The 576716-nt window shown below is 44.1% G+C and overlaps 3 protein-coding genes across 6 annotated transcripts; 1 reads left to right on the top strand and 2 right to left on the bottom strand.

Moving 5' to 3' along the window:
* Window positions 1–205495: 205495 nt before the first annotated feature.
* trmt44 (tRNA methyltransferase 44 homolog) lies at window positions 205496–263249 on the bottom strand. Of its 2 annotated transcripts, XM_068039942.1 has the most exons (11): window positions 262795–263249; window positions 248028–248148; window positions 246184–246403; window positions 243725–243793; window positions 236662–236769; window positions 229385–229456; window positions 227569–227675; window positions 226814–226997; window positions 225667–226081; window positions 221533–221649; window positions 205499–206201 (listed from the first exon to the last, which is right to left on the bottom strand). In XM_068039942.1, the coding sequence occupies exons 1-11, from the start codon at window positions 263132–263134 to the stop codon at window positions 205978–205980; spliced, it is 1977 nt and encodes a 658-aa protein (XP_067896043.1). In that variant the 5' UTR covers window positions 263135–263249; the 3' UTR covers window positions 205499–205977. The 2 variants fall into 2 exon arrangements, with proteins under 2 accessions (XP_067896051.1, XP_067896043.1); XM_068039950.1 differs by lacking the exon at window positions 221533–221649 and having other exon boundaries at window positions 205496–206201.
* On the top strand, window positions 254300–446985 carry acox3 (acyl-CoA oxidase 3, pristanoyl). Of its 3 annotated transcripts, XM_068039922.1 has the most exons (19): window positions 263231–263549; window positions 271818–271928; window positions 279272–279436; window positions 281353–281586; window positions 288952–289026; window positions 290248–290337; window positions 295060–295203; window positions 298591–298679; window positions 328200–328296; window positions 328995–329177; window positions 331186–331308; window positions 341478–341598; window positions 352353–352475; window positions 363611–363718; window positions 417666–417781; window positions 442520–442694; window positions 444373–444440; window positions 445340–445426; window positions 446719–446985. In XM_068039922.1, exons 3-19 carry the CDS (start codon window positions 279272–279274, stop codon window positions 446836–446838), a joined length of 2118 nt encoding a protein of 705 aa, XP_067896023.1. In that variant the 5' UTR covers window positions 263231–263549; window positions 271818–271928; the 3' UTR covers window positions 446839–446985. The 3 variants fall into 3 exon arrangements, with proteins under 3 accessions (XP_067896031.1, XP_067896023.1, XP_067896016.1); XM_068039930.1 differs by lacking the exons at window positions 263231–263549; window positions 271818–271928 and adding an exon at window positions 254300–259561; XM_068039915.1 differs by lacking the exon at window positions 271818–271928 and having other exon boundaries at window positions 263235–263549.
* Window positions 446986–482723: 35738 nt separating this feature from the next.
* Window positions 482724–532214, bottom strand: LOC137374131 (serine protease HTRA3-like). The gene is made up of 9 exons (XM_068039904.1): window positions 531347–532214; window positions 526809–526908; window positions 525351–525576; window positions 521098–521292; window positions 518288–518320; window positions 517829–517943; window positions 504292–504349; window positions 502197–502292; window positions 482724–484972 (listed from the first exon to the last, which is right to left on the bottom strand). Exons 1-9 carry the CDS (start codon window positions 531789–531791, stop codon window positions 484807–484809), a joined length of 1434 nt encoding a protein of 477 aa, XP_067896005.1. The 5' UTR covers window positions 531792–532214; the 3' UTR covers window positions 482724–484806.
* Window positions 532215–576716: the final 44502 nt, after the last annotated feature.

The following is a 576716-nucleotide window of genomic DNA, read 5'->3' as shown; positions in this document are numbered from 1 at the left end:
CGGGCATATCTAAAAATGAGGTGTCATGCTGGTGAAGCTACAACGCAGGGCAACTTGCATGCCAAACAGTGGGAAGCAGCAAGCAATAGATTAGAGCTAAGTGATCCCACAACCAACGGAACCGATCAAAGCTCTGCAGCCCTGCCACATCCAGTCATGAATGGTAGTGGACAATTAAACAACTAACTGTAGGAGGAGGCTCCACAAATATCCCCATCCTCAATGGTGGAGGAGCCCAGTACGTCAGTGCAAAAGAAAAAATTTCAGCCAGAAATGCCAAGTGAATCTTGGCCTCCTCCTAAAGTCATCAGCATCACAGATGGCAGTCTTCAGCCAATTAGATTCATTCCACATGATATCAAGAAATGGCTGAAGGCACTGGATACAGCAAAGACTCTGGGCCCTGACAACATTCCAGCTGTAGTACTAAAGACGTGTTTTGCAGAACTAGCCGTGCCCCTAGCCAAGTTGTCCCAGCACTGGCATCTACTCGGCAATGTGGAATATTTCCCAAGTATGTCATAAAGTCATAGAGTCACTTACGGCACAGAAGCAGGCCAGTCGGCCTATCGAGTCCATGCCAGCTCTCCACTGAGCTATGCAGTCAGTCCCACTCCTCAGCTCAATCCCCATAGCGATGGAAGTCTATTTTTCTCAGGTGACCATCCAACTTTCTCTTGAAGTCATTGATTGTCTCCGTTTCCACCACCCTTCTGGGCAGCGAGTTCCTGGTCATTTGCACCCCCTACATAAAAAAGTACTTCCTCATATTCCCCTTGGATCTTTTGCCCAAAACTTTCAATCAGTGTCCCCTAGTCCTTTGTTCATGAGAACAGCTTTTTCTTGTCTAACTTATCTAAGCCTGTCAGAATTTTCTACACTTCTATTAAATATCCCCTCAATCCCCTTTGTTCTAAGGAGAACAAACCCAGATTTTCCAGCAGAGCCTTGTTACTAATATCCTCCATCCCTGGAACCATTCTCGTAAATCTCGTCTGCACCATCTCAAGCACCCTTAAATGCCTCCTGAAATATGGTGACCAGAACTAGATGTAATACTCCTGTTGGGGCCTAACCAGAGCTTTATAAAGGTTCAGCGTAATTTCCCTGCTTTTGTACTCAGTACCTCTATTTATGAAACCTAAGATCCCACATGCTTTACTAACCACTCTCTCAGTATGTCCTGTCACCTCCAAAGATCTATGCGCATGCACCTCCAGGTCCCTGTGTTACTACACATTAAGTATACATTGCCTCTCCCCATTTCTTTTCCCAACTGCATCACCTTACACGTGTCAGTATTAAATTCCATCTGCCACCTCTCTCCCCTGTAGGCGTCCACCATCCAACCCATGAACTGTATGTAACCTGGTATGTGGGGAAGTAGTGTGTGTGGCTAAAAGTGGTAAACAAGTGTCCACAGCAGGGAAGCAGGATGTGTTGAATAAGCAATGTGATGTAACGGTACTGGTAAGGGGTAGTAAGTTTACTAAAACCTGCAAGGTCATGGAGGCATGTCTAACCTGTTGCTAAATTTGTAAGTACACGCCATCTGACTTGGAACGATATCACCGTTCCTTCATTGTCACTGGGTCAAGATCCTGGAACTCCCTTCCTAACAGCACTGGTTGCTTGGAGACCAGGATTCAGCGGAGTGAGGTAATGCCTTGTTATCAGACAAGGGCTGGAGAACAGAGAACTAGCTTTGCAATGTGGTCGAAACTTGAGGTATGAGGCTACCAAAAACAAGCAGATGTCAAAACCGGTGAAAGGTTGATTGACTGTGGCTGACGTGGAGCACCTGCAGCATTAGCAACAGCTGACCAACCAATCACTGTATATCGGGTAGTCAGGCCTGGCCCATCCTGAGCTAATCATGTAGGTAGCATGCACGTAACAGGGTATAAGAAAGTGTGCTCCGAAGTGCTGGATAGCTAGCTCAGGACTAAGTAGTCTGATCAACTACTTGGAGAATCGGAAGGGGAGGATCATCTGCTCTGTTCCGACTCTCGGATGAGCCTAAGTAACCTAGCTTTTGTGGACGCGTGAGTCTAACCTCTGTTGAAGATAAGATTTTGAAATGCAGAATAAACATGCCATGTGTGAACAATTATTCGGGAGTCTTGAGTCGTTGATACACAGAGTAAACCTCTGGACCTGAATTGGGAATATACTATAGCCCATTCTGCTTGCCAATCTATGTTTTGTTACAGGCAGTTCCTATCATCCTCACCATTTGCTGCATCTCCAAGTTTGGTATCATCAACAAATTTTGAGATTCTACTCAGTATTCCAAGATCCAAGTCATTTATATATTGCAAAAAATCGGTGGTCCCAGCACTGACTCTTGGGGAACACTAGTGTCTACCATCCTCCAGTCTGAAAAGCAACCATTTACTACGACTCACTGTTTTCTGTCCTTAAACCAATTTTTTATCTAATTGGACACTGACCCTCCTAATCCATGAGCCACAATTTTGTTAACCGGCCTTTCATGTGGTATCTTAAACGCTTTCTTAAAATCCATATAAACAACATACACTGCATTCCCTTCATCAATCTTCTCTGTTACTTTATCAAAAAATTCAAATAGATTAGTCAAGCATGATCTGCCCTTTACAAATCCATATTGGCTATTCTTAATTAGCTCAAACGTTTCATAGTGTTGATATTCTCCTGATTATTGTTTCTAAAACCTTACTCACCACTGATGTTAAACTAACTGTCCTGTAGGTGCTCATACTGTCCTTTCACCCTGCTTAAATAAAATTGTCACATTTGCCACTCTCCAATCCTCTGGCATCTCCCCTGTATCTTGGGAAGATTGGAAGATTATGGCAAGCCTTTCAGCTATCTCCATCCCCACTTCCTTTTGCAACCTGGGATGCAAGCCATCTGGACCAGGGGACTTATCTACCCAAAGCAGAGCCAGCCTTTTTAATATGTCCCCCCTCTCAATTTTTACCTATCCTTTGCCTCTACTCTCTCTGCTTCTACTGGTATTTTGTCAGCCTCCATTTCCTTAGTGAACACTAATACAAAGTACTCATCAAATATATTAGCTTTGCCCTGCACCTCTAAGCATATATTACCCTCTCTGTCCCTAATAGGCCCTACTCCACCTCTTACAACTCACTTGTCCTGAAAACAAAAAACAGGACAAATCCAATCTGGCCAAATCAGTCTGCTCTTGATCATTAGCAAAATGATGGAAGGTGTTGTTGACAGAGCTATCAACACCACTTAAACCACAACAACCTGCTCACAGATGCTCAGTTTGGGTTCCGCAAGGGTCATTTGGCCCCTGACCTCATTACAGCCTTGATCCAAACATGGACAAAAGAGCTGAACTCAAGAGGTGAGGTGAGAGTAACTGCCCTTGATATCAAGGCAGCATTTGACCGAGTATGACATCAAGGAGCCCTAGCAAAACTGGAGTCAATGAGAATCAGGGGGAAAACTCTCTGCTGGTTGGAGGCATACCTAGCGCAAAGGAAAATGGTTATGGTTGTTGGAGGTCAATCATCTCAGTCCCAGGAAATCACTGCAGGAGTTCCTCAGGGTAGAGTCCTAGACCCAACCTCTTCAGCTGCTTCATCAATGATCTTCCTTCCATCATAAGGTCAGTAGTGAGGATGTTCACTGATGATTGAACGATGTTCAGTATCATTCATGACTCCTCAGATACTGAAGCAGCCCATGTCCATATGCAGCAAGACCTGGACAATATTCAGGCTTGAGCTGATGTGGCAAGTAACATTCGCTCCCACACAAGTGCCAGGCAATGATGATCTCCGACAACAGAGAATCTAACCAACTCCTCTTGACATTCAACAGCATTACTATTGCTACATCCCCTACTATCAACATCCTGGAGGTTGCTATTGACCAAAAACTGAACTGGAGCAGCCACATAAATACTATGGCTACAAAAGCAGGTCAGAAGCTGGGAATTCTTCAGTGAGTAACCCACCTCCTGACTCCCCAAAGTCTGTTCACCATCTGCAAGGCACTAGTCACGAGAGTAATAGAATACTCTCCACTTGCCTGGATGAGTGCGGCTCCAACAACACTCAGGAAGCTCAACACCATCCAGGACAAAGGAGACCGCTTGATTAGCACCACATCCACCACCTTCAAGGAACAAAGAACAGTACAGCACAGGAACAGGCCATTCGGCCCTCCAAGCCTGCGCCGATCTTGATACCTGCCTAAACTAAAACCTTCTACACTTCCGGGGACCATATCCCTCTATTCCCATCCTATTCATGTATTTTCAACATTCACTCCCTCCACCACCGACGCACAGTGGCAGTAGTGTGTAGCATCTATAAAATGCACTGCAGCAACGCACCAAGGCTCCTTAGACAGCACCTTCCAAACCCACGACCTCGACCAACTAGAAGGACAAGGGCAGCAAATACATGGGAACACCACCACCTGCAAGTTCCCCTCCATCTGACATCTGACACCATCTGACTTGGAACTATATCACCGTTCCTTCACTGTCGCTGGGTCAAGATCCTGGAAGTCCCTTCCTAACAGCACAGTTGGTGTACCTACACCCCAAGGACTGCAGCAGTTCAAGAAGGCAGATCACCACCACCCTCTCAAGGGCAATTAGGGACGGGCAACAAACCTGCTGGCCTTTCTAGCGATGCTCACATTCCATGAATGAGTTAAAACAAAGCTCACACTTACCTTTATTGAAATTAATTTGCCATTTACATGCCTATTCTACAGATTTGTTAATGTATTCTTTTATTTTTATACAACTAGCAAATACCAGGATCAAATTTGTATTTGTTGCACTTCTCTCCAGCTATCGCTCTGTAGAAATGCCACTTGTAATATGGGGGATTTGTATTGTGTTGGCATCCTTCCATCTATGAAAGATGATGGACATGCAGCAAGCAATCCATTTAAGTGGGGTGTCTTCTCTCGGTGCACCTTTGTTGATGGCTGTGAAGACCAATCCTTGAGAGACAGATTCTGTGACAAGTGCCACACATGAAGCTGCCACATGACACTGTGAGTTGTTGTTTTCAGCATTGGCACCTGTTACCAAGCTGCTGTAGCCACTGGTCATCATGGTAGTGCACACCAGTCCACAGGATGTGTCACCACTTCCCTCTTTCACCAGCTATTAACTCCTAGGTGGAAAAGTCAACATTTAGGTCTTTACAACTCACTGCCTACAAGTGTGCTGGAAGCAGAGACAATTAATGATTTCAAAATGAAATTAGATGGGCCCTTGAGGGAAGTAAACTTGCAGGGCTACAGGGATGGAGAGTGGGATCGGGCCTGATTATATTGCTCTACAGAGAGCCGGCATGGACCTGATGGACTGAATGGCCCCCTTCTGTACTCTAATGACTCTGTGTCACACTTACAAACATCCCTGAAGCCATTTGGCCCCATACAGAAGTTCCTTGGGGATGCAACCATCTTTCATCCTGCGGATGTGTCCAATCCAATGAAGCCGCCACTGTTTGATTAGTGCCAACATACTTGAGAGCTCTGCCTCTTAGAGGACTGATGCCTTTTGTGATTTTATCCTGCCAGGATATACCCATAATGCGCCACAGACAGCAAAGATGGAAATTATTGAGGTTCTTTTCCTGGTAGCTGTAAGATGTCCATGTTTCACAGCCATACAGCAAGGTCTGAAAACACAGGCCTTATAAACCATCAGCTTGGCCCTAAGGGTCTGCTTGGTGTTATCCCATGCGTGTTTCATGAGTTGGCCAAAGGTGCAGCTGCTTTCTCTATGCATGTATCAAACTCTGCATCAAGGATTGTCTATCACCATGGACCCAAATACTGGGACTTTATCCGGGCGACAGGGGTCTCGATCTCTGGCAAAAGTGCTGCAGAGACGTCCGCAACACCCCTTCTGTGGGAAGTCCACCAAATCAAGTGCCAAGTAGGCACTTAACTGGACAGCGGTGGAATCCCCACTGACCAAGGACCCCAGGGATGGAAGTCACGCCCTCTGAGAGCTGCTAGCCAATCAGAGGCTGGCAGCTCTTTAACTATTTTTTTCAAAAATACACTTTATTCATAAAAATCTGTAAAAAAAATTACAAAACAGTTCAAAACAGTTCCAAGTTGACATTCCAGAAAGTGCGAAAGAAATCAGTTTTCTTCAAAACAGAACGTGAATTGCCTCACACCCCTTCCATTCCATTTTAAATGCAACATACATTTGCATTACACAGCAAAACCATATTTTGGTGCATACAGCCCGAGGAGTTTTACACATGTTCCAGCCCCTCAGTTCACTATGGCAGGAGGGCCTTACACAGTGGCCTTTCCCCATTGAGCCTTTGCGGCGTCTACCCTAAGCTTTCGTGCATCCCTCAGCATGTAGTGCTGGACCTTGGAATGTGCCAGTCTGCAACACTCAGTCATGGACTGGTAACTCTTTAACTAAGCAGCACCACCACAGAGGGAGTGGCGACAGCAAGGGCAGGCAGGTTGTTCTCAGCAGGCACCTCCCCCTCCCCTCTCCCCAATGCCAGGTCCCTTGTTCAGGCACTAAGTGCCTTTTAATGAGGAATGCCTCACCCCTACCCAGAGCCTGCAAGCAACCCACACAGTTTTTCTTGCCATGCTTTCTGTGCAGCGACAAGTCCACCCGCTGCTAGGCTAATTGCGTTGACAACGGGATGAGACCCTTAATTGGGCATTAATTGACCACTTAAGGACCTTAATAGGCGCCAGGACAAGAAGGCCTTCCTAATCCGGACTTAATTTCAGCAGAGGCGGGAAGGAGGTGGGGTTCCCCCTGCCACCATTCAACCCGCTTATATGCCCTCCCCGCCTCCAATCCCGCCACGGGGGAGAGCAAAATGTTCCCCCCAAAGGTAGCAGAATTTGCTAACCATCTCCAGTGGGGTGTTATTTAGTGTGACCGGGGCAGAGATGCAACACCTTGTCCCATGACCATGGTTTTCTTGACACATAGTCAAGGAGAACAAGTTACAGGCTTCGGAGAGACAGTACATGAGTCTTTGTAGCTGAGTTTCTGTGGGAGTGACTACCTCAGCATCACCAGCGTGGAGGAGTTCTCTGATCAGGATGCGATGTGTTTTTGTCTTCGCTTTCAGCCTTGATAGATTGCAGAGCTTGCTGTTGCAAGTAGACTCCTTCCATATCTGTAGGGAAGGCGAAGGTCAGAAGCATGGAGAAAAAGATGCTAAACAGAGCCGAGGCTAGGACACAACCCTGTTTCACTCCAGTCTTCACATCTAGCAAACAGAAGGGTACCCGGCAAGGACGGAACCCCAGCCGAACTACTCAAGCATGGAAACTCCCATTTATTGCCATACCTTTATGACCTTCACCTTCTCTGCTGGAAAGAAGGCACTGTTCCTCAGGGCTGCATGATGCTAAAGCCATCACACTAACAAAAACAAAGGCAACAGAGGTAACTGCAGCAACTACAGGGACATCTCACTCCTTAGCATCACAGGGAAGGGCTTTGCTAGGGTCAGAGCTAAAAACTCCATTTACTTGCAGACCGAATGTGCCTAGAAGCACAGTGCAGTTTCCGTACCAGCAGATCTACTGGGGACATGATCTTCTCCTTACACCAGCTATAAGAGAAGTGTAGGGAACAGAGTATACCCCTTTACCTTACTTTTGTAGATCTCAGTAAGGCATTTGACACTGTCAGCAGAGCAGAGCAGAGCTCTACAAGAAAAATACGGGAAAAATTGGCTGTTCTCAGTCTCATTCACTCCTTCCATGATAACATGAACTGCACTGTGTAGTTTGATAGCTCCACTTCCGGTATGGGGCAGTTAGGGTGGAAGTACATCGATTGTGATATTCGAAGAAAAAATTGTGAAATCTTGTTCAAATTACCTTTGGAGATCAGAGAGAAACTTTACAGCATGCCTGTGACTATTCACTACTCTCAGGCGATTAACTAAAACTGGAAAGAGTCCATTCCCTTGCAAATTTTACATCATTTTTTTTTTAGAGATACAGCACTGAAACAGGCCCTTCGGCCCACCGAGTCTGTGCCGACCATCAACCACCCATTTATACTAATCCTACACTAATTCCATATTCCTACCACATCCCCACCTGTCCCTATATTTCCCTACCACCTACCTATACTAGGGGCAATTTTTATAATGGCCAATTTACCTATCAACCTGCAAGTCTTTGGCATGCGGGAGGAAACCGGAGCACCCGGAGAAAACCCATGCAGACACAGGGAGAACTTGCAAACTCCACACAGGCAGTACCTAGAATTGAACCCGGGTCGCTGGAGCTGTGAGGCTGCGGTGCTAACCACTGCGCCACTGTGCTGATTGGAAAAAAAAATAACAGGACCAATTTCTGAATGCATGCTCCCTGTGGGCATAATTTTCCATCCATTAAAATAAACAAGTAGAAAACCATGGATCGCGTAACTTTCCAAAATGAACTGTCAGTTCAGAAATCTCCCCACTTTCACAAATTCTTCCCTCATGGACTCAATTGTTTCTTCTTGTACTGAGTCTTTTTTCAGATATAAGTTGCTTCAGGGCCACGAATGTGATCCCAGCACAATGGCTCCATGAACCCTGCTCATCAAGTGCTCTGTGTCCCTTCACAGGAAGGAACATAGAACAGAAGTAAACAATTCAGCCCCTTGAGCCTGTTTTCCCATTCAATTAGATCATGGCTGATTCGTATCTAGTTGCCTTGGTTCCATGACCCTTAATGCCCTTTCCTATCAGATTCTACCAATATTTGGAGTTCCAGAGTTCCAGATTTCCAATATTCTTTGTTTGGAAAAGTGCATTCTGACATCACCCTTAGCTCTTAATTTTATTCCTCCTTGTTCTGAACTCTCCCACCAGAGGAAATAATTTGTCTCCTTCTACCCTATCAAGTCCTTCAATCATCTTAAGTGCCTCAATTCAATCATGCTTTAACTTTCTGTAGTGAAGAAAATACAAGCCAAGTCTATGGAGCCTGTCCTCATAATTTAACCCTTTTTGGCCTTTTGTGTCATTCTGGTGAACCTGTACTGCACCCCTCCAAGGCGAATGTAACGTCCCAGAGGTGCAGTGCCCGGAATTCAATGCAGCACTCATATGCAGTCTATCCAGAGTTCTGTAACGTAACTTCCACTCCTTTGTATTCCAGCCCTGTTAAGATAAAGACCAATATTCCATTAGACTTTTAAATTATATTTTTCACCTGTCCAGTAGCTTTCAGTCGTTTCTGTACTCGGATTCTTTAGTCTCTTTGGTCGTTCACAATTCCTAGCTTCTCACCTTTAGAAGATACACTTTTCTATCCTTCTTAGGTCCAAAGTAGATGCCCTCACATTTTTGCACATTGAACTCCATCTGGCACAGTTTTGCCTTCTCACTTAATGTCCTCTGCAATTTTCTGCTCCCATGGTGGAACCTCATGCAATAACACAGGGTCAGTTCATTTGCAGAGTAAGCGGTCTTCCCACCTGTCCTTCCCTGCTCTCTGCAATCAGGTTTGGAGTAGGCCTCCAACCTCCATTTCTGACAACATGAGGCCCAGCCACCTCAAGAGCTCCAGCACTCCAGATGTCACCGGTTATATAATCAGCTCCTCTACTTTTATTTTTAATAAACAGCACTTCACTTTCAACAGTACATCACTGATTGCAACTGATGCTATTTTATAAATAATTAATATCAAAGTAATAACAAACAAAAAAATTAAATGAAAAGTTCATGCTGAAGCTCATGTAATTGCTGAAACACAAACTTGATGTGGCAGCCAGAAAATTCCCCAGTGAGATGGTAAAAGCTCTTGAAATTTATTTCAGAGCAGCAGAATTAATCTAAACCTGAGGAAAATTTGATTCTAATCTCTGGAATTTCGTTTTCCCCCACCTCAGGAGCAGTTCAATTTATGCTGAAAACATTTGCTGACTCAAGTTAAAAATTGAGCTTTTTCTAAATTTACTATTATTGGGTTGGATTTTATTCTGGAAACTGGAGTCCTGGTAGCAGGCGGGAAGGTGGGGGAGGAGACCCCGCCTCAGCCCTCTGTTGGACACGTTGCAAATTCACAGCAGGTAACCAAATAACTGCCCACCATTGGGAACGCCAAAGGGATGAGCCACCGCCTCAAGAGGTGCCAGCCAATTGAAGGGCTGGTAGCTCTGTAGTACTGGCAGCGTAACTGGGAGCGGTAGCCACTTGAGTACCAGAAATGGAAGAGACCCCAGGATGCAGGTAAATGGTGTTAGGGTCACCGGGGCAAGTCAGACAAGCCCTAGCGATGGGGTAGGGAGGGGTTGGTGAGGGTGGGTGGGTTCTTGCCGGGTGTGGGGGGGAGGGTTGGGGGCAGCCATCGCTCCCATGGGGGCCTTCCGGGGGCCATGGATTGCCCCCAAAGGAGGGACACCCCCGAGCCCACTAGGAGGCTTCCAGGTCTCACCTGGTGGTGTCTCCATGTGGCAGCTGCCCACTCCGTCTTCCATAAAATCAAAGCAAAGGCAGGAAGAGGCCCTTCAAGTGGCCAATTAGTGGTCAATTAATGGACAAGATGGCAGGGGGACAGGACAACAACGGACCTGCCACCACTTGCCATTTTGTGTGCCTTCCGCTTCCATTCCCATCTTCAAGGGCAGGATGGGTGCAGCTCCAACAACACTCAAGAAGCTCAACACCATCCAGGACAAAGCAGCCCGCTTGATTGGCACCCCATCTACAAACATTCACTCCCTCCACCACCGACGCACAGTGGCAGCAGTGCGTACCATCTACAAGATGCACTGCAGCAACGCACCAAGGCTCCTTAGACAGCACCTTCCAAACCCGCGACCTCTACCAACTAGAAGGACAAGGGCAGCAAATACATGGGAACACCACCACCTGCAATTTCCCCTCCAAGTCACACACCATCCTGACTTGGAACTATATCGCCGTTCCTTCACTGTCGCTGGGTCAAAATCCTGGAACTCCCTTCCTAACAGCACTGTGGGTATACCTATCACAAATGGACTGCAGCGGTTCAAGAAGGAAGCTCACCACCACCTTCTCAAGGGCAATTAGGGATGGGCAATAAATGGTGGCCTTGCCAGTGACGCCTACATCCCATGAATGAATAAAAAAAATCCTGCCCATTGTGCTGGCATAATGGTCTACTATCTGCTAATGGCAAAATAATCTGGGGGACCAAGTACATTGGGTGTTTTTAAGTATTATTAAAGCAGCAGCCTTTACATTTGAGTATCAGGCTGATTATCACATGCACCTCTCTGGTTTGAATTTCCTCAGCCAGGCTGCTTGTACAAGGCATAACATAAAGGCATTCTGAATTGATAAAGTCTGTACTTTATATGCAGCAAGATTTAGTCAAGTGCACAAGGGGTACTTTCCTGCCCAGACCTGTAACATTTTAATTTTTTCTTTCTATTTCTAATTGCATGTCTATGACTGTGACCTGGACCATCTGGCCTCTCACAGCCAAGAACATGGTAATGGCCCTATAGGTATGAAAGGTCCAGAATAGAGATCATAGTACTTGTGCCAGGATTACTCATGCCTGCTGATGTCCTCCAGGACTGATGCCTCTGGAGTGTGCAGGGTTAAAGAGAGGGCACTTAAACTGCAGAGCACTTAAACTGCATGGTGCTGGCACATACCTGTTTCACAGACCAGGGGCTACATTAAAATTATTGTGAAAATTCCCTCCCTCACAACCCAAACTGTTGGGTCCAGATCCCAAGCCTGATCTGTAACATCTAGTGGCATCTACTTTCATCTTTCAGGATCCCAGTACCTCCAACACTAAGACAGGTTCTTTTGAGGCTGAAGAATCATCGTTGTATCATCGTTAGCTACGGGTGAGGTACCGGAAGACTGGAGGATAGCTAATGTTGTGCCTTTATTTAAGAAGGGCAGCAGGGATAAGCCAGGGAACTACAGGCCAGTGAGTCTTATATTAGTGGTGGGAAAGTTATTGGAAGGGATTCTGAGAGGCAGGATTTATATGCATCTGGAAAGGTATGGTCTGATTAGGGATAGTCAGGCTTTGTGCGTGGGAAATCATGTCTCACGAATTTGAGTTTTTCGAGGAGGTGACCAAGAGGATTGACGAGGGCAGGGCAATGGACGTTGTCTACATGGACTTTAGCAAGGCCTTTGACAAGGTCCCGCATGGTAGGCTGGTCCAGAAGGTTCAAACACATGGGTGAGCTAGCAAATTGGATACAAAATTGGCTTGATGATAGGAGGTAGAGGGTGGTAGTGGAGGGTTGTTTTTCAGATTGGAGGCCGCTGACCAGTGGTGTGCCAGAGGGATCGGTGTTGGGCCCTCTGTTGTTTGTCATATATATTAATGACTTCGATGTGAATGTAAGGGGCATGATTAGTAAGTTTGCAGATGACACCAAAATTGGTGGTATAGTGGACAGTGAAGAAAGTTGTCTAAGGTTACAACAGGATATAGATCAACTGGGAAAGTGGGCAAGGGAGTGGCAAATGGAATTTAACACAGTATGTGAAGTGATGCATTTTGGGAAATTAAACCAGGGCAGGACATATACAGTGAATGGCAGGGCCCTGCGGAGTGTTCTTGAGCAGAGAGACCTTGGGGTGCAAGTACATAGTTCTCTGAAAGTGGCAACACAGGTAGACAGGGTAGTGGAGAAGGCATATGGCATGCTTGCCTTCATCTGCCGAGGCATTGAGTACAAGAGTTGGGACGTCATGTTACAGTTGTACGTAACGTTGGTTAGGCCGCATTTGGAGTACTGTGTGCAGTTCTGGTCGCCACATTACAGGAAAGATGTGATTAAGCTACAGAGGATGCAGAAAAGATTCACAAGGATGTTGCCTGGTTAGGAGGGCTTGAGTTATAAAGAGAGATTGGATAGGCTGGGTCTGTTTTCTTTGGAGCGAAGGAGTCTGAGAAGGGACATGATAGAGGTATATAAAATTATGAGAGGCATAGATAGGGTAGATAGCCAGAGTCTGTTTCCCATGGTAAGGGTGACTAAAACTAGAGGGCATAGATTTAAGGTGAGAGGGAGAAGGTTTAAAGGGGATCAAAGAGGTAAATTTTTCACACAAAGAATTGTGGGCATCTGGAATGAGCTGCCTGAGGAGGTGGTGGAGGCAGGAACAGTAGCGACATTTAAGAGGCATCTGGACAGGTACTTTGAATGAGCAAGGCGTAGAGGGATATGGAATTAATGCAGGCAGGTGGGATTAGTATAGATAGGCATTATGGTCAGCATGGACGCGGTGGGCCAAAGGGCCTGTTTATATGCTGTACGACTCTATGACTGTATGACTCTATAAGTGGACACGACAATGTAGAGGGTCCTCTCCCATTAATCCCATCCTCTCTGTGTCAGTGACCTTGTTTAGAGCGGGTGGATGCTCCATGCCCATTCAAGGTCTCTAGAAACTCTAATGTAACGTCAGGACCTCAGATTTCAAGGTCCTACCAGAGTTCATGGTGGGATTGTGCTGGAACAGCCAAGCAATTACAGGGGTCACCACTTTTTGCTGAGTACAAAACCAGACAGGGAAAGACAAAGAACAGGGTAATGGTTGAAATTGTGCCTTGGATTCTGATAAATACAATGGCTCCACATCAAAAGACAGTAGCATAGGTGGAAAAAAATGAAGGAACTTTAATGGCACCTGGTCTAAGTTTTAGAGATTTCCAGGTAACCCTGTCATTGTGAACTGTCTAATACAAGATCAGATAGGTGGTAACCCTGCTGCTGCTACTGCTGCTGCTGCTTGTGGCTACTCCTATCCTGAGATCTGCTGTCAAGGTATGTCACGCTTGTCTATCTTAGGCCATCCTCACACATCCACTGTAGCTTATCTGCAACCACTTTGTGATGTCCATCATCCAACTATGCCTCGGTTGACCCCTCTTTCTGCTGCCCTCTACTTTGCCCTGTAGAAGAGATCTCCGTAGCTTTTCAGCTCTGATCAAATGGCTGAAATACTGACATTTTCTTTTCTGGATGTCACTTTTCAGAGTTCTTTTTGTTCTTGCAATTTCAATGTAACCCTAAAGTAGAGGTAATATGTTGAACAGAAAATGCTGGAAATACTCAGCAGGCCAGGCAGCATTTGTGCAGGCCAGACCGGCTAAGTATTTCCAGCATTTTCTATTTATATTTCAAGATTTCCAGCATACATAGAAACATACATAGAAAATAGGAGCAGGAGTAGGCCATTTGACCCTTCGAGCCTGCTCCGCCATTCATTATGATCATGGCTGATCATCCAACTCAGTAACCTGTTCCTGCTTTCTCCCCATACCCTTTGATCCCTTTAAACCCAAGAGCTATATCTAACTCCTTCTTGAAAACATACAATGTTTTGGCCTCAACTACTTTCTGTGGTAGCAAATTCCACAGGTTCACCACTCTCTGGGTGAAGAAATTTCTCCTCATCTCAGTCCTGAAAGGTTTACCCCGTATCCTTAGACTATGACCCCTGGTTCTGGACTCCCCCACCATCGACAACATCCTTCCTGCATCTAACCTGTCAAGTCCTGTTAGAATTTTATAGGTTTCTATGAGATCCCCCCTCACTCTTCTGAACTCCAGCGAATATATTCCTAACCGACTCATTCCCTCCTCATACGTCAGTCCCATCATCCCAGGAATCAGTCTGGTAAACCTTTGCTGCACTCTATAGCAAGAACATCCTTCCTCAGATAAGGAGACCAAAACTGCACACATTATTCCAGGTGTGGCCTCACCAAGGCCCTGTATAATTGCAGCAAGACATCCCTGCTCCTGTACTCGAATCCTCTCGCTATGAAGACCAACATACCATTTGCCTTTTTTACCACCTGTTGCACCTGCATGCTTACCTTCAGTAACAAGAACACCCAGGTCTCGCCGCAAATTCCCCTCTCTCAGTTTATAGCCGTTCAGATAATAATCTGTCTTCCTGTTTTTCTACCAAAGTGGATAACCTCACATTTATCCACATTATACTGCATCTGCCATGCATTAGCCCACTCACTCAACTTGTCCAGATCACCCTGAAGCCTCTCTGCATCCTCCTCACAACTCACCCTCCCACCCAGTTTTGTGTCATCTGCAAATTTGGAGATATTACATTTAGTTCCCTCATCTAAATCATGAATGTATATTGTGAATAGCTGGGGTCCTAGTACCAATCCCTGAGGTACCCCACTAGTCACTGCCTGCCATTCGGAAAAAGACCCATTTATCCCGACTCTTTGTTTCCTGTCTGCCATCCAATTTTCTATCCATCGCAATACATTAACCCCAATCCCATGCACTTTAATTTTACACGCTAATCTCTTATGTGGGACTTTGTCGAAAGCCTTCTGAAAGTCCAAATAAATCACATCCACTGGCTCCCCCTCATCAACTCTACTAGTTACATCCTCGAAGAATTCTAGTAGATTTGTCAAGCATGATTTCCCTTTTGTAAATCCCTGCTGATTCTGCCCGATTCTACCACTGTTCTCTAAGTGCTCTGCTATAAAATCTTTGATAATGGAATCTAGAATTTTCCCCACTACCAAAGTCAGGCTGACTGTTCTATAATTCCCTGCTTTCTCTCTACCTCCCTTTTTAAATAGTGGGGTTACATTAGCTACCTCCAATCTGTAGGAACTGTTCCAGAGTCTATAGAATCTTGGAAGATGACCAACAATGCATCCACTATTTCTAGGGCCACATCCTTAAGTACTCTGGGATGCATTCCATCAGGCCCTGGGGATTTATCGACCTTCAATCCCATCAATTTCCCCAACACCATTTCTCTACTAATACTGATTTCTTTCAGTTCCTCTCTCTCACTAAGCCCTGTGTTCTCCAACATTTCTGGTATGATATTTGTGTCCTCCTTTGTGAAGACAGAACCAAGTATGCATTTAGTTGGTCAGTCATTTCTTTACTCCCCATAATAAATTCCCTTGTTTCTGACTGTAAGGGACCTACATTTGTCTTCACCAATCTTTTTCTCTTCACATACCTATAGAAACTTTTACAGTCAGTTTTTATGTTCCCCTCAAGCTTACTCTCATACTCTATTTTCCCCTTCTTAATCAATCCCTTGGTCCTCCTTTGCTGAATTCTAAGCTGCTCCCAATCCTCAGGTCTGTTGTTTTTCCTGGCAAATTTATATGCCTCTTCCTTGGACCTAATACTATCTTTAATTTCCCATGTAAGCCATGGTTTGGCTACCTTTCCCGTTTTACTTTTGTGCCAGATAGGGATAAAGAATTGTTGCAGTTCATCCATGCGCTTTCTAAATGTTTGCCATTGCCTATCCACTGTCATCCCTTTAAGTACGTTTCCCAATCCGTCATGGCCAACTCGCGACTCATACCTTCGTAGTTCCCTTTACTACGATTCAGGACTCTAGTCTCAGAATCAACTACATCACTCTCCATCTTGATGAAGAATTCTATCATATTATGGTGGCTTGTCCCCAAGGGGTCTCGCACCACTAGGTTGTCAATTATTCCTCTCTCATTACACAATACCCAGTCTAGGATGGCCTGTTCTTTAGTTGGTTCTTCAATGTATTGGTCCAGAAAACCATCCCATTTACACTCCAAGAATTCCTCCTCTACAGTATTGTGACTAATTTTATTTGCCCAACTTACATGCAGATTAAAATCACCCATAATTACAGATGTTCCTTTATTGCATGCATCTCTAATTTCCTGTTTAATGCCATTCCCAACATCACCACTACAGTTTGGGGGTCTATATACAAACCCCACTAAGGTTTTTGCCCCTTAGTGTTTCTCAGCTCTACCCATACAGATTTCACATCGTCAGAGCTAATCTCTTTCCGAAGTATTTTGCTTTTTAAATTAGAATTTTAAATTTTTTAAATTAGAGATACAGCACTGAAACAGGCCCTTCGGCCCACCGAGTCTGTGCCGAACATCAACCACCCATTTACACTAATCCTACACTAATCCCACACTCCTACCAAACATCCCCACCTGTCCCTATATTTCCCTACCACCCACCTACACTAGTGACAATCTACAATGGCCAATTCACCCATCAACCCGCAAGTCCCCTGGCTTGCGGGAGGAAACCGGAGCACCCGGAGAAAACCCACGCAGACACAGGGAGAACTTGCAAACTCCTTTTTATTACTTACTTGCTCTGTCTGTAACTGAGACTACTTACTTTTGTAACATGTTGAAGGCCTGCTTAGATGCGTCAATGATTTATTTCACTGGACAGTGCTTGTGAGCTTGATCAATGTAGTTTATAGTGATAAAAAGATTTTTACCACACACTGCAACACATGTTTCCCATTGCAGGCCTAGACCTAAAAAGAGCAAAAAGTATGTTTTAGTCCTGAGGCAGTTTCAACCCTGGATTTTATAGTTCAGTTAGTATCACTCTAGGAAAATAATTCTTTTCAATGTTATCTTCAGATGAGACAAGATGTGAAGCCCCAACAGCCTGATTAAGATTTGTTATCTGTTTCCCTTGCGAAACAAGGCCCATGTAGGCAACAAGTGACAGAAATTACTTTATTACAAACAGCAAATGTATATGTGGATCATTGTGATGTTTCCAATATTTTTAGAAGCTCAAAATAGAGAGGTTTCTTAGAAAAGCATTCATCCATCCCACTTTTCCTATTCTCTCTCCTAGCTTTCACCATTCTGTCATCTCCCTCTCCTTTCCCTATTTTCCTTTTGTTCCACACAAACAAAAGTTGAGATAATGGGCCCTGTCAGTATATTCATAAAGGAAGGTCTAGCTGTAAAATGCCTTGTTAGTCCTGATTTTCAATTCTTCAACTGAAGATTATTCAGGTGAGCAATTAACTGGAAGCTGGCTTTTGTATGTATGAAGATTGTTAACATTCAGTAGCTCATCACAGTTTTACTTTTGTTCAGCAAATGTTCCTGTTTCAGCTTTGGTGCTGACAAACCATGGAACTGAGTGGGAACCATGATCAAAATACAACTGCTCCTTCAGACTAAAATGTAACAGTAGAGAAAACACTATTGTTGGCTGGATTAGACAGATTTTAATGAAGTACTTTAAATAAAATACTGCTTTTCACTGCATAACACATCCTAGTTCAAAGAATCTGTTTGGAGAGTGCAGGGTGTAGTAACATTCGTGCCACACAAATGCGAGGCAATGACCATCTCAAGCAAGAGAGAATCTAACCATCTCCCCTTGACATTCAATGGCATTACGATCACTGAATCCCCACTATCAACATCCTGGGGGTCACCATGACCACAAGCTGAACTGGAGCAGCCACATAAACACTGTGAGTACAAGAGCAGGTCAGAGGCTGGGAATTCTGCAGTAAGTCACTCACCTCCTGACTCCCCAATGCCTGGCCACTATCTACAAGGCTCAAGTCAGGAGTGTGATGGAATACTCTCCACTTGCCTGGATGGGTGCAGCTCCAACAACACTCAAGACACCATCCAGGACAAAGCAGCCTGCTTGATTGGCACCGCATCCACCATCTTCAACTTTCACTCCCTTCACCACCAATGCACCGTGGCAGCAATGTGTACCATCTACAAGATGCACTGCAGCAACACACCAAGGCTCCTTGGACAACATCTTCCAAACCCGCAAACTTTACCACTCAGAAGAACAAGGGCAGCAGATGCATGGGAACACCACCACCTGCAAGTTTGCCTCCAAACCACACACCATCCTGACTTGGAACGAGATTGTCGTTCCTTCCCTGTCGCTGGGTCAAAATACTGGAACTTTTTTTTTATTCATTCATGAGATGAGGGCATCACTGGCTATGCCAGCATTTATTGCCCATCCCTAATTGCCCTTGAGAAGGTGGTGGTGCCTTCTTGAACTGCTGCAGTCCATGTGAGGTAGGTACACCCACAGTGCTGTTAGGAAGGGAGTTCCAGGATTTTGACCCAACGACATTGAAGGAACGGCGATATAGTTTCAAGTCAAGATAGTGTGTGATTTGGACAGAAACTTGCTGGTGGTGATGTTCCCATGCATCTGCTGCTCTTGTCCTTCGAGGTGGTAGAGGTCGCGGATTTGGAAGGTGCTATCTAAGGAGCCTTGGTGCATTGCTGCAGTGCATCTTGTAGTTGGTACACACTGCTGCCACTGTGCGTCGGTGGTGGAGGGAGTAAATGTTTGTGCGTGGTGTGCCAATCAGGCGGGCTGCTTTGTCCTGAATGGTGTCGAGCTTCTTGAGTGTTGTTGGAGCTGCACCCATCCAGGCAAGTGGAGAGTATTCCATCACACTCCTGACTTGTGCCTTGTAGATGGTGGACAGGCTTTGGGGAGTCAGGAGGTGAGTTACTCGCCGCAGGATTCCTAGCCTCTGACCTGCTCTTGTAGCCACGGTATTTATATGGCTACTCCAGTTCAGTTTCTGGTCAATGGTAGCCCCTAGGATTTTGATAGTGGGGGATTCAGCAATGGTAATGCCATTGAATGTCAAGGGGAGATGGTGAGATTCTCTCTTGTTGAAGATTGTCATTGCGTGGCACTTGTGTAGCGCAAATGTTACTTGCCACTTATCAGCCCAAGCCTGGATATTGTCCGGGTCTTGCTGCATTTCTACATGGACTGCTTCAGTATCTGAGGAGTCGCAGATGGTGCTGAACATTGTGCAGTCATCAGCGAACATCCCCACTTCTGACCTTATGATTGAAGGAAGGTGATTGATGAAGCAGCTGAAGATGGTTGAGCCGAGGACACTACCCTGAGGAACTCCTGCAGTGGTGTCCTGGAGCTCAGATGATTGACCTCCAACAACCACAGCCATCTTTATTTGCGCTAGGTATGACTCTAACCAGCGGAGAGTTTTCCCCCTGATTCTTATTGACTCCAGTTTTGCTCGGGCTCCTTGATGCCATTCTCGGTCAAATGCTGCCTTGATATCAAGGGCAGTCACTCTCACCTCACCTCTTGAGTTCAGCTCTTTTGTCCATGTTTGAACCAAGGCTGTAATGAGGTCAGGAGCTGAGTGACCCTGGCGGAACCCAAACTGAGCTTCAGTGAGCAGGTTAGTGCTAAGCAAGTGCTGCTTAATGGCACTGTTGATGACACCTTCCATCACTTTACTGATGATTGAGAGTAGACTGATGGGGCGGTAGTTGGCCGGGTTGGACTTGTCCTGCTTTTTTGTGTACAGGACATATCTGGGCAATTTTCCACATTACCGGGTGGATGCCAGTGTTGTAGCTATACTGGAACAGCTTGCTAGAAGTGTGGCAAGTTCTGGAGCACAGGTCTTCAGTACTATTGCCGGAATATTGTTAGGACCCATAGTCTTTGCAGTATCCAGTGCCTTCAGTCGTTGCTTGATATCACACGGAGTGAATCGAATTGGCTGAAGTCTGGCATCTGTAATGCTGGGGATTTCAGGAGGGGGCCAAGATGGATCATCAACTCGGCACTTCTGGCTGAAGATTGTTGCAAACACTTCAGCCTTATCTTTCGCACTGATGTGCTGGGCTCCCCCATCATTGAGGATGGGGATATTTGTGGAGCCACCTCCTCCAGTTAGTTGTTTAATTGTCCACCACCATTCACGACTGGATGTGGTAGGACTGCAGAGCTTAGAACTGATCTGTTGGTTATGGGATTCGCTCTGTCTATTGCATGCTGCTTATGCAGTTTGGCACGCATGTAGTCCTGGGTTGTCGCTTCACCAGGTTGACACCTCATTTTGAGGTATGCCTGGTGCTGCTCCTGGCATGCTCTCCTGCACTCCTCATTTGACCAGGGTTGGTCTCCTGACTTGATAGTAATGGTAGAGTGGGGGATATCCCAGGCCATAAGGTTACAGATTGTGGTTGAGTACAATTCTGCTGCTGCTGATGACCCACAACGCCTCATGGATGCCCAGTTTTGCATTGCTAGACCTGTTCGAAATCTATCCTATTTAGCACGGTGATAGTGCCAAACAACACGATGGACAGTATCCTCAATCTGAAGGCGGGACTCTCCACAAGGACTGTGCGGTGGTCACTCCTACCAATACAGTCATGGACAGAAGCATCTGCGGCAGGCAGATTGGTGAGGACAAGGTCAAGTATGTTTTTCCCTCGTGTTGGTTCCCCCACCACCTGCTGCAGACCCAATCGAGCAGCTATGTCCTTTAGTACTCGGCCAGCTCGGTCAGTAGTGATGCTATCCAGCCACTGCCTTCCTAACAGCACTGTGGGTGTACCTACACCCCAAGGACTGCAGCAGTTCAAGAAGGCAGCTCACCACCACCTTCTCATGGGCAATTAGGGATAGGCAATAAATGCTGGCCTGGCCAGAGACGCCCACATCGCATGAACAAATAATTTTTAAAAATTAGATGCTTATGTTTTGTTTTCCTAATTTTAAAATGGGGGCAGTCTTCATTCAGAAGTGCATCTCATACTTGTTTTATTTATCAAGAGCCTGGACATGCCGGTGCAATTTTCTGCAAGATGCAACGTGAAAATATCATTGCACAGCTTCAGTGTGACTTCACTTTGACTAAAAAAAATGCATGGTGCTTCTCCCTTCCCAGGCATGACTGTGCTTTACTAAGCTATCTGTCTTTCCCACTAAGTCTTCATTTTCAAAGGGACACTGTGGGAGTAACCTATTCCTCAGCATTTGGAAATGCCATTCTTGATTTAGCCATAGAATTACACACAGAATTTAGGGCACAGAATCAAGCCATTCAAGTCAACTGATCTATGCTGTCTCTCCACAGATGTGGCCAGACATGCTGAGTATTTCTGACATATTCTGTTTTTATTTCAGATTACCAGCCACAGTACTTTGCACTGGTCTATGCCAGTGTTTATTCTCCACACAAGCCTCATCCCACCTATTGTTTCTCACCCTAAAACAGATTGTTCTATTCCTCTCTCCCTCGTGTACTTGTCTCACCTCACCTTAAATGCATCTATGGGACAGATTTTATTCAGAAGCCGCAGGTCCCAAAGTGGACGGCCGCACACGATCAGGCAGCGACCGGCCAATTAAGCTTCTTGAGGTGCCGTGGGGGGGGGCCTCCAATAACATGGACTGTGGCGGGGTTGGCGGTGGAGACGCCAGCATCAGCGGATGCTACATCAAGTGCTGCCGCTATATTTAAAGTGCTGCCAGCCCTGCATTCAATGTTCCACTGCCAGGTATAATGATTTCTTCAGGGGAGTGAGGCAACACAACGATGGCAGAAGGAAGACCTCTTTAGTGATGCCTCCCTCCAGGTTCTCCTACAGGCTGCCAGGGAAAGGCAGGAGATTCTTTTCCGTAGGGATAGGAGGAGGAGAGCTGGGCACCTGACCAAGTAAGCTTGGCTGCAGATAGCGGAGGAGGTCAGCAGCCATGGTTTCACACCAAGGACCTGGATTCAGTGCCACAAGCAGCTCAATGACCTCATCCAGGCAGTGAAAGTGAGTACCTCTTAAAGCCTTCACCTCTTGAGCCTTGCATTTGTCAGAGGCTGAGGGTGCATTTGGTGGAGAGAGTGTGTCCACCCAGATGTGGGCACAGGGTCAGGGCATAGAGACAAGCAGCCTGAGGCATGGAAAAATGGTGCTGAAAGATCACCATTTGTGATTAGAAACCCTCACAAAGTCCCTGGAAAGGGACTACATGTAGGAGGCATTTGTGTGCCCGCATGGTAACAGCTGGACTACCACCAGCATATGTCTTGGGCTTGTCCCCACTGGGTGACCAACAACATTCATCTTTGTGTCTGCAGGAGAAGATTGCACACAATTGCAGAGAGCGATGGACTGCCTGAGACCGATAGAAGAAGAGGCCATGAAGCTGGCATAGCCATAGGATGGATGTTGCTTAGCGTATGGAGAGAAGTGGGGGTGGGGGCACAAGGGTGCCTCAGTATCGATGAACCCATGCTACTCATGAGGCACCCGGTGCCTACAGGGATGTATAATATAAGGATGATTGCAATGTCAGGAGGAAGGGAGGCACTTGAGCCTGCAATGTCTCTGTTTTCTCATGCAGGTCATGCAGAACTTCAGCAAAGACCCGCCGAGACTGTGCAAGAGTCTGCCATCTCTGAGGGGAAGGACAGAGCCTCAGAGGTTGCATTGTCACCTCAGGCTCCCACACCCTCCACCAGCACAGATACTTTCACATCAGTGGGTATGCGCGTGCAGTTAGATTCAGGTACACAACCCTGGTGAACACAGCACGGAGGCATCTGAGCAGGTGACAGAGACTGTGACAGCCCAGGCCTCTGATAGTCGAAGAAATGTGGGAGTACAGGCCCGTGCTGAGCTCCAAGGCTCATGACTTGCCTCTGGTGTTGCCAGCATCACAGGAAATGCTGCAGCTGCAGCGAGAGGTCAGGGAACATCTGGCAGAGAAGCCAGAGGCTATTGTGCCCAAGCGTGGATGATGGAGGAGTCCATCCAGGTCTTGAGTGATGCCTGGTCTATGTCTGGTGCATGAGTGACGTCCTCCGTTGAGAGATTGGCAGCTCCCCTGGAGAGGCACATCCAGGAAAGCACTCCGTGCCTGCAGGAGATTTGTGCAGACCTGCATACCCTCGTCTTGACCATGAGCTCAAGGCAGCAGTGATAAGGTGAGAGGGTGACAGGGGACCTAGAGTCACCATAAGGTCCTCTACCCTCTCAGCTCAGCAGAGAAGCAGAAATGTGCCTTACAAGGGAGGAGGAGCAGTTGCCTCCTGGTTTGGGTTCCTCTCAAGGTGGTCTTGATGCAGGAACAGTTCCTCGACCCTCTGCCAGTGACACCAGATGCTCTTTCATCCCTGGTGACAGTGGGAGGTACTGCTTCTGTGCAGGAGGCCCTCAGCATGTAGGACCCTCAGGCCTCAGGCATCCAGCAGGCAACCGACAAGATCATCCCTAGCCAAGGGGCAGCAAGTCAGCAACCTGCCTCCACTTCAGCTGACAGCACAGGGTGAGCACTTGGGAATCACGAGCGAATGTTTAATGTAAATAGAAAGAGTAGCATTTGTTGTAATGGATAAAAAAATAAGCTTCTATTGCACAAGATGTCCTTCCTCTTATTTATGGCCTTTGGAGCTTCATTTCAACCCTGCCTCTGTCAAGGGGCTCAAGGCGAGGGATCACGCTGCAAGGGGCCAACTCTGGAGCCTTGCCTGCTGTGCGCTGAGTACCCGAAGACTGAGCACTTGAGCACTGAGCAAGAGCTTCCTGAACACACAAGAACATAGGAAATAGGAGCAGGAATAGACCATATGGCCTATTGAGCCTGCTGCACTATTCAATATGATCATGGCTGATCTTAGACCTCAATTCCACTTTCCTACCCGCTCGCCATATCCCTTGATTCTCCGAGAGACCAAAAATCTGTCTAGCCCAGCCTTAAATATATTCAACGATGAATCATCCACAACCCTCTGGGGTAAAGAATTCCAAAGAGTCACAACCCTTTCAGTGAAGTAATTTCTCCTCATCTCAGTCCTAAATGATTGGCTTCACCGGACTGACCTAGGCACCTGAATTTCATCTGCAGCAGTCCAATGGCCTGCTCTATGGTCACTCACATTATCCTGTGGCATGGTATTTCTCCTCTGCATCTGTGCATGGGTTCCTCACAGGTGTCAGTATTCATGTCCTCAGAGAGTATCGCTTGTCTCCAAGGATCCATCCCTGAAGGCATGCAGGAGGCCGACAAAGCACTGGCACGTGGGACTGCTTTAAAATGTAGGCATCCTGGCAACTTCCCGGGAAGCGTGCACAGACCTCTAAAGGATCCATTTACGGTGGTCGCAAATTGTACATTGAGGGAGTGGAAGCGCTTGATCCACCAATGCGTCACTGACTGTAAGCTCTCACACCGGTCCCCAGTGGATCCCTGGAATGATTCAGAGGTGTAGCAGTTCAGCGCCACGGTGACTTTCAGTAGCACTGACATTGGATTTCCACCAAGTCCCCTGGGGCACAGCTCATCCTGCATCATAGCACATAGGTCAGTGGCGACCTCCCTGGAAGAATAAGGTATCTCAAAAATTTGAGTAACGGGTGTAGCTAGCCATTTCACACTGCTACTATGCAGTAGCAACACAAGTGGTATTTTCCTCTAACGGAATGCTGCCATCAAGCCAAAAAGACGTTCTGCCTACCACACAAATGAGTAATGCGGTATATGAATTCCAATGCCAGTGCAATGCCAGGTATGTAGGCCGTACGTCTGGTGGATCGTATCAAATAGCACATCCCTTTGGCTGTTTGCAAGAGGCAGAGTACTGACCATACTCAACCAGTGCATACTTGCAAAACTCAGAACACAATGTCTAACGTTAGATGTGATTCCACAATTGGACAGCACTTTCTGAACAATCCCAAGTGTGCTAACAATTACGTTAACAACCAATTTAAGATTATCAGTCAGCCTCGCAATGTGGCTCATTTATACTTGCTAGAAGCTACGTACATTCATACGCAGGGTTTGTCCTCTGCAGGCAAAAGGAACATGTCCAGCCATTGCATCTTTTTTTGAATTAAACAAAAGCGTGGGGAACAATAGATCCCTGGTGCATTCTCCATGGCAACACCTTGACCAATCAGAGTCGACTTGCCAACCAATCAGCACCCTTTTGTCATGCAGTATAAATTGTTGCTCCTTTTGAAATTTGGCATTCTTGCATCAGTCCTGATGAGCGCAAGACGAAAAGCTTCGACAGCATGTCTCTTTTTTCTGTAATACTCAAGTTCTGTACTACCAAGCAACAATTCAAAAAGGCTTTATTCTTTATAATTATAAAAATTGATTTATGATGACTTCTCACATTTCATGGGCTTCTGATGTTTGCCGGTATTTTTTCAAATTGAATTCTGTAATTCAGTCCATTTTTCCACGAAAACTGCAAACCAGTGAACTGTATCAGTGCCACAAGCGATGATTAATTTCGTATAGCTCATCGCATTTAATAGGATTTTCATGAGAATTTATAAAGTGCTGGAGTTTCCCAGAACATCAATATAAGTGCAGTGAATGTTGCTGAACCCTGCTTTGCTGCGGTGTGATTGTTCCTCCATCAATGTTAATGGGACTGAAGATCCAAATGACACACAGCAAACATTTTAGCTAACTAACTTATTCTGTTCATTTTTTTAATGATTTAGAATTTATTTAGGAATCTTATTCAATTTTGTTATTTGATTTGCAGGTTGATAGGTAAATTGGCTGTTATAAATTGTCCCTAGTATAGGTGGTAGGGGAATATAGGGACAGGTGGGGATGTGGTAGGAATATGGGATTAGTATAGGATTAGTATAAATGGGTGGTTGATGGTTGGCACAGACTCGGTGGGCCGAAGGGCCTGTTTCAGTGCTGTATCTCTAAATAAAATAAAATAAAATAAAATTAAAATTAATAAAAACTTTTTATGGCATATTTCCCTTTACAAACTCTAGCCCTAACAACATCGAATGCAGATTACATACAAACAGTACAGTGAACATCAATCATTTTTATCTGCTGTTGTAGTATAAGGGTCTGAAAGAGTTAATGTTGAGAAAGTCTAAAGAATACCTCCTACCATGATGATGTAAGAGATCACACATGACAGTGACTTGAAGTTAGATACATCGTGGCTTTAGAGGAGTCACACAGACTGGTGTGAAGTTGTACATAGTAATAATGTAATAAAGGTTAATGTTCTAATTACTCCAGACTAATGTCTCTCTCTAAGCTAGACTAACTAAGCCTATTAACGTGGCAGTGTACCAAACAAACATAAAAAATGGTGATCAGCGATGAGATCGAAAACAACAGTGGTCCTTACCATGCTACACCCAGAAGAAGAATTTGAAGAAATTTAGAAGATGACTGACCTGGAAAAAGCACCAAAACTGCAGAAATTGGGAAGAGGCTGTGGAAAAGCTCCAGAGCTCCAGACACAGAGAGTTGGGGAATCAGCGGCACAAATCCGCTGATCCAGCGATCAAAGTGCTTTGAGTTGGACAACCAAGTAAGAATGGTCAAGGATCTGGTGAGGAACCCTAAATAAGGGTGAATAAAAATGTTGCAGTAATGTTATAAAACTGAGTTTAATAGAAGGAGCAAATTAATCCTAAATCTAATGGCGAGATTTCAAAGGCAGAAACGTTGGCCATAGCATGAGTCAGCGCAGGCTGAAAAAGCATGGGAAACTTCCAATACAAGGGGGGAAAACTCAAAAGTGAAAGTATAACAAATTGAAGCTATGGAGATTAAATTCACAATACCAGAGAGGTGTGGACACATGGAAGGACCAAATGAAACCCAAAATTGGTCACTCTAGCAAAAAAGATTTCTTAGATATAGAATTGGTTCCAAATTAGACAGCCAGTCTGAAGCAGAGCAAGTTGTATTCTACTGGGGCTATAACAGATAATGTTATTGCAAGACAAGGTATTAATAAGACATCTGCCAAATTTGATGAAGTTTTAACAGTTATTGATTCTTACTTCAACTTGCGGAGCAATAAGATTTTAGAAAGAGCAAGATCCAACAGAAGGGTCCAGAAACCAGGCGAAACAGTTTATGCTTTTATCAATGACCTTTATAGGCTAACTGAAGAATGTGACTATGGAGATCTTAAAGCAGAATTGATAAGAAACCACATTGTAGTGGGTGTTGCTGATGAATCCCTATCAGATTTATTGCAGTCTAAAGAAGACCTCACCCTGGACAAAGCTATTCAGCTGGTGAGATAAGCAGGGATCCGTACGAACAACGGAGCAATCCTGAGAGGTGAAGAAACACCTTGGTTCAGGAACCCTCCAGCCACGTACAGTTCCTTAACCAGAGGACTGTAAATGATGCAGCAGAACAAAAGGTACATTGTGGGGGGGGGGGGGGGGGGAGGGAGGGAAAGATGCCATTAAACCCTGCCAGCAATGTTGTGCCAAAAGTACCCACAGGCACGAACAATATCCTGCAAACAAAGCAGAATGCTTCCACTGTAAGAAAATAGGGCATTTTGGTAAAATGTGCCAAAGTAAAATCTCTACTCCCACAAGTTCAAAAGAAAAAGCATTCAAGCATAGAGTGGTTAACAAAGTTAAACAACCTCCTTCAGGATAGCAGCCAAAACACTCTCTTGGTGAGATCAATGATCCTAATCAGGCATTTTGGTCTGCAAATATATATGCCAATGGACATATCAGTAATTTTAAACTGGACACCGGAACAAGTGTAACAGTCTTTCAGACAAAGAGCTGTGTTTATCAACATTTTCTGAAACTGGCAGAAACTCAGTTACCTGGACTAGGAGGGGCTGAACTCGAGGTAAAGCAGAAGCTACAGGTAACGCTCCAGTACAAAGGAAAGCAAATATTAGAAACAATGTATATTCTAAAGAATCAGGAATTTTCTCTCTTATGTAAAAGAGTTTGTATTGACTTTCATCTTATAAAGAAAGTAGAAGAAGTTAAGCAACAAGAATCCAGAAATCACTTCCATGAGGAATTCCCAAAATTGTTCACTGGTCTTAGGGAGGCTGAAGACCGAATATAGTATTACTTTGTGAAAGGATGCTAAACCGGTATGTTTTCTCATGCCTAGGAAGATTCCACACCCACTAGTGAAGCAAGTCCAACATCAATTAGAAGACGTGACCAGGATGGGAGTCATTTCTCCTGTTACTCAACCTACAGAGTGGTGTCAGGAATGGTTCTAGTTCCTAAACCTAACAGTGATCTTTGCATTTATGTAGACTTAACTCAATAAGGCTGTGGCACAGGAAGTTTATCCGATGTGCTCAGTGGACGAAAGCTTGGCAAAGGTATCTAAAAGTACCGTCTTCACAAAGTTTGACATGAATAGTGGCTTTTGGCAAGTTCCATTGGATAAGAAGTCAAGGTTATTGACAACTTTCATTACTCCCTTTGGAAGATTTTGTTTTAACCATCTACCATTCAGTATCACATCAGTACCAGAAATATTCCAACGAACTATGTTGAATATTCTACCGGGCCTTGAAGGTGTAATATGCCATATAGACAACATCTTAGTTTACGGTGAGTCCAATGAGGAACATAACCTGAGGGTTAGAGCAGTTCTGAGTCAAATGTGGCAAGGTGGATCTAAAATTGGCTCAGTGACAGGAAACAAAGGGCAGTGGCTGACGTATGTTTTTGTGAATGGAAAGCGGTTTCCAGTGACGTTCCACAGGGCTTAGTGTTAGATCCCTTGCTGTTTGTGGTATATATTAATGATTTGGACTTAAATGTGTGAGGCATGATTGGGATCCAGAGATTCCAGTTGCAGCTAATGAGGTTCACCTATGAAACGGTATACATACAGGGCAAGCAACAAACGACACACCGAGACAAACATCAACTGCTGCTGGAGGACTATTAATTCAGTGAAAGACGCCCTTTGGTCTGCCCGAAACTTGCTGGTCTTCCAGCGCAAAGAGTTGTCCACCACCGAATGTTGCAGACTGGCACATTCAAAGGTCCAGGACTACGTGCTGAGGGACGCACTAAAGCTTGGGGCAGCCGCAGCAAAGGCTCAATGGGGAAAGACCACAGTGTAAGGTCCCCCCACCAAGCTGAACTGAGGGGCTGGATCCATGGGAAACCCCTCGAACTGTATCGTTAATATTTTCATTTGCTGTAAATGTAAAACTGTAATTGGCATGACAATTGTGAAATGGAAGGGTTGTGAAGAAACTCATGATAGTATTGAAGGAAACTGATCTCCCTTGCAATGTTTGTATTTTTTGGTGCTGTTTGAAACTGTTTGGCAATGTAATTTTTACAGATTTTTATGAATAAAGTATATTTTGGAAATAAAAAAAAACAAACGACAGCAGATGTATTGTCCAGAGTTTTGGTCAAATCCTACTCAACAGGATGCTAACTTTACTGATGGAATTGAGTCATATTCTCAAGCCACTGCATCACAATGGCCAGCAAGTTCAAATAAGCTACAACAGATTCTACATGCGCAAATGCAAGATGAAGAATGCATCAAAATCCACCAATATTGCAGGCAAGGTTGGCCACAACAGAGTCTCAAAGGTAAAAGGATGAAAATCTTCTTCAAATACAGAAGGCACTTTACCATAGTGGCTGATTTGGTGGTATATGACAAGAGACTGATGATTCCAGAGTCACTCCAGGTAGAGATCTTGGAGTAAATACACCAGGGTCATATGGGCATAACTAAATGCAGAGCACGGGCTCAGGCTTCTGCGTGGTGGCCAAGAATATCGAAAGATATAGAAGAAATGATTTCAAATTGCCACATATTTGCAGTGCACAGACAGGATCAGAGAGAACCTTTTATCTCGACCCAATTCCCAGCCAGACTATGGGAACCACTAGCAATGGATCTATTCAGCTTTGATGGAAAATCCTATCTGATTGTAGTCAATTACTTTTCTAGGCAGATTGTTTCTGCATTTACTATCCTTTCAGGCAGTGAGTTCCAGACCCCAGAATCCTCTGGGTGAAAATGTTTTTCCTCAGCTCCCCTCTAATCTTTCTACCAATCGCTTTAAATCTATGCCCTTCGAATCACGGACCTCTCTGTTAATGTAAATAGGCCCTTCACCTCCACTCTATCCAGGCCCCTCACAATTTTGTACATTTCAATCAAATCTCCCATCAGCCTTTTCTGTTCTGAGGAGAACAATCCGAGCCTATCCAATCTTTCCTCATAGCTGCATTTTTCCAGTCCTGGCAACATCATCATAACTCTCCTCCGTACCCTGTCTAGTGCAATTGCATCCTTTCTGTAATGAGGTGACCAGAACTGCACACTCAACTTGTGGCCTAACCAATGAGTTATACAGTTCCAGCATAAACTCCCTGCTCTTATATTCTTTCTTTTGGGCCTCCTTATCTCGAGAGACAATGGATACGCGCCTGGAGGTGGTCAGTGGTTTGTGAAGCAGCGCCTGGAGTGGCTATAAAGGCCAATTCTGGAGTGACAGGCTCTTCCACAGGTGCTGCAGAGAAATTTGTTTGTTGGGGCTGTTGCACAGTTGGCTCTCCCCTTGCGCCTCTGTCTTTTTTCCTGCCAACTACTAAGTCTCTTCGACTCGCCACAATTTAGCCCTGTCTTTATGGCTGCCCGCCAGCTCTGGCGAATGCTGGCAACTGACTCCCACGACTTGTGATCGATGTCACACGATTTCATGTCGCGTTTGCAGACGTCTTTATAACGTCTTTATAACGTCTTCTATACCTTGGCTAATAAAGGAAAGTATTCCATATGCCTTCTTGACCACCTTATCAACCTGTCCTGCTACCTTCAGGGATCTGTGGGCATTCACTCCAAGGTCCCTTACTTCCTCTACACCTCTCAGTATTCTCCCATTAATCATGTATTCCTTTGCCTTGTTTGACCTCCCCAAATGCATCAACTCACACTTCTCCGGGTTGAAGTCTATTTGCCACTTTTCCGCCCACTTGGCCAGTCCTTTGATATCTTTCTGCAGCTGATAGCTATCCTCCTCGCTATCAACCACACGGCCAATTTTTGTGTCGTTTGCAACCTTCTTGATCATACCCCCTACATTTACGTCCAAGTCGTTAATATACACCAAAAAAAAAGCAGGAGACCCAGTACTGAGTCCTGCGGAACGCCACTGGAAACAGCCCACCAGTCGCAAAAAACACCCGTCAAGAATTACCCTTTGTTTCCTGCCACTGAGCCAATTTTGTATCCAGCTTGCTATCTTTCCCTGGATCCCATGTACTTTTATTTTTTAATTAGTCTGCCATGTGGGACCTTGTCAAAAGCCTTTGCTAAAATCCATGTAGACCACATCAACTGAACTAGCCTCAACAGTCCTCCTTGTTACTTCTTCAAAAAATTAAATCAAGTTTCAGCTTCTATTGTTCTGATGGCATCAGAGAGCCAAGATCTCCTTGGACATAGCAATCTGCTGTTGGGTCCAGGCTCTCCGTTTCTGACCCAGTAAGCATGCTGAGCCAATTCTGTGTGCTTGTGTCATAGTGAACTAGCTCTACCTCAGTTTCCTTTCATTTCTTTGATTCCTTGGCCTCCTCCTGCCATGGATCATCATTTCTGCTGCAGCGTGTCATGACTATTGATGCCCTGCAGGTCCACGTATTTTATATGGGAGCTCAACCGGTTTAATAACTGAAAAAATAGAAATGGAGGAAGAGTGTCACATGGAGATTGTTCTCCCAGGATAGGAACAAAGAAATTATAAAATAAAGCAGCTTCTGCAGATGCAGCTGACAGTGAGAGACTCAGTCTTCCTCAATCAGCTGCACTCCGTAATGCAAACAGGTCAAAGTCCTTAACCACAGAATGGCAGACACATTAACATAGTGGATTTACAATTCTACTGTGAGGATAAGGAAACTAGACTTAGTCCCCGTATTTGTGTAATAAATATAGAGAAGTGGTCCCATGCATTTGCCAATCTATGGGGCTGCAGATGAAAACAGAATCAAAGAACCCAGTACACCTAAGAGACTGGGATCTTGAATTTCCACCAAGAGTGGAGGGAACAGCTGGGGAGGGGAAAGGTGAGTGTTCCTAATCTCCTGCCTTAACTTCTGCTGTCAACTATTTATGCTATTCTTCTGGGGATTCCACAGATCTCTTACTGAAGTTAAAGCGTATTAGAACAATTCCTGCAGAAACTTAAGGCCTGTTTCTCTAATCTAAACAGTTAAGTGTAATATAATAGCTCCAACAATGAGATACTTCAGCAATGTAAGTGTGTGTTTCAAAAAAAATGAGAAAAGGCTATCAAATGTTATGTATTGTTACACTCTGAGATCATGTGAATTTCCAACTGTCAATTTGATTTCAATTAAATGCACTCTGAAAGAATGTGCCCCTAATCTTTTGGCCCAGATATGTTTGTAATGGGCCAGAAGTGGCAAGTTTGGTGGCAAACAACATTAATCACAATTTATCCTCACTGTTGACATTGCGTTACATTTCACTGTGAATTGCTGGAACAGCAATCCAGTAACAGCACAACATTGTCAATGTTACATCTGGGATCTCATGAACATTGTACCCAATGGCTTATCTCCTTAACCAATGAAAGAAAAGGATAAATGAAGAAAAGACCGAAAGGTGGAGAAGGAAATAGAACGAATTAGAGTCAAAGTATAGAGACAGAAAGTGCAATAAAGAGAGGGAATGAAAGAGAATGGATTAAGAGAGAAAGAAGAAAAGTGACAAAAAGGAAAATAAAATTTTTCAAATAAAAATAAAGAACCAGCTGAAGAAAAGCATGTTGCAAGCCAGTGGTATTTAGAAATTTCTGTATTGGTCCTTGAGAAGTTAATGAGTGAATGGCAGAGCAGATGTGCAAAAAGTACAAACATACTTGATCCATTAAGCATAGAAGCAGCAACCACATCCAGAATAATTAGAAACAGTGGCTATGCTATTGCACTGCTTTCACTGGAACATAGATTTGCTAGATGAGGAAAGACCATGCTGCATCTAGTTCACCTTCTACCATCCTGGTGGTTGTATGATACAACAGTAATGGAGTTGTTAACTAATCATAGCAATCAGTCTCTATCAACTGGTCTGCAACAGACCCACACGCAAGAAAAAATCCAGTCGTGGAAAGCTTTGGGAACCGTAGCTCTAAAGTCATGTTTTTTGTTCCAAAGCATGCTAAACTTATCACATGTCATGTCTCAAATTACTCATATACTATATCCCAAATTGATATTTTCTGGAAGAAATCTCTCATTTGCATTTGAATGAATGGCCCTCTCCTAACAGTGGAAACAGCTTGCATTTTAAGAATTATTCCTTCCGACACTAACAGGAATGCAAATGGCAAGCTGGCACAAAAATACTTCCAAGGGAGATAAGAAGTTCAAAAAGCCTTGAAGAACAATTCACTACCTACTGGAGTGCAACTGTCCAACTTCATTGGTCTCTTTATGTACCTCCACGGTTGAGGGATAGAAATTGGCGTGCCCCTGTTTTTCGATGTGGTGATTGCAATTCGCGACCTGCCTGATCTCATGCAGATCCAGGTGGGTAATATGCAAATTTGGTCTCCCAACCTCATCTGAATGATTATAGCATTGGCCCAAGTGGCTCCAGCGCTACTTCTGTCTTTCATGTTGTCTGTGACCTCTGCACACTGCAGGAGGCCCCGGCAGTTTAAATTGCAAACAATGTGATGCAGCCAACCTGCTCTGCTTAAAAGCAGACTGTACCTTAAATGGAAGCCACACTGAACAATATTGCTGCAATGCAACCTATTGCAAAGTAAACACGAGTTCAGAATTCCATGGTGAAAGATGCAGCGCTTCAGGCATTAGTGGTGGAGGTGGTTAGGAGGAGAGATGCCATGGGTCTGTGGGAGGGCCAGGAAACCCTTGAGGACCACCTTCAGAAGGGAGTGACAGCAGGTGGCCAGGAAGGTCAACTCAAAGAGGCTGGTCCCGAGGACCTGGCAGCAATGCCATAAAAAGCCTAATGACCTCATGTGGGTGGTCAACGTCAGTGAATACATCTTCACAGGACATCTGCTACCCACCACAAGACAAGCCTCTCACACGGCTCAATGCATCACACCCGTATCAATCACCCAGCAGCACTTCCTCGATCTCAAGACATACGCCTAACATGCAGATACTCACTTACCCTCATACACCTACCAATGCTGCCAGTCTCACACATCCTACACTGCCTCCACATACCTATTCAGCTATGGCAGGCCAACAGAATGCTATGCAACCCCTGACATTCTCTCTTGCAGGATGAGGTGGCATGCAATAGAAGGGAGCAGTGCAGAACAGGTAGGGGAAAAGTACGCCTCCATCTCCTGAGCCTTACAGAGGAGATTGTGCTCAGCATTATGGATCCAGCTGCGATGGGGCTCACTGTATCTGACATTGCTGAGCGTACTGAGAATAATGGCATATTTCTACTTTATTCCCCTTCTGAGCTCATAGTACACCCTCATGCTATTTGGCATGATGAGCAAGCTGTTGATGGTGTGGCCTTGGACCTCTTGCTTCTTACCCCACTCCCACTTCCTTCACACCAAACTTTCCCTTCTAATTTCCTGCTTTCAGACACCCAAGTACTTTCTCCTGCCCAGCCACAGGAGCCCCAAGAGGAGGAAAGAGAGCAACAGCATAGCACTATTAAAGGTCCCCGTAACTTCATCTGATACTCACAGCCTCCAGCTGAGATTCTGGCACTGTACATAGCTTAGAAGCAAGTTTAGAGTTGGCATCAGCACATGGTGAGTTGTCTGGGCACAAGTGGGCTGCAGCCAGGACAGGGGTAAAGGGTAGCATGTTGGCTGGCTCCCTGGAGGGCGTGGTCGCAGATGAGCACTGATGCAGAGGACTCAGATGAGGACCTCAATGGGGCAGCATACAAGAGAATGCTGATAGTCATGCACAACAAAATGCTGGATGCATTGACTGGCCTACCAGAAAGCCTCTTGTCACTGGCAAGGAGCATGGAGGAGTTCGGCTCCAACTTGATAGAGGGCTTTGTGCCGAGCTTGTACTCTCTGCAGTGTCTGCTCCACCCCTCTGTCATGCTGGAGACCCAGAGGCACTGCCTGGCTGCCCCCATACGTGTTGCAGGCTTTGTTACAACACAGATAGCCAAGTGGTGAAGTCTCATTACAGTTACAAGCTTTTATTACTATTTTTTTTGTTCATGGGATGTGGGTATTGCTGGCTAGGCCAGCATTTGGTGCCCATCCCTAATTGCCCTTGAGAAGGTGGTGGTGAGCTGCCTTTTTGAACCACTGCAGTCCATCAGGAGCGGATTCACCCACAGTGCTGTTAGGGAGGGAGTTTGAAGATTTTGTTCCAGCAACAGTGAAGGAAAAGTGATATAATTCCAAGTCAGATGCTGTGTGACTTGGAGGGGAACTTGCAAGTGGTGGTGCTCCCATACATCAGCTGCCTTTCTCCTTCTCGGTGGAAAATGTTCCGGGTTTGGAAGGTGCTGTCTAAGGAGCCTTGGTGAGCTGCTGCAATGCATCTTGTAGATGGTACACACTGCTGCCACTGTGTGTCGGTGGTGGAGGGAGTGAATGTTTGTGGATGGGGTGCCAATCAAGCAGTCTGCTTTGTCCTGGATGGTGTCGAGCTTCTTGAGTGTTGTCGGAGCTGCACCCATGCAAGCAAGTGGAGAGTATTCCATCACACTCCTGACTTGTGCCATGTAGATGGTGGACAGGCTTTGAGGAGTCAGAAGGTGGGTTACTCACTGCAGAATTTCCAGCCTCTGACCTGCTCTTGTAGCCACAGTATTTATATGGTTGGTCCATTTAAGTTTCTGGTCAATGGTAACTCCCAGGATGTTGATAGTGGGGAATTCAGTGATGGTAATGCCATTGAATGTCAAGGGGAGATGGTTAGATTCTCTCTTGTTGCAGATGGTCATTGCCTGGCACTTGTGTGGTTGAAATGTTCCTTATCAGCCCAATTATTTACAGAGATGTACATTACATATCGTGCACCTCCAACTCAACAATCTCAATTTTAGCCTGCTCCTATATATATATATTATATATATATTATATATATATATATATATATCTGCACAGTTGAGTCCCAAGTTAATGCCCACCACCTGAATACAATTAAAAACCCAATTAATATACAATTAACAGCTATTGTGTGACAGGTCAGACAACTTCTCTGCTCTTCCCAACCACTCCCCACCCAGCCAACCACTCCCCACCCAGCCCACCACCTACCCACCATGAGGATGCAGCAACACTCTCAGTCAAATCCTGAAATTTACCAATACATTTCCAAAAACATTGCAGAACACTTCCGGTCATTTTTCAATGGAAAAAGTTCCAAAAACTTACCTTACCTGCAGGTTGGGCGCCTGTCTCTTTAAATAAGTCTAGTGCAGTGCCCATCTTGCAGCTTCACATTTGTTGGGCAGAATGTTGTGAGGTCAGCAGGAGCAGGAATGGAGGGGTGGGGGTAGGGGGGGGCGAAGAATAGGGACGGACACACTCGCCTGAAAATTCGACGGCGTGACGCAGTTCTGGATTTTGTCAGCAGCGAAGACACTGCAAGGCGACATTGCCGGCCTGATGAGGTGGGACTGTAACTTAACTTGCTGAACAGCTCATTGTATTACATTTGAATTGAAGTGATCACAATTCAATGGGGGGTTTGGAATCTACTCAATGGCGGGCGGGTATCATGTGCATTCTGATCCCCGGCCGCTCAGTGCTACCTTCGGCAGGAAGGCAGCCATTGAGAGCAGTGGATAACGGAAGAGTGGGGTGTGGAGACTATTGTCAACTTGCAGTACTGAACACTCTACAGGGGTGGGCACAGTCTAGGGCGCAAGTGTTGGGTGGCCACAGTCTTCAGTGACAGGGCCGGGTGGGCTCATTCTCGGGTGACTGGATTGGGTGGCTGTAGTTTCGGGTGCTGGGCTCTCTGCAATGGTGGGCACTGAGGAGCATTGGTGCGTATTCCGAGGGGAGTAGCAAAAGGAACGGTGCCATGGCAAGTTCGTCTCTGCAAGACAGCGCTCTGGAAGGCTACTGATCAGCTGGCATGAGTCTCATACATCCTGCCTTTGTAGATCCCCATGCCACGTAACAGTGGCTCAGACAGAGGAAGGCTCAGGACGCAGCTGTATCTGCCTGTGAAGCTGCAAGTGGAGAGTGGCAGCAGCTGGCCACACCTAGAAGGGCCTACCTGAGCCAGAGAGTATACTGGACTTGCCTTAGCTACCTCCAAATGTCTGAGTGGCAGTGTCAGCAAAGACTGCATCTCTCCAGTGAGGCCGCCGTAAACTTATGTGCCATGCTCAGGACAAATTACAACCTACGGGCTTCGGAGGACACCCAGTGCCTATGGCCCTGAAGATCACTGTGGCACTCAACTTTTTTGCATCTGGCTCTTTCCAGGGATCCATTACGGACATGTGTGCTTCTACAGCAGCACAGCGCTGCATCAAGGAGGTAACCAATGCCCTGTTCAAGAGGGCCAGCGACTATGTGTGCTAATGGACCAACCATGACAGTCAGGCTGAACGAGCCATCGGAGTCAGGGCCGTCGCTGGATTCCCCCAGGTTCAAGGTATGATAGATTTCATGCACATGGCCATCAAGGCTGTCACAGACCAGGTAACCATCTTCAACAGGAAGGGCTTCTACTCAATCAACGTTTAACTGGTCTGTGACCATCGAAAACATTTCCTGCAGGTGTGTGCCCGCTTCCTGGGAAGCAGCCACAAATCCTACATACTTCGACAGTCCCAGGTGCCACAACCTTTTGGGTCGCCCCACTCACGTTCAGGGATGAAGTCTTGGGGACAAGGGCAACTCATTGAAGACATAGCTACTGATGCCTGTGAGGAACCCTCGCAATGCAGCCAAGGAAGAGGTACAAAACTTGCCACATCTCCACCTGAGCAAACAGGGAGCAGGCCATTGGACTGCTGAAGGTGAGATTCCTGTACCTGGATCGATCTGGTGGAGCCTGCAGTTTGCCCCAGCAATGGCCTTGTGTATTGTGATGGTCTGCTGTGCTCTACACAATCTAGCACTGCAGAGTGGAGAGGACATGCGTGAAGAGGACATGATTGATCACTAGTCCTCAACCAATGAGGAGGATGTGGAGGTGGATAATGAGCAGGCATAATGATTCCCTTGCAGCTGAGACACGGGCCATTGAGAGGCTCACAAGGGAGACAAGAAACAATCTCATACATACCTGTTTTTGCCACCATGATGACGTCTCAAAGTGGACTCAATAAAGACTCATCTCACTGTATTCCACTCTATCTCGATTCTGTTCCTAGCACCCAGCTGCACACGCCCTCTGGCACATCTGAGATGCTACACTGGCAGCCCATTGAGGGAGCAAAGCTGATGGCAGCATCTCCCAGTTCAGGCATGAAAGAATGAAGCATTTCACAACAATGAATGTGAACTCTATTTATGAACAATACAAAAGGCAGATATAATACACCCATGAATCACCAAGTGCATCTAGGTACTCTTCTTTATACATTTACGAGTGCAGTTATGAAGTGTGACCAGCAACTGGGCTGGAGGCAGGCTGCTGATCAGGCTGTCCCTTGGCCTGGGATGACTTCGGCAGCCGTCCTCTGGGTGCCTGAGGTCTGGAAGGCCCCGGCTGGCTGAAACGTTACTGCACTTGTACAGGGCTTTCCTCAGTCGTCGCAGCTACTGGAGCTGGGCTCACTGTCCACACTCAGAGCGCTCTGAGGGAAGCGCCTTGCTTTGAAGTCATCTCTCCTCCTCCTTTTCAAGGCTCATTTGAATCTCTCTGCTCACCAGAGAAGAACAAGGAGCTGGAGAAGACTCCAGGTGCCTTGTCCTTCTCTTGCCTTGCCACTGCAGAGTTGCACTCATGGCCAAGGTGAGGTCTGCATGCATCTGTGGCATCTGGCGCTCCATGACTGTCACCAACCTCTCGATGGAGGAAGCCATTCGCTCAGGCGCCTGAGACATGGCAGCAGGCATGGCATGGATGGATTCTGCCATTGTCCATTCATGGCCACGCATTGCCTCTGATGAGCCTGAATCTAAGGCCGAACGTATGCTCACCAAGGTGCAAGTATCTCTACTGCTGGAAGGTGCAGAAGAATGATGTTACGGTGCATCCTCTGACTGTTCCTCCTCCTCAGATGTTGCCGGCTGTCTTCCTGTCACAGCATCAGATGATGACCTGCAGGAGGGTTAGGTGGGTTAGGTTGTGCAGATCTCCTGTTGTCAACCATGCATTGTGGATTTCCAGAAGTGTGATGGAGAACTCTCTTGTGTTGAGACTCCTATCTCACCATTTCTCACCCTGGGCCCACCGCTAGCTTCAGAGCCTCCTCCTCAGCCAATGACAGAGGCTGACGATCTGGGATGCCCCTGCCAGTCCTCGAGGTCTCCCTTGTGTTATCGACCCATTTGTCCTGCAAGTGGAAAGAGGGACATAGTAAGATTTCACAGGAAGAGTAATGGGACAGTTAAGATGATGGCAGCTGCTCGACCCTTGATGGGGTTTCCTACATGGCTTCTCCCCAAACCTGCTCTCAGGGAGTGAGATGGGGGTGAGTTGTGAAAGAAAGTATCCTGTCGCCGAGATGCAGCAATGCATCTGTCAGAATGTGATGATGCCTCACCCCCTTGCCAGCGCCTTTGTGGTCACTCCCTTCCTATGTCACGCTCCCATCCACGGAGCCACATGCAAGCCCCAAAGAGGAGAGAAGTATGGAAGACTAACCTTGGCAGAACAAAGGAGATCATTGACTCTCTTCCGACACTGGCCCAGTTCTGGGGGGGTGACCCCAAGGCTGCTGACCCCCTCTGCGATCTCTGTCCAGGCATGCTTGGTCAGGTGAGAGGATCTCTTCTTGCCATCTCTTGGAAAGAGGACTTCTCTCCTTTCTCTTGCAGCCTGGAGGAGAATCTCCAGGGAGGAATTGTTAAACCAAGGGGCCACCCAGTGTCTTGCCTCAGCCATGATGCCAGATCACTGCTGCTCCATCCTAACAGTTGTATATCCTTAGACAGGGGCGGGGGTTTCAACACCTCTTCAGCTGGGTCCAGCAGCACTCCAGCTTCACGGCATCACTGAAAGACAGCAGTGCAGGCTGAGCTGGTAGAGCTTTAAATATGGCGCCAGCACCTGCATTAGAGTCATCTGACACTGCAACCACCACCTCAGAGCCTGCCCCATCACGTAATTGGACGCGCCCTGTGCCTCCATTACTGTAAGTGGCCGCCCGCTGCATGATCACAATTGGCCAGATGGACACATCACAGGCAGCAACACTTCTGGCTGCACCGCCGGGACCCACGACAGGGACACTAAATTCAGCCTGTTGTTTGTAAAGTGAACAACGAGGAAGCTGCCGGCACATTTGTTAACCAAATTTGGAATCCTGGTCTCACATCAGCCAGTTGAGCTGTGTGACATCAGGATAGTGTCCATTCTCCATCTTCCAGCACACACATGGGGCACACCGGCATGCACCATTCTGATACCGCAAAGTCACGATGGCCATGCAGAAAATGATCAGTGGTGCATCATGCCACTGGGAAGCAGAGGTAGGCCTCTGTAGTGCTGCTTGAGGCAGCACTATGACAACAAATTTCTCGTCCTGAGTGTCAGGTCTGGACCGTAAATCGCATCCGTAACAGGGCCCTCTACATCTATGACATTAATTAATTGTCTTCAGAGGCTGCAGCAGGAATTATCCATACTAAAATCATAAATCCAGTAATTTCACAATCACCGTTAAGTTCAATGGTCAGTCTCATGGCAAGAAGGGACTTTAATCGACTTTGATGGGGTTAATAGCAGAGCAGCGCAAATCATCCAGCAATTTGTGGGGAATCGCAATTGCAGCTATATCTCTTAGGCACTACAGATGTTTACAAATTCATAACGACGAGTTCCCTTTCATGCATCAATATAATAATGCAACTTCCCAGTAATTTTTGGCCCACAAGGTTACCAGCTTGGGCTGTGCTTCTGTATTGCTTTGGAGAATGACAGGATGTTTACGTTAGTTAATTTATCAGTCTGATATAAATCACATGGTCCTTGAGCTGAATTACAAATGACTGGAATAATTCAACGTAATTTACCCTTAAAAGCAAACAAATTGCGAATTTGTATACTTACTGTCATGTGTTAAATAACTGGGTTAAACAATCAACAGGGGAAAATTTCCCATTATTTTTATCACATTATCTAGGATCATTTTAGATATCATTAGAATCCAATTCAGTTCATTTATAAAAATATATGCTGATTGGTCTAGATGGCAGAACTGATTGACCTCTATGTTTCAGTTGATTTGAAAACTAAAAGTAAAATGCACTTCTTTTTAAATAAAGCCAGTAAATAATTTAGTTGTGCCCTAAAGCTGGTGAATTGTAATGATTAGATATTGTTTATTGCACGAATAAGGAAAGTGTGCTTAAAATAATCATCAATACTTCCTCTAGCAGAGACAAAATTCCCTCATTTGTTTAACTTGATTAATTTAATCTCTTAAAGGTCAGGTCATTGCATTTATTGTATTAACTGTCTCGGTATCTATCGTGGTTAGGACAGTAAGGCTCAATAAAAATATTCATTAATTGGATTGGAATTTACAAGAATATTTCAATTACCGTTTACTTAACAGCCAATGGCTTGACCAATCAAGAATAGCATTGTGGGCAATCTTGTATTTGACTGCAAGTCCCTCCGTGGTCTCACCCCTCCCGATCTCCATAATCTGCTCTAGCCCTACAACCCTCCAAAATCTCTGCACTCCTCCAGTTCTGGCATCTTGACCAGTCCCTATTTCAATCGTTTCACCATTGGCAGCCATGCCTTCAGTTGCCGAGACCCTAAGCTCTAGAATTTCCTCCCTAAAGCTCTCCACCTCTCTATCTCTCTCTCCTCATTTAAGACACTCCTTAAATCTTACATCTTTAACCAAGATTTTGTTTATCTATCCTAATATTTCCTTATGTGGTTCAGTGTCAATTTCTTTTGATAATGCACCTGTGAAACGCCTTGTGACATTTCGCAATGTTAAAGGCACCATTTACATGCAAGTTGTTGTTTTTTGTAGTCAATTGAATTTCCAGAGTAAAAGTGGTTAACTAATATTGAAATATAAATCAATAATTGAGTGCCCATCAATTTTAATGTGAAAACAAAGTATGAATGACTCAGCAGCCAAAGGCCATTTTATTATTGTAACTATGGGAAGGGGTGGGACCTGGTTTAAAGTCCAGCTCAAACTGATGGAAAGGCATTCTTCCACTTTGGATGACTATCCTGTGTGAAATGTGTCGCAGCCCAGTTCTTAGCAGGTGCAAGCACGAAATTGGGCAGTACCATGAGAGAAGGTGGTATGAGGAAATGGAAAAATATCAAACTGCCAGTTTGTGAGGTTGGGCATGAAGCATATTGTTGAGGATAGGAGAAGAAGTTCTATTCACAAAAGTAGCGGTTTTAAAAAATAATCAAAAATAAAGTAGCTAAGTAGAGGATCAATGTGCTTTAAAAACAAATTTTAGGTACAGCTGTTGTCATAGATCCAACTTATATTTATTAAGGACAAAAGCTTGAACAGGAGCAGACAAGATGATTAACTACAGATGGGTGCTGGAAAAAGTTAGGGCACGAAATTCGGCCCCGCAGCATAGCTGGAACCAGCGCTATGGAAGCCAGACACCTTCCAAGTGGGGTGCACAGAGCCTCTAATCACTTCATGGCCCACTTGCACAGCCTGCTTGGCACCCCATATTGGGAAGGATGCTTGTGCGGATGTTCCGCGTGTACACTGGAAGCTTCCCAAATGGCTAAATCGTTCCAGCTGATTGACACATGACTTATAAACTTGGACCACACAGATCCACACAACGCATTCATTTATCACTCGCTAAAGAACATTCATATGACTGCAAGAGGGACCCAGTGTTATTTAAAGGGACAGTCACCCAACTTGCAGGTAAGGCGATTGAGACTAACCTATGCTCTCGCAAAGTTTCTGGAAGTACTATGGAGTGCGTTTGGAGGTGTTTTGGTGAGTTGCTGAAATTGGCAGGGAGTGTTGCTGCATCCTCACAAGGAGGTTTGATGACCTGCCACACAAAGGCTGCAACAGGATGCAGTTGCAGTGCCTCTGGATCTGCAGGACAACAGGGAGATGGAGCTGAGGCTGCAGAGAGGGCAAGCTCTGCACAAGGCCCTCTGCCAAGTTGGAGCTGGACTCTTCCATGCACCATGACAGTTACAACAGGCTGTCTGGCAGGCCAGCCAATGCACCCAACATCTCAGTATGCATCACCATCAGTACTGTGCTGTACACCACCTCATCACCATCACCAGGGCGGCAGAGTGGCACAGTGGTTAGCACTGCAGCCTCATAGCTCCAGGGACCCGGGTTCGATTCTGGGTACTGCCTGTGTGGAGTTTGCAAGTTCTCCCTGTGTCTGCGTGGGTTTTCTCCGGGTGCTCCGGTTTCCTCCCACAAGCCAAAAGACTTGCAGGTTGATAGGTAAATTGGCCATTATAAATTGTCACTAGTATAGGTAGGTGGTAGGGAAATATAGGGACAGGTGAGGATGTTTGGTAGGAATATGGTAGTGTGGGATTAGTATAAATGGGTGGTTGATGGTCGGCACAGACTCGGTGGGCCGAAGGGCCTGTTTCAGTGCTGTATCTCTAATCTAAAAAATCTAATCTCTTCAGCATCCACTGCAGCCAAACTCATCTGTGACGTTGCCCTCCGATGAACTGGCGCACAACTATCCTTTCCCCCAGTCTGGCTGCAGCTCATTCATGCCTGGTGACTCATCACATGCAGATCCCAATTCTATAATTGCCTCTAATGTATGTGCAGTGCCAGATCAAGCGACGAGGGTGGAGTGGGAGGCAAGAGGTCCATGGTCACACCTTCAGCTGCTTGCACATCTTGCCAGATAGCAGGATGAGAGTGAGGTGGGAGTTGAGAAGGGATGTAAGGTAGGAGCATACCATCATCTTTATTGTTCTTAGTGATGCCAGTTGCCCAAGGCTCTGTTGCAGTCGGCCCCATGATGCAAAGGACCATTTTCTCCATAGAGTTCAGGAGATAGATATCCTTGTCCCCACCAATTCTGCTCTGCTCCCAGTGGTTATGTGTGACCTTGTCCTGCAAGAGAGAGAGCAGAATATCAGTGATTGTGTTGCACTGTGTTTGGGTGATGTTTTAGCCACAGCTTAATAACTGGAGATATGTGGAAGCAGCAGAAATTAGGTGTGAGGCTGGCAGCATTGGAATGTGTGTGAGGGCGAGGCATGAGTCCTGAGTGCTAGGGATTTATGATGGATGAGTGATGGGAGTGTGGTGCATTGAGAGGTTGGTGGTACGGTGGTATGAGGTCTTTCGAAAATGTATTCACTGACCTTGACCACCCTTGTGAGGTCATTAAACTTTTTGTGGCACTGATGCCAGGGCATTGCTCAAACCAACATTAGAATCTGGTAAATAAGAAGGCAATACCAAGTTTGCTTGCTGCCTCCCTCAAAGGCAATGGGCATGGGCCTAAAGAGGGGGCTACAGGCAGGGAAGCCAGCCCTTGCGGCCCCAATGATTTCCCGGGAAAGGTTTCCCCTCTGTCACTGGGCCCCATTTTTTTCTTACCTTCCTAGTTGCCGAGGTCTTCTGCATACCACAACAGTGACTGTCTCTCCTTGTGGCATTGCTGAGTCATCAGAGCTGCCAACCCTCTGATTGGGCCGGCAGCATCAGGAGCCCACCCACCATCCAATTAGGACATCACCTGGGGGAAAATTGCCAAACAGGTCCTGCTGCCAGTAAGTGTGGGCTCAGGACCCACTTTTTATCCTGACGTCGGGGTCCCAACAATCCTCGTAAAATTCAGCCCAAAGAGTCCACAAAGGGATTTAGATAGGTCAAGTGAGTGGGCAAAAATTTGGCAGATGGAGTAGAATGTGGGAAAAAAGTGAGGTAGAAAGAATAGAAAAGCAAAATATTATTTAAATGGAGAGAGACAGCAGAATGCTGCGCTACAGAAGGATCTGGGTGTTCCCGTACATGAAACACAAAAAGTCAGCATGGAGGTACAGCGCGTAATTCGGAAGGCTAATGGAATGTTGGCCTTCATTGCAAAGGGGATGAAGTATAAAAGTAGGGAAGTCTTTGCTGTAACTTTACTGGACATTGGTGAGCCTGCACCTAGAGTACTGTGCACAGCTTTTCTCTCCTTATTTAAGGAGGGACATACTTGCATTGGAGGCAGTTCAGAGAAGGCTTACTAGGCTGATTCCTGGGATGAAGGGATTGCCTTATGTGGCAAGGTTGAGCAGGTTGGGCATAGACTCAGTGGAGTTTAGATGAATGGCAGATGATCTTAAGATTCTGAAGGGGCTTGACAGCGTAGATGCTAAGAGCATTTTCCCATCGTGGACGAATCCAGAACTAGGGGTCATAGTTTCAGAATAATGGTTCACCCATTTAAGATGGAAAATTAGGAGGAATTTCTTCTCTCATAGGGTTGTGAATCTTTGGAATTCTTTACCGCAGAGAGCAGTGGAGGCTGAGATAGACCGATTTCTAAATCAAAGGGGAGTCACGGGTTATGGGGAAGAGGCAGGAAAGTTAGGTCAAGATCAGAAAAAACATGATCTTATTGAATGGCAGAGCAAGCTCGAAGGACTATATGGTCTACTCCCGCTTCTTATGTTCTTATGTTTTTATTTATAAGGATCACTTTTGGACTCCAGGTGAGGGGCTTTTGACTTTCTTTTGCTGTTGCAGAGTGAGTGGAAGTACTGTGCTCAATGTTTTTGGGGGAGTTTGGAAAAGGTTTTGGATTCACAAGGGAGTGGTGCTGGACTTTGACAAGGAGGTCAGAGGATTTGTTTGGCCTGTCAGGAGAAAACCTGCTTTCAGTAATGGAGGCTATAGTTGCAGTCCCTCTTGGGCTGCAACATGACAAGGACACGGAACATAAGTAGCAGAGGGGGAAAGCTGTGTGCAGAAGGAGGAGGAGGAGGGTTCTCATTAGAAGGCCCTACCCACCAAGGGTCTTCAGAGAGCACTTCTCCTACCTCCACCTCAGCTAGAAGCAGTGTCTGAGGCAAGATTCACCAAGGGGGTGGTCACTGAACTGTGTCACCTCCTCCTACCAGCCCTAGAGCTGCACAGCAGGGTAAAGACAACATTGTCTGTGTAAAGGTAAATGTCACCCTCAATTTCTATGCCAGCAGATCCTTCCAGGCAGGAGCTGGTGACATTGCCAATGTTTCACGGTTCACCATGCTTTGCTGCGTCAAGGAGCTGGCAGAGGGAACACCAGGAGAGGGGACTTCTCTCTTCACAGAGGGAAGCAGGAGGAGTGAGCAGCTGGCTTTCCCAGGCTGGCGGGATTCCCAATCATGTAGGATGTATTCGACTGCATGCACATGACCCGGTGAGCTCCACATATTAAGAGGGAGGTGTACAACAACTGCAAGGGCTACCACTCCGTGAAAGTGCAGCTGGGGTGCAACCATGTGCAGAACATCATGTCAGTGAATGCCCACTAACTTGGCAGCAGCCACAACATTTTCAGCTTGCACCAGTCAGCCGTACCTGCCACCTTCGAGCCACCATGATGAACCCTTCTGCCATCCGACAATGCACACCTACAATCACAGCCACGCTGCCACCAGGAGCATTGTGGAGCAAAACATTGCCATTTTTAAACAACTGTTCCATGGCATGGACTGCTGGGGGAAGCCCTCCATACTTGCCTGAGCATGTCTCCAAGTTCATGTTGGTCTGCTGCAACTTCCACAACCTTGCTGTTATGAGGGTGCAGCCCTTTCCACCAGGCCTTCAGAAGGCATCTCAGATGGAGGAAGACAGGAGGTATGCGGTCCCTTTTATTTTAAGCATGCTGTCCATGAGCAGCTATTCAGACTCCAGTTCCCCTGAAATCTCACATTACATTGTTCCACAATTCCCCACCTTTCCATCCCTTTGCTACAAGCCATCTTGGCCTGAAATCCTGAAATAAAAGACACCACAAAAAGCCGTTCCATAACAACTTTATCCAACACTACTTCCAATGATGCATACAAAACTGAATTATTCCCCCTTGTGCATTCCCTTAGTAAATGGCTGTGCCTGTCTTAGTGCTCCTGTATAGAGCTACTCCAGTGGCTGCAGCATGGCTGGTGAAAGGCTGCTGACTTTCAGTAGGAGAGACCGCAGATGACCTTGCAGGATGCCCTTGAGCAGCTCTGGGCCTTGAGGCCCAGCTTTGGATTGCACCAGTCTGGGCTGGCTGCTGATGGGCAACAGGAAGGGCACTGGTGGAGTGGCAGTGGTGGGAGTACGAAAGCTGTCATCCTGAGAGAGGAGGGCAGGATCATGCTCCATGGAGCCACTGCCATTCCCCTGGGGCAGCACCTCAGCAATCCTAGTAATCTGCTGGAGCACAGATTGCTGAACTGTTGTGAAAATCTGCAAGCCCCTTTGAAACAAAAACAGAAAATGCTGGAAATACTCAACAGGTCAGGCAGCATCTGTGGAGAGAGCAGAGTTAATATTTCAGATCAATGCCCCTTTGAATATATCCACGGCCATGATAGCAGCAGTCGGAGTCTGAATGGCATCAAGCTGGGCTTGTATGGCAACAAGCATCAATTTCATCATCATCTGAGCTTCCACTGCAGCACTAAGATGTTTGGTAGTTTTTGCCTCTGTTGCAGTGGAAGCTGAAACATTGGCCCTCAGATGCTGCATCACGACTGGGTCCAAAGTGCTGTCATGGAGTTGGCTACCACTTCCATGCTGGAAAGGATGGGCTGCAAACTCTCCATGAAGCTGTGTGCCAAGTTGGAGCTGGACTCCTTCATGCTCTTTGACAGTGACAAAAGACCTTTTGACAGGTATGCCAATGCACCAAACATCTCAGTGTGCATGCTCATCAACGTTCTCCTGTACACCGTGCCATCAAAGTCTTCATCTGAATTCTCTGTCACCTCGGCCTCAGATGAGTTGGCACATTCTTTCCACCTGCCCTGGCTGCTGTGCACTTGTGCCTGGTGACTCACCACATACTGATCCTGAATTTACACTATCCTCTAAGGTACTGCAGTGTCAGTCTCTGAACTGGTGGCTGCGAGTGTCAGATCAAATGAACATGCTTCTTCATCAGATGTGAGCTGTTGCTCGTGCCCTTCATGCTGAGGCTGCAGTGGCTGACCAGGTGGCAGTTCTTGTCCATCTGAAAGCAAAAATGCAGAAAGGGAGGGTTGGGGTGAGGGAAGCTGTGTTGGGTGAAAAGCAAGAAGTCCATGGTCACACCATCAGCAGGTTGCACTTCATGTCATATAGCGAGATGAAGGTGAGCTGTGATTTGAAAAGGTGCATAAATACAAAATGTCATCCTGGGATGCTGAATGCAATGGCCTCAGTGACTGTTGGCCCTATAATGCAGAGCACCATCTCCTCCAAAGGACTCAGGAGATGCAGGCGTGTCCGTCCCCCGCTGGTTCCTTCCTGCTCCTTGCAGTTATGTGTGATCTTATCCTGCAAGAGAGAGGGTAGAATGTCAGTCAGTGTGTTGCAATGTGTTTGCGTGATGTGCCTGCCATAGCTGAATAGTTGGAACTATGTGGAAGCTGCGAGATGTGGGTGTGAGTCTGAGAGTATTAGTATGTGTGTGAGGGCAAAGTGGTACATCTGGCTGTCAGATATGAGTCCTGATTACTGATGGGTGGGTGATAGAGCTATAGGGCATTGAGCAGCATGAGAGGTTGGTAGTGTGGTGGGTAGGAGATGTCATTAAAAGATGAATTCACTGCCTTGACCACTCATGTGAGGTCATTGAACTTTTTCTGACACTGCAGCCAGGTCCTCAGGGTCAGATGCAGGGAATTAACCAGAGCCACCTGCTCCCGTTGCCTTTGGAGAACCTGCCCACCTGTAGAAACTTCACCTTTCTCCTCCTTTCAACCTCCTGCACTAAAGTCTCCAGCATCGCATCAGAGAACCTGGAATCCCTCTGTCTAGCCTGTCGTGCTATTACTAGTCTTCTTTCTTCCAGCAAAACCTTTTTGAGACTGTTTCACCAGCTGTTGCAACCTGAATGTACACAGCCCCTGACCTTTAAGAGGGGCAGGTTGCCTTTAAGAAGGCTAGCTGTACGTTGTGTTAGACATGCACGTTGCTGAGCTCCCCTGCTGAGCATGCAGCCAGTCAGCAGTGCATTTCACGTTGGGATGCATGCTGCAATCATGTTGATGAGCAGGCAGCATGAAGTTTACACGCTGCCTGCCTCAGCTCAACCAGGCACAGGGTAATCGTGCATCACAATCCCCGTGCCGGAAAACAGGCCTACTCCAATTTTTAGCCCCAAGACTTTCAACTCAATATGGACAGCATAAAGTGTGAACATAACTATCCCAAAAATATTTAACATGAAGCATATTGTGTAATAAATTGAAATCTATTAACATTCCCAAAGGATTTTGTACCATTCCCTTCTCTATTTATTAATTTTTGGGGGTATGATAAGGGCCTACAAATCAAATAGGTCAAATATGATACTTTTAAAGCTGGAAATGAACAGGACTGAAAATGAACTAGTTTATGCTTTAGAAAAAAAATCCACCCGTTCTTCTGAGTAGAATAAAATGTCAAGAAAACATCTGACATTGATCATTAAGAAGGAAGTAGATGGATTAAATTTACCAGCTGCCATTTGCTTTTCACAATGTTGGTATAAGGCAGGGCTGGAAAACTATGTTCACTAACCAGCTTGGGGTGGAATACAATCTAGAAACAAAGGAATCTGATCAATTGTGGGAAGGACCACCAAATAACAGTGGAATGGGGCAAATGTGAGGATGGATAAATATCTTGAAGTTTTACTTGTTTAGAGAGAGTATTTATGTAGAACAAGAGCAAAATACTGCAGATGCTGGAAATCTGAAATATAAACAGAAAATGCTGGAAATATTCAGCAGATATGGCAGCATCTGTGGAGAGAGAAACAGAGTTAATGTTTCAGGTCGATGACCTTTTGCATTTATGTAGAACTCCACCTCATCAGGTGACTAAATAGGTGGAGTCCATTTATTGATGATGGGCTGGTACCCAACCTATACTAACTAGTTCCTGCTGGTCACATTCTCACTTTTGACCTCTGATATTCAGACTGTGCGAGCATCAGGTACAAAACATGGAGTAGATTACTTTACAACAACTCTCCCAATGCTGAGCCCTGTCTTTTGCTAAGATTTGTCAGGTAATTCTGAGATGTGTAGAGGTTTGAGTCAAGCTTAAGTGCCCTTGCTTGGCACTAATGGCCTCAAAATGGGATTGGTAGCCTTGACACCAGTGATGTGGACAGTTCCATTTTGGAAAGAGTTGACTGCCAGGTGTCCAAAGCGCTCACCTATTTCAGGCAATAGACTCCTTTTAATATGTAAAGTGTGGTCCTGTGATGTAAATATGGCCCTGATTGCCATGTTAGGTAGGAACTGGTCAGAGTTTATGCAGTGCGGTCTCTGATCAGTTTCATAGGTGATGAAAGAGAAAAGGCCCTCGAAAGGTCATTCCTGAATTATTTTTGAGAAAGAAAGACTTGCATTTTTTATAGTGCGTCCACAACCTTTTTTTTATTCATTCATGAAATATGGGCATCTCTGGCAAGGCCAGCATTTATTGCCCATCCCTAACTGCCCTTGAAAAGATGATGGTGATTTGCTTTCTTGAACAGCTGCAGTCTGTGTGGTGAAGTGCTGTTAGTTGGAGATTTCCAGGATTTTGACTCCGTGACGATGAAGGAACAATGATATATTTCCAAGTCAGGATGGTGTTTGACTTGGAGGGGAACTTGCAGGTGACGGTGTTCCCATGCACCTGCTTCTTCTAGGTGTTAGGGGTCATGAGTTTGGGATTTGCTGTCGAAAAACCTTGGTGAGTTGCTGTAGATGGTACACAGATGATGCAACCACACTGGCACAGGTAGTGAAGGGAGTAAATCTTTAAGGTGGTGAATGCGCTGCTGATTTAAGTGGGCTCCTTTGTCGTGAATGGTGTTGAGCTTCTTGAGTGTTATTGGAGCTGAACTCATCCAGGCAAGTGGAGAGTATTCCATCACACTCCTGACTTGTGCCTTGTAGATGGTGGAAAGGCTTTGGGGAATCAGGAAGTGATTCACTCACCACAGAATACCCATCCTATGCCCTGTTCTTGTAGCCACAGTATTTATGTGATTGGTCCAGTTAACTTTCTGCTCAGTGGTGACCCCAGGATATTGATGGTGGAGAATTCGATGGTGGTAATGCCAATGAATGGAAAGGGGAGGTGATTTGGCTCTGTATTGTTGAAGCTGGTCATTGCCAGGCACTTGTGTGGCACAAATATTAATTGCCAGTTATCATCCAAAGTCTGGATGTTTTCCAAGTCTTGTTGCATTCTGGCAGTTCTGGCAATTCTGCTTCATTATCTGAGGAGTTGCAAATGGAACTGAATACTGTGCAATCATCAGTGAACATTCCCATTTCTGACCTTATGATGGAGGGAAGGTCATTGATGTAGCAGCTGAAGATGATTGGGTCTAGGACTCTGCCCTGAGGAACTTCTGCAGCAATGTCCTGGGCTGAGATGATTGGCCTCCAACAACCAAATCCTTAGTGCTAGATATGATGCCAATCAGTGAAGAGTTTTCCCCCAATTCCCATTGACTTCAATTTTGCTAGGGTTTCTTGATGCCACACTCAATCAAATGTTACCATGATGTCAAGGGCTGTATTTTTCACCTCACCTTTTGAAATCAGCTATTTTGCCCATGTTTGGACCGAGGCTATAATAAGCTCTGGAGCTGAGTGGTCCTGGCAGAACCCAAACTAAACATTGGTGAGCAGGTTAATGGTGAGGAAGTGCTGCTTAATAACACGGTTGAAAACACCTTTCATTATTTTTTATGTGATTGAGAGTAGACTGATGGTGTGGTGATTGGCTGGATTGGATTTGTCCTGCTTTTGTGAGCAGGACATACCTGGGGGCAATTTGCCACTTTATCAGGTAGACAAAGTTGCGATGTAGCTGTGCTGGAACAGCTTGGCTAGGGATGCAGCTAGTTCTGGAGCATAAGTCTTCAGTACTAACACCAGGTTGTTGTCAGGATCCATAGCGTTTTCAGTATCCAGTGCCTTCAGTCATTTCTTGATATCACATGGAGTGATGCTAGGAACCTCAGGAGGAGACCGAGATGGATCATTCACTCAGCACTTCTGGCTGAAGATGGATGCAAATGCTTCAGCCTTGTCTTTTGCACTCATGTGCTGGGCTCCCCCATCATTAAGGATGGGGATGTTTGTGGAACCTCCTCCTCCAGTCAGTTGTTTAATTGTCCATCACCATTCACAACTGGATGTGGCAGAATTACAGATCTTTGATCTGATCCATTGGTTGTGGAATTGTTTAGCTTTGTCTGTAACATGCTGCTTCCGCTGTTTAGCATGCTTGTAGTCCTGTGTTGTAGCTTCATCAGGTTGGCAGCTCATTTTTAGGTACACCAGGTGCTAATCTTGGCATGCTTTTCCAGGGTTGGTTGCCTGGTTTTATGGTAATGATAGAGTGAGGGATAACCGAGCCATAAGGTTACAGATTATAGTGGAATACTATTCTGTTGCTGCTGATGGCCCACAGCGCCTCATGGATGCCCTGTTTTGAGCTACTACATCTGTTCTGAATTTATCCCATTTAGCATGATGGTAGTGTAACACCACACAGTGAGAATGTATTCAGTGTGAAGATGGGACTTCATCTCCACAAGGACTGTGCAGTGATCATTCCTACCAATACTGTCATGGACAGATGCATCTGCGACAGGTAAATTGGTGAGGAGGAGGTAAAGTAGATTTTTCCTCCATATTGGTTCTCTTACCACCTCCCATGAGCCCAGCCTGGTAGGACTCAGCCAGCTCGGTCAGTAGTGGTGCTACCAAGTCACTCTTGGTGATAGATATTGAAGTTTCCCACCCAGATTCCCCACATTTTGTGCTCTTGCTACCCCTAGTGCTTCCTTCCAGTGCTGTTCAACATGGAGGAGTGCTAATTCATCAGCTCAGGAAGGGAAGTAGGTGGTAATCAGCACAAACTTTCCTTGTCCATGTTAGATCTGACCTCATGAGACTTCATGGGACCTGGAGTCAATGTTGAGGATTCCCAGGGCTACTCCCTCCTGACTGTATACCACTGTTCTCTCACCTCTGGTGGGTCTGTCCTGCCAGACAGGACATACCCAGGGATGGTGTTCTGATTAAAGTTCACGGACTCTGCTTCTCTCTCCACAGGTGCTGCCAGACCTGCTAAGTATTTCCAGCACTTTCTGTTTTTATTTATGGTAATGGAGGAGTCGGGGACATTGGCTGTAAGATATGATTCGGTAAGTCGGACTATTTCAGCCTGTTGCTTGACTGTGTGTAGGCGAGCTATTCCAATTTTGGCACAAGTTCCCAGATGTTAGTGAGAAGGAGTTTGCCGGATTGATTGAGCTCCGTGTGCCTTTGTCCTGTCCAATGTCTAGATTGGTGCTGGGTGGTACTTCTGGTATTATTCTTAGTATACTTTTTTGTAGCCGTTTGATACAACTGAGTGGCTTACAAGGCCATTGCTGTGGGTCTGGAGTCACATATTGGCCAGACCATGTAAGGATAGCAGATTTCCTTTCCAAAAGGGCATTAGTGAACCAGCTGGGTTTTTGCATCAATCTGATAGTTTCATGGTCACCACTTCTGATGCTGGCTTTTTAATTCCAAATTTATTTAATTAACTGACTTTAAGTTTTCAAACTGTCATGGTGGTATTTGAATTTATATCTCCAGATTATTAGTTCAAGCTTCTGGATTACTCGTCCAGAAACATAACCAATATGTTACCTTACCTTTTTACTCAGGACATTGCAAAGCCCTTCACAGCCTATTAAGCACTTTTGGAGTGTAACCACTGTTTTATATAGGAAATGCAGCAACCAATTTGCACAAACACCACTGTTTTTAATAATGTTGATTGAGGGGTATATAGTTGCTCGGACACCAAAAATATCTCCCCTGCTCTTCAAAATAATGCCGTGGGATCTTTCACATCCATGTAAGAGAGCAGACAGGACCTCAGTTTAAAGTCTCATCCAAAATGCAGCACCTTAGTACCACACTAAAGTGTCAGCCTTGATTTTTGTGCTCAAGTCTCTGGAGTGGGACTTTAACACATAACCTTCTGACTCAGAGGCAAGAGAGCTACCAACTAAACCACAGCTGACACAAAGGGCCCACTACTGCTTCCCCACACTACCCACCCCCACGCCTCCACCCCCACCCCCACCATGCCCCACTCAACCCCACCTCCCCCCAACCACATCACAGCATATCAGATTTTCTGGCTTCAATCTGGCAAGCTGCAGGAGGACGCCTGTTTGATATTTGAGCTTTCTCCTATTCTTGCTTCATTTCCATAGACCTGTGCGTGCTTTTTTGCAATCTTTTCTCTTTTCTCAGTATCTCATTTATATACGTAAGAGTGGCTGAAGTGAACCTTAAGAAATATAAAACCTGATGAGATATTAAAATGATGTTTTAGACAAAATGGCATTGCCAAGTGCCAAGTAATAATCTGGATGTGGGGGAAATGTAAATAAATAATTAGTATAAATGGGTGGTTGTTGGTCGGCACCGACTCGGTGGGCCGAAGGGCCTGTTTCAGTGCTGTATCTCTAAATAAATAAAAAATAAAATAAAGATAAGTGTTCCTCAAAGAATATGCCAAATTAAATCTCTTCCTCATCCTTACAGCACTTCACAGGATTTAAAGAATAAATAGAAATTATTGGCTTTAATAATCTATTTTGAAATGTAGCAGTATAAAATTAAACAAATTTATTTGAAGTTATAACTTATATTACATTGTGAAATACCATTTTTCTTGAGTTATTTATATTAGCTTTTCACTTATTACTAGCAGTTACACCTTTTTACCTAACTTATACTTTAAATTAGCATTTCAGTATTTCATGTTGAAATGTACTTATATAAATTGTCTTTATTATATGTGCTCCTGTATTATTGATTAGATTTCTTGACTTGTAATTGAAATGTGGCACAAATCATGTTCAAGAAAATCACAGTAGAAAATGTCAAGGCACATTATGTCAATAATAAACTTGCAATGTATTATAAAGAATCTAAAGTAAAAAAATTGGTTGAAAATCTATGCGTATTAATTTCCGAGGTCCTGTATATATAAAAGCAAATATTTTGACAGATCTATTTAGGTCTGATAAATTGTATTAGGTGGTATGGTAACAGAACTGCACACAGTGCTTGTTGTTTGCTATATTCAGTGGAATGAAGTGGCAGTTAGCTCTGCTTTTATACTGCTGCATCTGAAATGTCACAGTGGAGAAATATGTCACACAAATCCTGAACTATTATAATTGAATTGACATCTGGCAGCATTTTAGCATGCCACTCAATAACGTGAACAGCATGCAAACTATAAACATGACGCTGCTGCTGTTCCACAAAGATAATATAGTAATGACTTTTAGAGTCTTAGACATGTTGCACATCCAATATTTTCCTAATGTTTCTTGATGGTCCTCCATTAGGAAAAACAGATGTACAATTTTAGTGCACTCTGACACTACTGCCACTCTCCAGAATCAATCTTGAGGGATGCCAGCAAATTAATTGGTAATGGTAGTTTAATATTGAAGTGGTGTCACCAAGTGCAAGTCTCATAAAGTCAACTGCAAGACGAAGATAAAATTGCTAGGGTTCGATTAAGACTTGAAGCTAACTTGAGTTATTCTGGGCAACTGGTCTCAGCAAGTCCAGGCTTTGGCAATGGAAGCAAGCTTTATATTTGGTTTGCAATGGCCATGCAAGCCTAGCACTTGGGGAACTCTGACACTAGCTCAGATCTAATGCAACATAAATCAACTTCAGTGTCACTCAGTACCACGCTATATGACGTACATTGCATCATGTGCATAGGAATGTAAGTACAATAGTGCATTGTAAACGAAGAGCAATTGAAAATAAAAAAATAATTACAGTGTCCAACGTTCAGAGTTGTAGGGGCCTCCATCTTGTAGACCTTAAGGAAAGCTAAGGCTGGACCGACATTGCAAACAGTAAAATTACAAACCATAAAGCATGTGAATTAAACCCTGAACTTAGTGACAGGAATAAGAAATCATTCTTTATAGCTGTTTATTTTGCTGACTGCCAATTTTAATAGATTAGATAACCTCAAGAAAAGTTACTCATTTAAGAAGTGTAAAAGGATGGTTTAGTTGGTTAAAGATGTAAATAATTGAACTATTAGAATGGTCTACTCTTTAGTAATTTTTGCTTGAAAAAATAAATCAAGTTATCCAATAGGCCATATTAAGCAATATTAATGGAACAGCATATCAAACAAATATTAACAGAACACAAAACACTCCATAAAACATCAAATGACTATCAAAATGCACATGATGAAAACGTGAGCAGTGCACAAGCTGCACAATGCAAAGCTAAGTCATTTTGTGAACTACTCGGTGATTGTGGTTAGCTTCATGCCAACATTTGTCAATTCTGATTAGAGCAAAGATCCATTGGGATATCTGACTTGGCAGCCACGGCCTCAGCAACCACACAGACCTGGGCACCATGGCCATGGTTGGCTTGGTTCTCTAACTCCATCTGCTTACTGGACCCACTCGCATGGCACAGCAATTTCTGTGTCAGTCAGCAATCATCAGGACTTCCTTATCAATACTGACAAAGGTATTCATTTGAGTTGATCTATGTCAGACATGGGATCATGAGTGTAATACAAAAGTACAATACTACGGATGCTGGAAATATGAAACAAAATCAAAAAATTCTGGAAATACTCAGAAGGCCAGCCAGCAACTGTGAAGAGAAAAACAAATCGTTTCAGGTCAGTGTAACCTTTCATTAGAACTGGCAAAAGTTAGAAATGCAATAGATTTTGAGCTCAAAACATCCAGTGAAGTTATGGCAACAGGACAGGAGCAGCTCCAAGGAAATTCCTGGATGTGCAAGCAATTTATTGATTGATTGATCTACATGCTCTGCTTGTTTTTAAGAGTATTTTCTCTGTGGTTGACACATTCCCAGCTCAGCAGTTCCCACAACCAGGCCTTACCTTCAGCCCATGTGCAGTTCTCATCTCAGTCTCCCTCCATTAGAGTCACACAAATTGACCTGATCTACAGAAGTTTTGTGCACTAATATCAGTTGGAAATGGTTGTAAAATATTAAGCACATAGAGATTAGGATTCAACAGTCAGTTGCTGACAGATGTTTTCCCCTTGGTTAAAGGATCAATGCATAAATTAAATTTTTTTTTAATTTTAGTTAAGTACCTTTCCAATTTGCTTCCCGTCCTCTCCTGATTCTTGCTGAGTTACAGGTTCCGTGAGCACCAGTTATCCATTGGTACTAAATATGTGAGCCCAGACAGGTAGTGACGGCAAGTGTCAACACCTTCAACAGAAGAGGGGTGAGAATTAAGGCAAAACTGCAAATTTTAAATACATAATCCATACTGACACTTCACAGCAGTACTGAGGGAGTGCTACACTGTCAAAAATGCTGGTCCTTTGTTGAAATGTTAAGCTAAGGACTTATCGTCTTTCAGGTGGACATAAAAGATCGAATAGCACTATTTGAAGAGGATCAGGGGACTTCCCCATGTGTCCTTGTCAGCATTTATCCCTCCACCAGCAACACCATAAATAGATTATCTCGTCATTTATCTCATTGCTGTTTTGGGGATTTTGTTGCTTTTACATTTCACATTTTGGCTTTCACATTTCCCTACATTACAATATTTAATATATTTCAAAGGTAATGCATTGGTTGTGAAATGCTTTGGGGCATTTAAAAACATGTCAGGCACAGTGGTGCAGTGGTTAGCACCGCAGCCTCACAGCTCCAGCGACCCGGGTTCAATTCTGGGTACTGCCTGTGTGGAGTTTGCAAGTTCTCCCTGTGTCTGCATGGGTTTTCTCCGGGTGCTCCGGTTTCCTCCCACAAGCCAAAAGACTTGCAGGTTGGTAGGTAAATTGGCCATTATAAATTGCCCCTAGTATAGGTAGGTGGTAGGGAAATATAGGGACAGGTGGGGATGTGGTAGGAATATGGGAATAGTGTAGGATTAGTATAAATGGGTGATTGATGGTCGGCACAGACTCGGTGGGCCGAAGGGCCTGTTTCAATGCTGTATAACTAAACTAAACTATAAAATGCAAATTCTGTCTTCCCTTCTTCAAGAGAAAAATTGTTTAATTAGCACCAAAAAGCACAACAAACCTTGTTCAATTTGACTAATACATTACATAACACATCACTAAAATATCAAGAAGTTGCAGACATACTTAATGATAATAAAGTTTTCCTTTTGTTTCATTCTTTTAGTTGACTTCTGAGTATCTGTATTCAAACTGAGAAACAGTAGCTTAATTGGAGGGGCAATAGCAGCTTGAGCAAATTACTAAAGTCAAAAATGTGTGAAAAATGTATAACCTCAGCACAAATACAGGGATGAATCTAAGAGTGTTCTGATGTTAATTTAACTCCCATGCGCTGTTAAACAGCATCCCTTATGATGACATGAGTACTTGCTGTTCAATCAAAAGTTGATCAATTGACTGAACAAAACAAAAGGCTGTTTAAGTTCTTTGTAAAATGTAAGCATTTTTTTATTCTCAAGGTAAGGGCTATCAGTCCTGGTGAATGGAAAACAGTTCCTCTTTGGGCTTCAGTGTTAGCATCAAATACTCACAGATCAAGTATAACACAGCTAGATGCAGATTCTAATTCCCTTAACTTTTCCCCCCAAAACATGACTAATGTACCCAGGCCCAGAAGAGAAATTTTCACTGCATCAGTGTGTTTTTTTTTACAATTTCTACACCAGTGGTTTCTGACTAAGAGTGACAATTCAGTGCTTGTTTGCACCTAGGCACAAGTTTGTGCAATGGGTACTCATCCAGTAGGAAAAGAATTAAAGAATGTCCAAATTCATTTCATATAGGACATTTACAGCCAGCAGAGGTTCTCACCGTGTCAGCCTGGGCTGGATTTAAACTCAGGCCCCAGAGATGAAAGGCCAGGGTGCCGTACTAATAGATATGCATCAAAAGAGGGTGAATTCTTAATAATGCATAAAGCAATATTTAGAATTGAATAAGCTTAGCTCTACTTGATGTAAATTTGGATTTCTGTTTATATTGCTGCCTTTCACTGTGCTTACAATTGGAGCCACAAAATTACTTCTTGTCAGAACCTGATTTATGCTGCCTTGTTCCAAGTCAAATTCTCAAGGCCAGGAGAAGGCTCTGCACATTTGTAGTTAGACGCAGATGCAGAATTTTCCACCTAGATCTTTAATATTAAATGTTTTATGAGCACAGACAGGAATATCTGACTCTCCGACCATTTGAAAAGACTTGATTTCAGTTTATATATTGCCCAGGATTTCAAGAAACTATCAAATACATTTTGAATTTAGTTGGGCATTCGGCTGAAGCTATACTCCATATGGTGTCAAATCCAAGTGATGTGAACCAGTCTTTTACAGGAAATTTCACACCACTTCTTGCCAGACCTGGAAGAGATAGGATGGGATGCTGGGCTGTAGCTATGTCGGGAAGATAGTCTTAGGATATGGGAGCACTGGGATAGGGACAGCAGGAAACCACCAATGTAAGAGAGGAGAAATCCTAGCAGTGCTGGTACCTGAAGGACCAGTGAGGGACCTGAAAAGGACAGAAGTGCCCTGAAGTAAAAACTGCAAATCTCTCTGTAGGCCTCAACTGAGACCTAAACAAGGGAGGCCTCTATTGGCCCTCTCTAACCATTTGAAGAATTTTGGGGACTTCCAACTGCTACCTTAGACCTTGCACCACATACCTCCAGGTGGCCCAGGGAGCAGGAAAATGGGATGATCAGGAGGAAAATGGGCCGATTGCAGAGGTAACTGCAGGCCATAATAGTTTCCTGATAAATGTATCAGATAAAAACAACAGTTAGTGATAAGTTCAACACCAGGGCTGAATTTTGCATTGGTATCCCACCAAGAGTGAGCAACAGTGTAAACAGGAGAACAACTGATGGTGAAGTCAACTGTTGTCTTCCTTCCCCAAGATCAATTCCCCCTCTCCTACCCCAGTGGGAATACCGTGGCTGCTGGATCCATTGAAAATCCAGAGAAACAGTGTAAACACCTTCATTGGGAATTTTTTGGGGCTTCTCCCTCTCTGCGTCTGTAACTTCAGGGAGTGGGGGAAGGTTGGAGGAAACTCTATTTACACACAAAGGAGGTTTGCTCTGAGCTTCCATGAAAGTTACAGTGGAGGAGTGGGAAAACCCCAAGGAAATTCCCAGGATTGTTTAAATAGTCTCCACATTAGAGCCAGATCTCTTACATTCCAATTTCTTCCACGTCTAATCTACTTAGACAAGGTATTATAGCTGCTATCATTACCACTGAAGGACACAATACAGATGGACAGGAACATTGTATTAATGAGTCCCTTGAGGTTTCCTTAATTGAAAAGCTGTTCTCCTTCATGATATTTACTCCTATTAAACTAATCAATTTTCATTGCCCTAATAAGTTGATGATTACAACCCTGAAAATTGCCATTCCTATATGTTATTCTGTTAATACTGCTTATTAAAATATTCTGCATTTGGTACACCTCCATAAACTTTCAGATCTTCATATTTTATGACCCTGATTTTCCAAAGGCTTTCAAACTCTTGTGAAAGTTCAGGGTCCAGGGGCAGAATTTTTGCCCCAATATGGGGGCAAGAATGGAGGCGGCGGGGGGGGGGGGGGGGGGGGGGTGGCATGTAAACTCGCACCACCAGCCTGTATGCCATTTTGCCACCTCCAGGCCATTCAGTTAGAGACCAGTTCAGGGGCGGAACAGCTACCCACCCGTAACCAATGGAAAGTTGGTTAGATAATTTAAAGGGAAATTATCAGAGGTTGACTGGTATTTTTCAGTTTTCCCGTGAACCCTCTGCCGCATCAGGAGCACAGCAGCTGCCTGGAGGTGGCCTCCCAACGGCAGACTGGGGGGCCAGCACTCCAGGATGCCTTCGAGGCTCCCTCGTCTACCTTGCTAAAGCTGCAGCCACAGGCTACCCTTTTGAGATGAATTCCCCTCCACAATGGTGGCCTGGCTGCTGTGGCCATTTTTTATTTTGGCTTTTTAATTTGCTGAGAGGCTGCCTCAAGATGGAGGTGCCCTTTCTCTCCCTTGCCTGCAACAGCAGGTTGAAACTTCTTCTCTGCCTGAGGGCCTCCTATTGGCCCTCCAGCTTCGAGAGCCTACCTTGTCTTTGTCCTTGACTGGACGGCAAGCATGCCCTCTGCTCCCTTGTCCTGGACTCCTCAAAGAGTGGAAATAGTTTCTATTTACCCATTCAGTTCCCCTTAATATCTTGAACACTTTGATCAAATCAACCCTTAACCTTCTAAATTCCAGGAAAAACAACACTCATTTGTGAAACCTCTCCTCATGATTTAACCCTTAGAGTCCAGTGGGAAAAATTGGATAAGGCTTGAAAACAGGAGCAGGATTCGCAATGAGCAATTAACCCACACCCATTCGTTCCGCTATAGGCTGCATGCAAACGTCATGCTGCCTGCTCATTTACATTTTGCAGTATGCAGCCAGTGCTAAGCACATTGTTAAGTGGCTGGATTCCTGAGTGCGAGTTCAAGCTAGCCTGCGCTACTTAAAGCAACACGGACCTCTTAAAGGGGAAGTGCATTTTGGCTGAAGCAGGGGCCAGAATTCATTGCATTCATGTTTAACTAACTTGCTTGAGTTTTTTGATGAGATACCAGAGATGGTTGATGAGGGTAAAATGGTTGATATGGTGTACATGGACTTCCAAAAGACATTTGATGATTTGACATTTCTCTACCTCTAGATAGTTAAAGATGGTATTCTGGCAGGATCCTTCTTCTTGCTGGGATGGGTCTCTCTGTCTTCTGACTTCTGGCTTTCTGCTTTCTGTACAGAAATTGTCTCTCATTAAAAACTTCTGATTAGAGACTTGGCTGCTGTCAGGCGACCCAAGTTTCTCTCTCACTGTGCTTTCATAAAGGCTGTGTTTGCTGACAATGCAACCACTGGATGACACTGTACTAGCATATGTGCAAATGCAGCCTGTTCCACTGAAATACACTGTCTGCGATGCACAGGCAGCTGCCAGGATCAAAGATAGCGCAGCTCAATTTATCACAAAAAACAACTTCAACCAATGGCAGCACACAATGGACATGTTCAATACTTGGAGAATGCTGCACTGTTCAAAGTCTCCTCAGAAGGACAGCACCTCTGACAGTGCTGCCCACCCTACGTAATTCAGTGAGGTTTCAGTGCCATCCCGCTCTCCAGCCGGTCACTCCCCACTTTCCCCTCCCATCCCGCTCTCTGACTACTCACTCCCCCCTTACTCTACCCCACCCCCTTCCCACCCTGCTCTCCAGCCACTCACTCCTGGCTTGCCCCCCTCATCCTACTCTCCGGCAGCTCGCTCCCCACTTCCCCCATCCCTCCAGACGCGAGCTATAGGCCGCAGCAGTGCCACTTCCGTCCTCTCAGCCACTCACTCCTACATCGTCCCATTACCCCTCGTGGCCCGCCTTGCTTCTTTGGGCGATGCATTGGGTACCCATCGAACATTGGAGCGAGTGGCCGAGAGGAGGGAAGTGGCATGGCCTGCAGCTAGCATTTGAAGGGATTGGGGGGTGGTGGGGGGGGGGGGGGGGGTGTTGTTGGTGAAGCAGGCAGAGTGTGGCCTGGAGTGAGAGGCTGAGAGTGTTTTACTGTGCATGTGCCAGTTAGTCCTGGCAAGGCAAGACGTAGACTGCGCATGTGCAGCATCTCAGAGCACAGGAGACCGTTTTAAAAAAATCATCCATGGGATGTGGGCATCACTGGCTATGCCAGCATTTATTGCCCATCCCTAATTCATAGAGTCATAGAGAGATACAGCACTGAAACAGACCCTTCGGCCCACTGAGTCTGTGCCGACCATCAACCACCCATTTATACTAATCCTACATTAATCCCATATTCCCTACCACATCCCCACCTTCCTTCAATTCTCCTACCACCTACCTACACTAGGGGTGATTTACAATGGCCAATTTACCTATCAACGTGCAAGTCTTTGGCTGTGGGAGGAAACCGCAGCACCCGGCAGAAACCCACGGGGAGAACTTGCAAACTCCGCACAGGCAGTACCCAGAACTGAACCTGGGTCGTAGGAGCTGTGAGGCTGCAGTGCTAACCACCACACCACTGTACCGCCCTGTGCCCTTGAGAAGGTGGTGGTGAGCTGCCTTCTTGAACTGCTGCAGTCCATGTGAGGTAGGTATACCCACAGTGCTGTTAGGAAGGGAGTTCCAGGACTTTGACCCAGCAACATCTCCATCTCGGCCTCCTCCTGAATTCCCCAGCATCACAGATGCCAGACTTCAGCCAATTCGATTCACTCCGCGTGACATCAAGAAACGACTGAAGGCACTGGACACTGCAAAAGCTATGGGCCCTGACAATATTACGGCAATAGTACTGAAGACCTGTGCTCCAGAACTTGCCACGCGCCCAGCCAAGCTGTTACAGTACAGCTACAACACTGGCATCTACCCTGCAATGTGGAAAATTGCCCAGGTATGTCCTGTACACAAAAAGCAGGACAAATCCAACCCGGCCAATTACCGCCCCATCAGCCTACTCTCTATCATCAGCAAAGTGATGGAAGATGTCATAGACAGTGCCGTCAAGCAGCACTTGTTTAGCAATAACCTGCTCAGTGACGCTCAGTTTGGGTTCCGCCAGGGGCACTCAGCTCCTGACCTCATTACAGCCTTGGTTCAAACATGGACAAAAGGGCTGAGCTCAAGAGGTGAGGTGAGACTGACTGCCCTTGGATCAAGGCAGCATTTGACCGAGTATGGCATCAAGGAGCCCGAGCAAAACTGGAGTCAATGGGAATCAGGGGGAAAAGCCTCCGCTGGCTGGAGTCATACCTAGCACAAAGGAAGATGGTTGTGGTTGTTGGAGGTCAATCATCTGAGCTCCAGGACATCACTGCAGGAGTTCCTCAGGGTAGTGTCCTAGGCCCAACCATCTTCAGCTGCTTCATCCATAACCTTCCTTCAATCATAAGATCAGAAGTGGGGATGTTCGCGGATGATTGCACAAGGTTCAACACCATTCGTGACTCCTCAGATACTGAAGCAGTCCGTGTAGAAATGCAGCAAGACCTGGACAATATCCAGGCTTGGGCTGATAAGTGGCAAGTAACATTCGCACTACACAAGTGCCAGGCAGAGACCATTTCCAACAAGAGAGGATCTAACCATCTCCCCTTGACATTCAATGGCATTACCATCGCTGAATCCCCCACTATCTATATCCTAGAGACTACCATTGACCAGAAACTGAACTGGAGTAGCCATATAAATACCATGGCTACAAGAGCAAGTCAGAGGCTAGGAATCCTGCAGCGAGTAACTCACCTCCTGACTCCCCAAAGCCTGTCCGCCATCTACAAGGCACAAATCAGGTGTGTGATGGAATTTTCTCCACTTGCCTGGATGGGTGCAGCTCCAACAACACTCAAGAAGCTCAATACCATCCAGGACGAAGCAGCCTGCTTGATTGGCACCCCATCTACAAACATTCACTCCCTCCACCACCGATGCACAGTGGCAGCAGTGTGTACCATCTACAAGATGCACTGCAGCAATGCACCAAGGCTCCTTAGACAGCACCTTCCAAACCCGTGACCTCTACCAACTAGAAGGACAAGGGCAGCAAATACATGAGAACACCACCACCTGCAATTTCCCCTCCAAGTCACACACCATCCTGACTTGGAACTATATCGCCATTCCTTCACTGTCACTGGGTCAAAATCCTGGAACTCCCTTCCTAACAGCACTGTGGGTATATCTACCCCAAATGGACTGCAGCAGTTCAAGAAGGCAGCTCACCACCACCTTCTCAAGGGCAATTCGGGATGGGCAATAAATGCTGGCCTGGCCAGCGTCGCCCACATCCCATGAATGAATAAAAAAATGAATGAATAAAAAAAAACAGTGAAGAAACAGCGATATAGTTCCAAGTCAGGATGGTGTGTGACTTGGACGAGAACTTGCAGGTGGGGATGTTCCCATGCATCTGCTGCTCTTGCCCTTCGAGGTGGTAGAGGTCGCGGGTTTGGAAGGTGCTGTCTAAGAAGCCTTGGAGCATTGCTGCAGTGCATCTTGTAGATGGTACACACTGCTCCCACTGTGTGTCGGTGGTGGAGGGAGTGAATGTTTGTGGATGGTGTGCCAATCAAGTGGGCTGCTTTGTCCTGGATGGTGTCGAGCTTCTTGAGTGTTGTTGGAGCTGCACCCATCCAGGCAAGTGGAGAGTATTCCATCACACTCCTGACTTGTGCCTTGTAGATGGTGGACAGGCTTTGGGGAGTCAGGAGGTGAGTTACTCGCCGCAGGATTCCTAGCCTCTGACTTGCTCTTGTAGCCACGGTATTTATATGGCTACTCCAGTTCAGTTTCTGGTCAATGGTAGCCCCTAGGTTATTAATAGTGGGGGATTCAGCGATGGTAATGCCATTGAATGTCAAGGGGAGATTCTCTCTTGTTGGAGATGGTCATTGCCTGGCACTTGTGTAGCGCAAATGTTACTTGCCACTTATCAGCCCAAGCCTGGATATTGTCCAGGTCTTGCTGCATTTCTACACGGACTGCTTCAGTATTTGAGGAGTTGCGAATGGTGCTGAACCTTGTGCAATCATCAGCGAACATCCCCACTTCTGACCTTATGATTGAAGGAAGGTCATTGATGAAGCAGCTGAAGATGGTTGGGCCTAGGACACTACCCTGAGGAACTCCTGCAGTGATGTCCTGGAGCGCAGATGATTGACCCCCAACAACCACAGCCATCTTCCTTTGCGCTTGTTATGACTCCAACCAGCAGAGAGTTTTCCTCCTGATTCCCATTCACTCCAGTTTTGCTCGGGCTCCTTGATGCCATACTCTGTCAAATGCTGCCTTGATATCAAGGGCAGTCACTCTCACCTCACCTCTTGAGCTCAGCTCTTTTGTCCATGTTTGAACCAAGGCTGTAATGAGGTCAGGAGCTGTGTGGCCCTGGCGGAACCCAAACTGAGCAGGTTATTGCTAAGCAAGTGCTGCTTGATGGCACTGTCTATGACACCTTCCATCACTTTACCTATGTGCAGCTTGGAGTGCTCTAATGACATCAGTGGGCCGCTGCATTGTTAGGAGTCACTTTGTTTCATAAATGGTGTTTGATGGTGTGGCCGTTGTTCTACAACGGGTTTGGATGTTGCTCATCTCTATGCCATCTTGATAAAGTAGTGTTTTTTCACACCCACTATCTTGAGTTTGAGTCTGGAGTCTCCATGTCTGCAAAGTCATTGTTAACCCAATTTGCTGAAGAAAGGTAGCCATTAACATTGAATGGGCCATTTACATTTCTAATGCTTTCTTCAACACTTGACCAGACATGACAATTGGTTCAGGGTTCTGGCAGTTAACATTTGTATTCACAGTACTGGAGAGGTCACCCTGACCCCTTACTGCATCTTGTTTTCAACTAAAGATGCCTGTTTTAAGTTCAATTCATCAGTTCATTTTATCGTTTATAATTTCTCCTTGCTTGAGCATGACAGTATAAAGGCCAGCACTCCATTAGCCTTTTTGACTATCTATTTGTACCTATATATGCCATTTCAATGATTTATATACCTGGATCCCAAGTCTCTTTGGTCCTCTGTTTTTTTAGTATTTCCACATTTAGAAAGTACTCTGATCTATCCTTTTCTGGTCCAAAGTGAATGACGTCATACTTGCCTACATTGATTTTCATTTGCCACAGTTTTGCCTATTCATTTAACCTATTGTATTACTTCACAATTTTATATTTCCAGCTACACTGCTAACAATTCCTCTTGGAAAAGTTGCAATGTGGCTTTCTATCCCATCATCCACGTCATTAATACAGTAAAGAATTGAGTCCCCAACACAGATCCCTGAGGAACACCACGAGTCACATCCTATCCTGCACATTATCCCTACTTTCTGTGTTCTGCTGCTCAGCCAATTTCCTAACAACACACTGCCAGCCATGCACATCATCTGCTAGGTTTCTCTTTCCAGAAATGCTACCAGTCCTGCTGATTATTTCCAGATTTTCTGTTCTTATTTTAGTGCGTATCATCCTTGTCCACTAATGTTAAGATTTCTAGGACATGAAATTTGCCTTAGGTGATAATAGTACATCAGTAGGAAAGAATATTCAGTGGTGTTTAAAAAAAGCTAATGATTTGCTACCTCCCATTTTCTGCTATAAACAATAATTTGTTCTTAATTCTACAAAATTCAACTTTAGCTAACAATCCCTTTATCAAATGCTTTTCAGAAGTCCATATATATGGCATCCATAGACATTCCCCTGTCCACTATAATCTTTACAATGATGTGCTCTGCAATTGCATACAAATGGGATTTAACTCTATGGCTGGAATTTTACGCCATCCCAATGAGCCAGATGGTGGGGGGGGAGTGGCCTAAAATGGAGTGGGAGGCTCCAGGAGACGTTCCTGACCAACTCCCACCTCCGCCCGACTTTACATTGTGGGGGGGTGGAAAATGTGCCACCCGCCCCAGGCCAATCAAAGCCCTTAAGTTGCCAATTAACGGACACTTAAAGGGCCTTCACCCGCCTCCACGGGGATCTTACCTGTGGCAAGCAGGCATCGTGGAGCCGGGAAAGGCTGCCCGGTGAAACTTGGCAGCCTCTAAGCACACCGGGGGGGGGGGGGGGGGCCTACCCGATTGAGGGCTACCCCTGCTTCCCCAGTCACCCCCCGGACCCAAGACGCCTCCTTCCCCCCAAACAACCACCCTTGCCTCGCTGGGGCATGACCGATTACCCCGGGGAGGCAACCCAAACTTACCTGCAGTCCTGGCTCCATGTCCTCGACTGGGCTGCATTCGCCACCCCTCCCGGTGATTGGCCGGCAGCTCAATGAGGCAGGACTTCCTCCTTCAAGCGGGTGGAAGTCCCTCCTCAGAACAATTAAAGTCTGGGGACCCGTAAAATACAGGATGGATCCCCAGACTAGGTGGAAGCGGGTTCACCACCGAATTTTACATCGGTGGCCAGATCCTATCCACCCAATGTAAAATCCAGCCCTATGTTGCAGTAATTCCGAGCAAAGATCAGGGCATGAGATTTGTCTGTAGCAGAAAATGGGAAATAGCAAATTATCAGTTCTTTTCAATTGATTCACTATCAGCACCCAAAGCCTATTTCATGCCTTGGAAATTTGAGTATCATTGGACAAGGATGATATGCATGCAAATTAAAAAAAAGAAACGCTGGAAATACTCAACAAATCTTGCAACATCTGTGGAGAAAGGAACAGAGTTAACCTTTCAAGTTGATGACCATTCATCAGAACAGATGATATGCATGGTTAGACAGCAGTGTTGTTGGCTTGACGTAACCTAAAACACACGAAGGCCAATTTTAAGTGGTTCCCCCGATGTAATTAAGATGGTAGCAGCCTGACAATGGCATTGTGTCACTTAACAGTCCATTTATGCTGGTGCTGCGGCCGTTGCCATCTTCTTGAGATGGGCGATTGAAGTGCCTGCCTATTTCAGGCGGGAGGCCTCTTGTAATATGTAATTTTAAGGTACAAATGGCTAAGCATGCTCTGTACATACTTTGCCATTCGAGGGCAATCACAATATCAAAGTTTTATAGCCAAGGGGATCAAAATATTGGCTTGTGACCACATGCATAGGAAAATTATGTCTATCTTTGGTACACTAACTGTAGCTTCACTACACCTTCACTTGCATGCACTATGGGAGAATCTGCCGGTCATGCATAGGCCTGACTAGCCACCAGCTGGCCTGCAACCAATGAGTACAACCTTCCTAAATCTTCGTCCACAAAGAAATGCCAAGAGACAGAACTGCAGCTTCCATTTTGATTCTCCAAGCCCTGCATAAAACCTTTAACTGAAAAAACAAAATTCTTACAACCATATGATATTGTGAGAGAACTGTGCTGTTCTTGGATGAGTTGTCAAACTGAAGACCAACTAGATGACACTAATCACAAAATGATCTGACTAGTATTTCTCTCTGAATTATTATTTTCCCAGCACTCACCTTTCCCCCAGTACCCTAAACTCCGTATTCTAATTATAATACCCTAAATAAATATAGAAGCAATCTCTTCACTTGGGTGCACTTCCCTGCTGACTGCATCTGCGGGAAGTGCACCCAACTCCAGCTCCTCGCAGACCGCGTTAGGGAACTGGAGCTGGAGCTGGATGAACTTCGGATCATTCGGGAGGCGGAGGGGATTATTGACAGGAGTTATAGGGAGGCAGTCACACCTCAGGTAAAAGAAGTAGGTAGATGGGTTACCGTCAGGGGAAGGAAAGGGAACCAGCAGGCAGTGCAGGGATCCCCTGTGGCCGTTTCCCTCAACAACAGGTATACCGTTTTGGATACTGTTGGGGGGGACGACTTACCAGGGGTAAGCAATGGGGTGCAGGTCTCTGGCACAGAGTCTGTCCCTGTTGCTCAGAAGGGAAAAGGGAAGAGGAGCAGAGCATTAGTCATTGGGGACTCCATAGTTAGGGGAACAGATAGGAGGTTCTGTGGGAACGAGAGAGACTCACGGTTGGTGTGTTGCCTCCCAGGTGCCAGGGTACGTGATGTCTCCGATCGTGTTTTTGGGATCCTTAAGGGGGAGGGGGAGCACCCCCAAGTCGTGGTCCACATAGGCACCAACGACATAGGTAGGAAGAGAGATGGGGATTTAAGGCAGAAATTCAGGGAGCTAGGGTGGAAGCTTAGAGCGAGAACAACCAGAGTTGTTATCTCTGGGTTGTTGCCTGTGCCACGTGCTAGCGAAGAGAGGAATAGGGAGAGAGAGGAGTTGAACACGTGGCTGCAGGGATGGTGTAGCAGGGAGGGTTTTGGTTTCCTGGATAATTGGGGCTCTTTCTGGGGTAGGTGGGACCTCTACAAACAGGATGGTCTTCACCTGAACCAGAGGGGTACCAATATCCTGGGGGGGAGATTTGTTAGTGCTCTTCGGGGGGGTTTAAACTAAATCAGCAGGGGAATGGGAACCTAAATTGCAGTGCCAGTGTACAGGCTGTTGAGAGTAGTGAGGTAGGGGATAAGGTTACAGGGACGCAAGAGGGCACTGGCAAGCAAGAACTTGGTTTAAAGTGTGTCTACTTCAACGCCAGGAGCATCCGGAATAAGGTGGGTGAGCTTGCAGCATGGGTTGGTACCTGGGATCCTGATGTTGTGGCCATTTCGGAGACATGGGTAGAGCAGGGGCAGGAATGGATGTTGCAGGTTCCGGGATTTAGATGTTTCAGAAAGAACAGAGAAGAGGGTAAAAGAGGGGGGGGTGTGGCATTGTTAATCAAGGAAAGTATTACAGCGGCAGAAAGGACGTTTGAGGACTCGTCTACTGAGGTAGTATGGGCCGAGGTTAGAAACAGGAGAGGAGAGGTCACCCTGTTGGGAGTTTTCTATAGACCTCCGAATAGTTCCAGAGATGTAGAGGAAAGGATAGCGAAGATGATTCTCGACAGGAGCGAGAGTAACAGGGTAGTGGTTATGGGGGACTTTAACTTTCCAAATATTGACTGGAAATACTATAGTTCGAGTACTTTAGATGGGTCTGTTTTTGTCCAGTGTGTGCAGGAGGGTTTTCTGACACAGTATGTGGACAGGCCAACCAGGGGCGATGCCACATTGGATTTGGTACTGGGTAATGAACCCGGCCAGGTGTTTGATTTAGATGTAGGTGAGCACTTTGGCGATAGTGATCACAATTCGGTTAGGTTTACCTTAGCGATGGGCAGGGACAGGTATATACCGCAGGGCAAGAATTATAGCTGGGGGAAAGGAAATTATGACGCGATTAGGCAAGATTTAGGATGTGTAGGATGGGGAAGGAAACTGCAGGGGATGGGCACAAACGAAATGTGGAGCTTATTCAAGGAGCAGCTAATGCGTGTCCTTGATAAGTATGTACCTGTGAGGCAGGGAGGAAGTTGTCGAGCAAGGGAGCCGTGGTTTACTCAAGAAGTTGAAGCGCTTGTCAAGAGGAAGAGGGCGGCTTATGTTAGGATGAGACGTGAAGGCTCAGTTAGGGCGCTTGAGAGTTACAAGCTAGCCAGGAAGGATCTAAAGGGAGGGCTAAGAAGAGCAATGAGAGGACACGAGAAGTCATTGGCGGATAGGATCAAAGAAAACCCTAAGGCTTTCTATAGGTATATCAGGAATAAACGAATGATAAGAGTTAGAACAGGGCCAATCAAGGATAGTAGTGGGAAGTTGTGTGCGGAATCAGAGGAGATAGGGGAAGCGTTAAATGAATATTTTTCGTCAGTATTTACAGTAGAGAAAGAAAATGTTGCCGAGGAGATTACTGAGATACAGCCTACTAGGCTAGATGGGATTGAGATTCACAAGGAGGAGGTGTTAGCAATTTTGGAAAGAGTGAAAATAGATAAGTCCCCTGGGCCAGATGGGATTTATCCTAGGATTCTCTGGGAAGCCAGGGAGGAGATTGCAGAGCCGTTGTTGTTGATCTTTAAGTCGTCATTGTCGACAGGAGTAGTGCCGGAGGACTGGAGGATAGCAAATGTTGTCCCCTTGTTCAAGAAGGGGAGTAGAGACAGCCCTGGTAATTATAGACCTATGAGCCTTACTTCGGTTGTGGGTAAAATGTTGGAAAAGGTTATAAGAGACAGGATTTATAATCATCTTGAAAAGAATAAGTTCATTTGCGATAGTCAGCACGGTTTTGTGAAAGGTAGGTCGTGCCTCACAAACCTTATTGAGTTTTTCGAGAAGGTGACCAAACAGGTGGATGAGGGTAAAGCCGTGGATGTGGTGTATATGGATTTCAGTAAGGCATTTGATAAGGTTCCCCACGGTAGGCTATTGCAGAAAATACGCAAGTATGGGGTTGAAGGTGATTTAGAGCTTTGGATCAGAAATTGGCTAGCTGAAAGAAGACAGAGGGTGATGGTTGATGGCAAATGTTCATCCTGGAGTTTAGTTACTAGTGGTGTACCGCAAGGTTCTGTTTTGGGGCCACTGCTGTTTGTCATTTTTATAAACGACCTGGATGAGGGTGTAGAAGGGTGGGTTAGTAAATTTGCGGATGACACGAAGGTCGGTGGAGTTGTGGATAGTGTCGAAGGGTGTTGTAGGGTACAGAGGGACATAGATAGGCTGCAGAGCTGGGCTGAGAGATGGCAAATGGAGTTTAATGCGGAGAAGTGTGAGGTGATTCACTTTGGAAGGAGTAACAGCAATGCAGAGTACTGGGCTAATGGGAAGATTCTTGGTAGTGTAGATGAGCAGAGAGATCTTGGTATCCAGGTACATAAATCCCTGAAAGTTGCTACCCAGGTTAATAGGGCTGTTAAGAAGGCATATGGTGTGTTAGCCTTTATTAGTAGGGGGATCGAGTTTCAGAGCCACGGGGTCATGATGCAGCTGTACAAAACTCTGGTGAGGCCGCACCTGGCGTATTGCGTGCAGTTCTGGTCACCGCATTATAGGAAGGATGTCGAAGCTTTGGAAAGGGTGCAGAGGAGATTTACTAGGATGTTGCCTGGTATGGAAGGAAGGTCTTACGAGGAAAGGCTGAGGGACTTGGGGTTGTTTTCGTTGGAGAGAAGGAGGAGGAGAGGTGACTTAATAGAGACATACAAGATAATCAGAGGGTTAGATAGGGTGGATAGTGAGAGTCTTTTTCCTCGGATGAGGATGGCAAACACGAGGGGACATAGCTTTAAGTTGAGGGGTGAAAGATATAGGACAGATGTCAGAGGTAGTTTCTTTACGCAGAGAGTAGTAGGGGCGTGGAACGCCCTGCCTGCAACAGTAGTAGACTCGCCAACTTTAAGGGCATTTAAGTGGTCATTGGATAGACATATGGATGTAAATGGAATAGAGTAGGTCAGATGATCGGCGCAACATCGAGGGCCGAAGGGCCTGTACTGCGCTGTAATGTTCTAATTCTAATTCTAATTCTAATTCACTGGGATATTGTTTGCTGCAGTTAAGGGAAATAACAGCTGGTCTCATAAAAAGTGATGCGTTATTTTGTCTAGTTACAGAGTGTTCTAGTTAATTATAGACCTATTTATAAGTTCTAAGCTCATAATAAATATGCATAACTGTTTGCTAGTAGCTCATGTTTGTACAGGTGGTTATAAACTAGAAAGTGAATGTGAGCAATGGAAATTCTATCCCCAGTTTATATAATGCCCAGCGCGATAAGTTTAGGGAGTAGAAAAGTAGCAAATGTTTCTGGGGGATATTGACGCTAAAATTATTACAATTTGAGGTTGCTTCCAACCTCCTCCAACATCATTAGGGTCTGAGTGCTATTTTACCCATTGGCCTGAGCAGGGAAACTGTTGATCTTGCCCATCAGGTGAATCTAGCTTCCAGGACCAGAACAGTCACAAAGAGGCAAGTTTGCTAACTTTTACTTTTGTTTGGGGGATGAGAGGGGTGCAGGTGGGAACAGCAGGAGGAGGAATGCTTCTCAGAGACAGCAAAAACATTTTCAACCTCCTTACCATCCCCAGTCCCTCCTTCCCACCCTGATTGAGGGACCCTCCCAAAACCCACTCCACACTGTTACGATCCAGTGAGAAAGGGGTCTAGGGGTCCCTTTCAGCCTTCACCTGGTCTTACTGTAACAAGGTTTAATTTTAAACACATTGTGTTTTTAGCTCCCCCTTGGTGAATCCTTGTTCGCCGGTTTCCAATTATAAGGCACAGAACCCAGCACAAACAGGCTTTTACAGGTTTAAAGAAGAAAAGTTGAAATTTATTAAACTTAAACTCAAACTCTAATTCAGTTAATGCCTACGGATACATGATGCGCCCACGCTAGCATGCATACGCGATACACACAAGCAAATAGAGACAGAAAAGAGCAGAGAAAAATTAAGTGGAAAAGTTTGAAGCAATACCTGAAGAGATTTTGTTATGGTTCTTCGAGCTCACTGTAGAGTCCTCGATTGTAGGTAGATCTTGCTTTTTGTTGCGGCCCAGTATTCTTCATAAACCTTGTTTGCTGTCGGAGACTTTTCTCTCTCGGGATTCATGTGTCTTCAGTGGATTCAGAGGCTTGTGAGAAAGAGATGGGAGCAAACAGGAGAGATCTTCTCAGTCCAAGAGCAAACAGACAATCTCTGTTCAAACTGTTTGTACAATTCAGAAAACCCAGGTTGACAAGCAGGTTAGTCATGTGACTAACTGGTCTGACCACATCTTGGATTGTATCACCTTAGCAGTCTCTGGAATGCTGCTCTTACACACAATACCTGGTGATCAACATCCATTGTGTGTTGAATGCGTCAGGGAATGGTCCTTTATGCTTCCAAGCACTATTTGCTAATATGCAATGTCTTCTCCAGCCATGGCTGATCTGTTTAACAAGACCTTTTTTCACTCTAGTGACAGTTTAAAATCAATGTTCATGACAAAATTAATGTACCTCATTCTTAGCAGATGGGGGCCTAGCATGACAACATGATCACTAATGCTGGTGATCATTCCTTCGACTGGTGGCCTCCTGCTGCCTGGCATTCTGCTTCTGCCCACGAGCCAGTTGCTACTTTTGAGCAGTTTCAGGCAGGCAACTAACTGACAGCATACAGATGAGGCCTAGGAGTTAAAATCAGCCAGGCCTCACATTGTTGGAATCGCCGATTTGGCACTCGCCTCAGTCCCTACCCACCTGATTCTCACTATATCTTAAATTCGGGGCTACATTTTCCTAGTGAGCTGAAGGCAATAGGGCTGCCACACAGTTCCAAATGCTTGCTCGCACCTCAACTAAACAGCATCTAGCTCTTTTTCAATAACCTTTCTGAACAGACAGCTAAGCAAGTTTTAATCAATTACATCTTCCAGCATATAGAATACAAACTATAGGGTGGGCATTGAATTTTCCAGGAAATAAATTGGTCCTATATAACCATTATGCAGCTACTGTTACACAGCCAACTTTACACACATTAAGGGGTTACTTTGGTTGAAGGGTGAAAGCAGCTGCTAAATGGGTGCTGTGCTAATAAATTAGCCTGTTTGAATGCCTGCATTTAGCACACAGTTTTGATCCTAATTGCTGAGTACTATAATCTGAATTTGCCCAGAGGTGCTAAACCAGAAATCTGCCGGTTTAGCACTTAAATAGTGATTAGGCACAATTATCGTGGAACTGTATATGTGGGCTCCTCGTACCCACTTCCACTGAAGGTGTAGAGTGCTCTGGCTGGAACACAGTGGAGGTTATAGAGTGGCTCAGGGACCAAGAGAGAAGGTGCACAGTTTCTTGGATGTGGTGCTGGAAGTCCAGAGGAGGAGGGATGTCCTGTAGCCACGGTGGGGGAGAAGACCACATTGCCCTCTGTCCTACAGCAGCTGGTGTTGCCCTCCTTTCACTCCTCCTGCAGACCAAGGGGAATCCCTAACAAGATGCCCATGACCGAGCAGTCTCTTTTCCCCGGCGACTCCTATGAGGTAGAACAGCATAGCACTTACTCTTTATGGTACTTCCTCAGAGAATTTCCAGAATCAATGTGACTGGAATGTTGGTGAAGTCTTGACAAAATGTTCTAGAAATTCTCCTGATGTGTTTCCGAGGTCCTGTGCACAGTGCAGTAGCCAGTGACCAGTGACCAGTGAAAAGTGAGCATCCCTTTAAGTAGTGCTTGAAATTAACATCAATGCTACGTTTCCTCCCAAATAGCTGGTTGCTGTTATGTGAGGGCATTAGTTGAAGCATTAGCTACCAAAATGTCGCTCAACCTCTTTAATGATTGTGAGCTGGCATTTTTATTGGCAATCACCTCCTTAGCATGTGTCCAGTAGGTTGTTCCTAATGCAGACTTCAATGCCTTTACAAAGAACAAAGAACAGTACAGCACAGGAACAGGCCATTCGGCCCTCCAAGCCTGCGCTGATCTTGATGCCCGTCTAAACTAAAACCTTCTGCACTTCTGGGGTCCATATCCCTCTATTCCCATCCTATTCATGTATTTGTCAAGATGCCTCTTAAACGTTGCTATCGTACCTGCTTCCACCACCTCCCCCAGCAGCAAGTTCCAGGCACTCACCACCCTCTATGTAAAGAACTTGCCTCGCACAACCCCTCTAAACTTTGCCCCTCGCTCCTTAAACCTATGTCCCCTAGTAAAAGATGGCACCCTGCAATAAATGTGAGCTAAATTAGTGTCTTAGATCAAGACCTTACCTTGGCCACCTCAGAGACTCTTCAGCACCTGAATGCACTGCTGAAAATCGCCCTTAATATTTCCCAAGTCAAACTTACCTTCTGGGAGAGGAGTGCACCTGTGGGAAGAACACAGAGTGGGGAGCAGTCAAATGCATCCTGAGGATCGCGGTCTACAGCACTTTCCTTCTGGGAGAGCAGTGGACAGGAGTTCAGGCATGCTGAGTTAGAGAAACAAGTGAACAGTGACATCACAGGAAAGCTGCAAGGTGATTGGTTGGTGAGTAACTACTGTTAGGGAGTATCAGTAAATAGCTGGGTTAGTGCACTACTGTTAGGGTGCGTGTGTAAATGGCTGGGTTATAGCATTTCAACAACTGGTAGACTAATAAAGAGTAAAAAATTAAGTATTAATAATAAGGAACAAGTGAGTAGCTGGTGAGTATATTTTTGAGTAAGGTTTATTTTAACTAGTGAACTGTATTGATTTTTAATAGGATTTATCAGTACTAGTAAGGTTTTATTAATAATTCTAAGGTTTTGTAGTATTGCTAAGGTTTTTTTTGCAGTAGCAAAGGGTCAACTAATAAATAAAGGAATGGTAGAGGTTCTTCAACCTCAAGTGTGCACCTCCTGTGCCATGTAGAAGTTCCAGGATACTTCCCATATCCTGGAGAATCATTTGTGCAGGAGGTGTTGTCAGTTGGGGCTGCTTGAGCTCCAGGTTTTGGAACTTGAGCGGCAGCTGGCGACACTGCAGTGCATTCATGAGGATGAGAGCCACATGGAAAGTACGTTTATAGATGTGGTCATCCCACAGCTTAAGAGTATGCAGGGAGAGAGGGAATGGGTGACCACTAGACAGTTGAAAAGAATCAGGCAGGTAATGCAGGAGACCCCTAGGTGCATCTCACTCTCCAACAGGTATTCAGTTCTGAATACTGTGGAAAGTGATATTTCACCTGGGGAGTGCAGCCAGAGCCAAGTCCATGGCACCATGGGTGGCTCAGCTGCAGAGGGGCGGGGGTGGGGGTGGGGGGGTACAGGGAAGACTGGAAGAGCCAATGTGATGGCTGATTCAATAGTCAGGGGAACTAAAAAAAAATCTGCGGCTGCAGAAGTGAATCCAGGGTGGTGCGTTGCCTCCCTGGTGCCAGGATCAAGGATGTCACTGAGCAGCTACAGAGCATCCTGAAGGGGGAGGGTGAACAGCCAGCAGTCGTGGTCCACATCAGAACCAATGATAGGTAGAAAGAGGGATGTGGTCCTGCAGTCAGAATTTAGGGAGCTAGCTAAGAAATTAGCAAGCAGGATCTCAAAAGTAGTCATCTCTGGATTACTCCCAGTGCCACCCGCAAGTAAGTATAGAAATAGAAGGATAAGACAGATAAATGCGTGGCTGGAAAGATGGTGCAGGAGGGAGGGCTTTAGATTCCTGGGACAATGGGACTGGCTCTGTGGGAGATGGGAGCTGTACAGGCCGGACAGGTTGCGCCTAAACAGAGCCGGGACTGAGTTCCTTGTGGGACGTTTTGCTAGTGCTGTTGGGAAAGGTTTAGACTAGTTTGGCAGTGGGATGGGGACCTGAAGTTAGGCTCAGTTGGGACAAAATCAGAAATAAAAATGGAAGGCAGAAAATTAATGGATGAGTCTGGAAGACAGAAGAAACAAAGGTGAGAAAAAAAAAAGCTTGGCAGTGCTCAAGGGTATCTATTTCAATAACAGGAGTATAGCAAATAAGGCAGATGAGCTGAGGGCACATATAGACATGGGGCAGTATGATATGATAGCTATTACAGAAATATGGCTTAAGGAGGGACATGAATGGCAGTTCAACATTCCTGGTTACAGGGTTTTCAGACGCAATAGGGAGGGGGATAACAAAGGAGGGGGAGTGGCAATTTTGATCAAGGAAACTATTACAGCTGTGAGGAGGGATGCTATGTTGGAAGGTTCAACAAATGCAACCATATGGATTGAGCTAAAGAACAAAAAGGGGCAAGTACACTGCTGGGGGTATACTATAGACCCCCAAACAGTCAGAGGGAGATAGAAGAGCAGCTATGTAGGCAAATCTCTGAAGTGCAAGAACAATAGGGCAGTCATAGTAGGGGATTTTAACTACCCCAATATTAACTGGGATAGTTTTAGTGTGAAAGGTATTGAGGGAGCAGAATTCTTGAGGTGCATTCAGGAGAACTTTTTTGCCCAGTATGTAGCAAGTCCAACAAGAGAGGGTGCAATTTTAGACTTAGTTTTAGGAAATGAAGATGTGCAGGTTGAAGGAGTGGCAGTAGGAGAGCATTTTGGTGGTACTGATCATAATTCAGTCAGTTTTAACATAATTATGGAAAAGGACAGAGATAGAACAGGAGTTAGAGCTCTCAATTGGGGCAAGGCCAATTTTACTAAACTGAGGAGTGATTTAGCAAAAGTGGACTGGAAACATCTACTTGAAGGTCAGTGTCAGAGCAGTGGGCAGCATTCAAAGGGGAGATTCAAGGGGTTCAGAGTAAACAAGTTCCCACAAATAAAAAGGGTGAGACGGCCAAACCGAGAGCCCCATGGATGTCAAGGAGCCTACAGGGTAAGATAAGGCAGAAAAGGAAAGCTTATGTCCGACACCGAGAACTCAATACTACAGAAAGCCGAGAGGAGTATAGAAAGTGGAGAGGTGAAATAAAAAAGGAAATTAGGAAAGCAAAGAGAGGGCATAAAAGAATATTGGCCATCAAAATCAAGGTGAACCCAAAGATGTTTTATCAATACATTAAGAGTAAGAGGATAACTAAGGAGAGAGAAGGGCCCATGAAAAAACAAAAACCTATGTGTAGGGGCAGAAGACGTTGGTATGGTTCTTAATGAATACTTTGCATCTGTCTTCACAAAAGTGGGTGACGATGCAGTTATTGTAGTTAAGGAGGAGGAGTGTGAACCATTGGATGGGCTAAACCTAGGGAGTGAGGAAGTAGTAATGGGATTAGCATCTCTGAAAGTTGATAAATCACCAGGGCCAGATGAAATGTACCCTAGGCTGTTAAAAGAAGCAAACGAGGAAATAGCAGAAGGTCTGACCATCATTTCCCAGTCCTCATCGGATATAGGTGTGGTGCCGGAGGATTGGAGAAATGCTAACATTGTACTTCTGTTTAAAAAGGGAGCGAAGGATAGACTAAATAATTACAGGCCAGTCAGCCTACCCACAGTAGTGGGCAAATTATTGGAATCTATTCTGAGAGACAGTATTAACTGTCACGTAGAAAGGCACAGGTTAATCAAGGATTGTCAGCATGGATTTGTTAAGGAAAGATCTTGTCTGACCAACTCGATCGAATATTTTGAAGAAGTAACAAGGAAGATAGATGAGGGTAGCGCAGTTGATGTGATCTACATGAATTTTAGCATGGTTTTTAACAAGGTCCTACATGGCAGACTGGTTTAAAAAAATAAAATCCATTGGGATCCAGGGGAATGCAGCAAGGTGGAAACAAAATTGTCTCAGTGGCAGGAAACAAATGATAATTGTTGATGAGTGTTATAGTGACTGGAGGGCTGTTTCCCTGCTTTTTGTAGTATATATTAACGATTTGGATGTAAATGTAGGGGGCATGTTCAAGAAGTTTGCAGATGACACAAAGATTGGCCGTGTGTAGATAGCAAGGAGGATAGCTGTAGGCTGCAGGAAGATATTGAAGGTCTGGTCAGATGGGCAGAAAAGTGGCAAATGGAATTCCACCTGGAGAAATGTGAGCTGATGCATTTGGGGAGGTCAAACAAGGCAAAGGAATACATGATTAATGGGAAAATACTGAGAATGTCCACAGATCCCTGAAGGTCACAGGACAGGTCGATAAGATGGTTAAGAAGGCATATGGAATCCTTTCCTTTATTAGCTGCGGTATAGAATATAAGAGCAGGGAGGTTATGCTGGAACTGTATAACTCATTGGTTAGGCCACAACTTGAGTACTGTGTGCAGTTCTGGTCACCTCATTACAGAAAGGATGTAATTGCACTAGAGAGGGTACAGAGGAGATTTACGAGGATGTTGCCAGGATGGGAAAAATGCAGCTATGAGGAAAGATTAGATTAGCTGGGGTTATTCTCCTTGGAACAGAGAAGACTGAGGGGAGATCTGATTGAAATGTACAAAATTTTGAGGGGCCTGGATAAAGTGGAGGTGAAGGGTCTATTCACCTTAGCAGAGAGGTTAGTGACGAGGGGGCATAGATTTAAAGTGATCGGTAGAAAAATTAGAGGGGAGATGAGGAAAAGCTTTTTCACCCAATGGGTGGTGGGGGGTCTGGAACTCACTGTGTGAAAGGGCAGTTGAGGCAGAAACCCTCAACTCATTCAAAAGGAGTCTGGATATGCACCTCAAGTGCCGTAATCTGCAGGGCTACGGACCAAATGCTGGAAGGTAGGATTAGAATAGGTGGATCGTTTCTCGGCCATCACAGACACGCTGGGACAAGTGGCCTCTATGATTCTATGTCTGTTTAAAACTTACAAAGTAACAGAACCATTATTGCCTTCAAAGGATCGCACAGTTGATCAGCTAGAGCTTAAGAATTATTGAGGCTTTCAAAGTTTTCATAGCTGCGATGGAACTCCCATTTCAATTTAACCTGTGATGCCCTCCAGCAAAGAGGGCTACTCTACCTGCAGATAAGGAAAACAAAAGGAAAAGGGAATCCTTAAGAGAATTAGCAGTTAGAATTTAACAATTTAGGTACAGCTAGGACTTCTGTATAAAAGATATAAGAGGACGTTTTACAAGGTTCCATTATCAACATAGAGCCTTGTAATTATTGCTATAAATTAGATGACTATAGAATCATTGGATTAGAGAATGGTTACAGCAAAGAAGGAGATCGTTTGGCCCACATGCCCATGCTGGCTCTCTGCACATGCAACTCAGACGGTCCCACTCCCCACCCTTTCCCTGGAGACCCACAAAGCTTTTCTCTTCAGGTACTTTTCCAATTCCCTTTTGAAAGCCAAGATTGAATCTGTCTCTACCACATACTCAGTGGGCTGAATTTTCTGGGTCCCCCAGAGACAGATTTGGAGAGGATGGGGGCCCATAGAATTGCAACGGGAGGCGGGGCGCAGAGGGTCCATCTCTTCCCCATCACAACGCAATTTTATCAGGCGAGATAGGCCAAAGACGGCCTTCCCACCCCGAGGCCAATTGAGACCCTTTAGTGGCCTATTAACGGCCACTTAAGGGCCTCTTCCTACTACCACTGGGATTTAACCAGAGGCGGGGGATGGGTGGGAGGCGGCAGTCTCTGCCATGCGGAAAGGTTACCCAGTAAGAAGAAGCAACCTCCATATGGGCTTTGGGGGGATGGGCCCTCCTCTATGCGCAATCTGTGGCCCGTGGAGGGCTCTTGATAGGGAAAACCTGCACCTCTCTGAATCACCCACCCTCCCACACCCCCCTCGTCGGGGCCTACCAGTCTGGCCCAAGCAACCCCGCCTCATTCATCTTGGATTTGAGCTCCAGCACTGGACCTGGGTCCAAGGCCTTTTGTAGTAACGGCAGTGGCCGCCACCATCTATTGGAGACAGGATCCCCGTCTTTAAAGGGACAGCTCCAGAGTGGGTGGGTGGGGGTGGGGGGTTCCCTTGTTAAAAGGCACTTTGTGCCTACACGAGGAACCCTGTATTGGGAGGTGGGTGGCCCGCTGAGAGCTACCCCACTATCCTTGCAGCCAACCCCCCACACCCTCCTCCCCTCGACCCCAACCCGTGAGATCCTTCCTACCCTGACCCACCTGTGGTCTGGATCCAACGCTGCTGCTGGGCCTCGGGTAGGTGCTTCACCAGCAGCAGTCACCGCCTCCGCAGTGGCGCTGCTCAATGAAAGCTGCCAGCCTTTGATTGGCCAGGAGCTCTCAGAGGGCAGGATGTCCGTCGCCGGGGTCCTTGATCCCGTGGAAGTCCCACCGTTGTCCACTTAAGGGCCCAATTAGCACTTGATTCAGCGGGCCTCCAGCAGAAGAGGCGATGTGGGATTCATGGCATCGCTTTTGCCAGATGACGAGACCCCCGTTGCCCAGATAAAATCCTGGCCCTTGTATCCAGGAATATTTCGTACTCTGTCCTGCCCTTTTTTGACCCAGGTCTCTGTTATCGCTGCAACATCATATTCCCATGTGGTTGTCTGTGCTGCAGCTCACCAACCTTATTTACCTTGCTTTTGTGTATTAACATATGTGCACAGTAAATCTAATTTAGACCTTATTACATTCCTCTTATTGTGACCCCACCTAATACCTTACTATTTCTTATTCTTATGCTTTCCGTCTCTCCCAATCCACTGGGCACCTTGTCTATGTCTTGGAGCTTATTTGAAAGCTCTGGCAATGAGGCATTCTGCCAAATAATTTTGAATGTCTGCTTGGGGAACCATCCAACAGTATTGTTCTGACCAGATGAGAAAAGGGTCTACGGTTCCCTCTCAGCCTTCACCTGGTCTTACCATAACAGCGTTTTATTTTAAACACACCTTTTTTTTTAGCTCCCCCTTAGTGAATCCTTGTTCACTAACTTCCAATTATAAGGCAAAGAAACAAGCCAAACAGGTTTTCTTAGGTTTAAAGAAAAAAGGTTGAACTTTATTAAACTTAAACTCGAATTCAGTTAACGCCTATGGATACGCAACACGCCCATGTTAGCATGCATACGTGATACACACAGGTAAATAGAGACAGAAAAGAGAAGAAATAAAGTGGAAAAGTTTGAGGCAATACCTGAAGATGATTTCTTCGAACTCGCTATAAAGTCTTTGATTGTAGGTAGATCTTGCTTTTCGTTGGGGCCCAGTATTCATCTTAAACCTTGTTTGATGTAGGAGACTTTTCTCTCTTGAAGTTCATGTGTCGTCAGTGGGTCCAGAAGCTTGTGAGAAAGAGATGGGAGCAGACAGGAAAGGTCTTCTCATTCCAGGAGCAAACAGTCTTTTTTAGTTCAAACTCTTTGAACAATTCAGAAAAACCCAGGTTGCCAAGTCGGTTAGTCATGTTACGAGCTGGTCTGACCACGTCTGTTTGTGGATTGTCTTTTCTTAGCCGACCCTGGAATGTCTCTTCTTACACACAATACTGGTGCTCAAAGTCCATTGTGAGTTAAATTGGAGCAGACCCTTTGTCCCTCCAAGCACTGTCTGTTAGTATGCAAATGTCTTTTTTCCAGCCATGGCTGATCTGTTTAACAAGTAATTTCTTTGCTCCAGCAACAGTTTAAAATAAATGTTCATTTAACAAAATTAATATGCCTCATTCTTGGCAGGTGGGGGTGTTCTGCATGACGGTATCCGCCATCTCCTTTTCCCACAGGGTCTCAAGGACATTATGTGCGGATCACTGCCTGTTGGACTTGTGGTCAAATATATTTTTCTGTACAAACTTTTCCATGAGGGGCAGGTGGTATGGCGTAGCCCAACTGAACGGAGCGTTCTGTGAAAGCATGGCCAGACACATCCTTCACAACACCGGGGATAGATAGAACCTCTATGTCGTGATACTTGGTGTTTGTATACCAGGGGTCCGCCCACAGCCACAGATGGCCATCAAAATGAGGGTGATGTTGGGTATATATTTTTTCCTCCTTTATCTAGAGGTTTGAACATCATGTCCTTGCGGACACAGTCCATTTTCAATCTCTATCATGTAGCTGTGCGATGTTCTGTCAAAGTCCTTCTCATGGTCCAAGCTAATGAGACACTTGTCCACCGCCCCCCACCCCCCCCCCCCCCCCGCCTCCATCCCATTCATAGGCAATTCTATCCCTGAGGCTATCCTAGATCTTCCTGCCGGGTACAGTGCAGGTCTGATCTGGGTGAATCACCAACTCAGGGCAGACTCGACCCGATTGGCGATGATCTTGGGCAGAATTTTGTAGTCCACATTAAGCAGTGAAACGGGCTGCCAATTTCTGAATTCCGCCCTCTTCCCCTTCCGCTTGTAGATGAGGGTGATGATGCCTTTCCTCATGGATTCTGACATGCTGCCAGCCAGAAGCATACTCTCATACACTTCCAGCAGTGATCCAGTCCACAGAGTAGAATATAGCTCCACAGGTAAGCCATCACTTCCAGGAGTTTTACTCGTCTTGAACGACCTGACAGCTTTTGTCAGCTCATCAAGGGTAGCGGTTTGTCCACACTCTCCCGCATACTGTCATCTAAGACCTCCGTGATAGAGGACAGGAAGGATGATCCTCAGTATATCAGGCTGCGATGACGTTACTGAGCCGTCCTCTTCCTTCAGGCTGCTAGTCACAGAACTCTCTGTGTACCTTTTGGCAGTAGAAACACGAGCACATCTCATCCTTCTCAACAGAACAGACTCTGGACAAGAAGATGTTCTTGGAAGCCTCCATGGCAAAGAGTGGGGCCTGATGGCTCTTCACCTCTTGGAGATCCTCCTTGACCGTGACCCCCATCGACTGCAGCAGGAGCAGATTCTGCATTCTCTTCTGGAGTCAGGAGATTTTGCTCTGTGTGTCTCTCTCACCTTCTGAACATCATTGAGGATGAAGAACCTCTTGATGTTCACCTTGATTGCTTACCACCAGTGTGTCAGGGTCTCGAAGAGGGTCTCACGGTTCTCCAACCTTTGTAATCCCTTATGAGTTTCTCAATGTTTTCTGGGGTCAGCAGTTTCACATTCAGCTTCCATGTCCCCCTGCCAATCCTCTGATCTTCCTTTAAGTGACAGTCCTCCAGTAGGAGGCAGTGGTCAGAGAAGAACACCAGCTTGATTTTGGTGGATCGGACTGTGAATGCACGGGACACAAACAGGAAGTTGATCCTGGAACAGGCAGACCCGTCCACTCTTGACCAGGTTTATCAATGTGGTGCTCCATCTGCAGGGTTGCTGAAGATGTTGTGCAGCTTGGCATCTTTTACTGTTTCCATCAGGAATCTGGACATGACGTCCAGTTTGCTGTCAGCCCTGCTGGATCGTCCGGCTACATCGATGATGCAGTTGAAGTCACTGCCTAAAATAACTGTGGGAGTTGCTGGAGGACGGTCAGCCGCTCACTGTATTGGATTGCAGCATACATGTTTATTAACCGGAGTGGAGCATTTTTGTACATTACATCTGCTACGAGGAGGCAACCACTCATCGCCTCCTTAACTTTGGAGATGGTGAAGTGGCTTCGTGCAGAAGAATACCCAGGCCAGAAGGACAGGAATCATTTCCACCTGACGAGATCAATGGCCCATGGGACCACCACCGTGACCATTGCCTGTAGGTTTTGAGGTGCAGTATTCCACACTCCTGAAGAAACAGCAGGTCAGCTTTGAACTTGGCGAGGTACTCCAAGGTCAAAACACATCACATCGTGGACGTAACACTATGCACATTAATTGAAGCAATCTTTAGATCCATTAAAACTGTTTGTTGCTTACCAGGCCAGTTGTCTGTGCTAGTCCCAGCCCTTGTGTATGTTCCTGCATATTCATGGCATTCACACATTGTTGCACTGTTGTAGGGTTGAGAAAACTGTCCTGGACACCCACAAGAGGGTTGCTCCGCTGGGGTGACATCGGGGAGATCGTACAAGCAGGGGGGTTTGGACTGTCCTCCATTGGTGCTATCTTTCCTCTCAGTTCCTCATTGAGGACATTGCTGCTTCCAGCTTCCTGGCTGGCCGTTTCACTGCACTCAGCGCTTTTGGGTTGGGGTGCGCTGGGCCCTTCGCTGCTTCCAGTGTTTCAGAAATTGGGAGTCTTCTCTTCCAGCTCCTTTTGCGTTCTGCTACTTCTTTTGCTGGTGTCATCTTTCCTGCCCTTCCTCATCCGGTGAGGAGCAGCCTCTATATTCCATTTCAAACATGAGCCTCCTCTTGCCAATGGTTTCAGTGGAGGCCTGTTCCCTTTTTGGCCCTTCTTCATTATGGTTTTCCTCTTAACCACTTGCCACTCACCCGGTTGTCCTTCTGCTGGCTCCTCTTCCATTGAATCTGTCTGCTGAGGAGGAGGCTGAGAGCACAGGGTTGGTGTTTGGCAGCTTGTTGCAACACCCTCTCCTTCTCCTTCTTTGCCATGTTTTTGTCACTGGGGGTGGGGAGAGGCTTGCTGGTCTCTGCAAAAGCAGCCACATTCGCTGTTCTTTCCTCAATCCCCTCCCTGATTCTCACTGCCTGCACATAACTGAGGCAGTGTATTGGGCAGGTCTTGTGGAGGTGGCCTGCCCCACCACACAGGTTGCAGCACTTACTCTGCTTGCAGTCCTTTTGTCTGGTTGCCTTCCTGCTTGCAGTTCTTGCTGACGACTGTGCTGCAGTTGGCCCCAACTTCCCTTGATAGTGAAGCTGGAGGGAAAATGGAGGATGGCTTCATTGTCACCCACCTTCAAGGGCACCTTGACCTGCTGTTTCCTGGTCCAAATCCTGAATGGGTCCTTGACCTCAGTGCTGTTCCTGGCTACCTCAATGTACCTGGCGAGCAAAGTGATCACATCCATGACAGGAATATGGAGGTTGTAGAGATGGATGATCACAATGTGGGTCATTGTGATGGCAGTGTAAACAGCAGTTCCGCCGTGAGGATTGACAGTGGCGCCTGGTTTCCTCTGTCCTTGAAGACCTTCAGGAATTACACGCATCCCACCACATTCTTAATATCACTTCAAAGTATTCACAGCTGGGAAAATCCTGCAGGGAGAAGATGTCCACAGCTTCAAATACATAGCATTCGAAAAGGACTCCCTTAATGAAGATCCAATCCATGGGTGCACCTCCTTCGCTTTTTTTCACTGCCACCCTAATGGTGATACATACCCCTTGACTGGGAGCTCTGGTGTCAGTTGTAGCCATTGCTTAAAGTCCACACGGGACAGGCACCAAGGCCCGAGCCAGCATGAAAACAACAACCAGAGGAAAGCTCCAACACCAAAAGGTGGAAGGCTGAAGCCAGTGTTGAAAACTCCCTCAGAAGTCAAAGCCAAAGGCAAACAACTCGTCCTGGGAGAACCTCCTTCAGGATCGAGGTGTCTCCCCAGCCAGATACATGAACAAGTACTGAGATCTCAAGATGGAAGCATGTGGTTATTTTGTCCCTCCCCAATACAGTCCCTTCACTCCTCTTAATAATGATGAGTATCTTCTCCCACGGACTCACTGTATCTGATATTCCCCCTTCTGACACATTTCTTTGTTGGGAATCGCTATGCTTCAGCCACTGTCTATTCGGCTACTGCCAAGCCTTCTGACACAATAGAGTGGAAATGTGTTTGAGTCTGCTTTCACGTCTAAAATAAAGAGCATACTGCAAGTGCACATCAGATGCCAGAGGTCCAAGGCTCACTCAAAATAGGAATTGGGGGCTCATTTTAATAATAGAGGAGAGCTGCCAGTACCTGTTGCGCCTCCAGAGGCAGCTTGTCTAACATCAGGAATCAAATTTGGGCATTTTTTCCTCACCAGCAACAGCCCTGTAGCAGTTCTGAGGGTGAGAGGGAGCAGAGAAAAACATGGGGTGAGGTGCTGAGCATGAGCCAGCAGCCACCTATAGTAGTGCTGTGGAGCTGGGAGGAGGGTTCCTGTTGCTCCCAGCTCCACAGAAGGGAAAGTAGAAAAACTTCACTACCTTTCCATTGGCAACTTGAGCAGTCACCCCTTTAAGGAGGGCTGCTCAGGCCACTGTAAAATTGAAAAAAAAAAATAGTCGGAGCAGAAACTGTAAATGTTTTGCCTGTTTTTCTTTTCATGAATTTTGCACAAGGGTTCTTGAAGATGGCCGGGGGCATTCCTTTGCATTTTTAAATTGATCCAATGCTGATTTCAGGTGGATATGAAGGACAACAGCAACTTCTTTTCATATAGGACCTTGCACAAAATAAAATACCACAAGGCATTCACCGGAGCTTTATACAGCAAAGTTAGACACCGAGCCACATAAACCAATATTAGCGCAGATGACCAAAAGCTTGGTCATAGGTTTTAAGGAGCATCTTCAAGCAGCAAAGTGAGGTGGAGAGGTGTCGGGAGGGTATTCCAGAGCTTGGGGCCGAGGCAACTGAAGGCATGGCTACCAGTGGTGGAGTGATCAAAATCGGGGATAGTCAAGAGGCCAGAATTAGAGGAGCACAGATATCTTGGAGGTTTGTGAGGCTGGAGAAGATTGTAGAGATAGGGAGGGGCATGGAGGGATTGAAAACTAGGATGAGAATTTAAAATCAAGGCATTGTTTGGCTGGGATCAATGTAAGTCAGTGAACACAGGGGTGATTTGTGAATGGGATTTGGTGCGAATAAGGACGCAGGCAGTAGAGTTTTAGATGACCACATGTTAATGGAAGGTAGAATGCGGGAGAGCCATCAGTGCGATGGAATAGTCAAGTCTAGAGGTAGCAAAGACATGGATGAGGGTTTCAGCAACAGATGAGCTAAGACAGGGCAAAGTTGGACGATGTTGTGGAGGTGGATATAGGTGGGCTTAGTGATGGCATGAATATGTGGTTGGAAGCTCATCTCCGTCAAATATGATACCAAGGTTGCAAACGGTTTGGTTTAGTCTCGGATAGTAGCCAGGGAGAAGGATGGAATCAGCAGCTAGTGAACTGTGTTTGGAGCAGAGGCCGAAGACAGTGGCTTCCTTCTCCCCAATACTTAATTGGAGGAAATTTCTGCTTATCCAGTACTGGATGTTGGATAAGCAGTTTGTTAAATTGGCAACAGTGACAGTCGAGAGAAGTGGTGCTGAGGCTGAGCTGAGTGCATCAATGTACATGTGAAAACTAACTGAGCTTTCAGATGATGTCACTGAGGGGCAGCGTGTAGATGAGAAATAGGAGAGGGCCAAGGATAGATACGTGGGGGACACCAGAGTTTTCATGCGAGAGCAAGGAGAGTAGTCATTGCAAGAGATATTCTGGATATGATTAGATAGATAAGGGTGGAACCATGCAGTTCCACTCAGCTGGATCACAGTGCAGAGGCATTGAAGGAGGATGGTGTGGTCAGCCATATCAAAGGCTGCAGAAAGGTCAAGAAAGATGAGAGATAGATTACCTTTGTCACAGTCACATAGGATGTCATTTGTGACTTTGATAAGAGCTGTTTCGGTAGTGTGGCAGGGGTTGTTCCCTGATTGGAGGGATACAAACATGGAGCTCTGGAAAAGATGGGAATAGATTTGAGAGGCAACAACACATTCAAGGATGTTGGACAGGAAAGGGAGGTTGGAGATGGGGCACTAGCTTGTAAGGTTGGTGGGGTCAAGGTTTTTTTTGAGGAGAGGGGTGATGACAGCAGATTTAAAGGATAGAGGGACAGCACCTGAGCTGAGAGAACCATTTACAATATTAGCTTACAGGGGGACCAGGAGAGGAAGTTGGGTGATCAATTTAGTGGTAATAGGGTCGAGATTGCAGGAGGTCGATTTCAAGGACAAGAGCTCGGAGAGGGGTTGAGGACTAAAGTCTGCGAGGACCAATAAGGTGGAGGCCAGGCAAACAGCGTCGATTGGGTGCAGGACTTCACGCCCAGAAATATTTCTACATTGTGGCCATTTTATGTCTGATAAACAGGCAAACCACATACTAATTCCTACCCCAAGGACTTCTTGTAGGATATAGCATTGTCCACTCTTAGAAAGAAAGAGGTAGGCAGGTAGGTTAGCTTGAAACAATGGGGTTTTCCAGAGAGGCAGTGATTTGGAAGGAGTGGCGAATATTCAACTTCTTATAATTTTGTGGTGAGGGGTATGGTAGCATTGTTGTTATGTTACTGGACTAGTGATCATGAAGCCTGGACTAATAATCCAGTGACATGAGATCATGGGAATGTGAATCCATGGGAATTTAAATTCAGTTAATTAAATAAAAATCTGGTATCAATAATGCTGACCACAAAATTACTGGATTACCGTAAAAATTCATCTGGTTCACTCATCTCCTTTAGGGAAGGAAATCTGCTGTCTGAACCCGGTCTAGCCTATATGTGACTCCAGACCCACAGCAACTCTTAACTGCCTTCTGAAATGGCCTAGCAAGCCACTCAGTTGTACCAAACCATTCTAAAAAAACTTATGGACTGCAGTGGTTCAAGAAGATGGCTCACCACGACCTTCTTAAAGACAATTAGGGACGAGCAATAAATGCTGATGTTGTCAGCAATGCCCACATCCATCAAGTGGACATTGAATGGTCTTCGAGCCGAAACGTTAACTCTGTTTCTCTCTCCATTGATGCTGTCTGACCTGCTGTGTATTTCCAACATTTTCTGTTTTTGTTTCAGATTTCCAGCATCTGCAGTATTTTGCTTTTGTACAAATATATTCTAATGTTATTTGCCTCTGAAAAGCTCTATAAAATAACTACTTGGGTTGCAACTGATAATGGGGACTGATGGAAAGGGCAAAACAAATCCAGTTGAGCTCTAGTTGAATGCATTTTGTTGTCATCCATCAGCCATGAACAGTAAAACCTATGATCTTCATTTCTATAACAGCCTCCAGTTTACATCCCTGAGCTATTTAGGTTTCAGTTTTAAAGTGATTGAGTATAAATTGCTTTGTTCAGTGATTTTCTTTTATGATCATACATATGTTCAATATTTAACTGTGAGCTGAGACTACCAGTCTTGTTGATAGAATCAATCTTCAAAAATAAAATTGGGATAGAATTTTGCCTTGCAGTAATTATGCAGGGTAGATCACAAATTCTTTAAGGAACTCATCAGTTTTCATTCCATTGGGTTGTGTAAAGGTCATGCCATCTGCCCCATCTACCCCACTATCTTTCATATTTGAACTGCTTGAGGGTAAAATGTGACCATTGTTAATAGCACAAAATGAACTGATAGTGAATCGGCAGTCCGTTTTACAATGCACCCAATTTTCTTTTCTGTTGAAGTCAATCTCGCCCACTTACCTTTGAACTAATAAACGATGAGGTGCAATAGATTAGTTATTGCCTTGAAAGTGGCTGTCATCATGCCAATTTTACAGGCATAAAATGGAGGCTAAAGTATCCAGTAGGGCAAAGGGCAGCTGTGCACACATTCCGTGCCAAGAGTGTGCCACCTGCTATATTAGTAAAGACAGAAAAAGAGGCATCCATGATCTGTGCCTGAAACAGGCATTAGGCTCTTTAAGTATGCAAATTAGGGTCTTAACCCCTTTTTAGGCCTCCTCTGGAGAATTAGTTTGACCAGCTGGTGCCAGGAAGCTGCATTCAGGAAAATGTGCTCGACAGGCAGCCGAATCAGCTGGAGGCCGCCATCAAAACAATAAGCAGGAGAGCTGTTCGTAGCTCTACTGCAGAAGACCATTGTAGACTCTCTCTCAATCACATTCCCCTTCTTGATCACCTTCTTAACTTCCTACATTAGTGACTACACTTCAAAAGTACTTCATTAATCGTAAAGCGCCTTGGGATGTCCTAAGGTTGTAGAAAACATTATATCAATGCAAGACTTTCTTCTCTATTCCTGCTTTCCGATAACTTCCCTCCCTCTCAATCACCTTCATGCCCACCCAGGACATGCCTGAAGGCCACTTCCAGTGACACATTGAGTCATAATGACACAGAAGGAGACCATTCATCCATTGAGTCTATGCTGGCTTTCCATACAGCAATCCAGTCAGTACCACTTCCCCGCTCAATCCCCATATCCCAGCAAGTTTACTTCCCTCAAGTACCCATCCAATTTCCTTTTGAAATCATTGATCGTCTCCGCTTCCACCACCCTTGTAGGCAGGGAGTTCCAGGTCATCACCACTCGCTGTGTAAAAAGGTTTTTCCACACATCCCCCCGCATCTCTTGTCCAAAACCTGAAATCTGTCTCCCCTAGTCCTTGTACTATCAGCTAATGGTAACAGCTCTTCTTTGTCTACTTTATCAAAATCTATCATAATTTTATACACCTCTATCAAATCTTCCCTTAATCTCCTTTGCTCCAAGTAGAATAAACCCAGCTTCTCCAAACTAATCTTATGGCTAAGATCCCTCCGCCCTGGAACCATTATGGAAAAACCTCCTGTGCAGCCTCTCGAGGACCCTTACATCTTTCCTATAGTGTGGTGACCAGAATTGGACGCAGTTCTCTAGTTGTGGCTTAACCAGAGCTTTGTCAAGGTTCAGCATAACTTCCCTGCTTTTGCACTCAATACTTCTATTTATGAATCCCAAGATCCCATACACTTTGTGAACTACTCTTTCAATATGTCCTGCCACCTTGAAAGATCTTTTCACATGAATTCCCTCTGTTCCTGCACACTCTTTAGAACTGTGCCATTTAGTTTATTTAATTTTTATTTTATTTAGAGATACAGCACTGAAACAGGCCCTTCGGCCCACCAAGTCTGTGCCGACCAACAACCACCCATTTATACTAATCCTACATTAACCCCATATTCTCTAACACATCCCTACCATTCTCCTACCACCTACCTACACTAGGGGCAATTTACAATGGCCAATTTACCTATCAACCTGCAAGTCTTTGGCTGTGGGAGGAAATCAGAGCACCCGGCAGAAACCCACGCAGACACAGGGAGAACTTGCAAACTCCACACAGGCAGTACCCAGAACTGAACCCAGGTTGCTGGAGCTGTGAGGCTGCGGTGTTAACCACTGCGCCACTGTGCCTCTTCCTAGCCCTCTGCCAAAATGCAGCACCTCACACTTCTCTGTATTAAATTCCATTTGCCACTTGTCTGCCCATTCTGTTAGAATATTTATGTGGCAATCGATTGGTATCATCCTTCACCGTTTAACACACCTCCAAGTTTGGTAGCATCAGAAAATTTGGAAATTTTATGCTGTATTCCAATTTCCAAGTTATGTATAAATATCAAAAAAGCAGTGGTCCTAGCACTGACCCTTGGGGAACACCATTGTCTACTATCTTCCAGTCTGAAGAACAACCATTTACCATGACTTGTTATATTCTGTCTTTAGCCAATTTTTTGTCCGAACTGACTTTGACCCTCCTATTCCATGAGCTTTATTTGTTAACCAGCCTTTTATGTGGTACTTTGCCAAATGCTATTTTAAAATCCATATAGCTAAGATCCACCACATTCCCCTCATCAACCTTCTCTGTTACGTTAACAAAAAATTCAATTAGATTAGTCAAACACGATCTGCCTTTTGCAAATCCATGCTGGCTCTCCTTAATTACCTCAAATCTCTCCACATGCCTGTTAATTCTTTCTTTGATGATCGTTTCTAAAACCTTACCCACTACTAATATTGAACTGACTGGCTTATAGTTTTTAGGAATGTCCTTACAGCTTTTCTTGAACAAGAGTGCCACATTTGACACTTTCCAATCCTCTGGTACCTCCCGCATATCTAGGGAAGTTTGGAAGGTTATGGGAAGCCCGTCTCCTACCTCCACCCCCACTTTCCTTAGCAACATGGGATGTAAGCCATCATGACCAGGCAACTTAACCACTCTAAGCATGGCCAGCCTTTCCAGTACATCCTATCAATTTTTACCTAATCCATTATCTTGACAAACTCCACTTCTATCGATATTTTGTCAGCATCCTCTTCCTTAGTAAACACCAATACAGAGAACTCATTAAGTATTCAAGCCTTGCCCTGCGCCCCTAAGTATCTATCACACTCTTTGCCCCTAATAGGCCCCACCTTGCCTCTTACTACCCTCTTGCTATTTACATGCTGGTAGAAGATTTTTAGGTTCCCTTTTATGTTAACAGCCATTCTATTGTCATATTCTCTCTTTGCCAGTTTTATTTTTCTCTTCATTTCCCCCTTAACTTTATTTAGTCTGTTCCTCAATTGAAGAATTCACCTGACATGCATTATACACCCTCTTTTTTTATTTCATCATATCTCCCTCATCATCCAAGATTTTGCTTCTGTTACATTTTGCTCTTAAATCTAACCTGAAACATCTCCTCCTTAAAGATCACCCATTGGTCAGTTTGAGTTTTTCCTACCAGTCTTTGGTTCCATTTTACCCTGGCTAGATTCCCTGTCAACCCATTGAAGTTAGCCCTCTTCCAATTTAGAAGATCTACTTTAGTTTCTTCTAGTTCTTCCCTACGACTAATCTAAACCTTATGATCCTATGATCACTCTTACCCTAGTATTCCCCCACAGACATTTGGTCTACTTGGCCAACCTCATTTCCCAGCACCAGATCCAGCAATGCCTCCTTTCTAGTTGGACCGAAAATATAGTGATCAAGGAAGTTCTCCTGAACACATTTCAGAAATTCTTCCCCCTCCTTACCCTTTTCTCTAACACAATCCCAATCAGTATTTGGGTGATTAAAGTTCCCCAATTTCACCCCTCCACAGTTCTTGCACATCTCTGATTTTCCTGCAAATTTTCTCCTCTCTCTCACTATTTGGAGGCCTATAGAATACCCCCAGTAGCCTGGACATACCTTTCTTGCTCTCGACTCTAACCAAATGAATTCTGTCCTTGCCCCCTCAAGGACATCCTCTCTTTCCAAAACTACAATGTTTTCCCTAATCAGTACTGCCACCCCACCTCCCTTTTTTCCTTCCTTATTCGTTCTTAACACTTTGGGCTGAATTTTATGAGCCCTGTAGGGACAGGCAGGGTTTGGGGAGGGGGACCCATAAAATTGCAAAGGAAGGTGTGTGTAGGGGGGTTGGGGGGGGGTGCGGGGGAGTGGATTGTCCATCACCTTCCCAATGCCATGGTCTGGTCTCCTGGTCTGGTCACAGCTGCAATTCCAGCAGTGGCCACTGCTACTGGGACTGCAGAGCTGCTGGCCTCTGATCAGGTGGCAGCTCTTGGCAGCGGGATCCCCGTCCTTGAAGGGACTGAGAACTTGGCACCCGGCAGTTAATAACCCGAGTGCCTCGGAATGCAGCTGGGGTCTCCCAAACAGCCGAGGCGGAGTTACCCTCACCTTTTTCGCCCAGCGTCACGACCCCCACCAGGTGCACAAAAACCAGCCCTTTGTATCTGTGAATATTAAGCATCCAGCCTCACCATTTTAAGCCACGTTTCCATTATTGCCACATCATATTCTTACACAGCTATTTGTGCTTGTAGCTCACTGACCTTATTCAGCAAACTTTGTGCATTTATATACGTTCATTCTATACCTGTCTTTGTATTCCTCACAGCCCTTCTTAGTCTGCTCCTATCTAACATGGTACTATTCCCTTCTCGAGTATTACACTCTCACTCCTTGATATAACTTATTCCTTTTTTCTACTTCTATATATTTGTGTCCATCCCTCTGCCAATTTAAACCCTCCCCAATCACACTAGTGAACCTCTCCACAAGGACATTGATCCCAGTCCTGTTGAGGTGCAACCTGTCCTTTTTGAATGGTGTGCCTCCTGCCCCCAGAACTGGTCCCAATGCCCCAAGAATCTGAAGCCCTCCCTTCAGCACCATGTTCCAAGCCATGCACTGATCCTCCCTATCTTCCTATTTCTACTCTCGCAAATGCATGGCACTGGGAGTAATCCAGAAATTACTTCCTCCTTAGCTCCTAACAGTCTGACCATAGGACCTCAATACCTGCCCTCTCTATGTTGTTGGTACTAACGCATACCACAATTTCTGGCTCACTCCCTTCCCCCTGCTGAATATTCTGTACCCTGTCCGTGATGTCCTTTACCCTGAGGCGGGGGAGGCAACTTACCATGCAGGACTCACAATGATGGTTACAAAAACACCTGTCTGTCCCCCTAACTATAAAATCTCCGATAATTACTACATTTCTACTCTTTGCTATTCTGTCCTGTGTAGTCCCTTGCCCATTGGTGTCATGGTCTGGACTGCACTCCTTCAAAGTGTCATCACTCCCAGAATTCTCCAAAGCGTAGGACCTGTTTGAGAGTGACACATACCTTGAAGACTCAGATCTAGGAGATAAAGTTAAATAATAAATAACAGGGGTTAGTAATACTAATAAAGTCTGCATTTTTGAGCAAATTAAAATGTAAGATTTTTAGATAAGAATTAAGTAAAAACATTTCAGTTAACCTCCCTATAAAATAAAGTGACATCAGCATAGAAAAATCAGCTGATTGGTGAAAAGCTGGTGAGACTTTTTTTTATTTAAGAGGTATCCTGACTTGGAACTATATCACCGTTACTTCACTGTTGCTGGGCCTAAACCCTGGAACTCCCTTCCTGACAGCACTGTTGGTCTACCTACATCCCAAGAACTACAACGGTTCAAGAAGGCAGCTCACCACCACCTTCTCAAGAGCAATTAGGGATGAGCAATAAATGCTGGCCTAGCCAGTGATGCCCACATCCCATGAACGAATATAAAAAAAAGTTTAATACATAGAGGCATGGCAGGGCAGCTTATATGGGTGGTGTGCACATCCTGCTCCATGAAGGAACTCCAGGACACTTCTCGTGTCCTGGACAACCACATCTGCAGGAAGTGCCATCAGTTGCAGCAGCTCGAGCTCTGGGTTTTGGAGTTTGAGCAGCAAATGGCATTACTGCGGTATATCCGTGAGGCTGAGAGTTTTGCGGGCAGCACAATTGTAGATGTGGCCACCCCATAGCTTAAGAGTATGCAAGCAGAGAGGGAATGGCTGACCATTCAGGACCAGGCAGGGTGAGCAGGAGAAACCCTGAGTGCATCTTACTTACCAACCATTATTAGGTTCTGAATATTAGTGAGAGTGATGGTTCCACTGGGGTGTGCAGCCAGAGTCTAGACCACGGCACCATGGCTGGCTCAGCTGTACTAGGGGGCAGGAGGAAGATTGGAAAAGCAATAGTGATAGAGGATTACATCGTTAGGGGAACAGACATATGTTTTTGTGGCCCCAGACATGAATCCAGGATGGTATGTTGCCTCCCTGGTGCCAAGGTCAAGGATGCGGTACACTCTAAGGGGGGAGAGTAAACAGCCAGCAGTCATGGTCCATATTGGTACCAATGACATAGGTAGAAAGAGGGATGAGGCCCTTCATGCAGAGATTAGGGAGCTAGAAAAGAAACTAGCAAGCAAGACCTCAAAGGTAGCAATCTCTGTATTACTCCCAGTGCCATGTGAGAGTGAGCATAGAAATAGGAGGATAGAGCAGATGAATGTGCAAGTTGGACAGATGGTGCAGGAGGGAGGACTTCAGATTTCTGGAAGATTGGGACCGGTTCTGGGGGAGATGGGATCTGTACAGGCCGGATGGGTTGCACCTGAATAGAGCCGGGACCAATGTCCTTGCGGGGCGATTTGCTTGTGCTATTGAGGGGGGTTTAAACTAACATGGCAAGAGTGTGGGAACCAGGAGGAAGATTTAGAGATGAAACACAAGGTGCACAGAGAATATCAGACAAATAGCACTGGAGAAGGAAATAATAAGGTATTAGGTGGGGTCAAAGTAAGAGGGAATGAAAAAAGGTCTAAATTAGGTTTACTGTGCGTTTATATGAATGTGCAGAGTGTGGTAAATAAGGTTGGTGAGCTGCAGGCTCAGTTAGCCACATGAAAATGTGGCGATAAAGGAGACCTGGCTCAACAAAGGGCAGGACTGGACACTAAATATTCCTGGATACAAGGTGTACAGGAAGGATACAGAAGGAAGGAAAGGAAGAAGGGGTCGCTTTATTGATTAAGGAGTGCTGAAGAGAGAGGATGTCCTAGAGGGGGTAAGGATAGAATATATTTGGTTAGAACGAAGAAACAATCGAGGTACCATTACGTTGCTGGGGGTATCCTATAGGCCACTAACTAGTGGGAAAGATACGGAGGAACAAATTTACAAGGAAATTACAGAAAAATGAAAGAATTATAGAGAAGTTATAATGAGGGACTTTAATTATCCTGATATAGAGTGTAAAAGGCAGAGAGGGGAAAGAGTTTCTAGAATGTGTTCAGGAGAATTTTCTACATCAGTATGTTTCCAGTCCAATGAGGAAGGAGGCATTGCTGGATCTGGTTCTGGGGAATGAGGTGGGGCAAGTGAATCAAGTGTCAGTAGGGAATATTTAGGGTACAATGACCGTAGCATCCTAAGGTTTAAGTTAGCTATGGAAAAGGACAAGGAGCAATCCAGAGTAAACATAATTAATTGGGGGAGGGCCAACTTCAATCGAGTGAGAACAGGTCTGGCCCAAGTAAATTGGAATCAAAGATTGGAAGGAAAAACTGGAGCTGAACACTGGGCTGCTTTTAAAGAGGAAATATCTTGGGTACCATCAAGGTAGATTCCCATAAGGGGGAAAGGTAAGGCAAAGAGATCCAGAGCTCCCTGAATGACAAAAGAATTAGAGAGTAAGATGAAGCAGAAAAAGGGAGCATATGAGAAATGGCTGATGGATAATACAATTGAGAACCAGGTGGACTGTAGAAGGTTCAGAGGGAAAGTGAAAAAACAAATAAGAGAAGCAAAGAGAGAGTATGAGAAGAGGCTCTCGGCTAACATAAAAGGGAATCCAAAAGACTTCTTTAAGTACATAAACAGTAAAAGGTTGGTAAAAGGAGGAGTGGGGCCAGTTAGAGACATAAAAGGGGATTTATGCATGGAGACCAAAGGAATGGCTGAGGAACCAAATGAGTACATGGCCTCTGTCTTTACCAAGGAAGAAGATGCTGCCCAAGTCATAGTGAAAGAGGAGGCAATTAAGACATTGAATGGGCTACAAATTGATAAAGAGGAGGTATTGATTAGGCTGCTGTACTTAAAGTTGATAAGTCACCAGGACCGGGTGAGATGTATTCAAGGAAACTTAGGGAAGTAAGGGTGGAAATTGCGGAGGCACTAGCCATAATCTTCCAATCCTCCTTAGATACAGATGTAGTATCAGAGAACTGTAGAATTGCAAATGTTACACCCTGTTCAAAAAAGGTATAAGGACAAGCCAAGCAAGGACAGACCTGTCGATTAACCTTGGTCGTGGGAAAGATTTTAGAAACGATAATTTGGGACAAAATTAATACTCATTTGGACAAATGTAGATTAATTAAGCAAAGCCAGCACAAATTTGTTTAGGGCAAGTTGTGGTTAACTAACTTGCTTGAGATTTTGATGAGAAAACAGAGAGTGTTGATGAGAGTAATGCTGTTGATGTGGTGTATATGGACTTCCAAAAGGCATTTGATAAAGTGCCACATAACAGGCTTGCCAGCAAAGTTAAGTCCCAGGGAATAAATGGGATAGTAGCAGCATGAATACGAAATTGGCTAAGTGACAGGAAACAAAGAGTAGGGGCTGGATTTTCTTCTCCCGCTGCCTGAAGCGGCGGCTAGCGAAAATAATGGCGCCCGTGTGTTGCCATGCCGCTGCAATCTTCCTTGCGGCGCCCAGGATAGTGAACCAGTCGGGCAAGTCCCCAAACACATGGAGCGGGCAGACTCTCCAACGCTGGCAATGGCGTCAGCTGCCTGTGCACAGGCGCTGGCACCATTTTTAAAGAGCAGCTAGCCCTGCCGGGTCATTTACATTTTTAAAGAGCTACCCACCCCCCCCCCCCCACAATGTACTGCCAATAAAGCTATCACCCCTTCCCCCTCAATAGCAACTAAATACAACATTTGCTCTATGCCCCCCCAAAATACTTACCTTCAACAATTGACGTCCCCCCCCACCGCCAAACCAATCAAAGTGCATAGGTGTCCCCTTCCCACCCTCCCCTACACTAGTAATTTGCATTAGAGCCCATACCACACCTCCCCCACTGCGCTAAAAATCATAAATTCTCCCCTTCTCCACCACGGTGGTGCCTACTTTCCCTGTATGGGAAAGTGAAGGCGCAAGTGCTGGCCACCACTCGGAAGATCATGGCCTGAAGGTAAGATCGCTATTGATTTTATTTAAATGTATTCATTTCATTAATTTAAATATGCCACAGAGCCTTACAGCCGCCGGGAAGATCGGGCCCGGCACTTCCGTCGTTGGGCTCTGTGGCGAGCCGCTGGCAGAACATTCTTCCAACACCACCCACCCACACCCATTTCCCCACCCCCCGCCACCCCCGGCCCAGGCCATGGAGCCCGATGTCAGGAGCACAGTAAAATCACGGCCTAGTTTTGAACAATTGTCTTTTGGTCTGGGGGAAGGTATATGGTGTGGATCCCCAAGGGTCAGTGTTGGGCCCTCTTCTTTTCTTTATATATATTAATGACCAGGGCACAATTTCAAAATTTACAGATTTCACAAAACTTGAAAGTATTGTGAACTGTGAGGAGGATAGTGATAAATTTCAAGAGGACATAGATAGGCTGATGGAATGGGTAGACAAGTGGCAGATGAAATTTAATGCAGAAAAGTGTGAAATGTTTCATTTGGGTAGAGAGAATGGGGAGTGGCAATATAATTAAAGGGTACAATTCTGAAGGGTAGCAGGAGCAGAGGGACCTGAAGTATATGTGCACAAATCATTGAAGGCTGCGGGGCAGGTTGAGAAAGCAGTTAATAAAGCATTTGGGATGTTTGGCTTTATAAATAGAGGCAAAGAGTACAAAAGCAAGTAAGTTATGATAGACCTATATAAAACACTGGTTGAGCCACAACTGTACTAATGTATCCAGTTCTAGCACCACACGTTTGGAAGATGTGAGGCATTAGAGAGGGTTCAGAAAAGATTCACCAAAAATGATTCCAGGGCTGAGGAATTTTAATTATGTGGATAGTTTGTAAAAGCTGGGGCTGTTTCCTTTGGAGAAGAGAAGATTAAGAGGAGATTTGATAGAGGTGTTCAAAATCATGAGGGGTCCGGTCACAGTAGATGGGGAGAAACTGTTCCCATTGGCCAAAGTATCCAGAACCCGAAGACACCAGTTTAAGGTTATTGGTAAATGAAGCAATGGCAACATGAGGAAAAACTTTTTTACGCAGCGAGTGGTTAGGATCTATAATGCACTGCTTTTTAAAAATTCATTCATGGGATGTGGGCGTCGCTGGCTATGCCAGCATTTATTGCCCATCCCTAATTGCCCTTGAGAAGGTGGTGGTGAGCTGTCTTGAACCGCTGCAATCCATGTGAGGTAGGTACACCCACAGTGCTGTTAGGAAGGGAGGTCCAGGATTTTGACCCAGCGACAGTGAAGGAATGGCGATATAGTTCCAAGTCAGGGGGGTGTGTGGCTTGGAGGGGAACTTGCAGGTGATGGTGTTCCCATACATCTGTTGCCCTTGTCCTTCTAGGTGGTAGAGGTCGCGGGTTTGGAAGGTGCTGTCTAAGGAGCCTTGGTGCGTTGCTGCAGTGCATCTTGTAGATGGTACACATTGCTGCCACTGTGCGTTGGTGATGGAGGGAGTGAATGTTTGTTGATGGGGTGCCAATCAAGCGGGCTGCTTTGTCCTGGATGGTGTTGAGCTTCTTGAGTGTTGTTGGAGCTGCACCCATCCAAGCAAGCGGAGAGTATTCCATCACACTCCTGACTTGTGCCTTGTAGATGGTGGACAGGCTTTGGTGAATCAGGAGGTGAATTACTCGTTGCATGATTCCTAGCCTCTGACCTGCTCTTGTAACCATAGTATTTATGTGGCTACTCCCATTCAGTTTCTGGCCAATGGTAGTCCCTAGGATGTTCATAGTGGGGGATTCAGCGATAGTAATGCCATTGAATGTCACGGAGAGATGGTTAGATTCTCTCTTGTTGCAGATGGTCATTGCCTGGCACTTGTGTGTCATGAATGTTACTTGCCACTTATCAGCCCAAGCCTGAATATTGTTCAGATCTTACTGCATTTCTACACAGACTGCTTCAGTATCTGAAGAGTCACAAATGGTGCTGAACATTGCGCAATTATCAGCTAAGATTTCCACTTCTGACTTTATGCTGGAGAGAAGGTCATTGATGAAGCAGCTGATGAAGGTTGGGCCCAGGACACAACCTTTAGGAACTCTTGCAGTGATGTTCTGGAGCTGAGACGATTAACTACAACCATCTCCCTTTGCACTAGGTATGACTCCAACCAGCACAGTGTTTACCCTCTGATTCCCATTGACTTCAGTTTTGCTCGGGCTCCTTTATGCCATACTCGGTCAAATGCTCCCTTGATGTCAAGGGCAGTCAATCTCACCTCACCTGAGAGAGTGGTGGAGGCAGATTTAATCGAGGCCTTCAAAAGAGAACTGGATAATTATCTGAAGATATTTGCCATTGCTGCTCTATTTATCCCTGTTGGTCTCTGTCAGCTCTTTCTTCTGGTGTCAGGCCTCCTCTACCATCAGTCTATTCATGCCCGCCGGTCTCTCTCAGCTCTTGCACGTGTTCTTGGCCTAAAATCAAATGCCAATTTGCTGGCAAATTGCCTGGGGATGCCAGCATGGGTCCACAGCTTGTCAGTTTCCTTGCAGTAAGGCCCAAGTACTCTATTTATCCCGACAGGTCTCGCTCAGCATTTGCTCCTGATCTCGGTTGTTATGATCCCAGAGGAACACCAACAAACGAAAAGAATTGAATCTGCCGAATGACCCCAATTTAGGAAACAAAAACTAAATGGACAAGCTTTCACTTTTATAATTTTTTCTTTAACACTCAAACCAAACCAACATAAATTAAACATAAACTAACAGTTAAATCAGCAGATGCACCTAGGAAAGTGCTTACAGTCCGGTGATCAGTCTAACAGCACAACAAAAAAAAAATCTTCCTCAGGTAGCTATCAAGTCCAGTCCTCTAGGATGCGGATATGGAAGTAATGATGCCCTGTTGATAGCGAGTGATGCAATCTTTCCTTTAACAGTTCAGCCATATCCATTACCGTCCTAATGGCGTGGCTCCGCTGCTACCTTTTTAATCGCCTAAGACAATGGTAGCAACTCATATTTTCCAACGGTCAACTACCAGAAAACAGGTTCCAATTCAGAGCCCGTCCCTTCAAAATCCACAGCTCCCAGCTTTTTTCCAGTTCAGCAACCCTGGGAGACTCTTTTAAAACCAACCAACATCCAGCTCTGCCATTGGTTTCTTGGGAAAACCACAGTCTTTTTCTTGGCTTAACACACTCTCTGGTATTTTCTTGAAAAACTCACGCAACTTTTCCTTTGCTGGCCTAACCCTGCAGAACTTCTTGACAAACCAAAACTAAAAACTGTCAGGCACCTGAATCTTGTTTAAAAAAATATTTTTCTTGGTTTAAATTGGGTTTAACCAGCTTCAAATCAGATACATCTCTGAAACACGAGCACAAGCTGTACAGAACTCAGTTTACACATGAAGATGCCATAACACAGGCCTCCTCTGGCCCCGTTCTATTTTTCCCTGCTAGTCTCAGTCAGCTCGCACCCCTGGTCTCGGACCTCCTCTACCATCCCTCTATTTATCCCCACTGGTCTGAGTCAACTCTCACATCCCCGTTGGTATCAGTCAGATCTGGCTCCTGGCCTCAGCCTAAAATCAAATTCCAATTTGCTGGTAAACTGCCTTTAGGCACCCAGCATGGGTCCGCAGCTCGCTGGTCTCATTGCAGTAAGACTCAGGGACCAATACTAAGTGTGTCTCAGTAGAAGCAGTCGGACCAGAAACAGAAGCCCTGAAATGTAAGTACAAAGCTATCTTCTAGGTGTAGGAGGAGTAAGAGTGCTGGCCCAGGCTCCCCCTTTCCACATTTGGAAAACACCCCTGAAGCCCTCTGACATACCCCCATCTTCCTCACCCAGCAAATACTTAACTGAGTGTCAGTTAGCCAGCTTCCAGTCCACCTGATATTCAGAACTTGGCAAGCTGCCTAATTGTATAGAACCTTGGTTAGACCGCACCTGGAATACTGTGTGCAGTTTTGGTCCCCTTACCTTAGGAAGGATATTATTGCCACAGAGGGAGTACAACGAAGGTTCACCAGACTTGTTCCCGGGATGGCGGCACCCACCTGTGAAGAGAGATTGGGGAAACTGGGCTTGTATTCTCTGGAGTTTCAAAGAATGAGAGATGATCTCATTGAAATCTACAAAATACTTAAAGGGATAGACAGGGTAGATGCAGGTAAGATGTTTACGCTGGTTGGGGAGTCTGGAGATACAATTTCAAAATAAGGGGGAAACCATTTAGGATCTTGATGAGAGATTTCTTTACTCGGAGGGTTGTGAATCTTGGAATTCTCTACCCCATAAGGCTGTGGAAGCTCAGTCATTGAGTATGTTTAAAGCAGAGATACCAATGATATAAAGGGATATTGGGATAGTGTGGGAAAAAGGCATTGAAGTGGATGATCAGCAAGATCATATTTAATGGCAGAGCAGGCTCGATGAGCTGAATGGCCTACTTCTGCTCCTATATTCCTATGCTTCTGGATGCCCATTGTGGGCCAGCAGGTCATCTTGGCATTTGAGACCTGGCTGATGGGCAATTAAGGATGGGCAATAAATGCTGGCCTTGTCAATGGTGCCCACATCCCACGAATGAATAAAAAAATCTGCTAAACCTCTCACAACACATCCTCAGGTTGGCCCACGTGTTACATCAGCTTTTCACCAAGGAGTCAAACTCCCCCTTTGATGTTTATGTTCTGATTTTTAAAAGATTCTTTCACAGCTCCCACAGTGTTCTAAAATGATTTTCAATGCCGAACTGAAATTTGCCCTTCTGATTAACCAGACATGGTGAATGAATGGTTTGGGTGACTGAAAGAACTTCCCATTTCATAAGGAGCCAGCTGGGGAGCTAAAGATCACATTTTTTTTTAATTCATTCATGGGATGGGGGCGTCACTGGCCAGGCCAGCATTTATTGCCCATCCCTAATTGCCCTTGAGAAGGTGGTGGTGAGCTGCCTTTTGAACTGCTGCAGTCCATCTGGGATAGGTATACCCACAGTGCTGTTAGGAAGGGAGTTCCAGGATTTTGACCCAGCGACAGTGAAGGACCGGCGATATAGTTCCAAGTCAGGATGGTGTGTGACTTGGAGGGGAGCTTGCAGGTGCTGGTGTTCCCATGTATTTGCTGCCCTTGTCCTTCTAGTTGGTAGAGGACGCGGGTTTGGAAGGTGCTGTCTAAGGAGCCTTGGTGCATTGCTGCAGTGCATCTTTTGTAGATGGTACACACTGCTGCCACTGTGCGTCGGTGGTGGAGGGAGTGAATGTTTATAGATGGGGTGCCAATAAAGCAGGCTGCTTTGTCCTGGATGGTGTTGACCTTCTTGAGTGTTGTTGGATCTGCACCCATCCAGGCAAGTAGAGAGTATTCCATCACACTCCTGACTTGTGCCTTGTAGATGGTGGACAGGCTTTTGGGAGTCAGGAGGTGAGTTACTCGCCGCAAGATTCCTAGCCTCTGGCCTGCCCTTGTAGGCACAGTATTTATCTGGCGACTCCAGTTCAGCTCCTGGTCAATGGTAGCCCCTAGGATGTTGATAGTGGGGGATTCAACGATGGTAATGCTGTTGAATGTCAAGGGGAGATGGTTAGATTCTCTCTTGTTGGAGATGGTCATTGCCTGGCACTCGTGTGGCACGAATGTTACTTGCCACTTATCAGCCCAAGCATGGATATTGTCCAGGTCTTGCTGCATTTCTACACGGACTGCTTCAGTATCTGAGGAGTCACGAATGGTGCTGAACATTGTGCAATCATCAGCGAACATCCCCACTTCTGACCTTATGATTGAAGGAAGGAGCAGCTGAAGATGGTTGAGCCTAGGACACTCCCCTGAGGAACACCTGCAGTGATGTCCTGGAGCTCAGATGATTGACCTCCAACAACCACAACCATCCTCCTTTGTGCTGGGTATGACTCCAGCCAGCGGAGGGTTTTCCCCCTGATTCTCATTGACCTCAGTTTTGCTCGGGCTCCTTAATGCCATACTTGGTCAAATGCTGCCTTGATGTCAAGGGCAGTCACTCTCACCTCACCTCTTGAGTTCAGCTCTTTTGTCCATGTTTGAACCAAGGCTGTAATGAGATCAGGAGCTGAGTAGCCCTGGCAGAACCCAAACTGAGTGTCACTGAGCTGGTTATTGCTAAGCAAGTGCCGCTTGATGGCACTGTTGATGACACCTTCCATCACTTTGCTGATGATTGACAGTAGGCTGATGGGGCGGTAATTGGCCGGGTTGGACTTGTCCTGCTTTTTGTGTACAGGACATACATGGGCAATTTTCCACATTGGTGGGTATATGCCAGTGTTGTAACTGCACTGGAACAACTTGGCTTGGTGTGCGGCAAGTTCTGGAGCACAGGTCTTCAGTATTATTGCCGGAATATTGTCAGGGCCCATAGCTTTTGCAGTATCCACTGCCTTCAGTCATTTCTTGATATCACGCGGAGTGAATTGAATTGGCTGAAGTTTGGCATCTGTGATGCTGGGGACTTCAGGAGGAGGCCGAGATGGATCATCAACTCGGCACTTCTGGCTGAAGATTGTTGCAAATGCTTCAGCCTTATCTTTCGCACTGATGTGCTGGGCTCCCCCATCATTGAGGATGGGAATATTTATGGAGCCACCTCCTCCAGTTCGTTGGTTAATTGTCCACCACCATTCATGGCTGGATGTGGCAGGACTGCAGGAGCTTAGATCTGATCCGTTGGTTATGGGATCACTTAGCTCTGTCTATCGCATGCTGCTTATGTAGTTTGGCACGCTGATAGTCCTGTGTTGTAGCTTCACCAGGTTGACACCTCATTTTAAGGTATGCCTGGTGCTGCTCCTGGCATGCCCTCCTGCACTTAACATAACTCATGTTCAAATCCTTTCCCAAAGTAAATCAGCAAAGAGTCATGAACTGTAACAGTGCCCTTGGATATTTGCAGCTATTCAGAACCTCTTGAGTCTAGAACCCATTCTGATATCTGTGGAAGTTACCTAATAGAACTGTAATTGCTTTCTGCCTAAATAGATGTCTCCATGTCCCAACAGCCATCCTTTTCTAATTATTAGTTCTAGTGAAGGAAGAGCAGTATTAGAAAAGGCAACCAGGCCAATGTGCGGAAAATTATTCTGTCTTGCACAAGTTTGCCCTGCAAAGGGGCCTTGCCATGGAAAAGCATGCAATTGAGAACAGGCACAAGCAGCCAGCAGTAAAAGACAACCCCTACTAGGAGCCAAAGGACTTGTCTATACAATGAACTGGTCACTCAATGGGAGTCATTAGGCAGGCTGTAAGAGCTGAGTTAAGTACCTCTCGAGTCCAAGGCAAAATAATCATCTGCACATGTGCCCAAATACATTTGACAAATAAAGGAGTACCTCCATTGGCTCAAACCTTACTCAACGCTAATAAATACAGTAGTATTTCTTCCCAATTTGCCTAATCTGCTTCATAAGGAATTGTACAGACACATAATATATCAATCATTCCAACTTTTATTCACTTGTACAGTAAATGGTGCGCATGTGTTTTTCTCTCTTGCTTTGTGAAAGGGTGTGGTGCTTATCTTTTACTTCCTAAATGTGTGCTGGTTCCCAGTGGAAGGAGGAAGTAAATCGGATAGCTTCTTGTCCCTCTCCATAGTGTTCCTCCATCTTCTCATGAAGACAAACAATGACACCCAGAAGTATCAGCCCAGATTATGTACTCAAACCTCTGGAGTGGTAAATTGTACCCATAACCTTCTGACTTAGAGCAAGAATTTTCCCCATTGAATCAACTTGTGTCATTTAGGTAAATGATTCCCAATATTATTGTTTGTCAGTTTTGTTATTCCGCACATCTGCCAATGTTGTTTGAATTTCTTCATATCTGGGACAACAGGAATTTGAATGTTTACAATTCCTGCACTCAGCAAAAACAGTGTGCAACTTTAGGGGCAAAATTCCATCTTGTGTCTTCAAATATTGATAGATCCAACATTTCTGTTACTTCCCTGCTATTTTCTTTGTCAGTGTGATTACAGAGCTGCAAAATTTTCTGCAGAGGTCAATTAATCAAATGGCAATGTTTTGAATACTTCCACATCGCAAACTCTACTTCTGAAAAAGAAAAATTACCAAAGTCTAAACAACAAACGAAAGCATGGCAAAAAGGTATGCTTGTGCTGTTTCAAGAATTGTCAGGAACTTGCTAAAATAATGTCAGTATGATATCCACAGCAGAAAAAAAATGTATCTTGTAATTTTAAAAAATTCTGTAAAACATTACCTCAGCTTTCGAAGTCCTCATGTTACTGTGAAATAAAAGTATACCACAAGGCATTACAGATTAGACTATATTTTGCACTCAACATGTGGTTTCTATTAAAGCTCTGTTTTCTGTTAAGGCTCAATTCATAAATGTTTATCTCTTCTAATCCCAACCCGCCATCTGTCGATATGCACATTTTTGAATAATAAGCATAATGTCTGTAACATCATTGTACCACAGCCAGACCACATCTCTTATTTCCCCTCCCACTGATGTGATTATACAATCAAAATCAGATAAGAAATGAAATTGTTTTCCGTTCATAGCAATTCTTTGTAATTTTCGGGACATCTGCATTTGAATGATCAATCATTTGAATCATATTTTCAAGGCAAATGGCATCATGAGAACACAGGAGGGGTAGAACTTTGGGTGCTACAATGACAGATTTATGACTGGGAAGGCCCATGTCTGATTTGCACGTTCACCCAGGTCACTGTTCTATCCATCAGTACCTTTTTTAGGTGGCTCTTGCTGCCTGAATTGAGCACAGGCCTCATGTTAATATGGTAATGAGGGTCTTGCACCCATTTCAGGATCCATCCACAAAATTTGTCTGCCTGGAGTGGAACAGGTGGCGAACCTGCCCAATTCAGCATTCTGTGTCTATAAATGGCCTAAGCATTGGTCCTTAAAGGTACTACTGGAGACTGCCAGCAAAAGGGTGGCACAGTGGCGCAGTGGTTAGCACCGCAGCCTCACAGCTCCAGGGACCGTGGTTTGATTCTGGGTACTGCCTGTGCGGAGTTTGCAAGTTCCCCCTGTGACCGTGTGGATTTTTGCCGGGTGCTCCGGTTTCCTCCCACAGCCAAAGACTTGCAGGTGATAGGTAAATTGGCTGTTGTAAATTGCCCCTAGTGTAGGTAGGTGGTAGGAAATATGGGATTACTGTAGGGTTAGTATAAATGGGTGGTTGTTGGTCGGCACAGACTCGGTGGGCCGAAGGGCCTGTTTCAGTGCGATATCTCTAAATAAATACAATGTAATCTATGTGGGGTAGGTATACCCACAGTGCTATTAGGAAGGGAGTTCCAGGATTTTTACCCAGTGACAATGAAGGAATGGCTATATAGTTCCAAGTCAGAATGGTGTGTGGCTTGGAGGGGAACTTGCTGGTGGTGGTGTTCCCATGCATTTGCTCCCCTTGTCCTTCTAGTTGGTAGAGATCATGGGTTTGTAAGGAGCCTTGGCGCATTGCTGCAGTGCATCTTGTAGATGGTACACATTGTTGTCAGGGCGTGAATATTTGTGGATGGGGTGCCAATCAAGCAGGCTGCTTTGCTTGGATGGTGTCAAGTTTCTTAAGTGTTGTTGGAGCTGCACACATCCAGGCAAGTGGAGAGTATTCCATCACACTCCTGACTTGTGTCTTGTAGATGATGGACAGGCTTTGGGGAGTCAGGAGGTGAGTTACTTGCCGCAGGATTCCTAGCCTCTGACCTGCTCTTGTATTTATATGGCTACTGCAGTTCGGTTTCTGGCCAATGGTAGCCCCCGGGATTTTGATAGTGAGGGATTGAGTGATCGTAATGCTATTGAATGTCAAGGGGAGATGGTTAGATTCTCTCTTGTTGGAGATGGTCATTGCCTGGCACTTGTGTGGCACAAATGTTACTTACCACTTATCAGCCCAAACCTGGATATTGTCCAGGTCTTGCTGCATTTCTACCATGACTGCTTCAGTATCTGAGGAATCATGAATGAGTGTGATGGAATACTCACCACATGCATGGATGAGTGCTGCTCCAACAACACTCAAGAAACTCAGCACTCCATCCGCCATGTTGATTATTCACTCCCAGCACCAGACTCATCCACAAGATGCACTGCAGCAACTCACCATACCTCCTTCAACAGCAGCTTCAAAACCCACAACCTCTTCCACCTAGAAGAACAAGGACAGCAGATGTATGGGAACACCACCACCTGTAACATGTGTTGGATTTCCGATTTTACTTGGGCCTGTTTCTCTGGACTTAAGTGGTAAGGATGCTGTTTTCTTGGAAAGGATTCCCCTACATCCACATCATGTGTGGCTAAGGTTGTATATCCTGGCTTATCCCTACAGACTCTTTTAAATGCTGTGAGTAGCCTTGTTAGGTCTTCTCATTGTTCTGCATCTAAATATGAAAGCATAGTGGCCAATCTCCCTAGCGATCTGGGTTGTCAATCAAATAATTTACTTTATCAAGTACAGTGGCGCAGTGGTTAGCACCGCAACCTCACAGCTCCAGCGACCCAGGTTCAGTTCTAGGTACTGCCTGTGCGGAGTTTGCAAGTTCTCCCTGTGACCAGGTAGGTTTCCGCCAGGTGCTCCGGTTTCCTCCCACAGCCAAAGACTTGCAGGTTGATAGGTAAATTGGCCATTGTAAATTGCCCCTAGTGTAGGTAGGAGAATTGAGGGAAGATGGGGATGTGGAAGGGAATATGGGATTAATGTAGGATTAGTATAAATGGGTGGTTGATGGTCGGCACAGACTCAGTGGGCCGAACGGCCTGTTTCAGTGCTATGTAATTCTCTTGATGATTTTATATGGACCACTGAACTGTACTTTCAATGGTTCACCCTTTAAAGGCAGTAATACTGATACTTCATCTCCTGGTTGAAATGTCCTGGTCTTAACATGCTTGTCTGTCCATTTCTTCATGGTTATTTGGGAAGATTTAAGGTGTTCCTGAGACACTTTGCAAGCTCTCGGGAGCCAGTCCCGGAACAGGGATCCATAATCTAGCACAGATGGCCCTCTATTCTAAAAGCCTTTCTATAATTAGTTATAGAGGACCTCTTATCTCATATCCATAAACTAATTCAAAAGGACTAAAACTGGTAGCTTCATTAGGTGAATCCCGAATGACAAACAAAAGAAAGTCTAGCCCTTTATCCCAATCATGGGGATGTTCATGACAGTATGCCCTCATTATCGTTTTGAGGGTCTGATGGTATCTTTCTAAAGCTCCCTGTGTCTGTGGGTGGTATGCTGGAGTCTTTAAGGGCTGAATTTTATCAGTGCGCTGCACTCGGCGGCCTTCCGTCATGCAAGTGCCGCTGCCAAGCCCCCACAATATTACATGCAGAGGCTCATTTAAATGGACAGGGCAGAGCACCCTCCCCCGATGACGTAGAGGAGGCGACCGCTGCATCCTGGCAACGGTGTCTGGTGCCACTGCCATTTTTAAAGGGCTTCCAGCCCTTCAGGAGAAATTTACATTTTAATGGTGCCAGTTTGATAAAAACGTCAATAAAAGTTTAATTTAGCTTTGAACCCCATCTCCCACCTCCCCCCCCTCCACTCACCACAACAACGATTACTCAATACATAAATTGATCTATCCCCCCAAAACGACACTTTTTGAAATTCCAAACCTATATTAGAGTCATAGAGAGATACAGCACAAACACAGGCCCTTCGGCCCACCGAGTCCATGCCAACCATCAACCACCCATTTATACTAATCCTACATTAATCCCATTTTCCCTCTCACCTCCCCACCTTCCCTCAATTCTACAATGGCCAATTTACCTATCAACCTGCAAGTCTTTGGCATGTGGGAGGAAACTGGAGCACCCAGAGAAAACCCAAGCAGTCACAGGGTGAACTTACAAACTCCACACAGGCAGTACCCAGAACCGAATCCGCGTCGCTGGAGCTGCGATGCTAACCACTGCGCCACTTCAACTGCCCCCCAAACTTCAGCAGCTTTGATCCTCAACCCCTGCCCACCATCCCCACATCCAATAGGAATAGTTTGCCCACTCCCCACTCTCACCCTGATGATTTTATTCCACCCCCTCCCTATATGGAGTTCCGAAGGCGCACGAGTTGCGTCCAGTTGGCCATAAAAATCGGCATGGGATGGCCGCCGGTGGCAGGTAGGTTCATCTGCATGTTTATTTATCTAATGTTAATATTTAAATAAAGGCCACGCCACCGAGTAGTGGGGGGTGGGGGCCGCACCGAGGCATTTTATGGGCCTCCCCGCCACGACCCACGGTCTCAAGGAGCTGGTAAAATCCAGCCCTAACTGTGTTATACCCAAATTACCCATAACTTGTTGAAATGTTTTGGACGTAAAATTGGAACCTTGATCTGACTGAATCTCAACTGGTAATCCATATCTAGTGAAAAACTGGGTTAAATTCTCTATTACTACCTGAGCAGAAATAGTTCTCAAGGGGATGGCATCTGGGAACCGAGTAGCCATATCCATGATAGTGAGTATATAGTGGTATCCCGCTTTTGTTTTCGGTAAAGGTCCTTCCTACAAAGTCTACCAACACCCTACCAAATGTTTCCCCAATAACTGGTACAGGAATTAGAAGTGCCGGTTTTATGGAAGGTTGAGGTTTTCCCACAATCTGGCACATATGACACATTTTACAAAACTGCACCACGTCCCTGGAAAGACCTGGCCAGTAAAAATGTCAACTTATATGTGATTTGGTCTTCTGGATCCCTGCATGTCCCACTATAGGAATTTCATGGGCAATCCTTAATAATTCCCGGCGATACTTTGGAGGTATTATTATCTGATGAACAACTGTCCATTCTGCAGGTCTGTGAGGAGGTCTCCACTTCCTCATCAGAATCCCTTTTTTAATATAATAGCCTTCCAGAAGGCCTTTTGCCTCATCTTCTGTTCAAGCTGATTGTGCCACTTTATTTAACTCTGGATCAGCTTGCTGAGCCTGGCTCAGAGAAGACTTACTGAACATTTCCTTCGGATTATCCAAATCCCCAAAGAAAGTTCCAGGTATTCAACTATCTGACGGTGGTGCCAACTTTACCTCTGAAAATGGAACTTCGTTAGTCATTGCTCAGGAAAAGACACATGAAGGCCACTTCATCTGTTTCGCTATCTTTTCAGAAGGAATGAAAAATGCCTCGACATCCTTTTCCTCAAACTTAGTGGGGCTTGTACAAATTTAAACAGCTCTCCACTGAGTCCTGGGCTGGAGCCAGATCTTTCCTCACCGAAACTTTCATTGGAGTCAAGGCCACCCTGTTGACTTAGTTACAGCCTTTTAACTTTGACTTCCCTCCCTTCTCTTTCTCTTTGAAATTTTAATTCAAATTTTTTCATTGTCAATTCTTTTGCAAGCTCAAGTTTTTTCAATTCTTTTTCCCGCTCAATTTTTCTCATTTTTATTTCCTTTTCTTTTTCTGATTAGTAAGTTTGCGGACGACACAAAGGTTGGTGGAGTTGCGGATAATGATGAGGATTGTCAGAGGATACAGATCGGTTGGAGACTTCGGTGGAGAAAGGCAGATGGAGTTTAATCCGGACAAATGTGAGGTAATGCATTTTGGAAGGTCTAATGCAGGTGGGAGGTATACAGTAAATGGCAGAACCCTTAGGAGTATTGACAGGCAGAGAGATCTGGGCGTGCAGGTCCACAGGTCACTGAAAGTGGCAACGCAGGTGGATAAGGTAGTCAAGAAGGCATACGGCATGCTTGCCTTCATCGGTCGGGGGAATAGAGCAAAAATTGGCAAGTCATGTTGCAGCTGTACAGAACCTTAGTTAGGCCACACTTAGAATATTGCGTGCAATTCTGGTCGCCACACTACCAGAGGGACGTGGAGGCTTTGGAGAGGGTACAGAGGAGGTTTGCCAGGATGTTGCCTGGGCTGGAGGGCACTAGCTATGAGGAGAGGTTGGAAAAACCCGGATTGTTTTCACTGGAACGACGGAGGTGGAGGGGCGACATGATAGAGGTTTACAAAGTTATGAGCGGCATGGACAGAGTGGATAGTCAGAAGCTTTTTCCCAGGGTGGAAGAGTCAGTTACTAGGGGACATAGGTTTAAGGTGCGAGGGGCAAAGTTTAGAGGGGATGTGCGAGGCAAGTTTTTTACACAGAGGGTGGTGAGTGCCTGGAACTTACTGCCAGGGGAGGTGGTGGAAGCAGATACGATAGCGACGTTTAAAGAGATATCTTGACAAATACATGAATAGGAAGGGAATAGAGGGATATGGGCCCCGGAAGTGCAGAAGGTTTTAGTTTAGGCAGGCATCAAGATCGGTGCAGGCTTGGAGGGCCGAATAGCCTGTTCCTGTGCTGTACTGTTCTTTGTTCTTGTTTTATGTTTGAAATATTAAGCATATTTATTTTACAAGAGATGAACAAGCACAGTAACAGCCATATAACAGTTGTATATTTAGAGCAAACAATCGTTGACCTAACTTCTCAAATTACCATTACACTAGAAAGATTGCAACTCAAAGGACAGAATTAATCATAGAATCATAGAAAGTTTAAGGCCCAGAAAGAGGCCACTTAGCCCATCATGTCTGTGCCAGCCGAAAAACAATCCATCCTTGTAAATAACTTTTAAATGCACACTGCAGAAGTGATTTTTCAACAGCTGTCCACCCAATCCTCACCCCACTAACTCAAGGCCGACCTCATCTGATTTTATCGGCAGGCATATAAATGTGCCAGCATCCTCCCCACATGAAACATGCAGCAAAAATATATGTTACGTCTTCTGATTGTTTTCTGATTCCCAGATGTTAGAAATAATCACTTTTAAACTCGGAAAGACTTTGTCTTTGTTTATTCCATTCAGTCACCATGTTGCCTGATATAGGGCTGCTTGAGACTGGGTTCCAGTTACATGTCACATGACTCTCCAGTGCAACCGTGAATGTGGCCCCACTGGAACACTTACACATAACAATTAGTTCTTAGCTAATTATTTCCTAGCACTTTACAGATAGTATAAAAATACATAAGATCCCTCGTTCTTTAAAACATAATGTCCCTATATCAATATAACTGTCCCAGTTATTAACTTTTCTTTAAACTGAAGATTATCAACCGACTTTTGGAAATAATCTGAACCCCTTTTTAGAGTCTTTTATAGCGTGTATTTTTTCTAAAAATATTATTCACGATATTACTTGGGTGGTAAGATGTTGCACCTCCATCTTGTAGATTTGTCATTCGTTGCTCTTAGTGGTGAGTTGGCACGCTGCACAGGCGCTGTTGTGTCATTTGCTGGTGATGTTGTTAACGTTGGACAGTGATGTTGATGGTCTTTTCTGTTGTTCCAGCTCAGGTGCAGGTCGAATATGAATTCTGTTCCTTCTCATTTGGTTACCAGTTTCGGTCTCAATGATATATGACCTTGGAGTCTCAGCTTCACCAACAACTTTTGCTGGGCTCCAGATTTTCATGATTGGATCCTGTACATGTACAGTTTGTTCTTTCAACAGCTCAGGAAGGGATTTAGCATGCTTGTTGAAGTGTTGCTCGCCTCTTACCTGTGCTTCAGTGAGTTGTTGTCTCACTTCCTCCTGGTCACCCGAAGGATGTATTTTGCTTGGCAGAGTGGTCTTATATTTTCTTCCATTCAACAGCTCTGCCCGTGATTTCATGCCAGCCTTGAGAGGTGTGGATCGGAGTGATTGTAAGGCCAGGTTTGGATCTTCCTTCATCTCTTGGCATTTTACAAGGGTTCTTTTGACTGTCTGGATTTGTCTTTCTATAAACCCGTGTCCCCGTGGGTAGTGTGGTGATGAGGTGATGGTTTTGAACCCATATTAGCGAATTCCTTAAATTCTCTGGATGTGAATTGGGTGCCATTGTCACATATTAGCCTTTCAGGAATGCCTTGCTCAGCGAATAGAACTGATATTGCTGAGATGATTGTTGTGGCTCTCAAGTCTTTCACCTTCTGGATAAAAGGGAATGTTGAGTAGTTGTCTGCAACTATGAGATACCATTCTTGATTATGTATGAATAAATTGGCTCCGACAAGATGCCATGATCTGGGTGGTACTTCAGTAGCTATCATCTCTTTTTGTGTGTGTTTCTGTACTTCAGCCATACACTGCATGTAGACACCATATTTTTGATGTCTTTACATTGACCCCCTTTGAAAACACCAAAGTTTAACATTTATTCAATCTTACAAAAATGAATCCTCAAAAAATATATTTAATAAAACACAAAGGCACTTTCATAACAACATTTATAAAGCTCTGGTTAGTCCCCAACTAGAGTATTGCATCCAGTTCTGGTAACCACACTTTGGGAAGGATGTGAGGGTCCTTGAGAGAGTTGTGATGAAAACCTCACATGCCAAATGTAAATATTACTTTCATCATGTGGAACTTTCCCTGAGACTTACTGGAAATTGATATAAATAATTTTTTAAAACAGAACATCTAACAGCCAAGATGGCCAGATACAATTTGCATATGAAAAAGCTTAAGGATCAGGCTGGAGACAGATGTGATTAACTCAGCATAGCCAGAACAATGGGGTGCTCTCTGATTCACTTATCTGGGATAGCCTTATCAATGTGGTCATCAAAAGTCATCGACACCCATTGTCTTTGAAAGAGCCCAACCACCCCTCCAGATATGTCAGAACAGCTTGAGGGGAGAGCTTTGAATTTCAGACCCTTCCAGAATATTCTGATTCAAACACAAAGAGGTGGTCATATCACATGACTGCTTGGGCCACTCTGGAGCTTTGTGAGTGTTGACTCAGAAGGCAGACAATAACGGAGATCTGTCTCCCTCTCACCAGTAGAGATCCAGAGAAGCCTCAAGCTGTAGTTGGTGGAACCAAGTCTACAGATCCTTACAGTCAGCAACTAGAGAACACAGATAAAGCCCCTCATCTTATTTCTGGGATCTGAGAAGCAAGCCCGACCCGTGCATGTGATCCAACGAGGACTTCAATTAAAGACACGGAGACTGAGATTTAGTATTTAAATTCCATTTATTAAGGACTCTACTCTAACCTCCCAACTCTGTTTTTCCCTCTGCATCTATTTGTAGGCATGGATATATAGCGTATTTTAGTAATTTTAGTCATTTTAATCGGTTTAGAGTGTTAAGGTACATCTTTCTTGTTTAAACTCAAGAAGACCTGTCTGGTTCATTTGCAATTACATTAAAGGAACAGGAGCAAGTGCTCAGTGAGGTGGTAGGTTAAATCACTGTTAAAAACGATAAAAACTGTTGCAGTCAAACCAGAGGTGAAATGTGAGCCTCAGACCCCCTTCTCACCTGTTCGCAACAAGTTGCAGAGGAGAATGTTTCCCAGGGATGGGGGATTTTAGTTACAAGGTTAGGTTGGAAAAGCTGGGGTTGTTTTCCTTAGAACAAAGGAGATTGAGGGGAGAATGAGGTGTACAAGATTATGACAGGCTTAGATAATGTAGACAAGGAAAAGCTGTTCCCATTAACTGACAGTGTAAGGACTAGGGGACACAGATTGAAGGTTTTGAGCAAGACTTGCAGGGGAAATAGGAGGAAGAACTTTTTTATGCAGTGGATAGTAATGACCTGGAACTCACTTCCCACAGGGGTGGTGGAAGCAGAAACAATCAATGATTTCAAAAGGGAATTGGATGGACACTTGAAGGAAATAAATTTGCAGGGCTACTGGGATCGAGCGGGGAAGTGGGACTGACTGGATTGTTCTGCGGAGAGGCGGCATGGATAGGCTGAATGGCCTCCTTCTGTGCCATAATGACTCTATGACATCCATGAAGAGTTCACCCTTCAGAAACACTGCAAGATTATAATGTGGCGATTTAACATTGTGAACATCCTGCAAAAAAGACTTATTTAATATTTAAGGTTATTAAAACTGCAACACCATCGCAGATGAAGAAACAGAGTTAATGATACCCACAAATTCCTTAGAGATGTTCTAGCATCATCTCCTTCTACAGACTAAACAAGGGACAGCTGCTGTGTCAGATCCTATTTTTGAGAACAAGCTATGCTGGTCATAATTTATTCATGCAGAGAATGTTGAAAAAATACAAAACATGAAGGATGAAAAGAATATTTAGCTTATCAAATCTCATCCTTCTGATGCTCTGATGTAGCACCTAATTGTACTTTGAATCATACCAATGTTTCACCTCTATTACCTCCATTAGTAGATTATTCTAAACATTTTTCATTCTGGAGTACAGAATCTTTTCCTTACTTCTGTTAGACATTTAATTTTCACTCACACCTGTGCCTTTTAGTTTCAAATTTAATGCCTTACTTATTTATTTATTGATACAGCACTGAAACAGGCCCTTTGGCCTACCGAGTCTGTGCCGACCATCAACCACCCATTTATACTAATCCTACATTAATCCCATATTCCCTACCACATCCCTACAATTCTCCTACCACCTACTTACACTAGGGGCAATTTACAATGGCCAATTTACCTATCAACCTGCAAGTCTTTGGCTGTGGGAGGAAACTGGAGCACCCGGCGGAAACCCATGCGGTCACAGGGAGAACTTGCAAACTCCACACAGGCAGGACCCAGAATCGAACCCAGGTCGCTGGAGCTGTGAGGCTGCAGTGCTATTTTTATACCTTATTATAACTATTTAATTGAATATTTTATATACTTCAGTAACATTTCAAAGGATAGTGCCTTATCATGTTTCAAAGTATAATCACTGTGAAGAAATATGAAACACAAGGAAAAGCGTGTGAAGGTTCCAGCTCAGTGTTTCTTTATTCCACTGGCACAAAACATGAAATTACACTCATGAAGAAAAAAAAACTTATCTAAAGCAACAAACACATGACACTGGACAACAGTTGCTTGCCATCCCAAAGCAGGAGAACCATTGAGAATTTAACTTTGTTTTCGAATCAGCAGGGCTGCAGACTTGTTTGTTAAAGAATGGCATGCAGGAATGCCTCACTTCAGCATGAGTGCAGGTTTGTGATCCTGAACCGTTCTCTCTCAACCTCTTATTCCCACTCTTCACAAGGGGATTTTAGACTTAAATACTGTACTTGAAGCACCGCAAGAACAAAGTTGAGGGCCGGCGCACTCGTTGCCCCCCTCTTGCTAATTCCACTTGAACCCATGAGCCACAGATTACCTTGATATCCAGATCACCAGAGCCCTGTTCAGCATCTCAGGCCTTCTCGATCTCTGGGGCTTCCGTGCCCTCTAGTTAGTCCTCTGTAGCTGGATGCAACCCCCGATTCTCCTTGTCAGCACCATTTTCCAATCGCCAACACAGACCTTAGGCCATTCCCTCTGGCTCTTTCTTCTCCTGCCCACACATTTACCTGCTGCCTGTGGCTGGAGAAAGGTATTCCATACTCCAGCAACCCCTTTGCACAATGAAATTTCTCCTAACTTCTGTCCTTGCTCTCCTAGCAACATTTTAAATTGTTGGCTCCTCATCACTGACTCCCCAGCCAGGGAAAACAGTCTTTCACAATTCACTCTACCAAACATCCTCATTATTTTACAAACCTCCATAACATCTCCTCAGTCTTCTCTGCACCAGTGGAGATAGTACTAGGATCTCACATCTATCCTTATACATATACTTTCTGATTCCGAGGGTGAATTTTCATAATGGGTTTGGGAATCAGATGATTTCTGGGTCCTGACCCCGCACCTCAGCTGCGTCACTAATACAACATGATCTTTTAACGTTAATTCCCTAATTGGGAACAAGGCAATCTCGCTGCCCAATTAGTGGCACCGAACATCTGCTGAAGGCGGCAGCTGCCTGCAGAACGCGCGAGCGACAAAGGCAGGCAGCAACTATGATGGAGCCTGCTGCTGTCTTGCCGAAGAGAGCAGCAGAATGGAGGTGAGTCAGTGCTCCCAAAATAAAAATAGTCTTGTGCTTGGCATAGTGCAAGATTCCTGTGGGTCCAAAACATTTCATCTTCAAACAATAAAGTTTGCCCTCTGCGTGCTGTGAGCTCGACAGTTGTGCGTTATTGTGTACCAGACTGGTTCGCTGGAATTCTAATTGAAAATTATAGCGTGGACACCCAGTCCCTTAACAAGCTCCTCCATGAGCTTAATAGACCTTGAATTGGAGGCGAGCAGCTTTCCCCATTCCCTACCGCTTGTCATCATGCCTGCTAATGCTAATGAGACAGGAATTGCAGAAATCAGATGTTACTGAAGTGCCTGGTTAAAAAGCACCTACAGACACGCTGAAGATATTTCTGGGTTTCCCATGTGCTATCAGGCCCTGCCACTCCCTGCACTTCTGCACAGTAAAATCCAGCCCTAGGTGTCTAAAGTATAAATTGAGTCTGCAATCTTCTGACTCAGAGGTGAGAGTGCTATTACTGAGCCAAGTCTAACACTTGGATTTATAAGAAATTGTGATACAAAATAAAGTTCTGTGAATAAATAGAGGGATAAACTTAAAAGGTGGTACATGATAAAATTAGGACTAAGAATAATGGGTATCAGTAGACAATGGGTAGACAAATGACAGATGTAACTGAACGTGGAGAAGGGTTAAGTAATATATTTTGTGAATGACAAAAGGGCTGAAGTTAACGTTTCCCCACCCCACCCCACCCCCAGGGGCGGGCGAGGTGGTGGCGGGCGCAAAATCAGGTGGAAGATGGGGGATGCTGTGCCTATCGCCTACCCACCCCGCTGCTGTTTTACCAGCGGTGGGGGATGTGGCAGATGCTCCGTCTGCCCTTAGGCCAATTGAGGCCCTTAAGTGGGCAAATTACAGACTATCCCCAAGGCGTCAGGTTCCGGAGATGACCTGCAGGACCCCAATTTTCAAATTATGACCGCGCCCAGTCGCAACCCCACCAGCATTTGAAAATCCAATTATATTGCCTCGCAGGGAATTTTCAGCTAAAAATTCAGTTGCACCCATTTTGGCACAAGAATTATGATTTGCGATCTTTCCACACCTATTCACATTGAGAAAGGGGCATGCAAACTTCATGCTACCTCCTCATTTGAATGATTTCAGCGTGCAGCCCATTGCGACCTGCACTTCTGGTTGGTTTCACGCTCAACAGGGGGCCTAACAGTGTGAAAGGCTAACATGTTCCAGCTGGCCTCCAGCTCATAAAATCAATCGGTCCCTCTTAAAGCGAAGCTCCACTGAATGAAAGCAGGCTGCTGCTGCAATTGGATAGAAGGGAAATGGAGCATGAGGGCAGACAGAGGGCTTCATGGCTCATAGATGCACTGTTGGAGGCCTTAATCATGGAGGTTGACAGAAAAGATCATAGAGTGGTTACAGAACAGAAGGAGGCCATTTGGCCTGTCTTGTCCATGCCAGCTCTCTGCAAGAGCTTTCTGCCTTTTCCCCGTCGCCCTTTTTTTCTCTTCAGCTAATTGTCCAATTTCCTTTTGAAAGTTACAATTGAATCTGCCTCCACCACACTCTCAGGCAGCACATTCCAGATCCTAACCACTCGCTCTGTGAAAAGAATTTTCCTTATATAAGTAATGCTGAACTTATACAAAATGTTTGTTAGACCAGAGTTAAAATAACATGTGCAGTTTTGGTTCTTTTGTCATTCACCTTAAATTGGTGCCCTCTGGTTCTAGATAGACACTTCCACCAATGGGAACAGTTTCTCCATATCTACTCTGTCCAGACCCCTCATGATTTTGAACACTTCTACTAAATCTCCTCTCAACCTTCTCTTCTCTAAGGAGAACAGCCCCAGCTTCTCCAATCTATCCACATAACTGAAGACCCTCATCCCTGGAACCCTTCTCATAAATCTTTTCTGCACCGTCTCTAATGCCTTCACATCCATCCTAAAGTGTGATGCCCAGAATTGGACACAATACTTCAGTTGAGGTCAAACGAGTGTTTTATAATGGTTCACCATAACGTCCTTGCTTTTGAATTCTATACTTCTATTTATAAGACCCAGGATCCCATAAGCCTTATTAACTACTTTCTCGACCTCCCCCTCCACCTTCAATGATTTGTGCACTTATAACCCCAGGTCTCTTTGCTGCTGAAGCCTCCATTAGATATATACCCATGAGTTTATATTGCCTCTCCTCGTTCTTCCTACCAAAATGTATCACTTCACACTTCTTTTATCTGTAACCTGTCCATCCATTCCACCAACCTGGCTATGTATTCTTGAAGTCTATCACTATCCTCCTCACAATTCTCAATACTTTCAAGTTTTGTGTCATCTGCAAATTTTGAAATTGTGCCCTGCACACCCAAGTCTAAGTCATTGATATAGATCAGGAAAAGTAGTGGTCCCAGTACTGACCCCTGGGGAACTCCACTTTATACCGTTCCACCAGTTCAAAAAACAACCATTCACCATTACTCTCTATATCCTTTCACCCAGCCGACTTTGTATCCATGTTGCCATTGTCCCTTTCATTCCATGGGCTCTAACTTTGCTTCCAAGCCTGTTACGTGGCACTTTATCAAATGCCTTTTGGAAGTCCACGTACAGCTCATCAATCACATTACTCTCATCAGCCCTCTCTGTTACCTCATCAAAAAAACGAAAACAAGTTAATTAAACACAATTTACCCTTAACAAGTCCCTGCTGGCTTTCTTTCATTAATATTCATTTGCCCAAGTGACTGTTAATTTTGTCCTGGATTATCATTTCTTAAATCTTTCCCACCACTGAGGTTAAAATGACTGGACTGTAGTTGCTGGGTTTATTCTTACACCTTTTTGTGAACAAGGGTGTAACACTTGCAATTCTCCAGTTCTCTAGGACCACCCCTATATCTAAGGAAGATTGGAAGATTATGACCATTTCCTCAGCAATTTCTACCTTTACTTCCCTCAGTTTACTCAGATGCATCCCAGTCCTGGTGACTTATCAACTTTAAGTACAGCTTTTTGAATACCTCTTTTTCAATTTGTAGCCCATCTAGTGTCTCATCTACTTCCTCTTTCACTACAACTTGGGCAGCATATTCTTCAGTAAAGACAAATACAAAGCCCATTTATTACCTCAGCCATACCCTCTGCCCCTATACATAAATCCCTTTTTTGACTCCTAATCAGCCCCACTCCTCCTTTTACCACCCTTTTACTATTTATATGCCTGTAGAAGACATTTGGATTCCCTTTCATGTTAGCTGCCAGTCTCTTCTTATACTTTCTCTTTGCCTCTCATTTCTATTTTCACTTCCCCTCCAAACTTTCTATATTCAGTCTGGTGCTCAATTGCATTATCAACTTGACATCTGTCAAACACCTGCTTTTTCCGCTTCATCTTGCACTCTATCTCTTTCATCATCCATGGAGCTCTGGATCTGTTTGCCCTACCTTTCCCCCTCATAGGAATGTACCTGAACTGTACCAGAATCATCTCTTCTTTAAAGGCCATAACAGTTTTGCCTTCCAGTATTTGATTCCAACTTACTTGGACCAGATCTGTTCTTACCCCTTTGTTCTTACCCTCTCCCAATTAATTATTTTTACTCTGATTGCTTCTGATCTTTATCTATTGCTAACTTAATCCTTATGATACTTTGCTATTTGTCATCTAAATGTTCCCCTGCTAACACTTGATCCACTTGACCCACCTCATTCCCCTGAATTAGATCCAACAATGCCTCCTTTCTTGTTGAACCAGAAAGATACTGATCTTGAAAATTCTCCTGAACACACTTCAGAAACTCATCCACCTCTCTTCCCTTTATCTTATTACTATCCCAGTCTATATCAGGATAATTACAGTCCCCCCATTTTAACTGCTCAATAGTTTTTGCTCCTTTCTGAAATTTCCTTGCAAATTTGTTCCTCTATATCTTTCCTACTAGTTGGTGGCCTATAGAATACACCCAGTAATCTAATAATACCTTATTGTTTCTTAGCTCTAACCAAATAGATTTTGTTCTTGACCCCTCTAGGACATCCTCACTCTCCAGCACTATAATATTCTCCTTAATCAATACTGCCACCCCTCCTCCTTTCTTTCCTTGCCTATCTTTCCTGGACACCTTGTATCCAGGAATATTTAGTGTCCAGTCCTGCATGTTGTTGAGCCAGCTATCTGTTATCGTCACAACATCATCTTCCCATGTGGTTATCTGTGCTTGCAACTCACCAACCTTATTTACTACATTCTGTACATTCACATGCTCGCACAGTAAACCTAGGTTAGACCTTATTGCATTCCCTCTTTTTCTGACTCAACCTAATACCTTACTATTTCTTACTCCAATGCTGTCTCTCCAATTTCTTTGTGCACCTTGTTTTCCTTCTCTAAAGTTTCCTCCTGGTTCCCATTCCCCTGAGAGGTTAGTTTACACTCTCCATAATAGCACTAGCAAAGCGTCCCACAAGGGCATTGGTCCCAGTTCTGTTCAGGTGCAACCCATCTGGCCTGTACTGATACCATCTCCCCCAGAAACAGTCCCAATGCACTTCTTGCACACTGAGAAGAGCCCTGGATTTCCCACATGGATGCGCACACCATGGAACTGAGATGCTCTGCCATGCCTCTATTTATTAGACTATTAACTGACTTAACAGAAATAAACTTAAGACTTAAATAAATAAAGACTCACCAGCCACTCACCAATCAGATGCTTGCCTTGTGCTGAAGTCACTTTAATTTTTAGGAAGTTAACTTAAAAGTTTTACTTAACTCTTACTATCTATATACCTCAGTTTTTAATTTACTGAAAAGTTCAGAACCCTTTAGTGTTACTATCCCTTGTTATTTAATTTTAATTTTATCCCCAGATCTGTTAATTTAATTAGTTGAACACTGATTGTAATTATATGATAAAAATATCGCAGTGATGTCACAGGACAAGGAATCATGTGGAGTTAGAGTATTGATAAGCTTTTAATTTCAGTACCTTTTAAGGATTTCAGCCTCCTCACCTGACCTGACTCCTTGTCCTAAGGCATCATTTTGTGATTTATTTTCCTCCTCCTCGGTTCAGACTCACAGTCCAATCGCAGTGCTGCTCTGCCCTGCTCCCGGCCTCTCCTTTTATATTGTTCTGCTCCACTCCCAGCCTCTCCTTTTATGCTGCCATGTTTCTGCAGGGGGTCAGGAGGCCCTTAAGGAACACCCTTTGAAGGAAATGGGAACAGGTGACCAGATGGGTGAACTCCCAGAGTCTGGCCCTGAGGACCAGGCAGCAGTGCCGGAAGAAGTTCAATGAGCTCATGATCAAACCTGCTTACAAGAGTGGTGCTGTTGTTGTCTAGTGCACCAGCCTCTACCTTGCAGAGGCTGAATGCCAACTCTCAGACACTTCTTCCTGTCTCCCCTTGGACCATGACCCCATCACCAAACATCAAGCCACTGTCTCCAGGACTGTCACTAACCCCATCTCCTCCAGAGATCTTCTGTCTACAGCTTCCCACCTAATACACCCACAATCTCAAACAGCCCGTTTCTACCTTTTTTTCCAAAATGCACAAACAGGACTGTTCCGGTAGACCCATTGTTTCAGCCTGTTCCTGCCCCACTGAACTTCTTTCCTCCTATCTTGATTCTGTTTTTTTCTCCCCTTGTCCTGCCTCATCCCACGTACATCCATGACTCTTCTGATGCCCTATGTTATTTTGACAGTTTCCAGTTTTCTGGCCCTAACTGACTCCTCTTTACTATGGATGTTCAATCTCTCTACACCTTCATCCCCCATCAGGACACTCTGAGGACTCCCCGCTTCTTCCTTGAACAGAGGCCCAACCAGGCCCCATCCACCACCACCCTCCTCTGCCTGGCTGAACTTGTTCTCACTTTGAACAACTTCTCCTTCAACTCCACTTACTTCCTCCAAATAAAAGGTGTTGCTATGGATACCCATATGGGTCCTAGTTATGCCTGTCTTTTTATGGGTTATGTCGAACACGCCTTGTTCCAGTCCTACTCAGGCCCCCTCCCCCAACACTTTTTCTGGTACATAGATGACTGTATCGGTGCCATTTCCTGCTCCCGCCCAGAACTAGAAAATTTCATCAACTTTGCTTCCAATTTCCACCCTTCTCTCACCTTTACATAGTCCATCGGCGTCACTTCCCTTCCTTTCCCTGGCTTCTCTGTCTACATCTCTGGGGATAGGCTGTCCGCTGGTATTTATTAGAAGCCCGACGACTCCCACAGCTTCCTTAACTACACTTCCTCATACTCTGCCTCCTATAAGGATTCCATTCCATTCTCCCAGTTTCTCCATCTCTGACGCATTTGTTCTGATGATGAAACCTTCCACAACAGTGCCTCTGATATGTTTTCCTTTTTCCTCAACCGAGGATTACCCCACACTTTCGTTGACAGAGCCCTCAACCGTGTCCGACCTGTTCCTGCATTTCTGCCCTCCACCCTTCCCCTACCTATCAGAACTGTGACAGGGTTCCCCTCATCCTCACTTTCCACCCTACCAGCCTTCACATCCAAAGGATCATCCTCAACCATTTCCGCCACCTCACACATGATGCCACCACCAAATACATCTTCCTTGCTCCTCCCCTCCCCTGTCAGAATTCCGAAGGGATCATTCCCTCCACAACACCCTGGTTCACTCGTTCATCACCCCCGACAACTCATCCCTTTCCCACAGCACCTTCCCATGCAATCGCAGGAGGTGTAATACCTGCCCTGTTATCTCCTCTCTCCTCACCATCCAAACACTTCTTCCAGGTAAAGCAGCGATTTACTTGTACTTCTTTCAATTTAGTATACTGTATTCGCTGCAAACGGTGTGGTCTCCTCCACATTGGGGAGACCAAATACAGATTGGGTGAACATCTTGCAGAACACCTCCGCTCGGTCCACAAGCATGATCCCAAGCATCTGGTTGCTTGCCATTTTAATTCACCACCTTGTTCTCATGCCCACATTTCTTTCCTCAGCCTGCTGCAGTGTTCCAGCAAAAAACAACACAAGCTCAAGGAACAGCTCCTCATTTTCCAATTAGGCACTCTGCAGCCTGCTGGACTCAATATTAAATTCAATAATTTCAGACCATAAACCCCATTATTTTTTGATAATTTATTATTTTTATTTTATTTTATTTTATTTATTTTATATATATATTCTCCTTTTTTAATTATTTATTTTTAACCATGTGCTAGTCTTAAACTTATTTTTCATGTTTTTGCTTTCATACAGAGATGTTCATTATTCTACAATTAGCATTCTCTCTGGATTCATGCTTTCGTTCCAAATATTTAGCACTCCATTTGCATTCTGTTCCATGACATCTCCCCTTTCCGTCCTATCACAGTCCTTCATTCTTGTTCTTCTTCCTCCCTCCCCCCTTTCACTTGCTGAAAGACTGTTACATTTCTAACTTTTGCCAGTTCTGATGAAGGGTCACTGACCTGAAACAATAACTCTGTTTCTCTCTACGCAGATGCTGCCAGACCTGCTGAGTATTTCCGGCACTTTCTGTTCTTGTTTTGGAGATCCAGCATCTGCAGTATTTTGCTCATTTAAATAAATGGAGGTCACTTTCATTGTTGAAAATATCTCATGCTTTCCCTGCTGCCTTGTCAGATGCCAACTTCACCCTTGCTCCCTCAATGGCTGCCAATGCAGGGACTGGCTGCTTTTGTTTCACTTTCTTAGCTCTGTGCGTGCACTTGGTGAGCCTGGGTGCTAGGCACTGAAGTGCGATAGGAAGGAGGCGACAGGCAAAATACAGTGAAGTGAGTCTTTATTGAGTTCACTTAGAACGAGTATCATGGTGGCAGGAACCGGGTACATATGAGATTGTCCCAAACCTCCCGTGTACATCTCTCAATGCCCCTCGCCTCCGGTGCAAGGATTTCATCATCCAGTGCTACCTGCTCAGCAACATCCTCTGCATCCTCCTCGTTGGAGGAGGAGTGGAATTCAATTATGTCCTCTTGATGCAAGGCCTCCCTCCTCTGCAGTGCTAGATTGTGCAGTGTACAGCAGACCACCATGATACGCAAGACCCTCACTGGGGCATACTGCAAGGCTTCACTGGATTGATCGAGGTAGCGGAATCACATCTTGAGCAGCCCAATGACCTGCTTGATGGCTGCTCGGATGGACCTGTACCTCTCCTCTGCTGCAGTGCGAGGGTTCCTCACAGGTGTGAGTCGCCATCTCTTCTATGGGTAGCCCTTGTCCCTGAGAATCCATCCCTGAAGGCAAGCGGAGTCCAGAAAAGCTGCAGCACCTGGGACTGCTGAAGTATGTAGGCGTCATGGCTGCTTCCCAGGAAGTCCCACACACCTGCAGGAAACACTTTCGGTGGTCACAGACCAGTTGGACATTGATGGATGGAAGCCCTTTATGTTGATGAAGGCCACTGGCTGCTCCGTGGGAGCCTTGATGGTCACATGAGTACAGTCTATCACACCTTGCACCTGGGGGAATCCAATGATGGCTCCAAATCCGATGGCCCTCTCAGCCTGACTGTTAGGGTCGTCTGGTAGTGCACATAGTTGCCAGCTGTCTTGAGCAGGGCATTGGTCACCTTCTTGATACAGCAGTGGGCTGCTCCATGGCAGACCCCACACACATCCTCAATGGAAAGAGCAAGATGCATAAAAGCAGAGGCCACTGTGATTTTCAGCGCCACAGTTATTGGGTATCCATTGAAGCCCATGGGTCGTAGCTCATTCCGCAGAACAGCAAATAATTCGGAGATGGCCTCCCAGAAGAGCCACAATCTTCACTGACGCTAACACTCGGACATTTGCAGGTAGTTGAGGTGAGTCCAGTACACTCTCTTCCGCTGATGGGCCTTTGTTGGCGCGGCTATTGTCGAGGTTCTCGCCCAGTTGGTGCTTGGCCCAGTCTCCCTCTAAGTCTTTGCTGCGCAGCAAGGGGCTCTACAAAACGAGGTATATGAGATTCATGCCAGCTGGTCTCTCTCCCTTCCCATGTGCTTTCCCTGGAAAGAGGAAGCCTTTGGAACCTTCCCCTTGCCATTCCACTCTGAACATATGCTAATGCCCCTTCGTGCCCACCCTTGCAGAGAGCCCTTCACCCAAGACAGAGCCCATCCTTTCCGTGAGGCCAGCACCGCTGTCGGGCAATGGCCGCTGCTCCGCCCATCCTCCCTTCCCCTTCCCGCATTCATTGAACACTCCCCATGGCTGCCTTCCTGAGGCGGCACTGGGACTTTGCCTCGATAATGCTGATGTTAACTGGGGAGTGGGGGAGGGGGGTGGGGGGTGGAGATCAGAAGCCTTGTGATTCCCATGCACCATTCATTAAATTCAAACCCCCCTATAAAATTAGTTGAGGTCCATGCCAATACATAGTAAGAACCTGATCAGCAGCTTTAACTGTAATCCTGCCGCAATGTAGAGGCAGGGCCGCCTTGGAGCTTTCCCACTGCTGACAAAATCCAGAACTGATGTCATGACGTCAGTTTCCGGGTAAGTGTGACCCTCCCAATTTTTCAGCCTCCCCGCAGCTCCCATCCTGCCTCTTCTTGCCACACAAAATTCTGTCCGTACTTTTATTTTAGTAAAGTCACAAATAGTTGCTTTCACTGGGCTTCCTCCATGGCTGAGAAAGATCTGAGCAGACCAACAAATGGGAAAATGTCTGGTGCCTTTGAGAGGCAAACTGGAGACTCAGCTCACTCATGGCCAGAGATAAATGGTGAACAGTGCTATCACCTCCAATGCAGCCCAGGTAAACTATCTCTTGAAATAGTTCTTTGCCGCTCTAGAAGCAGTAACACTGACCCGAAGTTAGAGTTGTCCTCAGCAGCAGTGTTAAAGTGAAAAGGAAGCATTATTTCAATTATTGTAACCAGCTTCATCTTTCAAATATTAAGTCCAGTTGATGTACTGACATGGAATAGTTTAGTCATTATTTTTACAACTAAATCAGATATATTGTGGAAATTCATTAGTTAAACCCCCTAAGTATGAGCTACAAGTTCCTTTTGTTGGGTAGTAACAGAAAGATTGTGCACCACAGACAGTAACTGGCAGATTAAAATATTCCAATTACAGGTTGCTAGAATCCTGCCAGTGCATGAACAATTTCTTTTGGGTGACTGTCTGTGGTAAGGAGTAATGTGAAATCTGTCTGACTGGCAAAGATGGACTAGGTTGCAGAGCAGGAATTTCCTTTATTCGGTTTCTCCTCTCTGAGTACTAAATACCTACCACAGCTAAGAGATGTTTTCTGACTTGCAAATGCAATAATATATTGGGCACATCATCACTAACATTGAAAAATTAGAAGTCTGGCAGACAATGCAATATTTTGTCTGCTCTTCCCTAATTATTTTACTCCACTTCTTCCAGCGGACCAATATTAACATTAGCAGGGGAATCATTTGAACTTGCTGGTACTTTTAACAACAGATAATAATAGATTTTAAAAGGCAGTACTGGCGAATAAGAAAAAAAATGAAAGCATGGAATGAGAAGTGATCATTTGGCCCATCACAAGCCACATCCAATTTGCTATATGATGGACTCAGCTCACTTGTTTTTTATGAGGGAAGATCTGTATAAATACATTTTAATCCTCATATTTCCACCATTAATACCTTACCTACTGCTTTCAGTAACCCCCGCACCCCCTCCCCCCGCCCGTCTGCTCCAGCAGCACAGGAAACCTGGGACATTTGATCATATCAGATTGATGATGATACTGATGGCAGATTCTCCGCAGACGAAGATCATGGGAAGGCTTGTTTCTGTGATAGTTGCCATGATCAGTGGTGACTGAAGAGGCCAATTCTTGATCTGCAGGTTCTTGAGCAGTTGGGGCACCAGATCTCCTGGTTTGGAGGGGCTCTGGTATAAGCATACTCCTTCCAGGTGCAGACATTGGATATCAGATTATAGCTATCCTTATAACCACCAAACATATTCCTAATCAGAGTTAATTAACTAAACTGGGAATCTGTTGCACTTATTTAACTATTGTGTATGAAAGAAAGTATTTTCTAATTTTTAGTCTTGCCTAAGGTTTATTAACTTTGAAATGATGCCCTTTGGTTCTTTGAATACAATTCAAATTAAATATCCTGTTTAGATGTATATCATCTATCCCTCTCAGCATCTGAAAAGTCTGGATTATGTCATCCCTCTATCTTCTCGTGAGTCTCCAACTGATTATGTTGATAAGCTCTTGAAATTTATCTTCATAATTTGTTTATGAAGCTGCAGCTTTTATTAAGTTTACTTCCTTTATGTATTCAACAATAAGAACTTGCATTTATATAATGCTGTTAATATAGAACAATGCTTCAAGGTGCTTCACAGAGGTGTGGTCACAAAAAATGAACACTGAACCAAAGAAGATGTTAGGAGGAGTGACCAAAGCCTTAGCGAAAGAGTGGGCTTTAAGGAGGGTCTTAAGGGAAGAAGGAGCAGTGAAGAGGCAGAGAAGTTAAGGGAGGGAATTCCAAAGCATTGGGCCTAGATGGCTGAAGGAACAGCTTCTAATAGTGGGGCGAAGGGGAGGAATGCACAAGAGGCCAGAAGCAGAGGAACAGACAATTTATGTCGGGGTTGTAGGGCTGGAGAAGTTACACAAATAAGGGAAGTGTGGAACCATGAAGCTATTTTCACACAAAGATGAAAATTTTAAATCTGAACTGTTGGGGGACCAGGAGTCAATGTAAATCAGTGAGAACAGAGGTGATGGGTGAGCAGGCTTGATGTGGGACAGAACACAGGCAGCAGAATCTTGGATGTGCTGAAGTTTATGAAGACTGAAGGATGGTATATCAGTCAGACACTGAGGAATTCCAGAATTTGTGAACCACCTAATTCTGAGATATTTCCTTTTGTTTATTACCCTGATAAAGAAACGCAAACATTTTATCTGGTGATAAGAAGAAAAATGATGGATGTTGGAAATTCTCTGAAAAAAAAGATGCAAAGCAGATTGGTCAGCAATTAAAGAGAATGTTTAAAGTTCCAGGCAAGAGACCATCCTAGTTCTGATGATTCTGCATTTCTAAATTTTCAGTTTCGATCACAGAATCACAGAATTGTTACAGTGCAGAAGGAGGCCATTCAGCCCATCGTGTCCGCACTGGCTCTCTGGAGGAGAAATTCCCTCAGTCCCATTCCCCCGCCTTCTCCCCATAACCCTGCACATTCTTCCTTTTCATATAACAGTCTAATTCCCTTTTGAATGCTGCAATTGAACCTGCCTCCACCACGTTCTCAGGCTGTGCATTCCAGACCTTAACCACTCGCTGCATGAAAAAGTTTTTCCTCATGTCACTTTTGCTTCTCTTACCAAATACTTTAAATCTGTGCCTTCTCATTCACGATCCTTTCACAAGTGGGCACAGTTTCTCTCTATCTATTCTGTCCAGACCCCTCATGATTTTGAATACCTCTATTAATCACCTCTCAGCCTTCTCTTCTCCAAGGAAAACAGTCCTAACTTCTCCAATCTATCTTCAGTACTGAAATTCCTCATCCCTGGAACAATTCTTGTGAATCTTTTCTATACTCTCTCCAATGCCCTCATGTCTTTCCTCAAGTGCGGAGCCCAGAACTGGATGCAATACTCCAGCTGAGGCCAAACTAGTGTCTTATACAAGTTCAACATGACTTCCTTGCTCTTGTACTCTATGCCCCTATTAATAAAGCCCAGGATACTGTATGCTTTATTAATTTATGTGGATGCTTTCAACACTTAACTGACATCACTGTTCTTGAATGGTGATTTCTTTTTCATTAATAAATAAAACCTAATTTAATGGAAAAGTTTGAGGAAGTTTGGCCAAGTTTAGCTGTATAGTAGCTGTGTGAAGTTCTAAAAACAAACCCAGAAAACAATAAAAGAGCTCTAGGATTCAGTATTCCAAAAATATGCCAGGGAGCCAGATGAATTTTTAGCCCTGCACCCCCTACCTTAACTCCTAACCAGGAAGCCATCCGGATGTGCCACTTAATTTGTACGTAAAAGTGAATGATAGCTAAGTTTAGCTCATTGAACTGCTTGACATCAGCCAATTTGAATTGAATATTAATCTACCTGACCAATCCTCAATTAGGACACCCACAAGCTACTGAGTGAATGAATTAACCCTTTCTTGCCCAATCATCGCAGAATTATTTATTGACTACAAGATCACAATTATTACAACTTAAATTCAAACCTTGACTATACAAACAAGTGATATGTATATGTATATTATATATGTGTGTTATAGATAGGGTCATCTAACAATTTGAATCGCAAATAATTCATAGATGGAGTTACTTAAGAAGATGAGTGAATGAAGCCGTAAAACCAGCTTAGTGTGTCACTGTACATCTGTATCACTGAATCACTGTCTATTAAATTATAGTTGAGATCAGTATGTGTGACCACTGCAAACTGGTGTGATTAATCCAGGAGTAAATTCTTTAAATAGCTGACAAATTAATAGAATTAGATAGCTACTACATTGAATGGATAGAGTCTTTGTGCTGATGGTTAGCAATCTTTCCAGAACTTATATGATCTTATCTTTATAAGTGGTGTTGTTGGGTTGATATTCTTCCTCCCATAGGATGGCAGTGCTAACATCTGGAACATTGAGTCACTGAACCCCTTAGTTGAGGGTTTCTGTTCCAGATGAACCCATCTTATGCACAAGTGACTGTATCTGAGCTGGTTGGCCTAAATCTTTGTTTTATTCAGTCATGCGATGGGTGTCTTTGGCAAGGCCAGCATTTATTGCCCATCCTTAATTGCCCTTGAAAAGGTGGTGGTGAGACACCTTCTTGAACCACTTGTGGTGTAGCTACACTCACAGTGCTGTTAGCTAGGGAGTTCCAGAATTTCGACCCAGTGATGATAAAGAAACAGCAATATACAGTTCCAAGTCAGGATGGTGTGTGACTTGAAAGGGAACTAGCAGGTGGTGGTGTTCGCATGCACCTGCAGCCCTTGTTCTTCTAGGCAGTAGAGGACATGGGTTGGAAGGTTCTTTGAAGGAGCCTTGGCAAGTTTCTGCAGTGAATCTGGTATATGGTACACACTGCTACCACTGTGCATCAATAGTGGAGGGAGTGAATGTTTAAGGTCTTGCATGGGGTGACAATCAAGAAGGCTGCTTTGTCCTGGATGGTGTTGAGCTTCTTGAGTGTTATTGGAGCTGCACACGTCCAAGCAAATCGAGAGTATTCCATCACACTCTGACTTGTGCCTTGTAGATGTCGAATAGGCTTTGGGGAGTCAGGTGGTGAGTAACTTATCACAGAATTCCCACCTCTGACCAGCTCTTGCAGCCACAGTATTTAAGTGGCTGGTCCTGTTACGTTTCTGGTCAATGGTAACCCGCAGCATATTGATGGTGGGGGAATCAGCGATGGCAATACAATTGAATGTCAAAGGGAAGTGGTGAGATGCTCTCTTGTTGGAGATGGTCATTGTCTGGAAGTTTTCTGGTACTTGCTACTTATCAGCCCAAGCCTGTATGTTGTCCAGGTCTTACTGCATGCAGGCATGGACTGCTTCAGTATATGAGGAGTTGCTAATGGAACTGAATACTGTGAAATCATCAGCAAACATCCCCAATTCTGATATTATGTTGGACGGAAGACCATTGATGAAACAGCTGAAGGTGACAGGGCCAAGGACATTATCCTGAGGAGCTCCTACCGTGATATCCTGGAGCTGAGATGATTGGCCTCCAACAACCACAACCATCTTCCTTTGTGCTAGATATGAATCCAGCCACTGAAGATTTGCCATCCTTTTGATCAGTCACACTCCCACCGTTGCAGCATGCTCCCTCAAGTCTGCCGTGCACAATTGGAGCACTGCACACCTCTCTCAGTTGGCTTCGGTTCCTTCTCAACACCAGTCCGCTAGATGGTGTAATCTCATAGGACCTAGACTCACTGCACACTCCAGACACCTCTGCATCGTGGGGTGTATGACCCTGACCTTTGTCCTACATGTAGCTGAGGTACTTCCGCCCCTGCGTGTCGGTCACGCACCAACTTCATTCTCCCTTGTTTTTCCAGCAATGTCTCCTGCATCTCGGAGAATTTGGACAGATGATGGCTTGGCAGAGTCATTTGCACTTGTCTGCCAAACATGATCTCTGCTGGTGACGGTAAGCCCATATCCTTAGTGTAGCTCTCAGGTGGAGCATGGCAACATGAAAATCTTGTTTCATTGTCCTACACTTCAGGATAAGTGGTTTAGCTGTGCGAACCATTCGCTCAGTGGGACCATTAGACCTAGGGTAATGTGGTGAGGACGTCACATGGTTTACATCCTATTTGGCGCACACATCCCTAAAAGGTTTGCCTGTATACTGTGGCCCACTGTCAGAAATAATTTCTTCAAGTGCACTGAATAGAATGTATGTGGCACACATTGTGTCTGCAACAACCGCGCTTGAAGTGTCTTTTACCTGTCTGCCAATTGGAAATTTGGAGAAATAGTCAGTGATTAAGAAAAAGACATCTCCATTAATGGAAAATAGATCAGTGGCGATTTTGGACCAAGGGACTGACAAAATCTCGTGAGGGTGTAGAGGTTCTTTGCATTGTTGTGGCTGGTGGCTCTGGCATGCGTTGCTCATCCTCACTAACCTTTCGATGTCATTATTGATGCCTGGCCAATAAACGGTGTCGCGTGCTTGTCGTCTTGTTCACTCTATGCCCATATGGCTTTGGTGAGGTTGTGACAAGATGTCCTCTCTGAGAGCATTGGGCACAATCACTTGTTTTCCCTTGATGATGCCAACTCTTGAGATACCGAATTCATATCTGTAAGACCAGAAGCATCTGAGGGTTTCTGGCACCTCTTATCATGTCAGGCTAGCCTTTCATGATGATTCTCCACAGTGCCTTCAGTTGTGGGTCATTTGCTGTTTCTGATTGTAGTTGGACACATCTGTGCTGATCAAAATGTAATAAGTCGATTTTGAGCACATCTTTCACCTCGATCTCCATACTGTCCACTTGTAGATACAGTGAAACTTCTTCATTCTTGCTCATTTTTGGCAATCTGCTTGGCGTATCTGACATGATCCTTAGCTAGATGTACTGACCAATATCCATGTTTGATATCCAACTTGGAGGAGAATTTGGCTCCTGTGAACTTGGAATTCAAATCCTCTTATGTCGGAATTACCAACTCCATTATTCGGTCTGACAGCTCAGCTTCTGAAAAATTGCATTCATTGCCCTTACTATGGCATCTACTGATGAATTTGTCTATTGATTCCTGTGGCTGTTACCTGTAGGACATCAATTTGTAGCAGACATCGAAGTTGTACCCCTGTACCTTCACTAAGAGCTCCTGTAGTTGAGGTGGTGCGCTTGTCAATGGTTTGCACCAGATCATCTCCAGTGGTTTGTGGTCAGTTTCCACAGTGAACTGCTTACCAAACAGGTAGGTGTGGAACCTTGTGATCCCAAACACCATACTCTATGTTTGAGTAATTGGATTGTGCTGAATATAAACAGTTGGACTCGAATGCAACTGGTTTGCCATCCTGTAGGATGCACGATCCTAACCCTTTCTGTGAGGTATCAACATCCAGGATCGTCTTTTTCCTTAGGTCATAGTACTGCGGGGTACAGGTTTCTACTGACAATGCTTGTTTGAGAGACTCAAACAGATGCTGATGGTCCTCCTGCTGTACAAATGGTACGTCTTTCTTTAAGAGCTCTCTCAGCGATGATGATTTGTCAGAAAAATTTGGAATGTATGGTGCCAAGAAGTTGAAAAATCCTAGACATCTCTGGAGGTCTTCCTTGTCTTGTGGGGGTGGGTATATACCTTACATCTTCGACTTTGCCTGGCTCCATACAAATTCCGCAACCGGAATATATGGAGCCAAATAAATTGATCTGACTTACATTCACCTAGCACTGCTTGCTGTTAAAAATGAGCCTTTCGCGATAAGCTACTGCCATCAGTGAATGAAGATTTTGATCATGTTCTTCTTTGGTTTTGCCCATTACAATATCATCGGCAATGCATATACATCCAGGCACTATAATTCTATAATTCTGTCCATATGCTGCTGAAACAGATCTTGGCTGACAGTCAAGTCGAAGTGTAGTCTCTGGAAGCAATATCTTCGAAATGGTGTTCTGAAGGTGGTGACTTCCTGAGATTCCTAAGCTAGGTGTACTGACCAATATCCATGTTTAGTCTCCAACTTGGAGAAGAATTTGGCTCCTGTGAACTTGTTATTCTTATGTCGGAATCTTGTGGGGACATCTCTTTCGGGACAGGTTAGACACCTTGGATCTAGTCATACCCTGATTGCTGCATCCTTTTTCATGTGATTGAGCTGCACCAGTCTGTGTGATGATGCACATGAGTGATGATCCCATTGCGTTCCATGTCATTGTACAGAACTTTGGTAAGGTCACAGCTGGAGTACTGTGTGCAATTCTGGTCGCCACATTATAGGAAGGATGTGATTGCATTGGAGGGGGTGCAGAGGCGATTCACCAGGATGTTGCCTGGGATGGAACATTTAAGCTATGAAGAGAGGTTGGATAGGCTTGGGTTGTTTTCGCTGGAGCAGAGAAGACTGAGGGGTGACCTGATCAAGGTGTACAAGATTATGAGGGGCATGGACAGGGTGGATAGGGAGCAGCTGTTCCCCTTAGTTGAAGGGTCAGTTACGGGGGGTCACAAGTTTAAGGTGAGGGGCGGGAGGTTTAAGGGGGATTTGATGAAGAACTTTTTTACCCAGAGGGTGGTGACGGTCTGGAATGCCCTGCCTGGGAGGGTGGTAGAGGCAGGTTGCCTCACATCCTTTAAAAAGTACCTGGATGAGCACTTGGCACGTCATAACATTCAAGGCTATGGGCCAAATGCTGGAAAATGGGATTAGGTAGACAGGTCAGGTGTCTTTAATGCATCGGTGCAGACTCGATGGGCCGAATTCTGTGATTCTGTGATCTAACTCGCGCTTAAGGTTTTCTTGTATGTGCATGCTGCACTTTCTGAGAGGTTCGATTGACAGAATTGCAGGTGCAGTACGGCTTCGCCTTTGAAATCTCCTATGGCGTCGAACTTGTCCGGGTACGTTTGTTGTAGGTCGTGAACTGAATCAATGCGGGTACCCTTGGTCTCTTCTGCTGTAATGGGTACCTTGATGACCTCGTGGATGGTTATGATGTTGAGGTCCTTACATGCTGGTAGTCCTACCACTGCTGGTCCGCTTGTGAGTACTATGTAGAACGTTTGTGGTTTCCATGCCGACTTGCCGTATCTGCATTGCACTGTTAAAGTACCACTGCAAGGGCTGGGTGACCCGTTGTATGCAGATAACTTGACAGTTGTCGGTTGTATCATTGATTTTCAACAACTCCATTACATATCTTTGAGGATTCGGACTGGTAGGATACTTGCACTAGCACCGGTGTCAATCTTGACCTTGAGTGTATGTTTGCCAGCTTTCTTTGGGCACGTGATGTCAATGGTAGCAAAAGCTTCCAGTTGTTTGACTACATCAACATGATGGGCTGGATACTTAAGCCGCCGTAATCGGCGGCAGACAAAAACAATAGCAGTCTGCCCACGCCAGTCGAAGGTCGCAAAACCATTGCGTTATTAACAACGGTGGCTCATTTAAATAGCCGGGGTGGACTGCCCACCTCGATGACATGGAGGCTGCGGGCTGTCTGTCTCCGCCAATGGCGTCAGCCGCCATAGCACAGGCGCTGACCCCCTTTTTAAAGGGTTTCAAGCCCTACATTTCAATTTAAAGATTTAAAGATGTAATGATTTAAAAAAATTAAATAAATTGATCCAACACTAGAACGCTCTCCCAGCCCGCCAATAAGCATAGAATTAATTACCTGCCCTCCACTTAACCTTGTGCACCTGACCTACCCTCCCCAAAGTTCATAAACCTTAAACATTACTCCTTCCCACCATGCCCTACACCAATGAAATTACACTGACGCTGCTCCTCCCCCACAACATTGAAAAATTTACCTGCTCCCACTTCCCACCAGTCAAAGACTAGGAATCTTGTGGCGAGTAACTCATCTCCTGATTCCCCAAAGCCTGTCCACCATCTACAAGGCACAAGTCAGGAGTGCGATGGAATACTCTCCACTTGTCTGGATGGGTGCAGCTCCAACAACACTCAAGAAGCTCGACACCATCCAGGACAAAGCAGCCCGCTTGATTGGCAACTCATCTACAAACATTCACTCCCTCCACCACCGACGCACAGTGGCAACAGTGTGTACCATCTTTAAGATGCACTGCAGCAACACATCAAGGCTCCTTAGAACGCACCTTCCAAACCTGCGACTTCTACCGCCTAGAAGGATAAGGGCAGCAGTTGCATGGGAACACCACCACCTGCATGTTCCCCTCCAAGCCACATACCATCCTGACTTGGAACTATATCACCGTTCCTTCATTGTCCCTGGGTCAAAATCCAAGAACTCTCTTCTGAACAACACTGTGCTACCCCACCTGGACTGCAGCGGTTCAAGAAGGCAGCTCACCACCACCTTCACAGGGGCAATTAGGGAAGGGCAATAAATGCTGGCCTAAAAAGCGATGCCTACATCCCATGAATGAATAATGAAAAAAAATTGTTCCATCCCAGATCCCCGGACAAGGATCCAGAGGCATGGCAATGCCTGCCACTGGCACCAATAGCACAGTGGGGTGGACCGCGGGAGCGAGAAGGTAATTTATTCCTTCATTTAAATTATATTACATATTTAAATTTGGCTCCTGTCGCCGAGTGTCGGAGGGACCGCCACAAGGCCTTGCCGCTGGTGGCAATATCGGATTGGGCCTTCCTGGCGTCGAGGCCTGTGACGAGCCTCTGCCAGAGGCATGTTCCGCACCCTCCCCCCCCAACCACAACCCCCGACGTCAAGGGGTCTGTAAAATTCGCCTCGAAGTGTCAAGTTCACAGTGTGAAATACTTGTTCATCTTTTGACTGAGAATTGCTTCTCTCTGAGTCTTGTCTCAGGTCTGTTTTGCTGTGGACTTCGTGTATTGGCTTGCATTTATGCAGACCTCTGGCCCTCTCCATGCTGCTGTTGCCATGTTGCTGCGCCTGTTTTCTGTTTATCTGCACCATACTGAGAGTTCTGGCTGCGCCTTTGGAGCCATATTTCTTGCATAGGCGGGCCCAGTGTCCTTCTGCACAGCACAGCTTGCACAGGTCTCAAAATGAAGGACAATGTCACAGTGAGTGGGATCAAACACACTTACCAAACAGCTTGCTTGCTCTTTTTGACCTCGTTATCATGCCAATACTGTTGGCTGCCTCTAGTGCTTGCAGGTGCTGATGTCCAGCTACAATGGCTTCGTATTCCCTGCCATCTGCCAGCACTACATTCATGCTGTGACCCTTCTTTTTCCTCAAGAGGTCTTTCTGAAATACATCAACGCTTCATTACCGCAATGTCATCGTCATTGCATCTGCAGCCATGCACGTTTTCTATAATTCTGTCCATATGTTGTTGTAACACATCCTCACTGACAGATAAGATGAAGAGTAGTCTCTGGAAGCAGAGAGTTTGTTTATACAGCCCTTCAAAAGACAATTTTTCATGCTTGAGAGGTTTCTATGTTTATTCACTCTGGCTGAGTGCATGGAAGTTCTTCACGCTGGAGTGGTTTAATTAGTTTTTTAAAAAACTTTGGCCTGTGAGCTGTGTGAATGGAGGATTCCCGCGCTTTTTGCTGTTAGGCGCCTTTGAAAACGATCGATCAGCCTGAGATAGGGGTTGGGTTTTCCCTCCTTTTTCTTTTACTGAGCCTTTAAAAAAAATCAACTGCAAGCACTGCAAAGCTTTTCGTTTTCAATCGGGATTCCTGGACCGTCGGCACTATGATTCACCCGATCGCAGTGATTGATTTGCAGCCTGTCGCTCAGCAGTCTGTCTTCTACAACTTGAGGTAAGTATTTTCTTCACTGTTTGGGCTGGTATTTTTTTTAACTTTCTCTCTTTTAGCTGTAGGAAGGTAGTTTTTAGAAGCTGTTTTCTCAATGGTCTTCAATTTAGACTTTGTCTTCTGACCACAGCTGCCACCATGTAATGAGTTCTTTTTATGTTGTCTGAGAAGATCTCAAACAGGTTTATTTACAGCTAAACTATTATACAGTCCAGAAATAACTATTTACAAAACTTGCCTCTAGGTGTTACAGTAGCAGAGTGACCCTGGCTCCTAGTCACATGATTGTGTTCTGGTACCCAGCTCATAGCATACTAAGATCTTAAAAGGATATCACTCTTAAAGACAATCAAACCACAATGAGGTCTGGAGCCGGGTGGTTCTGGCAGAATTCAAACTGAGCATTGGTAAGCTGGTTATTGGTTAGCAAATGCCACTTGATAGCACTGTCAATGATACCTTCCATCACTTTTCTGATGATTGAGAGTAGACTGATTGGTAATTGGTCAGAATGGATTTGGCCTGCTGTTTATGGACAGGGCATACTTTGGCAATTTTTCACTTTGTTGAGTAGATGCCAATGTTGTAACTGTACTAGAACATCTTGGCTAAGGGTGTGGCTAGTTCCAGCACACAAGTCTTCAGCGTTACAGCCAGGATGTGATGCGGTCCAGAGCCTTTGCTGTATCCAGTATGTTCAGCCATTGCTTGATATCATGTGGAGAGAATCAAATTAGTTGAAGAATAGCATCTCTGATGCTGGGAACCTCAGAAAGAGGCCAAGATGGATCATGCACTCGGCATGTCTCGCTAAAGATGATTGCAAATGCTTCAGCCTCGTCTTTTGCATTCACATGCCAGACTCTGCCATCATTGAGGATGGTGATGTTCATGGAGCATCCTCCTCCCGTTAGTTGTTTAAATTTCTGTCACATGTCACAACTGCAGAATTTTGATCTGATCCATTAGTTGGGGAATTGCTTAGCTCTGTACATAGCATGCTGTTTCCACTGCTGAGCATGCATGTAGTCCCGTGTTGTAGCTACCTCATTTTTAGCTATGCCTGGTGCTGCTCCTGGCATGCTTTCCTACATTTCTCATTGAAGCAGGGTTGGTCCCCTGGCTTGAATGGAATGGTAGAGTAATGGATGTGCCAGGCCATGAGATTAGATTGTGGTGAAATACAATTCCTTTTTGGTGATGGTCCACAGCACCTCATGGATGCCTATTTTTAAACTGCTAGATCTGTACAGAATCTACCCCATTTAGCATAACTTGCTTAAAACCTGTTACCGCTCTAACTTTTTCCAGTTCTGACGAAAGACCAGCGACCCAAAACATTGACTGGAATTTTACACCCCACCGCCACCTCCCCCCATCCTCATCGGAAGCAGGCTGGAAGGTGGCGGAGGGGAATGTAAAATCGTGTGGGATAGTGAGGTGGTGCTGTGCCCATCGCCTACTGCCTCCGCTGGCATTTGACCAGGGCAGGGAAGGTGCCAGGAAGCCCGCGCACACTTACATTAATTGAGGCCCTTCAGTAGCTAATTATTGGCCACGTAAGGACCTCATCCTGCTGCTGCTGTTATTTTACCAGCAGTGGATGGGCACTTCACCACCTGGGGAGGCTTCCCAGTAAAGCCTGGTGGCCTCCCTGTGGGCTCAGTGGGGAGCTCCCCACCATCCCCCCCTCCAACCCCCCCACAGGCAAGTGCTGCCCCTGCTGGAAACACCCTCACAAACAACCCATCCCCCCACCCCCCCCCACTGGGGTCTGCCCCATTGGCTCTGGTGATCTTCAACCCCACTTACCTGCACTCTAGGCCTCTTTGATAGCTGTTGCTCCAGGAGCTGCTGCAGTCCCAAAAGTGGCCACCACTCCTGGTGGCGCTGCTGGGACTGTAGAGTTGCTGGCCCTCTGATTGGTGGGCAGCTCATAGAGGTGGGACATCCTGCCCTAGAGGGGTGGAAACCATGACTGCAGGTGGTTAATTGCCTGAGGACCATAAAATACGGTCATGTCTTCCAGGGCCGGAGGAAGCAGGCTCACCCTGACTTTACAGCCGGTGAGTGGGGCCACAACCTCTGCGTTAAATCCTGGCCATTGGGCAAAATTTTGCCAGCCTGGTGGAGGTTGGTACAGGAATGTGCAAGGTGGGAAAGTCCCAGAAAATGACACTGGGTCAGGATCTTGACGTGATCCCGCCCTCTTCCGGCTTTCCCCTGGGTGAGTTGCATGTCCAGATGGGAATCCCCATGGGTTTGGCAAATAAGCAATTAAGGTACTTAAAAAGGTAATAAAGAGCCTTTTTAAGCATGAATTTTTTTTCCAAAAATACATTTTATTTATACAATTTGTAAAAATACATTACATAACAATTCAAATTGGACATTACATGAAGTAGAATACACAACAGTTTCTTTCAATACAGTACATGAGGTGTCTCACTATACTTGCCATTTCAAGTTATATTTACAATGTACCTCTTACATTACACGTCAAACATTTTCTGGTGCATACAGTCTGAGGTGTTTCAAACCATTTCCAGCCCCTTGGTATGCTTTGTGGGAGGGCCTTACACAGTGACCTTTCCCCATTGAGCCTTTGCGACAATTGCCCCAAGCTTTATTACGGGCCTCAGCACAGAGTCCTGGACCTTGGAATATGCCAGTCTGCAACACTCGTTGGCGGACAGGTCTTTGCACTGGAAGACCAGCAAGTTTCAGGCAGACCAAAGTACGTTTTTCACTGAGTTGATGGTCCTTCAGCAGCAGCTGATGTTTATTTCAGTGTGCGTCCCTATAAACAGTCCGTACATGACTGAGTCATGCATTACGGAGCTGCTTGGGATGAAACTGGCCAAAAAACACTGCATTTCTTTCCAGATTTGTTTTGCAAAGGCTCATTCCAGAAGCAGGTGGGTGATGGTCTCTTCTCTACCACAACCGCCTCGAGGGCAGCATGCGGAGTCAGTGAGACTTTAGGCAAGCAAGAAGGATCTAACAGGGCTTTTTAAAGTACCTTTTTAAGCATGGAATCCCTCTTTGTCAACAGCGCATGGGTTATATGCTGTGTCTGCAAGTCGCCAGTTTGAAGAAGGCGAGTGCACTGTGGGAGTGCATCATAGGATGAAACTAACCTGATATGAGCAGTATAAAGGGTGAACCAGAAAGCCTGCGGTCATCCACAGTGAAAGGCTTACGCTGTCAGGAGCAATTCTTTCAACCTAAAATCACTGATTTCGCATGGGACTTTTGGCACTTTTTGCAACTGATATCAATTGCCTTTGATGCCACTGAGGGTAATCTCATCTTATTGCCTGTGAGACTTCATATATATTCGGAAGTTGGTTGAACCTCTGAGGAGGAGGTACAGCTTGCTCCGTCACAGGGTCTAAAGGGCAAGGGTCAGTTTCTTCAACAGTGCCTCAGAAGGCTCAGGCTCTCACAGCAGGTAGTCGCAAACATCTTCAGCCTCTTGGAAGAAAACCTCGCCCAAGAGGAGCAGGTGGTCACTCATTGCCTGTGGCTGTCAAGGTGACCACAACCCTCAATTTATTTTGCATCTGGGTCTTTCCAGGAATCTTTTAATGATATCTGTAGGAATTCACAAGCTCCAGCCCACAACTTCATCAGCCAGGCCACCCAGGCCTTGTTTGTTGGGGCTTCTAACTATACTAACTTGGAGATGGATGAGGTCATTCAAACCCAGAGGGCGATCAGCTTTGCTTCCCTCAGAGGATTTCCACAGGTCCAGGGGGTTGTAGATTGTACCCCGTGGCAATGAAGGTGCCATCAGTTCAGCCAGGCATATTTGTCAATCAGAAGGGATTCCACTCCCTTAATGTGCAGCTGTTATGTAACCACCGCACAAGAATAATGCAAGAGTGCACCAAGTATGGGTAGGCGGTGGCGTAGTGGTATTATCACTGGACTAGTAACCCAGAGACCCAGGGTATTCCTCTGGGGACATGGGTTCGAATCCCACCACAGCAGAAGGTGGAATTTGAATTTAATTAATAAATCTGGAATTAAAACTAGTCTAATGATGGCCATGAAACCATTGTTGATGTTGTAAAAACCCATCTGGTTCACTAATGTCCTTTAGGGAAGGAAATCTGCTGTCCTTACCGGGTCTGGCCGACATGTGACTCCAGACCCACAGCAATGTGGTTAACTCTTATATGCCTTCGAAATGGCCTAGCAAGCCACTCAGTTGTACCTAACCGCTACAAAGTCTATAAAAAGGATTGAAACCAGACGGACCACCCGGCATCGACCTAGGCACCAGAAACGACAACGGCAAACCCAGCCCTGTCGACCCTGCAAAGTCCTCCTTACTAACATCTGGGGACTTGTGCCAAAGTTGGGAGAGCTGTCCCACAGACTAGTCAAGCAACAGCCTGACATAGTCATACTCACGGAATCATACCTTACAGACAATGTCCCAGACACTGCCATCACCATCCCTGGGTATGTCTTGTCCCACCGGCAGGACAGACCCAGCAGAAGTGGTGGCACAGTGGTATACAGTAGGGAGGGAGTTGCCCTGGGAGTCCTCAACATCGACTCCGGACCCCATGAAGTCTCATGGCATCAGGTCAAACATGGGCAAGGTAACCTCCTAATGATTACCACCCACCGCCCTCCCTCAGCTGATGACTCAGTACTCCTCCACGTTGAACACCACTTGGAGGAAGCACTGAGGGTGGCAAGGGCACAAAATGTACTCTGGGTGGGGGACTTCAATGTCCATCACCAAGAGTGGCTCGGTAGCACCACTGCTTAGCGAGCTGGCCGAGTCCTAAAGGACATGGCTGCTAGACTGGGTCTGCGGCAGGTGGTGGGAGAACCAACACGAGGGAAGAACATACTCGACCTCGTCCTCACCAATCTGCCTGCCGCAGATGCATCTGTCCATGACAGTATTGGTAGGAGTGACCACCGCACAGTCCTTGTGGAGACGAAGTCCCGCCTTCACATTGAGGATACCGTCCATCGTGTTGTGTGGCACTATCACCGTGCTGAATGGGATAGATTTCAAACAGATCTAGCAATGCAAAACTGGGCATCCATGAGGCGCTGTGGGCCATCAGCAGCAGCAGAACTGTACTCAACAACAATCTCTAACCTCATGGCCCACATATCCCCCACTCTACCATTACTATCAAGCCAGGAGACCAACCCTGGTTCAATGAAGAGTGCAGGAGGGCATGCCAGGAGCAGCACCAGGCATACCTCAAAATGAGGTGTCAACCTGGTGAAGCTACAACCCAGGATTACTTGCATGCCAAACTGCATAAGCAGCATGCGATAGACCGAGTTAAGCGATCCCATAACCAACGGATCACATCTAAGCTCTGCAGTCCTGCCACATCCATCCGTGAATGGTGGTGGACAATTAAACAACTAACTGGAGGAGGTGGCTCCACAAATATCCCCATCCTCAATGATGGGGGAGCCCAGCACATCAGTGCGAAAGATAAGGCTGAAGCATTTGCAACAATCTTCAGCCAGAAGTGCCGAGTTGATGATCCATCTCGGCCTCCTCCTGAAGTCCCCAGCATCACAGATGCCAGACTTCAGCCAATTCGATTCACTCCACGTGATATCAAGAAACGACTGAAGGCACTGGATACTGCAAAAGCTATGGGCCCTGACAATAGTCCAGCAATAGTACTGAAGACCTGTGCTCCAGAACTTGCCGCACCCCTAGCCAAGCTGTTCCAGTACAGCTACAACACTGGTATCTACCCTGCAATGTGGAAAATTGCCCAGGTATGTCCTGTACACAAAAAGCAGGACAAATCCAACCCAGCCAACTACCGCCCCATCAGCCTACTCTCAATCATCAGTAAAGTGATGGAAGATATCATCAACAGTGCCATCAAGCGGCACTTGCTTCGCAACAACCTGCTCAGTGACGCTCTGTTTGGGTTCTGCCAGGGCCACTCAGCTCCTGACCTCATTACAGCCTTGGTTCAAACATGGACAAAAGAACTAAATTCAATATGTGAGGTGAGAGTGACTGCCCTTGACATCAAGGCAGCATTTGACCGAGTATGGCATCAGGGAGCCCTAGCAAAACTGAGGTCAATGGGAATCGGGGAAAACCCTCTGCTGGCTGGACATACCTAGCACAAACGAAGATGGTTGTGGTTGTTGGAGGTCAATCATCTGAGCTCCAGGACATCACTGCAGGAGTTCCTCAGGGGAGTGTCCTAGGCCCAACCATCTTCAGCTGCTTCATCAATGACCTTCCTTCAATCACAAGGCCAGAAGTGGGGATGTTCGCTGATGATTGCACAATGTTCAGCACCATTCGTGACTCCTCAGATACTGAAGCAGTCTGTGTAGAAATGCAGCAAGAACAGGACAATATCCAGGCTTAGGCTGATAAGTGGCAAGTAACATTCGCGCCACACAAGTGCCAGGCAATGACCATCTCCAACAAGAGAGAATCTAACCATCTCCTCTTGACATTCAACAGCATTACCATCGCTGAATTCCCCCACTATCAACATCCTAGGGGCTACCATTGACCAGAAACTGAACTGGAGTAACCATATATATACCGTGGCTACAAGAGCAGGTCAGAAGCTAGGAATCCTGAGGCAAGTAACTCACCTCCTGACTCCCCAAAGCCTGTCCACCATCTACAAGGCACAAGTCAGGAGTGTGATGGAATACTCTCCACTTGCCTGGATGGGTGCAGCTCCAACAACACTCAAGAAGCTCGACACCATCCAGGACAAAGCAGCCCGCTTGATTGGCATCCCATCTACAAACATTCACTCCCTCCAAAACCGACGCACAGTGGCAGCAGTGTGTACCATCTACAAGATACACTGCAGCAATGCACCAAGGCTCCTTAGACAGCACCTCCCAAACCCGCGACCTCTACCAACTAGAAGGACAAGGGCAGCACATACATGGGAACGCCACCACCTGCAAGTTCCCCTCCAAGTCACACACCATCCTGACTTGGAACTATATCGCCGTTCCTTCACTGTCGCTGGGTCAAAATCCTGGAACTCCCTTCCTAACAGCACTGTGGGTGTACCTACCCCACATGGACTGCAGCTCACCACCACCTTCTCAAGGGCAATTAGGGATGGGCAATAAATGCTGGCCTGGCCAGCGACGCCCACATCCCATGAATGAATTTTTTAAAAAGTATCTAGGGAGCTGCCATGACCCTTTCATACTTCGGCAGTCTCAAGTTCCACAACTCTTCTCTCCACCGGACAGCTTCAGTGGTTGGCTCCAGGGGTACAAGGGACACCCACTAAAGTAATAAAACCAGAAAGTGCTGGAAATACTCAGCAGGACAGGCAGCATCTTGTGGAGAGAGGAGCAGGGTTAACATTTTTGGTCTGTGACCTTTCATCGGAACTGGCAAAGGAAGTAAAATATTAGGTTTTAAGCAAGTAGTGAGGTAGGTGGTGTTAGTGGTGGGGAAATGAACAAGAGGGAAGGTGTGTGATAGGGCAAAGGGCTGGAGAGAGTGAATAACAATGATGTCATGGGACAAAAGCCAAGAGTGTGCTAATGCTTGTGGTGAAAGACAAAGCATTATTCCAGAGAGAGTGTTAATGGCAGAATAATGAGCAGCTCTGTCCAAAAGTACAAAATGAAAAACAGGCACATGGTTAAAAAAATAAAATAAAATAATTAAAAAATGAAAATAAAAAAGGCTCTGAAACTTTTGAACTCAATGTTGAGTCTGCAAGGCTGTAGAGAGCCTAATCGAAAGATGAGGTTCTGCTCCTCGAGCTTGCATTGATGTTCACTGGAACACTGCAGCAGGCCAAGGACAGAAATGTAGGCGTGAGAGAAGGGTGCTGTGTTAAAATGGCAAGCAATCGGAAGTGCAGGATCATGCTTTTGGACTGAGAGGAGGTGTTCTGCCAAGTGGTCACCCAATCTACGTTTGGTCTCCTCAGTGTAGAGGCAACCACATTGTGAGCAGCGAATACAGTATAATAAATTGAAGGAAGTACAAGTAAATCACTGCTTCACCTGGAAGGAGTGTTTGGAGCCTTGGATGGTGAGGAGAGAGGAGGTAAAAGGGCAGGTATTACACCACCTGCAGTTGCATGGGAAGGTGCCGTGGGAAAGGGAGGAGGTGTAGGGGGTGATGGAGGAGTGGACCAGGGTGTCACGGAGGCAATGATCCATTCGGAATGCTGACAGGGGAAGGGAGGGGAAGATATGTTGGTGGTGGCATCATGCTGGAGGTGGCAGAAATGGCGGAGGATGATTCTTTGGATGTGTAGGTTGGTGGGGTGGAAAGTGAGGACAAGGGGAACCCTATCGCAGTTCTGGGAGGGAGAGGAAGAGTGAGGGCAGAAGTGCGAGAAATGGGTCGGACACGGCTGAGGGTCCTGTCAACCACAGTGGGGGGTAATCCTCGGTTGAGAAAAAAGGAAGACATATCCGAAGCGCTATTGTGGAAGGTTGCATCACCAGAACAGATGCACTGGAGATGGAGAAACTGGAAGAATGGGATGGAATACTTACAGGAAACAGGGTGAGAGGAAATGTAGTCAAGGAAGCCGTGGGAGTCAGTGAGCTTATAATGAATATTAGTGGAAAGAATACCCACTAATTGCTAATGGGTAGACACCCAGTAAAGACCTGACTGATCACCTCAGTGAAGAACCCCACCACAGAGACACAGGAGAGGTACTAGAAGCCATATTACCACCTGCAAGCCATTGGCTTGCTCAAAATGTGGTTCCGCTGCCTTGACCGATCTAGTGGTGCCCCAGCAAGGGTCTTCTGGACTTCTGTAGTGGTCTGCTGTGATACTATAACACAGCACTGCAGAGGACTGGAGTTGGTGCCAGATGAAGGTGGAGAGTCCCGGGTTCCTCAGGGGAGAAGGAGGAAGAGAATGAGGAGGAGGAGGAGCATCTTGAATAGCCATTGGTACCTGTAGCCATAGCTCTGCCTGCTACAGATGGTCTCATCCTGGCACACTTCACTTGAGAAGTGTGCTTGCAGCGTTGAAACCTTCCCATCATGACCCCTAAGCAAATCCTGCCTCCACACTCCCCACACCAGCAAACCTCCTCCCTACAGATACCCAGCCATTCCATCACATTCACAACCTTACCTCCTCATCAAGGCTGCTCATTCCATTCACTGGATTGAAACTGACCAGGGTCAATGCGGGTTCCATCAAAGAAGAGGCCATGGACAATTAGTTCACATAACCTCATTATTTCATTGAAATAAATAGTATCAATGGAACATTAACAATGTGATAAGCATCCAAGTGATTTCCTTTGCGCAGCAAAGACCTTTACCTCATATGCTTTCTATTACTTCTACATGGTGCTACTCCTGTGGCTTCAGCAGAGTGAGAGGTAGGCTGCTCATTCCACTGCTTTGACAGTGGAGAAGCTCATGGTGAACAACCTCTGGGTTTTGCAGCCGGTGAGGGCTCACCAAAGACTGCCCCACCTGCATCTGTACAGGTGCAGACTTGGTCATTGGGGCGGGAGTCGGGACACAGCCTGTGGGACTCTGTCTTGGTGGGAAGGGCAAGGGCCATGAAATGAGGGCACCCTGAAAAGAGCCCCCACTGCCATCAGCCATTTCTGCATCTTCCCTCTCAGGCCCCACTTGCTCTTCCCTGCTAACCAAAGATAGGAGAGCACTTGGCTGCATGTGAGTGCAGTGTTCAGCCACCAAGGCGATTCTTTGATTGCTGCTTTGCAAAATTACAGCCATAATGTGCAGGCCATTGGTGTGGGCCAGCATGCACTCAGTGGCCTGCCATGAGTTTGGCCACACTTTCAATAGAGGTGGTCATCAGTGAAAATGCTTGGGAGATGATAGGACTCACTCTGGAGATGGACTCTTCCATTTTCTGTGCAAAGGTGCAAACTGCCTCTGGAAATTCTGACAGATGCACACACATTTCCCATTGATGCTCCACAAATTTAGTGTATGATCCCCAGAGGCTCAGCACCTGTGTCCAGCTGAGCAAAGCTTAAAGTGTCCTACATCGCCAATGGGGACTCTCCACTGCTGATCCTGTCTCCAGCACCTGTTCCTACTCACATGTGTTGTGCTTCTCACCATGTGCCACCCTATCTTTCTGTGATCCAGTATGCATGGAGGTGAGTGTATCTACCCTGGTGGAGGGTACACAGGAGTCATGTGTCAGTGCATCCTCAGAGTGCTTTCCTCCTCTGAGGACTCCTCAGGCTCCTACCTCATCTCTTCCTTTTGGACCAGCGTTGCACCTGTGGAAGATGAAAGACATGAGTTAGTGTTGAAAATAGTGAAACTGCGCTCCAAGTTACCATAATGCAGGTCATGAGCTTTAATGCATTGGTGACATTGATACAACATGAGGGACAGTTAAGTGCCAAGTGGCAGTGTGATACCTAATGCTGTCACCAGGTCGCTGGGCTGTCTCCATCAGCAATGCCCTGTACCGATTCCACCCTGCCAATCACCAGGGCTTCCTCCTCTGTCGAGTTCAGGGTGGCTATGGCTGCAGCTCCACCCCCAATCCTCTGCCTCTCCCAGGAGTTGTGTGCTCTCTTCTCCTGCTATGAGAAAAGGCAGCAAGTTAGGAGTGTGAGGAGTTAACTGATTGTTGCGGTTGGAAGGTTGACAGTTGAGGAGGGTAACTGTGAGGAATGGGAGTGAGAGGGCAATAGAATGAGGGTGAATGCGAGTGTCGTCTGTTGAGATGCAGATTTGAGGAGGAGGCTGGAGAGAAAGGAATATTTGTGGCAGCAAGGTTTGTCAGTCAGAGGAGTGCTGTGCAGGAGAATGCTGGGGAGCTGAGAGAGTGATGGCTGCCAGTTCGGAGTTGCCAGACCTCATGAGGTCATGGAAGCTTTTCCAGCTCTGGATCCAGGTCCTGGGCACCAGACTTCAGCTGCTGACAGCCTCAGAAACTTGAATCCATCCAAGAGCAAGACGTGCAAATTGGAAAGTCAGGTTCCTGACCAGTAAATGATCCCATCCTTCTGGCAGGGACTAAGGTAAGAAGATTCTGCCAATAACTCTGCTTCTCTCTCCACAGATGCTCCCTAATCTGCTGAATATTCCCATAATTTTCTGTTTATATTTCAGATTTCCTGCATACACAGTATTTTACTTTTGAATGAATAGAGCAGCTGTGAGTCAGCAGAGCAGCTATGAGTCAGTAGGCCAGCTGATGCATTAGCTGTTACAGTGCAAACTAATCTTTCTAGCAGATTAGTCCAGAGGCAATTTCTCAGGTGGGGACATCATTAATTTCTATTGCCTATTGGTAGCCTCTATTGAGGACAAATTGATTTTTTGTTGACCCTTGTAGTTGGCTACAGAGCGAATAGCTATAATTTAATAAATTACCTGTATAGATTCCATTCTTTTGAATTTCAAAGGTGGCCACTCCAATTTTAATTGCACTGTGACTGCAGTATTGTACTCGTCTTATTAGATGAAAAAAAAACTATTTAGGCAAATTAAAACTTTCCAAACTCAAATAATAAAAGCAAAATCCTGCAGATGCTGGAAATCGGAAATAAAAACAAGAAATACTGGAAATACTCAGCAGGTCTGGCAGCATCTATGGAGAGAGAAGCAGAGTTAACGTTTCAGGTCAGTGACCTTTCATCAGAACTGGCAAATATTAGAAATGTAATAGGTTTTAAGCAAATAAAGTGGGGGTGGGGCAAGAGATAACAAAAGGGAAGGTGTTGAAAGGACAGGGTCACAGAGAATAACTGACCAGAAGGTCATGGAGCAAAGGTAAACGTTATGTTAATGGTGTGCTGAAAGATAAAGCGTTAGAGCAGAGAGGGTGTTAATTGACAGAAAAATGAACACCCCTGGCCCAAAGCACAAACATGAAAAAAAACAATGGTAAAAAAAAAAGTGAATGAAGAAACAAACTAAAATAAACTAAACAAATAAAAAAAAATAACTAAAAACAAAAAGAGGGGTCCGTCATGCTCTAAAATTATTGAATTCAATGTTCCGTCCGGGAGGCTGTAGCATGCCTAATCGGTAAAAGAGATGCTGTTCCTCCAGCTTGCATTAATGTTCACTGCGTTTGGTGGTGGCATCACGCTGGACATGGCAGAAATGGCAGAGGATGATCCTTTGGATGTGGAGACTAGTGGGGTGGAAAGTGAGGACAAGGGGAACCCTGTCGCGGTTCTGGGAGGGAGGGGAAGGGGTGAGGGTAGAGGTGCGGGAAATGGGCCGGATATTGTTGAGGGCCCTGTCAACTACAGTGGGGGGGAATTGTCAGTTGAGGAAAAAGGAAGACATATCAGAAGCGCTGTCGTAGAAGATTGCATCATCAGAGCAGATGCGCCGGAGACAAAGAAACTGGGAGAATGGAATGGAGTCCTTACAGGAGGCAGGGTGTGAAGAAGTGTAGTCGAGGTAGCTGTGGGAGTCGGTGGGCTTATAATGAATATTAATAGATAGCCTATCCCCAGAGATGGAGACAGAGAAGTTGAGGAAGGGAAGGGAAGTGTTGGAGATGGACCATGTAAAGGTGAGAGAGGGTGGAAATTGGAAGCAAAGTTGATAAAGCTTTCCAGTTCAGGGCAGGAGCAGGAAACGGCACCGATACAGTCATCAGTGTACTGGAAAAACAGTTGGGGGAGGGGCCTGAGTAGGACTGGAATAAGGAATGTTCGACATATCCCACAAAAGGACAGGCATAACTAGGACCCATGCGGGTACCCAGAGAAACACCTTTTACTTGAAGGAAGAACTCAACATTGAGTTGAGCAATTTCAGATCATAATTACAGCTCCTTTTTTTTCTGACAGCAGCTGTTGGAAATGGTTCTGCTTTATTCATTTACAGTTCTTCTAGACCCATTTTTTGTATCTGTACTTATCCCAGTACCATCTCCTTTCTAATATAATATAATTTATTGTATAATATATTGTTCTGATGAAAGGTCACAGACTTGAAACATTAACTCTGTTTCTCTCTCCAGCAGTGGGAGTGTTGTTCAGTAGCTACAGAAGGCCACCCAGTAAAACCTGGAGGCCTCTTTGCAGACTGTGGGGGGGCCCACCTGATCGGGCACCCTGTGGCACAAGCCGTCCCCCTGGAGCACTTCCCTCCCCTCTCGCCCAACCACTCCCACCACCATCCCGCCCTGCTGGGGCCCAGCTGATTGTGCCCGACAAAGCCCCACGCACTGACCTGTATTGTGGTTCTTTGACCACATTGCTAGTCCTAGCTGGGTGCAGTCCCAACAGTAGCCACTGTTCTCAGTGGCGTTGCTGGGACTGAAGAGCTGCTGGCCTGCTGATTGGTCGAAAGCTCTTGTAGGCGGGGCTTCCTGCCTCAGCAGGGCGGAAGTCAAGCTCAAGGCCAATTAAGTGCCTGAGCCACGTAAAATTACAGTCTGGGTTCCAGGCCCGGTGGAGGCGAGTTCACCACCAACTTTTTTCGCCGGTGGACGGGGCCTCCAGCCCAATATAAAATTCTGGCCATAGAATTCATGCACCAGAAAATGAAAACTTGTGACAAATGTAATATTCATGATACAGTAGAGAATCAAGCTGAATATAGAAAGGTCAGAGGAGATCTAAAAAAGGGAATAAGACGGAAAAAGTCAATGTATGAGAATAGATTAGCGGGTGATAAATGAAAGTCAGCATGGAGTTGTTAAAGGCAAATCATGTTTGACTAACTTGATCGAATTCTTTGATGAAGTAACAGAGAGAGTTGATGAAGATAGTGCAGTTCATATTGTGTATATGGTCTTTCAGAAGGTGTTTGACAAAGTACCACATAATAGACTTTCTAGTGCTCAGGTGATGAAAGGGACAGTAGCAGCATGGATACAAAATTGGCTAAGTGACAGAAAGCAGAGAACAGTGGTGAACAGTTGTTTTTCAGACTGGAGGGATGTATACAGTGGTGTTCCCCAGGGGTCAGTATTAGGGCCTCTGCTCATTTTGGCTTGGTCTTGTGTATACAGGACGTAAGTTCAAAATTTACAGATGGCATGAAACTCAGAAATGTAGTAAACAATAAGGAGGATAGTAACAGACTTCAGAATGACATAAAGAGACTGGTGAAAGAGACACATGACAGATGAAATTTAATGCGGAGAAGTGTAAGTTGATACATTTTGGTAGGAAGAATGAGGAGAGGCAATATGAACCAATTGGAACAAATTTAAAGGGGATGCAGGACAGGAAAGATCTAAGGATGTATGTAAACATATTTTTGATGGTGACAGGAAAAGTTGATAAGGCTATTAAAAACATTTGGGATGCTTAGATTTTATTAGTAAAGTAAGAGCACAAATACAAGGAAGTTATGCTATAACTGTATAAAGCACTGGTTAGGCCTCAGCTGGAGTATTGTCTTCCGTTCTAGGCACCACCCTTTAGGAAAGATGTCAAGGTCTTGGACAGGATGCAAAAGAGATTTACTAGAATGGTACCAGGGATAGGAATTTCAGTTATGTGGAGAGACTTGTGAAGCTGGGGCTGTTCCCTTTAGAGCAGAGGAGGTTAAGAGAAGATTTGATAGAGGTGTTCAAAATCATGAATTGTATTGATAGAGTAAAGAAGGAAAAACTTTTCCAGTGGCAGAAGGGTGAATAGAGGACACAGTTTTAAGATGATTGGCAAAAGAGCAGCGTAAGGAATTTTTTTTTAACACAAGTTGTCATGATCTAGAATGCACTGCCTGAAAGAATGGTAGAAACAGAATCAATGGTAACTTTCAAAAGAGAATTAGATAAATACTTGAAGGGAAAAATGTCCAGAGCTATGAAGAGCGAGCAGGGAGTGGGACTCATTGGGTAGTTATATGAAAAAGCCAGCACAGGCACATTGGGCTGAATGGCCTCCTTCTGTGCTGTATAATTCAATGATTCTGTGATCAGCTTTCAATTTGTAAGAAAACAAATCTGATTTCCAAACTCTGTAGCAGTCAAGCAGGATTGGGTAACTTATATATTTATGCAAAGAACACATCTTCCACATGATTAATTTAGTTTGGAAGGGGATCATGTGAATGAGGTTTACAATATATAAAATTGACAAAGACGCAATAGATGATTCGTAAACAGTTTTCAAAATTCACTGGTACTTCTGAAGACTAGGCAGGCAGGATCAAGGGATATTTGAATAAGTGAATGTAGAACAAATGAGATAAGCAGGAGAAGGAGAGCTGTTCCTGAGCCATCCATTTACTCGATGTAAGGCCTGACTTGCTTTCAAGTAAACTATCAGGTAGTAGTGGAGTTACAAGGTCACACAGCTTGCAAGTAGTTAGACTGATAACCCTCTGGAATTTTGCCCTGATAAACCCTAGTTCTAAATTCCACATTCTGAAAAAACAGGTTGTGATATTCAAGAAACAGAAATAGTGTAACCACAAACCACAAAAGGGTAAGTTAGAAGTACATAACAGTACACGAAAATATGAAATAATGTTTACTTACATTAAAATGACAACTTTCTGATAAATACCTTATTTGGCTACTTGAATCAGTTTTGCAGTTTTAGGACTGATACTACCTGAATGGACTTGACTAAAGTCTCACCCCTTTCAGTTAAATTAAAACCTGTAAGCACCATGAGACTGTAACCAAAAACTGCATGTATATCAATTATATCATCCATTTTGCCTCCAGTAGAATTCTACTTTTATTGACGCTATTTTAGACAGGCTTTTGGAGTGCTTAGTACCAAGAATGATAGACAAGATATACAAGGTTTTAAAAAAGGGGATCTTCTAGCTTTCCTCCATCACAACAGTAACTACACATCAAAGGTACTTCATTGACTCTAAAGCACTTTGGGGTGTCCTGAAGTCGTGAAAGGTGCTTTATAAAAAAAGTCTTTCTTTTATTTTTATCCTGCCTAATTTTATCGGTCATTTCTGGCATATGCAAACAATATCTTTTTAAAAACCACCTCAATAATAACTGGCTACTGCTTTTTGGTATCAGTATTCAATTATTTTAGAATATTATAAACATTAAAAATGTGCCATTGAAATTGTTTTTAAAAAAATGTAGGGCCTTGATTTTTACTCCTGGGCTGGTCAGTCTGGGAGCAGCAATAGGCAGGCTTGGCCCTTTTTAATGACTGGCTCTCATTTTCACACAACATATCAACCAAATCAGCTGGGGAAATGGTTTCCACCAGACAGGGAGTGTTAAAATCAAAGTCATAAAACCAAAGTCTTATTCAATGCCAAGTAGTGAAAAATATTGGTGTTTCTTCACAGGGTGATAAAAGTGCCAGTTTGTGCCTTTGGTGTCCCACATAGCGAGGTTAGATCTCAGCCAAAACACCAGGGACCATTAAAGGTATGAAACACCTCCTCACAAAGTAGAATATAAAATCAGAGGTAAAGTTAATCTGTGTTGTGCTCTTGCACCCTCTAGTGACCAATTACAATTTTTCAGTTGGAGCATAATGCACAGCACAGTGGGTGAGGAATCCAATAGCGAAGACTAGGCCCTGAATTTCGTGGAGCTGCTGATCTCACTCCACCACCACAACATTGCTGAAAGAGGGTTTCCACTGACTTGCAGAGAAGTTATGGCATCAGAGTAAATTTCTGGCCAAAGATGATGAAAAATAAAATTGCTTTCAATTTCTTTTCCTTTTTATGTATGTGAGTTGTTCAGTTTTCAGTCAAATCAAAATAGCATTTTATTTCACTAGCAGCTGCTAAAATGTCTCAACAGTTGACTCATTGCACAGCCTTTGCAAAACATTGAGGTATCTGCTTGCTGCAGAGTCTGATAAACACCATTTCAAAAGACAAATTTTGCCCGAGAGCCTCAATCAGCCACATGCTTTGTCTAAATCATTATTACATCACATTACTAAATGTGAGCAATCAGTTAAGAGGATCCAGGTGTTTTTCTTTTCCAGAAGAAAGTGTCAGAAATAATCAAAATAATTATCGAATACTCACTACAAAAATTAGAGACATCTGTGTTTATAAATGATATTTTCTGAATTCAGTGTCTCAAGAGCTTTGCTCAAGTGTGTACCATAAGTGGAAACAGTAATTACTTATAGTATCACAACTTGGGGAAGCCATGAACATTCTTGCAAATTATTTATATCACACAAAACTGTTGTATGATTGCTTCATGAGAGTCCCCTTAAGAACTCAGTATGCTAATGAGCTAAGTACCAGGACATGGTCATGTGACTAGAAGCCATAGTCACTCTGCCACTGTAACAACCTAGACAAAGGTTCTGTAAATAGTTTGCTCTGTATTGTATATACCAGTTTAGCTGTTCATAAAGCTTTAGAGATATTCAAGGAACTGGAATCCATGTATCTCATTGTGTTACTTAAGATAACACAAAGAACACATGATATGGTGGCAACGGTGGTATAAAGACCAGCTATAACCTTGAAGACCACGGGCAAAACAGAAAACAAGTGAAGAACCTTTCAAACAAGTACCTGAAAAGAGTGAAAGAAATACTGGTCCAAACAGTGGAAAGAAGAAAAAACTTACCTCCAGCTGTGGGAGACAGAGCACTGAACAACAGGCTGCAAATAAATCCTTGTGATTTGATGAGTCGTTGTGCTGACAGTCGAGGAACCCCGTTTGAAAAAAAGCTATGAAGTGTTTAAAAAATTGATTTTTTTTAAAGCCTCCATGGGATAGAGAAAAAAAAGGGGAAGAGCCAATTCCTCTCTCAGGCTGATCGATGAACTCCCCAAGTGCTGCAGAGTATCCTTTGAAGCAGTCGAGCCGAAAAATCATTATTTATCGTCTTCACAGTTGAGTGGTTTAAACTCCGACAAAAAAAACAAAGGGGAAAACCCTTGAATTGCCTATCGAACAACTGTGTAAACATACAGGCTAAAGTGCTGAAATCAAAATAAACAGAAAACACTGTCAAGTACCTGTTATTCTTCATCAAAGCAGCTAGTCTAAATAAAACAGAATTTCTTAAAGGGGAAACAGCAGTTAATAGAACAAGTTTTAAAATCAGTTTCAAACAACAAATAGAAAAGTCATAATAAATACAGTGCAGCAGGCACACACAGAGCTGAACAAAGCTAAATACAGAGCAGAAAGCAAAAGAACAGCAGAAAGATGGATATAAAATGTCCCAGCACGAACTGGAAGGCCATTGATATCCTATCTGAGTTCAAACTTTAAAAAAAAAATGGTGGTTATGCTTCACAGACCAACCTGTGGTAGAACCAGAGAAGAAGGCTGTGAAAAAACTAATAGCAGTTGGAAATGATGGGTTATGCAGAATCAATACCTCTGGCTATCTGAAGAGGACCAGAAAGATATCTTTGTATGGAAAGTGCTAGAACATCAGCTTCGGATAAGAGAGAATTTTAGAATTCATCAACTGGAATTGATGTCTGATAGGCAACAGCCATAGAATCAATAGCTTAATTTGTCAATAGATTCCACAGTAAGGGCAACGAATGTGATTTTTCAGAAATTGAGCTGTCGGAGTGAATAATGGAGCTGCGTATTTGTCAGTTTGGGACCTACAACAAGTAGGACAAGTTCTACTCGGACAGGTTCAACGCCATAGGAGATTTCAAAGGTGATGCTGTACTGCACCTCAGAGAGAATGCACCCTCTGTGTCCAGCCCCCTCATGTCTGAAATGGAGTCACAGTCCTTCCAGGATATCAGTGGTTCTGGTTTGGAGAGTATCAGACCCTTCTCAGTTTCATCACACCAAGAGAATGAAGATCCAAACTCAGATGGTGGAAGTTCTTTGTCAACAGGCAGTGCTTCCTCGCGCTCCAAAGACTCAGAAGAAGAGATTGACTTGGTAACGGTTGAGAAGAAAGGCTAGCAGTGGGGAGCATTGCCAAGGGGAAATCTCCAAGGAACAGAACCCATTCGCAGATTTTGGCCAGCATCAAACGGTGCAGTCTGGAAACCCAGCAACAGCACAACTATGCCAAGCTTTCAGCTCTGCTCTCTAGAGAACCGCCAGCACCAAAACGAGCCAGAACAGACAGGTACCTCCATGAGGCCAAGTACTCCACCCCCAACAAGTCCTTGACTTTGAGCCCCAGGCCTTCAGACGCAGAGGATGAGGAGAGGTGAAGGACACACAATGTCCTGAAAAGGCAGAGGAGGAATGAGTTTAAGCATTGTCCGTTGGCTCTTCGAGATGAGGTGCTGGAACTTTCCAAGAATTACAAGGCCTCCTCAGAAGAGCAACAGAGTATCTTTGTAGGCTGAAGGCAGAGCAACAGAAACTGAATGCAGAGAGGGAGTCACTTCAGAAAAACAGCAACAGCTTATACACAAATTCTCCGAGATGCAGGAGACACTACTCGAACAGCTAAAGGTAAAATCCACATCCCCAGAAGATTATACCATAACAACATCTGGAAGAGTTGTCAAACCACTGAAACGATTGTCATGCAGGCCCCCCCCCACCTGCCAAGAATGAGGCATATTAATGTCGCCACATGAATATTAATTTTAAACTGTTACTGGAGTAAAGAAAGAACTTGTTTTTTCAAAAAAAGACCCTTGACTGGAAAGACATTTGCATATTTACAGACAGTGTTTAAAAGGGACTAAAGACCATTCCCTGACACATTCAATCCACAATGGACTTTTGATTACCAGACGTTGAAGGTGGAGGAGCTAGCATTCCAGGTTGACTGCTAAGATGGCTGAATACACAAACAGACATGGTCACACCAGCTAGTCACATGACTAACCTGCTGGGCCACCTGAGTTTTTTGAATTTGAACTTGCCACAGAGTTTTGAACTGGCAAAAAGCTGTGTGCTGCTGGATTGAAAAGACCTCGTGGTTGACTTGCCACAGCCTCTCCTGTTTGCTCCCATCTCTTTCGCATGGAACTCCAAGACCCATTGAAGACACATGAACCCTAAGAGAGAAAAGTCTCCTACAGTAAACAAGGTTTAAGAGGAATACTGGGTCCCAGCAAGAAGCAAGATCCACCTACAAACAAGGACTTTACAGTGAGCTTGAAGCACAGTAACAAACTCCCTTCAGAGATTGCCTCAAACGTTTTCACTTTATTTTACTTCTCTTTTCTGTCCCTATTTGCATGTGTGTATTGCGCGTGCATGCTAGCGTGGGCACATCATTGATCCGTAGGCTTTAACTGAATTAGAGTTTAAATTTAAGTTTAATACAGCTTCACTTTTGTTCTTTAAACCTGAGAAAGCCTGTTTGTGCTCATTTCTTGCCTTATAATTGGAAAGCGGTGAACAAGGGTTCACCAATGGGGAGCTGAAAACACAGTGTGTGAAAAAATAAAACCCTATTACAGTTTCTTAGTTTTTTAGTTTAGAGATTCAGCACTGAAACAGGCCCTTCGGCCCACCGAGTCTGTGCCGACCATCAGCCACCCATTTATACTAATCCTACACTGATCCCATATTCCTACCATATCCCCACCTGTCCCTATATTTCCCCTACCACCTACCTACCTATACTAGTGGCAATTTATAATGGCCAATTTACCTACCAACCTGCAAGTCTTTTGGCTTGTGGGAGGAAACCGGAGCACCTGGAGAAAACCCACGCAGGCACAGGGAGAAATTGCAAACTCCACACAGGCAGTACCCAGAATCGAACCCGGGTCGCTGGAGCTATGAGGCTGCAGTGCTAATAACTGCGCCACTGTTAAGACCAAGTGAAGGCTGAAAGGGACCCCGAGACACCTTTCTTACCTGGTTAAAACACGATGTATGGACTCTTAAGCTTCTGCACTCACAAATTTCATAATCTTTCTCCCTGTGCAAATAATTTTGATATTGTCCAATTTTATGTCTTTTCAATTATAGCGAAAGAAAGCGGATGTTGTATGATCTCTGCAACTGTAACACCCTAGACAAAGGTTCTGCAAATAGTTTGCTCTGTATTGTAGTATTGTATGTACTAGTTCAGCTCTTAATAAACCTTTCGAGATCTTCAGGAAACTGGATTCCACTTATCTCATTGTATTACTTAAGTTAACAAAGAACACATGACAAAAACCAATCCCAATCATAATGCTGAGGCTGAGGCCCCATACGACCATGATCACATGGCACCATTTTAAAAAAGAGTATGGGAGTTCTCCCTCGTGTCCTGGCCTCAACCAACTTCTTCAGTACAGATTATCAATTCATTATCCCCTAGGGTTAGTGAGATCTTGCTGTGTGCAAATTAACTGCTGCATTACAAGTGATTTCAAAATTTACTCAGCTGTGGGACATTGTGAGGTGATGAAAGGCAAGAAAGGGGGCGCATGACAAATGTTAGATTGATAATACAAGGGAGAATTATGCTGAATGTAAAAAGTACAGAGAAGTAAAAAAAGGAACAAAGTGACAATACAAGAATAGATTAACTGCTAACAATAAATTGAATCCAAAGCTCTTCTTTAGGCATATTAACTGTAAAAGAGTTGCCAGAGGAGCTGTGGGGTGTTGGCCACAATCTTCCAATCCATCTTAGATACAGGAGTGCAGAGGTGGTGCGAAAAGACTGGAGGACTGCAAATGTTACACTCTTGTTCAAAAAAGGGGAGAAGGATAAAACTGGCAATTACGGGCCAGTCAGTTTAACATCAGCTGTGGGGAAGCTTTTAGACACAGTAATTGGGAAGAAAATTAACAGCAACTTGGACAAATAAGGTCTAATAAAGAAGAACCAGCATGGATTTGTTAAGGGCAAATCATGTTTGACTAATTTGATTGTGTTTTTTGATGAGGTTAACAGGGGGGAGGATAAGGGCAGTCAGTTGATGGATGCCCAAAAGGTATTCAGTAAAGTACCACATATTAGGCTTGTTAGCAAAATAGATGTCCATGGGATAAAAGGGACAGGTACAGCATGTATACAAAATTGGCTAAGGGATAGAAAACAGAGGGCTTAATTTTGTGGCTAGGCTGGGGTCCCAACTTCGGGAGCCACGTCTGTTTAGGTGGGATTTGACCAGTCGCATGCCATCTGGCAGCCGGCCAATTAACAACCAGGAGGCACGGGCGACCACTGAGGGAGCGGAGATGGGCTGAAAGGCGGTGTCAGGTCACACTGCGGCAGGTGCTGGCGCCATATTTAAAGGGCTGCTGGCACTAAATGTAATGGGAACTGCCTGGAAACCTTAAGAGAAGAAAGAAAGCAGCAGCGAGAATAGCAGAAGGAAGACCCCAGTGGGCCCACGGTTCAGCAATGCCTCCCTGTAGGCTCCCTTCCAGGCTGCAAGGACAAGGCGGGAGGTCCTCTACTGGCACAACTCTCCAAGCAAGCCTGGACAGAGATTGCAGAGGATGTCAGCAGCCGTAGGATCACCCCCAGAACGTGGATCCAGTGCTACAAATGTGTCAATGTTCTTATTTGTCCTGCCAAGGTGACTACTCCACACCTCTTTTCCCTCTGAGACTTGCATGTAGAATGCAAGAGGGTGAGTTTGGTGAAGAGAGGGTGGCCTCCCAGTCGGTGGCAAAGGGGTCAGGCAGCAGCATATCCTGTCAGAGGCATGGCTGCATTTCAGTGAGAGGCGCCTGTCTGTGATTGCTGACCTCCACAAGGTCCTTCGAGAGTGCCCACATGTAGGAGGCATTCGTGTGCTCCATCATGGACAGTTGGACATTTGTAGGTAGCTGAACCTCGGACGGTCGACCCTCTCAGAAGGATGGTCGCGTGCTCTTCTGTGCCCTTAACCTGTGTCCCCAGCCCAAGGCAGACCCTTCTTTTGGCCCTGAGGTTGCTGATCTCCTGCTACCTGTGCTGGACCTCTTTCCCTCTCTGCTGCTCCTCGCTGGGGGCCTGAATGAAGCCTGGTTGAATGAGGTCTATGACAGGTGGCCTCTCTTGGTTTCCAAGCTTTTTATGCAACCCCCCAAACTGCATTTCATGCTTAATTGCCAATGCCCAGATAGGACTTTGGCGGCACACCCTCACAAAGCTGGCACCTTTCCCATCCTCCTGCCTTCGTTTGCCAGTGCCCGCGCTGCTCCACCTTCCCTGGCATTCCATGCTGACTCTCTATGGCTGCTGGATGAAGCCACCACTGAGCTCCTGCTTGTTTGCTGCCTGCTTTTATTGGGAGAGGCTCTAAAGGCCCATGATTCTTGTGCTCCATTAGTAAAATTTAAAAAACTCCTGTAAAACTGCTTTCAATTGGCCAATTAATTGGCTAAATTACTCGCCTGCTGTCTTCTTGCGTGATGTCCTCCCACATTGTCAGCCGCTGTCAGGAATATCTGACAGTACATGAAGATGTCGGGCTTCCATTCTGACATCTTCACATCCTGATATTTTGCACCCCCCTCACATCTGAGCCTGTCCCCAAAGAGTCCGGAAAATTCCGGCCCAAGAGTGAAGGAGAAAACAAATTGCACAAATATAGGGAAAGAATGGGGTTGGGACTAACTGTTTGGTTCTGCACCGGCTCTTTTAAAGAACAATGGGGCAAATGGCCTCCTTCTGTAATAAAAACAGAAAGTGCTGAAAATACTCAGCAGGTCTGGCAGCATCTGTGGAGAGAGAAACAGAGTTAACGTTTCAGGTCAGTGACCTTTCATCAGAACTGCTGTTGGCCTCCTTCTGTGTTGTACTACTCTATAGGGAGGAATTTGTTTGTGTAACTCTACTTCTAGCAGCACTAGGCAGATTTATGTTCATCTTCCTGGGGCAGGCAGCGTTGCGGGCTGCTACCTGCACAGGTCACATGTCATTCTTCAATGATATTGATGAATTTCTCTACCCACTCCACCATGATTTATATAAACGTAAGTTCTTTCTTTTACAACATAGAAATTGTATTTCTGGAACACTTATGACTGCAAATGGTTGAGATTATATAGAATCACAAATAATCTACAGCTTGGACCAGGTCATTCAACCCAAGTTGTCTATGCTGGCGTTTATACTCATGTGGGCCTCCTTCTACTCCTCCCACCCAGCCTCTCCCGTCACCATATTCCCTCCCACCACTGCCCTCCATGGCCCCCCCCCCCCCCCAACCCGGTATACTTCTATTTCCTTCTCCATCGTGTATACATTAAGCTTGCTGTACAAATATATTTAATGGGTGTTTGACATGAATCCTTTGTAGAATTTTAAGTCCTACTATCTTTGAGATATTCTATCCTTTTGATATTACACAGCTTTAAATTTATATTCTAATTAATAGGTCTGATCTTTCAGAACCAGGGAACCTTGCCATTCACTATAAATTGGCTTATGTTTGCTCACTTAAGGTACAGCTTAGATTTCAGTTCTGGCAAATATTCTGTTTGGTTAAAAAATTTAACCTACAGTCTATCGCATTAGTCGATCTAAAAACAGAATTACATAAAAGGATATATCTTATTGCTCTGCTAAAAAACCTGCTTGTCTAAATGCTTGATTAATGATTCCCTGGGTGGTGCTTTGAGCACATCAGGCAATAACTACAGTTACAGTTCTACTGATGGTTAAGTTCCTGCTGTTTAGTAAACTCTTCCCTATGTGGACATGTTCTGTAGATCCATATAAAAATTGAGCCTTTGCTACAACTTAACGTTAATAAAACATGCAAAAGGTTCAATTCAGCTGAATTGGTCTCATTCTTTTCAATCTTTGCACCAATTTTCAGGGCCCCCACCAGGTGGAAACAGAGTAGTGCCTTAATATGGTGGGCAATGACCCAAGGCCCAGCTGCTGCCTTTGTTGTGACTGCAGCAATGTACCTTTGGGTCTACCACTAGGCGGCTTGAATGGCAGACAGTAGGCCCCTTCAAAATTTTAATTACGGTGATAGGACACATACATAGGTCCCAGACTGCCATTTTTGGTTTAAACTGGGTGGAGTTTGCATCATGCACGCTGCAGCCAGGATCAGCCATTGGCACATCCAAAAAGGATACCAAAGGTAAGTGAGGAGCAGGACTGGAAGTCCTATGGGGTGACTAGTGTAACTCACCTCCATACCATCTGCCTCGACACTGTGTATAAGATCTGCGAAGTCCATTCTGCACATCAACCCAGCTTTATTGCATTTAAACATGTGTAGCACTTTTCCTCCTCTATATTGGAAAACACGAAAAAACAGCACTGATTCACTGCAGAGGCTGCATTCGCATTACGTTACGTGCACATATTGAATAATTAAAGAGGCCTATGTCTTTTAGCTATCTTAGAATTCATCTGAACAGAGTGGTAAAAACTTTATATGCTGGGAGGTCAAACATTAGGAAATTGTAAACCGCACCTCAGTGATCAAACAAAATCACAATAAAACTGATGGATATAGTAGCATGTGAAATATAAAGACATGGGACAGGAGGCTTTATCAGCAAATTTGACAGAAATTGAATTCATTAAGTGCAACTCAAGTTTCTGTAATCTTTTGCACTTATTTAAAAAGCATTGTGCTAGAAGCACGCCCCCAGATAAAAATAAACACCATTGTCAGTTTCCGCTAATTGTACCGGTTTGATGGCTTCCAAGGAGACTCTTAAAATTAATCTTTTTTTAGGCTCAAGGATGCTAAAATGCACCTTTTAAAAGCTGTTTTTTTTAATTCCCTAAGAAACTGACTACTGTACAGCAATGTAACTAGTAAAGGGTTCTGTATAGCCTTTGAAAGTCATTTTCAGTTATTTAAAATTGGGTTGCTCTCAGGTGGTTGATTAACACTGTTGTTAAAAATGTTTATTTTTTGTGATAACCCTATCGATACTACAGCTGCACTAGTTTACCACTCTTGAATATATCAAGGAATTCCTTTTTCATGGATTTTTAAAAATTACATTCTAAAATACAGCCCAATTGCATTGGTCCATGGCAGATTTTACGTTTGGTGATACGCAAATGATTTTGAGTGGAAACTTGAGGAAAATCAAAAATTCCAGGCCTGGAGTATATTATTCACATAAAACTGGTCCATCTGCTGTTCTGTTTAGTCAATGCTTGATAATTCAAAATAGATTTTATACTTGAAAAATTGAATTAATCCAATTACTTGGATTAAGCAATACAAACAATACAGAAAACTAGGAATTATTGCTGAGATTTGAATTATCAAATGATTTGAATTACGGACTGAATGAAGAGGAATACACTGATGAGTAATTTTAAATCAGAAACTGCTTTTCCCCCATTTTCAGCTTGAAATGGAAATCTTGTTCTCGATTTAGTAACTTGATTTAATTCGAAAGGTCATGGATTCAAATGGCAGAAAAGAGTTCATGAAGTTGAATATCAAAATTAACTATTGACCGTGCTTTTAAAAAAAATGCCAACTATTTTGTCAGGTCTGTAGATTGCTTACTGTTCAGGACTGTAAACACTGTTTGTGCAGCTTCGATTTTCTAACTGACATTTTCAAAGGGTAGCCTTGGGTATCAATAGGAAAATAGTGTAGCTCACTGACAGGACACCCCATTCCCATTGTTCAGAATTATTTATGGCTATAACATTTCAATCAAAGAGAATGAGAAAATGAGAACCTTCTCTTAACCCTCTTCATATCAACAGGGAGGAATCTTTAATTGGAAGAGACTTGCGCGCTAGTGCATTGCCTGCAGTGAGTAAGGGTTGGAAACAGCATTTAGAAAAAACTTGTGCCACACAACACAGGATGCAAGCTGCATGGGGGACCAGAAAACAAAGACACCCAGAGGAAGCTAGCAAATTCTTATCTCATTGATTGTATGCATCAAGAGAACAATAACACACAATAGACTGAAAGATGGTTTATCCTTCCATTTACTGTTGCAAAAATGTCTAACCTCTCTTCAGTTATCTGGAAGAACAGAATACACCGCCTCCAATATTTCAGTCACCCCTTGTGAGGGATCCAGTGCATTCAAGTATGATAGGAGACAAATCCTTCTGAATGAGAAGTCTCACAATCATCATACTTCTTACGTGTCTTGCTTGTTATTATTTCCTAAAGTAAATAAAAATTTAATATAACCAGATGCAATGCATCATATTTTATAGGATTATCCAACCTATACTTACTATTTAAACTGCAAAGAAATCTTAATCTTTCTTTGAAATAGAGACATCAGAAAACCTAGTGTACATGCTTCGCAATACTGTAACTGGAGCACAATTCATTGTTTTACGTAAAGGTATTAAATAGCATTGTGCAGGTAAATTGGATCAGTTTAACTTCATAGTTTTCTGGGCCAAAAGCAATGCAACACCATTATTTTCACTTTATCTGCAAAAAGAGCAATCCAGGGCACACATGAATCTTGCACCTGTTAGATATTTCAAATGTTTCTTTTGCAGGCTAAACTACAATGAGCATTCCAGGTCCTTAAGAAACCACTTTACTTGGCTAAACCAATTAATGTTAAATTTATTAAGCACATTAACTGTTTGCTAACAGATAAACCAGCAGTAAATTTGGCAATTCCTTTTGGTGAAAAGCTTTCCCATCTGCACATTCTGCCCCAAACCATCAGATTAATCTATCATACAATGACACATGCTGGCAGCTTCATTCAAAAAAAAAAATGACAGTCAAATTAAGGGGGTCTGGTTATAGTTACTTAGCAGCATATGTAGATTCTCATAGAAATCTGTCATTTACTTTGTGTAATCATTTTTGCTTTAGCTAGCCAATAACAACAATAACCTGCATTTATATTGTAGTAAAACATCCCAAGGCACTTCACAGGAGTCTTATCAAACACATTTGACACCAAGCCACATAAGGAGATATTAGGGATAAAGACCAAAAACTTGTTCTAATAGCTATCTTTTAAGGAGTGTCTTATAGGAGCACAGAGAGGTGGAGAGGTTTAGAGTGAATTCCAGGTCTTAGGGCCTTGACAACTGAAGGTATGACCACCAATGGAGCAATTAAAATCAGGGATGCTCAAGAGTCCAGAATTGGAGGAGCGCAGAGATCTCTCAGAGAGTTGTCGGGCTGGAAGAAATTATAGAGATAGGTAGGGATGAGGCCGTGGAGAGATTTGAAAACAAGGATGTGAATTTAAAACAAGGTTGTTCAAAAAAGGGCTTGTTTGAAAATTTAAATCAATTGAAGGCATTTAATTATTAACTTTGAACAGGTTTTGAATCTGTCATGTGAAAATTTCCTTATGTAAATAGCTAAGGAAGTAATACTCTTAAAAACTTAACTCTCCACTTCCTTCAAGACACAGCCACCTGGAATTTCTGCAGGGTTTCTCTCAATCTCCCACTGTAACTTAGCTTCAAGGTTGGGAGAATCCCTTCAGAAATTCTACCACCTTTGTCTCAGGCACAGCTTATGTTAATTAGACAAACAATTGTTTATATCATTTTTACCTATTTATCTGATTTTACAATGTGGCATAAGCAGAATCAGTAGAACATAAGAACATAAGAAATAGGAGCAGGAGTAGGCCATTCAGCCCCTCAAGCCTGTCCTGCCATTCAATAAGATCATGGCTGATCTGTCCCTGGCCTCAACTCCTCTGTTGGGCTTGCTCCGCATAACCCTCGACTCCTTGAGATTTCAAAAATCTATCTACCCCCTCCTTAAATACATTTCGTGGCCGAGCCTCCACAACTCTCTACGGTAGAGAATTCCAGAGATTCACCACCCTCTGAGAGAAGAAATTCCTTCGCATCTCAGTTTTAAATGTGTTCCCCCTTATTCTGTAACTATGTCCCCTAGTTCGAGATTCCCCCACCAGTGGAAACATATTCTCAACATCTACCCTGTCAAGCCCCCTTAGAATCTTATATATTTCAATAAGATCAACTCTCATTCTTCTAAACTCCAATGAATAAAGGCCTAACCTGTTTGGCCGTTCTTGATAAGACAACCCCTTCATCCCAGGAATCAGCCGAGTAAACCTTTTCTGAACTGCCTCCAATGCTAGTCCTTCCTTAAATATGGGGACCAAAACTGTACGCAGTACTCCAGGTGTGGCCTCGCCAACACCCTGTACAGTTGTAACAAGACTTCCCTATTTTTAAACTCTAACCCCCTAGCAATAAAGGCCAAAATTCCATTTGCTTTCCTAATTACTTGCTGCGCCTGCTAACTTTTTGTGTTTCATGTACAAGAACACCCAGATCCCTCTGTACAGCAGTATTTTGTAGTCTTTATCCATCTAAATAATAATCTGTCTTTTTATTCTTCCTACCAAAGTGGATAACCTCACATTTTCCCACATTGAACTCCATCTGCCAAGTTTTTGCCCACTCACTTAACCTATCCATATCTCTTTGCAGAATCTATGTGTCCTCATCACAACATGCCTTCCCACCTATTTTTGTATCGTCAGCAAATTTGGATACACTACACTCTGTCCCTTCCTCCACGTCATTAATATAGATAGTAAATAGTTGAGGTCCTAGAACCGATCCTCGTGACACCCCACTGGTTACGGCTTTCCAACCTGAAAAAGACCCATTAATCCCGACTCTCTGCCTTCTGAATGTTAATGAATCCACAATCCATGCCAACACATTACCCCCAATATCCTGAGCTCTTATTTTGTGCAATAACCTTTTATGTGGCACCTTATCGAACACCTTCCGAAAATCCAAATACACTACATCTAACAGTTCCCCTTTATCCACTCTGCTTGTTATATCCTCAAAGAACTCAAACAAGTTTGTCAAACATGATTTCCCTTTCATAAAACCATGTTGACTCTGTTTGATTGCATTATGTTTTTCTAAATGTCTTGCTATTTCTTTCTTAATAATGGACTCTAGCATTTTCCCGATGACAGATGTTAAGCTATAGTTTCTATAGTTCTTGCTTTCTGTCTCCCTCCTTTCTTGAATAGCGGCGTCACACTAGCAGTTTTCCAATCCACTGGTACCCTACCGAAATCCAGTGAGTTTTGGTATATTACAACCAATGCCTCCACTATCTCTGCAGCCACTTCTTTTAAAATCCATGGATGCAGGCCATCAGATCCTGGCGACTTGTCTGCCTTTAGTCCCATCAGTTTGTCAAGCACCTTTTCCCTCGTGATAGAGATTGTTACAAGTTCCTTCCTCCCATTTACACCTTGCTCATCTATTATTGTTAGGATGTTTATAGTGTCCTCCACCGTGAAGACCGATGCAAAATATTGGTTTAAATTATCTGCCATTTCCCTGTTATTAATTCCCCAGTCTCATCTTCTAAGAGTCCCACACTTACTTTAGCTACTCTCTTCCTTTTTATATACCCGTAGAAGCTCTTACTGTTTGTTTTTATATTTCTTGCCAATTTACTCTCATAATCAATTTTCTCCCTCTTTATTAGTTTTTTAGTCATCCGTTGCTGGTTACTAAAAAATTTCCAATCCTCTGGCCTACCACGAGCTTTCGCTGCTTTGTACACCTTTGTGTTTGATTTGATACTCTCCTTAACTTCCTTTGTTATCAACGGGTGGTTCATCTTTCTCATCGAAGCCCTCCTTCTGACTGGAACAAATGCTCGCTGAGTGTTATGAAATATCTGCTTAAAAGTCTGCCACTGCTCATCCACTGTCTTTCCCTTTAGTCTATTTTCCCAGCCTGCTTTAGACAACTCTTTCTTCATACCTTTGTAATTGCCCTTGTTTAAGTTAAAGACACTGGTTGAGACCTGAGTTGCTCACCCTCAAACTGAATTTGAAATTCTACCATGTTATGATCGCTTCCCCCTAAAGGATCCTTAACTATAAGACCTCTTATTAATCCTACCTCATTACACAATACCAAATCTAAAATAGCCTGCTCCTGGGTAGGTTCTGCAATGTATTGTTCTAAGAAACAATCCCTGATGCACTCTACAAATTTGTCTTCCATGTTACCCTTACCAATTTGATTTGTCCAGTCTATATGTAGATTAAAATCACCCATGATAATTGCAGTGCCCTTCTTACATGCCTCCATTATTTCCTGATTAATACTTTATCCTACAGAGTGGCAACTCCTCGGAGGCCTATAGACCACTCCCACCCGTGATTTCTTTCCCTTGCTATTCCTTATTTCCACCCAAACTGATTATACATCACAATCTATTACACCTGTATCATTACTCACAACTGCACTGATCCCTTCCTTTAATAACTAAGCTACCCCACATCCTTTTTCTTTCTGCCTATTAATCCAGAACGTCGACTATCCTTGAGTTTCCAGTCCTGGTCATCCTACAACCACGTCTCTGTGATAGCTATCAAATCATATTCATTTATTTCTATTTGATGTATTCAGCTCATCGATCTTGTTACAAAAGCTACGTTCATTCAGATAAAGAGCCTTAAGCTTTGACTTTTTACCATTTTTATCTACTCTGGTACTAATTTCTGCTGTACTCTTATGCTTGTATTCTCTGTCCCTTCCTGTCACTCTATGATTAATGTATGCTCCTTCACTACCCTGCACCTCTGCTCTCTTGTTACTTTTTGACTTTTTAAACTTCCCTTCAATTGAACCCTCCCCCCCATTATTTAGTTTAAAGCCTTATCTATAGCCCTAGTTATACAATTTTCCAGGACACTGGTCCCAGCATGGTTCAAGTGAAGCCCATCCCAACGGAACAGCTCTCTTTTTCCCCAGTACTGGTGCCAGTGTCCCATGAATCGGAACCCATTTCTCCCATACCAATCTTTGAGCCACGCATTTACCTCTCTAATCTTATTTACCTTACTCCAATTTGCACACGGCTCAGGTAGTAATCCGGAGATTATTACCTTTGTGGTTCTGCTTTTTAATTTAGCCCCGAGCTGCTCATGGTCCCTCAGCAGAACCTCTTTCCTCGTCCTACCTATGTCAGTGGTACCTACGTTGACCATGACAACTGGATCCTTCCCCTCCCACTCCAAGTTCCTCTCTAGCCCAGAAGAGATGTCCTTAACCTAGGCACCAGGTAGGCATCACAGTCTTCGGGACTCTCTATCTTTGCTGCAGAGAACAGTATCTATTCCTTTAACTATGCTATCCCCTATTACTACTACATTTCTCTTTTCCCCCACTTGAATGGCACTCTGAACCACAGTGCTGTGGTCAATTTGCTCATCCTCCCTGCAGCCTGTGCCCTTGTCCACACTGGGAGCAAAAATCTCACACCGATTGGATAAGGGCACTGACTGAGGCTCCTCCAAAGCTAAATTCTGGATCCCCATAACTGCCTCATTTGCAGTCACACCCTCTTGTCCCTGACCACGGTCCAAATTTGATGTAATTAATCTAAGGGGTGTGACTGTCTCCTGAAACACAGTGTCCAGGTAACTCTCCCCCTCCCTGATGTGTCGCAGTGTCCACAGCTCTTTTAAGCAAATCACTACTCACACAATCAAATTGCAATCTTATGAAAAAAAAGAAAAGTGCTGGATATCCTGGGATAGATTTTCCACTTAAAGCACAATTAGGAAATTGCACACAAAATCTGTTTGAGATTGGTTGGTTAGGTTACACTTCAAGTTTCTGCTAAAATTAATTTGCATAATCACAAACAAAAATCCTACATGAATAGCATAATCAGGCAGTGTAATAGGACATCATTGTTTCCATTTTGTTTCCATTAAAAGTGTTCCTTGAAGTATTCAAGATCTGGTGCAGCTTTATTAATACAGCTGAAAATGGGTTTATCACCAAAAATAAGCATTTTTAATAAGGGTATCCAGTCCTTCGCCTACGAGTAACCTGATTTGAAACCACTAACAATTACTTAAAAATAAACTATATTGAACCCTTTAATAGTTTCACTGGTGTACGGTTTTAGTAAGTTAAATATTTTTGATATTAAAAAAACTTCTAAAACATGCCTACTTGTGCCTGTGTGCCTAAGAAAATGAGTGCAATTTGAAAAGCAGTGCAATCTTAACCTGGGGGTGTGGCCAGGGACTGATTCAGATTAATTTATTCGTTCATGGGACGCGGGCATCTCTGGCTATGCCAGCATTTATTGCCCATCCCTAATTGTCCTCAAGAAGATGCTGGAGAGCTGCCTTCTTGAACTACTGCCGTTCTTGGGGTGTAGGTACACCCACAGTACTGTTAGGAAGGGAGTACCAGAATTTTGACCCAGTGACAGTAAAGGAACATTGATCTAGTTCCAAGTCAAGATGGTGTGCGGCTTGGAGGGGAACTTGCAGGTGGTGGTGTTCCTATGCATCTGCTGCCCTTGTCCTGCTAGGTGGTAGAGGTCGCAAGTTTGGAAGGTGCTGTTGAAGGAGCCTTGGTGCGTTGCTGCAGTGCATCTTGTAGACGGTATGCACTCCTGCCACTGTGTGTCGGTGGTGAAGGAAGTGAATGTTAAATGTGGTGGATGGGGTGCCAATCAAGCGGGCTGCTTTGTCCTGGATAGTGTCAAGCTTCTTGAGTATTGTTGGATCTGTAGCCATTCACGCAAGTGGAGAGTATTCCATCACACTCCTGACTTGTGCCTTGTCGATGGTGCACAAGCATTGGGGAGTCAGGAGGTGAGTTACCCACCACAGAATTCCCAGCCTCTGACCTACTCTTGTAGCCACAGTATTTATGTAGCTGGTCTAGTTCAGTTTCTGGTCAATGGTGACCCCCCAGGATGTTGATAATGGGGGAGTCAGCAATGGTAATGCCATTGAACATTAAGGGGAGATGGTTAGATGCACTCTTGTTTGAGATGGTCATTTGCCTGGCACTTGTGTTGCGCGAATGTTACTTGCCACTTATCAGCCCAAGCCTGGACATCTGGACATGAGCTGCTTCATTATGTGAGGAGTCATGAATGTTGCTGAACATTGTTCGCTGATGATTGCGCATCTCCACTTCTGACCTTATGATGGAGGGATGGTGATTGATGAAGCAGCTCAAAATCATTGGGCCTAGGACACTATCCTGAGGAACTCCTGCAGTGATGTCCATGAACTGAGATAATTGACCTCCAACAACCACAACCATCTTCCTTTGTGCTAGGTATGACTCCAACTAGCAGGGAGTTTTTTCCCCGATTCCCATTGACTCCTGTTTTGCTGGGGCTCCTTGATGCCATGATGTCAAGGGCAGTCACTCTCACCTCACCTCTTGAGTTCAGCTCTTTTGTCCATGTTTGGCCCAAAGCTGTAATGTGGTCAGGAGCTGAGTGGCCCTGGCGGAACCCAAACTGAGCATTGGTGATATGCCGCTTGATAGCACTGCCGACAACCCCTTCCGTCACTTTGCTGATGATCAAGAGTAGACTGATAGAACAGTAATTGGCCGGGTTGGATTTGTCCTGCTTTTTGTGGACTGGACATACTTGGGCAATTTTCCACCTTGCTGGGTAGATGCCAGTGTTGTAGTTGTACCGGAACAGCTTAGTTAGGGACTAACTGTGGATTTAGCCTTGTAGTGACACTTCGCAAAAGAGTAGACCTAGCTAATCCTTTCTGAATTTCCCAAACAAAACCCACTGCTTTGCCAACAAGAAAATACACACCAGATTTTATTTTCTTTGATTCAATTTAGGGAGCTTTGTTGACACAAATAATTTTGAAAATCCGCAGATGATCTGGAACATCAGTTTTCCATTTGAAAATTTGAACAGTAAGCAGCAAATATAACACAATTGAAACAGTGTAAAATATGTAGAAAATATGAGCACAAGTCGTTTTGGGTATAATGACAATATTTAAAGATCCCCGATCTTTTGCGCTGTTTCGGCGCAGATTGCATTGATATAACTGCTTTGCCTGTGCTGGGATGAGGGAGCAGTACCACAGGACATGCGCGATGCCAATATCATCACCCTCTATAAAAACAAAGGTGACCGCAGTGACTGCAACAACTACCGTGGAATCTCCCTGCTCAGCATAGTGGGGAAAGTCTTCGCTCGAGTCGCTTTAAACAGGCTCCAGAAGCTGGCCGAGCGTGTCTACCCTGAGGCACAGTGTGGCTTTCGAGCAGAGATCGACCATTGCCATGCTGTTCTCCCTTCGTCAGCTACAGGAGAAATGCCACGAACAACAGATGCCCCTCTACATTGCTTTCATTGATCTCACCAAAGCCTTCGACCTCGTCAGCAGACGTGGTCTCTTCAGACTACTAGAAAAGATCGGATGTCCTCCAAAGCTATTAAGTATCATCACCTCATTCCATGACAATATGAAAACCACAATTCAGCATAGCGGCGCCTCATCAGACCCCTTTCCTATCCTGAGTGGCGTGAAACAGGGCTGTGTTCTCGCACCTACACTGTTTGGGATTTTCTTCTCCCTGCTGCTCTCACACGCATTCAAGTCTTCAGAAGAAGGAATTTTCCTGCACACAAGATCAGGTGGCAGGTTGTTCAACCTTGCCCGCCCAAGAGCGAAGACCAAAGTACGGAAAGTCCTCATCAGGGAACTCCTCTTTGCTGACGATGCTGCATTAACATCTCACACTGAAGAGTGTCTGCAGAGTCTCATCGACAGGTTTGCGGCTGCCTGCAACGAATTTGGCCGAACCATCAGCCTCAAGAAAACGAACATCATGGGACTGGACGTCAGAAATGCTCCATCCATCAATATCGGCGACCACGCTCTGGAAGTGGTTCAAGAGTTCACCTACCTAGGCTCAACTATCACCAGTAACCTGTCTCTCAATGCAGAAATCAACAAGCGCATGGGAAAGGCTTCCACTGCTATGTCCAGACTGGCCAAGAGAGTGTGGGAAAATGGCGCACTGACACGGAACACAAAAGTCCGAGTGTATCAAGCCTGTGTCCTCAGTACCTTGCTCTACGGCAGCGAGGCCTGGACAACGTATGCCAGCCAAGAGCGACGTCTCAATTCATTCCATCTTCGCTGCCTCCGGAGAATCCTTGGCATCAGGTGGCAGGACTGCATCTCCAACACAGAAGTCCTCGAGGCAGCCAACATCCCCAGCTTATACACACTATTGAGTCAGCGGCGCTTGAGATGGCTTGGCCATGTGAGCCGCATGGAAGATGGCAGGATCCCCAAGGACACATTGTACAGCGAGCTCGCCACTGGTATCAGACCCACCGGCCGTCCATGTCTCTGCTTTAAAGACGTCTGCAAACGCGACATGAAGTCCTGTAACATTGATCACAAGTCGTGGGAGTCAGTTGCCAGCGATCGCCAGAGCTGGCGGGCAGCCATAAAGGCGGGGCTAAAGTGTGGCGAGCCGAAGAGACTTAGCAGTTGGCAGGAAAAAAGACAGAAGCGCAAGGGGAGAGCCAACTGTGTAACAGCCCCGACAACCAATTTTTTCTGCAGCACCTGTGGAAGAGTCTGTCACTCTAGTATTGGCCTTTATAGACACTCCAGGCGCTGCTCCACAAACCACTGACCACCTCCAGGCATTCACCCATTGTCTCCCGAGACAAGGAGGCCAAAGAAGAAGAAGAAGAAGAAGAACTAGCGGAAACGCGACTACCCCTCACCCCCATTTGTACGGCTGGTCTGCTACTAATTCAACTGTGAAAACAGAGTAGATTTTTATTGTAAATATTACAATGCTGCCACTGCTTTTGACTGCTGATGACCCAACTGAGAGCTGATAACTATCACCAGGGAGCACAAACTAAAATTTACACCAATCCAGCTTCAAAAGATTGCGTAAATATCATGTAAATGTGACAAATAGGTTTTGATTTTGGGTTTGTTCCTTTAAACAAAATCACAATATATTTGAATTCTATCCCAATATAACATTTCAGGCTGGAGTGTAAGATAATTCAACCTAATCAGTGCTCCGCCATTGTAGTTCATTTTTGAATTGAGAGGTTACATAAGAGGTTACATAGTCTTAGCAACTCTTTTCCTCGATATAAACAAGTCATTTTGGTTAAATTGAGGGCAGCGGGAAAATCTCAAGAAAGGAGACACTCTGAAATCTGAGAAGCAACTATTCAGTACAAATCAAATTGATATTTCTTAAATAAAGGAAACCACTGGGGCTGAAAGACTTGTGAAATAGGAACATTGTTGCCAGAGCAGCTGCGGCTCCCACTTAAAGCTGACGTTGGTGGGACTGAACTATTTTCGGATCAGAACTCATTTAACTGCTGCCAGTGAGCACCAAACGGGCACCTTGTTACAGCTGATCAGTTATGGCAAGGTGGCAAATTGGCCTGCTCTCACTCTGTGCCGGCCAGTAGGTTAGATTGGGAGGGCGACTTGAACAGGCTGACAGCAACCAGGCCCCACCATTTCTTTGAAATTTCCTTTTATTTTGCTCAGCCTCCAATAGTTCCTTTAAGGACTGCTGGTTAGGTTGCCCAATGCCTGGTACAAATGGAGATTTGCAGTGCATGCTCTGTCCATTTGTACATGAAAACTGTAATTAGGTCGGGCGGGGGCTACCATCTATGTAGGATCCCGAATTATATATGATACTATCTGTAAACTGCTAGGAACTAATTAGCTAGGAATTAATTGTAATGTGTGAGTGTTCCATTGGGACCACATTCATGGTTGCACTGGAGAGTCATGTGACATGTAACAGGAACCCAGTCTCAAGCAGCCCTGTACCAGGCAGCATGGTGACTGAATGGATTAAACAAAGAATGCAGCCTTTCCAGTTTTAAAAGTGTGATTATTTCCAACATCTGGGAACCAGAAAACAACCAGAAGACGCAACATTGTGGCAGCGAGTGTCTTTGAGTAAACCCAGAACATTTTAAAAGAATTAGATTGGGAACAATTGACCCAAATTAGTGCCAGAGAGAGAGAAAGGAAAACTGAGTGACTCGTGCGAAAACAAAAAAAAAAACACGAAATATCAGCCGGGACAGGAATGAATGCACAGCTACAGCCCATAGTGAATTGGGAAGCTGATGATGTCGTAGAGGCATTTCAGAAGTTTAAAGTGCAAAGTGACATCATCCCACTTAGACTATACTAGAAGGTCTTTTCTGAAAATTTGGAGTAAAATGGTTATCCTAGGAAAGGTGCTCTGAAACTGAACAATGTCATGCTAACAACATACAGGGGAACTGAGATTTGACATCTAGGAACAACCCAAATCAGAGGGACACACAAAGGAAAAGATGTTAACGGTATGTTCTACGTCACTGAAACAGATGGTCCCGCTAACCTGGGGTTGAGCAGTTGCGAAGAGCGGCAGATTATTTCAGTAAACCATGAGGTGAAGGAGGCGACACTGAGAGTTGAAGCCAGTACACCCATTGAAAAGCACCCTCCGATCAGAAGCAAAGAAGATCTGGTACAAATGTACCCGGAGTATTTTAATGAGACGGTTGGATGCTTTGAAAATTTTGAGTATCTCATCGCTATTGACCCAGTGATGAAAGCAGTGATTCATCCCCCATGTAAAGTACCAAAAGAACTAAAAGGAAAGCGTGAAAGAGAGCTCCAAGAAATCGAAGAAAAGAAGGTGATTGCCAGAGTTACAGAGCCTACAGATTGGGTAAATTCTACAGTGGTGAGAGAGAAGCCAAACGGAGAGCTAAGAAGTTGCTTAGGTCCCAAAGATCTTAACCAAGCAATAAAGAGGGATCACTACCCTCTTCCAACACTGGAGGAAATCACACCAGCACTGGCAGGGGCAAAAGTTTTCAGCAAGCTTACAAATGAACATACGAACATATAAATTAGGAGCAGGAGTAGGCCACTCAGCCCTTCGAGCCTGCTCCACCATTCAATAAGTTCATGGCTGAACTGATGACTCCAAATTTCCACCTACCCCCGATAACCTTCCACCCCCTTGCTTATCAAGAATCTATCTACCTCTACCTTAAAAATATTCAAAGACTCTGCTTCCACCACCTTTTCAGGAAGTGAATTCCAAAGACTCACGACCCTCAGAGAACAAATTTCTCCTCATCTCTGTCTAAAATGAGCGACCCCTTATTTTTAAACGGTGACCCCCAGTTCTAGATTCTCCCACAAGGGGAAACATCCTTTCCACATCCATCCCGTCAAGACCCCTCAGGATCTTATATGTTTCAATCAAGTTGCCTCTTACTCTTCTAAATTCCAGTGGATACAAGCTTAGCCTGTTCAATCTTTCCTCGTAAGACATTTCAGGTATTAGTCTAGTAAACCTTCTCCCTACTGCCTCCAATGCATTTACATCCTTCCTTAAATAAGGAGATCAGTACTGTACACAGTACTCCAGATGTGGTCTCACCAATGCCCTGTATAGCTGAATCATAACCTCCCTACTTTTGTATTCAGTTCTCCTTGCGATAAACAATAACATTCTATTAGCTTTCCTAATTACGTGCTGTGCCTGCAAACTAACTTTTGCGATTCATGCACCAGGACACCCAGATCTCTCGGCATCTCAGAGCTCTGCAATCTTTCACGATTTAGATAATATGCTTCTTTTTTATTCTTCCTTCCAAAATTGACTATTTCACACTTTCCCACATTATACTCCATTTGCCAGGTCCTTGCCCACTCACTTAACCTACCTATATCCCTTTGTAGCCTCCTTATGTCCTCTTCACAAGTTACTTTCCTACCTATCTTTGTGTCATCAGCAAATTTAGCAACTATACCTTAGGTCCCTTCATCTAAGTCATTTATATAAATTGTAAAAAGTTGAGGCCCTAGTACAGATCCCTGTGGCACACCACTCGTTACATCTTGCCAACCAGAAAATGATCCATTTATGCCTACTCTCTGTTTGCTGTTAGCTAGCCAATCTTCTATCCATGCTAATATATTTTTATTTATAGATACAGCACTGAAACAGGCCCTTCGGCCCACCAAGTTTGTGCCGACCAACAACCACCCATTTATACTAACCCTACAGTAATCTCATATTCCCTAACTACACTAGGGGCAATTTTTACAATGGCCAATTTACCTATCAACCTGCAAGTCTTTGGCTGTGGGAGGAAACCGGAGCACCCGGCAAAAACCCACGCGGTTACAGGGAGAACTTGCAAACTCCGCACAGGCAGTACCCAGAATTGAACCCGGGTTCCTGGAGCTGTGAGGCTGCAGTGTTAACCACTGCGCCGCCCTGCCACCTACACCATGGGAGCTTTTATTTTCTGTAGTAACCTTTGATGTGGCACTTTATCAAATGCCTTCTGGAAATTTAAGTACAATACATCCACCTGTTCCTCTTTATCCACAGCACATGTAACTCCCTCAAAGAACTCCAATAAATTGTTTAAACATGATTTCCCTTTCACAAAACCATGTTGACTCTGCTTGATTACCTTGAATTTTTCTAAATGCCCTGCTATACCATCTTTAATAATAGCTTCTAACATTTTCCCTAAGACAGATGTTAAGCTAACTGGCCTGTAGTTTCCTGCTTTCTGTCTCCCTCCCTTTTTGAATAAAGGAGTTGCATTCGCTATTTTCCAATCTAACAGAACTTTTCCCGAATCTAGGGAATTTTGGAAAATTAAAACTAACGCATCAACTATCTCACTAGCCACTTCTTTTAACACCCTAGGATGAAGTCCATCAGGTCCCAGGGACTTGTCAGCTTGCAGCTTCAATAATTTGTTCAGTACCACTTCCCTGGTGATTGTAATTTTCTTGAGTTCCTCCCTCCCTTCCATTTCCTGACTTACAGCTAATACTGGGATGTTACTTGTATCCTCTATAGTGAAGACCGATGCAAAATATCTGTTCAATTCATCTGCCATCTTCTTATTATCCATTATTAATTCCCCAGACTCACTTTCTATAGGACCAATGCTCATTTTGTTAACTCTTTATTTTTTTAAATATCTATAGCAACTCTTACTATCTGTCTTTATATTTCTAGCTAACTTTCTATTGTACTCTAATTTCACCTTCCTTATCAATCTTTTAGTCATTCTTTGCTGTTTTTTATATTCTGACCTGCCTCCCATCTTTACGCAATTATAGGCTTTTTCTACTATCTTAATTAACCATGGATGGCGGGTCCCACCCTTTGAATTTTTCTTTCTTGTTGAAATGTATCTATTCTGTGTATTCTGAAATATCCCCTTAAATGGCTGAATGTCTTAAATGTCTATTGACCTATCCCTTAACCTGATTTGCCAGTTCACTTTAGCCAGCTCTGCTTTCATGCCCTCATAATTGCCCTTATTTAAGTTTAAAGTATTATTCTTGGACCCACTCTTCTCTCCCTCAAACTGAATGTAAAAATCAATCATATTATGATCGCTGCTACCTAGGGGTGCCTTAACTATGAGGTCATTAATTAATCCTATCTCATTGCACAATACCAGGTCTAGTATAGCCTGCTCTCTGGTTGGCTCCAGAATGTATTGTTCCAAGAAATTATCCCGAAAATATACTGGATGCCAGAAATGGCTACTAGAATGTAAAGCTAGATGCAGAATCTTCATTGTTGACAACATTCAACACGCACTTTGGACGGTACAAATTCCCGCATCTACCTTTTGGCCTCAAAGTGAGCCAAGTTGTATTCCAACAGAAGGTAGACGAGACATACAGGGGATGCAAAGCAGCAGTCGGCAAAGCAGGTGATATCCAGATATATGGTGTGGATGGAAAAGATCATGACAACCATCTACATGAAGCCATGGAGAGAATCAGGAAAGCTGGGATCAAGCTTAACGCAGACAAATGCATTGTGAAAGTGACAGAATGCCAGTTTTTCGGAATGGTGTACACACCTGACGAAGTCAAGCTGAGTCCTGAAAGAATCTCAGCCATGTCTGGGATGGAAGCCCCAAGAGATGAGAGAGAGTTGAGAAGTTTCCTTGGCTTGATCCAATACATGAGCTCCTTCATATTGCACATGTCAGAATACACAGCAAACCTGCGGAAGCTGATGGAAAAAGATGTAGAGTATCAATGGTCAGAGTCACATGACAGGAGTTTCAACAAACTCAAAAAGGAGACAAGTCTATCAAACTACGACAGAAAGAAACCTGTCACTCTGCAAGTAGATGCTTCCACAAAAGGACTGGGAGCAGATATGGTACAAGAGGGAAAGCCTGTAGCATTTGCATTCAAAGCTCTAACATCAGCTGAGATAAGACATGTCAACATAGAAGAGCAACTTTTGGCAGTCGTGTATTGAGTGAGAAGTTCCACACATATCTCGATGGGAGAAAGTTCATAGTGGACAGTGATCATCCACTGGAGCAGATCTATAAGAAAAATCTATGTAAAGCACCAGCAAGACTGCAGAGGTTACTCTTGAGGCTTCAGAGTTATGATTTCACTCTGAAATACAAGCCAGGAGGAGAAATGGTGCTGGCAGATACCCTATCTGAGCTGTCACCATAGGAGAAACATGAGATAGTCAAGATCTAGGGATAAAGATTCCTAGTGAATGTAATATTACATAAACTTCGTCAAATTAGAGATGAGACCAGCAAAGATGAAGAGTTACAGATTCTCTCTCAGTAAGTGATCCAGAGATTGCCTGATAAGATACAGCAAACACAGCCAGCAATACGGCAGTACTGGTCTATCAGAGATGACATCACACTAGAATTTCTTTTTAAAAAATTCATTCATGGGATGTGGGCATCACGGGCTATGCCAGCATTTATTGCCAATCCCGAATTGCCCTTGAGAAGGTGGTGGTGAGCTGCCTTCTTGAACTGCTGCAGTCCATGTGAGATAGGTACACCCACAGTGATGTTAGGAAGGGAGCTCCAGGATTTTGACCCAGCGACAGTGAAGGAACGGCGATATAATTCCAAGTCAGGATGGTGTGTGACTTGGACGGGAACTTGCAGGTGGTGATGTTCCCATGCATCTGCTGCTCTTGTCCTTCGAAGTGGTAGAGGTCGCAGGTTTGGAAGGTGCTGTCGAAGGAGCCTTGGTGCGTTGCTGCAGTGCATCTTGTAGATGGTACACACTGCTACCACTGTGTGTTGGTGGTGGAGGGAGTGGATGTTTGTGGATGGTGTGCCAATCATGCGGGCTGCTTTGTTCTGGATGGTGTCGAGCTTCTTGAGTGTTGTTGGAGCTGCACCCATCCAGGCAAGTGGAGAGTATTCCATCACACTCCTGACTTGTGCCTTGTAGATGGTGGACAGGCTTTGGGGAGTCAGGAGGTGAGTTACTCGCCGCAGGATTCCTAGCCTCTGACCTACTCTTGTAGCCACGGTATTTATATGACTACTCCAGTTCAGTTTCTGGTCAATGGTAGCCCCTAGGATGTTGATAGTGGGGGATTCAGCGATGGTCATGCCATTGAATGTCAAGGGGAGATGGTTAGATTCTCTCTTGTTGGAGATGGTCATTGCCCGGCACTTGTGTGGCGCAAATGTTACTTGCCACTGTCAGAGAATACAGCAGAATATAGATAGATTGGAGAGTTGGGCAGAGAAATGGCAGATGGAGTTCAATCCGGGCAAATGCGAGGTGATGCATTTTGGAAGATCCAATTCAAGAGTGAGCTATACAATAAATGGAAAAGTCCTGGGGAAAATTGATGTACAGGGAGATTTGGGTGTTCAGGTCCATTGTTCCCTGAAGGTGGCAACGCAGGTCAATAGAGTGGTCAAAAAGGCATACGGCATGCTTTCCTTCATCGGACGGGGTATTGAGTACAAGAGTTGGCAGGTCTTATACAGTTGTATAAGACTTTGGTTCGGCCACATTTGGAATACTGCGTGCAGTTCTGGTCGCCACATTACCAAAAGGATGTAGATGCTTTGGCGAGGGTGCAGAGGAGGTTCACCAGGATGTTGCCTGGTATGGAGGGCGCTAGCTATGAAGAGAGGTTGAGTAGATTAGGATTATTTTCATTAGAAAGACGGAGGTTGAGGGGGGACCTGATTGAGGTGTACAAAATCATGAGAGGTATAGACAGGGTGGATAGCAAGAAGCTTTTTCCCAGAGTGGGGGATTCAATTACTAGGGGTCACGAGTTCAAAGTGAGAGAGGAAAAGTTTAGGGGGGATATGCGTGGAAAGTTCTTTACGCAGAGGGTGGTGGGTGCCTGGAACGCGTTGCCAGCGGAGGTGGTAGACGCGGGCACGATAGCGTCTTTTAAGATGTATCTAGACAGATACATGAATGGGCAGGAAGCAAAGAGATACAGACCCTTACAAAATAGGCGACAGGTTTAGATAGAAGATCTGGATCAGCGCAGGCTTGGAGGGCAGAAGGGCCTGTTCCTGTGCTGTAATTTTCTTTGTTCTTTGTTGTTCTTATCAGCCCAAGCCTGGATATTGTCCAGGTCTTGCTGCATTTCTACACGGACTGCTTCAGTATCTGAGGCATCGCGAATGGTGCTGAACATTGTGCAATCATTGGCGAACATCCCCACTTCTGACCTTATGATTGAAGGAAGGTCAGTGATGAAACAGCTGAAGATGGTTGGGCCTAGTACACTACCCTGAGGAACTCCTGCAGTGATGTCCTGGAACTTAGATGACTGACCTCCAACAACCACAACCATCTTCCTTTGCGCTAGGTATGACTCTAACCAGCAGAGAGTTTTCCCCGATTCCCATTGACTCCAGATTTGGTAGGGCTCCTTGATGCCATACTTGGTCAAATGCTGCCTTGATGTCAAGGGCAGTCATGCTCACCTCACCTCTTGAGTTCAGCTCTTTTGTCCATGTTTGAACCAAGGCTGAGTGGCCCTGGCGGAACCCAAACTGAGTGTCACTGAGCAGGTTATTGCTAAGCAAGTGCTGCTTGATGGCACTGTTGATGACACCTTCCATCACTTTACTGATGATCGAGAGTAGACTGATGGGGCGGTAATTGGCCGGCTTGGACTTGTCCTGCTTTTTATGTAGAGGACATCCCTGGGCAATTTTCCACAATGCCAGGTAGATGCCAGTGTTGTAGCTGTACTGGAACAGCTTGGCTAGGGGTGCGGCAAGTTCTGGAGCACAGGTCTTCAATAATACAGCCGGAATGTTGTCAGGACCCATAGCCTTTGCAGTATCCAGTACCTTCAGTCGTTTCTTGATATCATGCGGACTGAATCGAATTGGCTGAAGTCTGGCATCTGTAATGCTGGGGACTTCAGGAGGGGGCCGAGATGGATCATCAACTCGGCACTTCTGGCTGAAGATTGTTGCAAATGCTTCTGCCTTATCTTTCGCACTGATGTTCCAGGGTTCCCCCATCATTGAGGATGGGGATATTTGTGGAGCCACCTACTCCAGTTAGTTGTTTAATTGTCCACCACCATTCACGACTGGATGTGGCAGGACTGCAGTGCTTAGTTCTGATCCGTTGGTTATGGGATCGCTTAGCTCTGTCTATTGCATGCTGCTTATGCAGTTTGGCATGCAAGTAGTCCTGGATTGTAGCTTCACCAGGTTGACACCTCATTTTGAGGTATGCCTGGTGCTGCTCCTGGCATGCCCTCCTGCATTCTTCATTGAACCAGGGTTGGTCTCCTGGCTTGATGGTAATGGTAGAGTGGGGAATATGCCGGGCCATGAGGTTAACGATTGTGGTTGAGTACAGTTCTGCTGCTGATAATGGCCCACAGCGCCTCATAGATGCCCAGTTTTGTATTGCTCGATCTGTTTGAAATATATCCCTTTTAGCACGGTGGTAGTGCCACACAACACGATGGACGGTATCCTCAATGTGAAGGCGGGACTTCGTCTCCACAAGGACTGTGCTGTGGTCACTCCTACCAATACAGCCATGGACAGAAGCATCTGCGGCAGGCAGATTGGTGAGGACAAGGACAAGTATGTTTTTCCCTCGTGTTGGTTCCCCCACCACCTGCCGCAGACTCAGTCTAGCAGCTATGTCCTTTAGTACTCGGCCAGCTCGGTCAGTAGTGGTGCTACCAAGCCACTCTTGGTGATGGACATTGAAGTCCCCCACCCAGAGTACATTTTGTGCCTTTGCCACCCTCAGTGCTTCCTCCAAATGGTGTTCAACATGGAGGAGTACTGAGTCATCAGCTGAGGGAGGGTAATCAGTAGGAGATTACCTTGCCCGTATTTGACCTGATGCCATGAGACTTCATGGGGTCCGTAGTCGATGTTGAGGACTCCCAGGACTCCCTCCCTACTGTAGACCACTGTCCCGCCACCTCTGCTGGGTCTGTCCTGCCGGTGGGACAGGACATACCCAGGGATAGTGGTTGCAGTGTCTGGGACATTGTCTGTCAGGTATGATTCAGTGAGTATAAAAATGTCAGGCTGTTGCTTGACTGGTCTGTGGGACAGCTCTACCAACTTTGGCACAAGCCCCCAGATGTTAGTAAGGAGGACTTTGCAGGGTCGACAGGGCTGGGTTTGCCTTTGTCGTTTCAGGTGCACAGGTCGATACCGGGTGGTCCATCCTGTTTCATTCCTTTTCATTGACTTCGTAGCGGTTAGGTGCAACTGAGTGGCTTGCTAGGCCATTTCAGAGGGCATGTAGAGTTAACCACATTGCTGTGGGTCTGGAGTCACATGTAGGCCAGACCAGGTAAGGACAGCAGATTTCCTTCCCTAAAGGACATTAGTGAACCAGATGGGTTTTTACAACAATCGACAATGGTTTCATGGCCATTAGACTAGCTTTTAATTCCAGATTTATTAATTACATTGAAATTCCACCTTCTGCTGTGGTGGGATTCGAACCCATGTCTTGAGATCAATACCCTAGGTCTCTGGGCTACTACGCCACCGCTTCCCCGAAGATGGTGTTCTGCTGGCCTGGTCCAGAATAATCATCCCCAAAACAATGCTGGAAGAACTTCTCCAAAAGTTACATGAAAGCCACGTGGGAATGGGGAAGTGTAAGCTCAGAGCCAAATCAGCTGTGTACTGGATAGGCATATACAAAGACATCAAAAATATGGTGTCTACATGCAGTGTATGGCTGAAGTACAGAAACACACACAAAAAGAGATGATAGCTACTGAAGTACCACCCAGATCATGGCATCTTGTCGGAGCCAATTTATTCATACATAATCAAGAATGGTATCTCATAGTTGCAGACAACTACTCAACGTTCCCTTTTATCCAGAAGGTGAAAGACTTGAGAGCCACAACAATCATCTCAGCAATATCAGTTCTATTCGCTGAGCAAGGCATTCCTGAAAGGCTAATATGTGACAATGGCACCCAATTCACATCCAGAGAATTTAAGGAATTCGCTAATATGGGTTCAAAACCATCACCTCATCACCACACTACCCACGGGGACACGGGTTTATAGAAAGACAAATCCAGACAGTCAAAAGAACCCTTGTAAAATGCCAAGAGATGAAGGAAGATCCAAACCTGGCCTTACAGTCACTCCGATCCACACCTCTCAAGGCTGGCATGAAATCACGGGCAGAGCTGTTGAATGGAAGAAAATATAAGACCACTCTGCCAAGCAAAATACATCCTTCGGGTGACCAGGAGGAAGTGAGACAACAACTCACTGAAGCACAGGTAAGAGGCGAGCAACACTTCAACAAGCATGCTAAATCCCTTCCTGAGCTGTTGAAAGAACAAACTGTACATGTACAGGATCCAATCATGAAAATCTGGAGCCCAGCAAAAGTTGTTGGTGAAGCTGAGACTCCAAGGTCATATATCATTGAGACCGAAACTGGTAACCAAATGAGAAGGAACAGAATTCATATTCGACCTGCACCTGAGCTGGAACAACAGAAAAGACCATCAACATCGCTATCCAACGTTAACAACATCACCAGCAAATGACACAACAGCGCCTGTGCAGCGTGCCAACTCACCACTAAGAGCAACGAATGACAAATCTACAAGATGGAGGTGCAACATCTTACCACCCAAGTAATATCGTGAATAATATTTTTAGAAAAAATACACGCTATAAAAGACTCTAAAAAGGGGTTCAGATTATTTCCAAAAGTCGGTTGATAATCTTCAGTTTAAAGAAAAGTTAATAACTGGGACAGTTATATTGATATAGGGACATTATGTTTTAAAGAACGAGGGATCTTATGTATTTTTATACTATCTGTAAAGTGCTAGGAAATAATTAGCTAAGAACTAATTGTTATGTGTAAGTGTTCCAGTGGGGCCACATTCACGGTTGCGCTGGAGAGTCATGTGACATGTAACTGGAACCCAGTCTCAAGCAGCCCTATATCAGGCAACATGGTGACTGAATGGAATAAACAAAGACAAAGTCTTTCCGAGTTTAAAAGTGATTATTTCTAACATCTGGGAATCAGAAAACAATCAGAAGACGTAACATATATTTTTGCTGCATGTTTCATGTGGGGAGGATGCTGGCACATTTATATGCCTGCCGATAAAATCAGATGAGGTCGGCCTTGAGTTAGTGGGGTGAGGATTGGGTGGACAGCTGTTGAAAAATCACTTCTGCAGTGTGCATTTAAAAGTTATTTACAAGGATGGATTGTTTTTCGGCTGGCACAGACATGATGGGCCAAGTGGCCTCTTTCTGGGCCTTAAACTTTCTATGATTAATTCTGTCCTTTGAGTTGCAATCTTTCTAGTGAAATGGTAATTTGAGAAGTTAGATCAACGATTGTTTGCTCTAAATATACAACTGTTATATGGCTGTTACTGTGCTTGTTCATCTCTTGTAAAATAAATATGCTTAATATTTCAAACATAAAACAAGAACAAAGAACAGTACAGCACAGGAACAGGCCATTCGGCCCTCCAAGCCTGCACCAATCTTGATGCCTGCCTAAACTAAAACCTTCTGCACTTCCGGGGCCCATATCCCTCTATTCCCTTCCTATTCATGTATTTGTCAAGATGTCTCTCTAAACGTCGCTATCGTATCAGCTTCCACCACCTCCCCCGGCAGAAAGTTCCAGGCACTCACCACGCTCTGTGTAAAAAACTTGCCTCGCACATCCCCTCTAAACTTTGCCCCTCGCACCTTAAACCTATGTCCCCTAGTAACTGACTCTTCCACCCTGGGAAAAAGCTTCTGACTATCCACTCTGTCCATGCCGCTCATAACTTTGTAAACCTCTATCATGTCGTCCCTCCACCTCCGTCATTCCAGTGAAAACAATCCGAGTTTTTCCAACCTCTCCTCATAGCTAATGCCCTCCAGACCAGGCAACATCCTGGTAAACCTCTTCTGTACCCTCTCCAAAGCCTCCACATCCTTCTGGTAGTGTGGCGACCAGAATTGCACGCAATATTCTAAGTGTGGCCTAACTAAGGTTCTGTACAGCTGCAACATGACTTGCCAATTTTTATACTCTATGCCCCGACCGATGAAGGCAAGCATGCCGTATGCCTTCTTAACTACCTTATCCACCTGCGTTGCCACTTTCAGTGACCTGTGGATCTGTATGCCCAAATCTCTCTGCCTGTCAATACTCCTAAGGGTTCTGCCATTTACTGTATACCTCCCACCTGCATTAGACCTTCCAAAATGCATTACCTCACATTTGTCCGGATTAAACTCAGTCTGCCATTTCTCCGCCCAAGTCTCCAACCGATCTATATCCTGCTGTATCCTCTGACAATCCTCATCATTATCCGCAACTCCACCAACCTTTGTGTCGTCCGCAAACTTACTAATCAGACCAGCTCCATTTTCCTCCAAATCATTGATATATACTACAAACAGCAAAGGTCCCAGCACTGATCCCTGCGGAACACCACTAGTCACATCCCTCCATTCAGAAAAACACCCTTCCACTGATACCCTCTGTCTTCTATGACCAAGCCAGTTCTGTATCCATCTTGCCAGCTCACCTCTGATCCCGTGTGACTTCACCTTTTGTACCAGTCTGCCATGAGGGACCTTGTCAAAGGCTTTACTGAAGTCCATATAGATAACATCCACTGCCCTTCCTTCATCAATCATCTTCGTCACTTCCTCAAAAAACTCAATCAAATTAGTAAGACACAACCTCCCCTTCACAAAACCATGCTGTCTCTCGCTAATAAGTTTGTTTGTTTCCAAATGGGAGTAAATCCTGTCCCGAAGAATCCTCTCTAATAGTTTCCCTACCACTGACGTAAGACTCACCGGCCTATAATTTCCTGGATTATCCTTGCTACCCTTCTTAAACAAAGGAACAACATTGGCTATTCTCCAGTCCTCTGGGACCTCACCTGTGGCCAATGAGGATGCAAAGATTTCTGTCAATGCCCCAGCAATTTCTTCCCTTGCCTCCCTTAGTATTCTGGGGTAGATCCCATCAGGCCCTGGGGATTTATCTACCTTAATGCTTTGCAAAACACCCAACACCTCCTCCTTTTTGATAATGAGACGACTGAGACTATCTGCACTCCCTTCCCTAGGCTCATCATCCACCAAGTCCTTCTCTTTGGTGAATACTGATGCATTTAGCACCTCGCCCATTTCCTCTGGCTCCACACATAGATTCCCATCTCTGTCCGTGAGTGGGCTAACCCTTTCCCTGGTTACCCTCTTGCTCTTTATATACGTATAAAAAGCCTTGGGATTTTCCTTAATCCTGTTTGCCAATGACTTTTCATGACCCCTTTTAGCCCTCCTGACTCCTTGCTTAAGTTCCTTCCTACTGTCTTTATATTCCTCAAGTGCTTCGTCTGTTCCTAGCCTTCCAACCCTTATGAATGCTTCCTTTTTCTGTTTGACTCGGCTCACAATATTCCGCATTATCCAAGCTTCCCGAAACTTGCCAAACTTGTCCTTCTTCCTCACAGGAACATGCTGGTCCTGGATTCTAATCAACTGACATTTGAAAGACTCCTACATGTCAGATGTTGATTTACCCTCAAACAGCCGTCCCCAATCTAAATTCTTCAGTTCCTGCCTAATATTGTTATAATTAGCCTTCCCCCAATTTAGCACCTTCACCCGAGGACTACTCTTATCCTTATCCACAAGTACCTTAAAACCTATGGAATTATGTTCCCGAAATCTACCCCCACTGAAACGTCAACCACCTGGCCGGGCTCATTCCCCAATACCAGGTCCAGAATGGCCCCATTCCTAGTTGGACTATCGACATACTGTTTCAAGAAGCCCTCCTGGATGCTCCTCACAAATTCTGCCCCATCCAAGCCCCAAGCACTAAGTGAGTCCCAGTCAATATAGGGGAAGTTAAAATCACCCACCACCACAACCCTGTTACCTTTACATCTTTCCAAAATCTGTCTACATATCTGCTCCTCTCCCTCCCGCTGGCTGTTGGGAGGCCTGTAGTAAACCCCCCAACATCGTGACTGCACCCTTCCTATTCATGAGCTCCACCCATTTTGCCTTGCTGCATGACCCCTCTGAGGTGTCCTCCCGCAGTACAGCTGTGACATTCTCAGTGGCATACAGTCCGAGATAATGCTCTATTGCTTTTGAAGACTGGACTAAGGTTTTAGAAAGGCACAAATCCAGCAAATAAAAGCAATTAACAGATAGGGTTTGCTGTTCATTTCCCAGTTGTTTTACTGAAGGTTTACCTAGATCTCAATGCCAGAACATACACTTTCAAAGGACACAGAATCAAACTTCATGGCTACAATCCATAATATTTAGCCAAAGAAAAATAGCATAAAAACTTGGAAGGGACAAACAATTTTTGCCAATTAAAAAAAAATTAAATGAATTTTGATTGAAAAAGGGTATGTGGAAAGAAATTGAATTCAAGTTCTTTCCTGTGCACGAGAAATAACCTTTCATCAGAACTATTTATCCACAGGAACATAGGAAGTGTTGCACAAAAAAAAAGCAAGGTTCATCCAGTTCACCTTCTACTATCCTGGTAGTCACATGATATACCACCACCAAGGGAGGCGGTGCATAGTGGTAATGTCACTAGACCTAGTAACCCAGAGCCCCAGGCTAATGCTCTTGGGACACAGATTTGAAGCCCACCACAGCAGAATGTGGAATTTGAATTCAATTAATAAATCTAGAATTAAGAAACTAGTCTAGTGGTGATCATGAAACCTTTGTCGATTGCTGTAAAACTGACCTGTTTCACTAATGTCCTTTAGGGAAGGAAATCTGCTGTCCTTACCTGGTCTGGCCTACATGTGACTCCAGACCCACAGCAATGTGGTTGACTCTTAAATGCCCTCTGAAATGGCCTAGCAAACCACTCAGTTGTACCTAACTACTAAAAGGTCAATAAGGAATGAAAACGGACGGAACACCAGGCATCAACCGAGGCACCAGAAATGACAATGGCAAACCCAGCCCTGCCGACCCTGCAAAGTCCTCCTTACTGACATCTGGGACGTGTGCCAAAATTGGGAGAACTATCCTGCAGACTAGTCAAGCAACAGCCTGACATAGTCATAATTACGGAATCATATCTTGCAGACTATGTCCCAGATACCACCATCACCATCCCCGGGTATGTCCTGTCCCATCGGCAGGACAGAGTTGGGAGCACAGTGGCATACAGTCGGAAGGGAGTTGCCCTGGGTGTCCTCAACATTGAGTCCGGACCCCATGAAATCTCATGGCATCAGGTCAAACATGCGCAAGGAAACCTGATCACCACCTACTACCTCCCCATGGCTGATGAATCATGTTGAACATCAATTGGAAGAAGCACTGAGGGTAGCAAGGGCACACAATGTACTCTGGGTGGCTTGGTAGCACCACTACTGACCGAGCTGGCTGAGTCCTAAAGGACATAGTTGCTAGACTTGGTCTGTGGCAGGTGGTGAAGGAACCGACAAGAGGGAAAAAACTACTTGACCTTGTCCTCACCAATCTACCTGTTGCAGATGCATCTGTCCTTGACAGTATTGGTAGGAGTGACCGCACAGTCCTTGTTTAGATGAAGTTCAGTCTTCACACTGAGGGTACCCACCATCATGTTATGTGGCACTACCACTGTGCTAAATGGGATAGATTTCGATCAGATCTGGGCCATCAGCAGCAGCATAATTGTATTCAACCACAATCTGTAACCTCATGGCCTGGCATATCCTCATTCTACCATTACTGTCAAGCTGGGGGACCAACCCTGGTTCAATGAAAAGTGCAGGAGCAGCACCAGGTATACCTAAGAATGAGGTGTCAGCCTGGTGAAGCTACAACACAGGACTACTTGCATGCCAAACAGTGGAAGCAGCATGCAATAGACATGGATAAGCGATCCCACAACCAATGGATCAGATCTAAGCTCTGCTATCCTGCTACATCTGGTCATGGATGGTGGTGGACAATTAAACAACTAACAGGAAGAGGAGGCTCCACAAACATGCCCATCTTCAATGATGGAGGAGCCCAACACATCAGTGCAAAAGACAAAGCTGAAGCAGTTGCATCCATCTTCAGCCAGAAGTGTTGAGTGGATGATCTATCTCATCCTCCTCCTGAGGTCGTCAGCATCACAGATGCCAGTCTTCAGCCAGTCCGATTCATTTTACGTGATATCAAGGAACGGCTCTGCACTGGATACTGCAAAGGCTGTGGGCCCTGACAACATTCTGGCAAGAGTACTGACGATTTGTGCTCCAGAACTTGCCGCACGCCTAGCCAAGCTGTTCCAGTACAGCTACAACACTGGTATCTACCTGGTAATGTGGAAAATTGCCCAGGTATGTCCAGTGAACAAAGAGCAGGACAAATGCAACCCGGCCAATTACCGCCTATCAGTCTACTCCTGATCATCAACAAAGTGATCGAAGGGGTTGTCGACAATGCTATCAGGTGACACATGCTCAGCAATAACCTGCTCACTGACGCTCAGTTTGAGTTCTGCCAGAGCCAGTCAGCTCCTGCTCTCATTACAGCCTTGTTCCAAACTTGGACAAAAGAGCTGAGCTCCAGAGGTGAGGTGAAAGTGACTGCCCTTGACATCAAGGCAACATTTGACCAAGTATGGCATCAAGGAGTAAAAACAGAAAGTGCTGGAAAAACTCAGCAGGTCTAGCAGCATCTGTGGAGAGAGAAGCAGAGTTAACGTTTCAGGTCAATGACCATTCCTCAGAACTGTTCTGGATTGAAGAAGATCTCCTGCTCCCATCTCTTTCTCACAAGCCTCTGAATCCACTGAAGACACATGAATCCCAAGGGAAAAAAGTCTCCTACAGCGAACAAGGTTTAGGAAGAATACTGGGCCCCAATGAAAAGCAAGATCTACCTACAATCAAGGGCTCTACAGTGAGCTCGAAGAACCCTAACAACAACTTTTCAGATATTGCCTTAAACCTTTCCACTTTATTTTCTCTTCTGCTCTTTTCTGTCTCTATTTTCATGTGTGTCTTGTGTATGCAAGCTAACCTGGGTACGTCGTGTATCCGTGGGCGTTATCGAATTAGAGTTTAAGTTTAATAAATTTCAACTTTTTTCAATAAACCTAAGAAAGCCTTGTTTGTTCTGGTTTCTTTGCCTTATAATTGGAAAGTGGTGAACAAGGATTCACCAAGGGGGAGCTAAAAACACAGTGTGTTTAAAAATAAAACCCTGTTACAGTAAGACCAGGTGAAAGCTGAGAGGGAACCCGAGACCACTTTCACACCTGGTCGTGACAGAAATTTGGGTGCTAGCGTCCGGAAGTTTATCCACAGACAAACAAGAGAAATTGGAAGCGTCAGGCAAACCCCCCCATCTACCAAGACTGAGGCACACTTTATTTCACATGAACATTAAAACTTAAAATTGGCTGGGAAGAAAAGAGGGTCTATCACAAGGAATTGCCAGGCCCCTGACTGGAAAGACATTTGCATGCTAGCAGACAGTGTTGGAACAAGGGACCCAGTCCTTGCTTTGCCAATACACAGAAGAAGATGTAAGACCAGTTTAGTCACATGATTGGCTTGCTGTTGGTTTTTTGAATTTGAACTGTCCACAGAATTTTGAACTCAGAAAGCTGTTTTCTCCGGGACTGAAAACACCTCTCTTCTGTCTGCTCTCATCTCGCTCTTACCAGCTTCGGAAACCATTGAAGACATGAACCCCAAGAGAGTAAATTCTCCTACAGTGAACAAGGTTTAAGAAGAATACTAGGCCCCAACGAAAAGCAAGACTACCTACAATCAAGGATTATAAAGAGCTCGAAGCGCAGTAAAAAAAGCCTCTTCAGAGATTGCCTCAAACCTTTCCATTTTATTTTTCTTCTCTTTTCTGTCCCTATTTGCACGTGTGTATCACGTGTGCACGTTAACACAGTGTGTTTAAAAATTAAACCCTGTTACAATAAGACAGGTGAAGACAGTAAAAGACTCCGAGACACCTTTCTCACCTGGTCGTAACAGAAATTTGGGTGCTAGCATCCCGTAAATTGGAAGTGGGAAGCCAAATTGTTCCCAATCAAAAAAAAAGAGCAAGATTAGTACAGGTTTTCTTGTGGTTGTGTGTGGTTGAATATTACATGTCTGCAACTGAAGCTAGTAGCTCCAGAAGCCAGGATGAAGTAATTTGGGATAAGTTAAAAGCACTGTCTATGGAGGAGTTCAAAAAAATGGCTGAGCAGTGGGATCACTGTACGTGGTAAGGCTAGGAAGTCTGAACTCCTAAGACTAATGACCAACCATTTTTCCCTTGAATCTGAAGAAGCAGAAACAAGGTTAGAAGCAGACTCTGACAGTTGTGGCTTAGTGGCAGGAGGCAGAGAGTAATGGTCGCGGGTTGTTTTTGCGAATGGAAGCCTGTGACCAGTGGTGTACCACAGGGATCGGTGCTGGAACCCTAGCTGTTTGAAGTGTACATTAATGATTTAGACGTGAATATAGGAGGTATGATCAGTAAGTTCGCAGATGACACGGAAATCGGTGGTGTCGTAAATAGTAAGGAAGAAAGCCTTAGATTACAGGACGATATAGATGGGCTGGCAAGATGGGCAGCGCAGTGGCAAATGGAATTTAATCCTGAGAAGTGTGAGGTGATGCATTTTGGGAGGACTAACAAGGCAAGGGAATATACATTGGCTGGTAGGGCCCTAGGAAGTAAAGGCCTGCTACCCGACCCAAACCCGACGGGACCAGACATGTGTCGGGTTCGGGTCGGGTCAGGCCCCTGTTCCGGGTCCGGCTTTCGGGCTCAGGTTGGGTCGGGCCGGACATACAGGGTAAGTGCTCTGCTGGTAAGTATTGAAATTAAAAAACTTACCTGAGCTGGGAGTCCGGGACAAAACTGAGTCTGCGCAGTGAGCGAGTGATGTCACTATGACATTATCACACGTGTGCTTCAGCTTCGTGGAGCTTCCCAGTCGGAAGGTAATTAAAGAGATGGTCGGGCCGGGCTCGGGTTGGGTCGAGTAGTGGGAGGGCTTGGGTTCGATCGGGTCAGGCTCGAGGCAAAATTGGGGGGACTCGGGCCGGGTCGGGCTCGGGTCCGCTGTGGATCGGTCAGATTCGGCTCAGGTTCTTTTTCCCAACCTGAGCAGGCCTTTACTAGGAAGTACAAAGGGTCAGAGGGACCTTGGTGTACTTGTCCACAGATCACTGAAGGCAGCGGCACAGGTAGATAAGGTGGTTAGGAAGGCATATGGGATACTTGACTTAATTAGCCGAGGCATAGAATATAACTGACCCGAAACGTTAACTCTGCTTCTCTTTCCACAGGTGCTGCCAGACCCGCTGAGTATTTCCAACATTTCTTGTTTTTATATCATAGAATATAAGAGCAGGGAGGTTATGATGGAGCTGTATAAAACGCTAGTTAGGCTACAGCTGGAGTACTGTGTACAGTTCTGGGCACCACACTATAGGAAGGATGTGATTGCACTGGAGGGGGTGCAGAGGAGATTCACCAGGATGTTGCCTGGGCTGGAGCATTTCAGCTATGAAGAGAGACTGAAAAGGCTAGGGTTGTTTTCCTTAGAGCAGAGAAGGCAGAGGGGCTCATGATTGAGGTATACAAAATTGAGGGACATTGATAGGTTAGATAGGAAGAAACTTTTTCCCTTTGCGGAGGGGTCAATAACCAGGGGGCATAGATTTAAGGGAAGGGGCAGGAGGTTTAGAGAGGATTTCAGGATTTTCTTTTTACCCAGAAGGCGGTTGGAATCTGGAACACACTGCCTGAAGAGGTGGGAGAGGCAAGAACCCTCACAACATTTAAGAAGCATTTGCATCCATCTTCAGCCATAAGTGTTGAGTGGATGATCTATCTCAGCCTCCTCCTGAGGTCCCCAGCATCACAGATGCCAGTCTTCAGCCAGTCCGATTCATTCCACATGATATCAAGGAACGGCTCTGCAATGGATACTGCAAAAGCTGTGGGCCCTGACAACATTCTGGCAAGAGAACTGACTTGTGCTCCAGAACTTGCCGCGCACCTAGCCAAGCTGTTCTAGTACAGATACAACACTAGCATCTACCCAGTAATGTGAAAAATTGCCCAGGTATGTCCAGTGAACAAAAAGCAGGACAAATGCAACCCAGCCAATTACCGCCCTATCGGTCTACTCCTGATCATCAACAAAGTGATCGAAGGGGTCATCGACAAAGCTATCAAGTAGCAGATGCTCAGCAATAACCTGCTGACTGACGCTCAGTTTGGGTTCTGCCAGGCCACTCAGCTCCTGCTCTCACTACAGCCTTGGTCCAAACATGGACAAAAGAGCTGAACTCCAGAGGTGACATCAAAGTGACTGCCCTTGACATCAAGGCAACATTTGAGCGAGTATGGCATCAAGGAGTAAAAACAGAAAGTGCTGGAAATACTCAGCAGGTATTGCAGCATCTGTGGAGAGAGAAGCAGAGTTAACGTTTCAGGTCAGTGACCTTTCATCAGAACTGTTCTGGATTGAAGAAGACCTCCTGCTCCCATCTCTTTCTCATAAGCCTCTGAAGACACATGAATCCCAAAAGAGAAAAGTCTCCTGCAGCGAACAAGGTTTAAGAAGAATACAGAGCCCCAACAAAAAGCAAGATCTACCTACAATCAAGGGCTCTACAGTGAGGTCGAAGAACCGTAACAACTCTTCACATATTGCCTTAAACCTTTCCACTTTATTTTTTCTGCTGCTCTTTTCTGTCTCTGTTTGCATGTGTGTATCACGTATGCATGCTAACATAGCGTACAAGGCTACGGGCCAAGTGCTGGAAAACGGGATTAGAATAGTTAGGTGCTTGATGGCCAACACAGACACGATGGGCTGAAGGGCTGGTTTCTGTGCTGTAAAACTCTTTGACAAGGTATTGTTAGCAAAGATACAATTGGAACAAAGAAAACTTGAATTAGAAGACAGGAAAAGAGAAAGACAGCGCCAGGAGAGGGAGAAAGAGAGAGCCTTCCAGAAGGAATGTGAAGAAAATGAAAGGCAGGAGAGGAAGAGAGAAAGAATATTCCGGAAGGAATTGGAAGAAAGAGAGGTGAAGCAGCTTGAGTTAACTAGGGGGGCGACAGATTAATCCCAGTGAAAGCATGGCCAATCTGGAGGAGCGTAATTCAGGGCTGGGTACAAAATTGTTAAAACTAGCTCAACTAATTCCAAAATTCAATGAGGAGCATGTAGAAACATTTTTTGTGTCCTTTGAGAAACTGGCAAGGCAGCTAAAATGGCCAGCTGAGACCTGGCCTCTTTTACTACAAAGCAAGCTAACTGGAAAAGCCCATGAGGTTTATTCCCTGTTGTCAAATTATGAACTGACCAAAAATGCTATCCTCAGGGCATATGAATTAGAAGCCGAAGCCTATCGCCAAAAGTTTAGAACCCTCAAGAAGCAAGCTAATCAAACTTATCTGGAGTTTGAAAGTAAGCAAGCAGCTGGCTTTTGACCAGTGGAAGAGGGCTCTTAAAGTACAGCTCAGCTAGGAGACTCTCAGGGAAGTAGTTCTGTTCGAGGAATTTAAAAACTCTCTCCCACTCTCCGTAAAGACCCAGGTAGAGAAGCAGCAGGTCAAGAGAGCCCAGCAAGCGGCCGTGAGTTTGCTTTAATTTATAAGTCGGTTTCCCAGGGGAAAACCTTTCATAGTCACCCCCACAAATCTGAAAGAAACAAAAGGTGGGAAGGTGATTGGAGCCCAAGCAGTCCTGGAAGAGAAAGGAAAAGCAGGAGACACGGGGGCCCTCCTTTAGCCAAAATGGAAGGTGCTGTGAGCAAGAGTGAGACCCGGAGACCTGTGTGCTTCCATTGTAATAAAGCAGGGCATTTAAAAGCTGATGCTGGAACCTAAAGGGAAAACCTGTAGGGTTAATCATGGCACACCCGCTCAGTGAAGAAAACCTGATGGAAAGCACAGCAGAACAAGCTGTGGCTTTAACTGCAATAAGAGTGAGATCCAGGAAGTCTACTGCTGCAAATGCAAGAAAATTTTATAGGGTTCCTGAGGGTTATCAGGGTTTTGTGTCTGAAGGGAGAGTAACCCCATACCCGCCGAGTGGGGCAAGCAAGCCCATCGTGATTCTCAGGGACACAGGATCCCATTTACTGGGAAAGAGCCTGACCTTTCCTCCAGAGAGTGCAATGAACACCAAAATGGTGGTGAATGGTATTGGAGGTCAGTGTATGCCTGTACCTGTACACTGGGCGAACCTGGAGTGCAACCTAGTTTTGGGACCGGTGGCTGTAGGGAATGTCCCTAGTTTGCCTGTGGATGGGGTTGACCTGCTCCTAGGTAATGATCTGGCAGGGGTAAAGGTGATAGTCCCCCCCCCCCACCAGTAGCGAAACAAAGACTGCAGGAGGTCAGAGGGACAGGGCCGTGGCAGGAGATGGACCCCTGCAGTTTCCCTGAATGTGTAGTGGATCAGGCAGTGAACCAGCTCCCCCAGAGGGGACAGAATTAGCACTGCAGGCAGATGACCAAGTCTGTCTGTCTGAGACTTTCTTTGGAAAGTTAGGAGACCCAGGGAATGAATTAAACAGATTTTCTCTAGCAGAGGCTCAGCAAGTCAACCCAGTATGGCGAGAGTTAGCACAGGCTGCCTAGTCGGAAAGTGAAGCAGAGGGAGTCCCTGATTGCTACTACTTAAAGAATGGGGTACTGATGAGGAAAACGGAGTTCTCCTCACAGACCTGAGAGCAAGGAGTGGACAGTGGTTCACCAGTTAGTGGTGCCGCAGATGTACTAGAGAGAAATATTAAGAAGGGCCCACGAGACTACATTGGCTGTACATGCCGGTATACGAAAGACCAAAGCTCGCATAAGACAGCAGTTTAACTGGCCAAAACTCCACAAAGATGTAGTGGAGTACTGCAGGAGTTGCCAAATGTGCCAGGTTGAGAGGAAACCCCAACCTACAATGAAAGATGCACCCCTAAGTCCTGTACTGATGTTAGGAGGACCCTCCAGCACAGGGCTGGTGAACTGTAAGGGACCCCCGCCGAGAACAAAAGGGGACAGGCAGGCACAAGTTTGGCAAAAGTTTAGACAGGGAAGGGGAAAATATGACCAAGAGGACATGTTAAAGGAAGTCCAGGAGGAATCCCAGATTAAAACCCTGTCCGGTCAGCCATCCCTGAAAAATGTGAAAAGGCACACCCCACATCCTCCTATGTAAATGCAGACACTAGCAGCACCCCACCAGAGTTGCTAACAGCATTTACAGAAACCTGCAGAGACAACGAAAGACCTCTTGGGAGCATAGAACAGCGAGGGTGATGCCTCACCTAGTCAAAGTGCCACGGGGAGTGCAGTAGAATCTGCACAAATACCTGTAGGTAGGAGTGTCCCAGAGGACAAAGGGGAGATTAGCAAAGAATCCTCCCCACAGTCAGAAAAAAGAAAACCACCCATCTTCTGAAGTCAAAAGGCTGTGCATGACTCAGCAAAGCACTGAGTGTGTGTTCAGGATAGACCCGCCCACTACTGACTCTCTTAGGGAAAAAAACCTCGAACCTAGGGCTAATTAAATGTAACCCCCCACCCCCGCCCTGCCAGACCCCAGCAGGAACAAAAGCCCCAGGCAGTCATAGAAATGGGCGAACTGAAGAAAAACTTTCCCAAAGAACCATATGTTTACTGGGATGCCAAAAAATGGGGAATTAAAGCAGCACTGGCACCAAGAAAAGACAGGCAATTTTCATAAGCTTTAGGATTTATGAATGAATGAGAAAAATGCATGTTTTTTTCTGTATCTTATATTTTTCTCTCAACCTTGTTAATGAAATGCACTTTTCTCAAATCGCATTTCATTCCTCTGGGTGTGGAAGTGGGTCATGCAGGCCCCCACCTGCCAAGAATGAAGCATATTAATTGTTACATGGACATTAAATTTCAAATTGTTGCTGGGAAGAGGAGAAGACCTGTTACAAGGTCTGCCAGACCCTTGGCTGGAAAAAAACATTTACATACCAACAGAAGGCAGGGAAGCGCATTGCATTCCCTGCTAAGATGATACAATGCAGAGCCAAGACGTGGTCAGATCAGTTAGTCACATAACTAACCTGCTTGGCATCCTAGGGTTTCTGAATTGTACTGTTTGAACTGAGAGCCTGCAGAAAGCAGAATGTTCCTGGACTGAAGAAGACCTCCTGTCGGTCTGCCTGCTCCCATCTCTTTCTCACAACCCCAAGAGATAAAAGTATCCTACAGCGAACAAGGTTTAAGAAGAATACTGGGCCCCAACAAAAAGCAAGATCTACCTACAATCAAGGACTCTACAGTGAGCTCGAAGAACCATACCAACTCTTCAGATATTGCCTCAAAACTTTCCACTTTATTTTTTCTTCTGCTCTTTGCTGTTTCGATTTACACGTGTGCATCGTGTATGCATGCTAGCGTGGGAGCATTATGCATCCGTAGGCGTTAACTGAATTAGAGTTTAAGTTTAATAAATTTCAACTTTTCTTCTTTAAACCTAAGAAAGCCTGTTTGTGCTGGTTTCTTTGCCTTATAATTGGAAAGCGGTGAACAAGGATTCACGAAGGGGGAGCTAAAAATATAGTTTAAAAATTAAACCCTGTTACAGTAAGACCAGGTGAAGGCTGAAAGGGAACCCTAGACCTCTTTCTCACCTGGTCGTGACAGAAGTGTTTTGCTTTTATATTATGGCATCAAGGTCAATCATCTCAGTCCCAGGACATCACTGCAGGAGTTCCTCAGGATAGTGTCCTAGGCCCAACCTCCTTCAGCTGCTTCATCAATGACCTTGCCTCCATCATAAGGATCGTAGTGGGGATGAACGCTGATGATTGCACAATGTTCAGCACCATTTGCAACTCCTCAAATACTGAAGCAGTCTGTGTTCATATGCAGCAAGACCTGCACAACATCCAGGCTTGGGCTGATAAGTGGCAAGTAACATTCATGCCACACAAGTACCAGTCAATGACCATCTCAAACAAGAGAGAATCTAACCATCGCCCTTGACGTTCAATGGCATTACCCTCGCTGAATCCCCCACTATCAACATCCTGGGGGTTACCATTGACCAGAAACTGATCTGGACCAGCCACATAAATGCTGTGGCTACAAGAGCAGGTCAGAGACTGCAGTGAGTAACTCGCCTCCCATCTCCCCAATGCCTGTCCGCCATTTACAAGACACAAGTCAAGAGCATGATGGAATACTCTCCACTTGCCTGGATGGGTGCAGCTCCAACAGCACTCAAGAACCTTGACACCATCCAGGACAAAGCAGTCTGCTTGATTGGCACCCCATACACCACCTTCAACATTCACTCCCTCCATCACTTATGCACAGTGACAGCAGTGTGTACTGCCAGTTGTTGACTAATAATGGCAATAATCTCTATCAATTAGTCTACAACAGACCCATACTTGAGATGAGGAAAACTCCTTTTCACATGCTACACACAATATGGCATGTTCCAAATTAATCATGTACTCTATCCAAAAATGTTATTTTCTGAAAAAAATCTATCCAATTTGCTTTTTTATGAATCAACACTTTCTCCTTTTACCATCTCCCAAAAGAACCTATTCCAGAGTTACCACTCACTCACTACAGCAGGTTTTTATTTTAGATTTCCAACATCAGCAATATTTTATCTTTTTAAAAAATGCTGAGCTAAATAGCTGATTCAGTGGTCTGAAAGTTGGAGGCTGTCGTGCACAAACTTGACAATGCTCTAGACAGTACCTTTACGTACTATGTCTAATTTTAGTCTCAGGGACAGAAAGGAGATTCAAGCTCTGAAAATAGTGTGGAGAAGAGTCATAGGACTGACGCCTGGCATCAAGTATTGAGCTACAAGTATGCAGAAATTTTAGCCCTTTAACCTTGAAAGAAGACAACTAAGAGACATCAAAAATAGTAATTGGTATGGAAAAGGTAAAATTTGGGACACAGTTACAAGTTATACCATCATAGTTGGGCAAGGAGGCATAGGCTCAAACTGGGAAAACGCAAATCAAGGGCTGTCAGGAAGTTCTTTGCAGGCAAAATGAAATTCATGGTAGGATAGTAGACACAAAAAAACTTGAATAGTTTAACTGGTAGATTCTGTGATGGGGGAACAGAGGGCTTGTCCTGGTATATGAGCTATGATTACTGCATCATTACTGGCTCAAACCTGTGCACAAGCACTGAAGATGTTGCACCCCAAAATTCAGCATTATCCACAAGCTAAGCTTCTTTTATGAAAATATGGTGCAATAAGGCCAAGGCAGTACATTGCCCACTGGGTATTCAATATTCATTTCCTAATACCATTTTTTCAGCATAATATACCCATTATAACTGCCAAATCGTCTTTAAATGTCAAGATTAGTACTTACAAACTGATGTATTTGTTTTTCTGAACAGCAAGGAATTTTCCTTCATGAAAACTGCAAGACTATTCAGTGACTAGGTTTTAATTGTTTATCATGTTTGGAATATCTGTTGTCAATTAGAACAACCAATTACAGTTCAGTAAATAAGCTGTATGCCACAAAGCCACATTTGCTGGTTGTTGGTAAAATACGAACAAAAAGCTTCTGATATATCTTTTAGTCAAATATTTTTAAGAAGTGGAAACTTTCATGCACGGTTATTAACTGACCGTGTATTAGTAGACTGCATATACAATGATTTTAAACAAATACAGTAGAGAGCAGGGGAAACATTCATTCAACAGAAATGTTCAACTTGAGTTGATCTATTAACAGGATCAAATATATTAGATGTGGATAGAAGATGGTTTTGATTTTCAGTTTACTTAAAAGTTTTCACTTATGTGGAGTTGATTACCAGTAATAACTGGTCAGAAAAACATGGATTCAAACATATTAGGCCAGATTTTGCTGTCAAAATGATAAGGCTAATGGTGCTCGCCGTTATTTATGCGCAAGTGGTACAGCAACTTCAGGCAAGAGGCAGATGCGTGTTTAAATGTGGATATCCAAAAGTTCCTGTTAGAGTTGCACCGCTCCACCGTTAACTTTGCAAAAATGGCGTCTTGTTGTCCATTGACATGTATTGAATGATGTGTGTTTACTGTATTGCATGATAGATCCAAAGTAAACTCACCACAGAAAGTTAGTCTTGTCACTTCAAAGCTAAATACCCATTTAATGACTTGATGAACATTAATCACTGCAAATCAACCTCAATAACATTTAAAGTTAACTGTTGCAAGTTTGTCATTTCATTTCATCAGGGAATTTTATACATGAAAATGTTTTACTTTATTTTCCTGTTTCTGTCTTAATCCAATCCTTTTTTCTCTATTTCTCTTTCAATGACTGATTTGACATTGAATACACCCACTCTAATTTACATTTCCATCTCCGTCTTTGTGCTATTTCACAATCTTTCAATCTGATTGGTTAAGGAATTACTGTTCACTCAGTTCTTAGATGCCTTGTTTTCCTCGCTGCATCAACTCGCACGCAAAAATATTTAAAAACCTAAACATGCAAGGAAAAGTTTAATTAATGACAGACACCATTAGATGCCCTATTCAATACTTTGTCCCATTAGTTATTAGGAATGAACAGGAAGCATTTTATATAAAAAGATCATATTTTATTCTTGAACATCACATTTCATTCTAAATATCCAGGAATACAACACATGGGCACTATCTTATTTTTCTGCTGTTTGTACAAGATCGCAGTTCCTCTATTCCATGTGCAAATGTGCACTTTTCTGCAGTTCGAGGACATCCATCAGGATGATTTACAAAGAACCAGCAGAGACGTGTCTTGCATGCTTCAGAAGATAATTTTCTTTTTGCATCTGATGACCGTTTTCTTGTTTGCTTTTCTTTTGCCCAGTCACGGATCTGTACATTTCCATGGACAACTACATGTTGAAAAGAGAATAAATGTAATGTTTTAAATTACATTTTCAAGTGTTTACTTGTATATTTAGTGACCCAATTGCTAATGATGTTTACATGGTGCTACACAGGAGTACAAAGTTTTTTCACATAATTGTTCGTGCACCAGAAGCAATATATATTTAAGGACTGATGCAATTGAACTTTAAGTATTTGATCATTCTTAGTCTCTGAAGTTCAGCTGCATTGGGAATCAGAAGTCCTGTCCACCAGTGATATTTTTACCAACGAGATCCAGATATTAAGCATCTTGTATTGAAAAAAATACATTCATGAGACAAAACTACCATATTAAAATCTACAAAATCTTCAATTTTATCTGGATTTGTATTTCTCATTTATATCTGCAGGACGAAAAGAAGCTGATCAGTTAAACAAAATCTTTTCCTTAGTGAAGATATTTAAGTAGTTACAGCAGAGGTTTACTTCAGGAAGGAATCACAAGATAGCTTCAGATGAAGAAAGAAGTCCGTTGTGATAACTTATTAAAGGCCTTTTGGGACTCTTAAGTACACTACCCCTCATGTCTGTCTGTCCTCCTTCTCATCAATTTGGATTGCCACCTCTTCTGAAAGTCAGGTTGGTGAAACATCATCAACCCCTTGTACAAAAGCAAAATACTGCAGATGCTGTAAATCTGGTATATAAACAGAAAATGCTGGAAATACAGCAGCTCAGGCAGCATCTGTAGAGACAGAAATGAAGTTAATGTTTTAGGTCGATAACTGACAGAACTGGAAAAATTCAGAGATGCAACAGGCTTTTAAGAAAATACAGAGACAGAGAAAAGATGGGGGGGGAAGGGAGGAAAGAATAAAAGGGAAGGTCTGTGATAGAGTGGAAGGCAGGAGAGATTAAATGGCAAAAAGGATGATGATACAAAGCAAAATGGGATAGTAATACAGGAATGGTAGTATACTGGCAATGTTACTAATGTGCCAGAGACAGGAGTTCAAATCCCACCACAGCAGCTGGTGGAATTTAAATTCAATTAATTAATAAATCTGGAATAAAAAGTTAATTTTAGTGTTGATGATGAAACATCCATATTGTTGTAAAGACCCATCTGGTTCACTAATGTCCTTCAGGGAAGGAAATCTGCCATCCTTACTCGGACTGACCTATGTGCGACTCCTGTCCGACAGCAATGTGGCTGATTCTTAACTGCCCTGTGAAATGGCCGAGCAAGCCACTTAGTTGTACCAAACTGCTACTAGTCATCAACCTAGGCACAGGAAATGACAAAGGCACACCCTGCCCAGTCGAGCCTGCAAACTCCTCCTCACAAACATCTGAGGATTTGTTCCAAAATTGGGAGAGCTGTCCCGCAGATTATTCAAGTAGTGTGACAGTCATACTCATGGAATCATACCTTACAGATAATGCTCCACACTTTTCCCCCACCATCCCTAGGTATGTCCTGTCCCACCAGCAAGACAGACCCACCAGAGGTGGTAGCACAGTGATATACAGTCAGGAGGGAGTGGCCCTGGGAGTCCTCAACATTGACTCCGGACCCCATAAAATCTCATGGCATCAGGTCAAACATGGGCAAGGAAACCTTCTGCTAATTATCACCGATTGCCCTCCCTCAGCTGATGAATCAGTACTCCTCCACGTTGAAAACATCTCAGAAGAAGCACTGAAGGTAGCAAGGGCACAGAATGTACTCTGGCTGGGGGACTTCAATGTCCATCACCAAGAGTGGCTCAGTAGTACTACTACTGATTGAGCTGGCTGAGCCCTGAAGGCCAGATCTGTCACGCCAGGCCTGTGGCAGATGGTAAGAGAACCAAGAGGGAAAAACTTACTTGACCTTGCCCTCGCCAATCGACTTGTGCAGTTGTATCTGTCCAAGACAGTACAGAGTAGGAGTGACCACTGCAAAGTTCTTGTGGAGTACACTCCCCATCATGTTGTATGGCACCACCAAGATACTAATTGGGATAGATTTAGAACAGATCCAGCAGCTCAAAACTGGGCATCCATGAGGCGCTGTGGGCCATCAGCAGAATTGTATTCAACTACAATCTGTAACCTCATGGCCCGGCATTTCGACCATGACCATCAAGCCAGGGGACCAACCCTGATTCAATGAGGAGTGCTGAAGAGCATGCTACAAGCAGCACAGGCATACCTAAAAATGAGGTACCAACCTGGTAAAGCTACAACACAGGACTACAAGCATGCTAAACAACAGAAGCAGCAGTAGTAGAAGAGCTAAGCAATCTCTCAACCAACCGAGCAGATCAAAGCGATACAGTCCTGCCACATTCAGTCATGAATGGTAGTGAACAGTGAAACAATCAACTGGAGCAGGCAGCTCCACAAATATCCTGATCCTCAATGATAGGGGAGCCCAGTCCATCAGTGCAAAAGACAAGGCTGAAACATTTGTAACCATCTTCAGTCAGAAGGGCCAACCTGATGATCCATCTTGGCTTTCTCCTGAGGTCCGCAGCATCACAGATACCAGTCTTCGGCCAACTCGATTCACTCCATGTGATAGCAAGAAGCAGCTGAACACAGGCTATGGGTCCTGACAATATCCTGGCTGCAGCACTTAAGATTTGTGCTCTAGAACTAGTCATGCCCTTAGCCAAGCTATTCCACTACAACTACAGCACTGGTATCTACCAGACAATGTGGAAAACTGGCCAGGTATGTCCTGTCCACAAAAAGGACAAATCTAATCCAGCCAATTACTACCCTATCAGTCTACTCTCAATCATCAAAGTGTCATTGACAGTGCTGTGAAGCAGTACTTGCTCAGCAATAACTTGCTCACTGATATTCAGTTTGGGTTCTGCCAGGGCCACTCAGCTCCAGACCTCATTACAGTCTTGGTGCAAATATGGATAAAGGAGTTGAATTTCAGAGGTGAGGTGAGAGTGACTGCCCTTGACATCGAGGCAGCACTGTGTAATCAAGGAGCCCTAGTAAAATTGAAGTTAATGGGAATCGGGGCTAAAGCTCTCCACTGGTTGGAGTCATACCTAGCATAAAGGAAGATGGTTATGCTTGTTGGAAACCAATCATCTCAACCCCAGGACATCACTTCAGGAGTTCCTCAGAGCAGTGTCCTCAGCGCAACATGCTTCATCACTGACCTTCCTTCCAAAATAAAATCAGAAGTGGGGATGTTCGCTGATGATTGTACAATGTTCATTACCATTCGCAACTGCTCAGATACGTAAGCAGTCCATGCCCGCATACAGCAAGACCTGGACAATATTCAGACTTGTACTGATAAGTGCCAAGTATCATTCGTACCACACAAGTGCCAGGCAATGACCATCTCCAACAAGAGAGAATCTAACCACCTCCCATGACGTTCAATGGCATTAACATCCTTGGGTTACCACTGATCAGAAACTTAATTGGACCAACCATATAAATGCTGTAGCTACAAGAGCAGAGCAGAGGCTGGGAATTCAGTGGCAAATAACTCACCTTCTGACTCCCCAAATACCTGTAATCCACCTACTTGGCACAAGTCAGGAGAGTGACGGAATACACCCCACTTACCTGGATGTGTACAGCTCCAAAAACACTTAAGAAGCTTGACACCATCCAGGACAAAGCTTGATCGGGACCCCACTCACTACCTTAAACTTTCACTCCCTCCACAACTGGCATAGTGGCAGCAGTGCGTACCATCATAGAAACATAGAAAATAGGAGGAGTAGGCCATTCGGCACTTCAGGCCTGCTCCACCATTCAAAAAAGATCACAGCTGATTGTCTAATTCAGTAGCCTGTTCCCGCTTTCTCCCCATATCCCTTGATCCCTTTGGCATTAAGAAATATATCTATCTCCTTCTTGAATCTATTTAATGATTTGGCCTCCACTGCCTTCTGCGGCAGAGAATTCCACAGATTCACCACCCTTTGAGTGAAGAAATTTATCCTCATCACGGTTCTAAATGGCATACCCCGTATCCTGAGACTGTGACCCCTGGTTCTGGACTCCCCAGCCATCGGGAACATCCTCCCTGCATCTAGCCTGCCTAGTCCTGTTAGAATTTTATAGGTTTTATGAGATCCCCTCTCATTCTTCTAAACTCTAGTGACTATAGGCCTAGTTGACCCAATCTCTCCTCATACATCTATCCTGCCATCCCAGAAATCAGCCTAGTAAGTCTTCTTTGCACTCCTTCCATGGAAAGAACATCCTTCCTCAGATAAGGAGACCAAAACTGCACACACTACTCCAGATGTGGTCTCACCAGGGCCCTGTATAACTGCAGTAAGACATTCTTGCTCCTGTACTCAAATCCTCTTGCAATGAAGGCCAACATACCATTCGCCTTCCTAAATGCTTGTTTCAGGGACTGGCGTACAAGGACACCCAGGTCTCGTGGCACCTCCCCCTTTCCCATCTATCACCATTCAGATAATAATGTGCCTTTCTGTTTTTACAACCAAGTGGATAACCTCACATTTATCCACGTTACACTGCATCTGCCATGCATTTGCCCACTAATCTTTTTCTCTTCACATATTTATAGAAACATAAGATGCACTGCAGCAACTAACCAAGGCTTCTTTGACAGCTATTGCCAAACTCGTGACCTCTAACACCTGGAAGGTCAAGAGCAGCAGTCGCATGGGAACACGACCACCTGCAAGTTCTCCTCCACTGGAAAGAGTAATCAAAGCCCAGGACAACAAGCAAGAGAGCAGCAAATGTTCAGGTGGATTGGGGAGATTTGGCAGAAATGGTAATGGTGGTGGGGGCCAGGGGATGTAGAGCTGGGGGTTCAGTTGTATTATGGTAGCAAAGCCTTTTTGTGTGTACTGGGGGGAGAAAGGGAACCCAGGATAAAGTGATCGAAGCTTCACAGCCTATTAATTTTCTGGAGGTCGTTCTTGCTATGGGCCTGTGGCCCCTTCTGAAATAAAGCAAAAAGGTACGAGGTGCTTTACTGGCAAGTGAAGGTGGTCATTTTTTGTAGTCTAAAATTGCTCTGAACTCATGGAAATTAGAGTGGCAGCTGTTGTCAAAGGTGCCAGCATTAATAAGAGTTAAGTCAGGAGCTTGGATGACATATTGGAAGAATAAGGTAGTTAAAGCATATAGACTTAGAAATAAAAACAAGAAATGCTGGAACCACTCAGCAGGTCTGGCAGCATCTGTGAAAAGAGAAGCAGAGTTAACGTTTCGGGTCAGTGACCCTTCTTCGGAACTGACAAATATTAGAAAAGTCACAGGTTATAAGCAAATGAGGTGGGGGTGGGGCAAGAGATAACAAAGGAGGTCTAGATTGGACCAGGCCACATAGCTGACCAAAAGGTCACGGAGCAAAGGCAAACAATATGTTAATGGTGTGTTGAAAGACAAAGCATTAGTACAGATTAGGTGTTAATACACTGAATATTGAACAGCAGCAAGTGCAAACCTGAAAAAAAAACAGTGGGGAAGCAAACTGAACAAACTAAGATGAAATGAAATAAATGCAAAAAAAGAATGTAAAAACAAGGAACAAAAAATAACTAAAAATGAAAGTAAAATGGGGGGCTGTCATGCTCTGAAATTATTGAACTCAATGTTCAGTCCGGCAGGCTGTAGTGTGCCTAATCGGTAGATGAGATGCTGTTCCTCCAGCTTGCGTTGATGTTCACTGGAACACTGCAGCAATCCCAGGACAGAGATGTGAGAATGAGAGCAGGGGGGAAGTGTTGAAATGGCAAGCAACCGGAAGCTCCTGGTCATGCTTGCGGACTGAGCGGAGATGTTCCGCAAAGCGGTCACCCAGTCTGCGGTTGGTCTCCCCAATGTAGAGGAGACCACACTGTGAGCAGCGAATACAGTATACTACATTGAAAAAAGTGCAAGTAAATCGCTGCTTCACCTGAAAGGAGTGTTTGGGGCCTGGGATAGTGAGGAGAGAGGAGGTAAATGGGCAGGTATTACACCTCCTGCGATTGCAGGAGAAGGTGCCATGGGACGGGGATGAGGTAGTGGGGGTAATGGAGGAGTGGACCAGGGTGTCGCGGAGGGAACGATCCCTAGGGAATGCTGACAGGGGAAGGGAGGGGAAGATGCGACTGGTAGTGTCATCACGCTGGAGGTGGCGGAAATGGCGGAGGATGATCCTTTGGATATGGAGGCTGATGGGGTGAAAAGTGAGGACAAGGGGAACCCTGTCACGGTTCTGGGAGGGAGGGGAAGGGGTGAGGTTAGAGGTGCGGGGAATGGGCCGGACACGGTTGAGGGCCCTGTCAACCACAGTGGGGGGAAATCCTCGGTTGAGGAAAAAGGAGGTCATATCAGAAGCACCGTCATGGAAGGTAGCATCATTAGAGCAGATGCGTCGGAGACGGAGAAACTGGGAGAATGGAATGGAGTCCTTACAGGAGGTAGGGTGTGAAGAAGTGTAGTCGAGGTAGCTGTGGGAGTCAGTGGGCTTATAATGGATATTAGTAGACAACCTATCCCCAGAGATGGAGACAGAGAAGTCGAGGAAGGGAAGGGAAGTGTCAGAGATGGACCATGTAAAGGTGAGAGAAGGGTGGAAATTGGAAGCAAAGTTGATAAAGTATTCCAGTTCGGGGCGGGAGCAGGAAACGGCACCGATACAGTCATCAATGTACCGGAAAAAGAGTTGGGGAGGGGGCCTGAGTAGGACTGGAACAAAGAATGCTCGACATATCCCACAAAAAGACAGGCATAACTAGGACCCATGCGGGTACCCATAGCGACACCTTTTACTTGAAGGAAGTGCGTGGAGTTGAAGGAGAAGTTGTTCAATGTGAGAACAAGTTCAGCCAGGCGGAGGAGGGTGGTGGTGGATGGGGACTGGTTGGGCCTCTGTTCCAGGAAGAAGCGGAGAGCCCTCAAACCATCCTGGTGGGGGATGGAGGTGTAGAGCGATTGGACGTCCATAGTGAAGAGGCGGCGGTTGGGACCAGGAAACTGGAAATTGTCAAAATGACATAGGGCGTCAGAAGAGTCACGGATGTAGGTGGGAAGAGACTGGACCAGCGGAGAAAAGATAGAGTCGAGATAGGAAGAAATAAGTTCAGTGGGGCAGGAGCAGGCTGACACAATGGGTCTGCCGGGACTGCCTAGACTTAGAAATAGTGAGTTTAAGTGTGACAGACAGCCATAACAGGAAGTGCTACACTTTCAGGAAATGCATGCTATACAAACCAATTTTAGTATGATTATACACCAACAGGAATAAGGGTTGAAGGGTGATGCACAGCAACAGAACATTACTGAAATTGATTTGTGTTGGTAAAATTTAAATATTTTCATAACAAGAACTCACCCTCCAGTATTTGGTTCTTGCGTCTGTGCAGTGCAAGGAGCTGGTTGGTGAGTGACTGGTAAGGAATTCTACTTATAATAGCCTGTCAAGTGAAGGTATGGCAGGGCAGCTCGGCGGAGTGGGATATACAACCTGTGGCATATGGGAAGTCTTGGATGCACCATATGTCCTAGACAAACACATCTGCAGGAAGTATCACCGGCTGCACAAGCTTGAGCTCCGGGTTTCAGAACTCAAGCAGCGGCTGGAGTCACTGTTGTGTATCCGCTCGGCACAGAACTATTTGGATAGTACGTTTAGGGAGGTGGTCACACCACAGGTTAGGAGCATGCAGGCAGATAGAGAATTGGTGACCGCCAGGCAGTCAAGGAGAACCAGGCAGGTAGTGCAGCTGTCCCCCGAGAGGTTCTTGCTTATTGGTTTTCCATTTTGGATAGTGGGGAAGGTGATGGTTCCTCAGAGGACTGCAGTCAGAGCCATGTTTGTGACGCCACAGGTGGCTCAGTTACAAAGAAGGGGAGAAAGAAGAGTGGAAGAGCAGTAGTGATAGGGGATTCGTTAGTTAGGGGAACAGACAGGCGTTTCTGCGGCCGTAGACGTGACTCCAGGATTAAGGATATCATGGAACGGCGACTGGACATTCTTCTGGGGGAGGGTGAACAGCCAGAGGTCGTGGCCCACATTGGCACCAATGACACAGATAGGAAGGGGGATGAGGTCCTGAAAGCAGATTTTAGGGAGCTAGGAAGGAGATTAAAAAGCAGGACCTCAAAAGCACCAATTACAGGATTACCCCCTGTACCACATGTGAGTGAACAAAGGAATAGGAGAATTGAGCAATTGAACATGTGGCTGGAGAACTGGTGGAGGAGGGAGGGCAGCAGATTTCTGAGAAATTGGGACCAGTTCTGGGGAAGATGGGACCTGTACAAGATGGACAGGTTGCATCTTAGCAGGACTGGGACTAATATCCTCACAGGGAGATTTGCTGGTGCTGTTGGGGAGGGTTTAAACTAGATTGGCAGGGGGTTGGGAACTTGAGAGGGAGCTCAGATTGGAGGGAGACAAAACTGGTAACTTGTCAGGGGTGTGGGAACCAGGAGCAAATATCAGCGAGGAATACCAAGGTGCACAGAATACTGGGGGAGACAGATAGCACTAGAGTAGGGAATAGTAAATTATTAGTGGTCAGAGTAAAGGAGAAAGTAATAAAGTTTAAATCAGGGTTAAAGTGCATGTACGTGAATGCACAGAGTGTGGTTAGGATCGGTGATGTACTGGTACAGATTGCCATGCGGAAATATGATGTTGTGGCTATAACAGAGACCTGGCTCAAAGAAGGGCAGGACTGGGTGTTGAATATTCCTGGATACAAGGTGTTCAGGAAAGGGGAAAAAAGGGGGAGGGGCGGCAGTATTGATTAAGGAGAGCATTGCAGTTCTGGAGAAAAAGGATGTCCCAGAGGGGTCAAGAACAGAATCAATTCGACTAAAGCTAAGGAACAAAAAAGGTTACATTGCTCGGTGTTGCCTATAGGCCACCAGCTAGTGGGAAGGACATGGAGGAACAAATTTGCAAGGAAATTACAGAGAGGTGCAAAAAATTATAGGGTAGTTATAATGGGGGACTTTAATTATCCAAACACAGACTGGGATTGTAGTAATGTAAAGGGCAGTGAGTGACCATTGTATCATAAAGTTTAGGTTGAGTATGGAAAAGGACAAAGAACAATCCAGAGTAAAATCAATTCACTGGGGGAAAGCCAACTTCAGTGGGGTAAGAATGGAGCTGGGGCGGATAAATTTGAGTCAAAAGTTGTCAGAAAAACCAGTGCTGAACAATGGGCTACTTTCAAAGAGGAGATAGTTTGGGCACAGTCAAGATATGTTCCCTCGAAGGGGAAAGGTAGGGCAAACAAATCCAGAGCTCTCTGAATGACAAAAGAGGTAGAGATTAAGATAAAGAAAAAGTGTGCTAATGACAAATGCCAGGTAGAAAATACTATTGAAAACCAGGCTGAAGATAGCAGGTCCAGAGGGGAAGTGAAAAAGCAAAGAAGAGAAGCAAAGAGAGAGCATGAAAAGAGACTGGCAGCTAGCATTAAAGGAAATCCCAAAGTTTTCTATAGACATATAAATAGTAAAACGGTGGTAAAAGGAGCAGTGGGACCAATTAGGGACCATGAATGTGATTTACACATGGAGGTAGAGGGCATAGCTGAGGTATTAAATGAATTCTTTTCATCTGTCTTTACCAAGAAAGAAGATGCAACTCAGGAAATGGTGAAAGGAGGTAGTAATTAAGACACGAGAAGGGTTTAAAATTGATAAACAGGATGTATTAGATAGGCTGTCTGCAGATAAAGCACCAGGAACATATGCATCCAAGATACTGAGAGAAGCGACGGTGGAAATCACAGAGGCACTGACCAGTTTTCCTTAGACTCGAGGGAGGTGCCAAAGGACTGAAGAATTGCAAACATTAAACCCTTGTTCAAAAAAGGGTGTAAAAATAAGCCCAGCAACTACAGGCCAGTCAGTTTCACTTAGGTGGTGGAGAAACTTCCAGAAAAAAATTATTCGGGACCAAATTAATAGTCACATGGACAAATGCGGGTTAATTAAAGAAAGCCAGTATGGATTTCCTAAGGGAAAATCATGTCTAACTAAAATAAAAGCAAAATAGCAGATGCTGGAAATCTGAAAGAAAAACCCGAAATGCTGGAAATACTCAGCAGGTCTGGCAGCATCTGTGGAGAGAGAAGCAGTGTTAACATTTCAGGTCAGTGACCCTTCATCAGAACTGACAAATATTAGAAATGTAAAAGGTTTTAAGCAAGTAAAGCGGGGTTGGGGCAAGAGATAACAAAAAAGAGGTGTTGATAGGACAAGGTCACAGAGAATAACTGAGCAGGTGGTCATGGAACAAAGGCAAACGGTATGTTAATGGTGTGGTGTAAGACAAAGCATTAGTACAGAGAGGGTGTCAATTGACTGTAAAATGAACAGCCCTGGCTCCAAACACAAACATAAAAAAAAAGTGGGTAGGGCACAGTAGAGACAAACTAAACAAACTAAAATAAAATAAACAAATAAAAAAGAAAAAAATAACTAAAAATAAAAAGGGGGGCCCTTCATGCTCTGAAATTATTGAACTCAATGTTCAGTCAGGCAGGCTGTACTGTGCTTAATCAGGAAATGAGGTGCTGTTCCTGTTCGCTGGAACACTGCAGCAATCCCAGGACAGGGATGAAAGTATGAGAGCAGGGGTGGGGTGGTGTTGAAATGGCGAGCAACCGGAAGCTCCTGGTCATGCTTACGGACTGAGTGGAGGTGTTCCGCAAAGCGGTCACCCAGTCTGAATTTGGTCTCCTTGGTGTAGAGGAGACCACACTGTTAGCAGCGAATACTGGATACTACATTGAAAGAAGTACAAGTAAATCGCTGCTTCACCTGAAAGGAGTGTTTGGGGCCTTGGATAGTGAGGAGAGAGGAGGTAAATGGGCAGGTATTACACCTCCTGCAATTACAGGGGAAGGTGCTGTGGGAAGGGGCCAAGGTGGTGGGGTAATGGAGGAGTGGCCGAGGGTGTCGCGGAAGGAACGGTCCCTTTGGAATGCTGACAGGGGAAGATGTGTTTGGTAGAGGCATCACGCTGGATATGGCTGAAAAGGCAGAGGATGATCGTTTGGATGTGGAGGCTGGTGGGGTGGAAAGCGAGGACAAGGGGAACGCTGTCGCGGTTCTGGTAGGGAGGGGAAGGGGTGAGGGTAGAGGTGCGGGAATTGGCCGGACACGGTTGAGGGGGAATCCTCAGTTGAGGAAAAAGGAAGACATATCAGAAGCACTATCATGGAAGGTAGCATCATCAGAGCAGATGCGGAGATGGAGAAACGGAGAGAATGGAAAGGAGTCCTTACAGGAGGCAGGGGGTGAAGTGTAGTCGAGGTAGCTGTGGGAATCGGTGGGTTTATAATGAATGTTAGTAGACAGCCTATCCCCAGAGATGGAGACAGAGAAGTCGAGGAAGGGAAGGGAAGTGTCAGAGGTGGACCACGTAAAGGTGAAAGGGTGGAAATTAGAAGCAAAGTTGATAAAGTTTTCCAGTTCCGGGCGGGAGCAGGAAACGGCACCGATACAATCATCAATGTACTGAAGAGAGAGTTGGGGAGGGGGCCTGAGTAGGACTGGGACAAGGAATGTTCGACATATCCCACAAAAAGACAGGCATAACTAGGACCCATGCGGGTACCTATAGTAACATCTTTTACTTGAAGGAAGTGAGTGGAGTTGAAGGAGAAGTTGTTCAATGTGAGAACAAGTTCAGCCAGGCAGACGAGGGTAGTGGTGGATGGGGACTGGTTGGGCCTCTGTTCAAGGAAGAAGCGGGGAGCCCTCAAACTGTCCCGGTGGGGGATAGAGGTGTAGAGAGATTGGACGTCCATAGTGTAGAGTCGTCAGTTAGGGCCAGGAAACTGGCAATTATCAAAATGACTTAGGGCGTCAGAAGAGACTGGACTAAGGGAGAAAAGTTAGAGTCAAGATAGGAAGAAATAAGTTCAGTGGGGCAGGAACAGGCTGAAACAATGGGTCTGCCGGGACAGTCCTGTTTGTGGATTTTAGGAAGGAAGTAGAAGCGGGCTGGCCGGGGTTGTGGGACTATGAGGTTGGAAGCTGTAGAGGGAAGATCTCCAGAGGAGATGAGGTCAGTGACAGTCCTGTGGACAGTAGCTTGATGTTCGGTAGTGGAGGCATATTTAACTAAATTGCTGGAGTTTTCTGAGGAGGTAACAGAGAGGGTTGATGAGGGCAATGCTGTTGATGTGGTGTACATGGACTTTCAAAAGGCATTTGATACAGTGCCACACTACAGACTTGTGAGCAAACTTATAGCTCATAGAATAAAAGGGACGGTAGCATCATGGATACGAAATTGGCTGAGTGACAGGAAACAAATAGTAGTGTTTTTCAGGCTGGAGGAAGGTTTGTAGTGGAGTTCCCCAGGATCAGTGTTAGGACCCTTGCTTTTCCTGATATATATTAATGACCTAGACCTTGGTGTACAGGGCACAATTTCAAAGTCTGCTCATGATACGAAACTTGGAAGCATTGTGAACTGTGAGGAACTCCAAAAGGACATAGACAAATTGGTGGAATGGGCTGATGGCAGATAAAATTCAATGCAGAGAAATGCAGATTACTTTTGGTAGGAAGAACATGGGGGACAATATAAAATAAAGGGTACAATTCTAAAGGGGGTGCAGGAGCAGAAGGACCTAGGTGTATATGTGCATAAGTCATTGAAAGTGGCAGGACAGGTTGAGAGAGCAGTTAATAAAGCATACAGTACCCTAGGCTTTATTAATAGGAGCATAGAGTACAAGAGCAAGGAAGTTATGTTGAACTTGTATAAGACACTAGTTTGGCCTCAGCTGCAGTATTGCGTCCAGTTCTGGACGCTCCTCTTTAGGAAAGATTGGAGCGCATTGGAGAGTGCAGAAAAGATTCACGAGAATGCTTCCAAGGATGAGGAACTTCAGTTATGAAGATAGATTGGAGAAGTTAGGACTGTTTTCCTTGCAGAGGAGGCTGAGGGGTGATTTGGTAGAGGTATTCAAAATCATGAGAGGTTTGGATAGAGTGGATAGAGTAGAGAGAAACTGTTCCCATTCATGAAAGGATTGCGAACGAGAGGGCACAGATTTAAAGTAAGAGAAGCAAAAGTGACATGAGGAAAAACTTTTTCACGTAGAGAGTGGTTAAGGTCTGGAATGCACTGCCTGAGTTTGTGGTGGAGGCAGGTTCAAGGGAGCATTCAAGTGGGAATTAAACTATTATTTGAAAAGGAGGAATGTGCAGGGTTATGGGAAGAAGTCAGGGGAGTGGAACTGAGTGAAGTGCTCTTTCGGAGAGGTGGTGTGGACATGATGAGCCGAATGGCCTCCTTCTGCAATGTAACAATTTTGTGATTCTGTGACAGTTTTAGGAAAGAATTTTAATGCAACTTAGAAGTGACCTCAGATTTGTTAGATGATCTTATCTGTAATGAAAATCGAAGTTCAACACCTGTAGCTATTTAAGCAGACCCAGTTGTCATATATACCATTTTATGCTAATGAGAGTTGCTATTGGAAAACCACTTTAGAAAGCAGCTCTGTAATATAAAATTAGCATTGGATGCTTTAGAAATTCTAGTGATTACTGATTCACATTATTGGAGATTTCATAATTCAATAATTACACTAAAATTACAATAGAACAAGGTCTTCAACACAGTTCAAACTGTTACGACCAAGATGTGATGAGTGCACTGTCTTTTCTAGCTCCACGTCTCCGCAGGTCACAACATATATTTTTTAAATGTTTACCCAGTTACCGATTCGGTCAATCATATACTCTATTCTTTATCCAGAATAAAATACACCAACCAGGTTTCTTTAATAAAGAACAAAATTATCAGTTTATCTAACAGACTTATCCAGTAACGAAGCAAAGCATTAACACACAGATTGAAATATGAAAGTTCCCTTTTTAAATTCCACACACATACAGGAAAAAAACCCAGAAATTCTCTCTGCAGAGATTTGTTACAAAAAAAATACTTAGGCCAAATACTTGCTAATTCTTGAAAAAAAAAGTTATGAAAGGAAGTCAGTTGTCTCTTTTGGTCTGGCGGCCGGGTATACGGTGACGGGTCACTGAGATCTTTTCAGAAATAATTCGTTCTGGAGATGTCAAGCAATCGTTTGGCCGGCTTTCCAGGAAACATGTGGCATCAGGAGTTTCAGCCAACACACACTTGAATTGCAGGGTTTATTTCAAAGAGGTAGAGAAAGAGATGAGCTGGGTGTTTCTTTTTTCTTGGCAGGCAACACCAACTGTCTTCAAAACAGTCCACACCCCAACTGACCAAGACAACATCTCAGAAGCAGAAAACTCCTGACACTCATAAATCTTGCTTTGTCACTTCTCTGTAAACATCTCCCCCAAGTCACCAAGGTTTCTGTTGTTTGTTTATCTTAAGACATGTGACTTCCAGTAAAGGTTGTTTTCATCACAACACCTCAAGTGTCCCCTCAGTGAACTTTATAAAGAGAGTCCAGGAACTTTGAAGTCTTTAGCCTTCCAAAAAAATGAATCCATTTCCACAATTTAAGTGCGTCCTCAAAAAATATTCAACAAAAAATGGAAGCACATTCATAACAAAACTAATAGTTATGTGAAAGTCTTACAACTTCAAAATATTTCAAAACTATGGTACTCCAAGCAGTGAATATTATCCTATCCTTTATAACCATTGCTGTTGGTAGGAATAGCAGAACTGGATTTTATAATGATTAATGACATTAGTGAGAGATATCCCATTATTTTTTTCTAAATAAATTAGAATGGGGAAAAATGGAGAGCAAGAAACACAGAGACAGAGAAAGTGATAGAAATATTTACAGATTTTCAGTCTACTGAAATGTTTGAAATGAAGTCAAATCTCAAAGTCCTCAAAATGAATCATTAACTTGTAGCCTGAATTTCTACAGTGTTTCTTATTGGATTTTCTTGTCAACTAAGTGTTAAAAGGGAAGAAAATGGCTTTTAGATAGAAATTATCTAATTGTTGGACTTATTAATTCTAGATATGAACAATTAGTACAACTAATTAGACAATCAACATATCCAAAAATTTGTGTAGCTTTTAAAGAACTCCATATCAGAATTTGAATAGTAGATAGAAAAAATTGACAATTATAGCACATTTATTTATTTTAACATAAATCTCTAGAAGAATTGGTAATAATAGAAATGTACAATTATAGTCCACGGATAGAAAACAAATCACTGCTGAGCCTGGTCACTAAATACTTTTGTCTGATTACTTTTATAAAGGAATGTACGTGTGTGCATTAAACACAAACGGAGAAGCAAAAAACACAAAGGAGCAGTTAGTGTAGGTAAACCTGAGGGAAAAATGGTGGGGAGGGTGGGAGAAATGTGATTATTAAAAAAAAAAGTTGTAAACCATACCTTCAAAAACCTGATAACTGTTTCTTAACAGTGTCTGCAAACCTCCACATTCTTTTCTTAATTTTTGTAATGTATTGCTGTCCAGAAGATCTGCCACATTCTTCAGAGGCAGGCTTCCTAAGGCAAAAGGAAATATTGGGGGTAGAGATCGAAAGTATGATAAGACAGACTTGCATATATATAAAATGCTTGTCATGACCTCGGGACATCCTAGAGCACTTTACAGCAAAGAAAGAGCCATAGAATGGCACATTTATGGCACTTATAAATTCTCCATTTATGGCACAGAAGGCAGTCATTCAGCCTATCGTGTCCATACTGGCTCTCCACGGAGCTATGCAGTCAGCCCCACTCCCTGGCTCGATCCCCATAGCCCTGCAAGTCTATTTCTCTCAGATGGTTATCCAACTTCCTCTTGAAGTCATTGATTGTCTCCGCTTCCACCCGCCCGCCCCCTCCCCCCTTGTGGGCAGCGGGTTCCAAGTCATTACCATCCACTGTGTAAAAAAGTGCTTCATCACATTCCTCCTGCATCTTTTGCCCAAAACTTTCAACGTGTGTCCCCTGGTCCTTGTACCATTTATTAATGGTAACAGTTTTTTCTCGTCTAACTTATAACCTGTCATAACCTTGTACACTTCTATTAAATCTCCCCTCAATCTCCTTTGTTCGGAGAACAAACCCAGCTTTTCCAACCCAACCTTGTAACTAAAATTCTCCATTCCCGGAACCATTCTGGTAAATCTCCTCTGTACCCTCTCAAGGACTCTCACATCCTTCCTGAAAAGCTTTTGAACTGTAGTCACTGTTGTAATGCAGGAACCATGGCAGCCAATTTGTGCACAGCAAGCTCCCACAAATAGCAACAAAATAAATGATCAGGTCATCTGTTTTAGGTATTGGTTCAGAAATTAACATTGGTCACGACACCAGAGAAATCCCCAGCTCTTCTTCGAGTATAGCTGTGATCTTTTACATCTAACTGACAAGGCAAATGGGCCTCTGTTTAACATCTCATCCGAAAGACGGCATCTCTGACTGTGCAGCACCTCCTCGGTACTGTACCAAAGTGCCAGCCTAGATTATGTATTCAAGTCTAGAGTGGGACTTGAAACCACTGGTATACATCACATTGATTCAGATCGTATCTTTCAATATCAGACAGTTATTTCAATTGATTTAATACATAAAAAATGAATTTAAAGTCAAAAATAAATTAATGTTTTTAAAAATCATTGGTGATAACTTCACCTTACTGGCAACTCACCAGTATGGCAGCAGAGTGCTGGTTTCACAGTTTTGCAGCCATTAGCTTGAGACTTGGCAAAGGACAGCACTTCAATTCACTTACTATAATCAAAATGTAATTAATTTTCTCAGCACTTAGGTAGGCTGATTGATGAACAGGCAACATTGGCACCCAAGAAACTATTAACTGGAAGCTGGATAAACCATATTAAGTTTGCTAAGCAGGTATTATGACATTAATAATAGTAAATTCATCATCACTGTGCCAGTCCATAAGTTTCACAGTTGAACTCATTTGTTTAGACAAGTCATATTTCAAGAAGAAAAATGCCAAGACTACAATTTCAATGGCAAGTTTGCCTTTGTCCATTTATAAGCAAACCCATTTTTTCTGGAAAACCACTCTGCTACCACAAGTAGTAGTTGAGACAAGTAGCACAGATGCATTTAGGGGGAATCTAGATACGCACATGACGGAGAAAGGAACAGAAAGATATGGTGATAGGGTTTGATGAAGAGAGGTAGAAGGGGGCTCTTGTGGAGCATAAACGCATCACAGACCAGTTGGGCCAAATGGCCTGATACTGTGCTGTAAACTTGATGTAACTTGAAGCATGACTAACAAGATGTCTGATAGAGGTCTTTAAAATTATGAAGAAGTTTGATACAGTGGTCATGGAGAGTGTGTTTCTAATTGTGGCCAAATCCAGAACAAAGGCGCATAAATGTAACCACTAACAAAATTTAAGAGAAATTTTCTAACAGACAGCGGTGCAAATATGGAACTTGCTGCCATGAAGCAGATAGCATGGATGCACTTAAGGGTATATTTGATGGATACATGAGGCAGGAAGGCTGGATGGGAAGAGGTAATTAGAGTGATAGGCTCATGTGGAGTATAAACACCATCATGGATCAGTTGGGCTGAATAACCTACTTCTGTGCTATAGACCAGCAGTTCTCAAACTGGGGTTTGCAGATCCCTTCGGGCCCATAGAGACTCTCCAAGGGGTTCACGAAATTATTTGAGCACTGATTAGGGCCGACCTTATGGAACAGGTGGCAGTCTCACTCTGCTCCCGCCTCCCAGCTCATGCCTAGTCCGCCCTCTGGTCTATATAGTATACACAAATCCGAGAGATAGTTTGTTCCTTTTTTTCCTGTTTTTTTTATGGTTCTTGTGTCACGACAAATAGTGATAGATAGCAGGCTCTCTGATAGATCTCACTCTTTAAAGTAAACCATTTTGAACTTGATTTAATCTGTATCTTATACAATATGGATAATAGCGTGGAAACTGCATTTCAATTATCTACCTTCATGATTGACAGCCAAAATTTTCATGGGACAAAACTTTACACGGGACATCAAAATTACATGATTTTTTTTATAATTTGTATGGTATTTGACTTTATTTTCCTGCATGGGGTTGGATGTACCCTGTGTAAGAGTGCAATATGGGGAATCAATATTCTGCCAATTTGCAATTGCAGCTAAGAGCATACAATGAAGGTTCATTGGATGTATGGGTATAATAATAGGATGTTTTCCTCACATATGCGTGAATTAAGTATGTGCATGTTATAGGTGCATAATTACATGCAGAAAATCAACACTCATATCTGCATAACTTGAACAATACTATAGGCATATTTACAAGCATGTGTGTATCAACTCAAAGACTTGTTTAGTAAAGGGATACTTTAACACTAATGTGTTCATTGTTTACTGAGTGTAGATATGTGCCTTCTGGTCTTGTCTAAGAGCTGAATCAATGTGGCTAAACACAGAATGAGTCTTGGCACCATGCTGCAATTACAGAAGTCAAGTCCAGAGCGACTAAACCATGGTATACAAGAAAGAATGCAGTTTACTAGTTTGAGAAAAACAAATTCGATATACGTATTCTAAAATTCATGCAGGTCCTCAGAAGTATTTTAATTTACACGATTGGGGAGGGGGTGGGGGGGTCATGATTACTGATACATTTGAAACAGGGCTCTTCAATGAAAAAAGTTTGAGAACCACTGTTGTAATAATATGTATTTCTGTACAAACTATACCACTATTTAGTCACTAAAAATTTGCAACACCAGTTGACAAACAGAACAAATCTTTCTCCCAGAAACCTGATTACTATTTTATATCTGTAAAGGGAATGTCATAATTATAATTATGCTTTTGTTAAAGCTTATTCTTTATCTTCAAAATTTGAGATTATAAATTGCACTGAAAAATCTGAGTGCTCAAAAGATTGAAACATTTCATGAAGGTATGAATCATCAGAACCTTCACATACAAGTACAGTAGCTTGTTATTTTGTGACTATTACTAAATGTTACGCATAAGTGATATTTTTCAATTAGTGAAGCTTTTTGTTCCGAGAATAGTAAAGGATTCAAACAGTCAGCATGAGATTTTTTTTTAAAAAAGGAAACTGATGGTATTTAGTGCCTGTATCTAGGGCATACAAAATAGTTTTTTAAAATGTTATTTCAATTAAAAGTGCCTCCCTCCACCACCCCAGGACATAATCGACAATTTTTATTTAAAGACCGCATACTGTCTATTACGGGAGGCAAAATTACCGTAATAACTTCAACAGGCAAAGCAGTTACCACAGTGGCCAATGAATGAATTAGTACAATCGAGGGTGGCAGTAGAAAGAGACCTTTGGTTATTTCATTATCAAAATACCATTGAGTGGTTTGGAAAGTGCCATTTTGATACTGTAACTAACATTAGCATTCCTGTTGCCTTTATAAACAAAGCTTGTCCCTTTAGTCTAGAAAATCAGTAATAAATGTTCAAACTGTATTCTTACAGGCCAGTGTAATCCAAAACAGAATGACAAACAGTATAGTGTTTTAAAATGCAAAGTCCTACCTCCTTTGTTCCAATATCCTGCATTGTTTTCATCATTACTATTCTCATAGGTGTCCTGATTGATCTTCAGAAGTGCTTTAGCTACCTGAAGCACTACACCATCAATGAAGTCTCGAGGCAAAGTAGCACAGTTTCTAACTTTCTCTACTTTCTCTCTGGGTTGGAAACCAGCCACCCATTTGCTGGATATAAAGTCTGCTTCAACAGGAGTATCTTGCACCATGTCATCATTAACATTTGAACAATGTGCAATGTCATGAGTAAACAGTGAAACAGAGTCCTTCACCTCACAACAATTATTGCTTCCTGTACTCAGAATACAAGAATATCTCTCCCTAATATACTGTGTTCGTTCTTTATCCAACCTTTCTTCACCAGAGGGAAGATATGTCCTTTGATTACCAATCAAGCAAACCTACAGCAAAAAAAAGAGAAGCAAATCAAGTCTGTCTGTCTTATATAAAAGTTCTCTCTCCTCCCTCCACCCCCACTGAAAGGCACAAAGAATAAGAAGTTTTAAACCAGCGAAATACATAACGGCTTAATTTGAGAACAAAAGGTACACAGTGGCTGCCATGCGGGGAGGTCACCCAGTAAAAGAAGGCATCCTTCTTTGCGGTTTGTTTGGGGGGGTATGGGGCCACTTCCGTGGCCAATCTGTGGCCCACGAAGACCGCCCCTCCGTTAACACCACCGCCACCCCCAACCATAGCCAGGGCCTGCCAAACTGGCCCCAGCGACCTCGCCTCACTTACTTTTGGTCCTGGGCTCCAGCACTGTGCCTGGTCCCAGGCTTCCTGTACTACTGTCTGTGGCTACTGTTCTTTGTGGCAGTGCCGATACTACTGCTGCCAGCCCTCTGATTGGCCGACAGCAGTTAATTGCCCGGCCGCCACTAAATTGCGTCGGTGGGGTGGCCTCCGGAGGGCCAAGGCGGGGTTCCCCTCGCCTTTTCCACTGACTCGACGAAATTCAGTCTAGCATTCCAGGTGTGGTCTTACCAAAGCCCTGTACAACTGTAGTCGGACTGCTTTATTCCTGTACTCCAATCTATCCTTATCATTTTGGCAAAGTTCATGAATACCCTAGGAAAAAAGCATATTCCATGCAAAGAAAAATTTATTGTAAAAAACTCCTTCACACTAACCCTTTTTGTAGATGGAATTCGAAGGCAGTCTTCCTCTACCTTAAAACCACAGACAGAGCCCACGTCAGTAATGAAATCCAGGTACGCTCTGTACTGTGGGCTTTTGGTCTGCCTTCGACAGTATTTTCCATAGAAATCAAAGAAACAACAAGGCAGGACAAAGTAGCGGCATGAATAGGATGACCTGCAGCACAATATCAAATAAATTCCTGAGCCTTTAAGCACTATAAATGCTTTGCAGTCACATACAATCAATTCAACTATTGACTAAACAACTGGAGGAAGTACAGGCATTTATTTGCATTTAATTAATCACAGCATCCCCAAACTTTTATTTTTGCTTTAAACCTATATCATAAACTTATTCCGTTTCAGCACACACGGATATTAAAGCAATGGTTTTGTTTACAGGTATAAACCAACACTACTGGAACTAAGGTACTGAATCAATGCACATGCATCTGTGCTGGCAATCTGGTTCTGTAACAAACAGTGCCTCACTGAAAAAAGGATGGGGTAGGGTGGGGTAGGGGTGGTGAAGAGAGCGCATGTGCGCAATGTTGTACATTTCAAGTGTGTCCCTTTTTAACTGTCCTCAAACAATTTATGTTTGCACCATGAGGTAACTAAGTGTTAAGTTGATGAATAGAAGCACTTGCTAATACATGTAAGGGAAGGCAGCATTATGAAACAAACATGTTATACATTGCTGCATTGAGTTATTCATAACTTTCAGAAAAATATGCAAAAAATACCTTGCTGCAATAACAGGAATCCACGGTGTTAGCTCATCTGAATGGTTGCCAATTATCCAGTCCACATCCGGAAAAAGGAAGTTATCACTTGGTGTAATGGCACATTCCTAGTAAAACAGCAGCAGCTTACTATATTTTAGTCTTCCTTCAGAGACAAGGATTGTCTAAGTATTAAAGTCATAGAGTCATTTACGGCACAACAGCCAGCCATTTGGCCCACTGAGTCAGTGTCGGCTCTCCATGGAGCTATCCTGACAGTCCCACTCCCCCCACTTGAACCCTGTAGCCCTGCAAGTCTATTTCTCTCAAGTGGCTATCCAACTTCCTCTTAAAGTCATTGATTGCTTGCCTAAGCTTACTTGTATTTAAGAGATCACATAACTGGAGTGGAAAATTTAGGCTACCATTGAAACATAATCTCTGACTGTTTCCTCTTTTGGTCGTGTTCTACTTTGGTTACTAAGGCCGGTACTCAAGTACAATTCTCCTCGTACTCAGCAAACAAGCTGAAATCTGCTATTCTTACCTTGAGTGGCATATGTGTGCCTTCAGTTCCACACCAACATGGTTGATTCTTAGTTACCTGCCTTCTGAAGTGTTGTATCAAATAAGGGCAACTAAGAATCGGCAACAAATGCCAGCCTTGCCAGCAATGCTACAAGGCAAGGATTAATTTTCTTAAAACTATAAAATTTAATTTGACTTTAGTTCTTTTTTCAGTGTGGAGAGAAACTTTTTTTTTTAAATGTTGATACATTTTGTGATCACGGTAAAGGGAAACAACATTTTCAGGCACCATGCAACTTCAAGTGCTCCCAGATAAAACAGAATTGCAGAGTGAAGTTCCCTCTAGTCTGTCTCAACAATGCACTTCAGCAGGGTACCAGTTTGACAATTTTCCAATCCATCTTGTGGTCACAGTGAAATTGCCACTTTAGTGCCAATTTTGTGTGTGGCAATTGAACCTAAACAGAGACTAACCAAACTGACTTTACAAAGAATCTTTACAACCAACGGATAGTTAGACTGAAACTGAACTCTGGTACTACAGGTAAAAGGCTGTGTCTGATCTACTGTATTATCCAGTATCCTTGTATTCAGGTTCTTATAGTTCATGTCACTCTTAGCATTCCTTTGTCAACTTGGAGAAAACAAAGGTGAATCTTTTTTGGGAGGAGAGGCAGATGAATTGTGTGCTCATTAAAATGAAGTTCAACAATCCTATCTACTTTTGGCACTCAATGTCAGATAACTGTATGGATTACGAACAGAATAAAACTCCTTGTTCAGCCTCCACAATGTGTATTAACGATTGCCAGCCACTGCACTAGTGTGATTTTTTTGTTTTTCACACCTGACATTCTTAGCACTTGAGAATGATAAACTTGTACAGTTTTGTACTGTGGACTTGTGGCAACTAGAGATTGGATGAAAACTGTGTACACCTATTTTATGTAGGAGTCTCAAAGGTAGATTATACAAATTCACACCTCCATGGCATGGAGATATGTATTTTGCAAATGCATATTGGGTAAGTTTTGTGGGGCTTGCTGACCTCTGCACCCAAATTCCTCACACTCCTGCTATTTCAAAGAAGAATGGGATAAACACCTGAGAGAGTGGGTGATTTTAAAGAATTAATTATAAATGCAATACACAAAATCTAAAATAACTCTACTTATCTTGCCATATATCTAGCTGGATCAGACTTTAGGTTTACACTATTACAGAAGAAAGTAATACAGCTTTGAGTTTAATGTGCAAGCAGCTTTATAGAGTATGAAAGAACTTACAGTAATACATATATTTTTATTACCTTGAGACATGTTTGTGGACCATACATATCCCAAATCCTCCGCTTCCTCACATCTATGCCTCTACCAGGGTGCTAAAAGGTAATTACAAGCTGAAACATGCAACATTTATTCAATCAAACACAGTACTGTTTTTAGACACATTGTACAACTTGAGATAATGTTTTATTACACCATTTAATAGTTTTTTCTTTTTTGCAAGATGAAATTATAACAATTACAGACTTTAAAAAAAATACCTTTTGCCTTTCAGACTGCACAGGTTTACAATTTACAGTCATATGGCATGGAGAAGCATTAATTGAGCTTAAGAGCATATTAATTCAGTACATATATTCAAAGTCAGAGGCTGGATCACCGACTCTAAAGTGGATTCAAGGAATTCTTATGATCTTGCAAATTTTCCAAAAAATATGTAGGATATGAAATTCCACCATAGCATGAGCCATGCAGAATTAGTCACATAATTATTTGCCCAACTTACAGCTTCATCAGTCCATGGCATCATACCACTTTCAATAAATATATATTTCCAGGCCTCTACCACTGACCTTTTGGAGGTATGCGAGCTGGCTAGATGGCTTAATTCTAACTTCTTCACCTCTGAAAGGAAATTGTTATGCACTGCTGGATGATGTGGCTGACATCTACTATTCTAGGAAACTACAGGCAGTAATCAATTTCCTATCTTTGCATGGCAATTGTTGGAGCTCCAGTATCATGCTGTCCACCACTTTTGCTTTCAGTGGGAGATTATTTGCTCACACCTTGGCCCAGAATTTCGTGCAAAGTTTCGACGTAACTACAGCATAATAGAGTTGCACTTTTTTTGGTCCCGAGGAAATTTGCACATAACTGACTTACGCAGAAATGTGCACAACATTCTGAATGGGCGTAACTTTACACCTAAAATTTAGGCACGCAAGACCCAAAGTCACTATTTTTGGTGTTTCATAGCAATTTTTATTATTTCCCCTTACTGAGACTTGCACTTTATTTTCGAAACCTTTGAATTTTTTTAATGGCGTCAGAATCTGTCACATTAAAAAGAGAAAAGCTTTCACAATTGCAGTGTACGTACATTATGGTTTGGATACCTTCAAACCGTCTACATTAATTAAGGAGAGATGCAAAGAAGGAATATGTATGTTTTGAGCTGTCCTTGGATCCCGAATGTTTATACTGATTTCTACTTTTTTTTTTAAAAACTGGTTTTCAGTGCAGGTTGCAAGACTGATATGGAAACCAGTGTAACCAAGGTGGGCTGTTTGCAGTCAGCAGTACTACTTGGATTACAATTTTTTTACAAAATAGATCAATTACAATATTTGCAGTTTACCACCATCTTTCTAACACATACACCTCTTAAAATATATCTAACCTACAATTTTAATTAGACCACTAATGCGCCAGATTTTGCTGTGAGCAGTGAACAAATGGCTGGCTTGCACTTGCCTATAGAATTTCTACGGGGTTTTGCATGCCAAGCTGCATCCAAATAATGCAGTGTCTTCTACAGTGCATCTGGGGCCTGTGTAAACAGAGCAGGTACCTGAACATCTCCTTAACTAATCAGATCGAAGAATCTTTAATCAGTAGCTCAGTCTAAACCAGGAAGTGCAAGCTAGAAAAGTTAATTCGAAGTCGAATCAGGTACAGAGAGCAAAATAAATAGAGGGGAAAAAATTGGATTGAGAGAAAGAAACAAAAAAGTTAAAAGAAAATTAAGTACTTTTCAAAATATAATTCTCCAACAATAAGTAAAATTTGAAGGAAGGAGCCTCCTCACTTCTAAAAGTTAATTTGCAGTGGAGAGAGATTATTTGCAGTAATTAAGACTTACTATGCTATTAAAAGGGTACTTAGAATGGAATGGAAAAACCCCAACTTTTTGTAATGTGTTTAATCTATATCTATGTCAGTAAAGGTACTTGGAGAACCAGATGGTGAGATTCCAGAACATGGAGGGGCACTACATCTTGGACAGCAACTTCTGGATTTTTGCATTTAACTGTGCATTTCCACTTGCCAGAAGTTGCTGTCCGATTTGCACATAAGTAACGGTGCGTACTGTTCGGCTCACCATTATTTTTACAGCAAGTCTGCCCCTATATTTTTATTGGGTTCAAGCACTGCAAATATTACTGTTTTCTCAATATGCCACATCAGGTTCAGACTTCATATATTAAATCTACAGATATTAGTACGTGGGCTAAGATGAACCTCAAGTTCAATAACATCCTCTAATACTAAAGGAAAGTTTCTTGACAAACGGGGAGAGTAATAAATTGGGCGGCACAGTGGTGCAGTGGTTAGCACCGCAGCCTCACAGCTCCAGCGACCCGGGTTCAGTCCTGGGTACTGCCTGTGCGGAGTTTGCAAGTTCTCCCTGTGACCGCGTGGGTTTCCGCCTGGTGCTCTGGTTTCCTCCCACAGCCAAAGACTTGCAGGTTGATAGGTAAATTGGCCATTGTAAATTGCCCCTAGTGTAGGTAGGTGGTAGGAGAATGGTGGGGATGTGGTAGGAAATATGGGATTAATGTAGGATTAGTATAAATGGGTGGTTGTTGGTCGGCACAGACTCGGTGGGCCGAAGGGCCTGTTTCAGTGCTGTATCTCTAAATAAATAAATCCTTAAAAAACTGGGAAAAAAGTTTCTTCTCAAAGAGTCTACTCAGTCAGAGTCATTACAGCACAGAAGGCTGCCATTCGGCCCATCAAGTCCATGCCGGCTCCCCATAGAACAATCCAGTCAGTCCCACTCCTCCACTCCATCCCCATAGCCCTGCAAGTTTACTTCCCCCAAGAGCCCATCCAATTTCATTTTAAAATCATTAATCATCTCTGCTTCACCCACACTTGTAGGCAGCGAGTTCCAGGCCACTGTAAAATAATTCTTCCTCACATCCGCCCTTCATCTTTTGTCCAAAATCTTAAATCTGTGCCCCTAATTCCTTGTACCATCAGCTCATGGGTATAGCTTTTCTTTGTCCAATTCAGCTAAACCTGTAATAATCTTGTACACCTCTGTCAAATCTCCCCTCAACCTCTTTTGCTCCAAGGAGAACAAACCCAGCATCTCCAACCTAACCTTGTTGCTAAAAGCCCTCATCCCTGGACCCATTCTGGTGAATCTTCTCTGCACCCTCTTAAGGACCCTCACATCCTTCCTAGTGTTGTTACCAGAGCTGGATACAATAACTCTAATTGTGGTCTAACCAGAGCTTTATAAAGGTTCAGCATAACTTCCCTGCTTTTGTATTCAGTATCTCTATAAAGCCCAAGATCCCTAAGCTTTGTTGAACACTCTCTCAATATGTCATGCCATCTTCAAAGATTAATTCACATACACCACCAGGTTCTTCTGTTCCTGTTGTCATGAAAATGTGTCATGTTGAATGATGATTTATTTTAATCCACTGGCTGGAAACCTGAATATTAAACTGGTGGAGACTAACCACCCAAACCTTGCAAGCTTCGAACTCTGCCTGCTGACCATGACCACCGAGACATATCCCCTTTGCAGACTGTAGTGTTCAGTGGTTTAATTGATTTGTGCTTGATTGTGCTAGTCTGTTCACTGTGCTTAATTACTTAAGCCTGAAGGTGGAGCTGGAGTCTTTTGAGAAGTTTCCAAAGAACGGACACAGAAGTCCTTGAAGGAAATCAGCCGCATTGCTGCCTCCCGGAGAACCACTGAATCTGTCATCCACATCTTCAAACCAGAAGCCGGAAAACCATTAAATCAGCCATCCACATCTTCAAACCGAAAACCTCAGGACCACCAAAGAAAAGTCGCGCAACCACCAAATTCAGCCATAAGCCAGCCGAGTCACCAACCTCCACAGACTGAATCCCCCTTTTATTTCTTTAGATATAAGTCGACCAATCTATCCTTCCTTAACCTATTTGTATGTGTGCAAGTTACAGCGTATTTTATTATTTCACTTATATCAGTTTAAACTCAAGAAAATCTGTCCGATTGGCTCATTTTATCATCACGGCACATAAATAGTTAAAGACTCACTGAATTGGGAGTATATCCACTTAAAAAATAAATAAACCTGTTGTGATCAAACAAGGAAAGGGAAAAAGGGGGAACACTTCAACCCCTCCTCACCTGATTACAACGCTGCACAGTCTTCAGAACTTGCCATTAAGTCTATATTACTTCTCCATATCCCTTCTGCCAAAATGCATCACCTCACACTTCTCTGTATTAAATTCCATCAGCCACTTGTCTGCCCATTCTGCTAGCCTATCTATGTCTTGTTGCAGTCGATTGGAATCTCCTCACTGTTTGCCATACCAAGAAATCCTGTCACTGTCTATTTATTTGAAAAATAAAACACCAAGGGGCTAAACTCTTAATGCAAATACATTTGCTACAGTCAGGTGGGGAGTTGAACAGTGGGAACAACCCACATCACACCATGTGGCCAAAACACAAGCCATTTATACATGGCAATAAAAAAACAGTGGTCCTAGAACTGACCCTTGGGGAACACCACTGTCTACCGTTCTCCAGTCGGAAAAACAACCATTTATCACGACTCATTGTTTTCTGTCCTTAAGCCAATTTTTTTATCCAAGCTGACACTGTCCCTCTTATTCCATAAGCCTCAATTTTGTTAAGCAGACTTTTATGTGGCATTTTGTCAAATGCTTTCTTAAAATCCTGTCATGCTTGACCCCCACCAGCCAAGAATGAGGCACATTAATTTTGTCATGAACATTGATTTTAAACTGTTACTGGAGTGAAGAAAGGACTTGTCAAACAGATCAGCCGTGGCTGGAAAAGATATTTGCATATTAACAGACGGTGATTGGAAAGACAAAGGACCATTCCCTGACAATTCAACCCACAATGGGCCTTGATCACCAGGTATTGTGTGTAAGAGGAGCATTCGAGAGACTGCTAAGGTGATACAATCCAAGACGGTGTCAGACCAGTTAGTCACATCACTAACCTGCTTGGCAACCTGTGGTTTTCTGAATTGTACAAACAGTTTGAACTCAAAGACTGTTTGCTCCTGGACTGAGAAGATCTCTCATGTGTGCTCCCATCTCTTTCTCACAAGCCTCTGAATCCACAGAAGACACATGAACCCCAAGAGAGAAGTCTCCTACAACGAGCAAGGTTTAAGAAGAATACTGGGCCCCAATGAAAAGCAAGAACTATCTACAATCAAGGACTCTACAGTGAGCTCGAAGAACCGTAACAAAAACTCTTCAGATATTGCCTCAACCCTTTCCACTTTATTTTTCTTCTGCTCTTTTCTGTCTCTATTTGCATGTGTGCATCGCTTATGCATACTAGCGTGGGCGCGTCGTGTATCCGTAGGTGTCAAGCGAATTAGAGTTGAAGTTCAAGTTCAATAAATTGCAACTTTTCTTCTTTAAACCTAAGATAGCCTGTTGTGCTGGTTCCTTTGCCTTATAATTGAAAAGTGGTGAACAAGGATTCACCAAGGGGGAATTAAAAACACAGTGTTTAAAATTAAACCCTGTCAAAACCAGGTGAAGGCTGACAGGAACCCCTAGACACCTTTCTCACCTGGTCATAACAATCCATATAGACATCATTCACTGCATTCCTCTCATCAATCTTTTCTATTACTTCATCAAAGAATTCAATTAGATTCATCAAGCACGATCTGCCTTTTATAAATCCATGCTGGCTATCCCTAAGTAACTCAAACCTTTTCAAGTGTCTGTTGATCTTTTTCCCCCCTATTAATGTTCCTAAAACCTTACCCACCACCGATGTTAAACTGACCAGCCTGTTGTTACCAGGAATGTCCTTACACCCTTTCCTCAATAAGGGTGCCACATTTGCCACTCTCTAATCCTCTGGCACCTCCCCCGTATCTAGGGAAGATTGGAAGATTATGGCAAGCCATTCCACCATCTCCACTCCCACTTACTTTAGCAACTTGGGATGCAAGACATCCAGACCAGGCGAAACTCATCCACTCGAAACTCAGCCAGCCTTTCCAGTATATCCCATCAATTTTCACCCCATCCATTGTCTCTACCATTTCTGCTTCTGCCGATATTTTGACAGCATCCTCTTCCTTAGTAAGCACTGATTACAAAGTCCTCATTAAGTATTCTCACCTTGCCCAGCACCTTGAAGCATATATCACCTTCTTTGTGCCCAATAGGCCCCATCCTGTCTCTTACTATTTACATGCTGTTAGAAGATTTTTGGGTTACCTTTTCTGTTAACTGCTATTCTATTCTCTTCTCATATTCTTTCTTTGCCAGTCTTATTTTCGTCCTCACTTCCCCTCTCAACCTAGCATATTTGGCCTTGTTCTTGCTTGAAAAATTCACCTGACATGCATCATACATCCTCTTTCTTTGTTTCATCAGATACTCTACCTCCCTTGTCATCCAAGGAGCCCTGGTTTTGATTCTCCTACCTTTCCCCTTATTGGAATCTACCCAGCCTGTACCTGAAACATCTCCTCCTTAAAGATCACCACTTGTTTCGTTACCATTTTTCCTTTTAGTTGTTGGTTTGATTTTATCCGTGCTCGATCCCCTCTCATCCCATTGAAGTTAGCCCTCTTCCAATTCAGAATTTCTATTTTAGATTGTTCCTTGCTCTTCTCCATTACTGATCTAAACTTTATGATTAGTATAAATGGGTGGTTGATGTCCGGCACAGACTCGGTGGGCCAAAGGGCCTGTTTCAGTGCTGTATCTCTAATCTAAATCTAATCTATGATCACTCATATCAGAGTGTCCCACGCAGACAATTGGCCAATCTCATTTCCCACCACCAGATCCATCAATGCCTTCTTCCTAGTTGGACCAGAACATACTGGTCAAGGGAATTCTCCTGAAGACATTTCAGAAATTTCTCCTCCTCCTTTCCCTTTACTCTAACATTATCCCAATCGATATTTGGTTAAAGTCCCCCAATATCACCACTCTATTGTTCTTGCACATCTCTGTGATTTCCCTGCAGATTTGCTCCTCTATCTCTGGCTGACCATTTGGAGCTATACAATAGCCCCAGTAGTGTGATCATCCTTTTGTTGTTTCTCAACTCTAACCAAATGGATTCTGCCTTACAATGTCTTCCCTAATCAGTATTGCCACCCACCTCCCTTTTTTCCTTCCTTTTGTACTTTATATTCATATGAGGAATTTGAATAGCAACTACAAGGTTGTAAGATGTCCCTTACATTTAGAATATAACATCTAACAATAGAATCACTGCTGTTACAGATAGCACTAAGGTTCCATCAGTTCAAACTTTGCTTACCCCTTCATTGGTCAGGATATGAACCAGTAATCCATTTCCACATCCCAAATCTATAAAGGACTGATTGACAGTCAAGCCTTTTTCTACACGCTCATCTTCCCAAAGAACCTGAAATATGATTAGAAGTAATGTTAAGATTTCATATGTTGCAGGAAATGGGAAACATATTCTTCCATTAGAAAGAAATCAAAATGAGTGAATTTTTTTGGGCTACAACTAGATTATATAAGCAAGCATTGGACGAATAAGGAAGTTTCAAGTTCGTCAAGCTTGTCCTTTCCACAAATTTGCTCTCCATTGGAGATACTCAATTCACTCAATATACTGAATAAAAGGTGGAGCGAAGTTTCTCCATGCCCACTTCAAAAAAGATAATCAACAATGATAAATTAAGCAAAACGCCAGGATCTCTAGACTGTGTTATAAGTACAGGGTAAGCCATTCAGCTCCTCAAGTGTACTCTTCCTTTCGATCAGATCATGGCTGACCTCCATTTAATCACCCTTGATACCTTAACAAAAATCGATCAGTCTCAGTCTCGAAAATTTCAATGGACTCAGCATCTACAGCCTCTTGGGGGAAAGTTTAGATTTCCACTAGCTTTTGCGTAAAAAGGTGCTTTCTAGTAACCATCCTAAATGGCCTAGCTCTAATTTTAACATTATACCCACTTTGTTCTGGATTCTCCAACCACTGTGGTTACACTATTTAATCCCTTTACCATTTTCAAGGACTTGATTAGATTGTCCCTCAAACTGCTAAACTCAAGGGAATACCTACCAAGTTTATGTAGCCTGTCCTCATAATTTAACCCTTTTAAGCTCGGTTATTATTCTGGTAAATCTACAGTTCATCTCTTCCAAGGTAAATATATCTTTCCTGAGAGCCGGTGCCCAAAACTGAACGCAGTTCACCAGATGGGATCTGACCAAGGCTCTGTGCAACTGAAAGATCACTTCCTCATTTTTGTGCTCATGTAATGAAAAGTATTTTAAAATTTATGTTTCTGCCATGAGTGACAGTATATTACTGATGTTCTTTCTATCTTGTAGTACTGTAATATACAACTTATATAGGGGGTAATTTTAATCTAACTCGATCCATAGGAAACTGGCACAATCAGATTTGTCACCCATTTTATACATTGCCCGATTCTACTTTTAATTAACATCAAAAGAAAATTAAAATCAAGCAACATTTAAAATGTGAGACTGATCTGACCATTTGGGTTTCCTACTGGGCGAGTTAGGCTAAAATTACCCCATATGTCTCATGGCTTTTCACAAATGTAGCATGTAAATGAAATGGCGATTTACTGCCACAACTGCAATATAGCTATTTTTTTTTTATTTGTTTGTTGGATGTAGGCGTTGCTGGCTAGGATGCATTTATTGCCCAAACCTAGTTGCCCTGAAGAAGGTAGTGGTGAGCTGCCTTCTTGAACCACTGCAGTCCTTGGGGTGTAGGTGCATCCACAGTGCTGTTAGGAAGGGAGTTCCAGGATTTTGACCCAATGACAGTGAAGGAACAGCGAAATAGGTCCAAGTCAGGACGGTGTGTGGCTTGGAGGGGAACTTGCAGGTGGTGGTGTTCCCATGCATCTGCTGTCTTTGTCCTTCCACGTGGTAGAGGTCGTGGGATTGGAAGGTGCTGTCGAAGGAGACTTGGTTAGTTGCTGCAGTTTATCCTGTATATGGTACACACTGCTGCCAATGTGTGGCGGTGGTGGAAGGAGTGAATGTTGAAAGTGGTGGATGGGGTGCCAATCAAGCAGGTTGCTTTGTCCTGGATGGTGTCAAGGTTCTTGAGTATTGTTGGAGCTGCACCCATCCAGGCAAGTGGAGAGTATTCCATCACACTCCTGACTTGTGTCTTGTAGATGGTGGATAGGCTTTGGGGAGTCAGGAGGTGAGTTACTCACCGCAGGATTCCTAGCCTCTGACCTGTTCTTGTAGCCACTGTATTTATATGACTACTCCAGTTCAGTTTCTGATCAATGGTAGCCCCTAGGATGTTGATAGTGGGGGATTCAGCAATGGTAATGCCATTGAATGTCAAGGGGAGATGGTTAGATTCTCTCTTGTTGAAGATGGTCATTGCGTGGCACTTGTGTAGCGCAAATGTTACTTGCCACTTATCAGCCCAAGCCTGGATATTGTCCAGGTCTTGCTGCAGTCCTACACGGACTGCTTCAGAATTTGAGGAGTCGCGAATGGTGCTGAACATTGTGCAATCATTGGCGAACATCCTTACTTCTGACCTTATGATTGAAGGAAGGTCATTGATGAAGCAGCTGAAGATGGTTGGACCTAGGATACTGCCGAACAACCTTTGCAGTGATCAAATGTTAAGGGCAGTAACTCTCACTTCACCTCTGGAGTTAAGCTCTTTTGTCGATATTTGGACCAAGGCTGTATGAGGTCAGGAGCTGAGTGGCCCTGGCAGAACCCAAATTGAGTGCCAACGAGCAGGGTATTGTTGTGCAAGTGTTGCTTGATAGCACGGTCGACAACCCCTTCCATCACTTTGCTGATGATCTGGAGTAAACCGATAGGGCGGTAATTGGCTGGATAGGATTTGTCCTGCTTTTTGTGCACAGGACCTACCTGGGCAATTTTCCACATTGCTGGGTAGATGCCAGAGTTGTAGCTGTACTGAAACAGCTTGGCTAGGGGCACGACTAGGTCTTCAGTACTATTGCCAGAATGTTGTTAGGACCCATAGCCTTTGCATTATCCAGTGCCTTCAGCCATTTCTTGATATCACGTGGTGTGAATCGGATTGGCATCTGTGATGCTGGGGACTTAAGGTGGAGGCTGAGATGGATCATCCACTCGGCACTTCTGGCCAAAGATGGATGCAAATGCTTCAGCCTTGTTTTTTGCACTGATGTGCTGTGCTCCCCCATCATTGAGGATGGGGATATTTGTGGAGCCTCCTCCTCCTGTCAGTTGTCCACCATTCATGACTGGATGTGGCAGGATTGCTGAAGGTGTTGGAAAGCTGGCATTTTTCGAAAGAATTGCTGTTAGAGTAAAGGAGCATAAAATACTTAAAAGGTGAAACAAACAAATTTCAAAATACATAGAAGTCACCTGTCAGTGGGATGCACAAAATTTAATCTATGCAGATCATGTAACTTAGAACCTGTCAGCAGTATGAACGTAAGTCAATCATAAATTTTTAATTTTTCAGTGATAACTAGATTAAGACAGTGCAGCTCATTTAAAAGCAGCACAGGTACCAGGCAGCAGCGGCAGTGTCGCACAGATCAAGACAGGTGGGGGGAATTCAATAAGTGACGTCATATCCAAATCAACACATGGAGATGCAGCAGAACGTGAGGGCTTTTCGGCAACTATACATAATGTATCTATGTAGTTCTATATACTATACATGTGTATTTAGTATTTTTAGCAATTGATTAGTTCAAGAATCAGAAAGCCCAGAGTAAGGGAGTGAAAGTGTCAGGGAGAGGGGTAAAAAAACCTAAAGTGACTTGAGTACAAAGCAAGGAACTGATTGGTGTGTGTTTTTTTTCAGGTCAGATCAGGGACAAATCTCAAGTTTACTTCTGGTAAGTTTAGATAGTAGCCTAATAAATAGAGGCATTAAAAATTTCCCGGTGTTTCAACGCTTAGTGCAAATGAGCGTGGCGAAAAAGAAACTTACAAGCTTAAAAAGTAGATATAAGTAATCTAGACTAAGATATGGCAGAGTAGGTTGTGCATCTGGACTGCAGTACATAGGAGTTGGTGGACAGTGAGACTGTTCTGAGTGAATGCATCTGCGGTAGATGTCTCTGTTTCAAAGTTATTGAGCTGCAGTGCAAGTGGAGACACTCCAATACAAAAGGGAGGGGAACATGATCTGGACAGCTTATAAAATCATAGAATGGTTACAGCACAGATGGAGACCATTTGGCCCATCGAGTCCATGCCAGCTATCTGCAAGAGCTATTTAGCTAGCCCCATTCCTAGGCCCTCTCCCTGTAGCCCTGCAAATCTTTTCCCTTCAGGTGCTTGACTAATTCCTTTTGAAAGCCATGCTTTCAGGCAGTGCATTCCAGATCGTAATCACTCGCTACATAAAAACTTTTTTCCTTGTGCCATTCACTTTAAATCTGTCTCATCTGGTTCTCGACCTTTCTGCCAATGAGAGCAGTTCTCTATCTCCTCTCTCCAGACCCATGATTTTGAGCAGCTCTATCAAATCTCCTCTCAACCTCCTCTTTTCTAAGGAGAACTGCCCCAGCTTCTCTAATCTATCCACATAAATCAAGTCCCTCATCCCTGGAATCATCCTGGTCAATCTTTTCCATACCCTCTCCAAAGCCTTTACTTCCTTCCTAAAATGCAGTGGCCAGAATTGAACACAATACTCCATTTGAGGCCGAACCAGTGTTTTATAAAGGTTCATCATAACTTACTTGCTTTTGCACTCTGTCTCTATAAAGCTCAGGATCCCATATGCCTTTTAACCACTTTCTGAACCTGCACTGTCACCTTCAATGATTTTTGCACTTATAATCCCAAGTCTCTCTGTTTCTGCACCCCCATTAGAATTGTACCCTTTAGTTTATATTGCCTCTTCTTATTCTTCCTACTAAAATGTATCACTTTGCGCCTCTGAGCTAAGTTACATCTGCCATGTGTCTCCCATTTCACCAGCCTATCTATGACCTCTTGAAGTCTATCATTATCCTCCTCACAGGGCACTAAACTTGGTCTGGAAATTTTTAAATTGTGGCCTGTAAACCCAAGTCAAAGTCATTAATATAGATCAAGAAAAGCAGTGGTCCTAGTACTAAACCCTGGGGAACACCACTGTATACCTTCCTCCAATCCGAAAGAAAACATTCACCATTACTCTCTATTTCCTGTTCCTCAGCAAACTTCACATTCATGCTGCTATTTTCCCTTTTATTCCATGGGCTTCAAATTAACTGACAAACCTATTATGTGGCACTTTAACCATCACCTTTTGGAAGTCTGCATACACCAGCATATTCTCATCAACCCTTTCTGTTACTTCATTAAAAAACTCAATCAAGTTAGTTAAATACAATTTGCTTTTAACAAATCCGTGCTGGCTTCACTTAATGAATCCAAACTTCTCGAAGTGACTGTTAATATTGTCCCGGATTATTGTTTCTGAAAGTTTTGCCACCACCACTGACTGACCTGTAGTTTCTGAGTTTATTCTTATACCCTTTTTTGAACAAGCGTGTAAAATTTACAATTCTCCAGTCCTTTGCAACCATCCCCACATCTTAGGATTGAAAGATTGTGGCCAGTGCCTCTGCAATTTCTATTTTTACTTCCCTCAGCATCCACCATTAAACCCTGTTACGGTTAAACCAGGCAAAGGCTGAGAGGGAACTCCTAGACCCCTATTTCACTTGGTCGTAACACTTATTAACTTTTAAGTACAGCCAGTCTTTCAAGTACCTCGACTTTATCAATTTTTAGCCCAGCTAATAGCTCAACTGTTTCCTCTTTCACTATGGCGTTGGTAGAGGAGAATTTATATATTAAAACAAATTTTTTTAAAAAGTGAAGTAAGCTTAAAAAAAAAGCAGTAGAAAAAATAATGGGAGTTATAAGCATTAAAAATGAGCTGCCTTGAATTGAGTGTTAATTGAGGTATAACTGAGGTATATAAGATGATTAAGGGGATTGACAAAGTAGACATAGAGAGGATGTTTCCTCTTGTGGGGCAATCTAGAACAAGAAGTCATAGTTTCAGGATAAGGAGTAGCAGATTTAAAACAGATGAGGAGAAATTACTTCTCTCAAAGGGTCATGAATCTGTGAAATTCACTACCCCAGAGTGCGGTGGATGCCGGGACATTGGGTAAATTTAAGCAGGAGATAGACAGATTTTTAATTAGGAATGGGTTGAAGGGTTATGGAGAATGGGCAGGAAAGTGGAGTTGAGCCAAGATGAGATCAGCCATGATCGTATTGAATGGCGGAGCAGGCTTGAGGGGCTGAATTGCTCCTGCTCCTAGTTCTTATGTTCCTCAGTTAATCAGTAAAAAAAAAATCAATTTTGGAGAATGTTTTAAATCAGATGTCACATGCTGAATTTCATGTTTGTTAGAGTTTAATATGTACCAGTGTCAGTGGAGTTACGTTCTGTGACACAGTAGAAAGTTTTGAGTAGGATTCTGCTTGTGCGGAAGTATTGTCTGTCTAATATTTGGACATTTTGTTAGAGAAATGTTAAATAATAGGAGCATGATTGATACCCCACATGTAGCTGACTACTTTGCACACTTGAACAAAAGCCATTTATACCAGATGCCAATGATAAAATGTTGAAAGGTTTGGACAATGTAATAAACACACAATTCACATAAACTGCTGTAACAACTGAAGCACAAGAGTACAAGATTAAGCAAGACTAAAGATTAGAATTTTTCTTCACACCCACAAAGCGATGGTTTGTGAAATAGCTTAGCATCAAATATAGCTAATGCCAAATTTATTAATTCCTTCATAGAAAGCATACTATAAATGTCTGATTAAGAAAAGGACTGAAAATTCTGAAGCTATCAATAAATTACAGGCATAGATGATTCAATACTCAAGACAACAAAAGTTTCTGTGCTAGTCAGCCCATGGAAACATCCTCTGTGGAATGTCCTCTAAAAATAAATATCCTGCAGTTCCTTGAAAAGATTTGAGGAAAATTTACACAACTTTACATGTTTTGACAACTGTATAGGCACTTATTCACTTTCCTCTGGGATTATATTATGTTGATGGGGGAAGTGTGCAAGAAATCAGCAGAAAGAGCTGAAACTAGAATTTTCCTCCCCTCTCTAAAATCACCTGAGATTTTCCTCATAAATACCTGATGTTTTCATACACTTCACAATCAGTCTGACAAAGAGTTGAAATTAGAGATTAATTGAAGGGGTTCCTGGTTGATTTATGATTACAGTTACCATCATTTCCCTGGACCGCCATACACAAACCATTACAAAATAATTAAACTAGAATCCACGACTAAGCCAGCATATCCAAGTTTGTGAAATCCAAATAAATTACTTTACCAGTAAGTATGTTGCAATGGCGACATCCTCATACACAAATTTTTCAGGATTTGTAACTTCTGGCCAAATCTAATTAAAATTGAATCACAAAAAAGATATTAAGCAAAGGTAGAAAATGGGAATAAAAAAATGACAATGCAAAGCAGCTTTTAATTGTTTGACAGACAGGCACACGAAGTTTCCTCTAGTGATGCAATTGGCAAAAAGAAACCAGTCTGGGTCAGGCTTCAATTGACAGCTGGTCATTTTAGGTCCAGGTGATTTGAGACCACAGGGGCCTGTGCATCCAAGATTCTGGACGCAATGTGATGAATGTTCCCAAAAGGGTGCAATTGGCAGATACTCATCAATCTGACCTGGGGGCATGGCCAGTTTTTTGGGTGGGATTTTCCTTGGGTGAAGGGACTTGGTTGAAAGATCCTGCATAAAGTCGTTATGGGAGTAACATACGCAAGTTCAAAATGTCACCATCTTTAGCGCTTTTCCATTTGATTCCATCCAGGTTCCACTGATCTCTAGGTGGAAACCATGTGGAAACTCCATACCAAGTATTTTATATCCAAGTAGGTTATGTGCTTTTAAGCAATACAATAAATATTCAAAAATATTTAATATCAGTGATGTTGGGCTTTTAATATAAAATGTCAAACCACACTCTTTAATAAATTGCAACAGTGACTACACTCAAAAGGCTGTGAAGTTCTTTAAGCCATCTGAGGTTGTGAAAAGTGTTATATTAATGCAACTTCTTTCTTTCACTTGAAAATGATTAGCGGCATTGATAGTCATAAGGATAATTTTTGAAAAAATCATATTTGCTACAATAACATTGAGGCTGGAAATCTACAACCCTTGTGGCACACTCTTGCCACAAGTCTGGAAATTAGGCAAGGTCCTGACCTTCTCTGCTACTTCCATGGGGTTGTGTTTAGGATGAACCTGCACTACCCTAAATATTTGTCTGCACCAAAAGGGGGCATCTGGGGGAAGTGGCTCCCAGATTAGAAGATTTCTTGGTTGCAGTCTGCAAATTTCCCAGCAGGCCAGCACACTCAGTAAGAGGAAGCTTACTAACCGGTAGAAATAAACCCAGATGGGCCTTAAGTCTGGGTCTTGGTTTCAATCCCTGAAGATTTTCAAAATTGCATTTTTTTGGCTCCCTTATAAAGAAGGGCCACAATCAACCAGGATTTCAGAGGGGTTCATCACTGAAGGTTTTTGTGGCTTTTTAACTAATTTGTAGTCCTTGTTTATGTGTCATATTTGCAGAACGTCTTATAGGAGCCACATAAAATCAATCTTTGATATATATACTGCATTCTTAGTAACTTTATTTTTTTAAAAAGGGTGGGGAGGACATTGCGGTATCAATCCTGTGTGAAGTCACACCTACAGTACCCCACACTGAAAATCTGTACTTTTTCACTGAACTACAAGGAGACTTCCAAATCTGAATATAAGAAACCACTGGTATTCACACCATCTCCCAGAAACAGTTACAGGATGTCAGAGGCCTAGGTACAGACTGTCTATAGTCTCCATATCAACATACTGGGCTGCATTTTAAGACTCCGCTACTGAAATAGGCGGCTGGCGTAAACAAAATGTGATCCACAAGCACGGGGATGTTGCGGAGACACCGCAATTTCAGACGCGGCCGCTCATTTGCTTGGCCACAGCGCCCGCCCAGCCGTGATAGCTAAGGGCGAGCCGTGACCGGCAACGGCGTCCGGCACTAATGCACAGGTGCCATTTTTAAAGGGCTTACAACCTTCAATCTACATTTACAAATTTAAGGGCCAGTTCATGTGTTTCGTGAAACTGAATAAAATAACCTGACCATGCACTCTACTACCGCAGCACCCGCCGCCACCACCCCCCCCCCCCCCCACCCCCAATGGCATATTCCAACTTTCCTGTCCTTCCTGCCCCCCGGAATTCCTATAATGAAAATTTGACCATCCACACCCCCCCCACCAAAGTTCGACACCTTTGTCCTTTACTCCTTCCTATCACCCCACCCGACCAATCTGGGGCGTTCTAACCCCACTCCCGCACAGAGAAGTAAAACCTCCCCCCCACCCCTTCCCACAGGTGTCACGGCACATTTCCCCGAATGGGGATTCAAAAGAGCGGCACTGTCGGCGGCAAGAACGAAGATTGCAACGTGGTGACTGAATTACTGTGGCCTGCAAGTTAAGTAGGCACTAACATATTTTAATGTGGGTCCTCTCGCCGAGCGGCCATCACGAGGCCTCGCCACCATCGCTGAGATTGGTACGGGGCCTACCGCCGTCCAGGTCAGTGGCAGGCCTCCTCCGTACCGATCTTCATTGCACCACCGTCACCGTTCCCAGCAGCTGAGGGGTTTTAAAATACAGCCTATTATGCCTGGTTCAAGAAATGGACTTTAAATGAAAAGAGAATTGGTTATCTTCAGTTTTTTCTCAGAATTGTACCTTGACCATTTCTTTGTATTTTGCTTTTAGATGGTGGTAACGTTCACTATATTTTTCCACAGAAATGAGAGAAAGTGTGCTCTTAAAATAACTCTTCTTGTTCTCTGAAGACCATTTCACAATCTTTGTAAGCAGTACATCTGTGAGCCATGCTGTTTTGGGATACAAAATCCCATCTGCTTTCCATTCTTCAGGGTACAATATGGAAATGGAAATGAACCTTTAACACAGAGTTGTAAAAGAAATTGTTAAACACCATTAAAATACTATTAAAGAAACAGTAATTTCTAGATTAAAATTAGTTTATTACAAAACATATTGTTATGCAAATAAAATACTGTTTGCCAATAATTTCCCTGGGATTGAGGGGGTCAGTTTCGCAATCTCATGCCATAACTTCGGTGGAAAACAATGGCTTCTGCCAATCTTCCTCTGAAGTTACAGAAGATTTTGGAACAGTCATGGTACTCTATCACTTCATCTCTAATTATTTATTCCATCGTAATAACCAAACATTTTAATTTACATAATAGAAAATAAAATCCTGTTGCAGAATACCTTCTGAAGAAAAATACAAACTAATTTCATGTAAAAACCAGGCCAGAACATTCCCCAGATCACACCAAACAAAACTCAATTTTAAGATCCAGGTAAAATACCTACATTCTCACAATTAAGTTAACACTATTCAGTGAACCAAATCTTATATTTAATATATTATTGGATATTTCTGGCAGGACAAAGTCACAAATGCGGCAGTCCTCTCAAAGACAGAGCTCCTGAGTGCGGGCACTAATCAAACAGGTGGCTTTGGTGGATCGTACAGGTCCGCAGGATGCAAGACGATCGCATATCCAAGGACCTTCTTTAGTGTGAGGTAGCTGGGGCAGAAAATCGGTGCAGCGCTCAAAGCTCCACTTCAAGGATGCTCATAAGCATGACATGAAGGCCCTAAATGCCAACTATCACACTTAGGAGTCACTAGCTGGTGAAAGAGGGAAATGGTGACACATCCTGTGGACTGGCGTGCACTACCATGACCACCAGTGGCTACAGCAGCTTGGCAACAGGCGCCAATGCAGAAAACAACTTAGTGACACTTGGCAGCTTCATGTGCAGCACTTGCAGCAGAACCTGTCTCCCAAGGATTGGCCTTCACAGCCATCAGCAAAGGTGCACCAAGAGAAGACACCCCACCTAACTGGATTGTTTGCTGCAGGTCCATGATCTTTCATAGATGTAAGGATGCCAACCAACAACAATCAACATTACGGTATGTGTGGTTGTGTTGTCCAACCCAAAGACTCAGTGGAGTTCTTTAGCCTTGGTCTCAGCCCAAATAAGAGAAGGTACTCTGAAGATTTAAAAAAAACTGAGGAAAACAACAGGACACCAACTCAGTTATTCTTCCCTAGTAAGTGGCTCAAGAATCTTATGTAGGAGATTTGATTTAGGCTAGGGTAGAACATAACAGATGGACAGATCGCTGGATAAAAAGGACAAGACATAGGTGTGAAGTATTACTGATTAGTTGGAAGCTGTACATCATCTTACAATTTAAACAACATACTTCAACTTGTAATTATACAGCTAGACTGCTAAAAAGTCAAAATATCCACCTTTCAGGCATCTTTTTACTTTGATGAAAGTTCAAAAGTCAGTAGATGTGAATTTCGAGTCCTTCACCCCAGTGAGAATGACAATGATTTACAAACTGTATTGTTGGCACAATTCTACTGAAGAAGCTATTTTACCAACACTTTTTTTTTTAAAAGACAGTAGTCACAGCCTTTACTTTATTCTTTTTCTGCAGCACAGGTACTGCTGTCTGATTGAGGACTCACCATAACTCATCTCCTCTAACTTGTTGAAGTTTAAGCCTGTAAATATTGCTCTTCCTCAATGTGCAACTTTCTGCAATATGCCCTTCTACTGGTATAAATGTTGCTGTGTTGTTTTCAAAATCTGCAAAGGACAGAGAAACATTAATGATTCTTCCAAAAACATTGATATTGAATCAGGGGTTACAATGTAAGTACACTTTAACTTGTAGAAATACTCTCAAGTGAACTGCGGTGGGGCGTTGGAGGGGTGCAGTTGGTTAGAACACTGTCCTTTTTCTTCTGGGATCTCAATTCAAAACTGGTCAACACAAATCAGATTCTACCAACTGTAACAGCCCTTTTTTGTCAGTCCAGTTCCCAGTAAGTGTGGTACCATTGCGAAGCATAGCTACTTCTGCATAAACTCAAAGACCACATGAGAAATTTTTTTTTAAATTATCTGCGTGATTTTTTTGAGATTGTGATTAAAGTACATTGCTAGGGCAGAATACACAGCTCCTCAACTTTCACCATTAAGAAGATATCTTGAAGTAAGGTACAACAGGTCTCATACTTCTTTACTCAGAGTGAATTGTTGACAGCCCCAATACTATACAGTTCATTCCCATAGAAAGCTTCCTGCCCCATTTCCTTTTAAAGGTGTAACTATGATAGTATTAATCTCCTCCGTAATGTACCAGAGAAACATATAGACAGACTGGTTAAATGGACAGAAACTTGGCAGATGCAATTTAATGCAGAGAAGTATGAAGTGATTCATTTTGATAGGAAGAATGAGACGAGGCAATGTAAGCTAAAAAGTACAATTTTAAAGCGGATGCAAGAACAGAGACCTGGGGGTGTATGTACACAAATCATTGGGAATCTTGTCTTTATTAATAGAGGCATAGAGTACAAAAGCAAAGACATTATGCTAAATCTTTCTTAAACACTGGTTAGGCATCAGCTGGAATACTGTGCTGAATGTATAAACCCGCTGCCGCGATTCCAAGCGTGGCGGCTCTTTTAAATAGCCAGAGTGGGCTGCCCTCTCCCAATGACGTGGAGGGGCGGGCTGTCCGTCCTCGGCAATGGCGTTAGCTGCCTGTGCGCAGGCACTGATGCCATTTTTAAAGGGCTGTCAGTCCTACCAGGATATTTAAATATTTAAAGTTAAATGGAATTAAAAAAAATAAATACATCTATTTTGTCCCTCTTCCACCCCCCCAATAAAAATTATTTGCCCTTCCCTCCACCCAAAAACCTTCACCATCTGACCTCCTCTCGCCCCCCACAAACAAACTTTCACCAACAACCCTTCCCGCCACCCCCTATACCCATGGCACTAATTTGACGCGGTTCTCACCCACCCCCCCCCCCCCACAAGCACTGATAAACTTACCTACCACCCACCATCGCCACCCCACCAAGTGTTCTGCCTCATTTCCTCAGACGGGGATCCGAAGGCACGGTAGTGCTGGCCACTGGGGCGAAGATCCCGGCAGGACATCAGGAGGCAACGTGAAATTAATCAGGTATTTTAATTTATTTAAATATTGAAATTGCAGTCCCATCGTTGAGCAGCGGGGGGGGGGTGGGGGTGGGGACCGCCACGAGGCCTTGCCACTGTCGGTAATATCGGGCCGGGCCCTTCTGGCATCAAGGTCCATGGTGGGCCTCATCCCAGACCATCTTCAGACCACCCCCCGCCACGGATCCCAACGTTGAGCGCTCCTTAAAATCTAGCCCACTGTTTTCAATTCTGGGCACCACACTTTGGGAAGGATGCCAAGGTCTTAGGGAAGGTGCACAGATTTACTGGAAAGACTTAAGTTATTGGGTAAGACTAGAGACACTGAGGTAGTTCTTGTTAAATCATAGGTTATGGGGAGATGGAATGTTCAAAATCATGAACACATAAATGGCTTTGATAAAGTAAATACAAAACTATTTCCAGCGGCAGAAGCGTTGGTAATGACAGGGTATAGATTTAAGAAATTGGCAAGAGAACCAGAGGCAATACGAGGGAAAAAAATAACCATGATGATAATCTGGAATGCACTGCCTGAAAGGACAGTAGGAGATTCAATAACAACAAATAGAAAGGGGGAAATTTGCATGATTGTACAGAAAGAGCAGGGGAGTGAGACTAATTAGATAACTCTTTCAAAGAGCTAGCAAAGGCACAGTGGGCCGAAAGGCTCCTTCTGGGTCATATCATTTTATGATTCTATGACAAGATTGCAGACCTTCATACATAAGTGCAATACACTCAAATCTCCTCAATCTTCACTCATAAAAATGGCCCAACAGCCAAGTTATAGAACCTCATGCTAGTTTCCTGCAATTGTGCTTGCTTGGAGAATCTGCTCAAATTATGACCAGATTTTCAGGTACAACAGCAAACAAAGTCATTTTACTGTTTTTAATTAATAAGAACACAGGAGCAGGAGTAGGCCATTCAGCCCGTTGAGCCTGCTCCGCCATTCAATTTAATCATGGCTGATCATGTACCTCAACACCACTTTCCAATATCCCTTGACCTCATTAATATCCAGAAATCTATCAATATCTGTCTTGAACATACTCAATGATTGAGTTTCCACAGCCCTCTGGGGTAGAGAATTCCAAATATTCACCACCCTCAGTGAAGAAATTCCTTTTTTTTAATTTCCAAAATATACTTTATTCATAAAAACCTGTAAAAAATACATTACCAAACAGTTTCAAACAGCACCAAGTCAAAAAATACAAACAGTGCAAAGCAGAACAGCTTCTTCAATACAATCATGAGTTGCCTCACCACCCTTCCATTTCAATTGTCATGCCATATACACTTTTACATTTTACAGCAAACAAAAATTTTCCCGATACAGTTGAGGGGTTTTCCATGTGAAGAAATTCCTCCTCATCTCAGTCTTAAATGGCTTATCCTTATTCTGAGACTACATCCACCCACTGGTTCTAGACTCATCAGCCAGGGGAAACATCCTATCTACATCCACCCAGTCATGCCAATATGGAGTCACGGCGTTATACAGCACAGAAACAGGCCCATCGTGTCTGTGCCGGCCATCAAGCACCTATCCATTCTAATCCCATTTTCCAGCACTTGGCCCATAGCCTTGTATGCTATGGCGTTTCAAGTGCTCATCTAAATACTTCTTAAATGTTGTGAGGGTTCCTGCCTCTACCACTCCTTCAGGCAGTGTGTTCCAGATTCCAACCACCCTCTGGGTAAAAAAGTTTTCCTCAAATCCCCTCTAACCTCCTGCCCCTTATCTTAAATCTATACCCCCTAGATATTGACACCTCCACTAAGGGAATATGTTTCTTCCTATCTACCCTATCTATGCTCCTCATAATTTTGTACACCTCGACCAAGTCCCGCCTCAGCCTTCTCTGCTCTAAGGAAAACAACTCTAGCCTATCCAGTCTCTCTTCATAGCTGAAATGCTCCAGCCCAGGCAACATCCTGTTGAATCTCCTCTGCATCCTCTCCAGTGCAATCACATCCTTTCTATAGTGTGGTGACCAGCACTGTACACAGTACTCCAGCAGTGGCCGAACTAGCATTTTATACAACTCCATCATAACCTCCCTGCTCTTATATTCTATGCCTTGGCTAATAAAGTCAAGTATCCCAAATGCCTTCCTAACCACCTAATCTACCTGTGCTGCTGCCTTCAGTGATCAATGGACAAGTACACCAGCGTCCCTCTGACCCTCTGTATTTCCTCGGGTCCTACCACCCATTGTATATTCTCTTGCCTTGTTAGTCCTCCCAAAATGCATCACCTCACACTTCTCAGGATTAAATTCCATTTGCCCATCTTACCAGCCCATCTATATCGTCCTGTAATCTAAGGCTTTCCTCCTCACTATTTGCGACACCACCAACTTTCGTGCCATCTGCGAACTTACTGATCATACCTCCTATATTCAGGTCTAAATCATTAATGTACACGACAAACAGCAAGGGGACCAGCTCCGATTACTGCAGTACACCATTGGTCACAGGCTTCCAATTGCAAAAACAATCCTCGACCATCACCCTCTGCCTCCTGCCACGAAGCCAATTTTGGATCCAATTTGCCAATTGCCCTGGATCCCATGGGCTCTTACCTTCTTGACCAATCTCCCGTGCAGGGCCTTATCAAGAGCCTTACTTAAGTCCCTGTCGACTACATCAACTGCTTTACCATCATCTACACATCCTCGAAAAATTCACTAAAGTTTGTTAGACATGATCTCCCCCTGACAAAGCCATGCTGGCTATTCTTGATTAATCCCTGCCTTTCCAAGTGGAGATTAATCCTGCCCCTCAGAAGTTTTTTCAACAGCTTCCCTACCACTGATGTTAGACTCACCGGCCTGTAATTACCTGGTTTATCCCTGCTACCCTTCTTGAATAATGGTACCACATTTGCTGTCCTCTAGCCCTCTGGCACCTCTCCTGTGGCCAAAGAGGATTTGAAAATTTGTGTCAGAGCCCCTGCTATTTCCTACCTTGCCTCATATAACAGCCTGGGATACATCTCATCTGGGCCTGGAGATTTATCCACTGTTAAGCCCACTAAAACCTCCTCCCTTTCAATGTTAATTTGTTCGGGTATATCACAATCCCCCTCCCTGATCTCTGCACTTACCATCATCCTTCTCCATAGTGAACACAGATGAAAAGTAATCATTTAAAACCTCACCTACATCCTCCGGTTCCACACAAAGATTGCCACTTTGGTCCCTAATCTGCTCTACTCTTTTCCCAGTTATCCTCTTGCCCTTAATATACTTACAAAACACCTTGGGATTTTCCTTTATCTTGCCCCCTCTTCACTCTCCCATTTACTTTTTTAAGTACGCCCCTCTAGGGCTTCCATTGTTTTCAGCCCTCTGAATCTGCCAGAAGCCTCCTTTTTTTCTCCTTATCCAATCTGCTATATCCCTTGACATCCAGTGATCCCTGGACTTATTGGTCCTACCCTTCACCTTTACAGGAACATGTTGGCCCTGAACTTTCACTATTTCTTTTTTGAATGACTCCCACTGGTATGATGTAGACTTTCCTACAAGTAGCTGCTCCCAGTCCACTTTGGTCAGATCCTGTTTTATCATACTGCGATCATCCTTCCCCCAATTCAGCACCTTTACTTCCGATCCATTTTTGTCGTTTTCCATAACTACCTTAAATCTTAGAGTTATGGTCACTATTCCCGAAATGCTCTCCCCACTGACACTTCTACCACTTGTCCAGCTTCATTCCCCACGATTAGGTCCAGCACTGCCCCTTCTCTTGTAGGACTTTCTACCTGCTGGCTGAAAGTGCATCCAGGAGAGCTTTTTTAAGAGTTCCACCCCCTTTAAGCCTTTTGCACTAAGACTACCCCAGTTAATATTGGGGAAGTTGAAATCCCCTATTACCCTATTATTTTTACACCTCTCTGAGATTTACTTACATATCTGCTCCTCTATCTCTCCCTGACTATTTGGAGGCCTGTGGTACACTCCCAGCCAAGTGATTGCCCCTTTTTGTTTTTAAGTTCTACCCATATGCCCTCATTTGAGGCATCTTCTAAGATATCATCCATCTTTACTGCAGTAATTGACTCCTTGATCAATAGTGCAATGCCACCTCCTCTTTTACACCCCCCACCTAACCTCCCCAACCCTCCCCCCCGTCACACCTGAAGATTCTATATCCTGGAATATTGAGCTGCCAGTCCTCCCCTTCCCTCAACCATGTCTCTGTGATAGCAATAATATCATATTCCCATGTAAGAATTTTGTACGTTTCAATGAGATCACCTCTCATTCTTTGAAACTCTAGAAAATACAGGCCCAGTTTCCTCAATCTCTCCTCATAAAATAATCTCACCATCCCAGGGATTAGTCTGGTTGCACTCTCTCTATGGCACGTATATCCTTCCTTATATGAGGAGACCGAAACTGTACACAATACTCCAGGTGCAGTCTCACCAAGGCTCTATACAATTGCAGCTCAATACAATTTTTACTCCTGTACTCAAAACCCCTTGTGATGAAGGCCAACATACCACTTGCCTTCCTAATTGCTTCCTGCACCTGCATGCTAGCTTTAGTGACTCTTGAACAGGTCCCAACCTCTCACTATTTAAGAAATATGCTTTGTTTTTTTTCTACCAAAATGGATAACTAATAATGAACACTGTAGTGTTGTAATGTTTTGAAATTGCAATTGCATTGCGCACTCGAGCTACTGTAGAACACACATGCTGGCAAAGGGAAAGTGAAACTAGGACAGAATAAAAGAAACCTTCAAGATCAACAGCCTGTGGCTGCTGTCTCAGTCTTTGCCTCACATATCTTACGCGAACCTCGGCTAAACCTCACTCCAATTCCAAGGACATCACAACGGCGAGGTGGTAAATTGTAAAGGATGGTGAAAAACTGGAAATATTGTTTTAGGTATGAAAAGTTTGGAAGGTTTTGTCTACTTTCACAGACAGCATATTAACTTGGAGACTGCTGCAGTGACACACAGGAAGGTTATACAGTGCATACACACACATTGATCTGTCCAAAATAACCATCCTATCAAAAAAAATATAATTTTGCATCACTGCAGAGACGTGCGATCCCTGATCCCTTATCACTGTGTTGTAAATCAATAAGGCATCGTCTATGCCCAACCTACCATATTTTGATGTACATTCATAGCCATCATCTGTCTCCCACATTGACAAAAGTGGTTGCAATCATAGGCAGTACAAGGAAAAAGGCCTTACCTCTACACTATGGAGGTGAAGAATTAGAAGATATCTCTGAGACACTTACACTTGAGCAAAATGATTACAACTCAGCAAAAAATGTACGGACGACTTACTTCACACCCAAGAAAAATGCCACAGACAAAACCATGGTCTTCCGACACACTAAGCAAGAGGCAAATGAAATGACTGATCAATATTGCAAGCAAACTTAAAGTAACAACTGATTAACCACTAGTGAGCTTGTTCAACAATCTACATAGCAAACCACTGACTCGAATAAAATGTTGAATACTCAAACTACAAGAGTACGAGTTCCAAATTGAGTATCAGCCAGGCAAGCTTAACCCAGCAGACTGTCTTTGGTGACATCCACTTCCGCCAGTCAGTGCTACTCGTGATGAGGAGAAAGTTGAACATCTTAACTACGTAAGCATATAGTGCCAAAGTCGCTAAAACGAGCTGACATCAAAGCAGCAACAAAACAAGCTGAGGCTTTGCAATTATACATGGAAGCTACAGAATCTCAAAACTGGAAAGACATGATCGAAAAAGTGTCCACAAGCGAAATCGCTCATACACTACAAGGTCTTTACAACATTTGAAATGAGCTAACCATTACAACCACATCTGATCTTGTATTACGCAACAACTGTATTGTTTTTCAACAATCATTGAGGAAATGTGTTGTCGATATAGCACATGTAGGACGCCAGGGAATAGTCAAGAACAAGCTCTTTAGGAAAAAGGTACAGATCTCAGGAATTGACCGCATGGTATAGCACAAAATCAATCAGTGTTTGCCATGTCAAAGCGGGTGAGGCGGTGGCGTAGTGGTATTGTCACTAGACTAGTTACCCAGAGACCCAGGGTATTGCTCTGGTGACATGGGTTCAAATCCCACCACAGCAGAAGGTGGAATTTGAATTCAATTAATAAATCTGGAATTAAAAGCTAGTCTAATGATGGCCATGAAAACACTGTCGATTGTTGTAAAAACCCATCTGGTTCACTAATGTCCTTTAGGGAAGGAAATCTGCTGTCCTTACCTGGCCTGGCCTACATGTGACTCTAGACCCATAGCAATGTGGTTGACTCTTACATGCCCTCTGAAATGGCCTAGCAAGCCACACAGTTGTATCTAATAAAAGGAATGAATCAATAAAAAAAGAATGGAACCGGACGGACCACCCGGCATAGACCAAGGCACTGGAAACAACGACAAACCCAGCCCTGTCGACCCTGCAAAGTCCTCCTCACTAACATCTGGGGGCTTGTGCCAAAGTTGGGAGAGCTGTCCCAACAGACGAGTCAAGCAACAGCCTGACATAGTCATACTCATGGAATCATACCTGACAATGTCCCAGACACTGCCATCACCATCCCCGGGTATGTCCTGTCCCACCGGCAGAACAGACCCAGCAGAGGTGGTGGCACAGTGGTATACAGTAGGCAGGGAGTTGCACTGGGAGCCCTCAACATTGACTCTGGACCCCATGAAGTCTCATGGCATCAGGTCAAACATGGGCAAGGTAACCTCCTACTGATTACCACCTACCGCCCTCCCTCAGCTGATGACTCAGTACTCCTCCATGTTGAACAGCACTTGCAGGAAGCACTGAGGGTGGCAAAGGCACAAACTGTACTCTGTGTGAGGAACTTCAATGTCCATCACCAAGAGTGGCTCGGTAGCACCACTACTGACCGAGCTGGCAGAGTCCTAAAGGACATAGCTGCTAGACTGGGTCTATGGCAGGTGGTGAGGGAACAACAAGAGGGGAAAACATACTTGACCTTGTCCTCACCAATCTGCCTGCCACAGATGCATCTGTCCATGACAGTATTGGTAGGAGTGACCACCGCACAGTCGTTGTGGAGATGAAGTCCTGCCTTCACATTGAGGATACCCTCCTTCGTGTTGTGTGGCACTACCACCGTGCTAAATGGGATAGAATTCGAACAGATCGAGCAATGCGAAACTGGGCATCCATGAGACGCTGTGGGCCATCAGCAGCAGCATTGTACTCAACCATAATCTGTAACCTCATGGCTCGGCAGATCCCCTGCACTACCATTACCATCAAGCCAGGAGACCAACCCTGGTTCAGCATGCGATAGACAGAGCTAAGCGATCCCATAACTGATGGATCAGATCTAAGCTTTGCAGTCCTGCCACATCCAGCTGTGAATGGTGGTGGACAATTAAACAACTAACTGGAGAAGGTGGCTCCACAAATATCCTCATCCTCAATGATGGGAGCCCAGCACATCAGTGTGAAAGATAAGGCTGAAGCATTTGCAACAACCTTCAGCCAGAAGTGCCGAGTTGATGATCCATCTCGGCCTCCTCCTGAAGTCCCCAGCATTACAGATGCCAGACTTCAGCCAATTCGATTCAGTCCGCGTGATATCAAGAAATGACTGAAGGCACTGGATACTGCAAAGGCTTTGGGCCCTGACAATATTCTGGCAATAGCACTGAAGACCTGTGCTTTTGCCCCGCCCCTAGCCAAGCTGTTCCAGTACAGCTACAACACTGGCATCTACCCTGCAATGTGGAAAATTGCCCAGGTATGTCCTATACGCAAAAAGCAGGACAAGTCCAATCCGGCCAATTACCGCCCCATCAGCCTACTCTCAAGCGATGGAAGGTGTCATCAACAGTGCCATTAAGCGGCACTTGTTTAGCAATAATTTGCTCAGCTCCTGACCTCATTACAACCTTGGTTCAAACATGGGCAAAAGAGCTGAACTCAAGAGGTGAGGCGAGAGTGACTGCCCTTGACATCAAGGCAGCATTTGACCGAGTATGGCATCAAGGAGCCCTAGCAAAACCGAGGTCAATGGGAATCAGGGGGAAAACCCTCCGCTGGCTGGAGTCATACCTAGCACAAAGGAAGATGGCTGTGGTTGTTGGAGGTCAATCACCTCAGCTCCAGGACATCACTGCAGGAGTTCCTCAGAGTAGAGTCCAAGGCCCAACCATCTTCAGCTGCTTCATCAATGACCTTGCTTCAATCATAAGGTCAGAAGTGGGGATGTTCGCTGATGATTGCACAATGTTCAGCATCATTCGTGATACTGAAGATACTGAAGCAGTCAGTGTAGAAATGCAGCAAGACTTGGACAATATCCAGGCTTGGGCTGATAAGTAGCAAGTAATATTCACACCACACAAGTGCCAGGCAATGACCATCTCCAACAAGAGAGAATCTAACCATCTTCCCTTGACATTCAATGGCATTACCATCACTGAATCCCCCACTATCAACATCCTAGGGACCACCATTGACCAGAAACTGAACTGGAGTAGCCATATAAATACCGTGGTTACAAGAGCAGGTCAGAGGCCAGAAATCCAGCAGCGAGTAACTCACCTCCTGACTCCCCAAAGCCTGTCCACCATCTACAAGGCACAAGTCAGGAGTGTGATGGAATACTCTCCACTTGTCTGGATGGGTGCAACTCCAACAACACTCAAGAAACTCGACACCATCCAGGACAAAGCAGCCCGCATGATTGGCAGCCCATCTACAAACATTCACTCCCTCCACCACCAACGCACAGTGGCAGCAGTGTGTACCATCTACAAGATGCACTGCAGCAATGCACCATCGACAGCACCTTCCAAACCCACGATCTCTCCCAACTAAAAAGACAAGGGCAGCAAATGTATGGGAACACCACCACCTGCAAGTTCCCCTCCAAGTCACACACCATCCTGACTTGAAACTATATCGCCATTCCTTCACTGTCGCTGGGTCAAAATCCTGGAACTCCCTTCCTAACAGCATTGTGGGTGTATCTACCCCACATGGACTGCAGCAGTTCAAGAAGGCAGCTCACCACCACCTTCTCAAGGGCAATTAGGGATGGGCAATAAATGCTGGCCTGGCCAGCGACGCCCACATCCATGAATGAATTTAAAAAAATCTTTATGATCCTCTCTGAACTACCTCCAGGACCATGAATTGACATCAGCATTGAGTTCACAAATTTTCCCACAATTGAACACCTGCTTCTTATCACTAATGACTACAGCAGGTTTGCAATCGTGGAATTAGTTATGTCAACTTCAACGAAAGCAGTCATCCCAAAGCTTGACCAAATCTTTGTCTTGTTTGAAATCCCTCAAATGGTAAGAAGTGTTAATGAACCCCCATTCAACAGCGATGAGTTCAGCAAATTTGCAAACTACCATCGGTACACTTATAGGAAAATCACACCCTGTTGGCCAAGAGCAAATGGTGAAGTCAATAGTTTTATGCAAACCTTGAAAAAAGTGATACATACAGCTACAGCTGAGAACAAGTCAAAGAACCAAGAGCTATATCACTTTCTTTGAAATTATAAAGTATCGCCACACCCGACTACTGGAAAACCTCCAGCTACACTCATCTTTGTACATGCACTCATGTTTACCTAAACTACCCTGCAAAGCTAATAATCAACATGTGATCGAGAACAGATGGACTGAACGAAAGCATATGCAGAGGGAAAATTTAGAGCTACACTGCTTAAGCTAGGAGATAAAGTACTTGTGAAATGTGAAGGTCATATTGGAAAACAAACAACCCCTTATGACATCCAACGATTTGTTGTGACCAACACAAAAGGATCAATAATCGCAGATAAATATGATTCATAAATCATAAGAAATGCATCATTCTACAAAGCACTGAAAGCACCACTCGCAAGCATTGAATCAGATGCCGACATTGACACTTCAGATGAGGAACGAGTCAAAGAAGACTACATCTGATGTCAGACAATATCCTACTCATGAGAAAAAACACCCACCGTACTTGAGTGAGTATGTTACGAAATGAACTATTTATGTTTATTTTATTTTATTTAGAGATGCAGCACTGAAACAGGCCCTTCGGCCCACCGAGTCTGTGCCGACCAAGAACCACCCACTTATACCAACCCTACAGTAATCCCATATTCCCTACCACCTACCTATACTAGGGGCAATTTACAATGGCCAATTTACCTATCACCTGCAAGTCTTTGGCTGTTTACATTTTTAGAAACAAACGATTGAAACATGTTACGTCATTTATTAATAAGGGGAAGGTTGTAGTGTTTTGAAGTTGCAATTGCATTGTGTGCTCTTGAGCTGCTGTGTGGAACACACGCTAGCAAAGGGAAAGGGAAACTAGAACAGAATAAAAGACGAAGCATTTATGTCTCAACAGCCTGCTGCTGTCTCAGTCTTTTCCTCACATCTCTTACACCAATATCGGCTAAAGGATAGAATAGGAGCTAGGGTTCTCAATTGGAGCAAGGCCAATTTTACTAAGCTGAGGAGTGATTCAGCGAAAGTGGACTGGAAACAGCTACATGAAGGTAAATCAGTGTCAGAACAATAGGAGGCATTCAAAGGCGAGATTCAAGGGGTTCAGAGCAAACATGTTCCCACAAAGAAAAAGAGTGGGATGGCCAAATCTAGAGCCTCATCGATGTCAAGGAGCTTACAGGGCAAGGTAAGGCAGAAATGGAAAGCTTACGTCCGACACAGAGAGTTCACTACTAAAGAAAGCAGGTTTCGAGTATTTAAAGTGGAGGAGTGAAATCAAAAAGGAAATTAGGAAAGCTAACAGATAGCATGAAAGAATATTGGCAAGCAAAATCAAGGTGAACCCAAAGATGTTTTATGAATACATTAAGAGTAACAGGATAACTAAGGAAAGAGTAGGGCCCATAAAAGACCAAAAAGCTAACCTATGTGTAGGGACAGATGTTGGTATTGCTCTGAATGAATACTTTGCATCTGTCTTCACAAAAGAGGGGGGCAATGCAGACATTGTTGTTAAGGAAGAGAGTTGTGAAGTATTGGATGTGATAAACATAGAGAGAGAGGAAGTATTAATAGAATTAGCGTCCTTGAAAGTTGATAAATCAGCAGGGCCGGATGAAATGTACCCTCGGATGTTAAAAGAAACGTGAGGAAATAGCGGAAGGTCTGACCATCATTTTCCAGTCCTCACTGGACACAGGTCTATCGGCATGGACATGATGGGCTGAATGGCCTCCTTCTGTGCCCTAATTTTTCTATGGTTCTATGTGTGGTGCTGGAGGATTGGAGGACTGCTAACGTTGTACCTCTGTTTAAAAAGGGAGCAAGGGATAGACTGAATAATTACAGGTCAGTCAGTCTAACTTCAGTAGTGGGCACATTATTGGAATCTATTCTGAGAGACAGGATAAACTGTCATTTAGAAAGACATGGATTCATCAAGGACAGTCAGTATGGATTTGTTAAGGGAAGATCTTATTTGACCGACGATCGAATTTTTTGAAGTAACAAGGAAGATAGATAAGGGTAGTGCAGTTGATGTTGTCTACATGGATTTTAGCAAGGCTTTCGACAAAGTCCCACATGGCAGATTGGTTAAAAAAAATGAAATCCCATGGGATCCAGGGAAATGCAGCAAGGTGGATATAAAATTGGCTTAGTGGCAGGAAACAAAGGGCAATTGTTGACCGATGTTTTTGAGACTGGAGAGCTGTTTCCAGCGGTGTTCCACAGGGCTCAGTACTGGATCTCCTGCTTTTTGTGGTATATATTAATGATTTGGATGTAAATGTAGGGGGGCATAATCAAGAAGTTTGCAAACAACACAAAGATTGGCCGTGTGGTAGATAGCAAGGTGGTTAGCTGTAAGCTGCAGGAAGATATTGATGGACTGGACAAGTCGGCAGAAAAGTGGCAAATGGAATTCAACCAGAAGTGTGAGGTGATGCATTTAGGGAGGTCAAACAAGGCAAAGAAATACAAGATTAATGGGAAAATACTGAGAATTATAGAGGAAGTGAGGGACCATGGAGTGAATGTCCACAGATCCCTGAAGGCAGGACAGGTCAGTAAGGTGGTTCAGAAGGCATATTGAATCCTTTCCTTTATTGGCTGAGGTATAGAATATAAGAGCAGGGAGATTATGCTGGAACTGTTTAACTCATTGGTTATACCACATCTTGAGTACTGTGTGCAATTCTGGTCAGCTCATTACAGAAAGGATGTATCTGCACTAGAAAGGGTACAAAGGAGATTTATAAGGATGTTGCCAGGACTGGAAAAATGCAGCTATGAGGAAAGATTGGATAGGTTGGTGTTGTTCTCCTTGGAACAGAGAAGGCTGAGGGGAGATCTGATTGAAATGTACAAAACTTTGAGAGGCCTGGAGTCTATTCATCTTAGCAGAGAGGTCAGTGACGACGGGGCATAGGTTTAAAGTGATTGGTAGAAAGATTAGAGGAGAGTTGAGGAAAAACCTTTCCACGCATAGGGTGATGGGGGTCTGGAACTCACTGCCTGAAAGGGCAGTAGAGGCAGAAACCCTCAACTCATTCAAAAGGAGTCTGGATACGCACTTCAAATGCTGTAATCTGTAGGACTATGGACCAAATGCTGGAAGGTGGGATTAGACCGGGTGGATCGTTTTTCGGCTGGCACAGACACGATGGGCCAAGTGGCTTCTTTCTGTGCCTTAAACTTTCTGTGATTCGAAACCTCATTCCAGTTCCGAGAACTTCACAAACACCAAGGCGGGTACTGTACTTTATTTCTTTGAATGCATTTTATTGTAAGTCACATTAAAAAACAAAAAGCTTTCCCGTTTAAAGTGTCTTGAACATGCTGTGCCCCATTTTCAGTCTGAATTTGACACTTTCCAGGAACCCCGATTATTCATGCTAATTCACACAGGAATACTAGCAGGAAATTTGAATGTGAATTGGCATCGTCTGAATGGGCGCATTTTCGGGTCTAACTTGCGCCCATGGAGGAAATTCCAGGCCAATTGGCCACTGGGTAAATTCCGCTTTCCTAGACAGGACATCTGAGGCTCTCGCGGGGAATCAGTGCCTCCTGCTTCCGCCGGGGTCAGTCGGGCGAAGAGGCGATCCGGTTACAGCAGAGACCCAACTACAGGTTCAATCCTGCCATCGAAATTAGATTGGGAGATCGGCAGAAACGCAAGGAAATTTTCAGAGGTGGCGGGTCAGCGCCAGTTACCCTCAACCCCGAGCCACTCTACCTTGGAAAACTATTTCTCTGCAGTTCGCCGCCTGTGTTTTGGGAATCACGGTTCGTAACACCACCTTGAACCGTCCCTCGGGCCGCTCCGCCGTCACTGCGGGGAGAATTTCCTCCAATTCCCGGTCCGACTCAAGCCTCAACCCCGGCAGCAATTCCGCCAAAACAGGCCTCAGCCACGAGGGGGAGTAGCGCGCCTCCCTCTCAGCCTCCAGCCGGCAACCACTGAGCCGGCGGTTCGCCACCTGCGGCTTTAGCATCCACACGTCGAGCGCAGCCCAGAAACCGGCCAAGGCCGAGCCAGGCGGCAGCCGCAACTCTCGCTCCGCCACTACCTGCATCCTCGTCGCCACTGACACTAACTGCTTCCGGTTCGCTCGCCACAACAACCAGCTGCTTCCGCCGGCCCAGCCACGCCATTAGCGCGCGCGACTGGCTGCATGCGAAGCAGTTGGGATCACGTGTTGAAAAGAGTGGGTGGAGTTGAACGGAAGTAGGAAGGGGAGGTTAATGCAGGAATTGCGTATATTGGAGGAAAGGGGAGAGTTGTTGTTTTGTTCAGAAGTCTGATAGTGTGCTGAGCTATATAGATAAACCTGCAGGAAGATCTGATCAAAGTGCAGTGTGTTAGTGTACTGGGTCAGGGTTAGTCCTAGTGACTGAGAATCCAGGGAGACATTTAGGGACTGGAGACAGGACAGCGACGTGGTACAGAGGATAGATTGGAAACACTGGGCGTTTCAATCTCGAAAGAAGGTGGTTAAGTATTGAGCATTATAGATGTGTGAAGAATGAGCGATTTGTATTTATGTCACGTATTTAATGACCTCACGACGTTCTAAAGTGTTTTATAACAAACGACATTTTTGACGAATAAACGCAGCAGCCAATTTGCACGTAACAAGATAATAATGTGATAATAAAAACAAGAAATGCTGGAACCACTCCGCAGGTCTGGCAGCATCTGTGAAAAGAGAAGACGTTTCGGGTCAGTGACCCTTCTTCGGAACTGACAAATATTAGAAAAGTCACAAGTCAGAAGCAAGTGGGGGGGGGCAAGAGATAACAAAGGAGGTGTAGATTGGACACTTAGTACAGATTAGGTGTTAATACACTGAATATTGAACAGCAGCAAGTGCAAACCTGAAAAATAAAACAGTGGGTAAGCAAACTGAACAAACTAAGATGAAATGAAATGAATGTAAAAAAAAATTGTAAAAAATGTAAAAAAGAATGTGAAAAAATAACTAAAAATAAAAGTAAAGTGCGGGGCTGTCATGCTCTGAAATTATTGAACTCAATGTTCAGTCCGGCAGGCTGTAGTGTGCCTAATCGGTAGATGAGATGCTGTTCCTCGAGCTTGCGTTGATGTTCACTGGAACACTGCAGCAATCCCAGGACAGAGATGTGAGCATGAGAGCAGGGGGGAGTTTTGAAATGGCAAGCAACCGGAAGCTCAGGGTCCTGCTTGCGGACTGAGCGGAGATGTTCCGCAAAGCGGTCACCCAGTCTGCGCTTGGTCTCCCCAATGTAGAGGAGACCACACTGTGAGCAGCGAATACAGTATACGACATTGAAAGAAGTACAAGTAAATCGCTGTTTCACCTGAAAGGAGTGTTTGGGGCCTGGGATAGTGAGGAGAGAGGAGGTAAATGGGCAGGTATTACACCTCCTGCGATTGCAGGGGAAGGTGCCATGGGACGGGGATGAGGTGGTGGGGGTAATGGAGGAGTGGACCAGGGTGTCGCGGAGGGAACGATCCCTTCGGAATGCTGACGGGAAGGGAGGGGAAGATGCGACTGGTAGTGGCATCACGCTGGAGATGGCGGAGGATGATCCTTTGGATATGGAGGCTCATGGGGTGGAAAGTGAGGACAAGGGGAACCCTGTCACGGTTCTGGGAGGGAGGGGAAGAGGTGAAGGTAGAGGTGCGGGGAATGGGCTGGACACGGTTGAGGGCCCTGTCAACCACAGTGGGGGGGAATCCTCGGTTGAGGAAAAAGGAGGTCATATCAGAAGCACCGTCATGGAAGGTAGCATCATCAGAGCAGATGCGTCGGAGACGGAGAAACCGGGAGAATGAAATGGAGTCTTTACAGGAGGTAGGGTGTGAAGAAGTGTAGTCGAGGTAGCTGTGGGAGTCGGTGGGCTTATAATGGATATTAGTAGACAACCTATCCCCAGAGATGGAGACAGAGAAGTCGAGGAAGGGAAGGGAAGTGTCAGAGATGGACCATGTAAAGGTGAGAGAAGGGTGGAAATTGGAAGCAAAGTTGATAAAAGTATTCCAGTTCGGGGCGGGAGCAGGAAACGGCACCGATACAGTCATCAATGTACCGGAAAAAGAGTTGGGGGAGGGGGCCTGAGTAGGACTGGAACAAAGAATGCTCGACATATCCCACAAAAAGACAGGCATAACTAGGACCCATGCTGGTATGCATAGCGACACCTTTTACTTGAAGGAAGAGCATGGAGTTGAAGGAGAAGTTGTTCAATGTGAGAATAAGTTCAGCCAGGCGGAGGAGGGTGGTGGTGGATGGGGACTGGTTGGGCCTCTGTTCCAGGAAGAAGCGGAGAGCCCTCAAACCATCCTGGTGGGGGATGGAGGTGTAGAGCGATTGGACGTCCATAGTGAAGAGGAGGCAGTTGGGACCAGGAAACTGGAAATTGTCAAAATGACGTAGGGTGTCAGAAGAGTCACGGATGTAGGTGGGAAGAGACTGGACCAGCGGAGAAAAGATAGAGTCTAGATAGGAACAAATAAGTTCAGTGGGGCAGGAGCAGGCTGACACAATGGGTCTGCCGGGACAGTCCCGTTTGTGGATTTTGGGAAGGAGGTAGAAGCGGGCTGTCCGGGGTTGTGGGACTATGAGGTTGGAAGCTGTAGAGGGAAGATCTCCAGAGGAGATGAGGTCAGTGACAGTCCTTTGGATGGTGGCTTGATGTGGGGTCATGGTCCAGAGGGAGGTAGGAAGAAGTGTCCGTGAGTTGGCGTTGATCTTCTGCAAGGTAGATGTTGGTACGCCATACGACAACAGCACCACCCTTGTCTGCAGGTTTGATGACCATGTCGGGTTAGACCTGAGAGAACGGAGTGCCTCAAGTTCAGAGGGGGACAGGTTAGAGTGAGTGAGGAGGGCAGAGAAATTGAGATGACCAATGTCTCGCCAACACTTTTCAATGAAGAGATCAAGAGCGGGTAAGAGGCCAGGGGGAGGGGTCCGGGTAGAGGGAGAATGCTGGAGGCGGATGAATGGGTCTGCTGGTCGGTGGGAGGACTCCTGGTCAAAGAAGTGCGCCCGGAGGCGACGGAAGAAAAGCTCAACGTCATGCCGAGCGCGAAATTCATTGAGGTGGGGGCGAAAGGAGATAAAACTGAGACCTTTGCTGAGTACAGAACGCTCAGCATCAGAGAGGGGGATGTCAGAGGGTATAGTGAATACACGGCAAGGGGTCAGATCAGAAGGGGTGGGGTCAGAGGGAAGTGAAGCGGAAGGAGGATCTGGAGGGGCATTAGTCCCCATCAGCTGCTGGAGCTTGCGTTCCTTAACACCTGAAAGGAAGAAAAAAAGTTTTTTGTTAATGCGTCGGATGAGACGAAAGATGAAATGAAACTGCGGAGTAGAACAGCTTTGAGATAAGGTGAGGCAGTGCTGCTGGTCCAATCTACACCTCCTTTGTTATCTCTTGCCCCACCCCCACCTCACTTGCTTATAACCTGTGACTTTTCTAATATTTGTCAGTTCCGAAGAAGGGTCACTGACCTGAAACGTTAACTCTGCTTCTCTTTTCACAGATGCTGCCAGACCTGCTGAGAGGTTCCAGCATTTCTTGTTTTTATTTCAGATTTCCAGCATCCGCAGTATTTTGCTTTTATAATAATGTGATAATGATCAGGTAATCCGTTTTAATGATGTTGGCTGAGGAATAAATATCAGCCAGGATACTGAGGCAAACTTTACTGACGTGTCATTCTAGATTTTGTGTTGCAGTCTCTGGAGTGGGATTTGAACCCACAACCTTCTGACTCTGCTGAGTGCTTAGGATGTCAGCTATGGATCAGTTGGTAATATTCTTATCCCTGCCAGTAGATTGTAGTATCAAATCCCAGTCCCGGACTTGAGCCGAAAAATCTAGGCTGATATTCCAGTGTGGTGCTGAGGGAGTGCTGCACTGTCGGAAGTGCCATCTTTCAGAATGGATGTTAAACAGAAGGCCCCGTCTGCCATCTCACGTGGATGTAAAACATCCTACAGCACTACTTTGAAGAAAAGCAAGGAAGTTATCCTCTGATAAAAGCAAAATTCTGCAGATGCAGGAAATCTGAAATAAAAACAAGAAGTATTGGAAATACTCAGCAGGTCTGGCAGCATTTGTGGAAAGAGAAGCCAGAGTTAACGTTTCGGGTCAGTGACCCTTCGGAACTGTAGCATACAGTGTAGCATAGTTTGATGAACAGACTAACACAATCACCGACCAATTAAACCACTGAACACTATAGTGTACAACGGAGGATATGCCTCGGTGGTCATGGTCAGCAGGCAGAGTTAGAAGCTTGCAAGGTTTGGGTGGTTAGTCTCCACCAGTTTAATATTCAGGTTTCCAGCCAGTGGATTTAAAAAAAATTCATCATTCAACATGACATGTTTTCATGACAGCAGGAACAGAAGAACCTGGAGGTGTGAGAATAGATCTTTGAAGGTGGCTTAACAAATTGAGAGAGTGTTCAGCAAAGCATATGGGATCTTAAGCTTCATAAATGGAGGTATTGAGTACAAAAGCAGGGAATTTATGCTGAACCTTTATAAAGATTTGGTTAGACCACTAGTAGTTATTGTATCTAGCTCTGGTCACTACACTTTAGGAAGGATGTGAGGGCCCGTAAGAGGGTCCAGAGGAGAATTTCCAGAATGGTTCCAGGGATGAGGGTTCTTAGCTGCAAGGTTAAGGTTGGAGATGCTGGGGTTGTTGTTCTTGGAGCAAAAGAGGTTGAGGGGATATTTGATACAGGTGTAAAAGATTATTACAGGTTTAGCTGAATTGGACAAAGAAAAGCTATACCTATTAGCTGATGGTACAAGGAGTTGGGACACAGACTTGATGTTTTGGATGGGCGTGAGGAGGAATTTTTTTTACAATGACCTGGAACTTGCTGCCTACAAGTGTGGTGGAAGCGGAGATCATTAATGATTTCAAAATGAAATTGGATAGGCCCTTGATGGAAGTAAACTTGCAGTTCTTTGGGGATGGTGTGGGGGAATGGACTGACTGGATTGCTCTAGAGAGCCAGCTAGACTTGATGGGCCGTGATGGCTATATGACTACATTTTAAAAGTACTTCATTGGCTGTAAAAGTGCTTTGGGATGTGAAAAGTGCTATATAAATGCAAGTTTTTATTTCTACCACTGCTAACTTCTTTGGTATAAATTTTTGTCTTTGACACTCTGACATCATGACCAATTGTGTGCATGAACATGCCTATGCCTGTATTTCTGATTTGACAGTCCTGACTTTCAAAGCTCTATGTCCTGATTCTGAAAGTGAAAATTTAGACTGATAAAGGCGATCCTGGCAAGCTTAAAAACTACTGAGAAACTTTATTGATATCGGTGACTCTCCTCAGGTTTTTGTTTAGATTTTGATGTGTTTATGGGATGCCTTTGTGACTTGCAGAGTAATCAGAAAGGATGGGGAAGAATTCTCCTCCTGTGTGGAAGCTGATAACCAAGTGGTGGTTTCTACAGGTTTTTTGTCTACACAATATTGATTAGTGTAAAGAATGAGAAAACTGAGAATTGGTTCAACACCTACTAGGAGATGATTATAGTCCAGATATGGAGTTTGGTGCCAACTGTAATTCAGTTGTGGAGGGAAGTGGGTACTGATGAAGTCATGTACCTACAACTAATGGAACAAAAGTTACATGTGTATAATGTTGTGGTCAAGAGGACGGTGGCAATGCGCAAGCATATTTTATGGTGAATCCTGATGCTGACGTCTTGTTTGTGAGCGGCTGACTACCTAACGTGGACTCAATTCTTGCCAGTTTTATCCTCTAGCTCGGGTGAGAAAGGCAAATTGAGTCTCTTTTGTGTCATGCAGCTGCAAGATCAAACATCTGGCAATTGAACTTTGAAACCAAGTTAACCCTGTATAGCAGAGGCAATAATGCACAGGTTAATCAAAGATAGTTAGCATGGATTTGTTAAGGAAAGATCTTGTTTGATCAACTTGATCGAATTTTTTGAAGCAAAAGCAAGGAAGATAGATGAGGGTAGTGCAGTTGATGTAGTTGACATGGATTTTAGCAAGGCTTTTGACAAAGTCCCACATGGCAGACTGGTTTAAAAAAAAAATCCCATGGGATCCAGGGAAATGCAGCAAGCTGGATACAAAATAGGCTTAGTGGCAGGAAACAAAGGGTAACTGTTGACGGGTCTTTTTTATGGCTGGAGGGCTGTTTCCAGCGGAGTTCCGCAGGGCTCAGTACTGGGTCTCCTGCTTTCTGTGGTATATATTAACAATTTGGACGTAAATGTAGGGGGCATGATCAGGAAGTTTGCAGATGGCAGAAATATTGGTCGTGTGGTAGATAGCGAGGAGGTTAGTTGTAAGCTGCAGGAAGACATTGATGGTCTGGTCAGATGGGCAGAAAAGTGGCAAATGGAATTCAACCTAGAGAAGTGTGAGGTGATGCATTTGGGGAGGTCAAATAAGGCAAAGGAATACACGATAAATGGGAAAATACTGAGAAGTGTAGAGGAAGTGAAGGACCTTGGAGTGAATGTCCACAGATCCCTGAAGGTAGCAGGACAGGTGAATAAGCTGGTTCTGAAGGCATATGGAATCGTTTCCTTTATTAGCTGAAGTGTAGAATATAAGAGCAGGGAGATTATGCTGGAACTGTAAATCATTGGTTAAGCCACAACTTGAGTACTGTGTGCAATTCTGATCACTTCATTGCACCGGAGAGGGTACAGAGGAGATTTACAAAGATGTTGCCAGGACTGGTAAAATGCAGCTGTGAGGAAAGATTGGATAGGCTGGGGTTGTTTTGCTTGGAACAGAAAAGGCTGAGGGGAGATCTGATTGAAATGTACAAAATTTTGAGCAGCCTGGATATAGTAGAGGTGACGGGTCTATTCACCTTAGCAGAGAGGTCAATGACTCATAGATTTTGACGGATAGATTAAAGTGATTGGTAGAAAAATTAGAGGGGAGATGAGGAAAAACCTTTTCACCCAGACGGTTGTGTGGGTCTGGAACTCACTGCCTGAAAGGGTAGTCGAGGCAGAAACCCTCAATTCATTCAAAAGGAGTCTGGATATGCACTTCAGATGCCAAAATCTGCAGGGCTACGGACCAGATGCTGGAAGGTGGGATTGGAATGGGTGAATTATTTTTCAGCCAACACAGACGTGATGGGCCAAGTGGCCTCTTTCTGTGCCTTAAACTTTCTTGATTCTAATGCAATACTTGAAGCAGGCAATGCTTCGGTACCGCAGGACATTGTGGTTATTGATAAGCAAGTCTGGTTCACAAATCAAATCTGGAGGTGTAGACCTGCCACTGGTGATTGGGATTAATTTGCAGATAACTCTGAAGGCCAGTACACTCGTACATAGAATGATTCTGGCTGGATTAGTAGTAGATGACTTACCCAGGCTTTGTACTGGTTGTGCAAAAAGAAAGATATGCATTTATATCGTGCCTTTCATGACCACAGAGCATCCCAAAGGGCTTTACAGCCAGTGAAGTACTTTTGAAGTGTATTCGCTGCTGAAATATAGGAAACTTGGCAGCCACTATGCACGCAAAAAGCTCTCACAAATAGTAATGTACTCATGCCCAGATAATCTGTTTTTGTGACATTGATTTGAGGGATAAATATTGGGTTGGATGCTGGGGAGAACTCCCCTGCTTTTCGTCAAAATATTTTTAGTTAAACTCCAGCAATTACCTGGCATATACTTAGGAATCCCTAAGCCTTGATGACTAAGTTCTTTGGATATGGGTAAATGTGGTTTGTGCCTACAGAAAGAGTAGGCATCTCATCTTAGACAAAGAAATTGTATCAGTGTAGATTTCTCAGTCGCTTGATTTATAGATTATTAAACATGGTGATGGATTTCCACAACTGGCTGACCAAATATATCTTTTGACCATGTTATGAGTGAGGATTTTCGATTTTCAAGTGACTAATGGTTCTCCTTGTGTGATTTTTGCCATATTTTTGTGGGTAACCCAAATAAAGAAGAAATTGTACTTGTTTAGGGCCTTTCATGCCCTCAGGATGTTCTGGATTATTTTGAAGTGTAGTCACAAACAGAAATGACCAGTTAATCTGTTTTTGGTCCTATTAGTTGAGGGAAGAACATTGGTCAGGAGACCAAGAAAATACCCCTGTTCCTCTTCATATAGTGCCACAGAATCTTTTATGTTCATCTAAACAGTAAGACAGTACATCAGTTTAACAAAAAACTATTTATGACAATGTACCATTCCCTCAATGTCAGCGCTTTGTGCTCAAGTCCTGGAACAGGGATTTAACTGTGGCCTTCAGATTCAGATGTGAGAGTGCTACCAATTGGTCAAGCTGATACGATAGTACATTAAAATCTTGAGAATTTGGCATGTTAAAATTCTGTAAATGCAGAGTTTTTCGTTTTTGTGATTGACACTGTCTCCCTGACCACCCCTCTGTGCTCCCATCTCAGTTTTGCAATCTGATTTCATTACAGTTCTCTTCATTTTAGTACCTGAGCATTAAGTTAATTACAGCTTGTACAAAAATATATTGTTAATACTGTCTCAGGTTTCCTAGTGCTAGACAATACAGTCATTGTTTTTCATTTGCCCTTGTATACCTGAGATTAAATTTTAAATATCTCCAGTCTCTTTTTGTTAAAGTGAAAGTGCAGAAAAATAACTATGAACAAAATTGTTTTTACTGAAAGTTCTGCCTTCCTGCAATTTTATTAGTAGGTTGTTAATTACAGAAGAAAACTTTTTCCTTTTTTAAGAGGAATTTTGAGCTCAAATGTGTTGTGAATTAGAGATGCCCTTTCTGAAATGGTGGAAAAATCAAATTTCATCATAATCTGAAAAGATTTTAAGCAGCAAATAGATGTTCTGTAAGTATCCTCCTGTAAACTTGGTCACAATGATATTCAACAAATGTGCAATAAACCTATATTTCATTATTGTAATCAATGTCTTGCTGTTCTTTAAATGTAGATTTAAATATTGTGCTGAGCCTTGCTTATCGAGTAACATTTGCAGCATTGCCAAGTGAAGCCATTCTAAATTATTCTCTGAACATATTAAATTATTGTGTTGTTGGAATCGCTTTAGCAAATAATTCTTGTAAAATTCTTGCAATAGAAATATTCTACAGTTATTCCCCATGTTCTACTTGACATGAATCTTGTTACTTATTTTGTGTAAAGAAGTTGGGTAACTGATATACAAGTACATAATGGTCTCTGTTCATTCTCTTAAAAACTTACATATATAAAAAAAAACTATGTAACGAAGCTCATTCTTACGATTGGTCTCTTCTGAGAGTACCTGACCTTTTATTTTAATAATATAGCAAATGGCTCAGTGAGAGAAACGCATTGCAGCTTGTTGCACAAGGAGGAGACTCAACATAAACCCTTTTACAGTAGGAAAAAAACCTTTTCTTCGAAAGCTGCATGATAATGAAATCCAACAGAATATAACATTCAAATATCATGACTTTTTGTACTTTGGTCATTTTTTCCCAAAGCACGAAGTGGCAAACTGAGCTGTGTTGGTTTCAAACTAGATATATCAAACAAAGTCACACTTTTTAAGCCAAAATAACTTCAGTGATACTCACTAGTCTAAGAATATAAAACGTTCTTTGTTTTGAACATTAGATAACAAAATGAAAAGTGACATGGTTGTGGTTTAGTGGAATTGACTACTCTTTTATTTGCTTCAGAGTTGTTCCTCCTTACCATTTCCTGAAGAGCTTTTTCTTCTTTTAAAAGAAAGCATTTTGAAAAGTGCCAGGAAATGTTTTGCTTATAGAATCATAAAATGGCTACAGCACAGAAGGCCATTCGGCCTGTTGAGCTCACGCTGGCTTGCTGCAAAAGTGGTTAAGCTAGTCCCACTCCCTCGCCCTTTCCCTGTAGCCCTGCAATTTTTTTCTCTCTTCACATGCTTATCCAATTTCCTTTTCAAAGCCACAGTTGAATCTGCCTCCACCACCCTCTCAGGCAGTGCATTCCAGATCCTAACCACTCGCTGCATTAAAAAAACAAGTTTTTCCTCACATTGCCTTTGATTCTTTTGCAAATCATCTTCAATCTGTTTCCCCTGGCTCTCAACTTTTCCACCAATGGGAACAATTTCTCTCCCTTTATTCTGTCTAGATCCGCCATGATTTTGAACACCTCTATCAAATTTCATCATTACCTTTTAAGGAGAACAATCCCAGCTTCTCCAATCTATCCATGTAACTGAAGTCCCTCATCCCTGGAACCATTCTCAAATCTTTTCTGCACCTTCTCCAAACCCTTTATATTCTCCCTAATATGTGGTGCCCAAAATTGGACACAATACTTCAGTTGAGGCCAAACTAGTGTTTCAGAAAGGATCATCCTAACTTACTTGCTTTTGTACTCTGCCTCTATTTATAAAGCCCAGATTCCCATATACCTTTTAACCACTTTCTCAACCTGCCCTGCCAACTTCAATGATTGTGCATGAATTTCTCCGCGCCCCCCGCACCCTGCCAAAAGGCCTCTCCATTCCTGCAATCCTTTAGAATTGTACCCTTTATTAAAAAGTCCTACTGAAAGGTCATCAACCTGAAATGTTAACTGTTTTTATCTCTGCACAGATGCTGCTAGACCTACTGAATGTTTCCTGTATTTTTGATTTGATTTTTATTTCAGATTTCTAGCATCTGCAGTATTTTGCTTTGGATTTTTAAATTGTTGGATTCCATTTCCCTGCCACAACTAGCTGGCTGGCTATCGGATGTGAAGACTGGCACAGGCAAGGAGTGGGGAGATTGAGGGGCCGGGGTCCTGGAGAGATCGGTTGATGGGGATGTTGCAGGTTGATCACCTGCGCCCCCATCCTACCATGGTTAAAACCAGAAGTGGATGTGCTGGAGACTGATTGGGTTTCCTATTTTCACAATTTTAAACTGCCATCTCCTGCTCCCCTACCTGGCCTGGGGAGTTAAAATTGCCCCCAATGTTGAGGACTCTCAGAGCCACTCCGAGCAACTCCCATGCACGAATATGATTCTGTCTACCGGTGAAATGGGACGTATCCAGTAGTGATACTGGAGAAGTCAGGGATGTTGTTTGACAGATATGGTTCTGTAGGTGTGTCTGCTTGATTGGTCTGTGGGACTGCTCTACTAACTTGGGCATAAACCTCCAGATGTTAGTGAGGAGAAAGTTGCAGGTTCAAGTGGGCAGTTTCAATTGCAACTTTTAAAAAGGATTTAGATAAATACTTGAAGGGACGGGGGAAGATTCCAGGGTGAGGAGAAAGGGTAGTGGAGTGGGACTAATTGGACTGCCCTTTCAAAGAGCTGGCACAGGCATGATGGACCAAATGGCCACCTCCTGTGCTGTATTATTCTTTGATAATTACCAGCTTTATTGAATTCAGTTTTACAACTTGTCATGGTAGGTTTTGAACCCATAAATTACTAGCCCAGTACTTTTAATTTATTACCACAACTACTCTTGTTCCTCCTGAGCCATGTCTTCATATGCCTGTGTGCTGGTTCTTTAGGAGTGATCCAGCCTTAAGTTCTACAGTTGCATTCTCCAAAGTACTTTCTGCAATACCCCCACATTTTCTAAGCCTTCCAGATGCAGTCCACAACTTACTGGCAGGTGTCTTTATCCTGCCCAGCAATATTCTAATTAACTGACCTCATGATTTCAACTAAGATCAGCATCAGGGCAAAAGAATGAACAAATGACCACCCTGCCACACTTCCAATGGCAGGCCTCAGAATATCTAAGAAAGCCAACATCTAATTTATTAGAGTATCATTGTGTATTTCATTCCCCACACCTTTCTCCCATCACTTAAACATCAGAAAGTTGAATTGGAATATAGCATTTGCGGCTAAGGTTCCTAAATGAGTAAATTAGCTCGGCTACAGACTGTTCCAATAATCTTAGTCAAGTTATATTGATACTTCACACCACTGCCACACTGACCCCCCGCCCCTCCGTTCAGGACACAGGGGCAGCTGATCGCATATGGGAGCCCCTCTCGCGGCGCTTCTGATGCATCCTGCAGTTCCTTGCTTCCTCCGCCAGGGACATGTGAACCGCTAAATCCCGGGGTGATAGAGGGTGCTCATGATATTTGTCATGAGAACCCTGAGATGCCAGGGCCCTCACTGCCGCGGGCATGCAGAGGACGTCCGCCCAAGTCATCAAAAGCAGGGCGGCAACAAGATCAGCCATCTGCCTCTGGTAGGTCTGGTGGCAAGGGATCATGCACACGAATGAGCACGCATAAACGGATTAAGAAAACACTTTAATTTCACTACTGGTGCACTGGGTGACTTGAAGTACATTTATTTGATTTGTAAATCAATAGTATTTGATTAAATTGGAGATTTTATCATTGGACATGTCATTCCTGACGTCAGATCCTACATAGTTATTCAACTCAAGTTTATATTTATTTATATTTAGAGATACAGCACTGAAACAGGCCCTTCGGCCCACCGAGTCTATGCCGACCATCAACCACCCATTTATACTAATCCTACACTAATCCCATATTCCTACCACATCCCCACCTTCCCTATATTCCCCTACCACCTACCTACACTAGGGGCAATTTATAATGGCCAATTTACCTATCAACCTGCAAGTCTTTGGCTGTGGGAGGAAACCGGAGTACCCGGTGAAAACCCACACGGTCACAGGGAGAACTTGCGAACTCCGCACAGGCAGTATCCAGAATCGAACCCAGGTTGCTGGAGCTGTGAGGCTGCGGTGCTGACCACTGCGCCACTGTGCCACCCTAAAGTTGTCTCAAATGTGAGGCCACACACTTGGTTCGCGACCCTCATGATGTGATGGATTGGTTATTCGCTTTGTCTCACCCCCTAAATGTTAGAGATTTTGCACTGTCAGATCCTCGCAATGATTAATGTCATAAATCAGATTGAAATGTGTGAAGATTTAGATCATTTCAACTGAAATGCATTCCTATTAGAGATTCCCTTGTTTCCCTAGCAGTTAGAGCCAAGTTACATTCAGCTTCCTCTCCATGATCATCATTAGACTGATGCCCATCTTCCTCATCAGAAACATCGTCATCATCTGATGACACGTTGCGCTGACATTGATCATCCTTTAGGGCATCTCCATGTTCAATCGCCAGGTTATGCAAGGCACAGCAGACGACAATGAATCTGAAAACCCTCGACGGTGCGTACTGCAGTGAACCACCGGAGCGGTCAAGACACCTAAATCTCATCTTTAGGAGGCCGATAGTTTGTTTGATTGTCACTCTGGTGGCTGCGTGCCTCCTGTTGTATCGTTCCTCCGCCTCACCCCTTGGGTTTCTCGCTGGTGTCATGAGCCATGTCTTCAGAGGATAACCCCGTCGCCAAGTATCCATCCCTCCATTCTCTGTGGAGGACTGAAAATTGCAAGCACCTGTGAGTTGTGGAGAATGAAAGAATCATGACAACTACCAGGGTAACGTGCACACCTGCATGATTCGCTTCTGATGATCACAGATGAGCTGAACGTTCATTGAATGGAATCCCTTGCGCTTCATGAATGCCCCCGACTGTCCAGCTGGTGCTCTAAGGGCCACGTGAGTACAGTCTATCACGAACAATTCCCATTGTTGAACAGCAGAACAAATGCTTTGACCACAGGTAATAGCTTCCAGCTTTTGTGACTGGCTCACTTCAGGTACTTCCTTCAGGCAATAACTAATATTGCATGGGTCCCTATCAGCAGTGCATAACATTCAGATTAAACCTTCTGCACAACCTGCAAGTTACAACCCTTGTTAGGACACACAAATAACATCAGCATTAATAAAGTTACAGTAAATTAATTTTTACCTCCAACTCCCTCATGAATCAATGCCTGCCGCCCTGTGGGCGAGGATTTCGGGAATAGTGACTATAACTGTAAGATTTAAGATAGTTTTGGAAAAGGACAAAGATGGACGAGAAATAAAGGTACTGAATTGGAGGAAGGCTGATTTCAATATAATAAAACAGGATCTGGCCAAAGTGGACTGGGAGCAGCTACTTGTAGGAAAGTCTACATCAGACCAGTGGGAGTTATTCAAAGAGGAAATAGAGCCAACGTGTTCCCATAAAGATGAAGGGTAAGACCAATAAGTCCAGGGATCGCTGGATGTCAAGGGATGTAGAGGATTGGATAAGGGAAAAAAAGGAGGCTTATGGCAGATTCAGAGCGCTGAGAACAGCGGAAGCCCTAGAGGAGTATAGGGGGGTTCTTAAATAAAGTAATTAGGAGAGTGAAGAGGGGACATGAAAAAACACTGGCGGGCAAGATAAAGGAAAATCCCAAGGCGCTTTTATAAGTATATTAAGGGCAAGAGGATAACTGGGGAAAGAGTAAGGCCCATTAGGGATCAAGTAGCAATCTTTGTGTGGAGCCGGAGGACGTAGGTGATTAATATGATTACTTTTCATCTGTTCACTATGGAGAAGGACAATGTAGGCGTAGAGATCAGTGAGGGGGATTGTGATATACTTGAACAAATTAGCATTGAAAGGGAGGAGGTATTAGCGGTTTTGGCAGGCTTAAAAGTGGATAAATCCCCAGGCCCAGATGAAATGTATCCCAGGCTACTATGTGAGGCAAGGGAGGAGATTGCAGGGGCTCTGACACAAATTTTCAAATCCCCTCTGACCACAGGAGAGGTGCCAGAGGACTGGAGGACAGTGAATATGGTACCATTATTCAAGAAGGGTTGTAGGGATAAACCAGGTAATTACAGGCCAGTGAGTCTAGCATCAGTGGTAGGGAAACTATTGGAAAAACTTCTGAGGGACAGGGGACAGGATTAATCTCCACTAGAAGAGGCAGGGTTTAATCAAGGATAGTCAACATGATTTTGTCAGGGGGAGATCAAGTCTAACAAATTTGATTGAATTTTTTGAGGAGGGGACTAGATGTGTAGATGAGGGTAAAGCAGTTGATGTAGTCTACATGGACTTCAGTAAGGCTTTTGATAAGGTCCTGCATGGGAGATTGGTCAAGATGGTAAGAGCCCATGGGATCCAGGGCAATTTGGCAAATTGGATCCAAAATTGGCTTCGTGGCAGGAGGCAGAGGGTGATGGTCGAGAGTTGTTTTTACAATTGGAAGCCTGTGACCAGTGGTGTACTGCAGGGATCGGTGCTGGGACCCTTGATGTTTGTAGTGTACATTAATGAATTATCCGTGAATATAGGAGGTGTGATCAGTAAGTTCGCAGATGGCACGAAAATTGGTGGTGTCGTAAATAGTGAGGAGGAAAGCCTTAGATTACAGGATGATGTAGATGGGCAGAGCAGTGGCAAATGGAATTTAATCCTGAGAAGTGTGAGGTGATGCATTTTGGGAGGACTAAGAAGGCAAGGGAATATACAATGGATGGTAGTACCCTAGGAAGTACAGAGGCTCAAGGGGACCTTGGTGCACTTGTCCATAGATCACTGATGGCAGCAGCACAGGTAGATAAGATGGTTAGGAAGGCATATGGGATACTTGCCTTTCTTATCCAAGGCATAGAATATAAGAGCAGGGAGGTTATGATGGAACTGTATAAAACACTAGTTAGGCCACAGCTGGAGTACTGTGTACAGTTCTGGTCGCCACACTATAGGAAGGATGTGATTGCACTGGAGAAGGTGCAGAGGAGATTCACTAGAATTTTGCCTGGGCTGGAGCATTTCAGCTATGAAGAGAGACTGGATAGGCGAGGGTTGTTTTCCTTGGAGCGGAGAAGGCTGAGGAGGGACCTGATTGAGGTATACAAAATTATGAGGGGCATAGATAGGGCAGATAGGAAGAAATGTTTTCCCCCAGCGGAGGTGTCAATAACCAGGGGGCATAGATTTAAGGTAAGGGGAAGGAGGTTTAGAGGGGATTTGAGGAAAATGTTTTCACCCAGACGGTGGTTGGAATGTGGAACACACTGCCTAAAGGAGTGGTAGAGGCAGAAACCCTCAACATTTAAGAAGTATTTAGATGAGCACTTGAAACTCCATAGCATTCAAGGCTATGGGCCAAGTGCTGTAAAATGGGATTAGAATAGATAGGTGCTTGACGGCCGGCACAGACACAGTTGGCTCAAGGGCCTGTTTCTGTGCTGTATAACTCTATGACTCTAGTACTGAAGTATTTTTACATCCTAACATTCTGATGTAAGCTTTACTGCTGTTACTTACAAGTCTAAATATTTGTTGCTGTAGATGAGTACAATCAATCCCACAGAAGAGAAAGCTGAGGGAAATACCTTGGATTCTCTGCTTTTGGATTTTCCCAGTGGTCCATTGGATTTATATCGGAAAAAAGCATCCTTTAATTGGAAGGAATTGGCCCTGTTTTGGGACGGAGAAGAGATTATTGGAGTAAAGGTAAGATGTCACCAAATAAAAATCCTGGATCGCTGATTCCATTAACATGGTGCAACACCTGGGGCAGAAATTCTGATATCCAGATTGAAGGAATAGAATTGGGGAGGGAGTATGATTTTTGCCCACTTTTGACCCTATCCGAAATCCTGGAGCAGAGTCATTGAATAGTCAGGGCCGATACCTCTGCCTTTAGCTGCACAACACAGGTGCCCACCTCATTGAAGTATAGTATTTTGGTATGATTCGAATTATGATGAAACATATTGCCCATATAATTCTTTTGGTTTCCCCTCTGTAGACATGGAGCAACTTGAATAAGATAATCTCTCTGGAATTGGTTTTCCTGTTCATTTCTTCTTTTGATAATTCTTTGTTAAGCCCCACAATTGAACTGATGACTATTGTTACGACCGAGGAAGGAGTAATGTACTGTCTTTCTCTAGTTCCACAAGTCACAACATATATTTAAATGTCTATCCAGTTACCGATACGGTCAATCATTTACTCTTTGCCCCGAATAAAATACACCAACTAGGTTTCTTTAATAAACCACAAAATTATCAGTTTATTATAAAACAAGACTTATCCAGTAAAGAAGCAAAACATTAACACACAGATTGAAATATGAAAGTTCCCTTTTAAATAGCCAACACAAACACACACTCTCTCACACTGGTTAAAAAAAAAAATTCTCTGCTGAGGTCTTTTTCAAAAAGCACAGAAAAGACTACTTTAGCCAAATACTTGTTAATTCTTGAAGAAAAAGGATGAGATATGTTGTTTCCCAAAAATGGCATACAGTCTGGCGTCTGAGTACATGTAGATGGGTCACTGGGATCTTTTCTAGAGCAGTTCTTTTCAAGTGGCATTGAGAATTAATCTGGCAGGTCTTCCAGGAGCTTCCCAGGAGAAATGCAGCATCGGGGGTTTTAGCACTCACACTTTGGATTTGCAGGGTTTTTTCCAAAGGGGTAGAGAAAGAGGAAGTGGGTTTTTCTTTCAGCCAGTAGCTACAAGCCCAACTGCCTTCAAAACAGTCCACACCCCAACTGAACCAAAACAATGGCTGCCATAAATCTTGACATGCCACATTTCTCTGTAAACATATCTCCCAAGTACCCAAGGTTTCTTTTGTTTATTGAGCGTAAGGCATGTGACATCCAGTGAAGGTTTGTTTCCAGACAAGACCTCCCAGTGACCCTTGTTTAAAAAAAAAATCCATGGAATCTTTTCAGTTTTCTGAATGAACCAATGTCCATAATTCTAAAATACGAGTCCTCAAAAAAATGTTAATAATAGAAGCACTTTCATAACACTATTCTCAGTTTACATATGGTCTACTGGATATTTGGCACTGTAGGCAGAATTCCTGGAGAATGCCAGAAATACCACCCCTCCCAAAATCATCGCCAATGTCTGGAGAAAAGTAATGAGGGTGGCAAAGAAGCACCCATCTCTTACCTCTCCCGTACCCCAGTGCAATTTCTTCTTTTTAAGTTAATGGCCCAGAAATTTGAAAGACCCAAAACTATACTTTCCTCCCCCACTTCCACCCTCATCAATTTTTTTCCATTCTTGTTTTGTTTTTAAGCTAAAATCAGCGGGAAATGCTCCCTCTGAAAATTGTTGTACACCACATTTAACGCAAGTATTCTTTTGCACTGCTTTTATCATCAAACCTGGTTTAAAACTGATGATTTTGCAGAGGTATTCAAGTTGGTATATGAGTCGATGCTTTTTTAAAAAAAACTTTTAATTTGATAAATTTCAGCTGACATTCAATTTCTAACAATTATCTTGTCAGTTCTTTTCAATTATTTTATTGGCAGTCTGAAGCTCAAAATTGACAGTAATTTTGTGTATGTGTGGTATTTGAGCTATTGTAAAAGTAAGATAATTTTTTTCTCTTTGAATAGAAACATGTATTTAGAGCTCTGGAAAATGATCCAGTTTTTGCTCGTCAACCTGGACAAGATCTGTCCTTGGAGAAACATCGTGAACTGACTTTCCTTCGCTGTAAACGACTGTTTGAGTATGACTTCTTGACATTGGCAGAAACTGTGCAAAGTCCTCTAAAGTCTATAGCAGTTTCTCAATGTTTAGGCATGTATGACTGGTCACTAGCTAGTGTGTATTCACTAAATAAACAGGTAAGTGCATTGCAATAATTCATATTTCTATCCAACTGCAGTGTACATTTGAGAATAAAATACAAGTCTGTGCAGCCTTTGAGCCAGATTAAGTATAGAGGTGGAAAAGGCATGAATGAGGGCTTCAGCAATGGAAGGACTAGAGTAGGAGCGGAAGCGAGCAATGTTATGGAGGACAAAGTAGGTGGTCTTTGTGAGGGAGAGGATAAGGGGTCAGAAACTGAGCTTGGTGTCAGATAGGATGTTGAGATTGTGAGAAGTCTGGTTCACTTGAGACGATAGCTGAAGAGGGGGATGAAAAGGTACAGAGTTTATAGTGGGTGGGCTGAAGATGATGCCTTTGATCTTCCTGATGTTTAAATGGAGAAAATTACAGCTCATCCAAGACTGGATGTTGGACAAGCAGTCTGACAGCAGAGGCAACAAAGGAGTTGAGAGAAGTAGTGGAGAAGTACATCTGTGTGTCGCTAGCATATAGGTGGAAGCTGATTCAATGTCTATGGATGATGTCAAGTGGAAGCATGCAGATGAAGAAAAAGCCAATGTTAGATCCTTGGGGGGGTGGGGGGGGGGGTTCCAGAGGTAACAGTGTAGGAGTGAGGAGAAGCCATAGCTGGAGATGCTCTGGCTATTATTGAATTATTAAGAGTGGAACCAAACCAGGGCAGTCCCGCAGACCTGAAGAATTGGAGGATAGTGGGTTTATCTGTCGTAAGAAAATACCTATTCCACCTTATCTGACCAACTAATAGGTCGGAAGTCTAGTTTTACTAACTTTAATACTTTATTAAAAAATGCAAGATTTTAGCTTCAGTCTAATTTTATATTGCTTTGTCAATCACAGTGGGGTTGGCATTCTTCCATCTACAAAGGATGATGGACACGCAGCAAACAATCTATTTAGGTGGGATGTCCTCACTTGGTGCACCTTTACTGATAGCTCTGAAGGCCAATCTTTGAGTCATAGGTTCTGCCACAAGTGCTGCACGTTGTTGCGAAATTTCCGTATATTTTTTGTTAAAACTTGGGATCTGTATTTTTAAAACTGAAGAGGCTGATCTTTTGGATGTTTTTTTTTAAAAAAGGTTGACCGGTAAAACAAGTTTTTCTAGAAAGCATGTGATTTCCAGTAAACATAGCAGGGGGCTTTGACCTAAGAGCTGCCCTTTGTTGTGACAGGAAAGAATTTATGATTGCCATGGGACTTGCTTGGAAAGTTTAGTTTCACTTTGGACTGTTAAAAGATGCTGCTTTTTGGACTGAAAGCAGGCAGTTAGAATTTGCATATGGACCTGCCAGGAGTTCAGAAGAAAAAACAGATAACATATTATTTCTCTTTAAAGAATCCCGCTCTTGAAAAGCAAAAGCTTGTATGAAGTTGTACTGTTGCCTCCTGCATTTTTAAGAAACCCTGAATGCTTGCAGAAACCTTGCATCTTTAAAAAGGACTTTTGCATCGAATGTGTGTGAGAACTGACACCTGTTGCAGCACACCTGATGGAAGACCTATGTGAAGCTTCTACAGTTGAATTTCTTTGCCTGCCCAAAACAGACTGTTCATCAACGTAGCCTGGAAAGGCTTCAAGTGGCATCCAACTATTAGACTTTGGGATGCCTCACCAAACCAAAGGACTTCGTCTCTTTGCTTCAGTATAAGTTATTTGTTCCTTTGAAACAACTGTAAACAAAAATCCCTTTTTTTCCTGGTTAACTTTTTTTTGGTGTGTGTGTGTGAGGGCTAGGATAATAATATAGGGCTTTAATATTTCGATTCACATATATGTTTAGTTTAGAGATACAGCACTGAAACAGGCCCTTCGGCCCACCGAGTCTGTGCCGACCATCAACCACCCATTTATACTAATCCTACACTAATCCCATATCCCTATCACATCCCCACCTGTCCCTATATATTTCCCTACCACCTACCTATACTAGGGGCAATTTATAATGGCCAATTAACCTATCAACCTGCAAGTCTTTGGCATGTGGGAGGAAACCGGAGCACCCGGAGGAAACCCACGCAGACACAGGGAGAACTTGCAAACTCCGCACAGGCAGTACCCAGAATCGAACCCGGGTCCCTGGAGCTGTGAGGCTGCGGTGCTAACCACTGCGCCACTGTGCCGCCCATATATTTACTTCATTATTGGTTAAGACTTGGTTTTATAATAAACGTATAATTTTGATGTTTATTAAAGAAACCTGGTTGGTGTGCTTTATTCTGGGGACAAATAGAGTATCTAATTGGCTGTTTCGGTAAGTGGGAAAATTTATTGATATGCTGTGACCTGTGGAGAAGTGAGACTGAATTAACAATTCGGTTGTAACAACATGAAGCTGCCAAGTGATGCTGTGAGTTGTTGTTTTTGACGTTGGTGCCTGTTGCCGAGCTGTTGTAGCAACTGGTTGACGTCGTTGTACACACCAGTCCATTGGGTGTGTCACCACTTCCCTCTTGCCAGCTAGTGACTCACAGGTGCAATAGTTGACATTTAGGGCCTTCATGTCATGCTGCAAGCATCCTTGAAACAAAGCTTTGGGCCCCCCACTGGTTGGTCCCGGCTACCTCACCACACAGAAGGTTTTTCGATATGCAACCATCTTCCATCCTGCGGTCGTGTCCAATCCACTGAAACCGCCGCTATTTGATTAGTGCCAACACACTTGGAGAAGACTGGCACATTTGTGATTTTGTCCTGTCAGGATATACCCATAATGTGCCACAGACAGCGAAGATGGAAATTATTGAGCTGCTTTTCCTGGTAGCTTTAAGTTGCCCATGTTTCACAGTCATACAGCAAGGTGCTAAGAACGCGGTCAACATCATATGCATCTACACACCAACTCTGAATGCCAGCATCTCGGATACAGAGCATTTTTATGACTTCCTAGGTGACACTTTGAGGAACATCCCAAATGGCAAGAGGTTTTTCATCCTGGGTGACTTCAATGCACATGTTGAGGCAGATAGTGATTCATGGCCAATGTACCTCAGTCATCGTGGGGTGGGCAAGATCAACAATAATGGACAATGCCTTCTTGAGCTTTGTGCCCTGAATGAACTCTGCAAAACCAATACCTTCTTCCAGGACAGACGTCACCGCAATGTATCATGGCATCATGCAAGGTCTGGATGTTGGCACCGAATCATCACAAGGAGGTCCGATCTACCCAGTGTTCTTCACACCCGCACCTACCATAGCACAGATTGCGACACCAATCACTCTCTTAGCAGCAGAGTGAAGGCGCACCCCTGAAAGTTCCACAGCTCCAAACACAACTGCCTGCCATGCATCAACATGCCTTGCATAAGCAATGATGCCAAATACCAGCAGTTCACACTGTTGCTAGAATGCTTGCTACCCACCAAAGCACTGGAAGCACTGGCGCTGGCATCGATGAGCTTCGTGACTTCAATCATCTATGAAGCAGCAGAAGCATCATTTGGGAAAGGCGGAACCCACAACAGGACTGGTTTGAGACCTCCTCAACTGAGACGATATGTCGTTGATGCAAAAAACAACATCTACATGATGCACAACATAAACCCAACAGTTAAGACACTGCATGACCTGAAAGTAGCCAAGACAGCCATGCAAAGGAGAAGGCGATGACTGCAAACAACACTGAATCAGCTTATGTCAAGAAATCCAAACTGCATGTGACAAAGGAAATCTATGCACTATGTATGAAGGGATCAAGAGGGTGCTTGGCCCTGCTATCACCAAAGTTGCTCCCCTGAAGTCGGCAGATGAAGTACTCATCGACAGAAGTAAGCATATGTCCCGCTGGGCTGAACACTACTGTGAGCTGTACTCCTGTGAGTTAGACATCTCCCAGTCTGGGCTTGACACTCTCCCACAACTTCAATCATAGTAAGCATGAAAATTCCACGTGTCCATATGCTTGCATAAATCAGTCTGCTGGATGGAATCTTGGTTGCCCCAAGATTGAGCTCCAGTGTCCTCAGTCCAAGGTGCACACACCAGATCACTACCCCGTAACACATCTGCTTTTGTCACAGGTTAAGATGTAACCACAGTGCCATGTGCTATTCCATTTGTCTGACAAATGGTAGAAACTGGTTTGTCCACTGCTTTTATACAGTAGGCATTTTACCTCTTCAAGATCTCTCTGTTCCCACCATGCTAACCTCTCATAAATATTTTAAATTAAAGACTCCTGAAGTCATGTGATATAATTATCTCAGGGTCTGTTGACTACAGGAATATAGGTAATTGTGCACAAGTTGTCTTCTATTGCTCAGGCTGCTTATTCTGAAAAGATGCTTTAGACGCATGCAGGGATGAGAAATTTCCGCCAAATTGAGGATTTCCGACATTCAGGTTTTGGAAATCCACCATTGGCTTTTTCTGACACCCAAAACTTCAGTCCAGTCCTGTCTGTGATTGGCCACTGTCTGACTGATAATGGGCTGCCTGGGCAGGGTGAGCGCTGATTGGCGGTTCGCGTGCAGGTGCACTGGGATCGGCTGCCCTTGCTGTTTTTGCACGGTTTAGTGAGTGAACGGGAATAGTTGCTGTGGGGGAGAGAGAGAGAGCAGCCAAAAGGAGAGCAGGAAGCAGACCAGCACACAGCCAGAAGCACGGTGCAGAGCGATGCTGAGGGAAAATGCGCACAGAGTCAGGCAGCCCTTTAAACCAGCACCAGCCTAGGGACCGGAGAGAGACACATAGAGAGGGGAAGAGGGGGACACACAGACTGACAGAGACAGGGAGAGAGGAGGAAGAGAGAGAGACACAAAGAGAAGGGGAGAGAGCAATCAATATCACTCCTGGCAGATGGACATCTATCCAGAATACTCTGCTCACTATATCAAGTCGCAGGCATACATTGTTTTTGTTTGCCTAAGTAATCAATGCCTGGTATCTCACTAAATCAGTGTTCAACATAGTGACGAGAAAGTAAGTTAATAAAATAGTCTTCTCATTTAAACCTTGTTCACAAAAATGCATTTTTTGTTGTTTTGAATAATAGTAAAATAAAATTCTAATGCTTTTATCTTTCTGAAATTTGCTTACTGGACCCCCCCCCCCCCCCTCACCATGTAAGAGAAAAATTGTAGTGTGGCCCCTCACGCGAGAAAATTGGACACCCCTGCAGCTTCTGACCTTCAGACCCAAAGGACTGGCTTTTAAAAAAAAAATTGGAACTGTCAGTTTCACTGACAGATGCTGCAAGTAGGAACTGCTGCATCTGACCTTTGGGGCAGCTTCATGCTTTTCCAGCGGGCTTTAAAAAAAAAAATTGAAATTAACAGTTCTGGTGTTGAGATTTGCTTCATCCTTCATAGTTACATGATGTACTAACTGTACTAAATGCTGACATGTCGGAATGCTGAGGTCACTTTGGTGATTTTTATACAAACTTCGCTGTCTTGACTGTAATCAAAGGTAAACAAAGGGGAAACTAATGTTCTACACGTTTCAAGTGGCCTGGAAGCATTTACATCATTGTAGATCATTAACAGTGCTATAATTACATGATTCCTTTGTCTTCGGCCACGAATTTACAGACCTTTTTAGTCACTGGTCACTCTCATCCTTGCTGTACCTTCTTTACTTACCCCATGATGCTTTCTGCTCCTGTTTAGTCATAAGTCATTTTCCACTATTACCCCTACAACTGTGTCAAAGATTGCAGAGAGGTCGGGGAGGAATAATGCATCAAGGTCACAGTTAGTGAGAATGTCATCTGTTACTTTGGTCAGCGCTGTTTCAGTACTGCAGCAGGGTCAGAGCCTGATCTGCCCAAACAGGGAGTTGCAGGAAAGTTGGGCATGGAATTGAGGTGTGACAACATATTAAACGAGATTAAAGACAAACAGGTCAAGGTTGGATACTTAGAGGGGCAGGAGGGTTGATGACAGCAGTTTTAAAGGGAAGGAGTACCCAAAGGAAAGGCAACATTTACAGTATCAACTAGCATAGGTGTCAGGAAAGGAAGTTTTGTATCAGTTTAATGGGTACAAGTTAAGGGGAGAAGGAGGTGGTCTCATGGATGAGATGAGCTTATAGATGTCATGAGGAAAGATGGGAGAGCAGCTATACTGAGAGAGAGAAATTTGGGTTCAGGGAAAGGGTAGGAGTAGAATAGAGTCATGTTTGGTTTGATAGACAAGAGAGAGGGAGGCAGCTGAATGGATGCTCTCAATCTTAGTGACTGAGAAGTCCATGAGCCACACCTACTTGTTTTTAGAAATGAGGAGGAACATGGCAAAGGAAAGGGATTTAAGGAGATGGTTAATATTGGAGAAAAGCAACTGAGGATCACCTTTGCTCTCCAGGATGATCCTGGAGTAATGGATGGTTTTGGAGGAAGAGAGTGAACTTGATTAATGCTTGCTATGGTCCAGCTAGATTTGATGATTGGCTAAGCCAGTTGTGCACCAGGTATTATCAAGTCTGTCCTCGTTAGACTGGTGAAGAAGGGGAAAAAATTAAAATGTTATGACTTTTCATTAGAATGTAGCCCTGGAACCCAAATATACAATATGAAATTTTTACTTATTTGGGATTGCTGTGGATGCCTTCTCTGTTTCAATGGCTTTAATCACTTCTATAAGCAAATCACACATTCTGGAGTAGACTTACACTATTTGTACTTGTATTTACTTGTACATCCTTTGGATAACAATATTGTACAACATGTACCTCTCAACATGCAAACTGATTGTCGTGTATTTTGCATGTGCCGTTAGGTGTGATTTTCCAATCTTCAGTAGATGGACTGTCTACACTTTTGAGGCAACATTGACTATACTTCAAAAGCAATTCATTGGCTTTTGAGACACCCTGATGACACAAAATGTGGTTTTTAAATATAAGTATTTTCCTAGTGTGTCATGACTTACAAAAGGACATCTTCTCAAAAAGAAATCATTTACATTTATATCGTAACTGTTCATGTCCTGAGGATGCTCTAAATCACTTTATGGGCAATGCAGTACTTTTAAATCTGGTCACTTTTTTATAGGGAAATATAGTACCAGAGTTGCAAAATAAGTCAATGGGTATCAAAGCTAAGAATTGTATTGGTAAATGGATGAAGAGAAGGAAGCGCAATGTAGTTATGAGAACAGCTATGTCATAATGGAGATGGTATGATTGGAGATCCCTCCTGTTATACATTGCAGTGTTAATGCAAAGTAGCTAAATTTGAATTTTCTTTTAGATGTTGATCACACTAGCAGAATAGTTCTGACATTTTGATAGTTTGAAACTAGTTCATATCATTTCATCCATCAACTAGATAAAACAAAAAGAATCTATATGAATAATTTGTTCTGATCAGTGAAAACTGCATTCATCAGAATTTGGCCTGTATTTGTGTCAATTTCAGATATTTGGAGGTTCTGTTATCAGTTCCGGATCTAGTAGGCATCATCAGTTTGTACAGAAAATGCTCGATATGGAGGTAAGTTTTTTTTTAAATTTATGTAAGTCAGTGGTTGCTTTTTTGTGTTTGGAATGCAATATATTATTTAAAGAACCCCTAGTGACTAAAAGTCTGTTGATCTCACTCTTGAATATACTCAATGATTTAGCATCCATAGCCCCCGAAGCAGAGAATTCCAAAGACTCGAGAATAAATTTCTCCTCATTTCAGTCCTAAATGGCTGACCCCCCTTATCTTGAGTCTGCGATCCCTTAGTTCCAAACTCTCCAGCCAGTAGAAACAGCCTGTCAGTGTCTAGCCTGCTCAGAATCTTGTACATTTCAATGGATCACCTCTCATTCTTCTTAACTTCAGAGAATATAGGCCCATTCTACTCCATCTCTCCTCATAGAACAGCACTCTCATCCCAGGAATCATCGTAGTGAACCCTTGTTGCACCTCTCTGAGACAATCATATCCTTCCTTAGGTAAGGAAACCAAAACTGTGCACAGTACTCCATTTGTGGTCTTGCTAAAGCCCTATACAATTGCAACAAAACTTCATTACTCTTGTATTTCAACCCCCATGGAATAAAGGCCAACATATCATTTGCCTTCCTGATTGCTTGTTGTACATGCATGTCAATTAACTTACTGTGATTCATGTACAAGAAGAACCAAATCCCTCTGAGTGTCAACGTTTACCAGTCTCTCTCCTTTTTAAAATATTATATATTTTGCTTTCTCATTCTTCATACCAGGATGGATAATTTCAAACCTAGCCACATTATATTCTATTTGCCGCCGCCTTGCCAGCCACTTAACAGGTCTATTACACTTTGCAGCCTCTGTGTCCCCCTCACAGCTTATTTTTCCACCTAATGGCTTACAGATCTAAATTTCCAAAGTACCCATAAAAGAAACCATGTTAGCGCAGTAAATACTTTGTTGTACACAGCATCAGAAATGTCAACAAATGTAGAATGCAAAATGCTGTGCTCGCAGTGTGCAGTATACCTGTCTCTGTAGCAATGTCTGGTGACATAAGATAACTCTTGCAGTCTCACTCTTTATCCCTGTACTTTTCGTGTTTTCCTGTCTTTTTTCTCTCTCCCATTAATCTCACTTTATTTTTGTTACTCCCTTATTTATATTATGAAAAATATGTGGTTCCTTTAAATCCTTTTTTTGGTGCATTTTTTGAAAATATTTTTTGCTCGCTTCTTTATACGGTCTTAGTACATTTATTTCTTAATTTAGATCTTCGGATGTTTTGCTTTGACTGAGTTGAGCCATGGAAGCAATGCCAGGGCTATGAGAACAACAGCAAAATATGATTCCAGAACCAAGGTTTGTATCCTGCATTTATATAAAAATAATTGACTGCCTGCAGGCTTGATTTTTTTTTTCCACTGTTCTGATTTGCTGTCTATTTGGGAGCAGAAATAATATTTTAATGCACGTCTACATTGTATCTTTTGAATAATCTCATTTTCGCCCAATTATTAGCATATCTCCTATGGTGTAGCTCACTGTAGATCAGGGGATGCTTTGCATTGGACAAGTGCGGTATACTATTAATGCATAATGGACTATTCTGCTAAAGCGAAGCCAAAGATAACTTAGTCTATCTCTTTTAGATCGCAAGAAATAGTTGTGTCTTCCTTGGGCTTTTTCTTTTATTCTTTCATGGGATGTGGGTGTCGCTGGCAAGGCCAGCACTTGTTGCCTATTCCTAATTGCCCTTGACAACTGAGTGGCTTGCTAGGCCATTTCAGAGGGCAATTAAGAGTCAACTGCATTGCTGTGGGTCTAGAGTCACATGTAGGCCGGACCAGGTAAGGATGGCAGATTTCCTTCCCTAAAAGGCATTAGTGAACCAGATGGGTTTTTGCAACAATCGATATGGCACCATTACTGAGACTAGCTTTCAATTCCACATTTGTATTAATTAATTAAATTTAAATTCTACCAAATGCCATAGTGGGATTTGAACCTGTGTCCCCAGGGATTAAACTGGGCCTCAGATTACTAGTTGAGTGATGTTACCACTACGCGACTATCTCCCCAACTTGAATGAATTAAACCTGGTGAAAACATGTTTTGGTGTAAATTTCCTTCCACATTTTCTTGTCTGAAGCCTTCCTGTGCCATGCAGGATAGGCTGAGACTGCTGGGGTGTAGATGAGAGTGGGCTAGGATGACTCTGTGAAATTCCCCATCATTTACTTGAGAACGTACCAGGCCTCCACTCACCAGTTGCTAATGCCTAACAACACAGCTGAGATTGAGAACTCAAGTGTGTGAGAAATAACAGTTGCAAATCAACCTCCCATCAAAGCACATGACAGCTCCAATAATCAATGTCATCATGCAGACCCTCCGATAATTTTTTTTTCTCTGACTCCTGATTTTCACCCTTAACCCTCCTATCCAAAAAGCAATGCATCCTATTGGAGTTCCATTTCTGTCCAAATTGTCCATTTTAGTTTTTTAAATCTAGTGCATTATGGCACAATTATCTTAGGAATGCTAGCATATTGAAATACTCAAGTAAGTTAATGCAATAGCATTTGCAAACATAGGCAAATGTTACTTGACCAAACCTGCAGGACCATGGGGGTTGATTATGTCAAAACAGTTGGTCTCACTACTATTTGTCTATCATAAAATGACAAGTACACAAAAAGTTGTCATTAATTGTAGTAAATCTGATTGGAAGCTTGTAATAAGTTTCACAATACTCCCTCTTAAGACCATCGCTGTTTGTCAATTTCATTAATAACGTGGAATATAAGCAAAAATGAAATGCAATTGGTCTTAAGATTGTGCCAAGGTGGTAAATAATTTAAAGTACACCACAAACAGTACAGTGTGTTTTACTGAATCAGTCTCTCTCAAGGAATCTGTTTAAGTTTTTCTAGTATTTGAATATTAAAAATCAGTTGTTCAAAAGCCTTGCTTTGTAGATTATTGATACTTTGACATATGCATTATATTCTAACTCTTGGTTTTAATTGCTCTCTGCAATAGGGTTGGCACAGTTAATTGTATATTATTTTCTATAGGCTGCAATTTTTTGCCCAGTCTCCTTTCAAAAGAAAAATAAAAATTCTCTCTCTAGTAAATAGGTCTAATACTTGAGCCCACAGTTGATAAGTGTTTTGCTTAACTGCTTTTTAAGCAGCAATTAATGGGAACTCAGCAAATTTACTCCGGTCTTATTACATTCACAAGTGCTGATTTTTCTTAGTGAAATTGGCTTTAAAGTGCTTGGCACAGTTTGAGGAGTGAGAAGAGCATGAAATAGGTTACAGAAATAGGTAAATAATAATCCAACTGATTTGACCTAAATAACTTTCAATATAGCTTGTGTCTCTGGGAATTATTCCTTTGTGAAGTAAATTTAATTTTAGAACAACAACATAATATAAATTAAACAAAAACCCCTTCCACAGCAAATAGCTAAGAATCACAAAAGGTATGTAAAAGTAAAAGAAAAATCTAAAAGTGAAGAAGTTGGATTTTAATCACCGAGTGAAATAGAAATGATCTGCTAATTATTTGAAGTGACCAACCTAATTATAAGCATAACAATACAAAAAAACCTGTCTTTTTTAATGTTGTTTTGGGTCCAGCTGAACAATTGTAGAATGCATAAATTTCAGCTGGTTTACTGAGCGTTAGTTGGGAAAAGACTTTTGCATCGCCAGCATGTTCTTGTGTAATCTTTTTGGGACCCATTTGAGAATGTGTTAAATATTTTACGTTCTAGATATTTTTGTCTGTAAATGTACCCCAAATGCAGCTTCAAACTTCATCTAACTGGAAGTCAATGATGCACCATTGCCTGACTTCTGTGTACTGACTATTCAGAATTCATGGGCTGGAATTTTACGTCGCCCCAGCAGGTTGAATGGTGGCGTGGGGGCGGTGTAAAATTGAGCAGCAGGCTCCGGGAGGCCTACCCGTCCCGCTTCCGCCTCTGGACAAGTTTACGGCGGTCAGGCGGGGGTTGAGGGGGGGGGGGGGTGGTAGGAAACTGCTCGCCTGCCCGAGGCCAATCAAGACCCTTAAGTGCCCACTTAAGGGCACTCGCCTGCCTCCACGGGTATTTTACCCGTGCCCAATTTAGGGGCGACCCACCTCCCGACCACACCCCCACCCCCCCCCCCCCCCCCACAAACGACCAGTCCAGCCTCACCGGGGAAGGACAGATTCCCCGTGGTAAGGCAAGCCCCTACTTACCTTCCCTCCTCAATCCATGGCGTCGGCTGGGCTGCAGTCCTAGCAGTGACCACAGCTCCCGGTTGCGCTATTGGGACTAAGAGCTGCCGACCCGCTGATTGGCCGGCTACTCATTGAGGCGGGACCTCCTCCCTCAAGTGGGTGGAAGTCCCGCCTTGGGACGGATCCCCAGGCTAGGCGGAAGCGGGTTCGCCACCGACTTTCACGTCTGAGTCCGGCTCCCATCCATCCACTGTAAAATTCCGGCCCATAATGTATTTTGTTTGTCTGCTCCTGGCATTTTGTTTACTGTCATTGCTACTGGTTAAACAACAATACACAGAATTGAGGAAGCGGGTATCAGTAAATGCAGCTTGTGAAGTTGGTATTTTGTATTGATAAAGAATCCAGGAATGAAAACCATTTGTGAATTCATAACAAAAATCATTATTGTACTGTCAATTTTGTACACCAACGTTAATGTATTAAACAAAGAAATGTCTGCCAAGGCAGGATAAGTAGTCTTGTTTTATTTCCCATTGATGGTGTTCACCTGCCACTGTTAAAGTCTATTGATAGATCTATTCCTGTCCCCCACAGCCCCACCTAACATTCTCCCCATCACTCCAGAAGGTGTTGACTCTTAACCTTTGTATAGTTAACAGTGGCAGTCATCTACTTTGCCCAAGTTACCATTCTTGCATGCGAACCTAGATGGTGACTGTTGTTAAGTTATTCGACACTGGAGGGTGCCCTAGCAAAATCAGATCTTGTGTTTGCATAATATCCACATGTGCATTTTCCAGCAGGAGTCAGTGGAAGCCATTTAGAAATGGGATTATGTACTGATTCCTTCATGTTGAGCTTTCCCCAACTGAGAAGCATCATGCCCCCTCTCTCCCTGTCCCTTTTCCTTCCCTCTACTTTCACCTGCCTTCCCCTCTGGTTATTCTTTTGATTCCTCCTTCTATTCTGCTCCTCACTCATCTTTTCCCCCTCCTCTATCTCTATATCTGTCTCATATATCTCATTAGAATAGTCCAGCACAGAAGGAGGCTATTCGGCCCATCAAGCCTGAAACTGCTCTTTCGAAGAGCAATCCAGTTAGTCTCACTTCCCTGCTCTTTCTCCATGTCCCTACAACTTTTTCTGCTTCAAGTATTTATCCAATTAGCAAATTTGAAGTCAATGAAAGTTGTTGGGAGGGTGGGGGGTCATACAAGCCCGAAGGAAGATGGTTGTGATTGTTGGAGGTCAATAATCTCAGCCCCAGGACAGCACTGCAAGAGTTCCTGGTAGTGTCCTAGGCCCAACCATCTTTAGCTGCTTCATCAATGATCTTCCTGCCAACATAAGGCCAGATGTGGGGATGTTTGCTGCTGATTGTGCAGTGTTCAGTACAATTTGCAACTCCTCAGATACTAAGTCCAAGTCATTAATGTACATCAAAAACACCAGTGGTCCTAGTGCTGAACCTTGGGGGCACCACTGTATACCTCCCTCAAGTCCAAACATTAGCTATTCACCACAGCTCTGTTTTCTATCCCTCATCTCCTGAGCTTCACCTGCCAGTCCTCCATCATCCTTGGTCCAATCATTCCCACCTTCCAACTGCATGTGAGTTGAAAACTCCATTTAGTCTTGATGGCCTGTGTGCAACACCACGAGAGATCAACTAGCTAACATTAATGGTGAAAAGATAGATACCGTACTGAAGAAGTAACATTTATTTTTGTAACCTATTATATACAGTAATCAGCATTGAATTTCCTAATATATTTGGATCTGAAAACCAGTAATATCAGTAATTTTTCAGATGGCTTTTTAATTTTTCTGGAATATTAGGAATTTATCATCAATTCTCCTGACTTTGAAGCAGCCAAGTTCTGGGTTGGAAATATGGGGAAAACTGCCACACATGCTGTAGTATTTGCACAACTCTATACCCTTGATGGAGTCTGTCAAGGGCTTCATTCTTTTATTGTTCAGGTAAGGCATTTTTTTAATGAAGCCCCGATTAGTGATTGCTTTTATACATGGTGTACAAACTGCATTTATTAAAGCATGGCATCAATGCTGTTTAAAGATTGTTAAAAATAAATGGATGAATCTTAATCCAGAGCAACTACAGAAACACTGATTGAAGTATTTGCTAGATTACGTTATTTTCCACAAACTATTACTGAAGCTTACGGGAGTTCCTTGTGTGTAACAGATTTTTTTGCTTTCTAATAGGTATGTAAATAGGAAGAGATTAATGAAAGTAAATTTGGGCCCATTAGAGGCAGAGACAAGTGAAATTATAATCGGGAATAAGAAAATGGCAGAGATATTAAACAAATACTTTGTATTGTTCATCAAGGCAGAAGATATGAACATTCTGGAAATAATGGGGGCCAAGGGTCTAGCGAGAATGAGGAACTTTAAAACAATCAGTAAAAGTTAAGGAATAGTACTGGAGAAAATAATGGGACTAAGTATTGACAAGTCCCCTAGACCTGATGACCGCATCCTTGGGTTTTAAAAAAGGTAGCTGCAGAGATAGTGGATGCATTGGCTGATCTTCCAGAATTTCCTAGCTTCTAGAACAGTTCCCAAGGATTGGAAGGTAGCAAACATAACCTTACTATTTAAGAAAGGCGGAAGAGAGAAAATGGGACACTATAAGTCAGTTAGTCTAACATCAGTAGTAGACAAAATGCTACGATCTATTATTTGATAACAGGGCACTTATAAACTCAATATAATTAAGCATAGTCAACAAGGATTTTTGAAAGTCAAATCGTGTTTAACAAATCTGTTGTTTATATTGTGTTTATGTAACTAGTAAAATGGATAAGGAGGAGCCAGTGGATGTAGTGTATTTGTATTTCCAAAAAAACAAATAGGTTGCCACATGAGGTTTTTACACAAAATTAGGACTAATGGGATGGGGGTAGTATATTAGATTAGAGATACAGCACTGAAACAGGCCCTTCGGCCCACCGAGTCTGTGCCGACCATCAACCACCCATTTATACTAATCCTACACTAATCCCATATTCCTACCAAACATCCCCACCTGTTCCTATATTTCCCTACCACCTACCTAAACTAGTGACAATTTATAATGGCCAATTTACCTATCAACCTGCAAGTCTTTTGGCTTGTGGGAGGAAACCGGAGCACCCGGAGAAAACCCACGCAGACACAGGGAGAACTTGCAAACTCCACACAGGTAGTACCCGGAATCGAACCCGGGTCCCTGGAGCTGTGAGGCTGCAGTGCTAACCACTGCGCCACTGTGCCGCCCATGGATTAAGGATTGGTTAATGGACAGAAACCAGAGTAGGAATAAATGGCACATTTACGGGTTGGCAGACACCTCTGCTCAATGGCATGGCTGTGACTGGGAACTCAGCAGCATGAGGGACTCTGAACAACTTTACAACACTGCATGGTAACATAATAGGCTGACCTTTACTGCCACCCTCCCACCCCCCCCTCCCCGACGTCACAGGTCATGGCAGGGGTGCCCAGAAAATGCCTCCAGGGAGAGGCCCGCCAAGGGCCTCAATGGTGGGAAGGTCCTGCCCCATATTACCAGTGGCAGCTAGGCTCTGTGGTGACCACCACCCCCCCCACCCGCGCGCCGCTCGTCGATCGGACCATCATTTCAATATGTTCATTAATTAAAATTAATGAATAATTACTTACCTCTTCACGCCAGTCATCCCTCTCCCATATTACGGTCGGTGGCCAGCACTCCCGCGCTATCTGATCCCCGACCACTGAAGAATGTAGGAACACTGGTGGGGAAGGAAGAGCAGGTAAGTTTTCAGGACGGGGGTGGTGATGGTGGGTGAAGAGTGGGGTTAAACAATTCCGATTGGTCGAGGGGATGCTGGGAAGGGGTAAAGGTAAAAGTTTATGAAATTTGGGGTGGGGGTGTGGGGGAAGGTCAGGTACTGAAGGTAAATATTTGGGGGTGGGGTGGGGGGGAGTGCGGAGAGGGGAGGAATGACATATAAGGCTATTGGGGGGGTGGTGGGAGAGGGGCTGGAAAGATCTTTTTAATTAGTTTTAATAATTATAAATTAACATTTTCTTTAAAAAATTAACTTGTCCTTTAGGGCTCTAAGCCTTTTAAAAATGGCGCCTGCGCAGTGGCACTGGATGCTGTTATTGGGGATCGAGCGCCTGCCCCGGCCATTTACATGAGCCGCCACGATCAATATCACAATGGGCGGACCGCCATTTTGGAAGCTCAGTGGCGAGCTAGTAAAATGCAGCCCAATATTAATTAGATTTGTATCAATTGGGGCGGCACAGTGGCGCAGTGGTTAGCACCGCAGCCTCACAGCTCCAGGAACCCGGGTTCGATTCTGGGTACTGCCTGTGCGGAGTTTGCAAGTTCTCCCTGTGACCGTGTGGGTTTTCGCCGGGTGCTCCAGTTTCTTCCCACAGCCAAAGATTTGCAGGTGATCGGTAAATTGGCTGGCTGTTGTAAATTGCCCCTAGTGTAGGTAGGTGGTAGGGAATATGGGATTACAGTAGGGTTGGTATAAATGGTTGTTGGTCGGCACAGACTCGGTGGGCCGAAGGGCCTGTTTCAGTGCTGTATCTCTAAATAAATAAATAAAAATAAATTCAGTCCTGCTGTTCTCCAGTTAAATGGTTGGGATACTAAATATGATAAATCTACTGCTGACCTGTAAACGGTAGTACATTTTATCAGTTTAATTACTATTTTAAAAATGTGCATTCCATATGCAGTTTCTGTTAGTTTGATTTAGATGACTGAATTGATGATTAGGTTGTGCAAAAAAGAAACAGTTTGTCTGTTTTGAGCAATGATTCATAGAAATGCTGGTTTAAAAAAAACATTTCTTGACAAAATAACTTTTACCCAGATTTAATTTTGTATATTATGGTTTAGAGTGGGTAAAATAAAGTTTCATTTTACTTCTTTTGTGTTGATGAGGTACGTTGGCCTTGGAGAATGGGACACTTTTCATTTCATGCAACAAGTGTGTTGGCATCCAGCATTTCTAAATCTGGTATAGAATGGATAGACTCAGTAAAACTTTGCCCCAACAATGTGCCTTAGCTACAATCTCAGAGCAAAAGTGTGAAATGTCTTTCATTTCCTCAGTCAGCCATCCTGTGACTAATGTGTGACTTTGACAAATTAGGGATAATAAGCCCACACCATTGAAACATGGATAGACTTTGCCCAAACTAATTAGATTGTAGGGCATTTATAATTGGCAGCCAGAGGAGCCTTTCTGTCCCTCAACCTGTGTTTAAACTTGAGTCTCTGATGTGAAAGGCTAATTTCTAATCCACTGTCTTTCTTTTTAATTTTGATTTCCTTGTAAATCAAAATATATTTAGATCAGAGATCCGAAGACTCTTCTTCCAGTGCCAGGAGTAATGGTTGGAGATATTGGAAAGAAGCTGGGACTAAATGGAATAGACAATGGGTAAAAAAGTTTTCTCTGATATTATTAATTTTCACACTTTTTGCATTAGTTTTCTTGAAATCTTTATTTGTGCTAATCTGTTTTTCCCCTCAAATCTGAAATGCAGTGATTTGGCATAGCAAACTTTTCGTTTGGTATATGTAGGCGCATCACAGATTGAAAATTAGGCCAAGATTTTACAATGGGGCAATGTGGTTTTCAAAAATAGTTTTTCTTTTGTTTCCCTCAACTTCAGGTTATATATGCTTGTGATTTAGTTTATCCAAATGCTGTGCTCTACCTTCTTGGTGTACAATCTCTCTATGAATTAATACCAACCTGTGTTGTAAGTAACTGTAGAATCAACAACTTCTGATGAAGGGACACTGACCTGAAACGTTAACTCTGTATCTCTTTCCACAGATGTTGCCAGACCTGCTGAGTATTTCCAGCATTTCTTGTTTTTATTCTAGATTTCCAGCATCAACAGTATTTTGCTTTTATTTTATTACAACTTGCATTTATATGGTGCTTTAACGTAAACCCCACTGCCTTGTGGGCATCTCGGGACAGACCAAGGCTAAGGGAGTAAACCCTAACAGAAAATCCGGAGTGGAACCCCGAAGGCGGTCATGTGTCACCTTTGGCATGTTTCCGGCAGTTCCTGCAGCCATACTGGTGCCAAACGTCGTGCTCTGCACTCCTTTGGACCCCACCAGGAAGGCCGAGAGGGGGGTTTTGATGCTTGGGCAACTCACAACCTCCATACATCTGCCCAGGCATGCACCATGGAGAGGTCACTCCATAGTCGCCTTACAGCGACCAAAACAACATGGAAGGCAGCAGTTACGGGTTATAAGTCCAGCTCAATTGGCGTAGAGATTGGGCGCCACAGGTTGCCTTTGTCGGTGGGAGAGGTCATCGCATCTCACTGGACAGCTACTGCCTGCCTCAAACTGGGCAGCCCCCGGTCAGTAAGGTTCTGTCCCGCCACAGTCCACCTGCTTCAATGGGTGCTTGGAGCTCAGGGTCATTGCCTGAAAAGTGGACTGCAACACCGCACCAAACAGCACGATAAAAAAAGGAAAGAAGGTACCAGCCCTTCGTTTTGCAAGCTGGAACGTCAGAACTATGTGTCCTGGCCTGTCGGAAGACCTTACACAAATCAACGATTCTCAGAAGACCGCCATCATTAACAGTGAGCTCAGCAGACTCAATGTGGACATTGCAGCACTTCAGGAGACACGCCTCCCTGCGAGCGGATCTCTAAGAGAGCATGACTACACCTTCTTCTGGCAGGGCAGGGATCCTGAAGAACCAAGACAACATCGAGTGGGCTTCACCCTCAGAAACTCTATGCTCAGCATGATAGAGCCATCCTCAAATGGCTCGGAACACATACTGTCCATCCGACTGTTCACCGCCTCTGGTCTAGTACACCTACTCAGCATCTATGCTCCAACACTCTGCTCCCCACCTGAAGCTAAAGGCCAGTTCTACGAGGAACTCCATAATATCATTAGTAGCATCCCCAATACCGAACATCTGTTCCTGCTGGGGGTCTTTAATGCCAGTGTTGGGGCCGACCATGACTCACGGCCCTCCTGCCTTGGGCGCTATGGCATTGGAAGGATGAATGAGAATGGACAGAGACTGCTTGAGTTGTGTACCTATCATAACCTCTGCATCACCCAACTCGTTCTTTCATACTAAACTCTGTCACCAGGTTTCTTGGAGGCACCCAAGATCACGTCGTTGGCACCAGCTAGACCTCATCGTCACGAGGCGAGCCTCGATAAACAGTGTCCAAATCACACGCAGCTTCCACAGTGCGGACTGCGACACCGACCACTCCCTGGTGTGCAGCAAAGTTAGACTCAAACCAAAGAAGCTGCATCGCTCCAAGCAGAAGGGCCGCCCGCGCATCAACACGAGCAGAATTTCTTATCCACAGCTGTTACATAAGTTTCTAAATTCACTTGAAAAAGCCCTTCAAAACACTCCTACAGAGGATACAGAGACCAAGTGGGCCCACATCAGAGAAGCCATCTATGACTCAGCTATGACCACCTATGGCAAACGTGTGAAGCAGAATGCAGACTGGTTTCAATCTCGCTTTGAAGAGCTGGAACCTGTCATAGCCGCTAAACGCATTGCACTGCTGAACTACAAGAAAGCCCCCAGCGAGTTAACATCCGTAGCACTTAAAGCAGCCAGAAGCGCTGCGCAAATGACTACTGGCAACACCTATGCAGTCATATTCAGCTGGCCTCAGACACCGGAAACATCAGAGGAACGTATGATGGCATTAAGAGAGCTTTTGGGCCAACCATCAAGAAGATCGCCCCCCTCAAATCTTAATCAGGGGACACGATCACTGACCAACGCAAGCAAATGGACCGCTGGGTGGAGCACAACCTAGAACTGTACTCCAGGGAAAATGTCACTGAGACCGCCCTCAATGCAGCCCAGTCTCTGCCAGTCATGGATGAGCTGGACGTACAGCCAAAATAATCGGAACTCAGCGATGCCATTGATTCTCTAGCCAGCGGAAAAGCCCCTGGGAAGGACGGCATTGCCCCTGAAATAATCAAGAGTGCCAAGCCTGCTATACTTTCAGCACTGTATGAACTGCTTTGCCTGTGCTGGGACGAGGGAGCAGTACACAGGACATGCGCGATGCCAATATCATCACCCTCTATAAGAACAAGGGTGACTGCGGTGACTGCAACAACTACCGTGGAACCTCCCTGCTCAGCATAGTGGGGAAAGTCTTTGGTCGAGTCATTTTAAACAGGCTCCAGAAGCTGGCTGAGCCTGTCTACCCTGAGGCACAGTGTGGCTTTCGAGCAGAGAGATCCACCATTGACATGCTGTTCTCCCTTCGCCAGCTACAGGAGAAATGACGCAAACAACAGATGCCCCTCTACGTTGTTTTCATTGACCTCACCAAAGCCATTGACCTCACCAAAGCCTTTGACCTCGTCAGCAGACGTGGTCTCTTCAGACTACAAGAAAAGATCGGATGTCCACCAAAGCTACTAAGTATCATCACCTCATTCCATGACAATATGAAAGGCACAATCCTATCCTGAGTGGTGTGAAATAGGGCTGTGTTCTCGCATCTACACTGTTTGGGATCTTCTCCCTGCTGCTCTCATATGCGTTCAAGTCTTCAGAAGAAGGAATTTTCCTCCACACAAGATCAGGTGGCAGGTTGTTCAACCTTGCCCATCTAAGAGCGAAGACCAAAATACGGAAAGTCCTCATCAGGGAACTCCTCTTTGCTGACGATGCTGCATTAACATCTCACACTGAAGAGTGTCTGTAGAGACTCATCGACAGGATTGCGGCTGCCTGCAACGAATTTGGCCTAACCATTAGCCTCAAGAAAACGAACATCATGGGACAGGACGTCAGAAATGCTCCATCCATCAATATCGGCGACCACGCTCTGGAAGTGGTTCAAGGGTTCACCTACCTAGGCTCAACTATCACCAGTAACCTGTCTCTCGATGCAGAAATCAACAAGCGCATGGGAAAGGCTTCCACTGCTATGTCCAGACTGTCCAAGAGAGTGTGGGAAAATGGCGCACTGACCAGAACACACAAGTTCGAGTGTTTCAAGCCTGTGTCCTCAGTACCTACGGCAGCAAGCAACGTATGTCAGCCAAGAGCGACGTCTCAATTCATTCCACCTTCGCTGCCTCCGGAGAATCATTGGTATCAGGTGGCAGGACCGTATCTCCAACACAGAAGTCCTCGAGGCGGCCAACATCCCCAGCATATACACTCTACTGAGCCAGCGGCGCTTGAGATGGCTTGGCCATGTGAGCCGCATGGAAGATGGCAGGATCCCCAAGGACACATTGCACAGTGAGCTCGTCACTGGTATCAGGCCGTCCATGTCTCCGCTTTAAAGATGTCTACAAATGCGACATGAAGTCCTGTGACATTGATCACAAGTCGTGGGAGTCAGTTGCCAGCGATCGCTAGAGCTGGCAGGCAGCCATAAAGGCGAGGCTAAAGTATGGCGTGTCGAAGAGACTTAGCAGTTGGCAGGAAAGAAGCCAGAAGTACAAGGGGAGAGCCAACTGTGTAACAGCCCTGACAACCAATTTTATCTGCAGCACCTGTGGAAGAGTTTGTCACTCTAGAATTGGCCTTTATAGCCACTCCAGGCGCTGCTTCACAAACCACTGACCACCTCCAGGCGCTTACCCGTTTGTTTCTCGAGACAAGGAGGCCAAAGAAGAATAAAAAGAACGTAAACATTCCAAGGTGCTTCATGGGACATAATCAGACAAAAATGGATGTCACATTAGAGAAGCGATAAAGAGGAAAGAAAGAACAAAGTTGCATTTATATAGTGACTTTCACAACCTTCGTGTGCCCCAAATCCTTTTACAGCTAATTAAGTACTTTTGAAGTGTTAACTGAAGTGTTTTCTTCCTGCAATGTCTCTCGTACTTACCGCTCTTTAATTATTTTGTGTCTCCCCTTTTGTCTTTGTTTATCTCTCACCCTTCCTATTGTGGCTTTTGGACACTCTTCTTTTGCTGTGGTGTCAGTATGCATATCCCTGAATCTTTTTCCCTTCCTTTGCCTTACCACCTGTATCTTTTTTTTTGTGACTTCCAATTTGCCTATGGCTTTCACACATATCCAGCTTTTTATGCAGCACGATGATGAGCAGCACCTTTCAAGCTGGAGCTGTGTAGTGGGATTAGGCAGGGAGATACTGTCTGGGAGGTGTTGGGACACATTCAAGTGAGAGAGATGGTGAAAACGCGGGTCTCGAACTGAAATTTAATGAAGGTGTCGTGGAAGCAATGGTGTGGTGCGGCTTGGCATTAGCACGAGAGCCATTGGACATGGGAGCGGGAGTTAGAAGGAATTATTGAATCATAGAATGGCCTCCTTCTGTGCTGGAACCATTCAGCCTATCATGTCCATGCTGGCTCTCTGCAAGAGCAACTCAGCTAGTCCCACTCCCCTGCCACTTCCCCATAATCCTGCAATTTTTTTCTCTTCAGATAATTATCCAATTCTCTTTTGAAAGCCATGATTGAATCTGCCTCCACCACACACTCAGGCAGTGCATTCCAGATCCTAACCACTTGCTGGGTTTTAAAAAAAATCCTCATGTTGCTTTTAGTTCTTTTGCCATTTGCCTTAAATTGGTGTCTTCTGGTTCTTGACCCTCTGCCAATGCAAACAGTTTCTCCCTGTCTAATCTGTCCAGTCCCCTCATGATTTTGCATACTTCTATCAAATCTCCACTCAATGTCCTCTTTTCTCTAAGGAGAACACCACCAGCTTTTCCAATCTATCTACATGACTTCGGTCCCTAATCCCTGGAACCACTCTCGTCAACCTTTTCTGCATCCTTGAATGCCTTCACGTCCTTCCTAAATATGTTGCCCAGAATTGGACACAGTGCTCCAGTCGAGGCTGAATCAGTGTTAAGGTTCATCATAACTTCCTTGCTTTTGTACTCTATGCGCCTCTATTTATAAAGCCTAGGATCCGTTATGCCTTATTAACCCCTTTCTCAACCTGCCATGCCACTTTCAATGATTTGTGCATATATATCCCTAGGTCCCTCTACTCCTGCTTCCCTTTCGAATTGTACCTTTTAGTTTAATTTGCCTCTCCTTGTTCTTCCTCCCATAATGTATCACTTCACACTGCTCTGCATTAAATTTCATTGGCCACATGTCTGTCCATTCCACTGGTCTATCTATTATGTCCTCTTGAAGTCTGTTATTATCCTTCTCATTGTTCACAATACTTCCAAGTTTTGTGTCATCTGCAAACTTTGAAGTTGTGCTCTCTACAGCCAAGTCTAGGTCATAAATATAGATCAAGAAATGCAGGGGTCCTAACACTGACCCCAGGAAACCTCACTATATACCTTCCTCTAGCAACTATTCGCCATTACTAATTCTTTCCTGTCACTCAACCAACTTGTTATCCATGCTGCCATTGTCCCTTTTATTCCATGGGCTTGAACTTTTCTGACAAGCCTGTTATGTGGCACTTTCAGATGCCTTTTGGAAGTCCATATACATCGCCTCAACCTCTCCGTTACCTCGTAATAGATCCATGCTGGCTTTCCTTAAGTAATCTACACTTATCCAAGTGACTGTTGATTTTGTCTCAGATTATCGTTTCTAAAAGCTTTCCCATCACCGAGGTTAAACTGACTGGCTATAGTTGCTGGGCTTATCCTTACATCCTTTCTTGGAGGGAGAGTTAGAATTTGTGAGGACTAACACTTCTGTTAGGAGAGCTGCTGGGAACTAGAAACAGAGCAGAAGCATTGATGTGTGCACGGAATCCCCGTCAAAAAATTTGGTGGGTCGGGAGGGGGAAAGTTCAGCTGAACAACTGAAGCTTCAGGGACGAAGTAAAACTTTTAGGCCCCTGAAAAGGGTAGGCCAGTGGGATTAATGTCCAACGAGACTTGGCAATATTCTGGATAAGCTCAGTTTTTTGTGAACCATTTAAGTTATTGTGTGCTTGTTGCTCGATAGAGTTTTTAACCACATACAGAGTTGAGTGACTGAGGAAGCGATGTGGTGGCTGGAAAAAAGTCCAGAACAATTGAACAGTTTGATTTTTCGTGTTGCTGTTTCCTGATTGTTGATATGAAAAAAAAATTAATTTAATTAGCTTGGTGCCATTTGATGGTTTGTAATGAATAGTGTTTCCTACCTTTTTCTACTGGCTCAAATGATTTGTAGGTTATCCATTTGGGCAAATCACCATTGCTTACTTAGCTCACAGCTCAAATAACCATGATTTTTGAGTGTGGTTATTGTAGACTGCTATTAGAGATGTTAGTAATTTACTGTAACCAGTTGTGCACAGCTTTATAAAGTCACAAGTGCATTGTTTGCTAAAGCAAGTCAATTCATCATCACCTTCCCCAGCAGCATGACCAGCCACTGCAATTTCACAGACTTGCTGGATCCTCAAAGGTCCAAAGAGCCATAAAATATATGCACATGGCTAAACTTCATCAGTGCTGTCACATATGTCAACAGGAAATGATTGCACTCTGTCAAAGTTTAACTTTACTTGCAGCCAGCAGAACTATCATTTGAATGAATGCTCACTTTCCTGGCAGCTGCCATGATGCCTTCATATTAAAGCAGTCCACTGTGTCAGTACTCTGTCCCAGTAAATAAAGTCTTGAATGGCTTCCAAGAGATCAGAACTTGCTTTTAAAGCAATGACTGATGACACTTGTGCACTTTCCCAGGATAGCAGCTGAGCGCCAAGCTAACTACATCCGTTCTGCTACCAACGTTCTCATATAGCACACAATTGGAATTTTGAAAGTGCACATCAGATTCCTGGATCAGTTTGTGGGTGTTCTATAATATAACTGCACCTAGGGTCCCAAGATCATCTAGAATAAAAGAGAAATTAAACTTCTATGTTTTCTTTTCTCAAAGCAGCACAATATTAAGCATGGAGTACTTTTTAATGTGGGACCAAAGTCACTTATTGTGCTGTATTTTACTCAATAAAATGGTGTTTTTGTTTTAGTTATTAATGTATTATAATTGCAAAAAAGTTGTTTTAAAATATTGCCTTAAACTAGTAAAATACCTCTGGAGACCTTGACAGAATGGACACTGAGCAGTAGTAGAAGAGTTGGGGAAGGTGATGAAAGTTAATGATCAAAATGGTAGGTTTTGAGGCATTTAAAGGCAAGAAGTGGAAGAGCAAGGTAGAAGGGTTCAGGGTGAACATTTCAGAATGTAGACCAAGGCAGCTGAAGGCTCTGTCGACTGAGGTGAACGGGGCAAGGTGGATAAGAGAGCTCCAAGGAGGTTAAAGTCAGAGAGGTTAGGGCATATTGTATTTGCAAAGTTGGGATAAAGTTGAATATGAAGTGTTGCTAAATGAGGATCAAGGGCAGAATTCCAGAGGTGAGGCAAGAGTGACTGCCCTTGACATTAAGTTAACATTTGATCGAGTTTGATACTAAGGAGCCCTAATAAAACTGAAAACAATGTGGGGGTGGGGGGAGCTCTTCAGTGGCTAGAGTCATACCCAGCACAAAGGAACATGGTTGTGCTTGTTGGAGGCCAATCATCTCACCTTCAGGACTCGTTGCAGGAATTTCTCGGGGTGGTGCCCTAGGCCTGACCATCTTCAGCTGTTTCATCAATGATCTTACCTCAATCATAACGTCAGGTGTAGGATGTTTGCTGATGATTCCACAGTGTTCAGTTCCACATACAATTCCTCAGATAATAAAGCAGTCCATGCCAACACACAGCAAAACACAGACAGCATCCAGGCTTGGGCTGATCTATGGTCTAAAAGTTAGTTGCCACTTAAGGGCCAGGCAAAGACCATCTCCAACAAGAGAGAGTCTAACCACATCTCCTTGACATCTGATGGCATAAGTATGATCTAACCTTCCACCATCAGCATCTGCAGGTTGCCATTCTCCAGCAACTTAATTAGACCAGGCACATAAATGCTGTGGCTACAAGAACAGGTCAGAGGCTGGGTATTCTGTAGCAGTGACTCACCTCTTGACTCGCCACAGCCTATCCACCACCAAAATGTACAAGGCAGGAGTATGATGGTTTACTGTTCTTTCCTGGATGAGTGCAACTCCAATACTCGAGGCTCAACACCACCCAGGAAAAAGCAGTCTGCTTGATTGGCACTCTCTCCGCCACCGATGCAACATTGCTACAGTGAGTATCATCTACTAAATGCACTGCAGTACCTAGGCAAGAATTTGACAGCATCTTCAAAATCAGTGACCTCTACCAGCTAAAAGAACAAGTGCAGCAGGCACATGGGAACACCACCACTTCAAAGCCATGCAACATCCTGGCTTGGTCCGATATCACCAATCCTTCATTGTCGCTGACTCGAAATCTTGGAACTCCCTACCTAACCTAATCAGCAGACAAGTGGCAGATGGAATTTAATACAGAAAAGTGTGAGGTGAGGCATTTTGGTAGAAGGAATAGGGAGAGGCACAGTTCTAAAGAATGTGCAGGGTCATAGGGACTTGGGAGGTTACGTGCATGGATCTTTGAAGGTGGCAGAACATACTGAGAGAGCAGTTAGCAAAGTATATGGGATCTTGGGCTTCATAAATAGAGATATTGAATACAAAAGCAGGGAAGTTATGCTAAACCTTTATAAAGCTCTGTTTAGTCCACAACTCGACTATTGTGTCCAGTTCTGTCACACTTTCAGAAGGATCCCAGGGTGCAGAGCAAATTTACCAGAATGGTTCCAGGAATGAGGAAATTTAACTATAAGGTTTGAGTGGAGAAGCTGGGGTTGTTCTTGGAGCAAAGGAGGTTGAGGGTAGATTTGATGGAGGTGTACAAGTTTATAACCGGTTTAGATAACGTAGATATAGAAAAACTGTTTCCATTAGTTTATGGTACAAGGCCTAGGTGACACAGTTTTAAGATTTTGGGCAAGAGATACGGGGGGAATGTACGAGAATGTTTTTTTACACAGTGAGTGGTAATGACTTGGAATTTGATGCCTACGAGGGTGACGGAAGCAGAGATAGTCAATAATTTCAAAGGAAATTGGATGGGCAGTTGAAGGAAATAAACTTGCAGGGCCATAGGGATAGAGTGGGGGAAAGGAACTGACAGGATTGCTCTACAGACAGCCTGCATGGACTCATTGGGGGGAATTTTATGCTATCCACTGCGGCAGATTTGGTAGTGTGCAGGGTGATATAATTAGGCGGGAGGTGTTTTTTCAGATTTCTGATGGCAGGATATTTTAGAGGAATTAAGTTGGCGGTGGGTTTGCAGCATTCCAGGGTTACTCCAGCACGGTGGCAGATTGCAGCTTTGCATTCATTTAAGTAACATGAATTCTCATTACCATACGAATAGTTACAATTTAATCCTACTTGCCAGATTAAGTGAACGTTGAGCGCTATTCTGCAACCCAGTTGACGAATGTTTCAAAGTGACATGCAGTAGTCCGATTTGTACAGTTAAGTCTCGGGTCTGCTCTTCTGTCTTTAACTCATCCGCTAAACTAACATCAGAATTGGAATGGATGTTTGCCTTCAAGTTCGGCACCAGCAAGGGTGAATCACTTGAGGGGATGGCAGCGAAAGCATGGGTAGGGAAAGATGGAGGAGCAGGGCAGGGTAGTCTCCGAGGGAAGGGTGGTGTTGATCGGATGCATGGAGGAGCAGGGGAGGGTAGTTAGGGAGGGAAGAGTGAGGAGATCAAGTGCATGGAGGGGCAGGGGAGGGAAGGGTGGGGTTGATCAGATGCATTGAGGAGCTGGGGAGTGTGGTGTGGCGCATCCAGGTTGTGGAATGGTTGAACATGGTGACGATGCATGTTGTCGGCTGCAGGGGATGATGGGTGGATTAGATCACTACAGTGTGAAGATATTAAGCAAGGGCCTAAAGGGAGGGATAAGTGCTGTCAACGTCGGGGAACTGTGGGGCAAATTGAGGGTACTGGCTCGCAGAGCGAATGTTCACAGTTGGTGGGGGCAAATGGATTCGGTAGGTGTGGAGAAGGTCAAGATTAATGGGTGGGTATTCGACAGTTTCATTTGGAGGGGAACGGGACTCTGCAACAATGGTCAGTTTGATGTGAGGAGGTTCAAAGGAAGCTGGAAGGTTGCAGGAGGAGGTTGGAAGGTGGGAAGACTTACTCTGAATTCCACCGCACTATTTTCTCCAACAATAATGGAAATCACATGGACATGCAAGGACAGCAAGGGGAATGGGAGGATGGAAATGACAGTGGGCCTGTCTTCTACCTGGCTGCAATTTGACAGCAAATATAAGAGAGCTGTTTATTGCCTCAATGCTTCAGCTCAGTGTCAACAGAGGTCTGAATCGCCACACTCTGCTTATTTATTGTTCAGAAAAGCTGCAGCAACATGGGTCTCATATACCCAATTTGTCTAGTACCACAGGGAGAAGAGCAAAGGGAGAGATGAAGCAGGGAACTTTTTCCCTCAACTCATGATGCCTGAGCGTCAGCAACAGGCCGAACAGGAAAGTGAGGATGCTCCGAATGATAACATCCGGGAACGGCATTATTGAAGACAGGCACTGGCACATCATTGCATCCTTAGAACAAAGACAACTTACCTACAAAAGTCAGAGAGGCAATGTCAGATATGCCTGACGAAGTCACGTGAAATGGTCACAGAAATTTGTAGGCTGCTGCAGCGTGCCTTGTAACTGCTTGGCTTCGGTGGGAATACCATGCCAGTTTCCCTCAAGGTGACTGCTGCATTCAATTTTTTTTTCCAGCGGCTCCTTCCAGGGATCCTTGGGCTACGTATATGGAATCTCACAGTCTGTGACCCACAGGTGCATCAAAGAGGTGAGCAACGCCGATTGACTACACTCGTGGCCACTCGAGCTCCCTAGAACCAGCCTGGTGCCTTTGTCAATCGCAAAGGCTTCCACTCTTTAAACGTGCAACTGGTTTGCGACCACAGAAGAATCATAAATGTTTGTGCAGGTTTCCCAGGGAGCTGTCTTGACTCATACATTTTGAGGAACTCCCAGCTGCCAGCGGTTTTTGAGGAACTAGCCGAAGTGGACGGATGGAACTTGGGTGACGAGGGTTACCCATTTTGTACATGCTTGATGACACGAGTACGTGCTGTTGAAGAAGGGTGCAATGCTGCACCCGCATCCACCAGAATCATCATTGAATAAACCATTGGCATGCTGAAAATGGAATTCCGTTGCCTTGACTGGTCTGGAGGGGCTCTTCAGCACTCATCACTGAGAGTGTCACAAGTAATCATTGTCTGCTGTGCCTTGCACAACTTTGCAGTTAGATGCGACAACATTCTGCAGGTGGAGGAACAGGAGGAACACCAGTCCTCCTTAGATGAGGATGACTATGAAGAGTGTGAGGAGGACAACAATGACAATGATGCTGTCATTGATATGAGGGCCATGGAGAGACATGCAAGGAACATCAGGGAGAACCTAATTTATGCATGTTTCAGCCAACAATATGCCACATCATCAAGGAATGTTGAGAAGATACATAACAATTTCCCACAGAAATTTTGCATGAGGTCTTATCGCTGCAATGTTAATGAAGTGCTACTGCACTTTCATGTGATTAGCATTTGAAATCATCTATGGGCTACGATGAATGCGACTGCACAGCACTCAAAGCAGTGTTAAGTTATAACCGTCAAAAACAAAAGTAAGACATTACAGTATTGGACAAAGTTAATAACCATCAACAGGAAAACAACCATTAATGAAAAGTGAAGGCTCAAGTTCCAATGAGATGTTGGCACTGGCCATTTCTTGAGACGCTTTGTAAACATCATTGCATTCCCACCATTGGCCTAAAAATAACTTTGTATCCATCTGTAACCAAGCAAACCATTACCAAGAGCGGATCAAATTTTGCATGAAATAAAATATGTTAATTAATCTTTTCAGTTGTCAGAATTTGTACATCACCCGTGCCACCGTTGTACTCAAAACTGTTTCAATTTCCTTTTTCTCCCACTATGTCCAGGTGCTACCCCAACATTAGCAGCTAAGGTGGAGGCAGTAGCTCAGTGTGCTACCCCGATGCTGTGGATGACCATGGGATGTCCTCTGGAGGAACGGGACCTTGATGGCTCCCTCCTGCCGGGGGTCTGCAGCAATGGTGCTTGAGTCTCCCCCATGTGTTCCTCTGCTGGAGGCAAGGGGATCAATGTTGGGAGGGGATGGGAGGAGGACAAGATGCCACTGACACCGGGCGTGTCCTGAGGAAGGCTGTCACACGCACCTCCTCCATCTTTGTGCACAATGGCACCTGAGGGGAAGGGTCACCTTAAGGGAGTTCCAGGTTCCTCAACCCCCTCTTGCTTAGACTCTGCTGCATGGAGCCCATGGCAACAGCGATGGATAGCAGGTCAGATCACTTATGGTTCAAGTGCTCAATCAGACTCACCACGGAGCTCACCAAACTCTAGACTGAGGAAACCATATGCTCAAATGCCTGGGACGTGGCAGATGTCATGGCTTGCATGGACTCCTCCGTGTCGAGCACAAAGCCACGCATGACCTCAAGTATCTCTGACATATTTTCCACATGGCTTTGCTGTATATCCAGCAGACTTCTCATAGCAACAAACAGAGGATCATCATGAGCATGGGGCTGAGCAGGGACCTGGTCTTCAGTTCTCCGATTGTCAGGGGACCTGGCTGGCACACAATCCCTGAGCTGCTGGAACGTGTCTGTGTTGTGTCGTGCAGACCAGATTGTGACCCAGATTCTAATCTTACAACCACACAGTCCACGGGGGGTTATCTGCGGTGGCAGAGGTGGAAGAAGAGGCAGGTGATGGTGCACCCTTTTGGGCCACACAATGTTTTGCTACTCGAGTGCAGGCACCTGCAGTGGAGACACAAACAGAGGCACTTTAAGCATGTGATTCATTTGAGTTCACACAATTTCCTTCAGTTTCCACTTATGGCTGCAAGAGCAGAGATGACACTTGCTCCTTACGCCTTGCGGCTCCTGACTCGTAATCTCCACTTGCCCTGCCTCCCTCCTCTTGCAATCTCCGACACCTCCTCAGCCATGGTCAGCACCCTGCTGTCAGGGACCCCTCCCCATTTTAGCATGTTCACACTGGTTGTTGCTTCGTTTATCCTGCAACAGGTAGTACAGGTTTAATGATATGGCAAATGAAGCATCACAACCATTGCATACATGCATCAACATCACTCATTCTGCAGTGGCTTTCGCACAACACATCCAATCACATAAACAATGCCAATCTTCATCTTGGCACAACATCATTTAGTGAATGGCACCAAGGCTGCTCACGCACTCCCTGCATTCCTTGCATACCCTCTCCCTTAACGACACGGGGTCATGGAAGAAAACAATGGAGCTGCTTCGCCAGAACCACTTACCCTTGCCGATCTGAGCAAGTCATTGATTCGCTTGCGGCACTTCACCCAAATGCTATGAGCGACCCCCATGCTTCGAGACGTCCTCTGCTAAATTCCATCCAGGCCGCCTTGGTGAGGTGGGAGAGTCTTCTGACTCCATCTGCTGGGAAGAGGACCTCCTGCCTTTCCCTGATGGCCTGGAGGAGAACCTGCAGGGAGGCATCACTGAACCATGGGGCAGGACGCTCCCTGCTGGCTGCCATGTGCTTCACTTTGGCTGCGAGTAAAATAAATGATGTGAAGTTGGTGGTGATTTTCACAAAATAACGGAGGCCAAAACATTTTGATTTAAGTAAAAGCTTCAAATTGTGAGTCTGACGAAACGTGAAAGGAAGGCTGCTGATCCTTGAGACTGCAAGCACAGAATGTTTTATATCTGTGATGATCATGGTGCTTGGGGCAGTGATGGCAGGTTCCACCAATGAAAGGCCGTCCCTGCTACATGATCCCATGTGTGCCTCATGGCTAATTACAAAATCGCGGGGAAACGGGATTTGCGGCAGAAGTGGAAGTTATGTCAACTTCTCGTCCCGCCATCGGGAATGCTGCAGCACTCATAAGATTCCACCCGATGGGTCAAATGGAGTTCCCTCACCATGCAAACTGTAGTGGACTCACCATCCCCTTCTCAAGGCAACTAGCGATGGGCAATAAATGCTGGCCTTGCCAGCGATGCCCACATCCTGTAAATGAATTATTTAAAAAATATTCACTGGCTCCTATTCCTAAACCTTGAATTGGAGGACTGGGATAGGAGAGCAAGACTTAGTGGGAGATAGAATGCAGGCAGTGGAGTTTTGGACAAGGAAGAGTTCATGTTTGAAGATTAACGGGAAAATAATTGGAGACAATGGCGAGTTTTTAATTCATTCAAAAGTTATCCACTTGTACAGTGTTAAAATCTGGCCCAATGAGCTTGAGATTATATAGGTGTGGCTGAGAGTTTCCATGGAATTGGGAATAGAGTAAAGGCAATATCGTAAAGGCAGTCCTGGTGATGGATAGTACAGGAGGTCAAGTGCAACTCAGGGTCAAATAAGGCACCAAGGTTGTGCACCGTCGGGAAAGAAAATTTTACCAAATTCTGTTGTTGCCTGCAGAGAAGATGCTGATGAAATCCAGCAGTAATGCTATCCACACTCAAAATATTTGACTGCCATGCATTTGATGGGGGAAAGAAAGAAAATCAGAGGTTATGGAAGATGCACGTGAGCATCTATTTTATTTTAATTTTACTTTCTTAGTGTAATTTCTTTGATTTGCTTTACACTCAATGTAAAACAATTAAACTTTATTCAAAAATAGTCTTTCATCTTCAGAAGTCTCCACAGACATTTTCTTCAATATCTCCCATGTTAATATTTTTGTTTTCTTACACTTATTTTTGAAAAGTAATTTTAACTCTTTTTATTAAACCTAATTGCTGTTGGTACTTTCTATTCTGCACGATTCAATTTCCACATAAGCGGGTTCAGCAAGAATGCATTGCTTAAAATTTTAGTGAACAATTTAGTGTCAAGGAAATTTTTTAACTGATGCACTATCATTACACGCATGTAAAATACTAATGGACCACAAGTTAAGAGGAATTTTGCCTATGGCTTCACCACAAGGTGGCAACAATTACATTAACACAGAGTTAGTACTTTTCCTTTCTAATAAAATGCTCAGACTCCTTTCATCAGCTATCCCTGCAGGCACAATTTTGACTGAGAACTCACCATGTAGGAAATTAAAGGCATGAATACAGCTCCTACTAGTCCTTACCCAGCAAGTTGCAACATGGTGTGCGCGCACAATCTCCTTGATTTATTTGTGTCTGAGTGGACTTTATGGGGTATGCTTTGAAGAGGATGTTGAGAATGTAGAATGTAATTATTGATTGGTTTACCTTGGTAACAATCACTACTGATGTTAGCAATAACATTAATTGCAACATTATTGTGGATGGTACTTTAGTACTGGGCTTTGATTTGTGGTGCATAAAGCTAAATTTTGCAGGCATAGAATCCAGTGTACCATTTTTGAGTTTCACAAGAAGCAGTCTGATTAAACAGAAGACACACTACATTATATTGTATATGTAAAGGGGTACATTTTTGTCTTTGCTTCGGTGAAGCACAGAAATGAAAATTTGGCAGGGAGGATCACATGCCTAATTTGGAGCCTACCCAATTTTCCTTTCTTCCATTAATTTAAATGGAAGTAAAGTTGGGCAGGCTGTGCTCCACTTCTTTCTCTACTCCACCCAGGTGCTGGCTTATGCACAGACAGTGACATTAAAAAATTACTCCATACTATCTTATGCTGTCAAATTCTTGCCAAGAATAATACAGCAATGGAATATGTGAACACTGATCTGAGAAAGGACAAATGAAGATGGATAACAGCACAAAGGTTCAAGACTATTTGTGCTAAGAAGAAATTTCCCATACGAGAGGATATTGTACTGAGTGAGTGAGTGGAAAGTCGGATAGGCCAAATTGCCTTCCTTGTTACATGTTTGCTTATATGACAGTGTGTGACAGCAAATTTGGCATTGCAATTTTTCTTCTTAAAAATATGAAATATACAAGGAGGAATTTGTCATTCTCTCAGTAGGCATGGGTCGGAGAATTGGATTTACAGTATTGTAGCCCTATCTCCATCTCATGCTTCCTGCAAGCATGACTCACACTGGAAATGTAGGATTATGGAATTGCATTACAAATTTCTGGGAATATTTTACAGATTATTTGTGGATTTTCAGTTATTTTATTTTGAGCTGTCCACCCTTGAGCTTATGTGATTAGCTGGTATAAAATTACAATTATTATAACTTGAAATAAAAGACCGGAAAGTTGAATGTTTGGTCCTTCAGGAGATACATCTTATCTCCATCCTTACTTCAGTAATATGAAAATATATTATTGCTTTTTGATCATATATTCAAAATGTTGAAGAGAAGAAACTGGTGCATATTTGTGTCTAAAAATATGCTGATTTTGTCTTCAACTGGAAACAGCACAGCTTGAGGCACAGCTACAATCTTTGACACAGGAGTATCATTAATTAAATGTGAAAAATAGACAGGAGCATATCAAATGTGGTTGAGTCTATATGTTTGCTTGTGGGTATTTATGCATTCCAAGTGAGTGATCACAAACAGATGCAAGTACAATTTCTATTTAAAGTTCTGTTCTTGTTTTTTAACTTTGGTGTCTTTCAACGTCATGCAGTTTTTACCACTTCTATGGTATCGTTGCACTCACACATGGATAAGGGCTGGGATTTTAACCCGGAAGAGGGACAGGGGTGGGTATCGTTGCATGCGGGGTGTGGGAAATCTGAAATGATCCCACTCATTTCTGCATTTAACCGTGTGTGTTGAAGGTGCGCAGGAAACCCCTGTGGGACAGGTGGGTTGGTGACTTTAATACGCAAAGTAGCAATTCAATGAAGATTTAATCCTGCATTCTTTAACTGGCTTTAACTGCCAATGGAAGGGTTTCCCAATCTGTCTGAAACTCGCCAGGATCAACAAAGTGAGTAGACAGCAGGGATTGATGGGGCTGTGAAATGGACAGGCTGGAAAGGCTTTAAATACTGAACCAGGACAGCTGCTTCCTTACCTAAATGAAAGGCTTTTGCTCAAGACTTGTTCCAAGAGTGTGCTTTCAATGCTTTGGAGGTGATTTCCAATACTTTGGGGGTCATGTCTGCTTTCTTGAACTTTCATCTGCATTTCCCAACTGTCAGCCTTCTCTGCAGCATGGGAGCAACTTATGTAGCTATAACCTGGACCTCTGATGAGGAGCAGCAGCAGGAGAAACACCAACAGCATCTGTCTTCTCAGTCACCTGTGGTTTGAAAGGAGATAAACACAGAGTTCCAGCTTGAAGGAGGCAATGTCCCCAATTCAGAATACAGACAGTGGAGCAGCTTTCTGGCGATGACTGAGCAATGGTGCCTCAGGAGTCCCAGACTTTGTCAGCAGGTTGTTGCTGATATTTGCAGCCTCTGAGATCAAGACCTTCTTTCCAGTGGGACAGGTGAGCACACATTCCCAGTGGCCATCAAGGTCACCATGGCCCTGGATTTCTTCATTTTTGACTCCTTCTAAGGATCTGCTGGCGCTATCTGCAAGGTTTCACAATCTGTTGCATACAAGTGTATTTCCCAGGTGACCAACGCCATGTTTACCAGGGCAGCCACTTATGCCCACTTTGCTACTGATGAGGCCAGTCGGAATCAGATTTGCTGCAACGGCTGGATTCCCACAGGTCCAGGGAGTCAAAGACTACACATATGGTAATCAAGGCACCCTCAGATCGCCCAAGTAGTTGTCAATTGAAAAAGATCCACTCCAGTAATGTTTAGCTGATATCTGCCCATTGGACGGTATTCATTGATGCCATGATGCCTTCATTCTTCGCTAATCAAGTCTCCCACAGATCCTTGCAACTTCAAACAAGGTTAGTGGATGACTCCCCTAAGGAGGTGGTTGATGACACCTGTGAGAAGACCTACAACTAATAAATAGGAAAAGTACAACCAGAGCCACATGTGCCCATGAACGGTAATAGTACGACAGGAGGAGGAAAGTGATGACCGCTCTGCATCCTCTGAAGAGGAGGAGCCTGATGTGGCTATAGTCCCTGCAGTTGCTCACCTAGCTGTCAGAGGTGCCCATGAAGAACTTCTACGCATATGATTCAGCTTACCTGAGTGGGCCCTCCATATGGAATAGCAATACTGACTCCATTCCCACCCCACCATTCCACAGCATTCCAACAGTCAATAATCTTTCCATCTCATTCACACCCATTGCTTATCTTATTACTGTGGCCATACCATTTTCCCCAAGGCTGATGGCCATTTGGCAGGCAAGAGGCGACAATAGAGATGACTGGACAATAGGTATTTGAAATAAAGTTTATGGTTCTTTGTCAATTTTATTGTAACTGTTAGAGTAATGTACTTGTAAACACCCAAGTAATTTTCCTTGTGAAACTTAAAAGTCTTTCTCATTCTTTTCCTATTATTCCACTACACATGGTGCTACCCCTATGGCACAGAGATGCTAGAGGCAGGCTGCTTATCCCCCTGCTCTGACAGCTTAGACACCTGTGGCAGACATCCTCTAGGTTTTGATGCCTGTGAGGGCCCTGCCAAAGGCTACCTCATCTGCACCTGTGTCGGAACAGACTCGACCATCGGGACAAGAGGCATCAGGTGGAGTTCTGAATGGGGCAGGGTTGTGCAAGGGAGGAGGAGTGGGAGTACCTTAAGCAGAGCCCAGTTCCATGTACTCTTTCTGCATCTTCTCTCTCATGCTTTATCAGAGTGTTTTATCAAGCTCCTCTGAGAAGTCCTTGGCCTCCTCTCACATCAGCTCCTGCATCACCTTTGAAGGACCTATGGCAAATGAAAAACATGAATTAGAACTGATGAGGGGAAAAGATTCAAAGTCAACATTGTGCTGATCATTATATTTTATTTACTGGTGACATCAATTCAGTAGGAGTGAGTGTTATGTGCCATGTGGCTATGTGATATCTAATTCCGTCATCAGGTATTTGGGATACGACCCTCTTTGCATCTCCAGTTGCCATGCCCTCTGCCACTCAGCTGACCTTCATGGCCTCCTCCTCTGTAGCAACCATGGTGACAATGACTTGAGGGTTACCCGGATTCTCTCTCTCTCCCTGGAGTTCGGTGCTCTCTTCTGCAAGAAGAGAAAGCAGAGAGTTATGAGTATGAGAAATGGAATGTTTTGAGAAGATGGAAGGACAATAGTTGTGGAGGGTAATTGCGAGGGATGGTTGTGAGCTAACAAGATGAAAGTGCATTCCCATTTGGAAACAAACAAACTTATTAGCGAGAGACAGCATGGTTTTGTGAAGGGGAGGTCGTGTCTTACTAGTTTGACTGAGTTTTTTGAGGAAGTGACGAGGATGATTGATGAAGGAAGGGCAGTGGATGTTATCTATATGGACTTTAGTAAAGCCTTAGACAAGGTCCCGCATGGCAGACTGGTACAAAAGGTGAAGTCACATGGGATCAGAGGTGAGCTGGCAAGATGGATACAGAACTGGCTTGGACATAGAAGACAGAGGGTATCAGTGGATGGGTGTTTTGCTGAATGGAGGGATGTGACTAGTGGTGTTACGCAGGGATCAGTGCTGGGACCTTTGCTTTTTGTAGTATATATAAATGATTTGGAGGAAAATGTAGCTGGTCTGACTAGTAAGTTTGCGGACGACACAAAGGTTGGTGGAGTTGCGGATAATGATGAGGATTGTCAGAGAATACAGCAGGATATAGATCGGTTGGAGACTTGGGCGGAGAAATGGCAGATGGAGTTTAATCCAGATAAATGTGAGGTAATGCATTTTGGAAGGTCTATTGCAGGTGGGAGGTATACAGTAAATGGCAGAACCCTTAGGAGTATTGACAGGCAGAGAGATCTGGGTGTACAGGTGCATAGGTCCTGAAAGTGGCAACGCAGGTGGATAAGGTAGTCAAGAAGGCATACGGCATGCTTGCCTTCATCGGTCGGGGCATAGAGTATAAAAATTGGCAAGTCATGTTGCAGATGTACAGAACCTTAGTTAGGCCACACTTAGAATATTGCGTGCAATTCTGGTCGCCACGCTACCAGAAGGACGTGGAGGCTTTGGAGAGGGCACAGAGGAGGTCTACCAGGATGTTGCCTGGTCTGGAGGGCATTAGCTATGAGGAGAGGTTGGAAAAACCCGGATTGTTTTCACTGGAACGACGGAGGTGGAGGGGCGACATGATAGAGGTTTACAAAGTTATGAGCGGCATGGACAGAGTGGATAGTCAGAAGCTTTTTCCCAGGGTGGAAGAGTCAGTTACTCGGGGACATAGGTTTAAGGTGCGAGGGGCAAAGTTTAGAGGGGATGTGCGAGGCAAGTTTTTTACACAGAGGATGGTGAGTGCCTGGAACGTGCTGCCAGGGGAGGTAGTGGAAGCAGATACGATAGCGACGTTTAAGAGACATCTTGACAAATATACGAATAGGAAGAGAATAGAGGGATATGGGCCCCGGCAGTGCAGAAGGTGTTAGTTTAGGCAGGCATCAAGATCGGCGCAGGCTTGGAGGGCCGAATGGTCTGTTCCAGTGCTGTACTGTTCTTTGTTTGTTCTTTGAGTGTTGGGTGTTCAAATGGGGAAATGAGGAGGTGCTTCAAGAGAGAGGAATGGGTGGAGCTGCAAGGTGTGTTCTAAGGAGTGCTGTTCACGAGAATGCTGGGGAAGTCAGAGTGCAGGGATTGCCACTTCAGTATGAGGTGCCACTCACCTTTCCTGGCCTGATGAATTCAATTAACTTTTTTGGCACTGTTTCCTTGTGTGAGGTACCACATTCCTGCTGCTGACCTCATCAGCCACTTCAACCCATGCCTGCTTGGTTCCATATGCTGGGAGCAGTGTTTCTCTACAGGCTTTCACTACCTCACAGCATGACCTGCAGGATGCCTCGGAGAACTGAAGGGCTGCGTTCCCATGTTGAACATCATTCATTGTGCTTTCTCTGTCTCTTCTGACACTTCTCTAATAGATGCATTCTGACCCCTGCCAGGGTTACTTTTAAATAGTGAGCCTTTAATTGTCAGGTGTCGGTCGTCATCACACCTGACTGCTCCAATTGGTCACAAAATCTGGGAAGTGGGATGCTTATTCCATGGCTGAGTTAAACCATGCCAAAGCCCACTTTAGCAACTTTTGGATTCCCAACCTGCTTGCAGCCTCCCCTGCTGCAACAGGGTCTAAATGTTAAAATTCTGCCCATTGTATGTTACAAATCATTTCCAGTTGTATTGATACAAGCTAGGAGTTTTGTTTCTTGTGCACGTGTTTGGACTGCACTATCCTGGGAATTATAAGCCCATGCGATTGCTAGGAATTGTTTAGGTGCCAGTGATGGCTCTGGCAATAGCATGAACTTAAGCTATGATTCTGTGAAAGAGTCACATGCCTCAGATGGAGAAATGCAAAAGTTGGGCACATTGGGCCTGAAAGTCCATGGTCACACTCCAGCGGAATAAGTGAGGCAGAATGTGCACCATTGACCTTCACTTCTCACCTCGCTAAAGTATCCAGGGTCATGGTGGGGTCAACTGTTTAGTATCCTGCCTCTTACAGGAGGTAGCAGCAGGAAATGTGTAAGTGAGCTGTTCTTTGGCAGTCAGAGCCAACAGCTCGCCTTTTGTTTTCTTCTGCACTATTGACCCCCTTTTGAGAAGCTGTTGCTGTTATTTGGAAGTCTCGACTTGGACACCAAGTAGGTCTTACTTTCATCAATGAGCTGACCTGTAAAATAACATTCAGGTTCCTGGGTGCTCATGCAGTCAAGACTGAGAACATTTCTCTCCGCTACATTACCCTGTAACGTCATAGGCCATGTTTGGGTTGGATGGAAGTTTCAGCTGCCCCAGGCCTCTATGCGAATTGGGACAGCAGGATTCTGAGCAGACAGCCACTACTCCAAGGTCACGCCAGAGTATTTATTTTCATTAGTCCCTCTGCACCAGATTTGTACCCCAGACCTGCCATTGGGACAGAGAATTTTGGCCCAATGTAATTTCTAATGGGTCGTTTAATCATTCCATTTTAAATTTTTATTTTTTTCTGTTGGTGTTATTGTTTAACAAGTCTTAGTTTCAGAAACAAGTGATTGGCTGAGTTGAAAATACAGGATAGCAATTGAAAAATTTTTCAAGAACTGTTTGGAGTAATATGAATAGTTTTGTTTTTGCTCCTTGTGGTTGGTAGCTGTTACCAGCTGCCAATTTTTGATTTGAAGTTTTTGAAATGTGATTTTGTAGCTGTTCTATGATCACAAAATGTTATTTAATCAGGTGCATTTATGACATGGATTTTATATATCACAAGTATTATACCTGAGTGTGACACCCAAAGTATAGTATTTCACACCCAGCTACTGTCTCAGGCTGCTATTTATATTATGTGTTTCATTTTTAGCTTTTTTCATTACATCTTTGAGTAAAGATTCCAATACTTTTCCTTACCACTGGAATTCAGCTAACTGGTCGATAAGTTAGTATAATCAGCTCAATCTGTATTTTTTAATTGGTACATTTGCCTCTTATTGCTATTCTAAGAATGTGAAATTTGAGCTAAAAAAGTGTTTGAAGCCCAAATATGATGCTTGAATTGTGACACACATAAATGATAATTGCGTGCATGTTTATTATCTACTAGTTGATTAGTTGACATTGCTTGCAGTAAGATGGATGATGCACTGTTTTGTCAAGCCAAGAGCATTATATAATGTGCACAATGTATTATTCTGCTGCTAAGGTGATGAAAACATTAGCCCATAAAGTCTAATTTCTGTAGAGTAAGTACAGACTTAATCTTTCAGATAATAGATCAGAACTTTGCTTTCCTTTCTGTTTTTTTTTCCATTTGATTGATATGGTCATCCAAGAGATTGCAGACATTGTGGCTTCTGTATCAATTAAGATACTTAAATAAAAAATAATAGTGTATTTATACTGGAACCCTATTTATATCCCTTCCCTTTGAGCTTCAATAACACTGAAAGGTAAACTCATTTCCTTTAGCAAATTGTGAAATGCTTAGTTAAGTCAGACAGTGTGGTGTCTGAAAGAACATCCAGTGATTATTCACTGCTGATCAGTGAACTGTATTTTGTTGTCTTAAATCTTGCACTACTGTACAAACAGGAAGTCCATACTGTTGACACAAATGTGGTGACTGGCACTATGAAATAATCCACATAGTCACTCACATGTTAAACCACAAGTCTGAAGTTCTTTTAATAAAACAGTATTTTCCTTTCAGACTAAATAGCTAATTTGATTTTTTTTTTACATTTCAATTTTTTTTAGTTTATTCAGATATTTATCTATATACGGTTACCCTAGTTCATAGTTTATTTTCAAATTCTGTTTGCGGTAAATCTAGAAATAAGATCCACAAAAAAATGAGAGGAAAACAACCTCCAACACTGACATTAATAAGAGTTCTATTGACAAGAACTGCTGCCACATACTGGGCTGAATTTACTTTCCCCCCCCCCCCCACCCCCCCGGCAAGGCGTCAGGGTTCGTGGTGGGAGAGGCCTGAAGATCACTCTGGAGATGGCCCACCCCCAACATGATGCCGTGAGGGCCCAGCCCGATCTTCACGGAGGAGGAGAGGCCATGTGGCAGCACCCCTGCCGCTTGGCGACGGGCCCTGCATTTAAATATTTAAATACATTAACATACCTGACTTAATTGCAAGTCCACCACCGGTCCTGGTGCGATCTTCATGCCGCTGGTCGGCAATCCCGCGTTTTCTGATCCCCATCTGGGGAATCAAGGCGCCACACTGGTTGGGAGGCGAGAGCAGGAAATTTTTCTGTGTGGTGGGGGAGCAGCAGTAGAATAGCGATAAAAGTCTTTCATTGGTGGAGGGGATGGTGGGAAGGGGTGAAGTTTATATTTTATGCACTTTGAGGGGGGGAAGGTCAGTTGAAAAAGGTAAGTGTTTTGGGGTGGAGAGGGAAAGTATTTAGTATTGTGGTTATCGTGGTCGGGGGGGGCGGGGGGGAAGAGGTTCAAAAACACCGCTTTTAATTGTTCTTAAAAATGTTTCTTAAAATCTGTCAAAATACCAGAAGGGCTCCAAGCCCTTTAAAAATGGTGTCAGCGCCTGCGCAAAGGCAGTTGACGCCATTGCCAGTGACGGACGGGCCGCACCCTCCACGGGATCGGGGGGCGGACTGCCCTGTCCATTCAAATGAGCTGCCGCAGAGAGGATTGCAGCGGCTCATTGACATGCGGCGGGCGTGGGCCGGGCCGGTCTAACAAACTTGATTGAATTTTACAAGGAGGTGACTAGATGTGTAGATGATGGTAAGGCAGTTCATGTAGTCTACATGGACTTCAGTAAGGCTTTTGATCAGGTCCCGCATGGGAGATTGGTTAAGAAGATAAGAGCCCATGCGATCCAGGGCAGTTTGGCAAATTGGATCCAAAATTGGCTTAGTCAGAGGAGGCAGAGGGTGATGGTCAAGGGTTGTTTTTGCAAGTGGAAGCCTGTGTACCGCAGTGATCGGTGCTGGGACCCTTGCTGTTTGTGGTGTACATTAATGATTCAGACGTGAATATAGGAGGTATGATCAGTAAGTTCGCAGATGACACGAAAATTGGTGGTGTCGTAAATAGTGAGGAGGAAAGCCTTAGATTACAGGACGATATAATGGGCTGGCAAGATGAGCGGAGCAGTGGCAAATGGAATTTAATTCTGAGAAGTGTGAGGTGATGCATTTTGGAAGGACTAAGAAGGCAAGGGAATATACAATGAATGTTAGGACCCTAGGAAGTACAGAGGGTCAGAGGGACCTTGTTGTACTTGTCCACAGATCATTGAAGGCAGCAGCATAGGTCGATCAGGTGGTTAAGAAGGCATATGGGATACTTGCCTTTATTAGCCGAGGCATAGAATATAAGAGCAGGGAGGTTATGATGCAGCTGTATAAAATGCCAGTTAGGCCACAGCTGGAGTACTGTGTACAGTTCTGATTGCCACACTATAGGAAGGATATGATTGCACTGAAGAGGGTGCAGAGGAGGTTCACCAGGATGTTGCCTGGGTTGAAGCATTTCAGCTATGAAGAGAGACTGGATAGGCTAGGGTTGTTTCCCTTAGAACAGAGAAGGCTGAGGGTGGACATGATAGGTTTACAAAGTTATGAGGGGCATTGGTAGGATAGATAGGAAGAAACTTTTTCCCTTAGTGGAGGGATCAACAATCAGGGGGCATAGATTTAAGCTAAGGGGCAGGAGGTTTAGAGGGGATTTGAGGAAAAAAATTTTCACTCAGAGGGTGGTTGGAATCTGGAACACGCTGCCTGAAGGAGTGGTAAAGCCAGGAACCCTCACAACATTTAAGAAGTATTTAGATGAGCACTTGAAACGCCATAGCATACAAGGCTATGGGCCAAATGCAGGAAAATGGGATTAGAATAGATAGGTGCTTGATGGCCGGCACAGACACGATGGCCCGGTGGGCCTGTTTCTGTGCTGTATAACTGTATGACCTCGGCGGCGGCAGATGATGATTCCGGCCACTGAGTGGGGATGGAGGATGGGATGCAGTGAGGCTTGTTACTTGTGTCTTGTTACTACTTGTTAATATTCTAAAATAGGAAATGGTTTTTTGAAGTAATGTGCTTTTCCTACATCTTGTACAGTGCAATAGGATATGTCAGAACCCACGATTCTCAGTTATATGGTAAGTTTTCAGTCTCAGCTGGGCCAACATCATGTGATTAAGATCAAAGAGAAGCAAAACTAATCAAAGATTCAATCAACCTGTATTACTGCTTTTTCCAGATCTGGAGTGCATTACCTGGAAGTGCGGTGGAGGCGGGTTCAATCAAGGCATTCAGGCAGGAATTGGACTATTATCGGGAAGGGAGGAATGTGCAGGGCTATGGGGGAACGTGCTGGGTGAGCTGCTCCTTCGGAGAGCCTGTATGGGTGTGATGGGTCAGATGGCCTCCTGTGCTGCAACCATTTTGTAATTCTTTTCCATTCATCCTTGTAGCTACTAGCCTTCTTATTCTGAAGTAGGATGTGGAGATTTATTGTGAATGAAAAATACCACCTTTCTCTTGTAAATAGCAAAATATGAAAATGTGCGATATGAATAAATTTGGTTGCTTTGGAATGTATGTATGGTCTGGTGGAAGAAAATTATTGTCAAATTGAGGCATGATGAAGTAACTGTTGCTGTAATTATTCTGGGTTATTTTTCTCCTCTTAGTTTGTTTTAATTTGAACTTTATCAGGTGGTTTAAGTTTGCAGTTCTGCATATAGCCCAGTTTAAATTTTGCAAGGTGGCTACTTTCACAACCAGGAAATCATCTGTGGCCAGGACAGCAATTGTGTAACATTACTGAATCCTAATCATTGGTCATTAGACTCTTATACACTGGACATTCAACTACAGCTTTTTTCTGTTGATAAATCTTTAGCAATAACATCACCCTCATTAATTCTCTTATGCAAATTATATTGTGGGTATCAAAAGTACTGATGCATAGTACACGTACTCTTATGGACCCTGCAGGTGTACCAGGCAGAGAGAGAGAAAAAAAAACAGAAAGCCAGACAGACACGAAAATACAGACACGAAATCTGCATCTGTAAAGAAAATGAAGAGTACATAATATTGAAATAATATATTAATCACAAAAATAAGTACTTGTCTTTGTGAAATAAAGGGGTGATCTGATGGTGCTAGTGGAGAACAACATTTACAAGGACTGCAATTTAAGGAAATTATGTTTGCATAGCCTGTGACTTTCAGTCCATTTACTTACATGTCCATGATTTCCCAGGATGTACTCCCTGTGGGTGTCACTCTGCTTGGATCATGAAATGACACCTAATACATTATTTCAATATTACACACAGGTTTCTTTTAGTATATTGTTGAGTAATAACAATTCCAACTGACTATTTTAAGCATGTAGTTTAACTAGGAACCTGGCAATGGTTATGTTCTGATTATCTTCACTCTGAATCCTGTGATTACATTTTTCTTATGTTTATGATCATTCCAAGGATGCATTGTTAGTGTTATTCGTAAATTACGTAATTCAGAGGAGAAAGGGAGGAAAACCTGGACATTTTTCATTGAAGAACTAGAAGTTAGAACTTGAGTAGCAAACAATAATAGATCAAGAGCTCAGCTTGACTGAAAATATATATTAAAAATAATATGCATAAAATGAATATGAAATATCAATGCTATGAAAATTACCTAATACCTCCTTTGACACAGAGGAAATGAGCAATTTTCCAAGTCATTGGGAGATGATGACGTGTCTCCTGACATCTGATTTTCATCCAAATTGCTGTAGTGCATTTGCAGTCTGGGCTTGTTTGCTTACTGTCTTGCTGCAGTGTGTTTCTGTCTAGCCATCTTCATATAACTAAAAAGTATATGCAGCTGCCTTTTTTCCATTTACAGAATTTTTATATGTAAAGTTTGGTTTCTAACCATCATAACAGTTAGTATTTGCTAATATGCAATAGCTGTTTCCAGATGGTCTGCTTCAATTGGCTTTACATGGAATTGACTGTTAAAAGTGCTGCTTATGAGAGGACTTGCCAAAAGATTTTTGTCAGCGTACAGCTGAACCTTCTGCATATAGTCATACAGTCCTTAAGAAAAACATTTACAGCTGTCCTATTAAAATGTCATCTACATGTTTTTTCCTCTGCCAAAAGAATTATTGATTGCTCACATCCATCTAAATTCCTATGGATATTAATTTATCAGAATAAATAAACTGTTCTAGTAAAACACGAGAACAGCATGTGTGCCTAGATTTAGATTTTACAGGAGATTCATAATTTGGGATGGTGAGGGTTTTAACCTTAAGTAATCACACAGAAATATTGTGTTTGTTTTTTAAATAAAAAGCTTATGCCATCAAGTCAGACAGTGTCCCATTGGAAAGGATCCATTTTAATTGTGCGGGCAACTGATCCTCAGACCTTCCAATGCACTGAGCAGGGATTTGCATCTTTCCCAGTTTTGCATCCAATCCTGACACAGTGCAATGAAAAAGTTGCCAGTGGGACTTGAAGTCCCAAGTCCAGTTCAATTGTTCATCATCTAAGTAGGTCTTTTTTTTGTTGAAGGAATCAATGTGGCAGATTTCAGGCAGGCTGCTTTCTTACTTTGAAAAAGTTCTCCTGTAGGGTGGGAAAAATAAATAATTATCTCTTGGAATCTTATGTGGGTTGGTTGAATACGTATTTTGCTCCAGAACATAGGGCTGATTCGATGACTGGGTGCTTCCAGAAAAGAGTGATGCTCACTGGGAACTCTCATTATATATTCAACCCTCATTTATCATGGTTTGTCTTGAGTCATGTTGAGTCCCTGTTAACTACTAATATACAATAAGGCTTAATTCTAGTTATTGCATCTGGTTACTTCACAGAATTTCACTCTAGCATAATGGCTCCAGTTTTTACAAGGTGAGCCTCTGATTGGGCATCATGCACATTTGGTGAGCATTGAAAATGCAGAGGGTGTAGTTTAATTCGGAACCTGGCAATGGTTATGTTCTGATTATCTTCACTCTGAATCCTGTGATTAGATTTTTCTTGTGTTTATGATCATTCCAAGGATGCATTGTTTGTGTTATTCCTCAATTACATAATTCAGAGAAGAAAGGGAGGAAAATCTGTGAAAAAATTCTAAAGTTTTCATTAAAGAACTAGAAGTTGGAACTCAAGTAGTTAACAAACATAGATCAAGAGCTCGGTTTAACTGAAAATATATATTAAAAGCAATATGCAGGAAATGAATATGAAATATCAATACCATGAAAATTACCTAATACCTCCTTTGACATAGAGGTAATGAACAATTTTCGAAGTCTGCCCAAATCGTGCAACAAATTTCCAATTGGTGTCGGTTGCACGCAAGGTGCTGCCAACGATGTGAGGCCTTACAAAATTTAATCGTGTCTAATGAGATTCTGTATTTGTTTTAACAGATTTGCTGTGTTCCACAATGTTAGAATACCACGAGAAAATCTACTAAATAGAACTGGAGATGTGACGCCTGAAGGAATTTATGTAACTTCATTCAAGGTATAATAGCCAAAAATATGCCTGTAAATTTATAATTGTGCTTTACTATGTTATAGCAGCATTTACATATTTCCTAATGTCACATAGGGGCAGATAAAAAAAATGGTGAGTGGCCAAAGCTCTGATGCACATCACGCAAATGTTTCCCATGTTATCCGGTTTGGTGATCTACTCTGTCCCCGATTATGTATAGCTCGCCAAAATACTCTTTTCAGCCTAGAATGATATGCATGTTATCAGGAATGGTGAACAGGCTGAGTGTCTATATAAAATGGCCACTGTCGAGTTAATCCCTTTAATTAAGTCTTTCGTAGAAAATGAAGAAGATTACTGTTAAAGATGCACTGCTGTATTTCTTAGTAACTGATTATTTCTGTTTGTTTTTGACTTGTTGAATAAAGGAAATTATGGAGACTTGTTATATTGTATCTGTCAGTGGCTGTAAAGCTGTAGTTGCTGTATATCTTACTAGTATCCAGCTGTAGGTATTCCTATGAAGATCCTCTGTATCAGTATGTTCTTAAGACTAAAAGAATCACCAAAGGCACACTAGGCATTTGAAATTGTGCCGTAGACACTTCATTTAAAACCATCCTTACTGCACTCACATACAGAGCTCCCGAGGGTAATTTTCAACTTTTACAGTGCTGAAAATAGCTGTTACAATTCTTTTCCTTTTTTTTTAATTCTCTTTTTAGGATCCTAATCATCGATTTGGTGCTTCTCTTGGATCACTGTCTTTTGGTAGAGTGTCAATCACAGGGATTGCAGCTGTGAATCTTAAGCTCTGCTTGACAATTGCAATTCGCTATTCCGCAGTACGTCGTCAGTTTGGACCAACAGATCATGAGGAAATACCAGTGCTTGAATATCAATTGCAGGTACATGCCGATACTAAGTATGAGGAGGAACAACCATCCACTGTACTCGGTACAAATTGAATAAAAACTAGTCTTTTTTTCTTTTTCTTTTGTAGCATTTTTCTATGTTAAAGGTGCTATCTAAATGCAAGTTGTCAATGTTCTTACCATTGTTGTCTACACAGAGAATACAGCATGTAAAGCATTTGGTTAATACGTTTTGCTGTTTTGTTGACTTTTTCTTAACTCCACATTTAAACAATATTTGCATTTGTTTTAAGTATCATAGGGATCAATAATAAAGGTGCCACAGCAATTGACAGGATAATGGGAATACTTGTACATAATTAGGTTCCTGGCTAATAGCTGCACATTCATAGAATTGTATCTCTTTCTGCTTACCAGCAAATGTTTTTGAGAGGAATGGTCCATATGGCTGTGAGGGTAATCAATAGATCATGCATTCTGGGGAATACTGCCATATGATAGAAATAGAGGCCCTTAATGTTTCTCACTGCTTTATTAAAGCAAACTGATGAAGTCACTGACGTTGGCCAATATGAGTAGCTTGCATAATACAAGTGTGTGCTAAAGCAGTGGTCTTCAAACTGTTTTGGTTGAAGGACCCCTTTTCAAATAGATTCATGATCACGGAACCCTCATCCAAATTATAATACAAGTAGAATTATAATTTGAAAGTTCTGCATGTAAACAGTGATTTAATACTGCTTTTAAGAAAACAGGTAATTACTTTGGTGCCGCTCTGAGTGCTCTCCATGCGTGCTCCCTTCTTAGGTAAGGCAGCCAGCTCACTCTATGCTGCACATGTGGTGGCTGCACTGTACTCTCACTTCCTGGCTGGCCCTTTCACATTATTTTGTGGACCCCGTGGAAAGTCTGAACGGACCCCCAGAGGTCTGCAGAACCCACTTTGAGAACCACTGCACTATTCTGTTAACCCAGTCCCTTAGTTTGTCACTTTGTCTAATTACAGTGTTAGGCAAACTCCTCACCTACCAAGACTGAGGCACACATTATTTCGCCACATGAACATTAAAACTTAAAATTGCAAGCCCCCGACTGGAAGGACATTTGCATAGTACTAGCAGTGTTGGAACAAAAGGGACTCAGTTGTTGCTTCCCCAATACACAGAAGAAGTGGTCAGACCAGTTTTAGTCACATGACTAGCTGACTGTTGAGATTTGGACTTCCAACAAAAGATTCGAACTCAGGCAAAGCCGTGTGCAAATGGAGTGAAGATGTCTCCTGGAACGGAAGCAAGAATTACTTCCTCTCCTGTCTGCCTGCTCCATCTCCTTCCCATGGAACTGAATCTTGTGAAAACACATGAAACTCAAAGAGAGAAAAGTCTCCTACGTGAACAAGGTTTAAGAAGAACACTGGGCATCGACGAAAGCAAGACTACTTACAAAAGGACTAAACTGTGAGCTCAGAGCACCGTGACAAGATATTGCCTCAAACTGTTCCACCTTATCTTTTCTTTTCTTTTCTGTCCCTATCTGCATGTATATATCGTGTGTGCATGCTAGCTTGGGCACATTGTATATACGTAGGCGTGAACCGTATTAGAGTTTAAGTTTAAGGTTTAAATAAATTTAATTTCAGGGTCAAAGCCTGGTGTGCCCATTTCTGTGCCTTGTAATTGGAAACTGTGAACAAGGATTCACAAAAAGGGGAACTCAAAACACAGTGTGTTTAAAATTAAACCCTGTTACAATAAGACCAGATGAAGATAGTAACAGACCCATAGACACATTTCTCACCTGGTCGTAACAACAGTAATTGCCATAAATGTTGGGGTAGTATTTCTAGAGGTTCTTTGATCTCCAGCCTAACTTCAACAGAAACTTCAGAGAAATGGCAGAAACATCTGTTTACCATGTTTCTTCAAGCCTTTTGCTGGAATCACAGCAAAAGATCAGACAACTCCCATGGGAAATGAGTTTTTTTTATCAGTAATTTTTCTTGTGTGATACAAGTTAAGCGAAATATTTTCTTTTATTTCAGCAATGCCGTCTTATTCCCTATTTGGCAGCCACCTATGCACTAGACCACTTTTTCAAGTCACTGACCATGAACTATGTTGAATATCAAATGGGATTATTGAACAAGGACAAGAGTGAAAGACAGGTGAGGATTATTACAAAGTAGTACACATGTATCCTGTGGAGCTGGATCTGCTTTTGAAAATTGCCAAAACTTTTTTTACAATACCAGTCAAACGAAGTTATTCCCTGAAAGTACGTACCTGTCTTAAGAGGGCATCTTGCTGATTTGGGCATACAAATTGACTTGCCTGATTCAGTTGTTAGAGCCATGTGGTGAGGTGTGTGGGTGGTACCAACTGTTCAACTCCCACCTGACCACAGCAAGTGTTTTTGTTATTGGGGGTTTAACCCTTTGTATTTTATTTGTCAAGTAAACAGACAGAGACAGGTTTCCTCATAGGGTTAAAACAGAAGATTAATTATTTATTGAGCAATATGCCTTATCCCGAAATTGTCCCAACCGCATCCAGTCACGCATCCAGTCACGCATACATGCACACACACATACACATATACGTGCACAAAGAGACAGATAAAGAGGAAAAAGGATAAGTGGTTTTCAAGTGAGATAGGGTTTTGGGGTTCATGGTAAACCATTGAATTCTCTCAGAAGTCAAGATCTCGTTGGTTGCAGGTCTGAGTTGCTGGTACGTTTCTCTCTTAGTGGAAAGTTCAGTTTGAAGACAGAGGATCACTTTCAGTTCATTGCTGCCTAGGTTGGACATGTAGAATTCACAACAGGATGTCTTCCTTCTGGCTTGCTGAATTTCCTCCCCAGCTCTTAGCTGGATAAGCTTCTTGGTGCTGCTTCTTTCTGGGTCAGTCACTCAGTCAGTCACTGCTGTTTTAAGGTAAAACTTTGTCACATCATATTCTGATAGGAGATGCTTTGATGTCTCTCTCATGGTGATCACACAATGACCCAGGATGAGAATAATCCATTTATGAAGTTTCTACTTCATACCTCCTTTGTTTCAGTAGAACCCATTCAATTCAGGAATGTTTCAGGATGGGTGTAATTGACACCTCTCAACCTAGTTAGGCCTCCTTTGTTCTAAACAGATAGTATGGTAATGTTTGAATACGCATGCGGCCATCTTTTGCAGAGTTATCCATTATTTTTAAAAAAGCAAAGTCAATTTTTATACCTCTTCAGTTTGAGTTTGTATTTTTTCATCATTGCACTTCTCTAAGCGTGGCACAGTGACCTGACAATGCCTGCTATTTGTTACCAGTATGAAAGAGTGTCCTTGACTCTACTTATTAGTACAATCAGCTGAAAATTGATCCCATGCTGAACCTGCATTTTTTTGTTCTCAACCAGTGACCCTACTAAAATTTCTCGTTTATAAGAGATGCTGGAGCCCTTTGAAATTGGCTTCTTAAAGATATGTTGGATGTGTTAGTGCTATTAGCAGACTGACCAATGCAAACAGATGGACCGCTGGGTTGAGCACTACCTAGAACTGTACTCCAGGGAGAATGCTGTCACTGAGACTGCCCTCAATGCAGCCCAGCCTCTACCAGTCATGGATGAGCTGGACATACAGCCAACCAAATCGGAACTCAGTGATGCCATTGATTCTCTAGCCAGCGGAAAAGCCCCTGGGAAGGACAGCATTACCCCTGAAATAATCAAGAGTGCCAAGCCTGCTATACTCTCAGCACTACATGAACTGCTATGCCTGTGCTGGGACGAGGGAGCAGTACCCCAGGACATGCGCGATGCCAATATCATCACCCTCTATAAAAACAAAGGTGACCGCGGTGACTGCAACAACTACCGTGGAATCTCCCTGCTCAGCATAGTGGGGAAAGTCTTTGCTCGAGTCGCTCTGAACAGGCTCCAGAAGCTGGCCGAGCGCGTCTACCCTGAGGCACAGTGTGGCTTTCGTGCAGAGAGATCGACCATTGACATGCTGTTCTTCCTTCGTCAGATACAGGAGAAATGCCGTGAACAACAGATGCCCCTCTACATTGCTTTCATTGATCTCACCAAAGCCTTTGACCTCGTCAGCAGACGTGGTCTCTTCAGACTACTAGAACAGATCGGATGTCCACCAAAGCTACTCAGTATCATCACCTCATTCCATGACAATATGAAAGGCACAATTCAACATGGTGGCTCCTCATCAGAGCCCTTTCCTATCCTGAGTGGTGTGAAACAGGGCTGTGTTCTCGCACCCACACTTTTTGGGATTTTCTTCTCCCTGCTGCTTTCACATGCGTTCAAATCCTCTGAAGAAGGAATTTTCCTCCACACAAGATCAGGGGGCAGGTTGTTCAACCTTGCCCGTCTAAGAGCGAAGTCCAAAGTACGGAAAGTCCTCATCAGAGAACTCCTCTTTGCTGACGATGCTGCTTTAACATCTCACACTGAAGAGTGCCTGCAGAGTCTCATCGACAGGTTTGCGGCTGCCTGCAATGAATTTGGCCTAACCATCAGCCTCAAGAAAACGAACATCATGTGGCAGGACGTCAGAAATGCTCCATCCATCAATATTGGCGACCACGCTCTGGAAGTGGTTCAAGAGTTCACCTACCTAGGCTCAACTATCACCAGTAACCTGTCTCTAGATGCAGAAATCAACAAGCGCATGGGTAAGGCTTCCACTGCTATGTCCAGACTGGCCAAGAGAGTGTGGGAAAATGGCGCACTGACACGGAACACAAAAGTCCGAGTGTATCAGGCCTGTGTCCTCAGTACCTTGCTCTACGGCAGCGAGGCCTGGACAACGTATGCCAGCCAAGAGCGACGTCTCAATTCAATCCATCTTCGCTGCCTTCGGAGAATACTTGGCATCAGGTGGCAGGGCTATATCTCCAACACAGAAGTCCTTGAAGCGGCCAACACCCCCAGCTTATACACACTACTGAGTCAGCGGCGCTTGAGATGGCTTGGCCATGTGAGCCGCATGGAAGATGGCAGGATCCCCAAAGACACATTGTACAGCGAGCTCGCCACTGGTATCAGACCCACCGGCCGTCCATGTCTCCGCTATAAAGACGTCTGCAAACGCGACATGAAATCGTGTGACATTGATCACAAGTCGTGGGAGTCAGTTGCCAGCATTCGCCAGAGCTGGCGGGCAGCCATAAAGACAGGGCTAAATTGTGGCGAGTCGAAGAGACTTAGTAGTTGGCAGGAAAAAGGACAGAGGCGCAAGGGGAGAGCCAACTGTGCAACAGCCCCGACAAACAAATTTCTCTGCAGCACCTGTGGAAGAGCCTGTCACTACAGAATTGGCCTTTATAGCCACTCCAGGTGCTGCTTCACAAACCACTGACCACCTCCAGGCGCGTATCCATTGTCTCTCGAGATAAGGAGGCCCAAAGAAGAAGATTAGCAGACTGAAATTTTTGCCTTATTGGAAACCTTACACTTTGAGTATTGCATTTCATCAGACCTGATTTTATTGCATTGCGAGTGTTACGATCCCGTTAGGGACCGTTGACTTTTAAAAAGAAAACATCGAATCCCCAGTTATTATCTGAAAGAATTGTGCGGCAAGATTTCATGTTTTAAACAACAACTTTACTGTACAAGTGTTAAACAAAGCAAAATACTACTAACTTAATGCTACAATTTAGAAACACATATTTTAAACTTAAGAACATGAAGATCAATACTTTAAACTCCAGAACACCCTCGTTTGACTGTTATTTCCATCCAGAGTCCCCTATATTTTACAGGATCTTGGTGGTTTGTTCACTTCTCCTAGCACCAATCCAAAATATACCGCAGCTCTTATGAATTTCACTTTGATTTCCTTAATTTCTCAGCTGTCTTCCGAGGTTTGAGATTTCCTGGGAATTCTCCCTCTAGTTTTGGCTAAGCAAATCGTCCAGTTCACCTTCAACACCACACGAATCTGGATTTCCCAGCTTGAGCATGGGCTTGCATCAAAACAAAAGTACCCCTGGTTCCTGATGGCCTTTCTGCTCCTGAGTCCAACTGCTTTCAAAGCCACAGCTTTCTAAAAGCCAACTGACTGTCTAAAAGCCAACTCACTGACAGACTATAACAGCAAGCACACAAAAAAACTCAGACCTCAAAAGGCATCTCCCTAGCAACATCTATCTCCATAGCATGTGGTACACGTGGAATGTCCCAGGTGGCAATTTAAGCTAGTTATTTCCAACTCCAAATCTTCTCTTTGTTCTGGGAGATCACATGAATAATTAAAACTCCTGATGGAGGTAGCTACAGACGCACTAGGCTGGATTTTATGGACTTCCTCGAGGTGAGGTCATAGGCAGGGGGGCGGAGGGCCCATTGCCATGCAATCTTGCTGGGGGTGGGATAGGCCAACGACGGCCTTCCTGCCCAGAGGCCAATTGAGGCGCTTAAGGGGCTCTTTCTACCACCACCGCTGGGATCTGACCAGTGGTGGGACAGTGGGGGGAGTGCCTCCACCCATAGGGGAGGGCACATTTTAAAACAGGCACCCTCCCTGTGAGCTCGAGGGGCAGGGGGGATTTGTGCCCATCCTCCTTGGGCAATCTGTGACCTATATAGGGCCCTGTCCAGGAAACAGTGCACCTCCCAGGACACCCCTGCCCTGGGCTTTACACCCACACCCGCAAACCCACTCACCGGAGCCTTCCATATTGGTCCCGGCAACCCTGCCTCACTTACCTGAGGTCTGGACGTCCACCACTGAGACTGAGTCCAAGGCCTCTGCAATGCTGGCAGTGGCCACCGCTCCTGGTGGTGCTGCTGATCCTGCTGAGCTGCTGGCCCTGTGAGTGGCTGGCAGTTCTTGGAGGCAGGATCTCTGTCTTTAAAGAACGGAAATCCTGGCGTGAGACGCTTAGCCTTCAAAACACTGGAAGATCGCTCCATGGGTACCACAAAGGCTGAGGCAGGGTCCCCTCACCTTTTCGGTCCAGCGACAGGAGTAAAGGCCTACTCAGGTCAGAAAAAAAAATGACAGAACCACATCGGACCCGAGCCCGACCCGGCCAAGTCCCTCCATTTTTTCCCACGCCCAACCCTACCCGACCCGAGCCTGACCCGACCACTGGAATGTTCCCTTTTACCTGCCTTTTGATTCTGAATCCGTTTCTTTTTAAACAACTTTTCAAGTCCAATTAATACTGTGTATGTCCGACCCAACCCGAGCCCAAAAGCAGGACCCGGAAGAGTGAGCCGACCCAACCCAAACCCACCACCTCCACAAAATTCACTGTCTCCGCGCTTCCCGTTAAAGGCCTGCTCGCGTCTGGAAATGAGACCCGACCTGAGCCCAACAGAACCTCATCCCAGCCCGAGCCCAACCCGGCCCAACTCCTTTCATTTTTTCCTGCGCCTGACCTGACTTTGTTCCTTACCTGCATAAGCTTAAAATAACTGTAGCAAAACCATCTTTAAAGTCCAAAAAGTAAATTAACATGAGGGTCACTTACCTGAGGTGGTGATAGAGCGAGTCCGATCTGGCCCGGCCCAACCTGAGCCCGAATGCTGGACCTGGAAGTGCGACTCGAATCCGACATGTCGTTGGGTCCAGTTGGGTTCGGGTCGGGTAGCAGGCCTTTACTTCCCGTTATGACCTTATTAAATGGGCTACCCTTTGATTTGTAACCACCCCAGGTTTGTTTGTCAGCTTCTCAAACCAGGTGTTTTCATTTTTCATTCCCCCAAATTAAATTAGCTCTAGAAAATTAATATAAACCATGTAAGAACCAACATTAATTGGGATAGTCATCGTGTTAAGGGCTTAGATGGAGTGAAGTTCTTAAAATGTATACTGGAGAACTTTTTAGCTCAATATGTAGAGGATCCAACAAGGGAGAGTGCAGTGCTGGACCTAATTCTGGGGAATGAAGCCAGACAGGTGATTGATGTGTTGGTGGAGGAGCATTTTGGTGATAGCGACCACAACATAGTACAATTTAAGCTTGTTATGGAGAAAGAAATAGACAAGTTGCAAAAAAAGGTTTTGGATTGGGGAAAGCGAATTTTAGTAAAATAAGGCAGGATCTGGCCAAGGTAGACTGGAAAGAGTTACTTGTCGGGAAATCTACAGAAGAGCAGTGGGGGGCATTCAAAAAGGAAATGGGGAGGGTACAGGCCCAACATGTTCCCTCTAGGGTAATAGGTAGGAGCAACAAGCCCAGAGAACCATGGATGACCAGAAACATTCAGGGTACGATGAATAGGAAAAGAGAGGCTTTGAGCAAATACAAGGAGAGCAAATCAATCGAAGCATTAGTGGAGTACAAAAAGTGTAGGATGGAGCTTAAGAAAGCAATTAGGAGAGCAAAGAGGGGATATGAGAAAGCTCTGGCTGGTAAAAGTAGGGAAAATCCCAAGATATTCTATAAGTATATCAATGGGAAGAGGATAACCAGGGAAAGAGTAGGACCCATTAGGGACCAAGGGGGAAATCTGTGGGTGGAGTCAGAAGACATTGGTTGGGTGTTGAACGAATACTTCACATCTGTCTTCACCCAAGAGAAAGACGATGTAGATATGGAACTTAGAGAGAGAGAGACTGTGAGGTTCTTGAGCAAATTGTCATAGGGTGAGACAAGGTATTGGAGGTTTTGGAAGGCTTTAAAAGTGGACAAATCTCCAGGTCTGGACGATTTGTGTCCCAGGATGCTGTGGGAGGCGAGGGTGGAGATTGCAGGGGCTCTGACCCTAATTTTCAATTCCTCTCTGGCCACGGAGGAGGTGCCAGAGGACTGGAGAACAGCTAATGTGGTCCCACTATTTAAGAAAGGTTGTGGAGATAAGCCCGAGGGAACTACAGAACAGTAAGTCTCACTTCAGTGGTAGGAAAACTATTGGAGAAAATTCTGAAGGAGCGAATCTATCACCACTTGGAGAGGCAAAATTTGATTAGGAATAGTCAGCATGGCTTTGTCAGAGGGAGGTCATGCCGAACAAATTTGATTGAATTTTTTGAGCATGTGACCAGGTGTGTAGATGAGGATAGTGCAGATGATGTAGTTTACATGGATTTCAGCAAAGCCTTTGACAAGGTCCCACATGGGAGACTTATCAAGAAAGCAAATGCACATGGGATACAAGGTAACTTGATAAGGTGGATTCAAAATTGGCTTAGCTGTAGGAGACAGAGAGTGATGACAGACGGCTGTTTTCGTGACTGGAAGCCAGTGTCCAGTGGCGTACCACAGGGATCTGTGCTGGGTCCCCTATTGTTTGTCATTTTTATAAACGACATAGATGACTATGTGGGGGGTAGGATCAGTAATTTCGCGGATGACACAAAGATTGGCCGAGTGGTTAACAGTGAGGTGGAGTGTCTTGGGTTACAGGAAGATATAGATGGGATGGTCAAATGGGCAGAAAAGTGGCAGATGGAATTTAACGCTGAAAAGTGTGAGGTGATACACTTTGGAAGGAGTAATGTGACACGGAAGTATTCAATGTATGGCCTGACACTGGGAAGTTCCGAGGAACAAAGTGACCTTGGCGTGTTTGTCCATCGATCTCTGAAGGCAGAAGGGCAGGTTAATAGGGTGGTGAAAAAGGCATATGGGACACTTGCCTTTATCAATCGAGGCATAGATTACAAAAGCAGGGAGGTCATGTTGGAGTTGTACTGAACTTTGGTAAGGCCACAGCTGGAGTACTGTGTGCAATTCTGGTTGCCACATTATAGGAAGGATGTGATTGCATTGGATGGGGTGCAGAGGCGATTCACCAGGATGTTCCCTGGGATGGAACATTTAAGCTATGAAGACAGGTTGGATAGGCTTGGGTTGTTTTCACTGGAGCAGAGAAGACTGAGGGGTGACCTGATCGAGATGTACAAGATTATGAGGGGCATGGACAGGGTGGATAGGGAGCAGCTGTTCCGCTTAGTTGAAGGGTCAGTTACGAGGGGTCACAAGTTCAAGGTGAGGGGCAGGAGGTTTAAGGGGGATTTGAGGAAGAACTTTTTTACCCAGAGGGTGGTGACGGTGTGGAACGCCCTGCCTGGGAGGGTGGTAGAGGCGGATTGCCTCACAACCTTTAAAAAGTACCTGGATGAGCACTTGGCATGTCATAACATTCAAGGCTATGGGCCAAGTGCTGGCAAATGGGATTAGGTAGACAGGTTAGGTGTTTTAATGCATCGGTGCAGACTCGATGGGCTGAAGGGCCTCTTCTGCACTGTATTATTCTGTGATTCTGTGAACCTCTCTCTGGTCTAAAGGTTCTAGCCCTTGCTCTGTGTATCAATGGCACACAACAACTTGGATACTATTCCACTAGATGTGGTACACTTTTATTACACCACTAAGCAATAGTACATACTCATAATAATACCAGTTACTTAGCAGCCCTGTGAGTTGGAGTCTGTCTCAGTGGTCAGTCTGCTGATGAATCTTCTGTGTGTGACTTCCAGATGACCGTCCACGCCTCCCTAACGACTGCAGAAAAGATGTTCCTGTGGGCTTTTTCTTAATTTCTTTTTGCTGTGACCCTGTTCCATATAAGGTCAAACCTGTCTAACTCCTTCAATTAGTCGGCAGTTACCTCACTGCCCTTTTCAAAACCCTTCTCCAGGTGGTTGCCAACTTGGGCATTATGCAGGAATTTCAAAGCTCACTGCTTCAGATAACAACGACAGTTTAGCTCTGCTTCACTATCGAGCAGAATTATCAACCTCCAGGCTGGTATGAGCAGACCTTTTTTTTTAGCTCTTAATGAGCAAGGCCTGTATCTCTTCCTGGATGCCAGCACTTTTTCAGTTTAATTGTTTTTACACACCTTGCTAATTCTGGCAAGGCTCAGTCATGACCAAATTGACCATCCTGCCTTGTGCCTTCAGGTACACAGTACAGTTCATTAGATGACTTCAGTTTGGGTACTTCAATGCTCCATATTGCCACCATGAGACAGACTCCACACACACGAGACACTGCCACAACTAGTCTACATTCATTAATACAAAAGAAAATAAAGGAACAGATACATGGTTAAAAAGTGATTACACATTAAAAGATAAAGGACACATTGGCATACAACCATGAAGGCTTTTATCTGCCTATTTCTTTTTCTATAGCACTCTTGCTTTCATTTCCACAAGCAAATTGGTCAAGATGGGAATTCCTTGGGGATTCCAGTGGCACTCCATGATTTATATGATGAGCAGCAGTTTCTGTGGTGACAAGAAAGGCATTTGCAATTACAAATGCACCAATTTGTCCTCAGTCTAAGAGCCATGTATTAAGAACTAGACTTAACCAGCTGTGTACGTGAGAAAAAAAGTGCCTTTGTCCTTTGCAGCTCACCTTGAAGGCAGTCATTAAAGTTACAATGTTTCCTCTAGGTTGACCGAGTAAACTTCCACCACATAGACAAGCCTGCCCATGGCTGTGAAAGTGATTAGAGCTTTACATCTAATGCCATTGGAATCCTTCCAAGACACCATTGAGGACATTTGCCAACCAGTCAATCATACATGTATCAAAAAAAATTGAAAGTGACTTGGTTACCAGAGGAAAAAAATCATGACTTTCTTCGTGAACAGAATGCAGCAGCTTCAGAGGATGCAGCATTTTTTCCCCCAGGCAGGGCTTCATTGATTGCACATATGGCCACTTGTTCCTCATGTGAAATGAATAAGGATGAGTGCCATTCTATTAATGTCCAGATGATCTTGATCTATACCAACTTAATCATATAAATGAATACTGGGAGTATCCAAAATTGCCTTCATTTTATTAAGGTTAATTCACTATTGTTTCTTGGGAACTGAGGAACTATGGCTGATGGCCTCTGTGAAACCCATGAACATCACACAACGCAAACACAGTATTCTGGAGGAACATGCCATTTAAACTCCAGCAGAAATTCCACTATTTGCACAGATTGGGAGTGGGCTTGCTAGATAGCTAGCCCTGCCAAGGTCTCAAAAGCCAAAGCTGTCTACTGCATCTTGCACAGTTTTGCCATTGAGAGAGTATAGAATTCAATAGAAGGATGAATAGACTGAACCTGAATTTTTGGCAGAGAAGGAAGAGAAGTATATGGATGAAGCTGAGCTCCATCTGTTTTCGTCCTACCCCACCACCATATTACCACCCAAAAATCAGGCGGACCATGGCGGAAAATCCAGGCTACGTGAAATTATAGGGCAGATTTCCTACTTGCACACTCCTAGCATGGAGCCTCGATTACCATGAATGCTTGGCAAGAAATTCATTCTTGTGCATCAACTGCATTGCTTTTGTAGAAAATATATCACAACTGCTAACACTTTTCACATTTTTTCCACTCTTTTTATATAGGCAGAGCTTGGTAAAGAAATACATGCGTTGTCTAGTGCAAGTAAATCTCTTGGTTCGTGGACAGCTCAACAAGGCGTTCAAGAATTCCGTGAAGCTTGCGGAGGTCATGGCTATCTTGCTGGTAAGTATTAATATGTGTATTAGAATCTCAGCAATACTGATGAAAGTTTGCATTTGTATTGAACTCATTGAATCGTGATGAGACAGTCATGATCAATTTTGCAAATGAGACCTGATAAATATTTCAAAATGTCAACAATATTGTGGTTTGAGGAATTGTTCTACAATAATAAAATGGTAATTTTGTTGACTGTAATTATCTAGTAATTCCAGCTAAAACCATAGAAATTTGTACAATAACACCTTGCATTTATATAGCACCTTTAACATAGTAAAATGTCCCAAGGCACTTCACAAGAGTGTTTAGTTTAGTTTAGAGATACAGCACTGAAACAGGCCCTTCGGCCCACCGAGTCTGTGCCGACCATCAACCACCCATTTATACTAATCCTACCCTAATTCCATATTCCTACCGCATCCCCACCTGTCCCTACAAAATTTGACACTGAGCCACATAAAGGGATATTAGGGCAGATGACCAAAAGCTTGGTCAAAGAGGTAGGTTTAAACAAACATCTTAAAGGAGGAAAGCGAGGAATAGAAGCAGAAAGGTTTAGGGAGGGAATTCCAGGTTTTAGCATCTTGGCAACTTAATGCACGGTTGACAGTGTTGGCGTGTTTGAAATCGGAGGCGCTCAAGAGGTGAGAATTGGAGCAGTACAGATACCTCAGGAGGGTTCTAAGGCTGGGGAGATTACAAAAATAGGGAGCGGTGAGGTCTAGTGGAAATGAGGAACTTAAGAATATTAGTATTAGTAAGGGAATAGTGCTTGTGAAATTAATGGGTCTTAAAGTTGACGAATCCCTTGGACCTGATGGCCTACATTCTAGGGTTTTAAAAGAGTTAGCTAAAGAGATAGTGGATGCATTGGTTTTGATCCTCTACAAATCCCTAGATACTAGAACATTCCCCATGGACTGGAATGTAGCAAATGTAATCTCACTTTTCAAGAAAGGAGGGAGAGAGAAAACAGGCAACTTCTAGGCTAGTTAGCCTGACATCAATCGTACAGAAAATGCTAGAATCTATTATTAGTGACGTAGTAACAGAGCACTTAGAGAATCGTAATATGATTAGGCAGAGTCAACACGGATTTATGAAAGGGAAATTTTGTTGACCAAATCTGTTAAGAGTTTTTGAGGTTGTAACTAAGTAGGGTAGATAAGGTGGAACCGTTAGATGTAGTGTATTTGGATTTTCAAAAAGCAATCAATAAGGTACCACACAAGAGGTTATTACACAAAATTAGGGCTCATAGGATTGGGGGTAATATATTGGCATGGATTGAGGATTGGTTAATGAACAGAAATTGGGTTGGTAGGCTGTAACTTTCAGGGTATTGCAAGGATCAGAGCTTGAGCCTCAACTACTTACAATCTACATTAATGACTCGGATGAGGGTACCCAGTGTAATGTATCCAAATTTGCTGACGGTACAAAGTTAGGTGGGAAAGTAAGCTGCAAAGGGATATAGACCAGTTGAGCAAATAGGCAAGAACATGGCAGATGGAATATAACGTGGGGAAATATGCAGTTATCCACTTTGGAAGGAAAAATAGCAAAGCAGTATTTTTTTGAATGGTGAGAGACTGAGAAATGTTGGTGTTCCGAGAGACCTGGGTGTTCTTGTACATGAATCCCAGAAAGTTAACATGCAAGTATAGCAAGCAATTAGGAAAGCAAATGTTAGCCTCAATTACAAAGGGATTGAACTATAAAGGGAAAGTAGTCTTAATGCAATTGTGTAGAGCTTTGGTGAGACCACTCCTGGAATACTGTGTACCGTTGTAGTCTCTTTACCCAAGGAATGATCATCGAGCCTTGGAGGGAATGCGATGAACATTCAATGGACTATTCCTGTGTTGGGGGATGATCCTATGAGGGGATTGAGTAGACTGGGACTATATTCCTTGGAATTTAGAAGAATGAGAGGTGATCTCTTTGCAACATATAAAATTCATAAAGGACTTCATAGGATAGATGTTGGAAGGATGCTTCTCCTGGCTGAGAAGTTTAGAACTAGGGGCCACAGTCTCAGAATAAGGGATTGGCCATTTAGGACTGTGACGAGGAGAAATTTCTTTACTCAATGCGTTGTGTATATTTAGAATTTTCCACCTCTGAGGGCTGTGGATGTTCAATATATTCAAGACAGAGTTCAATGGATTTTTTGGATACCAAAGGAATTAAGGGATATCAGGGTAGTACAGGAAGGTGGAATTGAGGTAGAAGACCAGCCACGATCTTTTTGAATGGCAGCGCAGACTCTCGGGGCCGAATGGCCTTTTCCTGCTCCTATTTCTTATGTTGTTATGAAGGCATGAAGGGATTTGGAAACAAGAATGAAAATTTTAAAATAGAGGTGTTGCTTAAATGGAAACCAGTGTAGGTCAGTGAACACAGGGGTGATGGCTGAATGGGACTTGGTGTATGTTAGGACACAGGCAACCGGGTTTTGGATGACCAAGTTTATGGTAGTAGAACATGGGAGGTAGGTGACGAGTGTGTTGGAATAGTCAGGTTTGGAAGTAACAAAAAGTTTTTTAAAAATGAGCTGAGGCAGGGGTTGAGTCAAACGATGTTATGAATATGTAAATAGACTATCTTGGTGAGGTGTAGATACGTGGTTGGAGCTCATCTTGGGGCTAAATATGACACTAAGATTGTAAACAGTCTAGTTCAGCCTCAGAATTTTGCCAGGTAGAGGAATGGAATCGGTGATTAGGGAACAGAATTTGTTGTGGGGACTGAAGACAATGGGTATATTTAATCAGAAGGAATTTCTGCTCAACAAGTATTGGATGTTGCCAAGCAGTTTGCCAATTTAGAGACAGTGGTTGGGGTGAGAGAGGTGGTGGTGAGGTAGCGCAGGGTGTTGTCAGTGTACATGTGGAAACTGATGCTGTGTTTATGGGTGATGTTGCCGAGGGGTAGCATTGGAGGTGACTAAAGATAGATCCTTGGAGCGCACCAGAGGCTACAACAAGATAGATAAGAATTGAACCAGGTGAGTGCAGTCCCAATCAGCTACATGACGGTGGAGAGGCGTTGGAGGGGGATGGTTTAATCAGCCATGTCAAAGTTACACTCAGGTCAAGAAGGATGAGGAGGGACAATTTACCTTTGTCACAGTCACATAGAATGTCATTTGTGACTTTGATAGCCATTTCACTACTGTGACAGGGGCGGAAACCTGATTGGAGAGATTCAAACATGGAGTTTCAGGAAAGATTGGCACGGATTTGGGAGACAACCACACGCTCGAGGATTTTGGAGAGTAAAGGGAGGTTGGTGATGGGGCAGTAGTTTGCATGAACGGAGGGGTAATGTTTTTTTTTGAAGAATGAAGGGATGACAGCATATTTGAAAGAGAGAGGGTACAGTACCTGTGGGGAAGGCAGTATCCGTATCAGCCAGGAAGGGAAGTTAGATGGTCAGCAGTTTAATGGGACCAGGAGGTGGATCTCATGGACAAGATGAACTCTGAGAGGGCATGAAGGGAGTTAGAAAAACAAGGGAAAGATAAGAGTTCAGAGTTGGACAAGGGGTAACATTAGAGGAGGTTTGGCCTGGTGGGCTAGAAGAGAGGGAAACGACAGAGGCAGCTGATCAGAGGGTCTCAACCTTAATGACAAGAAAGTCTACGAGCTCCTCGCACTTGTTGGAGGTGAGGGTGGAGGAACTGGGAGAGGGGTTTAAGAAGAAGGTTTGTAGTAGATCAAAAAAGTCAGGAGTTATCTTTGCATTCCAGAATGATCCTGGAATAGTGAGAATTTTTAGCAGACAGGAGCAGGGCCAGATAATGCTTTCTGAGATCTGACAATGAATGGCTAAACTAGTTGTCTACCATATCTATTCAAGTCTGCGTCCCTTGGATCAGAGATGAGGGTCATACTGGGGAGAACAGCCAAACTGAGAGACTGTAATGGTTTTAATGGGGAGTAGAAAGTGGAGGTGAGTGAATGATTCAGCAGATTAGTCACTGCAGAAATGTGGTGGTGAATGGGGGTCTAAAGGCTAGACAGTTAGAATTTTGCAAGTATAGTTGTAAGTGAATTGGGAGAGAATTTTTTTCCAGAGGTGGACACAGAGGGCGGTAGGATTGGGAGGGGGGTGGGGTAGGATGTGGGTGGCGATTGATGCAAGCAAGTGATCAGGGATGGCCTTATCTGTGATATGATGGGAGTCATGAGGCCACTGAGATGGGAAGGTCAAGGGGATGGCTGCGAATATGGGTCGTGGAGTTTATATGGAGGAAGTGATTAAGGGAGGGTGGGGAGGGCAGTGAACTCAGAGAGGAGTGAGAGCACAGTAAGCGGCCAATCAAACCATTGTGTCAGTGTGTTTCTGTTCACACCATCCATTTTGGAGATGGATGCAACATCTAAAACCTTGGCTAAAAACTGGCTCTAAATATGTTGAAGCCCAGAATCATCATGATTCATATGTAGAGCTATTAAACCATAGATCTTCACAACATAGAGGCTTTTTGGCCCATTCTGTCTCTCGCAGCTGTTTTTACTATATAAAACTATTCTCCCTGCCCTGCTGTCTCCCTTTAATCCAATTTTCTCCTGATGCTTCAAATATTTATCCAATTTTCCCTTGTCAGGCAATAGTTTTTGCATCAACCACTCCCTGCGCCAAAGCCTTCCCTGCTCCAACAGCAATTTGTATAAAGAAATCTCCTATTCTCTCCACTCTTAGTGACATTTATAAACTAATAACCCCAGGACTTGCCCCTAATGTGCCAGTGTTACCTTTTTTCACTTTCCCCAACATCAGCCATTATGTGGCCCCTCCAAGGGAGTTTGCTGATTTTCTTGGCAATTTTAAGCTATGGACCCCAGCCTACTCACAGCTGAATTAAAACCTTGAAACTGGCATCAACAAACAGAAACTTTCATCCCATCGCTCTAGGTGGGAAATGATTGCAGGGCTTGGAGATGAAAGAGCAGATCTTATTTCACTGCACCACCAAGTCCCCATAAACCTAACTGTATTGTGAAACTATATAAGTTTCTCTGGGAGAAATTTTAACGTCTCACCCAGCAGTGCAGCATTCACGCAGTACTCCACTGAAATATCAGCTGAGACTATGTGCTCAAGTCTCTGGCTTGAGTCTTGAATTCACAACAGTCCTGTTCCATGGTAAGAGTGCTATCAATGAGCTAAGGCTGATACATAAGTGCAAGTCAATTCCTTTCCCATTAATTTGTGGTGTTACTGAGCCACTCTTTGTGATGGACATTTGAAGTCCTCCACCCAGAGTACATTCTGTGCCCTTGCTACCCTCCGTGCTTCTTCCAAGTGGTGTTCAACATGGTGGTGTACTGATTCATCAGCTGGGAGGACGGTAGGTGGTAATCAGCAGGAGGTTTCCTTATCCACATTTGACCTGATGCCATGAGGCTTTATTGGGTATGGAGTCAGCTTTGAGGACTCCCAGGGCAACTCCCTCCTGACTGTATAACACTGTGCCACCACCTATGGTGGGTCTCTCCTGCTAGTTGGACAGGACATACCCAGAGATGGTGATGTAGGAGTTTGTGATATTGGCCGGAAGGTATGATTCGGTGAGTATGACTATGTCGGGCTATTGCTTGACCAGTCTGTGGGACCGCTCTCCTAATTTTGACACGTTCCCAGATGTTAAGAAGGAGGCCTTTGCAGGGTCATCTGGGGCAAGGTGTGTCGTTGTTTACAGTGTCTAGGTCAGTGCCAGATGGTCCGTCCAGTTTTATTCTTCTTTGATTTTTCTGCAGCGGTTTGGTACAACTGAGTGGCTGGCTCGGCCATTTCAGAGGGCAGTTAAGAGTTAGCCACATTGCTGTGGGATTGGAGTCATATGTAGGCCAGACCAGGAAAGGACAGCCAATCTTGTTCCCTAAAGGACATGATTGAACCAGTTGGGTTTTTACGACAGCCTGGTAGTTTCAAGGTCACCATTACAGAGACGAGCTTTTTTATCCAGATTTATTAATCAATTGAAATTGAATTTGAATTCCACCAGCTGCCATGGTGGGATTCGAACTCATGTCCCCAGAGCATTAGTCGGGGCCTCTGGATTACTAGTCCAGCAACATTATATACAGCCAGAGCAGACACAAGCATGGAGTTCCTAAGCTAATGAGGCAGAGATGTAATAATGCTTTCCAACTCATATTGCTCAATTTATGCTGGTGGGACACCCTATTGGAGCAGTGCCCAGTGCAACTGAGCCTTAGGCACTGCATCTATCCCTGTTAAGATTGGTGGGTATGGAAAGGCAGCAAGGAAGAAAACTAAGTTAGATATACAATATGATCTTCAGGGGTAGAAGACTATACACTGAAGGTGTCGCAGGTAGTGGCCAGTACCACTACTGGAGGTCTCTCAGCAGCAGCTTGTTTGCCAATATTGTGTCTAAGGGCAAGGCTCTACCATAGGGCAGGTTTGCTCCTAGGGTACGTTGGGCTAACTTAAATGTGTGGAATGTGCAAAATCGGCCTAATGTTCTGGTCAAGTCAAAAGTATGTTCCTCCTAATTTGCACCAAGGCGGGTGGGGTGTTGTAGGGAAATCAGCCCATTATGTCTCTAGATAGATACAATCCCCACCGAGCACACTATCCCCACTTATCCTGGACACACTCCTATGTTGGGCAAATCATGTTATCCATTTGTCATTGCCATGTGTCATTACAAAGGCATCATTTAAACCATATTAAGTGTGGCAATTATTTTGGGAAGTTCAAGTAGCTGTTCACAATCTCTTTAAATTGCAGTTATTTCCTATTTTCGATCACAAATTCCAGGCTCTCTTTTACGATCAGGTTAATCTCACCTTCTGACTGTAATTAGAACAGCTTAGAACGCAACAGCAGCCCCACTATATCCAGGCCCCCCGGGATCTCTAGAACTCTTGCAAGTCCTTCCTGCTGGCTTGTTGAGCTCCTCGTCGTTACAGGGGATAATGCATGACTACTTTTTAATCTCGCACTGCGTTGCCCACCAACATCAAGATATTGGGCATCTGATACTGTTGTAAAGTTGTCTTTATAATGTTTGCAGTCACATTGTAGCTGGTGCAAAATGGAAGTAATTTGAGACTGTCACATCCTATAGCTGGGTCTAACATTGCCTGCCTAAGTATGATTTGAACCCTGACTTCTTGCATGGGCAAATACATTTTTGCACCAAAATACTTGTTAAATTTCTTCTTCACAGCTTCCACCACATATATCAGGCAAATTGCACTGACATCAACATGCCCACTATGAGCGGTAGAAACTGTACCAACTTGGAGGTCCACTTCTACCAAAGAGCAGTGAAGAATTCATTTACAGTCACTATGTAGCGATAAGTTATTATTTAAGCACTGGCGCCAGATTCACCAAGGGCTAGATTTTATGCTGTTCCCTCTAGGCAAGTTTGGAGGTGGGGAGGACATTTATCGGGCAGGATGGTGGCGGGTGGGGACCCCACCACCTTCCCACCTTTACCCCAATTAAGTCCGTGGAGGGAAGGCCCGTGGATGACCTTCTCAGCCCACTGCCAATTGAGGCCCTTAAGGAGCTGTTCCCGCTGCCACTGGTAATAACCCAGTGGCAGGTGGGCCTGTCACCACGCGGGGAGCACGACATGCAAACCTGTGTGGGTTACTTGCTGGCTCCCAGGACGGAGAGGAGGGGGTGGTTGGGGTGTACCTCATTCAAAGGCACTCCGTGCCTGATCGAAGGACCCAGCATCGGGAAGCAGAGAGGGGTGAGAGCCACCCTCCTGCCCTTGCTGCCGAACCCCCCTCCCCCAATACCCCCTCCCCCTTGAGCCCGCGACACAAAACTCCTCCCAGCATCATTTGCCTGAGTCTGGGTTCCAACACCAACCCGAGCCTCGGGTGGGTGTCAATCTCACAGCAGATACCGCCTCCCCAGTGGCGCTGGGCAAAAGAGCTGCTGTTCTCAAATCGGACTTCCATCCCCGGGGTCCTGATCGCATGAAAGGCCCAACGGTCACCTTTCAGCTTCCTGATTGGCATGTAATTTCAGCAGGCCTTCCTGGAGGAGGCAGCGCAAGTCTCTTGCCAGCTCTCCAGCCGGTGGCTGAGACCCCTGTCGCCTCCATAAAATTCCCCCCTACATTACTGTGTTGGGTCAGCATTTGATCGGCATGTGCAATAAAACATCCACCTTCTTAAGACATAGCCATATGTCTATGATTCACACAGAAATGGTGCAGTTGCTCAGAAACTTATGGCTATTAGTAAGGGATCTATTTGGAAGAGTTGACGACAATTAGCTTCCATGTTCTTGATGAAAAGTTAGGGACAGATATGCACAGAAATTAGAGGATTTTTTTTTCATACAGTTCCTCCATCCTCTAATTTCCAGAGTGTTGCATAGATAAAGTTATAAAACAGTTATTTTCTATACTTGCCTCAGAAATCATGATTCTTGGACCTCCTGGAATCAAACAGTGAACATCTGATCTTGTTGCCCGTTAGTGAAATCTGCTATCCTCACCTCAAGAAACTTTTAATAACCAGCTTTTGAAAACAAAAGGCTCTTGGCCAACAGCATATTTTCTACTTGATGGTTTTCAGAAAATTTTTCATGATTAAGATGTATAATGCAAAGTAAAAGCTTTGATATTTCTGAGATATATCAGTCTGCAACATGTGATGTCGCTTTATATATTGGAGTGCTTTCATTGGAAGGTCATTGGCGAAAAGTCATTGACAAACAGGATTAAGGAGAATCCCAAGGCTTTTTATACGTATATAAAGAGCAAAAGGGTAACCAGGGAAAGGGTGGGCCACTCAAGGACAGAGGAGGGAATCTATGCGTGGAGCCAGAGGAAATGGGCGAGGTACTAAATGAGTCCTTTGTATCAGTATTCACCCAAGAGAGGGACTTGGTGGATGATGCACCTAGGGAAGGGAGTGTAGATAGTCTGGGTCATGTTGAAATCAAAAAGGAGGAGGTGTTGGGCGTCTTGAAAAAAATTAAGGTAGATAAGTCCCCAGGACCTGATGGGATCCACCCCAGAATACTGAGGGAGGCAAGGGAGGAAATTGCCGGGGCCTTGACAGAAATCTTTGTATCCTCATTGGCTACAGGTGAGGTCCCAAAGGACTGGAGAATAGCCAATATTGTTCCTTTGTTTAAGAAGGGTAGCAAGGATAATCCAGGAAATTATAGGCTGGTGAGCCTTATGTCATTGGTAGGGAAATTATTGGAGAGGATTCTTCGGGACAGGATTTACTCCCATTTGGAAACAAATGGACTTAATTAGCGAGAGGCAGCATGGTTTTGTGAAGGGGATGTCGTGTCTCAGTAACTTGATCGAGTTCTTTGAGGAAGTGATTGATGAAGGAAGGGGCAGTAGATGTTGTCTACATGGACTTCAGTAAAGCCTTTGACAAGGTCCCTCATGGCAGACTGGTACAAAAGGTGAAGTCACACAGGATCAGAGGTGAGCTGGCAAGATGGATACAGAACTGGCTCGGCCATAGAAGACAGAGGGTAGCAGTGGAAGGGTGCTTTCCTGAATGGAGAGCTTGACTAGTGGTGTTCCGCAGGGATCATTGCTGGGACCTTTGCTGTTTGTAGTATATATAAATGATTTGGAGGAAAATGTAGCTGGTCTGATTAGTAAGTTTGCGGACGACACAAAGGTTAGTGGAGCTGCGGATAGTGATGAGGATTGTCAGAGGATACAGCAGGAGCCATGGATGGAGAAATGGCAGATGGAGTTTAATCCGGACAAATGTGAGGTAATGCATTTTGGAAGGTCAAATGCAGGTGGGAAGTATATAGTAAATGGCAGAACCCTTAGGAGTATTGACAGGCAGAGAGATCTGGGCGTACAGGTCCACAGGTCACTGAAAGTGGCAACGCAGGTGGATAAGGTAGTCAAGAAGGTATTCGGCATGCTTGCCTTCATCGGTCATTTAAACTGAAGGAATAGGATTTTAGTCTGTTTTTATTATCTCTCAAAATTCTAAGAAAAAGTCAAGCCAAAACAGAGATCTCTGGTGATTTAAATTGAAGAAAGGAAAGTTAGACTGTGACAATCTTTTATCCCTAAAAAACTCTAAACTCAGATTGTTGATATTTGCTGGAGAAGGAAAGCAACATTCTGTGAGGACTTCGAGCAACATCCTTTAATGACTTCAAGCAACATTTGCAAGGATTCTAATTTTTCTATTTTAAATGTTGTTTATATCTTCATAGTGTTTAAGAATTTAGTTCTTCTAATTAAAGAGTTAATTTATTGATTTAAAGACACCTGGTTTGGTTAGCCTCATTTGGGTTTGGTACAATTTGGTTGGGTCTTTCTTTTATTTAGAAAGTTTTAAATGATATGTTAGCCGATATGTGAAGTGACGGGATTGAAATAATTGCGTTGGTCCCACCACAATCAGAATCATATATTTTTATTGGGGTCTTTGACAGGAGCGGTCGGTCGTAACAATAGACTAAAAAAAACTAAAAAGTTGTGAGCAAATAAAGTATAATGCTAAATGTGTTGTCTTTGGTTATGGCTGAAACACTTTTTGTTTTAAGCTTCTCATCAGCCCATATTTTCCATTTGCATTGCTGGTGTCATTCATTGATTAGGTGTATTCAAAAACCAAAAAACTACCAAAAAGCTGACAGATCAGACATGCTTTGTTTCCTTAATTTGTACACGTCTTGGAACGATTAGATTACAAGCTACTGAAATAACTGGGAGTAATATTATTCATCTTCAAATATAATTTGCATTGCAGTGAATCGTCTTGGGGATATTAGAAATGACAATGATCCTAACTGTACGTATGAAGGTGACAATAATGTCCTACTACAACAAACCAGCAACTACCTTCTCAGTTGGATAAAAGCAAAACACCAAGGTTAGTTTAACGTCATGTTACAATTCATTCATTTTCTTCAACAATAACAGAATTACTGTACCTGTGTTAGATCCATACAAAATATTAAACTCTCAAACATCTGCTATCGGTTATAATGAGAAGGATTATAATGATTATCCTCTGATCTACAAAAAATATACTTGCGAAAGAAAGGGATGTTATTTTTTATTGATTCTCAGGATGTGGGTGTTGATGCAAGGCTGGCATTTATTGCCCATCCTAGTAGCCTGAGAGGGAATGATGCCTTTTTGAACAACTGCACCTTATTTTTTATAGCGGTTTGATATGACTGAGTGGCTTGCCAGAACACTTGAAAGAGCAGGTAAGAGTCACCTATGTTGATGTGGAACTGAAGTCACAATAGGCCAGACTGGGTAAAGAAGGTTGATTTCCTTCCCTAAAATGAACATTTACAACAATCCATCAGCTTCATGGTCGCTTTTACTGATGCCCACATTTTATTTCCAGTTTTTTTTCTAATGGAATTCAAATTTTTTTAAACTGCCATGGTGAGATTTTGACTCACATTCTCTGGATTATTAGTTCAGACCTCTAATCTACCAACATAACCACTAAACAATTGTACTCTGAAAAGAACATTGCTGAATCAAAGTGGGAAGTGCCCTGATTATATTGAAATACACAGTTCATTAAAGGTCATTACAGTTCAATAAACTTACTAAAAATGTTGCTGATAAGTTTATAGGTTTTGCATAATGATTCCCCCTTTCAGAATGGTAAACATACTTGTCAAGAACAACAGAGGACTAGCTAGTTTTGATAAGCAGTGTGTTGCCACAGATCTGGATAATACTGTGTCTGAAGATGTGTCAGTCTGGATTACTAAAATGTGAATTTTATTTCAGTCTGGTTCCTAAATGCTAAATTGATTCATTTTTTTAAAAATAGATTCATAGAGTCATTTACCACGTAGAAGGAGACCATTTGGCCCAGCTGTCTGCAAAGCAGGACAGTCAGTCCCTCTTCCCATTCGAAGCCTGTAGCCCTGCAAGTTTATTTCTTTCAAGTGCCTATCCCGTTTTCTTTTGAAATCATTGATTGTCTCTGCTTCCACCGCCCTCATGGGCAACAAGTTCCAGGTCATTACCACTCGCTGTGTAAGAAAGGTTCTTCCTCATATTCCCCCTGCATCTCTTACCGAAAACCTTCAATCTGTGTCCTTTAGTCCTTTTACCATCAGTTACTAGGAACAGCTTTTCCTTGTCTAATTTAGCTAAGCCTGTCATAATCTTGTGCCCTTATATCAAATCTCCCCACAATCTCGTTTGTTCCAGGGAGAACAAGCCCAGCTTTTCCTACCTAGTCTTGTAACTAAAATTCCCCCATCCCTGGAATAATTCTGGCAAATCTGCTCTGCGCCCTCTCAAGGACTCTCACGTCTTTCCTAATGTGTAGTCACCAGTGTAGTGAACTGGACACAAGACTCTAGTTGGGGCCCAACCAGAGCTTTATAAAGGTTCAGCATAACTTCCCTGCTTTTGTACTCTGCTTCTATTTATGAAGCCCAAGATCCCATATGCTTTGCTAACCACTCTGTCAACCAGTCTTGCCACCTCAAAGATCGATGCACATGCACCCACTGTAAAATCTTTAGAACTGTGCCATTAAGTCTATATTGCCTCACCCTATCGCTTCTGCAAAAATGCATCACTTCACACTTGTCTGTATTAAATTCTATCTGCCACTTGTCTGCCCATTCTGCCAGCCTATCTATGTCCTGTTGCAGACAGTTTATATCATCTTCACTGTTTACAACTCCTCCCAAGTTTGGTATCATCAGCAAATTTTGAAATTCTATTCTGTCCGATGTACAAGTCATTTATATATAGGAAAAAAAGCAGTGGACCTAACACTGACTCTTGGGGAATACCACTGTCTACCATCCTCCAGTCTGAAAAACAACCATTTACTGTGAATTACTGTTTTCTGTCCTTAAGCTGATTTTCTTTACGCCATTGGACACTGACCCTCCTATTTCATGATCCTCAATTTTGTTAACCAGCCTTTTATGTGGTACTTTATCAAATTCTTTCTTAAAATCCATATAGACAACATCCACCACATGCCTTTCATCAACCATCTCTATTGCTTCATCAAAAAATTCAATTACATTAGTCAAGCATGACCTACATTTTACAAACCTGTGCTTAATTAACTGAAACCTGCAAGTTTTTTTTTATTTGTTCATGGGATGTGGGTGTCGCTGGTCAGGCCAGCATTGTATTGCCCATCCCTAATTGCTCTTGAGAAGGTGGTGGGAAGCTGCCTTCTTGAACCACTGCAGTCCTTGTGGGGCAGAAACACCCATAGTGCTGTTAGGAAGGGAGTTCCAGGATTTTGACCCAGTCACAGCGAAGGAACAGTGATATAGTTCCAAGTCAAGATGGTGTGTGGTTTGGAGGGGAACTTGTAGGTGGTGATGTTCCCATGTATCTGCTGCCTTTGTCCTTCTAGGTGGTAGAGATCGCAGGTTTGGAAGGTGCTGTCTAAGGAGTCGTGGTGCGTTGCTGCAGTGCACCTTGTAGATGGTACACACTGCTGCCACTGTGCGTCAGTGGTGGAGGGAGTGAATGTTTGTGGATGGGATGCCAATCAACTGGGCTGCTTTGTCCTAGATGGTCTCAAGCTTCTTGAGTTTGTTGGAGCTGCACCTAAACAGGCAAGTGGAGAGTATTCCATCACACTTGTGCCTTGTAGATGGTGGACAAGCTTTGGGAAGTCAGGAGGTGAGATACTCACTGCAGGATTCCTAGCCTCTGACCCGCTCTTGTAGCCACAGAATTTATATGGCTACTCCAGTTCAGTTTCTGATCAATGGTAACCTCAGGATGCTGATAGTGGGGGATCAGCGATCGTAATGCCATTGAATATCAAGGGGAGATGGTTAGATTCTCTCTCGTTGGAGGTGGTCATTGCCTGGCACTTGTGTGGAGCGAATGTTACTTGCCACTTAGCAGCCTAAGCCTGGATATTGTCCAGGTCTTGCTGTATTTCTACATGGACTGCTTCAGTATCTGAGGAATCGCGAATGGTGCTGAACATTGTGCAATCATTAAGGAACATCCCCACTTCTGACCTTATGATTGAAGGAAGGTCATTGATGAAGCAGCTGAAGATGGTTGTGCCTAGGACACTACCCTGAGAAACTGCTGCAGTGATGTCCTGGAGCTGAGATGATTGACCTCCAACAATCACAACCATCTTCCTCTGCGCTACGTAGGACTCCAACCAACGGCGAGTTTTCCTCCTTATTCCCATTGACTCCAGTTTGGCTCGGGCTCCTTGATGCCAGACTCGATCAAATGCTGCCTTGATATCAAGGGTAGTCACACTCACCTCACCTCTTGAGTTCAGCTCTTTTGTCCATTGATCTTTTGTTGATTTTTTTCCCGATTATTGTTTCTAAAACCTTACCCACCACTGATGTTAAACTTGCAAATCTTTATGATGAACTATATTAACAGTTTATGTTGGTTTCATGCTACAGTTGAAAATGGAGTAAAGAATAATGTAAAGATATTCCACGATAATGCAACAATGGTATCAGTGAAATATTATGAGGCCAAACCATATCACAAATTCAGAAGTATTCCACTTTTGGTCGAGTAGTATGATCTGTAATACTTCCCAATTTTAGAATAAACTTTTGTACAGTCCTACAGAATCATAAACCATTTAACATGGTAGTGATGCAGCTTGAAAATAAATTGTGTCTTTATGACATTTGTTTCACAATTTCTTCTGGTTATAGTTAATTTTATAAATGATTTATGTGAATATATACTTATTGTATAATATCAGGAATGTTCTTTCTGAAAGTTCTTTCCAAATTTATATTCAAGATATAAATTTTCATGGCACAAAAGTGTTTGTGAGGTCTAAGTTCAACATTGGTGTGCCTGATTTCCAGGCATGAAATGGATGTAACAATAACTAATTTAGCAGGGCAGAAACATAGAAAATAGGAGCAGGAGTAGGCCATTCGGCCCTTCGAGCCTGCTCTGCCATTCATTATGATCATGGGTGATCATCCAGCTCAGTAACCTGTTCCTGCTTTCTCCCCATACCCTTTGATCCCTTTAGACCCAAGAGCTATCTGTAACTCCTTCTTGAAAACATACAATGTTTTGGCCTCAACTGCTTTCTGTGGTAGCGAATTCCACAGGCTCACCACTCTCTGGGTGAAGAAATTTCTCCTCATCTCAGTCCTGAAAGGTTTACCCCGTATCCTTAGACTATGACCCCTGGTTCTGGACTCCCCCACCATCAGGAACATCCATCCTGCATCTACCCTGTCAAGTCCTGTTAGAATTTTATAGGTTTCTGAGATTCCCCTCTCATTCTTCTGAACTCCACCGAATATAATCCTAACCGATTCAATCTCTCCTCATACGTCAGTCCCACCATCCCAGGAATCAGTCTGGTAAACCTTTGCTGCACTCCCCCTATAGCAAGAACATCTTACCTCAGATAAGGAAACCAAAACTGCACACAATATTTCAGGTGTGGCCTCACCAAGGTTCTGTATAATTGCAGCAAGACATCCCTGCTCCTGTACTCGAATCCTCTTGATATGAAGGCCAACATACCATTTGCCTTTTTTACCGCCTGTTGGACCTGTATGCTTACCTTCAGCGACTGGTGTACGAGAACACCCAGGTCTCGGTGCATATTCCCCCCTCTCAGTTTATCGCCATTCAGATAATAATCTGCCTTCCTGTTTTTGCTACAAAAGTGGATAACCTCACATTTATCCACATTAGACTGCATCTGCCATGCATTAGCCCACTCACTCAACTTGTCCAAATCACCCTGAAGACTCTCTTCATCCTCCTCACAACTCACCCTCCCACCCAGTTTTATGTCATCTGCAAATCTGGAGATATTACATTTAGTTCCCTCATCTAAATCATGAATGTATATTGTGAATAGCTGGGGTCCTAGCACCAATCCCTGCGGTACCCCACTAGTCACTGCCTAACATTCGGAAAAAAGACCCATTTATCCCGACTGTTTGTTTCCTGTCTGCCAACCAATTTTCTATCCATCGCAATACACTACCCCCAGTCCCATGCGCTTTAATTTTACACGCTAATCTCTTATGTAGGACTTTGTCGAAAGGCCTTCTGAAAGTCCAAATAAACCACATCCACTGGCTCCCCCTCATCAACTCTACTCGTTACATCCTCGAAGAATTCTAGTAGATTTGTCAAGCATGATTTCCCTTTCGTAAATCCATGCTGACTCTGCCCGATTCTACCACTGTTCTCCAAGTGCTCTGCTATTAAATCTTTGATAATGGACTCTAGAATTTTCCCCGCTGCCAACATCAGGCTGACTGGTCTATTACTCCCCGTTTTCTCTCTACCTCCCTTTTTAAATAGTGGGGATACATTAGCTACCCTCCAATCTGTAGGAACTGTTCCAGAGTCTATAGAATCTTGGAAGATGACCACCAATGCATCCACTATTTCGGGGGCCACTTCCTTAAGTACTCTGGGAGGCATACCATCAGGCCCTGGGATTTATCGGCCTTCAATCCCATCAATTTCCCCGACACCATTTCTCTACTAATACTGAGGCCTATGCCCAATCTGCATGGCTTTTTGAACTGCTGCTAAGTTGGTTAGGGTCCTTTTTTGGTTAGCTCTGGCAGGCGCCTGAAATAAGCACAGGCCTTTTCTCAATGTTGAGGTTCCTGCGTCCATTTCCTACATGGATACCTAAATTTGCAAGCTCTGGCCACTATTTCCAGGGCTTCAGCTGCCTAACCAGCAGCCCTAAAATGTCTTTTTTAGTGGAGTGATCCTCCTGGTCCCACATACAGAACATTAAAATAAAAGCAAAATACTGCGGATGCTGAAAATCTGAAATAAAAACAAGAAATGCTGGAACCACTCAGCAGGTCTGGCAGCATCTGTGACAGATGCTGCCAGACCTGCTGAGTGGTTCCAGCATTTCTTGTTTTTATAACTACAGAACATTTCTCCCCACCTCCCAACCATCACCCCAAACTTGCTTTGGCACTGGCCGAAATTGGTTAGGCCTTGAAAGGTGAGCTGCGTAAGAGCATCCACTTGTGCCCCAGGTCACCTGAATTATGATGATGAGACCCAAGTATGAATTTAGGAAGTTAGGAACATAGGAAGATGGGAACCGGAGTAGGCCACTCAGCCCCTCAAGCCTGTCCCGCCATTCAATGAGATCATGGCTGATCCGCGGCCTAACTCCATATACCTGCCTTTGGCCCATATCCCTTAAAATCTTTGCTTAACAAAAATCTATCTATCTCAGATTTAAAATTAACAACTGTTCCAGCTTCAACTGCTGTTTGTGGGAGCGAGTTCCAAACCTCTACCACCCTTTGCGTGAAGAAGTGCTTCCTAACATCTCTCCTGAACGGTCTGGTCCTAATGTTTAGACTATGCCCCCTCGTTTTAGAATCTCCAACCAGTGGAAATAGTTTATCTTTATCTAGCCTGTCTTTTCCTGTTAATATCTTGAAGGCTTTAATCAGATCACCCCTTAACCTTCTAAATTCTAGCGAAAACTGGCCTAATTTGTGTAATCACTCCTCGTAACTTAACCTCTGTAGTCCAGGGGTTCTTGTAAACCTATGTTGCACTCCCTCCAAGGCCAATATATCCTTCCTAAGGTGTGGTGCCCAGAACTGCTCACAGTACTCCAGGTGGGGTCTAACCAGGGTTTTGTACAGCTGCAGCATAACCTCTGTGTCTTTATACTCCAATCCTCTGGACATAAAGGCTGGCATTCCATTAGCCTTTTTGATTATTTTCTACACTTGCTCATGACATTTTAAAGATCTATGCACCTGAACCCCCAAGTCTCTTTGGACATCCACTGTACTTAAACTCTTCCCATTTATAAAGTACCCTGCTCTGTTGGTCCAAAATGGATAACCTCACACTTGCCCGCATTGAAATCCATCTGCCACAGTTTTGCCCACTCACCTAGTCTGTCAATATCTCTTTGCAATTTTATGCTATCATTTAGACTGTCTACAATGCCGCCTAACTTTGTATCATCAGCAAATTTGGATATATGACTTACTATGCCATCATCCAAGTCGTTAAGAATAATTGAGGCCCCAACACAGATCCCTGCGGGACACCACTCGTCACATCCTGCCAATCGGAGTACTTACCCATTATCCCCACTCTCTGTCACCTACCACTCAACCAACTTTTTAACCATGTCAACAATTTGCCCTCAACTCTATGGGCTTCTACCTGAGTTAACAGTCTCTTATGTGGGACTTTATCAAATGACTTCTGGAAGTCCATATAAATAACATCCATGGAAACTCCCCTGTCCACTACCTTATTCACCTCTTCAAAAAATTCAATGAGATTTATCAGGCATGACCTTCCCGTCATGAATCCATGCTGGCTGTCCCTGATTAACTGAAATATTTCTAGGTGTTCATTCACCCTATCCTTGATTATAGACTCCAGCAACTTGCCCACCACAGATGTCAGGCTAACTGGTCTGTAATTTCCTTGGTTCCCCCTTTCACCCTTAAAAAGTGGAGTGACATGTACAACTTTCCAATCCAGAGGGACCACTCCTGAATCTAGGGAACTCTGAAAGACTATAGTTAGAGCATCTACAATGTGCTCCCCTACTTCCTTTAACACCCTCGGATGGAAACCGTCAGGTGCTGGGGACTTCTCACTCTTTAGTTCCATTAATTTCCTTGTTACTGATGTTTTACTTACGTTAATTGCATTAAGTCCCTGTCCCCTATCAGCTATTAATTTTTTTGGGACTTCCGGCAAGTTATCCTCCTTTTCAACTGTAAATACTGAGGCAAAGTAATTGTTCAACATGTTTGCCATTTCCCCATTATCAATGACAATATCTCCATTTTCAGCTTTTAGTGGGCCTACATTGCTCTTGACCACCTGTTTTCCCTTTATGTAACTATAAAATCTCTTCTTATTGATTTTGATTTCCTTTGCAAGTTTCATTTCATAATCTCTTTTAGTAGCTCATAAGCTGCTTTGTGACCCTTTGCTGGTCTTTGTATTGATCCCATTCGGCTGGATCTGTGCTGCGTTTTGCATTTTTGTAAGCCATTTCTTTTAGTTTTATGCTATCCCTAATCTCTTTAGTCATCCATGGTTGTCTTGTCTGTGAAGTGGAGCTTTTTCCTCTCGGGTATATACTTGCTCTGTATTTCGTTAAATGTTTCTTTAAATATTCTCCACTGTTCTTCAGTCATTTGACCCATTAACAGATCTACCCAGTTTACCGTGGACAGTCTCTGTCTCATCCCAGTAAAGTCAGCCTTACCCAAGTCTAAAATTCTCGTAGCTGATTCGTGCTTTTCACTTTCAAACACTACCTTGAATTCGATCATGTTGTGCTCACTATTTGATAAATGTTCACGCACAGTTAGGCTACTAATTAAATTTGGCTCATTACTCATAACTAAATCTAATATTGCCTGTCCCCTTGTTACATCTAGGATATATTGCTGTAGGAAATTATCCCGGACACATTCCAGAAATTCACTACCTTTCTGACAGGTGCTAATCTGCCTCTCCCAATCTGTGTAAGTTAAAATCCCCCATTAATACTACTATGCCTTTGTTATACACTTGCCTAATTTGTGCATTTATACAATCTAACACCTCAGAACTGCTACCAGGGGGTCTATACACAACATCCATTACAGTTTTAGATCCTTTTCTGTTCCTCAGTTCCACCCATAAGGTCTCCACTGGATGCTTTCCCCTCATTATATCCTCCCTCACCAATGAGGTGATATTATTTCTAATCAGTAAGGCTACTCCATCCCCTCAGCCATTTTCCCTGTCCGTCCTGTACACTTTATAACCAGGTATATTTAGTTCCCAGTCCCGACCATCCTGCAGCCACGTCTCCGCAATGGCCACCACATCATAATTTTCCATTTGAATTTGTGCCTGCAGTTCATCTAGTTTATTCCTTACAGTCCGTGCATTTGTATATAGAATTCTTATTTGGGCTATACCCCCTAACCTGTCCCTCAGCACTGATGCTTTATTCGTCTGTTTATTATTTCTCTCTTCTGGTTTAACCAGTATACTTCTTGCAGTTTGGTAACAATCAGCCTCACCACTAACCTGCACTCCTACCTTCTGCTTTAACTTCCTGTTTTTCCATGCAACTGAACCCGCCTCACCCCCACTATTTAGTTTAAAGCCCTATCTACAGCCCTAGTTATACGATTCGCCAGGACTCTGGTCCCAGCATGATTCAGGTGGAGCCCGTCCTATCGGAACAGCTCCCTCCTTCCCCAGTACTGGTGCCAATATCCCACGAATTCGAACCCATTTCTCCCACATCAATCTTTGAGCCACGCATTTACCTCTTTAATTTTATTGACCCTTTGCCAATTTGCTCGTGGCTCAGGTAGTAATCCGGAGATTATTACCTTCTTGGTTCTGCTTTTTAATTTAGCCTCTAGCTACTCATATTTCCTCAGCAGAACCTCTAACCTCATTCTACCTATATCGTTGGTACCTACGTGGGCCACGACAACTGGATCTTTCCCCTCCCATTCCAAGTTCCTCTGCAGCCCAGATGAGATAACCTGAACCCTAGCACCAGGTAGGCAACAGAGCCTTCGGGACTCTCGATCCTGGCCACAGAGAACAGTGTCTATGCCCCTAACTATACAATCCTCGATTACGACTACATTTCTCTTTTCTCCCCCCACTTGAACGGCTCCCTGTACCACGGTGTTGTGGTCAGTTTGCTCATCCTCCCTACAGTCCCTGCTCTCGTCCACACAGGGAGCAAGAATCTCAAACCTGTTGGACAAAGACAATGGCTAAGGCTCCTGCAGCACTACCTCCTGGATCCCTCTACCTGCCTCACTCATAGTCGCACACCCCCGTCCCTGACCACTGGCCGCATTCATGGTAGTTAATCTAAGGGGTGTGACTGTCTCCTGAAGCACCGCGTCCAGGTAATTCTCCCCCTCCCTGATGTGTCGCAGTGTCCGAAGCTCAGACTCCAGCTCATCAACTCTGAGCCGGAGTTCCTCGAGCAGCCAACACTTGCTACAGATGTGTTCACCAGGAATCACAATGGGGTCCACCAGCTCCCACGTCATGCAGGTACAACACATCACCTGGCCCTGCATCTCTATTTTATATAATTAGATTTTAATTTGTTATTTAAATTTCCGACTGGTCTTTAGTTTTTAATCTGTAAAATATTTCTCCTATTCATCTTTAATTTGAAATCAACTTCGAATAGGTAATTCAAATTAGCAGTTATTTACCAACCAACGAACCTGCGGTTTTCCTGTGATGACACTCTTTGTTTTATTTTTCACTCTGTTTTTATTCCTCTAAATTACCTAAAAATTAGATTTACACTAGATTCCTTGATTCCCCTTCCAAAAAAAACACTACCTACTATATTAAAAAAGAACTGTAAACCTTTCTCTTTACTTTAGTTACTTACTGAGCTATTTAGAGTTATTCCCTAACAGCTGTTATTCACCAACCAATCATCTTACAGCGTTCCTGTGATGTCACTGTTGACTATTTTTCAAATCTCCGGCGCTGTCTGAGTGAACTCTCTCTCTCTCTCTCTCTCACGGTCTCTTTATACTCCGGCTCCACTCTCGCTGTTTCCCACTCTCTGAGTGAACTCTCTCTCTCTCACGGTCTCTTTATACTCCGGCTCCACTCTCGCTGTTTCCCACTCTCTGAGTGAACTCTCTCTCTCTCTCTCTCTCACGGTCTCTTTATACTCCGGCTCCACTCTCGCTGTTTCCCACTGTCTGAGTGAACTCTCTCTCTCTCTCTCTCTCTCTCACGGTCTCTTTATACTCCGGCTCCGCTCTCGCTGTTTCCCACTCTCTGAGTGAACTGTCTCTCTCTCTCTCTCCCGGTCTCTTTCTGCTCCGGCTCCGCTCCCGCTGTTTCCCGCTCGTTCTTGGGCCTCTGCATTCTGATACACCATCGCTGCATACTGCTGGAATCGCACCTGGTTTCAGGTGCTAATTTAAATCACAATGTGTACATCAAATGCATTTTAATCTAATTTTTTTACATTTTCTTTAATATTAGGTCGTGTTGCTATCAAGTCCCCATTACAATCTGTTGATTTTCTGGAAGATTTCAATTCTATTCTTACACAAAAATTCACAGAGACCACCAAGTGTATGGACTGTTCAGGTAAGATGTTGATTCACTTTGTCAGTAGAGGGCTTGATATTTCAACCAGGTTAGTTTTGAGAAAGTGATTACAATTAATTTTTTGAAGCATTCTCAGAATCCATATTTATAGTTATAAATCCTAGTACTCTATTAGAAATCCTGCATAATCAGTTCCTGGCTCAGTCCAACTACGGACTCTCACTCCACAAATATCAGTCACAGTCTTGCACATTCCAACATTTACTCAGGCCTTCTGTCAGTCTTCTGCATGCCAACTATTTGAAAAAACAACAACTTGCATTTATATAGTGCATTATGTAGAAAAAGTAATTGCACTGGTTCAAGGGAAAATGGACCCCAAGGCAAAGAGAGAAAGAATAGGAAGGGGTGACCAAATAAGAGAGATCTAAGAGGCAGATCTGAAAGAGGGCCTTGAAGGAGATGGTATATCAGAGGGGTACGTGGAGGAAATACAAGAGTATGAGGCCAAGGTGGCTGAAGGTACATTGTCCAATGGTGCGCTGAAGAGGGTAAATACACATGAAGCTGGGTGCAGTTGAATGGAAAGTATGAAAGTGGAGGTGCAGAGAGATTGGAGAAGGTACCAGAAGCCAGCATAAGTAAGTGAAGATGGCCGATGGCTAAGGTGAATTTGGTACAGGATAGGATATGGGAAGCAGAGTTTGGATGCACTGACGTTTGAGGTGGCACATTGGAGGCTGGCCAAGGGTAAACAAGGGTGAAGAGTGACGACAGCATGAATGAGATTTCAGCAGATGAACTGAGGTAGGGCATAGGCCAACGATATTATTAAGGTTGCATGTTGCTAGTATGCAGCATTTTCAATGTAGTGGATATAGGATTGGAAGCTCAGTCCAGGGATGCCAGGGTTGTAAACCATATGCTTTGGCATGCATTAGCAGCAACCAAACGGAGTTGGTGGCAAGGTACGGGGGGCTAAATTGGAGTACTCCCGAAAACAGGCATGGGGAATCGTGATGTATGATTAACCTGTGCCCATTGAGTAAAATGCAAGCAGCTCACCAGCTTCGTGCACAAGTTAAAGCTAGCCTGCACTGCTTAATGGAGAGGCTCATTGTCACTGGAGGAGATGTTGGCAGTAGTGCAGGAAGTGGATCTAACCTGGGAAACAGTGAAGAATGGCACAACATGGGTGAGAGCTGACTCCAAGGTTTTTGGAGGCTTTGGTGGAGGAGCTGGATGTAGGAGAGATGTGCTATATCCACAGGAGTCTCGGAGATATTCAGATGTACTCAAAGAACAGTGGTAGCAGCCAGGAGTCGAGCCCCAAGGATCTGGATGCAGTGCCACAAGAAGATCAAAGGCCTCACACGAGTGGTTAAGGTCAGTGAATGTATCTTCAAATGCCATATCCTACCAACTGCACCACTACCCTCATACTCCTTCATTCACACATCACTCCCCTATCAACAACCTCTGTCAGTCATTGATGTCTAACTCCACTGCACTCTCACACATTTAGCACTGCTGCAAGCCTCAGGCTCACATCACATAGCTTGATCAGACTGCCAGCTATTCAATCATGACAACCACATCAGTCAAACAGATTACATGAAACTGACACGCTTCCCTCTCTCTTACAGGACAAGGTGGCACACAACTGGAGGCAGCAGGATCGAATTGGAGGGGCACAGGTGTGCCTGCATGACCTAATCCCCATGGAGGAGGCGACGCTGGCAATTGCTGGGCTAGTGGCAGGGCTGAATCAATGATGATGACCTGGCTGAAAGAAGGGCAGGAATGGCAGCTCAACATTCCTCGATACAGGGTTTTCAGGCGAGATAGAGAAGGGGATAAAAAAAAAAGGAGGGAGGGTTGTAATATTGATTAAGGAAACAGTTATAGCTGAGAGGAGGGATGATATAACAACATAAGAAATAGGAGAAAGAGTAGGCCATTGGGCCCCTCAAGCCTGCTGTGCCATTCAGTAAGATCATGGCTAATTTGATCATGACCTGAATTCCACTTTCCTGCCTTCCCCCATTACCTTTGACATCCTTGTTAATCAAAATTCTGTCTAATTCAGCCTTGAATATATTCAATGACCTGGCTTCTACTCTATGGGGTAGAGAATTTCAAAGATTAACAACCCTCTGAGAGAAGAAATTCCTCCTCATCTCCATCTTAAATGGGAGACCCCTTGTTCTGAAACTGTGCCCCCTAGTTCTAGAAACATGCTCTTAGAATCTACCCTGTCAAGCCCCATTAAAATCTTATATGTTTCAATAAGATCACCTCTCATTCTTCTAAACTCCAGTGAGTATAGGCCCAATCTTCTCAACCTGTCCTCATGAGACAACCTCTTCATCTCAGGAATCAACCTAGTGAACTTTTTCTGAACTGCCTCCAATGCAAGTTTATCTCTGCTTAAGGTGACCAAAACTGTATGCAGTACTCTAGGTGCGGTCCCACCAACACCCTGCGCAGTTGTAGCAAGACTTGCCTATTTTTATACCCCGACCCTCTTGCAATAAAGGCCGCCATTCTATTTCCCTTCCAATTTACTTGCTGCATGCTAACTTTTTGTGATTCATATATGAGGCCGCCCAAATCCCTCTGAACCACAGCATTCTGCAGTCTCTCTCTATTTAACGAATATTTTGATTTTCCATTCTTCCTACCAAAGTAGATAACCTCACATTTTCCTGCATTATTCTCCATCTGCCAAATTTTTGCCCACTCAATTAACCTATCTATATCCCTTTGCAGACTCTTTGGGCTGGATTTTATGGGCTTCCCTGAGGTGAGGTTGGAGGTGGGGGGGCCAATAGAATCATGACGGATGGTGGGGGGGTGGAGGGTCCAAGTGATCTTGCCGGGGGCCGGGTAGGCCAACGATGGCCTTCCCACCCACAGGCCAATTGAGGTCCTTAAGTGGCCTATTAATGGCCACTTAAGGGCCTCTTCCCACCACCACTGGGATATCTAACCAGCAGCGTGGTGTGTCTCCACCACATGGGATGGGGGGTGCCTTGTAAAACGAGGCACCCTCCCTATGGGCTTGGGGGGAGAGGGGGATGTTCCCTCCTCCGTGGGCAATCTGTGGCCCACGGAGGGGCCTCGCCAGGAAACAGTGCACTCTCCAGGACCCCCCTTCCCCTGGGCTTTATGCCCACCCACCCCATTCCCCCTCGCCAGGACCTTCCAAATTGGTCCCAACGACCCGCCTCACTTACCTGAGATGCGGGGTTCCAGTGCTGAGCTGGGTCCAAGGCCTCTGCAATACTGGCAGTGGCCACCGCTACCGGTGTTACTGCTGAGCTGCCGGCCCTGTGATTGGCCGGCAACTCATCGAGGCAGGATTCCCGTCTTTAAAGGTGAACCTCCAGTGCCCCTATACTATCTTTAGAACTGTTCCATTTAGACTATATTACCTTTCCCTATCCCTTTTGCCAAAATGCATCCCCTCACATTTCTCTGTATTAAATTCCATCTGCCACTTGTCTGCCCATTCTGCCAGCCTGTTCACGTCCTGATGCGGTTGATTGATGATATCCTCACTGTCTGCCGCAACTCCAAGTTTGGTATCATTGGCAAATTTTGAAATCTTATTCTGTATTCCAACATCCAAGTCATTTATATATATCAAAAAAGCAGTGTTCGTAGCACTGGACGTTGGTGAACATCACTGTCTACCATCCTCCAATCTGAAAAACAACCATTTACCACAACTTTCTGTCCTTAAGCAAATTTTTTTATTCTATTGGACACTGACCCTCCTATTTCATGAGCCTCAATTTTGTTTACCAGCCTTTTATGTGATATATTGTCAAAGGCTTTCTTAAAATCCATATAGACAACGTCCATTGCATTCCCTTCAACAACCTTCTCTGTTACTTCATCAAAAAATTCAGTTAGATTAGTCAAGCGCAATCTGCCTTTGACAAATCCGTGCTGCCTCTCCCAAATTAGCTGAAACCTCTCAAGTGCCTGTCAATTTTTTTCCACTGATTATTGTCTAAAACCTTTTCCACCATTGATGTTAAACTGACCGTTTACTAGGTCAGTTACTTGGAATGTCCTTGCACCCTTTGTTGGATAATGGTGTCACATTTGACACTCTCCGATCCTCTGGCATCTCTTCCATATCCAGAGAATATTGGAAGATTATAACAAACTGTTCTGCTAGTTCCACCCCCGCTTCCTTTAACAACCTGGGATGCAAGTCATCTGGACTAGGCAACCTATCCACTCTAAGCATAGCCAGCTTTTCCAGTACATCCTGCCTATCAATTTTACCTCATCCATTACCTCTACTATCTATCTCTGCTTCTACTGATGTTTTGTCAGCATCCTCTTCCTTGGTAACACGGATACAAAGTACTCATTAAGTATTCTAGCCTTGCTCTGTACCTCTAAGCATATGTCACCCTCTTTGACCCTAACAGGCCCCACCCCACCTCTTACTGTCCGTTTACTATTTACATGCCAGAAGAAGATTTTTGGGTTCCCTTTTCTGTTAACTGTCATTCCATTCTCATACTCTCTCTTTGCTGGTGGTATTTTTCTCTTCACTTCTCTCAACTTATTTTATTTGGCCTTGTTCTTGTTTGAAGAATTCACCTGACATGCATCATACACAATCTTTTTTTCATTTCATCATATTCTCTATCTCCCTTGTCATCCAAGGAGTCATGACTTTGATTCCCTTCCCTTTTCCCCCTTATTGGAATGTACCTAGCCTACACCTGAAACAACTCCTCCTTAAAGATCACCCATTGCTCTGTTACAGTTTTTCCTGTCAGTCTTTGATTTCATTTACCCTGGCTAAACCCCTGGTTATCCCATTGAAGTTAGCCCTCTTCCAATTTAGAAGTTCTGCTTTAGATTGTTCTTGCTCTTCTCCCTTGCTAATCTAAACCTTATGATACGATGATCACTCTTACCCAAGTGTTCCCCCACTTGACCCAGCTCCAGATCCAGCAATGCCTCCTTCCTAGTTGGACCAAGAATATACTGGTCAAAGAAGTTCTCCTGAATACATTTCTGAAATTCCACCTCCTCCTTTCCCTTTACTCTAACATTCCTATTAATATTTGGGTAATTAAAGTCCCCCCAGTAGCACCACTCTAGTTCTTGCACATCTCTGTGATATCCCTGCAAATTTGCTCTTCTATCTCACTCTCTCACTATTTGGAGAACTAGAGAATACCCCCAGTAGCGTGATCATTTCCTTTCTGCTTTTCAACTCTAACCAAATGGATTTTGTCCTTGACCCTCATGGACATCCTCTCTTTCTAACATTACCATGTCTTCCCTAATCAGCACTGCCACATAATTCCTCTTTTTCTCCTTCCCTATCTTTTCTGAACACTTTGTATCCTTGAATATCAAGCATCCATTCCTCACCATTTTTAAGCCATGTTTCCATTATTGCTACTGCATCACATACCCACACGGCTATTTGTGCTTGTAGCTCACCAACCTTATTCACCGCACTGTGGGCGGCACAATGGCACAGCGGCTCCAGCAACCCGGGTTCGGTTCTGGGTCCTGCCTGTGTGGAGTTTGCAAGTTCTCCCTGTGACCATGTGGGCTCCGCCGGGTGCTCCGGTTTCCTCCCGCAGCCAAAGACTTGCAGATTGATAGGTAAATTGGTCATTGTAAATTGCCCATAGTGTAGGGAGGAGAATGGTAGGGAATGTGGGATTAATGTAGGAGGGGATGTGGTAGGGAATATGGGATTAATGTAGGATTAGTATAAATGGGTGGTTGATGGTCGGCACAGACTCGGTGGGCCAAAGAGCCTGTTTCAGTGCTGGATGACTCTATGACAGTAGGAAGAAACTTAAGCAAAGAGTTAGGAGGACTAAAAGGGATCATGAAAAGTCATTGGCAAACAGGATTAAGGAAAATCCCAAGGTTTTTTATACGTATATAAAGAGCAAGAGGGTAACCAGGGAAACGGTTGGCCCACTCAAGGACAGAGATGGGAATCTACATGTGGAGCCCGAGGAAATGGGCAAGGTGCTAAATGAGTACTTTGCATCAGTATTCACCAAAGAGAAGGACTTGGTGGATGATGAGCCTAGGGAAGGGAGTGCAGATAGTCTCAGTCATCTCATTATCAAAAAGGAGGAGGTGTTGGGTGTCTTGCAAAGCATTAAGGTAGATAAATCCCCAGGGCCTGATGGGATCTCCCCTAGAATACTGAGGGAGGCAGGGGAAGAAATTGCCGGGGCTTTGACAGAAATCTTTGCATCCTCATTGGCCACAGGTGAGGTCCCAGAGGACTGGAGAATAGCCAATGTTGTTCCTTTGTTTAAGAAGTGTAGCAAGGATAATCCAGGAAATTATAGGCCGGTGAGCCTTACGTCAGTGGTAGGGAAATTATTAGAGAGGATTCTTCGGGACAGGATTTACTCCCATTTGGAAACAAATGAACTTATTAGTGAGAGGCAGCATGGTTTTGTGAAGGGGAGGTCGTGTCTCACTAACTTGATTGTGTTTTTTGAGGAAGTGACGAAGATGATTGATGAAGGAAGGGCAGTGGATGTTATTTATATGGACTTCAGTAAAGCCTTTGACAAGGTCCCTCATGGCAGACTGGTACAAAAGGTGAAGTCACACGGGATCAGAGGTGAGCTGGCAAGATGGATACAGAACTGGCTCGGTCATAGAAGTCAGAGGATAGCAGTGGAAGGGTGCTTTTCTGAATGGAGGGATGTGACTAGTGGTGTTCCGCAGGGATCAGTGCTGGGACCTTTGCTGTTTGTAGGATATATAAATGATTTGGAGGAAAATGTAGCTGGTCTGATTAGTAAGTTTGCGGATGACACAAAGGTTGGTGGAGTTGCAGATAATGATGAGGATTGTCAGAGGATATAGATTGGTTGGAGACTTGGGCGGCGAAATGGCAGATGGAGTTTAATCCGGACAGATGTGAGGTAATGCATTTTGGAAGGTCTAATGCAGGTGGGAGGTATACAGTAAATGGCAGAACCCTTAGGAGTATTGACAGGCAGAGAGATCTGGGTGTACAGGTCCACAGGTCACTGAAAGTGGCAACGCAGGTGGATAAAGTAGTCAAGAAGGCATACGGCATGCTTGTCTTCATCGGTCGGGGCATAGAGTATAAAAATTGGCAAGTCATGTTGCAGCTGTACAGAACCTTAGTTAGGCCACACTTAGAATATTGCGTGCAATTCTGGTCGCCACACTACCAGAAGGACGTGGAGGCTTTGGAGAGGGTACAGAAGAGGTTTACCAGGATGTTGTCTGGTCTGGAGGTCATGAGCTATGAGGAGAGGTTGGAAAAACTCGGATTGTTTTCACTGGAACGACGGAGGTGGAGGGGCGACGTGATCGAGGTTTACAAAATTATGAGCAGCATGGACAGAGTGGATAGTCAGAAGCTTTTTCCCAGGGTGGAAGAGTCAGTTACTCGGGGACATAGGTTTAAGGTGCGAGGGGAAAAGTTTAGAGGGGATGTGCGAGGCAAGTTTTTTACACAGAGGGTGGTGAGTGCCTGGAACTTGCTGCCGGGGGAGTTGGTGGAAGCAGATACGATAGCGACGTTTTTAAGAGGCATCTTGACAAATACATGAATAGGATGGGAATAGAGGGATACGGTCCCCGGAAGTGCAGAAGGTTTTAGTTTAGCAGGCATCAAGATCGGCGCAGGCTTGGCGGGCCGAATGGCCTGTTCCTGTGCTGTACTGTTCTTTGTGCTTTCTGCCCCAGAACTGGTCCCAATTCCCCAAGAATCTGATGCCTTCCCTCCTGTACCATGCCTCAAACCATACATTGATCTTCCCTATTTAACTATTTCTTCTCCCGCTAACATGTGGCACTGGGAGTAATCCAGAGATTTCAACTTTCAAGGTCCTACTTTTTAAACTTCCTCCCTAGCTCCTGAAGTTCTGACCATAGGACCTCAATACCTGCTCTCTCTGTCATTGGTACCAATGTGTACCACAACTTCTGGCTAACTCCCTTCCCCCTGCAAAATATTGTGCAGCCTCTCTGTGATGTCCTTTACCTTGTCACCAGCGAGGCAGCACACCATGCAGGACCCATGATGACCGTTATAGAAATGTCTATCTGTTCCCCTAACTATAGAATCTCCTATAACGACTACATTGCTAAACTTTGCTGTTCCCTGCTGTGCAGTTCCTTACCTATTGGTGCCATGGTCTTGACTGGGTTCCTTCAAGGTGTCGTCACTCCCAGCAGTCTGCAAAGCTGAGTACCAGTTTGAGCGTGGCGCACATCCTGAAGACGCCTGCATTTCCTGCCTCTTCCTACTTTTCCGATGGCCACCCATCTACTATCCTCTGTCCTGAGCTCTCACTGTCTGTGGGGTGACCACCTCCTGGAACATATGATCCAGGAAACTTTCCTGCTCCCTGATACTCCACAGTGGCTGCAGCTGCTCCTCGAGCTGAGAAATCCTCACCTTGAGCTCAAGCAGCTGGAGACAATACAATACTCCAGAGTTTCCTGGTGCTAGTTTGAATGATTACCCTAGATTAGAAAGGAAAAACAGCCCTTAAAAACTCACCAATCACCTCCCTGCTATCCTCTGACATCACTCCTTTTTTGGAAATCGCTGTGGAAGGTTCACTCTTACCCCTCTGATTTATCAGCCACCGCTGCTGCTCACTGGCTCCTGCTTCCCCATTCTGACCACTTCTTGTTTTGTAAAGGTCCAGACAGCACCTCTCACTGCACTGAATTCTCTCTCTGCTCAATTTCCCCGAGTTACATTCTGGCAGCAGTACTCCGTCGAGCTGGACTTTGTGTGGGCGCAAAAACCTCCTGTATTCATAGTAGCAGAAATTCCAAGTTACAGTTTACCAACCTGAAAATGACCTATTTATCCCTACTATTGCTTTCATGTTAGCCAATCCTCTAGCCATGCTAATATATTACCCCCAACACCATGAGCTCTTAACTTGCTTAGTAGTCTTTCATATGGCAACTTAGTGAATGCCTTTTAGAAATCCACATACACTACATCTACTGGTTCCTGTTTATCCACTCTGCTTGTTACATCCTCAAAGGGCTGTAATAAATTTGTCAAACACCATTTCCCTTTCATAAAATCATTTGACTCTGCTTGATTGTATTTTCTAAAAATCCTGCTACTACTTGTAATAATGGATTCAAGCATTTTTCCAAAGACAGGCATTAGACTATAACTGGCCGATAGTTTCCTGCTTTCTGTCTCCCTCCTTTCTTGAACAGAGGTGTTATGTTTGCCAGAATCTAAGAAGTTTTGAAAGATTACAACCCATGCATCCACCATTTCTGCAGCCACTTCTTTTCAGACCCTAGGATGCAGGCCGTCAGGTCCAAGGGTCTTGTCAGCCTTTAGCCCCATTCATTTTCTTGGTACTTTTTCTCTAGTGATAGTCATAGAGTCATAGAGAGATACAGCACTGAAACAGGCCCTTTGGCCCACCGAGTCTGTGCCGACCATCAACCACCCATTTATACTAATCCTACGTTAATACCATATTCCCTACCACATCCCCTCCTACATTAATCCCATATTCCCTACCTTTCTCCTACCTACACTAGGGGCAATTTACAATGGCCAATTTACCTATCAACCTGCAAGTCTTTGGCGGTGGGAGGAAACCGGAGCACCCGACGGAAACTCACGCGGTCACAGGGAGAACTTGCAAACTCCACACAAGCAGTCCCCAGAACTGAACCCGGGTTGCTGGAGTGCAACCTGCGGTGCTAACCGCTGCACCACTGTGCCACCCATGCAGGATAGTGATTGTTTTAAGTTCCTCCCTCCCTTTTGCATCTTAGTTTAGTTTAGTTTCGAGATACAGCACTGAAACAGGCCCTTCGGCCCACCGAGTCTGTGCCGACCATCAACCACCCATTTATACTAATCCTACACTAATTCCATATTCCTACCACATCCCCACCTGTCCCTATATTTCCCTACCACCTACCTATACTAGGGGCAATTGCTACTGGCCAATTTACCTATCAACCTGCAAGTCTTTGGCATGTGGGAGGAAACCGGAGCACCCGGAGGAAACCCACGCAGACACAGGGAGAACTTGCAAACTCCACACAGGCAGTACCCAGAATTGAACCCGGGTCGCTGGAGCTGTGAGGCTGCGGTGCTAACCACTGCGCCACTGTGCCACCCAATCTTGATTTTCTGCTATTCTTGGGATGCTTTTAGTATCTTCTACCCAAAGACAGATGCAAAATACTTGTTCTAAGTCTCTGCCATTTCCTTCTTTTCCATTATTAATTCCCCAGTCTAAGGGACCAATGTTTACTTTAGCTACTCTCTTCCTTTTTATATACTTGTAGAAGCTCTTACTATCTGTTTTATATTTCTTTCTAGTTTACTCTCATATTCTAATTTCTCCCTTTTTTTAAGTCATCCTTTGCTGGTTTCTAAAATTTTCTGAATCTTCTGGTCTACCACTAATCTTGGCAGCATTGTACGCCTTTTTTTTAAGCTTGATGCCATCCTTAACTTCTTTAGTTAGCCATGGATAGTTCATCCTTCTCGTAGAATCTTTCTTTCCCAGTGGAATATATCTTTTTTGAGAATTATGAAATAGCTCCTTAAATATTTGCTACTGCTTCTCTACCCGTCTTACCTTTTAACCTATTTCCCATGTCTAATATAGCCAACTCTGTCTTCATACCTTTATAATTGCCTTTATTTAAGTTTATGACACAAGTTTCAGACCCAAACTGTGAAATTCTATCAAGTTATGATCACTCTTCTTTAGAGGATCCTTTACTATGAGATCATTAATTAATCCTGTCTCATTACACATTACCAGGTCTAATATAGCCTGTTCCCTGGTTGGTTCCACAGCGCATTTTTCTAAGAAACAACCCTGAATAACTCTATGAACTAGCCCTGAAAGCTACCTTTGCCAGTTTGATTTGTCCAATCTATGTGCAGATTAAAATTGCCCATGATTATTGCAGTACCTTTCTTACAAGTCCCCATTATTTCTTGATTTATAGTCTGTCCTACAATGTAGCTACTGTTAAGGGGCCTATAAACTATTACCACCAGTGACTTCTTTCCCTTGCTATTTCTTATCTCCATCCAAACTGATTCAATATCTTGATCTTCCAAGCCAAGATCATTTCTCAATACAGTAGTAATCACCTCCTTTATTAACAGAGCTACCCCACCTCCTTTTCCTTTTTCCCTATCCTTGCAAAATGTCAAATACCCTTGAATATTTGGTTCCCAGCTTTGGCCACCTTGCAACCAAGTCTCTGTACTAGCTATTAGATCATAGCTACTTATTTCTATTTGTGCCATCAATTCATCTAACTTGTTACGAATGCTGCATGCATTCAGATAAAGAGACCTTAATTCTGTCTTTTTAACATTTTTCCCTACTCTCACTCTATTTGCTGGTGCACTCTTATGTTTGTTTGCTCCATCCCATTCTGTTGCACTCTGATTATCATTGCCCATATCACTACCCTGCAGTATTGTCTTGTCCTTTCTCTAACTTTCCAAATTTCCCCTCACATGAACCCTTCCCCTCAATATTTACTTTAAAGCCTGATATGGTAGTAGGATCATCAAATGAAGTCATAGGGTTGAACTGCAGAACAAAAGAGGGGCAGTCACACTACTGGGAGTGTACTATAGACCCCCACAGTAACAGGGAGATAGAAGAGCAGATATGTAGGCAAATCTGAAAAGTGCAAAAACAATAGGGCAGTAATAGTGGGGGATTTCAACTACCCTAATATTATCTGGCTTAGAATTAGCGTGAAAGGCACAGAGGGAGTAGAATTCTTAAAATGCATTCCGGAGAATTTTTTTAGCCAGTATGTAGCAAGCACAACAAAAGAGGGGGTGGTTCTGGACTTAGTTTTAGGGAATAAAGCAATGAAGCTGGGTAAGTGGAAGGAGTATCAGTTGGGGAGCACGTTGGTGGAAGTGATCATAATTCAGTTAGATTTAGGGAAGTTATGGAAAAGGACAAAGGTGGACCTGGAATAACAGTCCTCAATTGGGGAAAAGCTAATTTTATTAAGCTGAGATGTGATTTTAGCTAAAGTGGACTGAAAACAGCTACCTGAAGGTAAATCCATGCCAGATCAATGGGAACCATTTCAAGGAAGAGATAGTGAGGGTTCAGAGCAAGTATGTTCCCTTAAAGAGAAAAGGTGGGGCGAATAGATACAGAGCCCCCTGGATGTCAAGGGACTTAAAGGAGAGGATAAAGAAAAAAGGCAAGCTGAACATCAGTGGCGGGTAAGGTTAATAAAACAAAAATCAGGGAAAATATCAACAGGCACTTGGAGAGGTTTGAGTTTTGTGAAAGGCATGCCTGACTAATCTAGTTGAATTTTTTGATGAAGTAACAGAAGGTTGATGAAGGGAACAGAGTGGATGTTGTCTATATGGATTTTAAGAAAGTGTTTGATAAAGTATCACATAAAAGGCTGGTTAACAAAATTGAGGTTCGTGGAATGGGAGGGTCAGTTTCCAATTGGATTAAAAAAATTGGCCTAAGGACAGAAAACAGCAAGTCGTGGTAAATGGTTGTTTTTCAGATTGGAGGATAGTAGACAAGATAGTTCCCCAAGGGTCAGTGCTATGACCACTGCTTTTTTTGCTATATGTAAATGACTTGGATATTGGAATGCAGAGTAGAATTTCAAAATTTGCTGATGATACCAAATTTTGAGGAGTTCCAAACAGTGAGGATGATACAAACTGCCTGCAACAGGACATAGATAGGCTAGCAGAATGGGCAGACAAGTGGCAAGTGGAATTTGATACAGACAAGTGTGAAGTGATGCATTTTGGCCGACGGGATAGGGTGAGGCAATATAAACTTAATGGCACAGTTCTAAAGAGTGCACAGAGGGACCTGGGGGTGCATGTGCATCGATCTTTGAATGTGGCGGGACATATATTGAGAGAGTTGTTAGCAAAGCATATGGGATCTTGGACTTCATAACGAGAGGCATAGAGTACAAAAGCAGGGAAGTTATGCTGAACCTTTATAAAGCTCTGGTTGGGTGCCAACTAGAGTCTTGTGTCCAGTTCTGATCACTACACGTTAGATCCTTGAGAGGTTGCAGAAGAGATTTACCAGAATCGTTCCAGGGATGAGGGATTTTAGTTACAAGGTTAGGTTGAAAAGTTAGGATTGTTCTCCCTAGAGCAAAGGAGATTGAGGGGAGATTTGATAGAGGTGTACAAGATTATGAGAGACTTAGATAAGTTAGACAGGGAAAAAATGTTCCCATTAACTGATGGTACAAGGACTAAGGGAGGTTTTTGGGAAAGAGATGCAGGAGGAATGTGCGTAAGAATTATTTTATGCAGCGAGTGGGAATGACATGGAACTTGTTGCCCACATGGGTGGTGGAAGCAGAGACAATCAAATTGGATGGGCACTTAAAGAAAATAGCAGAATGGGCAGGCAAGTGGAATTTGATACAGACAAGTGTGAAGTGATGCATTTTGGCAGAAGGGATAGGGTGAGGCAATATAGACTTAATGGCACAGTTCTAAAGAGTGCACAGAGGGACCTGGGGGTGCATGTGCATCGATCTTTGAATGTGCAGGGTGTCCAGGTCAAGCAGGGGAGTGGGTCTGACTGGATTGCTCTGCAGAGAGCTAGAATGCACTCGATGGGCTGAATGGCCTCCTCCTATGCTGTAGATGGCTCTATGACGCTGTTTCTAAAAAAATTGAATCAATTCAGTGTTCCGGATTTTGTGTGGCTCCCTGAGGTTGGGTTGAAGGCCAGGGGGCAAAGAGTATTGCGATAGTTGTGGGGGGGGGGGGGCGCGGGCAGCGGAGGGCCTGTTGCCTCCTGTCGCCAAGTGATCTTCCTGGGGCCTATTAACGGCCAATTAAGGCTTCTTATTTGTTATCCCTGGGATCTTGCCAGCGGCGGGGATGCCTCCGCCGTGCGGGAAGGACACTTTGTAACACAAGGCGCCCTCCCTGCAACTTGGGAGGTGGTTCCTCCTTCATGGACAATTTGTGGCCCACAGAGGACCCCCATTGGGAGCCACTTTACTTCCCAGGACCCCGCTACCCCTGGATTGCATGTCCACAGGTCCCTGAAGGTGGCTGGACAGGTAGATAAGGTGGTCAAGAAGGTATACGGGATACTTGTCCTTATTAGCTGAAGCATAGAATATGAGAGCTGGGAAGTTATGTTGGAACTGTATAAAACACTAATTAGGCCACAGCTGGAGTACTGCCTGTAGTTCTGGTCACTGCACTATAGGAAAGATAGGGTACACTAGAGAGGGTACAGAGGAGATTTATGAGGATGTTGCCTGGACTGGAGAATTTTAGTTATGAGCAAAGATTGGATAGGCTGGGATTGTTTTTTTTTGGAACAGAAGAGGCTAAAGGGAGACCTAATTGAAGTGTATAAAATTATGAGGTGTCTAGATAGAGTGGATAGGAAGGCTGTATTCCCCTTGGTTGAGGGATCCATAACCAGGGGCACAAATTTAGGGTAAGAGGTAGGAGATTTCGAGGGGATTTGAGCCAGAGGATGGAGGGATCTGGAACTCCCTGCCTGAAAGGGTGGTAGAGGCAGAAATCCTCATGACATTTAAAAGGTACTTAGATATGCACTTGAAGTGCAGTAACCTACAAAGCTACAGACCAAGAGCTGGAAAATGGGATTAGGCTGGATGGCTATTTGTCAACCAGCATGGACACGATTGTTGAATGGCCTCCTTCCGTGCTGTAAATTTCTATGACGGTATCCTCAAACCTAATCCGCCTCCTCCTCACATCCCACTTCCTCCTCATCCCACAATTTTCTCTGATTTACAAGCCATAGATGGTGTAAGCATGCACCTTTTGATTTTCCCAACCTTCCCTCACTGCAGCCCTAGCCTTGTACCTTAGTCCTTTCAGACGCTCAAGAACTGCAACCTGGCCAGGCAGTGGAGGAGCAGCAAGAAGATGGTGATACACAGTCACTCGATTTCACAGTCACCACATCAGATACTTACGTGAAGCATAATTTAGAGGATAGCATAGAAGTAGGATCTGCGTGTGGTGAGACACTGGGCACGGGTTGCCTGCAGTCAGGACGGGGCAAGGATAGTGCTAATGCCAGCTTACCAGAGGATAAGGCCGCATACTAGTTCTGCTGCAGAGAACTCAGATGAAGACTTCTATGGGGTTTAGATGCAAAAGAAGGCTGTTGGGCATGCACAATGAAATGCTTGGTGCATTGGGAAGCCTGCCATAAAGGCTGCATTCAATGTCAAGGAGCATGAGGGAGTCCAGCACCAAATTAGCACAGAGCTTGGACCCCATCCTTTCCAGCATGGAACTCATGGCCAAGTCCATTATCACACTTGTGGTCCCAACCATGATGCACCATCAATGGATGATGTCTCAGCTTCCATTGTATCTTCCACCAGAAATCTGAGTGCTGCAGTGCAAGCTAACACTGCTTAATGCAATCTCAGCTTGTTGCCATGCAGGCTCAGACTGCTGCCGTTGTTGTTGCTGGTACCAGTGTTCAAAGGGGCTTGTAGAGTGCAGTCCAGCAATGTGTCCTCCAACATATTACTACAATTGCTGAGCCGCCACCCCTAGGGAGTGGAAGTGGCTCCGTGGAGCATGAACCTGCTGTCCTCTCTCAGGAGGACAGCATTTGTATTCTCACCCCTGCTACTCCACTCATGTCCTTGCTGTTGCCTATCAGCCAGCTAGCCCATTCTGTTGCCACCAGTGCCAAGATGATGCAGTCTGAAGCTGGGCCTTCTAGGCCTACGGTTAGTCAAGGTCGTCCTCCAAGGCCGTCTGCAGTCTTTTTCCATGAAAATCAGCAGTCTTTCACCATCCATACTGCAGCCACTGGGGTAGCACTGCACTGGAGCACTGAGCCAGGCAAAGACACTCAGAAGACAGGCACTAAAGGAATGCACAACACGGTAACTTCACAGTTAGGGCATTTAGCCCCTCAAGCCTGTTTGGCCATTCAACGAGAGCATGACTGATCTGCAACCTAACTCCACATAATTGTATAAATGGGTGGTTGATGTTCGGCACAGACACGGTGGGCCGAAGGGCCTGTTTCAGTGCTGTATCTCTAAACTAAACTAAACTAAACTAATTGTATTTTCCCTTACATTGCTTAATACCTTTGATTAACAAAAAATTATCAATCTCAGATTTAATGTTAACAATTGGTCTAGAATCAATTGCCATTTGCAGAAGAGAGTTCCAAACTTTTACCACCCTTTGTGTGAAATAATGTATTTTAATTTCATTCCTGAAAAGGTCTGGCTTTAAGTTTTAGACACTGCCCCCTAGTCCAACACTCCTCAACCACCAGAAACAGCTCCAGTCTATTGAACATATCTGTTTCCCTTCATACCTTGAAAACTTCGATCGAATCACCCCTTAACCTTCTAAATTCCAGGGAATATAACTCTAGTTTATGTAATATATCCTTGTAATTTAACCCTTCGAGTCCAGGTATCATTCTGGTACATCTATACCACACTCCTTCCAAGGCCAACATATCCTTCCTAAGGTGTGGTGCCTAGATCTGCTCACAGTATTCCAGGTGTGGTCTAACCAGGGCTTTGTATAGCTGTAGCATAACTTATTACCCCCTTGTATTCTAATCTTCCAGATATAAAGGCCAGCATTACAACAGTCTTTTTGATTATTTTCTATACCTGTTCGTGACATTTTAAGATCCATGTACCTGGACTCCAAAGTCTCTTTGAACCTCCACTGTTTCTGGCTTTTCACCACTTGTTAAGTACAGATTGGAGTGCTTTCTAGATCCAAAATGGATGACGTCACATTGCCTACATTAAAATCCATTTGCCACAGTTTTGTCCATTCACTTAATCTATTAATATCTCTTTCATGACCCTTTACAAATGCATGATGTTTCTCTCTGATCAGCTGAAGATTTTCCAGGTGTTCAGTCGCTCTATCCTAAATTATTGACTCAAATAATTTCCTGACAACAGATGTTAGACTAACTGGTCTATAATTCCCTGCTTTCACTCTCTCACCTTTCTTAAATTGTGGAGTGACATGCGCAAATCTCCAATCTAAAGGAACAGTTCCCAAATCAAAAGAACTTTGAAAGATTATAGTTTAGCACATCTGCAATGTTCACACCTCCTTCCTTTAAAATCCTGAGATGGAAACCATCTGGTCCTGGGAATTTGTCACTCTTTAGTACCTCTAATTTCTCCATTACTGTTTTTCTTATGTTAATTTTGGTGAGTCCCTGTTCTGATTCAATATTAGTTTCCTTGAGATATCCAGAATGCTAATCTCTTTATCAACTGTAGATACTGGATGATAAGTTTATATTTGTATGCAATATGGCATAATTTCATTTATAAATTTGGTTTGGAATGTTTATTTTGGGGTGGCTATTATTTTTGCATTGTGACCAAGATGACAATGTGATGGTCAGTGACAGAGAAAAGGTAAGGAATGTGGGACTGTTGGTGAATGGGGAATTGAGATTGCAGTTACTGGTATCTAACTCAAAGTAGTTGTTCACCTACAGCTCGGCGGAAAGCAGCTGTCTAAGTTGGCGCATCCCTTCCTCTTCCTACTCCACCGCTTTGCCAGATAGCTGGTGGCAAGGGTTATCCCCTTTAGATGGTGATGCTGTGCAGCATGCAGTAGACCACCACAAACCTGGATAATGCTCAACCAAATACTGCAGGTGTCCTCCATAGTGGCAGTGCAATCAGTGTTTCAGCACACCAGTAATCTGCTCCATCATATTTCTTGTGACAACGTGGCTGTCATTGTATGTATCCTGCACTCGTGGGTATGGTTTGCACACTGGGGTCATTAGTCATGTCGTCAGCAGATCGCTCTTGTCGGCTAACAACAGCCCTTTCGTTTGCTGTGGTGGCTCAAATGCAGGTGGTACAGCAGACTACCACAGGACGATGGCATCATGGCTACTGCCAGGATACCAGGCATTGACCTGCATGATGCGCTGCCTATGGTCACGCATCAGCTGGATATTTAGAGAGTGGAATCCCTTTCGGTTCCAATACAAGGCAGAGTGGATATGCGGTGCTGCAAAGCGATGTCCGTACAGTCAGTGCTAACCAGCCTATTGGGGAAACCTGCAATTGTAGCAAACTCATGGTCAGTCTGTCTTCTTGGCTGTGGCAAAAGAGTGAAAGGTAGGTAGCTCAAATTGAATCTAGAGCCTCAGTGACCTCCTTTATGCGACTGTGAATGGCAGATTGCAAGATGTTGCCAATATCACCAGATCCAGCCTGGAAGGTGCTAGATACATAAAAGTTCATTGCCGCAGTCAGCTTCACAGACACTAGCAATCCAGTCTTTGCCTTGCTCTGAGGTTGCAGTTGTGGCTGCTGTAGTTGTCTGATTTTAGAGAGGACATCCTTATTGAAGTGCAGACATCTCGCACGTTCCTTGCTGAGGTTGAGATAGAAGAATTGCTCCCTGACACGCAAGGCAGATATGGCCTCCTTCTGAGAGCCTTTCGCCCCCTCCTCTTCCTCCCTCCTTTAGCAGTTTGTCCTGCTCTAAGTGGCCTTTGCTCATTCTCCAAGTCATGCTCAATTCCAAGGGGAAGGCCTGCTAGTGCATCGATGTCTGGGAATAACTGTTTAGTGCAGAAGTCTTGAAGCCAGAAATCTGTCCTTTAGTAGAAGCCACACCAGTCCCTGTAGACTTGAAGCAACTATGGAAAACACCAAACACTTGTAGAATTGTACCAACAGCCAGAAGAAATAAACCGGATACTCACCTGAAAGTCTTTGATGATTCCTTTAAATCAAGCTTGTGGGGGTGAGTGGGGAGGGAATGGTGGGGGCAAGGGAGCTTCCTGATGCTTAACGTGTGTTCAGTGATTTGAGCTTAAGTGAGGACATTGCCTAGAGCATTGAACTCCAACATGGCAATGCAGGCATTAAATAAGCATTGCACACTGATTGACATCATGATCTGCATACTTCTTTCTGGTAGACATTGGCTGTGGTGTGTTAACGCCTTCATTAAAATGGCATCCAGTGCAATTCACAGCAGAAGTGTGCGCACATGCAGCAAGTACCATTTTAGGCCCTGAATAGCACCTCTTCTGCCAAACAATGGGCATTACAGAGCCCAATTTCAGTAACTTTTGAAGTACCAGTTACATTTCTCCTCATTGGTATTGCAAATGTTAACATTGCCTATTATGTCCATATGTGGCACTATTTTCTCATTTCTCCAGTGATGGTGCCATGTCAATCCCCTCAATTTCTCATCTCATCTCATGCAGCTCTCACTGCTGAACGTCACTGCTTTGAACTAACTGTCTACCCTGCTGACCTGCCCACTTTTGGGACCAGCTGCCACTGAAATGTGGATATAAATCGGGCCTTCGTCCTACTATTCTGTTCCCCTGTCTGCCCTCATAGCTCCCTGTTGCTGAAAAGTGGCTGCAAGTCACCTGTTTGCCTAAAATGCACATTTCAATTTGCAAATAAAAATGGAAAATGCTGGAAATACTCAGGTCAGGCAGCATAAGTGGTGAGAGAAACAGGGTTATTGTTTTATCAGAACTGGAAAAAGTTAAGAAATGTAACAGGTTTAAGCAGTTACAAAGGCAGGGAAAGGGGATAGGAAAGAACACAAGGACAGGTCTGCAATAGGGTGGAAATGAGGAGTGATTAAATACTAAAGGGATGATGGTGCAAGGCAAAAAGGGGTGGGGTAATGGGACAAGAAAAGAAACAAAAGGTAGGTCTAGAGGAGATGTAATTGTCATCATTAGAATTATTACCAGGAGCTACTGTCTGGAAAAAGGAGAGGTGTGCTTATGATCTAAAATTGTTCAATTCAGAGAGTTTGGAAGGCTGTAAAGTATCTAATCAAAATATGAGGTCCTTTTCCTCAAGTTTCCATTGAGCTTCATTAGCATATAGGAGGCTAAGGACAGAGAAGTCAGAGTGACAGTGGGGTGGAGGATTAAAATGACAAGTGACCGGGAGCTCAGGATCATGCTTGCGGATTGAACGGAGGTGTTCTGCAAAGCGATCACCCAATCTGCATTTGGTCGCCCCAGTGTAGAGGAGACTGCATCATGAGCAGCGAATAACAGTATGCTAAATTGAAAGAAGTACAAGTAAATTGTTGTTTCACCTTGGAAGGAGTGTTTAGGTCCCTGAATGTTAGGAAGGGAGGAGGTGAAAGGGCAGGTGTTACATCTCCAATTTGCAAAGTTCTTTGACCAAACAGCAATTAAATGCTGAATGACCGGAGGCTCTGTTTAATTAGTAGTAAGGCTTTCCTTAAAGGAGACCATTCCATCTTGCCAGCAGAATGATGCATTCTCCATATAAACACTTCTGTCACGAAATAAAATAGATGGAATTGACATTTATATAGTATCTTTCACAATTATTGGATGCCCCAAACCCCATAGAGTACTTTTGAAATTGTTATGGACAGGTGAGAGATGATAGGGATGGTTCCCCCTTTTTAACTCTTGGCTGATGGAAGACAGCGTTTTTTTTTCTTAAAAAAACTTTTTTTAATCCTGAGTGCTTTAATTGTCAAGAACAGACGAATGGCAGGTTTTCTTGTAAGTTAGAAAAGATAAATGTTCATTATGCAGCACCTGAGATATACGCAACAACATCCATTGTCACAGTCGTACAGATACACACACACTCAAGAAAAGATAGCAGTTATAAAGATAATATGCGTTCGGTCTGATGATTTGTAAAGAGCTGTCTGTTAAACATGCTTTTCCCCGGGATGAAGACTTGAAATGGTGCAGGCCTGTAATCATTTCCCTTGTTCACTGAAGAAAAACTTGGGAGGTTCAGGAAGACGGATGCACTGTTGCAGATGCCTCTTGTTATATTCCAGCCAAAGGTCAATGACAAAGTTCTGGTATGATTTCTCAGCTAGGGAGTTCAAGGCCAAATCCCAGTTGCTGCCGACATGTAATTCAAAACTGGTAATCTTAGGCAGGGTCCTTTCTCTTCAATGGCATATATGAATCTCCTTTGTCTGCCCAGAATATACCTTTTTAAAAGCTTCTTAACAGAAACTATTTTCTGTTACGTGACCATAATTTCTCTTTCTGTTGTCCTCATAAATGGTTTCTGATGAGGCCAGTGTTAGACAAGGGAGTCCAGATGTCACTCATCCTCATCCCACCTTGATAATGGGCTTTTCACGCCCATTGTTTGGAATTTGAGTTTGGAGTCCAAAAGTCTGCAACAGTGATTACTACAGAAAGGGTCATTTGTACTGTAATTACTTTTCCAAGACTTGTCCAGACATGAAAATTAGCTCAGGGTTCTTGTAGTTCTATGTGTATTGGCAGGAAAGGAAAGGTTATCTGACCTCTTACTCCATTTTGTTTACAAGAAAAGTTTCTGTTTTGGGTTGACTTCATAAGTTCATTTTATAGTTCATAAATGCAGATTGCGTGGGCATGACAATGTTGTATGGGAACCCAGCTAAAGCCTGGCTACCCAACCCAAACCCGACTACATGTGTCAGGGTCGGGTTGGGTCTATATTCGGAGTCCAGCATTCGGGCTCAGGTCGGGTCAGGTTCGGTTTGGCTGTGGTCAGGTCTGGCCTGGGTCAGGTTTTAATTTTATACCCGAGCCAAGCTTTAAACCCAGCAACAAAATTGCACACAGCAAGGCTCCACAAACAGCAATGAGATAGATGACAAGGCAGTCTATTTCCGTGATGTTGTTTGAGGGATTAACACTGGCTCGGACACCAGGAGAAGTTCTATGTTACTCTTTGGATAATTCCATGGGTTCTTTTATGCTTGCTTGAGAGCAGCCAGGACCACATTTAACATCTCATCTGACAGTGCACCACTCCCTTAAGACCTACCTGGAGTATCAGTGTAGATTGGCCCAGATTTTCCTGTCAAAATAACAGTGAAGCTCATGCCCCTCACCATTATGCAGAAGTGGTGTAGCAACTTAAGGCAAAGGCAGATGTGCAATTAAACTCAATATCTAAAGGTTGCTGTCCAAGTTGCACTACTCCACTGTTAGCTTCACAGAAACTGTGTCTTGCTGTCTGCCTCACCAGTGAAATGCATTGCATGGCGTGAAGTAGCTGTATTTGCGCGATAGATGCAAACTAAACTCGCCACAGAAAGTTAGTCTTGTCCATTTCAGTCTAAATGCCCTGTTAAGCATGTGATAAATGTTAATTACTGCCAGTCAACCTCTCTGGCACTGAAAATTTATTATTACAACTGTGGAGTCTCTTTTTCTTCACATATAAATTGCTTAAGATTTTAAAAATATTTAAAATTGAAAAACCTTTTTTGCTTTTCCTTTGTCATTTTTTTCTCGCTCTTGATCCAGTCTTTCTTTACCACTCTTTATTTTTTTCTATTCTGATTTGACATTGAATTCACCCAATCTAATTTACATTTCCTCCTCGGTCCTTGTGCTGTTAATTTCAGAATCCTGATTAGTTAAGGGATACACAGTTTTCCCTTTTTGTAATATTATCAGCTTCCACTTTCAGTAGCCACACGAAATATTTAAAAACCTAAATGTATAAGAGCAAATCTAACTAATGGCAGATGTCTTTAAGATGTCCTGCTGCAGCAAATATCTTCTCCAGTCTCTGGAGTGCCATTTGAACCCAAAACCTCTTACTCGAGTGCTACCACTGAGCTAATGCTGACACCTACAGTGATAAATGCTACAGAAGATCTATTAGCATGTCATAAAATCATAGGCATAGGCTTTGTTGCAAGGAAATAAAACCTCTCAGGACTGATATGACATTGATATGTCATTCACACATTGATTTTGCTGGTTGTTCCGCTTGTTACTGCTGTGATGAAAGTGCTTCTATTTTTAAATATTTTTCGAGGACTCGTGTTTTAGAATTGTGGAAATGAATTCATTTGGAGGACTGAAGTGATTCCATAGATATTGGACGTCTTTTTTAAAAAAAAAGGTCACTGGAAAGACTTCAAAACACACTTACTGGAAGACACGTCTTCTGATAAGTAAACGGCAAGAGCCTTGGTGACTAGGGGGAGTTGTTTACAGAGAAGTGACATGTCAAGATTGATGGTGGTCAAGAGTTGGTTTCATTTTGAATATTGTTTTGAGTCAGTTGGGGGTCAGTCAGCTAAGAGAGAAGATACCAGTTCATCCTTTCTCCACCTTTCTGAGAAACCCTGAGAATCCAGTGTGATTACTGAAACCTTTGATGCCGCATTTCTCCTGGAAAGCCTGCCAAACTAATCTTCAATGTCGCCTGAAGAGAAATGCTCCAAAAGGATCCCTGTGACAGCCGTCAACGCCTATTTGGGATGCCAGAATAAAGGGACAACTGATATCATTTCATATCTTCTTTTCCATCAAGAATTAACAAGTATTTGGCCAAAGTATTTTCTGTCCTTTTTGTAAAGAGATCTCTGCAGAGAAAACTTCTTTATTTTTTCTTTAACCTCTTGTGTGTTTGTGTGTGTGTGTTTGTGTTTATGTTGGGCTAAGTTAGAAGGAAACTTTCTTACAATCTGTGTGTTAATGTTTTGAATCTTTACTGAATACGCCTTGTTTTATAATAAATTGATAATTTGGTTGTTTATTGTAGAAACCTGATTGGTGGATTTTATTCTGAAATAAAAAGTATATAATTGGCCATGTCAGTAAACATTTAAATATATGTTGTGGCCTGTGGAGAAGTGGAACTAGAGAAAGACAATGCACTCTTCCTACCTTGGTTGTCACAGTGCCTTGTAATAAATTACACCCTATATGGTTTTTGTGTGTAAAATTCATTCTCTCTCCTATGCCACAGGCTGAAAACCCGATCTTTGGCTTGAAAAACAACAACCTGTACCTATATAGTGTCTTTAACACAGTAAAACATCCCAAGGCGCTTCACAGAGTAATATCAAACACAATTTGACAGCAACCCGCATGAGATAGTAGGACAGGTCAATGAGGTATGCCTTAGGCATTGAGTCATAGAGAGATACAGCACTGAAACAGACCCTTCGGCCCACCGAGTCTGTGCCGACCAACAACCACCCATTTATACTAAGCCTACATTAATCCCATATTCCCTACCACATCCCCACCATTCTCCTACCAATTACCTATACTAGGTACACATCCACTACACATTCAGGGACTCTGCAGGGTACCGTCTCCTGCCACTGCCCCGTTTCTCTGACCTCCTGCGGTCTTTCACTACTGGTGGAGCTACCACCTTCACCCCTGCCAAATCATTACCTAGGAGCAGATCTATAGGTATATCAGGAATAAAAGAATGACTAGAGTTAGATTAGGGCCAATCAAGGATAGTAGTGGGAAGTTGTGTGTGGAATCAGAGGAGATAGGGGAAGCGTTAAATGAATATTTTTCGTCAGTATTTACAGTAGAGAAAGAAAATGTTGTCGAGGAGAATACTGAGATTCAGACTACGAGGCTAGATGGGATTGAGGTTCACAAGGAGGAGGTGTTAGCAATTTTGGAAAGTGTGAAAATAGATAAGTCCCCTGGGCCAGATGGGATTTATCCTAGGATTCTCTGGGAAGCCAGGGAGGAGATTGCAGAGCCTTTGTCCTTGATCTTTATGTCGTCATTTTCGACAGGAATAGTGCCGGAAGACTGGAGGATAGCAAATGTTGTCCCCTTGTTCAAGAAGGGGAGTAGAGACGGCCCTGGTAATTATAGACCTGTGAGCCTTACTTCGGTTGTGGGTAAAATGTTGGAAAAGGTTATAAGAGACAGGATTTATAATCATCTTGAAAAGAATAAGTTCATTAGCGATAGTCAGCACGTTTTTGTGAAGGGTAGGTCGTGCCTCACAAACCTTATTGAGTTTTTCGAGAAGGTGACCAAACAGGTGGATGAGGGTAAAGCAGTGGATGTGGTGTATATGGATTTCAGTAAGGCGTTTGATAAGGTTCCCCACGGTAGGCTATTGCAGTAAATACGGAAGTGTGGGATTGAAGGTGATTTAGAGCTTTGGATCAGAAATTGGCTAGCTGAAAGAAGACAGAGGGTGGTGGTTGATGGCAAATGTTCATCCTGGAGTTTAGTTACTAGTGGTGTACTGCAAGGATCTGTTTTGGGGCCACTGCTGTTTGTCATTTTTATAAATGACCTGGAAGAGGGTGTAGAAGGGTGGGTTAGTAAATTTGCGGATGACACGAAGGTCGGTGGAGTTGTGGATAGTGCCGAAGGATGTTGTAGGGTACAGAGGGACATAGATAGGCTGCAGAGCTGGGCTGAGAGATGGCAAATGGAGTTTAATGCGGAAAAGTGTGAGGTGATTCACTTTGGAAGGAGTAACAGGAATGCAGAGTACTGGGCTAATGGGAAGATTCTTGGTAGTGTAGATGAACAGAGAGATCTTGGTGTCCAGGTACATAAATCCCTGAAAGTTGCTACCCAGGTTAATAGGGCTGTTAAGAAGGCATATGGTGTGTTAGCTTTTATTAGTAGGGGGATCGAGTTTCGGAGCCACGAGGTCATGCTGCAGCTGTACAAAACTCTGGTGAGACCGCACCTGGGGTATTGCGTGCAGTTCTGGTCACCGCATTATAGGAAGGATGTGGAAGCTTTGGAAAGGGTGCAGAGGAGATTTACTAGGATGTTGCCTGGTATGGAGGGAAGGTCTTGCGAGGAAAGGCTGAGGGACTTGAGGTTGTTTTCGTTGGAGAGAAGGAGGAGGAGAGGTGACTTAATAGAGACATATAAGATAATCAGAGGGTTAGATAGGGTGGATAGTGAGAGTCTGTTTCCTCGGATGGTGATGGCAAACACGAGGGGACATAGCTTTAAGTTGAGGGGTGATAGATATAGGACAGATGTTAGAGGTAGTTTCTTTACTCAGAGAGTAGTAGGGGCGTGGAACGCCCTGCCTGCAACAGTAGTAGACTCGCCAACTTTAAGGGCATTTAGGTGGTCATTGGATAGACATATGGATGAAAATGGAATAGTGTAGGTCAGATGGTTTCACAGGTCGGCGCAACATCGAGGGCCGAAGGGCCTGTACTGCGCTGTAATGTTCTAATTCTAACCCCGTCCACAGGCAAACTAGGGACAATCCCTACGGTCACCAGTCCCAAAACTAGGTCGCACTTCAGGTGCACCTGGTGTATAGGTACAGGCATACATTGCCCCCCAATACCATTCACCACCATTTTGGTGTTCACTGCACTCTCTGTGGGAAAGGTCAGGCCTTTTCCCAGTAAAAGGGATCTAGTGGCCCCTGTGTCCCTGAGAATCACTATGGGCTTGCTTGCCCCACTCGAGCGATATGGGGTTAATTTCCCTTCAAACACAAAACCCTGATAATCTTCAGGAATCCCATTAACTTTTCCTGCACTGGCCATAGTAAGCTTTCTGGGTTGCATTCTTACTGCAGTTAAAGTCACCGCTTGCTCTGTGCTTGCCATCAGGGTCCCATGATGGATGAGCATACCCATACTCGCAGGATAAATTACTTTTATTTATAGGAACATAGGAAATAGGAGCAGGAGTAGGTCATTCGGTCCCTCAAGCCTGCTCTGCCATTCAGCTAGATCATGGCTGATCTTCTACCTCAATGCCATTTTCCTGCACTATCCCCGTAGTCCTTGATATCTTTAATATCTAGAAATCTATTGATCTCTGTCTTGAACATGATCAATGACTGAGCCTCCACAGCCCTCTGGGGTAGAGAATTCCACAGATTCACCACTCAGAGTGAAGAAATTCCTCCTCATCTCAGTCCTAAATGGCCTAGCTCTTATTCTGAGACTGTGTCCTCTGGTTCTAGACCCCCTCCAGCCAGGGGAAACATCCTTCCTGCAGCAACTTTGTCAAGCCCTGTAAGAATTTTGTATGCTTCCCTGAGATCACCCCTCATTCTTCTAAACTCTTGAGAATACAGGCCCAGTTTCCTCAATCTCTCCTCATAGGACAATCCTGCCATCCCAGGAATCAGTCTGGTGAACCTTTGTTGCACTCCCTCTATGGCAAGTATATCCTTCCATAGGTAAGGAGACCAAAACTATACAGCCTACTCCAGTTGCGGTCTCATCAAGGCTCCATACAATTGCAGCAAGACTTTTTTACTCCCGTACTCAAATCCTCTTGCAATAAAGACCAACATACCATTTGTCCTGCTAATTGCTTGCTGCACCTGCATGTTATCTTTCAGTGACTTATGAACAAGGACACACCAGTCCCTTTGGACATCACTTTCCAATCTCTCACCATTTAAGAAATGCTCTGCAGTTCTGTTTTCCTGCCAAAGTGGAAAACTTTACATTTTTATATTCCATCTGCCATGTTCTTGCCCTATCTAAATCCCCCTGAAGTCTCTTTACATCCTCTTCGCAACTCACATTCCCATCTAATTTTGTGTCATCAGCAAATTTGGAAATACCACATTTAGTCTCCACATCCAAATCATTGATATAGATTGTGAATAGCTGGACCTAAGCACTGATCCTTGTGGTACCCCACTAGTAACAGCCTGCCAACCTGAGAAGGACCTGTTTATTCCTACTCTCTGTTTTCAGTCCATTAACCAATTCTCAATCCATGCCATTATGTTACCCCCCAATCCGATGTGTTCTAGTTTTGCTTACTAACCTGTGTGGGGCCTTATCAAAAGCCTTCTGAAAATCCAAATACACCACATCCACTGGTTCCCCCTTATCTATTCTGCTAGTTACATCCTCAAAAAACTCTAACAGATTTGTCAGACATGATTTCTTTCATAAATCCATTTGACTCTGCCCAAGCCTACCATTATTTTCTAAGTGTCCAGTTATAACATCCCTTATAATAGATTCTAGCATTTTCCATACTACTGATGTCAGGCTAACAGGTCTGTAGTTCCCCGTTTTCTCTCTCCCTCCTTTCTTAAATAGTAGGATTACATTTGCTACCTTCCAATCTTCAGGAACCATTCCACAATTTATCGAATTTTGGAAGATGACCACCAAGCATCCACTATCTCTACAGGCATCTCTTTCAATGCTCTGGGATGTAGATCATCTGGTCCAGGGGATTTATCAACTTTCAGTCCTATTAATTTCTCCATTACTACTTTTTTTTACAAATACTAATTCAGTTCCTCATTCTCACTAGTCCCTTGGTTCTTTAGTATTTGGAGTCATATAGTCACTTACAGCACAGAAGGAGGCCATTCGGCCCATCGAGCCATGCCAGGTTTCCACAGAGCTAAGCAGTCAGTCCCACTCCCCAGCTCGATCCCCATAGCCCTGAAAGTCTATTTTTCTCAGGTGGCCATCCAACTTCCTCTTGAAGTCATTGATTGTCTCCGCTTCCACCATCCTTGTGGGCAGCGAGTTCCAGGTCATTACCACCCGCTGCGTAAAAAAGTGCTTCCTCTTATTCCTCCTGCATCTTTTGCCCAAAAATTTCAATCTGTGTCCCCTAGTCCTAGTACTATTCGTTAATTGGAACAGTTTTTCCTTGTCTAACTTACCTAAACTTGTCATTATCTTGTACACTTCTAGTAAATCTCCCCTCAATCTCCTTTGTTCTAAGGAGAACAAACCTAACTTTTCCAACCTAACCTTGTAAGGAGGTTTTTTGTTATCTTCCTCTGTGAAGACAGACACAAAGCATTTGTTTAGTTTCTGTGCCATTTCCTTATTCCCCATAATAAACTCCCCTGTCTCTGCCTATAATGGGCCCACATTTGTCTTTGCTACTCTTTTCCTTATTGCATACCTATATAAGATTTTACAGTCTGTTTTTATGTTTCTCACTAGCTTACTTTCATACTGTATTTTCTTTTTCTTTATCAATGTCTTAGTCCTCCTTTGCTGAATTATAAAATGTTCCCAATCCTCAGGCTTACTACTTTTTTGGCAACTTTATAACCCTCTTCCTTTGATCTAATACAATCTTTAAATTATCGTGTTAGCCATGGTTGGATCACCTTTCCTGTTGGATTTTTGTGCCTCAAAGGACTGTAAATTTGTTGTAAACCACATATTAATTATTTAAGTGCTAGCATTGCCTGTCTACCATCATACCTTTTAATGTAGGCTCCCAATCTACCACAGCTAACTTGCCCCTCATACTTTTGTAATTTCCCTTGTTTAGATTTAAGACCCTAGTTTCAGATTGAACTATATCACTTTCAAACTTAATGTAAAATTCTATCATATTATGGTCACTCTTCCCTAGAGGCTGCTTTACATCAAGATTATTAATTACCTTTCACATTGCACAATGCCAGATCTAAAATAGTCCGCTCTCTATATTGGCCAGGTTCTTCAACATACTGTTCTAGAAAAGCATTTCCTATCCCTCTCTCCCTTTCACTCATCACTTCCCCAATGGTTGAGTTGGTATCCAAAATTGTTATGGCATATCACATGTCTTACCATTCCATAGCACTGCTTGGCCAATATAACTTTGACTAATGTATACAGTTTTCTTCCGCAACATTGCTGTTAAGTATGCAGATATTAAGGTGGAAAAAGTAAATAATTTCCTGATGGCTTTGAAAGGCTTTCCCACGGCCTTCTGCCATTATTATTATTAAAATTGGCTGATGAATCACTTTATGGTTTTTTTGCATCCTGTTTGCAGACAGTTCAGGGCCCTTTTTCCAGACAGCTGGAACCAGCTGAGACAGCCATGCTGTTCTCTTTCCTGGTGCATGCGTATCTAATCAAGTTAATCAGAGCCTCTTAACAACATTTGGCTTGAATTAAGTTCTAAATGTGAATGTGCTGGGTGGCAGTGGTTTGGTAACTTTTACACTTTGTTATATTAGCCCTTCTAAATTCAATATTTTCTTATTGCAGCACTTTGCTTTCCACAGAATTATAATGTAAGTTTTCTGCCCATGAATACAAATGGTGTCAAAGACAGGGGAAAGGTTTGTTTTGGAGGAGGGAAGTGGAGTTAAGCACAACTTCGAGAGTTTTAGTAAATACATTTTTATGACATGCTTGCTGTTTCTGCAGTTTTTTTGCGCAATTATTCAGTTTATGTTTGTTTTCCCTTTTTACCAGGGATAAGGAACAAATTACAAATGTTTGAGCTTACCATCCTGGAAGCATGTAAGGTTGTTTAAAAAACTTCCTAAATAACAAATTCAAACCACAAATTACTAGATCACTGGAAAGGCAGTCAATTTTTTTCCAGGGTAAGGGGAGCAATTGGCAGAGGCTGATTTTAATAAAATATTTTTTTTAAATTGCAAGAGTTTCAAAATATTCCTTTCTAATTCACATGGACTTGCGAAATTAGGGATGCTGGGTGTTCCAGTTCCAGTTGTTCCACTGTCCACTGTCTGCTTTCCTGTGTATCCAGCGCAATTGTGTGTCAAATAAATGTTTACCCTTTGCAACTATCAGATATCATTTGAGAGGTTTTTTAACAGCATTTTACTTGTCAGATGAATTGGAGGATTTGTCATCCTACAATTTTAGCTCCTATTTTAATGTGTTTCTGAGCTTGCCAGATAATTCATTTCTTAGAGCTTCTGCCTATGCTGCTGTTGAGTCAGCCATCAAAAGGTGGGAAAGAGGACCGTGGTTCCTTTTGAAGAATTCACATGCTCCTTCTCCACTTGGCCTCTTCTTGCCCGTTTGCAGCAGTGTGACCAAGGTGAGAAGGAGGGTTCTGAAGAAGGTCACTGACCTGAAACGTTAACTCTGCTTCTCTTTCCACAGATGCTGACAGACGTGCCGAGTATTTCCAGCATTTCTTGTTTTTATTTCAGATTTCCAGCGTCTGCAATATTTTGCTTTTATTATTTGAGAAGGAGGTGAGCCTGATTACTATCACTTTGTGGTGCTACATATCGGTGCTCTTCCAAACTGAAATGTGCTGTTACGATTCAGGGTGCATCCTTTTAAATAACCATAAAGAGTCAAAACTCAGATTTATCAGAGACTTTCAAACAAATAACAATTGTCACACTAGCAGTAAGTAACTGGACTATTGCTAGAAAATCTATTGTGCTGTAATTCCAGTACTGCTGTAAGACAGCTGTAAAAACAATCTATAAGTACACCACTATAGTGTGAGATAAGTTCATTTGGACAGCTGGAGTTGGGTGTGCTCTGATAATGGTTTTTGAACCTCATTAACTCCATTTCCATTTTGAATTTATTTATGCTCGACACCCACTGATATTCACATTTCAAAAGTTTGTCATTGGATATTAATATTTAAGGAAATCTTTGAACATCAAATAAACATATTCATAATACTAAGCAGTATCTGCACAGTTTTTCTCAAAACATTTTAAATTTTCATTTAGTTGCGATGTAAACAACACTAGCTTCATTTTTCAGCAACTGCCTTCTGTGCATTGATCTATGACTAATTCTGTCCCCCTCTTCAATTTCTCTTCCTTCTACAGTTTTCTCTTTCTCTCTTCTACCTTTTTCTCATTGTTCCTTCAGCGCTTTTTCTCAATTCTGTAATTTTTTTTGGTAACTCTCTCCTTCCTTCTGTGTATCTCCCACTATTTGTGCCCCTTACCAACTTTCTCTGTCAATATTGATCTATTTTGAATGCATCACACCCTATTCTTCAATTTCTATTATGTTTGGTTTCTTCGTAGTTATAACCAAGGGCAGGATTTTCTATTTTGGGTTGGGACCCCGACGCCGGGGTCAAATGTGGGTCCCAATCCCACATTTTGTCAGGAGCGGTAACCCAACATTGTTTTTGCTGAATTGGCCAATTAGTGGCCAGAGGGCGTGCTCGGTGTCCAATTAAGGATGATGGGCAGGCTCCTGAGGCAGGATGCCAATAGGAGGGCTTCCAGCAACGAATGACACATCGGCAGCACAAGCATCGGAGGTAGGAGCTGCCAATGCCTGCAGAGAGAGAGAGGGGTCCTCCGTTATGAGACCAAGTGAAAGCATTTGATTTTAAAAAGGCCACAGCTGCAAGGCTGTGCTTATGGATGGGCAACCCCTCCACCAGATGGCCAGCAGTTACAGCTATGGCCCTATAGCGTGATGAAACATGGCCTCTCCCCAACCCCATCCCTCACCGGGAGGCCACCTTGCTTAACTGGCCATGAAAATTGCAGTCAGTGTGGGATGGTGGCCTTAATAGGACCCTAAATTACCTCAATTGGCTACCCGACCCTGACCAGACCTTCCCGAAAATGACTTGGGGGTGGCATAGTGCCAGCAGCACAAAATTACACACCCGCTTGCCTCAGTGCCCACTCCCATCAGCCTCCAAAAATCCTGCCGCAAGCCTATCCCTGTTATGATATGGTGTAAAGGACTGATTTTTGTGAAATTGCATTCCTAGAATGCAGCCTCACCCACTGGGAGTGTTTATGGGACTTCAAACATGTGCTTTCCATGATTTTGCATCTATAATTGGACTTCTGGTGTGGTGCTTCACCACCAGGACACATACCAGGAATTTAAGCACACATTAATGGATTTCTGCCCAAAATACAAAATATCCCAAAAAAATTACAGGGAGCAGGCACTCAAATTGCTAATATGTGTCTCCCAATGAACAAGGCTCTGTGCCAGGAGAGCAATCCCATCAAAACAGCTTTCAAAAGTTTGAACATTGTTTTAAATAAAAATGAGCATTTCTTGCTCTTGACAAATCCTGATGGCACAAAAACACACGCATGCACTTTATCATGAAGCAAGAAAATTAATGTGTAAAAACCCAATCTCTTTGTAGAGATTTTAATTTTACAATGCAATATACTGCAGTTTGTTTAAAATCAATTTGTTATAGCAAGACATTACATCGACTGTACAGCGCAGAAACAGGCTGTTTGGCCCAGCTGGTCTATGTCTGTGTATATGCTCCATACGAGCCTCCTCTAACCCTTCTTCATCTACCTTAAAGCATAACCTAATTTTTTCTCCCTGATGTATTTATCCAGCTTAGGAACATAGGAGCAAGAGCAGGCCATTCAGCCCGTCGAACCTGCTCTGCCTTTCAATTAGATCACGGTTGATCTTCTATGTCAACGCCAATTTCCCACGCTATCCCCATATCCCTTGATGTCATTAGTATCCAGATATCTGTCAATTTCTGTCTTGAACATGCTCAATGATTGAGCTTCCACAACCCTCTAGGGTAGAGAATTCCAAAGATTTACTACCCTCTGAGTAAAGAAATTCCTCCTCATCTCAGTCTTAAATGGCCTGCCCCTTATTCTGAGACTGTGTCCCCTTGTTCTAGACTCACCAACCAGGCGAAACATCCTGTCCACATCCACCCTGTCATGCCCTATAAGAATTTTGTAAGTTTCAATGAGATCAACGCTCATTCTTCAAATCTCTAGAGAATACAGGCCTAGTGTCTGCAATCTCTCCTCATAAGACCATCCCACTATCCAGGAATAAGTCTAGTGAACATCCATTGCACTCCCTCCATGGCAAGTATATCCTTCCTTGGATGAGGAGGTCAAAATTGCAGACAGTACTCCAGGTACAGTCTCACCAAAGCTCTATACAATTGCAGCAAGGCTTATTTACTCTTGTACTCAAAACTTCTTGTAATGAAGGCCAACATACCATTTGCCTTCCTAATTGCTTGCTCCACCTGCATGCTAGCTTGCATCTACGCTATTTGCTTCAACCACTATTTGTGGTGTTGGGTTCCACATTTTAACCACACACTCTTGGTAAAGAAATTTCTCTTGACTATCACATTTATGGCCCCTAATTAGGGTCACCCCCACAATGAAAAACATCTTCTCTACATCCATCCAATCAAAGCCTTTCATAATCTTTTCTAGTGAAAAGAGACCCAGTCCATTCAATCTTTCCTGCTAGTTATAACCTCTCAATTCCAGTATCATACTTGTAAATCATTTACATGCCTGCTCCAAGGTCTCTATATCCTTTTTATCATATGGACACCAAAACTTTGCACAGTACTAAATGTGATCAAGCCAAGGTTCTATGCTATCTATAATAATAGTACAAAGTTTTTGTCTGTCCACATTTTCTGATTGGTCATTGGGTTGATTTGGTGGGCAGGACCCTGGCGCAAGTGCCACGGTTACTGGTCTCCCACTCACTGCTCCCTGGCATGGCTTACTGGGCTCTGGCCCCATCTCTCACTGTTCCCAGCCTCAGTTACTGGGCTCCGACTGTCTGCTCCCCAGCATGGGTTACTACCCTCCGGCCCCTGGCTCTTGCTACTCCCTGGCCAACAACAGCAATTTGTGTTTGTATAGCGCCTTTAACGTAATAAAACGTCCCAAGGCACTTCACAGGAGCATTATAAAACAAAATATGACACTGAGCCACAAAAGGAGATATTAGGCCAGATGACCAAAAGTTTGGCCAAAAGGATAGGTATTAAGGAAGAAAGTGAGGTAGAGAGGGAATTCTAGAGCTTAGGTGCTAGGCAGAAATAATCTATTCAAGTTGAATTATGACAATTTTTTATGATGTGGACATGCTCCCCACAAGGACTCGAACATACGAATTAGGAGCAGGAGTAGGCCACTCGACTCCTCGAGCCTGCTCCACCATTCAATAAGTTCATGGTTGAACTGATTGTAACCTCAACTCCACATCCCCGCCTACCCGTGATAACCTTTCACTCCCTTGCCTCTCAAGAATCTATCTACCTCTGCCTTAAAAATACTCAAAGACTCTGCTTCCACTGCCTTTTTAGGCAGAAAGTTCCAAAGAATAGTACAGCACAGGAACAGGCCATTCGGCCCTCTAAGCCTGCGCCGATCTGATGCCTGTTTAAACTAAAACCTTCTGCACTTCCGGGGTCCGTATCCCTCTATTCCCATCCTATTCATGTATTTGTCAAGATGCTTCTTAAACGTCGCTATCGTACCTGCTCCCGGCAGCAAGTACCAGGCACCCTCTGTGTAAAAAAACTTGCCTCGCACATCCCCACTAAACTTTGCCCCTTGCACCTTAAACCTATGTCCCCTAGTGACTGACTCTTCCACCCTGGGAAAAAGCTTCTGACTATCCACTCTGTCCATGCCACTCATAACTTTGTAAACCTCTATCATGTCGTCCCTCCAGCTCCGTCATTGCAGTGAAAACAATCTGAGTTTATCCAACCTCTCCTCATAGCTAATACCCTTCAGACCAGGCAACATCCTGGTAAACCTCTTCTGTACCCTCTCCAAAGCCTCCACATCCTTCTGGTAGTGTGGCGACCAGAATTGCATGCAATATTCCAAGTGTGGCCTAACTAAGGTCCTGTACAGCTGCAACATGACTTGCCAATTTTTATACTCTATGCCCCGACCAATGAAGGCAAGCATGCCGTATGCCTTCTTGACGACCTTATCCACCTGCATTGCCACTTTCAGTGATCTGTGGACCTGTACGCCCAGATCTCTCTGCCTGTCAATACTCCTACGGGTTCTGCCATTTACTGTATACTTCCAACCTGTATTAGACCTTCCAAAATGCATGACCTCACATCTGTCCGGATTAAACTCCATCTGCCATTTCTCCGCCCAAGTCTCCAACCGATCTATATCCTGCTGTATCCTCTGACAATCCTCATCACTATCCGCAACTCCACGAACCTTTGTGTCGTCGGCAAACTTACTAATCAGACCAGCTACATTTTCCTCCAAATCAATTATATATCCTACAAACAGCAAAGGTCCCAGCACTGATCCCTGCGGAACACCACTAGTCACAGCCCTCCATTCAGAAAAGCACCCTTCCACTGCTACCCTCTGTCTTCTATGACCGAACCAGTTCTGTACCATCTTGCCAGCTCACCTCTGATCCTGTGTGACTTCGCCTTTTGTACCAGTCTGCCATGAGGGACCTTGTCAAAGGCTTTACTGAAGTCCATGTAGACAACAGCCACTGCCCTTCCTTCATCAATCATCTTCGTCACTTCCTCAAAAAACTCAATCAAGTTAGTGAGACACGACCTCCCCTTCACAAAACCATGCTGCCTCTCGCTAATAAGTTTATTTGTTTCCAAATGGGAGTAAATCCTGTCCCGAAGAATCCTCTCCAATAATTTCCCTACCACTGACGTAAGGCTCACCGTCTTGTAATTTCCTGGATTATCCTTGCTACCCTTCTTAAAGAATGGAACAACATTGGTTATTCTCCAGTCCTCTGGGACCTCACCTGTAGCCAATGAGGATACAAAGATTTCTGTCAAGGCCCCAGCAATTTCCTCCCTTGCCTCCCTCAGTATTCTGGGGTAGATCCCAACAGGCCCTGTGGACTTATCTACCTTAATGCTATTCAAGACGCCCAACACCTTCTTTTTGATAACGACATGACCCAGACTATCTACACTCCCTTCCCTGGACTCATCATCCCCTAAGTCCTTCTCTTTGGTGAATACTGATGCAAAGTACTCATTTAGTACCTCGCCCATTTCCTCAGGCTCCACACATAGATTCCCCTCCTCTGTCCTTGAGTGGGCCAACCCTTTCCCTGGCTACCCTCTTGCTTTTTATATAAGTATAAAAAGCCTTGGGATTCTCCTTAATCCTGTTTGCCAATGACTTTTCATGACCCCTTTTAGCCCTCCTGACTCCTTGCTTAAGTTCCTTCCTACTTTCTTTATATTCCTCAAGGGCTTCGTCTGTTCCCAGCCTTCTAGCACTTACGAATGCATCCTTTTTCTTTTTGACTAGGCTCACAATATCCCTCCTTATCCAAGGTTCCCGAAACTTGCCAAACTTATCCTTCTTCCTCACAGGAACATGCCGGTCCTGGATTCTAATCAACTGACGTTTGAAGGACTCCCACATGTCAGATGTTGATTTACCCTCCAACAGCAGCCCCCAATCTAAATTCTTCAGTTCCTGTCTAATATTGTCATAATTAGCCTTCCCCCAATTTAGCATGTTCACCCGAGGACTACTCTTATTCTTACCCACAAGTACCTTAAAACTTACGGAATTATGGTCACTGTTCCCAAAATGCTCCCCTACTGAGACTTCGACCACCTGGCTGGGCTCATTTCCCAATACCAGGTCCAGTACGGCCCCATCCCTACTCATGACCCTCTGACAGAAAAAAGCTTCTCATTCCTGTCTTGAATGGGCGACCCCTTATTTTTAAACAGTGACCCCTAGTTCTTGAATCTCCCACAAGAGGAAACATCTTTTCCATATCCACCCTGTCAAGACCCTTCAGACTCTTATATGCTTCAAACAAGTTGCCTCTTACTCTTCTAAACTCCAGCGGGTACAAGCCTAGCCTGTCCAACCTTTCTTCATAAGACAGCCTGCCCAATCCAGGTATTAGTCTAGTAAACCTAATGTGAACTGCTTCCAACACATTTAGATCCTTCCTTTAATAAGGAGACCAATACTGTACACAGTACTCCAGATGTGGTCTATCCAATGTCCTGTGTAACTGTAGCATAACCTCCCTACTTTTGTATTCAATTCCCCTCACAATAAACGATAACATTCTATTAGCTTTCCTAATTACTTGCTGTACCTGCATACTAACCTTTAACGATTCATGCACTAGGACACCCAGATCCCTCTGCATCTCAGAGCTCTGCTATTTCTCACCATTTAGATAATATACTTTTTTGTTCTTCCTGCCATAATGGACAATTTCACATTTTCCCACAAATTGAGGCTGCCTAAACTTTCAAACCTTTACAGCTACCTGAAAAAATAAACTTTTCCATCAAGTCAGGGCTAGATTTAAAATCACATCTTGAAGCTGAATGGTGCGTGTGCTAACATACTGCGTCACGGCAGCTAACAATTTGGTTTATGAAAGTACTTAAATTTTTTAATATTTTGTGAGGACTCATGTTTTAAAACTCTGGAAATGGATTCCTTTGGAGAACTGAACAGATTACAAAGATGCTAGACTTTTTTTTTAAAAGGTCACTAGAAGGACTTTGGGTCTCGGTTTAGAAACACACTTACTGGAAGTCACATGTCTTCAGCTAAGTAAACAGCAAGTGCTTTGGTGACTCGGGGGAGTTGTTTACAAAGAAGTGACATGTTGAGATATATGGTGGTCAAGAGTTGGTTTCATTTTGAATATTGTTTTGAGTCAGTTGGAGGTCAGTCAGCTAAGAGAGAAGACACCAGTTCATCCTTCCTCTCTGAGAAACCCTGAGAATCCAGTGTGATCACTGAAACCCCTATGTCGCAGTTCTCCTGGAAAGCCTGCCAGACTAAGCCTCGATGTTGCTGAATATTGCGGCGGCTCCAGGATGTGCGGTCCGCCCACTTGTTTACATCCATCGTCGATTATGACGGCGACACCATAAATTTCAGCCCATTGCATCCAAGACAGAAATGGAAAGAAGAGGTGATTTATTTTAATTCATTGCAATGTTGTCTTTTGAATATCAACGTCAACAGAGTGAAACATCCGCAAATACAATATTTGAAAAATACCAGCTGGATTGTTGCATAATTCCGAAATAAACATTTTGAAATTGACATGCAATAATTTGTATTGAAGAAAGAACAATTCCACAGTTCAATTTCTGATTGAATCTTACAAATTAGGGGTTGGGCTATCAATCCCACCCACTATATTGCACTATGGGGCAGAACAGTGGTGCAGTGGTTTGCACTGCAGCTTCACAGCTGCAGCAACCTGGGTTCAATTCTAGGTACTGCCTGTGTGGAGTTTGCAAGTTCTTCCTGTGACTGTGTGGGTTTCTGCCGGGTGCTCCAGTTTCCTCCCACAGCCAAAGACTTGCAGGTTGAAAGGTATATTGGCCATTGTAAATTGCCCCTGGGGTAGGTAGGTGGTAGGAGAATGGTGGGGATCTGGTAGGGAATATGGGATTAATGTAGGATTAGTATAAATGGGTGGTTGTTGGTCGGCACAGACTCGGTGGGCCAAAAGGCCTGCTTCAGTGCTGTATCTCTAAATAAATAAACTATACCAGCATTAGTGTACTTTTTAGCTACTGTTGTCTCTTCTTTGTGTTCCTCTACTGCCTGGCCAAATTGCACTTCTTGGGTATCTGACGGCAAAGGTACAAGGGTAAAATTGTTGTTCGATGAGTGAGGGAAAGTAGGAGGTGCATACTTACACCATCTGCAGCTTGTAGACCAACCAGAAAAGAGTATGGATAAGGGGGAAGTGGGTTTTGAGAAGGAGGATTAGATTAGATTAGATTAGAGATACAGCACTGAAACAGGCCCTTCGGCCCACCGAGTCTGTGCCGACCATCAGCCACCCATTTATACTAATCCCATATTCCTACCAAACATCCCCACCTGTCCCTATATTTCCCTACCACCTACCTATACTAGTGACAATTTATAATGGCCAATTTACCTACCAACCTGCAAGTCTTTTGGCTTGTGGGAGGAAACCGGAGCACCCGGAGAAAACCCACGCAGACACAGGGAGAACTTGCAAACTCCACACAGGCAGTACCCAGAATCGAACCCGGGTCCCTGGAGCTGTGAGGCTGTAGTGCTAACCACTGCGCCACTGTGCCGCCCATTAGGTACGAAGATATTGTGGGCTTCAGTGGTTTCAGCCCCACCGCTGGCCATGTCCTCTGCAATAGCTGCCCCAATAGTGGCCTCCTTCATGGGGGCTAGGACATGTAGGTGCCTCTCCCCTTCTGATTAGTTCCTGCTGCCTCTGGTTGTGCACCACCTTGTCTTAAAAGAGAGAGGGATATGTGCCAGTGAGTGTCGTGCAATCTGTTTGGCTAAGGTGTCTGTCATGATTGAATAGCTGACAGCGTATGCAGCCTGTGAGATGTGGGTGTGAGGCTTGCTGCAGTACTAAGTGTGAGAGGGTGAGGTGAAGCATATGAATGTTAGGTATGAGTCGTGATTATTCATAGAGATTATTGGTAAGTGAGTGATGGGGTGTGGTGAATTGAACAGTGTGTGAGGCTAGTGTTCTAGTTTGTAGGAAATAGCATTTGAAGATGTATTCACTGACCTTGGCCACTTTTATGAGGTCATTGAACTTTGTGTGACACTGCATCTGGGTCCTCGGGGCTAGAGTCCTGGCATTAACCTCCATCACTATCTACTCCCACTGCCTTTTGGTAGTGTGCTTAGAGGACCTCTTTCACCCCGCTGGATACAGGGCATCGTTCCATCTTTCTACCTTTCCACTAAGACCTCCACTGCAGCATCCAAAACCTTGGAGCCCATTTTCTTCCCTGTTGTGCTATTTCTCTCTCGTTCCTCGGTCAAATTCTCTTCAACCATGATGGCCAGCACTTGTTCCAGCCACAGTGCACCTCTCCTTTAAGAGGTGCAGGTTAGCTTTAAGTGGTGGCGGCCAGTCATGATATTGGTCCCTGCTGATGCATCCAGTCAATGAACAGTGTGGTTAGTGCTGCTTGGGCACAGGCATCATGGAAATGAGCAGGCAGCACGAAGTTGATATGCTGTCTGTATTGCAATCATGTGTCACGATCCCTGCGTCCATTTTCAGGGGCTATCCAATTTAATCCTGCTATGTCTTAGCTTTTAGAAAACATATGTATCATTTTAACTTAACGCAGACCAACCACTCATTTTTAACAAGCAGCCACTGCAATAATTTGCATCTATTAAATTGATAAACTTGCTTGGCTAACCTTGTAAGGACAGACTGAAGCTTTCAAATATGTGGGTAGCTTTATCATATAAATCTCCATTTCTCGCATTAAATATTCTGAAGTAAATGTAGTGCAGTGTTTGAAATCATTGATCTTTTTCATGTTTTCAGTTAGATTTGCCTTCTATTTTGGTGTCTGACAATGCCTCAAACGTAACTTGGAAAAAAATGGTTGAAAATTGTGCTGAAAGTCTTTTCAAAATATCATTTGTCTCTCGAATAAATGTTAATACCCAAGGAAGCAACAAGTTCTTAGTAATTTGAACAGACTTTAAGCTGCCTGCAAATCAGAGAACGATGACCACTTGCTCTTTAGCATTTGTCTATCTTCTAATAATATCAATAAATTTGTGCTATTTGAACAGATGTTCTAACAAGCTACTTGATTCCACATGCATTCAAAGAGCCCCCCTGATGATTGAAATATTTAAAGAGGATGTGTATGAATGTTAAATGCAAAGGAAAATATCTACAAACATGAGGAAATAATTGCTTTGGTTGCCTTGTGTAGAGAGATGGTGAATGCACACATTCTAAAACAGGATATGTTTATAATATTGCAACACATAGTGACCAGAGCAGTTCTTTCCCTGTGCTGGTATTTTATGCTTTACACTGTTAGTCAAAGACAACTTGGGAATAGATATCTTGTTTTATAAATTCCACCATGATGCTGTAATTAAGTTTCATTCTGGTGACATTATCGGTTTTAGGAGAGTTGAATTCTCATAGGGTCCAGTTGAACACTCATGATGCATCATTTTATGATGTCCCTGCGGCAGAAATTCTGTGCATAGTGTCTCATCTCCAGCTGCCTCAGACCAGCAGTTTTAAAACAAAAAATCAAAGCAAGATTAGCAGGGTGCCAGTAAGTGAACAGTTACCTCCCAAGCAGCTTTAGGATTATGTGGTAATTCAAATGACTAAAGGACTCCTCTAAATAGTTACCATACAACAAAGGCTTAAAATAGCAGATAGTTGCACAATAATGTCTATATGATATAGTCTGTCTTTTGCCTCCTTGTCTCGAGAGGCAATGGGTAAGTGCCTAGAGGTGGTCAGTGGTTTGTGGAGCTGCGCCTGGAGTGGCTATAAAGGCCAATTCTAAAGTGACAGACTCTTCCACAGGCGCTACAGATAAAATTGGTTGTCGGGGCTGTTACACAGTTGGCTCTCTTCTTGCACTTCTGTCTTTTTTCCTGCCAACTGCTAAGTCTCTTCGACTCGCCACTCTTTAGCCCTGCCTTTATGGCTGTCTGCCAGCTCTGGCGATCACTGGCAACTGACTCCCACGACTTGTGGTCAATATCACAGGACCTCATGACACGTTTGCAGACGTCTTTAAAGCGGAGGCATGGACGGCCGGTGGGTCTGATGCCAGTGGCGAGCTCGCTGTAAAATGCGTCCTTGGGGATCCTGCCATCTTCCATGTGGCTCACATGGCCAAGCCATCTCAAGCGTTGCTGACTCAGTAGGGTGTATATGCTGGGGATGTTGGCCGCCTCGAGGACTTCTGCGTTGGAGATACGGTCCTGCCACCTGATGCCAAGTATTCTCCGGAGGCAGCGAAGATGGAATGAGTTGAGACGTCGCTCTTGGCTGACATACGTTGTCCAGGCCTCGTTGCCGTAGAACAAGGTACTGAGGACACAGACTTGAAACACTCGGACCTTTGTGATCCATGTCAGTGCGCCGTTTTCCCACACCCTCTTGGCCAGTTTGGACATAGCATCGGACGCCTCTCCCATGCACTTGTTGATTTCTGCATTGAGAGACAGGTTACTGGTGATAATTGAGCCTAGGTAGGTGAACTCTTGAACCACTTCCAGAGTGTGGTCGCCAATATTGATGGATGGAGCATTTCTGACGTCCTGTCCCATGATGTTCATTTTCTTGAGGCTGATAGTGAGGCCAAATTCGTTGCAGGCATCCGCAATCCTATTGATGAGTCTCTGCAGACACTCTTCAGTGTGGGATGTTAATGCAGCGTCATCAGCAAAGAGGAGTTCCCTGATGAGGACTTTCCGTATTTTGGTCTTCGCTCTAAGACGGGCAAGGTTGAACAACCTGCCACCAGATCTTGTGTGGAGGAAAATTCCTTCTTCTGAAGACTTGAACGCATGAGAGAGCAACAGTGAGAAGAAGATCCCAAACAGTGTATGTGCGAGAACACAGCCCTGTTTCAAGCCACTCAGGATAGGAAATGGGTCTGATGAAGCACCACTATGCTGAATTGTGCCTTTCATATTGTCATGGAATGAGGTGATGATACTTAGTAGCTTTGGTGGACATCCAATCTTTGCTAGTAGTCTGAAGAGACCACGTCTGCTGATGAGGTCAAAGGCTTTGGTGAAATCTATGAAAGCAACGTAGAGGGGCATCTGTTTTTTGCAGCATTTCTCCTGTAGCTGGCGAAGGGAGAACAGCATGTCAATGGTGGATCTCTCTGCTCAAAAGCCACACTGTGCCTCAGGGTAGACACGCTCAGCCAGCTTCTGGAGTCTGTTTAAAACGATTCGAGCGAAGACTTTCCCCACTATGCTGAGCAGTGAGATTCCACGGTAGTTGTTGCAGTCACTGCGGTCACCCTTGCTCTTATAGAGGGTGATGATATTGGCATCGCGCATGTCCTGTGGTACTGCTTCCTCACCCCAGCATAGGCAAAGCAGTTCATGGAGTGCTGAATGTATAGTAGGCTTGGCACTCTTGATTATTTCAGGGGTAATGCCGTCCTTCCCAGGGGCTTTTCCACTGGCTAGAGAATCAATGGCATCACTGAGTTCCGATTTTGTTGGCTGTTCGTCTAGCTCATCCATGACTGGCAGAGACTGGGCTGCATTGAGGGTGATATCAGTGACAGCATTTTCCCTGGTGTACAGTTCTACGTAGTGTTGCACCCAGCGGTCCATTTGCTTGCGTTGGTCAGTGATCGTTTCCGCTGATTTAGACTTGAGGGGGGCGATCTTCTTGATGGTTGGCCCAAAAGCTCTCTTAATGCCATCATACATTCCTCTGATGGTTCCGGTGTCGGAGGCCAGCTGAATATGACTGCATAGGTGTTTCCAATAGTCATTTGCACAGCGCCTGGCTGTTCTTTGTGCATCGCTTCTGGCTACATTTCAGTGCTACGGATGCTAACTAGCTGGGTATTTTCTTGTAGTTCAACAGTGCAATGCGCTTAGCGGCTATGACAGGCTCCAGCTCTTCAAAGTGATATAGTAAATAACATGAAAATACAATAATATGATGAATAGTTTTTTTTAGTGAAAATTTCCATGTCATTGTCACTAACAACTCAAATTATTGTAACACAAATCACATGGAGAACAAGGTCCGAGTTCTTTACAGAAGATCAACAATCGCAGGAGAGAAAAAAAAAGAAAGACTTGCATTTATATAACATCTTTCACAATCTCAGGATGTCCCAAAGGATTTTACAGCCAATTAAGTACCTTTGAAGTACAGTTATTGTGATGGAGGAAACATGATGGCCAATTTGTGCACAAACAACAATGTGATAATATGTTTTCGTGGTGTTAGTTGAGGGACAAGTATTGGCCAAAACACTGGGGAAAATTCCCCTATTCTTCAAATAGTGCCATGGGACCTTTACGTCATTCCATGACAGAAGATGGGACATCAATTTAACATTTCATCCAAAAGATGGTATCTTTAGTACTGCACTGAAGTGATCTAGTGCACTAGATTTTGTACTTGGGTACCTGGAGGAGGACTTGAACCAGACTTGACTCAGAGGTAAGAGTCCTACACCTGAGCCAAAACTGATACCTTGTTGTCAAACAGGGGTTGGGAATTAAAAGCAAAATCAAACAGAAAAATGTTAAGGAAGATTTGAGGGAGGGAGGGAGGTGGCGAGGTGGAATGATCGAAGGAGGGAGTTCCTGAGGATGTGGATATAGTGGTTGAGCAGAGGAAGGGGAACATGGAGTAATCTGATTTTGGAGGGATGGAGAGTGTTTGTAGGAGGTGGGTGAGACAATGAAGAATTTGAACAAGAGAAAACATCCTATAATTGATCTGTTGGAGTATGAGAAGCCAGTAGAGTTTGTGTGATAGGACTTTGTAGGAGAGGTGCATTCTGGATTAAATTATAGTTTATGGAGATCATCAAGGAAAGTGTTGAAGGCAAGCCTTCCTTGACCATCTGATCCTTCAACATTAGATTACTCCTTGTTTCCCATTTTCTCTGCTCAGTATTGAGAACCATTCCTTCTGCCACTGTCCCAACCTCTGGAACCGCCTCCCCCCCCCCCCTCACCTCCCAAAATCAAAACATTTTGCCACTTATGGTCTCATAAACAGTAATGATAGAGGTGGACAAAGCCAGCAGTCAAATGGTTATAATTACAACAATGAAAATGCTCCTGGACTAAGGTAAGTAAAAGTGAGCCAAGTTTCCCGTTCCTACTGTTCAGTAACCCCTGCTGAAAAATGCGAATTTGGAGAAGTTAGAAAAAAATTGAAGTGACAGGTGCAGGATCCAATCCTATCTGAACATGTTCTATGAAAATAGTTGTATCTGAGTCCTAAAAATGTCGATTTCCAAATTCACAGTTCACATTTGGGTTCCATATTCCGTATCCTGTTCGACATTACCTCATCTTTATTTGTCACAATTGAGATCATCACTGACAAAAGCAATTTACAGCCACTTTCTTGTTTTCATCACTATACACATTTCCCTGTCTGGCCCCAACCACTTTACCAGTCCCTTTGGGGGGAAAAAACTCCCTACCCCAAGCAAACTCTCCAACTATCAATTCCCTCTCCTCTGACCCTCCATCAGCCAATCAGCCTATTTAGTATAAAATAAAAATAGAAAGTCCTGGAAATACTCAGCAGGTCTGGCAGCATTTGTGGAGAGAGAAACAGAGTTAATGTTTCAGGTCTGTGACCTTTCATCAGAACTGACAAAGGTTAGAAATGTAGTAGGCTTTGAGCAAGTGAAAAGGGGGAGGGGGAAGAAGAACAAAAGGGAAGATGTGTGATAGGGCAGAGAGCAGGAGAGATTAAATGACAAAGATGTCATGGAACAAAGGCAAAGGGAGTGGTTAATAGTTTTATTAAAAGACAAAGCCTGAGTCCAGAGGAAGTGTTAATGGCGGAATAATGAACAGCTCTGTCCTAAAGTAAAACCCTGAAAAACATGTATAAGACAGGCCAAAAGTTAAAAATAAAATAAAAAAGGCAGTCCTACACTGAAGTTGTTGAACTCAATGTTGAGTCCAGAAAGCTGTAGAGTGCCTAAGCAGAAGATGAGGTGCTGTTCCTCAAGCTTGCATTGAGGTTCACAGGAACATGCAGCAGGCCCAGGCCAGAAATGTGGGCATGTGAGCAGGGTGGCACAGTAAAATGGCAAGCAAGCCAACATCCTGACTGTAGTACTGAAGACGTGCTCCAGGACTAACTGAGCCCCTAGCCAAGCTGTTCCAGTACAGTTACAACACTGGCATCTACCCAACAATGTGGAAAATTGCCCAGCTATGTCCTGTCCACAAAAAGCAGGAAAAATCTGCCCCATCAGTCTACTCTCAATCATTAGCAAAGTGATGGAAGGTGTAATTGACAAGGCTACCAAATGGCACTTATTCAGCAATAACCTGCTCACCGATGCTCAATTTGGGTTCTGCCAGGGCCACTCAGCTCCAGACTTCATTCCAGCCTTGGTCCAAATATGGAGAGAAGAGATGAATTTCAGAGCTGAAGGCAGCATTTGACCAAGGGTGGCATCAAGGAGCCCTAGCAAAATTGAAGTCAGTGGGAATCAGGGGGAAATTCTCCACAGGTTGGAATAATACTTAGCACAAAGGAAGATGGTTGTGGTTGTTGGAAGCCAACCATCTCAGCCCTAGGACATCACTGCAGGAGTTCCTCAGGGTTGTGTCCTAGGCCAAACCACCTTCAGCTGCTTCATCAATGACCTTCCTTACAACATAACATCAGAAGTGGCGATGTTCTCAGATAATTGCAGTGTTCAGACAACTTGCAACTCCTCACATACTGAAGCAGTCCATGCCCGTGTGAAAGCAAGATCTAGACAACATGTCGGCTTGGGCTGATAAGTGGCAAGTATCATTTGTGTCACACAAGTGCCAGGTAGTGACCATCTCCCCTTGATGTTCAACGACAATACCATTGCTGAATTCCCCACCATCACCATCCTGGGGGCCAACATTGACCAGAAACTGAATTGGACCAGCCATATAAATACTGTGGCTACAAGAACGGGTCAGAGGGTGGGAATTCTGTGGCAAGTAACTCATTTCAACACCTCGCCACCATCTACAAGGCACAAGTGAGGAATGTGATGGAATACTCTTCATTTGCCTGAATGATGCAGCTCCAACAACACACATGAAGCACACTATCCAGGCCTTCACTCCCTCTACCACCGTGGCACAGTGGTAGCAGTGTGTACCATCTACAAGATGCACTGCAGCAACTTGCCAAGGCTCCTTCGACAGCACCTTCCAAACTCACAATCTTTACCACCTAGATGAACACACAAATTAGGAACAGAGGTCGGCCATTTGGCCCCTGTAGCCTGCTTCGCCATTCAATAAGATCATGGCTGATCTGTTTGTATCTCGAATTCCACACTCCCATCTACCCCCACCTTGAAATTATTCAATGACCCCGCCTCCACCACCTTCTGAGGCAAGAGTTCCAAAGTCGCACAACCCTCTGAGAGAAAAAATTTCTCCTAATCACTGTCCTAAAAGAGCGACCCCTAATTTTAAAACAGTAGGCCCTAGTTCTGGACATCCCCTCAAGAGGAAACAATCTTTCCACATCCACCTTGTCAAGACCGTTCAGGATCTTATATACTTCAATCAAGTCTTGCCTGACTCTTCTAAACTCCAGTGAAAACAAGCCCAGTCTGTCCAACTTTTCCTCATAAGACAACTCGCTCATTCCAGGTATCAATTTAGTAAACCTCCTCTGACGCGCCTCCAGTGCATATGCATCCTTCCTTAAATAAAGAGACCAAAACTGCACACAGTACTCGAGATAAAAACAAGAAATGCTAGAACCACTCAGCAGGTCTGACAGCATCTGTGAAAAGAGAAGCAGAGTTAACGTTTCGGGTCAGTGACCCTTCATCGGAACAGTACTCAACAGTTCACAATACTCGAGATGTGGTCTCACCAATGCCCTGTATAACTGAAGCATAACTTTCATACTTTTATTTTCAATTCCTCTTGTAATAAAGGATAGCATCCATTAGCTTTCTTTATTACTTGCTGTACCTGCATTCTAACTTTTTGTGACTCATGCACTAGAACACCTAGATCCCTCTTCACCGCGGAATTCTGTAGTCATTCTCGGTTTATGTAATATTAAGGGCAGCAGATGCATAGGAACACCTCCACCTGGAGGTTCCCCTCCAAGTTGCACATAGTCCTGACCTGGAACTATATCCTTTCCTTCACTGTCTGGGTCAAAAACTTGGAACTCCCCATCCCCTACCAAGAGCACTGTGGGTGTACCTACGCCACATGGACTGCAGCATTCAAGAGGTGGAGCACCATCACCTTCTCAAGGGAAATTAGTGATGGGCAGTAAATGCTGGCCTTGCTAGCGATGCTCACATCCCACAAATGAATTTTAAAAAATTAACTCTGCCTTTTAGGATCACTTGCCTGTCCCTCCATCATCAATTCTGACACTGGTTGTGAGGAGCTTATGAATTCCTTTGTCTGCCTGATCAACCACCTAAACCTCCATTGTCTTTCCCTTCTACTCCCAGCTGATTCCAGAATGCTGAAAGCATTGGTGCTTTATAGTGAACAATGCTCCGATAAGCGAGATCTCAGTGCACCTCACAAATGCTTCAAAGACAAGCTGAAAAGACAGATCTTTCTGGCTGACATTGACCAACAGCTGTGGGAGCAGGAGGCTGTCAACAAAGACAGCTGGCACACAACAACCAGGAAAGCAGCCTACAAGTTCGAAATAAACAGACACAAGGCTGCAGAAGAAAGGTGCAGACAATGGCAGGAGTCTGCTTATATCATAGCCCCCTTCAAATCAGGAATTCTTGTCCCCCAGTTGCTCAAGAGTCTGCAGATCAAGAATTGGCCTCTTCAGTCACCAACAATCATCCCAACTACCAGAGACAAGCCCTCCCATGATCTTCACCTGCAAAAGATCTGCCATCATCACTGCATGTTCCCTTCCCTCCCCATCTCTAGCATCAGTGACAGAATTGTCAACCAGTTTTTGCCTTATGCACTGAAACATTCTGCCTAAATTCTTCCACTTTCCTTCATCTCTCACCTTCAAAAACCTCCCTAAAATCTATGGGGACAAAGTTGGACAGGGCCCAAAAACAGACATGGGGATCACAATGCGGGATGACCCCACACTTGTTTCCAATGCAGGCAGCAGGCAAACTTAAAAGGGCCCAATGGTCTGCTGTATCACATCTCATGCGGCAAATTTAAAAAAAAAAAATTCCTGGGATGTGAGCATCGCTTGCAAGGCCAGCATTTATTGCCCAGCCAAAATTGACCTTGAAACTGAGTGGTTTACTAGGCCATTTCAGAGGGCAGTTAACAGTCAATCACATTGTTGAGGGTCATAGGAAATCGAAGCCGGAGTAGGCCATTCACACCCACGAGCCTGCTTCGCTATTTAATAAGATCATAGCTGATCTGATTGTGGCCTTAATTCCATTTTCCTGCCAGCCCCAGTAAGTTGGTAGATTTCCTTCCCTGAAGAACATTAGTAAACCAGGTGGGTTTTTATGACAATCCAATAGTTTCATGATGATTATTAACATGTCTAGCTTTTCATTGCAGATTTATTAATTAATTGTATTTAAATTCCCTCAGCTGCTATGGTGGGATTTGAACTCATGTCTCTAGAGCATTAGTCCAGGCCTCTGGATTACTAGTCCAGTAACATTACCACTATGCTACCATACCAAAAGGCATCTCTAAAGACCAATTACCTTTTTTCATTCATTGCAAGGCCTGACGAGCTGACTGTGGTTTTGCAGGCTGTGCATTAGAAGAATAAAGAATTTACCAGTTAGTTAATATTTCGAGATATCCCATCTTCTGCACAATGCTGGAGACATGCAACTTGTTTACCATTTCTAGTCGTCTACTATTCACTCACAGTTAAAGACTATGAAAATAATGACCAGATTTCAATTTTTGTTTTACAAATTGAACACAGTTCATTGTTAAATGACTAAATCATCAATCATTTTGCAGTTGAATTAGCATAGGTTTGGAATTACCAGCAATAAGGGTTGGGACTCAGGCATATGTGTTCAATAATATACATGAGATCTTTTCCTGGCAGATGCTTTTTTATAACATAATATATTAAAGCATTTGTGCGGTCTAGGTACACATGAGGTCATAATTATTAAACCACAGGGACTGAGGCTGATTGAAATACTTCAGTGCTGTTCCACCTAACAACACAGGTCACAATTTGAACCTGGGTCCTTCCCATTGTACAGATCAGTAACATAATGCAGAGTACATTTAAGACTGGGCCCGCAGAGGAGCACTCCCAATATTTGTAACTTCAACCAGTCATGTCTATCTTTAAAAACTCCAAAACCAACTACAATAAATGTAGTTGTCAGGACACAGTTTTAGTAGTTAATTTGATGATATATTTTTCTCTTTTACCTCAGGGATACTCAAATAACCACATATTGTCTGCATCTGGACGGAAAGCTCTTACAATTGTACTGTGGCATTATTGGCTGTTTCCATTTGGTTTTTCACTGCAGGTGCTCCCTCAAACTGGTCCATGTAGAGCAAAGTCAATGAGAAATGAAGGGACTCGGGAACTTATAGCCCCATTCTTTTTAAAGATTTGGATAATTACCTTCCATATTGTGTACCTTACAGCCTGCAGGAAATTCATTAAGCTGCAAGGTATAAGCTGGCGTCAGTCTGCACACATACAGGTCCCTAATCTGGGCCATAAAGAGCATGTTGCAAGTGCGTCCCCATGGAAAATTGACAGACACATCACCTTGGGTTTGGCAATGACAAAGGGTAGACAGAAGGCTGCCTATCCTCCTGTGTAAGCAATGTCAATGTTATCTTTGGCCTGTTGGACAAAAACAGGTTATATTTAGATCTACTTTGAGATCATATCTGCCTTCATCAATTGAGTAGATGGGCATGAGACATGCTCTGAGGTCTGCACCAGTGCTGATTTTTGGCCAGCCACCGCTTCCTGTGCGTATGTTCATCTTCCAGTTCTCCACAGCAGTACTTTTATGACTGGGAACACACCATATGCAGAAGTACAAATACAAACTCACATTAACCACTCTGTAACAGAAGGAAAAGGCATTTTCCAAATGTAGGGTAGAGAAGCAAATAAGTATGTACATTTTATTAACAATTCATCTTGTAATCTGAACAAGCTGCAAAAGAAATACCGCAGTCTTTTAATGATCCAGAAGAGTAAAAGGCCACTTCACTGCAGTTTTAATCAAAGTCCGCCCTCATCAGTGACAGCTGTTGCAGACATCATTTGTCATGTTAAGAATATATTTCCATCAAACTGCAATGTACAATTCCTGAGCCTTTAATTTATTACTTATAAGACAACAATAAAATACTCTTTTAATATTAGAATTAGGCTTTCCAGTTTTTGCGTTTGTTGAGAGAGGCAGAGTCCAGTGTATTTTTGGGCTGTGTTATTTATTTTTAGCAAGTATTTTATTCTGCCTAATTCAGTGCTTTTACTATTTAGGTTTTAAAAACAGATCAAAATTTGAGTTTAAAGGCACTCAGGGCCTGCACAGAGAATTGATGTATTTGTTTTGTGATGTCTATGACCAGAAACAGTGGTTTATCCAGTAATGAAAGTGTGAGCATGAATCAACAATAACAACTTATATTTATATGACAACTTTAAACAAAAAATGCCCCAAGGCACTTCACAGAAGCTTTATAAAAAAAAGACACCAAGCCACATAAGGAGATATTAGGGCAGATAACCAAAAGCTTGGTCAAAGAGGTAGGATTTAAGGGGTGTCTTAAAGGAGGAAAACAAAGTAGAGAGGTGGAGAGGTTTAGAGAGGAAATTCCAGAGCTTAGGGCATAGACAGCTGAAGGCAAGCCTCCAATGTTGGAGCAATTAAAATTGGGGATGCTCAAGAGGCCAGAATTTGAGAAGTGCAGATATCTCGGAGGGTTGGAGGAGATTACAGAGATAGGGAGGAGCAAGGCTATGAAGGGATATGAAAACAAGGATGAGAATTTTAAAATCAAAGTGGTGCTTAACCGGAAGCCAGTGTAGGTCAGTGAGCACAGGGGTGATGGGTGAACGGGATTTGGTGGGAGTTAGGACACAGGCAGCAGAGTTTACAGAGAATGTAGGAGGCCAGCCAGCAATGCATTAGAATAATCAAGTCTGGAGGTAACAAAGGCATGGAAGAGGGTTTCAGCAGCAAAAGAGCTGAGGCAGCGTCAGTGACAGGCGATGTTACGGAAGTGGAACTAGGCAGTTTAGTGATAGTGCAGATATGTAGTTGGAAGCTCATCTTGAGGTGAAGTATGACACCACGGTTGGAAACAGTTTGGTTCAGCCTCAGACAGTTGTCAGGAAGAGGAATGGATTTGGTGGCTAGAGAATGGAGTGCTACAATGGAAACTGTGATATTGGCCATCAAACTCTGCATTGTTGTTTGGTCCACAAGTTTGCTAATGAATTTGGCCTGTGTGCTGGAGAGAATGGATTCCATGCTCTGTGCAAAGCCCTGTGCCATGTTAGTGCTGAACTCCTCCCTGCTCCTTGACATTGACCGCAGGCTTTCTGACAGGCTTCTCAATGCACCAAACATTTTGTTGTGCATACCCATCACATTTTTGTGTAGGCCACCCATCGAAGTGATCATCTCAGTCCTCTGCAGCAGAACTTGTGTGTGAGTCATCCTCTGTTGAGCTGACACCTGCACTATCCTTTCCCCCTGCCCTGGCTGCAGGCCACCCATGCCCACTGTCGCACCATGCAAAGGTCCTGCTTTTATGCTATCCTGAGCTGGTGGGTGTGAGTGTGAAATGAGCTGTGTCTTCATTATCACTGTCTTCTCGCTGTTTCTCCGCTGCCTGGCCAAGTTCCACTTCTTGTGTATCTGTGAGAAAGGTACAAGGGTAAGGTTGTCAAGCGGGGAGGGTGGGAGTAAGAAATGTCATCTTACTCTATCACAACTTGCAAATCAGAACAGAGTGTGGGATGAGGGGAGTTTGGATATGAGAAGTAGGATTAGATATGAGGATACCATCATCTTCGATGGTTTCAACCCCACCACTGGCCACGGCCTCAGCAGTGGATATCCCACTAATGGCCAACACCATTTCTTCTATGGGGGTTAGTGCATGCAGGTACACCTGTCCCCCACTGGTCAGCTCCTGCTGCCTCCAGTTGTGTGCCACCTTGTCCTGCAAGAGAGAGGGAAGTGTGTCATTGAATGTTCTGCAATCTATTTGGGTGATCTGGCTTTCATGGTTGAATAGCTGCCAGTGTGTACAAGCTGTAAGATGTGGGCATGAGGCTTGCAGCAGTGCTAAGTGTGTGAGGGCGCAGCAGTACATATGAATGCCAGGTATGTCTTCCTGAGTGATAGAGATTGTTGGTAGGTGAGTGATGGGGTGTGGTAAATTGAACAGTGGCTGAGGCTAGTGGTCCAGTTGGTAGGATGTCATTTGAAGGTGCATTCACTGACCTTGACCACTCATGTGAAATCATTGAACTTTTTGCAGTGCTGAATCAAGGTCCTCAGGGCTTGACTCCTGGCATTGGCCTCCACAGCTATCTGCTCTCTCTGCCTTCTGAGCATATGCATGGAGCACCTCCTGCTCCCCTATAGGTACAGGATATCTCTCCTCCTTTCCACCTGTTCCACCAAAACCTCCAGCACAATGTCTGAAAATCTTGGCATACACTCTCTCCCCTGTTTTCCAAATCAGATTCACTTCCTGCACAGCTGCCAGCACCTGCTCCAGTCACAATGCACCTCTCCTTTAAGAGGTGCAGACTAGCTTTAAACAGTGCAGACTAGCTTTAAATGGTGCTAGCCACTTACTGTATTCGTCCCCCTGCTGAAGCACCAGCCAATCGACAGGGTGGTTAGCACTGGCCGGCCATTGAAATCATTTAAAACAGCAGGCAGCATAAAGTTGGCATGCTGCCTGAATTACATTGAATGGGTAATAATTGCACATCGTGACACCTGTGCCAATTTTTGGGGCTATCAAATTTACATGGTTGAAAAGAAGCTTTTGAAGGTGGGGAGGGATACAGCAAGGTGGAGGGGTGTAGGAGAAATTTCCAGTGTGGTGCTGTGATGGCTGAAAGTTCTGTCTCCGATGGAAAACACGGTTTACTAATTTATTTCCTCTTGTCTTACAGTTGCTTTGGCTGCGTACAAATGGCTAGTTTGCTACCTGTTGCGTGAGAGCTGCATGAAATTGATCGATGAGAAGAATTCAGGCAAATCAGACTTTGAGTGCAGAAACAACAGTCAGGTAAATAATTTGTTGCGGGAAATCACAGAACTGCCTGTATCTTTGCAGAGTATTTGTTATTCAATAATGCAGCTGTTCAGTAATTATGTGATCAAAACTGTGTTTTGAGGACGCTTGAGTTATAAAGAGAGATTGGATAAGGCTGGGTCTGTTTTCCCTGGAGCGAAGGAGGCTGAGAGGGGACATGATAGAGGTATATAAAATTATGAGAGGCATAGATAGGGTAGATAGCCAGAGTTTGTTTCCCAATGTAGGGATGACTAAAACTAGAGGGCATAGATTTAAGGTGAGAGGGAAGAGGTTTAAAGGGGATCAAAGGGGTAAATTTTTCACACAAAGAATAGTGGGTATCTGGAATGAGCTGCCTGAGGAGGTGGTGGAGGCAGAAACAGCAGAAACATTTAAGAGGCATCTGGACAGGTACTTAAATGAGCAAGGCATAGAGGGATATGGAATTAATGCAGGCAGGTGGGATTAGTATAGATAGGCATTATGGTCAGCATGGATGCGGTGGGCCGAAGGGCCTGTTTCTGTGCTATACGACTCTAAGGCTCTATGACTGTATGGAGGAAATCTGGCATGAGTAGGCCTGTGTTATGAATGCACTAGGAAGAAGAAGGCCATAAATGATACCTGTAGTTTCTCATTAGTGAGTAAACACATATTATTGCACAGACTTGTTGAAGGGTGAATAACCAGACGTATTTAAAACGTGTTAACATAATGGCATTACGTTAGGAGGACATAATAACACATAAAAGGAAAGGACACTGGAGCTCCTTAGGGAACTTTTGATTTAGTATTGCTCAGGCTAACATAAACAGTCAAGAAGACATGCTTTTGGTGTCCTGAAGGAGTCCCTGGTATGTGATTTATAATGTTATAATTGGTACCCATATCTCATATACATATCAAGTAAAGGGTTGTGTTTTATTATCTCATTGACTTGATGTAATAAAGAGTATTAACCAGGCAGTTCAATATTTCTTGGTCCTTGAGCTTGTTATTGGTAAAGGCTGCGTGACAATTTCCTATAATAACTTCACATGTACAAACATACGAACACACAAATTAGGAGCAGGAGTAGGCCACTCGGCCCTTTGAACCTGCTCTGCCATTCATGGCTGAACTGATTACTCCACATTTCCACCTACCTCCGATAACCTTCCACCCCCTTACTTATCAAGAGTCTATCTACCTGTACCTTAAAAATATTCAATGCTTCCACTTCCTTTTGAGGAAGAGAATTCCCAAAGACTCACGACCCTCTGAGAGAAAAAGTTTCTCCTCATCTCTGTCTTAAATGGGTGACCCCTTATTTTTAAACAATGACCCCTAGTTTGAAATTCTCCCACAAGGGGAAACATCCTTTCCACATCCACCCTGTCAAGACCTCTCAGGATCTTATTTTTTTTTTAGAGATACAGCACTGAAACAGGCCCTTCGGCCCACCGAGTCTGTGCCGACCATCAACCACCCATTTATACTAATCCTACATTAATCCCATATTCCTACCACATCCCCACCTGTCCCTATATTTCCCTACCACCTACCTACACTAGGGGCAATTTACAATGGCCAATTTACCTAACAACCTGCAAGTCTTTGGCTGTGGGAGGAAACCGGAGCACCCGGAGGAAACCCACGCAGACACAGGGAGAACTTGCAAACTCCACACAGGCAGCATCCAGAATTGAACCCGTGTCGCTGGAGCTGTGAGGCTGCGGTGCTAACCACTGCGCCACTGTGCCGCCCTATGTTTCAATCAAGTCACCTCTTACTCTTCTAAATTCCAGCGGATACAAGCCTAGACTGTCCAATCTTTGCTCATAAGACAGCCCGCCCATTCCAGGTATTAGTCTAGTAAACCTTCTCTGTACTGCCTCCAACGCATTTACATCCTTCCTTAAATGCCCTGTATAGCTGAAGCATAGCCTCCCTACTTTTGTATTCAATTCCTCTCACAATAAACGATAACATTCTATTAGCTTTCCTAATTATGTGCTGTACTGCATACTAACCTTTCGCAATTCATGCACTAGGATACTCAGAACCCTCTGCATCTTAGAGCTTTGCAATCTCTCACCATTTAGATAATATGCTTTTTTTATTCTTACTGCCAAAGTGGACAATTTTCCAATTTCCCACATTATACTCCATTTTCCAGGTCTTTGCCCACTCACTTAACCTATCTATATCCCTTTGTAGCCTCCTTATGTCCTCTTCACAAAATACTTTCCTACCCATCAGCAGATTTAGCAACCATACCTTCGGTCCCTTCATCTAAGTCATTTATATAAATTGTAAAAAGTTGAGGCCCCAGCACAGATCTGTGTGGCACACCACTCGTTACATCTTGCCAACCAGAAAATGACCCAATTATGCCTACTCTCTGTTTCCTGTTAGCTAACCAATCCTCTATCCATGCCAATATGTTACCCCCTACACCATGAGCTTTTATGCTCTGCAATAACCTTTGATGTGGAACCTTATCAAATGCCTTCTGGAAATCTAAGTACAATACGTCCACCTTTATCCACAGCACCTGTGGTCAAAGAACTCCAATAAATTGCTTATAGCTGATTTCCCTTTCACAAAACCATGTTGACCCTTTCTTATTACCTTGAATTTTTCTAAATGCCCTGCTATAACCACCTTTAATTATAGCTTCTCACATTTTCTCTAAGCCAGATGTTAAGCTAACTGGCCTGTAGTTTCCTGCTTTCTGTCTCCCTCCCTTTTTGAATAAAGGAGTTCCATTCGCCATTTTCCAATCTAACGGAACCTTCCCCGAATCTGGGGAATTTTGGAAAATTAAAACTAACGCATCAACTATCTCACTAGCCACTTCTTTTAAGACCCTAGGATGAAGTCCATCAGAACCTGGGGACGTCAGCCCGCAGCTCCAACAATTTATTCAATACCACTTCCCTGGTGATTGTAATTTTCTTGAGTTCCTCCCTCCCTTCCATTTCCTGACTTACAGCTAATTAAGAGGGGCATTAGGGATATATGACAATATCTTATATTAACCCAAACTGGAAAACGAAAGCAAAAGCAGAAAGACTCAGCAGGTCAATCAATATTTATGGAGAGAACAGATGAGTTTAATGATTCAGCGTGGCTCCCTTCTTAGAATTGGAAGATATTGTAGAAGAGCAGCATTCAAAAAGGAATAGAACGAAGGGAAGGGGAAAGGTAAAAACAAACTCATGCCTTTCCACCTGATCCACCCACCCACTCACCCAAACACTCAAGCGTGGGAAATGAAAAAGAATGTCTTATCAAGTGCTTAAGTGGAAAAGAAGAAATATGAACATTAGCCAACAGGGGGCATAATTAATAAAATTAAAGACACTTATGAGACCCAGAGAACTTGTGACTAGCTGAAGGGGTGGGTGGGGATGGGATGTAAGGGAGGTAGAAATTGAAGCATGATAAACTAGAAAAATGAAGCTGGCTTCATTAACCATTAACACCAAGGGTGCTGCCTGTCCCTCCAGCATATTGGCTGGAATTTTCCAGGCACTTCAGCAATGGGATGGGAGTTGGAAGGCACAAAATGGCATGGGATGGTGGGTGGTGCCCAATGTCCTCCCACCACCATGCCATATTGCCAGTGGCGGGAAAGCTGACAGATTGGCTGCCCTTCAGGGGGCCAATTGAGCCACTTAAATGGCCAATTAAGGAAAGCTTTCCGTCTTCTCAGGCATTTTGCCCATGTCAGGGTCCTGCTGCCATGTGGGCATTCTGCCCAGTGAAAGCTAGTGGCCTCCCAGCAGGTTTTGGGGGCACCCCCTCTTTTGTAGGTACTCCATAGCCCACGGAGGGGCCCCCTCGTCACAGCAGCAGTTCCACACAGTCAGCAACACTCCCCCCGCACCTCCCCCGCCCCACCATTCAACCCTCCAAACGCCAGGACGTGCCTGCCTGCATGGCACCGATGTACCCCAAACCCACGCCTTTCTTCAAGAGCACCCCGTCATTGAGGTGCCCTGTCTCCGTTGTTGCAGCCTCAGCAATGGCCACGGCCAGTGGTGTCACTGCTGAGGCTGCTGAGTTGCCAGCTCTCTGATTGGGCCAGCAGCTCTTGGGGAGGGCCGCCCTCCTTAATTGAACGGTGGCCCCAGCAGCAGCCACTTAATTGGCCTCCCTGGGTCCTGCCGAAGCGGGCCGCCTCTTGATTTCAGCTCCGACGGCAGGACTTCTGCTGGCTCCACAAAATTCAGCTCAGTGTTCTAGTGGAGAGTACATACCCCAAACATCAACCTGACCCTTCCCCAGAATTCTACTTTAATTTTGCTGAATAATTCTTTAAATTTTTTATGCAGAATTTTCCACAGCCAAAGTAAAGAAAGTATTTTTTAAGATTGCTGTCAATGTAACTGAAAGTATTCTAGTAGTAAGTTAACAAAGATCCAGATTGTGTGGTGAAAGCAATGCTGAGGCTATCAGCACTCACTATCATGAAGAGGTAAGTCAGACAGCAACCTCCTGATTTCCATGAATAAGTGCGCACGTGTGGGCACTGGATTTGCCATGCTGTTCCAGAAGCTTCGCTATAACAATATGTCACCAAGAGACTCAACATTCAAAAACATGAAGGGTGGGAAGTTGCAGTACTTACCCAAGAAGAGATACATTAAACATGAGAAAAAGTTTGGGCTTATCCATTCAAATATGAGTGATTTTGTTAAAGGCATGGTAAATCTTAATCTCTACCAATCTCTCTGGCACTGAAAATTAACTTTTACAAGTGTGGAGTCTAATTCCTTCGGATTTTAATTATTGTTCGAGACTTTAAAAACGTTTAATTCTTTTTGTACTTTTTCTTTCACTCTTTTTAACTCTGTCTCTTAATCCCATCTTCCTTTACCTCTCTTTAGCCTGCTTTCTCCACATGATTTTACACTGAATTAAACATTCTTTCCTGCACTCCCTGGTTAAGCCTCTGGGGGAAATTTTGATTACTCTTGTCTTCGGGAATGGGTGGTTACGATTTCCAGTTACACTGCACCTGGTCCCATTGATGCAGGCAGCACGCAAACGTTGTACTTCCTCTTTATTTCAGTGATTTCAGCATGCTGCCCAGCACCAAACACGAATTATAGAAATTTACAGTGTGAAAGGAAGCCATTTGGCCCATCGTGTCCGCACTGGCTGACAAGTAACCATCCAACCTAATCCCTCTTTCGAGCTCTTGTCCTTAGCCTTGTAGGTTACAGCACTTCAAGAGCATATCCAAGTATTTTTTAAATATTATGAAGGGTTTTGCCTGTGCCTTTCAGGCAGTGAGTTCCAGATCCCCACCACCTCCTGGGTGAATAAAAATCCCCTCAAATACCCTTTAAATCTCCTACCTCTTTCCTTAAATCTATGCCCCCTGGTTATAGACCCTGCAACCAAGAGGAATAGGCCTCCCTATCCACTTTATCTAGACCCCTTATAATTTTATACTTCAGTTAGGTCTCCCCTCATCCTCCTCTGTTCCAAAGAAAACAACATGAGCCTATCCAATCTTTTCTCACAACTAAATTCTCCGGTCCAGGCAACGTTCACCATACCCTCTCTACTGTAATCACATCTTTACTATAGTGCAGTGACCAGGACAGCATGCAGTACTCCAGCTGTGGCCTAACTAGTGTTTTATATGGTTCCAGCATAACCTCTCAGCTCTTATATTTTATGCCTCAGCTAATAAAGGCTTCTTGACCATGTTATCTACCTATCCAGCCACCTTCAGGGATCTGTGGACATGCACTCTGTTCCTCTACGCTTCTCTGAATCCCACCATTTATTGTGTATTTCTTTGCCTTGCTAGCCTTCCCCAAATGCATTACCTCACACTTCTTTCAGCTAGCCTGCACGTCTTAAAGGGAGTCTGTCCCTCTTCAAGGGTAGATGCACTCATTCTAAAGAATCTGCTTCTGACTGTGGAGATATTGGCTACAAGGAGAAGCACAGAAAATGGAGCACCAGGTAAGAGAGGGGACTTCCAGGTTGCCGATGTGCTGCTGGAGGTGGAAAGGAGGAGCTAAGCAATATTTCAGCAGTGGGCCTGGAGGTTCTCAAGGCGCACTCTGAGAAGAGAGTGGTAGTGAATGGCCAGGGAGATCAGTTCCTAGAGTCTGACCCTGAGGACCTGGCAGCAGTGCTGCACGAAGTGAAATGACCTCACATGGGTGGTCAAGGTCAATGAATACATCTTCAAAGGACATCTGCTACCCACCACACCACTAATCTCTCATGCTGCTTAAAGCGCCATACTCCCATCACTCACCTATCAGCAATTTATAGCAATCAGGACTCAGGCCTAATATTCAGATACTCCAGCTCACCTTCACACCTTCCAGTGCTGCTACCCTCACACCCCCTCTTGCTGCTTCCACATATCGCCATCTATTCAGTCACGGCAGGCACATCACCCAAATACGTGGAAACACAATTTGTGACATTCTTCCTGCTCTCTTGGAAGGCAAGGTGATTCACAACAGGAAGGAGCAGAGCAGAACAGGAGGAGGACAGGCATGTCTGCATTACCTGAGCCCTCTGGAGGAGACTTGTGAATAGTTGAAGTGGTGGAGGGGGTGGGTGGGTGGTGGGGGGCTGCTGTGCCCAGGTGATAGTGAAGTTTTGGAGGATCCAACAGGTCACCACGAACCTGGACACACACTCTGGTGAGTACTGGAGGGCTGCCCCCAAGAAGTCCAGGCAGTGGAACAGTTGCTTCAGGAACCCAATGGTTGGTCCATGATGTTCTTTGTGGCTACATGTCTCCTGTTATAGGTGCCATGTCCTTGCATGTTTTGGTGGCGGAAGGGAGTCATGAGCCAGGTGTACAGTAGGTACTGATGAAAGGTCATCAGCCTGAAGCGTTAACTCTGTTTATCTCTCTGCAGATACTGTCTGATCTGATGAGTATTTCAGCTTTTTAAATTCAGACTTCCAGCATCAGTATTATTTTGCTTTTGTAAAGCAGGTATCCCTTGACTGCAAGCAACTAGCCTGTAGTTTTTTGTGCTGGCCCAAAGACAGTGGGTACAGCAGATTGCCTCAGGATGAAGGAATCGTGGCTGCTGCCAGAATAGCAGGCATTCACTGACATGATGCTCTACACATGGTCACACACCAACTGCATGTTGGAATGGTAACCTTTGCGGTTACCACTCTGCAGATACTGTCTGATCTGATGAGTATTTCAGCTTTTTAAATTCAGACTTCCAGCATCAGTATTATTTTGCTTTTGTAAAGCAGGTATCCCTTGACTGCAAGCATCTAGCCTGTAGTTTTTTGTGCTGGCCCAGTGTATCCCCAGTATACACTTAGGGGCTACAGAGCGATGTGTGTGCGATGGATGGCTCCCTGTGCCATTGGGAATATCACTAGCCTATCAAAGCCACGAGCCCACTCCTCCTGCTTCTCTGTGGTAAGAGAGAAGACAATGAGGTCCTCTCTCCTGGCATCTAGGGCCAATTCACCTCCCTGATGCAGCACTGGACAGTGAACAATATTGGCTATGTCACCTGTTCCCACCTGGAAGGATCTGCATAAATAGAAATTGAGGGTGATGGTGACCTTGATGGCCATTGGCAAAGCCGTCCTCGCCCTGCTGTGCAGTTCCAGGTCCTGGTGAAAGAGGTAGCACAGTTCATTGACTACCTTCTTGGTGAATTGTAAGTGCTTCAGAGATTGCTTCTGGCTATGGTGGAGGTAGGAGAAATGCTCCCTGAAGGCCCTTGGTGTGTAGGGCCTTTTGTAGCGAGTCCTCCTCCTTCTCCCAATGCACGTAGCTTCCCCTCTCTGCTGTCTGTGTTCCATGTCCCTGTCGTGTTACAACCCAAGAGGGTCGGCAACTGTAGACCCCCATAACTCTAGCAGGCTTTCTGTTGATAGGACAGGATGCTGCAACACTCCCTTCAAATCCAACAAATAGCCAAAACTCCTCCAAGAACACAACACAGCACTTGACCAAACTTTGTAACAGCAAAAGTAAGTCAAAAGCACCTCAGCTGCAAATTGGATGGATGGCCCTTTAAATAATGCAAGTGGGAGTCCCTCCTGGAGCTGAACACATGTTCAACTGGGAATTGCATGGTCCAAATTGACATAACATGCATCAAATTAGCATTAGAGACTGTTTAACATCACGATCTGCACACTTTGCATGCTTCTGCACATTAGAAACTGTTTTAACTTTACTAGTTGTATGGATAACTCATAAAAACATACATTTGGGTCTCATGTGGCAACTTCAGAGTAATAACCACAAATCCTAAAAAAAAAAGCAAGGCACCACAAGTACATTTTTTCTTTAGTCTGGACAATTTTGTAACTTGCATTAAAATAATTTCCTAATGACGTTTGGGTTACAGTTACAGCAGAAGCTCACCACCATGTTTAATAGTCTCAAGCCAAGGTAAAGAAATGAAGTCTCTGTCATAGGGAAACAACCCATTTACCTAAGTCTAGAGAACTTGGACACAGGTTGGCAGTCATAGCTTAGGGACCTGCAGGGATACTGCCCTTACAAGCATAGGGTGCCAGGCAAGCTGTGCTGGATGTGGCCAGAAACAGTGCGCCAGCCATTTTCAACTGCTCCTGCATCCATAGAAATGGGAGCCAAATTTTGCAGTCTCTGTGTCTCAATAAGGATTCTTCAATCGGATTAGTTGAAGAAGTATGCTGGTGCTTGCTCTGCTCACATGTGCCTCAGATCCCCTGCAGGGGGTGCCATTTTTTTGATCAGACTCCCGATGACACTAAGTTGCACTGAAAAGTCTGTGGGAAGTTATAAGCGTAATGAGTGGCGAGTGCTGTCCGTTCACCACTGACTGCAAAATCCAGGGATTGTTACTAAAATGCATTTTTAGTTAAAATATATTCTTTCATTCTTAAAAATCAATACTGAATTTTTGCAGCTACATATATTCTGAGATCTCTTAAATTTCAGTAATGTTTTGGTGACTGTAAAAAGCACCTTAATTTGTCACCCACTATTCTCATACCATTATTTTAATATAAATACAAAACAGATTTTAGGTTTGTGTTTAACAGCTTGAGTTTGTAATTAAACTCTCTACCATTATGTTTTCCACATTGAAGATGTGAAGTTGCACCTCATCCATAATAACAGTAGTTAGGAAAGTAATTGCATATAAAATATGTATTCACAGATATCTTGGTGGGATATGGTGTGAAATTAATATGGTTTTAAAAGAACGATGCTGCAATGTTTAAATCTGTGATATATTCAGATCATTAAATTTTATCTTGCATATCTTCCTCTATGTTTGTGTTGAGGTAGTGAAATGCTAACAAGTTTGTGGAAATAAACTGTAAAAATTATAGGCATGTTATTTCATTTTATTGCATTAAATGTGTGGTAGAGCAGTAAACGGTTGCCAGAAGCTTTTCATTTTGCTGGGTGTGCTGCTGCTGTAAAGTAGACAGGGGAAGAAATTTCACAAGAACGTCTGATTAATCCTGTTCTGCATGCTGCTAATTATTTACCAGACATTAGAAAATGTTTTAACTTTCCTAGTGTATGGGCAACTCATAACAACATGCATTTGGGTCACATGTGGTAACTTCAGAGTAATAACCACAAATCCTAAAAAAAAAAGCCAGGCACCACAAGTACATTTTTTTCTTTGGTCGGGACAATTTTGTAACTTGCATTAAAATAATTTCCTAATGAAGTTTGGGTTACAGTTACAGCAGAAGCTCACTGCCATGTTTAATAGTCTCCAAACCAAGGTAAAGAAATATCTATACTGTCAAAGTTTCTGTTAACTGAAATGAAGTCTCTGTCATAGGGAAACAACCCATTTACCTAAGCCCAGAGAATTTGGACGCAGGTTGGCAGTCATAGCTTAGGGACCTGCAGGGACACTGCTGAAATTAAATCAACTAAAACTGTGTAGTCTCCCAAAGCGAAGTGTAAGGGCAAGGTTCCTGCTGCTTTTCCAGTGAGGTCCACCTTTACCCATTAGGGCATTTACTTGCAGGTTTATCCCAAGGCAAGTGGAATAAATCGTAGCTCCCAGCAACAGGCCCATCCCTCTAGGTTTCATTAATGATCTAGGCAAACTGGTCAACAGCATACAGCAGGCTCTTTGGATTCAAGTGTTGGATTACCAAGCCTACTACTGAAGGCTGACTTGGTTCTAAACTTCCATCACCAGGTGTCACCTTGGAACCATCTAAATCCCATAAAGACACAATTTAACTCATACTTCCCTATACAGGAGAATAGTCTCCACTTGGGTTGTTAATGATTCACACATCTAAACTATTGTGCAATATTTGTTGAGCTCGACTTTAGAGAGTGCAATTACTTGGGTTCCCAGCCACTCTGGAAGGAAGACAGGTCAGAAATAAAGCTAAAACAACATACCCTTAATTCACCAATCCATGCTCCCTTCAGATATGGCTTCTATTGTTAGAAAATGACAATGATATGACAAAGGGCTTGAGTGTATTCCAGTTGAGTAGCATTATGACTACTATCCTTTATGACTGGCAGTAACCAATTTGTTAAAGTAACCGGGAGTGGAAACTCTAGGCCACTACCTCTTGGTAGTATTGAACATCCTGGAAACTTTATGATATTTTAAGTATTCTCTCCACATCGACAAACAACAAATGCTATTCCATCATTACTACTTCATTAATAATTAATCATGCACATATAAAATGGTGATGAGAAATGGATACCAACAGGTACTTTTACAGAAGTTAGAAAAAACTTATTCCTGAATCTAGCGGCGCTGCCTGCCAAACATTTAGGTCTTGGTTCCCATGATCATGCATGTCACTGATCGCTATCCAGGAAACTGCCGCAATGTGGCATTCCATAGTACCACATTATTTTAAAAGGAGAAATACTGGTTGGAGATTAGAGATATCCTGTGTATTCCACTGAGACAGTCTTGGCATTCAGTAGCATTTTGGCAGGACAACATGAAAAATGTTTGCTGTTCCTCAGTGTTTCATCAAGCTTAGATATACTAAATCAATGCCTACAGAAGGAGCAGTAGTTATGCACAGTACATAACCAGAGGCTGTGGTACTTCCCAAAGAATGGCATATTTCCCAATTTGTTTGTACCATACTTGATGGGAGCACAAGAAATATGAGAGTGAAGAGCGCACTCATTTTCACCTTGCTCCTGATATATGGGTGCAGGAGTCTGTTTTAATCTCCGACTTGCCAGGGAGAGGGATGAAGTTGGTAGCTAGGGAGTGGAGTTTGGGGCGGCGACCGAAAGCAATGGCTTCAGTCTTCCCAATATTTAATTGGAGGAAATTTCTGCTCATCCAGATGACTGGATGGCAGATAAGCAGTCTGATAATTTAGCAACAGTGGAGGATTCAAGAGAAGTGGTGGTGAGGTAGAGCTGTATGTCATCAGCATACATGTGAAAACTAACGCTGCGTTTTCGGATGATGTCACTGAGGGGCAGTATGTAGATAAGAAATAGGAGGGGGGGGGGTGCCAAGGATAGCTCCTTGGGCAATGCTAGAGGGCACAGGACACTGCTAGGACTGCTGAGGAGCCACCCTAGGTGAGTGGCAGTGACACTGTGGAGCATGCATCTGCTGTTCTCTCTTACGAGAACAGCATTTATCCTCCCATCACTGCCACTCTGCCAATATCCTTGCTGTAGCCTGTCAGCCAGCTAGCTCAGACTGCAGCCGCCCAAGCCGAGACAGCAGAGTCTGAAGCCAGGCCTTTTAGAGCCAGAACTGCACGTGGTCATCTTGCAAAGCTATCTGCAGTCTCCCCCACTGCAATTCAGCAGCCTTCCACCAGCCATGCTGCAGCCAATGGGGTAGCACTGCATAGGAGCACTGGGACAGGAAAAAGATGCATGGAAGTCACGCAGTTAGGGATTGTACAAGGATGATTAGTTGACATTTAAAAGCAATATGTCATGATTTGATTTACAAATTTGATTTGGAATGTTTACTTTGTGGTGGCTTTTATTTTTGCTTGTGTCCAATTGGATGCTGTGATGGACAGTAACAGAGGAAAGGGAAAGTTTCGGACTGTTAGTCAGTCCAGCCAGAAAGGGGCATGTGTTGGTTGCCTCCGCCCTTCCTCTTCCTCCTCCTCATACTGCAGCTCCTCGGCTGCTTGCCATATAGCTGGTGGCAAGGACTGTGCCCTCATGATGGCAAGGTTGTGCAGCATGCAGCAGACCACCACAATCCTTGACATCCGCTCTGCTGAGTACTCAGGTTTCTTCCAGAGTGGCCCAGGCAGCGAAAGCGTTGTTTAATCACCCTAATGGTCTGCACTATCACATTTCATGTGACAGCATGTTATATGCATGCTGCCCGTGTATGCGTGGGTTGTGCACAAGATTCATGAGTCATGCAGTCAGCAGAATAGCCCTTATTATCCAGTAGCCACCCTCTGTTTTTTTCACAGTGGCTTAAATACAGATGGCACAGCCGACTCCACAGAATGACAGCATCATGACTGCTGCCAGGATACCGGGCATTGACCTGTACAATACACTGTGTCTGGTCGCAGGCTGACTGGACTTTGAGGGAGTGAAATGCCTTTTAGTTGAGGTACATCCCAAAGTTGCTGTGCACATCTGCAAAGTAAGGTGTTTGCAACCAGTGGCATGCACCTTGGGGAAGCCTGCAGTCAAAGTGAAGCCGCATGCTCGCTCTGCCTACTTCTCTCTGGCAAGAGAGAATGAAATGTATTTTTGGAATATAGTGCCTCAGTGATCCATCTTATGCTACAGTTGACAGCACACTGGAAGATGTTGCAAATATTACCTGCTCCAGCTGGAAGGAGCCAGATCCATAAAAGTTTGTAATCTTCAGAGCCACTGTCGATGCCTGCTCTGAGGCTGCAGTTGTGGCTGTAGATTTCAGTGAAGACAATCCTTAGTGAAGCAAAGACATCTGACACACTGTTCCTCACTGAAATTCAGGTCGGAGAGCTGCTTCCTGAACTCTCTGGGCAGATTTGGCCTCTTACTGAAAGCCCTTCTTCCCCTGCTCCTCCTCCCTCTTCTAGCAACTTGTCCAGCTCTATGTCACCTCTGCACATTCTCCCTGTCATGCTTTCAGCCAAGTCACATGCATACTACTGTACTCATGGCTGGGGGTAATTCGTTTGTTCAGAATCCTTGAAGTCAGAACAAATTCCTACAGCACATGCCACACCACTTCCTGTAGACGTCAGCAAATGTAAACAACTCTGGAAACCACCAAACACTTCTACACTTGCAGCAAGAGCCAGTAGAAATCATCCAGCAACTAACCTGATGATCCCTTTAAATAGTGCTGGTGGTATGGGTGGGGTTTTTTTGGTGGGTGGGTTGGTTTCCTTCCTGCTGCTGAACACATGTTCAGCTGTGCAAGTTTAAGGGACAGGGTTAGCGGGAATGTTGAGCTCCAGAATGGATCTACCATCAAATTGTATACATAACGGTCTGCCTACCCTGCATACCTTTTGCCCATGTGCGAGTTTTCTCGCTAAAATTGCTTCTGGTGTGGATACTACCAGAGATATACGCACATGCCGCGGATGCTGATTTGGAGGAAAAATAGTCGTTAATCAGCCAGATTTCACAGCCCAGATGTCCAAATTCATCCCTCTGCAATGATTGATTAAATTAGAATCATAGAAAGTTAAAGGCACAGTAAGAGGCCACTTGGTCAATTGTGTCTGTGCCAGCCGAAAAGCAATCCAGCCATTCTAATCCCACCTTCCAGCATTTGGTCCGTAGCGCTGCAAATTACGGCACGAGGTGAACATCCAGACTCCTTTTGAATGAGTTGAGGGTTTCTGCCTCAACTACCCTTTCAGGAAATGAGTTCGAGACCCCCACCACCCTCTGGGTGAAAACATTTTTCCTCAACTCCCCTCTAATTTTTCTAACAACCATTTTAAATCTATGCCCCTTAGTCACTGACCTGTCTGCTGAGGTAAATAGGCCCTTCACATCCACTCTATCCAGGCCCCTCAAAATTTTGCACATTTCAATCAGATCTCCCCTCAGCCTTCTCTGTTCCAAGGAGAATAACCCCAGCCTATTCAATCTTTCCTCATAGCTGCATTTTTCCAGTCCTCGCAACATCCTCTTAAATCTCCTCTGTACCCTCTCTAATGCAATTGCATCCTTTTTGTAATGAGGTGACCAGAACTGCACACAGTACTCAAGTTGTGGCCTAACCAATGAGTTATACAGTTCCAGCATAACCTCCCTGCTCTTATATTTTATACCTCGGCTAATAAAGAAAAGGATTCTATATGCCTTCTTAACCACCTTCTTGACCTGTCCTGCTACCCTCAGGGGTTTGTGGACATTCACTTCAAGGTCCCTCACTTCCTCTACACTTCTCAGCAGTTTCTCATTAATCATGTATTCCTTTGCCTTGTTTGACCTCCCCAAATGCATCTGCGGGTTGAATTCCTTTTGCCACTTTTCTACCCATCTGACCAGACCAAATATCTTCCTGCAGCCGACAGCTATCCTCCTCGCTGTCTACTACACAGCCAATTTTTGTGTCATCTGCAAACTTCTTGTTCATGCCTCCCAACATTTACGTCCAAATCGTTAATATATACCACAAAAAGCAGGGGACCCAGTACTGAGCCCTGCGGAATGCCACTGGAAACAGCCCTCCAGTCGCTAAAACACCCATCAATAATTACCCTTTGTTTCCTGCCACTGAGCCAATTTTGTATCCACCTTGCTGCATTTCCCTGGATCCCATGGGATTTTATTTTTTTAACCAGTCTGCCATGTGAGACCTTGACAAAATCTTTGCTAAAATCCATGTAGACTACATCAACTGCACTACCCTCATCTATCTTCCTTGTTACTTCTTCAACCCTGCATACCTTCTGGTGGACGCTCCATGCCAGCGCTCAAACACCTTCACTAAAGTGGCATCCGAAGTGACTAGCACCAATGTTTGCGCGCATGCTGGAGATGGAGGCAAAACAGCACTTGTAGCATCAGAAAAATGGTTGTTATGAAGCCAAATTTCGCAGCCCAGATGTTCAAATTAATTTCCCACAGAATATCCAGCTTCTGACCTGCTCTAGTGGCCACGACATTTATATAGCTGGTCCAGCTGAGTTTCTGGTCAATGATAATACCCCAGGGTGAAGATGGTGGGGTCTCAGCAACGAAGGTTAAGGGGAGGTGGTTAGAATCCCTCTTGTTATAGATGGTCATCGTCTGAAACTTGTGTGGCGTGAATCTTAACTTGCCGCTTACCAGCCCAATCCTGAATGTTGTTCACGTCTTGCTGCATGCTTCATTGTCTGAGAAATTATGAATGGAAATGAACACTGCAATCATCAGTGAACATTCTCAATTCTGATCTTATGATGGAGAGAAGGTCATTGAAGCAGCTGAAGATAGTTTGGCTGAGGATGCTTTAGTGTACCCCACCTCATAGCAGTGTTTTCAGTTAGAGTACTACTTGTTTTTTTTTCAGGTTTACTAACAGCCAATTATTACAAGTCATGTCTTTATGCTGTCTTATGGGGTATTCACTGCATAATGCATTCCAGTACAGAAAATGTACATACTTTGTGAGCGGTATACTACAGTGAAGAACTTAAACTATCGGCTAATTTCTCAAGGGATCAATGTTTTATATTAATTCGTAGGATGTGCATGTCACTGGCAAGGCTAGTATTTATTGCCCATCCCTAGTTGTCCTTGAGAAGGTGGTGGTGAGCCTTCTTAAATTGCTGTAAGGTGAAGGTGTTCCCACATTGTATTAGGTAAAGAGTTCTAGGATTTTGACCCTGTGGCAATGAAGGAACGGTGATATATGTTCAAATATGGATTGTGTGACTTGGAGGGCTACTTGGAGGTGATGGTGTTTCCATGCATCTGCTGCACTTGTCCTTCTAGGTGGTGGAAGTCATGGGTTTGTGAGGTGCTGCCAAAGAAGCCTTGGTGAGTGTGTAGTGCATCTTTAGATAGTCCTGACTGCAGCCACATGGTGGAGGGAGTGAATGTTTAAAACAGTGGATGGGATACCGATCAAGCAGACTGCTTTGTCCTGGTTGGTGATGTTAATGTTTCAACCCAGTTAATGTAAGAAATATTGTTGTATTGGAGTATATTAGTCATTCATAATGCATTCCAGATTTTGCATTGCAAGGATTTATTGATATGTTGTGAATAACTTACTTTTGACTCAATATTCTTTACGCATTTCTTAAATCATTTAATCTCAATTGATATTGTCATATTCATCTGTATTCAATTAGCCATGTGGCTTTATTTTTGGCAAAAAGTACAAAAACAGCTTTTGTTAAGTCTCAGGCCCAACACCCTGGTGATTATATTGTATATCTAGAGTAAAATGATCACTTACTGACAAAGATAAAATCATTACTGTTAAAGTTTATAATGCAAATCAAACCAGTGATTCTCACCAAATTAAAGGTCCAAGCATGAGATTATTGAATACACGTTTATATCACAACACAAAAACTACGTGAATATGTTTCTTTAGTGCAATCTCAACGTCAGCTGTAATCAGGCTATTGCCGGTCCTATGGATTTAATGTTGGTTTTTACTGTGGTGTTTGCTGCTATGCAATGCAACACACACTTTTTGCCATTTTCAATAGAATGAAACATCAGTTAACATTCTCTTCAGAAAATGTTTTCCTTATGAGATCAGAAGTAAAAGGATGAGTGAATTCAGCTATTGCTTTAGTTCAATGAAGATAGCTCACACAGCAACATAAAGATCCTGCAGTGCAAAGTTATATGTCCCATCTGGAATGGATAGAACTTTTGGTGATGTTCAAAGTTACTGTTTATTGTGATATTATTGAAAAGATTCTTAGTTTTAAAATTGGAGTATAATTGCAGCTTTTGTAACGTTGTATTTATTCGGTGCAAACATGTTTGGAAAAATTGGAATTGAAGCTTTAGATTTGAATTGTTATTTTTCAATTTGGGCTATGTCACTGTAGTTTTCCTGTTCTGCAGCTTCAGTTTCAAAACAGTGCACTCCATTTTATTGAAAAATGACAGTTAAAGGCCAAGTCCCATAGTGTAAAGGAAGCAAAGATATTGCATTTACACAGTGCCTTATCCTGGATTGGTACCTCTGAGTACATCTCTGGCTATTTTCTTAAGTACCTTCAATGGCAACACCATCATCTCCCCTCTCCCCAAACCTGTATTCATTACCCAACCTTGATATTCACTCGGGTCAACTGATCCTGTCCCATATCACTTCCAGACCCAAATCCACTCTATCTCACGTGACTTTTTCTCCTATTTGATATGTGCACCACTATGGCCCCATCCAGTTTCCCCTATACACCCACACTAGCCTCAAGCCAGTCACCCACCGTTCATGTGCCTTCGTTCCCTCAACTACCTCCATCCAATACCATTCCTGCTCCTGTTTGGCCTCTCTCCCTGACCCATCATCAGTTCTAAAGGTGCTGCTCCTGGTTGCTGTTTGCTCGCTGTCTTCACTGGAAAATTGATGAATTGTTTTTAAAGCTTTCCCAGAGCTTTAGATAAATTATAGTACTATGAACACTTTAATACAAATTGCTGCATTCCCTGTGAAGACAGTGGATGAGTGGCATCTGGAGTGGCATGGCACAGGCCGAGGGCAGGTGAGGGAACTATGGTGTGCAGGTGACAGGAGACAGCAACTCAATTTAAAGTTAAATTAAGTTTAAAAAGTAATATTAAATTGAAATTAAATAACCTATCTTTAGCACTACTTAGAGTAGTGGACCTAGGAGAAGGACCTTGCAGAGCAGCAGCACAACCTAGCACTGGGAGGACTAAAAGGTAAGTAGAAGGATAATGTATACAGTAGTACCCAGGAATAACCCCAGACACAACAAAATCATAACACAGGAGATAAATGGAAGCATGCAACTGATGCAAGACTTCTAACATAAGCATATACACACTAGATAATATATGGTATAGGAACCATTTACCCCCTCAAGCCTGTTCTACCATTCAATTAATTATGGCTGATCTGTGACCTAACTCCATAAACCCACCCTTACTCAATATCCCTTATTACCTTTGGTTAACAAAAATCTGTCAATCTCAGGTTTAAAATTAGCTATTGGCTTGGCATCAGTTCTCATTTGCAGAACTTCTGCCACCCTTTGCCTGCAGGAGTGTTCCCTAACTTCAGCCCTAAAAGGCCTGGTTCTGTGTTTTAAGCTATGGCCCCCTAGTCCTAGTCTCCCTAACCAGAGGAAATATTTTCTCTCTACGTAGCCCCCCAGTTTCCCTAAATATCTTGAAAATTCGATCAGATCATCTCTTAACCTTCTAAATTCCAGGGAATAGAACCCTAGTTTGTGTAATATCTCCTTGTAATTTAACCCATGGAGTTCATGTATCATTCTCATTAATCTACATCACACTCCCTCCAAGGCCAATATACCCTTCCTAAGGTGTGGTGCCAAGAACGGAACACAGTACATCAGGTGTGGTCTAACCAGGGCTTTGTATAGCTGTAGCATAACTTCTGCCCGCTTGTATTCTAGTCCTCTAGATAAAAAGGCCAGCATTCCATTAGTCCTTTTAATTATTTTCATGTCAATGGCATTTTAATGATTTATATACATGAATTTCTGAGTCTCTTTGGACCACCACTGTTTCTAGCTTTTCACCACTTAGAAAGTAGCCTGATCTATCTTTTTCAGTCCAAAGTAGATGACTTCATACTTGCCTGCATTGAAATCCATTTGCTACAACTTTGCCCATTTGCTTAATCTGTTAATATCTCATTGTAATTCTTTGCTTCCATCTACACTGCTTTCAGTGCTGCCTTGTGTCATCAGTGCACTTGGATTTGGGACTCTCTATCCTACCATCTAAGTCAATAATAAATACGATGAGTAGTTGAGGCCCCAACACAGGTCCCTGTGGTACACCACTAGACACATCCTGCCAGTTAGATTACCTGCACATTATCCCTACTCCCTGTCTCTACTGCTCAGCAAATTTCCTAACCAGCCCAATAATTTGTCTTCAATTCTATTAGCTTTACCTCTAGCCAGCAGTCTCTTATAAGGGACTTTATTGAATGGCTTCTGGAAGTCCACATAAATAAGATCCATAGATATTCCCCTGTCCACTACCGCTTCAAAATTTTTAATCAGGTTCATCAGGCAGGACCTACCCTTCACAAATCCATGCTGGCTCTCTCTGATCAACTAAAAATTTTCAAGGTGTTCAATCACCCTGTCCTTAATTATTGTCTCTAATAATTTTCCAATAACAGATGTTAGGCTAACTGGTTGAAAATTCCATGGTTTCCCTCTCTCACCTTTCCTAAATAGGAGACGGGCATGTGCATGGTTCCTGAATCAAGAGAACTTTGGAAGATTATAGTTAGGATATCTGCAATGTTCCCACCTATTTTCTGGGTACTGGTCCTGGGGATTTGTCATTCTTTTTAGTACCACTATTTTCTTCAGAATAGTTATTTTGCTTATGTTAATTTTGGTGAGTCCCTGTCCCTGTTTCCATATTAGTTTCCTTAGGATGTCCAGCATGCTGATCTCTTCCTCTACTGCAAATACTGATGCAAAGTAATTATTCAACGTGTTTGCCAATTCATTATGTTTATTTACAATATCTCCATTATCAGTTTTCAGAGGGCCCACAATGCTCCTGACCACCCTCCTTTTCCTCATATAATTGTTAAAAAGGTGTGATTTTGATATGCCTTGCAAGATGCTTTTCATATTCTCTTTTTGTAGCTCTTACTACTTGTTTGTCACCTTTTATTGTTCTTTGTATCTCTCCCTGTCGCCAGAAGCTGTGCATTTTTGTACGCTTTTACTTTCAGTTTTATGTTGTCCCTTATCTCTTCTGTCACTCACGGTCTTTTTTCTTGGCAAGTAGAGCTCTTGCTCCTCAGGGGTATAAACTGGCTCTGTATCATATTAAATTATTTTTTGAACACCTCCCACTGATCTTCTGTTGTTTTACCCATTAAAAGATTTGCCCAGTTTACTGTGGACAGTCTCTATCCCATCCCATTGAAGTCAGCCTGACCTAAATTTAGAATCTTGGTAGATGTTTCGCTCTTCTCCTTTTCAAACACATCGTTGAATTTGATCATATTACGATCGCTATGAGATATATGTTCACGCACTGTTGGGCAGTTAACTAAGTCTGGCTTATTAATTGTTATTAAATATAATATGGCCTGTCCCCTTGTTGGTTCTAGGTTCAACCTATATGAAAGTTAAAATGCCCCATTAAAACCACTCTGCCTTCATTACATGCTTGTGTAATCTCTGCACTTGTGTATTTTGCAACTTCAGAGCTGCGAGCAGGAAACCTGTGCACAACTGTAACTACAGTCTTAAATCCTTTTCTATTTTATTATTCTACCCGTAGAGTCTCACTGCCTGCCTACCTCTCACTTCCTCTCCCATTTACCCTATCCTTGCTGTAAACCTTATAACCTGGTGTATTCAGTTCCCAGTCCTGACCTTCTTGCAGCAATGTCTCAGTAATAGATACCATGTCATACACTAAATTTGCACCTGTAATTCATTCAATTTGTTTGTTATACTCAGTACGTTTGTATAAAGAAAGCCTAATTGGCTCACACAATCTAACCTTTCCTTCCGCTCTAATATTTTTGCTCACACATTTCTTATTTTTCTCTCTTGATTTAATTGTCTTATATCTTTTATCAGAATGCCCTCAGTTTAACAGCATAAGATGCTCTATTTTCCAACACTCATGTTGTTATTGTCATCATACTTGAACTATGAAAATAAAAGTAGTGTTTCCATGTCACAATTTCCTGGTATACATTTGCTCGTGAGCAAATTTAATCATTCATTTTACTTTAAGTATAGCACAAATCATACAAGATATAAGAATGAGCAAGCAGTCTTCCAGATGTTTCTACTTGCTCATTGTTTATACCAATCTACAAGATCATAAGATAGGAACCCCGAACCTTTCTCCGTTCAGGTTTTGTCAAGTTCATTTTTGTTTTTATTTGAGTTTGGGTTGTATTGTTAATCTATTTGTCTCCACTTGCTTGTCCAAATATGTATTTATCCTGCATGCTCTCCAGTAGGCCTTTGACAGTATTCCATTTCGCCTTAATGAGATGTTAATCTGTTTTAGCTCTTCGCCCACACCATCGAATTTGGGCTTTCTGAAATTGGGTTTGCCGTGTTATAGCCATGAGCATCCAGAAGTATAAGAGCCTTATGCCTTGATATTGGTAAATGATCCAAACATCAGACTACTTCCTTCTCCTTCAAGTCTTTTTGTTTTCTAATTTTAATAGCAACCTCAAAATTCTCCAGAAATTTATCTTTTCATCTCCCTTCCCTGCAGCAAAGGCAAAGAGTTCATATCATCTTGCAATCCAACTGAACATTTGTTTTTCATAAGAATAATTTCCAAATACATCACTAGATTTTAATCCAACAGTAAAAGATATTGGGTTCCTGGAACACTGGGAGGTACATGTGCATGTAAGTATCTAAACATTCATAAATATCATGCAGTTAACTGGATTTAAATCAAATTTTGGAAGGATTTTCTTTTATCCGCTATTGTTTTCCTTTTAGAAATTAGCTTTGTGGGATGAATTGGTGCGTATTTGTTTCCATCCACTTATCAATACTGACTTATTAACTTAAGTAAAATATTTTATTATAATGTTTTTTTCTGTTATCAAACTTCATAACTAATGTCCTAGATTTCTTTCAAAGATTTACATACTCGGAATTGTGCTTGACTATCTGTATTCATAAGTACTAATATGCTGTGTCAGCACCTAAAGCAATTGTATTAGTTTCTTGAAAACATCATCATTGGCTTTCAGCAGATAACAAGTTTCTTTCAAAAACAGGCACTGGTGGAAACTGTGGGCTGGAAATTGGATAGCCCTTTTTTTGGGGCTATTCGCAACCTGCTCGTGCCCTTACAGATCGAGGTGGGAAACACGCAAAGTTTGAATCTGAATGCTTGTAACTCTAGCTGGTGTGCCTCCAGCACTGCTGTTAGCTCCTGAACACGGCCAACAAGCTCTGCACACAGCAGGAGGCCCCAGCATTGTTGTTTGCAGACCATGTGGTTCAAGCAGCCTGCTTTTATTAAAAGCAGGCTGTATCTTAAAGGGAAGCTGCACAAAAAGATTGCTGTAAGTTGAATACTAGGGCAGGCAGATGGATCCATAGTGACATATGGGGTGCTGGGGGAAGTAGAGGTGCAGGTGGCAGGAGGAGAGATGCCATGGTTCCACAGGGGAGGGCATGGAGATCCTTAAGGATCACACTCAGAGTGGAAGCAAATGGCCAGGAAGGTCAAATCCTGGGGTATGCACCCGAGGACCTGGTAGCAGTGCTACAAAAGGTGAAATGACATCACACAGGTGATCAAGGTCAGTGAATGCATATTCATATGAAATCTCCTACTCCCACAACACCAATCTCTCACACTACTCAGTGTACCACACACCTGTCAATCACCCAGCAGCACTCCCTCGCACTCAGGATTCATGTCTAACATCCAGATACTCCACCTCATCCTTACACACCTATCAATGCTGCTAATCTCACACCCACCTCTCACTGTTTCCACATACCTCCAGCTATTCAGCTGCAGCAGGCACATTGCCCAAACACTATGCTGCACAACTACTGACAATCTGCCCTCTCTCTTGCAGGACAAAATGACACACAATGAAAGGAGCAGAGCCTAACTGGCAGGGGAGCAAGGACACATCTCCTGAGCCATAAGGAGGAGATGATCCTCTATATCATGGTGCCAGCTGTAATGGGGCTTATAGCATCCAATGTCAATGAGAATCTTGAGGCTGATGGTATGTTCCTGCCTTATGCCCCTTCTCAACTCCTGGTATACCCTCATCCAGTTATCTGGCATGATGAGCAAGCTGCAGATGGTGTGACCATGGACCTCCTGCTTCCCACCCCATCCCCCTTCCCTCACACTTAGTTTTCCGCTTCTGAGTTCCTGCTTTCAGACTGCCACCTGCCCCACCATAGCAGCCCCAGGAGGGCACCATGATATAGAGGATCAATTCCTCCTTATGGTTCAGGAGATGCGTCCTTCTTCCCCTGCCATCCCTGTGAGGATGAGACAACAGTCTTTGGTAAATGCAGACACCTCCTAAAACACTCCAGAGTACTTACAGACATTTTGCACTGGAAAAAGTTCCCAAAAATTACCTCACCTTCAATCAAGGTGCCTGGCTCTTTAAATAACATTACTACAGGGCCCAGCTTACAGCTTCACACTTTTTTCATGAGTAAACAACGCAGGTGCTGCCTGGGCATTTGTTGCCCAAATTTGGGGGATTCAGGATAGCACTAAATCAATATCTCCTGTGCACGCAGGGGACACCCCTGCTTGCATCCGTATCCTTGCATAATGCTGTGCAGAAAGCGGCCAGCGGGAAACGCAGGTAGGTGACTGTAGCAGTTCTGCACAGCTGTGTTTTGCATCCTTTATGTCCAAACGTTACAAGTAACTATTTAATACACAAATTACAGAGGATTTTGTTCTCCTGTTGAAAACTTTACCTTGGTATTGGAATGGCTACTTAAGCTGTATTGTGTTAATCATATTGTCATTTGATTAATTTATAGTTTTTTTGAACATTATTATATTTCCCCATGCTTATGTATTTTCCTTTTTAAGCTCAACACCCCCCCTCCCCCCCTATGGCCCCCCCCCCCCAATTTCATATACTACTTCCTAACCAATAGATTGGGGAGGGATCTTATTTTTAGACCTGACAGATTTTGAGACACATGATAAAAGTCAAATAAGGTCAGCATATATTTGATACTTCAACCAATAGTAATTCTGCCGTAATGACTCTTTGACTACAATATAATGAAGCTGTATTTTCTCTATTGGTGGAGGCAGCAACCTGCTCGCAGACATTTTTTAAAAATTCATTTTCTAACTTGTGTTCTCTGTATGCCACTGATATGCAGATCCAGGAAGTATGCAAGAGCAATGCAGGGAGACCAGCCTGTGTCAATTTGCTTCCCCCCATAAGGAAATAACTAGTCTCTGTTTGTAGCACCCCACAGAGGCACAGTTGAAATTGAAAACAGTTGAGAACCTTTGTCCTACCCTTCATGGTGCATTACGTTGGAGTTCCAATGCACTTTACCACTATGGCAGCTAACTCAAGTTTTGCATTTCATCCTTTGTGAAAGTTCTAATCAAATTAAAATGTAAATATACATGAATCAGATTTAACATGTTGCAGTTACTACTTGATACGGCAATAGTCCATTGAGCAAAACTACCTAAAAAGTGGGATTGTCTTGGTTTGCATTACACAATGACTAATTAATTAACAGGCACCCAGTGAAATAATTTTGGTTGCTAGAGGAGGGAGAAGACCAACTGTCAATAGTGAAACTAGCTACAGGGAACATTATGGTCATTATCAACAACTGCCTGCCTCCTGTTTTAGACTAAAAGCCCAACCAATAATGCCATTCCAGGAAAAACAGAGAAAGGAAGCAAACCAAAAACTCTGCTAATAGCTAGGTTTCACCATCACCAGCAGGTCAAATATTGAAGGACCGTTGAAGGCAGTCTTGCTATCAGTTGCTATCATTGAAAAAATTGCCCTAAGTTAACTTCATAATTAAATTGCAGTTGAACTGTTAGTTTCTACTGTTGTGTGAAACCATTATTTTTTCCCCCTCCAGGTGTATTATTGCAGATCTTTGGCAATTGTATTCATTGAGTACAATGTGTTGCAAAGATTTCATGATTTTATTCATAGTTCCAACACACCAATCAATTTACAACCTGTGTTAGAACGTCTCAGTTCCTTATATGGTCTGTGGGCTCTTACTAAACACACAACAGCGTTGTACCAAGGTGAGTTCTATCTGATGTTCTATCATTTGCCTTATTTAAATTTTCTATGTCTACTTTTAATATGGAATTTGCCTATGTAAAACTGTCACATGCTATAATTATATAATTATGCTGTCTGGTTGTGGGGTGTCCTTATATCCAGTCTGCTAACACACTCAGGCAGGACCACTATCTTGGACTGTCAACAGCTATAATTTCATCACAAGTTTTAGCCATTTCATCATGGTAATTTTTTTAAATTTTTAGTCATTATAACTGGGTTTCACTCTTCTTTCTCCCTGCGCATTCAAGTCTCACTTCTTAACCAATGTCTCCGACCTAAAGTACAATAAAGTTAAATATATTTCCAGATCACTCCTGTAGTAAAAATTATGATTTAATAAAAAGAAGTCAAGCTCAAAAGAGCAAATATTTGTACACCATGGCACGCTGAGTGCAGAGCATGACACATTGAGTCAGATGAACCATTGATTAGTAAAGGCATTTGCCACCCCTCCAGATCCTGGCTAATCTCTGAGCATGCAGTGGAACTAAAGATTAAAACCAAATCTTTCCTATACTGAAAGTGAAATGAAATTTCCCCTCACCCAACATGAGTTGGTCTTCTTCCACTGGACATGAGTTTGGGAACCTCACCATTAAGCTTGAGTTTGAAAGTCCCACTGACCATGAATTTCAGAGCTTCTTCACCACCCTGTCCCCACAACACCCGCACTGATCATGAATTTAAGAGACAAGCTCCGTCACTCCCTGATAATTAGTTCATGTACCCTCCCAATAAACATGGAAGAGTAAATTCTGAATGATCAGTTTGCCTAGTACATTTGATTGCAGAGCAATCTTTTGCATTAGGCAAGTGAAGATTTAAAAAACTTAAATTTTCCTTGAATCTTCTTTTGGCATCACCAGCTAACCTGCTGCATGCCAGTGCATTGCAGAAAAGTGCCTATTCCTACTTGAGGTGGGTGCCCCTGCAATGGAGTAAATAATCCTAGTATCCACCCTCAATATGCAAATCAAATGATTCTGATCCCAAGGAAAAGGGATCAAAAAAGAAGGCAAGAAGCAGGTGGAAGTCCTGCCTGACAAAGCGACAAAAGCATTGTGGCAAAAGTGAAATTCAAGTGCCCTATTTTTATGACATTACTTGGCTTCTGCCCAGAGGCCAGTTTTCTGTTGGCAGTGGCTTACTGTTAAAGTGAACTAACATTCATTCAGGAGGGGCTCGTAGAAATTGTCACAATTTCTCAATTTTCCACTGTAAAAACTAATGAAGTTCTACGGGCCAAAAACATCTGCATTTCATACCATGTTGCCCAGCAAAAATAGAAATTTTACTCTTGAAATTATGTAGGATTTTTCTTTAATTAACAAATTGAGATAACATTTTGACAGTGCTTCCAGTGGGAAGCCTAGCCATTGGGAGCTCATATTGGAAATTCAGCAATACACTATCCATAATTCTCTGACCATTTATGTAAACAATTGTTTTTTTTTGTGTAGCGCATGCCTGAAGTCCAATATGCATTGTCAGTGGGGAGGTGGCCCACTAGAAGTAGGAAGTCAGAATATGATCCCTTAAAGGTTATTAGAATCTGAAGATTTTGTGTCACTAGATGGTCAAAGGACTTTATAATTTGCAAATAATTGTTCATGTGAATTCACTGTTTATTTGCAGGTGGATATTTCACTGGCGATCAGCCTGCAAGAAGATTGCAAAATGCTGTTCTAAACCTCTGTGCACAGGTTAAGTTATGAACTATTAATCTGCTTACTATTCAGAATCAGGGTTAAATAAATACAGTCTGTTTAAAGAAAAATAGCTTAACAAATGTATAACCATTTCTGGAAAATTTTTAAGATATCTGCACATATGATATTTAAAATATAAAAATAGGCAAAATATCTTAGGGGAAATTATGCACTAGATTAGATAGCCTTTCTCCCTTTAGAACTTTGGCTCAACCCCTACACAAACTGACCAAAGGAAAGTCTCTTCTGTTTGCTGACCATTCGACCCCCATGTGAAATATGTTTGCACAAACTGAACTCAGTTCCAAAAAGATGTTGGCTGACAGTACAAAACAACCCCAAATTAGGCACTAATCTCATTTGGAGAACCACCAGAAGGAAAAATGTCACATTGGTGTAATAAGAGAAGTTCTTCTAAACTTGAAGCTGCAACATATTTTTGGAGACGTGGGAGCTATATCCTGTACCTTAACTGTGGTATACCTGACCTACCATTGCTTAATGCTGGAACTGATGCCAGTACCCAAAATGAAAAGCCATTTCCCTGCACTAGAATCTCTCAGCTGATGAGCACAAAAAAGGGCAGCAGTATATATTTTTGCTGTGCTACTTCATTATAAATATTTCCAATAACTATGGTCATAAAAGGTCAAATAATTGTTCAAACAATAATTAACTGTACTGTTTAAGCCCAACTTTACATTGTTACAGTGCTGAACAAATACTCTGTGATTATGAAGAATTGCTCTTAAAAGACTGTTAAAATAAAACAAAAGATCAGCACACTATTTAATTTCACTATCTGGTTTAAAAACAAGATCCAGTACCATCTTTTCACATTAAAAATAATATTTGAAGCAGGACTAACAAGTACAATATTTCTTTTTAAATAGCTGAAGGATGATTCAGTGGCTTTAGTGGATGTCTTTGCCCCTCCTGACTTTATTTTGAATTCACCAATTGGGAAAGCTGATGGAGAGGTAAAGCAAATCTTGATTATTTTCTCCTTAGTACAGTAGCCTGTGCCTTTTTCACCTTGTACTCCTGAATATGCTATGTGAAGAAAGAGGTCAGGAAAGATTTATGACATAACAAGGTGCACACCAATGTGCTGATCACTCAGGAATTTCAAATTTATGAGCAACGTTGCTCACAACTCCATTTGGAATTTCATAGCTTGTCAAAACAAGATGGAAAATGAGCAATGAAATAGTGCCATTATTGAATATTCCGGGCTGCTATTAGTCTGCAGTTAGAAAGAAATACTTATTCTGCACTTACAATAAAATCCTTAATTTGAAAATGGTGGTTATTGGTTAATGAAAGGAATATTCCAACCTAAGCCTTGACAATTTCCTTTAGCTTTCATTTCAATAAAACGTTTCTTTAACTTATTTGCAGATGCTATTTTTTAACTGTACATAGTTCCCCTTCCTCTTTTCTGGTATCCCTGCACTCGCCCAATGTGCCAACCATGGGCCAAGAGAGCAGACAGATGACTTGCTAGACATCTACCATATTTGCGTATCACAGCAGTGGGATAGAACTGAAACAGCCACATTACATTCATCCAAGATTCAGCCCCAAGGCTGTGTGTGCAGGTATCCTGGGTAATTAGCCCTCTGTCTTTGCTTATTTCTCTGTTGACAAAAATCCAGCCTTCACTAGCTGATCTCTGATTGACCGGTAACTCATGGAAGTGGGATCCTTGTCCTTAAATGGAGAGGGATCCCACCTCCTGAAACTTTGATTTAAAAAGACCAGAGGATCACTCCGGGTTGTGGGAGGGGGGGCGCGAAAAGGGAGAGGCGGGGTTCCCCCCACCTTTTCAGCCTGGTGCCGGGAGTCCTGCCTCCAGCACAAAATCCAGCTCTAAGAGTGGAAAGAGTTAAACTTGATCATTCTGTGGTCATTGTCCCCCAGGGTTGCTATGACTTCGGAAATGTAATAAATCTATTCATTTTTCAAAATTTACTGTTCATCCTGCAACCAAATGCCATGTTAGAAGTAAGCCAAACATGATTTTTTTTTCTTTAAATAGCTTTTGCATTTATTGAAAGAATAATTCCAAATTTTGGCTAGAAAGGCTTGTTTATTAAATATTTACCAAACCATCCAAAATAATTGCTTCATGAAATATATAAAACAGTTCTGGAGAAATGCTGTTTGATTATTTGCTTTCTCAGTTTCTTCAATAACTATATCTGTTAATTCTCTCTGGAGTTTTCAATCTTGAGAAATCATGGATTAATTATTTTTTCTGTCTCTGCAGATTTATAAAAACCTGTGGGCAGCAGTTCTTCAAGGCAAGAAGGTACTTGAGAGACCATCATGGTGGGTTGAATTTTGTGCCAACAAACCCTCAGTTGGAAGCCTGAAGTCGATGCTCTAATTTATCCTCCATTTAAGTACACAACTATGAACCAAAGCATAATGAATTGTAGTCACTGTTGTAATGTGGGAAACAAGGCAGCCAATTTGTAAACAGCAAGCTCCCACAAACATCAATGTGATAATGGCCAGATAATCTGCAGGGGTGGGGGGTGGGGAGGGTTGTAATGCTGATTGAGGGATAAATATTATTGACCTGGACACTGGGGATAATTCCCCTTCTCTTCAAAATAGTGCCATATGACCTTTTAAATCCACCTGAGAGAGCAGACAGTGCCTCAGTTTAATGTCTCATGAGAGCTGGCACCTCCAACAGTGCATCATTCCCTCAGTGCTCAGCCTAGATTATCCTGGAGTGGAACCTGAACCCACAACCTTTGAACTCAGAGGCAAGAGTGTCACCAACTGAGCCACAGCTGACACACAAAATCAAACTCAATTGTGAAAGTTACACTGCTGTAATTTTTTTTTTAATTCCTGTTTTAAATATTTCTAAGCCTCAGCTTTTACCTGATTCAGAAAATTGTGGGTTCAAACCCCACCTCAGAGTTTCAGCATATAGTCTGGGCTGATACATCAGTGCATGGCTGAGAAGCAGCTACATTGCTGGAAGTGTCATCTTTCAGATGAGATGTAAAATCAAGGTCTTATGTACCTGTCCATGTAGGTATAAAGGATCCCACGGTTATTTGAAGAACACTGGAGGGTTGGGCCCTTGGGGCATTCAAACTGGCTGATATAGTTGCCTACATAAGAGTGACTAGACTCCAAAGGTTGTGAAGCATTTTGGGATTTTGCATAGTTCATTCTTCTCCTTTAATTGATTTAAAGTATCATAACCATTGCGAAAATAAAAATCTAATATTATGAACTTTAAAAACATTTGTTTACTTACACTTGCCTTATTGTGAAGAATTTGAACATTTTTTCAGTTGATTCTTTTATTAATATGGCTGCCTTTGCTCTGGAATAACATATCAAAAGTAATGTGATCGTCAACCATGAAACCTTTTGATTTTACATCAGATGCATACATTGAAAATACATGGAGAATGCAACCTAGTTGTGCAAACACAGTCCAGAGTGCTAACGAAGTATCAGGGAGCATTGAATAAAATGAAATAGTTAACTCAATTAAGAACAATAGTGTTATGTTCTACGTTAAAATTGTCACTGTTGGTCTAACTAATCAAGCACACTTTAACACTTGAATGTTAAGATTTCTGTAAAAAAAATGATTTATTATTATATTACTTGTAACATTTGTTATGCTGTAGATGATTGTTAAAATTCACCTGCTTTGCCAAATCTGATTGTATAATTAAATGATTTTACAAATGTAAGTGATTTGGTCACAGTATTTGAAAATACATTGTTCTGATTCATTAAGCTCATGAAGGTTAACCTCGTGGGATACTGTTGCATGTGACCAAACGTTGACCGATCACTGTTTCAGAATATTATTGTTAGCAGCAAGCTTTTTGCTACTATTTGAGTGAGAGACTATTTTGTTTTTAAAGCTGCAAAAGAATAGCACAGAGTAATGATTCAAACAAAAGCAGAATATATAGCCCCAATATTGACAGGTGCAGGTTTCGTAAGTAGGTTTGAGTGGAGGGTGGGGAACCCCAGCTCCATATATGCTGTGGAGTTTTAATTCCACAACATGGGTCTTCTTTTTCTGACAGGAACCCTGCCCAGAACTTACCCTGATTGACAGGCTTGGCTTTCAGTAAGACAGGGAGCACTGTGGAGGAGGTCGCAGGAATAGGTCAGGAGCCCGCTGCTGAGTTAATGGGAGCGTGGGGTTGGGAGAGCTTGTTGACCTCTGAACCCAGGGAGGGGATCAGATCCCCGACCCCGAGGGGGGGTCTGATCTTGGCAGGTTTGGGGGTGTGGGGTGCTGTTGCCCAATCCCTGGGGTCATTGGATGGCGAGAATCCAATGGCAGGGGGATGTCTGACGGTGTGGTGTCCGATGGCAGAGGAAATGGAGTTCATTGGCAGAGAGGAAGGTAGTTTGGTGTGTTGGAAGGGAGGAAGCAATTCTGCTCCTTCCAGCCCACAAGCAGTGCTGGAAAAGCACTTAAATTTTCCCTGAAGCTGTCATCAACACCCTTGAGTTGCTGTGTTTTCCAAGACCTGGGAAACCTGGACAACCAGGGCTCAACTTGTAAGGAATGTTAAGTGTAAGGCTCCCAGCCTCATTATAATATTGAAATAGCCAACCCACCTCCAGAAAGCTAGTTGGCTGCCTGATCCGGTTCCATCTCTGTTAAATCTGGAAGTAGGTGGGTTGGGGTCAGGTTTGTGATCTTTATAATTTTAGCATCTAAATCGACTCCAACTCACCAGTTTTGGAGGTCAGAATTACTCCTTGTGGAACTGATGATTGTGCCCGAAGTGTTGATACACATTGGGTGCAGGTGAACTCCATTATCAGGTGCTGAGGCATACTGTGCACCTGTTGTGCATATAGCAGAATAACAAATGGCAAAAGCAAATCTGCTGCTGACAGCCTATGTTCTCTGCAAGGCCTATGGTTTATCATGGCCTGAAAAAAATAAATATGGTCCTTGTCCTAAAATGCAGTGTTAATGCCTGAACAGCACTGCTGGAGCTCAGTGTCCATATAAAATGGTGCTGGATGGTTGACCTGTTCAGCCATATTGGTTCCTGTTCAATAAAGGGCAGCATACTTGATAATTGCTTCATATTAACCCAGCAAATGCATTGTCCTTTTCATTAGGTCCTTGTTTTTCACTATTACAGCTGTTCACCATGAATTATATGTGGGTTATAGCTGAGGAAACGGTAACGGAACTCTACCTAAGTAAGACTTTTGGGGGGAGGGCGAAAAATTGGGCTCAGTAGCACCTGTCTTTTGGGTGATACGAGGCCCGATAAAGTTTCAAAATGGCGTCTGCGGTGCGCCGCAGACTTCTGATGCAAAGTGTGGTGGACGCTATATTTGTAAAGTGTTACAATCAGGTGAGGAGGGGTCAAAGGGTGCCCCTTTTTTCTCTCTCCTTGCTTGACCACAACAGTTTTATTTATTTTTCAACTGGATGTACTTGCCAATTCAGTGAGTGTTTACCTTGATCATAAAAAGAGCCAATCGGGCAGGTTTTCTTGAGTTCAACCAAAGAAAGAGGTTAACTTTGTTGTACTTAAACCAACCTAAGTAAAATAATGAAATATGCTCCAACTTTCACCCACACACACAAATAGGTTACAGAGTGGAGAAGGATAGTTTGGTCAAATTAGAGTCCAGTGAAATGAAAGGGGTGTATAGTAAGTGGAGATTGGTGACTCGGCTGGCTTCAGACTGAATTCAGTGGTCCTAATGGCTTCCGGTTTGATGATGTGGGCACTGATTGAGTGGTTCTCCAGCTTCCGGTTTGAAGAGGTGGACGCTGATTCAGTGGTTCTCCGAGAGACAGCAATGTAATTGAATTGCTTCGAGGGAGATCTGTTCTTTCCAGAAAGTTTTCTAAACTGTGTAACTGAAGGACGTTTCTGTCTGGTCTTCCTGGAAAGTTTTCTCTCTCTCTAGCTCCCCCTCAAGCTTAAGTCATTAGGCACAGTGAGCATCAATCGGTGAACAGACTAACACAATCAAACACAGATCAATTAAACCACTGAACACTACAGTCTGCAGCAGGGCATATGACTACTCAAGGTCAGCAGACAGAATTCAAAGCTTGCAAGGTTTGAGTAGTTCATCTCCGCCAGTTTAATATTCAGGTTTCCAGCTGGTGGATTAAAAAATCATCATTCAACCTCGCACATTTTTGTGACACCTCCACACCACGCAAAATGAAATGCAACAACAGGAGCATTTCATTATAAGGTTGAAAAAGATTTTTATTAAAACTGTACGCACAAACGCACTCATCCTCAAACACTCACTTATCAATCTCACACTGCCATAGCAATGCTCTGGTTTAGTTTGCATCCAGGATGATTCTGTTCTGAGTTAGACTCTGGATAAAGCATCAGCTATCACATTGTTTTTCCCTGCAATACGAGTAATCTTTAAGTGGTAAGGTTCCAAAATCAGGCTCCATCAAAATAGCATTGCATTCTGGGTTTTGAATTTCTCCACAAATGTCAAAGGATTGTGGTCGGTATAAGCTACGGTCTCTCTATATCCATTTCAGACAAATATTACAAAAGTGCTTCAGAGCCAGTAACAGTCCTGGAGCTTCCTTCTCCCCAGTAGAGTATCTCTTTTGATGTCTGTTTAATTTCTTGGAGAACCCAACTGGTTTTTCAATGCCTGACTCATCATCTTGAAGCAGGACGGCACCTTCAGGTGAAGCAGCGATTTACTTGTACTTCTTTCAATGTAGTATACTGTATTCGCTGCTCACAGTGTGGTCTCCTCTACATTGGGGAGACCAAGCGCAGACTGGGTGACCGCTTTGCGGAACATCTCTGCTCAGTCCACAAGCAGGACCCTGAGCTTCCGGTTGCTTGCCATTTCAACACTCCCCCCTGCTCTCATGCTCACATCTCTGTCCTGGGATTGCTGCAGTGTTCCAGTGAACATCAACGCAAGCTCGAGGAACAGCATCTCATCTACCGATTAGGCACACTACAGCCTGCCGGACTGAACATTGAGTTCAATAATTTCAGAGCATGACAGCCCCCCATTTTACTTTCATTTTTAGTTATTTTTTCTTCCTTTTTTTTACATTCTTTTTTACATTTTTTACAATCTTTTTTTGCATTTATTTCATTTCATCTTAGTTTGTTCAGTTTGCTTACCCACTGTTTTTTTCAGGTTTTTTTTCAGGTTTGCACTTGCTGCTGTTCAATATTCAGTGTATTCACACCTAATCTGTACTAATGCTTTGTCTTTCAACACACCATTAACATATTGTTTGCCTTTGCTCCGTGACCTTTTGGTCAGCTATGTGGCCTGGTCCAATCTGCACCTTCTCCTTTGTTATCTCTTGCCCCACCCCCACCTCACTTGCTTATAATCTGTGACTTTACTAATATTTGTCAGTTCTGAAGAAGGGTCACTGACCCGAAACGTTAATTCTGCTTCTCTTTCCACAGATGCTGCCAGACCTGCTGAGTGATTCCAGCATTTCTTGTTTTTGTTGCGGCACCTACCCCTAGTTCACTCGCATCAACTGTCACTTGAAATGAGTTCTTAAAGTCTGGAGCTGCCAGCACCAGTTCATTGGTTAAGATGGCTTTCAGCCTCTCGAAAGCTGTTTAACATCTCCCTGACCACACTACCTTCGTTGTTTGTCGTAACAAGTCTGTCAGTGGGGCAGCTATAGTGCTGAGGTTTGGAACGTACCTGTGGTAAAACCCACACATCTCCAAAAATCGCATTATTTCCGATTTGATCATGGGGATGGGAAAATCCATTAGCGCCTGTACCTTTGCTGCCCTGGGCAGCACCCGCCCTTGACCTACAACATGCCCTAGGTAGGTTACCTGAGCTTTAGCGAACTCGCTCTTTGCAAGGTTTACCACGGACGACGATAACCTTCGGAAGAGGGCTTCCAACTATTCTAGGTGGTCCCCCCAGGTGTCACTGTACACTAACAGATCATCCATGTACACTACACAGTTGGGCAGGCCAGCCACTACCTGGTTCCTCAGCCTTTGGAAGATGGCTGATGTATTTCTTAATCCAAAGGGCATCACCCGGCCCTGGATTCAGCCATCTGGGGTGAGAAAAGCTGAGATCTCTTTAGCTCAGGTGGTTAAGGGAACCTGCCAGTATCCTTTTAACAAGTCTGTCTTTGTTATGTAGGTGGTATTTCCTACTCTATCTACACAGTCTTCCAGGCAGGGAATTGGGTAGGAGTCAGCTCTGCATTAACCTTCCTGTAATCAACGCAGAGCCTTGTTGAGCTTAGGTTTGGAGCACAACTGGGGAACTCCAGCTGCTCTGACTGGGCTCCAGTATTTACTGTATTTCCTCCCAAACATGGGTCATTTTCCAGGAACTAGGTAATAGGGATTTTGCTTTATGGGAGGGGTGTCTCCTACATCCACATCATGCAGGGCTAGGGTTCTGCACCCGCTTGCCCCTGCAGAAATCTTTAAATGCTGTAAGCAGCCTTGTTAGGTCTCCTCTCTGTTCTACATAAGAACGAGGAGCAGGAGTAGGCAATTCAGCCCCTTGAGCCTGCTCCGCCATTCAATACAATCATGGCTGATCTCATCTCGGCCTCAACTCCACTTTCCTGCCTGTTCTCCATAACCCTTCAACCCATTATTAATTAAAAATCTGTCTATCTCCTCAAATTTACTCAATGTCCCGCATCCACCTCACTCTGGGGTTGTGAATTCGATAGACTCACGACCCTTTGAGAGAAGTAATTTCTCCTCATCTCTGTTTTAAATCTGCTACCCCTTATCCTAAAACTATGACCTCTCATTTGAGATTGCCCCACCAGAGAAAACATCCTCTCTACATATACTTTGTTAATCCCCTTAATCATCTTATATATCTCAATTAGATCTCCTCTCATTCTTCTAAACTCTAGACCAGTAAAGGCCTAAACTGTTCAATCTCTCTTCAAAGACAAACCCCTCATCTCTGTAATCAATCTAGTGAACCTCCTCTGAACTGCCTCCAATGCAACTACATCCCTGCTCAAGTAAGAGGACCAAAACTGTACGCAGGACTCCAGGTGCGGTCTCACTAATGCCTTGTACAGTTGCAGCAATACTTCCCTACTTTTATACTCTATTCTTTTAGAAATAAATGCCAAAATTCCATTTGCCTTCCTTATTACCTGCTGCACCTGCATACTAGTTTTCTGCGATTCATGCACGAGGACACCCAGATCCCTCTGCACCGAAGCACTCTGAAGTTTCTCTCCATTTAGATAATAATTTGCCTTTCTATTCTTCTGACCAAAATGGATAACCTCACACTTATCCACATTAAACTCCATCTGCCACATTTTGGCCCATTCACCTAACCTATCCATATCCATTTGTAAACTTCTTATTTCTTTATTGCAACTTACTATCCCACCTATTTTAGTACCTATAGTACCTTCTATCCCTGCATCCAAGTCATTAATATAGATTGTAAATAGTTGGGGCCCGAGGATCGAACGCTTTGGCACCCCACTAGTTGCATCCAGCCAGAAAAGGACCCATTTATCCCGACTCTCTGTTTTCTGTTGGTTAGCCAATTATATCCAAGCTAATAAATTGCCCCTAACCCCATGTGATCTTATCTTGTGTATTAACCTTTTGTGTGTCACTTTATCAAATGCCTTCTGGAAGTCCAGATATACTACATCTACCGGATCCCCATTATCCACTTTACTTGTTACATCTTCGAAGAACTCTAGCAAATTAGTCAAACACGATTTACCCTTCATAAAACCATGCTGACTCTGATGGATTGCGTTTTGACTTTCTAAATGTCCTGTTATTACTTCATGAATAATGTATTCTAGCAATTTTCCAATGTCGGTTGTTAAGCTAACTGGTCTATAATTTCCTACTAGCTGCCTCCCTCCCTTTTTGAACAAGGGCGTTATATTAGCATTTTTCCAATGTACAGGCACCTGTGGGGTGGCACAGTGGTGCAGTGGTTAGCACTGCAGCCTCACAGCTCCAGCGACCCGGGTTCAGTTCTGGGTACTGCCTGTGTGGAGTCTGCAAGTTCTCCCTGTGACTTCGTGGGTTTCTGCCGGGTGCTCTGGTTTCCTCCCACAGCCAAAGACTTGCAGGTTGATAGGTAAATTGGCCATCGTAAATTGTCCCGAGTGTAGGTAGATGGTGGGGATGTGGTAGGGAATATGGAATGTAGGATTAGTATAAATGGGTGGTTGTTGGTCAGCACAGACTCAGTGGGCCGAAGGGCCTGTTTCAGTGCTGTATCTCTCTATGAAACCTTCCCTGCATCCAGGGAATTTTGGAATATTATAACCAATGGATCCGCTATCTCCGCCACCACTTCCTTTAAGATTCTAGGATGTAGGCCATCAGGCCCTGGGGACTTGTCTGCCTTCAATCCCAATAGTTTGCTCATCTCCCTAACATTTAGGTGTTAGCTAACCGAATGTTCAGCAGTTTGATTTGAGAATCCTCCAGGTCTCCCTATAACTTGTCCTCACTGTCCCTTTCGCCTTCTTCTTTCCTGACTGCCTACCAGACCTGTGCTGGTTTGTCCCCTTTTGTTTTTGATAGGGGGCCCACAGAATCCACCAGCACTTTGCTGAATGGTTCCCCGAAAGCTGGTATGGGAATTAGGGGTGCAGGTTTTATTGCAGGTTGGAGCTTCCCCACAACCTGGAACGTGTGGCATGTTTTACAGAACCCCTTCACATCCTTGTGGGGTTGTAGCCCGTAATAATGCTGTGTCATGCGGGCTTTGGTTTTTCGGATACTGACATGTCCAACCATTGGAACTTACTGGGCTATCCTCAATATTTCCCTCTGGTACCTCGATGGCACCATTACCTGATGGACCACTGTCCACTCTTCACCCACAGGTCTGTGAGGAAGTCTCCACTTCCTCATCAGCGCCTCATTCTTTAAATAGTAACACTCTGGAACTCCCTCTGCTTCAGCTTCAGTCTGTGCTAACTTTTTTAACACTGGGTCAGCTTGCTGAGCCTCGACCAAGGAAAACCTGCTTAACACTTCCAATAGTTCCTCTAAATTCCTGAAGAAGGTTTTTGATAACCAGACAGTAGGGTCATCTGTCTGCAGTGCCAGTTCAGCCTCCTGTGACGGAGCTTGTTTGGCCATGGACCGGGTCACTACACAGTCAGGGAAAATTACAGGGATCTTCTCCTGTAACTGCTCTGTCTCCCTGACATTGTTCGGTCTCTCTGAAACCATTGGAAAAGCTACCACCTTCGCCCCCACCCGGGTCATTACCAAGGAGCAGGTCGACCCTGTCCATAGGTTAACTAGGGACAATCCCCATGGTTACCAGTCCTGAAATGAGGTTGCACTCCATATGCACCCAATAAAAAGATATGGGCATATTCCTTCCCTCAATACCGTTCATTAATACTTTGCATTTAATGTCCGAGAGTCTTAAAGGAAGTGGTGGCGGAGACAGTGGATCCATTGGTTATAATATTCCAAAATTCCCTGGATGCAGGGAAGGTTTCATAGAGAGATACAGCACTGAAACAGGCCCTTCGGTCCACTGAGTCTGTGCTGACCAACAATTTAATTTACTGAAGAGTGTCTGCAGAGACTCATCGACAGGTTTGCGGCTGCCTGCAATGCATTTGGCCTAACCATCAGCCTCAAGAAAACAAACATCATGGGACATGACGTCAGAAATGCTCCATCCATCAATATCGGCGACCACGCTCCGGAAGTGGTTCAAGAGTTCACCTACCTAGGCTCAACTATCACCAATAACCTGTCCCTCGATGCAGAAATCAACAAGCGCATGGGAAAGGCTTCCACTGCTATGTCCAGACTGGCCAAGAGAGTGTGGGAAAATGGCACACTGACACGGAATACAAAAGTCCAAGTGTATCAAGACTGTGTCCTCAGTACCATGCTCTACGGCAGCGAGGCCTGGACAACGTATGTCAGCCAAGAGCGACGTCTCAATTCATTTCATCTTCACTGCCTCCGGAGAATCCTTGGCATCAGGTGGCAGGACTGTATCTCCAACACAGATGTCCTTGAGGCGGCCAACATCCCCAGCTTATACACACTATTGAGTCAGTGGCGCTTGAGATGGCTTGGCCATGTGAGCTGCGTGGAAGATGGCAGGATCCCCAAGGACACATTGTACAGCGAGCTCGCCACTGGTATCAGACCCACCGGCAGTCCATGTCTCCTCTTTAAAGACATCTGCAAACGCGACATGAAGTCCTGTGACATTGATCACAAGCCGTGGGAGTCAGTTGCCAGCGATCGCCAGAGCTGGCGGGCAGCCATAAAGGCAGGGCTAAAGTGTGGCGAGTCGAAGAGACTTAGCAGTTGGCAGGAAAAAAGACAGAAGCGCAAGGGGAGAGCCAACTGTGTAACAGCCCCGGCAACCAATTTTTTCTGCAGCACCTGTGGAAGAGTTTGTCACTCTAGTATTGGCCTTTATAGCCACTCCAGGCACTGCTCCACAAACCACTGACCACCTCCAGGCGCTTACCCATTGTCTCCCGAGACAAGGAGGCCAAAGAAGAAGGAAGGAGAAGAACGTCCTCTCTGGGGGCAAAGTCTTGCCTTTTCCCAGTAGAAGGGATTGGGTGGCCCCTGTATCCCCAAGTATGACGATGGGTTTACTTGCTTTACTCGAGGGGTATTAGGTCACTTTTCCATTAGACACAAACTCTGGTAACTGGCACAGATTTTGTTAAGTTCTCCTGCACTCACAGCGGTACATTTACAGGGACTTACAACCACAGTTAGAGCCACGGCCTGGTCTGGTGTGCCTTCCCTCAGGGCCCGTTTTCCTGCACTGGTCTGGTGTACCCTGATTAATCCTACAGGTTTTCCCCATAACATCCAGCAGTCAGCTCGATGGTGACCTGCCTTGTTGCAATGGAAACATACAGTTTTTTGGGCGTCACTCCTGTTCTCAGAACCTTCCTTTTTGGCCTGAGGAGGCCCCCTATGTGTTTCCAGCTCTTCCTTCTCGCCCATGGCTGTTCATCCTCCTATCATCCTCCCACCTTCTATCCTTTTCAGGTTTTAGGAGGTGACTAGGGAAGGGTTTCTTTTGAGCCAAGGGCTTGTGGACAAGCGTAAATTCATCAGCCTGTGTTGCACCCTGCCTGGATCTTGGAACCTTTTACAAACATATGAATTAGGAGCATGAGTAGGCCACTTGTCCCCTGGAGCCTGCTCCACCATTGAACTAGATCTTGGCTGATCTTATTGTAACCTCAACTCCACATTCCCGCCTACTCCTGATAACCTTCCACCACCTTGCTTATCATGAATCTATCTACTACTGCCTTAAAAATATTCAAAGACTCTGCTTCCATCATGTTTTGAGGAAGAGAGTTCCAAAAACTCACAACCCTGTGAGCGAAAAAGTTTCTCCTCATCTCTGTCTTAAATGGGTGACCCTTTTTTTTAAACAGTGACCTCCCCCCCAGTACTAGAGGCTGCCACAAGAGGAAACATTCTTTCCACATCCACCCTGTCAAGACCCCTCAGGAATTTATATGTTTCAATCAAGTCGCCTCTTTCGCTTCGCAATTCCAGCGGATACAAGCCTAGCCTGTCCAACCTTTCTTCATAAGAAAACCTGCCTATTCCAGATATTAGTCCAGTAAACCTTCTCTGAACTGCTTCCAATGCATTTACATCCTTCCTTCAATAAGGAAACCAATACTGTACACAGTACTCCAGATGTGGTCTCACCAATGTTCTGTATAACTGAAGCATAACCTTCCTACTTTTGTATTGAATTTTGATAACATTCTATTAGCTTTCCGAATTACTTGCTGTTCTTGCATGCTAACCTTTTGCGATTCATGCACGAAGACACCCAGATCCCTCTGCATCTCAGAGCTTTGCAATCTCTCACCATTTAGGTAATATGCTTCTTTTTTATTCTTCCTGCCAAAATGGACAATTTCACATTTTCCCACATTATACTCCATTTGCCAGATCTTTGCCCACTCACTTAACCTATCTCTATCCCTTTGTAGCCTCCTTGTGTCCTCTTCCTTTTTTGTTCCCCCACATGGGTTTTTATGGAAAGGGGAAGCGAGTTTTTGAACTCCTCGAGGAGAATCACCTCTCTAAGATTTTCATAGGTTGGTTCTATCGTAAATGCCTGAATCCATTAATTGAAAGCAAGTAGCTTAATCCTTTCGAACTTGATGTAGGTTTGCTCAGACCATTTTCGGAAAGTTTGGAATTTTTGGCAGGACACCTCTGGTACCAGCTCATATGTGCTCAGGATAGCATTTTTGGTCATCTCATAGTTTGTTGAACTCTCCTTGGGCTTTTCCTGTTGATTTGCTTTGCAGCAGCAGGATCCAGCCCTCCGCTGGTCACTTCAACTGCTTTGCAAACTTTTCAAATTAGATGAAAAGTGCTTCTACATCCACCTCATTGAACTTTGGTATCAATTGGGAGAACTTTAAGAGCTCAACACTCAGTCCTGAGCTAAGGGTATATCGCTCATTAGTGGTGCCTTCATTGGGTACATTGTGTCTTCTCCTATTCAGTTTGAGCTGCCTTAACTCTCTTGCCTGCTTCTCCTTCTGGAAAGCTCTTTTTTTCTCCCTTTCCTGAAATTGTGTCTCCTCCTTCCATTCCTGGAATTCTAGCTCTAATCTCCACTGTTCCATCTGTATTTTGGCTCATGCTATTCTTTTAGTTACAGATTCTATGCCTGTCTTTGGTCTTCAATTTCAAAATGGTTGGTCACAAGTTTTAGAATGTCAGGTTTCCTGGCTTTTGAATGGATATTAACCTCTAAATGCCTAGCTAAGCTCCTTAACTCTTCAAAGGATAGGGCTTTTAGAGTTACTTCACTCTGTTCTGGGAAGGTACTGGCCTCGAATGTGGACATTTTAGTACTCTAACACTGAAAACAACAAGAAAACCTGTATTGAAGTTTTTAAATTATTGCTAGGGATTAATTTGGTTTCCTGCTTTCAATTTCTTGTTTGTCTTTGGGTTTGATCCTGGATGAACCCTCAAATTTCTGTTATGATCAGATGAGGAGGGGTCAAAGGGCTACCCTCCTTTCTCTCTCCTTGTTTGACCACAACAGACTTTTATTTTAACTGGAAATACTTGCCAACTCAGTGAGTGTTCACTTGTTTACGCACCGAGATCATAAAAAGAGCCAATCAGACAGGTTTTCTTGAGTTTAACCAAAGAAAGAGTTTAACTTTATTGTACTTAAACCAGTCTAAGTAAAATAATAAAATATGCTCCAACTTAAACACACACACACATACATGTACACACACACACTGGAAGTTCACGCACACGCACAAATAGGTTACAGAGTGGGGAAGGACAGTGTGCTCAAATTAGAGTCCTGTGAAATAAAAGGGGTATACAGTTTGTGGAGGTTGGTGATTCAGCTGACTTCAGGATGAATTTGGTGGTCCTGAGGCTTTGAGCTTGAAGTGGTGGATGCTGATTCAGTGGTTTTCTGAGAGACAGCAATGTGACTGAAGTCCTTTGAGGGAGATCTCTGTCTGTTCTTTCCAGAAAGTTCGCTAAACTGTGTAGCTAAAGGATGTTTCTGCCTGTTCTTTCTAAATTTAATTCATTAAGCACAATGAGCATCAATCGGTGAGTAGACTAACACAATCAAACACAGATGAATTAAACCACTGAACACTACTGCAGCAGGGAATATGCCTGCTCACGGTCAGCAGACAGAGTTCAAAGCTTGCAAGATTCGAGTAGTTCTTCTCCACCAGTTTAATACTCAGGTTTCCAGCCAATGGGTTAAAAAAAATCATCATTCGACTTAGCACATTTTTGTGACAAAAGGGGTTAACATGTACACATCTAGGGCTGGATTTTATCCAGGAAGCAGGGCGCCTGGCACCGGGTCAAAAAAACGGGGGGTTTTTCAGCCCCCCTGAGTGATCCTCCAGTCTTTTGTGATCAAAGTTTTAGGAGGTGATATCCCTGTCCCTTTAAAGATGTTATAGAGACGGGGATCCCGCCTCCAAGAGCTGCCAGCCAATCACAGTATCAGCAGTGCCACCGGGAGCAGTGGCCACTGCCGGTGCTGCAGAGGCCTCAGACCCAGGCCTAGCAATGGAACCATGGAACACAGGTAAATGAGGCGGGGTCGCCAGGTCCAGTCTGGAAGGTCCTGGCAAGTTGGGGTGGGGTGGTCATTTGGCCCAGGAGGGGGGGAGTCCTGGGGTGTACACCTGTTCCCTGGGAGGGAGGGGGATGGTCCACCGTGTGGCAGAAATTGCCCACGAAGAAGGGACCCAACACATAAGCCCGCAGGGAGGGCACGTTGTGTTACAAGGCGCCCTCCCCGCACGTTGGAGGCCTCCCTCGCTGCTGGTAAGATCCCAGCAACGGCAGGAAGAGGCCCTTAATTGGCCGTTAATAGGCCACTTAAGGGCCTCAATTGGCCTCTGGGCAGGAAGGTCATCGTTGGCCTATCCCACCCCGGGATGATCGGAAATGGGAATTCTGGCGTCAGATTCTGTGGCGGGCGGTTCTGCTCTGATTCTCTGGACCCCCCGCCATGAAACCCGCCTTCCGGACAGGCACAAGATCCTGCCCCTCATGTCCACTGGAACCATGCAGAGCTGACAGACCATGATGTCATCCATGTGCAATGCTGATTTGATGCCAGCACTGCCATTTTGGAATTCCATGCTCCAGCTGATACCCTCTCTTAACCTCTCACAGCTGAACATAACATTAAAAAGCCTTTAGGTCCCCCAAAATTGCTATTTAAGGAGTCATCAACTGCATACAAGTTATTTGATAGATCTGGCTGTTGTTACAACTCGACACAGTTTGGTTTCTTTTTAAAGTGTCTAAATTCTACAGCGAGTTGTGTCGCACACGCTGAAGTACATTTTTGCTGACTTCAAGGCTTCTGCACAAACCAGTTGTTCCCAGACATAGGTGCACTGTGGTACTCTTGGAATCGAGCATGACTGGAGAATAAGAGCCCACACAGAGTAGGACAAGCTGCTTGAAGAGGGACAGGAGGAGAAGAGCTCTCAGTTCTAAATTGCTATCCCCTTATTCTGCGACTCTGCCTTGAGTTCTGTACTCTCCAGTCAGGGAAAACAGCCACTCAGCTGTCAAGCCCTCTCAGAATTTTACGTTTCATAGAGCTCATAACTACAGTTCACAATCCATGCAAGTATGCACAGCAGGCATACAATGAGAGTAATGCTGTCACAGGAAATCTGATAGGGCAGACCACTGGCATACTGAAAGAACTATTCCACTGTCTGGACTGCTCTGGAGGAGCCCTGCAGTGCTCGGTTGAGTACAATATTCCCTCTAATTATTCTGATCTGCACAGCCTGCTTGTTGCACTGCACAGTCCCTTTAAGATTGCTGCACAGTTGCACATGCATGCATCTGAAAAGGAAAGCTGGTTGTGCACGGCCTGTTTGTTCCCTGCAAGGTACCTTCTGAATTGTTGCATGGCCATACACCCAAGCATCTTTGAGGGATCATTGGCTGAACGGGGGGCTGTCAAGATTTGTCATTGTATGCTGCATGCTGCACAACATTGCCGTCATAACAGAACAGACCTTGCCACCATCTATCAGGTGACAGGTTGAGGAGCAAGAGCACGAGGAGGACGAACAGGAAGAGAGGAGGCAATAATAAAAGCAAAATACTGCAGATGCTGGAAATCTGAAATAAAAACAAGAAATGCTGGAAATATTCAGCAGGTCTGGCAGCATCTGTGGAGAGAGAAGCAGAGTTAACATTTCAGGTCAGTGACCCTTCTTCAGAAGAGAGGAGGCAAGCTAGATAGCACCTTTCTCCTTCAGCTGTATGTGGCCAACTAATTTAAGTGCGATACCAGTAACTGCAACCCCAATTTCTCATTCACCAACAGTCCCTCACCTTATCTTCCCTATATCACTGACCCATCATGTTACAAACAGGTGGGAAATGGCGTGGGTGACTTCTACTTTTTATCTCTCAACAGACTGCAGATAATTTCTTAAAAGAAAATAGTGTTAAATAAACAGGCAAACGGCATGTTTTCTCGTAGGTTTAAAAAGAAAGCAAGCTATTCATTAAACAATACCTGAAAATGTTCACAATATCACCCACTCACACAGGTACACACATGCAAACACACAAGTAAAGATAGAGATTAGAGGATAGCATACATTTAAGACTGATAGTTGTAAAAAAAAAAGTTCATTTTAAAACCTTCTTGGTTTTTCCAGGAGCAATTTTTAACACTGTTGCAGCCTGATGTTCTTTTTCTTAGTTGACTGAAGTATTGAGATTCCTTTAAGATTCAGTCAAAGGCAGTAGACAATCTTGTTAATATTTCTCAGATGGAGAGTTTTCAAGGTCATCTTTGGCCTCTCTGCATCACTGGTTTATAAATGTTACAGGCAGGGTCTTATTCTTGGCAGGAAATGGATGTCTCAGCTTCCTCTCTGGCTGGCTTTCCAACTCTCTCGCTCAGAGAAATCTCCTTTTTAAGAAAAACCCTTATCAGGCTGGGTTTCGGTCAGGTAACCATAGATGTTGTCTCAGGTATGCCCATTCAACATCTCTGAACATGGAGCCATTGTTACACAATGGGGTTGGAATGTGGTTTCTCTTGATAAAGTGCTGTTATTTCCCATCTATTATCTTGGCTTTTCATCCGGAGTCACCCTGTCTGTGAAAGTCTTTGTCAGCCCAATTTTTGAAGATAAAAGCCATTTAGCATTGAATGGTCTGTTTAGCATTTTAATGTGCCTTCCCCAGAACTAGTCTAGACGTGATAATGTGTTTTAGTCTCCAACAGTCATGATGCATATTTGCTACAGGAGGAGTCACCTGACCTTTTATTCCATCTTGTCTTCAGCAAAATGTGTCCATCTTTGGAGTTTAATTCACCAATTCACTTTTACCATTCATAATTGCTCCAGTTCACTTTAGCTCATAACTGTTCCTTTCGTAAGCATGATAATCACAATGTCATCTTGCCAACAATGCGAAGATAAAAGCCAACATAAATACATATTCAAATTCAAATGTATAAATTAGGTCATTCCATATTGCATACAAAAATCAACTAATCACCCTTGCTCATTCCCTTAGACCTTGTCTTCCATGTATCTTTGCCTGTCCTCGTGCTCCTGCAAGGTACTAACCCAATGGCTGTAGCATGGCTGTTGGAAGGCTACTGATTTTCAGTGGCAGAGACTGCAAATGGCCTGGTAGAATGACCTCAAGCAACTCTGGGCTTCAGACCACCTGGACCTGGACAGCAATAGTCTGGGCTTGCGACTGGCTGGCAACAGCAAAGGCACTGGTGGAGTGGCAGGGGTGGAAGCACAAATGCTGTCCTCCTGAGAGAACACAGCAGATTCATGTTCCATGGAGATACTGTCACTCTCCCCAAGCGGCATCTCAGCAATTCTAGTAATATGTTGGAGAAAAGATTGCTGGACTGCGGTGACACCCTGGAAGCCCCTTTGAACACTGGTAACCAAAGCCATGATGGCAGCAGGCTGAGCTCCCACTGAGGCACTCAGACATTGTTTGGCTGCTGTTTGTGCTGCAATGGAAGCTGAGACATTGGCCATCAGACACTGCATCATAATATAAAAACAAAATACCGCAGAGGCTGGAAATCTGAAATAAAAACAAAAAATGCTGGAAATACTCAGCAGATCTGGCAGCATCTGTGGAGAGAGAAGTAGAGTTAACATTACAGGTCAGTGACCTGTCATCAGAAATGGCAACGGTTAGAAATGTAGTAGGTTTAAGCAAATAAAGCAGGGGTGGGGCAAAAGATAACACAATGGAAGGTGTTGATAGGACAGAGGGACACAGAGAATAACTGACCAGAAGATCATGGAGCAAAGGCAAAGGATGTGTTAATGGTGTGGTGAAAGACAAAGCGTTAGTGCAGAGAGTGTGTTAAATGACGGAATAATGAACAGCCCTGGCCAAAAGCACAAACATGGAAAAAAAACATTGGGCAAGCACATGGTAAAAAAATGAAAAAAAAAGACACTGCATCATGGTTGGTTCCACAAGTGTGTTGGAAAGAATTGACTCCTAGCTTTGTGCAAAGCCTTGCGCCAAGTTGGTGCCGGACTCCATCATACTTCTTGACATTCTTGACATTACTGACTTTCTGGCAGGCTTCTCGAGAATCAAGCATTTTGGTGTGTACATCCACCAGCTTTTTCTGCAGCCAAGCCCACCGAAGTCCTCATGAGTCCTCTTCAGCCGAACACGTATGCAGCCTCGCCCTCTGGCGAGCTGGTACCTACGCTACCCTTTTCCCCTGCCCTGACTGCAGGCCACTCGTGTTCAGTGTCTCTCCACATGCATATCCTGCCTCGAGGCCATCCTCTAAAATACGCGCAGTGTCAGTATCTGAGCTGTGGCTTCAAGTATGAAATTGAGTGACAGTGTGTCTTCACCATCACTGTCTTCTCGCTGTTCCTCCACTGCTTTGGGCAGGTTGCAGTTCTTGGTATCTGAAATGAAAAAGGGACATGGGTAAGATTGTATTGAGAGGCGTCTCTCTGGCTTGTAAGTCAGAAGGGATTATGGGATGAGGGGGAAGTGGGATGTGAGAAGGAGGATCAGGCACAAGGATGGCTTCAGCCCTGTTGGTGGCCACGGACTCAGCAATGGCCCTTTCCACAATGGCCAGCACCATCTTCTCCATAGAGATTATAACATACCTCTTAGTCTCTGGTTAGTTACTGCTGCCTCCAGTTGTGCACCACCTTCTTCTGCAAGCAAGAGGATGTGTTTCAGGGAGTGCTGTGCAACCTGTTTGGGTGATCTAGCTATCATGGTTGAAGAGCTGGCAATGTATGCAACTGTGAGATGTGCATGTGAGGCTTATGAATGTTGACTATGAGGCCTGATTGAGAGAGATTATTGGTAGGTGAGTGATGGAGGTGTGGTGCACTGAGCAGTAGCTGAGGTTAGTGGTCCAGTTGGTGGGATATGGTATTTGAAGATTCATTCACTGGTCTTGACTCGTGTGAGGTCATTAAACTTTTTGCGCACTGCATCCAGGTCCTTGGCATTTGACTCTTGGCATTGACCCCCACAGCTATCTGTTCCCAATGCATTCTTGTATATTTGGAGGGTCTCCTGCTTCCTCTGGGAATACAGGATATCCGTCCTCCTTTCTATCTCCTCCACCAAGACCTCGAGTGCAGTGCCTGAATATCTGGGTGCCCGTGCTCTCCCAGGGTCAGCCACTCCTCACTCTTTCCCATGTCTGTTTCAGTTGCACATTAACTCTCAGCACCTGCTCCAACCACAGTGCACCTCCCCTTTAAGAAGTGCAAGCTAGTTTTAAGTAGTGCACTTTAGTAACGATATTGGACCCCCTGCTGATGCATGCGGCCAATGAACAGCGCAGGTAGATTTGGCTGCACACAGCAATCATTATAATTAGCAGGCAACACCATGTTGGTGTCCTGCTGGCAATTCCACAGAACAAGCATGGGTTAATCATGAATCATGATACTTGCGTCCATTTTTGGGGCTAACCAATTTAACCCCCATTGTGTTCTCTACCTGCTGATTTTGGGTGAGGAAGGGTAAGATCAGGGAATGCATGCAGTATATTACAGCCATATACCTGAGAGTTCTGAGAGAACTGCCATAGGAACTTGAGCAGAAACCCCAGAGAAATGGCATAATTAGCCATTTTCACTCTTTCTCCAAGGTCTCCACCAAAGTTACAGCAGAAGGTCATGGGACACCCTGCAGACATTCTACCCCACAGTGTTCAAAATTAGTATTACCGGCTGTATCCTACATTTCACCCTGCAAACAGCCCTTGCAATGAACAGAGACAAGAAAGTAGGCAGCAGCTGGAGAAGATGACAGATAACTTGGCTGCACAAGGAATCCATTATTCACCAACAGTAAACTGTGCAGAAATTCCTGTGGTGGAGGAAGGCACAACTTGGGCACATCACTCATGGAGGGGAAAGAATTTTGGGCTAAAAATTGGTTTCCTCCCATTTTCAGGCACGGGAGTCGCAATTCACAATCAGCTCCCGCCCAGTCCCTTTGAAGTAGCCAAACCTCATGCTGCCTCCTCATTTCCACGATTGTAGCATTCAGCCGAGCATGACCCATGCTGCTAGCCGGCTGTACCCTCAGCAGGCAACCCAGAAGCAGATGTGGCTAGAGCATGTTCAAGCCAGCCTACATCCTGAAAGGCAGCCTGCCCCTCTTAAAGGGGAGCTGCACTGAATGAAAGGAGGCTGCTGAGAACTGCAGGAATTAGCTGCAAAGAGAAGAGCTCCAAATGGAGCAACAGGGAAGAGAGAGGGCTCCCAGGTTCTTGGATTTGCCACTGGAGGCTTTAGTGGTGGAGGCCAATTGGCAGAATTTTCCTAGCCAAGTGCAGGCAGGATCCGGTGCGTGCGGGATGGTAAAGTTCCGGAAATTGACATCAGTTTGGGATTCCAGCGCCATCCAGCCCTTTTCTGACTTTCAGCAACCCTTTAACAACCTTCCTGAGGCCACCAAATTTCTCCTTTGCCTGTTACTGGGTGTAATGCACAAGTGCTACTTCCATTTGCGCTTCTCTGGCCCTCAGCGCCAAAAGGTACCACTTTTCTTCAAAGAACTCCTGTGGAAGCACCTGCAGAGTTGTCTCATTAAATAGGGTAGTTCTGCTTCATTATCTTGCTGCAACCATCTCTCCCCATTTTCTGTAACAGAACAGCTTTACGAGTGAACACCAGCCATTTAGCAACCAATATCCTGCCCCTTGATACTGGTCTACTTCCAGCACATCAACCACAAAAGGCAAGGATAGCTGACATTAAAGGTCTGTTCATGAACAGACATCTCATTACAACATTTTCAAAGACCACTTTCACCCCCAGTATATTTGGGAACTGCACCTTGGAATGTTTTATTGTGTCAAAGGTGCTATATCAATATATGTTGTTATTGGGTGCAGAAGGGATAAAGTCAGAGAACTGTGGTGGTGAGCACACTAATCCCTAACTGCACTCCCTGCTAGTTCTGCTCCTCACTGTGATTGTCAGCCACAGTACTTCCACAAATTTGCAAGAGCAAAAGTAAGTCAAAAGCACCTCAGCTGCAAGTTCGATGTCTGTTAGATGTTGATTTGAAAATGTCAATGCAGACACAGAATCAAAATGCTGGCCATTCACATTAAAAAAGTACAGTTGGCAACAATGGTGGTTATATAACTATATTGCATGCTAAACCTTGTCTATTTTCTAGATTAAACAAAAACATTATTTTACTACACTGTGTCTCCTGACAACGCAGAGCATGCGCAGAGCGATCGCCGATGTCATCACTGCATCTAAACACTTGCCAGCTTGCCAATTTGCTATTGCTGAATTTGCAGTCTTGGTCTTACACAAATATCTGAACACCATCAAATTAAAAGCAGCACATTGCTCATATGTTGTCAGAAAAGGGACTAAAAGGATGCTTTGTGTAGAACGTGGCAATGTTTATCTCATGAAGATGCCTGCAGTGGAAGAAATGGATGGCTGAATGCCAGGGACATTTGCAATCTGGGCATTCACATAAACTCTGCCCAATGGAATATTTTGTAGATGAAACAAAGAGCTCAATTTAACAAGTTTCTGAAAATATGTGAGTAATGCTGGTCAGCGCGAATGTAATATAAAGTGGACATTAATAACGTGAAAGCAACAGTCAGAAAAAATGTCTTGGAGATGCAGTTTAAAAAGTTTAGTGTTGTACAACTATAGTATAATGGGATCTATGGGGAAGCTGGTACTTCATAAACTCAACATGCAAAAACTGTTTATGCCTTGTGGTTGCTTGACATCTATTTTAACCCCATCAGTATTAGTCTAAATGGGTAAATTAAACATTGTGAGATTGAAATGGGCTATTAAACTGATTGGGATCAGGCCAATTTTACCGTCTCACCGGGTTGGGTGTACTACACATTTCCATAGGAAAAGCTAAACAATCCTAAAATTACCCATAAATGTAGTAAATGTTACAACAAGCAGACATCAGATTACATAATTAAATATTGACCCATTATTGACCTCAAGCATAGACATTACCAACATCACAGCCATTGCACCTCTGCACTACAGACGTCACAGCATTTTGAGCAAATGCAGTGTTGTGACTGAGGAATGTAGCCACCAGCCTCAAATATCTCACGTTTAAAATGTTATTTGTTAGTGAGCTGCAGTAATATTGAAGACAATATTAGGGGAGACAGTTCCTCAGTGTCCTCATCTTGAAAGAAGGGGACAAATTCCAGGAAGTCCACTGCACCACTGGATATGCAACAAGACAGCACTTTTGGCCTCCAGTCAGCTCTAGCATTGCCCCCATCCCAATTCCTGGGAAAGGGAACATTTGCATAAAGGGTACCCAGTCTGCAGGGGACTAGGAATTTCCAAGTATCACCTTGCTGTTCCATTGGCGGGAGGTGGGTCAGTCATTCTTGCAGCTGGGTCCAGAAAAACGGTTATTGGCCCTAATTCTGACAGGATAATATCTGGGTAACTCAAGTATGCCTGCATCATGTGGAACTAGTGAAACCTCTGCCAAATGATGGCATCCCTTGGTGCCTCCACTTCCACTGACATTGTCATGTTGGGGGATGGGGGGGTATCTGCTGCAAGAAGCACTTTTCCCTCCTCTGTCAGAATTTCCAATGTTTAGAAAAAGGGGGCAGAGATAAGAGGAGCTGGAGCCTGCTCCAAATCCAGACCCCACCCCAGGATGTCCAATGACATTGCACTGTTCTCCCTGACCGAGGAATTCTGAAGCCCAGATGTTTAATTTGACTAGTTTATGAGCAGAGAACGGTATTTCTTCATGATAATTTGAATTACCTCTTAAGTAAGGTCATAAAAAATTCCATTTTAATATTACTGATGCAAATGGTTGCTATGCATTTTCTTCACCCTTTTGGGAAAACAAGGCTTTGAGGCACAGTTTTAATTTGAGGCACAATATCAATTGGCAGTTGAGAAATGTATTCCGAAGTTCCATGCAGTTTAATTCTACTTCCCAACACTAAGCTTTGGATATTCACAAATATTGTGTGACAGGTGTCTGTTTTGGAAGTTCCAGAGGGTTAGGCATTACCGGACATATTGTAAAGTACAGATGCATTCCATTAACAGTTTCCACAGTAATGATAATCATCGTTCTTCATATCAGGAAGAAAATTGGGTAAATGGAATCTTCTGTTTATTTCAGTTCTAGTGCTGCTGAAATGAAGCCAAGGTTTCATCCATAATGAGCCAGCACAATTTGCTCAGAGTACATAATGATGTTGGCATGTTTTCACATTTGGACTATGATTTGGAGAAGAGTGGAATATTTTTATGCAAATTAGTCAAGCTGCCAACTTAACCCTTGTAAGTTCCAGCTGTCCCACCACTTTTACATTGCAAAAATTTCTTAAACTGGAAACAGACAAAGCAGTGAACTTGTTGGCCAGAATTTTACGCCCCGCCCAGGAGTGGGCTGGGAGGCACAGGGGCACAAAATGAGATGGTCGGGGGTGCCGTGCCTGTCGCCTACCTGCTCCTGCTGGTATTTTACCTGCGGCAGGAGGAGGTGGCAGACAGCTTGCCTGCCCATAGACCAATTGAGGCCCTTAAGTGGTCAATTAATGGCCACTTAAGGGTGCCTTCATGTACCAACGGTGGATGAGCACTTTGCCACCTGGGGAGGCCGCCCGGTGGTACCAGGTGGCATCCTTGCGGGCTGGGTGGGGATCCCTCCTGATTTGGGTACCCTGTGCCCACAGAGGGCTCCGCCAGTGGCCCAGGCCACCCGCATTGGAACACCTCCCACCCTCACAATTGACACCGCCCTGCTTAGCCTGGCCACCTCCCTGCTCGGCCTGGACACCTCCCTGCTCAGCCTGGACACCTCCCTGCTCTGCTTGGACACCTCCCTGCTCAGCCTGGACACCTCCCTGCTCTGCTTGGACACCTCCCTGCTCTGCTTGGATACCTCCCTGCTTAGCCTGGACACCTCCCTGCTCAGCCTGGACACCACCCTGCTCTGCCTGGACACCACCCTGCTCAGCCTGGACACCACTGCTCTGTCTGGACACCTCCCTGCTCTACTTGGACACCTCCCTGCTCAGCCTGGACACCTCCCTGCTCAGCCTGGACACCTCCCTGCTCAGCCTGGACACCTCCCTGTTCAGCCTGGACACCTCCTTGCTCAGCCTGGACACCTCCCTGCTCAGCCTGGACACCTCCTTGCTCAGCCTGACACCTCCATGCTCAGCCTGGACACCTCCCTGCTCAGCCTGGCCACCTCCTTGTTCAGCCTGGACACCTCCCTGCTCAGCCTGGACACCTCCTTGCTCTGCCTGGACACCTCCTTCCTCTGCCTGGACACCTCCTTGCTCAGCCTGGACACCTCCTTGCTCAGCCTGGACACCTCCTTGCTCTGCCTGGACACCTCCCTGCTCAGCCTGGACACCTCCCTGCTCAGCCTGGACACCTCCTTGCTCAGCCTGACACCTCCCTGCTCAGCCTGGACACCTCCTTGCTCTGCCTGGACACCTCCTTCCTCTGCCTGGACACCTCCCTGCTCAGCCTGGACATCTCCCTGCTCTGCCTGGACACCTCCTTCCTCTGCCTGGACACCTCCTTGCTCAGCCTGGACACCTCCCTGCTCAGCCTGGACACCTCCTTGCTCAGCCTGGACACCTCCCTGTTCAGCCTGGACACCTCCTTGCTCAGCTGGACACTTCCCTGCTCTGCATCTTCCTCTTTCTCCTCCTGCTCCTTTCCTTCCTCTGATGAGCTGCGTCATTCCAGGGCATCACCCTCTTCAAGGCCCACTCCTTTCAAGGGGGCCATGTTATGGAGAGCACAGCAGACCACCACAATGTGCCAAACCCTTGCAGGAGGGTATTGCAGGGCACCACTGACCAGTCCAGGCATCGGAAATGCATCTTCAGAAGCCTGATTGCCTGCTCAATGCCAGTCCTTCTGAGCAGATGGCTTTGGTTGTAGCACCTCTGTGCCGCCGTCTCAGGGTCAGGTAATGGGGTGAGTAGCCATCTCTTAAAGGGATATCCCGTCCCCTAGAATCCATCCACAAAGTTTGTGGGGTGGAATGAAAAGCTGCAGCAGCTTGGACTGAAGGAGTCATGGCAGCAGGATCGCAAGTGTACACACGCATGAAGCAGTTGTTGTGGTCACAGACCAGCTTAACATTTAGGGAGTGGAAGCCCTTCCTATTGATGAATCTCACTGGCCGCTCACTGGGCATCTTGATGGCCACATGTGTGCAATCGATGATGCCCTGCACTTGCAAGACCAGCGATGGAGGTGAATCCCACTGCCCTTTGTGCCTGCGAGGCCCCATCTATTTGAAATTGTATGTACTGCGCTGCTCTCAGAAATAGGGCCAACCTGCAATATGCACTGGTGTGCTGCCACTTGCGAAAATGTCACCAAGGTCCACAACTGATCCTTGGAAGGAGCCAGATGCAAAGAAGTTCAAGGACAGAGTGAATTTGATGACTGCTGACGAGCAGTGCTGTGAGGTATGATGTCTTCCGCTACGAGGGGACAAATCCCAGTGACTACCTGCCTGGATAGGCGCAGACTCCTGCGGCACTGATTTTCTGACATGTCCAGGTAGCTCCATCTTCGGTGGTAAGCACGATACTACAGGTATTGGCTCTGTCGCCTTCCGAGCCCTTGTTCCTCTCCTCTGCCCTCCTCATGCCTGGGACTCTGCCTCTGCTGCTGAGGATGTTGATTCTCTGCCATTCAGCCCTATATCTGAGACCCATAATCCCATCACCAGCTGTTGCCTTATTTGCCTTCGGCTGCGCTCACAATAATGTCTGGAACCCAAACCCTCTCCTCTTATGGCCCTGCAATACCAGAACAGTCATGACCCCCTCCCACTGCCCAAGTGCATACCGACCACTCGCTCTGCAACCTCCGCTCACCCGATGGCACCTGTGTGCCAATGGCTGAATGTCCCTCTCAGCTGTACTCCCTTTTATGGCCCCACATAATTTCATGGTGCGGCCTCCTTGCACCTGGTCTGCCTCCAACCCATCGTGCAACCTGTGTGCTCCCACCAAAATTTCAAACTGGCCCCTAACAAGCAGACAATGAGCTCGTTAACAAGATTAATTGGCTTCATTTCCAAATCAGGTGGGTTTCCGGGGCCTTCCCTTTTCCTCAGGAAAATCACCAGAAGCAGGAATAGTGATGTGAATCCAGCACACTGGCTAGCAGTGCTAATTTTCACGCCTGTCTGCCTCCCTGTCTGTCCCATCAGGACCTAAAAATCCTGCCCCTTGATCCTCTGAGGGGGAATGCCCAAGGCTGCCTCTGCCTCTCTCACCTCCTCCTGCTCACTAGTGACGTGCTCTTCACCCATTGCCATCCTTTCTAATGGTGCACAAGGACCCACTGCTCTGATTGTATCTGCACTGGTGGAGGGTGCACTTGTATGATGTGATGGTGCTGGCTCTGCTGTCTTAGAAGCTTGCGATGCCCCACTGATGCGAATGTACTTTGGCACTCACCCTCTATGACTGACCCTCTGGGAGACACAGCAGGGAGATCATGAGAACTAGTCTGTGACAGCAGAAGGCTCTGCTGTGCTGAGGCATCCCAATAAGCTAAGTCTCTGGCATGCTGTCAGATGGGGAGGAGTGCTTTCCATCCCCTTCATCAGCAGAATTCACTGTCATTTCATCTTCAGGTATTCCCATCTCACTGTCCCCCACTTGGTCTTGCGGGACCATCCTGGCGATTTCCATCGCTGCCTCCTCTATGGCAGTGAGGACTGCGAGCTGGGGCACCTTCGCCAGTGTGAGCCCTCTCCTCAGAGTTATGCGCCCTCTACTCCTTGCCTCTCTGACCTATGCCAGGGGCTCCACAGCGCTAAGATTCTGGGCATTGCTGACAGGTCAGTGACCACTCTGAGCACACATTTATCCCATGTTAAGGAGCACTGTGCATCCTCAGGTCACTCAGCTGGTGTGTCTGCTGGAGGTTGCATACCTAGAGCCCTGTTATCAGGGTGTTGTGTTGCACTCACCTTTCCAGAGCGAAGAAGGTCATTGAACCTCTTGTGGCACTGCACCCAGTTCCACCAAATTACACTCCAGCTGCTCTCAGTTTCTACCAGCTCCAGCCAGATCTGCTTTATTTGGCTGGGTGGCCTTCTCCTGCCATCCTCTTAAAATAGGACCTCTTTCCTCTCCCTCGCAGCCTCCAGAAGCACCTCAAGATCTGCATCCATGGTGATGGGCAGCCCTGCCCCAGGTGCCAGGTCTCTGCCTCTCCTCCTGTTACACTGCAGCCTGCATACTTTTTCAAAATGGCTGCCGCAGTAATGGCTACCGTCATGCCTTTAAATCAGGCTCGCACTTTCAGAGTCCTGCCTCCATCCCTCACCTGCCGCCACTAATTGGTCACCAAACTTGCCCTCCAGCCAATTAGCAGCTGACATTGGGAAAAATCATGGGCTGTGACTAGCTCCCTGCCACCCTGGTGCAGGGTCAGGACGTCAGGTTCCCAATGCCGGAGGAAAAATCTTACCCATAGTGCCAGCACAATTCCCCATCAGAATGGAGATGATTGGGTAATGCCCCTGTCAATCATTCCTAGAGCTCTTACTGCTGACTGGGATTGATTGTAAGCACATAATTTGTATGTAACTGTCACTCATTGCATTTTGCTGGAGAAATCACCCTGCTTTTATCAGAGACATGTAGTTTCAGTGATATATTCTGTTTATTGTAGTTCATAGAGACTCATTTTAAATAGACTCTGAAGGCTGTTTGTTGCAGTCTTTTAAATTGAATGTTTACTAAGTAAATAGACTTTGGTGTAAAATCGATAGTTTACTGTAAGTCCTGCTGTAAGACCCGTCCTGCCTCCGCCTCATTGGCTGACATAGTGATGTCAGTAGTATTCTGTACGTTTTGTTCAATTCTGCTCAAATCTTCATTCGCCCTCTGGCAGGGTTTGTTCTTCGGAGACTGTGAACTATAGTTGAAATTGCTCCTTTCAAAATAACTATTGTGTGCTTCAAACACCCTGCTTTAACCCTTTAAAAACAAAATTTCTGTTGACACCTTGACATAAAGATATATACCCAATTGATAATGACAAAGAGAACTTAAATATTGTTACCAGCATTAAGTTTGATGCTGACAGTGTTTAGCAGTGGGTAGAAGTGTCCAGTCAGGGCAGAAGTGCAGTGGCGTTGACTTACTAGGTTGGATTCTCCTTCTGGAGTGGAGAAGCATAGCAGCAAAGAAGGAGGAGAAGTTCCAACTGCTACTTCACTGCCCCGAACTGGAACTCCCATCTGCCAGGACCTCCAATATTGCGTCTTCGCCATCACCCATACAATGGTGATATGGGGGTGGGCTTCTGAGGCTGATGATACAAGATCAGAATCAATGTAAATGTAATGTAGAATTCCTATCCTTTTTTCAGTCTCTGTCACCTTCAAAACCTGGTTATATTGACAGAAATTAATCAAACTACCGATTTAGGGGCGGCTCTTAGTATAGAGGGGCAGTGGAATTGAAGAATTCAGCAATTACAGAATGAGTTAAAAAATATGAGTGGGTAGTGCAATAGCAAGTGAAACTTAATGCAAACAAAAGTAATTAACGTGCAAAGGAAAAATGACGACACATGAACTCCATGAATGATACTGAAATAACTCAGGAAGAAGTTACAAGAGTCTAAATCCATGCAAATCAGCAATCAACAAAAAATGCTAAATAGCAGAATACAAGTCAAAGAATGTTGTGATCATGATGTAGAATATATCCCATCACTGGGAACACTGGACTCGTTCCTATTGTCTCCTAGCTATCTCCCAGTTACTATCAGGTTATTCTGTATCCTAATAGCTGCTACATAACCAGGACTATGTAACTTGAATTTTCCCTGTATCTATTCGCATGTGCATTTTGGCTGCTGCTCCAAACCCAAGGCCATCACTACATTTCCACTTTATTCTCACTTTATTTTTACTTTTTTCTCTTTAACCCTTCTAAACCCCTCTCTTCTATCTTCATGCCTCTTTCACTTCTCCCAACTCAGGTACACTGTCCTCCCAATTCCTTTTTCTAACCCTTCAGTACTCCTCAACCTTCCTGCTCTCTTAATGCCATGTCATGCTTGACTCCTTCTTAGATAAGCCCACAGCTTCCCTCTATGCCTCTTGGCAGCCTCCAAAGAGCTCATGAAGGCACTTGGAACTGGCTCATTACAAGCAGCAACTCCAACTTTCCCATCCTACTCTCTCGCTGAATCTCCCAACCAGCGTGCCAAGCTGGGGGCTAATCTTGTCAATCTTCTTCCTGTCCCACTTCTGACCCTGTAGATTCTGTGAGTGAATTAGCTCTCACTACCCCTCTCTGCATCTTGCTCCAGAATGTCCATTCACTTGTGAACAAAGCCCTTGCAATCCATGAACTGATGTGGATGATTGCATCAACATTGTAGCCTTGATGGAAACCTGGCTAAGAATGATGACACCATCCCACTATATGAAACCTTACTGCTTGGCTATACCTTCCACCAATTGCCCCACCAAAATCATCTCTGTGGCAGTGTATCTCTGATCACCAGATTACATCTTTGCCTGACCCCCCACTCTTCTGGCATTTCTTCCTCCTTTGATCATCTAATAGTCTTTCACCCCCTCACCTCTCAATCCAAATCATCATTCTCTACCACCCACCCAAGTACGATAAGAACTTTCTCATTGAGATATCTTTACTGTTTTCCTCCCACAGCCTATATATTGAACAACTTCTCATCCTCGGTGATTTCAACCTCTATCCCAACTCACCATGCTTTCTTTCCTTTGAGTTCACAGCCCTCTTATCTTTCCTTAATCTCTCCTTCCATGTAAACTTGCCAAATCAAATTCACAGTCACCCCTTGAGCTTGTCACCTTACATGGTCTCACTACTCCCATTGTATCAATCACAGATAAGGCCATCTCTGATCACTTCTTTGTATCACTCTCCACCCTCATCCCCCTTCCATGCCCCAACCCTACTTCCATTTGTATCTGCCCCTGGAAAAAACTATCCCCGAATTTGCTTACAACTGTACTCTCAAAATCCCAACTGTCTAGACCATGACATTTCTGTGGCTACAAATTTGCACAACTGCACCCTCCCTTCCACCTTTGATGCCCAAGTCCCCAATAAAACCATTGTTCTCGCTCACCCTGGCTCTTCCCCAGAATGGCCCTCATCTCTACTCCCTTAAGTCCAAGGGACAGAGACTTGAACAGATATGGCGGACAACTGGTTTCACTATTCACCACCAGATCTGGCTGGACCACTTAAAACACTATTCGGTCCTTCTCTCATATGTTAAAACTGCTCACTATTCAGGATCATCTACTGCAAACCATCTTCTTAAACTCCTCTCCCCTGTCACCTCCACCCTCACCCCCAACAATAAGTATGAGGAGCTCATGGACTTCTTTGTCAGTAAGATTTTTTCTCAATCTTTTTTTTTGTTCATTCAAGGGATGTGGGCGTCGCTGGTCAGGCCAGCATTTATTGCCCATCCCAAGGGCAATTAGGGATGGGCAATAAATGCTGGCCTGGTCAGCAATGCCCACATCCCATGAATGAATAAAAAAAAGGATTGAGACCATCTAATTAGCTGCCTCTGCCATTTCCCTCCATCCACTAGCTCACTGGGCCAAACGTCCTCTAAAGCTTCCCACCACCCACGCACCCACCACCCTGCCCTAGCCCTGATCTTGCATTTTTCTCTTGTTTCTATTCTATCTCTCCTCATACACTCTCTAAGCTCATATTGTCCATCAGACCCACCTCCTCTTCCCTTGACCCTATTCCCACTAAACTGCTGACACCCAACTTCCTTTCCTCATCCCCATGTTAGCCGATATTGTGGATATTTCTCTCTCTTCAGCTCCTGTCCCACCCTCCTTTAAATCTGCCGTCATCACCCCTCTCCTCCAAAAAACCCTTGACCCCCATCGAACTTGCAAACTATCGCCCCATCTCCTATCTTCCTTTTCCTCTCCAAAGTGCTTGAACATGTTGCCACCTATCAAATCCATGCCAATCTTTCCCAGAACTCCATGTTTGAATCTCTCCAATCAGATTTCTACCCCTGTCACAGTACTGAAACGGCTCTTATTAAAGTTACAAATGAGATCTGATGTGATGATGACAAAGGTAAACTATCCCTCTCCATCCTTCTTGACCTGTGTGCAGCCTTTGACACAGTTGACCACACTATCCTCCTCCAACACCTCTCCACTAATCATAGCCAAAGAATCACTTGCATTGGCTTCTCTTCCCACTCCTGCACTGTTCCTTCTGGTGTCCCCAAGGATCTGTCCTTGGCACCCGCCTGTTTCTCATCTACCTTCTGCCCCTTGGAGACATCAGCCGAAAACAAAGCGCCATTTTTACATGTATACTAACAACACCCAGTTCTCACCGCCTCTCTCGACCCCTCCATTGTTGCTAAACTATGAGACTGCTTGGCCGACATCTAGTACTGGATGAACAGAAATTTTCTCCAACTAAACTTTGGGAAGACTGAAGCCATTGTCTATGGTCCCCGCTACAAACTCCCTAGCTACGTTTTGCATCCCTCTCCCAGGCAACAATTTGAGGCTGAACCAGACTGTTCACAACATTGGTGTCATTTTTGATCCTGAGATGAATTTACGATCACATATTTGTGCCATCACTAAGACTGCCTATTTCCACCTCCGTAACATTACCCAACTTCGCTCTTGTCTCAACTCATCTGCTGCTGAAACCATCATTCATGCCTCTAGATGTGACTATTCCAATGCACTCCTGGCTGATCTCCCACATGCTACCCTCCATTAACATGAGATCATCCAAAACTCTGCTGCCCGTTTTTTAACTCGTACCAAGTCCCGTTCACCAACCTTCAACACTCACTCCCTCCACCACTGACGCACAGTGGCAGCAGTGTGTGCCATCTACAAGATACACTGCAGAAACTCACCAAGGCTCCTTAGGCAGCACCTTCCAAACCAACGACCTCTACCACCGAGAAGGACAAGGGCAGCAGATGCATGGGAACACCATCATCTGCAAATTTCCCTCCAAGCCACACACCATCCTGACTTGGAACTATATTGCCGTTCCTTCACTGTCGATGGGTAAAAATCCTGGAACTCCCTTCCTAACAGCACTGTTAGTGTACCGACAACCCAAGGACTGCAGCGGTTCAAGAAGGCAGCTCACCACCACCTTCTCAAGGGCAATTAGGGATGGGCAATAAATGCTGGCCTAGCCAGTGACACCCATGAGCGAATAAAACAAAAGGTGCATCTAAGTGTTTGATAGTGTTGTTGAATGGTCCATAATCACACCAGATTCTTTTCATTTGATACCGAATGGGAATGTGAGTTTGACTTTTTCACTTGAATGCTTATCACCTTACATTTATCCATATAAAAATCCATTACCCTATTTGCTTAATTTAGTTTCTCTGCAACTTCTTCCTGGGCTACTAATCCTCCTACATTCAGCAAGCGCCTGACACCAGGTGAGAGATTGAAATCTATCTCCCTCCTGCCTAATGATTGGGATCTCAGACCTCCACCAGTAAATCTTGCCATTGCAGTTTCTGCTGTTCTCTCTTAACAGAGAATAATGTTATTGCATGTGTATCCCAATGCTCACTGTGTTAATGAAAACCTTCCATTGAAACTTACATTTAAAAAAATTATTTTTAAAAATCTGGTTTATTGAATCTAGTAATTAATTAGAATGGAGATATTTGCCAACACTCCTGAATTTTTTGGAGGCCAGATCTATTGTCAGCAGTGATTATTCAGATTGCTTTAAAAAAACCCAGTTACACCTCATTCAACAAGGTGTAACTTTTTATGAGGTTTCTAACATGCAATATGAGAGTGGAAAAGGGGATGTTCTCGCCAAATCAATTGATGTTACTGATTGCTGGCTCTGGGGGTGGGGTAGGGGATCCACACAGCAGCCTGGAAGGAGCAGTAAATAGCAGACCACAAGTTCAAGATTTCTGGATTCACTTGCACTGGCACTAAATCCTGAAGTTGTGGCCAGATTTAATGGGAATGATGGCGAATGCTAACAGTTCGTCACCAACAAAAGCCCTGCAGACCCAACCATGATGCAGCATCTGATTGCTGATGTCTCAGCTTCCATTGCAGAAGCCACCTACAGCCTGAATGATGCAGTGGAGGCTTGGACTGAGGTCATGCAATCTCAGCTTGCTGCTATGCAGGCTCAGACTGATGCCATCATGGGTGTGGATGCTAGCGTTCAAAGGGGCTTTCAGTATGTCACAGCAGTCCAGCAATTTGTCCTCCAACAGATTATAAGGATTACTGAGGTGAAAGGCAAGGGGGAGTGGCAGTGGCTCAGTGGAGCATGAACCTGCTGTCTCCTTTCAGGATAACAACATTCATGCTCCCACCATTGCCATTCCACCAGTGTCCTTACTGTTGCCTGTCAGTCAGCCAGCCCAGACTGCTGCAGCCCATGCCGAGATGGCACAGTCCAAAGCCAGGCCCTCAAGATCCCAAGCTGTGTGACGGTGTCCTACAAGGCCATCTGCTGTCTCTCCCAGTAAAAGTCCGCAGCCTTCTGCCACCGCTGCTGCAGCCATTGGGGTAAAACTTGCGTAGGGGCACTAGACAGGCAAAGGTACCTGCAAAACGGACACTAAGGGAATGCACAAGGGTGATTAGTTTGTATAGGGTATAGGATGTGTTTTTGGATAAAATTGCCATGGAATCTTGTTTTGTGGTGGCTTTTATTTCAGTACTGTGGCCAAGGGAATGCTGTGATGGTCAGTAACAGACATATGGTAAAGTGTGGGCCTGTTGTCTAATGGGGTTCTGGGGTTGTATTCACGGGAACCAGAATTGAATGATGCACTTGGACAGTCCTTCTGGAATATGGATGTGTCGGCTGCCTTCTCCTGTCCTGCTCCTCCATCTCCTCTTCCTCCTGAGGTACAAATCCTCGGTGACGAGGGCTGTGCCCTCATGATGGCCAGATTGTGTAGAATGCAAGACCATCACAAATCTGGAAACCCTCTCCGGTGAGGTCTCCTCCTGAGTGGTCCAGGCAGCGTAACAGTTGCTTCAGAACACCTATCGTCTGCTTGATGATGTTTCATGTGGCAGCATGGCTCTCATTGTATGAGCGTGGTTGTGTTGTGAAGGGGAGCCGTCAGCCTGCTGTAGAGTGGATAGCCCATGCTGCTGTGCAGGCATGATCTGGTTTGACATGGTGGCTGAAAGATTGCTGGTCAGCGGGCTGCCACAGAATGAACGCATCATGATCGCTGCCAGGATCCAGCTACTCATCAGCATGATGTGCTGAGCATGGTCACACACCAATTACATACTGAGTGACCTTTGGAGTTTTTGGTACATCTCACCATAGAGATATGGCACCACAAAGCCACCTGTGTACAGTAGATGGCACCTTGCATCATGGGAAAGTCTGCTACCCCCGTGTAGTTGTCGGGTAAGGTATTTAAATATTCAAATAGGTCATTAATTTCTGTTTTAACCAAGGATTCAGGCTTTAAAAGTCAGTGCACCTACTTACTGAACTGTGTGGAACTTGCCAGGATAACTGAGGTGAGTACACAATGGGAACTGCTTCTTTATTGAAACTGACAGGCTGGGAAGACTTTGATCAGTGAAAATGAAGAGCTCCAGCCATGATCAGGTGAGAGGCTGCTGCTCTCAGCACTCCTTTTCAGAGAGTCCATTCACTGCTTGGCAGGTGATTGCCAACTTCTTGGAAGTCACTTCACCTGTCTTGCACTTCACTCACCTTCCGATGCACTGCCATGCTGCCAGCCTTCACCACGGCATTGCAGCAGCTTATACAGCTCCACCTTGCACCTCTGAAGAGGAACAAAAGAGCCAGCAAAACCAACACCAAGAGTGCCAACTGCAGCATGAACAAAACCTGTGGACCTTTTATTATGTTAAAGGGCCTATATAAATATAAGTTGTTGTTGCTGATGTGTGGGCACCAGTGTCTCGGGAGGCTCAGGCTTTCACGACAGGTCATTGCTGACATCTGCAGCATCCTCGAATAAGACCTCTTTCCCAGTGGAGTAGGTGGGCACGCATTGCCAATGGCCAATAAGGTGCCTGTCACTGGAGGGCCACCTCACATTCCAGCACACCCCTCCCCCACCGCCCAAATCTCTTCCTCTCCCGGGAATTCTGTGCTGTCTTCTCCTGCGAGGAGAGAAAGTAGTTAGGTTTGAGTGTGAGAAATGGATTGTGTGGAGACGAGGGACGGACACCATTTGTAGATGGTGACTGTGAGGCATGGTTGTGAGAGGACAATATGATGATGTTGAGTGTGTGTGTTGCCAGTTCAGATGGGGATGTGAGTTGCCTGGTGAGAGAAGAATGAGTGGAGCTGCACAGTGTGTTGTTCTGAAGAGAGCCGTGCAGGGGCATACTGGGAAAGTCAGAACTGGGGCTTGGTACCTGAAAATGTTATGCCACTCACCTTTCCTGCCCTTCTGAGGCCCTCGAATCTCTTGCTGCATTATCTCTAGGTTCCAAGGACCACACTCCTGCTGCTCACTTCCTCAGCCTCTTTCATCCACGCCTGTTTGATTGGAGGGGTTGGCCTCTTCCTCCCGGTTTTGACAAACATCACCTCACTGCAGTCCCGCAGATCCTGCAGCAGAACCTCAAGGTCAGAGTCAGAGACCCAAGCATCAACCTTCCCAGGTTTCCTTTCCATTCCTGTCGGTGCTGCAGCCTCAGAAATCCATGTCAAATACAGCCATGGGGCCCTTCTTTTGACAAATTCGGCATGTCATCCTGCCTACCCTCTCTGATTGGTCAGGAAACCCTGAAGCAGGATGCTAATGCTGTGGTTCAGTTAAAGAGCCTCACAAAGCCCACTTCTTTTGACACATAGGTTCCCGATCCGTTACCAGCCTCCTCACTGCCTGCAGGTCAGTTACATTGAAATTCTGCCCAATGACTTTGGTCCTCTCAATATCTAATTGGAGGACATTTCTGCTCATTCAGTACTGGATGTCAAACAGTTTGATAATTTAGTGACAATGGAGGAGTTAAGAGAATGGTGATGAGGTAGAGTTGAACACCCATATTGCTGAAACTTACTGGCATTATAGAGCCAAATTTTGCATTCTTGCTCTTTATGGTAAATGATTTCACAAAGCTGTTTTAATTATGTGGCAGTTTAATGGCCCGAAGTAAATTACTCCAGAACAACATAAACCTGTCATATTATCTGATTACAGCATCTTGTCACTGCAGAAAGTATATCTGCACTATTCATAGTAGCATTTCTACTCAAATACAGGTTTGTTCGTGAATGAACAGTTACAGATTCTTTTACACGCTTTCTGTAAATGGCGTTCTTCTGTATACAAAACAAAATTGTCTCACTTAGTTAACAATTCTGTCGGCATGTTCAGTATAAAAGACTGCATATTCATAATTTTAAAGATTTGCCTGAGGAAGTAGACTTTAACCCTTTGCAGCCTGCATGAGTTTACTGCATGACTAGCATTCCAAATATAGCAGTTCTTAAGCCTTTTTTTGTTCAAAAAAATTCCATTTCACTTACAATTTTTCCCCGAGGAAGAGTTAGTGAGAGCATCATTGCAGAATTTTTCCACTTTGCATTTGTGTCATATCCCTGATCACTGCACACTAAAGGGAGGGCAGGTACAATCTGCATTAAGGCCGAACGTGGACAACATATCCAGTGTGCCTGGGGTAGTGGTGGCCCAGCCCTTCATTTCCATAAATGTTCCCAGAGTCCCACCCAAACCCAGCTAGATCCACCACCTGGCCAGCGGGCAGGAGTGGGAATTTGGCGACAGGAGGCCACAGGCAGGGCCTGTGGAAAATGGTTCTTCACAGTCAGTGAAGTGGGGTTGGGTGCTTGGGTGCTTTGTTTGGAGGCTATCAGTTGAGGGTGTCTGAAGTGAGAGGTCTGGAAGCAACTGGAGGGGGTGGGTAAGTGCAGAGAGGTCTGGAGGCAAGCGTGGGGTGGGTGGGGGGGGGGGGGGGTGGTGGTCATGGGGAGACGTCTGGAGGCAATTAGGAATGGGAGGGGGCCTGCTATGATTGGAGTGAAGCTGGGGGAGCCAGGGCAAAGGAACTAAGGTGTCATTGTCAAGCCCAGAGAAGCACTCCTGCCACAAGGAAACCTAAAATCAAATTTTAAACTGGGTGTCTTCTGGGCCACGTTCCATTGCCTGGCAGGTTTGCTGGAGTGGGCAGACATCACTACTCCCCTGCTCAGGTCTTCAACTAAAATTGCTGACTGGATCTTGATGATGTTATTAGACCTGATCTGCATATGTAAAGAAGGACTGAGTTTCCATACTGTGGATGGCCCATGCGCCTACTCAAAAGAGCAGGTTAAAATCGTGACACGATGGGAAGGCAGTGAGATCAGAAGGGTTAATGACTGGGTTCAATTTAAGTGCCCCCATCACTCCTGCCCAATTCCTGGCAGGCTGAGACCATTAAATATTTCTCTGGTAGACATGGAGCAGGCCTGATGCAGTTTAATGTACGTCTACAGAAGAATTCTGATATAGAAAAGCAGTTTTTACTGCACTAAATAACATTGGTTTGCCTGCAATTCAATCAGTGGGGGATTTGGGTTTGAGGGGGGTGGGGGGTGGCAAGGCAGATTTGCTAGATCCAGCAGCTAACTGAAAAGACACTTACCTCCTGGATCCAGCAGTCCTTGACTTCCTTTAGCTGCTGGGTTTCTCGAGGCCTGGGAAACCCAGCCAGCCAGAGTTAAATTTGAAATCATGGATCGCTATGAGGCTACCAATAATTTTTAAATTGCCAACATGCCTTCTGGGTGTGGGTTGTTACCCACCCCTCATCCTGCCTCCATTAAAACCGGATGTGGATGGGTTGGGGCTGTAATTCATTTTTTAAAAACTCTTTAACCTCGTAAATTTCCCCCATGTCTTTCAAATCTGGAACAAGTGCTAAACATTTACAGCTACCCAAGACAAGGCAGAGAACAATAGCAGTTATCAGTTGTAAGTGCTAAAGATTTCAACTTGGGGGGCGGTGGGGGGAGAGAGATGCTGCCAGTGGGATGTAATCTGGAGGGGCGGCATTCTCCAAAGGTGGCTGGCAGCATTGTAAACAACTGTCTTACTCCACTATGCCATCTGTTCCAGCAGCTTGATTGGTCCTTAATAGAGAAAACAGCAATGGGGATTATTCCAGGCTGGAAAGGGTTAATTATAATGGCTGTGTTTCAGTCACATAATTAGATCAGGTTCAATGTTAAAAAGTATGTCATCGTTTCCCCTGCGAACTTCGAGCAGTAGAGGGAACTCATTCTTCACGGCTTCTTGCAAATCATTTGTTGTCTTTAAGGGGATTCCATTTACTTTGACAATAACATCGCCATCTTGGATTCCACCCCTGGAAGTAAGGAAATAGATATATCTTAAAATGACAACAAGCTAATTTTAAAATATTTATTTCAGAAGGAACAGATGGTTTTATTGTGTAAAATGCATTCACTAAACAGGAATATAATTTTAGCAGTGGTTGGTAGCACTTGTGCAGGCACTGCTGCATCACATGACTCCCATGCTTGGCATCAGATTTTACTCACACCAGGTTGAACAGTGCTGGAGTTCCAACTGGCTCAGTGGGCAGTAGGTGTTGCTTTGGTGTCTGCTGCTGCAATTCTATGATAACTAGGAGGCTTCAAGAATCAGTGACGTACCCAAAAGACAAACAGACTCCATGGCCTTGATTGTTAACATGCCACCACCACCCTCCAACAGACAGGAGAATAGAAGGATTGAACAACTTTTCTGCCTGTTCAAACACAAATCAGAACATCCCACAAAAGCAAGCCGGGGCCTAACATTTAGAGTGTAACATAGAGTCATAGAGTCATTTACGGCATAGAAGGAGGCCATTTGGGCCATTGAGTCCATGCCAGCTCTCCATGGAGCAATCCAGTCAGTTCCACTTCCCCGCTTGATCCCAGTAGCCCTGCAAACCCTGCTTCAAGTGCCCATCTACTTTTGAAATCACTGATTGTCTCTGCTTCCACCACCCTCATGGGCAGTGAGTTCCATGTCATTACCACTTGCTGCGCAAAAAAGTTCTTCCTCACATTCCCCTTGCATCTCTTGTCTAATCTTGTATATGGAAAATCTGGTAAATCTTACTAAAACGTAAGTGAAAAGCAGGCCCACACTGTGGAATTCCTGGCAGCTCATCCGATGCAGGAGGTACCGACTGGCCAATGTAAGTGCTGAACAGCTGCTCCTTTTATCACTCCTTATGGGCAGGAGTGCTTCCCCCAAGCATCATATGGAAGCCTTAGGCCATCCCCAGCCACGATCACAGCTCCAATGTCCTGGCTTCCCCCACACCACACCCCTTCCTGTTGGTGGCCCTGCTGTACTCACTCACCACCTCCACCCACCAGACCTGATCACGGCCCCAAGCTTTCAGTCTCTACTGACCGCCAAGCACCATCCCTATGGGTTCCAAAAGTGGCCACCTGCTGTTTGCTTGGCCTCCCGCCTACCAGCCGGGCTGTTAATGTGGCCAGTTGCCAAGTGGGAGTGCAGAAGATTATTTAAATGATTATTTATCTGCTGATGAGAGCCTCCATGTCCCCAGTCTTGCCAGCTTTCCCCACACTATTGCAGTTGCTCCCTGCCTCCTCATTAATACTGGGGCCTGTATTTCTACATTTCTGAAGAGACCAATCCTTGAGAGACAGGTGCTGACACAAGTGTCACATATGAGGTGGCTATCAAGTGTTGTTGTGGGGTGCTGCTTCCAGCATTGGCACCTGCTGTCAAGCTGCTGTAGCTAGTGTTGCACCCCAGCCCACAGGTAATATCTCCATTTGCTTGTTTTTGGCTCGTGTCTTTCACTTGTGAAAATCCTTCATGTCACTCTTGCAAGCATCCTTGAAGTGGAGCTTTGGGTGTTTGACTAGTTTTCTGGCTCCAGCTCCCTCCTCATTCAGAATATCCTTGGGAATGTGACCGTCTTCCAGCCTGCGACTGTGCCCGAGCCAGCGAAGTCGCCTCTGCTTGATGACTGCTAGCATACTTGGGAGATTTGCCTTTGAGAGGAGTGTCGCATTCATGATTTTGTCTTTTCATGAAATGTCGAGAATGTGCCACAGACATCGAAGATGAAAACTGCTGAGCTTCCTTTCTTGATAGCTGTAAGTCGTCCATGCTTCACAGGTGCTGAGAACACAGTCCTCATAAACCAGCATCTTGATCTTAAGGGTCAGCTTGTTACTTTTCGGTGCACGTTTTGTGAGTCAGCCAAAGGTGGTAGCTGCTTTCCCTATGCGTGTGTCGAGTTCTGCATCAAGAGTCAAATTGTGTGTCGCCATGAACCCTAAGTAGCAGAATTTGCTAACCAGTTCCAGTGGCGTGTTGTTTAGTGTGATCAAGGGCCATAACCCAGTTTTCATTGCGCTTATAATACGGGAGAACAGATTACAATCACTGGATAGACAATCCATGAGTCTTTGTAGCTGAGTTTCTGTGATGCTAGTGCAGCATCATCAGCGTAGAGGAGTTCTCTGATCAAGACATGCTGTATTTTTGTCTTCATTTTCAATCTGGACAGATTGTGGAGCTTTCCATCTGACTTCGTATGCAGGTAAACTCCTTTCATAGCTGTAGCAGAGGCAAAGGTCAGGAGCATGGAGAAGAAAATACCAAACTAAGTAAGAGCTAGGAAATAGCCCTGTTCATTCCATTCTTCACCCTGAAATTGGCGGAAGTGGAGTCACCAAACTGTACAGTACTGAATGTCATGTGTGGAAGGTGCTGTGATGCAATAAACAATGAAATGGAAGAATTATGAATTTAAAAAGTCAACTGTTAAACAAAATTGCAAGAACATGGACACATGTACCACAATCAAAATGAAGAAGTGATCACGTTACCCCTCTGTACTGGAAATCAACAAACCTGTCTGAAAAGAAGAAACTCATTAACTTTGTCTGAAATTGCTCTGGGAGAACCCCTTTGAAATTGAAAAGACCACAAGTGCATATTAATGACTCTTATCAACATGAATGAACTAACAAAGGATTCTGGAGCCAGATGGACCCACAGCCCAAAGCAAAATTGAATAGGTGTGAAATAACACCACAGTAACAGAATGATGTCTGAATGGGGACCAATCAATAGCCAGGTCTCCAAAATCCTGGTCCATTGTGTGGTTACACCAGGGGAGAGGCCCATATGTCTCCTACCAGAAACTCTCCTGAGATGGATTTTTACCTTAAAAGATAGCCCTCTGGAGAGGGGGGAGATCAAGCCAATGTCTTCAGAAAGCAGTCAGTTCAGTCAGAGGCTGTGCAAGAGATCCAACCAAATAAGGAAGAAGCGCTGCTAATTCTACACTTCAACTTGTTGCAGCACAGAACTTAAAGTAACCACCACCTCCAATCCGAAGTCTTAACCACCAGAAATCTACAAAACCTCAACAAGTTGAAGACTAGAAACACTGAAGCCTGCAAATTTAAAAGAAGCTATTGTCCTGAGAAGATTCAGCAGGTACTAATGCACCATTTTTAACAAAACATCATTGTGGTCAGTTGGGAGGTGAAAAGTGGGAACTATTCACACCCCTTTCCACCTGTCCGTAACATGAGCATGTTGTCATGATAGGAACAGATGAGACTAAGAAGCTTTGGTAGGCAGCAAATTTTCTCCAAAATCTTGTAGAGTCCTGCTTTGCTGACAGCATTGAATGCTTTTCTGAGATCTACGAAAGCAAGGCAGAGAGGTATGTCCTGTTTCCGACACTTCTCCTGTATCTGGCATATGTTGATCATGTTCACTGTTGATCTGCCAGCATGGAAACTTCAATGTGCTTCTAGATAAACTTAATCTGCAAGCTGATGGAGCCTTTTCAGCATGGTCCCATTAAAGTCCTTCCCAGTGATGCTGAGGAGTGAGATCCCCCTGTAGTTGTTGCAGTCTCCTCTGTCACCTTTGTTTTGTGTAACATGATGATTTTTGCATCACACATGTCCTATGGAATGGATCCTTCCCTCCATCAGAGAAGCAAGAGGTCATGAAGGTGTGGCAGTAGATGGGATTTCCCGTGCTTGAGATGTTTGGCTGGAATTCCATCCTTATCAGGTGCCTTTCAGTTTGTTGAGGAATCAATGGCCTTTTCAAGCTCAAGTGATGAGGTTTCTGTGTCTGAGTCATCCATGACAGAAAGCTGTGGAAGAGCGTCAAGCGCAGACTGGGAGATGTCCATCTCATGGGAGTACAGCTCACAGTAGTGTTCAGCCTAGCTGGAGATCTGTTTGCTTCTGTCGGTGTGCACGTCACCATTTGCCAATTTCAGAGGGGCAACTTTGGTAATGGCAGAACCAAGTACCCACTTGATCCCATCATACAAAGTACGTAGATTTCCATTATCACAGGCAGTTTGGATTTCTTGACAAAGGTTGATCCAGTATTTACTTGCACAGTGTCTCCCTGTCTTTTGCATGACAGCCTCAGCTATCAAGTCATGCAGTGTTCTGGCTGTTGGGTTTACATTGTGCATCAGGTAGGCTTTGCTTTTTGTTTCAATGACAGATGTCATCTCTGCTAAGTAGGTCTCAAACCAGTCTTTGTTGTGGGTTATGCTTTTACCAAATGTCGCTGCTACTGTGTCACGGATGATTAAACTCTGACTTCCAAGCTTCTTCAATATTAACATCGGCATTTCCTGGCAAGCCTTTAACAGGTAGCAATTGCTTTAGCACCAATGCGAACTGCTGTAATTTGGCATCATTTCTTGTACTAGGGATGTTGATGCATGGCGGGCCATCATGTTTGGAGCTGTGAAACTTTTGGGGTTGCACCTTCATTCTGCTGCTGACAAGAGAGTGGTCAGTGTCGCAATCTGAGCTGTAGTTGGTGTGGATATGGAGAATGCTGGACAGATCACGTCTTCTGGTGATGATCAAGTCAAGCTGGTGCCAATGGCCAGATACTGTATGATGCCATGGTACATTGTGGCAATGTGTGCCCTGAAAGAAAGTGTTGCTAATGCAGTGTTCATTCTGGGCACAAAGCTCAAAAAGCCATTGTCTGTTATCATTGATCTTGCCTACCCCATGATGATCAAGGCATGCAGGCCATGAATCTCTGTCCGATCTAACATGGACATTGAAATCACATAGGATGAATAACTTCTCACCATGTGGAATATGTTCCAAAACATCATGTAGAGAGTCATAGAACTGATCTTCGTCTAAGAAGTTGGCATTCAAAGTTGGTGCATAAGCGCAGAGCATGTTGACAAGGCCACCATCAGATGATAAGACGCAGAGAGATGAGGCATTCAGAAGTTGCTACTGGTAGCTGAATTGACTGTGTCAATCTGTTGGTGACTGGAAAGCCTACCCCATGTTCATGGTGGTCTTCTGTGCTCTTGCTATGCCAATAAAAGGTATAGTTAGCCTCATGCATCAAGCCAGCATTGGCTAATCTGATCGTCTGCAGAGCAGCAATGTTTGACATCAAGCTTGCGTAGCTCATAGTCAATCAGTGCCCTCTTGCATACACTCCCTGTAGAATGTGGGTCAATGTTCAGGCCAGGGCACTGAACTTCTAGCTTTCAAGCTGGAAAATTCCTCCTTTTTGTTTGTTGGGTAATCGCTTTCCATCCACTTATTGAGATAAAAATCCCTTATGCTCCTGTCACAGATAGAAAGGCAGGCATTGGCAGGTCAGTACCTTACTAGCTGGGGGCTCCCCAGCTGACCAAGAGGACACGATGATCTATCCCACTGTCAGAGGCAACCCGTGGTGCCCTTTCTCTATGCCACTTGAGCCGGACATAGAACCTGTAGACTGCTACCTCCCGGGTTTCTTTCCCCACTGGTGAGAGTAAGGATGAAGTGACCTCTCCATTAGTTTGCTGCATAGCTTGGATACGTTTTTCAACAGTGCAGACTTGTCTAGCATCTGAACCCCACCTCTCGATCTCATAGGTTAATTATCCAGAGGAAAGACAAAAATCTACACGTCTGGTGCCCAATTGGTTGCAGAACTTTCTGGAAGGTGGTTACTTGAAGGGATTATCAACTGACTAATGGAACTCCACTCCAGGTTCCTTGTCGGATTTACTCCCTTAGCCTTTAACTCTCCTGATGTTATTGTCAAAGGTGGCGCCCAGCAGGGTCCGGGCCACTGCCTTGTTGCATTGCAGGTTCAGCAGTGAATCTCATTGACCAGGTGGGCCAGGCCACGCCCACTCTCCCTCCCGCGACAACCAGCCAAAAATGAATAGAGTTTCTTGCAATGTCTTCAGTGTAGACTTGGCAACAGTTTGAAGCTTGGAATGCTGGACAGGTTGATCGCTGAATTGCATTCTTCCCAAGACTGCAGGATTTAACTTGAGCAAGCTTTTTCTTTAAATTATTATAATTAATCTAACAAGTGCTTAAAATAGCTAACATTGCATTTGCCTTTTTCGACCTGTTGGAGAACCTAATTACAAAGCTGGTTAGCTATTGGGTTTAAACAATAGATGTAGATTTTCTAATGGTACAATCAATCCTGCAGCTTCAACATACAAGTGTCACTACATGCATAGAGGTAGCATAAATCTCGTTCATACTTGTAAAATTCCAGAAGATTCTTCGATCTAAGATTTGGAAAATACGGATCCCTAGTAAAAGCCTGAAAAAATGTGTAAGTAACAACCTTAGTTTCTTATGCTAGCATGGGTAGTACACTGAATTTAATAGAGTTCCTTACTTCAGGTGAACTTGTGATCAGAAATCACATTCTCCTACTTGTCATGAACCCAGATGACCTGCTCAGTTTCCTGTGCAACCTTTCAAGCATTCAGCACATTTTTCAAATTCCACATGATAGTGCAGATCAAGCATCCATCAGCTATTCGTTATTCAAACAATTTCTTGCTGCTGAATACTTTTCCTCCCCTACATGCTAGATTGCCAAAAACCTTCTTGGCTGCTATGCAAAAGCCAATTTTTCTTTGGCCATGATAATGCTGGCAGACCTACTCCATTATCCTTACTTCTTTTTTTGTTTTGAGCTTAATGGCTGGAATTACATTTACTTATAGACCATGTGGTGAACTCACACGCAAGTTATTAAAAAAAAAGTCAAATTCTGGGGCTTGGCATCAGGGTAGATATTGAGCTTGCCATGAAAGTAAAAACCAGGCAGCCAATGTGCAACACCAGTTTTACAGCTGGGCAGCAAATTTAAATCTTTCCCGTGTTTGGGTGTGCCCATCATCTATAGCCAAACCTTCAATAGGGGAACTTAAAAGATTTAAACCTTGAAATTCCACTCCTTGGACGATGGAATTCTGACAAAGTTGTGATGGGGGCTGGAACTGGAGGCAGAACATGAATCTGTGAGACTTCCACCACAAACAAGAACAACAACATATCTATCCAATAGGAGTCAGTGCTCCTTCTGTCTGCCTCAGTAATATCCTAGAGGTTTTTGGGGTCATCTAGTCACACTCCACTTAAATCAGATTGCAGGATGACTCTATATTCAGGCTGTATCTGCAGTATAGAACCAATTTTCTGAATGCATTTTACCAGCAAGGAGGTTTTCCCAATATATTACAAAATCAGAGGTGCACCGTTGGTGATTTCTAGGCATTATAAAGAATTACTGGGAATTTACACATTCAGCTCAACTGGTCTATACTGGTGTTTATGTTCCACCTCCTCCCATCCCTCTTCATCTAACCCAATCACCATATCCTTCTATTCCTTTCTTCCTCATGTGCTTATCTAGATTCCCCTTAAATGTGTCTATGCTATTTGCCTCAACTACTCCTTGCGGTAGCATATTCCACATTCTAAACACTCCTATGGTAAAGGAGTTTCTTTTGAATTCCCTTCTGGATTTATTAGTGACTATCTCATATTTATGGTTCCTAGTTTTGATCGCCCCCACAAGCATTTTCTCTACACCTACCCTATCAAACCTCTTCATAATTTTTAAAGACCTCTATTTGTGCTGTGCACAGTCCTCTAAGTGTGATCTAACCAAGTGCATGCAATGAGGCTCTTCACCAGTTACACACATTTTGGAAAATCAATCTGTAAAACAACAACAACTTGTATTTAATGTAATAAAATTTCCCAAGGTGCTTCATTGAGGCATAAAATATGACACCGAGCTACATAAGGAGATGTAAAGCGAAATGGCCACAAGCTTAGTCAAAAGGTAGGTGTTACCAGTGTCTTAAAAGCGTAAAAAGGGAGGCAGAGAGGTTTGTGAATTTAGGGCCTAGGCAGCTGAAGGCACAGCCATCAAAGATGGAGTGAATAAAATCGGGGTGCTTAAGAGGCTGGTATTAGAGCAGCACAGGTACCCCAGAGGGTTGTTTGGCTGGAGAAAATTACAGAGATCAGGAAGGGCCAGGCTATGGAGGGATTCGAAAACAAGGATGAGCATTTTAAAATTGAGACGTTGTTTCACCATGAACCAATATAGATCAGCGACCACGAGAGTGATGGGTGAATTTGGTGTGAGTTAGGACACAGGCAGCAGAGATTTTGATGACCTCAAGTTTACTGAGGGCAGATGTGGGATGATGGCCAGGAGTGTGTTAGAATAGTCATGTATGGAGGCAACATAAGCGTGGATGAGGATTTCAGCAGCAGTAGAGCTGAGGCGGGGTGGAGATGGATGATGTTACGGACATGGAAATCGGCAGTCTTAGTGATGACACAAATATATGTTTGAAAGCGCATCTCAGGGTCAAATATGACACCGAGGTTGCAAACAGTCTGGTTCGGTCTCAGTCAATTGCCAAGGAGAGGGATGGAGCCGGTGGCAATGGAGCAGAGTTTATGCAAGGATCAAAGAAAATGGCTTCAGTATTCCCCATAGAAATTGGAAGAAATTTATGCTCATCCAATACTGGATGTCTGATAAGCAATCTGACAATTTAGAGACAATGGAAGAATTGAAAGAGGTTGTGGTGAGGTAGAGCTGGGTGTTGACAGTGTACATTTGAAAACTGATGGGTTTTTGGATGATGATGCCAAGAGACAGCATGTTGATGAGAAATAGTAGGGGTTCAAGGATAGATCCTTGGGGGACACCAGAGATAACTGTGCGGGAATGGAAAGAGAAGCTATTAATGACAATTCTCTGGCTATGATTAGATCGATAAAAATGGAACCAGGCAAGCGCAGTGCCACCCAGCTAGTCAACAGTGGAGAGATGTTGGAGAAGAATGGTGTGATCAACTGTGTCAAAGACTGCAGACAGACTGAGAAGAATGAGGAGGGATAGGTCGCCTTTGTCACAGTCACATAGGATGTCATTTCTAACTTTGATAAGAGCTGTTTTGATACTGCGGCAGGGCAGACACCTGATTGGAGGGATTCCACCATGGAGTTCCTGGAAAGACTAATTTGGGAAGCAAAAACACGTTCAAGGACTTTGGAGAGGAAAGGGAGGGGGGTTGGAGATGGGTCTGTAGTTTGTAAGAATGCAGGGGTCAGGGGGTTTTTTGAGGAAAGAAGTGAAGACAGCAGATTTGAAGGTGAGAGGGACAGAACCTGAGGGGAGAGAACCATTAACAATATCAGTTAATATGGAAGCCAGGAAGAGAAGTTGGGAGCTCAGTAGTTCAGTGGGAGCAGGGTCAAGGGAGCTGGAGGTGGGTCTCATGGATAAGGTGAGCTCAGACCTGGCATGAGGAAGTGTTGCCTGTGGGCTAGATGAAAGGAGGGAAGTGACAGCGGAGGCTGATCGGATGGTCTCAATCTTGGTGACAAAGAAATTCATGAGCTCTTCGCACTGGTCGTTGGAGTTGGGGGTGGTGAGGACAGGGGAAAGGGATTAAGAAGACGGCTTGCAGTACAGAAAAGAAGCTGGGTGTTACCGTTGCATTCCATGACGATCCTGGAATAGTAAGCAGTTTGCACAGATGAGTCCAGGATCCGATAGCTGTCCACCATATCCATTTAAGACTGTGTCCCTTGGAATTAAGGGAGCGCAGATGAGGGCTGCACCAGGGAAACGACCAGGGTGAGAGAAAGTAATTATTTTAATAGGGACTAGGACATCGTAGACGAGAGGGTGCAGTTGAGCAGGTCGGTAGATATAGAAATATTGTGGTGAATGGAGGACCGAAGGCTGAACAATTAGAAATTCAACATCAGTGCAAAGCAAAACTGTTTCACACCAACACTATAACTGCACTATGAATGAATGGACCTTAACAATCAGCAACAACTATTCAGAGACATATTTGGTGATTTAAATATTAGTTTATTTTGTCAAGGCTGTTGGGCGGCTAACAGCCAGCCAATGCGTATGATTTAATTTTCATTCACTGTGTGAATGAGTTTACATAAATTTCCTTTGTGAGCTATTTGAACACACTCATTAACCCATTTACTTTAAACGGATTAACAATCTAATTGTGACACACTATGGAACCTTACTAGTACATTAACCAGCATGCTAACTAAACTCTTACAGTAGTTCAGACATCACCCTTTTATCAACTTATCCAAAGCTGTTTCAGTCTATATTTAGGCTCCCTCCCTGATCAGTAAAATGATTTTCAGGGCTGAATACAAAGCACTAGGTGAAATCCTCAGTAGGTAGGTAATGACACCAAATCTGCTCTAACAATGTCAGCTGGAGCTCAGTTGGTTGCACTCTTGCCTCTGAGTCACAAGGTTCTAGGTTTAAGTCCCACTCCAGGGCTTGAGTACAAGGCAACACTCCAGAGCAGTACTGAGAGAGCTCTGCACTATTGGAGGTGCCGTTTTTTGGATGAGACATTAAACCAAGGCCCCATCTGCTTGCTTGAATGGATGTAAAAGATCCCATGGCACTATTTTGAAGAAGAGCAGTGGAGTTATTCCCTGGTGTCCTGGCCAATATTTATCCCTCAATTAACATCATAAAAACAGATTATCTGGTCATTATCAGATTGCTATTTGCGGGAGTTTGCTGTGTGCATACTGGCTGCCGTGTTTCCTGCATTACAACAGTGATTACACTTCAAAAAGTACTTCATTGGCTGGAAAGTGTTTATGAGACTTCTGGTGGTTGTGAAAGGCTCTATATAACTGCAAGTCTTTCTTTTTTATTACAGTTCCAGTCCAGAGAATTGCTTTGGAATGTTTTACTCACCACTAAATGCATTCTAGAAGTAAAATGCAATATTACTGATAAGCTCCCTCCTGGACTCGGTGGGTAAAAGACTGCTAGTGGGCGGCACAGTGGCGCAGTGGTTAGCACCGCAGCCTCACAGCTCCAGTGACCCGGGTTCAATTCTGGGTACTGCCTGTGTGGAGTTTGCAAGTTCTCCCTGTGTTTGCGTGGGTTTCCTCCGGTTTCCTCCCGCATGCCAAAGACTTGCAGGTTGATAGGTAAATTGGCCATTAGCAATTGCCCCTAGTGTAGGTAGGTGGTAGGGAAATATAGGGACAGGTGGGGATGTGGTAGGAATATGGGATTAGTGTAGCATTAGTATAAATGGGTGGCTGATGGTCGGCACAGACTCGGTGGGCCGAAGGGCCTGTTTCAGTGCTGTATCTCTAAACTAAACATTAAAACATGTAGACCAGAAGGCCCCAGGTCCAATTTCCTGCCTGTGCTGAGTTAGCTGATCTGAATTAGCTCCAGTGTTCCTTGTCTAGGGAGGGGACAAATAAAAAGTCAGTTTCTTGGGCTGAATTTTTAATCAGGGGTCGGGCACTGGACATGGGGGCTAATTCTGGGTCCCGGGCCCTCGCACAGTTATGCTTTAGACATGCCCACCTAAATTTTCAAAGCTTCTAAAAAATGAAAGACCAGGGAGTGGGCTCGTTGTCCAATCAGGGATAGCGGGCAGGCTCCCAACCCTGGAGTGCCAATGGGAAGCACTCCAGAGATCAGCAGCCTCACCAGCCGAGGTGGGAGCAGCCAATGCGAGGATGCATACTAAGAGGAACAAGACTGTGGACGCAGACAGCAAGGGACGAGGGCGAGGATGCAGACAGCGAGGGACAAGGGCGAGGAGGCAGACAGTGAGGGACAAGGGTGCGGATGCAGACAGCGAGGGACAAGGGCGAGGAGGCAGACAGTGAGGGACAAGGGCGAGGATGCAGACAGTGAGGGACAAGGGCGAGGATGCAGACAGTGAGGGACGAGGGCAAGGAGGCAGACAGTGAGGGACGAGGGCGAGGATGCAGACAGTGAGGGACGAGGGCGAGGAGGCAGACAGCGAGGGACGAGGGCAAGGAGGCAGACAGCGAGGGACAAGGGTGCGGATGCAGACAGCGAGGGACAAGGGCGAGGATGCAGACAGCGAGGGACAAGGGTGCGGATGCAGACAGCGAGGGACAAGGGCGAGGATGCAGACAACGAGGGACAAGGGCGAGGAGGCAGACAGCGAGGGACAAGGGCGAGGAAGCAGACAGCGAGGCAAGAATGCGAGGATGCAGATAGCGAGGGACAAGGGCTCGGATGCAGACAGCGAGGGTCAAGGGCGAGGATGCAGACAGTGAGGGTCAAGGGCGAGGATGCAGACAGCGAGAGATGAGGGCGAGGAGGCAGACAGCGAGGGACAAGGGCTCGGATGCAGACAGCGAGGGACAAGGGCTCGGATGCAGCCAGCGAGGGTCAAGGGCGAGGATGCAGACAGCGAGAGATGAGGCCGAGGAGGCAGACAGCGAGGGACAAGGGCTCGGATGCAGACAGCGAGGGACAAGGGCTCGGATGCAGACAGCGAGGGACGAGGGCAGGTAAATTGATTTTATTTTTTAACATGCCACAGCTGCCTGGCCATGATCCTGGAGGGGGAGTGCCTCCACGGAATGGCAAGTGGCTGCAGCTGTGGCCTAGCAGCCATTATACAGGTGCGGGGTGGGCGGAGTTGGGGGAACGGGACGTTCCCTCGCTTGATCCATCATTCTCCCTCTTCACACCCTAAGCCCACCACATTCAGGCCAATGTGGACTGCCCACATTGTCGTTTGGAATCCAAGTCAGTGCCAGAAAAATGCCTTATTAGGCCCCTTAATCATATCTAATTAACTTAAATTGGCTACCTGTCACTTGCTGGTGGGCAGCCGATCCAACCCCGAGCCAGCCTCTTTCAAAATTGCCTGGGGTCGTGATCATGGTGGGGTACTGGCACGAAGGCCAGAGGTGCCAAATTGCGTCCACATCCGATCTGGACCCTAAGCTATTTTAAAAATCCTGTCCAATTTGTTCCTAACCAGCGACTACTGCTGGAAACCATGTTTAGTCATGGGGTGAGAACAAGATCAGACTCAACTGTCATGCCCTCCATGTAGGATAGTTTGGTGGCACTCACCATCTGGGCTCACGGATGAAAAATAGCTACTTGGGTGAGGTACAAGAGGACTAGAAGCAGGAATGCTGCTGTACCACTCTTAGCATATTGATGACGCATTATGGCCCTGAAATTCCATGAGCTTCTGCTGGTTTCCTGCTGGTAACTTCAGCAGGCGATTGGCCGAAACCCAGAAAAATGGCATAAACAGCTGTTCTTTTACCCAATGGTGCTGTTTCTCTGGAGGACCTGTCAGTTTCCTGCTGGAGAAGCCCTGTGTAGTTTTCAGGTATATATTTTCCAACATGAGGAAAAACTTAATGCAGCAAGTGGTTAGGATCTGGAATGCACTGCCTGAAGATGTGACAGGGACAGACTCAAATCGAGGCCTTCTAAGTAGAATTGGATAATTATATGAAGAGAAAAAATTTGCAGGACTACAGGGAAAAAGCGGGGCAGTGGGACTAGGTGGGTTGCTCTTGCAGAGCTCCAGCACGGACATGACGGGCTGAATAACCGCATTCTGTGCTGTCACCATTTTATGATTCTATTTCATTTTTTTTCTTTTTATCAGCACATTTAGCACAGGAATGTATAACTTTACCAACAACACAAGCTTGGATCTTGACTGCATTAGAACTAACATATAACTAAGTAGCAAGACAATATTGTTAACTTCCTTAAATCAACATTTTATATGCTATAAAGAATGGTTAGTGTGTGAGCCCAACTGTGCAGTTTACAAATCCAGGTACTCATGGAGGGCAGATCACCATAAGGCATGTAAGCAAATGACATAATATTCCAACTCGTAAAGGCTATCAACCTATCTTGAAACAGAGGATGCAATAGTCATGGAAATCAGGTAGGCAGGCGATAAATATTGGCCAAAAAAACTTTACATAAACTTGTCACACTTGTAACAGAATGTTAGGAAAATGATGTCTGATTTGGAGCAAAATGGCAGGCTAAGCACTGGGGATTACTCTCAATTGTTGTATACTGTCACCTCCAGATCAGAAGTTTTGAGCTCTGATTACTATCTAGACCGGCATTCTAGTGTAGTATGAGGAAGGACAGCTTTGATGGAAATGCTAAACTGAGATTTGATCATTGCGTCAATCAGGCAGCAGAGGTACAAGCAGATCATATAGATTATTTTAAATGGATGCTCTAAACTAGTTTTGCAGGGTGATGGGAACCTGAGGGCAGTTTCAGATAGGACAAATTCAGGGCAGGGAATGGGAGGAAGAAAATTAGCAAGTGACTCTGAAAGACAGAAGAAGCAATGGTTAAAAAGTGTGCAGCACAGGAATTTGGCAGTGTTAAAAGGTATTTATTTAAATGCGAGGAGTATTGCAAATAAAGCCAATGAGCTGAGGGTACAGATAGACACATGGCAGCATGATATCATTGCTGTAACAGAAACGGCTTAAAGAGGGGCAAAAATGGCAGCTCAACATCCTTGGAAATAGAGTTTTCAGGCAGGATAGGGAGGGGAATAAAACAGGAGGGGATGCAGCACTACTGGTTAAAGAATTAATTACAGCTGTGAGGAGGGATGATATGCTAAATGAATCATCAAATGAGGCCATATGGGTTGAGCTCAGAAGTAAAAAAGCGGCAGCCACCCGACTAGTGAGAGGGAGGTCGAAGAGAAAACATGTTGGCAAATTTCTGAGTGCAAATACAATAGGGCAATAATAGTTGGGGATTTCAACTACCCTAATATCAACTGGGATACAAACATTGTGAAGGACACAGAGGGCACAAGATTCTTGAACTGCATTCAAGAGAACTTTTTTAGCCAGCATGGAACAAGCCCAATGAGATTGAGTCTTAAGAAATAAAGCTGGGCAAGTGGATGAAGTAGCTGTGGGTGACCATTTTGGAGATAGTGGCCATAATATAGTTAGACTTCGCATTATATTGGAAAAGGACAAGGATAGAACAGGAGTAAAGATTCTAGATTGGGGGAAGGCAAATTTTATGAAGCTGAGAGGTGATATGGTGAAAGTGGACTGGATACAGCTACTTGAAGGAAAATTAGTGGCAAACCAGTGGGAGGCATTCAAAGGTGATATTCTACGGGCACAATGTAGACATGTCCCCACAAAGAAAAAGGGTGGTACTGCCAAATCTAGAGCCCCCTGGTTACCTAGAAGCATTCAGGGTAAGATAAAACAAAAAAAGAAAGCTTATGACAGTCACAAAAAGCTTCATACTTTAGAAAGCCTAGAGGAGTATAGAAAGTGCAGGAGTGAAGTAAAAAAGGAAATTAGGAAAGCAAAGAGAGGACATGAAAAATATTGGCAGGTAAAAGCAAGGAAAACCCAAAGATGTTTTATCAGTAAGAGCAAGAGGATAACTAAGGAAAGGGTAGGGCCTATCAGAAATGTACAAGGTAACCTATGCATAGATGCAGAAGATATGGACAGGGTTCATACTTTGTATGAATACTTTGTCTTCATAACGGAGAGGGATGATGCAGACATTGTAGTTAAAGAAGAGGAGTGTGAAATATTGGGTACAATAAGCATAATGAGAGAGGAAGTACTGGAGGGTCTGACATCCTTGAAAGTGGATATATCACCAGGGCTGGATGGATTGTATCCCAGGCTGTTAAAAGGAAGCCAGGGAGGAAATAGCAGATGCTCTGAGGATCATCTTCAAATCCTTACTAGATACAGGCGAGGTACCAGAGGATTGGAGGTCTGCAAATGTTGTACCATTGTTTAAAAAGAGTGCGAGGGATAGGCCAAATAATTATAGGTTGGTCAGTCTGACCTCGGTGGTGGGCAAATTATTAGAATAAATTCTGAGAGATAGGATAAACTATCGCTTGGAAAGGCATGGATCAATCAGGAATAGTCAGCATGGATTTGTTAAGGGAAGATTGTGTCTTACTAACTTAATTGAATTTTTTGAGGAAGCAACAAGGAGGATTGATGAGGGTAGTGCAGTGGATGTTGTCTACTTGGATTTTTGTAAGGCATTTGACAAGGTCCCATATGGCAGACTGGTCAGAAAACTAAAAGCCCATGGGATACAGGGGAATGTGGCAAGTTGGATCCAAAACTGGCACAGTGACAGGAAATAAAGGGTAGTGGTCGATGGATGTTTTTGTGAATGGAAAGCGGTTTCCAGTGGCATTCCACAGGGCTCAGTGTTGGATCCCTTGCTGTTTGTAGTATACCTTAATGATTTGGACTTAAGTGTGGGAGACATGATTGGGAAATTTGCAGATGACACAAAAATTGGTTGTGTAGTTGATAGTGAAGCAGATAGCTGTAGACTCCAGAATAATATCAATAGTTTGGTTGAGTGGGCAGAAAAGTGACAAATGGAATTCAATCCGGAGAAGTGTGAGGTTATGCATTTGGGGAGGGAAAAGAAGGCAAGGGAATACACAATAAATGGGAGGATATTGAGAGGGGTAGAGGAAGTGAGAGACCTTGGAGAGCATGTCCACAGGCCCCTGAAGGTGGCAAGACAGATAGATAAAGTGGTGAAGAAGCCATATGGAATGCTTTCCTTTATTGGCCGACGTATTGAATATAATAGCAGGGATGTAATGCTGGAACTATATAAAACGCTGGTTAGGCCACAGCTGGAGTATTGCGTACAGTTCTGGTCACCACATTACAGGAAGGACATAATTGCTCTGGAGAGAGTACAGAAGAGATTTACAAGAATGTTGCCAGTGCTTGAAAATTGCAGCTTTGAGGAAAGATTGGATTGGCAGGGTTGTTTTCCTTAGAATGAGGGGTGGCTTAATTGAGGTGTACAAAATTATGAGGGGCCGAGATAGAGTAGGCAGGAAGGACCTGTTTCCCCTAGCAGAGAGGTCAATTACCAGGGGCACAGATTTAAGGTGATTGGTAGGATTAGAGGGGACATGACGAAAAACTTCACCCAGAGCGTGGTGCATGTCTGGAATTTACTGCCCGGATCGGTGGTGGAGGCAGAAACCCTCAACTCATTTAAAAGGTACCTGGACCTGCGCCTGAAGTGCTGTAACCTGCAAGGCTATGGTCCAGGTGCTGGAAGGTGGGATTAGATTGGGTGGCTAGTGTTTTCAGCCGGTGCAGACACGATGAGTTGAATGGTCTCTTTCTGTGCTGTAACTTTTCTATGGTTCTGTTTTGCCAGTAATTTCACAGGTGCCCCTGTTCACCCATCATAACACTGGCTGAAATCCCAGAGAAAGAATATAAACAGCAGTTTTATACATTACTAAACAAATCTACAATCTCTCTTCCACTCAGTTATTTTGGTGTTCTTTACTGGAGATCTTCTTGTTTAGTACTCAAAAGGTCAGACGTTACCTGTGTGCTGGTGAATCTGGAATCACTTCATGTACATAGATGCCAGCATTGATATCAGGAAAATCAGGGTTTCTTTGTTTCAGTTCTTCTATTAGACTGGAGAAGAACATAAACATAAACCTTTAACAAAATGTTGAGAACTAGTAAACCATTTTTTTCTGTCCAATGACAAAATAACTTAATGTGAGAAAATGTCATCAGAATAAACACAAAATTTCTGCTAATGAAATCCCTTCAATATAATTTAATATTAAAACACTGAGTGTAAACTTTTTCAGATTCATGTTTACACCATCTGATGATGTTAAGGTATAATCTGGTTGCATCCAGAAACAAAAACATTACAGGGCAGAATTCATGGTGATGTCTCAAACTGATCCCACAGGTTAAGACTTTAACCTGCTCTTCTGAGCAAGCAAGAAAGGAACAGTGGCCTTAAGCAGCAAAGCGCTTGTTGCTTTCCCATCAGATCAACATAACATGAAGAGGAGTCAGGTCCAGAGGAGTCCCAAAATGGTAAATCTTTTTACTTTTTTTTTGATTACCATTGTTTGGCCAAGAGAAGCAGGAATGCTCCCCTTGGCTCCATAATGAAAGGTAAGGCCTCCCCTCACCAGTGGTCTACCTCCACCTGCAACGTCCGATTGCTAGGCACTCCTGAAACCTTCTGCTGCCTAACTTTGTGCTCCCACCCGTCTCTTCCTGCTATATTCAGGTGTGAAATTGACCAGGGGCATGCAGATGATGCCCAGGAGTTCAAATTTGCCAGGCCTAACGCTGCCAAGGTTGGGCCATCTATTTCGACTCCTGCTCACCTGATTCCTCCTCGAAGTTAAAATCAATGCTCAAGTGCAATCTTCAGGTGAAGTGGGGGATAATTGGACGAGGGGCCACAGATGTAATTCAGTTCTATTTTAAGGCTATACATTTGTTCATACCCTAATGTAATACTTTCATTTTATATTACGGTCTATAATTAAATAGCAGAATTACTTCAATTTTGAAGCAGAGAAGTAGAATTGGTTGGAACAAAGGGGTTTCTCAGCAGTACAGGCAGAGGAACTGGGAAATGGAAAACTGAGATGCTCCAGGTCTATTGCTGGCAGGAGGTGTGTAATTACAGAGTGACAAGTTTATATAGCAGTTTTCATTACAAACATGGACACAGGAATTTATAATGGAAAAAGTCAAAACAAAAGTGTGACAAAACTGTAACAACAGAAAGTAAGGTTTGTAGACATAAAATGTGCATAGTAATAAGATTTTTAAAATACTGATCACTTTCAAATAAGCACCATTAATCCAGATCCAATACTAGCCAGAAGTGGCACTCATACAACTGTGTACAAAATGACAAACCTACTAACATAGATTCACTTCCATTGATTATAACACAGCTACATTTCAGCATACAAGTGTCTTGGAGATCAATTGAGAGGTAACGTTCCTTGAAAAGGAGTCTAACTTATGCTTAAAGGCAAATATTAATAATTTTCTCACAGTTCTGGACCAATTGCTCAATTACTGTTACTAAGAAATCCCACGTGTTAGATTTTTTATTATATGGGGAAAATAATCAGCAGTATGCTAGTGATTAGATATAGGACAACATACAATCTAGGGTGACATAGCATAAATTACAAGAGCAAAACTTATAGGATGCAATTTTCAAGTCAATACCGCAACCCTCACCCCCACTTTCACTTAAAAACTGGGGCACTAGTGGGACCAAAACTGGGTGGGAAACAGAACTGGCAATTTATTGCTGGTTGACCACCCATTCCAATTTACAGCAGAGCTCACACTAGAGCCAGGTGGGAGCCTACTGCTGGATAAATGCAGATCCGGGTCAATGATGTAGGCAGGGCCCTGGATGCCATTCTCACCTCTGCCCGCACTACTTCTGCTAGTTCCTGATTTCGTCTAAAATATACGACACTACAAGTTGAGAGTTGGCTGTGTCTATCCATATTTAAAGGGATCAGCAACTGCTCTCAGGTGAAAATATTTTCAGGTTTTGGGAGACATCCTGCATTTTGAGCAGACAGAACAGCTTTGAAAAGATAAGGAGAAGCAGTAAAGCTTATAAACTTACGCAGGAGTTACGGTCAGCATCCTCACACCAATGAAACGCTTTTTCACACCTGTGCCATCTTTATTAAGCACAAAGAGAAAACAATTATAGTAAATTTTCTATAGCCCGTTAATATGGTAGCTATCAATTTATATTTTAAATATCTATCTTTCTAATAAAATTCCTTGTGTTTGTCAACATTTACACAGTGAACATGGTCTATATCATGGCCATCAAGTCAGTCTATCAGTTTTGTTCCAACCATCCAGGCCTGGGATTTGGACTAGCTTCCCGGAGGTTTTGTAATTTTTTTTACATCCATAAGAACGTGCAAACTAGGAGCAAGAGTAGACTATTCGGCCCCTCGAGCCTGCTCTCCCATTCTATAAGATCATGGCTGATCTGTTTGTGGACGCAACTCCACTTTCCTGCCTACCCGATACCTTTGACTCCCTTATTTGTCAAGAATCTGCCTTAAAAACATTCAATGACCCTGCCTCCACCGCTCTCCGGGGAAGAGAGTTCCACAGACTCATGACCTTCAGAAAAAAACTTTCTCCTCATCTCTGTCTTAAATGGGAAACCCCTTAATTTTAAACTGTGCCCCTTAGTTTTAGTCTCTCCCACAAGAAGAAACATCCTTTCAACATCCACACTGTTAAGTCCCCTTTAATGTTACAGTAAGATCACCTCTCATCCTTCTAATCTCCAATGAATACAAACCCAACCTGTCCAACCTTTCCTCTTACGATAACCCTCGGTCTCACCAATGCCTTATACAACTGTAGCAAAGCATCTCTACTTTTATGTTCCATTTCCCCTTGCAATAAACGACAACATTGCATTTGCCTTCTTAATCACTTGCTGCACCTGCACACTAATTTTTTGTGTTTCGTGTATGAGGACACCCAGATCCCTCTGTATTTCAGAGTTCTGAAATCTCTTCCTATTTAAAAAAATGACCTGAATTTTATTAGTGCGCTGCGCTCCACATTGAACACACTGAACTCGGCGGCCTTCCGACACGGAAGTGCCACCGAGGAGCCCCCACGATATTACACGCAGGGGCTCATTTAAAAGAAGGGGGCAGAGCGGCCGCCCCTGCTTACGTAGAGGGGGTAGCTGCCATGTCCCCGGCAATGGCGTCCGGCACCACTGCACAGGTGCCAGCGCCATTTTTAAAGGGCTTTAAGCCCTTAGAAATCATTTTACATTTTAAAGGTACAGTATTAGGGAATTTTTTATTAACACATAATAAAGATATGGAGGCCCTTCCCCAATCCCCCAATGGTCATGTCATTGGCCCTTATTGACAAAACTGACTTTATTCCCTTCCTGAACTTTCCCCCCCAACCTTCTAACATTTGGCCTCTAACCCCTTCCCACCACCCCACAGCCAATTAAAATTCTCTTTCATGCTCTCCCACCCCTCCAGCCCTGAAAATGTTATTCCTCCCCCCTCCTCACCAGGTTCTCGCTTTGGACCTCCGGACGGAGTTCCGAAGGTGCGCGAAGGACGAACAGTGGCTGTAAAATCGGCGTGGGAGGGCCACCGCCTGCAAGTAACTTTATTTGCATCTCATTTACATTCACTTTCATAGGCAGATGAAGGGCCCGCCGCCAGGCGGCGGGGGTCTGCAATGTGAGCCCCCAGCTGCCAGTAGAGTCATAGATTCATACAGCACAGAAACAGGCCCTTCAGCCCATCGTGTCTGTGCTGGCCATCAAGCACCTACCTATTCTAATCCCATTTTCCAGCACTTGACCCGTAGCCTTGCATGCTGTGGCGTTTCAAATGTTCATCTAAATACTTCTTAAATGTTGTGATGGTTCCTGCCTCTACCACCTCTTCAGGCAGTGCGTTCCAGATTCCAACCATCCTCTGGATAAAAAAATTTTTTCCTCAAATCCCCTCTAAACCTCCTGCCCCGTACCTTAAATCTATGCCCCCGGTTATTGACCCCTCTGCTAAGGGAAAAGGTTTCTTCTTATCTAATCTATCAATGCCCCTCATAATTTTGTAATATGTGGCGGGCCCTTCTTGACGTCGCGGGTGGAGGCGGGCATCTATACAGGTGGCACTCCAACATCACTTTCTCTGGCCCCTTGCACATGATCATATGCCATCATAACGGATCAGATACATCCTAACAATCAGTCTATGAATAACACACAAGAAAGGCAACAATTTAAAAAACTCTGCCCATATTCCCATTTCTTATGTCATGAATTATTAACTTCACGTTTATTTAGCTTTCTGTTATTTTAGCATTCATTATTTTATTTTCGTTGTATTATTTCTTGAGATAAGGGCATTGAGAGTAATGCCAGCATTTATTTCTCATCCCTATTTCCCATTGTGAGACTTCTTGAACTGCTGTGGTCCGTGTGGTGAAGGTGTTTCCACAATGCTGTTGGATGACAGAAATTTCCTCCAAGTAAATAGTGGGAAGACTGAAGCCATTGTCTTCAGTCCCTGCTACAAACTCTGTTCCCTAGTCACCGACTTCATCCCTCTCCCTGGCAACTGTCTGAGCCTGAACCAGATTGTTCACAACTTTGGTATTATATTTGACCCCGAAGTGAGCTTCCGGCCACATTTCTGCGACATCACCAAGACCGCCTATTTCCACCTCCGTAACATCACCCTACTCCACTCCTGCCTCAGCTCATCAGCTGCTGAAACCCTCATTCATGCCTTTGTTGCTTCTAAGCTTGACTATCCCAATGCTCTCCTATGTTCTACCGTCCATAAATTTGGCATCATACAAAACTCTGCTGCCCATGTCCTAACTAGCACCAAGTTCCATTCACCCATCACCCCTGTGCTCGCTGACCTACATTGGCTCTCAATTAAGCAATGCCTTGAGTTTAAAATTCTCATCCTTGTTTTCAAATCCCTCCATGACTTCGATGCTTCCTATTTCTTTAACCACCTCCAGGCCCACAACTATTTGACACATCTGTAGTCCTCCAGGTTCGACCTCTTCAGCATCTCCAGATTTCATCGCTCCACCATTGGTGACCATGTCTTCAGCTGCCAAGGCCCCAAGCTCTGAAATTTCCTCCCTAACCCTCTCTGCCTCTCTACCTCCCTTTCCTCCTTTAAGACTCTCCTTAAAATCTAATCTCTTTGACCAAGCTTTCTTTGAGCAAGCTTTTGATCATCTGCCCCAATATTTCTTTTTGTGGCTCGGTATCAAATTTTGTTTCATAACATTCCTATCAACACCTTAGATGTTTTATTATGGTCATTTAGTAGTACAGAACTTGAAAATTGCTGAAAATAGAGACCTGTTGTCAAAGTTTTTCGGCTTGCACTCATCAGGACAATCACAAGAATTTATTTAAGAATCGCAAGAATGTTTTATTATGTTAAAAGTGCTACATAAATACAAGTTGTTGTTGTTGGTAGTGAGTTCCAAGATTTTGACCCAGCGACGATGAAGGAATAACAGTATATATCTAAGTGAGGATGGTGTATGTTTTGGAAGGCCAATTGGAGGGGATGGTTTCTCCATGCATCTGCTGTGTTTGTCCTTCTTGGTAATGGAGATCACGGATTTAGGAGGTGGTGTTGAAGAATTTATTGAAACTCGGTCTGAGATCCAATTTTGAGAGAGTCACAGGCCTCCTGGTTAAGGTGCATGCTTTCTGCATCCCATTGATAATGCATCCTAAAACAGCCCATAATTAATTTCTGCCCCAATGCTTCCTGCATTTTGTCATTAGAACAAAGAACAAAGATAATTACAGCACAGGAACAGGCCATTCGGCCCTCCAAGCCTGCGCCGATCCAGATCCTCTCTCTAAACATGTCGCCTATTTTCTAAGGTTCTGCATCTCTTTTCTTCCTGCCCATTCATGTATCTGTCTAGATACATCTTAAAAGACTCCATCGTGCCCGCGTCTACCACCTCCGCTGGCAACGCGTTCCAGGTGCCCACCACCCTCTGCGTAAAGAACTTTCCACGCATATCCCCCCTAAACATTTCCCCTTTCACTTTGAACTCGTGTCCTCTAGTAATTGAAACCCCCACTCTGGGAAAAAGCCTCTTGCTGTCCACCCTGTCTATACCTCTCATGATTTTGTACACCTCAATCAGGTCCCCCCTCAACCTCCGTCTTTCTAATGAAAATAATCCTAATCTACTCAACCTCTCTTCATAGCTAGCGCCCTCCATACCAGGCAACATCCTGGTGAACCTCCTCTGCACCCTCTCCAAAGCATCCACATCCTTTTGATAATGTGGCGACCAGAACTGTACGCAGTATTCCAAATGTGGCCGAACCAAAGTCCTATACAACTGTAACATGACCTGCCAACTCTTGTACTCAATGCCCCGTCCGATGAAGGAAAGCATGCCGTATGCCTTCTTGACCACTCTATTTACCTGCGTTGCTACCTTCAGGGAACAGTGGACCTGAACACCCAAATCTCTCTGGACATCAATTTTCCCCAGGACTTTTCCATTTACTGTATAGTTCACTCTTGAATTGGATCTTCCAAAATGCATCACCTCGCATTTGCCCTGATTGAACTCCATCTGCCATTTCTCTGCCCAACTCTCTAATCTATCTATATTCTGCTGTATTCTCTGACAGTCCCCTTCACTATCTGCTACTCCACCAATCTTAGTGTCGTCTGCAAACTTGCTAATCAGTCCACCTATACTTTCCTCCAAATCATTAATGTATATCACAAACAACAGTGGTCCCAGCACGGATCCCTGTGGAACACCACTGGTCACACGTCTCCATTTTGAGAAACTCCCCTCTACTGCTACTCTCTGTCTCCTGTTGCCCAGCCAGTTCTTTATCCATCTAGCTAGTACACCTTGGACCCCAAGCGTCTTCACTTTCTCCATCAGCCTGCCATGGGGAACCTTATCAAACGCCTTACTGAAGTCCATGTATATGACATCGACAGCCCTTCCCTCATCAATCAACTTTGTCACTTCCTCAAAGAATTCTATTAAGTTGGTAAGACATGACCTTCCCTGCACAAAACCATGTTGCCTATCACTGATGAGCCCATTTTCTTCCAAATGGGAATAGATCCTATCCCTCAGTATCTTCTCCAGCAGCTTCCCTACCCTACTTTGGTACAGCATAAGATTATGTTGTCACCTATATCTAATGGACAGCCAAGGTTGTTAGATGCTCAGCTGCACCACCGCCGCCACCATGGGCTTCCCAATGGGAATCCCCTTTCCTGATCTTTTTTTGGAGCAAAAGAAGGACCTATTGAGGGATTCCAAACAGATTAAACTGCACAACAGATGTTCTATAACGACTCGCCAATACTCTTATACCCACATCCAGAGGTGCACATTCACACCTCACTTTTGCAGAGTATCTGGAAAGGATCCTATTCCCAAGGTAAATGATGACAGCATTCCCAACAGCACAGTTATGTAATCATAAAGCTGGATGATTCTTCAAATTTACCCGAATCAAAGAACTGCCAGCCAATCACAGGGCCGGCAGCTCAGCAGTATCAGCAGTGCCACTGGGAGAAGTGGCCACTGTCAGTACTGCAGAGGCCTTGGACCCAGGCCTAGCGCTGGAACCCTGGACCTCAGGTAAGTGAGGCGGGGTCACCAGGGCCAGTCCGGAAGGCCCGGGGGAGGCAGTTGGGAGGGTGGGCATTTGGTCCGGGGGAGGGTGGTCCATGGAGGTACGTGGAAGAGGGAGCCCCCCACCTAAGCCGGCAGGGAGGAAGCCTCATTTTAAGACACCCTCCCCGCATGGCGGAAGCACCCCTGCTGTTGGTTAGATCTTAGAGGTGGCAGGAAGAGGCCCTTAAATGGCCGTTAATAGGCCCATCCCGCCCCCAGCAAAATCGCTTGTCGATGGGCCCTCCGCCCCCATTCCCCGCCACCTGTCATGTTTCTATGGGCCCTGCAGCCTCCAATCACGCCTCAGGGGGGGTCCATAAAATCCAGCCCATAGTGACAGTACCAGTCAGCTATGGCCTCCAGCCTGCCTTCACTTCTTTGCACGATGCTGACCATTGGAGATGATGCTGTAAAATGATACAAAGGACCAATCTCAATGCAACCACCTTCTGCACTCCCACCTCTGTTTCGGCATCTAGGAAACAAAGATTGAGAACTGTGTTGTCCTGTCACTTAGCTGCAGGCTTGTGCCTTCACAAAGCATTTCTTACATCTTTGCTGTTCGTCTCACAATTATTTGCCCTCTCCAACTTTGGGTGCAATATCTTTTTAACTTTCCAAAGCCTACTAAAAAAAAAAATGGTCTTCCTGTTATGCCTCTCCATCCATTCAAATCTGCACTGGAATAATTTAGATATAGCCTAACTCCTGAAGGTTGAGTGCTTTTATCACCTTACTATTTTGGTGACAAGTGCAACAATTCTTAACCATTAAAACTGACTTACATCAGTACATGAAAATCTACCCCCACACCCCCAAGAATTAGAGAACTTCTAAGTATACTACGATTCTCTGTGAAGAGTATTTTCAGTTTCAAATAGCTGTACCTAAGTATCATTTAATACTGCAATGGAGGGACACTAGAATCAATTGTAATATAAACAAGAAATACTGGAAATACTCAGCAGGTCTGGCAGCATCTGTGGAGAGAGAAGCAGAGTTAACGTTTCAGGTCAGTGACCCTTCTTCAGAACTAGCAGATATTAGAAATGTGAAAGGTTTTATGCAAGTAAAGCTGGGGCGGGGCAAGAGATACCAAAAGAGGTGTAGATAGGACAAGGTCACAGAGAATAACCGACCAGAAGGTCATGGAGCAAAGGCAAACAGTATGTTAATGGTATGGTGAAAGACAAAGCATTAGTACAGATAGGGTGTTAATAGAATCAATTATCGCCACATAAACATTTCCATGGATTTCTTTTCAGGAGGAGGGATATTTGCATCAGCACTTCTTAGTCTGATGAATGGATTGCACATTTTTGTTTCAGGATGCATCTAAGCTCGGCTCCAAATACCTGCTATTGAGATATGTTATTTATGAGAAGTTCTAGGGTTGTTATGATAAAGTAAGAAGAGATTGGTGCAGTGAACTCTTCTTGTAACCAACCTAGATATTAAAACTGCACCTCACCATACTTCTTAAAATACTATTTGCTGAATGTTATGCTTAAATAAATGATTTACAGATTTTGTGTGTGATTGGTTCTGCATTGTTTTTCAAAATGTTTGAGGCAGGAACTCAGTTTTCAGGTTGCAGAGCTGATTTGTATGGCGCATTTCTTAAGTTACATTATTCTTTTTCCACTCCATTCCTACTTTTAGTTTATGGGAGCACATGCCAGATAGTGAATTTTGGGTGGTGCTACATCACATCACGCCGTCTTCAGACTGCAATACGTTTATATTGTTGGCCAGGGGCTGCAAGAAGTATAGAATCTGTTACAAACTGCTGAGTAGTTCATGAACTATAGTAACCGGAGCTCAGACACCTACCTGTGCTGGTAAAAACCAGTTTGAACTAATTAATCTATGTGAAAAGACAAGAGAGACATCACAGGAATGGAGCTTTATTTGGACACGGTGTGATAACGGGGTCTTTGCGCCTGGGCCAATAAGGAGAAGATACGAACGAGGTGAGCAACCGGAAAGAAACAGCACAGTTTGAAGAGATAAGAAAGAGAAGTATGGAAAATCTCAGGCATAGAGCCAGCGGGAAACTCTGGAGACCAACCATTGCGGAAGTGGAAGACCCTGTGTGAGCAACGCGGCGACAACGTAAAAGAGAGAGAGAACGGAACGCCTGGCCAGCGTCAGCTCTCCCCTTTTTCGGGTATTATCCTTTGTTTTCTGTGACTAGGTCAGGGAAAGGTCAGAGGAACCTAGTGGGTGTACTTATCAATTCTAGCTAGCTTTGTTATTAACTGTATAACCCAGTTTGAGTTGCATGCTTTTGTCTAACCAAGTGTATAAGCCTTGTTCTTACATTGTACAACAACGTGAAGAAAGTAAATTGATAGTTAAAGAAAGGACTGAGTTTCCTCCTATTTGTACTAAGCCATTAACCGTAGCCGCTGGACGAGGTGGAGGGTAGCTCTCCTGCAACCCCGATATCCCAAACACCCAGCCTGAGCCTGAATTAAGAGGACTTAGTCCCACTTGACGGCCAGGATTAAGTGGGTGAAGGGAATAAAGGGGCCAAGGGGGAGTTGACTCCGCGCCATGGTTTACAATATAATGAATATTTATGTTATTGCTCTTTTTGCAGATTTGACAAAATTTCAAGAAGTACTTCCAACTTTACACCCAATCTTCTATTTGCAGAAATAAATACTACTTCCAGAAGCTTTTTCCCACACTATTATTTAAAACAATTACTTCCTGAGCAGGGGCCCGAACAATCCCACTGCCTTGTGGGCATCTTGGGAGAGATCAAGGCTAAGGGAGTAAACCCTAACAGAAAATCCGGAGCGGAACCCCAAAGGCGGTCATGTGTCATTTTTGGCATGTTTCCGGCAGTTCCTGCAGCCATAGCGGTGCCAAACGTCGTGCTCTGCACTCCTTTGGACCCCACCAGAAAGGCTGAGAGGGGGGTTTTGACGCTTGGGCAAAGCACAACCTCCATACATCCGCCCAGGCATGCACCATGGAGAGGTCGCTCCATAGTCGCCTTACAGCGACCAAAACAACATGGAAGGCAGCTGTTACGGGTTATAAGTCCAGCTCAATTGGCGTAGAGATTGGGTGCCACAAGTTGCCTTTGTCGGTGGGAGAGGTCATCGCACCTCACTGGACAGCTACCACCCGCTTCAAACCGGGCAGCCCCCGGTCAGTAAGGTTCTGTCCCGCCACTGTCCACCTGCTTCAATGGGTGCTTGGAGCTCAGGGTCATTGCCCGAAAAGTGGACTGTAAACACCACACCAAACAGCACGACAAAAAAAGGAAAGAAGGTACCAGCCCTTCGTTTTGCAAGCTGGAACATCAGAACTATGTGTCCAGGCCTGTCGGAAGACCTTACATAAATCAACGATTCTCGGAAGACCGCCATCATTAACAACGAGCTCAGCAGACTCAATGTGGACATTGCAGCACTTCAGGAGACATGCCTCCCTGCGAGCGGATCTCTAAGAGAGCAAGACTACACCTTCTTCTGGCAGGGTAGGGATCCTGAAGAAACAAGACAGCATGGAGTGGGCTTCACCATCAGAAACTTTGCTCAGCATGATAGAGCCACCCTCAAATGGCTCAGAACGCATACTGTCCATCTGACTGTTAACCGCCTCTGGTCCAGTACACCTACTCAGCATCTATGCTCCAACACTCTGCTCCCCACCTGAAGCTAAAGGCCAGTTCTACGAGGAACTTCATAATATCATTAAATAAAAACAGGGTTCCGAAGGAGGGTCACTGACCCGAAACGTTAACTCTGCTTCTCTTTCCACAGATGCTGCCAGACCTGCTGAGTGGTTCCAGCATTTCTTGTTTTTATTTCAGATTTCCAGCATCCACAATATTTTGCTTTTATTATCCATAATATCATTAGTAGAATCCCCAATACCGAGCACCTGTTCCTGCTGGGGGACTTTAATGCCAGGGTTGGGGCCGACCATGACGCATGGCCCTCCTGCCTTGGGCACTATGGCATTGGAAGGATGAATGAGAATGAACAGAGACTGCTTGAGTTGTGTACCTATCATAACCTCTGCATCACCAACTCATTCTTTCACACTAAACCCTGTCACCAGGTTTCTTGGAGGCACCCAAAAACACATCAGCACCAGCTGGACCTCATCGTCACAAGGCGAGCCTCTTTAAACAGCGTTCAAATCACACGCAGCTTCCACAGTGCAGACTGCGACACCGACCACTCCCTGGTGTGCAGCAAGGTTAGACTCAAACCAAAGAAGCTGCATCACTACAAGCAGAAGGGCCGCCCGCGCATCAACACGAGCAGAATCTCTCATCCACAGCTGTTACATAGGTTTCTAAATTCACTTGAAAAAGTCCTTCAAAACACTCCTACAGGGGATGCAGAGTCCAAGTGGGCCCACATCAGAGACGCCATCTATGACTCAGCAATGACCATCTAGGGCAAACGTGTGAAGCGGAATGTAGACTGGTTTCAATCTCATTTTGAAGTGCTGGAACCTGTCATAGCCTCTAAGCACATTGCACTGCTGAACTACTAGAAAGCCCCCAGCGTGTTAACATCCGTAGCACTTAAAGCAGCCAGAAGCGCTGCACAAAGAACAGCCAGGCGCTGCGAAAATGACTACTGTTAACACCTATGCAGTCGTATTCAGCTGGCCCCCAACACCAGAAACATCAGAGCAATGTATGATGGCATTAAGAGAGCTTTTGGGCCAACCATCAAGAAGATCGCCCCCCTCAAATCTAAATCAGGGGACACAATCACTGACCAACGCAAGCAAATGGACCGCTGGGTGGAGCACTACCTAGAACTGTACTCCAGGGAAAATGTCGTCACTGAGACCGCCCTCAATGCAGCCCAGTCTCTGCCAGTCATGGATGAGCTGGACGTACAGCCAACATAATCGGAACTCAGCGATGCCATTGATTCTCTAGCCAGCGGAAAAGCCCCTGGGAAGGACGGCATTACCCCTGAAATAATCAAGAGTGCCAAGCCTGCTATACTTTCAGCACTCTACGAACTGCTTTGCCTGTGCTGGGACGAGGGAGCAGTACACAGGACATGCACGATGCCAATATCATCACCCTCTATAAGAACAAAGGTGACTGCGGTGACTGCAACAACTACCGTGGAATCTCCCTGCTCAGCATAGCGGGGAAAGTCTTTGCTCGAGTCGCTTTAAACAGGCTCCAGAAGCAGGCTGAGCCTGTCTACCCTGAGGCACAGTGTGGCTTTCGAGCAGAGAGATCCACCATTGACATGCTGTTCTCCCTTTGCCAGCTACAGGAGAAATGCCGCGAACAACAGATGTCCCTCTATGTTGCTTTCATTGATCTCACCAAAGCCTTTGAACTCGTCAGCAGACGTGGTCTCTTCAGACTACGAGAAAAGATCGGATGTCCACCAAAGCTACTTCTTTTTCTTTTGGGCCTCCTTATCTCGAGAGACAATGGATACGCGCCTGGAGGTGGTCAGTGGTTTGTGAAGCAGTGCCTGGAGTGGCTATAAAGGCCAATTCTGGAGTGACAGGCTCTTCCACAGGTGCTGCAGAGAAATTTGTTTGTCGGGGCTGTTGCACAGTTGGCTCTCCCCTTGCGCCTCTGTCTTTTTTCCTGCCAACTACTAAGTCTCTTCGACTCGCCACAATTTAGCACTGTCTTTAGGCTGCCCGCCAGCTCTGGCGAATGCTGGCAACTGACTCCCACGACTTGTGATCAATGTCACACGATTTCATGTCGCGTTTGCAGACGTCTTTATAGCGGAGACATGGACGGCCGGTGGGTCTGATACCAGTGGCGAGCTCGCTGTACAATGTGTCTTTGGGGATCCTGCCATCTTCCATGCGGCTCACATGGCCAAGCCATCTCAAGCGCCGCTGACTCAGTAGTGTGTATAAGCTGGGGGTGTTGGCCGCTTCAAGGACTTCTGTGTTGGAGATATAGTCCTGCCACCTGATGTCAAGTATTCTCCGAAGGCAGCGAAGATGGAATGAATTGAGACGTCGCTCTTGGCTGGCATACGTTGTCCAGGCCTCGCTGCCGTAGAGCAAGGTACTGAGGACACAGGCTTGATACACTCGGACTTTTGTGTTCCGTGTCAGTGCGCCATTTTCCCACACTCTCTTGGCCAGTCTGGACATAGCAGTGGAAGCCTTACCCATGCGCTTGTTGATTTCTGCATCTAGAGACAGGTTACTGGTGATAGTTGAGCCTAGGTAGGTGAACTCCTGAACCACTTCCAGAGCGTGGTCGCCAATATTGATGGATGGAGCATTTCTGACGTCCTGCCCCATGATGTTCGTTTTCTTGAGGCTGATGTTTAGGCCAAATTCATTGCAGGCAGACGCAAACCTGTCGATGAGACTCTGCAGGCACTCTTCAGTGTGAGATGTTAAAGCAGCATCGTCAGCAAAGAGGAGTTCTCTGATAAGGACTTTCCGTACTTTGGACTTCGCTCTTAGACGGGCAAGATTAAACAACCTGCTCCCTGATCTTGTGTGGAGGAAAATTCCTTCTTCAGAGGATTTGAACGCATGTGAAAGATCAGATGTCCACCAAAGCTACTAATGTATCATTACCTCATTCCATGACAATATGAAAGGCACAATTCAGCATAGCGGCACCTCATCAGACCCCTTTCCTATCCTGAGTGGCGTGAAACAGGGCTGTGTTCTCGCACTCACACTGTTTGGGATCTTCTTCTCCCTGCTGCTCTCACATGCATTCAAGTCCTCAGAAGAAGGGATTTTCCTCCAAACAAGATCATGTGGAAGGTTGTTCAACCTTGCCCGTCTAAGAGCAAAGTCCTCATCAGGGAACTCCTCTTTGCTGATGATGCTGCATTAACATCCCACATTGAAGAGACTGCAGAGACTCATCCACAGGATTGCGACTGCCTGCAACGAATTTGGCCTAACCATCAGCCTCAAGAAAACGAACATCATGGGACAGGACATCAGAAATGCTCCATCCATCAATATTGGCGACCACGCTCTGGAAGTGGTTCAGGAGTTCACCGACCTAGGCTCAACTATCATCAGTAACCTGTCTCTCGATGCAGAAATCAAAAAGCGCATGGGAAAGGCTTCCACTGCTGTCCAGACTGGCCAAGAGAGTGTGGGAAAATGGCGCACTGACACGGAACACAAAAGTCTGAGTGTATCAAGCCTGTGTCCTCAGTACCTTGCTCTACGGCAGCAAGGCCTGGACAACGTATGTCAGCCAAGAGCGACATCTCAATTCATTCCATCTTCGCTGCCTCTGGAGAATCCTTGGCATTAGATGGCAAGACAGTAGGGTGTAGCATATACACCCCACTGAGCCAGCGGCGCTTGAGATGGCTTGGCCATGTGAGCCACATGGAAGATGGCAGGATCCCCAAGGACATGTTGTACAGCGAGCTCGTCACTGGTATCAGACCCACCGGCTGTCCATGTCTCCGCTTTAAAGGCGTCTGCAAATGCGACATGAAGTCCTGTGACAATGATCACAAGTCGTGGGAGTCAGTTGCCAGCGATCGCCAGAGCTGGCGGGCAACCATAAAGGCGGGGCTAAAGTGTGGCGAGTCAGAGACTTAGCAGTTGGCAGGAAAAAAGACAGAAGCGCAAGGAGAGAGCCAACTGTGTAACAGCCCCGACAACCAATTTTATCTGCAGCACCTGTGGAAGAGTCTGTCACTCTCAAATTGGCCTTCATAGGCACTCCAAGCGCTGCTTCACAAACCACTGACCACCTCCAGGCGCATACCCATTGTCTCTCAAGACAAGGAGGCCAAAGAAGAAGAACTTCCTACTATTAGTCTGGGCTGTCAGACTTCACACATTATAGTACGTATTGTAAGATGCTATTTGTTTCTTATTCTTGTAGTAGTCAAGATTATGCTTTCATACTGTAGTATGTTCCTCCCTAGAAGATAAACCAGTTTAATTCATGCACTTAAAACTCTTACCTTTGGTTTGTTTATCATGAGAATCAATAAGAAACATTGCAATGCGATCTGATGGAATTGCAAAGGAAATTCCTGCGGTAACTTTCAGTGTGTTTATTCCTATAACCTCTCCATCCTGTAGGATGATAAGATTTAAAAGAACATTCAAAAAAACTCCAAGGTGTATTATAAATATCATTTATTGTATTTGCCATTGTTAGATTCGGAGAATGAAATGTGCTTTGAAGTTTTACATGGCTTATTTATTTTTGCAACAGATAAAACTGTGCTAACTCTTATGCAAAACAATTTCCCAACTTCCAGATGTAAGTGCCGAATTTGTTCTGTAGAGCCGAAAAAAGGCAAGCTCACATGAAACACAATGCAATAAAGTGTATCATGGGTACATTTTTCAATTAAATGTTAAAGATTTTAACTTTGCATGTGTAAGAAAATGAAACTGCACGTAATTGGGCTTACCAAATTCACCAAAGGTCCTCCAGAATTTCCATACTTCAGAAATGTGCAATATGCAGAAAAGAGCAAAGACATTAAGTGTTTATCACATTACATGTATTGAATATTTGACAGCATTAGACTGAACAGCTTTATGCACAACATTACTAATAACTGATAAGTTAACCATTTGTGAACAATCAGTAAGTGGAATTGCACTTCACTAAAAATAAAATGGTAGTATCTGACTCTCCTTTAGTTATGTTTTCTCCTCAGATTTTTTCTCATATTATTCCCTCTGGAAGGTAGTGACACATAGCGCCACCAGAGGAAGCTCTCTGGTATTTCATTCCAATAGGTGTTCTGTATTTACAAATCCTGACAGTGAGTTCGACTGACCAACTGTGGACCATCACATTTGACCTCAATCCTACCCTCACCTGATGTTTACACCCATGCAGATTTCCCAAAACATTTACTGGCCAAATAATAGGACAGGGAACCACGGTTCTGAATATCTCATTTGAGGCCACATTTGACAAAACAAGATGGAAAAACATTACTGGTCTTATTTGGTCCGAATTCAATGCAGTGTCACCTTCTGCAAAGGGTCCATGATTGTCATGTTTATTGCGGTGGGTGAGTTCAGAACAAAACATAATTGTGTTTGACTGAACAGCTACTGACCACATCAGCCAACATTATTTTTCTTTATTTTTCCTTGCTCTTCAAAAGTATTAAGCTGTTATAATGCCTGCCGTCATTACTTTGTACAGTCACACGGTAATGATTTTAAAAAGCAAATGCAGAAACATATGCTTGTTGTTGTTGTTTTGAACAGGTTGGTTTTCCAAAGGTTATTGAAACCCAAAATATATGGTAAGTAGTGTGCTTTATACTTAGACATCCCACCTATGGATTGCTATCGCTATTGTATTAACATCTTCAACCTACTCTTCAACCAACCAGTAAGAATTAATACAAGGTAGAAAAATAAATGTTTCTTTCATTGTCACCATGGTTAATACCAAATTCCCAAGATACAATTTCCATTCCCACCTGGCTTTTTCCAAAACTGGTTCCATGAAATCATGCAAAATGATTCCATGGAGAGGGAAACAGAGATAACGGGCTGGATTCTATAGAGGTCTCGATGTCAGGATCCGTGGTGGGGGTGACATGAAGATCGCTCCGGATGAGACCAGCCACGGACCTCAATGCTGGCAGGGCCTGGCCCGATATTGCCAGTGGTGGCGAGGCCTCGTGGCGGCCCCCCTGCCGCTCAGCGACAGGACCACCATTTAAATATTTAAATAAATTAAATCACCTGAACTAATGAGTCACTTGTCGCCTCCTGAAGTCCCGTTGCGTTCTTCAACCTGGCAGCCAGCACTGCCACGCCTTCGGATTCCCGTCCGAGAAAGGAGGCGCAACACTCTTGGGGAGGCGGGAAGAGGTAACTTTCTCAGTGTTGGCGTGATGTGGGGGGGGGGGGGGGGGGGGAAACAGAGTCACATGAATGTCATGGTTGTAGGGGATGGGGGAAGGGTTATAGTTTAAAGTTTGTGCAGTTTGGGTGGGGAAAGGTCAGATTGTGAAGGTAAGTGTTTTTTTGGGGGGGGAAGGGTAAATAATTAATTTAATTGATATTGGGGGGGGTGGTGGAAGAGGGGCAAAAGAAATGTATTTATTTATTTTAATTCAATTTCACTTTAAATATTTAAATGTCCCAGTTGGGTTAACAGCCCCCCTTTAAAAATGCGCATAGGCAGCTGATACCGTTGCCGGGGACTGACAGTCCGCCCTCTCCATGTGATCGGGGAGGGGGGTGGTCCACCCTGGCTATTTAAATGAGCCGCCATTCTTGAAATCGCAGCAGCTCTTTGGCGTGCAGGCCACCATTTTTTTTCGCCAACCGCCAATTTCAGCGGTGGATTTATAGAATTCAGCCCAACGTTTCAGATTTGTGACATTTCATCAGAACTGATGAAACATTAACTCTGCTTCTCTCTCCACAGATGCCGCCAGACCTGCTGGGTATTTCCAACACTTTCTGTTTTTATTTCAGATTTCCAGCATCTACACTTTCGCTTTTACAAAACTATTCCATATTTGAATATGAATAATTTCCTTGGCTTTAGTTCATTTGTCACCGAATCCATTAACTTTAATTACACACAAAGTTAGATCAAGAGATTTTTTTTAAAAAACTGGTATATCAAAAGGCAAAATCTAAATATCACCCTTTTTTTGGAACTCATTAGATTTAAACCTTATTGAAAACAACCTGCTATATAAAATCTATTGTGAATCACTACAGCAAAGACCACATAATATTTGATTAAAACATGTAACATTAAATATTTTGTATAATAAAGGTATTTAAGTTCTGGCTGCCAGAGTGCATAATTTTTGGCATGGAAAAGAGGTCTGCCGGTGTTAAATTAATAGCTTTGAGAATGAGGACTGCTCTACTGTAACACTGCTGGTTCTTGTGTTGTATAGCCAAGGGAAAATCAACTGTGTAAACTAACTGGTCAGCATTGAATAGTGGGCATGTAGAATGGGGCAGATATTCTGGAATTTTATTTGATTACTTGCATTGAGCAAGTTACATGGGCTAAATGACCCTTTCTCATTCTGTGCTTTCTAATGTTATGTCCTTGCTGGCAAACACAGCAACTGTAGTGTCAATGTCTCTGGGACAGAAATTACTGTTGTTTGCAATTAAAGCTGCAAAAGCACCACAAAAAGTGTCTGTTGAACCAGATGACTATCACTATGTTCAAGTTAGTTCACCACACGTTGAAAATATCTTGGTATATTGCACTTACATTGATTATGGCATCTGTTTGTATATAGTCCATATCTGAGTCTCTTAGACCCAGCTCTCGTCCTTCCCTCTGTGCTGAGCTGACAATTCCAGTAGTTACTGTATTTTGCAAAGCAAAAGGACTCCCAATAGCAACTACAAATTCTCCTGGCCTGAGGTCAACAGACTGACCCAGTGATAGTATTGGTAGCTTTCTCTGCAAAGTATCATAATATTAAATTAAAGCATATGTTTTCCAAAATTCATAATGTAATTTTATCAAATAACATCATGCTTCCCATAGGCTGGAATAGAAATAACGTTTTCTTTGCAAAGTTGCACAAACTCTCTGGATATCATAATAGCTTTTCTTTCCTTATATGACAGTTGACATTTCAACATTTCTACATTGTCCTAAAATGCCTCACAGCCATTGTGAAAGTAAAAGTTGCTATATAAACATGTGTTACGACCAGGTGAGAGGGGTCTCGAGGTTCCCGCTCAGCCATTGCCTGGTTTAACCGTAACAGGATTCCATTTTTAAAAAACACCGTGTTTTAGCTCCCCCTTTAGTGAATCCTTGTTCACCACTTTCCAATTGTAAGGCAAAGAAATCAATTCAGACAGGTTTTCTTAGATTTTAAACAAGAAAGGTAGAAGCTTATTAATCTTAAACTCTATTCCGGTTACCGACTACGAATATGTGACGCGACCACGCTAGCATGCAAACGTGATAAACACACACACAGATAGAGACAGAAAAAGTAGAAGGAATAGAGGGGAAAGTTTGTGGTAGTTACAGTCCTTTAAGTTCAATGTGGCGTCTTTGGTTGCTGGTCAGACCTGCTGTTCATTGGGGCCCAGTTCACACTTCAACTTGTTTCGATGTCGGAGTCTTTTCTCTCTTGAGGTTTGTGAGTCTTCCGTGGGTCCGGTGGCTTGGGAGAAAGCAAGAAAGAGAGCGAGAGAGCGAGAGAGCGAGAGGCTTCCTTGCTCCAGCTTCAGTTTCAAATGCCTTCTCCTTTTCTCTCTAGCACAATTCAAAAAAACCCAGGTTGCCCAGCAGGTTAGTCATGTGACGAGCTGGTTTGACCACTTCTGTTTGTGGATTCCGCCATCTTAGCAGTCATCCTGGATTGTGAGCTTTCTCACCTTCAATGTCTGGTGATCACAGTCCATTTTGGGTTAAGTAGACCAGAGAATAGTCCTTTGTCTCTCCAAGCACTGTCTGTTAGTATGCAAATATTTTTCTATCCAAGTGTCTGGTGATTTTTTTTAACAAGTCCTTTCTTCACTCCAGCAACAGTTTAAAATCAATGTTCATATGACAAAATTAATATGCCTCAATCCTGGCAGGTGGGGTCTGCATGACACGAGTTCTTTCTTTTTTCTGATATCATAAAACTCCCTTTAGTGTCCTGTAGCTTATTTAAATATGTACAGTATATTTAAACATGCAGTGGTGCTATAAGCAGTACACGCAGTAATGTGTAATGGCCATTTGATTCCAGCTGTGTGAAAAGTCTTTGTAATTTACTTAAACTTGATCTTTGTAAACTCAGAGGTCTTCCTCAGTTGTGGAATAATATGAAAAATCTACCATCATTCATCTAAAAGAGAGTCATGGTAAATGGTTGTTTTTCAGACTGGAGGATGGTAGACAGCAGTGTTCCCCAAGGTTCAGTGCTAGGATCACTGCTTTTTTGACATATATATATATATAAAAATGACTTGGATATTGGAATACAGAATAGAATTTCAAAATTTACTGATGATACCAAACTTGGAGTTGTGACAGTGAGGATGATACCAATTGACTGCAACATGATAAAGATGGGCTAGCAGAATGGGCAGACAAGTGACAGATGGAATTTAATACAGAGAAGTGTGAGGTGATGAATTTTGGCAGAAGGGGTAATGAAAAGACAATATAGACTTAATGGCACAGTTGTAAAGAGTTCGCAGGAACAAAGGATCCAGGGGGTTCACGTGCATCCTTGAAGGTGGGAGGACATATTGAGAGAGTAGTTAGCAAAGCATATGGGATCTTGAGCTTCATAAACAGAGATATTGAGTATAAAAGCAGGGAAGTTGTACTGAACCTTTATAAAGCTCTGGTTAGGCTGCAACTGGAGTATTGCATTCAGTTCTGGTCACCGCACTTTAGGAAGAATGCAAGGGTCCTTGAGAGGGTACAGAGAAGATTTTCCAGAATGGTTCCAGGGATGAGGGATTTTAGCTTGAAGGTTAGATTGGAGAAGCAGGGGTTGTTCTCCTTGAAGTAAAGGAGGTTGAGGGGAGATTTGATAGAAGTGTACAAGATTATGTACAAGTTTAGATAAGGTAGACAAAGAAAAGCTGTTCCCATTAGGTGATGATGCGAGGACTAGGGGACATAGATTTAAGGTTTTGGGTAAGAGATGCAGGGAGGATGTGAGGAAGAACTTTTTTAACGCAGCGAGTGTTAATGACCTGGAACTCACTGCCTACGAGGGTTGTGGAAGTGGAGACAATGAATGATTTCAAAAGGAAATTGGATGGACAACTGAGGGAAATAAACTTGCAGGGTTATAGGGATACAGCAGGGAATGGGATTTACTGGATTGCTCTTTAGAGAGCTGGCATGTACTTGATGGGCTGAATGGCCTCCTTCTGTGCCATAATGACTCTATGGCTATATCCTTTGCCACATTTTTGCCATGTATAAATAAGAAATTCATTTCTGCCTGTTGTTGCATTTTGATTGTAAAATAAGAATTGATTTCAGCTTGCCATTGCCTATTCAGTTACAGACAGAAACAATTTATTGAAATTTCTGTCTGAATTTGAGACATTTTTTGGAAGAAAAAACTACTGCTTTCTCCAAGCTGCTCACATGCTATAACATTTAGGGGCTAATAATGTGGTCCCAATGCCTGGCAATGGAAGCACTGATGTTTGGGCGGTGTGTGCACCTGCTGTGATATAAGCTGATCTCGTGATATAATGCAAGGTCAGCTTATTCACTTCATATCAGAGAGCTCCTGGTACACTGTGTACACAGCATCTCATAAAAGTTTGCTGATTGTCTTAAAAGCTGAGGGATAGAAGTGGCAGCTACAATACCAAGTCGGCAAATGGCACCCTTCCAACATGCAGCTTTTAGGTTCTGCTGCCATGTTTCCCGCAGAAAAGTGCCTTTCCCCTCTGAAAAGTAGTGCAAAAGCAACCTCAACAGAGGTAGAGAAAAAGTGAATGCTGTCTTACCCATAACTAGTTCATGTGAGCAGGTAAGAAATGTGTTAAGTCTTAGAAAGTGCTACAAGTTAAGTGTATTTACACTTTGTTCTATATTTTCAGGCACTAAACAGCCCGAGCACCTGCCCAGTGCATAGGCTTTCAATGACTGACACTTCCCTGTTGCATTATTTACAATGGGCACACAGCAGGCCTCTGCCCTTAATATTTCGATCATCCTATGCACAATGGCTGGTCAGCATTGCATTATTGACCCCTTAACCTTTAATCAGAATCTGTAAATTTGGCAGCAGTTACCTTTCTACAATTAAACTATTTATTTTAGAATTGGCTGTCCTGTGGTTTAGACAATGGGGGAGAAACTGGTTTTGAGAGCTAGAGTAAAGCAGACGGCAATAAATCAGCAGCCTGTTTTACACCCCATTCTATTCTCTTTTCCATTAAGATCATAGAAAAGAAAATCAGATGGGGTGTAAAACAAACTGCCTCTTTGATATTGCCTATTTCACACTATCACTGAAAACCAACTTCATCCCTACTGCTTTTTTACTTCTGGGTTTTGATCCAGCCCAGCCTATTAGAATGAAAGTTTCCTCTCTCAGATAGCTGTATAAATTCTAAATGAGAGCAGATAAGGCTTTCTCTACAGCACAAATTGACTTTAGATCAGCAGTGATTATAAAAGAATTTGCAGTTCTACTCAAAGGGACATGAGGATGGTAGGTGTGGGAAATGGACAAATTTACACTAGTGCAACGGGAATTGGTGGGGGCGGGAGCGAGGCTTCTCTTCTGAGTTTGGTCATTAAGATATTTCAGGGAACAGAGTGGACTCTGCATCTGGCCTGCTATGTACCTGATCTGCAATGACTTGATACTGTCATTTGGGGTAAGTCTTTTTTTTTCAAGTTTTTCAGTATTGACACTCTTCAGCTGAATAAGGACATAATATATCAAAAGAAGAATGAATAATCATAGTAAATAATACAAAACTTAATTTTCTGACTCTTAAAGTTTAACCAAAAGATGATTCACTTACCTTCGGATTAATTTTTATTGTTGCTATATCTGATTTCTTGTCAATATCTTTTATTGTTGCTTCATAGTTTTTTCCATCGTGTACCTGCACCTTTAGCTGTTGTTGACCTGAAATTACAGTGTTGCTAGACACTACCACATGGGCATTGGTCACAATTAGCCCACTATCTGATATTATAAAGCCAGAGCCACTTGACAGTGGGATATTTCGTCTCAAGAGAGGATGCCTGTGTTTGTAGAAAAAATTGAAACAAGGGTGACAGATTTTCTACATTTTTTTTTTTAAGAGCACAGAGTGAATGTTTTTCATTGCCAATACATAAATAGTAATTTTAATGTAATAAATTTTCTACAATTTGAACATTTTATTCAACACAAAAATAATTATAATTTAGAAGTATAATAACCTCATAAAAGGGATGTATTATTTTCAAACAAGGCATTCATCACCTGACACTATTAAATTCTGTTCTGGTATTATAAACTTACATAAACTCTCTCTTCCTGTCACTACAAAATGCGACAGCTAAATTGACAACAGTTAGCAAGTAAAATTAAAATTCACAATGGTAACAGAAGAAACAAACTATAATGGATACACCTGATTGATAAAGCTCACTGAATCAGAAGACATTGCAATGTGAAGAATAAAAACTTGCTGTGAGTGAATTCAAGTCCATAGCATACTGCAGGGGCTTAGATAACAAAGAAACCAGTGCTCTCGTAATTTACAGCAACATTCAAACTGTCAATGGTGTTACTTTGTCAAGCATTTATTCTCAGTCAGTCAGCACTCTCTATCAAAATATAAAACTATGACATTTATGCAGTCATTGCAAGAAAGCCTGATATCAGTTTTGTGAAGGTTGGTGGAGAATAATACATTTGAGCTTGAAGAAACTTGAAATAAATGTTTAGGAAGTCCATCATTTCTAGCCCTTTATTATGAAGGGGAATCCCAAGCATAATGAATTAAAGGGGTACAGTAGTGTAGTGGTTAAGTTACTGGACAAATAATCCAGAGAATGTGAGTTCAAATCTCACAATGTTGTTTAGGAATTTGAATTCAGCTTTTAAAATCTGGAAATAAAAAGCTGGTAACTGTAAAAATGGCCACGAAACTGTAAGGTTGTTGTAAAAACATAACCAGTTCGCTAAAGTCCTTACGGGTAGGTAAACTCCTGTCCTTAACTGTGACTCCAGTTCCATATCAACATGGTTGACTTTTAACTGCCCTTTGAAGTGGCCTCACAAGCCACACATGGATCAGCACTACTAGCAGTTCAAGAAGAAGGCCCACAATCACCTTCTCAGGGCAACTAGACATAGCAATAAAAGTCGGCTGTGCCAGCGGCACCCATGTCCCAAGAAAGCATTATTCAAAATTAAATTAATTCAAGTATACCATATAGTATCTTACATTTGTAATATTCCATGCACAGACTGTTGACAGACTTACCTTAAAAACAGCTCAATGTGAACAACGGCAGGTGCAATTTTCTCCACCACATCTGCTATAAAATTGAATTTATATCTTGGGCTGTTTGGATGTGAATGACCTATACTACGCAGAAGAAATGTTGCACATTATTTTTGAAATTCATAAAGTTACTAATATTTAAAATCTGATACACCCATATAAACATAAACTTGTTAAGGAAAGTAGGGCAGAACTGAATTCCACAATTTTGTTGAAATATTCTCAAATATTAATTGCAAATTGTCAGAAAATATAACAATTCAAAACACAAACATCAACTAGTGATGGAGTAATGAAGCATCAGTTACTGTTTGTTCATCTAAGAGAATATTATGATATAATACATTAATGAAGAGAATACACCAAGTAGCTCACAGTTACAGTGATACATACACAATTCTGGGATGACCACCACAATTAGAGGACATAGGTATATTGGTAAGCCTCAAAAATTATCAAAATTTTAAAAAATATTTTTTCTTTCCATTATCTCCCTTAAAAAACCCAATAAATATCAGGTTTAGAATTAGAATAGGAGGTTTAAAGGATAAGTATAGCTGCAGATAACCAAGTATGTTACACAGCATCAAGTTTCCAATACTGCTGGTACTGCGGAAATGTCAATTGCAATGCAAGTGGTCAGGGTTGATTATAGATTGGAATGTTGCATTAATGTCCTTGAGTTTCACTCAGTTACCTTCAGAGGCCAGGAAAGCATTCCAGAGAATTTTATTTTGAATTTTAGTTTGCTGTGTTAGTGCTGTTTAATATATTTTCATAAAGTGTCTTTGTGCACTGTAAGGGTAGAACTTTACCGGCCCCGGGATGATGGGCTGAGAGGTGGGTAGGCCGGGAAAATGGCAGGGGAATGTGTCAGAGTGGAAGCCTGATGTGTTCCCCCCAATGTTGAAGTTTCCCGGAGGCAGTCAGGATGGGGGATAATAAAAACAAGAAATGCTGGAAATACTCAGCAGGTCTGGCAGCATCTGTGGAGAGAGAAGCAGAGTTAATGTTTCAGGTCAGTGACCCTTCACTGACCTTAAACGTGAACTTTGCTTCTTTCTCCACAGATGCTGCCAGACCTGCTGAGTATTTCCAGCATTTCTTGTTTTTATTTCAGATTTCCAGCATCCGCAGTATTTTGCTTTTATTATAGTCGGGATGGGGGGGCAGGGGGGGTTGAGAGTGTACATAGTGGTGGCCGGTAGGCAATTGAGCTTGTTAACAAGCCAATTGACTGTAATTTTGAGGAGTGTTTTGAATTTTACTGGGGGCACACAGGAAGCACGGAGCTTCAGAGTCTTGCCGGCTATAAGGAGGCGAGAGCTCAGCGGCAACTCTGTGTTGACTGGAAGTGCAATTGCAGCGTTGCAACACAACGTAGGTGAGAAGCAGTAAAGCATAGGAGTGAAAAGCTGAAGGTTCAGCAAAGTGGCAACACACATCAGAGGCAGAACACTGGAAGGGTCTCTCCGAGGTACAATTCATGCATTCAGAATAAGGGGTTGATAGGCCTTGAGATGTGAGCACTCAATTAATAATGGGTCTCATGCACTCAGATTGCAAGTCCTCCAGTGAAAAGGAGAATGAGAAATGGAGACAGGTGCAGCCAGAGGGAGTGGGGCTGCAACACCCAGAGGAGCAGCAGACTCATGAGGGTGAAAGGAGAAGAGGGGGCAGAAGGCCGCGCAACCAGGATCATAGCCACAGAAGGCACTACCGAGCCGAAAGGCTGTCACACCTCATTGAGATGTTATCAAATTATTTTTAGGAACTGCTGGTGTTACATCAGTGTCGCATTTTAATTTAATAAATAGCTGTATTGTAATTATTCCATAAAACATAAATTAATTGGGGTTAATTCTGAAATATTGCAGTCACTCTCTTGCAGCCTAGCACAGTTTTCAGAATAGAATTTTTGTTCATTCATGGGATGTAAGCAAGGCCAGCATTTATTTATTTATTTAGAGATATAGCACTGAAACAGGCCCTTCGGCCCACCGAGTCTGTGCCAACCAACAACCACCCATTTATACTAACCCAACAGTAATCCCATATTCCCTCCCACCTACCTGCACTAGGGGCAATTTACAATGGCCAATTTACCTATCACCTGCAAGTCTTTGGCGGTGGGAGGAAACCAGAGCACCCGGCGAAAACCCACACGGTCACAGGGAGAACTTGCAAACTCCTCACTGGCAGTACCCAGAATTGAACCTGGGTGCCTGGAGCTGTGAGGCTGCAGTGCTAACCACTGCGTCGCCCTTGAGAAGGTGGTGGTGAGACCAGTCCATGTGATGTAGGTCCACCCAGAGTGCTGTTAAGGAGGGATCTCCAAGATTTTGACTCAGCTACTGTGAATGAACAGTGATATAGTTCCAAGACAGGATGGTTTGCAGCTTGGAGGGGAACTTGCAGGTGGTGGTGTTCCAATGCGTCTGATCCCCTTGTTTTTCTAGGTGTTAGAGGTCGCGGGTTTGGGAGGATTTGAAAAATTTCAAAAGTGCAACCCAGTTCATAACTTTGAAAAAAGGTTGTTGAAAAATTATAGAAAACTTATTACTGCCACTATACTGAGTAACACCATCAATGCAATATTCACTTATTTAGAAGGATTATGAATGTGGCAAAGTGGTGCAAAATTCTAAAGTATAGGTGTTATTTTTCACCTGTAGAGCAATGGCAGCAACTCTCCCAAACACAGTAATGAACCCAATTATGGTCTATGTAAATTCACAATCCTTCTTGTATTAAAGGGAAATTATCTCTAAATCAAATCTAAATCTAAATCAAATCAATACATCAGAAAATTGTTATTTGGCATAATTTCTCAAGCAAAAATAATGTTTTAAAGCATACAGGTTGCGGTATAATGTTAGCAGTTAGTGTCAACTCACCTTTAAGAGTCTTGTCGTAATTATCTCAGCACAGGTAGCATGACAAAGATGCATTTCGAGAATAAAAACAGAAAATGCTGGAACTACTCGGGTCAGTGCTGTTGAGCATTTCCACCATTTTCTGTTTTTATTTCAGACTTTCAGCAGTCACAGTAGTTTATTTTGCACATCTAGGATTGTAGTCTTGTGTTGCTTTTAAGAACAACATGATAGGGATCCCGAGAGCTTTGAATTCCATGTATCCATTACACTACTTCAAAGCTCGAGTAGGAAGTCTGGGCAAATTTTATTTTGGTGGTTTCATGGTGGCCACCCAAAGAGCGGAATTGTCGTTTGTGAGTCCCGATCGTGCTGTCAAAAGAAAATATGGGCCGGGAACCCACATATACTGGCATGGGGACCCAGAGGACACTTTTTGTGGAGGCAGAAAATTACATGGCCTCCTCTGGGAACCCCATCCAATTAAGGAAAGAGGGCAGGCTCCCAAGGCTGGAGGGTCAATAGGAGGTCCTCCAGCACTGTCATAATGGCAGCCAGCCCCATCATCAGAGGCGGGAGCTCCTGACGTAGGTATGTGAAAGAGAGGGCGCCTCAAAATGGAGGTGCCATCTGAAGACATTTTTTTTAAAACTTTAATAGAAAGAGGCCACAGCTGGCAGGCTAACTTTGTGGTGGGGGGAGGGGGCAGCAAAATAGTAGATAGAGCACTGTCGCCACCACCCCCCCCCCCACCCCACCCCCAGTCTGTTGCCAGGAGGTGGCCCCCATTCATCAGCCGGGATTCGGCCTTAGTTGACTGCTAAATAGAAAACTCCAGGTGATGTCTTCACACTGACCTTAATAGGGCCCATTAAGGGGTTTAGCTGGTTACCCGCAGCTGTCTCCCCACTATTTCCCCTTCAACCCCCCAACACCCCCAAATCAGGGTTTTCAAAAATGGCTCTGAGGCGGGACATTTAAAAATTCAACCCAAAGTCTCTGCACCTGTCTTTTTTGATGTTCGATGATCCTCATTCTGATATGCCGATTCCATCCTTATCGCTATAACCTCCTCCAGCCTTACAACCCTCTGAGATATCTGCACTCCTCTAATTCTGCCCTCTTAAGCATCCCCGATTTTAACTGATTCACCATTGATTAACCGCGCCTTCAGCTGCCTGGGCCCTAAACTCTGGAACACCATCCCTACACAAACTGGCTGCTGCGTTTCTTACACGGCAAGTGACTACACTTCAAAAGTACTTCATTGACTGTAAAGTGCTTTTTGAGACATCCAGTGGTCATGAAAGACACTCTATAAATGCAAGTCTTTCCTTCTATTAAACTTCTCCATCTTGCTCTCTTCCCTCGAACGTGCTTCTTTGGCCAAGCTTTCCATCATCTGCTCTAATGTGGCTGGCTGTCATGTTTTGCTTTATAACGCCGCCTTGTATCGCATTGGGACGCTTTATTACGTTAAAGGCACTTTATAAATATGTTGTTTATATTGAAAGATTGCTGTTGTAATATAATTGTTGCAAGTTGATCAAATAAGCTCCAGCTGACTACTGGGATATAACAGTCTGTAAATAATACTTGCAATGAACTTAAAAATTGCACTTTATTAAAGGATTTGCTTACCTGCTTCACATGCGCCCTTGTGAGCTTGAACGATCGGTGGCAGTCGCAGCTGCAGGGCTCTCCTGCTGACCAACTTGAACTTACACACGTTGTCATAGGTTTTGGCGTCGCTGCCACACACCTTGTAGTTGAATTTGCACCGGCAGACGCCTGGTCCCTTTGTCAGACGCTTGCCGTGGACAGACTTGCATTCCATCCCTTCACCGCAAGTTACATGGCCCGGGCGCCCACAGGCTTGTCCCTCCCCAGCAGCGCACACAAGGCAGCAATGACAGCTATCGTGCACATAACCATGCAAACAGCTGGGGCTCGGGCACTTGGAGACATCGCAGCGCCGCGAGCACGGGGGCTGGTCCGGGGAGGGCTCGGCAGGGCCAGCAGCCACCCCGCAACTCAGCGTCCGCAGCAAGAAGCCCAAGAGAAGAGTAGCAGTAAAACTCGCCATTGCTGCAGCACAGACACAAAACTCAATTCATGTAAAGAACAGGTACAGTTGATAAACTCTAAACAAAAAAACCCACCAAAACTTCAACCTGAACAGTTATCTATTTCTTTAAAAGAAAAAGTAAATTTTGTAACTTAAATTTCAATAAAAGGGTTGAATTATTCCGAGCAAATCTTCTTTTAAAAGTCAAACAGACTTTACGAAGCAATCCTTACATTGCTATTACAAAAGTTTAAAATATTGTTTTTAACTTGAGCGTTTCAAAAGTATTAAACGTTTACAACATCAAAACAGAGCACGGAAAAGATTACAACTGAGAACTAAAAAGCCGATGCATTATGACTTTATCGAGTTTTCAAATTGGAAATTGGTAGAACGAGCATATCCAAAACCGAAAACAGCCTGTGTACCGCTTCCGAGTGAGAATGATGTGCAAGCCTGGAAAGCAAACAGCAATAAAGAAAACTTCATGAGTTTTTCCTCTGACTCACCAAACTTCAGCCAATGTTGATGAAATTAGAGCGTTGGTGCAAATCCCCCCCCCCCCCCCCCCCAGCTGTAATGACCCAGCCCTGACTGACTCAGATTGAGGGACGTTCCACATATATTTAAAAAAAAGTTCTATTTAGGCGCTTTAATCTTCCACACCACCATCCCGATAAGCGTATAGTTTTCTAAAATAAATATACACCTACGATAGAAGTCAACATCAAGTCAGCTGTACTTAAAATAAAAACTAAACTGCGGGTGGGAGTTTTTATAGACATAAAGATAGGATAGTAAGACTCGTTAAACAATTTAAAGTGTGTATACTGATTACATTTTTGTAAATCGATGAGTTTTGCAGAAAGTTGATTCCAAACTCCAAAGTTGGCTCGCACCAAGGCTGTCTGTTAAACATTTAATTGAACGCAAAACAAATGAATATATATGTTATTCGTTCATGTTAAGTCGAGTTTTTTTTATTCATTCATGGGATGTGGCCAGGCCAGCATTTATTGCCCATCCCTAATTGCCCTTGAGAAGGTGGTGGTGAGCTGCCTTCTTGAACCGCTGCAGTCCATGTGGGGTAGGTATACCCACAGTGCTGTTAGGAAGGGAGTTTGACCCAGCGACAGTGAAGGAACAGCGATATAGTTCCAAGTCAGGATGGTGTGTGACTTGGAGGGGAACTTGCAGGTGGTCGTGTTGCCATGCATTTGCTGCCCTTGTCCAAGCAACCACACAACAAAGTTTGAACCTGATGCCTTTAATGGAATTGAATTAATAAGGAATGACAACAGGCAAGTTACAGATTTCCCAAAGCATAATGCATGCACAAAAATGCTGGTTCAGCATGTGTGAATAATTAGCAACAACTTGCATTCATATAGCACCTTTAATGTAATAAAACATTCCAAGGCACTTTACAGGAGCATTAACAATCAAAATTTGACACTGAGCCGCATGAATAGGTATTAGGGCAGGTGATCATAAACTTGGTCAAAGAGGTAGATTTTAAGGGACATTTTAAAGGAGGGTAGAGAGGCAGAGATTTAGGTAGAGAATTCCAGAGCTTAGGGCCTAGGCAACTGAAGGCATGGCTGCCAATGATGGAATGATTAAAATCGAGGTTATGCAAGAAGTCAAAAATGGAGGAGCACAGAGATTTCTGAGGGTTGTAAGGCTTGGAGAAGGTTACAAAGGGCCATGGATGGAAAGCAAAGATGAGAATTTTAAAATCGAGACGTTGCTGGACTGGAAACCATGTAGGTCAGTGAGCACAAAGGTGATGGGACATGGTGTGAGTTAGGATATGGGCAACAGAGTTTTGGGTGAGCTCAAGTTTACAGAGGCTTTAAAATGGGAGGCTGTCCATGGGAGCATTGGAAAAGTAAAATCTACAACAACAAAAACTTGCATTTATATAGACCTTTAATGTAGTAATACATCCAAGGATGCATCACAAGTGTTGTACATGGGTAATAAAGGCATGGGTGAGGGTTTCAGCACAAGATGAGCTCAAGTAGGAGTGTAGTCGGGCAATGTTACAATTGTCCTAAGGGCAGTGTCCTGGGCCCAACCATCTTCATCAATGACCTTCTCTCCATCATGAGGTCAGAAGTGGGATGTTTGCTGATGATTGTACAATGATGATTGTACGATGTTCAGTACCATTCGCAACTCCCCAGATATGGAAGTAGTCTGTGTCCTTATGCAGCAAGACTTGGACAACATGCAGGCTTGGGCTGTTAAGTGCCAAGTAACATTCACACCACAAAAGTGCCAGGCAATGACCATCTCCAATAAGAGAGAATCTAACCATCTCCCCTTGACATTCAATGGCATTACCAGTGCTGAATCCCCCACTATCCTGGGGTTTTTATGTGGAGCAGCCACATAAAGACTGTGGTTACAAAAGAAGGACAGAGACTGGGACTTCTGTGGTGAGTAACCCACCTCCTGACTCGACAAATCTGTCTACCATCTGCAAGGCACAAGTCAGGAGTATAATAGAACACTGTCCACTTGCCTGGATGCATGCAGCTCCAACAACCGTCAGGAAGCTCGACAGCATCCAGGACAAAGCAGACTGCTTGATGGGCACCCCATCCACCATCTTAAACATTCACTCCCTCCACCACTGACACACAGTGCCATCAGTGTGTACCAACTACAAGATGCACTGCAGCAACTCACTACGCCTCCCTCACAGCACCTTCCAAACCCACAACCTCTTCCACCTAGATGGACAAGGACAGCAGACGCATGAGAACACCACCACCTGCAAATTCTTCTCCAAATTAAAGGCTTGCTCGGATCTGCAAAAAAAACCCGACCCGAGCCCAACGGAACCACATCTGAACGAGCCCGACCTGGTCCGAGTCCTTCCATTTTTTTCCCGCGCCCGACCCGACCTGACCATCAGTTAACCTACCTTCTGTTTTTCACTTTGTGGTCCGTGCTGCATCCGTGGTCACCTTGACCACGATGGAGGAGGAAGCTCTTGAAATTGGCAGGGTGGCACCAGTACAGGCCGATGCCAATGGAAAGATGGGGTGGCCCAGAGACCAGGTGACAGCATTCGATGAAGCACTGCCACTTGGCACTTAACTGTCACTCATGTTGAATTGATGTTGCCAATACATTAAATATCATGATCTGCAGCATGCTCACTTGGAACTGAATTTCACCTATCTTCAGGACTAACTCATGTCTTTTATCTCCCGCAAGCGCATTGAAGGTGCCAACAGAGGACTTGACGGAAGAGCCCAGGAGCAGCACTCTGAGGAAGCACCATCACATAACTCTGGCGCAATCTCCTACTGCAGATACACTTACCTCAGTGGGCCCAGCTTCTCAGTCAGATAGGGTGGCACATGGTGAGGAGCACATCACATGTTAGCAGGAGCAGGTGCTGGAGACAAGGACAGCAGTGGAGAGACACTGACAGAGACCATAGGACACTTCAAGATCTGTTCAACTGGAAACAGATGCTAAGCCGCAGGGGTCATACATTGAATGGGTAATTGTGCAGCTGCAACGGAAATGTGTCTGCTTGTCAGAATTTCCAGAGGCCGTGCGCACCTGCATAAAGGAAATGGAGGAGTCCATCTCTAGCATGAGTGCCATGATTTCTCAGGCATTTGCGCTGATGTCCACCTCCAGTGAAAGAGTGGCCAATCTCATGGAGAGTCAAATACGGCAGGCCACCGAGTGCATGCTGGTCTGAACCAATGACCTACACACTCTGGCTACCAGTTTACATATCAATCAAAGCATTGTCTTGGTGGCTGAACATCACAATCACATGCAACCAAATGCTCTCCTACTCTTGGCTAGCAGGGAAGTTTTTTTTTATTTCTTCATGGGATATGAGCATCACTTGCAAGGCCTGCATTTGTTGCCCATCCCTAATTGCCCTTGAGAAGGTGGTGGTGAGCTGCCTTCTTGAACCACTGCAGTCCATATGGTGTGTAGGACTTTGACCCAACAATAGTGAAGGAAAGACAATATAGTGCCATGTCAGGATGATGTGTGACTTGGAGGGGAACTTGCAGGTGCTGGTGTTCCCCTGTATCTTCTGTCTTTATCCTTCTAGGTGGTAGAGGTCACGGGTTTTGGAAGGTGCTGTCAAAGGAGCCTTGGTGAGTTGCTGCAGTTCATCTTGTAGATGGTACACACTGCTGCCACTGTGCGCTGGTGGTGGGGGGAGTGAACGTTAATGTGGTGGATGTGATTGTTCTGGATGGTGTTGAACCTCTTGAGAGTTGTTGGAGCTGCACCCATCCAGGCAAGTGTGCCCTGTAGATGTTGGACAGGCTTTGAGGCGTCAAAAGGTGGGTTAATTGCTGCAGAATTCCCAGCCTCTGACTTATTTTTGTAGCCACAGTATTTATATGGCTGGTTCAGTTAAGTTTTTGGTCAATGGTGACCGCCTGGATATTGATGGTGGGGAATTCAGCAATGGTAATGCCGTTGAAAGTCAAGGTGAGATGGCTAGATTCTTTCTTGTTGGAGATGGAATTTTTGTGGTGCAAATGTTACTTTTAGCCCAAGCCTGAATTTTGCCCAGGTCTTGCTGCATGCAGGCACGGGCTGCTTCAGTATCTGAGGAGTTGCAAATGGTACTGAATACTGTGCAATCATCAGCAAATATCTCCACTTCTGACCTTATGATGAAGGGAAGTTCACTGATGAAGCAGCTGAAGATGGTTGGGCCTAGGACACTACCCTGAGGAACTCCAGCAGTAATGTCTTGGGGTTGAGATGATTGACCTCCAACAACCACAACCATCTTCCTTTGTGCTAGGTATGACTCCAACCAGTGGAGGTGGACCATGAGCGGGAAGATTGAGAAAAGGCTCATAGCAGTGGGTACTCTTCTCAAGGTGCTCCCACTTCTCATCCCATGCACTTCCCACTACAACAGAGCTGCACATAATGCATCCTGCACCAATGACCGAGTTTGCCCCTGCATAGGTAAAATTGGGGCAGTCTTTGGCAGGATCCTCAAAGTCTCCAAAACCCAGAGGACATCCGCCCCGAATGTCTCCACTGTGAACAACAACAATAAATTATATTTATATAACGCCTTTAATGTAATAAAACGTCCCAAGGCGTTTCACAGGAACATTATAAAACAAAATATGACAGCCAGCCACATAAGGATATATTAGGTCAGATGACCAAAAGTTTGGTCAATGAGGTGGGATTTGAGGAGTGTCTTCAAGGAGGAAAGTGAGGTACAGTAGCAGAGAGGTGTAGAGAGGGAATTCCAGAGTTTAGAGCCTAGGCAACTGAAGTCATGGCCACCAATGGAGGAGGAAGTAAAATCAGGGATGCTCAAGAGGCTTGAATTAAATGAGTGCACATATCTCGGAGGGTTGTGGGGCTGGAGATCATAGATAGGGAGGTGCAAGACCAAGGAGGGATTTGAAAACAAGGATGAGAATTTTAAAATCAAAATGTGGCTTGACCTGGAGTCAGTGTAGGTCAGCAAGCACAGGGGTGATGGGGGAAGCGGACTTGGTGTGAGTTAAGACATGGGCAGCAGAGTTTTGGATGACCTCAAGTTTACGGAAGGTAGGAATGGGAGACCAGCCGGTAGTGTGTTGGAATAGGCAAGTCTAGAGGTCATGAAGGCATGGATGAGGGTTTCAGTGGCAAATGAGCTGAGATAGGGGCAAAGTCGGGCAATGTCCAGGAAGTGGAAATAGGCAGTCTTAGTGATGGCGTGAATATGAGGTCAGAAAGTCATCCCGGGGTCAAATATGACACCAAGGCTGCGAACAAAGTGGCTTAAACTCAGACTATTGCCAGGGAGAGGGATGGAGTGGTAGTTTGGGAATGGAATTTGGAGTGGGGACCAAAAACAATTGCTTCAGTCTTCCCAAGATGTATTTGGAGGAAATTTCTGCTCATCCAGTACTGGATGCTGGATAAGCAATCAGATAATTAGCAACAGTGGAGGAGTTGAGAGAGGTGGTGTTGAGGTAGAGCTGAGTGTCGCCAGCATCCATGTGAAAACTAACACTGTGCTTTCGAATGATGTTGTTGAGGGACAGTCTGTAGCTGAGAAATAGGAGGGGTCCAAGGATAGACCCTTGGGGGACACCAGAGGTAATGGTGCAGGAGCAGGAAGAGAAACCATTGTGAGTGATACTCTGGATACGATTGGACTGATAAGAATGGAATCAGGTGAGAGTAATCCCACTCAGCTGAATGACAGTGGAGAGGCATTGGAGGAGGATGGTGTGGTCAACCGTATCAAAGATTACAGATAGGTCAAGAAGTATAAGGAGGAAAGTTTATCTTTGTGTCATGTCAACGTGCTTTGTTGAATCATAATTTCCTTTAATCCACTGACTAGAGATCTGAATTTATATATTTTAAAAGAAATTTAAAAAGGAACAGATAAAAGATGACTTTGCTAGCAGCTTAAGATGACCACCCAATTTGAAACACTGTATCCCACATTGCGAGGCCTGTGAGGTGGAAACGAAATGTCTGCTCATCCCCGCAAGAACCAAGACCCAGGAAGTTTAAGGGAACTGTCTGTTCTTTTTAGCAAGAAGAAATACACTGCTAATTACCAAGTTTGAATCACTGGGTGGCTGTCATGTCACAAGCTCCCCCTCCCGCCCCCAGCCCCATGTTTTTAAGCTGGTGTTTCGCTGAAACAGATTGAGAAGCATCTGGATTCTGACATGTGCAGACCCAGGTGAAGGTCCCTCTCTCTCCATTCCAGCTTGCAAGCTTTGAACCCTGCCTGTTGCCTGACTACCTCTGCATACTCTGGAAACAATCAGAAACCCGATTGGAGGAAATCATTTACATCGCTGTCTCCAAGAGGCCTACCGAATCAGTCATCTATCTTTTCAAACTAAAAACCTTAGGACTACCAAATTCAACTAGAAGCCAACCGAATCAACAAACTCCACAGACTGTATACCTTTTTTTCTATGGACTCTAACTTGACCAATCTACCCTTCCCCACTCTGTCACCTATTTGTGTGTGTGAGTGAAAGTTGGCGCTTAGTTTATTATTTTAATTCGTTCAGTTTAAATACAATGAAGTTAACCTCTTTCTTTGTTAAACTCAAGAAAACCTGTCCAATTGGCTCTTATTAAGATCAGAGCAAGTAAGTAATCAAACACTTACTGAATTGGCAGGTACATCCACTTTAAAAAAGGAATTAAACCTGTTGTGGCCAAACAAGAAGGAAAAAGAAGGAAGCCTTTCAACCCCTCCTCACCTGACCGTAACACTTTGTCACAGTCATATAGGATGTCATTTGTGAATTTGATAACAGCTGTTTTGGTACTTTGGCAGGGGAGGAAACCTGATTGGACAGTTTCAAACAGGAAGTTCTGGCAAAGATAGGCATGGATTTTTGGGAGGTGACAACATGTTCAAGGACTTTGGAGAGGAGAGGGCGGTTGGAGTTGGGATGGTGGGTCAGGGGGTTTTTTTTGAGGAGAGGGGTGATGATGGCAGATTTAAAGAAGGGAGGGAGAACACTTGAAAAAAGAGAACTGTCAACAATATCGGCTAACATGGGGACTCGGAGGGGAAGTTGGGTGGTCAGTAGTTTAATGGGAATAGGGTCGAGTGAGAAGGAGGTGGGTCTCATGCACAAGGTGAGCTTAGAAAGGACATAAGGGGAGATAGGAGAGAAACTAGAGAATGATGCGCATTCAGGACTAGGACAGGGGAAACTTTAGAGGAAGTTTGACCATGTGGGCTAGCGGAAGGGAGGGTCGTGGCAGAGGCAGCTGATTAGATGGTCTCAATCTTAATGACAAACAAATCCATGAGCTCCTCGCACATGTTATTGGAGGCGAGAGTGGAGGGGACAGGGAAGAGGGGTTTAAGAAGACGGTTTGCAGTATAGAAGCCAGGGGTTAGCTTTACATTCCAGGATTATCCTGGAATAGTGAGCAGTTTCAGCTGACGAGAGCAGGACCCAATAGTGTTTTATGTGATCCAGTCAGATCTGGCGGTGGATGGCTAAACTAGTTGTCTGCCATATCCTTTTAAATCTGCATCCCTTGGACTAGGGCATCAAAGGTGGTGAGGGTGTGGTTGAGCAAATCAGTAGCTGCAGAAATGTTGTGGTAAATGGAGGGCCAAAAGCTAGATATTTGGGATTTGAAAATGCAGATATAAGTGAATTGGGAGATAGTTTTCTCTCGGGTCCGACACAGAATGAGGTAGAATTGGGGCGTGGAAAGAAGATGTGGTGGAAAGTGATACAAGGAAGCGATCAGAGATGGCCTTATCAATGATTGATATGATGGGACTAACAAGACCATGTGAGATGGCAAGGTCAAAGGAGTGGCCGTGAATATGGGTTGGGAAGTTTACATGGAGGGAAAGATTTAGGGAGGATAAGAGGGCAGTGAACCCAGAGGAGAAAGCACATGATGAGTTGAGATGGAGGTTGAAATCTCTGTGGATGAGAAGTCGTTCAGTGCAGAGGCTGAGGGAGGAAAACAGTAAAGATATCTTGGTGAGAACATTTTTATCATGCTTTGGAGGGTGGTAGAGAATGATGATTTTGAATGAGAGATGAGAGGGATGGAACAAGGTGAGATGCTCAAAGGAGAAGCAAGTGTGAGAGGAGTAGGGGGTCAGGGCAAGATCTGAACTGGTGATAAGCACCACACCCCCACTGCGATGTTCTTGGTGGGGTAAATGGTGGAGGATGTAGCCTGGTGGGGAGTCTTCATTTAAGGGAAAGGTCTCATCACCCCTCAGACAGGTTTCCGTTAAGGCTATCATGTCAATGCAATCATTCACAATATGTTCATGATGGAAAGGACTTTGTTCACAAGTGAATGGACATTCTGGAGAGAGATGTGTAGAGGAGTGGCGAGACCTGATCTGCTGGCAGTCAACAGGGTTAGCAGTGGGAGGGGTGAGCTGGACAGAAAGGAGATTGGCAAGATTAGCCCCCAGCTGGCGCACTGGGTGGGAAGGTCGACAAGAGAGTGGGATGGGGTAATTGGGGTTGCTGCTCATAATAAGCCAGTGGTGAGTACCTCCATGAGCCTGTCGGAGGATGCTAAGTGAGGCATTGAGGAAAGCTGTAGGCGAGAGAGAAGGAAGTTGAGGAGTATTGAAGGGTTGGGGTAGGGAATTGGGAGGACAGCGTACCTGAGAGGGGAGAAGTGAAAGGAGGCATGGGCGATAGAAGAAAGGGGTCTGGGAGAGGTAAAGACAACAGCTGCTAAAAAGAAAGTGCAAAAGTGGAAATAGGGCTTGGGGTCGGAGCGGAACCTAAAATGTGCATGCAAATGGACTCAGGAAAGCTCAAGTTACATAGCCCTGGTTACATAAAAATTTTTATACATAAAATCCTGATGGTAAACAGGAAATAGGAAATATTAGGAAGGAGTCCAGCGTTAAAGTCAGAGGTCCCGTGGTGGGATAACGTTGACATAAGTAACGTGGGGTCAGCACAAAGCATCAATGAGTTTTTGTCCGAGTTCGGAGATAGGTGAAGCAAGTGAATTCCAGAAGTTATTTGAGGGTGGCGTGTTGGAGGACGCACTGATGGAGATATTTTTGCAGGAATGAAGATCCAGGAGATGATCAGAGTCAGTAAGATAATGGCTATGTGGCCTGGTCCAATCTGCACCTTCTCCTTTGTTATCTCTTGCCCAACCTCCACCTCACTTGTTTATAATCTGTGACTTTTCTAATGTTTGTCAGTTCCGAAGAAGGGTCACTGACCCGAAATGTTAACTCTGCTTCTCTTTCCACAGATGCTGCCAGACCTGCTGAGTGAATCCAGCATTTCTTGTTTTTGTTTCAGATTTCCAGCATCCGCAGTATTTTGCTTTTATTAAGATATTGGCGCAGTTGGAGGACACCATAAAATCCAGAAACAGCAGAGATTTGTTCTTCAGCCCAGGTGAGTGATTTTCTGGCCAGGAACAGACTCAAACTGCCAGGGCAGGGAAAAAGCTGCGTTCTGAAGAAGGGACACTGACCTGAAACGTTAACTCCGCTTCTCTCTCCACAGATGCTGCCAGGCCTGCTGAGTATTTCCAGCATTTCTTGTTTTTATTACAGGGGAAAACGCTGTCTGCCTCTACCTCTGCTGAAGTCACGTAGAAGTGATAGGAAAAGGTCATAGTAGTAAAAAGGGAATCACTTGGATGCTTATGACTTTGTTATTGATCCATTGATGCCATTTATCTGAACGAAAGGATGAGTTTATATGAACTATTCATTGTCATGTTCTTAACTTTGACGGAACCCCATTCACCCTGGTCAGTTTCAGTCCAGTGAATGGAATGTGCAGCCTTGATGAGGATGTAAGGCTATTGTTATGACCAGGTGAGAAAGGTGTCTGGGGGTCTTTCTCAGCATTCACCTGGTCTTATTGTAGCATGGTTTTAATTTTAAACACCCCGTGTTTTGAGCTCCCCCTTGGTGAGTCCTTGTTCACCGCTTACCAATTATAAGGCAAAGAAATTAGCACAAGCAGGCTTCCTTAGGTTTAAAGAAGAAATGTGAAATTTATTAAAACTTAAACTTTAATTCGGTTAACGCCTGAGGATACACGGCGCACTCCACGCCAGCATGCATATGTGATACGCACATGCAAATAGAGACAGAAAAGAGCAGAAGAAAAATAGTGGAGAGGTTTGTGGTCATCTCTGAAGAGGGGTTTTTGTTACTGTGCTTCGAGTTCGCTAAAGTCCTTGCTTGTAGGTAGATCCGCTTTTCGTTGGGGCCAGTATTCTTCTTAAACCTTGTTCACTGTTGGAGAATTTTCTCTCTTGGGATTTGTATGCCTTCAGTGGTTTTCAGTTCCGTGAGAAGGAGATGAGAGCAGACAGGAGAGAGATGTTCTCAGTCCAGGAGTCAAGAGCTTTCTGAGTTTTAAAATTCTGTGGCAAGTTCAAATTCAAAAAAACTCCAAAAGCCAGTTAGTCATGTGACTAAACAGATATGACCACATCACTTTGTGTATTCGGCCATCTTAGCAGTTAACCTGGAATGCTAGCCTCTCCATCTTCAAAGTCTGGTAATTAAGAGTCCATTGTGGATTAAATTGGAGCAGGGAGTGGCCCCTTTGTCCTTTCCAAGCACTGTCCATTACCTTGCAAATGTCTTTCCAATCAAGGGTCTGGTGGGTTTTTTTAAAAACAAGTTCTTTCTTTACTCCAATAACAGTTTAAAAAACAATGTTCATGTGGCGAAATTAATCTGTCTCATTCTTAGTGGGTGAGGGCCTGCATGACACCTCCACACCCTGGATAATGAATGCGTTTTGAGAAAAGAACTGCACATTTCATTAAAATGTTTGAGAGAAATATAAGATACGGAAAGAAAAACCATGCATTTCTCTCATTCATTTCCATTCATTCATCAATCTTTTAAAGCTTATTAAAATTGTCTTTTCTGGGTGCCAGTGCTGCTTTAATTTCCCCTTTTGGCATCCCTGTAACCATATGGTTCTTTGACCATGTGGTTCTTTGACCATGTGGTTCTTTGGGAAACCTTTTCTTCAGTTTGCCCTTTGCCATGAGTGCCTAGGGCTTGCTGAGTCAATGTTTTTTTCAGGAGAGTTAGTAGTGGGCGGGTCTACCCTGAACTCTCTTTCAGTCCTTTGCTGAGTCCTGCAAAGGCTTTTTACTTCAGGGGATGGTGGTTCCCTTTTCCTCTGACTGTGGGGGAGGATTCTTTCTTAATCTCCCCTTTGTTCTCTGGGACACTCCCAGAGACTTGATTGCACTCTCTAGTGGCACTTCGACTAGGTGAGGCATCACCCTCACGGTTTCTATGCCCCTAGAGGTCTCTCTTTATCTCTGCAGGTTCCTGTAAATGTTGTTAGCAACTCTGGTGGGGTGCTTCTAGTGTCTGCATTTACATAGGAGGATGTGGGATCTAACTTTTCACATTTTATGGGGTTGGCTGACCGGACATTAGGGGTTTTCTTCTAGGATTCCTTCTGGACTTCCTTTAACATGCCCTTTTGGTCACTTTTTCCCCTTCTCTTTCTAAACTTTTGCTAGCCATGTGCCTGCCTGTCCCCTTTTGTTCTCGTCGGGGGTCCCATACCGTTCACCAGCCCTCTGCTGGAGGGTCCTCCTAACACTGGTACAGGACTTAGGGGTGCAGGTTTCACTGTAGGTTGGGGTTTCCCCTCAACCTGGCACATGTGGCAACTCCACCACATCTTTGTGGAGTTTTGGCCAGTCAAACTGCTCTCTTATGCGGGCTTTGGTCTTTTGTATACCAGCATGTACAACCATTATAGTCTCGTGGGCCCTTCTTAATATTTCTCCCCGGTACCTCTGCGACACCACTAACTGGTGAACTACTGTGCACTCGTGGCCCTCAGGTCCGTGAGGAGAACTCCATTTCCTCATTAGTACCTCATTCTTTAAAAAGTAGCAGTCAGGGACTCCCTCTGCTTCACTTTCAGACTGGGCAGCCTGTGCTAACTCTTGCAATACTGGGTCGGCTCGCTGAGCCTCAGCTAGGGAAAATCCATTTAATTCATTCCCTGGGTCTCCTAACTTTCCAAAGAAAGTCTCGGACAGGCAGACCTCATGGTCATCTGCCTGCAGTGTAAATGCAGTCTCCTCTGGGAGAGCTGCTTTGATCTGGGCCTGACCCATTACACATTCAGGGGCTCTGCAGGGGACCGTCTCCTGCCACTGCCCTGTCTCTCTGATCTCCTGTGGTCTTTCTTTCACTACTGGGGTGGCTATCACCTTCACCCCTGCCAGATCATTACCTAGCAGCAGGTCAACCCCACCCACAGGCAAACTAGGGACAATCCCTACAGTCACCGGTCCCGAAACTAGGTTGCACTCCAGGTGCACCCAGTGTACAGGTACAGACATATACTGCCCTCTAATACCATTCACCACCATTCTGGTGTTCACTGCGCTCTCTGGGGGAAAGGTCAGGCCTTTTCCCAGTAAAAGGGATCTGGTGACCCCGTGTCCCTGAGAATCACTATGGGCTTGCTTGCCCCACTCGAGGGATATGTGGTTACTTTCCCTTCAAACACAAAACCCTGGTAACCTTCAGGAATCCTACTAACTATTCCTGCACTGGCCGTAGTAAGCTTCCTGGGTTGCAGTTAAAGCCACAGCTTGTTCTATGTTTTCCATCAGGGTCCCGTCCGCAGTGAGTGGGTGTGCCCTGATTAACCCTACTGGTTTCCCCTTTAGTTTCCAGCAGTCAGCTTTTAAATGCCCTGCCTTGTTACAATGGAAGCACACAAGTCTCTGGGTCTCACTCTTGCTCACAGCACATTCCTTTTTGGCTGGAGGAGGGCCCCCAGTGTCTACTGCTTTCGTTTCTCTTCCAGGACTGCATTGGTGGATATCACCTTCGCATCCTGTGTCCTTTTCAGATTTGTGGGGGTGATTAGGAAAGGTTCTCCCCTGGAAACCGACCTATAAATTAAAGCAAATTCATCGGCCAGAAAGGCCACTTGCTGGGCTCCCTGAACCTGCTGATCCTCTACATGGGTTTTTATTGAGAATGGGAGAGAGTTTTTAAATTCCTCTAACAGAATTACTTCTCTGAAAGTCTCATGGCTGAGCTGGATTTTTAAAGCCCTCAGCCACTGGTCAAAAGACAGCTGCTTACTTCTTTCGAACTCCAGATAAGTTTGATTACCTTGCTTCTTGAGGGTTCTAAACTTTTGGCGATAGGCTTCAAGTACTAATTCATATGACCCGAGCATAGCATTTTTGGTCAGTTCATAATCTGATGAACTCTCATCTGGCAACAGGGAATAAACGTCATGGATTTTTCCAGTTAGTTTGCTTTGTAGTAAGAGAGACCAGGTCTCAGCTGACCATTTTAGCTGCCTTGCCATAGAGGCATAGAGTTATACAGCACATAAACAGGCCCTTCGGCCCATTATGTCTGTGCTGGCCATCAAGCACCTATCTATTCTAATCCCATTTTCCAGTACTTGGCCCGTAGCCTTGTATGCTATGGCGTTCAAGTGCACATCGAAATACTTCTTAAATGTTGTGAGAGTTCCTGCCTCTACCACCCCTTCAGGCAGTGTGTTACAGATTCCAACCACCCTCTGGGTGAACAAAATGTCCTCAAATCTCCTCTAAACCTCCTGCCCCTTACCTTAAATCTATGCCCCCTGGTTTATTGGCACCTCCGCTAAGGGAAAAAGTTTCTTCCTATCTAACCTATCAATGCCCCTCAGAATTTTGTGTACCTCAATCAGGTCCCCCCTCAGCCTTCTCTCCTCTAAGGAAAACAACCCTAGCCTATCCAGTCTCTCTTCATAGCTGAAATGCTCCAGCCCAGGCAACATCCTGGTGAATCTCCTTTGCATCCTCTCCAGTGCAATCACATCCTTCCTATGGTGTGGTGAGCTGAACTGTACACAGTACTCCAGCTGTGGCCTAACTAGTGTTTTATACAGCTCCATCACAACGTCCCTGCTCTTATATTCTATGTCTTGGCTAATAAAGGCAAGTATCCCATATGCCTTCCTAACCATCTTATCTACCTGTGCTGCTGCCTTCAGTGATCTATGGACAAGTACACCAAGGTCCCTCTGATCCTTTGTACTTCCTAGGATCCTACCATCCATTGTATATTCCCTTGCCTTGTTAGTCCTCCCAAAATGCATCACCTCACACTTCTCAGGATTAAATTCCATTTACCACTGCTCCACCCATTTTACCAGCCCATCTATATCATCCTGTAATCTAAGGCTTTCTTCCTCCCTATTTACGACACCACCAATTTTTGTGTTATCTGCAAACTTACTGATCATGCCTCCTGCATTCACATCTAAATCATTAATGTACACTACAAACAGCAAGGGTCCCAGCGCCGATCCCTGTGGTACATCACTGGTCACAGGCTTCCAGTCGCAAAAACGCGTACCAGTTTCTTGAACGACACGAAAAACGCTTCCACATCTTCTTCATTGAATTTTGGAATTAATTGAACATGTTTTAGCAATCTTGTACCCAGCCCTGCATTGTGGTCCTACATATTGGCCATGCTTTAACTAGGGTTACTCTGTCGTCCCCTAGTTTACTCAAGCCGCTTCAACTCTCGTTCTTCACATTCTTTCTGGAATATTCTTTCTCCCTCTCTCTCCTGCCTTTCATTTTCTTCACGTTCCTTTTGGAAGGCCCTCTCTTTCTCGCTTTCTCTTTCCTCAAACTCAAGTTTCCTTTGTTCCAGTTGTATCTTTGCTAACGATACCCTGTCAGATTCTGCTTCTAACCCTGTTTCTGCTTCTTCAGCTTCAAGGGAAAGATGGTTGGCCACGAACCTTAGGAGTTCAGACATCCTAGCCTTGCCACGTACAGTGATCCCACACCGCTCAGACATTTTCCTCAACTCCTCCAGAGACAGTACTTTTAACTTATCCCAAGTTACTTCACCCTGGCTTGGAGAACCACTCGCTTCAGTTGCAGACATGTTAGTATTCAATCACACACAACCACAAGAAAACCTGTATTGATTTGCTCTTTTTGATTGGGAACAATTTGGCTCCCCACTTCCAATTTCACTCATTCATCTGTGGGTAACAATCTGGATTCTAGCACCCAATTTCTGCTACGACCATGTGCGAAATGTATCTAGAGGTCTTTTGCTGACTTTACCTGATCTTATTGTAACAAGGTTTAATTTTAAACACACTGTACTTTGAGCTCCACTTTTTGTTAATCCTTGTTCACAGTTTCCAATTATAAGGCAAAGGAATGAGCACAAACAGTCTTTCTTTGGTTTCAAGCAGAAAGATGAAATTTATTAAACCGTAAACTTAAACTCTAATGCAGTTAATGCCTACGGATATATGATGCGCCCACGCTAGCATACATACGCGGTACACACATGCAAATAGAGACAGAAAAGAGTAGAAGAAAAGATAAGTAGAACAGTTTGAGGCAACATCTTGTTACAGTTTCTTGAGCTCGCTGTAGTCCTTGATTGAAGATATGGTCTTGTGTTTCATTGAGACCCAGTATTATTCGTATACCTTGTTCACAAAGGAGATTTTTATCTGTCTGAGTTTACGTGTCTTTTAATGGTTTCAGTTCTCTGAGAGATGAGCAGGCAGGAGCGGACAGGTCTTCTCAAACCAGGAGCCGGGAGCTTTCTGATCTCAAGTATTGTTTTCTCCAATTTAAAACTCTCAGTTCAAATCTCTGCAACAGCCAGTTAGTCATGTGAATAAAACTGGTCTGACCACTTCTGTGTATTGGGGAAGCAACTACTGGGTCCCCATTGTTTCAACACCGTCTGTTACTATGCAAATGTCTTTCCAGTCAGGAACTTGCAATTTTTAAGTTTTAATATTCATGTGGCAAAATCCTGTGTGCCTCAGTTTTGGCAGGTGGGGGGTTTACCTGACACCAATGGAGACAGGATGAGATCGCCCGACTTAATTTAGGTAGAGGTGGGAAGCTGACATGGTCCTTCCCCCCACCCCCGCCACCATCCCACCCAATTATATGCTATCTCCACCTCCAAAGTCACCTCGGGGGAGAGCATAAAATTCCCCCTCTGTTTCTGAATTCGTGGATATGACCTGCATGGATCCAGGTGCTGGGACTCTGGAAGAGAGTTCTACATGCAGAAACATTCTGTGAAGATTCAGCTTTAATTATCACAAGCAAGACGCTACAGTCTAACTCACACTGGCACATTTTATATAACCACATGGAAATATTCCATGCTGGTGTTTCCTGAAACAATTTTGCCTGGTGTTGAGTAAAATAGCTATAGCTACGCTACAAAATAGTACAAGTTACGACTTTAAGAGAGAGAGAGATAGTAAACGTGTGCTTAAATTACCTATTTTGAAGGTCGGCTTCCAGTAAGTGAAATAACACAGCCAGAAACAGTCCCTCGGAAATGGTTTTACTGCATAGTGAAAAGAGAACCATTGAAATTTAAGCACAAGGTGAGCTTGCACCACTGCAAGCTCCACATCAGAGGAATCTAATATAGTTCAGTCTCCCCATTCCTTCCCATACTCTAATATTTGAAATATTCTTCTTCTTCAAATGTAATCATTAGTAAGAATCAGTGTTAGAATTTTTTTTTAGTATTACTCTACTCCCAATTTTTCCCCCCAAAATATACTTTATTCATAAAAATCTGTAAAAAAATACATTACAAAACAATTTGAAACAGTTCCAAGTTGACATTTCAGAAAGTGCGCAAAACAAATGAGTTTCCTTCAATACAGCTACTCCCCCAAATTTTCTCCTCTCATCAGTGACCTTCATATTGTCTGACACTTCCCTATTTAAATCATTCAATATATAACTGAAGCCCATGAAACAGGATATACATTCCACACATATCCTCCTATCAAAATCCTAATCACTGATTTTTTTGCTAACATTATCGGTAGGAGGAATTTCACCTCAACTTTGTTTTGAATGAGTCCAGATGTTTTAAGATTATGGGCTAAATTCTTTTAACTTGTATTCCTGCATGAAAATGTTTATTCGGTGCAAATATATTTTTCCGCATCAAAAGTTGCAGCTGTTATTCTGCTGGGAGCTATATTACTGTAGAATTTGAATCAATCTGGTGCTTGAAACATTTTAGCTGGGTTACCTACCACAATTACTGTACTGCAACAGAATCCACAATGGAGTGAAATACTTGTAGCATTTAGGGGTTATATTTTTCCTGCTCTATAATTTTAACCAAAAAGTATGTGTGACTATAAAGTGAGGAAGACAGCAAAGAGAGAACAAATCCCCTTATATATTTCTTTTAGAAATTAAATTGAATTACATTTAACCACACTGTGTTAATGCACCACAAAAACACTGGAAAGTGTGAAACTGTTCTATGAACAGCATTCCAATAGCAGAGGTTCTGTTATGAAATGCCTTTGTCTACTTTTAGCATAAATTATAAATAATTATATTGAAATGGCAACCAGAGAAATTTATTAATAAAGCATTTTTATGATAATAGTGCAAGGCATGATTTCACCACTTATTATTTAAGACAAAAGTTAGAATTATCCTTCTCAGGATGAATGCAGCTTCCAATTTTGAAGATGCTGCATGTGACTATTATGATACATCCCAAATGTGGAATTGACAACAATCACTTGTATTTTGATAGCATTCCTCATATGCAGAAAGCTGCCTGAAAGCACTTTATAGGGCAATGAATAATAAGCAGACAAAAGGGGAATGAGGAATAGTCTGGTGTCAGGAAAGAGGAGAGTGTTGGCAGAGACATAGGGCTTCAATATTGCTGAGGTATGGTGTGGAAAGGATAAAAGAGATTTGAAGGTAAGGATAAGAATCTTAAAGTCAATTGACTTGGGCAGGGGAGTAAAGGAAACTTGGCCTGATTCAGTGATACACCAAATCAGTGCACTTTAAAGTATTGAATTTGATGCTTTATTATTGAGTGATTGTAAAGACTCATCAGTTTATTTTTGGAAGTACAGAAAGATACAAGCAGACTGTGGTAAGCAGCTTCGCCAGGAACCTTAAGCCTGTACAGAATATAAACTCACACAGAGAAGATTTGTTAGTGCATAATCCTTTGAGTCCACAGTATAATAGCTACATTCATTATTCCAGCCTACCCGCCTGTTGGTTTTTATGATTATTTACAGTTGGCTCCATATAAATATATGATGGTTCTAAGCACAATTTTAATTAAGCAGAGTTTTCCAATTTATCAAATCATTTTCCATTAATTTTTCTGTGGAATTTTTATTCCAAATACAATGGGCTGGATTTTATGTAAAAGATGGCGACCTGCACGCAGGGCTTTCACTCCGTGGAGCTGCCGCGATCTTAAAAGTGGCGGCTCATTAACATGCCCGGGGTGGACCGCCCCCCGATGACGTGGAGGGGGCAGATGAGCCGTCCCCGGTGGGGGCCGGCGCCACTTTTAAAGGGCTTAGAGCCCTAAATGACAATTGAAATTTTTAAAGAGACAGTGAATTTAAAGATAATAAAAATAATTTAAAAAATCTTCCCAGGCCCTCTCACCCACCCAGCCCCCATAGCATTACATGTCATTCCTGCCCTTCCCCCCCAGAGAAATATTTACCTTGAATATATGACCTTCCCCTCCACCCCCGCAAAGTTCAGAATCTTTTACCTTTACCCATTCCCATCACCCCCAGACCAATCAAGTAAGTTTGACCCCTCTCCCCCATTGATAAAAATACCTCCTGCCCCCTCCCCAGGTGTCGCGCCTCATTTCCCTGGATGGGGATTCGAAGGCGCGGCAGTGCCGGCTGCTGGGGTGAAGATCCTGGCAGCAATTCAGGAGGAGACGGGAACTTCATTAACTGAAGTATGTAAATTCAGTTGAATATTTAACTGACAGGCCCGTTGCCGAGTGGCGGGTGCCGCCGTGAGCCCTTATCACTGCCGTCAAGATCGGGAAAGGCCCTGCCAGCGTCAAAGTTAGTGGCAGGCCTTATCCTGGGCAAGTTTCATGCTCCCCCTGCCACGGATCCTGACGTTGAGCCCCTTATAAAATCCAGACCAATGTGTTCTCCAATTAATCACTCTTTTTGTTTTTCAACACACTGAATACTCTCAATCTCGCACATGCAGTTTCTTTTCTCACAAAGGAACTTTTCATAAAATAGCCTGCTTTGTACAAAGAAGTATTTCAGTTTACAGCAATGAGTGATTAAATGAAAAAGGATACAAATTTTACAGATATTTTTGCAAACAGCCTTTAGAATTTCTGATAGCAAACTCTAACGATCATATCTTCGCAAAACAGCAGTCATTTTAGTGGAATTCACCTATATGTTATGTATTGCTCTTCCAGTTAATCTCATCACTCCTACTCTCCAACTACACCTGCAGACATCCAGCAATCTTGAACAAGAGGAAGTGTATTTGCTGCAAACTAAAGATTGATAATACTTTCCATCCTTTCTCGAAATAAAATGTTTCCATATCTATAGCATATCTACATTGCAGTCTAGTTGAGCACAGATGAACCCTGTAGCATTTATGGTAGATTGAAGCATTGGTCAGTATTAAGCTCGAACTCAACAACAACAATTTGCAGAAGTACATTTCTAGTATATTTAACATAGGAACATCCCAAGACATTTCATAGAGCGTAACCAGACAAAAATCAACACCAATTCAAAGAAGGAGACATTAAGAAGGATGAAATGTATATTTAAAGGAAGGTTGTAAAGGAGGAGTGGGTGGCTGAGAGGTAGAGAAGTTTATGGAGGAAATTCCAGAGCTTATGGCCTAAATGGCTAAAGTCAAAGGATGTGGGGATGCACAAGAGCCAAAGTTAAAGGAATGCAGAGTTGTTGGAGGGTTGTAGGGCTGCAGGAGGTTACAGGATGCGGGGGGAGGGGGGGAGGTGCAGGGGAAGAGCTTGACAACATGAAAACAGTCTGCTTCTGGCTAACAGCACCATTGAAAGTTCATAGCAGTTTTACTGTCCTCACACAACACAATGAAGAAATACATGTTGCATGTTAGATTAGTATTTTATGTGTATTTTAGTTATGCTTATAATTAAATGTCTCTTATGCAGTTTCCTTGAGCCCAATGGAGAATCTGAATTAGATAGCTGCTAACAAGAATTTTTGTTTTAAAATTCTGATGGCCTTTACAACAACAACTTATATTTATATAGTGTAAATGCCTGCTCGGGTCTGCAAAAAAAACCTGACCCGAGCCCGATAGAACCACATCTGACCCGAGCCCGACCCGGCCCGAGTCCTTCCATTTTTTTCCACGCCCGACCCAACCCGACCTTCCGTTTTTCACTTTGTTGCTGATCAGCACAAGCTTAAAATAACTGTAACAAAACCACCTTTCTCGTCCAAAAATTAAATTAACAGTGGAGCCACATATCTGTGGTAGAGGTGTCCGACCCGGCCTGACCCGATCCCGAATGCTGGACCCGGAAGTGCTACCCAACCCGACCCCAACCCGGGTTCGGGTCAAGTAGCAGGCCTTTAATATAGTGCCTTTAACAAATTAAATGTCCCAAGGCACTTCACGGGAGCATTTTAAAATATATGACATCGAGCCACATGAGGAGATATGAGGGCCGATGACCAAAAGCTTGGTCAAAGAGGTGGGTTTTAAGGGGTATCTTAAAAGGAGGAAGTGAGGTGGAGAGGTTTCGGGAGGGAATTCCAGAGCTTTAGGGCCTAGGCAACTGAAACCACAGCCACCAATGGTGGAGCAATGAAAACCGGGATGTTCAAGAGATCAGAATGAGGAGTGCAGATATTTCAGCAGATAATAGGACTGGAGGTGATTACAGAGATAGGGAGTGGCGAGGTCATTGAAGGATTTGAAAACAAGGATGAGAAACTTAAAATTAAGGCGTTGTTTAACCAGGAGCCAATGTAGGTTAGTGAGCACAGAGGTGATGGGTAAATGGGATTTGGTGTGGGTTTGGAGACAGGCAGCACAGTTTTGTATAATTTATGTTTACGGAGGCCATCCAGGAGTGCAGTGGAATAGTAACATTTAGAGACAAGAAAGACAGAGATGAGGGCTTCAACAGCATATGAGCTGAGGCAGGGGTGGAATCGGATGATGTTACAGATGATGTTACAGAGGTTGAAATAGCGGGTCTTGACAATGGCGTGGATATGTGGTCAGAAGCTCTTCTTGGGGCCAAATAGGGCATCAACGTTGCAAAGGATCTGGATCAGCCTCAGACAGTTGCCGGGGAGTGGGATGGAATTGGTGGCGAGGGAGCAGAGTTTGTAGCGAGGGAGTGAAGTTTGTGGCGGAAATTTCTGCTCATCTAGTAATGGATGTCAGACAAGCAGTCTGGTAACTTAGAGGAAGCTCAGAAGAGCATTGACTATGGTAGTATTGGTAAAATAAAGGTTGCAATAGAAAGAAAAGTTGGTGGCTGAGGGGCAGATCGCCTTTTCAGAAATAAGCTTCTATTGGTATCCTGTATATGAGTGCAAGAAAAGTAGTAGCAGTGGCTCCTAACTATAGGAGCAATGTGACTATGGACTTAAGAAAGAAGGGCAAAGAAATGTTCAGCATGAAAGAGAAAATCGAGCTTCTTGGAGACAGTTTTAGAGACAAAGGTTATTGCCCAATACTGTTTGCTGCAATTTGTTGCAAGTCTTATTATAAGCCACACATAGTATGATTTGTTGAAAATCTAATAGTAAATTCAGAATCTGAACAGTTCAGTAACTATTCATAAATCTTTCAGCTCGTCACTCCTATTTTCTAATATTGCAAAAGTACGTTCTACACAGTGCTGAAAAAGAACTAGTTATGTAAGTGGAATTTTCCCTTGTTTATAATGTAGGGAATGAAAAAATCTGCTCTTAACTTCCAGTCCGCATCAGGTCAGGATGTTGTGGTTAACACCAATATAGACAGTTACTGGTGGACCACATAATATACCAGTAATAGAAAAATGTGGTTTCAGTGAATGGAGGGCCTTCATTGCCTCCTCTCACCAAGGATTACTTTTAGTTTATTTTGGGCATTTTTACCATATTTACTGGGATAGTGCTGTTCATTTAAACCTGTTTCTCATGGTTGTTAGTGCCAGAGCAAGAATACTGATCAGGATTTTTGGTTTAAAGTTGCTTATAAGGGGGAAAATTTCTTATCTGTTTTACGCAGCTAAACTGCAAACACACTCTTTATAAAAGTGTTTACAATTTTCCTGTGCATAATTTGCAGGAAATTTCTCCCAAGGTGTTTTACAGGGGAATTAATACAGCAAAAGATAGGCATAAATTCATGATGTATTGGTTTTTATTTTGCATGTTCATTTTTTTCCCTCTCCCTTCTTGTCCTTTTTAGCTCTCCTTGTGCTACATACCCTTTCCCAGACCCTGGGGTAAGCAAGTGACTTTCTCACAGACTTCTACCAATGACACTAAAGCCCTTACAAAATACATAAGAATGAACAAAAGTTAGCACAGTGGAAAGGAACATGTCTTTCATTCAATAATTTCCCTTGATTGCAGGAATAACATTGAGCTTAATTACAGCTATGTCCTATCAGTACTGGGTATAGCATGTTGGAACAGCAAATTGCTGAGCCAGCATGTTACAGCAAACATAGGGTTTTGCTGGAGAATTTTATATGCTTCCTTTTACTGTTGCACTTGGGAAGTGGAATGTAATTTATAGAAGCTGAAAGCTGGATGTGCCAGTAGAAATCATCTGAACTAAGTAACAGAATTAAGAAGCATGTACTTTAGACATTCCAGCTTTCAACCCACATTTTAGGGACATAGTACTAGATCTATCATTACTTCGACCACTGCTGTCTAAAATGCTCCACCCATGAAATTTATTCAAAGTTTACCTACATGTGAAACAAAATTCTATTGATAAAAATAAGTGACTTTTTTTCTACATTGAGGGCAAAGCTGGAGCAGTTCAATTTGCAGATAAATGAAGAAAACTGAAGGCTCAGTTAGGGCGCTTGAGAGTTACAAGCTAGCCAGGAAGGATCTAAAGGGAGGGCTAAGAAGAGCAAGGAGAGGACACGAGAAGTCATTGGCGGATAGGATCAAAGAAAACCCTAAGGCTTTCTATAGGTATATCAGGAATAAACGAATGATAAGAGTTAGAACAGGGCCAATCAAGGATAGTAGTGGGAAGTTGTGTGCGGAATCAGAGGAGATAGGGGAAGCGTTAAATGAATATTTTTCGTCAGTATTTACAGTAGAGAAAGAAAATGTTGCCGAGGAGATTACTGAGATACAGCCTACTAGGCTAGATGGGATTGAGATTCACAAGGAGGAGGTGTTAGCAATTTTGGAAAGAGTGAAAATAGATAAGTCCCCTGGGCCAGATGGGATTTATCCTAGGATTCTCTGGGAAGCCAGGGAGGAGATTGCAGAGCCGTTGTTGTTGATCTTCAAGTTGTCATTGTCGACAGGAGTAGTGCCGGAGGACTGGAGGATAGCAAATGTTGTCCCCTTGTTCAAGAAGGGGAGTAGAGACAGCCCTGGTAATTATAGACCTGTGAGCCTTACTTCGGTTGTGGGTAAAATGTTGGAAAAGGTTATAAGAGACAGGATTTATAATCATCTTGAAAAGAATAAGTTCATTTGCGATAGTCAGCACGGTTTTGTGAAAGGTAGGTCGTGCCTCACAAACCTTATTGAGTTTTTCGAGAAGGTGACCAAACAGGTGGATGAGGGTAAAGCCGTGGATGTGGTGTATATGGATTTCAGTAAGGCGTTTGATAAGGTTCCCCACGGTAGGCTATTGCAGAAAATACGCAAGTATGGGGTTGAAGGTGATTTAGAGCTTTGGATCAGAAATTGGCTAGCTGAAAGAAGACAGAGGGTGGTGGTTGATGGCAAATGTTCATCCTGGAGTTTAGTTACTAGTGGTGTACCGCAAGGTTCTGTTTTGGGGCCACTGCTGTTTGTCATTTTTATAAACGACCTGGATGAGGGTGTAGAAGGGTGGGTTAGTAAATTTGCGGATGACACGAAGGTCGGTGGAGTTGTGGATAGTGTCGAAGGGTGTTGTAGGGTACAGAGGGACATAGATAGGCTGCAGAGCTGGGCTGAGAGATGGCAAATGGAGTTTAATGCGGAGAAGTGTGAGGTGATTCACTTTGGAAGGAGTAACAGCAATGCAGAGTACTGGGCTAATGGGAAGATTCTTGGTAGTGTAGATGAGCAGAGAGATCTTGGTATCCAGGTACATAAATCCCTGAAAGTTGCTACCCAGGTTAATAGGGCTGTTAAGAAGGCATATGGTGTGTTAGCCTTTATTAGTAGGGGGATCGAGTTTCAGAGCCACGGGGTCATGATGCAGCTGTACAAAACTCTGGTGAGGCCGCACCTGGAGTATTGCGTGCAGTTCTGGTCACCGCATTATAGGAAGGATGTCGAAGCTTTGGAAAGGGTGCAGAGGAGATTTACTAGGATGTTGCCTGGTATGGAAGGAAGGTCTTACGAGGAAAGGCTGAGGGACTTGGGGTTGTTTTCGTTAGAGAGAAGGAGGAGGAGAGGTGACTTAATAGAGACATACAAGATAATCAGAGGGTTAGATAGGGTGGATAGTGAGAGTCTTTTTCCTCGGATGAGGATGGCAAACACGAGGGGACATAGCTTTAAGTTGAGGGGTGACAGATGTCAGAGGTAGTTTCTTTACGCAGAGAGTAGTAGGGGCGTGGAACGCCCTGCCTGCAACAGTAGTAGACTCGCCAACTTTAAGGGCATTTAAGTGGTCATTGGATAGACATATGGATGTAAATGGAATAGTGTAGGTCAGATGATCGGCGCAACATCGAGGGCCGAAGGGCCTGTACTGCGCTGTAATATTCTAATTCTAATTCTAATTCTAAACCCTAGAAATAAAAGCAATCGGGCATCTAATACTTACAAGTGGTACATTATTGTTAAATCCTGATCAAGTAATGTTTCATTTGTTGTACTCTTTTTATCAATAGTCATCAGTTCGTAAAAGATTTCTGTTTGGAGGCAGAGGAGAGAAATTTAATTCCCCGAAAACAGATGGGTTGGTGTCAGTGAAATGTTAAAAATATTAAAATTCTCAAACCTAACCCCAACTAAACTCCAACCGATACACTTCCGGTGTTAAAGGGAGACAGAACAAGGGAAAATTCCCATCCACCCCTCTGCACCAGAACTCCCCAGTGTCAGAGATTGGACCTCTCCTCACACTCCCAATAGCAGCTGCAGGCTCTCAAACTGTGGCTGAGGCCTGCTCTGGAGTGCCCCCAGCCCAACTGAAAGTCTGACTTCTGGGTGGGGATCCCAGCAACAAAAAAGGCACACACTGTAGAGCTCATACTCCTGTCTGATACTCAATCTCACCCCCACCCCGCCACCCTTATGCAACCTGTCCATGCCAATGTTGGGGCCAGAGCACCACAATGCACTAGATCACTCTCCAATGAGATCCAATCTCAAATATATCCATAATTTAGCACTAAATTACCCATCTAACTAAGAGGGCCAATTTTCATTTTCTTAGTGTCACATGGATCATTGTTGGGGCAGTAGAGACTGGAAAATACAATGGAAATCAGTTTTGGCAGATTCCCACTGATGTTCGGCATTACTGGATCTTTTGCTTGGGTGTAGGGTGAATGTCTGAAGTTCACGTCTGAAGTTCACATGTGAAGTAGGTTGGAGCTTCATTATCATATGTAAATGGGGGTTCCCTTTTTCCGTCCTATTGATATGCTGGATTTTAAGCCCCAGAATGCCACAGGAAACATGGTAAGGAGGCCTTGGGCACTCCTGCAGGTGGAAGAGCCTTTAAAATATTTAATGATTTTACAGGTAAGATCCATCTTGAATTGTTTTTAGTTTCCCATTTAGGCTTGCATGAGCCTTAGTATCAGTTGTTAGAATGTATTTAGTTTTTGTCACAAGTTTCCTTTATTGGCACTAGAGGATGTGTGAATAGAGATCCTCTGAAGCGATATGTTCAGAGGAAGAGGACAAGATGCAGAGGGATGCCAGGAACGTCAGGATGCCCGAGGTGCTTCGTGACTGCCATGCACAACTCTGCATCTACAAAGATGGGTAACTACTGGTTTGTGCTGGAGGGGGCTGCTCGTCCTAAAGGTGGCTGTGCTATCAGACCCCCTCTCCCATCCCAGGAGAATCATAAGAAGATGTGAAAGTCTGACTAACTGTTATTCTGGAAGATTCCACAGAAGCACCCAATAACATCATGTCAAGCTTTATGCTGTACCCTGCGAAGTGTGCCAGGATAATAAAGAAATAGCAGTGCCTCTTTGGCTGCCAAGGTGCCATCAACCATTTCTTCATACCCTGTAGGAACCTGCCTTTTCTGAGTCAGCTAAGGGCAGCAGCCGAGCTGTGCCATCTAAAGATACCTGCAGTGACCGTGAAGCATAGTGTTGTTACACCTGCAGGGACAGTATTAAACTGTCGTGGACTGAAACTTGGCTGCACCTTCTTGCCCTGACATGCCATTGCCTTAGTCAAAAGTTTGCTTAGCTCTGTATTTAATGGCCTCATCCTCACTCAGTTATTCACTATCTCCCAATCCAATTGTTCTTCCTGGTCCAGTTCCCACCTGTACTCCATTAGGTCTGAGGCCAAAGACTCAAAAGCATCTGATCATCCAACACCAGATCTGGAGTGACCATGTGACCATTTCAGGCAATACCATACACTCTCAACAGCAAAACACACCACCACTCCAGAGCATTTAGATGTAGGAATGTGGAAAGGAAATGCACATGGAATTGTAAGATTTAATATGGAATAAAGGAGCATAGGGAGCTTGGTGGATACACAGATCACTATACACAGCAACACAAGTACATAAAGCCATAAATGGCATACAAATCCTTGGTTTTATATCTAAAAGCATAGAATACAAAATCAAGAAAGTAATTTTGAACTTATACAATTGGAATATTGTGGGCAGTTTTGGACACCAAACCATATAAAGAATATTTTAAAAAAGCACTGAAAAAGTACATCGTAGGTTCACTAACATATTGCTAGAGTTAAGGGTAAAGTTGTGAAGAGGTGTGAGAAATTGAAATTTTTTCTCCGGAGTTGAGAAGATTAAGTTGGTGATCTGATGGAGATCTTCAGTATTATGAAACGAATTATGATAATATAAACAGTCTTGCTTGTTTTCACTTGTCAATGAGACAGCAATAAGATAATCACAAAAGGAATAAAAAAAAAGGAGCTTTCTTCACCCAGACAGAGGGTTGTTATAATTTGAAATTTTCTGTCACACATTGTTGTTGTGTCCATAAATTCTTTTAAAAGGGAACTCTACTTTAAAAAAAAGGAATGTTAACAGGTATAGAAAGCAAACAGAAGAGTTGGATTAGCCGAGGTAGCTCAAATGGAGAAAAAAACGACATAGACTTGCCAAGTGATCTATTTATGAGCTGTAACATTCTATGATTCCATCTCTGTATTGAAGAACTATTTGTCTGACATTAAGCTAAAACTTCCTCCACTGACCATAGGAATGGTCTAAGCTATTTTATTTATCTGCTGCCAAAAGCTCCAACCTCTTGCCTCTAATTTCACCCTCTTCTCACCTGCTCACTCAATTCAAATCAGATGGTGCAAACTCTCATTGTCTTGTCAATGCTGAACTAAATCTCAAACTCCACATCCTATCCATTACCAAGACCATTTTCTTCCATCTGCCTCTGCCTTTAATGTAGTCTACCACTATTGAATCTTTTTCCCATGTCCTTGTCACCTCCTCACTCAGCTTCTTCAAATGGCCACATTGACCTCCTTGCATAACTTCCAATTTGCTCAAAAAGTAGCTGCAGCATTGTATCCTGCAAAGTCCCACTTACCCATCAACCCCATCCTTACAGGCCCACTTGTCATCCAAGACAACAAATTCAAAATACTTGCCTTTATTTATAGATTTCACAATGCCCCCATCCCACCTTACATATGCAAATCCTTTATCCCAAACAAGCAGTTTAGTCCTCTGAATCTGGTGTCTTGTTCATCTCCCTCTCCACCATTGGTCGATAAACCTTAAGCCATCTCAGCTGCTATTCTTTAGAACTCCCCTTTAAAACTCCTTTACCTTGCTATTTCTTTCCCTACCATTAAAAGATTCCTATCTCTTCAACTATTGCTTGATATCCATTTCTCTTCTGCAAAAAACTTTGGAATATTTTCTACATTAAAGGCACTATATAAAATCCAGTTATTGTTTCAGGCGTTAAGCCCAAATTTCCATGGATTGTGATTTTAGCACTTATTCCAGGATTGTGCCTTCCAGTGCTCACCAAAGGGTGGCACAGTGGCGCAGTGGTTAGCATTGCAGCCTCACAGCTCCAGCGACCCGGGTTCAATTCTGGGTACTGCCTGTGTGGAGTTTGCAAGTTCTCCCTGTGTCTGTGTGGGTTTTCGCCGGGTACTCCGGTTTCCTCCCACAGCCAAAGACTTGCAGGTTGATAGGTAAATTGGTCATTATAAATTGCCCCTAGTATAGGTAGGTGGGGGGGAAATATAGGGACAGGTGGGGATGTGGTAGGAATATAGGATTAGTATAAATGGGTGGTTGATGGTCGGCACAGACTCGGTGGGCCGAAGGGCCTGTTTCAGTGCTGTATCTCTAAATATAAATGTAAAAAGTTTAACACTGACCCCTGCAGAGTGTGCAGGATTAGGAGAGGATACCTAATATGCATAGAGCCAGCAGGCACCCATGCCACTACAAGAACATATCAGGCGCCTGCCTGTCCCAAGCTGACACGAACTCCAGCCTATCTGCCAGGTCTGAGGGAGGATGTCAGGGCCCACATCCAGATACAGAAATTCATCCTTAATTTGTTTTGTAAGGAACTTGCTGTTATGAAAAAGAGTTTAAACATGAAACTTACGATCTGGGTCAATGTGAAATATGCAGCCATTCTAGTGAACTCCCTGCTTAAGTTAAAGTGGGAGTTAGAATGGTCAAGGAAATCTGGCCCCATATTATCCGACATTTTTTCTGGTTGCACAAAGCTTTATGAAATTGAGATATATTCAAATATGGATACTCACTTTAAGGATGGATTTTTAAATATAGGTTTAAAACTTTGTCTTAGTCTGTTGATCTATGCAAAGGATTGTTTTGATAATAAAGGATTGTGTTGATAATAATGGTATAATTAACACACTCCCCCTTCAGGAAATGTCAACCCATTAAAATAATTTCTCGCTTGCCAAAGTATCAATGCAAGCCTTGATAGAAAAGTTGATGTAGTTTAAAACTATTTGCTCATCCATGATTATATATTTTTCAAAGTTTATTTGAGATATATCCCCAATACTGAGACTAGATAATTAAGTTGACAGATTAAATTCTAATGTATAAGTAAAACGTGTAAAGAGCCAAAACAGAAGTAATCAAAACTTAAGAAGCAAATCAGGTCAAACTAGTCCATTTTGAATTGGAACAGCACCTACCTCTGAGGATATGCAGTGCTCCTTAGCTTGAGGATAGAGTTATCATAGTTAACACAGATCCAGTTACTTGTTATCCTTTATAGCCCAATTTCCATTTGTTTTTGTACTGACTTTGAAGACATTCTGCATTGCAATATACATAAACTTGTGAATGTATTTACTCTTGTTATGAAAGAATAATGCTCACCTCATATTGCTGAGCATCAAAGTAATTCAAATTAGCCCAGTATTAACTGCACACATCTACTGCCTCCTTGTCCAGTATACAGTAGTCACTGAATAATAATGTGATATATTCCAGTACAGTTCCAGGGACAAGTTGAAATATAAAAGACTTTTTACAACCTTAGGCTGCTCCAAGGAAGTTCACATCCAATGAAGTACTGTAGTCACTGTTGTAATTAGGTAAAGTCAACAGCCAATTTGCATACAGCAAAGTCCCACAAACAGCAATGAGATAAATAACCAGATCATCTGTTTTAGTGATGTTGTTTGAGAGGTAAATTCACTGCTCTTCTTCAAATAGTGCAGCAGGATCTTTGATATCCAATTGCAAGGACAGATGTGGCCAGTTTGACAGCCTAGAAATTTGATCGTGCCCACGTGCATTAAGCGGGCATCATGTGAAATTGGTTCTGGCAGCTCGTAAACTGAGCCAATCATGCAGCCTTTGCTACCTTGGTGTTTATCGACTGTGTGCCTCTTTTGTGGCAGGAAATTGGGTGCCACTGATGCCACTTAAAGGCAGCCAGCATCTCTTAAACGGGAGGTGCATTGTGACTGAAGACAGCAGGAAAAGTTGGAAATAGGCAGACATGGCTACATGAGCTGTAGATAGAACACCCAGATTCTCTGATGCAGTATTAGAGAACCTTGCTCAGGTGGTCGGCAGGAGAAGGGAGATCCTGTACCTGCTGAGAGGGCAGAAATCCCTCCAGGACATTGTCTCCAAAGACAGTGGGGAGAAATGGCTGAATAGGTGAACGCCAGGAGCCTAAATCTCATGACATGGCTGCAATACCAAAATAAGTTTAATGACCTCACTGAGGTTGTCAAGTTAAGAATCCCAGCTCTCAGCTCCATTACTCTCGACACAAACCTGCAGCCCCACTCCTAACAACATTCCCCCCTGCGCTTACTGTCACTCTCCGACTATCACCGTGCCACACTTTACGGCACCTACTACTTCTTTGACTCGCATCCAATCACCTCCAAATCACTCACACTCACTCAAATCACTGACTCACTCAACCATATCACTCATTCACTCACCCAATTCTGCAGGTCCAAAAACCAGCTTTCTACTCTGAGCTCCATCATGGCAAGAGGCTACCAGGAGGGCAGAGGAAATGCTACAAGGATGTTCTTAAAGCCTCCCTGAAAAAATGTGACATCTCCATTGATTCGTGGAAAACTCTTGCCCGAGACCGCCCAAAATGGAGAAGAAGCATCCGCGAAGTTGCCAGCCAGTTAGAACAACGTCGACATGCCCAGTCAGCGACCAAGTGCAAACAGCAGAAGAAGCATTCGGAATTTCGAGCATCCCATTCACTCGCCTCACCAAACACCACCTGCCCCACCTGTGGCAGAGTGTATGGATTCAGAATTGGACTATTCAGCCATCTAAGGACCCACAACCCTGGAGTGGAAGAAAGTTGTACTCGTTCCCGAGGGACTGCATGCATTTTTTTCTTACCCTCCTTCCATGAGCAGCATTTTGTGGAACCCACCTGTTCTACCCTTTCCTCAGGCCCTGTCTGATTTCCACTTGTTTAGACCAAATTTTATGATCCTGTGTAAATTATGAGATTACCAGGAAATGAAACAGTAAATTGATATTGGCATAATGTGTAACTTCCCAATTATCCCCTGCAAGAAATTCTATCCAATATGTGCAATGCTGGAGGACATAAATAGTAACTATGAAAACTATGGTTTAAGAAAGTTAATCCTAGATTTGTGTTAAAATTAGGTCCAAGAAGATATCTGATATTAATAAATGCAACTTAACTCTGGTCTACTTACACAATGGGAAACTAAATGGAATGCCAAACTGTTACTGGTTTGTGCATTTTCTCATTTTTAATTTTTTTTAACCTAAATTAAGAAACTGACGAAGCTTTTTCCACTCCCCTTCAGATTTGAATCTTTGACCATTGCTAACCTTCATGTGCAGCTAAATGTTGCAAAAGAGCCTTCTTTTCCAGTAATGAAATCATACAGATTAGGGCATGAACACTTGTTTCAGATTTTGTTTTGTTACTCTAGCATTTTAATACCTTATGGACTGATCATAGTTGTGCTGCACACTTCTCAAGCTCATACAAATGGTTTTCTTTTCTTGGAGCCGGACTTTAGTTCATAGCATTTAAGAATAATCATATTGCGAAATATAGTTTCAAAAACAAAATGTAAAAGAAACCAACTGTTTCTGAAGATTGTTTAAAAAACTGTCCCGTTCTTAAGGGTTTAATTATTAGGGCCAGCTTAATATGAAGACAGCAAAGAAAAGAAATTACAGACTAAGTCCTGATGTCCTTGACAAAATCCATTCAAGTACTTTATTCCATGCTATAATTTGAAATTCTGTTCTCTGTGGTTAAAAAAAAAGTAAAACTTCATGTTACACAGAACAATAATACACCATCTAGTGGCTGAAGATAAAAACTTGCATCAAAGGCCGATACTTGCCTTGATTACATTGTCGTCAGGGATTTCTGCTAATCTTCCATTAAAATTATGGGTAAACACCCACAAAAATTCTACCCCATTGCTCCTTCAAAAAAATCAATACAGTGTTGCAACAACACTGAAGTATAAAGTTCAACTCACTGAAAGATAGCAAAATCATCTTTCATGAGCTTGTAACGTCTATCCGGCCACACATTATTTTACCTACCCTCCACCTGTATTGTAAAATCTGCACATACTTCAAGTAGCACTTTAGATGTCATGCTCTGGTGTCATGTTTTGTTAATTAGCCCAATTTTTAAAAATTCTTTCATGGGATGTGGGCGTCACTGGCCAGGCCAGCATTTATTGTCCATCCCTAATTGCCCTTGAGAAGGTGGTGGTGAGCTGCCTTCTGGAACCGCTGCAGTCCATGGGAGGTAGGTACACCCACAGTGCTATTAGGAAGGGAGTTCCAGGATTTTGACCCAGCGACAGAGAAGGAACGGCGATATAGTTCCAAGTCAGGATGGTGTGTGACTTGGATGGGAACTTGCAGGTGGTGGTGTTCCCGTGCATTTGCTGCCCTTGTCCTTCTAGATGGTAGAGGTCATGGGTTTGGAAGGTGCTGTCCAAGGAGCCTTGGTGCGTTGCTGCAGTGCATCTTGTAGATGGTACACTGTGCTTCGGTGCATCTTGTAGATGCTGCCACTGTGCTTCGGTCGTGGAGGGAGTGACTGTGGATGGGGTGCCAATCAAGCGGGCTGCTTTGTCCTGGATGGTGTTGAACTTCTTGAGTGTAATTGGATCTGCACCCATCCAAGCAAGTGGAGAGTATTCCATCACACTCCTGACTTGTGCCTTGTAGATGGTGGACAGGCTTTGGGGAGTCAGGAGGTGAGTTACTCGCTGCAGGATTCCAAGCCTCTGACCTGCTCTTGTAGCCACAGTATTTATAAGGCTACTCTAGATCAGTTTCTGGTCAATGGTAACCCCTAGGATGTTGATAGTGGGTGATTAAGCGATGGTAATGTCATTGAATGTCAAGGTTAGATTCTGTCTTGTTGGAGATGGTCATTGCCTGGCACTTGTGTGGCGCGAATGTTACTTGCCACTTATCAGCCCAAGCCTGGATATTGTCCAGGTCTTGCTGCATTTCTACACGAACTGCTTCAGTATTTGAGGAGTCGCGAATGTTGCTGAACATTATGCAATCATCAGTGAACATCCCCACTTCTGACCTTATGACTGAAGGAAGGCCATTGATGAAGAAGCTGCAGATGGTTGGGCCTAGGACACTCCCCTGAGGAACTCCTGCAGTGATGTCCAGGGGCTCAGATGATTTACCTCCAACAACCACAACCATCTTCCTTTGCACTAATTATGACTCCAGCCAGTGGAGAGTTTTCCCCCTGATTCCCATTGACCAGTCTTGCTCGGGCTCCTTGGTGCCATATTCGGTCAAATGCTGCCTTGATGTCAAGGGCAGTCACGCTCACCTCACCTCTTGAGTTCAGCTCTTTGTCCATGTTTGAACCAAGGCTGTAATGAGGTCAGGAGCTGAGTGGCCCTGGCGGAACCCAAAGTGAGCGTCACTAAGCAGGTTATTGCTAAGCAAGTGTCACTGGATCGCACTGTTGATGACACCTTCCATCACTTTACTGATGATTGAGAGTAGGCTGATGGGGCAGTAATTGCCTGGGTTGGACTTGTCCTGCTTTTTGTGTACAGGACATACCTGGGCAATTTTCCACATTGCAGGGTAGATGCCAGTGTTGTAGCTGTACTGGAACAGCTTGGCTAGGGGCGCAGCAAGTTCTGGAGCACAGGTCTTCAGTACTATTGCCGGAATATTATCAGGGCCCATTGCCTTTGCAATATCCAGTGCCTTCAGTCGTTTCTTGACATCACGTGGAGTGAGTCGAATTGGCTGAAGTCAGACAGCTGTGATGCTGGGAACCTCAGGAGGAGGCCGAGATGGATAATCAACTCGGTACTTCTGGCTGAAGATTGTTGTAAACGCTTCAGCTTTATCTTTTGCACTGATGTGCTGGGCTCCCCCAACATTGAGGATGGGGATATTTGTGGAGCCACCTCCTCCAGTTAGTTGTTAACTTGTCCACCACTGTTCACGGCTGGATGTGGCAGGACTGCAGAGCTTAGATCTGATCTGTTGGTTATGGGATCGCATAGCTCTGTCTATTGCATGCTGCTTACGCAGTTTGGCACGCAGATAGCCCTGTGTTGTAGCTTCACCAGGTTGACACCTCATTTTGAGGTATGCCTGGTGCTGCTCCTGGCATGCCCTCCTGCACTCTTCACTGAACCAGTGAACCACAGATCTCTGAAGGCAGCAGTACAGGTAGATAAGGTGGTTAGGAAGGCATATGGGATACTTGCCTTTATTAGCCGAGGCATAGAATATAAGAGCAGGGAGGTTATGATGGATCTGTATAAAAAACTAGTTAGGCCACAGCTGGAGTACTGTGTACAGTTCTGGGCACCACACTATAGGAAGGATGTGATTACACTGGAGAGGGTGCAGAGGAGATTCACCAGGATGTTGCCTGGACTGGAGCATTTCAGCTATGAAGAAAGACTGAAAAGGCTAGGGTTGTTTTCCTTAGAACAGAGAAGGCTGAGGGTGGACATGATTGAGGTTTACAAAATTATGAGGGGCATTGATAGGTTAGATAGGAAGAAACTTTTTTCCCTTAGCGGAGGGGTCAATAACCAGGGGGCATAGATTTAAGCTAAGGGACAGGAGGTTTAGAGGAGATTTGAGGAAAAATGTTTTCACCCAGAGGGTGGTTGGAATCTGGAACGCACTGCCTGAAGAGGTGGTAGAGGCAGGAACCCTCACAACATTTAAGAAGTATTTCGATGAGTACTTGAAATGCCATAACATACAGGGCTACAGGCCAAGTGCTGGAAAATGGGATTAGAATAGTTAGGTGCTTGATGGCCAGCACAGACACGATGAGCCGAAGGGCCTGTTTCTGTGCTGTATAACTCTATGACGCTATGGTCTCCTGGTTTGATGGTAATGGTAGAGTGAGGGATATGCTGGGCCATGAAGTTACAGATTGTGGTTGAGTACAGTTCTGCTGCCTCTGATGGCCCACAACATCTCTTGGATGTCCAGCTTTGCATTGCTAGATCTGTTCGAAATCTATCCCATTTAGCACGGTGGTAGTGCCACACAACATGATGGAGGGTATCCTCAATGTGAAGGCAGCACTTCGTCTCCCCAACAACTGTGTGGTGGTCAGTCCTACCAATACTGTCATGGACAGATACATCTGCGGTAGGCACATTGGTGAGGACAAGGTCAAGTATGTCTTTCCCTCTTGTTGGCTCCCTCACCACCTGCCGCATACCCAGTCAACATGGAGGAGTACTGACTCATCAGCTGAGGGAGGGCAGTAGGTGGTAATCAGCAGAAGGTTTCCTTGTCCAAGTTTGACCTGATGCCATGAGACTTCATGGGGTCTGGAGTCGATGTTGAGGACTCCCCGGGCAACTCCCTCCTGACTGTATACCACTGTGCTGCCACCTCTGCATGGTCTGTTCTGCCGGTGGGACAGGACATACCCGGGGATGGTGATGGCAGTGTCTGGGACATTATTTGTCAGGTATGATTCCGTGAGTATGACTATGTCAGGCTGTTGCTTGACTAGTCTGTGGGACTGCTCTCCCAACTCTGGCACAAGCCCCCAGATGTTAGGAGGAGGACTTTGCAGGGTCGAAAGGGCTGGGCTTGCCTTTGTTGTTTCCAGTGCCTAGGTCGATGCCCGGTGGTCCACCCAGTTTCATTCTTTTTTATTGACTTCGTAGTGGTTAGATACAACTGAGTGGCTTGCTGGGCCATTTCAGAGCGCATGTAAGAGTCAACCACATTGCTGTGGGTCTGGAGTCACATGTCGGCCAGACCAGGTAAGGACAGCAGATTTCCTTCCCTAAAGGACATTAGTGAACCAGAAAGGTTTTTACAACAATCGACAATGGTTTCATGGCCATCATAAGATTAGCTTTTAATTCCAGATGTATTAATTAAATTCAAATTCCACCTTCTGCTGTGGTGGGATTTTATTTATTTATTTATTTAGAGATACAGCACTGAAACAGGCCCTTTGGCCCACCGAGTCTGTGCCGACCAACAACCACCCATTTATACTAATCCTACATTAATCCCATATCCCCTACCACATCCCCACCATTCTCCTACCACCTACCTACACTAGGGGCAATTTACAATGGCCAATTTACCTATCAACCTGCAAGTCTTTGGCTGTGGGAGGAAACCGGAGCACCCGGCGGAAACCCATGCAGTCACAGGGAGAACTTACAAACTCCGCACAGGCAGTACCCAGAACTGAACCCGGGTCGCTGGAGCTGTGAGGCTGCCGTGCTAACCACTGTGCCACTGTGAACCCATTTCCCCAGAGCAATACCCTGGGTCTCTGGGTTATTAGTCCAGTGACAATACCACTACACCAACCTCTCACCATTTAAGAAATACTCTATCTTTCTGCTTTTTCTACCAGCATGGATAACTTCACACTTATTCACATTATATTCGATCTGCCATGTTCTTGCCCATTCACTTAGCCTGTCCAAGTCTCCTTGAAACCTCCTTGCATCCTCCTCACAACTTACATTCCCACCTAGTTTTGTATCATCAGCAAACCTGGAAATATTATATTTGGTCCACACATCCAAATCATTTATATAGATTGTGAACAGCTGATCCATACCAATATATTATCCCCAATCCCATGTGCTCTAATTTTGTTTACTAACCTCCTGTGTGGGACTTTATCAAAAGTCTTCTGAAAATCCACGTACACCACACCCTATTGAAAGTAAAATACAAGGTTGTAGAACAATGGAACATTGAAGAACAATGGGCTTCGCTCTCCCAGATTCTCCGATCATAAACAGGGAGGTAGGGGCTTTGAAGGTGCAAACTCAAATTGAAATTTTTAACACCTGGAAACAAAGGAAGACACGGGTGGTTCTGCTGTGGCCAGACATGTGGGCTCTGTATATTGAAAAAGACAAATGACTATTGACATTTGATTCTGGATAAATTCAACAGGCTTTCAGAAGTCTGGAGGCTGTAAGGAAGACTGGAAGACACAAAGACCAGCAATGGTAGCCTCAAAAGAGAGAGAGAAAGAAAAAATCAACTCTCAGAACACTGTTAAAGCAAAAGGCTACTAAGAGTTGAACCTAATTTGAAAGCTGAGGTTTATGGATTAAAAAAGACCAACGGGGTCACCAGAGAACACCTTATTCATGGAAGTCCAGGTCAAAAGTGCTCAGGAGAAGTCAGCTAAGACAAGACTGACTGTGAAGGACTGGAAGATTCAACCCATTGCAACTGGGAGAAGTTTAGGACTTTCAACTGCAAAGATATCGCTTCAGTGAGGACACTGTATAACGTATAAATGTGGTGTGGGGTTGTCAAGCACATTTTCCTGCCTTGAAATTACTACATGGCACTGTTGGGACTCTGTGCGATGGTGCCAGAAAATGCTACGTGGCCAAAATTGCTGAATTGAGCAAGGAATTCAAAGAACGATTCTCTGACTTCAGGAACAATGAAGGAAAATTTGCAATTTTCAGTACAACATTTTCTGAAATATGCATGATGTATCAGAGATACTCCAAATGGAATCTATTGAATTTTTGTGTGTGAATTTCATTGAAGGACACAAGTTTCTCAACCTTCATGTTACCAAGTTTTATCAATACTTGGCACTAAATTATTCCAAACTGAAGTTCTTTGCATCAAGAATTCTTTCCAAGTTTGGCACCACGCACATGTGTAAACATGTATTTTCTGTCATAAATATCAACAAGTCTAAACCACATTCTCAACTGTATATACAAACTTAACCCAATATTCAAAATAACCTCAGCCCAGTCATTTGCTCCAAATATTGATACAATGGTTCAAGCTAAAGGGTGCCAGTTATTGGAGAGCAACAATAACAGTATATAAGATCTAATGTAAGTAAGTAGCAATATGACATCTTTACTGAATTCTATTTGAACAACTTTTTCTGAAGATGGCCAGCACCAGGACATCAGATCAGGACAACCAAGTAAAATGAGTTTGGATGTTGGAGAACCAAGTCAATATTACTGTGGCAGACTTGATAATTTAATCCCTAAAACAAGCAGGTCACAGTACTCCAGGGCACATTCATTCACTAACCATCCAGCATCCACCCAGATGAAAAGTGCAGGAATCGCAAGCACCAGTAATTTAAAAGGAGCAGCAGCAAAGAACAACAGGTGATACCAGGTCAATACCAGGCAAACAAAGTGAAAATCTAAAAAATTGAGCTCATGATCAGTATAGAGTGAGGAGCGGCAAGCAGAAGGAATAGAGTTTAAGTGTTTCATTGATCATTTATCTAAATATTAAGAGCATAATATTCTTTAGATTAACAAATAGATCTAAGAAAAGGGCAAGGCCGAGAGCGGCACAGGAGAAAAATCGTAAAGTGATGTCACAGCACAAGGAATGGTAATGGTGGTAAGTTACAGGTAAATATTTGAATTTAATCTACCTTGCTAACTAACTGGCCTTCTTGTCTCAAGAGACAATGGGTAAGCGCGCCTAGAGGTGGTCAGTGGTTTGTGGACAGTGCCTGGAGTGGCTATAAAGGCAAATTCTAGAGTGACAGACTCTTCCACAGGCGCTGCAGGTAAAGTTGGTTCTTAGCGCTGTTACGCTGTTAGCGTTCTTAGGAGCTCTCTCGTGGCACTGCTGTCTCTTTTCCTGCCAACTGCTGAGTCTCTTCGACTCGCTTGTCTTCAGCCCCGCCTTTATAGCTGTCCGCCAGCTCTGGCGATAGCTGGCAACTGGCTCCCACGACTTGTGGTCAATGTCGCAAGACTTCATGTCGCGATTGCAAACGTCTTTAAAGAGGACACATGGACGGCCAGTGAGTCTGACACCAGTGACAAGATCGCTGTACAATACATCCTTGGGGATCCTGCCATCTTCCATGCGGCTCACATGGCCAAGCCATCTCAAACGCCGCTGGCTCAGTAGGGCATACATGCTGGGGATGTTGGCTGCTTTGAGGACTTCTGCGTTGGAGATACAGTCCTGTCACATGATGCCAAGGATTCTCTGGAGACAGCGAAGATGGAATGCGTTGAGACGTCACTCTTGGCTGACATACGTTGTCCAGGCCTCGCTGCTGTAGAGCAAGGTATTGAGGACACAGGGTTGAAACACTCAGACTTTTGTGTTCCGTGTCAGTGCGCCATTTTCCCACATCCTCTCGGCCAGTCTGGACATAGCAGCGGACACCTTTCCCATGTGCTTGTTGATTTCTGCATCGACTCAGGTTGCTGGTAATGGTTGAGCCCAGGTAGGTGAACTCGTGAACTACTTCCAGAGTATGGTCGCCCATATTGATGAATGGAGCATTTCTGATGTCCTGTCCCATGATGTTCGTTTTCTTGAGGCTGATGGTTAGGCCAAATTCGTTGCAGGCAATTGCAAGCCTGTCGATGAGTCTCTGCAGACACTATTCCGTGTGGGATGTTAATGCAGCATCATCAGCAAAGAGGAGTTCCCTGATGAGGGCTTTCTGCACTTTGGTCTTCACTCTAAGACGGGCAAGGTTGAACAACCTGCCATCTGATCTTGTGTGGAGGAAAATTCCTTCTTCTGAAGATTTAAACGCATGTGAGAGCAGCAGGGAGAAAAAGATCCCAAACAGTGTGGGTGCGAGAACACAGCCCTGTTTCACACCACTCAGGATGGGAAAGGAGTCTGATGATGCACCGCTATGCTGAATTGTGCCTTTCATATTGTCATGGAATGAGGTGATGATACTTAGTAGCTTTGGTGGACATCCGATCTTTGCTAGTAGTCTGAAGAGACCACGTCTGCTGATGAGGTCAAAGGTTTTGGTGAGATCAATGAAAGCAACGTAGAGAGGCATCTGTTGTTCATGGCATTTCTCCTGTAGCTGGCGAAGGGAGAACAGCATATCAATGGTGGATCTCACTGCTCGAAAGCCGCACTGTGCCTCAGGGTAGGCATGCTCAGCCAGCTTCTGGAGTCTGTTTAAAACGACTCAAGCAAAGGCTTTCTCCACTGTGCTGAGCAGGGAGATTCCACAGTAGTTGTTGCAGTCACTGCGGTCACCCTTGTTCTTATAGTGGGTGATGATATTGGCATCGCACACGTCCTGTGGTACCGCTCCCTCATCCCAGCACAGGCAAAGCAGTTCATGGAGTGCTGAGAGTATAGCAGGCTTGGCACATTTGATTTATTTCAGGGTAATGCCATCCTTTCCAGGGGTTTTTCCACTGGTTAGAGAATCGATGGCATTACTGAGCTCCGATTTTGTTGGCTGTTCATTCAGCTCATCCATGACTGGCAGAGACTGGGCTGCATTGAGGGCAGTATCAGTGATATCATTTTCCCTGGAGTACAGTTCTAGGTAGTGCTCCACCCAGCAGTCAACATTTGCTTGCTTGGGTCAGTGATTGTTACCCCTGATTTAGACTTGAGGGGGGGGCGATCATCTTGATGGTTGGCCCAAAAGCTCTCTTAATGCCATCATACATTCCTCTGATGTTTCTGGTGTCGGAGGCCAGCTGAATACAACTGCATAGGTGTTACCAGTAGTCGTTTGCACAGCGCCTGGCTGTTATTTGCGCGGTGCTTCTGGCGGCTTTAAGTGCTACGGATGTTAACTCGCTGGGGGCTTTCTTGTAGTTCAGCAGTGCAGTGCACTTGGCGGTTATGACTGGTTCCATCTCTTCAAAGTGAGATTGAAACCAGTCTGCATTCTGCTTCTCACGTTTGCTAAAGGTGGTCATTGCTGAGTCATAGATGGCGTCTTTGATGTGGCCCACTTGGTCTCTCCATCCCCTGCAGGAGTGTTTTGAAGGGCCTTTTCAAGCGAATTGAGAAACTCTTGTGACATCTGTGGGTAAGAAATTCTGGTAGTGTTAATGCATGGGCATCCATTCTACTTGGAGTGATGTAGCTTCTTTGGTTTGAGTCTAACTTTGCTGCACACCAGGGAGTGGCCGGTGTCGCAGTCCGCACTGTGGAAGCTGCGTGTGATTTGAACGCTGTTTAAAGAGGCTCTCCTTGTGATGATGAGGTCCAGCTGGTGCCAACGACATGATCTTGGGTGCCTCCATGAAACCTGGTGACAGGGTTTAGTTTGAAAGAACGAGTTGGTGATGCAGAGGTTATGATAGGTACACAACTCCAGCAGTCTCTGTTAATTCTCATTCATCCTTCCAATGCCATAGCATCCGAGGCAGGAGGGCCATGAGTCATGGTCGACCACAACCCTGGCGTTAAAGTCCCCCAGCAGGAACAAATGTTCGGTATTAGGAATGCTACTAATGATATTATGGAGTTCCTTGTAGAACTGATCTTTAACTTCAGCTGGAGAGTAGAGTGTTGGAGCATAGATGCTGAGTAGGTGTACTGGACCAGAGGCGGTGAGCAGTCGGATGGACAGTATGCATTCCAAGCCATTTGTAGGTGGCTCTATCATGCTGAGCAAAGAGTTTCTGATGGCAAAGCCCACTCCATTCTGTCTTGGTTCTTCTGGATCCCTACCCTGCCAGTAGAAGGTGTAGTCTTGCTCCCTTAGTGATCCGCTCGCAGGGAGGCGTGTCTCCTGAAGTGCTGCAATGTCCCCGTTGAGTCTACTAAGCTTGTTGTTAATGATGACAGTCTTCCGAGAGTCGTCAATTTGTGTAAGATCTTCCAACAGGCCAGGACATTGTTCTGATGTTCCAGCTTGCAAAACAAAGGGCTGGTACCTTCTTTCCTTTTTTTCTCGTGCTGTTTGGTGCGGTATTTCAGTCCACTTGTCAGGCCATGACCCTAAGCTCCAAGCACCCATTGAAGCAGGTGGACTGTGGCGGGACAGAACCTTTCTGACTAGAGGCTGCCCGGTTCGAAGCAGGCAGTAGCTGTCCAATGAGATGCAACGACCTCTCCCACTGACAAAGGCAACCCGTGGTGTCCAATCTCTTCACCAACTGAGCTGGACTTAAAACCCGTAACTGCTGCCTTCCGTATTGTTTTGGTCGCTGTGAGGCGACTATGGAGTGACTTCTCCATGACGCATACCTGGGCGGAATGTATGGAGGTTGTGAGTTGCCCAAGCGTCAAAACCCCTCTCTCGGCCTTCCTAGTGGGGTCCAAAGGAGTGCAGAGCATAAGGTTTGGCACCGGTTTGGCTACAGGAACTGCCAGAAACATGCCAAAGGTGACAGATGACCTTAGGGGCTCCACTCCAAATTTTCTGTTAGGGTTTACTCCCTTAGCTTTAGTCTCCCCAGAGACGCCCACAAGGCAGTGGGGTTATTAGCTCGTATCCCTGAGCAGGGGCCCTAACAAGCAAAGTACACACTCCATGCTGAGATACCCTCCACCATCCACAATAGTCTTCGTAATACCCCCGAATGTTAGCGGTCGCTCATTGAGGCCGTACTATCCCCCGGACATAATTCGAGGCAAATGAGCGCTGAATGAAGAGAATCCGCCTTCACCCAGAGCCATTTCCCCAGCAAAGCCGCTCCCCGCACCCCGGCTCTCCGAGCCCTCGAAACGCAACTCCCAGGCCCGGCCCCGAACTCACGGTCGCACTGGAAGCCGCCGAGCCCCCGGATGAAGTTGGTACAGTGCTGGCAGAAGGTGGGCTTGGTCGACATCACTTTCCTCAGGTGGTTATCGTGGCCCAGGTGCCGGCAGTGGCCAGTCGCCACTGCTTTCCCGCAGCATGACAGCGGGCTGGAATTGAGGCTGGATCCACACTATGGCTCCCTCACATGGGGGAGTGAAGGCCGGCTTTCCACCATCCGCCTGCATCCTGCTTGGACTCGGGGTGTGGGGTGGGGAGCCCGGCCTCCTCTCTTGCAGCTGTTCTCAGCTGCGCCCCAATAACTATAATCTACCTATAACGTAAATTAATCATCTAATTAATTTAAAAAACTATAACAAAATTAAGCTAAGTTGATTAAATAGATAAACTTTAATTAATTAAATAAATAATTAAAATGATGCTAATAGGAATGGCAGTGCAGTACCACAACTGCAGCATGGGAGAACACCGCAATCCTGGACAACGACGTCTGCTGTAAGTGTCCACACGCCGGCTCAGAATTGTTGAATTGGAGTAAAAGCTGCAAAAATTGCAGGGCATCAGGGAATGGGAGGTGTTACTGAACACTTTCATCCAGGAGGCAGTCACGTCCCTTAGATTTGGTAGTGGTACAGGTCTGGCAAGTGGTCAGGAACAGGAGGGTGTGACTGCGAGTCAGGCAGGTAAGGGGACCCCAGGTGCAGTGTTGGAAGAGCATTAGCCTTTGCCCTTATCCAACAGTTACAAGGTTCTTTCTGTCCGTGTGAATAGTCTGCAGGGTGAATGAGCAAACTGGCAATAGCACTGTGGTCCAGGAGGCCATTCAAATGGGGGAAATGAAAAAGAATGTGGTAGTGGCAGTGGACAGTATACAGTCAAGGGAATGGATATTGTCCAGGAGCCGCAACTGGGAGTTCCAAAGGTTGTGTTGCCTGCCTGGTGTCAGGATTAAGGACATCTCCTTGCAGCTGGAGAAGAACTTGCAGTGGGAGGGGAAGGACCCAGTTGTTGTGGTCCATGTAGGAATCAATGACAGATAGAACTAGGAATAAGGTTCTGCTGAGAGAGCTTGAAAAGCTTGGGTTCAAATTGATTAGCAGAACTTCAAAGGTAATTTCTGGACTACTATCTGAACCACACGCAAATTGGCACAGGGTTAAACAGATCAGAGAGTTGAATGCGTGGCTCAAAGAGTGGTGTGGGAGACAAGGGTTTTGATTTGTGGGTCACTGGCATCAGTAGTGGGGCAAGAGGGAGCTGTTCCATTGAGACAGGCTCCACGTAAACTGGGCTGAGACCAGTGTCCTGGCAATAGATAGGGCTTTAAAGTAAAAGAAATGTGGGGGGAAGGTTCAAGTGATGGGAAATTTATAAATCTAAAGGGAACTGTCAAAGCCATAGATCCATGTAGCAATTTGGATAAAGATAAGCAGAGTGCAACAGGAAGGAACAAAAAGTTTAATGGTAATACTGCATCAGTGAATAAGATCAAATCAGGGAAAGATAAAAAGTTAAATTAAAGACACTTTATCTGAATGCATGAAGCATTCGTAACAAGATAGATGAAGTAATGGAACAAAATAGAGATAAATGGGTTTGATCTAATAGCCATTAGAGATGTGGTTGCTTGGTAACCAAGGTTGGGAACTAAATGTTCCAGGGTAATTGACATTTTGAAAAGAGAG

This window comes from Heterodontus francisci, chromosome 1, assembly GCF_036365525.1.
Source record: "Heterodontus francisci isolate sHetFra1 chromosome 1, sHetFra1.hap1, whole genome shotgun sequence".
Taxonomy (NCBI): Eukaryota; Metazoa; Chordata; class Chondrichthyes; order Heterodontiformes; family Heterodontidae; genus Heterodontus; species Heterodontus francisci.
The sequence above is the reverse complement of the archived record's forward strand: the minus strand, read 5'-3'. Positions and strand labels throughout refer to the sequence as shown.

Bases quoted from the DNA above. Each gene is read 5' to 3' on its own strand.
- trmt44 (XM_068039942.1), bottom strand. From the start codon at position 263,134: ATGCAGGTAGTGGCGGAGCGAGAGTTGCGGCTGCCGCCTGGCTCGGCC. The intron at 236,770-243,724 runs GTAAAGTAATTT...ATCATATTTCAG, and splicing joins CCATTGCAACATACTTACTG to GTTCTTTGGGAAGATGAGCG. The intron at 221,650-225,666 runs GTAGGACTTTGC...CTTTTGCCTTAG, and splicing joins AGGATATTGGAACAAAGGAG to GAAGCCTGCCTCTGAAGAAT.
- LOC137374131 (XM_068039904.1), bottom strand. From the start codon at position 531,791: ATGGCGAGTTTTACTGCTACTCTTCTCTTGGGCTTCTTGCTGCGGACG. The intron at 526,909-531,346 runs GTAAGCAAATCC...TGCGTAGTATAG, and splicing joins CAAGGGCGCATGTGAAGCAG to GTCATTCACATCCAAACAGC. The intron at 502,293-504,291 runs GTAAGTTTATAA...GTTCTTCTCCAG, and splicing joins ATGCTGACCGTAACTCCTGC to TCTAATAGAAGAACTGAAAC.
- acox3 (XM_068039930.1), top strand. From the start codon at position 279,272: ATGAGTACAATCAATCCCACAGAAGAGAAAGCTGAGGGAAATACCTTG. The intron at 331,309-341,477 runs GTGAGGATTATT...CTTTTTATATAG, and splicing joins AGGACAAGAGTGAAAGACAG to GCAGAGCTTGGTAAAGAAAT. The intron at 417,782-442,519 runs GTAAATAATTTG...TTCCCCCTCCAG, and splicing joins AGTGCAGAAACAACAGTCAG to GTGTATTATTGCAGATCTTT.